At 40.5% G+C, this 483,567-nt stretch overlaps 3 protein-coding genes and 1 long non-coding RNA gene across 31 annotated transcripts in view; 3 read left to right on the forward strand and 1 right to left on the reverse strand.

Annotated features, from left to right (window-relative positions):
- Window positions 1–82,316, forward strand: part of ARID5B (AT-rich interaction domain 5B) — a 182,163-nt gene extending 99,847 nt beyond the window's left edge. The window contains exons 1-7 of one of the 3 annotated variants that reach the window (XM_008270095.4): window positions 33,796–34,850; window positions 36,231–36,343; window positions 42,533–42,737; window positions 44,647–44,699; window positions 54,167–54,264; window positions 72,698–72,896; window positions 76,228–82,316. In XM_008270095.4, the coding sequence (XP_008268317.1) occupies window positions 34,847–34,850; window positions 36,231–36,343; window positions 42,533–42,737; window positions 44,647–44,699; window positions 54,167–54,264; window positions 72,698–72,896; window positions 76,228–78,396 (2,841 nt within the window). In that variant the 5' untranslated portion in view covers window positions 33,796–34,846 and the 3' untranslated portion in view covers window positions 78,397–82,316. Of the gene's footprint in view, window positions 1–33,795; window positions 34,851–36,230; window positions 36,344–42,532; window positions 42,738–44,646; window positions 44,700–54,166; window positions 54,265–72,697; window positions 72,897–76,227 lie in introns of those variants that run through there. The other 2 variants (XM_070057697.1, XM_002718470.5) reach the window with 2 other exon arrangements.
- Window positions 82,317–95,190: 12,874 nt separating this feature from the next.
- Window positions 95,191–235,374, reverse strand: RTKN2 (rhotekin 2). Of its 10 annotated transcripts, XR_011382404.1 has the most exons (16): window positions 234,551–234,683; window positions 225,432–225,628; window positions 213,175–213,233; window positions 209,246–209,299; window positions 207,702–207,819; window positions 205,124–205,321; window positions 201,055–201,149; window positions 191,835–191,941; window positions 190,783–190,914; window positions 176,876–177,041; window positions 171,727–171,834; window positions 169,870–170,393; window positions 166,516–166,593; window positions 122,226–122,270; window positions 98,514–98,553; window positions 95,191–97,736 (listed from the first exon to the last, which is right to left on the reverse strand). XR_011382404.1 is itself a non-coding variant. In XM_051823280.2 (15 exons), the coding sequence occupies exons 1-15, from the start codon at window positions 234,608–234,610 to the stop codon at window positions 97,718–97,720; spliced, it is 1,530 nt and encodes a 509-aa protein (XP_051679240.2). In that variant the 5' UTR covers window positions 234,611–234,683; the 3' UTR covers window positions 95,191–97,717. The 10 variants fall into 10 exon arrangements, 4 of the variants coding, with proteins under 4 accessions (XP_051679240.2, XP_017204246.3, XP_069913799.1 ...); XR_011382407.1 differs by lacking the exons at window positions 122,226–122,270; window positions 234,551–234,683 and adding an exon at window positions 235,172–235,374 and having other exon boundaries at window positions 225,432–225,547; XR_011382408.1 differs by lacking the exons at window positions 122,226–122,270; window positions 166,516–166,593 and adding an exon at window positions 104,018–104,130 and having other exon boundaries at window positions 170,262–170,393.
- Window positions 184,767–204,065, forward strand: LOC103351358 (uncharacterized). The gene is made up of 2 exons (XR_519143.3): window positions 184,767–184,913; window positions 203,670–204,065. It is a non-coding gene; the product is annotated as an uncharacterized lncRNA (long non-coding RNA).
- ZNF365 (zinc finger protein 365) lies at window positions 234,553–392,206 on the forward strand. 17 transcript variants are annotated; one of them, XR_011382409.1, is made up of 7 exons: window positions 315,372–316,135; window positions 317,585–318,340; window positions 333,356–333,536; window positions 339,985–340,022; window positions 340,692–340,957; window positions 383,169–383,720; window positions 388,030–392,206. XR_011382409.1 is itself a non-coding variant. In XM_051823285.2 (6 exons), exons 3-6 carry the CDS (start codon window positions 317,598–317,600, stop codon window positions 340,951–340,953), a joined length of 1,224 nt encoding a protein of 407 aa, XP_051679245.1. In that variant the 5' UTR covers window positions 234,553–234,690; window positions 237,143–237,255; window positions 317,585–317,597; the 3' UTR covers window positions 340,954–343,522. The 17 variants fall into 17 exon arrangements, 13 of the variants coding, with proteins under 13 accessions (XP_051679245.1, XP_051679247.1, XP_069913803.1 ...); XR_007910897.2 differs by lacking the exons at window positions 383,169–383,720; window positions 388,030–392,206 and adding exons at window positions 352,903–353,020; window positions 379,501–379,630; XM_051823285.2 differs by lacking the exons at window positions 315,372–316,135; window positions 383,169–383,720; window positions 388,030–392,206 and adding exons at window positions 234,553–234,690; window positions 237,143–237,255 and having other exon boundaries at window positions 340,692–343,522.
- Window positions 392,207–483,567: the final 91,361 nt, after the last annotated feature.

Below are 483,567 nucleotides of genomic sequence, written 5' to 3' on the forward strand. Positions count from 1 at the left end.
TTCATAAAATGGTCAATATCTTTTGGTGAATATTATTTCTTTGTGATGATGCTTTAAAGATCCTGTTGTCTACACCGCCCAGAAGGTTGCTCCTTAGCTTTAAGGAAGTGAGGAACATCCTCCAGTTAGGAAAATGGCAGCTGGTAACCAGAGGTCGCCATAGAGACCTTCCCAGCCACTAACTCACAAACGCACAGGTATCACAAACGCACAGTGTGAAAACCAAGCAACACTGACTGGTCCATTACCAAAATAAGGCATTGTCCGATTCCAATTAAATGTGGTTCTGTGGGTCAGGACTCTGATAGAATTGACAGTTGAGGCTGGACTCATCAGAAAGTGTTGGGAAAGAAAAGTTTCAGCCAGTGTAATGTTCACTAAGCAGATTACCTGGTGGGTGCACTGCACCCCTGGACTACTTTGTGCTTTGTGAACTTGCAGGTAAAGGCGAGGCCTTCTGGCCTTCCAGGAGAGTTCTATGGAAGATCCCGGATGAGGCAAGCTCACAACATAACAGATTTAGCAGGTCATGGTTTCTTCCTCTCAGCCCCAAACAGGAATATTATCCATATGAAACAGGATATCAAGTCTTTGAACTTGAATATCTCATACAGTACCAGGAACAATGCTTTATCAGGGAGCTGACTCCTGCCCCACTGCCGGAACTCAGAAAGAGAGAAATCCTTAGTGCTAGTTGGTCTTTTCAGGTTTTGTGTTTACCATAGCTCTGACAGCAGGCACCGTACTACAGAGAATGCATTTCATCCGGTAGTTCTTGAAACAAAGGAAATTGAAATGTGTCACGACTAGAGCAAACCTAGGCACTGTTGTGGGCCCCTGTGAAGTTGTCTCACTAACCCTCTGTGTCACCTGCATGGGCTGAGCAGGTGGCTTCAGTGACTCAGAGAGCCTGGTAACTCTCCTCCTACCCTCAGCCCTGCCATGCATACTGCACAGGAGAACTGTCCTGCCCGTGGGAGAGGGCTCTTCACGCTTTTCCAAGTGCCTCTGCTTAGCCTGGCTCTGTGTGGCTCCAGGTACCTGGAAGGACAGGTGTTGTGGGTGCCATTGGGCAAATAAGCCGGATTAGGTGAGTCTATGGCTAGATGTGAGTACAGCAGTGTTCAGACCCCACTGGGACTTGGGACCAGCTTCTCTGCCTGTGCCCTTAATGCCATCCCCCCTAAGCATGGCCCAGTGCTGGAGGGCCTGCACCACAGCTGTGAGATCACACACAGCACACCCTAATTAACCAGACTCTCCTATTAACCACATGTTCCTCCTTCCTTGTCTCCTTAGTACAGTATTTCAAGGAGGAAAAACAGAAATAAATAACAAAACCCAGTTTACATGTTTTTTGCAATATTTTTCTCATTATGAAAGTATTTCCATTATGAAAGTAAATGTGTAGTAGTAATAATTGCTACTTTTCTGTGAACATGACCTCTATGTCGGGCCCTTTGTATTTAATGTGTGCTAAGTCCTTTCTATACATTACTTTCTAACTCCTCACAGTGTCTCCATAAGAACGCTCTTACTAACCATCACTTCACAGGCTGGGAAAGGTTTATCTAAGCCTGAAATCATTGTGATAGCGAGTCATCAAGCTGGGTTGCAGTTCAGGTCTGTCTGGCGTCAAAGCTGGAGTGCTTGTCCACCCTGATACTGCCTCCCAAGTTCCATCAACAGTTTCGTCAGTACCGTCTATTTCCTTCCAGTCTTTTTCCAGAACATTTTTTAATTTACTTGACAATATTTTACATACACAATTTTTATATCTTAAATGTTTAGATATGATAAGATAAGCATTCCCTCATATTATTATTATATTATAAATGTTATGGACACCAGTTTAAGGATTGCTTAATATTGTAGAAAGCGAATTTATCAGAGTTTACAGAATTCCTTTCTATTAGAAGGTTGGATTATTGGGACTGGCGCCGTGGCTCACTTGGCTAATCCTCCGCTTGCGGCGCCGGCATCACATGTGCGTGCCAGGTTCTAGTCCCGGTTGCTCCTCTTCTAGTCCAGCTCTCAGCTGTGGCCCGGGAAGGCAGTGGAGGATGGCCCAAGTGCTTGGGCGCCTGCATGTGCATGGGAGACCAGGAGGAAGCACCTGGCTCCTGGCTTCGGATCGGCGCAGTGCGCCAGCTGTAGCAGCCATTTGGGGAGTGAACCAACGGAAGGAAGACCTTTCTCTTTGTCTCTCTCTCTCACTGTCTAACTGCCTATCCCCCCCCCCCACACACACACAAAAAGAGGGTTGGATTGTTTCCTCCATGGTCTTATTTTGTTGCTATTATATATAAGGTGTGTAATTAACACTGTGATGAACATCTTTATCCATAAAGGCACCAGAATTTTGGTGATTTTGTTAGGACAGATTCCAGGAATCTCTTAGTGTAAAATTTCTGTTCCTTTTAAGCAATAACAGAGATACCAATAATCAGAGCCTGCTGTGGACTTAGGTGTGTACTGAATCTTCCATGGCTGTGGTCAAGGACAGTGAGAACTAGCATCCAGAATAAAGATCCGGAGTGTCTAAACAGCTCCAAAGCACTGCAGGAGAAAACTTTCTTCAGTGAATTCTAGTCGTAAGCAAGAAACTGAGTTCAGGTAAAGATTTACAAACCTGCATCAGACTCCTGAAGAATTTAGTAAAAATTTAATTCTTGGTATCTGCTTTGGACTTCTTGAATATGAATATACATCTTATTATCTATGTTTTTTGAGTTGACAAATAAAAATTGTATATGCTTGTTGTATACAGCATATTGCTTTGAAATGTGTATAAATGGTGCAATGGCTTAATCATACTAATCAACATAGGCGTTATCTGAAAAACTAATAATTTATTTGTGGTGGGAACTCTTAATATCTATGATAATATCTAGCGATTTTCAAGAATTTAATACATTGTCAGTGATAGTCACTGTGTTGTACAGGTATCTTGAATTTATTCCTATCTAACTGAAATGTTATATCCTTTGACCAACATAATAATGCTAGCTTTGAATAATGTTATTAGCAAAAATTAACATAGAACAAATGTAGAACATTCTGTACATATTTTTCAGATGTGTAGAGTATGTGAAATCTTAGTTTAAGAACCTCTGGACCGGGTCATCTTTAAGATCCCTTTTTGTTCTTACACACTTGCTTTGTATCAGTAAAACAAGAGTCATCACTAATGATTCTCCGTAAACTTTACATTCTTTAACTAGGACAGCTCATTTCCTTAGCATTGTGTTTAATTAAAATATAATACTAATGACAGTAGCTCATACTTTTTATTGAGAGTTTTACCATGCGTCAGGTGCCTAATTGATAAGTACTTAATAAATCATGATTATTTCTTACAATTTATCACTTAATAAAAGGCTCAGTGAAGTCACCTTTACCAAACACTTATTGAGCACCTACTATATACACTATCTTTTTGGGTTCTCAAAACAATAGTGTGATATAGGCTTGTGCTGATTTGCACACCTGATTTGCACACCTGATTTCCTCACCTGTTTTGCAGATGAGAAAACTGAAACTCAGTGGGGTTTAGGGAAGTCCCACGACACAGCTAGCTAAGTGGTGTAGTTAGGATTCCAGCCCTACCCTGCGAACTGCAAAGTCGTGCTATGATGTGCTGTTCTTTTTTAGTAGCCTGGTAACTATTCTAATTCATTTAATGACTACAAGATTCTGACTTGTGCTCAAAACTTCTGGGATTTTTGTCAAATGTGTAAAGTAAATGTTTTTTCAGGAGAAGCTGGGTGCATTTTTTGAATCCACCTTGTATAGTCTTTGAATTTCCACCCCTGAACTGTGTGAGTTAAAACATGGTCATTCACCTCAGCCTGCCCGCACATCTGGTGAGCACCTGCTGCAGGAGTGCGGTTACTCCAGGAACACTCATGATGGCAAAGCTTCTGCCTTTAGCAAGCTCAGCATCAGGGCTGAGGGCCCAGCACTGTGCATCGCTGGGTCCGCGCTTAGAGGTCAGTGTACCCTTTGCAGTCTCGTTTCCATGGGTCAGAATGCAACCCTCAAGTCAGGTCCAGCCCGTTGCCTGCTGTAGAGTTTTACAAGAACACTGCCACTCTCCTGCATTTTCAACTTGTCTGTGGTGACTTCTGTGCTACGATGGAAGGCCTGAGAATGGTCCACAGTGAGCTGAACATATTTACTGTGACTCTTTGGAGAAAAATTTTGTGATCCCTGATAAAGGTCGAGTAGATACTAAGGTTCATCAAATCTAAAACATCATGTATAAGACATATTATTTTTATAGGTATTGCTGATATAATAACAATCATTGCCAATTATAATTGTTAAATAGCATCAGTTGGGAGACCACCAATTCTGGAGACATTGAACTGTAAACAAATTGTACATCCTACAGTCAAAATTCATTAGTTTTCAGAGTGATGTTTTAGAGGTTTTTTTTAAAAGCTCCTGTAAATATGGATTGTCTTAAAGACAAATTTACCCTGCCTGTAAGTCTGCTGGTCTGTTGACTCCTCACGAAACCTATAATAAACAGACCATGTGATAGAACCCAGTGAATTAGAAAAGCACTGGTTCTTTGGTATCTGTCTTCCCAAATACTGTTGCTAATAATGAGTAGAAGAAATATTTTGGCCTTGTCTTCTGATACTATTTTCAACTCGTGTTAGTATAAATATTTAGGGTGTTTCAGTACAGTGGGTTGTGTAGCAGCAAAATTGCTAGTTCTTTTATCATGGGGCTGGAATATTTGAACAAGGTGCCTGTTCTTAAGTTGTGTTATAAGACTACGTACAAAACGCTTCGTCGCAATTGCGAATGGGAAGCTTCTCAGATGCTGCTTATGGTCAGATTCTTACCAGTCTGAAAAATATGCTAATGATATACAAGGCTCTGAGCAGCGAGGGAACTCAATATTAGAATTTCAAACTTCCTCAAAACAAAAACAGGACACCACAGAGAGGGAAGTGGTGATTAATGCATACACCGTATGAGCATCATATGTGTATACAAATTGTCCATTATGCATACACACGGCTGTGGACTCACATAAACTGTCCAGAAAGCATCCAGATTTGCAAAACTAAGCCATGGTGTGATGCTCTGTTTTGTTCTCCTTCTTCCTTCCAAAATAGAAATTTAAGAATTCTGAGTCAGGCCACATATTATTTGGCTAATTCAGCTGCAGAGTAAGTTATTAATGACCCCCAGATGTTGTTTATAGTGATTGGGTATTTTCAGTTGTGAAATAATATTTGTGTGTGTGTGCAAGGGGTATTTCTTAATATGCAGTACAGCATCTGAATAAAAATTTGATAGCAGAATAGTTTGCATGTCCAATGTAATTGCTTCTAAGTGAGCTCTTCATTCTTCACATTTTTAGCTCTAATTGCTTTTTTTCCCATATGTCTAAAAATAAATATTTGCAAGTTTTGCGTTCTGCTACTCATTGTAATGCATAAAATATTTGTACACTGAGCAAAATTCACTGATAATGTTTGTGATGGGCTATTTAAAGAAAGCTAAGGTTTGCGTGGCAAGAGGAGATAAAATACATTTTTATTAGTATAAATGCCAGAGAAAGCCATTTATCTTATTTTGAAAGAATATTTTTAAAGGAGTGGCCAGATATTTGACCTCTGGGATGATTTAAATAGATTCAGTTGGAAGAAAAGATCCAGTGTCAAAAATAGTCTGTTTTGCTGTATAATGGATATTTGAAGTGATCTTTGGAAGGTGGCAATTAATTTTTGATTATCAGGGACAGAGCCCCCTCTATGTAGATCATCCAAGTCCCTGACTTCCTGGGCAGGCCGCCTCTCCCCTCATTTGAGTTTATTCCAGCTCATTAGCACCTCCACCCGAAGGTTGGCAGAGAAAAGGGGAGGAAGAAAAAATGAAATCACTTCTGCTGCTCTTAATGGCCCTTGGAAAGAATGGATCATGAATGAAATAGAAACCAGTAGGAAAAATAAGCTCTTGGGTTTTCTATGTTTTCTTTTATCCTCGCTCTGCTTTGTGGGCACAAATAATCGATAGTTGTCTTAAAGACTTAAATGAACTCCACATCAGAAGGTGTTGCAGTGATAACCCCAATATCATTATTCTCTTTCTGCTCCCAAAGATGGGGCAAATGCTAGAGAGGCAAATATTGCCCGGTCTCCATGTTGGCATGAGATGTGTTGCCAAACTGTTTTTTTCTTTTTTTTTCAAGCCTGCCTCCAATGAGCTCTTACACACAGAAGGTAACAATTTGAGTAGTGTGCTCTGATAGAAACATCTGCTTGGCCACCCTATCTTGTGATCATGTCTTATGATCCTGACCTAGTGATATTGTCCATTAATGAAAGTTGGCAGGTTTGATCTTCCTCATCTTATTGGCTCCTTGATGTGTTGCTGTATTTATAGTTCATCCAGAACAATCTGTGGCAAAGGTTTGTTTGTATCAGGACAGCTGCTTGATTTATACTGCATCCTCGGGTTCTGTTAGACTTGACAATAAAGTAATTCTTCAATGTTGGTGTTACTTAGCCCACTTTTTGATATGTATTCTTTAAGGCATCCCAGCTATGCAGTCTCAAATCTTAGTCCCTCTTATGGACCACCGTGCAGCCTAGAGCTTTGGAGCTTTGCCTTGGAAGCTCCTTGGAAGCTCCTTCCATCAATCAGAATACCAAATTTACATTGTTAGGTTCCCCGGAGGTGTTGGAGCCCTGGATTCAGCAATTATTGTGAATAAGAATCTTGCAGCCAGGGTGAGTGCCAACATTCCAAGTGCTAGCACAATGGAAAAGAGAAGTGGTTTATGTTAGAATATGGTCACATTCTTCTGATTAAACCCACTCAAAAAAGACAACATTGTAATATTTTCCAATGACTGTTTATCATGAATTACGTCAGCCTTCGTTTAAATTGCTATTATTTCTCCTTAATGCCTCTCGGTGCCTGCATAATTTACAGCACTGGCAGCTTCGGGACTATGAAATAACCTTTCACAGCCACCATACAATTGTGAAGAACATGGCGTTTTTGTTGTTAATTATTATAGAACTCCTTTAACTTTTACAAAGTGACATAAAATATTGTTGAGGTATTTATGGCTCAAGCTACTTTTACATGAATCTATTTTGCTTCTGGCTAGTTCTTAACTACAGCGATCGTTTGTGGTTATTAGGCCGCCGGAGATCTGATGTCAGAACTGGTTGAAGAGTATTATAATGTATCACATGTCATACACTACATGTCAGCACTTGAGGCTGTCTTTCAATAAAAACAACTGTAATTTTAGTTTGTGCTCTTTTTGGGATCGGTGATTTGTAAGCTAACCTGAGTTCATTTGAAGGTGTTCCCACCACTGGGGAGCCTGTCTCAACCTTCTATCCTCTCCTTTTAGACTCTTTCCTGGGGATTTAAAACTTTTCCAAAACAAACTTTGGCAATGGTTTCAGTCAGAGAGAAGATTCGCTTCTAGGGAGCAACAGAATTAGCAGGGACTGGTTAATTGCCCATGGCTGAGTTGTTTTTGATTCCCCCATTTTGTGTGTGTGTGTGTGTGTGTGTGTTTATGGATTTCCCAAGCAGTGGGTCTAAAACTTAGACTGGGAGAACGATCCCAGCCCAGAGAAGACCCTGCCTCCCATGTTCCAAGAAGCGCCCAAACTTTCTGGAGAAAAGTCTTAGGTAAAGGGAGGCAGAAACAAAAAGGATGGCAACACATTGAGTTTCCGCAAAGCTACACTTCCAAGCAAACTTTGCATTAATATGTCACTCCCCTGGGTTCCAAATACTATGCATATTTTCCAGTCCTTGCTTATTTAAAGCAAGAAAGGAAGGGCGTGCCAGAAAGTTCTACAAAGAATGAAAACACATTAATGACTCATGTGAACAATCACTGATTTTCTTAACATATAATTTCTTAATTACTGTCAAGCAAAATAATTTGCATGATCCTATTTTCCTCACCCCTCCCCTATCTGGGTTTAGAAGCCATACAGTAGTGATCAGAGGAGGCTGTCTGATCAGTAATCAGGAAATTTAACTCTTTGATTCCTAGTGGAGTTGATGGGATTCTGACAGGACCTTCTTGAGAATAATCACCTCCAACACAGTGGGCAAAATGAGCCTCTCCAGTAACACAAACAGCGTTGAGAAGAGCTCAGGGGCATTTTCTTTAGCTCGAATTCAAGGAGGAAATTGTGACTTTTATGAAACTTGCATAAATTTACATGTATCCTGTCAGAGTTTTAAAATTAGACAACATGCCTGAAAGCCCTGGAAATGAGTCTGCCATCTAGATTTAGAGTGCTTTTAGCTTTTTTAATTAAAGACATTTCACAAGCCAACACCAGAGAAGAGAATTAAGCATTACATAAGAACGCAGCAAAGTTTGAGATTTAATGAGTGAATATTATGAATTTATACAGGAGATAAAAGGTGTGAAAGGAGCAGTTATTGGGAGTTTTCTGCTTTTTTTTTTAAGTGTAAAAAATGGGAGAAGTGAAAAGGCCAAGTTGCCATTTGCCGTAGCCTCGTTCTGGAAATGGTTCAAAGCTCACAGAACTGACTGTGGGACTGTGATGCTTGCTAATGAGCACTTGTGGCAGTGAACTGGGATCATGGGTTTGTCACATGAATATATATATATGTATACAGATATGTGTGTGTGTGTGTATGTGTGTGTCAGAAGATAGCGTTGTTGCTACAGTGTGGTTGTGAGAAACACAAAACAATCATCCTAAAGACCATATTTATGGAGTGCTCTATGTTGAATCCTACACTCATTTTGAATTCTTTAATAACTCTTGATAGTGAAATGTAACAATTGAAAATTGTTTTTAGCTGAACATGTTATATCATTTAAAAAACTCAGACTAAATACTGTCAGCTTGTGTTTGCTTTCCTAGCATGTTATTCATTTATTGAGAAATTCAGAATGTAAAACATCTGGGAATAACTTGGTGTATGCTAAGGCATCTTTAAAATGTGTATATTTCAGAATTTCTTTGGTGTATTTATTTAGAAATATGGGAAAATTCTGTAAACATGTTCTGGGATATATGTAGCATTTGAATATGAAAGAGAAAGTTGGCATAATTGAAAACCCAAATTACATTTTCTATAAATATTACTCTGTCAAAGGAATAGGTTTCTGAAATTAGAGAATCCAGCTTATGGTTAACGATATTTGCCCTGGACTGAATGTGTGAATCAGAAATGTCCATTTGGCTCCTTCTGGGGTGTGAAATGATGTTTATGTCTAAATAAAGGAGTCAATTTATTTCAGCATTGCAAGGCATGAGTTGAAGCTATACAAACGCAGTGGCACAGATAGAATAGAGTGCAACCAGAAGGGCTGCATCAGGGCAGTGTTAATAGCTCCTTGGTTCTGTTCAACAATTAGTCCATGTATTTTATAGCTGAGACTATAGACACTGGCACCATCAGCACAGTCAGAATAATTGGGAGATGACTACAGAGAGAAAGCAGAGAAAAGAAGTTATTAATAATTTGTAAATTTGTTCCTTTTGGGAAAAGCAGAAATGAGACCCAATATCATATTCTTCTAAATTTTACATTTTGTAACCATTTTAGTAGCTTTAAGCCCCAGACCTAACCCCAACCCCCATGCTCCACCCTCCCATATCTTATAATCTTTTTGTGAAATACAATTCATTCTTTGTAGTATGAGCAGAGTTTACACAACTAAATTTGCTGATAGAGTCCAGTACACTGGACTAGATGAGCTCAAAGTTCCTCTAAACACTGCTTTCTTGAAATTCTAAAACCAAGGCTAAGGTGAGGTTCTTTTTAGAGAGGACATAGGTTTCCAGTTAAGGGTCAGTCTTGCTTTATTTTACCATCTGAGGGCCAAATGTTTTTTTAAAAGCCCCTTTACTTGTGCCTCACAGCTCCCAAAATCCCTCATTTGTGACTTGGGCTGTGGACTAAATATAATAAACGAGAGTGATTCTTAAAGGAATTATTGAAATAAATGTTCTTTCTTTGGGTGCGTATTCCTTGGGTCTTGTAAAGAACTGATTGACTGATAAGAACTGGGAGTATACTTTCTGTCAAGGAAATGGCTTCAAAATGTAAATTACACAGAAACTATAAAAACAAATTAACCAAAATAACACTTGGTGTCAACTATCCAGAGACCTGTAACTGGTGTGCAAGAGTAACTGGTATAGCTGGTGCTCAATTTGTTAATTGACTAGGCAGTGAAACCCATGGAGATAGTGTCACTAATTTTCATCTGTTTTCTTAAGAGTCCTGATGAGGCCTCTAGATCAAGCAAATACTGTAAATTAGTCAGAGAGACATGCAGCTGTGTCTGTCTCGTTCCCTTGCCGGGACTTCTCACACACTGGGGCAAGTCTCCTACCCCTTCACTAGCAGAACCACTTGCTGTAGGTGCTCAGTCATTCAGAAGAGACTGTGTCACAACCCTTGCAATGGACAACTCTTATCTGTTTATTAAAGTAACATATCTCTTTGGACGTGCTTTGTTAATAGATAGTTAAATGTTTGAAAGTAACCATGTAAGTAAAATACTTACTAGAATATTCATCAGCTAAACTTTCTACAAGCTTTCTCCTTAAATTCAAATCAAGGAGCTGTTCCCCATATTGCCTCCTTCAGCCAATATTCATAACAAATAACTGACCAGCCCTGACAGAAGTGTGTTCTCCATAGAATTCCATATATGTATCCATATAACATGGAGTCCTTTTCAGTCTTCTTATACCAGCTTGACCAAATACCACATTTATACACGTGGGCAAGTCATTGCCACATTCTGAGTCATATTCTTAGACCAGAAGAAAAACGTACTGCATAGCTTAAAGGTTAATCATTTTAAGGTTGATTTGGAAAGCAAGCACAAGAAGATAGGGATTAAGAACAGACTGTCAAGTCAGAAAAAAACAAACCCTGGATCAGATCATGAAAGAAAAAAGAAGAGAGAAGAATAAATACCTGTAACCCTGAGTAGAACAAATAGTAACATGGAATATTGATCAAGTGAAGGGAAGCCTTGCTTACACAATTAATAATAGTGGTAGATTTTTTAAAAAAGTTTTGTTTACTGATTTTTTTTTTTATTTCAAAGGGAGAGAGAGGTAGAGAGAAACAGAGGCAGAGACCTTGCATCTGTTGGTTCACTCAACAAATGTCTGCAGTACTAGGGCTGGGCCAGGCTAAAGCTCAGAGCCCAGAACTCCATTTTGGTTTCCCATGTATGTTTCCAAGTACCTGAGCCATCAACTACTTGCTCCCGGGGTGTGCATTAGCAGGAAGCGGACTTGGATGCAGAGTGAGGACTTGAACCCAGTAACTTCAATAAAGGATGTGGGTATCCCAAGCAACATCTTAACTACTGTGCCACAATACCTGCCTCAATCATGGTACTTCTAGACAAAGTGAAGAGGGTGATGTCTGATATCCCTGTCAAATCAAAAATTTCAAATAAATTTTGGCTGTTCTGACCTGCACTATGCCCTAAACACATTGGAGAATGCAGATACCACATTAGACCCTGATTAAACTTTGTTGAATTTGCCGGCGCCACGGCTCACTAGGCTAATCCTCCACCTTGCGGCGCTGGCACACCGGGTTCTAGTCCCGGTGGGGGCACCGGATTCTGTCCCGGTTGCCCCTTTTTCAGGCCAGCTCTCTGCTGTGGCCAGGGAGTGCAGTGGAGGATGGCCCAAGTACTTGGGCCCTGCACCCTATGGGAGACCAGGATAAGTACCTGGCTGCTGCCATCGGATCAGCGCGGTGCGCCGGCTGCAGCGTGCCGGCCGCGGCGACCATTGGAGGGTGAACCAATGGCAAAAGGAAGACCTTTCTCTCTGTCTCTCTCACTGTCCACTCTGCCTGTCAAAAAAAAAAAAAAAACAAAAAAACAAAAAAAAAAACTTTGTTGAATTTGACAGACATAAGTACCTTGCCCTTATGAATTCTAGGATATAGGGATGTGAATAGTAAGTAAATTATATATTTATATTTAGAGAGAAAAGGATACAACAAGAAACTTATAATTTGTAAAATATGTACATATGAAAGACAAAAAAAGAAAGAATTCCCGTCTGTTGATTCATTCCCCAAATGCCCACAAAAAACAGAGCTAAACCAGGATAAAGCCAGGAATTCAACACTCTCCTGTGGGTGGCAGCAACCCAATTACTTGAGTCATCATCCCTGCCTCTCAGGATCGGCATTAGCAGGATGCTGGAATATTGGAAGCCAGAGCCGGGAATTGAACTCAGCTACTCCAATATGGGACACAAATGTCTTAATAGCTGGACTGAACACCTCCTGAGACTTAATTTTGGTGAAAGCAACCCTGCTGTCTTGGTGGCAGCCATTGTCTACTGCAGTGCTCAACGACTGAGGCTTAATGGTGACACTGCCACTCCTTTTTCTTTGAGGATTATTTCAGAAAGGAGGTTGGAAGGGAACCTTTCTGTTGAGTTTATAATAGCAATTACAAGCTGATAAGGGCAAACCATTCATCAAATGCTCATACCTCCGGACTTTTATCTCTTTGGGTCAAATGTTTCCTGATTGATATTGACTACCATATCTTAAGCAGCTTTGAACAGATAAGAAGCTAGGAGAGAAATTCCTTTGAAGGAGATTTGACAAAATTATGTTTTCTGATTTTTTTTTTTCATTCATGAGGGAGATTAACTTCTCATTGTTCTTATTAAATACAAAAGCTACCAAACCATTGAATTGAAGAAAATCTAGAAAAGTTTTCTTGGATAGATTTTGACTCAGTTCCCAACAGATGCAAATTATCATCTGTACTTCTATTTTTCTCTTGTTCTGAAATTGTTTGGAAAGAACGTTCAAAATATTGGGGATGACTCTGTACCAAGATACATAGGAACAGGCTGTCATCTAAAGGAAAGATAGCCCCTTGATTGCTCTATCCCTACTGGATTATGCTGTAGGTTAACTGTAATTCATTTTCATGGAACATTATTTGTAAAAGCAGTGTTTTAAAGGTGAGGAGGGTACATTTTTGACCACAGATCTGATATTTGGCTTTTAATTGAAATGACCATAAACATTGTAATTAATCAACTATGTGCTCAATTATAAAGTATATAATTACATTCTGAACAGTAGAAAGCTTTCTAAAGTGTGTATAAATCAATTAAACAGGGCAATACAGTAACTGATCACATAAAATTATATTTAATGAGATGTGTCATCTATCACAGTGTTTTCCACATAGTTCTTATCTTACATCTTTGTGATTCATTCGTGCCTTATTTTTACTGCAACAAATCTCACAGTAAAAAAAACCTCTTTATCTTGGCCATAGCATTCAGTGATGTCATGTTGGGCAGATTCACATGGATATCAGTAAAGAGGGTTTGGACAGAGAGAGAGATTTGGGTCATCTCTGGGCATTTGGAAGGGTGATCTGGCCACGTATGTCCACCTTTACTCGTTATACATTTCCCTATAACAAGATTGGGCATTTGTCCTTAAGCTGTGGTCTTGCTGCTGTATCCACAGTTGGCATCTCTTGCCTTGAAATTTCCTGGAGAACTTACGTTTGCTTGTGTGCTTCCTGTAATAGCTGCTTGATATTACAACAGAGGTGTGATTAGAAAAACATGCTACATACAAATCACTCTTGATCAAGTCACTGCATGTTGAGAAGGATGGGTATAACTTGTAAGTATATTGCGGCTCCTCTATTTATATAAAACCTTCAAGTTTTATGTGCATAATCAAGCAGGCCATTCCATGCAGGCTGACCTGGGGCCAGTGGATTTGAAAGCAAAGGAAAAGCATATTTGCATTTTTATCTCTGGAAAATTGGAAGGATTTCTCAACTATTTTGATAAATATATTCCAAAATGGCTTTCAATGAGTGGAAGGTCAGGAGGTATTTGTATTTGGTGCAGTCGCACCAAAGACCCTGGACTTGCAAATTTTGACATGTGCCCCAGAATGGATAATAAGGAAATAGCTGAGTCACTGCTACGGATAGGTTTTCTAATGAGATGATGATACCACTCACTCACCTCCTTTAGGTGGGTACAGATTCCAAGTGGTCTCTCCATAAATGAAATTAACTCATGCTGAATACTCATACCCAGAGTTGTCACAAGAAACAGAACCAAGGGAAATAACCAACTGGGGCAGAACTGCCCAATGCAGTGACTCGAAGACCCTCTTCTCTATTTCAGTGTATGCTCGTTAGCTTCTTTGGATCCCTCCTTTTCCTGTTACCTATTGGCAGATACATGTGGGTGGACAATCAGTTCACTAAAGTATACATCCAAGTGATGTCTTTTGATTACCAGCTGTGTGCTTATGCACAGCCCCATGGAAGGATATAGGACTACTACAGTAAAGAACGCCTTGCTGTACTAACTTTTCAGCCATCCACATTCTAGTGGGGAGACCCTTGAATTCAACAATTATAACAATAAGTGAATCCTTCATGTTGAATTCAGTAGATACAGAGGGTATATTTTTTAGAAATTTTTTTGATTGTTCCCTTATATATTTTACTGGAACTCAGGTAATTGGGCAACTGGCAAGTTTTACAAATGACTAATAATGTTAATCCCACTTTTCCCTTCTGTGTTGTGGGATTGTCAGTTGAGTCAGGGCTTAAATATGAAGCTTGATGAGATTTGCTCTAAATATGTTGACTAATACCAATTAAACCTCTAAACATCACACGCAGATTGATTATGTCTTTTGCACTCTTTTTAAAGACCCAAAGATGCACCTAGTTAATAACCTGTTCCATGTCCTTAATAAAGAGCAAGCTAATTAAAAATTGTTTGCTGGCTGAAATGAAGAAATCAAGAGTTGTATATTAAAATAGGCAACAGCAGCCTACAGGAGGAGCTGAACATAGACTATGGGGAAATGAAAGGAGTGACAGTGTTTTATCACCAAGTATGACATTTACCAATGAAAAGCTGTGTCATGGTGACAATGTGCTGGGGTAAGAAGGCTCTTGGCAGGTCTGGCAGCCAGGGTTGGTTTCACCATGAGTCCCTAACACCGAAGGAAAGAGCAGAGAAGGGAACAGAGGCTATTGCCTCCTCTCCTCCTCCCTTTATCTCTCCTCATCTTGCCTTTCCCATCAAGCCCTGTCTTGCCACAAGTACTGTGCCAGCCCCCTGGAATCTGTGTGTCTCCTCAAGGCCTGCAAACATGGAGAGACTTCACCACCCAGATGCATTTGTCTCATGGCACCTTGCAGGAAGATAATCCTCACTCACTTGCGCTCTGTGCAGCCCATCAGCATGGAACTTGTGTTAGCTCTTGAACTCCCTTGAATTTTGTTCTTGAAACTAAACTTTATATGTGTCCTTACTGAAGAAGAAATGCTGTCATAATCGTATGAGCACTCAACTGGGCTGCCTTTTTGCTGTAGCTCTCAGCTTACACCTCACTTCCTCGGGGAGCTCTTCTCTGAGCCCTTGTCAGTGATGTCAGCTCCCCCGTAATGTTCATACCATTTTATTACACTTACCCTCACACCTTACTGTCTTTCTCTCTTTCCCATGCCAGAAACTGAGTTTTGTTAGAAGAAGGGAGTTTTGGGAAACACCATGTTCCCCACGTCTAGCCTGCACATCCTGGGCCACCAGTGAATACTAAAGGCAGTGTCCTCTCCGACTCCTGACCCACTCTTTCTGCATTCCTGCAAAACAAGGAGCCTATCTTGTATTTATTTGGTGACCCAAGAGATACAGGTCACAAGGTGAATTGGTACCCAAGAAATATATGTTGAAAATAATTCTTAATTCTGCCACTGTGTGTGTACGTGTGCATGTGTGTGTGTGTGTATACGTATGTATGTATACCTTAGCTAACAATGTGGAGAGTTTTCTTTAGCGATGTGGTGGCTAGGGAGAAGAATGAATGAGCTTGGGCTTATTTCTTAGTTTGCAGGAGTTATAGAAGTACCGTGAGCTACTGAATGAGCATCCCTGTGTTAAGTGTGTACTGGTTGCCACTGCAGTCAGCTGTGTAGCCTCGCTCCTGCTTGGTCATCTTGTCCCAGGAAGTAAGTTCTCTTCCCCAGAAGGTTATGGGGCAGATGCTCTACTGGGCCGGCAGCATAGCATCAAGCAGATGAACTCTGAGGACGCATGCGCAGGTGTCCGTCTCCCTCGCCGTCACTACATGGGTGCACCCCTCCATGTCACCCTTCCTCACATTTAAACTGGTGATAAGGATATTGCCAATCTGAAGGGAATATTGTATAAGGATTAAGTGAGCATTCCTCGCCTAGGGCCTAAAACACTTGCAAGAGGTTTACAATTTATACCACAGCTAACTTACACCAAGGTAGACCTTCTAGCCTCTGTCCTCTCTCCAGAACTACTTGAGGAGACAGCGAGTACACAGAGGACTAGGATTTATCTGTCCAGAATATTTCAGATCCACGATGTCCTCGCTTCCATTTTTGTTCTCCTCCTCCCTCCTGCCACCCTAACTCTTCTGCATATCACATAGATGGCTATCAGTCCTGGGTACACCGTGCCTTCTTCTTATCTCTCTGGCTCTCCAAAAGCCAGCTTGAAAGTTGAGAGTTATACTTATCCATTTAATATATTTATGTCTCTGATGACCTCTGTTTTTTTTTTTTCCATGGCAGGCCAACTTTTCCAGTTTCATAGAGAGACCTACCTTTGATTGGAATTAACCAAAATGAGAATATATAGACTAAAAATAATATGGAGATAAATGTAGGCTCTTAGAGGTAGTAGTAGTAATAGTAGTAGTAGTAGTAATGGCTAGTGCTTTTATATGAGAATACTCTAAAAGATTCATGGAAAACAGAATTAAAAGATAAGTTTGGTGCAAAACACTTAAATCTATGCATAATTTTTCATAGTATGTATTTTCCATCAACTTTGAAGACTTCTTGTACTATTTTTTATCTGAGACTGGAATCATTTCTGTCAGTTTACAAGCAAGAAGACTGGTTGCCTATATGAACTATAGAGTGAGAGCGTATGGGATTGGCCTGTTCTGTCTTTAAGATTCCATCCTGATGGAAATTGATGTTTTCTACATAATTGTCAATGAAAGTGGGAGATCACCTTGTGACAAATTCTATCCTTGTTTAGATATTTGACTCAGCTTATAGAAGTTTTTGTCTTTGTAGTTTTATCATGACATTGGAATGTCAGAAAAAAGTGTGGGGAAAGCACAGTGTAAAATGAAGTATACATTTACTGGTAAGAAGCAAAGTGCATTTGGCATCAGCGGAAAGCTTAGTCTTTGATGTGGAAAATAGAAAAGTTCTTTTTGTTTCCATTTGGGTCAAAAAAAGCAATGATGGCTCCATGATAAGTTTAGTGGGTTCTGAATCTAGATGTGATCATTGAGGAGCCACAAGTTGTCCTGCCCTGAGGATATGCAAGTATGAAATACACATGTCAGGAAAAATGTGGGCAGTGAGGAACTATACCACAGGAAAAAAAAGGAGAAAACATTCAATATGAGTCCCAGTTACACTGTGAGTGAAGCTTTGTTATAAGATGAGGCTGCTTACGTATTTGAGGAGGGGGCTGAAGAGGAAAGCAGAAGATACAGCAAGTGTAGACAAAGAATTTTCTGTGAATCATCTCACTCCCAAACTACAGCAACCAACATCCCATAATGGCCCTGCTCTGTACAGCTGCCTAAGGAGCAAGTATTTCATTTTAGATACAGCAATATCCTCAGTTATAAACATTTTCCCTCCATTGTTGAAAATGTTCACACGATTAATGCCTCTTGCATGTATTTAACAGTAGTCGCCTAGCAACCACCAAGAAGCATTTTTGGAGCGCAAAGGGTCTAAATATGAATGAAGAGCAAATACAGTTTGAGTTATAACTGAGATGACTGAGTTTCTGATACTAGTTTCATAGCATAGTTTCCCAGGAATCAAACAGGGGTCATTGTATCTTTAAGAGTAAAGAGATGTGGTTGGCATTCTTTTAAGTACACCAAACATTTCTATTCATCTAGCTTATATGCAAAGAGGGAAAATGTAAGTTGTTTGAGGGACCTTCAAGTGCAGTTTGGTCCACTTCTCAGTCTTCAAAAAGGACTGCTTCCTACCCATTCCCAGGTAGATATGCAGCTAACGGGGTTTTTGGAAGAACTCCTAAGAAGAAAGTCTGTAATGTTTCCTCTGTTGACCCACTTTGGGATCCTGCAACCTTTGGACTGAGACCATTAGGAAAACAGCATGAGTTAATCAAGAAATTAACTTCCCCTCTACAGGCAACTGAAATTTATCATTGTTTGGCTCTCCCAGTCATACTATATTTGAAATGGAAAGAACCTAAAAGGCATGCTAGATCTGAGATCATAAACTCATTTGTCCAGCAAGGACCCTAGGGGAAGAAGGGCAGGTGGAGCCCATAAGAAATAAGGAAGTAAAAGATGCCTGTGCTTTGTTTAAGAGGACAACAGATTTTTAACTCCAGTCTTTTTTGTTGTGTTACAGAAATAGGAACCCAGTGTTGCCAAATCTCTTTTTAGGAAAAGCTAGACATCCCTATTTTAATGTGAAAATCTCATGAGTTTCAGTTGGTGACAATAATTTTTTTAAAATATGTCAAGTAAACAAACTATGTCACTAGATAGCTTTTGTCCTTAGGCTCCCAGTTCGTGACCACCTTTCTTATCTCATTAACCCCTAAGTTTACAGATGAAGGAAGTGAGACCTGATGTGTAAGGAAACTGAAAATGGGAGCTCCTTAAAATCAGGAACTATGTTGCCTTCTCTATTTTATTCCCAGCTGAACTAGCACATGGTTGTTATTTAATAAATATTTATTGAATCAGTGAATAGCACATATTAAGAGAAAACCTGAGACTTGGTTTGGCCAGTTGAGATCAGGCCCTAAATAATTCTAAATTACTTGTTATTTTTTTTCTTTTTCCCTAAGTGACCTGCTCTAATTTCTGTATGAGTAGAATTTGATCTCTCTACCACAAAGGGACTTGTTTAAAGGATTTTTAAATAATGAGAATGTTCTATTGACTCCAGAGGGAAAGAGTTGAACTCTGAGTCTCAACCTTTCTGAAAGATAGATTTGTCTGTTCTGCAATTCCTATGACCAACAGGTTGTCTTTCTTCTTAGCCTACCTACCAAATTCAAGGCCGCTCAGTTTGCTGTTTACTGAGCTTCTCTGATGTGTACAAGCTCTTGTATGGTGATTTCTGGATAAAGACGATTCAGATGAACCTGGGCACTTAAGCACTGAGCAGGATTGCTCCAAATACTTTTTAGAAATGGTTGATGATTAATTTAGAAAATAAGAATAGTTGGCATAATCTCTCTGTCCCTTTATTATTTTGTTACTCAAAACAAAATGAGTCAGAGCTGACATTGTAGGGTAGTGGGCAGAGCTGCCACCTGTGACACTGGTATCCCATATGGGCACTGGTTCAAGTCCTGACAGCTCCACTTCTGATTCAGCTCCCTGCTATTTTTCCTGGGAAAGCAGTGGAAGATGGCCCAAATGCTTGTTCCCCTGCACCTATGTGGGAGACCTGGATGAAGCTCCTGGTTTTGGCCTTGCCCATCCTGGGACATTGCAGCCATTTGGGGCAGTGAACCAGAGATTGGAAGATCTCTGTGTCTCTCTCACTCTGTCTCATCCTGTCTCTGTGTAACTCTGATTTTCAAATAAATAATCTTTTTTATAAAAGAAAAAAAAACAAACTGAGTTATCAAGAGAATGATGTTCTCCCCTTCTAATCACCCAATTATTTCCACTATCTGGGAAGGCCTGTCCTGCCAGTGTAGACCGCATTTCATCCTCCAAGGAGTTGTTCCAGATGATCCAGTGTAGCTTTGTACTCTGACTCTTTATTCCTGGGTTCTTCCAGGTGTTTCCCTCTTTGCTGAGGGCTTGGGTGTTTCCAGGATGTCAGACTCTCTCCCACTACTGCAGTACTGGTTTCTTGAAATGCTCAATGTGATGTGTTATTCTCGTGTGTAATAATGGTAATAGCAGCACCCACCACTTGGTGTGTTCAGTGTGCCAGCTGTTGTGTTGGGCATGTTATATCACGTTGCCTCATTGCTAGACTCTGTCATTATGTCTCTCAAGAGGGAGATTTAATTCCCCTTTGACAAATGTGTATATTCAGCCCCAGCGAGAGAATGACTCGCCCACGGTCATAGAGTTGCTTGACTTATACAGTCAATACAGAGCCAAGTGCTCTCAAAGCCTGTGCCCTCTCTGCTTCCTTGTGAAACTACGGTCATCCAGCAGAAATTTGGTCAAGTTCACCAGTATTGTGGAGATGAAAAGAAAGAGGGCTTACATTTTTTCAGGAGCAAAATCTAGGGGATATTTTAAATGGAGTGGCTGGTTCGGCATGGGTTATGTTTAATTTCAGGACAGTGTCCTTTGCTGGAGAAGATAATCAGAGGTAGCATCATCTGCAACCTCTTTGCTTGCGTGATTTCATAAAACTGGGGTAGCAGTTTATTATTATAAAATTAGTATAGCATAGAACAAACCTGGGCTGCGAGCCAGATGAAATAGACAATGAATAGTTATATAAGGTTCTGGAAGCACATGTAGTAGAACACAAGCTCACTGTATTTTCTTCTCAATTGTCTGCTGTTTGTTAATGTTTCCTTTTCAACATGATTGCATCTCAGTTTAATAGCACTTGCCATCTCAGGCTTTATGGTGCCAGGCCTGACATAGTTACATCCCCTCTGTGCTAAAAATATTGCATGTATATATTCAACCGCAGCCCGACATGCTTAGCTAATGGGTTACTCAGGAGCTCTGTGCTTATATAATTAAGTGATGTATGTAATTTTGTGTTAACACATTTGCAATGTGTGTTTCCCTGGTGATGGCAATGCTTTATTCTGTGTAAAGTGTGACATTTTAATTCCCACTGAACAATTTCCTACCTTGATTCGCCTTGTTTTTGTGGCAGGGGATTATTTTGCAATCAAGATAAAAGCATTATTTATGAAATTTCTGGACTATCCCATTACTGGGAACTTTTAACTGCAGATCAGTCTCCTATTTTATTGATCTTTGTTAAAAATCTTTATTAGAATTTAAATTTAATCTCTGCCTTATAGATTTACCCAGACTTTCATCTGTAGGCACATTTTTTAACGCAGTTTTGCAGAGATGGGGTTCCTTAAAAAAAGTAATTCTCACCAGGCTGTCTGCCATCTTACCCAGGGAATTTTTTTTTCTCTTAAGTGTTGCTGACTTCGTCCCTGTTTGGGGGCTCTTTAACTGAGGTAGAGTCCCTGTGGTCTTAAGATTCTTGGACACAGGTCACATCTGTGTGTCTACAGACAAGGACAGTTTCTGTTAAGTATTTAAGTGGTTGTCATTAGCCAGGTCCCAGAGTTGTGCAGTAAGAATTAAAGTGTGTATGTACACATCTTCCCTTACTTAATGGCAATCACAACCAAGGGAATGTGCTACAGACATGAGGGTCAATCACTAAGGGTAGCCCAGACACCTTGGCTTCTTTACAGGGGTCTGTTTTCTCCAGTGGGATCAAGAGTGAGTGCATTTTAAGAAACATCTGGGTACTGAAAAAAAAAGGGAAGGAAAGAAAAGAAAGAAAGAAAAAGAAAAACACTTGGGATTCAGCATTGGGTTTAGTGGGTTAAGCTGCCTCTGGCAATATGGACATCACATATTGGAGCATCGGTTCATGCCCTGGCTGCTCTGCTTCTGATCTAGCTTCCTGCAAATGCACATGGGAAGGCAGTGGCAGATGATTCAAGTACTTGGGCCTCTGCCACCCATGTGGGAGAACTGATTGAGTTCTTGGCACTTGGCTTCAATCTGGTCCAGTCCCGGCTGTCACAGCCATTGAGTGAGTGAACCAACAGATGGAAGAACTCTCTCTGTCACCTTCTGCCTTGTAAATAAATAAATAAAACTTAAAAAAAAGCCCCCCCCCCAAAAAAAAAAAAAACAACAAAAACCATTTGCTAAACTCTGAATAACCACTCACTGATTTCAAAATGAGATTCAGTAAGCCTTCACTGAGCCTCGGCTGGGAGGATGCCACAGCAACCCAGATAGACACTTTGGAGCCTCGCAAGGGAGACAGACACACAGACAGACAATTATAATGCAGGGTGGCAGGTGCTAGAATGGAGACAAATTGATACGGACGACATGAGAGAGAACAAAGGAACTTTGAGGGCTGTCACACTCCTTGCAGGTCTAGAACAAGTTAGGAGCAGGAGCAGAGGGAGAAACACTTGAAAGAGAAGAGTGTTGTTGTCAGGCAATACCTGAGGACAAAGACATGTGGTTGGGAATCCACGTGATGTGCTTGGAACCTTCAAGGCAGGTGTTCACGCTGAAAGGTTGACGTGAGCGCCCCAGCCTGGGGTCAGCAGTGGCCTGTCCTTCTTGCTCACACAGGTCATGAATTTCATAAATTCCACAGCCTTTTCTCACCCTAAAGAGGGCTTCTTCCCGCCTGGCCCAACAAAAGCACGCGGGTAGCTGGAATTGATGCCAAGTTCCAGAATGCTCTCCTGAGGGTCGCACAAGCCTTTTCCTCTTAGTCCCTCCCAGCTGGGGCTGGGCAAACAGCTGGGAGTGTGGTGCACAGAAGTCCTGCCAGAAGGACCCACAGCCCGTGCGCTCCACTTGAGCCTTCTTGGTTGTGTGTTTTGGCGTTTGAACACAGTGGGGATGTCCTTGTCAGCTCCCATTTGAATGTATTCATTACAGTTCCTTAGAATGTAAGTTTCGGTAGTGTGGTCTTGGGATGCCAGAGCTCACCCTGCAGAGACCCAGGTGGAGGTATCCAGGCCTATTGAAAAGCCTTGTGCTGCCAAGGCACCGCCCTGATCCCAGGCAGCTACAAAAACCAGAATCTGTCCCAGCTCCATCCACCACTCACTGTGCAACTCTGGGCTGATAAACTCTGGGGCCACCCTTTCTGATGGGTATTGTGAGGGTTCAAACTCTATGGGGCCCAACATTCTCCTCAGGTCACAGAACTCCATCACTTCACAGAGTCCTACTTGCCCCACTTCTGTGGGGCCCACTTCAGTTCCTAACAGTGGTCTTTGATTCCAAATCCATTTGAAAATGGAAGATTGCGATCGCTTCTGTCAGTTCATGTCTTGTCAGGATTCCCTGGCTGTATTTGAAGGCCATCGGCTCTAGCTCTTGAATCTAGATCCTGATTTTTTTTTTTTTTTTTTTTTTTAAGGAATGAAAGAAATCATTAAGGCTCTGAATATCCCTAGAATATACAGGAGCATGGCTCAAGGAACCCGCATTACTAGTAATGTCGCAAGAGGCAAGATGCTGTCACCTGGCAGCCCCGCCCCCACCCCCACTTCCCTGAGCCCTGAGGCTGTGGTTAATAATGTCAAAAGAATGTTTTAAAATTGCTCTTCTGTTGATTCCAAGGAGTCAGAGCCCTCACGTGGTTAGTCCTGGGCTAGGAGTCAAATTCTAAATTTAATTCCAGCCTCTATGAACATCTTAGTGGGGCACTTCCTCAGCTTCTAGCAACGTTCCAGTGTTCCCATCTGCAAAATAGGCGTAAGATGCCTCACTCCACAGAAATACTTGCAAACAGCTTTGTCCCACATGGGGACTGGCATTATATTGGGGCAGAATATCGTTTTTCATCCCACAATGGGGAAGAAACAAAAGCCCTTTGAGTACGCACCTTGTGTAAACACCCTGTGCTTAAAAGCAGATGAATTTCAGAGGTCAGCAAATACCGCCCCCCTTCTTTATTATTTTCTTAAAGCTAAACAAGGCTAACTAGAGAATTCATTTTGGAATAAAAAGACATGAAAGAGAGGGTATTTCAGCTTGCACAATAGTACAAAGAAGAACAAGAATCATCATGTTTTGCTAAAGAACTCACAGCTGTTTAATTTTATAGTAAAATTACTTTAAGAACTTTGCTAATTCAAAGACAAAACCAAACAACTGTTGTTGCAAAATTGCACTTCCACGTGCAAGTGGGAGAAGCCAACTGAAGATTAATCTGCTCCTAAAATCATATTAAAAATACAGAGCATTTTTGAGAAAGCTGGTTGGAGGAGTGACTGTTATCTAAAGAAAAGACACATAAAAGAGGGAAATGGTACATTTGCTGGTAATAAGATGAAAAATAGTTTATGTTCTCATGTACTTCGCCCGGAGTTCTCCTCCAACCTTTTCTGAAGTGGCGCAGTCTGTTTTAATACCAGCTTTGTTTGCTTTGTGGGGATGGGCCTGTTGGGCAGGAAATTGTCAAAAAAAAAAAGGGGGGGGGGCGGACAGCACAAATTTTAAATGATGTTTTTACAAAATAAAATACCAAACTAATTGGGGTGACTGATTATTAAAATTCAATTTAAAAATTTCATAAAATTTTATTTTTAAGAATATGAGAAAATAAGTTCCTTACCTACACTTGGTAAATTCCAAGTTTCCATATGTCGCCTATTGTCAGAAACAAATAAGCCATTCCTTACTTTTTTTTAAAAAAAATGTGGTTTTTCTTCCATATTAGGGAATTATTCAGGCTTCTTTCCTTGGTTCCTATAATTCCAAACCAGTTGGAGCATGAGTCTATTTTTGGTTGTGAAGGAACTTTTAAAATGTGGGCATGATTTTTAAGGCTCTAAATCTCAAAAAAAAAATCAATTTGCCACATATATAACAGTTATGGCTGTAAATATAGTGAAGTCATTGTGTTCCAGAAAGATAAAGTTCTAATTTCCATTTTCCAAGCCCCTCCCATTCTCACTCCCACAACGTCCGCTGTCACCACATAGGAGGGTTCCTAAATGTAAATTCCAAAACATGTAAAACAACACGAGGCTGTGATCTGGGGCTTCTATCGAAGATGAGTGTTTTTACCTGTATTTGATTAAATTCTCTTGTTGAGTGTCTGGGTTTTTATGATCGCCCCAACGCATCACACAGATCTCACCACGAGAGGGCGACGGAGAGTTTGCTTTCAGCTAACAAAGCTAGAAATGGTTTTAATATCAGCTAAGTGTTTTAACTTGCTAAGGATTTATTTCTCCGCCTTCCGATTGCCACACATGCAGCCTCTAAGTTTCCACTAGCAGCGAATAATAATCCAAATAAAGTTCTTCTGAGGGAAAATATAGACAGACTGGTGCAGACAAGAGCTTTTGCCCAAATAAGGATCCCTTTTGTGGCAACCCCATGTGTTAGATAACCATCAACTGACAGTTGGCCATGAGTTAATAATGTTGGATGCTGAAATATGCATACCATGTGCTATAAAAGACTGTAGAGGACACAGACAAATACTTCTATAGTTAGCTATCAGAAACATACCAGAGGTGTTCAGACTGCTTCACTGGCTATAGGTGGAACATGCCAAGTAATTTCATGAAAAGCTAGGATCGTTTTAAATGTTATATGTTAGAATGTATAATTCTCATTGCACATTTAGTGGATGTTACAGAGATTTGGGTCTTAATCTGTCTGCATGACAGTGCCTTACATGCTATAGCAACTCTTGCCTTCCAAGAAAATATTTCTAAGCTTATTTCTACTGCCAGGCCTGCTGTTCTTTTATTTTTACAATGGGAACCTCTATAGTTGGAGTAAGGGGGGGGGGGGGCGTCCATTAAGGAATCTGGTAGGTGTATGCCTTTACTCAGCCAATTGTGTTTGGAGGACGATTAGCACCTACTTGTGTTTCTGTGTTGCTGCCACAGGAATCAAAGGTGAGGGGTAGAGGGAATCAGCTTTGATCTCAGCCACCATGACCAGTGTGTGGGAGAATGGAACATCGGGCCAGCTGGGCATTCAGCGGCCACCTCCTTAGAATGATGCTCCGTGGTCTTCTGGGTGCTAAGAATGCTTGGGGAATGGATGTGTCCCCTCGTCTGCCCCCAGATTTCAAAGCTTTTTGTTCTATTTGCCTCTCTGGGATTTTGGAAGGCCTCTGTGCAGTGCACATCTCACTGCCTGCTGCCTTTGGGCTTGACTACATCTGACCTCTCCACTTACTTTCAGATGAAATCTCCGCAAAGGAAAACACAGTCAGATGACGAACTTATTCAACACTTTGTGGTTAAGAAGGCTCTGCTTCCAACTCGCCCAAATCACTCAAGTCCCATTTGCTCTGTAGTCAGTTTGCACTGAGTGATGAAATTGACTACAAAGTAAATTAAAAATGTTATCTCAAAGAGAAAAGAAAAGAAGAAAGGGAGGGAGGGAGGAAGAAGGTGGGATGAAAGGAAGTGTAATTATATTCTTAGAATATTTTTGAATGGCATTAAATCTGTTTTCTTTATATTAATAAAAATATAAATTTTAAAAAAGAAAATGCCTCACATTATACTCCCCCCATTTGATGGCAAAGAGAAGCCATGAAACCGAGTCTCTCTGTCCCTCCCTCCCTTCTGCCCTCTCATTCTCCCTCTCTCTTTCCCCCAGACTCAAGTTGTCAACCCTTAACATTTGCTTTGACATCTTACTTAAGGAAGTTAATGGAGTAGCAACATCATCAGGGCCATTTAGTAGCCTTGAATCAATGATTACCAGATTTGAATTTTACAGAGCGGAGACTTCAGCTTTGGCAAAATTTTCAAATAATAACATCTCTGCGTGGCTGTCCTCCATGACAATGAAGAAAATCCTACATCATGGTGAAACTTTGAGTCGTGAGTTTTGCTAATTATTCTGGCCTCGGATGTCAATCCTGTTCTATCTGCTCTTTAACACATATTTCCAAGGACATATCTATAATCATAACATTGAGCTGTTGACTAAACCAGTATCACCCAAGAGAAAGATAATGTGAGCCACATGTAATTTAAAATATTCCAGTAACCACATTTTAGAAGGTAAAAAGAAACATGTGGAGTTCATTTTAATAATATATTTTCTTTAATCCAATATATCCAAAGTATTATCATTTCAATATGTAATCAATATAAAATATTATTAATGAGGTATTTCACTGTTTCTTGTACTAAGTTTTGGAAATCCAGTGTGTATTTTACACTCACATTACATCTCAATTTGGACTTGACATAATTCAAATGCCCAGTGGATACACGTGGCTGATGGTGACTGTATTAGACAGAGCAGCTCTACATAGTGATAGAAATGTTTCCTCTTACGCTGGGAAAAAAAAAATGTGAAAATGGCCTAGCCTCTTCTGCGCTCATTCTAAGACTTGTGTTGAGATTTCTGGTGGCGTCTGCCTGTTGTTTCTCTACAGTGCAGCAAGTCCACCTTCCATTCGCTGAGCCCACAAGCTTGTCCTGCCAGGTTCCAATCCCCTGTGCTTAGTTCCTATAGCAGAAACATTGTTGCTGCCTCTGTACACACATCCCAAGCCAGTCTCTCTTCTCATTCTGGAGTGTCACTGCACTCAGCCCAAATGCACACACTCCCATGCGGCGTGTGGGATCCTGGGTACCATGGAAGAGTTTCAAAGCCATGCTCCAGTTCCTCCACAAACAAAAGAAGCTCAGGAGCCCCTAGGAGGCTTTACCAGAGATGCCTCATAAAAAAGGGGGTGAAGGATCCAGCTGAACCCGGAAAGATGGCTCAGTATCTCCAGCAGTTGGGAATGGCCACTTTTTTTTTTTTTACTTCTAAGTGAGAGACTCTATCCTACTTCTTAAATTATTCTTTCTGAAAGGTAGAAAAGCATAAAGAGAATGAAAAATCTCCATTCAGTACAAATTCCTTTTTGAGTCTTTGTAAAAGAAGTCAGGAGCCTGTTATTGATGACCTTTTACTTTTTGTTACGCGTATGTATTTTCAGAACTGAAATGTCTCTCATAACATCTTCATCCAAGTCTGCAATAAGTTAAATGTCTCCATGTTAATGCAGACACACACATAGACACACACACACACACACACACACCTTTCTTAATTCATTTCCAAGTGGGGAAATGTTTTCTTTATAGATGTAGCAAATCAATTATCCTCAATGTTCAGAATGGACTCTCTCGTTTCCAAACCTGGAGAAATAGCTGAACAAGACTGTTTTGCTTATTTATGAATGTAGAAACTGCTCTGATATTTACTGTTCCTTGCAAGCCTATTCAACAGCAAAATGTAGCTTTCACTTCTGTACTATCATGTTCAATAGTAACACCGTGGAACACATCAATCATAGACCAGAAGGAGCAGATCTGCCGATTGTAATAAAAAAAATGAAATAAAAAATGAAAGAGAGGAAAAGAGACAGAAAATTCTTTAGGTTTAAGGAGTCCTGTGTTTCTAACTTTCAGAAATGGTAAAAATCAAAATGTCCTCGAAAAGCATTTCCAGTATAGATCCTTAAACAGACTTTTTAAAAGGTCATTATTTTATTATTCTGTTCTAAGGAAGATCAAATCTATGTTGATTGAATCGCTTTCAAAAAATGGAGCTATTTCAAAATCCTAACAAAAAGTACACCCTGATTCTAGCAGTAGTAGTCTTACCTCCACAATCTACTCCATTGAGAGAGGAACTGGGGGCAGGGTCTGGGGGCCTGGAAATAGAAACGTGGGTATCTCAGAGAGGTGACTAGCAGGGAAAAGGGTTTTCCAGGCGAGTGGGAAAGTGGAAGTTGGAGCCCCTGTGGCATTTTAGATGCTTCTTCTTTGCTTTGGCTGTGTGTCTTCACTGGGAAGACCCCCAGCTGGAGAGTGCGGTGGCAGTGGGGGAGTCAGACCCTTCGTGTGCCGTGCTGACACCTCGATAGCACTGCCACTCTACCTCAGGGACCGAGCTTTCAAAGGAGTCTGCATAAACGCCTGAGTCAGCAAAACCTCAGCCAGCACCCCAAACACACCTTGGTGTATAGGCGCCATCACCCACGGATGAAGCAACGCTTCCAAAACAGCTCCGTACCGCTCTCTCCACCCCCTTACAAGTCCTGGAGGGGCCTCCATCAAGAATGGTTTCCACTGAGGGATCCTGGGGGGAGCCCAAGACCAGGCCAGAAGAGAGTTGGAAAGGTCTGGCGTGGGTTTCACTCTCCTTTCCTGCTTCCAGAATGCTCCCTATGAGAGCCAATCCTCCGGACATCCCGCCTCTTTCCTTACTCCGCAGCTGGCTTTAGCTCCCAGCTTCCCCTCTTAGCCCTCAAGTGGCAGTGACCAAGAGCCCAGGGTCCCCTTCTTTACCACTGTCCTTGTGGGCAACCCTACTCCATAGGCTTCTATAACATTTCTGAAATGTCTTGGAATGCACTACATGAATTTAGACTACTACATAGATAATGTTAGGTCATTTAAGTTTCTCTCCTCAAGATAGAGCAGGGAACAAAGATAGAAATCTGCCTACCACTGCTGGTAAAACCCGACTACAAAAGAGGCTTGCTTGTGTTTAAATGGCTGGAGCACATGGCGTCACATGCTTTCACACCAATTAGCAGTATGGACGAGGTAGCAAGTCCTGTTCCTTTAGATGGCAGGGGAAGGGTACAAGTCAGATAATTTGTGTTTTTAAGTGTTTCTGAGAAATGAAGACCTCCAGGGCAGAGGGAGAAGGTGGATCAGGAAATAACTGCAAATTGCATACCTATGAAATTACTAAAACTTTGATCGGGGCATTAACAGTTGCGCCAGCACTCGCAGGTATGAAGCAGGAGTGAGTAAGACCGGGCATGTTCTAGAAAGGATTACAAGAGTGTTTGCTTACATGGTTTGGTGAGCACTCAGTGAAGTCCATGGCTCAGGTGTGACACATGCAGGTATACATTCCACTCTCATTAGAGACTCTTGGGCATCTCAGTGCCTTTGACAAGGAGCCAAAGGGACTGGACCTCAAAGCCGACTTCATTTGGTGTTTCACCCTAACAACACAACTGCTCACCCTTCCAGCTGCTAGAATGGGGAGCTGGATTCTGTGAGAGCATAGTGGCTTGGAAATGCTCCATTGTAGTCGGTGTTTCAACAACACTGGAAAATGGCTTGGGCCAATGTGAACTTGGAAACTCAAAGTGTGGTTCTTTATATGGCTGTGATGCCAAGGGCAATGTCCATCCTCATTCCTCTGGGTTGTTGTTCAGGGCTGCGTGGGATTGGTGGCATTGGAAAGGGAGGGAGGGCACTGGAGTCTGTCTCCAGAGGGTGGACTCAAGTTGCTGGGCTCACCTTTTTCATGCCTTTCTTTGACTGTCAGAACAATTCCAAAATAATAACAATCTTGCAGCATTGTCTTAGCACATCTATTGCTTAAAATGCACCATCGAAGTTAGAATGGCCCTCCAGGTCAAGTTGTGCTTGTTAATGGCACTGTATTTTCATCTCTCAGACAATAGAGTTGCTTCAATAGTATTTCTGTTGAGTGTGGAAGATTATTTGTAGGAAGACAGAATCAAAATAAATTTCAACATTTTGAAATCTATATGTAATTAGTGTTTTATGAATTCACACTAAGATCTAACCGATTAAATAGAGGTTGAGTTCCCGTGGGTAGGATATGAACTATAACTGTGGATTTGAAATGAAGCTTTTAGGGAATCATTTATGAATTTGTAAGTTAAAATGCTAGCTTTAAGTTAAAGCCAAAATGACGGCGGAGAGCTTCTAGTTTTCTCCCCCCTCACATAGCTGAAAACTGAAATTCTGTAAGAGATTATCTGTGAGATGCCTTTCTTTTATTATGCCCATAAATTTTAGGAGTGGCTTTGATCAAGCCTTCTGCCATTCTTGGTTTCTAAATCTTTTATTCATACGTTAATAACTTTAAAAACATTCATCCTATTTTTGTTGCAGTGAAAGAGGAAGTGTCTAAATAGTCAAAAGGGAAACATTGAAAATAGAACACAGTAAATGATAACTAAATTGGGGTAGGGCTTTTTTTTTTTTTCCAGAAAGAGCAGTGCTCCATGCTGAAACTTGCCAGAGTATTTTAAGATTATTGTCTGAAAAGAAAATGTACCAGAGACTTGAGATCCTCAGAGGAAAGGCATTACAGAAATGCAAACTATTATCAGAAACGCATACTATACATAGAACAATGTTTGTGAGTACCTAATACTTCAGTCAGTGAAGTTTTGTTTTCTGGCTCATGTTTAAAGCACACACACACACACACACACACACATATTCATGCACAACTTGCAAATCAAATGAGTTAACGCTCTGCCGACTTCCTCTGTACGGTGACCCTGAGGGTCAAACTCTTAGGAAAATTATGCCTGTTTTTCCATTCCCCTGATTCCAGTCCCCACCAACAAGCAAGCCCTATCTCAGAGTGGAAGCACACAAAGACTCTCTCAAGAGACTATGAAGCTGCATTAGCAACAAAATCCTCTCTGTAAAATGGGAAGAAAGAGTTGTTAACTGATGAGTCAATCCCGCTTTTATAGCAGTTTATCTTCGTGGTATTTCCAAGAGCATAAATGCTATTAAAAAAAAAAAGGCAGTCATGACAGGAAGAACACAGTAGAAAAAAAAAAAAAAACAGGAACATTTAAGCCAAAAGCAATTTACTTTGCCAGTAACTGGTTACATTTCCTTTGTTTTATTATTATTATTGCAAAAGTTGGGGTTGAGATGAAAAGTTTCCCACACCTGCACTGCCGGGACACATAACTTGTCTGAGCCCACAGTGAAATAAATACATAAATGCTTGTCTATAGCCACGCGCTTCCAGACACTTTAAGGAAAAAACAAACAACTTACTCTGCTCTGTTGTTCAGAAAATGGACTGTGATTTGTTACTATTTGGAAGAGTTTTAAAAGATGGGTTAGCTGTCAAAGTAGCCTGGAGCCCTGGAGGTAGCTTGATTCTCCAGGGATTAACACCTATAGAAATAGCAGTGACTTCACAAAGGTGAATGCTTGTTAATTTCTTGGCACTGAGTTAGAGAAGCAGATGGGCAGTCAGAGAGGAAAGATTAAAAAAAAAAAAAAACCACAGTGATCTTTCACTGATTAGGACACGGAGCCAGCAGCCCACTGTGGGGGGTAATGTGTGTGGTGCACTAAGTTTAGTGACTTCAGTGGCTTTTAGTGGCAGTCCTGTCATCTCAACCAAGGCAGGACTAACAGGGACCCTGCTTGCTATCAAGTGTATAGGACTCTGGTTGCTTCCTGAGAGTGTTTTCACTTGGGGAAAGCTTGTCCAGTGCAAGCGATTGTGAACACTTCATTATGAGGTGGAGAGAGAGAAATATGTATATGTGTGTGTTAGAGAGAAGTCACTTAAACTAGGGCCCTGGATGAAGTCTCTTTGCCTGGGTTGGAATCCCGCTGCTCCCAAGTAACCTGTTGTATGACCCAAGACAAGTAATGTAATCTCTAGCTCACACTCTTGATCTGTAAAATGGGGATAATCATTGTGCCTTCTTCATTGGCTTGGTGTGACAAAGCACTCCGGACAGGGACTGGCCAAAGAAAACGCTCGCCATTCGCTCCTGTTGTTACGCCTGCATAATACTGAAAACATTCGTGCTAAAGGCATGCGCTGAATTCTCTGATGAGCCAGGCTCAGACTGGGCAGGGGATTATGTGCACATGTAAGAGTAACTGTGTGTTTACTGCTTACACTATGTTTTGTCAAAGTAGAACTGATAAGGTCACCAGTTGGGGTGCTGTTGGCTTCCCAAGTGGAGGTCAGTCTCACCTAAGGCACTAGAGTCAGGATTCTGGATCTTTCCAGGGGAAGACAGGTATAGATCGTTCAGGGCACCTGGAAGAGGGTGGGGCTCTTTCTTCCTTTCTCTCTTTCTTTATTTCTTAAGATTTATTTATTTATTTGAAAGGCAGAGTTACAGAGAGTCAGAAGCAGAGAGAGAGAGAGAGATCTTCCATCTTCTGGTTCACTCCCCAGATGGCAGCAACAGCCAGGATCCAGGAGCATCTTCCAGGTCTCCCTCACAGGTGCAGGGGTCCAAGGATGTGGGCCATCTTCTACTGCTTTTCCAGGCCATAGCAGAGAGCAGGATCGGAAGTGGAGCAGCTGGGACTCGAACCGGTGCCCATATGGGGTGCTGGTGCTACGGATGGTGGCTCTACCTGCTGTGCCACAGCACTGGCCACTGGGGCTGTTTCTTATGCCAAAGTATTAAAGTCCAGAGCTCCACCAGACCTCTGAGCACTACCACATCCTAATATATTTGTTTTCAATCACCAGCCTTAGCAAATGATTTGTTTTCATGACCCTAGGCCCAAAAAAGATGTAGTCTGGGGACCAGAATTCTGCTCTTTCCCAAGGCCAGTCACTCAAGTCTTTAAGCTTCACCTGAGGTCTTCTGAAATCCCAAAGGTCTCTAATTGTATTTTGGAGGCTGCTACTGCATCCTGCACTCCATTCTCCCTGGGACTTTGCACGTCGGTGCTCTTTGGGGCATCTGTGCATTGCAGGCGGAAGGAGATGAGGGTCCTACCAAGAAGCCAGACTCCATGGCTTAACCATAACCAAGAACCAAAGGCCTTAGGTCTCCCCTCCCAATTTCCCACACAGTGCCCTGTGAAGTGTGAGTAGGAAAGGTGGTGGCAAGTGTATAGGTGCCCCGGGTGACGAGGATCCCACGTGGTCAGGCTGGCAGGCCTTTTCCAGTGAGGACTGGAAAGAGGACTGTGTGGGTATCTTTATTTCCATTAGTCACTTGTTCATCCAACAGATCCTTGTTATGCAATGCTCCCTGCTGGGTGTTGTGCTGGGGCAGATGAAAGATGAATCTGGCACGGTCCTGCCCTTAAGAACTCTCCAGTCTAGTATAATAATAAACCCAACACACACACACACACACACACACACACACACAAGTTAAAGTCCAGGGAACTTAGTGCCAGGTTCCAGAGGAAAGGATAGAAAACAAGTTCAGAAGGGAGAGTGGAGGAGGGATATGACAGGATAGCATTTACCTAAACATACCTGCCCTCTCCAGATACTCACTTTTTCTCCCTTGATCGAATCCCATTTAGTGTTGACATTTGTATGACTAGAATATTAGGTGCTGGCTGGTCTGTTCTAAGTTTGTAATTCTCAGAATCAGCCCTGGAAGGACATGTGCTTCTCTGGGTTTTGAAAACAGCTCAAAAGAATGGAGAAAATAGACCCAGTTTGGGGAGGACTTTTCTTGTCAGTTCCTGGAATCTTCGCTGTCAGTATTTAAAACAGCATGCTGGATACAAGTCCTCCGTCTCAAAAAGGCCTTTGGGATTTGAAAGCTTTTCTGGAAATAAATGCCTGTTAGGTTTAAGTGCTTTTCACCAAAATACTAGCGAGAGGAGATCATAGTAGCTGGAACAGAGACAGTATTGTTTGGTTTCTGTTCATCAGTGCCTCGGACCTGCTACCTCAACTTGGGTTTGCTTCTGTAAGCTTTGGCTTGGGCTGTTATTTTGATAAGGGACATGAAAGGACATCCTTCCCTCGCAGTCATTAAAGTCTTAGCGCTTGGGTCAGTTGTGGAAACACTTCTGTGCTACCCAGAGTCTTCTAAACAAAATGGTCCACGCCCTGGCTCCAGGCCGTGGACCGTGTCAGATCCCCAGAACGTGGCATGGCGCTGTGACAGGCGAGCAGGAGGTCAGCATGGGCCGAGCAGGCGGATGAAATCACCAGCCCCAAGCAGGGAGGTGGGGAGCGCACAGCCCTCCCTGCCAGTCTGGCAGCTCGGCGGAGTCCTCAGAGCTCATCCCACACACTCGGTGCTAGTCACTGCTGTGTGTTTACATGAGTAATGGAGCTGCCGGGGGAGGGCAGTTGTAAGCAGAGCGCTGAGCCTCGCAGCTCGCACTCAGAGGGAAGCTGACATCCACACCACGTCCAGACTTCCAGGGATGTGGCCGGGGCGCAGTCACATGCTGTAGCTTTCGGGAGCGCAGACAGCGAGCAATCAGGCAGATGTTTGTCGACTGGAATGGGTAATCGCTACTTTCTCTTCGCTTGAGTTTGTTTGTGGACTTGTTTACCTTTGAGCGATCTTGGCTGGCTCTCTGGGCTGGACTTTCAGACCGGCGTTCTGGGGACTGGGAGGAGTGCGGGTTTGGGCTGAGGAGTCGCTTTGGAAACTTTTTCTGCCTCTCTGATTGTCGGCTGTGCTCTGCTGTGTTTTACCGAGAACAAAACTGTGTGTGCGCGGTAGAAAATCAAATTAGTAGGATTAATTGTGTTTGTAGAATGAGGACAGTGTAAAATGTCCTGGAACCACTGTTTAACTGCCTGACATAAGTAAGGTTCACAACAATTAAGAGCGCTCGTGGTTGTGGAGAGTTGACAGTGTCATAATCATCCCTTAGAGGAATGAAATGTGCGGGAACCTGGGAAGGTCTGGAAGAAATTGTTCGGGGTCTAATTCATTAGCTCGGAATTGTTCAGGGGCTGGTGGGTTACTTGGTCGGTTTTAATTTTGCTTGACGTGGGTGACTGATGAAGTGAAATGTGAAAGCTGATGCCGGACACTCCCGGCACTCAATAAACAGCAGCCTCCCCCACCCCCTGCCTTTCTGGGAGATGTGAAAAGATACTGAACTCAACAGCAAGCAGGAAATAGAACTTTGATTTGTCTTCTTGTCTATGGCTTTTAAAAAGTATAGCCCCAGTAGAGTCAGCCTAACCCCAGAGTCATCTCTGAAAGTTGTTTTAAAAAAACCCTCAGACAGGCAGCCAGCATGCTGATTGAAATGCATCTGCCAGGTTTGTTGAGATTTGAAACATGCCAGTCGCAATATTATTAGTAAATACATGTAATAATATTTTCCAGCTTGCTACTGTGAATGTCTCTCTCTACAGCTCTCTCTTGACTTCATCGGTATGATAATTTGGGAAACTGCTCATGTTGCCGCACACTTTCAAAGAGAGATGTTTTCAAATGCTGTGTTATTTGGCTACCCTTATGGGCTGGCAGGCACATCACTTAGGTTTCTGAAAACAAGATACAAAGCAAAAGACAAAGAATGATCTCAAAGCCAGGTTCAAGGTTGTCTGTTAGCCCTGAATGCTTCTTTTCTCAGAGTAGGGAAGGGGATTTTCTGTATCATCAGCCTTCAGAGTTAGGGTTTCCTTTTATTGATATTAATTATATATGTTAAAGTGCCATAGATGGCTTTGGGACACATGTACAGAAGTGTATAGTCTACCAGGATGTAACCCTTTAGAGAGGGAAGCATACAGTGAGAGTTGGCTGCCACAGATACATGTTTCTCTGAAGAATTTGAGAGGGACCACTGCACTGAGATTTCATCTTTCATAAGGGAGCCCGTGTAATGAGAGTGTGTGTCAAATTATTCTCCATTTGTTTTCAGCGCCAAATCTTAAAGGCAGACCACGCAAAAAGAAACCATGCCCGCAACGAAGAGATTCATTCAGTGGCGTAAAGGATTCCAACAATAATTCCGATGGCAAAGCTGTTGCCAAGGTAGGATCATTTGCTCCATCACATTCATTTTGCTGCGTCTCTTCATTTTTCCTTGTTTCTCTTTATCTCTCTGCTCTGTGTCTTGGTGGCAGTTTCCAGGGCAGAATCTGACTTTGGCACTGTACGCTGTGTCTGGAGGCTGGGGGATGGAGGGAGGGACGCATTTTGATTAGTCAACAGAAAGACTTCCCGCTTCCCACTTTGGCCTGCTGGGTAAAGGACAGATGATTAAGCACCCACGTCACTGAGGCTGAGATTTCATAGTAGGTGACACAATGACATAGTTTACTCTGCTCGTATCAAAAATAGACCAGCTGAACCATCCTCTTTCTGAATGTGTTCATTTAAATATGTTTCAGAGATTAACAGAGGATGAAATTAGAAATGGCTAGAATTAATCTTTTCAGTTAGTACTTTCCAAGGTCACCTCTAATTTACATCAAAGTAAAAGTAAAGATACATAGCAAAATATTTACATATATATTTATATAAATATTTACATGTACCTATTTATATCTTTATATATTTTTAAAAGAGCTCTATTAATGTGGAAAGAAAATCCAGGGCTCATTTTGCCTAAGCCTTTTTTGAATCTTGAAAGTAGAAGTCCAAAGTGTTTCACATCAGGGAGGGCAAAGTGTCATGTCATAGCTTAGACTTACTTTTTGGATTTTGGTGGGCTTGGGTCAGATTTCCCTGGTGCTGTTTAATTCAGTGTTTATGTTTAGGTGTTATTTCTGTGTCAAAGATTACAGAATCCCTTTAGAACATAAATTCTAGGCCAGATTTCAACTGATACCACGATTCCAGTACAAGAACTAAACTTCTGAAAATGTTCGAGTTTTGACTATTGGTAAATTTGGGAGATTCTGATGTTGAAAAAAATCTGAGTTCCATTCTGTGTTTACAACCCTGTTTGTCTTCCATGTCATTCCCCCTTCCTCACCCACCCCCCCAACAGTGTAATGAAGTAAATTCTAAACATTCAGATTCTTTTTACTCTTCAAGTATGATTGTTTCACAAGAATTCTTAGGATTTTTTTGGTTAGGATTTCTTTATGCTTTCAAGATTCTGAAATGTGCACCTTCCATTTTCTGGCTAAAAACAAAAAAACTATTTCCCTAATGTTATATCCATTCTGCTTGTTCAGTCTTCTCTGGGGCAGGCCACACAAATGGCATAATGACATCTTCTTGTAAGGAACATCGGAGGCTAGAACTGCCTTCCTTGTGTTCCATGGTCTAGAAGGGTGCCGCCAGGGACAGACCATTCCTTATCGCTGTAGTCTGCAAGTTCCTGAAAGACAATGCAGAATGCAAGGAGAAGGTTCCAGGACCATAATATTCAGCAGAGCTTGCACTGCCTGTGCCTTGAGTAGTGCTGGTCCTTACCCTCGGGGGTGACATCACGTGTTTACTCCTGCATAGTCTGCACCTAAGCCGAGCAGGAAGAAGATCCTTCCCTGGTCATTTGGAGTCACTTCCAGGGTTTCTCTGGGAATTTTACAAAACTTATGCAATTGATCTGAAAGTACAGTATCTCCAATGTTTCTCTCCATGGAAGGCAGCTCAGGACTCACTCCCAGGCCTGCAAATCAGAGGACAGGAGCGGGCTCTACAGGCAGGCTGCATATGATCTTCAGTGACTTATCCTCCTTAAGATGGATACAAGTCAAGCCTGGGTTTTCTGAGTGACCCATTCAGCCACCTCCCACCAGTGCTACCACGCAGAACCTGTATGAGGAGACGGATCTTGCTTGCACTGCAGATGTTCAGTGGTAAAGCGATCAGTGTCACACTGCACTCAGCTCTTGGGGACTGGTCTAATGGCTTGGCTCTTTGTGGAGTCTTGGATTACAATTCTGCCTTGGCCACTTCTAGCAGGTCTGATGAGAACACTTCAGCTAAAACACTGGCAAGTTCGAAGTATGGTGAACTTGTCTGTTGGCACCAACAGACAGACATTAAAATTGATACAGAATGAACAAACAGCATCTGGGACCAGGACAGCCATTAGAAACACACGTGTGTCTTCAAGTGGCCTCTTCCCATGAAATGCTGCAACGAAGGCTATAAGACTGTGGCCCTCTGATCATTTGCTGAACTGGAAGCAGAATTTTAGGTGACAGTGAGCTGTTTGAGTTTATGACCAAGATCTGGGTGACTGTTTCCCACGTACCTGAAACAGACCATCTGAGTGGATAAGTACCAGTTTTGTGCAACTCCACACAGCAAAGTTCCTAGAATGCAATCCACTGGGTTTGTTGTGTTCATTATCAGTAATTTTCCTGTCGCCCTCAAAAGGTTGTAGTTTCTCAATGAGAACAGGGCTCTGCAAAACCTGTTCTCCAGGGGAGAGAATTCCATGGCTTCCCAAAGACAGCAGATACGACATGGAAGGAAACCGTGCGTTCTCTGAAGCCGCCATGAATGTGTCCCACCCAAATGCTGCCACTTCCCTGCGCTCACCTTAAAGCAGCAGCTCTCAGCAGATCTGAGGCCCAGGCCTGTTCCTAGGATGATCTGTGACAAAGAAATGATCTTGGCCTATGTCTCTAGTGAAAAATCTATATGGCTGGAAGGAAAATGATTTCTCATATCCTGTAAGCATTTTCCAAAGGCCAGACGTGTGTAACAGGTGGTTTATATTCAAAAAAGAATGTAAGAAAGGGAACTAGGGTGTGCAATATGTTCTTTCGCTTAAATCACAAACATACCTTTGATATCTCACAAATGTGATACTTCCATTATTTCCAATATTTTTTCATTTCGTTGGGTCCTCAGAACCGCTCCCAGGGGTCATACTTACTTCACTGAAGAAGAAGCTAGGGTCACCTAGCAAGTTAGTGACCAAGCCGAGATTAAAATTCTAGCCTTTTTTTTTTTTTTTTTTTTTTTTTGCTGCTTCAGCACATCATGCTATCCCAGTGGAAGGCTGGATTAGTTATAACTCAATCCCGTGGAAGGATGCGGTTAATATCAAATAGGTAGTGATTCATTGGAAACGTTAAATGTTGATTCTTTAATTAGCACTTCCTCAATCACTCTGGAAACCCCAAGGCTCTTAGTGAGCTCAACAGGTGTATGGTGTTCAGGTAGGGAAAAAAATAGATCTGGTAATTAACTGTCACCATCAAAAGCTTGAGCTTTCTCAAGGTCACCATGATAACTAGCTCCTGTTTCCATTAACACCTGCACTATAATAATTCAATAGATTAAAGTGCTGAGAATGTTTTGGGTAAACGTGAAAAAATGTAGGCAGGAACTTGACTTGGTCCTACTCGGAACAGAATAATACTTTAAAGAGCCCATTTATGTTACGTGGAAAAAAAAATGTCTCAAGCTAGTAGGAGAAAGGAAGGCATTGTGCACTTGTTCACTTCCAGCCCAGCCCCTGGCTCCCTCAGGAGCAGCGTGGGGCGAGCCCACTGCTCAGGATGGAGTTCAGTAGGTGGCAGCCTGGCGTCATCTGGAGCCTGTGCCATGATCTGAACTACTTCCCACCTGGCTTGTGCACCCCCTGTGCACTTTCCTGCTGTCTCTGGCTGTTTCCACACAGGTGAGGCAGAGAGTTAAGTAGGCGTCTGGACACTGACACTGAGGAGCGCACCACATACTCCCTTAACAGGTGCTTTGGACCTCGTAATCCTTGAGATAAGTGGCCTGCTATCGCTGCAAGACTCGGCCTGCTTTCTACACAGCCCTTCGCTCTACTCCTGTTTCTAACGAGACTGAGGTTTGGAGGGAAGTGGAGCTGAGTTCCAAACCCAGATGTCGGCCCCTCACTTGCTGAGCTTCTGTGTTCTCCGCGGGAAAATGGGGCTCAGTGTCTGCCTGTTAGGATTCTGATGACCTGACCACAGAGCAGGGAAAGCCCACAGCACTGTGTCCACTCCGGGTGCTCTGTGTCACTGCTTTCCTTCCATTTTGTTCACTGTACAGCAGAAGGGACAGAGTTCTTTTACACTTTGGAAACCACCTGGTTTTATCTTTTACTTCTCATTTGATACGTCACATTTCTAAATGGTATGTTTTGTCATGCTTAGTAATATGATGTGCTTTTTAACTTGAAGTTTGTTTTGACTCCCAACTTGATCTTTTTAAGAGTGTCAGTAGAATGTTTAAAACCACAAGCCCTAGACTGGGGCCACTTGAGCTCAAAATCCCAGACTCACCGCTTACTAACTTGTACATGTGCTGCTCACCCTGTTTCTCACTTGCCTTATCTCTAATGCAGGAATAATACCGACCATATTAGGATTGTGGACACAAAATGAGATAATACTTAATAGAGCTTAGGACAGAACCTGCTAGTGTCAGCGTTGTGGCATAGTGGGTTAAGTTGCCACCTGTGATGCCACCATCCCACACGGGCACTGGATCGAGTCCTGGCTGCTCCACTTCTCATCCAGCCAGGCAGCAAAAGATGGCCCAAGTACTTGAGGGAGCTCCTGGCTTTGGCATGACTCAGCCTGGCCATTGCAGCCATTTGGGGGAGTGAACCAGCAGATGGAAGATTTCTCTCTGTCTCTCTTAGTCTTTCTGTAACTCTGCTTTTCAAATCAATCCTTTTAAAAAAAAGAATAGAACCTAGCTATTCAGAAAAGGCTGGGAAGCAATGCAGATTACAACTGGAGTGATTTTATGATTTCAAGAAGCCATTAAATCATACATTTCATCAGAACTTTAGCCCCAACAACCTAAAATTTGAAAGCGAAAAATGATGACAACATAAAATTTCACAGGATGTTCTCCTTAATAGAATGTTACAAAGTACTAAAGTCTGAGAATATCGTAAGTGAAAATGTTATGTGGATAATATATTTAACCCCAATTCCACAGCCCCTTAAACATTAAAATCTCTTCTAGACCCTCCGTTGAGTGAGTTGTGCATGAAATTTTATTTCTCCAAGACCAGTCTAAAGATATCAAACGAACATGTTCACTTGAGAGAATAAGCAATAAAGAAAACCCTTGCAGAGGGCACCCTTTCCTTTAATAAATAAGCATAGTCTTTTATGTTCTTAGTACTTATGAAGGAAGATCTGCAGGGAAAGAAAAGTTCAAAAATCTGAAATGGAGCGCACTGTAGAGTATGTGGGACATTTTTATTCATAACATTTCCCCGGCACTTGCCCTCTTCCCAGCCGATGTTAGATACGGAGATGTAAAGAATATTGGAATGTACACATTCCCCATGGGCGCACTTGAACTCAAAGTCTGACCCTTTGTACTTCCCCTTTTTACAATTAAAATAGCTCAGCAACTTAGCGTTCTATTTAACAACCATCAAAGGACTCTTGTAGAACATGGCAGTGAGGAGGGAACATTAGGTGAGCCACTCCGTAGGCCGAGCCCCACATCCGCCCAGAGTGTGGAAGGAAGACCATTCGCCGCCATTTATTTTTTTAATTATGGAACCTTTCACTTACTCTTGTTGGGTTTTAGCTGACCTCTACCCTTCATTTTGTGGCAAGTTAACGTGTCTTATACTCTCAGAGCTGCCTGAAAAGCAAGGAGTTCTCATTACAGAGTGGGATCCATTGTTTCCTACTGAGAAACACTTCCAGGTGACAGACAGCAGAGAGCTTGCTGGTGTTCCTGCTGCCGGCATGTTTTTCCAGTTTGCTGGTGAGAGTAGCAAGCAGATAAATTTCCTACGAAGCAATAAATGCACCTTTCATTTTGATACAAAGTGTACGATATGGGACAATTTATTAAAAAGTCAGGGTTTATTCAAGAACCTTGATGGATGGTGCCCCTTAGGAAAATAAAATATATAAAGAGGCAAAGGAATGGTTCTACCAGATGCAAATAATATTTCTTGTTTCATATCGGTTATACTTAGAAAGAATCTAAAAGAAGCTGGGATAGATTAGCAAACTGTGGCCCACTGGCTCTGTGTTTCTGTCAATAAAGTTTTAATGGAATCGTTCATTTACATATTGCCTATGATCTCAGAGACTGTATGATTCAAAAACCTGTGGTGGTTGCTGTGTGGCCCTTTAAGAAGTCTAGCATCCCCTGATCTAAGACAATCAGGTTCAGTGGTGCCTTGAAACTCCTTTCAGGGCCAGTGCCACCCATCGGTTCAGCCTTCCCCTTCTGTGAGCAGCAACCCCGGCTACATCTTTGCACACATTTCAGAGCCCTGCCCTATTTGAAAAGGTGTACTTTTTTCTTTTCCAGGTGAAATGTGAGGCCAGGTCAGCCTTGACCAAGCCGAAGAATAACCACAATAACTGTAAAAAAGTCTCCAATGAAGAAAAACCAAAGCTTGCTATTGGTGAGGAGTGCAGGGCAGATGAACAGGCCTTCTTGGTGGCACTTTATAAATACATGAAAGAAAGGAAAACGCCCATAGAGCGAATCCCTTATTTAGGTTTTAAACAGAGTAAGTATACTTGTTTTTGTTTCTGAAATATCAAAATCGCTGAGATTCTTTGAATTGAAAAAAAAATTTTTTTTTTGGACTCAGGATTATGTTGAAATCCTAATCTAGGGATGGTGTTCTCTGTTTATACTAAATCTACAAATCATCCAAGCCAAGAATTTTTTCCCTGCCTTTTTCCGCTACATTGTTCCCTTCTGGGACAGTTGCAATGAGATATTTATAGGCTTGAATCCACTGATTATGACTGGAAATAGACATGTTGAAAGTTTCTCATTTTCTGTTTTGTCAGTCTCGAGTGTCTGCACCGCCTTTCTTGTGAGATAATAATATGACGTAGCTTTATCAGGCACAGATGTTGCCTGGGAAAAGACAGCTTTTCAAAGGAGGACATTTAAAGGTGGACAAAACAACCACCAAGAGAAAACACATTTCCTAAGCCCCAAATTTGTTAAAAGATAACAAAAATCTGACTTCAGAGAAACAAGAAACGCACAGATTTGAACAGAGGGCCCGGTTTTCAATTACTTTCACATGTGCCTTTAAGTATCATCCCATGTAAAGAGAACAGGAACTCATAGCTGATGAGAATTCCGTAATAATAGAAGAAAAAAGAAAAGCCCAGATCTTGCCCTGAGTACGCAAGTGAATATATATTTTGCCTCTGTCTGGATTTAGTGGTGCACGAAGCGATGAGCCTCTGGCTTGAAATAGTATTTTCTCCAAACGTATCTCCCTAGATTAAAACCATGTGTCATTTTGATGAAGAATGTCAAACCTGTATGTTTTACATAACAATTTACATACCTAATAGCAATTGGCACTGATTGCAAGAGAACACTCGCAGCCATTATAAACTTATATAACTAGGAATGATTACAATGTTTGTCGGAAAACTGGTTGCTTGAAATAGAAGTAAAATTAATGTACTATGAACAGCTTTGTTGCATTATGCATTGGTTCAGATTAAATCAAGGCCGACGCAGGGCTCTTGATAGCTTTGAAATAGTGCAAGGTTCAATGAGGCTTTACGAACATGTTGTGTCACAGAGCCTTTTTTGTTGTTGTTGTTCTAATTTTCATTTTATTCATTTCCCTTACTAAGGAATTACTTGAAGTTCAATTTTCCCCTCTTGTAAAAGAATCAGATCCATAGTAGTCTCGTTCCAGGGTATTTGGTATAAATGAACGAGTTGCTAGCAATTGAGCATAGTTGTTTAACAACCTAAACACAGGCAAACCCTGCTTGGAAAAAAATGTATTTGCGACATCACACAAACAAGTTAGAGGACCAGGAGGGTTCATGACTCAATTCCTGTGTGAATGAATGTCTTCCTTCCCTCTCATCTGTTGTATCACAGCTGCCTTGCAAGTGAAATATTTTCCTGCTCATTGCAAGGCATCACGTGGTAGTGAAATACAATGTAAGCCTTTATTAGAGTGTTGTCATCAGCCATTCGATTAAGAAGGTAATCATATATTAAGTTGGCTGTTATTTATTGATCCTAGAGAGTTTTTATCTGAGGGAAGCATTATGTAGTACTGTTTAATGAATGGCTTCTTTCTAAGGGCTGAACACAGTCAACCCCAATTCTGAAATACTTTTTCCCAAGGATGCTCTAATTTAGCTTTTCTTGCTCTGTTGACAGTAACAGGACTAAAACCGTGTTGTCCTTTGTCCTGAAAGTAGAACTATCTCCATAATTTTGTGACGATTAAGAAATATTTTAAGTGTTAAAAATAGATTCTGTTGTTGAATGCCCTTTGGCAAATTGTTTCCTAAGAACTTAGCTCTCTGTGATACGTTAGTGTTTTTTTTTTCTCTTTCTCGTTGAAAAAAATGTTTTAATTGACAATTCTTGGAAATATGTTAATGCAATGCTTATCTAAATACTTATTGTCCCTCTAACAGTTAACCTTTGGACTATGTTTCAAGCTGCTCAAAAACTGGGAGGATATGAAACAGTAAGTGTTTAAGCAACTTAAATGAAGTAATTTTGCAATCTTACTTCCCCCCCTCCTTTGACCAAAATGTAGAAAATGCAAAAGCAAACCGTCATTGGCTGCCTTTTTTGAATGGCTCTACACTTTTGGGGGTTTATTGGGCCACTTTTGGAAACAGTCCCAATTAGTTCCAGGTTTGGCAAAATTGTAAACTTGTCGTAAAAACTACAAGTGGAAAACATATGTAACTCTCCCCTGTCAGGGAAATTAGTTGGGTCTGTAATTTTTTCCCATGTTGAGAAAGGGCTATTATTGTACAACAAGCCAAGATTGCATAAAAGAAATTTCTCTTGGCAACATACCTGACATCTGTTCATGTCTAATATGGGAAATGTATTAAAGGCTTTCAAAAGTAATCAGTATTGGCCATTAAGGAATAGAATGCAGCAGAATCTCCTCTCATTCTAGGGCAAAAGCAGCTTTATTAGACAAGGGTCAGTGCTGAATAAACAGGAAGTTATCAAACTTATTCAGAACAAGCTCTGACACTCTTTATCAGCTAATTCTAACTGACAGGAGTGGGTTATTTTTAGCCCACAGGAAAATTTGATGGCCACGGATTTTTACAGCGTGTATTTTGAACCAATAAAATGTTAGAGCAACAAACTCAGATTAAGATCTTGAAATAAGAAGAAAGAGCTGCATTAATCCAGCACACAGAGATGGCATCTGTAATAAAATCAATTGACATAGGAAGATGTCGTCACTGGAAATATTTTCTCTTCCACACAATGATCAGATTAAGTTGTGCAGTTTCTTCTGCAATTGAATAAGAAATTATTTTTTTCTTTGCTTAAGCAGTAATCTGGGATATCTCTGTACCATAGTAAAATGACAGTAAGAGACACAAAGTCAAGAAAATGAAATTCATTTCAGCCCAAGCATAATAATCATTGTTTCTTGCCAGATAAAGCATATTGTTCCACAAACCATTATAATGGTTTGATGTCAGGGGCTTGGTATGGGAAATGTTGGCAAGTGTTATGTGATTTGGAAAATCTGGCATTTACTGTAGAGATATCTTCTATGAATGCTGTCTAAAAATTCTTTTTGAGTATATGAGCATGTAAAATATTTATTTAATATATGGACTGTATATATATTTATGTTTATAAAGAAATATAATAGTCATGTAAACTACTCATAAAATGTACATTTCATAGACATGAATTTACTTGAATTTTTTTTATCAAGTGCTCTATGTAAAATAAATATTGTAATCTTTCATTTGGTCAAGTCTGCTGATAGGACCAGGCAGGATATGGACTCCTTGCCATTCTAGCTCATAGTTTTGTAAAATCTCAACCTAAATGTAGCTTTCATCCAAGTGAAAAAAAAACTTATTCTCATAAATTTAGGGGTCAACCTCACAGCCTAGACTTTTAAATCTAATTTTTAGTATTAGGAATAATAATACATATTCTTATGAACTGTGACTGTTGATAGTTACATGATATTGCACAATATTAAGAAATGTCTTTTTAAACTTGGGAACTTTTTGTTATTCACTGATAGGGAGAGTGCCAGAAAATTTCACAGCATCAGTTTTTCCTGCTTTTGTAACTTTTGTAACTTCACAAAGATTCCCCCTCCCCCCCAAGCAACAGCAAATTGGTATAGAGTTCAGAAGAAACTGCTGTTAAATTTCAGGGTATAAGTGGTACTCCTTGAACACATACTATTTATTCTTTTGTTAAGTGAAAGAGTGACCACACAATCAGCAAATCAGCTGACCACATGCTTACTGAATATCTTATATATACAAGCCACTGTGTCAGACACCGTAGGAGATGCAAAATATCTAGGCCAGTGGGCCAGTGCTTGAGACACTCATCGTCAGGAGAGGCAGTAGTTATCATCAGGGACAAAGTAGAGACAGATGAGTGCCCTGTAGAGGTAAATTTACACCTCATGTAGAGGTGAAAGAAGGAAGACTTGGTGGCTACAGTACTGTTTGAGCAGAATTTGAGGAAGAGATGAAACTTAGACATGAAAGATCACGGTCTTTGAGAAAGAGGGAATGAGTCAAATGGGAGAGAGATACAGCGGCAGAATCAAATCAGACATAGAGAGTTTAGTGATTAAAACTAAAGTGGGGAGCTGGGCCAGGTGACCTTGAAGCGGGAGTGGAGGGCAGGATGGAAAGGATGGTGCCAAGTGAGGAGGCCCCAGAGCCATTTAGTAGACAGTGGGGGCTGCAGGAGGGGACCGCTCATCTCCAGAGATAAGAGTCGCTCTTCTCTTCCTGGTGCTGTTGGGGACATCTTCACAAAAGGGAAATGTACACCTTGCTTTGGGGTAGATAAGGGAAGAACAGCGGCTCTTCCTGTATCTGTTGATTCAGCTCAAATTGATCCTTATACGAAAGCGGCACATTTTGCGGGTGGGACACTCTGATTCCCTTCACTGGGGGGGAGGGGGAATATGAAAGACCAGATTGGCATCTGCCCCGTGAGAAGAATTTCTCCTTCCCAGTCTTCTCACATCTTGCTAGATGCTGCATGCTGCCTCTTGGCCCTGTACGAAGTTATTTAAGCTCTTGAACCCCCTACAAATAGAATACATTTTGTTCTTGGCATATTTTGACTAATAAAAGTGTGAGGTGTTTGATGAGGATTCAGGTTTGAAGTGACACCAGGAGATGTACAGTAATATCCAGTGTCCACGGACTTAATGTTGTCATCACAGAGCCACTGAAGGCCTCGTATCTCTGAGATGATCTGATACCAAAAACCAGTGTGGACCTGTATCGTTTAGCACTCAAGAGAGACCGTAGAGTCTTCCAGAGCAGTGGCTCCCAGAGACTCCTTGGGAACTGGGGCTCAAATGTCCAACTGGGAACTTCAAAGTATGAGTAGCAGACCAGATCCCAAGCCCAGGATTCACTCCAGGGTGAGAGCTGTGCCTGAGAATCAGAGAATCCTTTCGGTTAAACTACCTAGGTGCTGCAAGTTCAAAGCCAGCTATACAATGATTATTAATCTCGGCCTACTGTCCCCCATAACCCTTCCCTTCACAATGTGATCCTCTGGGCATTTGGCACAGTGGTTTAAGTTGATACTTGGGACTCCCACATCCCATATTGTCTGGTTTGAGACCCAGGTACAGTATTTCCAATCCAGCTTCCTAATGGGCAGCCTGGTAGACAGCAGGTGAAGTGCTTTGGTCCCTACCACCCACATGGGAGACCTGGATGGAATTGCTGACTCCTGACTTTGGCCTGGCCCAGCTCTGGCTATTGTTGGTATTTGGTGAATGAACCAGCAGATGGAATCTCTCTCTCTCCCTCTATCTCTCTCTTCTCTGCCTTTAAAAAAAAAAAAAGTGGCCCCCATGTAAGTCAAATATCAAAGATTAGAAATTGGCCTCTATGATTTTACCATATAAATAGGCTAGAAATGAATGTTCCCTTGACTCAAGAGTAGCACAATGTCTCAGACAAGTATTTTTCCATTTGCTAAGGTGGTGATCTAAGTCAGGACTCAGTAAGCTATTTCCATTTTGAATGAGGAAGAGTAGCCCCCAGATTTTTTTTTTTCTGAGTTGTACTTAGTGAAAAAGAGATCCTTGCTCTGCTCCGTCTCACACCTGCATTTTACAGAGAAGAAAAACAGGCTCAGGGAGATGCAATGCGCCGCACAGAGTCAGCACGGCAGGCTTCAGACTCTGACCTGCCGGGACTTCTGTGCACTTTTGTCTAAGCCTTCGTTGGTATCAGTGAGAGGAAGGCGATTCATAAATCATCCCTCTGGCGCCTTCCACTCTCAGCTATTTCTTACATACACAAAATGCTTTCTACACGTTTCAGGTGATGTTTTGGGAAAAGGATGTAATAACCTGCCTTCATTTGTAGCATCTGTCAGTCTGTTCTTTGCACCTAACATGAGCCTTATCAGATGTACTAATTACCAGCTGACATTTTATCTGATTCTTGAGAATAATGTGTGAATTTAGGAGATGGATCAAGAAGTCTAGATAATGTAAATATTAAGCAATAGCAAAAAAAAAAAAACAAAAAAAACCCTGTAATATAAAATTCATAGCTGTGTCACTGCTGCTGTTAACTTGCAGTTGGATAAAGACATCTCTCTGGAATCCCTTCTGGTTATAAAAAGAGGCCATCTTAATTGGCTTGTTTTTGTTTGTGGTTATAAACTATTCCAAACCTTCTGGTTTGAATTGCAGATTATGGATTATTTCATTTCAGTCCTTCACAACCCTCAAATTGAATTAAAAAAAAAAAAAAAGAGGAGCAGAAGTTTTATTTTAAGCCTTTATAACATTTGACTAATAGCAATATGCAAGGCTCTCAGCCTGTTCTGCCTCTGCTGGGAGTGTATAGTCTCTGCCTCCTTAGGTTTAGAGATCGTAAATGTTTTGAGTGGAACGGATTTCCTGAAAACACAGTGCTCTGGCATTCTGATTGGCTGGCAGTGCGGATCCTTGCTTTCTAGTTATCTACCCAAGTTTTCCTTCCAAACGCATTAGAACATGGATCACCTACTGTAGAAGAGGCAGAGCCGGATAAAGCTTTGCTGCTGAGCTGTCGGGACCCTCACTTCAGCATCTGGGGAAGCAGTTAATGCTGGAAGAGTAGCTTGGGGTCTGACCAGGATATAGAACCGTGAGAGTAAAAGGCTTGCTAAAAGTGATTTCCATTTGGCTAACCATTTGACAGCAAGCCAGAGGCAGTATTTGGAGAGCAGGTAGGGCAGAGAAACGGCTCTTGAGCAACTCTTACCCCAGAGTCAGGGCATGCTGTGAGAGGGGTGCTTCTAAGAACGCCTGTCAGCGGCCCCTCTTCTCCGCCCTGCCCCGCCCCGCCCTGCCCTTCCCCCAAGACAGGACGAAGAAATCGCTTGTCTTCTCTCTGGAAGGATTAGATTTTGACATCAAATTCTGGTTTTGACATCATTTCGAAGACATCCTCTGAATCTAACCCTAGTTCTCTGGACAGACAGCCTCTGGCTTAATTCAAAATTCTTGAGGCCAAAGATGATGTCATGCAATTTTGAAAGGCTCCAGTTCCTGGAGTACTACCAGGAAAAAAAGTCATCTTCCTTGAATTCAGTCCGCCCTCAAGGTCCCGAGAAGGAGGCTCTTCCTCAGAGCAGCCCAGCAATGCTGTGCTCGGGCAAACTCCTCTTGACTTCTGTTTCCTACCTGTTCCTAAGCCATTGGATGAGCTTCAGCCCAAAAGATTTCTGATTAATATTTCCTTATGTGACCACAAAAAAGTTAATGGGTTTTTTTTTTCACCCTGCAACCAAAAAGAGCTATCAAGACTCCAAGACCATTGAATTAAGAGTGTTTTTCCATTTTTTTTTTTTTAAGCCACAGGGTATTTTTATCATTGTGGAAGAGATAGATTCCTTTCCCACTCGTTCGACCTATTTTCTTGGCTGAGGTTGGTGGTATGGAGAGTTGGTTTCAGGCCACCTTTAATAAACCACTTGGGTTCTAAAGAGCAGTTCAGACACCTGTTTTTATAAGCAGTGAGGCCTTTGTGAAAATAATGGATGTGGAAGGCTTCCCGTATGGTTCGTTGGGTGTTACCTGTGTTGAGAAGAAGTAACCCAGGCATCTTTACAGTAAGGTTAAGTTTCACTCTCCCAGGATTGGCTTCTTTTACTTGGGTGTGGACTTCTCAGTTGTACATCCTCCTCTGTGGTAACTTGTGTGGGGTTGTCCCTCCTACTAACCTGTGGACCCTTGAAAGCAGTAGCATCTCTTCCTGGGCGTGATATCTTCCTGCCTTTACCCTCTGGAGTCCACCGTCAGCATTTAAATTAAAAGTATATCTGAGCCGACACCGCGGCTCACTAGGCTAATCCTCCGCCTTGCGGCGCCGGCACACCAGGTTCTAGTCCCCGTCGGGGCGCCAGATTCTGTCCCGGTTGCCCCTCTTCCAGGCCAGCTCTCTGCTGTGGCCAGGGAGTGCAGTGGAGGATGGCCCAAGTGCTTGGGCCCTGCACCCCATGGGAGACCAGGAGAAGTACCTGGCTCCTGCCATTGGATCAGCGCGGTGTGCCGGCTGCAGCGCGCCGGCCGCGGCGGCCATTGGAGGGTGAACCAACGGCAAAGGAAGACCTTTCTCTCTGTCTCTCTCTCTCACTGTCCACTCTGCCTGTCAAAAAAAAAAAAAAAAAGTATATCTGAAGACAAAACGAGAGATATGCTCAGGAGAACTGAGTCGCTAAACGCATTTAGCAGTTGGGAAGCCCATATTTTATAACTTAAAAAGTTTTAAAGTGGCCTGGTTCATCCACCCTCCAGTGGAGGGCATGGAAACAGAGGGATCACTTCCTTGAAGGCCCAGCCCCGTCTTCAGTGTCGATGAATCCTCCCTGTACAAATCGTATATAAGCACCAAAACGCTAACACAGATTCATCAGCTGTACGTGGCGTATTCGCAACCAGTGGTGCTTGATGCTGGTTTCCTGCTGTCACAGACTTAGTGTAAGGTAGATTTTTCCTTTTTGATAATGTATTATTTATTTTTAAAGCAATCTTTTCATTTCTGTGGTAGTAAGTGTTTAATAGGGCATGCTCTCATCTAGATGGTAGGTTGTAGGAAGGAGACAGGGTAAGTTTTCCCTTTTAAATACTCCAGCCGTGTTCTCCTTGTTCATCACATTTTCACAGTTCATATTATTTAGTTTATATATGTGTTTATTTATAGAATCCCCCTAGGTGTTGAGTCTGGTTTTTCCCTACAGCATTCCAGACCCTAGCATAGCACCCAGCACATGGGAGAAGCTCAGTAATTTTTTTGACGAGTGAATGGTTGAGTATAAACAGATGGATTCTGATAGAAGTAGAATTTTTCGGTGCCTCAGTGGTTCTGACTACCAACACAGGTAGTCAGGGTGAAGGAGCCATAGTTTGCTCCAGACTCTGAGCATTGTTAACCACATCCACCCCTTAGGATGCTTGCCCCAGGGGAAACAGCCCACAGCTAAAAGTTGAGGACTCCTAAGAGAAGCTGTGACTCCCACCCTCATCTGCCTCTCTTGAGGGAAGAGAGCCCTGGAGCTCTGTGTTAGCGTCTTGCTGCAAGCATGGCATCATGTCGTCATCATGTCATCATCATGTTGTTCTGAGAGGCTGCTTTACTGTAGTGGAAAGGAGTCTATTCTTGGGACCAGAAAACAACATATGGGTCCTGGTTTTCAATCTGCTGCTGTGTGTCATTAGCAGGTCATGTAACCTCTCTGAGTCTCACTTCATCTATGAAGCCATCTATCATGGGCTATGGGAGGATTAAATCGCAGCATGGAAGTGCAAATCCTGTATGAAATGTAGAATGCAGTGCTCATAAGAGACACAAAGATGACAAGATTGATGATTTCTTCAGATGTGATTGGCGGGGCTGCGGTCTTCTGGCCCCTCTCTGACCCCAGGGCCCTTGCACCTCATTTGAGTGAGGGGAATGTGGTAGTGTTTCAGGGTCCTCAGTATTCCAAGTACTTTGAGGAATAAGGTAGATACTGGGGAAGGGAGCCTGTTTCTCCTTGCTTGATATACCAGCCTCAAATAGATCAGTCCAAGGTTGTATCATTTATAGGTTGGAGGGAGACTGCAAATAAGTCTGAAATAATTATGAAAATATGTATTTTGAGTGCTTTGAAAGTCATTTGAAATCATTTATTAAAATCTAAATCAAGCTATAAAGAAGGAAGTTTTATTTTCAGTTACCCCTGCTAGCAGGTCTGTCTGATGTGAACTATTACAACCAATTGGTTCAAAAATGCTTCATTGGAAATTGAACAATGCAAAGCTAACATTGTCTCCAGGCCCTCTTGAGAAGCCTGTATGGAGATGAGGGGGGCTCTTTTTATTTGAAATGGAAAAGGTGCCATTTACCCTATAATATTTCACCACCCATCTCCTCCTCCTAAGACTGCAATTACAGAGCCCTCATTGCAAACTGAGAATTTTTCCCCCTGTTGCTGTCCTCAGCCTCTTGGTGAACTCAGCTGGCAGCTCTGTGTTTCTCGAAAGAAGCCGTCTACCATGACTGCCTTAAATGCCACCAGCACCTTTGCCACACTCCCTCCCTACCCATTCCAATAATGGGGCTTTCATGTAATCCTCTCTAGAAAGTCCACAAGGACCCCAGAATTTGTCCCGTCTTCCTAGTTTCAAGCGAACTCTACAATCACTCAGATGTAGCAAATGACATGGTTTCCCCAAATTAATCATTTGCCAGATCTTGCATCTGTTATTTTCTAAAATCTTAATTTAGGTACAAAATAAAATTAAAGGAAAAAAAGACCACAGTGTGCAGTTCAGTATATTACAAGCTGTTTGTTTGTATTCAGTCCATTCAATAATATACATCACAAGCATTTTAGCGTTAGAATATGTTAATTTTCATAGGATTTGACCAATCTCCCATTTTCCTGACCTGAGAAAATGAAAATAAACAGCTTGCAACATATATAGTTTCAGAGTTAGGTTTTGTTATGGTAATTAGAATAGCTGGCATAAAAATATAGCCTGAAATGATTGCAAATTCCACAACCAATTTAATTATTTTAATGAATCTGTATAGTTATTTTGATTTAAAACTTAAAAAAAGTTTTGAAAGTAGGCAATGCATCACATGGTTCACAAATCAGAAGACACAAAAGCATCTTTGGTAAAGTCTCTTACCTGTGTACTTGGCCACCATTTCTGCATTTTTATTAATTTAAACTAAAGAACTAAAATAGAATTTAGCTAAAATCAGATTTTATTTTGCTGCTTTATCACATGACATAAAGGCTAGGAGTTCGGGGCTCTAGGGGCAGATAGGTACATGAATATTTGGGGGGGGTGCAAGGGTGGCAAAATAGAGAGCCCAAAATAAAATTCCATTTTTCTTATTTTAAAAAAAATAGCACTGCGGCCGGCGCCGCGGCTCACTAGGCTAATCCTCCGCCTAGCGGCGCCGGCACACCGGGTTCTAGTCCCGGTCGGGGCGCCGGATTCTGTCCCGGTTGCCCCTCTTCCAGGCCAGCCCTCTGCTGTGGCCAGGGAGTGCAGTGGAGGATGGCCCAGGTGCTTGGGCCCTGCACCCCATGGGAGACCAGGAAAAGCACCTGGCTCCTGGCTCCTGCCATCGGATCAGCGCGGTGCGCCGGCCGCAGCGCGCCGGCCGCGGCGGCCATTGGAGGGTGAACCAACGGCAAAGGAAGACCTTTCTCTCTGTCTCTCTCTCTCACTGTCCACTCTGCCTGTCAAAAAAAAAAAAAAAAAAAAAATAGCACTGCAAGTGAGAGCTTGCTATAAAACCGTAAGTCTCCCTATATACTCATTTGGACTTCTCTGTCCCTGGGTTTCCAGAACAGACTGTTCTCTTCTGACTGTTGCATATGTATTGAAGCCTGGCACCATGAATCTCTTATGATGCACGATTGAATATCCCATTGCCATTTTTTCAGATAACAGCCCGCCGTCAATGGAAACATATTTATGATGAATTAGGCGGTAATCCTGGGAGCACCAGCGCCGCCACTTGTACCCGCAGACATTATGAAAGGTAAGAAACCTTTTCTTGGAAAGTCTTCACTTAATTAAAAGTGCATTAATTGGAAGGTGCTTCTAGTCAGGGGTAAGACAGGAACTCTTAAGGGCCTTTCAGGAAACAGAAAATATCTCTCTGGCATTTTACTTTGCATTATGCCTTGTGATTTTTAGGCTTTCTCTGGTTACAGGGGCTAAATTTAGATGTTCTTCTAGTTTGGTTTTATCCCGTGACCACCTGCCTGACAATGCTTTTTTCCCCTCCAGAAGCACAGATTACTCAGTATGTTCCCTGAAGGTTCATTTACTGTGAGAATCTTCAGCTTTGGAAAACAAAGACGTGCAATGTGACTATGAGATTGCCATGTAACTGTATTGACACTGAGAAGTAATTCTTTACGATAAGAGAACTGGCCCCAGATAAAGTCCATTATATTTTCCATCTTGGGGTTGTTCTTCTACAGCTGTGCTTTTGACCCAGGAACTCTTCTTGCCACGTTTTGTGTGCCTTTGTTTTCTTAGAATTTCAGCCTGCTTCAGAAGGTGGTGACAATGCGAACAAGAGGCAGGTGCAAGCTTAGCCTGCTGTGAAGGTTACAGACACAGGGGTCTTTCCCTTTGCGCTAAGTCCATTACCCACGACGTTGAAGACCAGTCAGCTGTTTTCTGTGTTATCCTTGCTGTACTCTTTGACTCCTCACTTAATTAGCTCGCGTTGTACCAACTTCCTTATAACGGGTACTTCCCTGTTGAAATGTTCACTGGATTGGCTTCTGTTTTTGCATTCAGAGATTGGGAAACCAAGAGAAGGGTGTGTGTTTTAACAATGGCCATTTGTGGAATGAAGTCAAGAACAGCTACTTAGCTGAACAAACAACTAGCTAGCACATTAATCAAATAAATTACAAAGCAGTAACCAGTTTGCTTGCTGGTTTGAAAAGTAAAACACGGCCTGCGCCACGGCTCAATAGGCTAATCCCCCGCCTGCGGTGCCGGTACACCGGGTTCTAGTCCCGGTCGGGGCGCCGGATTCTGTCCCGGTTGCCCCTCTTCCAGGCCAGCTCTCTGCTGTGGCCAGGGAATGCACTGGAGAATGGCCCAAGTGCTTGGGCCCTGCACCCCATGGGAGACCAGGAGAAGTACCTGGCTCCTGCCATTGGATCAGCGCGGTGCGCCGGCCACAGCGGCCATTGGAGGGTGAACCAACAGCAAAGGAAGACCTTTCTCTCTGTCTCTCTCTCTCACTGTCCACTCTGCCTGTCAGAAAAAAAAAAAAAAAGTAAAACACAACTACTAGATTAGCTGATTTTTCCTGCTATAGTCTTGGAGTTACCATTCCAATTTTAACCTAGACATTTCACACCTGCTTCGGGATCATATATGTGTGTCCCCAGTTAACACCATTGAACACATCAATTCCTAGTCAAGTTTTAAGTTCTCTTGTACTTTCATCTGTACGGTATTGAACTCAAAGCCTCTTTTAGTATGGCAAGTCAACAAAACTTAGAATGCTTTTGTAGAAATACTCAGAGTAAACTGAGATGGGTTTAGTATCCTATAAAAGTGCCACAAAGTATTCCCAAGAGATTACCTTAGTTGGCAGAATTATAACCCAGAGGATTTTTAAACATTGATAATATACATTCTAATTGTTACTCTTTACAGCATTTAGCAAAATAGGGCATCAGTTTTTTTGAATTCAAGATTTATTTCTCTTGGTGTTTAATTCAAAAGCCCACACATGCTCGCTGTACATAAAAAGCACACCATTGATGTCCTCTTACAAATAGCATTGATATCTCAGGTGAGGCTCTGTAAATAACATTTGAGGATACCACGGTCTCCTTGTGTTTGAGTCATGAGCCAAAGCTGTAATCAGAACGTTTTCATCAAAACACCGAGTCCACTTCCAATTAGCTTCTATTCTGAGAGTGCACAGCCCTTTCCTCCTGGTGCAAATGTCTCCAACACCTGAGCCATCAAGACCCAACTGAAACTACGATTTGGGAAAGGGGTATATTTCAGCTGTTAGCTGACTCACCTAGTTGAAGAGTGAACACATTCCGCAAATGAATTACAAGGTATCACATGGTCAGAAAGTAAACAGATGATGTTCAGAATGGAAGGGATGAGTATAATGGGTGTGTGTGTGTGTGTGTGTACAGTTTACTCAAGGAGTTGTGTGAATAAAAATACCCTCAGTATTAAATGGAATGCAAAGATATGTTTGTTTGAAGACTGTGTACATTCTGTCGTGATTTACCTCTTCCTGGAGGAGCATATTACCAGTAGCCTTCAATCAGCCAAACTGGACAATTCTATTACATATAAAACAAACTGTAGCAACTGTAAAATATTATTAGGTTTTTTTCCATCTCTTTTTTCCTTACTCTTGATATTTCATAAAGGTATGGTCTCCTGCCAGGTTAACCATTTGGAAGAGCCATGTCACTTTTCTAAATCTAGAATTTGTTGGGCAGTGTATCGGGCAGGGTGCAGTAAGGAAAATGGAAACCACACTAGGTATTCAGCCAAGAGAAGTTACTGTAGGGAATTGCTTAAACAGGTGTTGGTGAAAGCCCTAAATTAACGCAGAGGTAAGAGCTGTAGGTTTCCTAGAACCGAGAGAGCGGAGAGAATGGATTAGGATATTACCACCTAGAGAGTGTGCCACGCAGAGCTGGGGTTCAAATCCCTGGAAAGGGCGTCACCCAGCCAGCGTTAGTACTAAGGGGAGCTCAGGAGAGGAGCACTATGGATCTAGGCTTAGGCTGCCGCTTGACCTCAGAGCAAATACATTGAAACTGCTAGGGATAGTTGAGAGAAACTGGAAGTTGAAAGCTGGAACCAGTTACCACTGCTACGTTAGTGTTGGGATGACACTGATATGAAGAGCAAGATAAGTAGAAAGAAGTTATTTCTCCCCTCCCCCTTCCTCCTAGGACAACCCCCCTCCCCCGCGCGCGTGTGCATTTGCACAACCCCAAAAGGAAGACAACTGACAAAGGAATGTAATTTACAGAGTTCTAGTCCTAGCATTACTAAGCCAAGTGCCAAGGGTGGATTTGGAGTTGAGAGACAATAGTGCAACTTCCAAGTAGGAATTCAGCATGGGGAGCCCTGTCATGTGTGTGGCTTCAGCAACAATGGCGGTGCAGAGCCTAGAGCTGAGGTTGGAGCAGAGCTGTTGAGGATGGCTTCCTGATCCCTAACCTGTCCTTGCATTTCCTTGTGCCGTCTAGAACCCTGTCCCATTGTTGTGATTAGATGCAAGATTCGAGTACCATTAATTTTCTTATTAGACTGAATTTAGCAATGCCACTTTCTCTTATTTGGCCTAGGCGTGAGGCAAAAAGGTCAGAATTAGAGCCCTAGAAGTCTCCTTTAATTCATTTTACCAGAGAAAAGCAGAGAATACTTAGAGATGTCCAGGGACTTGAAAGAGTTCTGCTCTGGTCAAACTTGAGGCCAAAGCTCTTGCCTAAAACGGAGTGATCATGGTGGATTTCATTCATCGTTGCTAGTCACAGACCAGTTAAACAAGGAAGACTAGACTGGTGAAGGACTGCTCACAACATTTGGGAAGACTCGAGACTCTGTAGCAATGTCTAGTCTGGAAATACCTGGGAAATATTTAAAAGCTTCCAAATAAGATCAGAATGATTGCAGTCCTACTCGACTGCTGGCTCATCCAGCGTCTCCTTTTCACTCTAATATAGAGACTTGCTCCTTTTCCACTTCCCCTCCTTCAGCTTTGCTTTCCTAGAAGATGAAAAAGAAATGAGTGATCTACTATGCATTATCCACTGATGTATTTTTCATGCAGTGTGGTTCATGTTTCCAGTAAATGTTTTCATTTTACAACAAGAAAAAAGTAGCCAGTTCCTCAGTAAATGTTACTTATATATTAGTTGGGCTCTTTTGGTTTATTAATGAGTGTAATAATGAAAGTGCGGGTTGTTGAAAAGAATCAATGGGTGTTTTTATTTAAGGCATAGCAGAAATGGTACAATGCCTGTGAATGCATCATTGTCGCTGAAGGCCTGACTCGTCCAAACTTGCCTGTGATTGGTTTAAATCAAATAGGTCCAAGCACTTCATAAAAATGTCTTTGTCAGCCTGGTTTTGCTTCCAAACCTATTCATCTCTGTCAGTTTTTAATATTAGTACCAGGCTCCTGGCCATAGTCCATTAGTACTGTACTTAATTGCTCATGTTACAGATGATTACCAATAGAAAAAGCATTAATGTTTTCCCATCGCAAGGCAGTTGCTACATGGATGTCTCAAACTCCGCAAAGCATTATGAAATGTGTCTATTCTGGACATTATTTGCTCAAAATTTATAGATAAAATTATCGTATATTATAATGCAAAGAAAAATGCCTACATGCTCCTGGGCAGGACCCTTCTAAGTGAACCATTTTCTTTCTTTATCCAACTTTTTACTGAAGATGCCTCGAATCATTTTCTTTTATCAGTAAAGGAACAAAAGGGAAAAGGGCTACTTTTATGGAATTCTCTTAGCTTGATTTTCTGTAATAGAAATTCACTCTAAAGGCTTTGTTTTCACATGCAGATTTCTTTTCATTTTTCTGAAAAAAATCTCTCTAAAGCACATGCAGGGGGAAAAAAATCTTTACACAAAATACCAGATTACTGGTTTTAATTTTCCTGAATAAATTACATGGTCTGTTCCTGTGGAGCACATGACGTTGTTATTAGAGATTTTAAAAGGAGCATTAAGGCAAAAGTACTTTATGATGTGCTTTTCTGAGTATTTAGGAAATCAAAATCATAAGCAAATGTGTTTGTTTGTGAGGGAAATGAGCAATTACGCTTCATCTTCTTGCATACATAATTTCCAAGTTCAGAGGCTAAACTTCTGCTCTTCCTGTAAGCATTACTTGGACAAGATTGTCCTGCTGCGTGGCTGAGGGGGGTTCCTTTGCAGCAACTTAGGGTGAGCCATCCCAAGCCAGGTGCTCTTGGGCAGAAACCGAGTGGGCATCAGCTGGAGGGACTGCCTCCTTTTTCTGAAAGTGCAGGGCAGGGGGTGGAGCCTTCGTGATTTGAATAAGATAAGTTTGTTCCTTAAAATGAGGACTAAAAATCTATCAGGTTCTAAGAAAGTCAGCTAATCATCCCTTGGAAAAAAGCCAAGAGAAGGGAAGGTGAGTTATGGTTTTGTTCATGTCCAGGACATGATTCCATGTATTCTTGCTCTTGAAGCTAATAAATATACAATTCAGAAAGTTACAAGCAGGATCTCAGCCCACTACACCCATGCTACTCAAATGAGGTTTTCTGACCTGTCCTTGAACTTCTTGCTGCTTACCTATATCGAGTTAAGCATAGGAATTGCAATAAGCGTTAGCTCACTGACATTGATGTGTGTCAGAGTAATTTTGTACATTGAATCTAATAAATAATCGGGGCTTGTATCATGGATGCCTCTTTTTAAATTTCACTTTTCTAGTAATTCAGTCTTACAGTAGCATTATCTGGCATCAGATGGGGAAATTTAGAAAACTAGTCCTTCATCCAGATCACTGGAGAAGTATTGCCCTTCTCCATGATCACAAACTCAGACGTTTGTGGGAGAAGGTGGCATAGGTGAGCAGAGAGGGTAGGTAGGAGAGTGGGAAATTGGCCAGAGATGCCCGGTGGGATAAGCTGACACTGTTGCTGCAGGTAGATGCTCTGTATGCTTCCTGACTTCTCATATTTTCAAGATAATGTTTATCTGAAATCACCTAGTTTAGAAACATTTCAGAAACGTGTTTTACATAAGCATCACCAACCATGTCTATGGGCAAAATGCAGCCCGCAGGCTGCCAAGTTCCAGGAGGACTAAGTTGTGCTTGGCACTACGCTATCCAGTCTCTGCTCCAGTGCCCTGCAGTGGGAGGTTAGGGGAAACATCCTTGTGGAGGGTGTTCTTCCTCTAAACACGCCACATGCTGGGCAAAATGCTTTCCGTGGCTTCCTGTCGACCCTGCCTTGCCTCCTGGGGCCGACTCATGGTGTCGCTCCCATTTCTCTGTGATGGGCTTCGAGATGGTTGAGGAAGCTCCTCTTTCCCACCAAATCTTCCCATTCCATTCACTGAAGCCTTAGAGCACAGTGGATGGGCCTTCACATGCTTGACTTCCTCTCATGTAGATGCCTCCAATTTGTGTCACTCACAGCACCCAAAGCGACTCCCAATGTGGCAAATAATAGCTCTTGGGATGTGGGCAGTTGTCAATCTACCAACACAGCCTATAATTACACTTAAAATTAGTAAGAAGACCTCGCCTAGTGACTTATTTCTTTTTCTTGTGTGGGATAGACTTGCTGTATGATGGGCTACCTGTTTCCTTTGCTGCTGCCCTCAAAGGATATTCAGTGTTTTTTAATTTCTACCATGTGCAGAGAACTCTCTGGGGTAACAAGAGCATATGAACCAAAGCGTTTAGAACGGGGCTGGCAGGCAATGAGGAGGTGACCGGGCTACCACATTCATGGCAGAGATTGCTATGGGAACATGATGCTGCTGCTTCCGAGCCCAGGTTCAGCCTCAGAGTTCTTCTCAGTGTGGCACCAGCCACTACCACCCCATTAGACCTGGAAGGTACTATGACCTTTGTTTCTCTAACATCATCACAAGATCTGACTCCGTATACTCATGAAAGAGCGATTAACTGTTTTACAAAGCCGTGAAAATGAGCCATGCAGTAGATACAAATACATTTAACAGAGATCCATAAAAGAAGAGTGAATTTCCAACTGAATGAAACAAGTGGTCTTCCTAGGGGATCTAGAATTTAAACTGGATCTTAAAGAGGTGGGGTTAGAACTTGGGGTAGATAATCACGCGTTGACTAAAGTCATTCAGTTGTAGCACTCAACAACAGCAAAGAAACTGTTTTTGAGGGCAAGGCCCATGTGACTACTACCCTCCTTGAGACTCCCCCTGTGTGCCCAGTGTAGTGACATGAACACATTTGGGATTCAGGAAACAGGGGCTGAAGGAACTAAACTAAATCCAAATGGAAAGACCAGCTCCCTCTAGGAAATGTATAGAGATAATTATGATGTGGTAGAAGAGGCTAGCAGGAGAGTTCTCAAGCAGCATTTCCAAATTAGATATACAAAAGGCACGTGACGTGGTTTATCCTTCCAGTGTCTGGCCCTAAGGTTCAGTGGGTAGACTCTGTCCATCCTCACCCCTGGTAGGGCTAACCCATCTGTGGACATGCATCTCCTTTCCAATACTGTCCTGATAATGGGAGTCTTAGCCGCTGGCCACCCACTGTTCCTACCTCTGCAGCACTGCCACCCAGGCAATCTCACCTCTCCTTTCCCCAAATCCACAGAAGGCCTGCTGGGTCTTATCAAGAACCAGCAGCCCGCCCAGGAAATCAAACGGGACTTGCTCAGAGTCAGGCTGACTGGGTGTGTGCAGCTGCTCTCCCCCTCTATGGCTCCTTTGCTTCTCGCCCCCAAGGTCATTCTTACAACGGACTTGGATGGGTCAATGCCAGCACCCTACCCCCAGAGGAGCTTCTTTTTATCATCTATAAAATAGGTCTCCCCAAAGGACAGTCAGGTAATTTCATACACGAGAACCTCACACTTCCTATCACTCAACATGCCTCAAATGCTCTGATAACTTTCCAATGCCTGGATATTTCAAGAAACTTCTAAAAAGGAAAACAAAATCCTAGCCAGGCCCTGGAGTAGAAAAACTGGTTTCTGTTTTAAAAAAAATAAACAGCAGCCTTTGAAAAATCTCTATTTAAAAATTCTTAAATTTGCCTCTAAATGCAAGTTGTAATTAATACAAGTTGGAGTTTACACTGTTGAGTGTAAAAACACCCTCGGGCACAAACTAATCAAGTGTGTATGTCATGCTCCAAACTACAGCAAGTTCTTTGTTTGACCAAAAAAAAAAAAAGCTTGCCAAACAGCAGTTTTTCTTTGTCAAGCTTCTTTATTGTCTCATTTTTGTTTTCACCCTACCTCTCCACCTCCTTTGAACTTAACTATAGCATTTAAGAATCTTTGCAAGTCCCATGTTTTATTGATAGTTTTCATCAAGCATGAATTTAAATTTGTGAATAGATTAAGTGTCTTAGCCCCTTTTCTTTTTGATAAATAACAAGAGGTTTCTACTTATGATTTTCTGTCCTCGGGGCTTTATCATTAAGATTAAATAACTGTACTCTCAAGCATACCACTGCACAAACATCTTTTCAATTATGTGAGTAACAGATGCCTTCACAAAGGAACTATTGAAAATTCAGAAAGCATGTTTCCAAAAAAGAAAGAGGAAAAAAAAGTATCAGATGACAGAAGAATATAATTGTTTACCATTAAAACATATCTTTAACTCATCCACTGAAAACCTCTTGGAACATTCTGTTTTTGTACAAGTTCTTACAGCGTTTGACCAAAATAATAAATGTGGTGGGGAATTGAACATATCAGAAGCTCTGCAACCATTGGTATCTACCATGCAAGGGACTTACTTAAATGCAAGAGTTGTTTGCCTCTTTTTCCATATGGACACTGCCTGCTTTATTTGCAGGGTGCACATCATGTTGCAAACACTCCAGTTATGCTTGTTTATTATTCCTGAAATAATGTTCCTCTGCCCTTGAAGTGGATCCATGCAACTCGACTCTGAGTTAGTTGTCACTGTGTCATTGAGAAGACTCATTGCTGCCATCCTTGCTGGCTGGCATCCCGCAGGGCTGGGTGCTGTTTCTGGTCCATGTTCTCGGCAAGGGGCATGTACAAGTGTCTTCATCTCTGGGGCACATAAATCTGCTTCCTTAAATCCATCCCAACTTTCTTCAATGTGGTCCTTGTTTGAAAGGCATGGGAATGCCACCATCTAGACAGTCTTAGAAGTGGCAAGGAGGCATGTCAAGTCCCAGTGGAGCTCCATTGCAGAAACCAGGGGGAGCTCAGATTTGGTCATCTTAAGTCCTACCAGCCGGATTTATGGGGGAGAGGATTTTTGAGTTTCTCTTACCATCTAACATGAGGATACTTCAAGGTGTTCTTGTAAAATGGAATTTAAAGATAAATTTACTTGTGGGCAAAAGTTTTTTGAGATCCATGCATAGTTTTTTGGAATATGTACTTTCCTCAACTTTTTAAATACCTTGCATATTCTCAGATTTCAAATTTTTTCACAACAAAATAAACTTACATTTCCATTTTCCATGAATGTTTTTAAGTACACTCCTATTAAGTTGGGCCTGATCCAACAAAGGTCAGCACCTTTTAAAGAGCTGTGGAATGGTTATTGTGCATTTTATAAGAGAAGTGGTATGCCTGGAGCCATAGGACTGCTTGTGATGGAGTCAGTTGATCCTTTGTAGAGTGAACCCATTCGAGGGATCATCAAGAAGTTCATGGAGAATGTGTATTATGAAAAAACTATACATGAATATCCAAAGTTTTTTGCACCCAAATAAATTTAATCTCTCTCTCCTTTTTGTTATTGTTTTTTTTTTTTTTTTTTTTTTTTTGAGAGGCAGAAAGACAGAGACAGAGAGGTTCCCAAGTGCCCACAACAGACAATGGCTAGTGGGACCTGGGCTGGAACCCGAACACGGGAGCCAGGAACTCAGTACCTACCTCCCATGTGGGTAGCAGGGATGCAATTCCATGAGCCATCACTGCTACCTCCCAGTCTGCATTGGCAGGAAGCTGGAATCAGGAACTGGAGCCGGGATCAAACGCGGAAACTCCAGTGTGAAAAGCAGATGTCTTCGCCCTTAGGCTAAATGCCCACACCCTAAGCTTATCTTTTGATTCCATTTTCCACAAACTTTTTTGAAGGACCTGCATATGTATTCCGTGGATCTGTCACCTCTGACAAGAGAACACTCACCCAAATTTCTTAAGGAGTTCCCTGGGAGCTTGGGATGCACTTAACCCATAGAAGGATGGTCATTTCAGTATCTACCTCTGTTGGTACTTCTTAGGCTGTGTAGGAAGGTGACAGCCAGCTTGCTGACAAGAAGGGAGCTCAGACCAGCAGAGATGGGTGGATCCATGTTTGATCTCAAATTGTAGTATGCCACTGGCTAGTCACCAAATCCTTAGCTCTGAACCTCAGTTTCATCACTTGTTTAATGAGGGTTAAATAATATACTGTGGGATATTTCTCATTGTTGCAGTGAAGGCATGTAAAGTGCTTAGTATCAATCAGATATTAACACAGCAGAACTATTAATAACAGAATATGTAAGAACAACCCAAAGTTTCTCCACCCTTCCACTTTGCCTCTAACCCAGACCCCTGAAGTCCATGTAATTCTAATTCAGGGGACCTGACATCCTTGAGCGACCTCTGCCACACTGGCACGCCTTGCTGGGTCCGAGCACCATGCACCTTTCCTTTTCCTCTCTTAGAGTTGCAGCCACTCAGGACTGTGGAGGGAGGTGTCAGAATTACCAGCGGGCCTCATAAACCACCCTCTCACTATTTCAAGGGCAAATGGAGGATAATAATGCCTTCCATATGTTTTCTTACCAACTTCTGCTGCCCTATGAGTAGGACATGGTGCCCCTGCTGAGCAGATCATTTTTCTAGGGAAGAAAGCTTTTCTGAAGACAAGTGGCCATGATTTGTTTTTGCTAATAATATATCCCATCCCTTTTAGGTGTCTTACTATAGAATACAGATGATGCTACTTCCTTTTTAAACAGCATAGTACAGTTCACCCTTGATAGCTCTTGAATGGGAACACAGTCTTCTGCTGTGTTCCTAGCTCAGGTGGATGCTTCCATTGGGCTCACTCTTCATGGCCTACACATCAGCATGGCTCCTCACTCCATGGATTGGTGTGCAAAACTTTCAGTTCACCCTGTTGTTTTTATTTATTTTAGGGGGGGGAGGTGACACTAAAGGCCTCTTTCTCAGCTCTCCTGGTTACTGATGTTAAGCTCCGCACACTGTTTTTTTCCACTCCACTGAAATTCACACCATGAAATGGAGATCTTTATCTGCGGCTCACATCCTTCTCAGATGGATTGTGGCTTTTCCAAGAGCAGAAACAAAGCAGCCACCATTGCTATTGTGCTCAAGGAGTGCTGTGCCCACTGAGGAAACATTCTCATTTCTCTGGCCCTTTGCGCAGCACAGTAATGTATTTGGCTTTCGATGTGCTTCCCTGCCACCTGACCACCCCTCTGCTATTCTCATAGTCATGGCCAGCACCTTGAGAGGGGCATCGTATGTGAGATTAGAAACTTTCGTGCTTGTTGGAAACTTAACATGTGTGTGTACTTCATCCTCAGAAAGGAAAAATATACCTCCTATTGGCTCCATATTTGGTGAAAAATTGCTTCCCACACTTCTCAGTAAAGTTATATTTTCAATTTCTGGCTGCGAAGGGAAATGTCTAGCCAAGGCTTAGAATTTATCAACCCTGGAATCAACTTGGAGGTGTAATGACTCCATTTGGGATCAGGTCAGGTTGGAAGCCCCAGTGGAACCAATATGTCATTTCCTTTCTACTGCCATGAAAAACAAACAAACAAACAAACAAAAAACCTAGTAGTAAAAAAAGAGTAGTAGCATTTTAACCTCACATGGATACCAACTGTATTTCTCTCTGCCCCTAAAATATTCCACAAATATTGGATACCAGCAAGGATACCACAAGAATACCAGCAAATCTTTGGGTCTGGATTTTTTTTTTCTGGTTTTATACCATGAAAGGGCCTATGAAGTAATTGGAATGAGTTTGCGATTCAAATACAACCCTAAAGATTTCCTACTTCTTTCCCTTACTCTCTGGATTGAATCAGTTCCAGACATTATTATAATATCATTTTTCAGAGCTCTATAAATAGATGGATTCTCATTTCTCCTCTTAAGTACTGTTTGCTAAATGTTTTGGCCCAAAAGTTCAGTCATTCCATGCAAGCATTAATCAATACAACAGACATTAGTGGTTACTCGTTCAGATGAGATTTGACATTATTTTTCCTCTGCTTGTGGGGAGGGGAGGAGAATGTTGCCTAATAAAGATGAAGGGTCTTTTCTTTCTTTGTATGAAATGCAAATCATGAGGACATGTGTGATATACATTTCTTTAATGTGAGGCTGCTGCCTTTTGTTGAGAAAGAGAGGCAAGGCCCTGGAGGATTTTAGACTTTGTAAATATAAAATTATCTGCCTTGGTGTTTAAAAAAATAATAAAAGGGAGAAAGAGTTGGCAGGTTGCCAGATTACTTACATTACAGTAATAGATTTGCTGACCCCTGACTTCTGCTGTAGAGAAATGTATTGAATTTTTCATAATATCGGATGAGGCAGATCTAAAAACCTGGTATAGCGAGCACCATTATTTAACTTGAGATTTAGCAAAGCTGAAATCTTTTCAAACCAGCAATTTCTTGTATGATGATAATTTACTGGCTCAGACACTAATAAATCAAGGTTATAATGCCATTGATTTGTTAATTTTAACTTGGGTTGATTTTTAAGTCGTCTTTATTTTTAAGAGAGGGGAAAAAAAAGGAGAATGAGGGGGGAAAAATCCTGCTTTTCACAGTGACTGAATTTAATAAGAATCTCCGTGATAGCAAAAGGCTCCCCTACTGTTTCTGCTTTGGGGTGGAAAATGTTATTCTTGTATTATTCCTAGGGAAAAATAAAATCTCATGCTGCTACAAATCTTATGCCTATGGAAGGATGTTATTTTTTAATACATGATGGCTTACCTATTTCTGATCCATTAATGGCATCATAAATAAGCATTTTGCTAATCTGAAATGTGAAATCTGGATAATAATAAAGACCCATTTATCTGCCCAGCTTTCAATCCCCAGACTAGATGTAGATCAGGAGGGGGAAAAAAAATCTCCCTGGAGTTTCTAATGAATACGCTGCTTCTCTTCCCCATGACTTCCACCCACCTAAAACCCAGCCTGCATCCTTAGAGTTGCAGCCCATTGAAAATATTTCTCCAGGGTAATGAATTCTTGGGGGCTGGGATACGTTTTTGCTTTTATCTGTTACAGTTTAGAAACTGATTAAATCTTTGCTGTACTACAAATATTTGAGGGATAATCATCCGCAAGACACAGGCATGTTGCATTATACAGAATTCTTTATAAAATACAAACCTACGCAGCTTCCTGCATTGGGCAATGTTGACCTTATATTGGCTAACCTGTTTTTAATGGGACCTCATGGACGCTGAATGTTTACATGTTCAGAAACCCATAATAGCTTTCGTCTTCATGTACTGTAAAAACTTCTAATAATCAAATGATAAGATCATATCCTGTGGGGTAATTGTGTTGTACCATGACAGGATAACTGAAAAAACATTCAGTGAAAATCCTACCAAACGGAAATCACTCTATGAAGCAGCGATTGTTTGTGTGCTGTGCGGGGCTGGGCTTGCTCTTCAGAGCTTAGCTGGTCGTATTTCTGCTTGCTTCCTTTTAACTGCTGCCTCTCTCGTTTTATTTTAGGAGTCTTTTTTCCCTGAGCCACTATAATTATCTTTCAGTGATTTAGAAGGAAAAAAAAAAAAAAAACACGACCTTATACACACACACACACACACACACACACTCACACCCATGCTCCCTCTGGAAGCCTTGAACAAGCAGTGCTTGTGTTTGGATTCAGTTTTACCTTAGTCATGCCTCTTTCCAGATACAAGAAACATTTAATTCCAGATTTCCTGCTTCTGGCTTTAGGCCTTTGACTAGCAAAGTGAAATGTATTTTTTACTGTTGTCGGCCAGCCAGCTGCTGAGTTGAGTGAAGGGGAGGGAGAAAAAAAATGAAAGAAAAAAAAGAACTGAAACGAAAATGTTGGCCTGTGTTGTGAACTTGCAAAATTGTAAAAGGAAATTAAAGTCTCCTTAGCACCTAACTAGAGAGTTGGGTTAGCCTTCGACTATCAGAACCTAGGCAGGGCAAGGTTCTCTTAAGCTCACTGGGGCTCTCTGCAATTCTCTGCTTTCCTTCCTGCCCTTCCCCACAGTCCAAGAGAATGCTGTCATTCTTGCCAGGAAAGAAGGTCCTTAATGGTGTCACCATCTCAGTCAGAGAACTGAGTCGGGGGAAGGGTGGCATCAAGCAACCATAACCATTGGAATATTATACCCAGACTTCAATGCTCTTTGGGTTCCCATGGCAACAAAACAAAAGTAAAACAAATCTATCTGTCCCAACAATAAAATATGTTTTCATTAAAGCCAATATAAAACATTTTTCCAGTTTAAAATAGTCAATGCATTTTGCTCCCAGACAAAATTCCCCAACCTACTGATATAGAAGGGGGATCAAGTCCCTGGCCATACCACACAGATGAAAGGAACTTGGGGGACTGTTGGGGACTTTACAGATGAGACAGAATAAATTCAAGTACGAACAAGATTGCTTTTTTCTCTCCTTCTGCTTAGTTATGCTTTTTATTATATAAACATTAACTGTAATATTACAGTGGGAAACAGGTATTTGGCAGCTGTATATTATTTTAGTAAGTCTACATAGAGAGAGCAGTTTCCAGTTTTAGCAGCTGTAACATGTTTAAACTCAGTTTGTAATGGGATCTGAAGATAACTATTCCCCATGGGCTGTGTTGATCTTCGTGGCTGGCTCACTGCCAGATGTAGGGCTCAAAAATATTATTCACGCCTCCTTGCACATACCTTGTCCGAGCATGCTCAGTAAATAAATTTTGTCTAATATGCTGTAAGTTCGGATTTGATTTTCCCATAATTTACTTGGTATTTTATTAAAGAATGAAATATTACAATCACAAATGTCCCCCCACGTCCATACTCCGAAATCTGAACAATTATGTGTGTCTTAGTAGTTGAGGTACAAATTGCATAGTTAGAAACCAATTTTAGAATAACTAACAAATATCTGAACCAGAGAAATTTTTGCCTGGGAGTCTTCATTTAAAAATAATTAGGATTCTCAATATTTGAACAGATTTTTGTTGTGTATAAGCCAAGTACATTTTCTTCATTGAGTCAACTTGTCTTATTTAAAACAAATTATGTTTGCTGTATTAAAGTTCATATTTTTAAGGCTGAGTCTTGTATTAATCCCACAGTGAGTCATTAATCATACCAAATGCATTATAAAAACTTTAATCACTGAAGTTGAAACTGAGATTGTAATGCAATCCATGCCTTTTAATTACATCAGCTATTTTTCCCTTTTAGATCAGGAGCTACATCGCAAAGGGAAAACAGATTAAAACTAGAGCTGTTTGATGTTTCTCTTTTTAGAGCAATTTTATGTACTTTGTTGGGGGAAAAAAGTTATATAATTAAAATTTGCTTGAATTTTTCAGTCCTGTGATTTTTGTGGTTTGAGTGGTCTGTCTGCCTCTTCTTGTCGGACCCTCCTTTCCTTGGCTCCCCAGAGCTGACTTCCTCCAACTGAAGTCCCCCCTAGAGCTGCAGGACAGGGCAGCCAGCCATCTCTCAGCCAAGCTGTGCTTGCCTTCCACTGACTTTTTCACACTGAGTGCCTGGTCTATGTTTTGTCTATGTTGTGTCTATGTTTTGACATGCATACAAATAAAGACTTTGGAGATGAGCAGAACTAGGTTCAAATTCTATCTCTCATGAGTGGTGTAACTCTCAGTTGCTTCATCTATATAAAGGGGATAATAATAGTAATAATCTGTAGAAAGGGAATAATAATAATAATAGAGATGCTGTGGAGATTATATGAAATGACCTAAGTAATATATACCTTGTGTGTTCTAATACCAACTAGAGTATAAGCATCATGAGATCAGCAGCTTTGAATGTTTTGTTCACTGCTGTATCTCAGGGCCCAGAACACTGGCTGGCCCATAATAGATGCTGAGTCAATAGCTGCTGATGGAATGGGGAATGCACGGCAGCTGTGGCTGTTGTGATATCACTGACAATTAGCCAAGTGTGTGGGCATAATGATGTCATCAACTTTGGCCATTTCCATTGATATCCATGGTATAGAGAACCACCAAACCAAAGAGACGAATATCTTGCAGAAAAGTATTTATGCTACCTAAATATTTAGGCTACCAGGTACTGAGTTTGGCCAAGGATGTAGATCACTAAACTGTGGAGTAAGTGTCTAGAAATACATTGGAGTCACTGGAAATGAAGCCATTCAATAGTTGCTCTTGTAATAGTCCCCACTTATCCATAGTTTCTCTTTCTGTGGTTTCAGTTACCTGTGGTCAACTGCAGTCCAAAAATATTAATATTTGCTAATCTTTCAAGAGAGACAGACCACAGTCACATAATTTGTATTGCAGAAAATTGCTATATTATCCTATTTTATTATTGTTGTTTTTCTCTTACTGTGCCTAATTTATAAGTTAAACTTTAGCATTTGAATATATATATATATATATATGCAGCTCACTGCACAAAAGCTAAGACATGGAAATCAACCTAAATGCCAGTCAACTGAAGACTGGATTAACAAATCATGGATATGTACTCTACTGAATACTACACAGCAATAAAAAAAAAAAGAAATTTTGTCATTTGCAACAAAATGGATAAATCTGGAAAACATCATACTTAGTGAAATAAGCCAGTCCCAAAGGAACAAACACCATATGTTTTCCATGATCTGTGATAACTAATAGAGTACCTAAAAGGAAATCATAGAAGTGAAATTGACACTTTGAGAAGCAATGACTTGAACAGCCCTTGTCTTGACTGTCAAGGAACAGTTTTTTTTTTTCCTCTTCTTCTTACTATTTGTTGAACTCTTTACTTAACATAGAGTTAAGTATGTGTATAAAGTCAATTAAAAATAGATCTCAGTAAAAATAAGAGTGGGAATAAGAGATGGAAGAGGAAATTTGTAACTGTAAAACTGTATAGTTCTGCATGCATTTCTACAGACTTACTTCTTAGGGTACAATTTAAAAGTTTGCTGAGGGACCCAAAATCCTAATAAGCTGGGTGGTAAAAATGCCATCTTAGGTGTTAAAGTGACCATATTAAGTGTTAAAGTTATCATATAGATCGGATTAAGTGTCAAAAGGATCATAGAAATAAGATCAAATGCCTGGTAATAATGATAGATAGAATTAAAAAAGAGAGCCGGCACCGCAGCTCAATAGGCTAATCCTCTGCCTTGCGGTGCCAGCACACCGGGTTCTAGTCCCGGTCCGGGCGCCGGATTCTGTCCCGGTTGCCCCTCTTCCAGGCCAGCTCTCTGCTGTGGCCCAGGAGTGCAGTGGAGGATGGCCCAAGTGCTTGGGCCCTGCACCCCATGGGAGACCAGGAGAAGCACCTGGCTCCTGGCTTTGGATCAGCGTGGTGCAGCGGCTGCAGCATGCCGGCTGTGGCGGCCATTAGAGAGTGAACCAACGGTAAAGGAAGACCTTTCTCTCTGTCTCTCTCTCTCTCACTATCCACTCTGCTTGTCAAAAATAAAAAAAAAAATTAAAAAAGAGAGAATATGGAAGCAGTCCACACAGTAGACTCACAGAACAACAATCTCTTTAAATAGCACTCTGATCTCAGAACCAGCCCTTAAGGCATTCTGGTTTGGCTGAAAAGCCCATGAGAGCATTTCAGGCATGGAAAGCCAAGCCATTGTGGCAAAAAATATCCTATATGAAGGATCTCTGTGAGAAAGACTCCAGTGGAAATAAGTGGCCATCAAAGAAGGATGTACTTTTCTCTTAAGTGAAGAGAGAACTTCCACTTTGCTCACTGCCTTGTCTAAATACTGACAGAGATTGTGGATTCAAAAGGCTTCCATAGCCTTGGCAGCTCATGCTAAGAGCCTCGGGTGATCACTGATGTCATACATAAGAGTGTTAATTGTTAAATTAACAACAGGAGTCACTGTGCACGTACTTCCTATGCAGGACTTCTGTCCTCAATGTGTTCTACTATGAGAATTAACTGTAAAATTTGTTCTTAAACAGTTTTGTGTGTATGTATGTAGTGCAAATTGTTGGAATCTTTACTTAGTATAGAGTTTGTCTCCTGTGTACAAAGTTATTTGAAAATGAATCTTAATGGAGAATGAGACTGAGAATGGGAGAGGGAGACAGAGGTGGAGTAGGAATGGGAGTGGGAGGGTGGGTATGGTGGGAAGAATCACTATATTCCTAAACTTATACTTATGAAATTTATACTCATAAATGAAAGGTCTCTTTGGGAAAAACAAAAACAGAATATATATGTATTATATATAGTGTATGTGTGTGTGTTCCTATATATATAGGAATATATATATATATATATATATATATAAACACACACACACAGGAATACATACATATACACACTATATAAAGGCACACTACATACAGGGTTTGTTGGAAGATATCCCCCTCAGGTAAGAGGGCACTATATATTGGGCATAGTAAACCTCTGTAGCATGATGCTGCTGGAATTACTCAATTGATTGATCATCTTTTCTTCCATCTTTTTAGATTAATCCTACCATATGAAAGGTTTATTAAGGGAGAGGAAGATAAACCCCTGCCTCCAATTAAACCTCGGAAACAGGAGAACAGTTCGCAGGAAAATGACAATAAGACAAAGGTGTCAGGAACCAAACGCATCAAACATGAAATGCCTAAGAGCAAGAAAGAGAAAGAGAATGCCCCGAAGCCCCAGGATGCATCAGAGGTGAGTTGCTGCCCTTTGCAGAAATGTCCCCGTGAGGCACGTGCCGCCTCGAGGTCTTCTGCGAGCTGAAGCCACAGTTATGTCCCTGCCCGATTCTTCCCTGGACCAAGACAGTCAAAAAATCTCAGCTTCACAATCCCCCAGCTCCCAAAAACCTTTGCATTTGCTCTGGAGCTAACTGCAATACTGGCATAGAATGGGATGGGCCAAGAAGACACTCTAGGAAGACTTGCGCATCCTGTAGAAAACTCACAGCAAATGCTCAAACTTGGAGATGGAGCTCAAGGCCTTCCAGAAGGAGGCTTCTGGCCATTTCCCAGCCAGTCTATCTGAGGGGTGGTTCTGACTTTAAAACACGCCTGGGGCAGGGTCAAGGGATTGGGGAGGGCTGTTGAAATCCACGATGTGTCTTTGCAGGACTCTCCCAAAAACTTGAGAGAAGTGTTTCCCTCCCATAATTGACCTCTGTGCAAAAGCCTTGGGTTGAGACCAATTTAGAAATATCTAAGTACATATTCTTTATAGGGGAATTTGGAAATGGTTCCTCTGAAACCATTATTATCTCTCATATTAACAGGTAGTTTCTGAACCTTTTAAAACAAGCTCAAGCTACCCACAGCCCCCAGCAGCTCTTTGCTAGAGACCATTCCCGTCTGTGCATGGCCAGTCATGGCGGCTGATCTGGGCTCTGTTTCAACATGAATCATAAAAAATACCCTGCTGCCCATAAAAAATCTTAGCAGCCACATTTGGAGACAGTGTGTTCTAGGATTCAACCCCAGAGGGAATTTTGGTGCTGATATTAAACACCCTCTAAAAATCAGGTTTATAATGAACACATAAGAGACTCCCTAATTAAACACTGACTTAAAACACACACACACACACACACACACACACACACATATACACATCTCCTAACTAGTCATTAACTTGCCCAACTGACTCTATAGAAGAAATTAATATGCTTAGAGGAGGAATTTGTTTTTTATTTTTATTTTTAAGTTTTATAATTATTTTAAGCTCTAGTAATTAAAGTGGAGGGGGGAGAAGATGACACAGATTTCTAAACATCTGCAAGCTTGCAACATAAATGGCCAAAAGCAAGGAAATTCCAAGTTAAGGCTCACATTCCATTCGTCCTTTAGTCCTTTATCCTGTTGGCCTGGTGATTTATTATCGGGTTTCGGATCAGGGAGTTCTATGAGATACCATATGGACAGCATTGCCCAAGCACCAGCGGACAAGCTGCGGACCAAGGGGCCAACTGACCTCTGAATTGCTCCACTTTAGAGATGAAGTTTGAAACCACTGGTTTGCGAGTTGGAGGAGGAATCATCAGCCTGTGTACTGAGATCGTTAGCTTGGAATATGACCATTCCCAAGAGTAAGCCCCAGGGAAGCTGTTAGACCCCAACTGCGTCCTTCCGAGAGCTGTGTCTTAGGTTGCAAAGACTATAGTGGTCAGTTTCTCTAAACTGTATGGGATCTCTCATACTCCCAAGGTTGAACTTACAATCATAGTCACTTCCCATTCTCCATGTAGACCATCCATGTTATAGACCAGGTATATTTCTTCCCATTGACTGTATTTGGAGTTTATTGTTGTCATCGTTATTTTCATTGTTTTTAATTTTTTCATGTTTTCAATATGAAGCAAAGAACTTAGGGATAAGAGGGGTGGTAAATTCCTTATGGTCAAATTCACTATCTGCAGGTAATTGGATTACAAACTGCATGGTAGGAAGGTACCATTGAACATCCTAAAGCGGGCCATAAAATGTATCTTTGAAAAAGCACCACTAACCGTTTTCTGCCTAGCACTCAAAAGTCCCCTAAACTTATTCTGTGACCAGAAGCATATGAGTCTGATATAACCAGAATACTGGGTATGCAAGCTTCAGTGATTCTTATTCCCCATACCCTGACTTCAAACTACGGCCCCATCCAAAGTGAACGATTAAATGCAATTTGCCCTTTTCCCTTGTCAACTAATTTTTCTGTTTTTATGTAATGTATAAGCTCAAGAGACCAATGATGATTACTAATGTAGAACAAGTAATGACATTTGTACTGGAAAAGGTAGCTATTAGTATTTTTTTAAAGAAATAAAAATGATAAGCAAAGGCTCTTAGATACAGCATATCCCTGAAAGGCAGGAATAGCTTTAAGTGGATTTAAGGAGAAATGTTTATGAAATGGGTGTGATTCCTTAACATTTTTGTTTCATGTATCACTCAACCAGTATTCTCAGTCTTGCCCAAAGATACTGTTGTGGTTGATATTTCTTTTCTTAGCAGAGAAGAGCAAAGTTTAAGCGATGAGTTTTGAAGGCAGGGGGCAGGGAACCAGTTCAGTACAAGTGTTTGTTACTGTCCTCCTACAACATGTCAGGACAGAATGACAGCAATTTTGAAAGGGCTTCTCAGCCAGCTGGGTCGCAGGTGGAAAGTTAAAGTGACCTGTTAAGGTCAGAGTTTACATGACTTCATAATGCAATAAATGGGTTGAATTGTGCCCCAAATTCTGCCAACAGGGACACAAAGGGTGTCCATCTCATTGACCATCATTTACTTCGATGAACAGAAATGTTCTATTATGGTGGCACGCACCACCTGAATTTTGACAACTGCATTTTTGGCTGAGATAGAAATGTCATCTGCTGGGGCTCAGAAGGCCGAGAGTCTGCTCTGTCCCTCAGGTGGACAGGCGTTGCATACTTGTCCATATTTTGGCATTCTCAGCATGTCACGTGCCACTGAGTGGAAATGGTTACCACTGAAGCATCATCGCTCATTTCCAAGGCATCCTATCGAGCATCTTAGGGAGGGATGTGTCCTCTTAGAGAAAGGCAAGGTGTTACAGTCAGTGTGTTGTTTGTGGTCGGCATGGGGTTGGTTGGATTTTTGAAAGAGAGATGCTTAAAAAAAAATCTTTCTCAGGAGTGTCATAAAACACAACGTGTAATTTAAAACCCATTTGGATAATTGACTGATTTGACAAGAAGACAACCTTAGAATTTAACTATATATTAGAATCAAGGAGCGATATGATTGTGCACCGTCAGAACATAACACTTAGCTATTTTGATCGGTGTCTCATAAGGGACTGAAGTGAATATGCATACTTCCCCTAATGTTTCTGTAATTTAGATTTCTTTGTTTAGAGGCGTGATTGGGGAGTAATAAAGCTCCACAAAAACTCCATGAGCTGATTGACAAGCCTGTTTTCAAGGAAAAAAAAAAACTGCCGTGTGTAATATTTTATTTCATAGCAAAACATGTCAGTGTGTTTGGTTTTCATCTGACTGTCTTTTGAAATATTTGATCAGGTTTCTGCGGAACAAGAGAAAGAGCATGAGACTTTAAACCAGAAAAACGTCACAGACCCTCTCCCAGCCACAGACGTGAAGAAAAAAGTGGACGGGTACCAGGAGGTTGTGGCGAGGCCTCTGGGATCCAGAGCAGACCCAGAAAAGGACAGTGAGACAGACCAAGGCTCTCACAGCGAGAAGGAGGCCGAGGAGTCAGGAGAGAAGGCGCCTGCGCCTCTGCTTCCAGATGCTCCCCTGGCCCCTGAAAGGGACCCGGCCGCGAAGCTCGGAGCTGGCAAACAGCCCCTCACTCCTCCCAGCGCCCTGGTAGACTCAAAGCAAGAATCTAAACCCTGCTGTTTCACAGAGAGCCCTGAAAGCGACCTCCCCGAAGCCCCCTTTCCCAGCTTCCCCCCGACACAGCCCCCGGCGGCAAGCCAGAGTGAGGCGGACGAGGACAAACTCCCAGCCATGGCCGATTACATCGCCAACTGCACCGTGAAGGTGGACCAGCTGGGCAGCGACGACATCCACAACGCACTCAAGCAGACCCCGAAGGTCCTCGTGGTCCAGTCGTTCGACATGTTCAAGGACAAAGACCTGACGGGGCCGCTGAATGAGAACCATGGACTGAATTACACGCCCTTGCTGTACTCCAGGGGCAACCCGGGCATCATGTCCCCCCTGGCCAAGAAGAAGCTTCTGTCCCAAGTGAGTGGGGCCGGCCTCTCCAGCAGCTACCCCTACGGCTCCCCACCCCCCTTGATCAGCAAAAAGAAACTCATAGCCCGGGACGACCTGTGTTCCGGTTTGTCCCAGACCCACCACAGCCAAAGCACTGAGCACATGGCGGTGAGTCGGCCGTCGGTGATTCAGCACGTGCAGAGTTTCAAGGGCAAGCCCTCGGAGGAGAGGAAGAGCATCAATGACATTTTCAAGCACGACAAACTGGGTCGTGCCGACGCCCACCGCTGCAGCTTTTCCAAGCATCATCACCTTAACTCCCTGGCTGACTCCTACATCCTGAAGCAAGAAATGCAGGAGGGCAAGGATAAACTCTTAGAGAAAAGGGCACTCCCCCACTCGCACATGCCCAGCTTCCTGGCAGACTTCTACTCCTCCCCTCACCTCCACAGCCTCTACAGACACACCGAGCACCACCTCCACAACGAGCAGCCGTCCAAGTACCCCTCCCGGGACATGTACAGGGAATCGGAAAACAATTCGTTTCCTTCCCACAAACACCAAGAGAAGCTCCATGTCAATTATCTCGCCTCCCTGCACCTGCAAGACAAGAAGGTGGCCGCGGCGGACGCCCCCACGGATGATCAGCCAACGGATCTGAGCCTTCCCAAGAATCCGCACAAACCCACCGGCAAGGTGCTGGGTCTGGCCCACTCGGCCCCGGGGCCCCAGGAGAGCAAAGGCATGCCCCAGTTCCACGTCATAAGCAGCCAGAGTCGAGACTGTCACCCGAAAGCCTGCCGGGTCTCGCCTATGACCATGTCGGCCCCCAAGAAGTACCCCGAGTCGCTTTCGCGGTCCGGGAAGCCTCACCACGTGAGACTGGAGAATTTCCGAAAGATGGAAGGCATGGTCCACCCTATCCTGCACCGGAAGATGAGCCCTCAGAACATAGGCGCGGCGCGGCCCATCAAGCGCAGCCTGGAGGATTTGGACCTGGTGATTGCCGGGAAAAAAGCCCGGGCCGTGTCTCCGCTGGACCCGTCCAAGGAGGTCTCTGGGAAGGAGAAGGCCTCTGAGCAGGAGAGCGAAGGCAGCAAGGCAGCGTACGGTGGGCATTCGGGGGGCGGATCGGAGGGCCACAAGCTGCCCCTCTCCTCCCCGATCTTCCCAGGTTTGTATTCTGGGAGCCTGTGTAACTCGGGCCTCAACTCCAGGCTCCCAGCTGGGTATTCTCATTCTCTGCAGTACTTGAAAAACCAGACTGTGCTTTCTCCACTCATGCAGCCCCTGGCTTTCCACTCGCTTGTGATGCAAAGAGGCATTTTTACATCGCCCACAAATTCTCAGCAGCTCTACAGACACCTGGCTGCGGCCACGCCGGTAGGAAGTTCGTACGGGGACCTTTTGCACAACAGCATTTACCCTTTAGCTGCTATCAATCCTCAAGCTGCCTTCCCGTCTTCCCAGCTGTCGTCCGTACACCCCAGCACAAAACTGTAGGCCTGGCTCTGCCCTGCGTCCCAGGACGGCCTGGCTGCCGGAGCTGCACCCCTTTGCCCTGGGGCGGGCGGCTCATAGAGTTAGAAGTCAGTATTTCTTCTAATCTGGGGGTACGATGAGTCCCAGCCACAGAGGCCGAGATGGGAGGTGAAGATGCCTGAGTCTTCTGGGACAGCTCTGGCCTCGGCTGGTCAGTGTCGACCCCCCTCCCCCCTTGCTACTCGGATGCCCTGGCACCTCCGGATCATTCACTTTGCCTGTGGGTCTTCTGAAGGGGTTTATGTATATCCAGGAAGAACTGAGAGGGCCCGGTCTGAGTTTGGATGGTCAGGAAACAATCTGGGCTAAACCAAGGGGGCCGGCTTTTCAGAGGAAGGGGCAAGGAAGCTGGCAGAGCCATGCCAAGGGATGCCCCCCACTCTTTTCACAAAACTCTCCAAGGTTCAATCAATGCAATGTATAGTGAAACTTCAAGAGATCTTTCATTTTGACACTATTCAACAATCCAGAGAAGTAAACACTGTTAAATTGACTGTATATATTTGCTTCTTAAAACTACCCGGATCACTGTTTGCTCACCTAATTTATATACAGGTCGTTCCATTTTCTCCCGGTTCCTCCTTGTCCTTTTTTTTTTATTTTAATTAAACAGTACAGCTTTTGTTTGCAGGTCTTTTTGTTTTGTTTTGTTTTGTTTGTTTTAAAGGCTGACTGACTGTCCTCGGTGTTGATGTGTGTTTGTAATTTTGCCACATCTTATCATTTTGAGCAGCTTTGGGTGGTAAAGTTATTGTTTACAAATTGAAGCAACTGATTCTAGTGGAACAAATGAAAGAGAAGCAGCCGAGCACACAGTTGTGCAAAGAACGTTCCTTTGCCGACCCGCAACTTACGGATTTTGTTCCTCATAAATGGCATAGTTGAAAGAGCTTAGACACTGCTTACCCGGCCAAATGCTTTGCTTTGAAGTATTGGGTTATGTGAAAATATTGAGCATTGTACTTACCTTATCTAGGCTGTGAAACTGCCCTACATACCAGAGGAATCATAAAAACAAAACTTCGCTGGCAGCAGGCTGCTGAATAACAAGAGTCTAGAGGACATATTTGTGGGCTGCACAGATATCTTAGGAATTTCAGAAATTAGAACAGGAGCCAAACTGATTGACATTGGTGTTGGCCCTGATCCCTTTAAATGGCCTGGGAAAGGGGGCTGGGAAGAGGGTACAGCTCGGCTGTCCAGCAGAGAAGGAGCAGCTGAGGGCCTGGCAGCCTTGGAGCTTTGCTGGGTGGCCACAGTGTCTCCATCAACTTGATTTCTTGTCATTCCCAAGAAGAATCTCCCAGGCCACTTCTTTGGGGATAACTGGCATACTAGGCTATCCGTTTCAAAAGGAAGTCATCCTCTTTGGGATTATGAGCCTGAGCGGTGAGTGTGTCCATGCACACAGGGTGGTTTGGCTCATGTTTTTAATCACCTGAAAATATTGTCCGCATTATGATTTCTTTTGTTGTTGGAAATCAATGGTCAGGCTGTTGAAGCAGCTGGAAGGTGTGGAGAATGTCTACAGTCGTTCTTCCACTCTATACCATTTGCTGCCAAGGTGTAATATCAAAGTGGATGCATTTTCTAGGTGTCTCAAAAATCGACCAACACAGAGAGTGGATTTTGTTCCCAAGTCCCATCCCTGCTGAAGGTTGCTTTAATGAACTCCCCGGCCCACCGTTCCCATCCCCCAACACTACTAGTAGGCTTTAGGACCATAGTTAACCAAGTCTTTTACCTCTGAGATATTTAATTCTACAAAAACTGATGACAATTTTCAACTTCTAAATAGGTAACTCACTGCAAAGTACTCTAAACTGGTAACAATGAAACTGCGGCTCTTACACAAAGCCATGCATGTCGTGCATTTGTATTGAAATGTCTCCATGATATGAAGCCAAATATTCCATGTAACATATTTAATATCCAAAGTTGGAAACAAAAGAATGTAGAGATCCAGTGTTAAGAGTTCCATTTGCTTCAATTAATTATTTACCTTCCTGTGGAATAATATATATATATATATATTTAATAGAACCATAGATAGACTAGTAGAATTTAGATTATAAATGTGTGAGTGCAGATTATCCTGCTATTGCACAAGATAGAGGGGGTGGAAAAAAAAAATCTCAATTCCAGCAGGCAAAATGCTGGCCAGGACACACAGAAGAAAGTTGCACTAGACTGAATGGTCATAGAACCAGAGGACATGGACAGGAAACAAAACTCCTGTGCTTCTGCAGCAGACATGGGCTAGATGGTACTACATGGTTTCTATGAGTTTGTTTCTCAAAAAAAAAAAAAAAAAAAAAATGGGGGGTGTCTGTTCCCCAGTGGAGCTCACCTATTCATTTGGAAGATGGGGCATTTGTTTTCCTCACTGCCATGATTTTAGTCTGTTTCATCATGTTGGAATTTGATCACACCATTTTCAAACAATGTTAACATAGTGCAGCTTTTGTTTTTCTCATCTCTTCTGAGAGAAGACTCACTGTTTCTGTCTGAGGGAGCTCATACCCTCAGCAAAACATCAGGACAAATAAAGAGAAACGGGTATACGTCCCGGACAGAAGCAGTGTGTTATTTGTTTTAAAACTCTGAACAGAGATCTTGGAAATCTTTCAAAAAGACCATTGAATTCTTCATTGGCTGAGAACTACGTTTTAAAAAGTCTTAAATAGGGCTTTGTTTGCATTGTTTGAGTTCAAGGGGCCTTATTATTGAATGGAATTGCACAAGCCTTTCTTTGTGCAATCAAACCATTGTTATTGGTTGTTCTGTAAAGGAAACTGTAGAATCTAATTGGCAATGGGGTCATAAATCTATTTACTGAGTGTGGCTTCCAAGAAATGTTGCAATTCCAAATGCACTAAGACCATGATTTATTGGAGATTTGGAGATTCCAAAAAATAGTTTTTGAAAAAACTTTTCATGCAACTTCTGATTTAACTTTTGGCAACTCAACATTAAAAAAAAAATAGAGCCCAACCGAGTTTCAGAATTAAGAATTCTGCTAATAAGTGATTTGAACTTGTAATATTTGCCACAGGACTGACTTATTTATCGACTAGCTAGATGCTATTAAGTTCACTTGTTTATCAGGGCATATACAAAGGGTTTGTTAAAACTCAGTGTTGACTTTACGAATTTCTGACCTGGTGCATGAATTCCCAAGTACTGTATTTCACTGTGTTGGTGTGTCTGATGGAAATTTCGAGGTGGTCCCACAAAAATATTTTATGTAGTGTGCCTTCAAAGAGAACCATTTATTTCTCTTCACTTGTTGTCCCACAGAGTCACATTTGGTGGTGGTCAGCCAAGTCCCATCTGGTCTGGTTTTACTCTTGTCCCAATTTCAAAGAGAAATGGGAGTGATTTTGCCCTGGTGAGACCCACACCATTGCAATGATTACCTTGAGCACTTAAACTCCAGTGTTGGCTGTTGATGTATTTGATATTCTGCTTGTCTCCCCATGGTTGAAATATGTCTGAAGAACAGCAGCATAATCTCTTGGCTGTTTATAATTTTTTAAAGGTTCCTGTGTTGTAAATATTGTATACTTTTGGTGATTCCAGCTCTGTAACCTCTATGCTCTGTAAGGTGATTTTTTTGTATATAGCAACATGGCCCAGTGATATTATATAGTTTCCCAATGGAGAGGTTATTGAGTAACCTTTGCATTAGTTTAAACACTACCAGAAGAATGCTGAGCCAACTATAAACACTCAATTTTGTATGTTTTCCAAATTGTACTTATTACTGCTTTTGATACTGTATTACGTGCCAATAGTTTCCCAATCACATAGCAGGCAAGAGATATTTTGTACTTTTTGATCCACTGTAATATTTAATAAAAAATGTTACTATCTGTTTCTTTTTGGGTGTGAGTAGTCTGTCACTTCTTCCTGAGGAGCCCTGTGCCCTCTTCAATGGTCTTGCCATCCCATGCTCACTAAATTGGATTATAGGGGTGATGAGTTTCATTGAGAACCTACTGCATGCTCAACTTGCATACATTATCTCTTATCTTCATAACTTTAGGTATGGCTATGCCCATTTCAGTGATGAGAAAACAAAAGTCTAGGAGAGGTAGATCCACCTGCCCAAGACCATCTGGCTAACAAATGACAGAGCCATGATTTGAATCCAGAGCTCATAAGTCTGAACATTTCCTTTATTTACCTGATTTTCTGCTAGCAAGTCACGAAAGTTGATATTTATTTGGCAGCAAACATTTACTTGTGCCTTAACTGCCAAGCCTAGTGCCCGGAGCTCTAAATACAGTGGTAAGTAAAAGATATTGTCACTAGAGCTTATAAATCTCAGAGGAAAGAGAGTTAATCAGACAGTCACCCCCATACATACAAAACCTCAACATGACCCACTTCTGGGGGAGAGTAGATATTGAGTGAAGTGACACATGAAGAGGAAATGGCGACTAAAATGATCCATGAAAGAGGGGTAAGAATTCACTAAGCCACAGAGAATTGGAAGAAGAGTAATTCAAGCACAGACTACTACATGTGCAAAGGGTCTGGGGCAGGAACAAGTTTGATATTACAGGACCGGGGAAGGGTAGGGAGCCAGTGTGGCATAATTACAGTGTTGAAGGAATGAGGTTAGGTGAGGTTAGAGAGTGTAGCAGGCACCAGCCAGGTAGGTTTCCTACAGACTACCCTAAGCACTTTTATCTTTATCCTAACCAAGATGATTTAGCCAGGGAGGAGGCACTTCAAATTTCTCTCTTTCAAGATTATTCCCTGGCTGCTGTGTGTCGGTAGGCTGAGAACAATCTAACATCAAAGCGGTGGTCTTTTCAGTTAGGGTGGTGGAATGGGAGAGTGGACACATTTCAGAGGAACTTAGAAGGAAGACTGAACCAGACTTGATGATGGAATAAATGGGACGATAAGCTGGGAAGCGAGACAACTTGGGAAAGGTTGAAAATCTACAAAAATACTTTGCATATTCTGAGGTCTGTGTCTTTTAATCATAGACCTGGCGGTGATGGACCAAGATTTCTGATCTTTGCTTCCCTTGATCTTCTGCCTCCAGGTTTCCCCCTGGCTTTGCTCAGCTTCTGGTTCTTTGAAACAATGCATTCACCAAATAGTGCCCTGTTTACTCCCTTTTAATGAGTCCCAGAGATGAGGGACAGGAGATTGGGGCAAAAAAAGTCTCCATACTTTAGAATGGAAAAATACCCATATATTTTGATAAGACATGAGGTCCTTTTTCTCATCTTGATTGACTTCCTGGAGGACACTGCCCACCCCTCTCAGGTCAAAAGGAGCTGCAACCATGTTAGGAGTCTCACCCTCTTGTTGCTGACTGGCACCACATTGTAATCCAGCATTCAGAAGCACAAGTGAGGGCCAGGGAACCCTTGCCCCGCCATTCCCTGGCTCTCACTCTGATTCATGTGTATTTTACCATTTCATGTGAATCACTAGGAATACATCAAAAGCAAATCCTCCCATCTGTGACACATGCAGCATTTGTCGATCTGATACTTGATTCCTGCACAACAGGAAACATCATGATAAGTTATCTATTTTTACCAGGGCTGGCTGGGAAATACTGCTGGGAAGGGCATGCTTTAGCTAAAGATGTCACTCATAGAGCAAAAGCAATGAAAATGCCCAATGATGGATTCTAGGAAAGTGGCCAAAGTGGACAAATGTTTCAGGACTGATAGTGGCCAGGAAATAGGTGATTATTTATGCCAATGGGTACGTTAAGTGGCAGAAGGTAACGGTGGGGTAAGAGGTAACCTCTAGCCAAGAATAATGTGAAAGAAACGTAGCCTTCAAGACTGGCCTAGCGAATCTAGTTAATCACACTCATTCGGGCTTCACTAATTCAGGATTCCTGAATTTTGGAAACTCCAGGATAATTCCAGGATAAACAACTTTCCAAAGTATTTGTCTTACCTGCTTAAAAGAACAAGCCATTTCTCATCAAGCCAGCCATAACCATAAACATTCAGACAGCCTAATAAGAACAAAGGGATCTGTTCCCTGAGGTTCCAATATAAGAACCACTACTACTTGAATTAGTGTTGAAACTCCCTCCAAAACAGAGCTGTCCGATGGGGACTTCCACAGATGGTGGAAATGTTCTACAGTTCAAAGTTGTCCAGTATTGTAATGAACAGCCCAGGGGGCTACTGAGTCCTTGGACTGTGCCTTGGAGCTGACTCTTTAATTCTATTTAATATCTATTTACTTAAATAGCCATCTATACTATACAGCCATTACTATATTGGACAACACAGCTCTAGAAAGTCCAAATGACCAATGTGTGCATAGGGACTGACAGAGTTACAGGTAGGTCAATATCTACACGTAAACTTTAAAGCATACAGCAGTTTTCCTCTTCTTGGAAAAACTTTCTTGATCTTTTAGGAGTAACAATGGATTTAAGATTTTTCCACTCGGATTTACACCTCATATGCATGGAAATACGTACTAAAGGAACAAATAAATCATTGAGCAACCTTTAAGAAAAGTCTACAATTATGACATTTTGTAATCCGGCCCTGCCTTTTATGTTAAATCTGATTGTGTGAGGCTGGAATGCAACTTCCAGAAACTCTGTGAAATGTTACATGTGGCCATGTCCAAGCCACCCTACTTCATTCCATGGTAATTCCACCTGTTTCTATGAAGACCGTGAGAATGTTCAACACAAGGGAGACAACCAGGTGAGGAGACGAGCAGCATGGGCAATCCACAACAAACATGTTTTCAGTGTCTTACTCCTAGTTCTCAAACCTGTCTGTAACTATTTCTCTTGTGCAAATTTATGTAGATAATAACAATAACTAATAACACCAACTGGCAACTCCATCCATGCCAGATACCATTTAAATTGGTTTTTTGTTTTCATCCATTTGATTCTAATGACATCCTACATTATAGATACTGTTGTTGTTCCTGCTTTGCAGTTGGGGAAAACGAGGCACAAGGGAGGCTTTGTGACCAGTCCAAATGAGCAGTGCCTGCCCTAGAGTATCAAAGGACTTTTCCTTCAGCTCCTCCTGCTGTGTGCAGCTTCCCTCCTTCGTCCCCTCCTCAGTCCTGAAATTTAAGAGATCAGCCAAAAATGTTGAACTGCAACATCTTCAGATTGTTTGTAAATTAATGAGGCAAAAAAAGAAAAGATGCCAATAAAAAGTCATTAGGAAAGAAAAATTGTTATAGTTGTCTTTTTTGTTGTTGTTGTTACTCAACAATAGAATTAAGTTTAAAGATTGGAAACTGGAAGAAAGAAGCTGTTTTCTAGACAAAATGTAAATTTAAAAATTTTCCCACAAAGAAAGGTAAAGCTCACAAAATAATTAAAGTTTTTAAGTGTCCGATTAGTACTTAAAAACAATGCAGCCTTGGGGCTGGTGCTGTGGCTTAGCAGGTAAAGCTGCCGCCTGTAGTGCTGACATCCCATATGGGTACTGGTTCAAGACCTGGCTGCTCCACTTCCGATCCAGCTCTCTGCTACGGTCTGGGAAAGCAGTAGAGGATGGCTCAGGTCCTTGGGCCCCTGCACCAACGTGGGAGACCCGGAAGAAGGTCCTGGTTTCTGGCTTCGGATCAGCTCAGCTCCAGCCTTTGCGGCCATTTGGGGAGTGAACCAGCACATGGAAGATCGATATCTCTCCCTCTCTCTCTTTCTCTGCCACTGGCTCTTTGTAACTCAGCCTTTCAAATAAATAAATAAATCATTAAAAAAAAGTCTGCAGTAGTCAAAAATTTCCCCACCAAAAATCTCCCCAGCCAGATGGTCTTAGGAGCTGTTTCGGAGAATTGAAAAAGAGGAAAGAAAGGTTCCCCAGTTCTTTTTATGGTTTTACTTTTACCTCATTACTGAAAATTCAAAACAGTAAAAAAAAGAAAAAATATAGACTAATCTAACTTTTTTACTATTATTATTATTTATTTGAAAGTCAGAGTTACACAGAGAGAGAAAGAGAGGCAGAGAGCGAGAGGTCTTCCATCCACTGGGTCACTCCCCAGATGGCCACAACGGCCAGAGCTGCGCCGATCCGAAGCCAGGAGCCAAGAGCTTCTTCTGGGTCTCCCGCGTGGGTGCAGGGCCATCCTCCACTGCCCTCCCGGGCCACAGCAGAGAGCTGGAATGGAAGAGGAGCAACCGGGACAGAACCGGCACCCATATGGGATGCTGGCGCTTCAGGCCAGGGCTTTACGCTATTGCTCCACAGCACCGGCCTCAACCAATCTAACTTTTAAACCAGGTGTATAAATAGTAAGTAAAGTACTAGTAAATTATAAAAGTATATGTATTTAACACAGTATTTAACACAGATATTTATACATACATGTTCATACATATACTAAAATAACATATATATTTGAAATATACAAAAATAATATTGTATACTGACCAAGAAGAGTTTATTCTAGAAATATAAATATGGTGAATATTAAAAATTCTACTAATGAAATCACATGTGAAAGCTATCTGGAAAAAAAAAATTGGATCCATACCTGAAACAAAACACAAATGAATCCCAAATGGATTACAGATTTAAATATATAAAATCAAACCATGAAAAAATGTTGAAGAAAACACCGGAGAAGTTGTTTATAACCTTGAAACTGGAAAAGCAATTCTAACCACAAATCAAAACTTAGAAATTATAAAAAGTTGATAATTTATTTACACGAAAGTAACATTTCTATAGGCCGAAAATATAAATTTACTTTGGGAATAAATATTTGCAATTACTATCACAAAGAGCTCATCTCTCTAAAATATAAAGAGCTCCTAGAAATCAGAAAAAATGGGCAAAGATAGTAAGATATAAATAAATATATATAAAAAAAAGACATAAATAAATATAAAGATATAAATAAATAAAATATGCACACCTTTTAAAAAATTTGAAAGGTAGAAAGAGGCCAGCGCCGCGGCTCACTAGGCTAATCCTCCGCCTAGCAGCGCCGGCACACCGGGTTCTAGTCCCGGTCGGGGCGCCGGATTCTGTCCCGGTTGCCCCTCTTCCAGGCCAGCTCCCTGCTGTGGCCAGGGAGTGCAGTGGAGGATGGCCCAAGTGCTTGGGCCCTGCACCCCATGGGCGACCAGGAGAAGCACCTGGCTCCTGCCTTCGGATCAGTGCGGTGCGCCGGCCGCAGCGGCCATTGGAGGGTAAAACAACGGCAAAAGGAAGACCTTTCTCTCTGTCTCTCTCTCTCACTGTCCACTCTGCCTGTCAAAAAAAAAAAAAAAGAAAGAAAGAAAGGTAGAAAGAGAGACAGTGAGAGAGACAGAGACTGAGAGCTTCCATCCTCTAGTTCATTCCCCAAATGGTCACAACAGCTAGAGCTGGGCCAGGCCAAAGCCAAGAGCCCAGAACTCAATCTAAGTCTTTACAATGGGTAGCAGGGACTCACGTGCCTGCGCCTTCATCTGCTGCCCCTTGGGGTGCACAGGAAGCAGGAAGCTGGAGTCAGAAGTGGAGCCAGGGCTCAACCCCAGGCACTGTGATATGGGATACAGCCGTCTTAATCACCGCACAAAACACTCTTCCCATAATGTACGTATTTTAAGTGTACAGTTCAATGGATTTTGATGAATGTTACACAACCATGGAACCATGACCAAGAACAAAACACTGTACACTTCCATTATAGCACAAGGTTTCCTCGTTACATTTTTTCAGTCAATTGGCCCATTGTGACGCAAAAGTCAATAACTATTCTGATTTCTGTCATCAGAGGTTTGCTTTGCTTATTTTTAGCATTCTTTTAAAAATTGAGAGCATGATGTTTCTTTGCAGTGTAATGTCACAGAAGTAGGAAATAAAAGATGGGGAGTTTGGAAAGGAAGAAACAAAATTGACATTTTCCACAAGTAATGTGATTATTCATTGGAAAATTTAAGATAATCTACAGGTAAATTATTAAAATGAACATGAGAGCTCAGCACATTTGTGGAATATAAGATTAAAATACCAAAGTCTGTAACATTTTTATCTAGCAGCAGCAATAGAAATGATACTTTAAAAAAGTTTCCATTCATGAAAGTAATAAAACCAAAATGTACCTATGAATAAATCTAATAAAATAATTTTGGAAAGCGATTTGGCAAAACCCAGTAAGGCTGCAGATGTGCCTACTGCCTGCTATAGACTCAGCAGGAATGTTTCCAGGTATATTCTGAGAACACTCACACTTGTGTTGGGAGTAAGAGGATGCTTGCTGCTGGCTTTATTCTCATCACACGCAGCAATGCAGACACAAAACAACGCGCATGTTCATCGATGCAGAATGGTTGTCTAGGTCAATGGAATACTAGGCAGGAACTGAAACATCAACAGGTTAATGCTAAGTATGAAAACATGTTATAAAAAGGTTCAGTACAATACTTAATTATTAAAAACATTCACTAAGGTACATAAAGGCAGCACACCAAACAGTTATTTCCAGAAGAGAGGAAGGAGAATCTGACTGGGGAGGAGGTGGCCTTTCACTGTAATATTTTATTTCTTTTACAATCTGGAGCAAAATGGCAAACTGTTAATATTTATTGAATTTAGATGGAAAGAATATAATGGCAGATTATGAAATATTTTCATATATTTGAAATTGTTCTTACTTTATAAAGCAGACTAATTGATTTGTTGTGCTGCACATGGATTAAGGACAAGCCTCAGTTAACTCATCTGTGACGTGGGTGTTAATAACCCCTGCCTGGTCTCCTCTCGGTGGTGTTGTCACATAAAAACATTCAATCAGCAGCAAAGTTGCGCGCAGCTAACGTTATTGTTGCTGATGTTTGGGATTGCTGCCCTGCACAACTGCAGGAGGCACCATTCACACAGAAAGTGTCAAGTCCCTACTGTATGTCAGCGGCTTGCAAAGAACTTCAAGAGCATTAGCCCATGTCATTCTCACAAAATCCTCTAGTGATAGGTACTGCACTGTTATTATCCTCACTTCACAGCAAGTAAAAGCAGACTAAGTGCACCGCCAACCCCGCCCCCACCTGGGGAAGTGGGTGGGAAAGACCAAGTTTGACCCCAGTGAATCTTATTCCAAAATCTCTGCTCACGATCACTATGAGACAGCTCACCGCACGGGCTCCTGGGTGTTCACACCAAGATGCGTCCACCTGTGTTAACAGGACTTGGACTACTCTCCATCCTTCAGACTCACCTGCCGTCTACCTGCAGGGCTGGTGGGACTTATTCCTAGCTGCCTAATGCAGACAAGGACGAGGACTTGATTCCTGGAGTTTCTCTCTTTTTTTTTTAATGTTCAGTAGGGTTTTATTTATTGTCAACAATTATTTACTAAAATCAAATCGACGTTAAATTTTTTTTTCTTTTTTGACAGGCAGAGTGGACAGTGAGAGAGAGAGAGACAGAGAGAAAGGTCTTCCTTTGCCGTTGGTTCACCCTCCAATGGCCGCCACGGCTGGTGGGCCGCGCTGATCCGAAGGCAGGAGCCAGGTACTTATCCTAGTCTCCCATGGGGTGCAGGGCCCAAGCACTTGGGCCATCCTCCACTGCACTCCCGGGCCACAGCAGAGAGCTGGCCTGGAAGAGGGGCAACCGGACGGAATCCGGTGCCCCGACCGAGACTAGAACCCGGTATGCCGGCGCCGCAAGGCAAAGGATTAGCCTATTGAGCCACGGCGCCGGCCTTTTTTTTTTTTTTTTGACAGGCAAAGTGGACAGTGAGAGACAGAGACAAGAGAAAGGTCTTCCTTTGCCGTTGGTTCACCCCCCAATGGCCTCTGCGGCTGGCGCACCACGCTGATCCGATGACAGGAGCCAGATGCTTCTCCTGGTCTCCCATGGGGTGCAGGGCCCAAGCACTTGGGCCATCCTCCACTGCACTCCCGGGCCACAGCAGGGAGCTGGCCTGGAAGAGGGGCAACCGGGACAGAATCTGGCGCCTCGACCAGGACTAGAACCCGGTATGCCGGCGCCGCAAGGTGGAGGATTAGCCTAGTGAGCCGTGGTGCTGGCCAATGTTAAATTTGTAAGTGAAGTGCAGTATAAAAGATCTTAAAACATTTAATTCTATTTATAGATAGTGTTACAGGTGAAATGGCAGCAGAGAAAAGATTACCTCTGTGCTTTGTCTCACATAGAAGAATTTCCAAGCAAACAAGGCGGAGAGAAAGCAAGAAGTATTTAACAGCAAGATTTATTTAAGTCAGAGATCTCCTGGCCAGGAGGAAGCTCCAAGAGAGGTAAAACCCAAAGGGGCTGGTGGTACTGGGTTTTTAAGCACAATCTTGGGGAAGAAACTGTCAATCAGTACAAAGCAGGGACAAACCATCAAAAGATCTGATTTGTAACCTTTTTACCCTGTCTGGCTTGCCATCAGAAGTTTGGGGTACCTAATTTGTTTTACAGTAGACTGGGAGCTCAGAAGAGTGGAGTCACCAATCCCTTGCTATGCTCATGATAAGGTTGGAGGCTCCCAAGGAGTGGGGCAGGAGCTTGGCCTTTCTAAAGATAACTTTTGGAAGAAAAAAAACATTTTGCACCCTAAGTTTCCACTGGGACCAACCTGTCTGCCTATTAATCTAACGCCTCTCATTCCCTTCCCCAGAAGAAAAGACCCTAACTTGTATTAGCAGATATGGGACGACAGCCACTCTGGCTTCTTCAAGCCGAGTAGGGGTGGAGTAGGGAACAGAAATCAAGGCAGAGTTCCAGAAGGAGGTGGCCCCTTGAGGGGGACACGTGCCAGCTTGCAGAAACTGCTTCCATCTGAGGTTCCACATGCATGGCCATCTAGAATTCCACTGTTTCAAGTCTTCAGGTCCTGTAATAGTGACTCTGTCCTTTGTTTTAGACTCTGTTTTATCTGCTTGTTAGATTCATTTTCTCCTGGAGTTTCATTGCAAGGGCACATAAGCCCCAGAGAGTGGGTTACTTTGCATCTTAGCCCTACCCTTCCCACCTCTTAGTAGCAGGCCAGCCCTTGACTTCAAAGCAGGTGGGGCTGGGAAGGCACTATTAGAGCCAGGCCTGGGTTGAGGAGGCATACCATTGTTTGCTTTTGCGGGCTAACTTTGCAGTTTTCAAGAACATGACTAGAAGGACTTCCAAGCTAGGCTTTTCATCCAGGTAGGAAAAGGGCCCTGCTCTGCATGGGGCAACAAATAGGCCTGTTCAGAGGGGAGGACCAGGAGGAGGGGGTTTGCAGCCTTCCTCCCAAGAAACTGAGGCTGCAAAGGAATGGGTCTTGCTTGCATGAGCAAGGAGAATTCACTTACAGTTCTTACTCTAAATTGTATGTGCACATGAGTTGCATGTATATGTATGCCTGAGTGTGTGCTTTATATCATTCATAGAAAATGGAATTAAAAGGTAAGTGTATTGGTGTTGGAGCTGTGGTGCAGTGGATTAAGCAATAGACTGTGATGAAAGCATCCTATGCACGCTGGTTCAAGTCCCAGCTGTTCCACTTCCTATCCAGCTCTCTGCTAATATACCTGGGAAATCAGAAGATGGCCAAGAAGTACTTGGGCCCCTGCCACTCACATGGGAGACCCAGATGCAGTTCCTGGATCCTAGCTTTGGCCTGGCCCAGCCCCAATCATCATGGCTATTTGGGAAGTGAACCAACGAATGAAAGATCTTCCTTTCCCTCTCTTTGTAACTCTGCCTTTCAAATAAGCAAAAGAAAAAAAAAATAAAAGAAATCCATGCATAGTCTTTCCATAATGCATTTTCATAATATATATTTTCCATGAACTTTTTGAAGATTTTGTGTATGTATGATTTCAAAATGTTTATGAACCAAAATAAACTTAGCTTTTAAATTCCATTTTCTCTGAACTTTTTGAAGTGTTCTTATATACACCCTGAACTGCTGAATGTTACCACTTGGAGCAACCCTCTGAAGTTATGTTATTAAGCCTTCTTGATAGATAGGAAAAAGCTGAAGCTTAAAGAGGCTGACTGCCTTGTCAAGCATTATCTGGAGCATTTAGGGCCAAGCTGGAATTCAGTCATCTCAGTCCATAATCTCTTCTATTTCACAGAGTCCCCCAAAGGAAGGATAACTTGCTATATAGAAGAAGAATGTCCTACTGGCTCCTTTAGACCTTGAGCAGTGAGTGGGACCCTTCCCCTGATCCCCCACTTGGAACACAGTGCCAAATTCCTGAGGGCGCTACATCCATGTGTGCACACTAAAAAATATTCTGGGAGTAAGCAAAGCTTGATTTAATGCAGGATATTCTACAGAGGGCAAACTACGTGGGAATTTGGGAATCTTCTTAAATCAGTTACTAGCTCAGGTCTAGAGAATCAGTGCTTGGAAATGAAAACTGGGCTTTTGGAATGCTGAGTCTATGACCTGTAATAGTAATAACTGTGGATCCTTTGCTGTAGTACAAATAAGGCACCAAGTGCTTCATACGCATTATTTTATGTTTCCATTAGAACCCCTTAAAGGGGCTGGCATTGTGGTGCAGTGGGTTAAGCCACTGCCTGCCAATGCTGGCATCCCATGTGAGTGAAGGTGGAAGTTCCAGGTGCTCCATTTCTGATCCAGCTCCCTGCTAATGTGCCTGAGAGAGCCGCAGAAGATGGTCTGGGTGTTTGGGTTCCTGCCACCCACACAGCAGACACAGATGGAGTTCCAGGCTCCTGGCTTTGGCCTGGCCCGGCCTGGCCCAGGCTGTTGCCATTTGGGATTTGGGGAGTGAACCAGTAGATGGAAAATCTCTCTTTCCCTCTCTTTCTCTCTCTGTCGCTCTCCCACTCCTCCCACCCCGTGTGTGTGTGTGTGTGTATGTGTGTCTCCCCCTGGGGGTGTGTGTGTGTGTGTGTCCCCCTCTCTCTGTAACTCTGCCTTCCAAATTAATTAATTTTTTAAAAATTCCTTATAGATGAGGAAACTTAGCCTTGGAAAGTCTAAACAACTTGCCCAACTAGTGTCAGCCCCGCGATTTTGAACACAAGACACAGCATCACACATCCAGCCTCTGCCCTGGACTGAATTACACCGGCCCTGCCAGCCCTCTGCTGTGGGTGGGGTGAGGCCTGCACACGGTCCTCTGGGGCTCTCTCCATCCCTCCCCCTGATTTTTTTCCAATGTCTCTGAGTCTATCATCCAAACTTTGGGAAGTCCATTTTAACTGATGAAATCCTCCGGCCATATTGCCACACCGCTGTGTGTGGTCTGTCTTGTGCTGGGTCGTTTCCTGTGCTGGCTGTAGCCCCACCCCCTAGAGATTCCTGTCAGTACCTTGGCACATGGGGTGACCTAGAGGAACCCACAGAAAAGTGAGAATGATTAAATGTGTGCACGTATTTCAAAGTAGAGTATGTTGAACCCCATGCAATCACTTGGGGAAAAAAATTCTCATCTATAATCATCTTCATCAGTTTGGGACAATGTAAAAAAAAATACCCTAGAGTGGTGTCTTACAAAGCAATTGTTTATTCCTCACAGTTCTTAAGACTGGGAAGCCCAGGATTGAGATGTTGGCAGAGTCAGTGTCAGGTGGAGTCAGCTTCCTACTGGGCAGACAGTCATGCTATGGTTATGTTCTCACTCCATCTCTCTCTCCTAGAAGGGCACTAATCCCACTCCTGAGAGCTCACCCTCAGGCCCTAATTATCTCCCAAAGATCCCACCTCCTAATACCATCACACTGCACACTGTATTTCAACATAGGAATTGTGAGGGAACACCAACAGTTGATCCGTAGCAATAACAAAATTTCTTTGAGAGACTAAATCAATGTGAATCTTTTAAGTTACAGATGGAGAGTTTAATTCACTAGCAGTTCACAAAAGCATGCAAAAACCATGACCATCCTCTGTCATGTTAATTTACTGGGTCATTAAAAAGCAACATTATTTTTGTATTAAAAAATAATACAGGCATATTACATAATAGTAGGCTAAATTCATCTGAGTTTTAGTTTAAAATGAAAAATAATCAAATAATAATTAAAAATAATCAAATTTGCAGCAAGCTGCTGTAGGCTGCCATTCCACAAACACTCCTTGGGCGCCCGCACTGTGCCGGGCAGAATGAGAGTTCCAGTGTCAGCCATGAGAAAGGCAGCGTCTCTGCTGCTCCTGGGTCTTGAAGTCCAGAGGGGAAAGCCCACAACAAAGCAGTTCTTCCACCTGTAGGCAGTGTTCCAATAGAGACCACCACAGAGCCACGGGAGCATAGGGCAAGGGGGATGGTAACTTCAACTTGGACTTGGGGAAGGCTTTTTGAAGGAAGTGACTTCTAAGTCGAGATCTGGGAAGTGATGAATAGGGAGATTTGAAGTTTGAAATTTCACAAACAAGAGTGAGCACGGGTGTTCTGGGAACTGAGAGAGCACGAGGGGCTGTGGTAGGGTGGAAAGCAGGACTTTTGGGGGAAATACCTAAGTAGGAAAGTATGAGAAGCACTGACTTTCTGGGCTGACTGACAGCTGGAGTACAACCACACGTACTCATAAAACAGAACGAGTCAAATAGTAGTTGAATACATGATCAGGCAAATAGTACTCCTTACAGGAGCATTTGTATTCTCCAAGATAATGCTAGGCCCAGAAAACCTAAGACAACCAGTTGGAAAGCAATAAAAAACAAAAAGAATTCAAGGAAGAGATGAGTTGCAAGCAAATGTGAGTGCATAAAGCCAATAACATTTCCTGAACCATAACTTGCTAGGAATTGTGGTAAACGAAAATATTTCATTTAGAATAGCAACCAGAAAAGAATTCTAGGGATAAACGTTGTAACTAATTTTCAGAATCTTTATTAAAGCACTTTAATAGTCTGTGAACAGACCTGAAAATGATTTATATTGAACGAGAAACTGAGGTCTTTAATGGGAAGATATAATTTTCTCCTAAATTAATTTACAAATCAAATGAAATCTCAGTTGAAGTGAAATTATATTAAAGTTCACTTGATTCATCTGAAAAATTGTTGAATATGAAAAATATGAAGAACTAGCCCACTTTGATACTAAAATTATTTCAAAGCTACAATAATTAAAATAGTTTGGTATTAGAGAAAAAGAGGTCATGAGTAATAATGATGCTATGTATGATATAAACAAGTCATAAAACAAATTCACATGAGTTTAACATATGGAATGATGATACTTTAAAACAGTGTGGAAAAGGTGGTTAATCAATGAAAGGTGTTGGATCAACTAGACGTTTAGAGAAAGAAAAAAAAAAAGCTGAAACTCTACTTCACTTATTACATTAGCATCAATTACAGATAGATCAAATACTTAAATGTAAAAAAAAAAACCTGTAAAATTTCTAGAAGAATAAATGGCTGAGTTTATGCTTCTGGAATCAATAAGCCCCTTTTAAGAAGCTCTCAAAACCCTGAATCTTTAAAGGAAATAATTGATATATTTAACTATATAAAAATTGTGATGGAGGTGAGGTAAAATATGCTATAAGCCAAGAGAAATGACAAATTGGTAGAATATTTACAACTGATGTGACTTTTTCATTTTTCAAAAAGTTCATGCAAATAAAATTGAGAACTGATGAGTAATCCAACAAGGGGAAAGTGGACAAAGTATTTCAGTATAATTACCAAAAAGTAAAAATAAGGAGTAGTCAGTATATATGAAAATATGCTCAATATTACTCAAAAATAAAGAAATGCAAATTAAAAAGCAACAACAGCCTTATTTTGTAGCTCCAGTTGTGAGAAACTACAGTGATGAGGCTGTATTCTGAGAAGGCTACAGAGAGGACAGCACTGTTACACTGAACCGAGACAGTGTGTGGCAGACTGGTTCATTTCTAGAAGGAAACTGCAAAATGTATCAAATTTTAAATGTACATATTATTTTACATAGCAATTGCTCTGCTAGGAATTTATCTATATAAATATACCTATAGATATTGGCCGAGAGATATGTACATGTGTGTACATAGTGATATTATTTGTAAAAGAAAAAATTAAGCAACCTACCAATAAGGCATTAGTTACATAAAGAATAGTGCTCCCATAGGTTGGGTTATTATGCAGCTATGAAAAAGAACGAGGTAATTTTGTGTGTACAGAGATAGGGAAAAGAGGTATAGAAGACTATGTGTCCAGCATCATTCCTTTTGTGTCAGTTTTATAGGAATGGATGAGATGAGATGAGATGATAGATGGACAGATGATGGATATATACACATACACGTACACATATCCATAATAGGGGGATGATAAATGACAGACAGATAGATAATAGATAAATGGATACACATGCAAGTGGATATAGATATAAACAAGCCTACGGAAAGCGATCAAAGAAATATCTGTGCCAACCTTGGGCAGAGGCAGAGAGCTAATGGATGAAGCCTCTCATGTTTCACTTTATACTTTGTTCTATAATTAGAACATTTAAAATATATAGATAAGATACTTTCATTTATTAAAATAGGAATATGAATTACTTGGATAGTGGGATGATAGACTTTTTTCCTTCCTTAAATGTTTAGTTAAAAAAAGTAGAAGTGGGGAGGAGAAGGAATAAGGAAAAAGATCCCAGGAAGCTTTTGACCAAAAGCAATAAAGCTCAAGTGGTGGCGTCTCTGACACTGCTGGGGTCACAGGAGGAGCTATTTGTAGAGGAAGGGAATTTGCAGCACCTTGCAGACTCCCCACTGGCTTCCCATAATAATGGTTCTCCCATACACAGCCATCCATGAGCTTGGCTTCAGCATCAACAGAGTTAAAATAAATGAAAGGAAATCAGGCTTTAAAAAGAATGTCGTTATGATTTATGCAAGCATTTCCTCTCTATAGATAAAATTGAGCAAGATGACAAAACCAGATACAGGTTCACCTCATGTCTTTTCTTCCCTTCCGCTGAGTGGGGCAGAAGATGGCTCACACCCATTTGACCTTTTTATTGGCAGGCGTGCATGCTCCAGTGGCCTCACCATGCAGTTGCCTTCAGCTGGAATCCAGGATGCCAGGAACATGTTCTATCATACTGATTGGCTCTTCTCTGCCTCATCATCCATTTCTGAGACTCTCCCTCTCCCAGTTCCTTCCTGGGAAGGTGGCTCTGTCCAATAAATCTGTCCCAGTCGTTCTCTGGGACCAGGTCTGTGCTTAGAACTATGCTGGGTACAAGAGATTTTAAAATACAACCTCTACACTTAGAGAAATGTTTAATGCTTCTGAGAAGCCTCAGAAAACAATTAAGCAGTCAAAGGAAAGTAGACAACTAAAGAATTTCAGCCAAGAGTTTGTGACGGAGCAGATGTTGGGGGAGTGACTCAAACTCCAACTAATTTCTTCTTTATCCATGCAGCAGGCTCCTAGAGAAGATTTGTAAAAAGGATGGAGTCAGTTGGCTTGTTCCTTTTGCTGTTTCCCCCTTCTACTTTTGTTTTCTTTTGGGGATGTTGCTGGGAGGCTGGGAGGCAGTAGGAGGAGTAGCCATTCTACAACCAGTGGCAATAGGCACAAGCGTGAAGCCAGCATGCTAAGGAAGGCAGAGTGGAATACAGAACATCTGTCATCTTTAGGCTGCTGTACCAGCCCTGATAATCCACGTATGGATTTGTCATTAAGTGAGAAAAATAAGCCTCCCATTTGTTTAAGCTGCTACTAATTTGATGTTCTGTTATTTGCAGCCAAATCCATTATTAACTGATTCACCTGGACTTAAGAGGAAGTAGCTCTTGATACAGTGGAAAGAGCATTGGCCCTGGAATTGAAGGATTTGGCTTCATGTTCCAGTGCTGCGGCTTGTATACCAGAGTAAATTATTACTTAACTTTCCCGAGTTTCTATCTCCATAAGTAAAAAATGGGGCCAAGACAGCTACTCAAACAGATGTTTGAGGTCTCCATAAAAAGAGGAAGTGAAAGTAACTGTATATAATCGTCCCAGCTCAATAAATATCTGATAAATCTTTTGTTGAGAATGTAAAAGGACATTGAGGAAGTGAAGCTTAACTGGAATGCCAATCCCAGCAAAAAGAGGCATGGGCAAATCATGTTGCCTCTTGAAACAGAACTGAAATCTAATCTCCCATGGAAACCTCAGGGCAAATGGAATTGTGGCCAGGCGAATCTTGAAAGAAGACATACCTTAGTGCAGGACTGTGGCTCCTCCAGAGAATTCTCAATGCTGAAAAGGAAACACCCTCATTAGCATTTCCTTCCTCTTCTTCCTGCCTTTTCTGCTTTTCTTTCCCTCCTTCTCATTCTCCTTCCCACCCCCCACCCCTTTCAAAGATCAAAACTACTTCAAACCATATAAGGCGGATATAACTTGTTCCAACTCTCCAGGGGAGATGATGGAGCTTGGTTTCTCAAATTTCTAACCCACTGACCCACAAAGAAAATTCCTTTGTTCTTCCATTGTCTTCCAAAGGATGAAGCATCATGGGTGCAGAATAGAGTGGGGAGCTCTCAGTCCTGCCCTACGTGTGTTCTTACATAGTCTCCTAATCTTTCTGAGATGTCGTTTCCTTGTCTGCAAAACAGGAGTGTGTGGAAGGGCAAAGGAGAAAGGACAAGAGTGAGTTACATAAGCTCTTGAGTTCATTCTCTCCTGCTGACTAGTTTCTTACAGTAACTGGAGCAGAGGAGGAAACATTCAACAGCTCATTCATGCCGTAAGTGTCTAGGGAACATCTACCCTGTACCAGGCATTAGTTGACCAGTTGGAATTTTTACCATGAATGAAATAGGTGACATCCTATATTTTGATGAGAAGACAATAAATGAGCAAAGAAAGAAATTGAATAATTTTTGAAAATGAAGGGAGCTGTGCAGAAGAAAATACAAGTAAGTAATGGAATGCAGCATGACTGAGGGTGAAGGAACTACACAAAAATAGAAGGGCTGGGGAAAGCCCAACAAGATGGAAACTTTGAGCTCATTCAAAACTAGGAGCCAATCTGTCTTCTCTCCCTGTAGGAGTCACGCCTGATTCTTTGCCTGGATGCTCAGATTTACCCTCACTGCAAACACATTTTTTTGAGCTTCCTTGTTCTTAGTCAAGAACCTGAGTCCATTATGGCATACTAATGTGGGTAATCTTAGCCCACTAGAACCATCCACATAGGTACAGGCAAGCCTTGCAGTGGCCAAAGGAGAGTATGAAGAGTCCAGCAGCTGCTTAAGGAAGGCAGCCAGAAAATAAGGCACTTCTAGTTTATTTACTTTTTAAAAAAACCATTCACTCTGGGAGGAATGGTATTCTTTGTAACAAATGCAATATATTTCTGGGATAGCAATTATAGTGAATGCTTAATAGTGACTGCTATGTACTCAAACATTGTACAAAGTGCTCACATTTAATTTCATGACAACTCCATGAGGTAAACACTGTCATTACCTCCATTTTACTGAGGAAGCAACAGAGCCACAACCAGGTGAGTGGTTTGCCTAGCTTGTGAGTGGTAGGGCTGGGATTTGGAGCCAGACACTTTGATACCATTCCCTTCTTTTTTAATTTTTTAATTGCTTATTTATTTGAAAGGCAGAGTTATAGATATAGAAAGAGAGTGAGAGAAAGAGAGAGAGATCTTCCATCCTCTGGTACACTCCACAAACGACTGCAATGGCCAGGGAGCTTCATCCAAGTCTCCCAGTGGGATGCAGGGGCCCAAGAACTTGGGCCATCTTCTGCTGATTTCCAAGGCACGTTAGCAGGAAGCTGGATGAGAAGTGGAGTGGCCAGGACTCGAACCAGTGCCAACATGGGATATGAGCATTGCAGGCAGTGGTTTAACCAGCTATACCACAATGCCAGCCCCTACATTAACTTCTTTTAACCATTAAGTTGTTCCCCTTTCATGCATATAATTTGGTTTTTTAAAAATTATAATTGTGGTTTTATTGGAGTTTAAATTCAAAAAAATTTTAGAAATCTTCTGTCAAAAAGGTTCAAGACCATAACAATGGCTATGAAGTCAGACAGAACTGCATTTAAATCCTTGCTAAAGAAAAACATTATTCATATCATGTCTTAAAGCCAGGAAGGTGCTACAGTGAAATTTTGAGGAAAAGGGGAGAGATTGGGTTCAACTCTAAATACAAGGACAAAGGGAGATTGACAGACAAGGGACATGATGGGGGAGAGTGGATGGAAAAATCCCAAAAGCAAACACCTTAGAGTTCACATCTGAAAGTAAAGCATCTAAGAGAAAACAAGGGCAAGGGAAATTCTGGCTAAACTGACCTTGACTGAATATCAAGGGTGAGGACGTTTGCTAAGATGACCCAGCAACATTCTTTTCCTTTATATAGTCACTTTTTCTTTTTTAAAATTTATCTGTCTTAAAGGCAGAATTACAGGAAGAGAAGAAGATGCAGAGGCAGAGAGAAAGATGTTCCATTTGCTGGTTCACTCCCCAAATGACTGCAATGGCCAGGGCTGGGCCACACCAAAGCCAGGAGCCAGGACTTCATCTGGGTGTCCCATGTGGGTACAGGGGCCTAAGCACTTGGGTCATCTTCCACTGCTTTCCTGGATGTGTTAGCAGGGAGCTGGAGCAGCCAGTGCTCAACCCGCTGCCCATTTGGGATGCTGGCGCCACAACCAGTTGCTTAACTTGGTACATCACAGCGTCACCTCACCCACCCACCCCAGCCCCCCACACCCACACACCATTCTTGCTACAACTGTACTAAATGGGCCAAAGACAGAGTCCCAAGAGGAAGACCTAGTCTTGAAGAGGACTCAGAGGAGCTCAACTAGTTTGGTTAAAGAGAGTCTCTACCATTCACAACTGTTACTTCTTGACCAGGTAAACTTGGGTAACTCATCTAACTTCTCAGAGCATCACATTTCTCAGCTACAAAATAGAAGTAATGATATGTCTTACACATTGTTCAATAAATACTTAGCCTGGTCTATTAAGAGTCCTTTCTATCATCATTAGTACTAAAGGTCTTGCTGGGAAATCAAGTCATTCCAGATGAAACCAGTCTCTTTGAACTCTTTCAAATTGTTTATTTACTTATTTACTTACTTACTTATTTGCTTGAATGGCAGAGAGACAGAAAGAGAGAAACAGAAACAGGGGGAGATCATCCATCTGCTGGTTCATTCCCTCAAATGCTTGCAACAGCTGAGGCTGGGCCAGGCTGAAGCCAGGAGCCTGGAACTCAACCCAGGTCTCTCATAGAGCTGGCAGGGATGCAGGTATTTCAGCTGTCATCTGCTACCTCCCAGAATGCGCATTAACAGGAAGCTGGAATTGAAAGTGGTCGGGATTCAAGTCTAGGCATCCCAAGCAGCATCTTAACCAGAATGCCGCATGTGTACTCCTTTAGAACTCTTAGTTGCCACCAGTACAAGTGCATCTTGTTCAAGTATTTTCGTACAAGTATATCTTGGCATGGCACTATTGCAGTGCAGTACTGAAATACCTACCAAAATATAAAACAGAGCATATCTTTGGTCTGAGTAATTTCGTTTCTGGATGCGCATACTAAGGAAATAACTGCAAAAGTAAAAAGATGTATATCTGAGGATGTCCAGTGGATCATTGTTTCATATCATAAAATTTAGAAAATAACCTAAATGTCCAGCAGTAGGAGACTGTTCAAATATGCAGTCATGCATCAGCTAAGAGCAGCAGTATATGCTGAGATACACATTGTCGGGTGATTTCATCATGGGACAAGCATGGAGTACGCTTACACACACGTGGATGGTACAGCACAATACACACCTCAGCTATAAGGCATATACTGTCATATATGCAATCCGTTATTGATCAAAACATTATTACGGGGTGCATGAATATAATAGAATGGCATGCTGTCATTACATGTATTTAGTGATAAGTAAGTACAGTCATCCCACAGTTTCTAAAACGGATTGGTTCCAGGATGCCCTGTGGGGCAGAAAGTAAATACTGTATTTGAAAAGGGGGGGGGGGAGTATTGATGGGAAACCCTTAGTGTCACTGCCAGTCTATCTCAAACTTAGAGCTTCCCATCACAGAGAACAAAGGCCCTCCCACCTGCCCTCTTCACTTTCTGATTCAGACTTTGCTACTAAAAAAATCCTTTTGAACAGCAGTGGGACAGCATCTCTCCTCTGCTTAAAAATCTTCCTCTGAATACAAGATAATATTGAATATCCTCTTGCTGCTGTTTGGGCATTTTATAACAAGCCCATAAGTGGCTCAGGTTTATTTCCTCCTCACTTTCCCTAGGCTTTTCCTTCTCCCAGAAAAATTTCCCACTCTTTTATACAACATCTTTCTCTGATTTGTCTAGTCTTCAAGGTCCCAAATGTGTCCCATCACCTGCATGCACGTGGCCTTCCAAGATAGCCCTTGGAAGACCAAATGCATAGGGCTGGTGCTGTGATGTAGTGGGCTAAGCCTCCACCTGCCAGTGCCAGATCCCATAAGGGTGCCAGTTCTAGTCCCAGCTGCTCCACTTCCAATCCAGCTCTATGCTATGGCCTGGGAAAGCAGTAGAAGATGGCCCAAGTGCTTGGGCCCCTGTAGCCACATGGGAGGGACCTAGAAGAAGCTCCTAGCCCTTGGCTTTGGATTGGCCCAGCTCTGGCTATTGTGGCCATTTGGGGAGTGAACCAGTAGATGGAAGATCTTTCTGTCTCTCCCTCTCTCTGTAACTTTACCTCTCAAGTAAATAAATAAAATCTTTTTTTTAAAAAAGACCCAAAGCATTTACTTTTACTCAATAATCTGGACTACACTGTTTGCCTGCCACTTTTTTTAAAAAAATTTATTTATTAGAGAGACAGAGTTAGAGAGAGAGGTAGAGACAGAGAGAAAGGTCTTCCATAATGTAATCCAACTGGCAGCTCTCCTTGCAGGCAGGGACCATGTCTGATGCATCTTTGCCAAATGCCAGTCCTTTAGTACTTAGTATGGAAGCTGCCCCATAGACCCTTGGTTCATGGTCAAACCGAGACTCCCTGCTCCAGCAGACAGGCAGGTCAATGTTTACCACCCATGACCAAACACCACGAGCCCTGCAAGCGGAAAATCTCCCAAAGGCACCATTTGCAGCAGGCATTAGGAAGAACTTGGGTGACACATGGAATTATTTCAATATCACTTTTTGTATCTGTGTGTTTCTTCTTTGTAAATTTATTAATTTATGGGACCGGTGCTATGGTGTAGTGGGTAAAGCTGCCACCTGCAGTGCCAGCATCCCATATGGGCTCCAGTTTGAGTCCCGACTGCTCCACTTCCAATCCAGCTCTCTGCTGTGGCCTGGAAAAGCAGTAAAAGGTGGCCCAAGTCCTTGGGCTCCTGCATCCACCCAGAAGAAGCTTCTGGCTCCTGGCTTCTGATCAGCACAGCTCCGGCCATTGCAGCCATCTGGGGAATGAACCAGCAGGTGGAAGACCTCTCTCTCTCTCTCTCTCTCTCTCTCTCTCTCTCTCGCCTTCTCCTTCTCTGTGTAACTCCAATTTTCAACATATATACTTCTTTTTAAAATTTTATTTATTTGAAAGGCAGAGAGTAGGGGAAGGAAAGAGAGCTTTCATCTGCTGGTTCACTCTTCAGATGCTTGCAATACCTGCAGCAGAGTCAAACTAAAGCCAGGAGCTCAGTCCAGCTCTCTCACACGGGTGGCAGGAACCAACTTACTTGAGCCATCGCCTGCTGCTTCCCAGGATGCACGCTACCAGGGAGCTGGAATCAGAAGTGGAGTCCCCTTTTATATCTGTTCTTGAAAGTTGTCAGAATTGTCTGCTTAAACACTACCGGGGAAAGAGTTTTAAGCATACTTTAAAGAAATGTGATATACTCCATCTAGTGTTTTACCTAAAGAATGATAACACAATACTTCAAAAATTAAGGGAAAGGAAAATACTCTACAAAAGTATCTTATTGTAGGATCTCTGTCCTTAATGTGCTGTACATTGAGACTTAATGCTATAATGAGTACTCAAACAGTATATTTCGCTTTGTGTTTCTATGGGGGTGCAAACTGTTGAAATCTTTACTTAATGTATACTAAACTGATCTTCTGTAAAAAAAAAAAAGAAGAAATTATCAATTCCCAACTTGACTCTCACTGGGATTAAACATGACAATAAGTCTGATCTGATTTCATCATCATTTAAAAAATCATCTATTATTTTTCACTTTATGTTTGTGTGGGAGCAAACTGTTGAAATCTTAAAGTATGCTAAACTCATCTTCTGTATATAAAGAGAATCGAAAATGAATCCTCATGTGAATGGAAGGGGAGAGGGAGTGGGAAAGTGGAGGGATGCGGGTGGGAGAGACGATATGGGGGGGAAGCCATTGTAATCCATAAGCCGTACTTTGGAAATTTACATTCATTAAATAAAAGTTAAAAAAAAAAAAGAAAAAAATAATTCCAGAATTGGGATCATGAAAAAAAAAAAGTATCTTATTGAATTGGATTTACCACAGCCTTTTGGGAAGAGCTGGTATAGCCTTTTTAAAAAATATTTGTTTGTTTGTTTGTTTGTTTGAAAGGCAGTGTTACAGCTAGAGAGAGAGACACAGAGGAAGAGATCTTTCATCCCATCTACTGATTCACTTCCAAGTTGGCCACAACAGGCTGAAGCCAGGAGCTGGGACCTCCATCCAGGTCTCCCACCTGCATGGCAGAGACCCAACCACTCGGATCACCCTCCACTGCTTTCTCAGGCTCTTTAGCAGGGCACTCCATCAGAAAACTGAACTCCAGCAGGCGGAAACTGAACCGACACTATATGGGTTGCCAGCATGGCAGGCAGCAGCTTACTCCACTGTGCCACAATGCCAGCCCCAGCACAGTCTTTTACATCCCCCACGACTAGTATTAACAACAACCACCAAAAAAATAACAAATGTTGATGCAAAATAAGAATCCTCCTGCACTGCTGCTGGAGATGTAAAAAGATGCAGCCACTATGAAAAACAGGATGCAGATGTTGGTTCCTCAAAAAATTAAACACAGAATTACCATATCATCTAGCAAGGGCACTTCTGTGTATATACCCAAAAGAAGTGAAAGCAGGAACTTGAACAGATGTTCAGAGTAGCATTATTCATAGCAACCAAAGCTGGAAGACACTCAAGTATCCATCAATGGGGGAATGGGTAAACAAAATGTGGCATACGAGTGATGGAATATTATTCAATCTTGAAAAAGAAGGAACTGCTGACACACGCCACGATATAGATGGATGTTGAGGATGTTAGGCTAAGAGAAGTGAGCCAGTTATAAAGCACAAACACTGATTCCTCTTATATGGGTTGTCCAGAATAGTAAAATTTATAAAAGTAGAAAGTAGAATGGTGATTGTCAGGGGCTGAGGGGAAGGGAAACAGGAACTATTGTTTAATAGAAATGTTTCAATTTTTCAATTTGGGAAGGAGAACGTTTCTAGAGATGGATGGCATTGACAGCAGATGAAAATTTTCTGGAGACAGAGGGTGATGATGGTTTCCTTAATGCCGCTGGACTATACACTTAAAACTGATTAAATGGCCGGCACCGCGGCTCACTAGGCTAATCCTCCGCCTTGCGGCGCCAGCACACCGGGTTCTAGTCCCGGTCGCGGCGCCTGATTCTGTCCCAGTTGCCCCTCTTCCAGCCCAGCTCTCTCCTGTGGCCAGGGAGTGCGGTGGAGGATGGCCCGAGTGCTTGGGCCCTGCACCCCATGGGAGACCAGGATAAGTACCTGGCTCCTGCCTTCGGATCAGCGTGGTGCGCCGGCTGCAGCGCAGCCGTGAACCAACGGCAAAAGGAAGACCTTTCTCTCTGTCTCTCTCTCTCTCTCGCTGTCCATTCTGCCTGTCAAAAAAATATATAAATAAATAAATTGACAAATTGTGTGTTGTAGAGATTTTGCCACAGAAAACTAAAGAGAATATGATTATAAAATTAAACTGCAGAGAAGAATTTTGTTTTTCCACTGAGTCTTCCTAGAAATGAAATAGGAAATAAGAAGAATTTTCTTCCAGAGCCGAGAAGACCTGTAACCTCTCTCCTTGCTATGGGAAACTGGTCCAAATCTTTGCTTAGGCAGCTGGGTCTAGTAAGGGCACATCACTATTGCCTTGGAACTTGAGGATTAAATGAGTCCTTTAAATTTTGTGCCCCTCCCTGTTCTTAATGGGACAACAGGCATACACATTTATTGATTCAATAAGCTTTCTTAAAATTTTTTTTATTTTGATTTTTTTTTCTTTATAGAGAAAATCCAACATAATCCCAAAACAAATACAAACTAATAAGAGATTTAAGCAAGATTACAGGATATGAGATTAATATATACAATCAAGAAGATTGCTATGTAGCAGCAAGAAACAAAGAGGAAACAACTTTAAAGGGCAAAATACAGACTAGGAAATGAATATCTATAATAGAAATAAGACAAGGGAGGATTCATTTACATATCATCAAATATTCTTTTTTTAAAAAAAAACTATAGTAGTATGTAATTCCTAGCAGTTTGTATGATAAAGACTTAAAACAAATGTTGACAAAACACTGTATTTGCAGCAAAACTGATACACACAGACATCTCTCTTTCTTTCTTTCTAAATTTTAGTTCCCACATATAAGGGAGAACATGTGATATTTGTCTTTCTGTGTCTGGCTTATTTCACTCAACATGATGGATGTCCTTCACTTCTAACCATTCTGCCACAAATTACAGGATTTCATTCTTTTTTGTAGCTGAATAATACTCCATTGTGCGTGCGTGTGTGTGTGTGATATTTTCTTTACCTATTCATCCATTGATGAACACCTTGGTTGATTCCATATTTGAGCTACTGTGATCACTGCTGCTATAAACATGATGGTATGAGCATTTCTCTGGTACAAGACATTCATGTCTTTGGGGTATGTACCCAGTAGTGGGATTGCTGGATCATATAGCAAGTCTATTTCTAATTTTTTAATTAGTCTCCCTCCTCTTTTCCACAGTGGCTGCACTACTTTATATTCTCATCAACTGCATGTAAGAGTTTGCCTTTCTCCACATCTGTGCCAGCATTTGTTACTCTCTTCCAGATAATAGCCATTCTGACAGCAGTGAGGTGATATCCAATTGTGGTTTTGATTTGTATTTCCCTGATGGCTAGCGATATTGAGCATTTTTTCATATATTTATTGGCCATTTATATTTGTCTTTTGAGAGCTGTTTACTCATGTCCTCTGCTCATTTCTTAACTGCATGGGCTGTCTCTTTGTTGTAGAATTTCTCGAGTTGCTGATATATTAATCCTCTGCCAGGTAAGTAGCTCACCCAATTCTATTGGACGCTTCTTCACTCTAGTGTTCCCTTTGCTGTGCAGAAGCTTCTGAGTTTGAAACGATGCTACTTGTTGCTTTGCTTTGGGAGTCTTATCCAGGAAGTCATCACCTGCACCAATGTCTTGGAGTGTTTCCTTTACATTTTCTTCCAGCAATTTCATAGTCTAGGGTTTTAAATTTAGATCTTTGATCCACTTGGAGTTGATTTTTATAGTTGGTGAGAGGTAAGGTTCTAATTTCATTCCTCTACATGTATATATCCAATTTAACCAGCACCATTTATTGAAGAGATTATCCTTTCTCCAATGTATATTCTGGGTACTTTTGTCAAATATGAGTTGGCGATATGTACCTGGATTGCCTTCTGGGCTTCCTGTTCTGCTCCATTGATCCATCTGTTGGATATTCCTTACTACCATTCCCAAAGCAGATGTCACTAACTAATCACACATTCTTCCCATTGAGATAAGAAGCCAATTCAGAATTTTTCTTGACACATCTCTGTAATGTGAATGGATGTCAGCATGAATCAAAATGTAGCTTTCCATTACAAGGTGTGGAGGAGAGCTCTCACGGATTTCAGGCAGCTGGCATCATATTCAAGTTCAGAGCCAGGTTGGTATCAGGATATGGGGCCTACAGGAGGAGTAGTGAGCACTGACTAGTGCGCTCAGTAAGTAGGTGGTGACGGGGCCTCACAAGGATTCAAAGCCAGGCTTATCCATGAGCCAGCTCCTTAAATAAGTATTAGGTACCAGGCGAGTGCCAGAGAATAAATGAACATCTAAGTCAAAATCAACATTAGCCTGGTTTTCCTCCTGCAGTTTGTTTTTTTAAAGATTTATTTATTTATTTGAAAGGCAGAGTTACAGAGAGGCAGTGGCAGAGAGAGAAAGTCTTCCATCCATTGGTTCACTCCCCAGATGGTTGCACAGATCTGAAGCCAGGAGCCAGGAGCTTCTTCCAGGTTTCCCACACGGGTGCAGGGGCCCAAGGACTTGGGCCATCTTCTATTGCTTTACCAGGCCATAGCAGAGAGCTGGATTGGAAGCAGAGCAGCTGGGACTTAAACCAGCAGCCATATGAATGTCACACTGCAAGCAACAGCTTTACCCACTAAGCCACAGCTCCAGCCTCTCCTCCTGCAGTCTGTATAAGATTATGCAATGTGGGACTTGAGGAAGAAAAACAAAATCCCCAAATGCCCACCATGTATTAGCGTGAGCTTTCTTTGCTAAGATTATTCTTGGGTTAGAAGCACTCAGAAGGCAGAAGGCTTTTCAAGGACCTTCCACTTTTGAGCTTCTGAGTTCTTTCTTCCACCCTGAAGGCTGTATCACCTTTCTCTTTCCCTGCATCCCTGTTAACTCTGTCCCTTCTAGAAGGAAGCCCTCCTTTTCCCAGGCTCACCTCTGCATCCGGTTCTAGTCATAGTTTCTCTGGCTCTAGTAATTACTGCCTATGCCTCCTGGGGCAAACAGACCTATGCAGACCTTGGCTCCTGGTATACTTATAGGACCTACTTCTGATCCTTGAATCTGGCTTGAAACAGGAAAATCAACCTAAAAAAAGGTAATTCAAGATCTGTCTTCTCCTTTCCTGTTAAGCACTTTAGGTACGTGATCCTATCCATTATCCTAATAATTCTGTGAGATAGATACTATTACCCTCATTTTGCTAAGAAGTTCTCTATCTAACCCAACTTCATTCAGCAAGCACATGGCAGAATGCTGTTGGCCTCTGAACCCTGCACCCAAATCAGACTACTTGTTAGCACATTGATAGGATTGTTGCCTGGATTCCCTATGTTCTTGGGTCTGAGTGGTTCCTGTGATACTTCCAAAGTTTCTCATTGAAAGGTATAAAAGTATAGTAATGGAGTTTCTGGCAGTGGAGCAGATTTTGGGCCCACACAACCCTTACCCAATTAGAAGACCTATTCCTAGAAGAACCACAGACTCAGATTTCTCAATTAGGACATACGAGAGAGTCCTGCAGGAGAAATTAAGGAACTCCAGATGTGGGAGAAATGTGGGAGACTCAGAATAGCTAAAACAATTTTGCAAAAGAAGAACAAATTCAGAAGTCACTCTTCTTGATTTCAAAATTTGCTGTAAAGCTACAATATCAAGACAGTGTGGTAAGACATAAGGATAGGACTGTAGATCAATGGAATAGATTTGAGAATCCAGAAGTAAATTTATACATTTACGGTCAATTGATTTTTAACAGAACTATTCAATGGAAGAATAACAGTCTTTTCTGCAAATGACACCAGGACAACTGAATAGCCACATGGGAAAGACTGAAGTTTGATTCCCCTACTTCACACCATATGCAAAAAGTAACAAAGAACCAAAGACCCAAATGTAAAACAAAAACTTACAGCTTTTGGAAGAAAATACAAGAGACCATCAAGAAAGTAAAAGAACAACTTAAAGAATGGGAGAAATATTAGCAAATCAAAATATCTTGTGTCTAATATCTACAATATGTAAGGAATTCTTAAAAATCAATAATAAACAAAAGCTCAATTTTAAAACGGGAAAATATTATTTAAATAACTTTTTTTTCATTTTGCATAAAAGGCAAAGAGAGAGAGAGAGAGAGAGATAGGCAAGGAGAGAGAGAAAGCAAGAAAGAGATCTCACATTTGCTGGTTCACTTCCCAAGTGCTTGCAACAATGGGCTGGGCCAGGCTGAAGCCAGCCAGGACTCTTATGTGAATGGAAGTGACACAAAGACTTGAACTATCAGCTCCTACCTTCCAGGGTGCCGGTGGCAGGCAGCCAGAATCAGAGGGAAAGCCAGGACTTGAATCTAGGCATTCTGATACAGGATGTTGGTGTCCTAAGCGGCATCTTAACCACTGCAACAAATATCAGGCCTGTGCAAAGGATTTAATAGACATTTCCTCAAAAAATATATACAAATAGTAAGCATTGAAAAGTGCTTGGCATCATTAGTCATTAGGTAAATGTAAATCAAAACCACAAGTAAATGCCACTTTATACCCAGTCGGCTGGCTACCACTTAAAAAACAAAAATAAATGGAAAATAAGTGTTGATAAGAATGTGGAAAAATTGGAACTCTTATTTACATTGCTAGTGGAAATATCTAATGATGAAACTACTTTGGAAAGCAGTCTGTCGGTTCTTCAAAAGGTTGATCACGGAATGACCGTTGACTCAGCAATTCTACTGCTAGGCATATACCCAAGAGAAATAAAAACAGGCTTTGAAAAAAAACTTTCACATGAATGTTCATCGTATTACTGACCCCAGGTTCTTTGACTCCCTTCAGTCACTGATAAGGGGCCAACATGCAACCCAGACAAGGTTTACTGCAGAGTCATTCTGAACAGAAGGGACACAGAGCAGGGTAGAAAGAGGGACCTCTGATTTGGCTCCCCAGCGGGAGCAACACAGGGATTTTTACTGGGTTGGGGAGGCAGAGACACGCCATCTCTGCCTGCGGCTCATCCTCCTTGGCACATAGCACCCCAGTTTGCACCAAGCTCTGAGTTATGCCCCAGTCCAGTTGCTTTTTCTGCACCCAAGTTGCTCAAAATGGTGGTGTTACAAATTATTACCTCCACAGGAAGGCCTTATATTGGCAGAACAGGCTATTTTGGGCTTACGAGCAGGTTGGGGGACGTCTCTAAACAGGTACTAGGGTTTCGTTGGCAGTGAGGGTTAGGATCTTCCTTTTCCTGATTGGTGCAGACCGGGAGACAGAGGCAGGTCAGGTTGAGAAGGACCTGGCTTAGTAAGTTCTGTTCCTGTCCTTTCTCAATACCAGCATTAGTCACAGCAGCCAAAAGGTAGAAACAGCCCGAGTGTGCCACAGCTGATGAGTGTGTAACTGTAACATAGCATATCTATACAGTGGAATATTATTCAGCCATAAAGAGCAAAGAAGTACTGACGCATGCTACAGCATTTAAGAATCCTAAAAACATCATACTAAGAGAAAGAAGTCTGACACAAAAGGTCACATATTGGGTGACTTTATTTGTATGAAATGTGTAGAATAAGCAAATCCACACAAAAACTAGGGTAATGGTTGTCAGTGCCTGGGTGTAGGGAGAAATGGAGAATGACAATATATATGGGCTTTCTTTCAGTGTGATGAAAATGTTCTCAAATGATATAGTAGTGCTGGCTATAAAACTCTGAATATATGAAAGACCACTGCATTATACACTTCTCAAATGGTGAGTTTTATAGAAGGTAGATTATATCTCAATTTTGAAAAGTTGAAAAATATTGCCTGCTCAATATTAAAGAAAAAAAAAGCAAAAATTTTCTAGTGTTTTTGTTTGTTTTCCAATTTATGCCACTGGGGACAGGGAAAGAGATTTTTGTTCTCATTTCCACCAACTGTTGAGAAGATCAATTTTAAGATCACAACCAATGACTAAACCAGCAAGGGGTGAAGAGGGCTAGGAAATTCAAGAAACAGTGTTTCCAAGGAACTCAATTGTCTTAGAGTTCCCCCAGAAACAGAACCCAAGACAAGCATTTAAGTGCAAATAGAGTCTATTTGGGAGGTGAAGGAAATACCAGCAGGGGAGCAGGAAAGTGAGTCAGGAAAGGGAAGACTGCCAATGAAGTGTGCATTACCAAGTAAGTCACCACTAGGGAAACCGGCCCTTGATCCATTGGGGAGCTCTGGGAACCAGTGTTTAAATGCATCTCAGATTTACCCTCAGCCCTAGGGGCTAGAGAGTGGGATATTTATACTACAGCTCTTGATTCATTAGCTGAGGGTTAGCTCCTCCAGCAGCAAGAAAAGCCCTTAAGCAAAGAAAGGCATGTGCTGGTAGTTGGACTTTGTGCAGACTTGCATTGGAATGGAACATCCCATAGAGATATGGGTAGGGCTAAATAGTTTCTATCTATTATTTAGAGCTCTCTACAGGTGGTTATAGATTATGGATTTTGAAATTAAAAGACCTGCATTAGAGTGCCACCACTTAGGGCAAGCCACTCAGCTTGCTATGACTCATTTCATTATATGCAAAATGTGGGAAGGGCCCTTCCTGGCACTCCATACACTATGCCTGTCTCACCCTGAGACCAGCCCCTTCCCCCAAGTCCATCACTGCAATCAGAGGTGCCGCTGGCATATCTGACAAGCTACCCTGAAAGTCTCAGACACTGGTCTAGCAGCATGGTGATGAAGGGCTCCAGACATCAGAGAGAGAGACTGGGCTGGACGTGCATGCAGGAGATGTAATCGGCCTCCAAGTCAATGAAGAGTGCCTGCATTGCCAGCTGCCTGTATGCACATGACTGTGGAGAGAGCCATCCTTATTGAGACAGTTGTGGCCATGGCTGCTGAGATGCAGTGGTTCAGCTGCAACATCTTCTCTACCTAAGAATATGCAGCACCTGCCATTACCAAGGCTGGCATTCCAGGGTGCAAGTGGGTACCTGTGCTGCATCAAGAAGACACTGTGCTTTAAGGCCAGAACCCTCACCATGATTCTGGATGACAGCAGTGACTTCAACAAGCTCCTCCCTACCACGCACCCCCAGCTCCTGTTGGGCATCTGCGGCGTCTTTGAGATGATCACAACTATAGATGATATTGACACCTGCCATCAATATCAACATCAAGTTTGATCATCTTTGTGGCTGCTGCAAGAAGTCCTCATACGTGGCACTGAATGGGCTACACACGTGATGACTGTGGGCAAGGGGACAGTGGTAGCTAGTTATGGCAATGTGAGCAAGGAATTTCAGGGCCCACATCATCACCACTGAGATTGACTTCATCAATGCACAGGAAACTGTGGAGTGCCATGAGGTGACCACTCCAGACAAGGCTTGTAAGGAACATAACATCTTGCCTCTCCTCCCCAAGAGCAAGCGGCACCAACTTTACAATTGGTTTGTTGGTGGTGGTCCCCATTGACTCTCGGGCTGATCCCTCAGTCTTTGGCCTCTCTGCATTGCTCATATGGCTCCAAATGTGGCAAAGGGAAACAGAGGCCTCTCCTCAAGCCCTCATCATTATGGAGATGCAAGGGAGATGGCCACAGGGACCCACGAGCTCAGGAGTCTTAGAACTACTCAAGCATTCCTTCCTTAGGCTGGGAGTAGGCAGTGGTTGTCACAAAGCTCCTGCACTCTATCATCTGGGCCTGCATCTAGCCTGGCATTTAGAGCTTCCCAGACTCCTTAGCCCATGACAAGTAAGGAGGAGCTATACTGAAGGACAAGAAGGAACTATCAGAATTTGAATATTCCTGAGAACCTGGCGTAGGGATCGCCTTCTCTTAAACCTCAGAACAATGATATTTGTACTTTTTTTTAAAAAAAGATTTATTTATTTATTTGAAAGTCAGAATTACACAGAGAAAGGAGAGACAGAGAGAGAGAGAGAGAGAAAGAGAGAGGTCTTCCATCCGATGGTTTGCTCCCCAGATGGCTGCAATGGCCAGAGCTGCGCTGATCTGAAGCCAGGAGCCAGGAGCTTCATCTGGGTCTCCCACACAGGTGCAGGGGCCCAAGGACTTGGGCCATCTTCTACTGCTTTCCCAGGCTATAGCAGAGAGCTGGATTGGAAGAGGAGCATCTGGGACTGGAACCGGCGCCCATATGGGATGCTGGCGCTTCATGCAGGGCGTTAACCCGCTGTGCCACAGCGCCAGCCCCACAATGATATTTGTACTTTTAAATACTTTTTTTTTTTAATTTGGCAGACTGAGAGACAGAATGCCCATCTGCTGGTTAACTCCCCAAATACCTACAGCTGGGCTAGGGTGAAACTGGGAGCCAGACATTCAGTCCAGGTCACCTATGGTGGGGGTGGGTATGGGGGGTAGGAACCCAATCAGCTGAGCCATCATGATGCTGTCTCTCAAGGTCTGCAATAGCTGGAAGCTGGAGTCAGGAGTCAGAGCTGGGATCTGAACCCAAACAATCTAATACGGGATGTGGGTATCTTAACCACTTGGCTTAGGGACTCTCTATGAGGTTGGTACTTTCAGTTCCTGTTTAACAGGCATCAGAATAACTCCTGTAAGGGACAACCAAGAAAGGACAAGAGAAGTGATGGCCACAGTTGAGAGGGGCCGGAGACAAAGGAAAGCAGACACAGACATGCCACCACTTTGTAACATGATAGTTCATATCATAATCCTGGGTCAAAAAGAAATTATACTACTTACAATGTTTATGTAATAACTAGAGTGTTAAAAGAAAGAAGGAGAGTAGCTAAATAAAAATTTTGGTTCCTGAAAGAACACAAAACTTGGATGGAGGGAGTGAAAACATATAAATCATTGAAAGGATGAAATAAAATGACATTTATAAATATTTCCTGCTATATGCATATAGCTTATTGTAGTTATTAGGTCTTTTGTTTTTTTTTTTTTTTAAAGAAAATAAGACAGTGACTAAAGATATAACTTACAGAGTTGGAGTAGAATCAGAGTAATCTTCCTCATTCACTTAACTTTTTAACAGTAAGCATCAACATTCACAATGACAACCCAGAAGCCCAATTGGGTTCATCCACCCATGAAGTCTACATACAGACGACTGTGGCACAGACTGCAAAATGTTGATCCAAGCATAATTCATCTTCTTGCTGCACTAACAGGAAGATTACTTCTCCAGGCCTTCTTTGCACCGAGGGGAGGCCATCTGGCTGAGTTCTGGCCAATGGGGTGGAATGTGTTCCGTTCCCTGGTTGGTCAATAAAAACTTCCAAGTCTCTTTCTGTGCTCCTTTCTCCCCAGGGATTGACAGAAATGAAGAAAACTGCCAGGAGACTTTGGAAGCCATATGTTGAAGATAACAGAGCCTCAAATGACTTTTTTAAAAAGATTTATTTGAAAGTCAGAGTTACAGAGAGACACAGAGAGGCAAAGGAGAGAGAGAGAGAGAGAGAGACAGAGTTTTCCATCCACTGGTTCACGCCCCAATTGGCTGCAATGGCTGGAGCTGCACCAATCCAAAGCCAGGAGCCTGGAGCTTCTTCTGGGTCTCCCACATGGGTGCAGGGGCCCAAGCACTTGGACCGTCTTCTACTGCTTTCTCAGGCCACAGCAGAGAGATGGATCAGAAGTAGAGCAGCCAGGGCTCTAGCTGGCACCATGAGGGATGCTAGCACTGCAGGCAGCAGCTTTACCTGCTATGCCACAGTGCCAGCCCCTCAAATGACTTAATGGTGGTAGATGACCACCAATCTGACTACCACATGCAGTATTGTTATATAAGTAAGAATGTAAGACATGCCTATGGGGTTCAAGTCACTTTACATTTTGGGGTTTATTTGCTGTAGCAGCTATCATTACCCTATCAAACTCATATTCATTAGAAAGACTTCCTCAAAAGGGAGTATTGGTTTAACTATGAACTTATAAGGTTCACTAAGTGGAGCTTTTTCAAATCTGGTGTTACTGTGGTTGTGTTTTGGAGGGAGCTATTACTATATGGTATATAATCCATGTGTTGTGAAGAAAACTCCAGCCTTTCTAAAGCAGTCTTCCAACTAGAAAATTCATCACACCCTTGGCTAGTGCTAAGAAGAAGGAGCAGGGAATTATGTCCCCATCATAGCAGGTACTTCCTGCCCAGCAATCTGCAACCTTAAGTGATTCCTAGAGGACTGCAGGGGGCAAGTTACAGCTTATTTTTTTATTATTTTTTAAAAAGATTTATTTACTTACTTGAAAGAGTTTTACAGGGGGTGGGAGGAAGGAGCCATAGAAAGAGAGAGAGAGGGAAAGTGAGAGAGAGATCCCCTAGGACAAAATTTTGGTGTAATTTTGCAGCTCAATCATTTTCCTTCCTTTGTGTTTTCTTCTTGCTTCTTTGTGGTCCAGATGCCAAACTGGGATGTCAAAATGAAGAAACCAAACGGATTGGATGGAAGCCACTTGTTCTGCCATTTTTATAGATGTTCACGTTGCACATCAAATCCAAGGCTGATTGTTCCACACTTAGCCTATGAGGTTGACAACAATTTTTTTCTTAGTTCTGTGATCATCAGTTATTTCACATTCACCAATATAACCATACTTGATCACCAGAGTTTGAAAACAGCTGATGACTTTGGAGTTCAGCCTAATGACAACCTGATGTTTGCCTCTCTTTTTGGCATTGTTGATACTCTTAGGAGCATCAGTCAGGACATTTATGCACACTATGGTCGTGGCACAGAAAGACGGTGAGAAGAGCTCTTTTTTGGCTTTTAACACAATATACGAACTCTTGTTTCTGTCATTGAAAATTTTCTGAAGATATTTTAAAGGGAATATCGTATTCTATACCATAGATGTGTCATGGTTTATTTAATGCATTACTCATTGTTTGATGTTTGACTTTATAACTGACATAAAAGCTCTCTAGCTTCAGATATAAATGCATTCAGGTCCAGCTTTCTTCTTTTTTGTTGTAACTGAGACATAACTTACATAGAGTACAGTGCACTAATCTTAAATGTACAGACTGATGAATTTTTACATAGATCTGCAAACTTAAAACACAACCCCAATCTTTTTTTTTAAAGATTTATTTTATTTTGAAAAAGTTGATTTATTTATTTGAAAGAGTTACAGAGAGAGGAGAGGCAGAGAGAGAGAGGTCTTCCATCTGCTGGTTCACTGCCCAGTTGGCCCCAATGGCCTGAGTTGTGCCGATCCGAAGCCAGGAGCCAGGAGCTTCATCTGGGTCTCCCACGCAGGTGCAGGGGCCCAAGGACTTGGGCCATCTACTGCTTTCCCAGGCCATAGCAGAGAGAGCTGGATCGGAAGAGGAGCAGCAGGGACTAGAACCGGTGCTCATATGGGATGCCGCTGCTGCAGGCCAGGGCTTTAACCCGCTGCGCCACAGCGGCGACCCACAACCCCCTTTCCTAGTCATCTCCCCGAACTCACTATTTTGACTCTAATTGTCATTATCTTTGTCCGTTCTTAAACTTCACAAATGAAATCAAAGTGAATGCACTATTTTGTGTCTTTTGTTCAGGGTAATTCTTTGATATTCATCTACATCGTTACAGGTTTCCATGGTTTGTTCTTTTTTATTACTGAATAATGCTCTATCTCGACTATATAAATAGATCACATTTTATCTATTCTCCTCCTGATGGATATTTGGTGGTTCCTGGTTTGGGGTTATGAAGAACAGAAATGCTACAAACATTCATGTATATAAAAATTTGTGGACATATTCACTCAGTTCTTTAGGGTACATATTTATAAGTTGAAATTCTAGGTCATAGGGTAGGTATATATTTCTCTTTAGTGGTTACTACTAAACTGTTTTATAAGGTGTTTATATTAAATTTCCACCAATATATAAAAGTTCTGGTTGTTCCACATCCTTAGCAATACTTGGTACTTCCATTCAAAAAATTATTTATTTATTTATTGATTGATTGATTGATTTGAAAGTAAGAGTTACAGAGAGACAGGGGTCCCATATCAGAGTACCTAGGTTCAAGTCCCAGCTCTGCTTCCAATTCCAGCTTCCTATTAAATGCAGACCCTGGGAGGAAGTAGGTAATGGTTCAAGTTCCTGGGTCCCTCTCACCCATGTGGGAAACCCAGAATGAGTTCAAGCTTCTGGCTTTGGCCTGGCCCAGTCTCAGCCATTGGAGGCATTTGAAGAGTGAATCAGCAGGTGAAAGATATCCGTGTCCTGTCTCTCTGACTTTCCAAATAAACAAAAATGAATTAATTTAAAAATGAAAAAATATGAGCAAAGAAATGTCTGGGTATATCAGTATTGCTGCAAATATAGTTTTTGTCAAACTTAGTTTTATACCTTTGTCACCCCAGTGGTTAAAAATGTTACACTCCTATAGTTTTAATGATCTGTGATTACTTCAAAGTTTATTAGGCATGGTGAAATGGTCATTTTTGCATTTGGCTGTTGTTTATAGTCCTTGCCTATATTTCCATGAACTAGGATATTTTTGCTTTTTGAATGTTGAACATTTTATGGAGAATTAATGCCTTAACTCTAATGTAAATTAAAAATATGTTACCTCAAAAACTAAGAAAGAAGGAAAGAATTAGGGGAAGGAAGGAAGGAAGGGGAAAGAGGGAGGGGGTTAGGGAAAATCATTATATTGTTAGAATTGTATCTATGAACCATAGGAATTTGTTAAAAAATAAGTAAGTAAAAATTTGAAAAAATTTGAAAGTCTGATAAAAATACATACTTTGAAAAAACTTGTACTTTCCTTTTACAGTATTTCTTACAATTATAATAAACTTTGATCTCAAAAATTGGAAAAAAATTTAATAAAAATTTTTAAAAAATCAACGCTTGCATTAGAGTTTACAGTGCACATAAGACAAATCAACTTTCAAACAACACAATCACTTCACAGGTAGTTCAAGTACCTTGCATTACCAATTCCTGCCTCTTATCCCTTTAAATTGTGATGTTGTTCCTTTCACTTATGCATAAGCAATAATCACTCGTTATATTGTTATTCTGAACAAAATGTTACCTGCTAGTTCAATTAAGAAAAAGATTTTATTTTCCCTTCATTTATTATTTCTCTAATCTTCTTCCCTTCTTTATGCAGGTCTGAGTGCTTTAAAACAATATAATTTCCTTCTCTCTGAAGAACTTTGAACATTTCTTGCAAGTCAGGTCTACTAGTGACAAATTCCTTCAATTTTTGTTTGTTGGAGGAAGTCTTTGTTTCAGGTCCTGTGCCATGGCACAGTAGGTTAAGCCTCCGCCTGCAGCACTGGCATCAGATATGGGTGCCGGTTCCAGTCCCAGCTGCTCCACTTCTGATCCAGCTCCGTGCTAATGTGTCTGGGAAAGCAGCAGAACATAGCCCAAGTCCCTGGGTCCCTGCACTCATGTGGGAAACCCCGAAGAAGCTCCTGCTCCTGATTGGCGCAGCTCCGGCCATTGCAGTCAATTGGGGAGTGAACTAGTAGATGGAAGACCTCTCTCTCTCTTTCTCTCTCTCTTTTTCTGCCTCTCCTTCTCTCTCTGTGTAACTCTTTCAAATAAAATAAATAAATCTTGGCTCGTGACGCGGCTCACTAGGCTAATCCTCTGCCGGCAGCGCCGGTACCCCAGGTTCTAGTCCTGGTTGGGGCGCCAGATTCTGTCCTGGTTGCTCCTCTTCCAGGCCAGCTCTCTGCTGTGGCCCGGGAGTGCAGTGGAGGATGGCCCAAGTGCTTGGGCCCTGCACCCCATGGGAGACCAGGAGGAAGCACCTGGCTTCTGGCTTCGGATCAGCGCAGCACACCGGCCGTGGCGGCCATTTGGGGGGTGAACCAACGGAAGGAAGACATTTCTCTCTGTCTCTCTCTCTCTGTCTAACTCTTTCTGTCAAAAAAAATTAAGGGCAGGCACTGCGGCTCACTAGGCTAATCCTCCGCCCTGCGGCGCCGGCACACCGGGTTCTAGTCCCGGTAGGGGCGCCGGATTCTGTCTCGGTTGCCCCTCTTCCAGGCCAGCTCTCTGCTGTGGCCAGGGAGTGCAGTGGAGGATGGCCCAAGTGCTTGGGCCCTGCACCCCATGGGAGACCAGGAGAAGCACCTGGCTCCTGCCATCAGATCAGCACGGTGCGTTGGCTGCGGCGGCCATTGGAGGTGAACCAACGGCAAAAGGAAGACCTTTCTCTCTGTCTCTCTCTCTCACTGTCCACTCTGCCTGTCAAAAAAAAAAATTAAGTAAATAAATAAATCTTTATATATATATATATATATATATATATATATATATATATAACATGTAGAATTTCTGGTTGTGGTTCTTTATAACACTCTTTTCTTGTTGGCTTGTTCCTGAAAAGAAGTCTAAGATAATTTGTACCATTATTTCTCTGTGAATAAACTGTTTTCTTCTTCTCTGGCATCATTCAAGATTTTCTTCTTGTCTTTGACTTTCTGCAGTTTGCATGTGACATGTATGTATGTATGTATGTATCCTATATGTATGTATGTATGTATTCTGCTTGGTGTTCTCTGAACTTTTGAGATCTGGGGTTTGGTTCTGTTGTTAATTTTGAAAAATTCTTGCCAATATTATTTAAAATATTTCTTTTGTTCTTTTCTCTCTTTTGTCTTTCTTCACAGTCTTATTATACATACATTATACCTTTTATAACCATTCCCTGCTACTTGGATTCTGTTCTGTCATTTTAATTCTTTTCTTTCTCCTTGAAGTTCACATTTTGTGGTTTCTACTGGCATATCTTCAAACTCGCTCATTCCCTCCTTGGCCCCGATTACTAGTGAGCCTATCAAAGGCATGCTTCCTTTCTGTTACACAATTGCTGTATTCCCAGACCTTTCTCTGGATTCTTTGAGCTGCAATCTCTCTGCATACATTACTCATTTGTTCTTGGAGGATGTCTATTTTTGCCATTAGAGCCCTCAGTATACTAATTGTTATTTTAATTCAAAAATATTTGCTATATTTGAATTTGGTCCAAATGCTTTGTCTCTCCAGACTGTGTGTTGTTTCATTTTTATTAATTTTATCTCTTAGTGTGCTTTGTAATTTTCTGTTTACAGCCTTACATGATGCATCAGGTAAAAGCAACTGAGTAGGACTTTAGGGAGACTTTGTTGTTTATCTGGCTAGTTCTGAAGTGTTTACTATCTGCTACAGATGTGATGTCAGAGGCTGACAATTCCTCCAGTGTCCTCATTTTTACCTCTCTTCTCGTTTGGGATTTTACTAGAGATCTTTTCAATAGGTTCTTAGGTTTGCAATTCTTTTAGCTGAAATCCTGTTACTTTATAGGAGCCAAATGGATATTGTGGTACGGTGCTGGAAGAGGGGCGTTTTCTGTAATGCTAGGTCTCGGTCTTTCAGTGAGCCTTAGTTGGGTTTTTCCTTTCTCCCACATTGGTTAGTCTTTGGTAAAATGCCAGTAGGTAAGGCACTTGCAAATTAGTTTCTCTTGAAGACAGGCACTGTTAAGGCAAACAGAGAGCTCTGGATGACTTTCAAAAGGTTACTTTACCCTGTTCTCTGCTGAAAGCATATGTAGATTTTTCTCCAGTCTTCATAGTGAAAAATCTGGTAGGGATCCTGGGTATGAAACTAGAGAGTGTGTGGAGACCTCCTTAAGATTGGGTGCCTCCAGAGTTTTTAAACTCCCACACTTGACCACACTGAGGCTCAGTTATTTGTCAATTGTGATTTTAAAAACTGCTACAGGGGCAGGCACTGGGGAAGGGGACAGGTGGTTAAGCTGTCTCCTGGCATGCCAGCATCCCATCCTGGAGTGACTGAGATCCCTTCCAGCCCACTTCTTATTAATGTGCGTGCTATGAGGTATTAGTGGCTCAAGTACTTGATTCCCTGCCCCCTATGTGGGGGTCTTGAATGGAATTCCTAGCTCTTGGCTTTGACTTGGCCCAAACTTGGCTTGTTGCAGGCATTTGGGGAATGAACCAGCAGATGGATGCTTGCTCTCTCTCTTACTGTCTGTTGCTCTGCCTTTCAAATAAAAATAAATAAACCTATAAATTTAAAACATAAACTATTCCTGCAAACATTGGTTATAGCCAAGAACTTCTGCTCTATGTAACCTGTAGTTCTTTGTATCCACCTGTTTACCTCTCCAAGATTCAGGACAGCAGTTTTTCTTGTAACTCCAGTTCTCTGATGGATAAAAAAAAAAAAAAAAAAATGGTTGGTTTTCAGTTGATTCAGCTTTTTCTGGTCATGAGGACAGCAGTGTTGGGTTCCAAGTTCTTCACACATTAGACCACACACCAGTAGTTCACCTGGCCTGTTTTGTTTTTGATATGGAAATTAGTATGTTTAGTCACCAATGTCATATAAGAACAGATGGTATATCTTTATCTTAGAATCTCCCAAATGTATTGTTCTAGAGCCCCAGAACTTAGTCCAGTCATTGGAGCTTTCAAATATTTTACTGGGAGGAACTGTAGACCATGACCAGTCCACTAGGAGATCTCCCCGACCTTTTTTTCCATTTTATTTTCCTTTTTTTAAAGATTTATTTTATTTATTTGAAAGACAGAGTTACAGAGAGAGGAGAGGCAGAGAGAGAGAGGTCTTCCATCCGCTGGTTCACTCCCTAGTTGGCTGCAATGGCCGGAGCTGCGCCGATCTGAAGCCAGGAGCCAGGAGCTTCTTCCAGGTCTCCCACATGGGTGCTGGGGCCCAAGGACTTGGGCCATCCTCCACTACTTTCCCAGGCCTTAGCAGAGAGCTGGATCAGAAGAGGAGCAGCTGGGATTAGAACTGGTGCCCATATGGGATGGTGCTTCAGGCCAGGGCTTTAACCCACTGTACCACAGCACCGGCCCCTTCCATTTTGTTTCTATTATTGCAATGACTAGATTAAACTGTGGCACCACTGAAAAGATAACCCTCAGCCCCGTGCATCCTTGCCTACTACTGCCATCATGACTGCAGTAGACTTTGGAGGGAGGATGATTCTATCATTTCAGTGTCATGCTCCACTCTGGGGCTTCTATGCTTGTAACTGATCCTTCAGGCAGTCAGCCAACATTGCTAAAGTGAATCCACCAGGTCAGGTAGATAAATTAACAGGGTCAGCTGCACACCCAAGTTCCTCCATCTTCATGGTGAATTCCCTCACACTGGAGCTCTTTCCAACAGGTTGGCCATACTCACGACCACCTACGTTAATCAGATCTTCTTCAGAGAGGAAAGGTACTAAGAACAGATCTACTGGAATTGTCTACTTGCTGTTCAGAGGCTAATTCCATGTTATAAAGGGGGTGTAGAGAGAGGCAGCATTGCTAAGGTACCTGAGACTCTTCAGAGTAATATCCTGAGGCTGGAGCCACTTTGCTTGCATTAAAAAAAAAAAAAAAAGATTTGGGGCTGGCACTGTTGCTCAGCAGGTTAAAGCCCCAGCCTGCAGTGCTGGCATCCAATATAGGTGCCTGTTTGAGTTCCAGCTGCTCCATTTCTGATCCAGCTCCCTGCTAATGCACCTGGGAAAGCAGCGGAGGATGGCCCAAGTCCTTGGTCCCCTGCCCTTATGTGGGAGGTCCTGGCTCCTGGCTTTGGACCAGCTCAGCTTCTGACCGCTGCTGCTGTTTGGGGAGTGAACCAGTGGGTTGAAGGCCTCTCTCTCTCTCTCTCTCTCTCTCTCTCTCTCTCTCTTTCTGTAACTCTGTCTTTCAAATAAATAAAATAAATTTTTAAAAACAAATTTATTAGAAAGATTTGCAGAGAGAGGACACACACACACAGAGCGAGAGAGTGAGAGCGAGAGAGCGAGAGCAAGAGAGAGAGAGATCTTCCATCCACTGATTTATACCTCAGATGGCTGCATTGGCCAGCACTGGGCTGGTCCAAAGTCAGGAGCCAGGAGCTTCTTCCAGGCCTCCCACATGGATTCAGGGCCCAAGCACTTGGGCCATCTTCCACTGCTTTCCCAGGCCATTAGCAGGGAGCTGGATTGGAAATGGAGCAGCCTGGACTCGAACTGGTGCCAATACAGGATGCTGGTATAGCAAGCAGCTGCTTTACTTGCTGTGCCATGATGTGGGCCTATGGTTACATTTTTATAGAGCTAAATGTAACTGAGAATTTACAACCAGTATCCCCCACCCTACGTGTCTCTTTACCAAGGTAGAAAACCCAGATCTCTTGTCTCTGGTTGGACAACTGTGAGATGTAATTAACACTCCCAGATTCCTCTGTGGGATCACATACTTGCTTAGTTTCTGTCTTTGGATTGCTTTCTCCACACTCTCACACATCTCTGCTGGGAGCACTTCCTTAACCAACCACTTCTTCATGATCTTCATTTCAGTATCTGATCCCAAGGAACTCAACACTCCATCCAAAGGATTTGAGGCAATGAATTCTATCTACTTTTCTTTTTTCTCTTTTGTAATTTGAGAGACAAAGAGAGACAGAGACAGACAGATAGAGTGACACAGGGTTCCTATCCATTGGTTCACTCCCCAGATGCCCATGATGGGGACTGGACTGGACTGGAGCCAGGAACCAGGAACTCAATCCAAGTCTCCTACATGGATGGTAAAACCCAATTACTTAAGCCATTAGTAATGGCAGGAAGCTGGACTTGGGAGCCAGAACCAGAACTCAAACTTAGGCACTCTGAGGTGAGATGTGAGCATCTTTGGCTCACTCTTGTTCTTACATTTTCATAGACAACTAACTCTAGCCCAAAATGATTTGTTCCTCCAAATGGAATTGCTAGCACCATTTAAATGGCAACTGCTCATACAAATAAAGTTTTATTCCTGCCCAAGAAAGTGTATGCTATTGGTTGTTTCCAATATTTCTAGTTCATATTTTTCTTGTGACTATCCCATAGAGGCCTGAAAATGGCCAAGGCCTACAGTAGCCAGATCACCTACCTGATCAATCACTTTAGTTAAGGAAAGTTGCTTGAATATTTACTCTGAAATCAAAGACTTTCCAACCCTTATCCCTCAACGTCTATTTTTCCCTCAGTGTCTTCTTTCAGCACCCACATTTCTTCCCTCTTGTCCAGGGCCTGTTCATGGGAAATGATTAAACCAGGGAGTGACTGAAATGTGGTTTCTTTCTTCTCTCTGTGAGAGATCTGGAGGGAAGGTTACACGGTGGAAGGGGATGACCCTCCCTCTGGCCCTGTCTCTGTAACTCCCCTTGTGCTGGTGAGAGCTCAGGAAACAGGTTACCCCACTTTCATCTTAGAAACAGTGGGGAGGTCAGCAAGTCACGGCCGTCAAAGCATCAAGTTAAGGCAGAGACAATCCTGGTTCGAGCCCTGGCTTTGTACTTACTGGCTCCGTGGGCTTAACAAAAATCATTGAACCTATTTGTGGCTCTCTTTCCCTAACAGGAAGAGAATAATACTGACCTCCAGGAGCTGTTCTAGAGCTTAGACATGAAATCAAATATGCTCAATAGCTGGCACTGAGTAAACACCTGAAAAATATGAATCCTTCCTCTTCCTCCCTACTGAAAGGTACAGTAAATGATGTTGGATTTATTAGAGTCATCGTTTTTCTTCCCTACGTAAGAAGACTGCTCCCTTCCCCCAGCTAACTCCCCATATTCACATTCCAGAACTTGAAGTTAGAAGGTACCTATTGTATCACCTTGTTCAACCCACCCATTTTGCAACAGTGAAAGTGAAGCTTAGAGGGTTCAGGGGCCTTGTCCAAAGCCTACTCTTTCTCTTCTTTTGCTCCTTGACCTACACTTTGTTAATTATCGCCTTTCTGAAGCCCATGTTTACACATCCTGGCTAATGTTTAGCTACCTGCACCTCCAGCATTATTTCATGAGGTGTTGCCTCATGGGGTTATTTCAGGTCTTTGGCAATGCTATGAATTCCTCGCGGCTCCCCTAAGGAGCCACACTGGTGCTTGACCACTGGCCAAGGAATCCTAGATCCTTCCTGAAAGAAGGCTGTTCTCTCTTGACACGTGAGTCCTCTGGCAAAAATGCATTCTAGTGAGGCTGGAAGACAGCATCTGAGATACCCCAGTGCTCTGGGGAAGAAGCCACCCCTCTGTCTCCACCGCAGGCTCTGGGAGAGATCCAGAGCCTCAGAGTTGGATCTCCAAGGCCAGAGGCTTTCAGCTGCCTAGAGAACTCCCTTACCAGCCAGCCTGCCCATTCTATTCTGTAACTCCATCCCTGGGGGAGGGCCCACCAATGCCCCTCAGGGTCAGAACTGATGAACACTGGCCAATGAGAGCACAGGCGTGGGTGCGAATGCAGTAAAGTCGCACCAGGGAGAACTGGGGAGACCCCAGAACCCTGCACGGCACAGCACCCCCTGCAATGCCACCCTCAGGCCCCAGCTTGGAGGACAAGCCTGGGAGGAGATCGCAGCCTGAGCGTTGGCAGGGAGGTGGGCACACACTCAGGCGCTGACTGAGGGTGGGCAGCAGAGCACAGGTGTGAGAAAGCTCTCCAGTGATTCTCAGGCTCTGTCCCCCCCTCTAGGTTGTCAGGCTTAGCCAACAGAGCACAAGACACCCAGTTAAATCAGAATTTCATATAAACAACAAATACGTTTTAAAGTAAATATGTCCCAGGTAATATTGGGGGTATACTTACACTAAAAAACAAAGTTTATCTGAAATTCAAATTTAACAGGGTAGCATACATTTTATCTGGCAACTCTCCCACTCTCCCCACCCTCAAACAGGAAAGTGACATTTTAAAATACCATTCTAAAAAAAACATACAAAATAGAGAGGAGTATGAAAAATAAAAATAAAATCAGCCATAATTTTACTGCCCAGGGTTGTTAACCAGCGTTAACATTTTGGTCCATTCCTTGTCTGGATGTTTGTGTATGTGAGTGTGTGAGAGATTTACTGTCAGTCTTATATTTCTCTACAAAATGTAGATTATGTCAAACACACAGCTTTTAATTATGCTTTTCCCTCTTTTTCTGTAATTATATATATAAAATATATAATAAAGCTTATAAGAATATATTACAATGTTATATATGTGTATTATTGTATATTTTATTTCATATATCATTACATTTATTATAGATTCACATATATTACACATACTGTATTTTATACAAAATGCAGGTTAAAAAATTTTTATGAGAGAGAGAGAGAGCCCATCACTGTTTCATTCCCTCAAATGCCCACAATGGCCAGAGCTTAGCTGGGGCCAGAGCCAAGAGCCAGGGACTCAATCCAGGAGCTGGGAACTCAATCTAATCCTCATTAGGGTAGTTGGCCTCTTCTGAGAACACTCCAACTGGTCTAAATACTCTTCAAGCCCGCCTGAAAAGCCCTCACATCCTTATATTTGCTGGTTCTAAACTATTATTTCACAAAGTTTTCATGGTTCCAATCAATCTCCACATTGAATGACTCTCAAAAACATATCAACATAGCACCCTTCACCTGCCCCTTCTAAGATGCTCCTGTGATTCTGTCAAAGTAGTAGCATCCCAACTTGCTGCACTAAGCAATCAACTTGGCTTTGTGCAATCAGCAGGCCACCTCAGGAGTCTGTGAGGGACTCGGCCAACAAGAGTGGTATGAAGCAAAAGCAAGACCACTCTGTCCATGCTGATGGAGGTGGGTGGCAATGTTAGTACCTTCATTTGGTTGGAAGCCTCTCAAAAGGGGTACTTTTTAAGCTGAGATGTGAATGAAGAAATGCATCTGGCCTTGGAGCCAAACTCCAAAGCCCTGGGAATAATAAAAGGTTCACTGTACAGCAGAGGTCAGAGAGGTGGTGCGGCTGAGTGGATGTCAGGCGGTATAGTTCGCGATAGGCCAATGTAAAGAATTTGGGTGTTGTTCTTAGTGTGATTTTTTTAACCCTGGAAGATTTAAGCCAGGAGGTGACATCCCTTCATCTATCCACCCAGTCAATGGAGATCTTGCCTAGTGTTTATGGGTATGGACTGCCCTGGAGGTGTAGCATTCTTGAGGAAAGACTGATGCATACAACCAGCATGCAGAAGATCAACGCCCATTCACTGCTGCAGGTGTAGAAAGGAAAGGGTGACCCAAAGCCACACAACCAGAACAACTGACCCTTCCTTGCCGTGATTCTGGCTCTCACATCTCCAGGTTCAATGGAAACATAGTTTGCCTGATTGTGGTTTCCAGGCTCTGAGATCCGCAGAGCACTACTGCAAACCCAGGCCATGGACTTATATGGCAAACTCCATCTGCCTTTAAGAGCCTTGGTACCAAGCACAGTAGTGCCTGGCATAGAGTAGGTGATCGATAAATGTTGGAATGTATGATCTACTTCTTAGGTATTTATGTTGCACCCAGTTCCAAAAAGTTTTGAAGCTGCATACTGAGATACATATATTATTAAAACATAAAATATAAATTATTAAATCAGGTTAAGAGAACAGGAGGTAGGGAAATAAATAGGATAAAATTAGGGTAAAGGTAAAATCAGTGGTTAAAAATCATTAAAGAGAGGCTGCCACCATGGCACAGAGGGCTAAAGCCTCAGCCTGCTGTGCCAGCATCCTATATGGTCGCCAGTTCAAGTCCTGGCTGCTCTACTTCTGATCCAACTCCCTGCTAATGGCCTGGGAAAGCAGCGGAGGATGTCCCAAGTCCTTGGGCCCCTGCACCCAGGTGGGAGACCCAGAAGAAGCTCCTGGCTTCAGATTGGCTTAGCTCCAGCTGCTGCAGGCATTTGGGGAGTGAACCACTGGATGGAAGATCTCTCTCTCTCTGTCTCTAACTCTTTCTGTAACTCTGTCTTTCAAATAAATAAAATAATAGAGGTGAACGGCAGTCTTTTAAAGTTTTCCAGCACCCAGTGAAAGGAGTAAAGGTTAGTTTCTAGATTAACAGACAAAAATTATAAACAAACAGAAGACAGCAACTCAGGAACAGTCTAGCTCTTTCTAGTAATGAATCAAATACTTTTTTATGTTCCTCACAAAAGGATTTTCTGTGAGATAATAAGTAATAACAATCTTTAAACAAATACAGTTGTGAGTTCCAAATGGCTATTTTTGGAAAATCCTCTGGGAGCGTTATCCAGACACAACTGAGCATAACTCCTTCATGGTGACTGGAGAGGAGAGGGGAGAGCACCCATTTCTGACCCACGGCTAGCTGGTGAGTGCAGCCCCAACAGTGGAGGGAGGGGCAGGCGTCTGGTGCAGTGGTGAAGACACCCCTGGGGACACCCACTTCCCACACAAGAGTGACTGGGTACGGGTTCTGGCTCTGCTTCCAATTCCAGCTTCCTGCTACTGCACACCCTGGGAGGCAGCAGGAGATGGCTCAAGTACTTTGATCCCTAGCACCCACAGGAGAGGCAAAGACTGAATTCCTGGTTCCCAGCTTCAGCCTGGCCTAACCCTGGCTGTTGGGGAATGAATCAGTGGATGGAATATTTTTGTCTGTCTGCATGCCTCAGTCTCTCTCTGTCTTTCAGGAAAAAGAAAAATGGTGATTATTCCAGAAAAAAAAATAGTAGAGGAGCCCAGATGAATGTTGGGCAACAGCAGCAGATCAGTTTACTGGGACTCAAGGTGTTTGGACATGGTGGAGGCAGGTGCTTGCATGCATCTCATGAGTCTTTGAAAAGGAGCAACTGGTATGTGGGCCGTCACCATCTCCCTACCTCTCATGTGGAGCAAATTTAGGCTCTTCTAGAATAAAATGTGAGGGATGGGCCTCCATAGAGGCAGGATTTGTGCAGGAGGAAGCTTCATGAAGTGCTACACCAAACACTTCACATTTTAACTGTGAAGAAAGCACCTCCTGGCAGGAGCCCTTACAATAAGTGCAGTTAGGGGTGGGGTCATCCAGGGCCTGTCTCTGGCTCCATCAGGGTGCCCCATTTCCTGATTCTTATAAGAGGACCATAAAAACCTGGTCCTGACTTTCGGTTGACATCCGAGATGACAGGCAACATGAGATGCTGTTGATAGATCACCTAGCCCAGTGCCTGGCATGAACAACAGGAACCCAGTACTTACTCATTTCTCTCACCTCTTAGCTTCCTCTTTTCCATTTTTCTACTCAAGGGATACTCATCAATTAAGCCACCCCTCTCTTCCTGCCTGCCATTTCCACCTTGCCCAGAGCTGCTTTCCCTTGAGTCCCGGGTAGAAGTGCTCTACATGTGTACTCTTCACAAAATGCCTCAGAAAGGAACCAGCATTGTGGAAGGGTGTTGTGCCTCTGATCTGCAAGGTTGATGTGAAATTTCCCTCTTAGCCTTCTAACTCAGGCTGGTCCCTGACTTCATGACCCGACTTGTCGCCAGGTCTCTCTTTTCTAGAGAGCACTGTCAACACTACAGCATTTGTGAGCAGTCACATCCGTTGGACCAAGAGAAATGTTCAGTAGGTTGGAGCCAGGAGCAGCTACAAGAATAGAGGCAGAGCATAGAAGTCTCTGTGCACATCACAGGCTGTATGTTCCGCTGAAGGAGATGAGGCAAGAAGGCATTCATAAATTCTCAGAAATAACGTCAAGGAAATAAAGTCCTTGGATGACAACTGGATGGTGTCATCCAAAGACTTACAATGCTATGGCATACAATGGTATGGCTGTAGTGCTCAATTTGTGTTGTCTTCAAATTTGACTGGAAAGTCAACAACCATGCCCTGGTTGGGGTACTTTTTTATATAATTGTGTTCCTTCCATTAGGTGTATAATTTTAAGATTATTATCAGGTTTCTAAATGCATTCTGTCTTGATATTATGTACATATTTGGTTTGGGTGCTATTACTGGGAGAAGAGGGGGAGGGGAGGAAGAAGGAAACCACAGTGCCTACCAATGTGATCATAAACCCAGTATATTCTCTAAGCAAATGAATTCCCAGGCCCACCTGTTGAACAAACAGACCGCTTGGTACTTCAAAAGACTACTGAAGAAATATATATGAAGATTTTCTTTTCAAGGCAGAGTGAAAACATGAGTATCTATTCAAGGCCAACAGGAAGGAAGACATAAATGCAAACAAATCAGTGTCCCAAGTTTTGGACAAAAGACAAAGGTACTTTCGAAGGATTTCAGTATCAAGGGCCGGCCACAATGATTTTATCTTCTAGTAACCAGGACACTCTATCAGCCGTCGGCACTCTTACCTGGCATTTGTCTATTTGTAGACTCTATCCCTACGTCTCCTGTTAGCCAGTGAGTTCCCCAGCTATGATTACCTCAGTATATGAGTTCCTTTCTCTGCACTTACTCCCAAATGGTTGACATTGATTTGCAACATTAATGAAGTAAGTACCCAACCATCCTTGTTCATGAGCTATTACCTCGGTATTGATTGTAGCCTTAATTGACAATTACTTGAATGGGCTGGGCTACACTGAGCTTTTATTAATTTTCCATTGTGATACTCATTACTAAACTTCATTGCAATTGTGTAATGATGTAAACTCCCCACTGTGGCTAACTGAAGTGGAAAATTCCACTGGCCGTTTCCCAAACGTATTTATGCTGGAAAATAGAAATTTGGTATTGTTAAATCTGATATCAGGATGCTAGGCCTTGATTCTGTGGGAAGAGAATTGTGACTTTGGCTGTAAAAATAAATAGAGTTTACTAAATTATTTTTCCTTCACTGTTATTTCAGAAGACATGTATCCAGAGACTTGTTTCTCTGTGTCCTTGCCTGGAGAAAGAGTGGAACCCCAGGCTACTGTTAAATTATATTCATTCTTTCATCTCCTTTAAAAAATTTAATTAGGGGTGGGAAAAGGACAGGGAGAAGAGATTATATGGTCTCAGGAATTTTCATTTCCTTCTGCTGAGTCTCATAAATAGATTTTTTTTGGCATTGTCTCCAACAAACAAAAATCCTCTAATTGTAAACCTTTCTCAAATAATAAGCAAAACACATGAGATGCATCAAGACCCTGTTGGATATGAAAATCAGAGGTTTGCCACTTAAGACCTGTTAAGGAAAGGGGAGCACTTGCCCTCATCTCAGAGATACACTGGGACATCACTTCCCTCTCACATCAGAGACAACTCCAGACTCACCTCTTAGAGAGCCTCACACTGGCCTCCCTTTGTCATCCTAATATTCCTGTGCCCTTGAGGGTCTCTATGTCGGGATGGCAACTGTGTGTGGTAGGATGAATTACAGCCACAGTTGGAAACAAAAAAATGTAATTATAGGGGCCATACCTTTGGTCTATGACTTATATGGGCTGAGTTTGGGACATACCATGAGAAGGTGATTTGGAAAAGTGATTTCTTAGTTCTGAATGAGCAATGGCTGTAATGTGACATAAAACTGCTTAGAGTTGGGACTCTCTTTTTAATGGGCTATTAAATGGGGACATTCCTGTGGCTTTCTCAGAGGCATGGCAGAAAGGAAGGAGTTCAAAGTCTTATGCTTAAAGCACCTGCTTAATTCTTGGTCTTGCTGCTCTAAAAATGTAACCAGTGGGGCCAGTGTCATGGTCAAGTTGGGTAGGCTGCCACTCGTGATGCTGACATCCCATACTGGAGCACTGGTTCGATTTCCAGCTGCTCTGCTTCTGATCCAGCTCCCTGCTAACATGCCTGGGAAGGCAGCAGGTGATGGCCCAAGTACTTGGGTCCCTGCCATACACGTGAGATGTGGATGGGGTTCCTGGCTCCTGGCTTTGGCTACTTGTCACCCTGGGCTATCCAAAGACTTTTCAGGGAGTGTCAATTTCCACTCAACTTCCATATGTGCTCATTTCTAATGCTCATCTGCTTGGCAACCTGCTTGACCGCTAAGCCTCCCATTTGTTCTGTTTCTTTTCAGTTTCCCTTTGTACTTACTGTTTTTCCATTTTACAAAATGTGGTAGTTATGGAGATGTGATGTGTAGCATCATTCAACAGAGAACCTTCTGTGTGTAGTGGGTTGAACTGGTGATCCCCAAAAGGTAAGTTGACCTGGAGCCTTAGAATATGAATTTATATATCATAGGGCTCCTTGCAGAGTGATTAAAGATCTTGAGGTTAAAGCATCCTGGATTATAGTGTAACCTTATGTAAGACGGAAAAGAAGAAAACAGATACATCAACACAGAGGGTGAACGCCATGTGGAGACCCTGGCAGAGACTGGAGTGATGCATCTACATGCCAAAGAGCACCCAGAAGAGCCAGGGACTGCCAGGAGCCACCCAAGCTGAGAAAAAGGCATGAAACAGATTCTCCCTCAGAACCTTCAGAAGGAACCCATGTGGCAAAAATCTTGACTTTGGGTCTCTTGTCTCCACAACTGTGAGAGAACAAATTTCTGTTACTTTACATTAAAGGTTTGTATAGTTGGCCACGGCATCTCCAGGACCCTCAGACACTGCCCATTCTATGCAGAGAATGGCCAATAGCCAGCTCCCAGACATCAGTGGTGGGGGCTGCCTAAGCTTCAGTGGCCGCCCTGCCTGAGGTCACGCTCTTCCCAAGACAGTCCTAGGTTCGATGATGGAGCCTGTGAAGCTATGAAGGTCGGTCCCCAAGATGACTCTAATGGTGGCAGTACTGGCTTCAGAGCTATCTGCTGGGTTGGCCGACGCTTCACTAATTCCTTCTCTAACCAGATCTGCTTCCTCCCCATTCCTTTCACAGATACTGATCTCTGAAAAACATCTTGTTCCCATATTCTGTTTCTTGAAAACTTGCACAGGCAAAAGAAATGCATCCCTTCAACTCATCTCAAAACTTCCCATGAAGTTTGGCCTCAAGGTATTGTGACTACTTGGCTGACAATGCAGCCAATCAAAATAGTGATTTTGGGGTAGGCATTGCAGTGCTGGAGGGTAAGCCGCTGCTTGTGACACCCACATTCCATATCAAAGTGCCTGGTTCAAGTCCTGGCTACTCCACTTCTGATCCACCTTCCTGCTAATGCATTCTGGAAGGCAGTAGATGATGGTTCAAGTACTTGGGCCCCTGCCACCCACGTGGGAGATTTGAATGGAGTTGCTGGCTTCTGCTTGTGGCCTGGCCCCACCCTGGCTATTGTGGGCATTTGGAGAGTGAACCAGTGGATAGAAGATCTTTCTCTGTATCTGTCACTCTGCCTTTCAAATAAATAAATAAATCTTTAAACAAATGTTAAATCAATGTTGATGTAAAAAAGAGTTTCCAGGACTTAACACATATTTTTATAAGCCAGATTTCTCAGCCTTGATATTTATAAACACCAAGAATAAGAACAGAGCTGTTTCTGAATGCTATCTCATTCTAGCATTAAGTAATATCCATCCATGCATACTTGAGATAATTGGAAAATTAAAACCCTATCCATTTTATACAGGTGTGTATTTTAATAAACCTTTAATTTTATGTTTAATAATTACTCATAGAAATATTAAAAGCATATTTAGGTCATTTTGATCAATTTTTCCAGAAGATAAACTTTGTGTGAACACCTATGGCTTCATGGTCACAGGAAATAAAATTTCAATTTGTATTTTTATTTATGCAAACAAGAATTCTAATGGGATAATTAATAAAACACTTGAAAATAAACATATTATATAAGAATAAAACTTTGTGGGGTAAGAGGAATTAAAATGAGTTCAAGGAGAAAAAGGAAGGGACCACACTGGTGCAGTGAGTACTTCTGATCCAGCTCCCTGCTAATGTGCCTAGGAAGGCGGCAGGTGATGGCCCAAGTGTGCACACACGTGTGTGTTTCTGGCTGATGACAGTATTCAATTTCTACGGGGTTTAAATTTTATTAGAGTGATGTAATCCTTTATTTTAAAATGTCATCACTTACTGGAAAATTCTAATTATCATTAAAAAATAACTAGCAAGTTTATGACTAACAATTTTAAATGCTAACATAAAAATATAAGGGACACATGGTATTTCAAAAAATTCTTTAGAAGGCTCCTAAGTGACAGATTCCATGCCTGCTGATTTGTGCTGCAGGCCGAGCATCTCCACACCAAAGCCCACGTTACCCCTACATGCAGCTCTGGGAGCATTCTGTTCCACAGGTCTCCGAGATCCACGGCTGAAACACAGAGATGGGACAGTCGTTTCTCACTTCCTCAGCAGCTCTATAAAGCCAAGGACTACGGCGGAGGGCTCTGAAGAACAGAGACTGATTTACAAACTCTCCCAAAGGAAGGAAAGGGAGCCGCTGCTTCTGCACCCTCGCTCCATGGCCCACCCGGCTTTTTTTCTTTTCCTTCTTCAAGCAGGAAAGGAGGAGAAGGAACATCTGAGGAGGATGCACTAGCTTTGCACCATGCCCAGTCCTTCCCAAATAGTAATTATTACTATAATCATGGCTGTCATTTATTGAGTGCTTATTATTTTCAAGGTTAAAGAAATAAATTTTCTTGGGACTAGCTTTGTGGTTCAGTGGCTTAAGCCACCTCTTGTGAAGCCCACATCCCATATCCGAGTGCTGGTTTGAGTCCTGGTTGTTCAGCTTCTGATTTAGTTTCTTGCTAATGTGCCTGGGAAGGCAGTGGATGACAGCCCAGGTCCTTGGACCCCTGCCACCCATGTGTAGACCTGGATGGAGTTCCCGGCTCCTGGCTTTAGCCTAGGCCAGCCCTGCACGTGGGGGCCATTTGCAGAGGGAACCAACTGTTAGAAGATCTCTGTGTCTCTCTTTCCCTTTCAAATAAATACATATTGTTTAAAAATAAAATTTCTTAACAGCTGGCATCAGAATTCCTCATGGGAAGGGAACTGTCTTCCGAGAATCCCTTAACAAGCCCTTTTAGGGACCAATTCTAAGAATCATTGAGTGAGAAAAGTAAGAACATTTGGGGGAAAATGATGACAATAATACTAAGTACTTTTATAAATGCTTACAATCTGGTGGACACTGCTTTAAGCACTTTGAATAAACTCACTAAATCTTCACGATCACCCTATTATTACCCATATTTTAGAGGCGGGAACACTGAGAGACAGCTGAAGGACAGAATGATTAAGCGATGTCTCAGTGCTGGTAAATGTCACCTGGCTGCAAAGTCCCAGCTCCTGTTTACTACACTGCATCTGTGCTCCTAACTACTGTGCTCTGCCCTACACACCTTTATATATATATATATATATATATATTTGTAGTTATTAAACCAATGTTGGGCCTTTTCATCACAGAGTAAAGAAACAGAATGGAAACCAAAAGCAGACTCACACACAGAAAATTAACATATGATAATTAGGCATTTCAAATCAGTAGCAGAAATGAAAATAAGCTTCTACTTCACACCTAAACTAAATTAAATTCCAGATGGATCAAATACATGTAAATGTAAATGTATCAAAAATTTTAAGTACTAGGAGAAAATATTGGAATAGCTTTTATAGTTTTGGCATTTCCTTCTATGCAGATGAAGCCTGGAATTTATATTTAAAAAAAGATTTGTACCTTTAGCTACATAAATATTAAAAACATCTTTATGGAAAAAATACTTTTAATCCAAGTTGTATGACAAATAATACTCAGAAAAAATATTGCAAGCATATGATAAACAAGGAGACAGAACCTGTAATACAATAAAAAAATCTATAAACAAAACATAAATACCAATTAGAATACTGAGATATAAATATGCGATCCACAGAAAAATAAAAACAAATGAACAATTAAGGTATAGATGCACAATCCCACCAAAAGCCAAAGTTGTCAATTCAAAAATATATCATACTATAAAAATTATTTTTCTCCATATTACTTGAAAGGTATAGATGGAGAGAGAGAGAAAGAGGGAGAGATGGACAGACATTACATCCTCTGGTTCACTCCCAAATACCTGTGGCCATCTAGGGAGTGAACCAGCAGATCGAAGATTCTTTCCATCTCCATCTGGTCTCTCTCTCTCTCTCTGTAATTCTTACTTTCAAATAAATAAATAAATCTTAAAAAATGTTGGCATATTGGTGATAGTATAAATATGAAGCCTTTTTGGAGAGAACATTGGCAGTAACTTTTTCAACGGGAAATGCATACTCCCTTTGTCCTAGAAAGAATAATGGGAATCATCATGTCTCCAATAGACAAGAACCTAGAGTGAGTCCACACTACTCTCAGCCTGGTATTCAAGGTTCTACAGGATGTGAACTCACCTTGTAGGGCCACCACAATCTGTCACCCAAAGCCGTCAGGTTCCAGGCAGCAGTACCCCCCCACCCCGTACCTTTGTTGCTGCAGGTTCATCTTCTCAATGGACCCCTCCTTGCTTCCACTTCTTCCTATGTTCTTCAAGGCCTAGCCCAACCTCCATATCCTCTGTGACACTGGTTTCTTAGCACAGCCCCTGATACCATGTTAAAGGCTCAGTAAATGCAAGCTTTTGCAATTTCAGTATTACTGACAATTACACATCTATTTTCTCAGCTGGCTCCCTAATTCTTTGTTTTTAAGATTTATTTATTTATTTGAAAGTCAGAGTTACACAGAGAGAAGGAGAGGCAGAGAGAGAGAGAGAGAGAGAGAGAGGTCTTCCATCTGCTGGTTCACTCTCCAATTGGCCACAATGGCCAGAGCTGTGCCAATCTGAAGCCAGGAGCCAGGAGTTTCCTCTGGGTCTCCCATGTGGGTGCAGGGGCCCAAGTACTTGGGCCATCTTCTACTGCTTTCCCAGGCCATAGCACAGAGCTGGATTAGAAGTGGAGCAGCCGGGACTCGAACCAGCGCCCATATGGGATGCTGGCACTGCAGGCCAGGGTTTTACCTGCTACCACACAGTGCCGGCCCTTCCCTAATTCCTTCAAGCATGTTTTATTTACTTTGGGCTTCCTGTATAAAGGCAATACAGTTCATGGAGTTTTAATGTAAGACAAACCTGGAATGGACCTCAACCTGCCATTGCCACCTGTGGTCCTAGTTATCTCACCTGTAGACACAGGCCCATCCATAATACATGCTACATCCATTGTTAGGAGAATCAGTCGTTTATTCTGATGATTCTGTCTCATATTTGTCAAGGCCTATCAATGCCAAAATGGACCCAAAGCCATGGAAGGTGTTCAGCAAACTCTCCTGGCAAGTTGATAAGCTAGAGGTGCAAACTGTCATGTGTTCTATCACATACACACTAACGACATTGTGTGCACATATGTGGTGCTTTCATTTATTCAACGAAGCACTCTGTTTGCTTTTAAGTAGGCTGGTAACTATTCTCGGTTTAGAACTAGCCAAAGAATCAATCTTGACCCAGTTGCTAGGAAACCCTGTCTTTGGAGCAGAAGTTGAGAATCAATTTCCTCGTGCTTTAAAGAACATGTATTTACGTAAATTACTTCCTCAGAAATATTGATTCATTCCAAAAGCATTTAAATAATATGGAAAACAAGAGGATTTTTATGTGGAGGCTGCATCTTGACAGTGAAGTAGACAAGCACTTAGGAAAAATGTATTTACACAGATAATCTACATCTTGTTCGCGAGACAAAATAGACTTTAATGTAGTAATGGGACTATTTGTGTAATGAACTCTCATGGGCTGTTGCATAAATAATGATTCCTGAATTCTGTGAATGTTTTTATGTGAAAACTGTCTTTCTGAACTTTCATCTGAATTTGGTTCTGTGATTACATCAAAGCTGAATTTGTATTAGCAAATGAAACATTGTGAAGACATGAAGACATTTTCTAATGGAAATATAACTGGAAGCACATTTTCTCAAAAGATGCATTTTGAAGATGCTTCGGGGTCTAAATGGCCTCAATATCTTGCAGAGGATTCTCCTGGTCAGCAGCTGGCTTCACCAGGCACTCTCGGACATCAGCAAGCCTGCTCCAAGGAGGGATACCAGCCAGCCTGTGAAATGTTTCTGCAAGAACTTTTGGCTGCCTTAACCGCCTAAAGCAAATGTTTGTTTGCTGCAGTACACGAATCAAATGCTTTTGTGTGAAAACACTTGCTAGAGAAACAAATGTTTGTTTTGGTAATCGACATTTGGACTGTTGGAACATTACCACTTAAGATATTGGTTTGAGAAATATACATTTAATTTGGAAAGCACCAGTTAGGATCAAGCAAGTGACACAAATCTATGCTGTAAGGCTATGAGGTTGAAATTGGACCCAAATTTTTCATTTCTCCTTGTCAGATCTGACTAGGAAAATGGTGCCTTGTTTTACATGTTGCTGTATAATGTTACTGCACAACGGTATAAAGGAAAACAGTGATTTACTTCCTTCTAGAAGTGTATGACTTATAAATTATCAAAGATAGCAGCAAGAGTGTATTTATCTAGTATTAATATTTAAATGCCATTTTCCTATTGAGTGTACCACATGCTCCATATTAATCTTTTAGATTAGACTTAGTACAAATTGATGTTTCCTAAATGGAAGATTTCTCCTTACTTTTACTTTTGATTACCCATGCTAACTGGCAGGAGGAAAGGTGCAGATACCACCCCAAAACAGCAGGCGATACAGAAATAAGCTTTGGCTTCTGAGAGCATTACATTTTTTAGTAGCAGAAAGAAACTAATTACATTTTAAAGGACAGAGAGATTTAGAAGAGAATTTGAGTGGCAAGAGGGTCATTTATTTATTAGATATATTATATTTGGGTATAGATAATCCATAAAGAGAAAGTCAAACAGTACTATCACCAAGGTCAAGGTTAAGGTCAGAGCAAAAGAGGAAAACTAAAGATTTTTTTTCCTGTTTGTTTTAAACTATATTTTTAGCTTGATGAAAGCCAGGAGAATATGTAAATGCATTTGATTTTTTTAAATCATTATGTCAGAGTTTTTCTCTTTTGTCAAAATAAACTGCAGGATCCAGGTTCATTTGAAAATTTATAAGCTGAAACCTACAATCAAATCACTATGTACTTAATAATAAAATTATTGTCCAAATTCTTTGCTGCTGGCCTTTGCCCTAGTTGATCTTTAGCTTTAAAAAAAAATACATTTTGAAATAGAAAAGGAGGCCAGTATCGGTTTGGAATTGTCAACTGGAAGGATTATTCATTAGAATGTTGAGAAACATGACTACGTATCCTGAATCCACCCATTACTAACTGTTTCCATTTGTAAATTTCATGAGAAAGATAAGTGATATAATGCATGTATATTTGAAGTACTCTGAGCTCCCTAGAACTTAATAATTCAAAGTATTACAGTAAATTCCCATTTATTCTGAATCCAAACTACCAGAAAGCTGAATAATGAGAATTTTTTGTGCAATTTATAAAATGATAATGTCCCCAGGGGCATTACAAGATTCTAAATTCTTTTGAACAGTCACAAAAAGATTAAATTTTGTTCAGCATAATTTTGTGGTAAGAATGTTTGATAGAGTTCTAATTCTTTGAAGATAGTAATTAATCCATGTGTAGCCTATGGTAATTCTTCTTTTTTAACTTCAATATAGAAATAGTATCTTTGCATTTCCCGGAAGCTTCAGCGTTGTATTTCTAGCCTAATCAGGCCTTAAAATGTATAGCATATCATAAACCTTATAGAGTTTGGTCACGGATCACGTGTGGCCTACTTTAGTAGCTATAAATGATTCAGTGGGGTTGCAAGTAAAGGGAATCCACTCAAGCTGGTTGAAAGGGAAAGGTAACATTTGATACAATGACACCCGGCTGTTTCATAGAACCCAAGCCCATCTTGGAACCAGGGACTGGAAATTTATGCTTTTCTCCCCACGAGCTTCAAAATTGGGCCCTTTATGGTGATTGACATCATCATTAGGGACTAAGTACTGGAGTGACACCAATACTCTTTTGGCATCAAATGAGGATGCAATACACCTTAAAATATATTCTTATAACCTGGCCACCTCTCTATCCATCCATGTACTCCTCCAGGGACGAGGGGAAGGATCAGAGCCCGGGAAAATCAATCATTCTCATGGATGGTGGGGCAGTTATCAGAGAACAGGGCTCAGTGTGAGCAGTTCTCAAACTGCTGAATTCTTTACAGACTCACAAAATATTGAGGGGGCGGGCCTTTGGTGCAGTGACTAAGATGCTGCTAGGCATGCCAGCCTTCCATAGCAGAGAGTCTGGGTTTGAGTCCTGGCTGCCTCCACTCTGATTCCAACTTCCGGATAATGTGCACCCTACAGGCAGCAGGTGCCGGCCAACTACTTGGTCCCTGCCACCCACCTGGGAAACTTGGATTGGTTTCCAGGTTCCTGACTTTGGACTGGTCCAGAGCTGTCTGCCACAGGCACTTAGCAAGTGAACCAGTAGATGTGAGCTCTTTCTCTCTGACTCACTCTAATAAATAAAAGTAAATACATCAGGATTTTACAAAAAATTACTGAAGACCCTAAATAACATTTGTTTATGTGGTTTATAACTATCAACATTTACCATAATAGAAATTAAAACTGAGATTTAAAAACTAATTTGTAATTCATTAGAAAATAATAAAGCCGGCCAGCGCTGCAGCTCACTTGGCTAATCCTCCGCCTGTGGCACTGGCACAGCGGGTTCTAGTCCCGGTCGGGGTGCCGGATTCTGTCCTGGTTGCCCCTCTTCCAGTCCATCTCTCTGCTGTGGCCCAGGAAGGCAGTGGAGAATGGCCCAAGTGCTTGGGCCCTGCACCCGCATGGGAAACCAGGAGGAAGCACCTGGCTCCTGGCTTTGGATTAGAGTAGTGCGCCGGTCGCAGTGCACCAGCCATAGCAGCCATTTGGGGGGTGAACCAACGGAAAAAGGATGACCTTTCCGTCTCTCTCTCTCTCACTGTCTAACTCTGCCTGTCAAAAAAAAAAAAAAAAAAAAAAAAAGAAAGAAAATAATAAATCCATTATACTTACATATTAACATTGTAACATTTTTATTAAAAATAACTACATTGGGGCTGGCACTGCGGCATAGCTGGTAAAGCTGCTGCCTGCAGTGCCAGAATCCCATATGGGCACCAGTTCGAGTCCCGGGTGCTACACTTCTGATCTAGCTCTCTGCTATGGCCTGGGAAAGCAGAAGAAGATGGCCCAAGACCTTGGGTCCCTGTACCCACATGGGAGACCTCGAAGAAGCTCCTGACTCCTGGCTTCCAGATGTTGCAGCCATTTGGGGATTGAACCAGTGGATGGAAGATCTCTCTCTCTCTCACTCTGCCTCTGCCTCTGCCTCTCTGTACCTCTGCCTTTCAAATAAACAAATATATCTGTAAAAACAAAAAACCCTACATTTTCCAAAATAAAATTAGTGAGACAGTAGCACTGTTATACATTTTTGCAAATCACTCAAATTTCTTTCTTGAGAAGAAACAGCTTATCTCATCTGGTTTTCCATTTAATCTTTTTTGAAAAAATAATTTAGCTACAATATATGTGGGAAAGTAGCCTCACATAGATACATGTTTGAGAAATGAAAGAATACTTTAGTAGACTTTTCATATAATCATGGATATTGTTTTTTGATACTATACCAAAATCAGACAAGTGTTAGTTGCAATATAAAATTTGAAATTATGTCAATGAACATTTTGTACTCTTTTACAATAGTATTCATTTGTTTATCTTGAACTTTTACTCACCCATGATTTTGTAACCATTGGGATATGCATGATATGTAACCATTTGAGAAACATTGGTTGACTGATATATAAAGATTTTTCCAGATGTTGATACATTTCATTACTCAATGTAAAAAAAAAAACACATTTTCTAATATTACCACCAATTTATCAGAAGAATTTTTAAGTGTTGGGAAGCTGTCATATTCGTGGTGTCAGATACAAGTTTTCCAAAGTTCTAATTTTCACTTGAAAAGCTTAAAATTTAGCATTGGCAACAAATACTGTCAATTGTAGTGACAGGCCGATTTCATTCATTTTTGAGAAAATGTCTGCCAAATATCCAAGTCTAAATAACCATAATTTGTCTGTCAGTTGTTCTTTCAAGTACAAATGACATTACATTTAAAAAAAGATGCTGGCTGCACTCACAACTCAAGCAACTGCACATGTGCTTATCTTCAAGATAATCCTGCTTAGGGCCCGCGCTGTGGTACAGTAAGTTAATTAGCTGCCTGCAACACCAGCATCCCATATGGGCACCAGTTCTAGTCCCAGCTGCTCCTCTTCCCATTCAGCTCTCTGCTGTGGCCTGGGAAAGCAGTAAAAGATGGCCCAAGTCCTTAGGCCCCTGCACCTGCATAGGAGACATAGAAAAAGCTCCTGGCTCCTGGCTTTGGATTGGTTCAGCTCTGGCCGTTGCGGCCATTTGGGAAGTGAACCAGCAGATGGAAGACCTTTATCTCTGTCTTTCCCTCTCACTGTCTGTAATTCTACCTCTCAAATAAATAAAGTCTTAAAAAAATGATAATCCTACTTTATTTCACATGCATCTTTCTTCATCATGTAGAATATTAGAAATACATGTAATTAAGGTCACCATTTAATAAAATTAGTAAATGTTAGCTGCTCCATTGAGAACATTAAGAGAAAGTGGCCTTTGTTTTTCTGCTTGAGAATGCTCTACAGTAAAGATTCCAGTGATCAGCAGTATAGCCTCATATTTCTGCTGAGCCCCTGGTAGTTTCATCCATCATAGTCTTTTTTGCTGTTTTAAAATTTGTTTTGTGAGGTACAGAGATGGTGAGAAAGAGAGGGAGAGAGGAGAACAGGGAGAGAGATGGAGAGAGAACACACGTTCTTGTCTGCTAGTTTGCTTCCCCAATGCCTGGCCCTAGCTGGGAGCCTAATACTCAGTCCAGGTCTCCTGTGTGTGGCAAGAACTCAACTACTTCTACAATCAGAGAGTAGAATAGTGGTCATAAGAGGTTCTGGAAGGAGAGCAGGGCTGGAGGAGGCTGGATAATGAGTACTGAACACATGGGAGGAGTGACTTCTAATGGCTACAGCACAATAGAGTGACTACAGTTCACAACAATTTATTGTCTATTTTATAAAGAACCAGAAGAGAGGAGTTTGAAGATTCCCAATCTAAAGAAGTGATAAACGTTTAAGGAGATAGAAATAATCTGATTTGGTCACTAGACACTGTATACATGTACCAAATTATCATATTGTACTCCATAAGTGTATATATGTATTTTATGTCCATAAATAAATAAATACCAATTGTAACTTTGTACTAGCCAGTTCTGGTGAGGATTTGACAAATCAGGCTGGTGAAGTTCATAAAGGACCTCAAAGATGATGGAGTTCGACATTACCCAGTGAAGTATATTTAGAACCACGAACGCTGTGGTTTCTGTTTGATGGATTACTTTTCAGGAGCAGAGACTTCCATGTAAGGAGCCATGTGGTATGGCAATTTTCCAAATCACATAAAATTAAAAATGCAAGGAAATCCTTAAGGCTTAAGCTACCACAAATAGTTTTGTGAGTTAAAACGATAAAAATAAAAACAATACCAAAACTAAATTTTTGAGCGATGCAGCTACCACACAAAATATTGATTCAAGATGACCACCACTATGGATTTACCAAGACACAGAGATCCAGCACTACAGAAATTGTGGTTCAATCCAGACTCACCCAATTACTAGCAGTGCTATCTTGAGGAAATATTTCCCCACATCTTCATCCTCAGCTTTCACGTGTGTAAAACAATAGTCCATACCTCACACTATTGTTATATTACGTGACTTAATATATTCAAAGTGTTGAAAAATACCTGGTATTGGAGCCAGCGTTGTGGCATAGTGGGTAAAGCCTCTGCTTGCAATGCCAGCATCCCATATGGGCGCATGTTTGAATCCTGGTTGCTCCACTTCCGAATCAGCTCCCTGCTCAGGGCCTGGGAAAAGCAGCAGCAGATTGCCCAGGACTCGGGCCCCTGCATCCATGTGGGAGACCCAGATGAAGCTTTTGGCTCCTCACTTCTGCCTGGCCCAGCCCTGGTGGTTGCAGTCATTGGGGGAGTGAACCAGCAGGTGGAAGATCTCTATCTCTCCTTCTTTTTCTTAACTCTGACTTCAAATAAATAAATGAATCTTCAAAAAAAGGGAAGTATCTGGTATATAATAGATGTTTACAGAATGTTATTTCTATAAAGGCTTATAGTAGTTCGGCGCCGTGGCTCAATAGGCTAACCCTCCACCTAGCGGCGCCAGCACACCGGGTTCTAGTCCCGGTCAGGGAGCCGGATTCTGTCCCGGTTGCCCCTCTTCCAGGCCAGCTCTCTGCTGTGGCCAGGGAGTGCAGTGGAGAACGGCCCAAGTGCTTGGGCCCTGCACCTGCATGGGAGACCAGGAGAAGCACCTGGCTCCTGCCTTCAGATCAGCGCAGTGCGCCGGCCGCAGCGTGCCAGCCGTGGTGGCCATTGGAGGGTGAACCAACGGGCAAAAGGAAGACCTTTCTCTCTCACTATCCGCTCTGCCTGTCCAAAAAAAAAAAAAAAAAAAAAAGGCTTATAGTAGAGAAAACCATTGTTTATCTAACAAATGACCTTTACTAAAAACCCTAAACAAACCATTAAAATAACAAAGAGTTACAGTTTAAAAAAGCCTTCCTAGGGGTTGGCATTGTGGTACAGTGGGTTAAGCAGCTGCCTGTGGCATGCTGTATGAGCACCAGCTCAAATCCTGGCTGTTCCAATTCCAATCCAGCTTCCTGTTAATGCAACCGGGAAAGCAGTGGAAGATTGTCCAGGTACTTGGGCCCTTGTCACCCATGTGGGAGATCAGGACGAAGTCCCTGGCTTTGGCTTGGCCCAGCCTTGGCAGCTGCAGCTCTTTGGGGATAGAACCAGCAGATGGAAACCCTCTCTCTGTCTTTCCATTTCTCTTTGTAACTCTGCCTTTGAAATAGTTTTTTTTTTTTTTTTTCAAAAAAAAAAAGTCTACAAAGATATACATGGGATAGTTTTAAAAACTCAGTTAACCTAGAAGAAGCAGAGGGGTGGTTTTTGGTACAATTGTTAGGATGACTATGGGGCTGTTTGAATCCTGTATCAGAGTACATACATTTGAGCCCTGGCTCTCCTTCTGATCCTAGCTTCTTCTAATGTGCATCCTGAGAAGAGCAGGTGATACCTCCAGTGGCTGAGTTCCTGCAACCCACATACGGGATCTGGATTTAGTCCCCAGCTCCCAGCTTCAGGTTGGCCCAGCACTGGATGCTGTAGGCACTTACAAAGTAAACCAACGATGGAAGATCTCTCTCTATGTCTCTTTGTCTCTCTTCTTTTCAAACAAATTTTAAAAATGCAAATAGAAGGCAGAAATTAAAAAAAAATGGGGGGACAATTAACTGGTTAGACAAATAGAAAACAAACAGCAAGATGATAGATTTAAAACTAATAATAACCACATTAAATATAAATGACCTAGACAGCCCATAAATAAAAGCAGAGACCATCAGACTGGTTTAGAAAGCAAGACTTTGGTATCTAGTGCCTTTAAGAAACTTGTCTTAAATATAAAAAACAGGGGCTGGCACTGTGGCATAGTGAATAAATCCACCACCTGCAGTACTGGCATCCTATATGTGCACTGGTTCTTGGAGTCCTGGTTGTTCCACTTCCGATCTATCTCCCTGCTATGGCCTGGGAAAACAGTGGAGGAAGCACCCATGAGGATGGGTGCAGCTTGGCTCAGCCCTGGCTGTTGCAGCCACTTGGAGAGTGAACCAGCAGTTGGAAGACCTCTCTCCCTCTCTGTAACTCTGCCTTTCAAATAAATAAATAAATCTTAAAAAAAAAAATGGGGGTTAAATTAGTATAAGGATGAAAAGGGATAAGCCATGTTAATATTAATCAAAGAAAATCTGTGAAGACTATGCTAACATCAGATGAAGTAAGCTTCAGAGCAAAGAATGGTGTCAGGCAGAAGGAAGGTCATTTCACAACAACAGAGAGATCAGAGCAGGGGCAGGCTTATGGCCTACTGGTAGAGACATCAGTCCCCATGCCTGTGTCCTACATTCGAGTACTTGGGTTTGAGTCCTGACTCTGGCTCCTGACTGCAGCTTCCTTCTACTGCAAATCCTGGGAGGCCACAGGACTGGATGGCTCAAGTAGTCTCAGGTGAGAGCCCAGCATTGAGTTCCCACCTCTACCCTCCCTTTCCAAAATTGTAAGCATTTGGGGAATGAGCTCAATATCTATCTCCCAAGAAAATAAATTTTTTATGACAATGACATGAGCTAGAAGAATGAGGGAACTATATTCTTTTTTTTTTTTTAATTTTTTTTTTTGACAGAGATAGTGAGAGAGAGAGACAGAGAGAAAGGTCTTCCTTCCGTTGATTCACCACCAAAATGGCTGCTACAGCCAGTGCGCTGCGCCAATTCAAAGCCAGGAGCCAGGTGCTTCCTCCTGGTCTCCCATGCAGGTGCAGGGCCCAAGCACTTGGGCCATCCTTCGCTGCCCTCCTGGGCCACAGCAGAGAGCTGGACTGGAAGAGGAGCAACTGGGACTAGAACTCGGCACCCATATGGGATGCCGGCGCTGCAGGCGGAGGATTAGCCAAGTGAGCCAACGGCACCGGCCCCAAATTTTTAAAATTTTTAAAAGAGATCAGTTCCTCAAGAGGACATTTTAAAAAAATCATTAACATTTAAGAACGCAATAACAGATTTTCAAAATACAGTAAGTAAAAACTGATAGAATTCGAGAAGTAAATAAGTCCACAAGGTTGTCAGGAATTTCAAAGCCCTTCTATCTTAAATGATTAAACGGGTAGATAAAAGAAAGTAGGTTAGGTGGATATTTGGCTTAGCAGTTAAGATGCCAGTTGGGATGCCCACATCCCATATATGAGTGCCTGAGTTCGAGTCCTGGCTCGTCTGACTCCAGCTTCCTGCCAATGTGCATTCTGGGATGCAGCTGATGATGGTGCAGGGACTTGGATCTCTGCCACCCATGTGGGAGGCCAGCTTGAGTCTCTAGCTCTTCTGCCTGGCTCAGCCCCAGACTTTGCAGGCATCTGGGGAGTGAGTCAGGGGAGTGGAGCGCGCGCTCTCTCTCTCTTTCTCGTCTCTTTCTCCCTGCAAAACCAGCAGGTATATAGAACTGAACAACAAAATCTACCAAATGGACCAAATAACAGCAGAATAAACATTGAAATGCATGTAGAATATTTAACACAGGAGACTATACTCTGAGCTGTGAAACAGATCTGAATATACCTAAAAGAATCCAAACATTAAGGGCCAGCACTGTGGCACAGTAGGTTAATCCTCCACCTGTGGTGCCGGCATCCCATGTTGGTGCCGGTTCTCATCCCGGCTGCTCCTCTTCCAGTCCAGCTCTCTGCTATGGCCTGGGAAAGCAGTGGAGGATGGCTCAATGCTTGGCCCCTGCACCCACGTGGGAGACCTGGGGGAGGCTCTTGGCTCCTGGCTTCAGATTGGCGCAGCTCTAGCCACCGTGGCCATTTGGGGAATGAACTAGTAGAGGGAAGACCTTTCTCTCTGTCTCCTCTCCCTCTCACTGTCTGCAGCTCTCTCTCTCAAATAAATAAGTAAAATCTTAAAAAAAAAAAAAAAAAAGAAGAATCCAAACATCAAAAATACGTTCTCTTATACTGTGGTACTACATTAGACAGCAATACTAGAAAAATCAATAGGAAATCTACAAATGTCGAGAAATTAAATAACATGCTTCAAATTAACTCACAAAGATGGGATACAAAGGGAGATTAGAAAGTATTTTTAGCTGAACGAAAATCAGAACATGGCATATCAAAAAGTTGCAAGACGCTGTTAAAGCTGTACTTAGATGGGACTTGCACTAAATGTCTTTTGTAGATAAGCAGAGCAGTCTCAAATCAGTGACATCAGCTTCCACTTTAGGAAACTAGAAAATGAAGAACAACTGAAACCCAAAACAGCTGAAGAAGGAAAATATAGCGATCAAGTAGAAATCAGTGCACTTGAAAACAAAGGAACAACTAAAAATTTAAAAATTTAGATCAATAAAACTCTAACCAGGCTGAGCAGAAAAAAATAGAAGAAAAACAGATCAGTATGAAGAATGAGAGATCTCACCTCCACATAGATACTAAAGAGATGATAAAGGATTATTACAATGTTATGCCAATTATGCTGAATATCTAGAGGAAATGCATAAATTTCTTCAAAGATACAAACTGCTAAAGTTCCCTCAAGAAGAAATAAATAACCTGAACAGTCCTATATTTATTAAAAGGATTAAAATTTTCAAAGAAAAGAAAATTCAGGCCCAGATGGCTTTACTGGTGATTGTGCCAAACATTCAGGGAAGAAATAATACCAATTTTATACAGGCTTTTCCAGAAAATTAAAGATGAGTTATTTGCCAACTCAAAGACCAACATTAGCTTGATACTGAAAAATGACAAAGACAAACCTGGTAAGAAACTATAGATCAATTTCCTTTATAAATGTAGGTGAAAAGATACTGAAAAAAATTTAAGCAAATCAATTCTCCCAACATAATAATAGAGTAATGACCAAGTGGGAATCTACATTTGGCTTAACATTTTAAAAATCATATTAGCAAGCCAAAAAAGAAAAAAATACATATGATTACCCCAGTGGATATAGGAAAAGGCTTTGTTAAAAATCTAATACCTCCCCAATAAAAACCCTCAGAAAATCAGGCATGCATAAGAATTTCCTCAATCCAAGAAGAAGCATCTATGAAAGACCAACAGATAATTTCCCACTTAGTATAAGAACTGGATGTTTCCCGTAAGGTCATAAATGTAATGCAAGGATATTTGCTGTCACCACTTCTGTCCAAAGTTGTAGTGGAGGTTATCTCCTGACCAATAAGCTAAGAAAAAGATAAGAAATTCAGATTATAAAGGGAAAAAAAAGCTGTGTTTATTGGGAGACTGTAATCATTTATGTTACAATGGATTTTAAAAAGTTAATGAAAATAATAAGTTTAGCAAGGTTTCAAGACAGAAGGTCAATATATATGTATATATATAAAGTCTATTGTATTTGTGTATACTAGCAATGATATAAATTAAAAAACTGAAATAAAAATATAACTTATAATAGCTTTACAAAAATAAACTAGTTTGGGATAAATCTGACCAAAATCGTGCAAGATCTATACACATTTCAGAGAGAAGTGAAGGAAGTTTTAAATAAACGGGAAAATGGATATTTTTCTGGGAAGAAAAGTTAAGATGCCAATTTCCTCCAAATTCAGCCACAGATTAATTATGAACCCAATCAAAATGCCAGCAGGAATCCTGTAGAAGTTAATAAGCTGATTCTAAAATTCACATGGAAGTGTAAAGGGACTCAAATAGCCAAAACAATTGTGAAAAAGAAAAAAGCGAAGAATAAAGTAGGGTTAACAAATCTGATTTCAAGACTTAGGAAACTGGAATAATCAAAACAGTGTGGCACTGGTATAAAGATAGAATAATAGGAGTGGGCTTTGTGGTGCAGTGGGGTACGCCACCCCTTAGGATGCCCATATCCCATATCAGAGTGCCTGGTTGGTGTTCCACCTTCTCTGCTTCTGATACAGCTTCCTGTTAATACACCTGAATCCTTGCCACACATGTGGGAGACCTGAGTGTAGTTCCTGGCTCCTGGATTTAGCCTGCCTTTCAAATAAACAAATAAATCTTTTAAAAAACTAACAGCACTGGGCCCGGCACCATGGCTCACTTGGTTAATCCTCTGCCTGTGGCGCTGGCATCCCATGTGGGTGCTGGGTTCTGGTCCCAGTTGCTCCTCTTCCAGTCCAGCTCTCTGCTGTGGCCTGGGAAGGCAATGGAGGATGGTCCAAGTGCTTGGGCCCCTGCACCCACATGGGAGACTGGGAGGAAGCACCTGGCTCTTGGCTTTGGATCGGCGCAGTGCCGGCTGTAGCGGCCATTTGGGGAGTGAACCAACAGAAGGAAGACCTTTCTCTCTCTCTCTGTCTATAACTCTAGCTGTCAAATTAAAAAACAAACAAACAAACAAAAAAAAAAAACTAACACACTGTCTAGAGAATGAACAGCCAAATCAGAGACTATGAGGAAGTAACTGCAAACCATACATCTGATAGAACAATTGAATCCAGAATATATAAAAACCTCCAAAACATAAGAGGAAAAATGTCCTATTATTGAAAGTGGGCAAAATATTTGAATAGATGTACCACCAAAGAAGATTTACTAATGGCAAAGAATGTACAAGATGTCCTTCATTTTTAATCATTAAGAAAACAGAAACGGAAAACACAGTAAGATGCTAATATCTACTCATTAGAAGCAAAAACAATTTTAAAAACTGGGGCCAGCATATGGCCTAGTGGTTAAGTTGCCAATTAAGACACCCGTATCAGAGTACCTGGGTTTGATCCCCAGCTGTGTGGCTCCTGAATGCAGCTCTTGGGAGGCGGCTATTATGACTCAAGTGCTTGGGATCTTATCACTCATGTGGAAGACCTGGATTGAGTTCCCTGCTCTTGGCTTTGGTTCAGTTGACGTATAGTTGTGGGCACTGGGGGACTGAACCAGCAGGTAAAAGCCCTGTCTGTCTTTCTCTTGCCTGCCTCTCAAAAACAAAACTACCACACAGTCACCACTACATGAAATCAAATAATCAAATAAATGTGTGGTGGATGGGAGGAGCTAGGTTTCTCATGTTTTGGTGAGAATTCACAGATAATCAAGGGGAGATGGTTAGAATGATCCACATGGTAATGGTTTAGAGCTGGAGATACCAATTTCAACTTGTGTTTAGATTAAAATAATTACAGATAGAAATATTTACAGATATTGATATATATATATATATGTGTTAGCATACATATATTTCCTTGATCTGTTGGCAAAGTGTTAGAAGCAATAAAACCCCAATAGCAACAATTACACTGAAATATAAGATCTTGGTTTTTAACGTCATTCTCCAATAAATGAAACCAGGCCTCTTGGAAGAGATGGTTTATTTTAGGATCTGGGCAGGAAACATCTAAGATGGGTCTGGAGCATCTTGAAGTACCAGGAAATAAGGGAATGCTCAAACCAAAACACTATAATAGGGTCTGCAGCAGAAATGCAGCAGCCAACTGAAAGAGCGCATGTGGCTGATAGTGTTGGTCATGTTTCTCCTCAAAGTTGCTCTTTTCTCCCTCCCTCCCCTGCAGTGTGTTTTGAAAGGAAATCACTGTGCATAGCACCCACTTAAGAAGTGAGCAGTTGTGCTGCACCTCCTTGGAGATACTGACATTATCTACTTGGGATTATCCTCCCCCACTAGTTATTTAATCATTTATGTGTATCACTCTGGATACATGGATAGTTATTTTACACTCTGTGTAAAATATTTTACACTCTGTGTTACTCAGTTGATTTCAGTTATCGTGGTAATGTCTGCTGCAACAAGATGTTCCAGAATCAGCTTGTGCTGTCCCTATCCCGGGACCAGAATCCGCCTTCTCTGCAAGGACCTTTGGTTCCTTTTAGTGGAAAATCATATTTAGAACCAAGATCTAGGGGACAAGGACGTCCATTGCTCCTGATGGGTCATTATTTCTGAGCCTTCCCAGTGAACAAAGCTTGGATGTAAATGTAAATACAATAAAAATGAGTTCATAGTGATAATCCCAATCCCAATCCAATACTACAGATATATTCAGATTTCCTTTCCATACTCCTAACTACTTTCCCTAACAGCCAGAATCCTGGCTTCCATTGTCATCAATATATTTACCCAGTGGTTCAAACTGAGAAAGCACAGATCACTTCTGAATTGCAGCACGATACAATAATGCAGGACTTGGATCTGAGAGATCCTTCTCTATGACACAGGAAGTACAGGAAGGAAGCTAAGAGAATGGCTGTGGATTCACAGTTTGACTCTATCATTTCCAGAGTGTTTAACTGTGGGCAAGTTGTGCCACCTTTTCAAGCCCCGGAGCCCACATCTGTGAAATCGGAATAATAGTGACACCTAACTCACTGGGCTGTTCTGATGCCAGAATGGGCTATCACATGGTGGCTATCTAAGTATTCAGCAAAATGGAAGTTAATTTTTATGGCAGACACCTTTGGAGAAAACTCTAAGATACTACGTGAAATGAGAAAAGTAAAGGACAAAGTAGGAAGACTCTTAAGACCTCACTGGTGCCCACACATTTTCTAATCCCTACAAAAGGAGCTGTTAACGATGGGGTAGACAGGAGATTCTCTTTTCATCGCACAGCTTTCTGTGCTGCTTAAAACTTTTACCATGTGAATGTGCTACTTTTATATTAAAAAGACAAACTTCATTCAAAAGATATTATTTGGCCTATTAAAAGGTTGATTGAATATTTAAAATAAAATTTTTGACAAAGTCTGTGAAACTGGCTTTTCTGAGTTGCATTGAAAAGAATCCTGTGTGTCATGGCCAGTGTGGGAAGCTGACACTGCAGTCAGCTTGTCCACAGCTACCAATTCCTCCTCCTACTGCCATCATTAGGCTCCATATCCTGTTCTTTCATTGCACTGGGAAGAAACATGGATCCCCAGTGCTGTTCTCTTCATCATGTTCTCCCTCTCTTTCAGTCATACATGAAATAGATAGGAGGAAGGAGGAAGAGAAAAGAGCCAACGATGACTTCATGGTTTTTGACCCGAGCCACTGGAAGGGTGGAGTTGGTATTTACTAGGTTAAGAAAACTGTGAGAAAATCAGGATTGGGAAAGAACAGTAAAAGTCACGTTCCTCTTGAAATGACTATTAGACTTCCAAGTACAGCTATTTAATCAGAGCTGGAACATATAACTGAGTGCACATGTAAATATATACATGCACCCACTTTTAAATGCACAGAAAATTGTCAACATTGGTAACTTCTGGGTAACCGTAATCTTTGAAAAGCGGCATTGGGATGTGAGGGGAGGGAGTAATATGTTTTTGACTTAAAATCCTTCTGTATTATTTATGATATGTGTTTATGACTTTTGTGACTACAAAGTACTTAAAAATTTGTGTGCTTGGTGAAATGAATCAAGTGCACAAATAAAAGTCTGTATTAAGAAAGCCCATGTTGGACCAGGGGTTCACAACGTCCTTTGAAGTTCAGACACTGACTTCTACGACTAGAGGTTAACTGCTAATTCTTACCCTTATTTCCTCCATGGGCTTCTGTGAAACCTGGAGTGTGTGAACAGCCTAATTCACTTGCTTCATCTTGAAAATAGCACCAAGAGTTCTCAGCGCTTACCTACCTCACAGGAAGTTTGAGGTTGAATGAGATATGGTGTTCAAATGCTCTGTGTTACCACAAAGACAGGTGCTCATGTAGGCAGAATATTATGAGTCTGGGAATATCAAAAGACGTAGTAAAAAGAAGCTGTTTCTGTCTTTTGATCACGTAGGCATTTTGATACTCTTGAACTATTACTCTTCATTTAGTCTGCTGTGGAATGAGTGTTTTTCCCCAAATAGTATTAATTTTAGCATTTCTGTTCATGCCTTCTGTCAAACAAGATTTCCTCAGCCTTTGATTTTTATCAAGATTTACGTGACTTTCGTCTTCAAAGTACTTAATTCAAAGTTCATTCTATCAGTGGGTGGATTAGTTGAAGTTGAGTAACTGAAATATCAATGTTGAATTGCTGTAATAGTTTGTTACATTTCTCTTTACAGGAGATTCTTAACCAGAGTCATGCACTAATGAACAATGAAGTGACTGTCCAAATGGCAGACAACCTTAAAAGAAAGTTACTGGTAAGCACTGAATAGAAAATGAACAATGGCTGCTCTGTAAAGTGCTCTTCAATATCCAAGTCATTATTATGATATCAGTGCTGTACTGCGTAATAAGAATTCCCTCATGAAGCTTATATTCTCCAGAGAAAGACCACAGTGAATTTTAAATTTTACATATCTGTCCTCATGGAGTATCTGAAAAGCGAAGAAAAATTTGAAGGGTGCTGGAAGTATCAGTTTCTGAAGATTATGTCATTGATTATAATTATAGTATTCTGAAAAAAAAATCTCCTGAAGTCCCACAGAGACAACCAGAAGGTCACAACCAATCAGAACTGCAAAGGGCTGCCAATGGAAAACGCAAGCTTCAGGAAAACAGGCTGTCTCAATGTGTAAGGAACTCTCTCTAACAGGAAATTGGGCTGAAATTTCTAAAAACAATCTTTTTTTAAACAAATGTCAATTAAAGGCTGACGATTCATGGATATTATAGGTTAGGGGAGTGGCTTTCACCCACAGAAGCAGTTCAGAGTAAATTACCTCTGAGGTTTCTAGTCTAAGGAGCTTATAATAAGAACTGCAATTATAAAATTATATTTTCTCTAGAGAAAGATTTCTCAACAACCAAGTACACCCAAGATGCTAATATGCTATTTATATTTTATAATTATTTAACAATGATCTCAAATAAGAGATGAGTAAAGAAAATAAACAGTTCTTGTTAATTACTGAACAGAAAATAAAAATATAGCTTTTAGCAGATGTTCTCCTGAAGCTTAATTAGAAATCCTACCATGTTCTGTAAAACATCTGTCTGAGTTAAAGGTAAACCACTAATGGATAAGTGGTCACTCAAGGTCTTCTACCACCACCCTCATCCCCAATTCCCAATCCTTAGTGCACTTGCCTATCTGTTCTAACTAAATGGCTACCTATATTCTGACTTCAATATCAGCTTCAGATGATTCTCCTCTCATCTTAGGATAGCTAGCCGCTTCTTATGTCTATATTTGTCTCAAGACAAGACCGCTGAAAAGCAAAACAAAACGAAACCCAATGGATCAACCAACCAACCAACGTACCGACCATCCAAAGCCCTCACAAATTTTGATTGGCAGCCCCTCCAAGTTGACTGATAATTTGGTACAGAGTTAGTCCTAAACTAACAAACATTTGATTGATAAGTTCTTCCAGCTCTGATTCAAAGAATGGTTCTGGCAAAGACAGTGACTCACTTGCAAATTGTGGTGAGACATCAAAAGTGGACGTTCTTTGTTTGGTTCCTTTAGGAAGAGATCAAATTCTAACACAAGAATTGAAACCAGTAAACATGATCACTAACTCCTCACCTTGCAGTCACCCAAAGTTGACTGTATCCTAAACAGTCTTTGTGAGGCTTCTTGCACCAATCTCTGGGTTGTTCCTACTATTACCATTTTGCAAGGTCTGGTAGGCTGAAGGCCAGTCAGTGAAGTAGTGCAGTGTGTTTTCACCATTACAGTGGAGGACCAAGGGAGGGAGCTAGGCCCTCCTACCTTTGCCTTTCTCCACTCCCCTGCCTTGGGGCTCTCACTCTTGCTTACTGAGACACTTTTATGTCATCTTGCTTTGTTTTTCACTAGGCATATTTTCTATCATTCATCTGAAGTTTCTAGGTAATGCATTCAGATAGAGAGAAGTTCAAACAAAAGTTTCTATCTGTAGTTAGATGTTGCTAAAGAAGGACCAGTTGAGCGAGCAATTTACTAGAAATGGTATTGATGAGAGAAACTTCTCTTGATTTGAAGGAGATAAATGAGGAAGTTTTGCAACCATGGTAGAAGACAGAGCAGAGTGAACATCCTTGTATTCTTCTAGTCTTAACTGCAGGGAATTGGAGCAATAAGGATGTAGCTGTCAGTCCCTGGAGGGAAGAAGGTGTTCAGTTTAAGGAGACATGTTCTGTGACTTGTGGTCCCAGAAATCAGCAGAGGGCTGTTCAGTGGGGAACTAAGCCTTTGAGAGACCCTGGGCATTGAAGAGCTTGGTGTCCTCCTCCTTCTACCATATTGAAGTATAGCTCAAAAATGATGTAATACCAACCCATAAAATACAGATCTTACACATGTTCCTTCTTACTGAAAAAATCTGGTCTCTTTGTAGTATGCATATGTGTGTGCATGTTTTGTTGAATGGTGAATTGCTTAGTTTTGCCCATTGAATAATACAGTACTGGGTAGTCCAAATTTAAGGTTCTAGAAGGCAAATTAACTGCAACAAGGCAAAAGTGGAGTTAGTCTAAAGCCATCGCTTCTAAATGGAATGACTAGCAGTACTTCACTAAGACTAAGCAATACATTAGCCCAGTGGCTTTCAAACTGTTCTGGTCAATGCTTAGGTTCTACAGAGAAGGTTCTGGGAGGACTGGGGAGGGGGCACAGTGGGGAGGCCAAGTGCTGCTCACCCTGTTCCTGTCCCACAGCAGCTTGGCTCTGATCCATTTTGTGTTTTAAAGGCCTACTTAAGACTTTCTGGAAATGTGGTTCTGCTACTGAAACACAACAAAAGAACAACACTGTACAATGGTCATTTTACTGGTGGTTAGTGGTCAGAAAAACATGTTTTTTGTTTTTGTTTTTGCTTTTTTCTGGCACTGGAACTAAACCCCATGAATCAATCTGACTGATTTACAGTCTGTGTGAGGATAGAGAAAAGACTTCATCCTCCAGAGGCCCGGTCGTACATATGCTGGGACTTGCAAGGTATGGGCTGACCACATTTGCTCCTGAATCTTTTACTAATAGTACAAGTTATCTGTTCCTTCCCAAGGACGTTCATGGCAGAATATTAAACAACAGACTATAGTCCCTAGTATTAATAAGACCTGTGGCATGTTTAGTTCAACACTTTCTGGGTTCTTTACTCTTAAGTCTTTTCTTTTAGTAGTTCATTTGGGTTGAAATCAGTGTAAAGTGGAATTATATCTCCAAAGCTTCATTCAATTTAGTTTCGTGGGCTGTTTTGCTGTGTGACATAGCAAAAGTGTTGAAGTATACCAGGCACACTAATTTTCCAGAGAACTTGAGTGCCTGATTTGAGCATGATGGCAGTTTTGCTTTTAAAATTAACTATTTAAGAGGCACTTTTTAGAGGTGGGTGTTGTGGTGGAGCAGTTAAGCTGAGATTATGACATCCCACATGAAAGTGTGTGGGATCCAGTCCTGGCTTCCCTCCTCAGTCCAGTTTCTGCTAATGCGTACCCTAGAGGGCAGCAGGCGATGGCTCAAGTACTTGGATCCTTGTCACCCATAAGGGCAACCAGAATAGGGTTCAGGGATTAATTTTGGCCTGTCCCAGCCCTAATTGTTGCTAGAATTTAGAAAGTGAACCAATGATGGAAGATCTTTCTGTCTATCTCTCTGCTTTTGAAAGAGAGAGAGGGAGAGAGCGCGCGCGAGAGGAGAGGAAGGCAGGAAGGAAGGGAAGGAGAGAAGGGGGAGGGGAAGAGAAGGAAGGAAGGAGAGAGAAAGAAAAGGAAGGAGGGAGGAAGGAATGAAGGGAAAGAAAAACAAAAGAAAAAAGAAAAGGAAGAACTCTCTCGCTCTCACACACACAGAGATGCAGAATTTCTTGCCAAGGGAAAACAGGAATCAGACTCCATTCAAAGCCCTTGGACATGCGTGAATAAAGTTCGCTCCAGGCCCATGAAATTTCCTCCCTTCAATCTGTTCACCCCTCTTCACAGCCCTCAGGCCTCTCCTTCTCTCTTGCTTACTGAAAAGAGATTTGATAAACTCAGTCACGATAACAGGTCACAGGTGGATGTAATTTAATGTGTCACCCATCCCGGCCCCCTTGCAAAAAGTCTGGCAGGTAAGAAAAATCAAGTTAATACATTAGTGAGCTGGATATACATGAAAAAGGTTTAATTTTTTTTTTTTAATTTACTTCATTTGGAGGCAGAGATACAAAGAGTGAAGGAAAGACAGAGACAGACAGGTAGACACAGAGAGCTCCTATGTGCTAGTACACTCCCCAGATGCCCACAAAAGCTGGGACTGGCCAGGCCAAAGCTGGGAAGCAGCAATTAAATTCAGATCTGCTATGTGAGTGGCAAGAACCCAAGCACTTGAGCCATCATCTGCTGCCTGATAGGCAGCGCGTTAACAGGAAGCTGGAGTCAGGAGCCAGAGCCAGGCACTGAACTCAAATACTCTAACAAGCAACATGGGCATCTTAACTGCTAGAGTAAGTATTCTGCCCCAGTTTTCTGTTTAAAATAAAATTTTTATAAAGTCATGGGGGGCTTGATCCTCTCAGCATCTTTATATTGACAAAGCATCTCTAAAACAATGCAGTGATAAAACAATAAACACTATTATCCTATCGTTGGTTACTAAGAGTCAAGAATGTAGGAGCAATACCACTTTTTATCATATGTGGACATATATTATATACTAATTTTACTATATTTGTGTATAGTAAAAAAAGTGTATACATATTATTTAACAGATGTTTATAAATGTTTTCACTGAATTATAACCCTTATTTTCTCATTTTATGATCTTTGCCATGAATATGAGCTTATGTGATATAATATATCCACTCCAATTTTTAAAATAGTATGTAGGGACAGGCGTTGGCATGCAGGTTAAGCCACCACCTTCAATGCCAGCATAACATTGATGCCAGTTCATGTACTGGTTGCTCCACTCCTGATCCAATTCCCTGCCAATGTGCCTGGAAAATGGCTCAAGTGCTTGGGCCCCTGCACCTCCATGGGAAACCTGGATGAAGTTCCAGGCTCCTAGCTTTGGCCTGGTCCAGTCCCAGCTGTTGTGACTATTTGGGGAGTGAATCAGCAGATGGAAGATGTCTCTTTCAAGTAAATAAATGTCCAAAAAAAGCCTATATGTGTGTCTGTGTATATACATATATGTATATATATATATATTTACATATGAAGTATGGCAAAATGTCAAATTAGTGCATCTGTGTGCTCATTGATCTTGTCTTTATACTTTTCTATATTATTTGAAATATTTTAAAATAAAAAGGCAATAAATATATGAGCAAGATTTAGCAGCAGCTGAGCTGTGTGGTCTGGCTTGGAATTTCTCAGGTCACGGTCATGCCAGGACTCGAGGATGGGCTGCAGAGGTGGCTGACTAGCAAGTTTGGCTGGCTGCTGGTGGGAGGTCTTACTTCCCCTCCCAATGATCCCACTGTATCATGTTTGTTATGTGTGGCATTAAATCCAGACTATATTCAAATGGAGGGGAATATGGCTCTACCTTTGAAGGGCAGAGTGTCAGAATTTGTGGACAGGTTTTAAAAAATATTAAATATTTAAATAAAAGAGGGAAAGACACAGAGAGAGAGAGAGATCTTCCATTCACTGGTTCAATCTCCAGATGGCTGCAGTGGCCAGGGCTGGGCCATACCAAAGCTGGGAGCCAGGAGTTTCTGGATCTCTCACATGGGTGCAGGGACCCAAGATATTGGGTCATCTTCCATTCCTTTCCCATGTCATTAGAAGGGAGTGGGATCAGAAGTGGAGCAGCCAGGACTTGAACTGGCCCCCCTTGGTATGCCAGTGTCACAGTGGCTTTACCAGTTATGCCACAGTGCTGGGCCATTGTGAGATTCTAAACCACCATAATGCTCCTGTTCCTTTGCTCAGAATGCCTTTTCCCTTTCAGCATAGCCCAATCCTACAGGCTTTTCAAGACCCAGTTTACCTGGGTACTAAGAAGCATGTATATTCATGCTATATTTTCTACATTTTTTTACATATATTGGCTTTTATCTTATGTGATAAGTATTCATGGATTCCAAGTCAGGGTGTATCAGCTTTGGCACTCATGTTTTGGGCTGGGTAATTCTTTGCTGTGAGGCTGTCCTGGGCATTCTAAGATGATAGCATTCCTGTCTTTTCCCACTAGATGGATGCAACACCTTCCAGCCCTCACTGAGACAACTGCAAGTGTCAACAGGATGGGCACTATGGTACAGCAGGTTAAGCTGCTACTTGGGACATCCATATCCCCATTGGAATGCCAGGTAAAATCTCAGCTACTCGGCTTCCAATCCAGCTTCCTGCTAATGTGCCTAGGAAGACAAAAATGATGGCCCAGGTACTTTGGTCCCTCTACCCTACTACTCATGTGAAGACCTGGTAGGAGTTCTGGGCCAGTACCTTTGGCCTGGTGCACCCCTAACTGTTGCAGGCTTTTGAGGGAGTCAACCATGGGATGGAAGATCCTTATACATAATACTGCCTTTAAAATCAAACCAATCTTTGTTTTTTAAAAAGTCTTCAGATGCTGTCAAATGTTCTGTAGTGGAAAAAACCACCTCTACTTCGGATCCAGTTCTAGGTGAAAAACTGTGATTTTTTATCCCTAAGTTACCATTCTCAAGACTACACTAATGAGTCAGAACAGACTTTATTCTTCCAATATTTATGTTGCTGTAGACCTCAAGTTTTCCTGTATAGCCCTTCCTGGACATCCATCAGTCTCTGAGTGATTCCAATAGCCTTTCAGTAAATTAGCCCCTTTTCGAATTCCAGTACTTTCTACCTAAAAAATCTAATTAATGAAGGCCAACTCATTCTTCAAGCCCTGGCTCTAACAGCACTACTTCCAGTTCTCCCAGGCATCCTCAGATAGAATTTGTTCTCCCCCCTTCATATTTCCATTAATGCCTCCTACCGCTTGGTAGCAGAGGCAATTTTACATACCCCAAAGCTCCCTAGACCCACAGCCAGACATTACGCTCAGAGCAGAAATACGCTGTCCTAATTATGAATGGATTTTCATTTGGGGCTTCACTTCTTAAAATTATTATGTCTTTGTTTATTTAAAAGGCAGAATAAGAGAGCGAGAATCTTTCATCAAATGCCTGCAACAGCTGGGGCTGGGTGAGGCTGAAGTTAGAAGCCTGGAACTCCATTCATGTTTCGCATGTGGATGGCAGGGACTCAAATACTAGACTCACTATTTGCTGCCTCCCAGGATGCACATCTGCAGGAAACTGGATTGGAGATAGGGCAGCGGGACTTCAGGTGTCCCAAGCAGTGGCTATGCCACAGGTCCAACTCCTTTGGGACTTTAATGCAAAGGGCTATACCAAGTGACCACATTATTAGGGACAAAGAGATTAGAAGCTACTCTGGCCAAATTTGCTGTTGATGCTTCTTTGCTATTTCACATTCCTTACAGGCTGTTACACATCAAGGATGAGAGCACTCATTCTGGATGATGGAATGGGTTTAGATCTAGTCTTTGCCACTTACTGTGAGGACCTGTACAAATTACTTAATTGTTCTGTGGCTCAAATTGCTTATCTGTACAATGGGGATTGTTGTACTAATACCTCATACTATGCTAAAACATAAAGTAGATGAACTTAGAGCTGCTTTAGCGAAATTAGGAGACTCAAGGCTCACCTACTTGGGATTCCCCATTCGTTGCCTCCTCCAAGGGCACCAGTCTGGAAGCCAAGAGCTCTCTGTATCACTCTGAGGCAAGCACCAATAGCCATCCCAGCTGTTCTACTGATAAGAAAGTTGTAATTTGCCCAAGGCAACATAAATGGATCATGGTATCCAGGGGCTTGATTCCAGCTTCCTCAACTCATAAACTGAGTGCTCTTTCCATTAGCTCTGGCTCTGATGTCAACTATTCCCACTTAGTTTAACCTTATTTCCGTGAACTGGCATTCAAAGCTCTGAATGTGATCCAACATATCCTCCCTTACTCTTATCCCCATGTTTGCAGCCCTGCCAACTTGTTTTACCTACAATTTTGATTCTCACCTTTCCAATATGCTCATCCCAGTCCTGCCCAGGCAAATGCCCTATCCAAGCCACTCCTTTCCACAACTTCCATGATTATTCACCTCCCTTTGACATCTGTACAGTTAAACTCCTCTAGGAACCCCCTGGATAAATTGTCGTCTTAGTTATCCTTCTCAGACTTGAAAAATCCTATTATAACTAGTCCCTACATTATTGCAAGATACTCATTTCCAAAGGTACAAGGCCTTTTGCATTTGTGGAAACATTGTTTTGTAAAAGTTCTCACATCCCTCACTGATTTCTCATAGTACTTAAATTAGATGCTTGCATTGAATGGACTCCTTTAAATTACCCACATTGTTTCATATATTCTTTCATCTTTACAACTTGAGTTTCCTAATGGTAGAGATCACTCTAAATGTCCGCATCCAGAGAGTCCGCATCCAGAGAGACTTATGCAGGTCAAGCAGTAATTCATTTCAACATTTTCTAATATGGTTGGCCCTACCCACTTGAATATGAGCTTCTCATGAATAGGTATTCTTCTTTTACAGACAGTGCTAAAAATAAACCTTTGCAGGCCAGAACTCATTTTTCAGTATCATTTTTGATACACAAAAGAAGGAATATTATGATTAAAAAAAGAACAAGTATTCTTTTAACTTGTAAGCCCCAGCATTGTCAAATATAGGGTTCAAACAGAACGGACAAGAAATATTTAGACATAGCTGTAGTTATTTCCTAGTTTTGTATGCATTGTAAGCCCAATATGTTCACACTAAGCAAAAAATGAAAATGGAAGAGAAGTTGTAAGTGATCTTAAGTCATCATATTTAGGTGGAACAATAGTTGTGCCCCCTCCCCTTTTTATCCATGTTACACACAATATGCCACATTGCAGAAATAAGGCAAGAACTTAAGTACCAGGCCCTGGAATACAGGTGTTATATGCCTTATATTATTTAATAATCACAAGTATCCCATGAGGTAAGTATTATTTTTATCTTAACAGTTACCAAAAAAAAAAAAAAGAAAAATGAGGTGATGATAAAATAAAAATCCAACATATCAGCCCCAAATCATACAGCTAGGTCATGGCAGAGGTATAATTTAATCCAGATCTAATTCTAGAAACCATACTCTATCATGGTACAGGATGACACCAGGCATGTCTTCTACTCCTCTACATCAGTTAAATGGGGCTAACAGGAAGGTATGGTAATGATTAAATAATTCATGTGAAATAGTTAACATGGTATATTACACATAATAAATACCCAATAATCTGTACTCACTCTCATTGCAGTATTCTATGGCAGGGTTAAAAGGTCAGTAGGGCATGCTTCCTGACCTTGAAAAATCTGGCACAAGATTTCCTGCCCTTTGAAAACGACGGGATAGCACACCTGTGATTATAGTGAATGAAAAAGTTTTTTTTTTTCCCCAGATGCAACTAAAGCTAGTAATCAGTGGACCTCAAATTAATCAAAAGGGAGATTATACTGGTGGGCATCCTTCATCAAATCTCATGAGCCCTTTAAAAGCAAAACAATTGGTAGCAGAGAGAAAAATCAGATTTGCAGCACAAAGATTTTATGTATTGTTGCTGGTTCTGCAGACTGAAGGGGACACACGGAAGTCCTTGGAGAAGTCTCTAGAAGCTGAGGATAGCCCTTAGCCAGTAGTTAGCCCTACAAGCACCAGGCACCAAATTCAGGCAATAACCAGAGAAAGCTGGGAAAGTGGCGTTTTTCAAGCTTCCAGGGCAAAGCCTGGCCAACACCTTGATTTTGGCTTGGTGAGATCCTCAGCAGAGAACGCAACTCAGCCTACTTGGATTTCTGATTTATCAAAATGTGAGCTAACAGATGGGTGCTGTTTTAAGTTGCTAAGTTTATGAAGTTGCTAAGTGAAGAAGGGACAAACTCACAAAACTGATATACAAGGTTAATGTAAAAATACAAACAAGGGTTTGGGATATTAATAGAGGCATACATAAAGTACAAAGGAAGGATGCACTATCCCTAAAAGTGGAGGAGGGCTGAAGTCTTAGTGAATTTAGAGGTGGTACCACTAGGAAGCTGACAGTGTTGGCTGCCTGTGATTGAAGGGAGCTTGCATGAAGTGAGAGAAGAAAGGCAGTCTATGCATAGAGATCTCAGACAGCATAAGGAAAGGATGAGCAAGCATCCATTTTCAGCAAAACAACTAATTTTGATGTCTTGATGCATGCTTATAACATAGCATGATTATGCACAGTTAGGATCTTTTCAATCTACTCTCCTTCACATTAAAAGATTTCCATATCTCTCAAAAGCAAATAGTTGCAATTTAAAACACAATTTGCAGTAAATTTGGAATGATCCTGCCTTATTATCAAACATGTCAGGATTAGTATTTTTCCTATACTGAGATAAAGAAAAAATGTTTATTAATAGGCCTGTAATAGTTTTTGTTCTCATTAATTAAACCTTAAGGGGGCCGGCACTGTGGTGCAGCAGGTTAAGGTGCCATCTGCAGTGCCAGCACCCCATTTGGGTGCCAGTTGGAGTCCGGGCTGCTTCACTTCTGATCCAGTTCACTGCTAATACACCTGGGAGGGCAGCAGAGGCTAGCCCCAGTGCTTAAGCCCCTGCACCCACGTGGGAGACCCCGATGAAGTTCCTGGTTCTGGCCTGGCCCAGCTCTAGTCACTACAGCCAATTGGGGAGTTAATCAGTGGACAGAAGACCTCTCCCCTCTCTAACTCTCTCTCTCACTGTAACTCTGACTTTCAAATAAAATAATCTCTTTTTTTTTAAAGAAAATTAAACCTTAAGAATTTTTTTTAATCTAAGAACATAGATTAGTAGGCCTCTCTCCTTAGAGAGGGGAAGTTTTTTTCCTTAAAAGAAATGTTAAAGATTTCTGACCATACTACAGATTTAGAAATAAAGCATTGAAATAAGAGCTGTAATTGAAGCAGATTTGCTCATTTCTCTCCCCCTCCCCTGAGGTGCTCCATGGGAATAAATTAAGTACTGAGGGAGGTGAATTAAAATCAGGAGTTTCCTTGTGGCTAACAGTGACTGAATATCCTAGCTACCTAATTTATCATCAGAGTGACTTAAACTCCAGGGAAATTCTGGATCACTCAACTAAAAATAAGGTTACATCAATGGATTTTTCAAAGAGCATCTATACTTCAAGAAGGATTAAATGCAAACATTTTAGTAAATGCTAATTATATCAAGGCTATCAGAATATTGGTCTTACTGGTACTGGCTGCTGGGTACGTCTTTCTCTGAATAAACTTTCTCTGATTAAACTGAATCAACCACCTTGTCTACTCCTGTCAATCTACTGCAGGGAGAGGACCTAAGAGAAATGTTCTATCATGTCTTCATAAATCAGATCTTTTAATATATAGGAGTTTTGATCACATGACTTGGGTTTTCTTAGCAAATACCTTGAATACTTCAAGTATTTCTATGACAGATTAATAACTTTTAATCCAGACACTTTACCCACATTCAACCCAAAAAATAAAAATAACAAATAATTCCAATTTTTTAAGCATATCCAAGAGAGTAACATACCCCCACTAAATTTTTCAAGGATAACATCTTTCCCAGGGTTAACTAAGAATATGCATGATCCAGAATAAATAGTTTCCATATGGCCATCACTAGCAATGAACCAGTGACAGGCAAGCAGGTAAACATATAAAAACAGTGATGCCTGTGAAATACAGGTGTGGAAAGTCACCTCAATCTACACTATAGCTTAAGACTCAAGGGCCAGTGAAGATAACCACTAGATTATAAATGGTCATCAGTTAATGTTTAATTACTGTTCAATAATTTACTCTTTTAAGACAATGAGTTTTGATCAATTCTGACAAGAGGGAAAGGTATTTTTCCAGTAAAAGCCTTTCTCTCCTTGTCCATGGCATAGCACATTCTGTCTTTAGCGTGGTTTTCTTCATTCTGAGTAACACAGGTGATTACATTCAAATGGCATTTAACATGAATTGCACCAAACTGTCCTTTAATTTCATTTTGGACTGAATTAATTAACTTCTCAGTAGGTGGGTAAGGTACTGAACATAAGCCTAAAGAAATACTTGACTGCTTAACCTACCTTATATGAGTTGTCTCTAAATCAAGGCGGCTTCCATTTTTAATAAATAGTAATAGGTAAAATAAATTTAGTAGGATCCTAAAGGGTAAAGATAAGGCATTTATAATAACTGGATTTAGTTTCCCACATACATTCACATCCATTTAAAAGAAGTCAGGGGGCACTGTAGACAGTTAAGGTGGATTTAACAAAACTCAGCTAGAGCTGGCGTGCCTGATATTTTTGAAAGACTGTTCACCTTAGGAGGTATGCATTTGTAATAAAAAAAAATGCCTCTTTGTCTTTATAAGATAAAATACAAAACTTACCATTTTGTAGCCATTAAAAACAATGCTATGGTAATGCTGTTGTAAGTAATTTATATCCCAGAGCTTAGCATGTAACTCCAATTGTCTTTAGGTATTATCTTCAGATCATCAGAATTATAAAACACCTGTTTTTTTCTGCCATGTATCTCCAATTATTATTACTAAGGTCTGACAGCTAATTCTTTGTTTCAAGGTTTAGAGTCTTAATATACAAGGAAATGAATTAAAAAGACAAAGAAACGTGAAAAGCCAGCTCATAAAGAGCTGGAACATCCTTCATATCACATGGCATATTTTTCTGTCGTAAACTTCCGGTTTAGGAAATGAGACAAACATTGTTTTGATGAGTTCTTTGACACAGTGTTTAGCTCAGTATTTTTAGATTATTTTTTAAATACTGAAGGAAGGAAGGAAGGTAGGGGACTCAGGGAAGGAAGGTAGGAAGGGACTGAGAAAGAAAAACACAAGTCTGCCATAACTTTCTTTTTTGGCAAGGGGGTAGGGTCACAGAAAGTGCATCTGAGGATTCTGGTGGTCTTTAAGGGCTCCATGACACATAGTAGGACAGGCCTCCAGAAGCGGGATTAATAGTGTCAGAGGGGCAGGGTGTGGCCTAGCAGGCAAAGCCATCATACTATAGGGGCTCTGGTTCAAGTTCCAGCTGCTCCACTTCCGATCCAGCTCTCTGTTAAGGCCTGGGAAAGCAGGAGAAGATGGCCCAAGTCCTTGGGCCCCTGCACCTGCGTGGGAGACTGGAAGAAGCTCCTGGCTCCTGGCTTTGGATTGGTGCAGCTCCAGCAGTTGCGGCCATCTGGGAAGTGAACCAGCAGATGGAAGACCCCTCTCTCTCTCTCTGCCTCTGCCTCTTTTTAACTCTGCCTTTCAAATAAATAAATAAATAAATAAATAAATAAATCTTTAAAAAAAAATAGTGTCGGAAGCCTGGGGTGGTCCTTGGTTAAGGCATCACCTAAGGACTGCAGCAACAATGTTTCACACCTGTTCAAAGTCCCCCTCTGAGGGCACAACCGCTAGTTAGCTTCTCTGTGAATAAACTGTCTTTTCTGTACAACTAAAATCCTTCCTGCTATAATTTGCATGAGAGGAAAGGACAAGAATATCATCTGGACGTTTTGATACTGGTTTGTAATAAAGGAAGGCATCAATGAGAGGAGGGAAGAAAACAACACAGATGCCAGTTTCAGGAACAATTTCGCCTGCAGCATCATCTGGCTCAATGAATTAGTGGCAAAGATATCACAAATGCTGTCAAAAACAGCAGTGAGGTTTTAACAAGCAAGCAAAATATTCACACAAATATCCTTTACTTTTAGTGTATCATATACTGAAATGGTAAGCACTTCTATTTAGAAAAAAATAATCTTTTTTTTTTCTTTTTTGGTTTTCATACATGTGATTGTTTCTAAATTCCATCAGGAAAGCATATAGCATTTTCTGTTTACCAACACTATATCTGTCCTGGTGCTGCCAGTCACAAGAGACCTTTTGTATCATTACTCCCTTACGTTCCAATTCTTCCTAGGAGTGCTGGGCACACACAAAAGCAACCTGGCAGTTACATCACTCTCTATAAATGAAAAAAAGACTCTGCTATCTAAAAATAAAAAAAGACTCCATTTAAATGAATGTTTTTTTTTTTTTCCTTGGGTAGGTCAAGTGTTCACTTTATTTTGTAATAATGTAGTTCTCATCCAAGTAAGAATTCTCACTAGCTTTAAAAAGATCTCTGGAGATTATACACAGGGCAGTAATTTAATTCTTATATTTTTATTTCTGTGCAATGACATTTAGGGTACAGTGTGAGTTGAGATTTTTTGATGGTATTACTGACACCTTACGGAAACTGTTTCATTTGGAAATTCTGATTTTCTGTCCTTGTTTACAGTACGCATTATTATAAAAATTGTTTTTTTTGTTCCTTTAAGATATTCACTCTTTTTCTATTTATTTCTCACTTGATTTCATAATTCTGTTTAGGTCACTATGATTAGTTGCTATGGAAATCACCTCCTATGGAAATGATTCCAATGTCATTATTGTAAGAAAATGACTTTTAATTAATAATATCAATAGCAGACATCAACTCTTACTAGAAAAAGGAAATCCGATTACAATATTTAAAAAGGACTAATTCTGAAAATTATTACCATGGCCAACTTTTCTGATATTTTTGAATCTGCCATCTGTTTTTAAAATAAGAATTAAATGAATTTTAAGGTGTTAATCAGCTACTCACTTCCCCAGATTCCAAAATCACAATGGAAATTAGCAGCACACATCGAAAAAAGTAGATGCAAGACCATTTCAGACCATTTGTCTAAACTAATGGATGTTATTCTTCACTTAATGAGAGTTAATGTCAATAGGACTTCAGGGCTCATCAAGGAAACAACTTTGAATAGCACATTATGTGTTCCCTTTAAAAATGAAGAATTTAATATTCCAAAATTTATCCCAAGAATTTAAAAGGTCAGGCCTATAAACTAGTGAGTTAAACAATAGGCGAGAGCCAGTGAACCATTAGATGAGAATTCCAGAATGCTAAGAAGAAAATTTTCTTGGGTGGATTCTATAATTTGTGGTTTGAATAAAACCTTTGAAACATTCCATTAGTATTAAAATTCTCACAATGAGAATATGGCTCATATTTAACACATTTTAAATTACTAGACAGTCTCTGCCCCAAAGAAATTTGAATGCTTTCTTCTGCCTAGTGCTTATTCACTGCCTGGTACTAATTTAGGAATAAATTAACCCTTCTAACAATTAGGATATTGTCTACAAACTGCCTCTTACACTCTGCAGGGAAAATCACTCATATTCTGAAAATCAGAAGTAAAAGAGAAAGCCGCTTCTTCAATATAAAATGGTTTTCTATACCTAATAGCTTATTAATTATTTATGTAAATCACTATTATACTTACTTCTATAATTACATAATAATACTACATTTATAATGCCTCTGAATTAAACCTCACAATTACAGATTTTGTTAAATGTATCACACATTAAGGGTTTTCTATACTTGCAACCATGATCTGGGGTCCAAAATGTCTTTGATGGATTTCTGCCTTGGGGCTGGCACTGGCTTGGCTTCAAAGCTGGTTTTAGTGTCTATGTGGTTACCATCAGTTAAACTCTCTCTCCTGGCAGGAAGCAGTTTTTGAGGAGCAGCTGTTGGCTTCTGTAAGTGGTGCATTAGGGTTGACAGTCTGGTCTCCAAAGGTGAGGTTCGGGGCGTACTTGTTTTTCCCCAGTCATCCTTAACAGGTTGTTCTGAGTTGCTCTGTGTTTTTAAGCTGAATGGAGGTTTATCAGAAGGAGGAAGAGGAGCCCGTCTCTTTTTCCCTTTCCCATCAGGTAGGTGTTCACTTTCAGGAGACAGTATCTTTTTCTGAATGACCATTTTATGCTTACCATCAAAGAGTACAGCCCAAGGAGGTGGGGAGGCTTCTTCTTGCTGACCAATAAGGAACTGTCCATCTGTCTCTTCAATTTTTTTTTGTATTATATCAGTTAAACTTTCAATTTTCATAGGTGAATCAATGCCTGTAGTAGTTTTTAGGAGAAAAATACATGGGGAAAAATTCAAAAGCAATATGCATATATCTAAGTAAGTTATTATATTCCAAACTAATATGCTATTTATAATGGTTATCAAAAATTTAAGACTTTTCAAAAAGTAAGCAATATCTACTTGTCAAAACAGTCATATCAAAAAACAAGATCATGCACTGCACTACACACTCATTACACACATATATATGTACTGGTATGTGTATCTGTATACATGTACACACATGTAATACACAGTTTGTTAAACATACATAAAATACACAGTATATGTATAAAATACAAAGCATATTATCTGTATATAATACATATACAGACATTCATAAGTAAAATCAAGCTATATGAGCACTTTTTAAAAGTTCCACAAGTTAAGTATTTATTAGAGAACTTTCTTGGATTAAAAACCCTATTCTGACTTTCAGGTAAGAGTGGACTCCCTTTTAACTAGTGATACATAAACTGGGATGGCTGGACTTGGATCAGAATTCTTTTCTGTAGGCCAGCAAAGTCTGTGTTAAAAGATAAAAAACAAAACACCAAAACTAAAGACCCAGGGAAATAAAGTACAATTCTCACATCACTCTGGTGATAAGGCTGCTGTGTGAAATTTTCCTCGAGAAAAATAAGAGAACAGAGATAAATGTCTATTAAATGAATCACTGGTATTTTCAAATGTGTAAACCCAAATGTGTCATTTTCTATCTAACATTTTAAAGTATATGTAAGAGGAGGTACATTAGTGGCAAACTGACTTGTGCTTGTTCACAACACTCTTTGCTGAGGCAATCCCACAAGGATAAATAAACACCCTTCAGAGTGTGAGAAAATGGAATATTAATGAGCCTAGAAATTTTAAATTTTGCAAACTATGAAAACTTAACCAATTTTTTTTGGGCTCACGATGAAAGCTTCCATTCATTAATATTCATCCAGCAACATTACTTACAAGTAAATTTAATAAAGTCCAGAAAAAATTACTAAACACAATTACATTTTAGAATCTAAAAGTCTGTATTTTCAAGTTTCATCAGCTACACAGCTAATATTTATCTTCAGTATACCTTTCACTCATTTTAAGCCTTAAAATTTTTGTGAGCTTGAGCAAACTATGAAATATGTGTATTCATTAATTTTGTATTAATTCATCTATTAAACATGAATTCCTTAGTCTATAATCATAGTCTGTTTTCATTCATTTTGATTGTGCCCTGAAAATTTCAGCATTTTAATGCCAATAGAATAAGCTGCTTGAGTATGGACAATGTTGTTTTTGTTACCCTGCAGCTAAGCAAACACAAACCCCACTTACTCATATCATGGTAGACTGAGGTCGCCTCTTTTGTCAAGAACAAAGGTGGTTTCCGTGGTGACATAATCTCAATTTTCATAAGTTCTTCACAACAGTGCTTCCACTGGCCTAAGTAAGACAGAAAAAGGGCTGTCTAGCTTAAGACATAAATGTAAAGACATATATTTGATTTTCAACAGATTATCAACACTTTTTTTTCTTTAAAAATTACAGTGAATTAAAGCATTGCCTAAAAGGAAGTTTGCACAAAAACCAAAATTTTAAAGTCTAATTCTGGACATAAAATTCACCTATTTAAAACATAAGGTTCTATGCACAGCTATTAAGGTAAGATTTCTAAGCTATTAAATACTACCCTGTTTCATTAAATGGTCACTGAGTACTTCAAAATTTCTATTCAGGACAAAAGTTTATACAGGTTCTCTTTTAAACATTACATTAAAATATTCAGTATTCAAGACAGTTGAAAAGTAAAAATCAACTAAAATATAACTACCTAGAAGGCAGCAGAAAAACCATGTAAGGAATGGTGTTTCTCAAAAACAGTTTTAACTCTGAAAATTTTATTTAAGAAATGAGAATTGTTTATTTAACCGCTATTATACCTTTCAAAATCATCTAACTCCAGGGCAGGAACTGTGTTAAGCCTCTGCCTGTGACACCAGCATCCCATGTGGGCACCAGTTCAAGACCCTGCTGCTCCGCTACCAATCTAGTTCCCTGCTAACATGCTTGGGAAAGCAGTGGAAGATGGCCCAAGTGCTTGGGTTCTTACATCCACATGGGGAGACCTGAAAGAAGCTCCAGACTCCTGGCGTGGGCCTGGCCCAGGACCAGCCATTGTAGCCACTTGAGGAGTGAACCAGCAGATGGATGACCTCTCTGTTGCTGTCTCTGTCTCTCCCTCTCTCTGTAATTATGTCTCTCAAATAAATAAAAAATAAATCTTAAAAAAAAAACGTCATCTAACTCTGGAAAAACACCATATTTTAATCTACGTAAAAGGCATATAAGATCTCTTAATATAAAGATATATCACCCCAAATTTGGAGTCTAATTTGTCTCAGGAAAGATATTTCATAAATAAAGCCATTACTCATTTGGAGTAAGACAAAAAATACTCTTCATTAAGTTGTTTCAACTGCTAAAATCTAAAAGTATGAACACTATTAATTTTTCTTTTACTTATGTTTTACTACTTTAATATTAAAATAAGATTTTCAGATTTATTTATCTGGAGTAGTTTTTAAAAAATTTAATCCTTCCAAATATATTGTTCACCTGCATGCATGCTGGGTGGGTTAGACATGATGAGTCTATACATTAATATTACAAACGTAAGTTGTTGAGGGTCACCATTCTTACATCCCATCTTACATCAGCAGAAAAGTAAATATAATATACCTCTGTGCCCTTTTACGCTGCTTTATGACACACATTTCTCTTCCTTTCCCTATATTCTCAATATCCATATTCAATATCCAACTTGGTTATTTTCCATGGCTTACACATTAACTTTATTTCATGTTTAGTCAAGTTATCCATTCATTATTGCTGTTTCAGATTGAATGTAATCTTTTGGTAAAATGGTAATACACATATAAATTTTTAATGTATCACCTTAAATAGTTAAGGAACATAAAAAAGCCTTTTAGTATGTTTTATTACAATGCTATACAGAATATGGTAAACATTTTAAAATAATCCAAATAGCAACTCATAAAGGGAATAAATTCCTGAGTATAAGCCTTCAAAGGCTGCGCTTCAGAATTTCAATCTAGCAGGATTTGAGATTGGGCAACTTATCCCTACCCCCACTTCCTTCTTACGATAAATATATAACAGTGAGTATTTTCTTCCTGGGGGCTGAAAAAGCAGTCCTTATCTAATGGAAAAATAATGAAACACTTAAAAATGGCAAACATTTCCCTGTCACTTTCTCAGATGAATTACTATACACTACAGTATTTTCTCTATATTGATAGATGAAAACATTTCATTGTTAAACTACTAGCAGAATACTAATCATATTGAGAATTGGAGTATAATGTCACATTATTTCATGTGTTACTGAAGTCTGAGGCACAAATGTAGTATGTTCACTGGTCAAGACTTTACAATTGAGACATTTATTTTGCCAGTGAATTTGTTATACATGACAGCCAATAAGTTAACATGAAAACAAAGACCCAATATGAACTATTAAATGAGTATGTTTTATTCCCACAACAATCTATACACGGAAGATGTTTCTCATAATACTATTTATTATTACAATGTTCCTAATGTGATCTACTATGCTAAGCTGCTAATGTAACTCAATTTTTATTAAATATCAGAAAAAATTGGATTGTTGTCAGTCTATTTTTAACATTTTATACTTTTGACCCACCAGTTCTAGCTCCAGTCCTATTGACGATCCACAAGTGTAGTTTCAATATTGAAAAGAGCATTAGATAACAAAGAAGCAGCCAGACTTGGGAACCAAGTTGTTATCCCTTTCCTATTTTACAATAAAAGTGTCATGAGACTATCATTCTTCAATTCATTACTGTAGCTCTATAAAATTATTTCCCATAATCTAGAAAATAGATATGACACCATCCACTAACAATAGTTGACATCCTGACTACAAGATTGTGGCATTATTATCTCATTTATCTCTTCTTGTTTTAATGCACATAGAGTTTATAAAATACCAGAACTATTTCTAAAAATAATGAAGTCTTTTGGGGCCTACCATAGTGGCATAATGGATTAAGCTGCTGCCTGTGGAAATACCATCCTGGATGAGTAAGTCTGAATCCTGGCTGCTCCACTTCCAACCCAGTTCCCTGCTAACATGCCTGGGAAAGTAGTAGAAGATGGCCCAAGCACCTGTACCTCTGCACCCACTTGGAAGACCCAGATGGAGTTCCAGGCTCCTGGCTTCAGCCTGGCCCACTCCCAAGCATTGAGGCCCTTTGGTGAGTGAACCAGCAGATCGAAGATCTCTCTGATGCTCTGTCTCTCCCTCCCTCCCTCTCTATCTGTGACTCTGCTTTTCAAATAAATAAATAAATCTTAAAATAAATACAGTTTTTTATAAGAAAGACTCTCTAGGGTCTGGCACTATGGCATAGCAGGTAAAGCCACCACCTGTAGTGCTGGCATCCCATAGAGCGCCAGTTCGAATCCTGGCTGCTCCACTTCTGATCCAGCTCTCTGGTAAGGCCTGGGAAAGCAGGAGAAGATGGCCCAAGTCCTTGGGCCCCTGCATCCACGTGGGAGACCCAGAAGTTGTTTCTGGCTCCTGGCTTCAGATAGGCGCAGCTCCAGCTGTTGCGGCCAATTGGGGAGTGAACCAGCAGATGAAGACCTTTCTCTCTCTCTGCCTTTCCTTCTCTGTGTAATTCTGACTTTCAAATAAATAAATAAATCTTAAAAAAAAAACAAAACTCTCTAAGAGCATTAGGAGTGCAGTTAAAATTTAAACTACAATCAACCAAAGAAGGGAAGTTACTGTCTTTTAAGGTACACAGCTAAGATCTTCTGAAAGTTTATTTTTTTTTAAGGATTTGTTCATTCATTTACTTGAAAGGCACAGTGGCAGAGAGAGGCAGAGACAGCCAGAAAGCCCAACAGACACAGGAACCTCCATCCATTGGTTCATTCCCCAGTGCTTGCAATAGCCAGGTACTCCACTTGGGTCTCCAACATGGGTGGGTGGAACGTCACTGTTGCCTCCCAGGCACGTTAGTAGGAAGCTGGACTGGATGCAGAGTAGCTGGACCTTCCACCAGGCACTCCAGTATGGGATGTGTGCAGAGCGGTGGCTTAACTCTACCACAATACCTACCTCCGTTCAAATTTCGAATTAAAGAAATAACACAAGCTGATAAGCATGGGGCAGATATTTAAATATGTACTGAGTGCCTGGAGATGGCATTTAAAGAAAGTAAGTCTTAAAAAATCTGAGTAATTCATAGAAGGAATCTTCTAGTTTAATGCCACAAACCAGAACTTCTTCAGGTCTCAGTTTTCTCATCATTAGAGCAGAAGGAAGTAATTTCCACCTCAAGAGATGTTATGAGGAATAAATGAAGCCATCTGGCACATGAGGAGTAATCAGTAAATTTGTTCCCTTTTTGCCTCCTTCCTGACTTTCACCTCCTTCCTGACTTGGACACCGTGGATCCAAGCAGGCCTATAAAAATTAACCTAAGAACTGCAGATAGTAACTCTTCATGGTGTTCCAGAAAACAGCTTTCTTAAAATGTTCTTTAAGATTATTTCTAGGAGATGCAGAGAAAACTTTCCATTGTCTGGAAATGGCTCTACTCTGTAATTCTACGGAGTGGCACTCTATAGACATGAAGTGTCAGTTAAATGTAATAGTAGGCTTACTTTGATCTTGTGATCAAATGGCTATTTGTATAGCCATCATCAAACTTCCTCATCATTCACAAAATATTTCAGACAGTAAATATGCTGTAAATTTACTGTCAGTAAAGACAAAGAACTGTTACAATTTATGTATTTTCTGGCTGATAAAATTCTTCTTTGAGAATTAAATATTAGAATCCTCTATTTTATACACTGGAACCCTATTACTATCACACTGTTTTTATAATCCATGTCATTGGACTGTATTATTGAAACAGAAGAATCATATGCAAGGTTTAAAAAACAAAACAAAACACCTCTCTGGATGATTTCAAGATGATATTATAACAAATCTGGAGTTAACAAAAGGCTATGTAAAAATGAGGCTCCATCTGAACATTGCAATATTTCAAGATCATCATTATCCTGGAAAAGTTTTTTGTTCCTCAAATGCCTTCTTATCCCGTAGATCAAACACATTGTCTGAAGCAGCCAAAAATCTATTATTGTGAAAGACTATGGTGTGATTGTTTTACGTACCAAAGAAACTTAAAAGTATGAGGAAAGGAAGCCAGGAATTCAAAGGTGTACAACATGATAGTCAGGCATTAGAAAGAGAATGAGAGAACAAAGCATCAGTGCATTGATGATATACTACCATTCTTTCAAGAGTACAAAAATTATTGCTACAAGCTGTAAGATTAAAAATTTAATATTTAGATTGCAGTGTGCATCCTTTCAGGATACATGAATATACAACTAGAAAATCCAGATATTTGCTTACTAAGATCAAAGAAATGCTGCCAGAAGGCTTCCATCCACTTCTGAAGATCTTCTCTACTGTCAACTGTAAAAATCTGAGTGATAGCTTGTCCAGCAACAGGGTTGATGACAGAGAAACTATGGATTCTTTTCTTGGTATCTTTATCCATTGCTCGAATTCTGGTTTCCTAAAAATTAACACAAATTTGGTAATTTTCAAGAGGCTATTTCTGTAATGATCTAACAAAATTTTTTTTGCTTGGCTGCCATATTTATACCAGATGTGTTGTAACACTATTGCTGATCATCTAAAATTTAAAATATCCAAATTCGAGGATTTTCATCATTCAAACCCAAGTATAGGTTTATATAAAAAAATGCTGTATATTAAAAAAATTATGCTTCAAAGCATGCTACATTTAGTACTTATACTAAATTACATGAGATTAAAACATAACCTCTGTTTTGATCTATCTCAGTTTAAGTGAGAGTTTGCTGTCTTTTATACACGTCTTAAAATTTTCAATAAAACAAATACAGCATGTCATAACTGTAATGTAGATTATATGTTAACTGTATTTCCAACAGTAATGTAACAGCAGAATCAGTAAAGTGTTTCTTACTCCAATATTCATGCATATTATATAGTGTTATCAGCTAAAACAGTAAAACCATAATTCAGTGTTTACTGCAGCAAAACAGTTAGCTTTTCCTCATTAACATTTATTTCACATGTAACATTCATTTACAAAGCTCATAGCTAAAGATCCATAAAGTAATATAACCCTCATAATGTTAAAATTATTTCATTTTAAATGCTGAATACAATCCTCTACAGCAGCCAAAGCAATGGTTCCACTGATGCTGACAATCTCAAACTTGTTTCTGAGTGGTTGTAGGTGTGATATGTGATGACACCCATTGTGCCTACATGTAGAATGGAAGAAAAAAGTCTGTTCCCAAGTCACACACAGGTTCTGCCATGACAAATGGCAAGCTAGCAACTACATGTATTTTAGACCAAGAAATTTGTGCGAATAAAGCATGGAATAGAATTTTTTTTATTATACAAAGATAGAGATTTGGCTTTTATATTATTCTAAGGCACTACTGCCCAACAGAAATACCATTCAAGCCATATATGTAATGTAAACTTTTCAGAAACCACATTTTAAAATGTGAAAACTGGTAAAATTAATTTTAATATGTTTTATATAAATCAACATAACCAAAATATTATCACTTTCACATATAATTGATTTTAAAAATTGGGATTTTTAAATTCTTTTTCAGATTAAGTCTTCAAATTCTCATTTATATTTTCCATTTAAAGCATATCTCAATTTAGACGAGCCACATTTTAAGTGCTTAGCAGCTACTGCAGACTAATGGCCACTCTGCTATAGATATTCTGGCTGGCAGACAGCTGGTTAACTGGAGGAAGAGGATTCTTTACTGCATACAGAGCAAAGAGAGCATATACAGTCACACATCAAAACCTACATATACTATATAGAGAAATATAAAGAGTTAGGAAGTAAAGCTACATATTCCCTGAAAAACAGGTAAATACAGATAGGTGCACACCAAACAAGGGTACTTAAAAACTTGGTGGAAACATGGAATTAAAAAACAAGTTTATTTTGGTGCAAAAAATTTAAGTCCACATATACACGAGGTTTTCAAAAAGTTCATGGAAAACCAGTTCTCATGTAATAGAATTCTTATTCAAAAACCATGTATGTTTAAAAAACAGAAACTTAACTCTAAAGAATAGAGCATCACTAAATAGAAATATTGGTGGCCATCTCTTGGACAGTCTATACTGTCACTGCAGAAATCTAGGAATGTTAAGTGTCTTTAGAAGATCCTAATGGGACTACGGCCAGCATCTTACATCTATCATAAGTGGGTCTTTTTATACTCCTCTGCCATGGTAATATGTTTTGAAGTAATTATTCATACAATATAAAAATACGCTGCCCTAGATGGCCTCCTTAGAATTGAAAGATGCATCTAATCACCCTCTTTAAATTATGAAGCTTATTGTCACCAGCAGAGAGTGACTTAACTCTCAGAAGAATTTTTGACCTTTTACTCTAGAAGACGAACTGAAGGCTGAATCACAGTGGGGGAGAACACTCTACTGTTGTTCATATTAAAAGAATTTTTAAATGAACTATTGTTATTTAAAATTATGCATCCTACCACCTAATTCCATCTTAATGCAAATTGTTGACTATATTTGTATTTAGGATTAAAATGGATTCAACTTTTAAACTGGAAAGTGTGACTTTTATAGATGAGTGTGTATACATATATATATATATATACACACCAAAGCATCATCTCAAGTGAAACTGCTATGTAGAAAATCTGATAAAACAGATCATTCACATTCTCCTAAGAGAATATAATGCAATAATATGTAAATATTATACAATCTATTAACTATGATAACCATATATACCATTACATTTTTAAAACAGGAGAGGTTCTTAAAAGGTGCAAAGAACATGTGGAATTTGAATCTATATATATATATAGTTTATCATACAAAATAATTTAATGAAAAAATTTTTAACTAAAAAAAAGTCAAAGAAAAAGTGATTAGAACAACTAAAGTTTCTGAGAATGTAAAAAAGTTCATGCAAGTTGTTTTTCAGAATGGACAAATATCATTTATAATGCTCAGGTCTTCACAACTTACAGGAAATAAATGATTAGAAATAAATAAATAATTAGAAAACACTAAGTTGAATTTCAGGATTGTCATCATTATAGATAAGGGAAGGATCTTCTTTTTTTTTTTTTTTTATGTTTTGACAGGCAGAGTGGACAGTGAGAGAGAGACAGGTCTTCCTTTTGCCGTTGGTTCACCCTCCAATGGCCGCCGCTGCAGCCGGCGCACCGCGCTGATCCGATGGCAGGAGCCAGGAGCCAGGTGCTTTTTCCTGATCTCCCATGGGGTGCAGGGCCCAAGCACCTGGGCCATCCTCCACTGCACTCCCTGGCCATAGCAGAGAGCTGGCCTGGAAGAGGGGCAACCGGGACAGAATCCGGCGCCCCGACCGGGACTAGAACCCGGTGTGCCGGCGCCGCAAGGTGGAGGATTAGCCTAGTGAGCCACGGCGCCGGCCCGGAAGGATCTTCTTTTAACAGAGTATAAAAACAAGGAACTCAGGCCTTACCCCCCACCCCAACTAATTCCTATTACCTAATGTATTAGCTAGCACCCAGTAAGTAGCTGAAAAATGTTTAACGAATGAATGAATGACACAGAAAATGATAAACAGGCCTTGCATTGAGAAGACTCCGATTCTAGAAATAATATATCTGATACAACCCTTTAAATTATAGATGAGGAAGCACATGTTTTGAGAAGTATTCTATCTAAGGCCAAAGTTTCCCATTTTCTTTTTGCTAATCCCAAAACTGATAGTTGATTTGAGAGTTTTTAGTTGACTTTATTAATTTGTAGATATATTTGAGTTTACTGTGAAACTGTAATCGCTCACTGGCTTTGCTTCTGTCAATCAGTAGGTACTAAAGTGTAACCTTCCACTGCACCAGACACTGGGGTTATAAAGAAAAGGCCAAGTGAAGTCAGTGAAAACAATCTGAAAAGTCACTTTGGCAATAAAACACACTAAACTCTAAAGTCAAAGAAATGTTTTAGGTTTTTCATTATTTTGAATTAAAACTGTACTTTAACCTCTTCATTTCTGTCCAAATGGAAAATTACTAGATCAGAACTAGATTTGGAAATAGTTTTTTATTTTCCCTTTGACTACACGATCTCACAAAAGTCTACCATAGGAACCAGATTATGGTCTTCAAATACTCTTTCTTACAAAAAAGAATCAGAGCTCTTGGGAGAAATGGCTGACTCCCAGCCTAGGTCAAGAAAGTTGTAAAATTAGATTCAGGAGCATCTCGTCCTATCAGAAATGAAATATTACTAGCGTTGTGTTAGGACTCAAGAGGCAATAGAAATTTTCTTATGTAACAAATGGAATATTTATAGGTAAAATGAAAATGTTCTCTATGACTTGCTTCAAAACAACTCTCAGATAGAGGCAATATGTGAGGATAAAAATAGGTTCATACTATTGGTTGCATAAACTGCCTTGAAATTTTCCCCCAAAACTATATATATATATAAAACAAACAAACAAAAAATCCAAAGTCTATTACTGCCTCTTTTTAAAATCTGTAATGCAATGAATGGAAAGCTAAGACACTGTGACCAAAAAAAAAAAAAAAAATGACCTAAATGAAAGATCTCTGTGAGTGAGGTTCCAGCAGAAAGAACAGGCCATTAGAGAAAGAGGTACCTTTCTCTGAAGGGAGGAGAGAACTTCCACTTTGATTATGGCCTTGTCTAAATAAGATCAGAGTTGGCGAACTCAAGAGGCTTCCAATACCTTGGCAGCTCAAGAGCCTCAGGTGATTACTGACGTCATAAATAAGAGTGTCAATTGTTAAATCAACAACAGGAGTCACTGTGCACTTACTCCCCATGTAGGAGCTCTGTCCTTAATGTGTTGTACTATGTGAATTCACGGTATAACTAGTACTCAAACAGCACTTTATACTTTGTGTTTCTGTGTGGGTGCAAACAGATGAAATCTTTACTTAATATATACTAAATTGATCTATGTATATAAAGACAATTGTAAATGAATCTTAATGTGAATGGGATGGGAAAGGGAGCAGGAGATGGGAGGGTTGCGGGTGGGAGGGAGGTTATGGAGGGAAAAAGCTGCTATAATCCAAAAGTTATACATTGGAAATTTATATTTATTAAATAAAAGTTAAAAACCTGTAATGCATATCATATTTTACATATTCCTCACAAACATGTTGTAAAAATAAATGAATTATGGGGCAGGCATTTAGCCTACTGGTTAAAACACTGCAACCTCCATCATAGCACTTGGGTTTAAATCCACCTCTGGCCCCCGACTCCTGCTTCCTGGTAACATGGAACCTGGGGTGCAGCAGACAGGGCTCAAATAATTGCATCCTTGCCACACCAGGTGACAGATGTGGACTCAGTTGCAAGCTACTTGTTTTAGTCCAGTTCAGTTCTAGAAATTGTGTGCTTCTCCCTGTCAAATAAATAAACTTTAAAAAAGAGTTTTGGGCCTGGCACTGTGGCACAGTGGGTAAAGCCACCGCCTGCAGTGAGAGCATCCCACGTGGGCCCCAGTTTGAGTCCCAGCTGCTTGCCTTCCAATCTGCTTTCTGCTATGGCCTGGGAAAGCAGTAGAAAATGGCCCAAGTCCTTAGGACCCTGCACCCATGTGGGAGACCTGGAAGAAGCTCCTGGTTCCTGGCTCCAGATCAGCTCAGCTCGGTTCCAGCTGTTACAGCCAACTGGGGAAGTAAACCAGTGTATGGAAGACCTCTCTCTCTGTCTCTGCCTCTGCTTTTCTCTCTGTGTAACTCTGACTTTCAAATACATAAATGAATCTTTAAAAAAATAAAGAAAAAGAAGTAGACATAAGCGTTAAAAAAGAAATTTCCAGACAATTTAACAAAGGCCTATCACATCAATTAGTATATTGACTTGTTTGGCACAGATTAGATTATTAAAATAAGTAATAGATAGTATCTAAATCAAGAAAAGACTATTGATCTAAAAAATTCCAATTTCTTTTCTATCTCCCTCTCCCTACACTGTCAATGCATAAAGCTTTGACTAATAAAATGCCTTCTACTATATACAGGAGATTCATCTAAGCACCCTTACTGAGAATGTCCTGCTCAACAACAATCATAGTGAAGGTTTCTGAAGTTGAAGCAATCACTTTGAAGTAAATCACCCTTTCAAATTTGGATTGGAAAGGGGAGGGCAATAGCTTTTAGGCTTTTCTTCCCTTAATGTGACTATTTCCACAGATGGCTCCCTATGAAAATTAATGAACTGACTTAGCCTTACAGGAAATGCCATTTAGAAGGACATGAATTATAGTTAGGGAACAGATCCTGTGATCAAAATAACACAACTATTATTTATAGACCTTAGCAAGTACGAAATTTATGTTTTCATATAATTTTTAAAGTGACATTAAACAAAATTATTATTTTCTAAGACAAGAGGCAATCAAAAGATGAGGAACTCTGATTTCTATTTAATGTTTAACATTATTAAGCTTAAAAAGATCTTAGAGACCTAGCACTGGATATAAAAACAAAAGCATTATCCTTAAATGTTTTACTTGGTCCTTCCTTGCTGTATCAGAAAATTCCAAACTAGTGTTCATTAAAAACTCTTCGTCTATTTAAAGAACATAATAATAGCATTGTGTCCCTTAGAAATTTCCAAAGCAAAACAATTAAAACAACCAGCTTATATTTAAAAGCCATTTGAAACACTGAAGAGATGTTAACTTTTTAAAAAATTTTATTTACTCATGATAATTTTATTTAAAAGGCAGATAGAGATCTTCCATCTGCTAATTCACTACTCCCCAAAGGCTGACAACATCCAAGATTAGGCCAGGTCATACCTAAGCTAGGAGCCTGGAACTCAATCTGGGTCTCCTATGTAGGTGGCAGAGACCCAAATACTTAAGCCATCACCGCTGCCTCCTAGGGTATGCAACAGCAGGAAACTAAAATTGAAAGCAGAGCCAAGACTCAAACCCATACATTCTGATATGCGATGCAGGTATCCCATGTGGCGTCTTAAACACTATGCCAAGTGCCCAGCTCTTAAGAGATTTTAAAAAGTCTGTGATCATTTACAGTCCTCATCTACTGTTGAGGACCAGTGTTTTTGTCTTCACACTATCTGTTCAACTTTCGACTTAGTGTAGGGTTAATATTATAAGGTAAACTGAAAATAGATCTTTGTAAAAAGTCAGGAGTGGGAATAGAAGAGAAAGGAAAAGGAGGGGATGAGACTGGGGTGGGAAGTATCACTATCTTCCTAAATCTGTATATATGAAATATGTGAAATTTATATACCTTAAAAAATTTTTTTAAAAAGTCTGAATTTACCCTGATACGAATGAAAGTTTGGGTGGAGAAGGGAGGGAGAGGGATAATATCAACTTCAATATACATTATCAATACCAAAACAGTACAGATTCTTAACACCAGTTCCTTACTGTGAAAATTGGTAATTAAGAAATTCACAGGATGTACTATGGTGTATATGTTTGTCATCACCCATGAAATATCCCAGCACAATTTATTTAAAATAAATTTTGCCGGGCCGGCGCTGTGGCTCAATAGACTAATCCTCTGCCTGCAGTGCCAGCACCCAGGGTTCTAGACCCAGTTGGGGCGCCAGATTCTGTCCCAGTTGCTCCTCTTCCAGTCCAGCTCTCTGCTGTGGTCTGGGAGGGCAGTGGAGGATGGCCCAGGTGCTTGGGTCCCTACACCCGCATGGGAGACTGGGAGGAAGCACCTGGCTCCTGGCTTCGGATGGGCGCAGTGTCAGCCGTGGCGGCCATTGAGGGAGTGAACCAAGGGAAGGAAGACCTTTCTCTCTGGGTCTCTCTCTCACTATCTATAACTCTACCTGTCAAAAAATAAAAAAAAGTTGTATATTAAAAAAAAATAAATTTTGCCAACCCTCCAGATATCTTTTATAGTTCAGAATAACTATAGAAGATACATAATCCTAGAAGTTTTAGACTGAAAACACCACAAGATACACAGCAGACTCAAAGAATGGCAGATGTCCTAAACAGCACGGAAAGTCAAGACACTCTGACAAAGTAAAAACAAAACAAAACAAAACAAAACCCCTAAATGAAAAATCTGTGAGAGCCCAGCAAAAAGAACGAGCCATCAAAGAAGGAGGTACCTTTCTCTGAAGGGAGGAGAGAACTTCCACTTTGATTATGGCCTTGTCTAAACAAGGTCAGAGTTTGTGAACTCAAGAGGCTTCCATAGCCTTGACAGCTCATGACAAGAGCCTCAGGTGATTACTGACATCATAAATAAGAGTGTCAATTGTTAAATCAGCAACAGGAGTCACTGTACACTTACTCCCCATGTAGGAGCTCTGTCCTTGATGCATTGTACTCTGAGGATTAACGGTAAAAATACTCTTCAAACAGCACTTTATACTTTGTGTTTCTGTGTGGGTGCAAACTGTTGAAATCTTTACTCAGTATATACTAAGTTAATCTTCTGTATATAAAGATAATTAAAAATGAATGTTAATGAAGAAGGGGATGGGAGAGGGAGTAGGAGATGGGATGGTTTGCAAGTGGGAGGGTGGTTATGGGGGGAAAAACTGCTATAATCCAAAAGTTGTACTTTTGAAATTTATATTTATTAAATAAAAGTTTAAAAAAAAGAAATGTATAACAAAGAAAAAAAACATAGAAAGAAAATTTGAGAAGAATGGGGAAATTTGAAAATTGATTGGATATTAGATACATTAAGGGAATTACTGCAAATTTTCTTAATTGTGATAATGATATCATAATTATGTATATACATTGTGTGTGTTTGTATGTATATATGTATATATACACACTTTCCTATTTTTAAGAGTTAATATGTTGAAGTATTTAAGAGTGAAGTGTCATAATTTGGAGTCCTATATTCAAATGACTAAGTGAAAAATCTACATAAGATGACAATGCAAATATGACAAAATGTTAACTCCTGAATCTAGATGGTGAATATGAGCATTTTTTTCTTACACACCTGAAATTACACATTTTATAACTTGAGATAAAAAAAACAAAAACAATTACTGTAATTGGAGAAATAATTGTAGAATAGTAATGCTTTAAGAAGTAACCAATAGAGACAAGCATTGTGGAAGAGCAGGTTAAACCGTCACCTGCAATGCCAGCAACCCATATGAATGCAGGCTCGCGTCCTGGCTGCTGCACTTCTGATGCAGCTCCTTGCTAATGGCCTAGAAAGCAGCAGGAAGATGGCCTCTGTGCTGGGGCTGCTCCCACTCATGTAGGAGACCCTACTGGAGTTCCAGGCTCCTTCATATGGCTTCCACCTGTCCCAGCCCTGGCTGCTGTGGCCATTTGGGGAGTGACCAAGTGAATGGAAGATCAATCTCTCTCTCACTCCAACTCTGACCTTCAAATAAATAAATAAATCTTTTTTTTTTTTTTAAATAAGTAACATATTTCTCACCTGGGGTAGCATTTGGCATATTTGAATAAAAAGATTAATGACATTTACTAATAAGTAGGATGTTTTCAGGTGAATAGATATGTTCAAAAGAAACATTAGGTAGAAATAGGAAAGAGAAAAATGGAAAGGTTTTTTTTTTTTTTTTAATTCAGTGAAGATTTTTTTTTTAAGATTTTATTTATTTGAAAGACAGAGTCACAGAGAGAGGTAGAGAGAGAGAGGGGTCTTCCATCTGCTGGTTCACTCCCTGGATGACAATGGCTGGAGCTGTGTTGATCCAAAGCCAGGAGCCAGGAGCTTCCTCCAGGTCTCCCACTTGGGTGCAGGAGCCCAAGGACTTGGGCCATCCTCCACTGCTATCTCAGGCCATAGCAGAGAGCTGGATGGGAAGAGGAGCAGCTGGGACTAGGACCGTCGCCCATATGGGATGCCGGCACTTCAGGCCAGGGCTTTAACCTGCTGTGCCACAGCGCTGGCCCCAGAAAGTTTTTTAGTTTCATCTTTGAAATTAACAATTAAACTGTAGTGATTCACTTCCTAATTTAACTTTAAAATTCTCTTTTGTACTTTAAGCAAAAGGCATGTGCAATGGAAGAGATACTTAAGTCACAGGGGCAAATACAGCCGACAGTGTTCCCAAGTCTAAGTGTATACAAATGGCTAGACCTGTGCATGCGTACAGGTCAACTGTGGAATAACTGCTGGGCTTCCTACATATGCTGATTCAGTCATCTAAACCATGGCACGGACTGCCTACAGAATCCATCAGTTGCCTGCCATCAGCCTTTATCACCACAAGGAAAATAAATCAATTAAAATAGGTCAACTTAGATCATGGAGACGCTGTCACCACTTTCCTAGAATAAGGTCTTTGTAATTGGACAGGAAATACAGATGCACTGGCTATAATGACAGAAGAGATTGATTATGAACGTCCTCTGGATCCAGTGCTGTGGCTCAGTGGGTTAAACTGTAGCTTGTGATGCCAGTACCTCATTCTGGAGGGCTGGCTTGCTTTACTTCGGATCCAGCTCCCAGCTAATGCTCCTGGAAAGGCAGTGGAGCATGTCCCAAGTACTTGGACCCCTGCCCCCCACACAGGAGACCTGGAGGGAATTCTTGGCTCCTACCTAAGGCCTGCATCAGACTGTTATGGCTGTTTTGGGGGTGAACCAGTAGATGGACGATCTCTGTTTCCTCCTGTCTCTCCCCCTCTGTGATGCTCTGCCTTTCAAGTCAATAAATAAATCTTAAAAAGAAATAATAAACGTCCTCTTAAGTTTAAATGGCCGAGTCAACATCTACTGTCAACTACAGGTCTATTGTAACTTCAAGCTCAGAAATTCATTCAGAGTTATTTTTTACTTTCAAAACGAATTCAGAGCAGATATGGAAATGGGAAAAAGCCCTCCAACCTAGCCCGGCAGGATGTCGATAAGAACACAGAAAAGCAGATCAGGAATTTTTACCCATGTCCCCACCCCACCCCCCATTAGAAAAAGAAAGCCATACGATTTTCCTTGCTTGCTTGGCGAGTTCTATCTGATCTCTGAGCCTATTTCTTCACTATAAGACAGAAATAGTATACTACACAACAGGGCTGTGACATCTGCTTTGCCTACCTTGAAGGTAAGAGAAAAGTAAGATGAACACCTCAAAGACTGTCTTCAAGTAAAACAAATGATTTTTCAGCCCTTAAGGCATTCAGATCTGGCTGAAGAGCCCATGAGAGTATTTTAGGCATGGAAAGCCAAGACACTCTGGGGAAAAACAAACAAACAAACAAAAAAACAACACCTAAATGAAAGAAATGAAAGATCTCCGCGAGTGAGATCCCAGTGGAAAGAACGGGCCATCAAAGAAGGAGGTACCTTTCTCTGAAGGGAGGAGAGAACTTCCACTTTGACTACGACCTTGTCTAAATAAGATCGAAGTCGGCAAACTCAAAAGGCTTCCATAGCCTTGGCAACTCATGACAAGAGCCTAGGGAGATTACTGACGCCATAAACAAGAGTGTCAATTTGTTAAGTCAACAACAGGAGTCACTATGCACTTACTCCCCATGTAGGATCTCTGTCCTTAATGTGTTGTCCAATGTGAATTAATGCTATAATTAGTACTCAAACAGTATTTTACACTTTATGTTCTATGTGGGTGCAAACAGATGAAATCTTTACTTAATATATACTAAATCGATCTTCTGTATATAAAGAGAATTGAAAATGAATCTTGATGTGAATGGAATAGGAGAGGGAGCGGGAGATGGGAGAGGTGAGAGTGGGAGGGAAGTTACGGGCGGCGGGGGGGAAAGCCATTGTAATCCATAAACTGTACTTTGGAAATTTATATTTACTAAATAAAAGTTAAAAAAAATAAAACATGATTTTTAAAATATCCCATGTTTAGATTACATTTTAATTGTTTATGACTGTCCATATTCTACAGTGTGACATTTCAGGGAAAAAATTGCTAGAATTCCATTTTTATCACCCAGCTATATACACATTAGACAAAATCTCATGTTTAGAGCACTTGTCAAAAACATTTCATCTCAATCTAATGAAAATTAGATTGCAGATTTGGGGACAATTTAAGGAGGGAATTTGCCTGAATCTTCAATAACGTCAATGAAATGAAAGACCAAAAAATAAAGGCAGGAGGTAAAGGGTAGGGCATGCTTCAGATGAAAGCAAACAAAAATCGCAGTGACCATGTACAATTTTGGTCCTTGATGGAGTCTTGGATCAAACAAGAAATAAAAATTAGAACATTCCAGGAACAGCTGGGGCAGTTTGCTCTTAATATTAGTATTACACCAACAACAAATCTGAGTGTAAGAATAATATGGTTATGAAGAAAAATGTCCTTGGTTTTAGGAGAAACACTCCGAAATATTCAGAGAAGAAATATTATGCTGTTTGAAACTGATTTTCAAATGGTTCAGAAAAACATTGTTAACTAGAAAGAAAGCAAATGTAGTAAAATGTTAATAATAGCTAAGGAAGGCTAGGTGAAGGGTATACAAGAATTTATTATTCTATTTCAGCTTTTCTGTACATTTAAAATTTTCAAAGAGACCAAAGTGTGGAAAAGTGGGAGGAAAGACAACATTGTAAAAACAAAATAAAACAGAACAGCATACTTAAAGTAACAAAGTTAAATTAGTTTTTTAGGACTTGAAAAATATTATAAGGGTAATGAAAAAGCATGTTAATTTTTCAACAGATAATTTCATAAACCTAATTTTCTAAGACAAAATACATTCTCTATGCAACAATATTGAGGTATTGTTGTACACTATTTAAGAGCAATGGTAATCTTTCTAATAAACAAAATAACTAAATTATGGACCTAAATTATATAATAAGAGGTCTCTCTCAGAAGTTTCTTTTAGATAAAAAGTAGTATAATTTATAAAAACAGGACAGACCAAAACATTATTGGAAAAGAGATTGGAAATAAACACAACTCCTTATAGATGAACAGTCTGGTAACCACACAGAACTATTTCTAGAACAAAATTATTATATAAAAACACATGTAAATTCACATTTTCTTTCTCTCTCTTTCTCTCTCTCTCTCTTTGGTTTATCACTGTTGTTTTATTTACTTATTTTAAAAAATTTTTATTAACATGTAGATCTTATTCACCTTTATGGGGCACCAAGCAGTATATGAACAGATACAATGTAAAATAATCAAATCAGGCTATCAAAACCTCCACCCCCCACGCTTCCTCCATGTTGGAGGTCTACCAGCTCCTCTCCTCTAGAAATTCTGTATGGGGCATAATACATTATTGTGACCTATAGTGGCCCCACTGTGCCATCAAACTCTAGAACCTATTACTTTCTATCTACATCTTGGCACCCTTCATCCAACCTCCTTCTATACTCTTTCCAGCACCTGAAATTTTTCTTTTAAAAAAAAAAAATTCAAAGACAAGTAGAACATGTATATTTAGCAAATGTGACAGACCATATTTTGTATCATACACTTCAATTCAACCACTCCAAAGTAAACAACTAGAAACAATTAAGTACAGTCTATAAGCAGAAAACATGGTATTTTCTCTAGAATTGCCACTAAAAGTATTCTATAAAAATCTTCTAATAAACACTTGATTAGGCTAACAGATGAAGATAATTTAAGACAGTTGGATAAAAGAAACCAAGTCTGCCTTATTTCCTATAGAAGTTTAAATGAAAGATTCAAACTAAATTTTAGCAATCTCTTTTGTATCAAACCAACATATATAATATAGATACATTTGGCAGACTCTGTAGGTGATGTAGTACTTCTTTTTTCATGCAGTAAAGCACTCAGATACTCTAACTATTGTCAGGCTTTCCTGTCCTGACAGAAGATTGGACAAGTGCCCACCAATACCATAAGAAACCATAAAATATAGACAGGAATGTCTGTTTATAAGTTCATTTGAATAGTAACTAGAAAGAGCATCACTGTAACATGAGCTAACAACTGATGTTTATAAAATCTTTTAAATCAATTTATTCATGAGAAATTTAAATATCCTGTTAATGTAGAGTTACATTCCTGCTTAAAAACCTATTTACTGGTATAGATTTCCATTGTTATGTTTTGTTAGGAAATACACAGTCTTTCCATTAATGGATAAGCTCTGAAAGAAAAATGACAGATCAAATTATCTTTATGGACTAACCTGTTTTTAGCAATCTTTCCCATTTCTTTATGAGAAGGCAACAACATGAATTGCATAAGCAAGAATAAACTTAAACAATGATGAATTTACTTTCAAAATAGCAACTCATTTACCTTGTTAACAGGCACTACCAAAGTTGGTTCCACTTTAGCATCAATTTCTTCTGGACTGTAAAAGCAGTACAGCTTCCCCCCTCTCAAAACACAATACAACCTTCTCCAGCTAATCAGACCTTCTACCATTTGCTGAAAAAAGAAAGAAACTATCAAGTTCAAATCATTATCACCTTAACTCTAAATTCAACAAGATATTGAAGTTATCAAAGTTAAATTAGATTTTTAAAACTTGTAAAATGCAACAGAATTACCCATTAATTTGTTGCACAATAAGTCTAAGTGCCCAAAATCCAAGAGGAAGTTAATACCATAAGTTTGGAATTCTAAAAAGCATTAAGCAAAACGAAGGTAATGATTACCACATAACTCTTACACACATAAAATCATAAATCAATGCAGTTTTTAAAAAGCTAGTCTATTAAAAATTAGTGCTTAGAATTCCACAGCAATTCATCAAATGACTCAGAAAAACTATAAAAATAACTCTCAGTGTTCAAAATACAATTTTCCCTTACTGTTCTCAGAACATTAGAAAATGTTGACTAACGTAAGAATGCAAATTTTCTTTCCTCCTAATGGAATCTTTTAGAAAAAGCTATTGATTCATTGAAGCCACAATTAATTATTTACTGAATATAAATAACTCTGGTTATAAATAAGTCAGGAGTAGGTGGCTCAGAGGCAGCTTTGCAAGCCCAGAGGCCTAACCTGTGCCAAAGAAGCCTGCCAGAACGGCCTGTACGTGAAAGGTGTCGCGCCGTTCTCACCAGTTCCACGAGGAGCTCCTGCCACTGCTCACTTTCCAGCTACGTCTATTAACCATGTGGAGGGGCTCGGAGAGGTGGCTCCAGGGCACGGGCACAGCATTAGAACCCTCTCCTTGCCACCCCTGCCCAGTTTATGTCTGATAATGGTCAGAAAAATCACATTTAAAAAAAAAAAAGACCTAACTAAAACACCTCTCAATATGAGAAGGTAAAACAGCTGCTACTACGCTAAGATGGAAAGCGGAGCTACAGCTGCTGTAGGGTATGGACGGGTCCTCTAACCTGCTGATTAAGAAATCCTGCAAAGGCATCCTCAGCCATACAAGCTGGCTGGGCGACCAATCGGCAGCACATGTTGCCATAGAGGGGAAGCCAGAATGAGGACTCCTCTATGGAAAGGAGAGAAGAAAATTCAGTTACAAATGTAAATTACGTTAAGGTCATCACACATTGTGGTTTATTTTTCTTGTTACAATTTTTTTATTTATACATGAACATACTTCAAAATTTTTATAGAAAGGTTTATCCTGCTAGAACACCAATACAATATTTAATGACAAAATCAAATGAGAAAGCAGTGAAGACAGCATGATATTAAGCTGATAGCTAACAGCATGCTATCACTTGGAATAAACAGGGACCTTTTAGTATCTTGATCTTATTTGATCTTAAAAGTAATTACCCAATGGAGATAGTTCATAAGATACAAGTAGCCTTGTTTAACATTAAAAAACATTCTAAGAAAATGATTTCTCTGTCAAATTTTACTTCTTGCCCCCTCACTATAATAATTAGCACAGTAATCCTCCAAATAATACATCGTTTCAGAGAATTTTATAAAGCAAAACTGCTTGCCCTTCCTGAAGTCACCCTTAAGCCCTAGGGGTAACCCCCAAGATGGGCATCTGTACAGGGCTGGAGGGTGAGCTGTGGTGTGCTAGGGCAAGTGCTGGGACCAGGCAGGCTGAGGGGAGGGGGGAAGGCAGCCTGCATCAGGCATCAGAGCTGGAGTGGGCCTAGAGGACATCTCACTGGGGCACAGCCTAGCATGGGGAACCTGTTCTGACAAGCACACTGAGGAGGGTGTGTGGGTAGGGCAGCCTGAGAGTGGGGTATTATATCCCCAGGGAGATCTGTACTCAGGGACAGGTGGGTGGTGAGGAAGCTATCCAGGCATGGGCAACACGGCAGGGTGTTAAGTCTAAGTGCAAAAAGGGCACGTAGGCTTCCTTGGAGGAATGACTGATTCCATGAGCTGGAATATTCTGGGAGGCCACCGAGCAAGTGCTCAAAGAGTGATGTCATAAAGACACAGAAGTCATCTCAAATGGGTTCCCACTGGCCCAATTGGGGATCATTAGAACCTCAAAATAAACAATGTTATTTATAGATTATGATGCCTCAAATTAAAGAGAAAGCACGAGTCCAAACTGATGTAAATAAATCAATGAATAAACTGAAAATCTTATAAGAAATAGTGTACTTACATTGTTTCAAAGCACTTCCTGCTCACCAGACATATGTATTGATTACAAAAAGGGAAATTACAAAAAGGGAGTAACTTTACAGCAGAGAACCATGGCCAACACCACCTTAATCAAGTGATCAAAGTCAATCTCAAAAGGAATGGGATAATTAAGTTATATGCCACATGACAGGATGTAGTGAGAACGCAGCGTCACTTCTGCAATATTTCTGCCAAAAACAAGTATTCTGAATCTTACTCAGAGAAAAACATCCAGGAAACCTGAATTAAGGGACTTTTAGACAAAGAAACCAAATACAATCTTCAAAAACATGCGAGGGTGGCCGGCGCCGCGGCTCACTAGGCTAATCTTCCGCCTAGCGGCGCCGGCACACCGGGTTCTAGTCCCGGTCGGGGCGCCGGATTCTGTCCCGGTTGCCCCTCTTCCAGGCCAGCCCTCTGCTGTGGCCAGGGAATGCAGTGGAGGATGGCCCAGGTGCTTGGGCCCTGCACCCCATGGGAGACCAGGAAAAGCACCTGGCTCCTGGCTCCTGCCATCGGATCAGCGCGGTGCGCCGGCCGCAGCGCGCCTACCGCGGCGGCCATTGGAGGGTGAACGAACGGCAAAGGAAGACCTTTCTCTCTGTCTCTCTCTCACTGTCCACTCTGCCTGTCAAAAAAAAAATAAAAAATAAAAAAAAAATAAACAAACAAACAAAAAAAAAAAACAAACATGCGAGGGTCATGGTAGTCCAAGAAAGGCTGAGAAACTGATCTAGACAGAAGGAAACTAAGGAACATAATTAAATGTAAAGTGTGGTTCTGCACCAGGTCCTTCTGCCATAGAACGTTCCTGGGACAGTGGGCAACACCCGAATGGAGTCTGAGGCCCAGATGGCAGCAATGCATTAATATTCATTGTCTAACTTGGATAGTGTGGTGATGCAGCCAATTGCAGAATACGCATATTAACATGCTTGGAGGTAAAGAAGCATCATGTAAGCAACTTGCTCTCATATATTTTTGGGGGCAGGGGCAGTTCTTGACATTCAAATTGCAACTCTTCTACAAATACGGATGGTTTTAAAAAGTTCTTTCAAAAATCATCAAGATACCCCTTTAATGTAGTATATATAACCTCCACATAAGTCAGTATTAACGCCATACTTGCATGGAAAGAAAGCAAATGCACCAGGATGTACATACAATTCTAGTATATGACCCTTAGTTCATAATGGCTCTCCCAAAAATGACACTTAAGGTTTTCACTTCACTCTTTCTTGATAGTGCCTATAAAATGGCTAGCCATTGACTGTAATTATTATTTACCCAACAGCCTTAGTAACTGTCAAAAAAATACTGTTTTTGGTTAAAAATAAAAAGTTGTTTTAGTATAAACATGCAATGTAGCCAAGGTTTGGTACCCTTGTTAAAGGAGACAGAACAACCCCAATGAAGAGTACAAACAAAAGCAAGTTTCGTTTCTTTTTCTTTAAATAATTTAGCTACCAAATTCTACTACAGAATACTACACAATAAATTTTCTGGGACTATTCCAATCTTTTAAATTAATACCTTTTTGGAGCCCACTACACTACTGTGGTGTAGTCAGTTAGGGTTCTGACTGCTCTATTTCTGATCCAGCTCCCGGCTAATGTGCCTGGGAAAGCAGAGGAGGATAGTCTAAACCCAAGCAGTTGGAGGCCTGCCACCCAGGTCGGATACCCGGATGGAGTTCCAGGTTCCTGGCTTCAGCCTGGCCCTCTGGAGAATGAACCAGCAGATGGAAGATCTCTCTCTGTTTCTCACTCTCTGTAACTTTGCCTTTGAAATAAATAAAACATAGCTACTGAAATAAATAAAACAAATCTTTTGAAATAAATCAATTAATACCTTGTTAAATTTGCTTTTAGAAATAAAAGGCTTGAGCTAAGATAAAGGCATAAACTCAATGCACACAATGATTTCAATGATTCCAAATGCAGACACAAATAAACAAAGGAAAGTTACCTTTCCTAAAATAGGCAAGAAATGAAATAAAAATTCTATAAAAGCATGCAATTGACTAGTACATAATTCACAAATCTCACTTTGTGAATTATGAATGTAAAGTTGCAAATCAAATTTCTTTATATAGGTCATTCCAGATTTATGAATGGCTGTTTTAAATATCTCTATGTTAGTTGCTTTTAAGTTAGAAAGCACTTCCTAAAGAAATAGAATCATATAGTGATTAGATTCTCAGATGAGTTCACAATCAATAGTGTATCTGGAACCTAAATACCACATCTAATTGTGCTTCTCTGGTAAAATAGCTCAGATTGCATGGCACGCAAAGGAAAAGAATATTCATTCCTAACTATAGTCCTTGCAAAGGGATCCTGGATATAGAACTCCCTCCACAGACCTTCTGCCAGACATGCTGCCATCACCCATCACTTCTATCCCATGTTTCTTTACAGCCCAGGACCATGGTGCAGTACAATAGCCATGGTTTCTCTGTACTCCAAATAAGGAATACTGCATCTAGGATGGCTACTTACCCTGACAGTCAATTTCTCGTGTTTAAAAAAATAACAGCTCTCTTAGGCAGAGGGTTGTTACAAAAATCAAGTAAGAAAATGTATACAGGACATCTCTCTTTTTGTCTGCCAATAGAGCTTCTCATAACTTCTTAACCCAGGGCAGTCTTACTCCCCAAACCACAGTATTTCCATTTCTCACCGCTGCCTCTCAGTTCTTGTACAATACATTAATCAAAAATACTTAATTCTTTTCTAACCAAGGGAGGTATTAGGACAAGATAAAATGAAACAGGAAATGAAAGAGCAGTTGATTTTTCATTACTTAAAGATTTTATATACCTCATCCATAGTTTGAAATGAGGAAACAAAAAGGAGTTTAAAAATGACAACAACAGAAACAAAACACAGGCTAGAGGAAGAATTCAGATAACATCTCAGTTCCGTTTGAGTCAATCTTCAGGTCGTTTCGTTATCTTATAAGAAGTATAAGAATTTCTTGATGGCAAATATAAACCTTAAGATACCATTTAGGCTGTTTCCTTCAACTAGCAAAAACAATAAAATTGAGTTATAATTTTGAAAAATCTGGTATCTCCTCTTAATTTTATAGTACACACTGGTATAACTTTACTAAGGAAAACTATATTAACATATATCTGTCAATGACTAGATTAGAGGGTAACTTTTTTCTATATAAAACTGCTTTTTCTTCTTTTTCAAAATATAATTTACTTAAAAATTTGAATGTATAAACACTTCTAGGAATATAATATTACATAAAATGAGGCATATAGTTTGCTATATTTTAAATTTGTTCTAGGAATCTACATGTTCCAATGTCAATGGCTTTGGGGTTTTACTGTTCCAAGCACAGGTCTTTTCATGGTTTTGATACATATGGATTGGGTCTCTCTGAGGGGGACGAGGAGGAAGGAGAGAGAGCACGCAATATTCTCAGACAATATTGTGCCGAAGGAGAAATCAGTAATATCTTACAGAACACTGAAGATGAGTGAAGGATCCTTGCTAACACTGATGTTTCTTTTGGGAATCTTATTCCTTTCTACTATTTTCCAGCTGATTGGTCAAAAAAGAGTGTGGTCTTCCATCAACCCCACTATCTTCACACATCGTAGTTTTTGGCTTTGGGTATTTTAACAGTAAGCATGCTTGACAGTAAAGCAAGCACAAAGACTGCGGTCTGATCTGCATGGTCTGATGTCTGGCTGGCCCACCTGCCAGCTACTGGATCCAGCACGCTACTTACCAGCCATAAAATGTAAATAGTAATGAAATGAGGAACTTGTGACTGTCACAGAGCTAGCCAATGGTTAAGGCTAGAATATAAACCCAAGACTGATGATTCCAGAGTCGCCACTGTTAATCCCTTTCTTATAATACATCTCACAGAGTTCAAGAGTAAAAACTACTTCAAAAAAAAAAAAAACTACTTCAAAAGTGTTTAGGATAGTTTCTGACACATTGCAGGCACTCAACACATAGTAGTGGTCATCACTAACTTCAGAGAACTCACACAAATGGGTGAGCAAAAAACTTTACCAGATTTCCTGGTAATACTGATCATGCAAATACCATTGCAGATTTCAGGTTTTGGGTGATGGCAGGCCAGACTGTTCACATTAATCCTCTAGCTGAAAATTATGAAACATGCTGAATAAAATACAAAAGAAATTTTTACAAAGCAATAAAGAGGTAACATGGTTATAAGAAATTACCAGGACAAACTAAAGATAAATGAGAACCAGCAAGCTAAGGAAGCATGAAAGCTGTGTTTGCCTTGAGTTTCTATATTATGATTTATGTTATATGATATAATTTATTTGAATTTATATTCAATAAATATATTTGATAATATACTGATATATATATATATATATACACTGATAATCACACAAGAAGAGAGAAGCAGAAGAGAAATCAAAGCTGAGGGCCTGCTCAACGTTAGCAGTTTAATTGGGGCGTCTCCTCCTACTAATGTGATATCCCAAAGGGGCCAGCCCAGGTGTAGGAATGAACATGAACTAGAGATGGTGCATGTCTGAATTATTACAGACTACAATACAACTATGTTTACTCTTGTTAAAAGATAATAGATGATATTAACAATGTATGCCAGGTATAGAAAGTGCTATATCAAGGCGAAAAAATCAAATAGAATCACAAAACCTGAAGAACACAGTAAATGAAATAAAGAACTTAGTATCCAGGTTTAAAAGCAAATCAGGGCCGGTGCCGCGGCTCACTAGGCTAATCCTCCGCCTTGTGGTGCCGGCACATCGGGTTCTAGTCCCGGTCAGGGCGCTGGATTCTGTCCCCGTTGCCCCTCTTCCAGGCCAGCTCTCTGCTGTGGCCAGGGAGTGCAGTGGAGGATGGCCCAAGTGCTTGGGCCCTACACCCCATGGGAGACCAGGGTAAGTACCTGGCTCCTGCCATTGGATCAGCGCGGTGCGCCGGCCGCAGCGCGCCGGCCGCGGCGGCTATGGGACGGTGAACCAACGGCAAAGGAAGACCTTTCTCTCTGTCTCTCTCTCTCACTGTCCACTCTGCCTGTCAAAAAATAAAATAATAATAATAATAAAAAAAAAGCAAATCAGACAGAACTGCAGAGAGAATAAGGGAAATGGAAAACAGGTGATAAAAAATATCCAGAAAAGCACCACAGACAGACCAAATGACGAAAAATAAATCAAGAAGTGCAATAAACAGAGAATACAAAGGCAAAAAACTGAATACAGATTTAATAGACATGCTAGAAAAAAAACAAGAAAATGGGGAGAGCTTTCTGAAAAGGTGAGTGAGATCTGGTCCAACCCAATGAAATACACCAACAACAATTTAAAAAAGCTCAAAGAACCTCAGGCATTACAAATTAAAATAAAATCAATGCCTATTATGTTATAGCAAAACAAACAGAAATTATATTACAGACAAACAAATTAAAAAGATGATTTTCACAGATGACACACTGACAAAGGATTCTCAACAACAGGTAGTAGAAGCCAAAAGATAGTAGCATTTCATATTCCAAAAGGAAATAATTAAAACCACCAAACTTCTGTATCCTAGAAAAAATATTTCAAAAATAAAGCAAAGTAAATTTATCTTCAGACAACGAAAAAGAACCAAAAAATCTGATACCAGCAAAACATACTAAAAGAAATTCTAAGGGTTATAATTCTAGCAAAAGAAAAATAATTCTAGATACAAAATATAATGCACATAAACATGTAGATAAATCTAAAGAAATAGTTATCTTTCGAAATTTGAAAAAAAACAAGACATATAAAACAACAGCACATAGGTCAGGGAAATGGCGTGTAACTGTCCTGGAAGTCTTTGACAAAAAGGTCAAACTACCTTTTAATTTTAGACTTTGGTAAGTACAATTAATGAAGTTTTTACAGCTAATTTCTAAGAGATGAGAAAAAGAATGTGTAAGTTTAATTAGGGCAGGGGAAAAGTAAAATGAAAAAAATAACCAACAACAATTTAATAGATAGAAAGAAAACACAGGTCATCACTGTAAATTTAAACCAAAATATATAGCTATTTGACACTATATACCAAAGGATTACAAGGTGAAGCCAAAAACAAAACAAAACAAAACAAAAAAACCACCAACTAAAATCCAATATAACGTTGTCTGAAAAGGCATACCTATAACACAAAAAAGTGACAATTTGAGGTAAAAGAGTAGAAGAGAACACACAACTTAAAAATTGTGTGCATCAAATAACAAAGGTCCAATTATATACAACAAAAATAGACCTAACTATGAGACTACAAAAACCCACAATCATAGCAGGAAATTTTATTAAACCTCTTGTACTGATATGGAATATGTAGACTAGAATCAATATGTCTAATGAATAATTAGGATATATAGAATACCCTAGTCAATAATGAAATTGATCATCCTATTGCAAGAATGATAGTAAGAAAACTAAGGTACCAAAAGTCAATACCAGGAATGGAAAGGTGAGGGCAATGCTACAGAAAATCAATAGATAGAAGCTACTGTGAAGAACTTGATGCTTACACATTTCAATTTTTAGATCAAATGGATATGTTTATGAAAACATAACTAAAACTGATTCAAGAACAGAAAAGCTAAAGAATCCTGTAACTGGGGCTGGCACCGTGGCATAGGAGGATAAACTTTCGCTTGCAGTGCTGGCATCCTAAATGGGAACTGGTTCAAGTCCCAGTTGCTCCACTTCTGATCCAGCTCCCTGCTAACACACCTAGGAAAAGTAGCAGATTTTGCCCAAGTGCTTGGGCTCCTGCACCCATGTGGGAGACCTGGAAGAAGCTCTTGGCTCCTGGTTTCAGCCTGGTACAGCTCTGGCCAGTGCAGCCATTTGGGGAGTGAACCAGTGAATGGAAGATCGATCGATCTATCTTTCTTTCTCTCTCTCTCTCAAGTAAATAAATCTTAAAAACAAACAAACAAACAAAAAACCTGTAACTGTTAAAACAATAGTTGAATTTGAATTAGTATAAAAGGTCAATACATATAGTGAATTAAGTGAAATATTATAAACAGTGGCATGCAAACAAACTGAATGATGAAAAGCCCATTCCTAAGAAGACATACTATGATTCCATCTACACAAAGTTCACACCAGGTAAAACAAAATTATATTATTTAGGGAAGCACACACCAGCTGGTAAAGTTATAAAGAAAAGCAATGAAGCCAATACCATAAAACTGAGACACATTTACACCTAGGGTAATTGAGAGAAAGCAGGATTGGTAATATTCTATATCTTGACAAGAAGGTGGTTATGCATCTCATAATTATTTGTTAAACTGAATATTAATAGTCCATGAACTTTTGTCTATCATTAATATAATTTTATTGTGTAACAGAAAATATCAATGTAATACATTTACCATATAATTTATTTTGCCTCAGAAAATGAGTAAAAACAAATACAAATCATAGTTCCAAACTGTTTTACCAACAGTGCTTTTAATTTTTTGTCACAAATGAAATAATCTTGGAAGAGCAGAGACTACTCACACTAACTTTTACAAATCTTCTTCAACACCTTTTTCACTTTGTCACACGTTTCTTTGGATTAACTGTCACTACCACTATCATGCAGGTAGAAAAGGGTTAAGATTAATTTAGCTCTACCAACACAAGAACTGGCTTCTTTGATTTCAAATTTAAAAATAAGACAGGTCTTTGATTTCGAGTCAGGAGAGTGGTGAAGTCATCAATTTCAAGTCAAAGATAAGGAGTCAGCACACTGAAAACCTTCCTATTCTCAGTTAGCTAACCTCACAGTTAGCACAGAGAAAGGCAAATGAACTTTTTCTCCTTTGGGGAAAGGGGACAGACATTTGAAAGAACCTATAAAATCATTTATTTCTATATTATTTAAGTCAACATCCACCTCAGGGGAATATAATACAATTAGAAATTTTATTTTATTATATACAGACAACATATGTAATAAGTAAAAGAGTTAACATACTTACCATTTCCATTAATAGACAGATTATGGGTCTTGAAGCTGTCCTCTGCACTTTCCAAGGTTAGAGTAGTATAAGCCAGCAAATGATACTTTGCACCACTTAGTAATAAGAAAGAAGACAAGTTATAAGTATTTTCAAGTTTTCTATTACATAAAATACTTACAGGTTCAACAACAACAAATAAACAGATTTAAAAATAGGCAAAGGGTATGGGCAACTTTTAGATCTGTATAAAAGTGTGTTGTGATGATGCAGCAAAAGTTGCTCGTGCCCCCCTCCACCAGGGTGTCTAGGTTCCATTCCAGCTCCAGACTCCAGCTTCTAGCAGTAGTGTTGGCTCAGTAATCAAGATCCTGTCACCCATGTGGGAGACCTAGATTGTGTTCTGGTTTCTGGCTCCAGCCTCTGCCTGTCCAGCCCTGACAGTTGTGGGCATTTGGGGAGTGAACTATAGATGGGAACTCTAACTTTGGTCTGGCCAAAATGCAGAGAAAGTGGAAACTTCATGTATTGCTGGTGGGAATGGAAAATGGTGCAGCTACTGAAAAGCAGTATGGTGGCTCCTCAAAAAACACAGATGCTACCACTCACATATTTACAGTCAATACAAGTTATTAATCAACTGGTATGTTTACCTCTATAATGTTTGTTAATAAACTCTTCATATTGACTTAATCCACACAAATGTTTCTCTGAAGGGCCTCCATTCATTCATTCAGTCAGTAAGTATCCACTGAACAGCTAAAATGCCAGGTCCCAGGCAAAGTCAGGGACACTCAATAGTAAACAAAGTATAGATTCAGATGCAGGCAAGAGGGAAAAAAAAAAAGAATAAGCAGAGGAATAACACAAGCATTGGTGTTTATGTTACAATGCAACTTTTTCTATGAAAGAAGCAAAGGGAATAAGAAAAATGAGGACCTGTATTAGACAGATGAACTGGGGAAGGTGTCTCTGAGGAGGTAAAAGTTGTGCAGTCATACAAGCATCCAGTCAAGCCATGAACACGGGCACACATTCCAGTCAGAGAGGCGATATGGGCAAAAGAAAGGATGGAAGAAAACCACTATGGCCAGGGCCCAGTGAGCAAGCAGAAAAACAGTGCAACACAGGGCTGGAAATACAGGCACCACTCCTAACTGTAACAATAGTGCTCTTAAAAACATAAACAATCTATTTACTCTACACAAGTGTTAGGAGAAAAAACATGCTTTATAACTTCAATCTAATTTAAAATATAGGTTGGTGTTTTTTTTTAAATACTTCTTTCTGTGAAATATATATTATCACCCTCAATTTTGCCAGTTTTCCAAGCAGATGATGCATATTTATACACTGAACAATAATATACTAAACAGCTTTCAAGAAACATAAAATCGACTTAGAGGCACAGCAAAAATCCAACAAGAGGAATTTCAGTAGGCTAAATGCCACAAATAAAATGAATAAATGAATCATATCAGGGAGCACACTAAAAATTACCAAAAATGTTCACTGTCTTCTTTCAGATCCAACAATACTTTATGATGATATTTCAAGTTACTTCATTTTTAAACCATGACTAATTACAATGCCAATGCTTCCAAAACCAACAATGACCTCACTGTTAAAACATTCTTGTCAGGGTAACATTTTCTTTCTAAAACATTACTCTCATTCCTTTTAGCCAACCTTAATATTGAGTTCCCCAAAGTTTAATCAGCTTCATTCTTCTATCAAATAGGCTAATTGTTTTAACACTGTAGGGTTGGTGGTGGTAAAAATTTATGAAAATAGATGACTAGTTAAATGATGGTAGTCTGAAAAAATACACTCTTGTCAGGAAGGTTACAAGTCATATTACTAGTGAGCATGTATATTGCTTTATATGTGCAAATTTTGGTTGAAGACTAAAGGCTTACTAAAAACATCGTCACATTCTACTAGATCACTATTAAAGATGAAATTGATATCTTTACGCATGCTGATTACTAGTACCATTCTCAAACTCCTATCATGGCAAAGTAGTGAGTTATGGAAGTATCAGGACTATGTTTCAACCTGGAAATAGAATTGTTTATTTAAACATCAAAAATAAATAGTTCCACTAACATATTGTTAAATTAAAGTAGCTTCCAGTAAATCTTTTCCAAAATCTAAATGTACAAAATGTACAATGGTTTTTAAGATGGTCTCAGATCTAAGGGGGAAAAAAACTAAGGGTTCCTTTCTGCCTTTTAAATACATTTACTCATATAATGGGAAGACATACCTTTATGTCTGCTTTTCAGACTGTGGATTGAGATCTATTCATGGGTCATGAAATCAATTAATTGATTTCCAAAGAGTAGACTTAAAAATGGAAAGTAAGAAATATCTGATAGCTCTACTGTAAATAGTAAGGGTTCAGTGTTATTTGATGAAGCCTATCTGCTTGTATAGCTGTGTGCACTCAGTCATAATGTAAAACATAGTTCTTAGCATGAGTCTCAATCAAAATAGATTGAAAGCCACTATGCTAGAGTGCCAACATGTATTTCACATGTAATACATTGGACATGAAAAGTTATTTAATTACATTTTGATGACTGACATTTCCAGAATTTATATCTGAAATATTTCCCCTTTTATAATTACAGTAATGACATGCTGAAAAGCCAACACTACTGACACGTACAGAAATTCCAGGAATGCAGCCTGATCAATGTTCTTCTGAAGAAACATAAACATAAAACTTTTTGTGAAGAAACAAACAATGTTTAGAAAACGCATCTGGGAGAAACCAGGGCTCCTGGGAGAAATGGTGATTCTAAATCTGGGCAGAAAAAATTATAAGACAAACAGATAACAACTTAGTGTGTCAAAAAGCAAAGAAGCTATAAAGATTAGATCATGCCAGAACAAGGCACAAGTTAGATTAAAGCTTTCCACTGACCAAAGATGAGACAATTTGGGCATCAAAGGAAGTAACTGAAAGATCAAAACATGAATGTATCAAAATTTAAGAGTTCAAATAAAACAACAATGATCACCTCCATAGTTGCTAGGCTTGAAGTTATTTTCTTCTAAAATTTGGTAAATATAAGAAATGAGTATTTTTCCCCTCCCCTTCTTTCACCCATTTTATTGTGGTTGTATCCAGAGGATTTATGAGGGGAAGTTCTTCTTTTTAAGAATTCTAGTTTAGAAGAAAAATGCAAGACAAATTTAGAAAGTCTCTAAGTTATAATTCCTAATGAAATAATGAATGATCAACAGTGGCTACTAAAACAGACAAAAGAATGACAGGAAAATTTATAATGGATGAATCGGGATAGCTACCCCTGAGCCCACTGATCAATCTTAACATTACTAAAAGTGGGGCAAGGTCTCCAAGTAGCTGATACTAAGAAATAAATTCAATAATACAGGGCATTATTGTCCTAAGAAAGAACCTGAATCAAATCAGTTCTCTAGGTCTAAGCACCAGGTTATAGGAAATACTAGGGCCAGGAAAGGATGTTAAAAACACCACAAAGATGCAATCAGATAGATTAGGAATATGGGAAACTGTACAAGATCTTGTTTCTTCAATAAATATTGGTAATATAGACCTTGCTTAGAGTCTGAGTTCAACTACCAAATCACAAGAGGACTCTTTCAGAATTGAAGCAATTTGAATACAGTAGATGATACTAAGCGTTTACTTTTTTTTTTGGTTAGGTGTGATACTGACAATATGGTTTCATTAAAGAGATAAAATACTTTTAAAAAATCTATGAGAATGAATCATAACATACATATAGAAATACAATTAGTAGAGCGACATGCAGCGAGTACTTTGACATTAACATAGCCCATTTTCAAGAAAAGCATTTCAATTTTCCGGTAGATACTGGAATTTCAAATCACTAAAAACACTGTCACCAGACTTCCTATCTTCAAAGGAAGATATCAAGGATACCTCGGCTGGGTTAATGTCAGATGACCAAGTGTTGTTTCTGCTTCAGGATGTTTTCCCATTTACAATATAAACATATACTCCACATGCAATAATTTAAAATATCACAAATGTATAATTATGTCACCATAAACATGGTATTAGAAAACTTACAAAACAGCTGAGCTGAAGAGCAAGCACTTTTCATGATCATCCTCTTGAAGCACAGAGTGTATTTTCTTTCCTGTAGCTTTACTTAGGGATGTCTTAAGTTTCTTTGCTAGCTTCTTAGGTGTGCTGGCTATGGAGGAGTCTTCTGTACAGCAGCTATACACCTCCATCTTTATCTGAAAGTCTGGCCCTGCTTCACTGCTGAAAATGAGAGAATTCCTAACATTAGAATTGTAACTCCATAGGAGTTAAAATTAAAACAACCTTTGATGATTTCATATCATTTAAAAATGAGCCTTTTAAATAGGTTTATGTTAATACATATTAATGTGACAGAATCTCCCCATGTCATTTAGTATGTAAATGGCCTGAGAGAGTCACTACAACTTTCAAAGTATCAGCATCTAAAGAGCTAGGGCAATCTTACATCAAAACTCAATTTAACCAATATGTACAGGCATATTAAAGAAAAAGAACACAATGCATAAGTAGCATTTTGCTATCAATGCTATTTTTCCTCATCAGCCCTTTAACACTGCTGGTTTTAAGATATTTACATTACAGGTGTCATGATTATTCCTCCAAAACAGAACCTGTGCACCTTCACCTATTTCTTGTCATAAAGATTCACCAATGCACCCCCTTCCCCGTGGTCGTACCTAATAGCTATGAACAACAGTTTGGTTACTTAAGGGGAAGAAACACAACATAAAAAACATAAAAACAATATTAAAGGATATACTTCAAAGCACAAAATCCTTGAAGAAGGTTGCTGTCTTGGTGATCTTTGAACTATTCTCAACCCATCATTGTGCCTAGAATGTAGAAGGCACTAGATAGACATTTATTAAACCAATACACAAAGTTCTGCAGTTGTAGCTATACCCCTTTTCAGATATAGTAAAATACCTTAAGCATAAAAGATTCTGGTGGTATTTCTAACAATAAGATACACTTAAGAGTGCAAATGTTGCCTGCAGACAGAAGATCCTTCAGCCTCAGAGGTTTTTAAAATGCAGCATAGAGTAGTTAAGGCTTAAATGGCCAATCTATAGTTTGGATAAATCCAAGGAATAACTTTCAGAAATTTTTATAGTTTATTATTTGGCAATCTTTAAACATACAGTATTCCTGGTAATGACTAACAAATGTCAATATTTAGAGGAAAACCAGAGATTCATAAATATTGAACACTTATTAAAAACAATCACCATAACAAAAAGCACATTTTTAAACATTTGGAACATTTGTCAGCAGTTATTTTTAGAACAAATTTAAAATATTTACAGAATAAAAGAAAATTATAAATCATGTGTTGTCTTCCCAAGTAACTTGTATTGTTCCTTCCCTGAAAATAAAAGTCTGATTTCTTTCTTTGTGATAAAAACAAACAGTAACAATCCAATGTGAAGCAAAGAGCCCATTAAAGGTATCATTTAGGCAGGAAAAAAAATTTAATAGCAGTAGTTGATAACGAAAACAAATGTATTCAGATAACTAAGAAAAAAATCTTAACCTCTATAATATAAGCATTTGAGGTGATCCTGGGGGCCCTAAATGAATTCTTTTGGTTCAATACAGCCTGCAAGAAGGCCCACATTATTGCTAATAACTCTGAACAATGTACTTTATTTTTCTGTGCTCTACAATTACTATGGGAAACTAGACTAGGAGCCACAATATAATTTGCCACAGTTGTTTATTTTTTTTCCTTGAATGATATGTGAGTAGCAAAACTACTCCTTAGAAATTTCAATTTATAGCTTAATGGCTGAAAATGGCAAAAAACATGGACATTGATATTATCCTTATATAGTTCAGTAGCTGCTAATATCTGCATATGAAGATAGTGTCTTCAAAAGTCTGAAAAAATACAAATCCCACACTAATTTAAACCAACAGAACCTTTGAAAGAGGCCAGGAAAAACTTATGTTAGTTAAAAATGATTTCTATGGCTACCTGTGGAGTTCTCTCTGGTTCTGTATTATGACCACTATAAATTGAGCTTGTAAAAGAGCAGGCGCAATAAAAGCAGCCCTGAGAATCACCCATTTTTTTATTGTTTTGGAGTACATGAAAGAAGTGCACCGTAAGAAAAAGCACACCCTGAAATCTTACCAATTTGCTTTTCCTATGGCACCACTCAGGACTATCTTATAAATAAAGTTGTTACACCATTTTAGTACTTCTGTAACTGAGTCTCCTAGACCAGATAGGACAATCTGTTTTACATTCAAATTCACTCTATATCACATAATGTTAAATAAAACTCTATTGCATTCAAAGCTCAGTTAATAATGAAACTATAAATATTTATGAAAATTGTAAAAACTTAGTGTATCCCATGAGTTAAATATTTATTGCTAATATCATTTAATATTTCCATTTTATTTTATATCAGAAAATTACAAATGTAGAAATGAGCTTCTTTTGAACAAAGTAATTTTCAAAACCATTTTAAACATTTAAAGATCTTAATGTTTCAAAAAGAATCAAAAGACCCAATAATTAGACTTTATTAAAAGTAAAGGCAGAATTTGAGATTATTTTCAATCCATGAAGCATAAAAAAAATACTTACAATATGGTTACATTTTCAAAACATATATCTGTAACTGTTTTATCCACAATCACCATGTCAGTATCAAAAACTTTAGCTCCCATTTTGAACAAACAAAAAATGGCATATCGTTGTGAACCTAGAGAAGAAAGCAACACTGTGTGAACAAGAAAGCCTGTGATAAATCATGCCTGCACTATGTTAAAATCTACATGAAAATGAAAAATACTAGCTTAAGGAATTGTTGATAGATTTTTATTTTCACATAATGTATATTGTAACCCTTAACATTTCAGAGTACCCATTCTGTACACTGTATATTATAAACCTTAATGCTTTATAGTGACTGTTCTGCAAGTATATAGTAATGCTGTAGCCAATGAGAACACAACAATTAAACTAGGCAATGTCAAAAATAAATTTAAATATACAGGCCTCTCACCAGCCTAAAGAAACCAGCAGACTCATAAATTTTATTCCTAGAAACCTCCTGAAGCTTTAATTAATAGTGTACACACACACCATACCACACACACACACACACACACACACACACACATTCCTCTGTCATTTTAGTTTCCAAGTCTATTTAAGAAAAAGATGTTTTGTGTTAGAAGAGGTTAAGTGTACGCACATTAACAACAGCAAAACATTTTCCACCAAACTAAAAGCAAGGGAGGAAACCACAATAAAACAATAGAAAGTAGACATGGGAACACAAAAAAACATAGCTGCTGGGCCTTTTAATTTGGTGATGTTTTAAAAAGTATTAGGTGATTAAAGGGCTAAACCCTCATTATTGAGAAAATGTAGCTCTTCAGAAAAACTTATTCTCTATAGTAATCAGGAAGATTTACTTAATTCCCATATGCATTCCTTTGAAAAGTAAATTATATTTCCTAATTGAATAACAAACACTAACCTGATTTTAAATTCTTCATATAAAACTCATTATGCTCAATATGATTCAGTTTTTAAAGTATGAGGAACAAAGCTATCACAATAGACAAGAAAGATACAGGATTATCGTATCTTTTCTGCTTTTTCTCTAACAACAAGAAATCATTTGAGGTTAATTTCCATGACCTAAGCAATACATGGATTTCTGAAGAATATATAAGGCCACAAAATGCTGAAGAAAAAAAAAATTCAGATCAAGGTAAAAATCTTTCCTTATTAGAGCCTGTTAAAAAATCTGAAGTAACAATATAAGTCAGCAAAGACCTCCCAGATACTGGTCAAATGAAAAAATCTTGCCTTTATCTTCATTCCTTAAATATTTTCTTTTGTTCCATACTTCCCTCCCTCCTTCTCCCCATCCTGAACCCATTACTATCTTTGCACAGGTTGCTATCAATAATTATACATAACTAGATAGGTAATATCTTCATTCATCCAAGAGATAGCAACACATTTATACTAAAAATCAGAAACAATAGTTCAGCAAGATTCTGCCAATTCTGTCAAATGACATTAGTTTATTTAAGTGTGGAAGCAGTCTCTTTTCTCAGACACAAATTTACTATAAAGAAAAAAGTTCAATTACAAACTAAAATTATACATACGTTCTTTATTGCTGAAGTGATCGGAGTCTTTCCACATTAATGGTATTCGAACATCTATAAAGGAGGAGAAATAAGAAGTAACAACTTTGGTAATTTCTAATTTTCATGGTGACAGGAACCTCTGAATTCCATATTATATTATGACTATCAAAGCCAAAGTAAAATTTTATTCAACAATGCATCTTCTAGTTGCTGGTTTATTGTTTGCACTTTCAAAATTATTTTAGGAGCATTTATTTATTTATTTGAAAGGTGGAGTGATAGAGAAAGAGGGAGACAGCCATTCCCCAAATGACCAACATGGGCCAGGCTGAAAGGAGGAGCCAGGAACTCCATCCACGTTTCCCAAATGGGTAAACAGGGCCCAAGCACCAGGACCATTTTCTGTTGCTTTCCCAGGCACATTAGCAGGAAGCTGGATCAGAGGTGGAACAGCCGGGACTTGAACCGGCAACTGAGACGATGCCAGCATCATAGGTGGCAGCTGAACCTACTGGTCCACAAAGCTGGCCTTGGTTTACACTTTTAAAAGTTATTTAGGCAAAATGTTCAGGTACGTGAAGTAAAAATACATTCTTATAAAAACTGTTCTAGCTCTAGGTACAAATCTCTTCCTCATTGGTTTATGATGTCATCTTTGTTACATATACCATTCTGGCAATATATTTTACAGATTTAGTCCAATAATTTATCAATTAGTGTCTACCCTAACACCAACATCTTACTATTATAACTAGTATATCTTTATATTTTACTATTTGTTAGAAATATTTCCTTTTGAGAGCATCTCATTCCAACCCAGTACTTTCTTTATGGAGATTTTAAAGCATTATATCAAAATCCCTCTCTCCCACCCCTGGATATTTAGTATTCTATCGCCCAAATTTACCTTGGGTACCAGTAACGTACGTCTTTATATAGACTAGCAAAATATATCTAATATATTTGCCACTACATTCTTACTAAGTTACTCTTAGATATTTAACAGAGCTTTGTTTAATAAAGGAGACCTCTTTTGTTTTCTTTTGTAAAGGGTCTCTTTTTTGCCATCATCTTTTCTAGCTAGTCACTGATGGTTTTGAAAGAAAGAAATGTCTACCTTTTGTAGATTTATCTTGAATCCAGCCACTTTTACTGAATTCTTTATTCAAGCAGTGTTTTAGTAAATACCCTTAGGTTTTACACGTCTGCAACCCATTATCTTCAAATAGTACTCAATTTGTCTATTTCAAGAGGTTCATCTTTTATTCTTAATTCCTGTATTAGCTAGGATTTCTAAAGTGTTAAATTATATTGACATAATAGACATTGTTATTTTGTTCTTAATTTAGTGGAAACGCCTTTATCATTGTATAATTATGACTTGGTTGATGTCCAGTCAAAGAGCCCTCTTCTTCTTGCTTGACCACAGTTGCTGACTCACTTCAGTTCCCAGCTGTTCTTGTACACAGCTGTTCTTGCTCAGTGAGGGTGGCATTTAACTATCTACGCTGTCATGGAAGGAACACAGACCCTGACTTTCTTCGCTATACACATGGCCTAAGAGTCTTCCCCTTTCCTGTGTGAGCTCCCCCAGAGCTGATGGTAGTTATTACCGGTTTCCCAAGTGGACGTGTACTATGCAGACAGCAAAACATGGTAACCCATTAACTGCATTTCTTAATTCTGCCTCACATGATAAAAGTTCTTTCTAGATTTTTGCAAATGGTTGACTCAGTTTGTGTATACTGCCCTCATCTTTATCCTTTTTCTAATGTCTTCATTGATATTTTCATGGCAAACAGAGAGCCACAATAAGATGGCTAAGTTGACCTATCAGGTCCTGAAAGTTTGTTTATCATTTTCAAAAATAAAAAACTTAGGCATTGAGTGAACTTCTTTGTTTTAATCATGGAATTAGTACTCAGTAAAAAAGCTGAGACAATTATCACAATGTAATTATTTAGTGTTCAGCAGAAACAATCAGGAAAAATTTGCTATTCTTATAAACATCTGGAGAGTAAGTTGTAAAACTGGAAGTGAAAATCCAGCCTCTGCAGACTATCAATGCAATCTCAGAAACATTATGCAACTTTGTTGCAAATATTCATTTTGGCCAAAACAAATTCATATTTTCATCCCAGTGTCAAAATAAAATAGTTATCAAAGTGAATTTGTATTTTATTTTCTTTGTTTTTGCAAATATACTGACAAGATATAATTAAGTCTAGGCAAAGATGAAAAGAAATTACATATGTATCCCATCTTCTGAGAATTCCATTTTCTTAATTTAATTTAAAATTATCTTTTGTAAAGAAAAAAACACATGCAGAAATACGCTCTATTTTTATGTGTATTTGTGGTCAGAAAATTTTTTTTCTTTTACTTTAATGCTTTTACTTAAGCCTCCTTTTAAATGTACAGTTAATTCTAATATGGTAAATTGCTACAGTACATAAACTATTATGAAATGACAATAGATGTTGACTCTAACATGACATTTGAGTCTTCAACAGCAATTTAAGAGACCTTGCTTGTTTACTGAGTAGCACCATTTTAAAAGCAAGAAACGGAGAATTATGTTTAATTATTTTTAGAAAATCCTCTTTAAAAATCTGTACTATTTACTTACATTAAAAGGTATAGAACATAGTAAACAATTACAATGCAAAAATATTCTATCAGCAAAAGGACAAGAAGGATTTTATGTCTGTCATAACTGGAAAGAAAAAAACATGAATATAAATAACAGAATTGTACATAGTTCAATTATTTTTCTGAAGAATTTTTGGCTTAGCTGAGATCAATTTTGCTGATTTAAGTCAAATTATGTCCTATGTAAAATGTAGGCCTATCCTTCTTGTAGGATAATCTTCGGTTACCCATAAAAACATTACTGAAAACAGTTCACTGGTGACAGCGCCTGAAATGTAGCAGCAGACTCCCTAATTCAAGGCTTTTGGCCAACGAAATAAACCAGTCCTTACTGAAGGACTGATGGAGGTATATACTGTTGTTTCCAAAATGCACTGATGAGATAATATTTGCAGAAGTGCATTATCTAAATGGTGAACATATGAGTCAGCCATGTATTCACAGCAATCTGTGGCATCTCCAAGCCATTGTCTTAGCTTCCCTACTTTGGAGAAACTGAGACTACACAGCATAAGTGCCATCTAGTGGTAAAAGGTCTCCTAACTGTACTAGGAATTCAGAGAAAGGAAACATTACTTCAAGCTGCAGTTAACAGAGAATGTTTCATAGATAAGCAAACAGATCTTAAAGAAAATATAGTTATTTTATGAGTTAAGTGCGTGTTGGAAGCATGAAGTAAGTTGATAGGGCAAGGAGAGAAATGTCTGCCTAGAGCAGATGGCTTTTGGGGTAATGGAAGGGATGGCTGGAAAACAAGGAATTGGAATGGAAGACAAAAGGGGCTGGGCCCAGAGGGAGGGAGGAGTTTGGTCTTCACCCTGCCAGCAACAAAGAACAGAGATCCAAACAATAAATATCCAGTAAGCAATTACAATGTGCCAAGTGCTGTGCTAGCTTCTGAGTGTAAAGTGATGAACAAAATAAACACGGTCCCAATCCCCATGGAACTTCTGGCCTAGCCAAACATTAAAAACATTACTAAGGCTTCTGAGCAGAAAAGGAATGGATAACAAAAGGAATTGAGTTACAGCCCAGATGGATCATGGACAGCCAAGTCACTTAACCTCTGAGTCTGTAGAAAAAGACTGTACAGGCTTCAGGAGGAGAAAACTATATAATACAGGTGAAACATTTCAGAAACCGTAAAGTCCTACACAGAAATAGAGCATAATGAGGCAAACAGTGTTTGAGAAAAAACGTTCTGATAGAGATGTAAAGAATAAAATGAAGAGAATGGAACAAAACCAATCAACTCTAGCTAAATCATAAAAATTTTTCAGCAATATAAAACATACCTGATATGGCAATCTTTCCTTTACATGCTGTTCGTTCTTTATTTTCAAAATTCACATCACTGTCAAAAGAAAAAAACCTTATATAAAAGAGGCCTTTCTAAAAACAGTAATTTTAAGTCTTTCACTAAGGCCCGAATACTAAAAACAGACACATACCTATGAATCATAATGATATCCAGTTATTGTAAACTATTTGACACAAACTTTAAGATGTTTAATCAACAGCTAGCTAGTTTTAAGAGAAATGTATAAAGCCATTCTCTGACTTTTCATATAAATTTCATATTCCCTGATGATTATATTCTAGTTACTCTACAATGAAAACTTTGTGTGATAACTTGCATTCATAAACAGGATGTGTAATATTTGGCCAGATCTCTGGAAGTGTAATACCTTGGATCGATACTTCATAAACAACATTTTTGCTTAGTACATTCAGTGGCCTGAGAAAGTTAATCTACTTTCCAATCACTTAACTATGCAGGGGTACTGTACCTTTATCCAACCTGTCAAATAACCAAAACTAACTTTCTACTCTATATTTACATGAGATTAATATCATTAATATTTCATTGCCCTAAGATTCCAAAGAACTAAGTATACGATAAGCAAACAATAAAGTAAGGTGGAAAAGGACAGAAATGGTACAGGAAGGAAATAAAATACGGAAAATATCTTAATGACAATATGCAGAAAGTTTCAAGGGACTGGCATTGTGGTGTTAGTGGGTAATACCACTGCCTTTGGTGTCAACGTACCTTATGAGTGCCGGGTTCGAGATCTAGCTGCTCCACTTCCAATTCAGCTCCCTATTGGTGTGTGTCTAGGAACGCAGTGGAAGATGGCCCATGGGAAACCTGGAGGAGGCTGTTGGCTCCTGACATCAGATTAGCCCAACTCTAGACATTAGGGCCGATTGGGGAGTGACCTAATGGATAGAGAATTTCTCTTTCTCTCTCTCTACCTTTCAAATGAATAAATAAATCTTTTTAAAAAAGGTTTCAAGAGAAACTCTGGGAATATAAAATACTTCCAAGTCTGACTTTAAAAAAAAAAGATTTATTTATTTATTTGAAAGGCAGAGTTAGAGAGAAGCAGAGGCAGACAAAGGGAAAGAGAGGTCTTCCAACCACTGGTTCACTCTCCAAATGGCCTCAAAAGCTGTTGAGGGATGATCCGAAGCCAGGATCCAGGAGCTTCTTCCAGGTCTCCCATGTGCGTGCAGGGGCACAAGGACTTGGGCCATCTTCCACTGCTTTCCCAGGCCATAGCAGAGAGCTGGGTCGAAAGAGGGGCAGCTGGAACTTGAACAGCCACTTATATGGGATGCCGGCACGGCAGCTGGTGGCTTTATCCTCTACTTCATAGCACCAGCCACCAAATTCGACTTTCTAACCTACTACCACTATGTAAGAAAAAAAAAAAAAAAGCCTTTCAAATTGTTAACTCTTATTAGATCAAGACAATCTTATCCTTAGTATCCCCCCAATCTCCTATCTCCTAATCATCTATGTTTACAGATCAGCATTCCATTTCCAAGGCAGTATTTCTAGGAATATTCTCAGTATATTTTTTTGTCCCTATTCAATTTGGCTGGCTAATTAACTGCCAGATAATTTAATTAGGCACTTCAAACGTGCAGTAAGATGGAAACTTTCCATTTGAATACTTTATGAGTCTAAGAGGGCTTTTGGAGAAAGACTGGGTAAGAGTTTAAACTAACTAATTTTCAGAAAAAATGATACCAACTTCATGCTTAAACAGACTTGTTAAAAAGACTATCTAGATATTCATTATTGTACACCAAATATGAAAACAAAATATATCTTGTTTATTTAAACTCCCTTACTGGATTATAATTTAAGTATTATAATTTACTGATGTACTTCAGTTGTTTAGTTTCTATGGAGACATTTACATGGTATTTATAGAACCACACATTAGTATGACTTCAATAATGTAGCAGATTTAAAGCTGCATCCCATCTAGACAAGGATGGTATGATCTCACTCACATGTGGAATCTTACAAAGGTGATCTCATAGAAGCTGAGAGTATGATGGGGGTTACCAGACACTGAGGAGAGAAGGGGGAAGGAGGAAAGGTACCAGTACTAGGATAGGAGCAAGAAGTAAAATGTTCTAGTGTTCTACTTCATTAAGGTGACCACAGATAATGGCTAATGTATTGTATATTATTCTTACAAAAAAGCTAGAAGAAAGGAATATGAATGTTTTTACCATATGAAATCATAAATGAGACAGATACTTTAGCCTGATTTGGACATCACACAATGTATACATGTGTCAAAGCATTGTAACAGCAACCCCATAAATGTGTATAATTTTTATGTTAGTTAAAAAATGAGAGAACCTTATCTAATTATATTCACATCTAGTATATAACTAGGACATTCACTCAGTGAAAAACAGAAATACTCCTTGATTATTTCAAAATGTTTCATTGAATCACAAATGTTTAAAAGTGAAATTCAACATTAATATTTACTTGTCACGTTGGAAAACATTACTTGCTTATTTGCTCATCCTAGAGTGAAAAGTCTGACTATCAGACATTTGGTGAAACAATATACTGAAAAGACCAGTAGAAATCAAACCCAAGTATCAATTTAAAAAAAAAAAGCAAAAGAAATACTATATAAATACATTTAGTTGGTATTTGAAAATATTTTTAAAAACACCTTCTATGTAAGCAATGTGTAAAATAAATTCCTAAAACACTTATTTTACTGAAAAAAATATAAAGAGTTCTAATATGATGAGTAACTTAAGTATTACAGAATAGATTATGGATTGTGTAAAGTTCACATACATTAGATATTATTAAATTGGATTAAATTTGAGGCTTTGGCAGGCAAGTGAAATTCTGAAATATGGGAAACACAAAAAGTAAACTTGCTGAATATTTATCTGCCCAACCCCAAGGTTTCCCCCCTCCAAAACGCTCAACCACCTGGCAGAGAACAGCTTTCTCTCCTGCAACTGTAAATCACTTGCATGGACATTTCCAGGACCGGTTGCAAGTTGATGATACATAAATTTTATCTACAATATAAATACAATTAACCATATCATCTTATAGAATTGTCTGCCTTTAAAAAAAAGAGAAGAACTAAAGTAGTTTAGCCTCAATTTTCTAAAGAAAATTAGTAATGTCTTTCTAAAGCTAGAATTAGTTTCAATTCAAATAATCCCCAAAACTGTTATTTAGGGTGCTAAAATGTGATGTTTTTCTCATTTAATCCAAATTGTGAATAAAATTGTTAAACATTATCTGTTTAATAATGTGCTACTGTAGCTAATAGTTTGTTAGAGTTAAATAAATCCTTGTTTGGAAATCTGCAATGTGAATGCCAATTTTGAATGCTACAATTAGAGGGCCAGTCCCAAGAAGAGCAAATAACCACAGAGTTACCAGAACAAAGCACAACTAAACAAGAGAGCACCTGACTCACAGGAACCCTGTGTACAGCATTATTTTGGTGAGGTTTTATAAGTATTAATTTAACAAACACAGAAAAGACAAATTCTTCATTTTATTACTTATATTTGTGCATGTAGGTAAATAAAATGACCAACAGAGGGTGCCAATTTTCCATTCTGTTGCCCAAAACTGTATTAACATTGACTTGTGTAAATACAGATCATCTTATTTTATATTGTTCCATATGGAAATCTAAAATAGCATTTCTTTGCCAAGATTAACAAGTTATAATGAGAAATAGAACAATCATGGAAATACTTTACATTTTATTATTGAAATACTACTTTTAAATGGGATCCTATTATTTAAAAGATTATAAAACCTTTCACCTCTTATACAAATAAGTGAAAACTAAAACTCAGAAATGCTTAGCATAAAATTTTAAGCCATCCTAAAACTATGTGGTGTAAAATAGCTTCATAAATACATTAAACTGGGAAGATGAGCTTTCTACTCCAAATGTGACATGAGCTCTTTTCAACAGACATCACACTACAGAGTTTCAGAAATAAAATTAGTAATCTCTTTAAATACATGGTTTATTATAGAACTACTGAGTACATAATTTTCACTTCCAGCCTACAGTTTTTTCTTTTACATTATAGAACATAAACAATAAAGTAGGAAACTAGAGCATAAGAAACACTTATGTAATCACATAAAATTCATGAAGTTACTTTGGTACTATTAAAATTCACAATTATGTTGAATGATATATAATTCAGTCTTATAAATAACTGATTAGTATTATATTTACAAAGCCAAATAAAGCATTTCAGAAGTTAGGTCAAGAGATGAATGGGTAAGGGTGTGGAGCAAGTCTTGGGTAGAGGACAAATAGATGACATCACTATCAAAACATAAGCTCAGAGAGAATAGGGTTTTAATGGCATATCTATTTGGTTCACTGCTGTACTGATGGTGCCTAGTACATAACTCAGTGCCTTCAAAGGCTTTTAAGGAGGCTGAATAAAATAAGGATAAGGTCATTTTTATGGAGCGTGTGATAGATCTGGACTTTTCAGTTTCAGGTTTGGATTTTATATGTTAGTAACTAGATGTTACTGAGTTGCTACTGACTTTAGCTTCAACTTTCTTATCTGCAAAATGGGGAGGACATCTACTTATCTCACAAACCTACTGAATGAATAAATAAATGTATTCTCTACCATTCTTTAAACTGTTACACAAGTACAAGGATTACTTTAGGAGGGCTGGCGCTGTGGCGTAGCGGGTAAAGCCACTGCCTGTGGTGCTGGCATCCCATACGTGCTCCAGCTTGAGTCCCGGCTGCTCCACTTCTGATCCAGCTCTCTGCTGTGGCCTGGGAAAGCAGTAGAAGATGGCCCAAGTCCTTGGGCCCCTGCACCTGCATGAGAGACCCTGAAGAAGCTCTTGGCTTCTGGCTTCAGATCGGCTCAGCTCCGGCCATTGTGGCCACTTGGGGAGTGAACCAGCAGATGGAAGACCTGTCTCTCTCTCTCTGCCTCTCCTCTCTCTGTGTAACTCTAACTTTCAAATGAATAATAAATATAAAGAAAAAAAGAAAAAAATTACTTTAGGAATGTTTATACTTTTGGTCTCAGTATTTAGCATGCGGCTTGTGTAGAGGAAGCACCAAACCATTTGCTGAAGTGATCAGAGGATGACTTCCCAGTTCTGGTAAAATGGAAATCATCTAAACCAGATTCTCTCAACACTTTCTACAAAAGCTTTCAGTTTAACAAGGAAAGCACATAAAATCTCCTGTAAGCCCACACCAACAGCATAACCAAAAAAGGAGGGACTACTACAAACATCAATGTACACATTAAAGGAAAAACCAACATCTAAAACTACCACAACCAGCTCCTGGGGTTCCTCTGAAATAGTCAGGTGAGCACTGTACAATACAGGTAAAACCAACTTAGAATCTCCGCTGCAGCAGGAAAGGACAGGCCTAAGAACTGGTGGATACCACAGCACCAGTTCTTGAGGAATTGAAAAAAAGGGCTCCAAAAGTTATCTGGTCTAAAACTTGTTGGTCTTGTGGAAAGAAGAGGAAGACAACAGTGTAAGGAGAGTGGGGCGGAGGAAGAACAGGAGGTTTGGCATGAGAAAACAGAAAGAAGTGATTAAAGTCAAAACCCTTAAGAAACAAAATAGTATCATTTAATAAGGAAACAGCTCTCATGATTTTAATAACAGAAAACATGCTTGAAACCAGTAAGCCCTTCAAAACAATTGCACACCCCTAACCTCAGTCACTTGGTCTAGGAAAATCCTACATATTTCATTAGAGACAAACAAAGAAACTGATACCCATAGAAAGTGTCTATAAATAAAACAATCAAAACCCACTGGGGCTGGCTCCATGGCACAGATTAATCCGCCTGTGGCGCCAGCAACCCATATGGGTGCCGTTCTAGTCCCGGCTGCTCCTCTTCCAATCCAGCTCTCTGCTGTGTCCTGGGAAAGCAACAGAAGATGGCCCAAGTGATTGGACCCCTGCACCTGCATGGGAGACCTGGAAGAAGCTCTTGGCTCCTGGCTTTGGATCAGCACATCTCTGGCCGTTGTGGCCATCTGGGAAGTGAACCAACAGAAAGAAGACCATTCTCTCTGTCTCTCCTTCTCACTGTCTGTAACTCTACCTCTCTAGTAAATAAATAAAATCTTAAAAAAAAAAAAAAGTCTACCAACCCCACCTCCAAAAAATATGAAGTAACCAAGGGCTGGCATTGTGGTGCTTTAGGTTAAGCCAATGCTTTTAACACCGGCATCACATATTAGAGCATCAGTTGAGTCCTGACCATTCTGCTTCCAGTCCATCTCCCTTCTAATGCACCTAGGAAAGCAGTAGAAGGTGGACCAAGTACTTGGGCCCCTGCCACCCACGTGGGAGACCTAGATGGAGTTCCAGACTCCTGGCTTCAGCCTGGCCCTGCTCCAGCTGTTGCACCATTTGGGGAGTGAACCAGTGGATGGAAGATCACTCTCATTCTTTCTGTCACTCTGCCTTTCAAATAAATAAGTAAATAAATCTTTAAAAAAATACACAAAGTAACACAATCTGTAACACAATACTTCAAAGGAATTAAGTGCAGTTAAACAAGTTTTGCAAATCTGAAAGAAACCAGGAATCTGAAATCTAAAGCCTCAGACTAGGAAAGAATACACAATAGGCAGATATTTAAAGAGAGGAAAGAAAAACAACATTCTGAAATGAACATTAAAATATAAGATGCCCAAAGATAAACAAACAAAAGTATACTAAGGGATACACATAGTGGATAGGAATATAAAGAACCAAAAACCAAAACTGAAAGTGTTAAAGGATCAGAAAGATTTATGACATAGGCCAAGAAGATCCAACTTAGGTGTAATTGAAGTTATAAGAAAACCCAAATAATGAGATAGAATTAATAAAAGTATTAATTCCAGAATCCAGGAAAACTTTATGACCATAAAAGAAACAAATCTGGACACCAAAAGAGTCCCTAAATGAGCCAAATGGTCGATCATATACATATCCCAGTAACATGATCAGACTTTAAGATGAAGAAGAAAACTACTTTCAGTCTCCAGGCAGAAAAACCAAATCATTCAAAAAATAAAACTGAACATTAGATTTTTTTGAATTACATGTTAACCACAGGCAAGGTTTTCAAGAAACTAAAGGAAAAGTGTTGGCCAAGGATTTTCTAGCTAGCCAGTTATCCTTTAAGAAACAACACTAAAGAAAACCACTTTAAACATGAAAAGATGTGAAGAAAACTCATGTACACAATCTACTAGCTGATGAGCTTATCTAAAATAGATGATTTTGGAAAGTACAATGTGCCACATTTTCAGATTGGTTCTTGTTTTCTAGAATGAATATAAGAAACACAATTTCAAAGAAGACTTAAGATAAAAATGGGCCAAGATATATCAAACAAATGCAAACAATAAGAAAGCAGAACATGTGATCCTATCAAGCAAGGTAGAATTCAGGTCCAAAGCTTTACACACCATAGCAATAACAACTAAAGGGTACTTTATAATGCTAAAGGCTGCAGCTGACAATGGATATATAAGAAGGTCCTAATGTACCAAATGTTACACCATGTCCTCATAAAACAAAAGGTATAGGAGATCTAAGGATAAAGAGAACAGAGCCTTAGTAACAAAAAATCTTAATTTCTTTCAACACAATTCAAATGATCAAAAAATAAGTAGGCTATAGAAGAACTTTAAGCCATAAAAATGTCTATTGAACACATGCACCAAACTTTATATCCCAATAAAAAGAAATTTAACTTCAAAGCCAATGGAACAGTCCCGAAAATGAACCATATTGAGTCATAAAGAATACCTCAAGATATTCCATATATCAGAAATAATTTGATCAAGATACAACTAACTGAATTCCTCTTTTTGTGAGGGCACAGTAGCTCATACTTAAGAAATTCTCCCACAGAAAACATGAAATCTAAAAAAAAAATTATTTTAAAAACAACTAGCTGGGGGCCAGTATTGTGGTACAGTGGGTTAAGCCATTGCCTGTGCTGCTTTCATCCTGTGTGAGCACAGGTTCAAAACCTGGCTGCTCTACTTCCAATCCAGCTCCCTGCTCACATGCCTGACAAAGCAGAATAAGATGGCCCAACATTCAGGCCCCTGCCTCTCACATGGGAGACCTTGATGGAGTTCCAGGATCTTGACTTGGAGTCATTTGGGAAGTAAACTAGTAAATGGAAGATCTCTCTGACTCTCTCTCTGTAACTCTGCCTTTCACATAAATAGGATCCACACAACTATCTGGAGGAAATGACAATGAAAAGTAGGCAGAAACTGGAAGAACCTACAATGGAAAAAGGAAGTGGCACTCTGATATATGCATACAATGGAATGCTACTTATCAATAAAGAGGGAAAAGCATTTTATCACATGATCAATCTCAGGAGTACCATGCTGAAAGATAGAAGCCTTTAGTGTACGATTCTGTTTATAGTAAGTTCTACAACAGGCAAAATTAATCTGTGGCAGAACACAGGCTGCCTCCCGGGACAGAGATGGAAGCAAATGATATGGGGGACTAGGCAGAGTCCGGTAGGCACACATGAGCTGGAATTTCTGCAAGTCCTACATTCTGACTCTATCCCCTTACCTGTCAATTTCCTACACCAACTTTCCCATGATATACCTGTGTCTCAACTGGGATCAAGAAACAGGATATACCATGATGGATGGCCATATGGAGGTTAAACTCCTAGAAAGCCTCACACACACTAAACTATACCTATACTCCATCCCATCTATGGATTCAAGGAGGGCACCACCCCCATCTCATAGAAGAGACTGATAACGTGGGAAGGGTCCTTCTTTAACTCTTGACCATGCTTGGGGATCCTTCTCAGGCCTCCCAACTTCCTTCATAGGCAGCTCTCTAGCCCACTGTTGGAAAGTATCTCCGTTTGGGGTGGCCCACATTCACACGTGAATATAAGTTCTCTCTCTTGAATAAATCCTGCCTTCACTTGTGCTCTGTATCTATGCCTCTGCTTTGAATTCTCATCTCTGTGAGGGCAAGAACCTGTAACAAAGATTAAGAAGCATATGTCCCTAACACAAGGACTGCTCTAAACTGGGAATGGAGAAGGTGCATGAGGAAGCATGATAGAGCTTAAAAATATGATTAATTCAAAGAGAAAAAAAGGTAAACAGAAATAAAAAAGCTCTGTATATGAAATAACATAACCATACTGAAAAAAATTCATTTCATACAGAGAAAAAGTTCATTTCTAGAAAATATGAATACAGTTCTCTGCTCTGTATCTACACATATACACACACACAAAGAATTACAAAGAACTTATATTGAATTATATAATAAAAATAGGATGAACTGATAGAGGGAAAGATGTAAGATTAGGAAAATATTAATTGCAGCATGTACTTGGTAGGCATGTGGGTCTTTATTGTGTAATTTTTTTAAACTTTTCTCTGACAACATTTTCATAATAATTTCTATCTGTTGGTAAAGAAATGCAAAGAAATCTTGAGTTTATCTAAAGAGATTTTCATAGGCACTAAATATACTGATACTATAGGTATGAAATTATCTCACATAATAGTATTATAAAAACAAGGAAATACATTGCTGTTATTGGGAGTTAAGATTTTCGGTCTCATGCAACATATGATAATTTAAGAAAACAAAAATCTGTAAGTATTAATAGAAACCAATGATTTTTCTAAAAGTATCTTTCATATCTAGTACACTGAAAAAAGCCTAGACACAGTGACAGCCCAGTAACAATGAGCATACTTAGTTACCCACATCTTACTTTCAAAATACAATTCACCTCCACAGGACTCACAGCAATGGCTGACTCAAGGACTGGGGCAGGAAAAATACAAGGCAAGCCTGGATCTTCTTAATTTCAGAAAGCAAGGATGCTCTTTCTTTTCCTTTTTTTTTTTTTTTTTTGTTAAGATTTATTTATTTATTTGAAAGTCAGAGTTACAGAAAGAGAGGAAGAGATAGAGACAGAGAAAGAAAGAGAGATTATTCCATCTCTGGTTCACTCCCCAGATGCCTGCAATGGCCAGGGCTGGGCCAAGTCCAGGCCTGGAACCAGGAGCTTCATCTGCGTCTCCTATATGGGTGGCAGGGGCCCAAACACACGGACCATCTTCTGCTGCTTTCCCAGGCACAATAGCAGGGAGCTGGATCAGAAATGGAGCAGCTGGGACATTAACTAGCACCCATCTGGGATGCCAGCACTGCAGCTTTACCCGCTATGCCACAATGCCAAACCAGCAAGGATGTTCTTAAAGTCTAGTAGAGGCATATGGAAAGAACAAGGAAGCCCTTGTAAAGAACTCCCACTGAACAAATTTGGGAAATTCTGACTATCACAATGCTTAATGACTAAAAATGATAATTATTAAATAAAAGTCTATGAATACATACAAAGAAAACAGAAGAATGCACACATTACCAGTTAAGAGGCCCAGGTATTTTACCCTAGCTTTGATATATAAATCTAAAGGGATTGATCTTATTTAACATTTCTATAAGTCAGTAACTTCAAAACTAGTAAACTGTCAAATTAAGAAAATGGCTCACTTCACAATTCACTAAAAAATACTTAAAGAACATTAGCTCTTAAACCAGCACTTCTCAAATCCTTCCCTGAAAAAGCATCCTTAACAAAGTACCCTAATAATCCTAATAAAGGATGAGGGGAAAGAACACAACATAGTCCCAAGAGCAAGCGAACATAACCTAAAACTATCCCACAATTCTAGGCATTCATGCTTTCTCCCAGGAATGCACGCTGCAAGAAGGCGCACCGCATCTCTGCCATGGACGTGCCCGCTTCCTGATGCTCAGTCCTGCTCTCTCAGGGATGCGTCCCTGTTTGAGAGCACTGACTTAAGCCAATGTATGTCTACATGAAACAATTTCATTTCATAATGCCTGGAGCACCTAATAATGAAAATTACTTGACATTTGTTGAGTATAAAGTACGGAAAAGGCATTTTATTAGATTTATATATAAAAATACATAAAGTCACAATTTTTTTTTACATGAAATACTTTTATTTTAGACATGCAAGAAAAAGCTATTTCAGAATCTTAAAGTCACAATTTTAAAAATGTAAACATTATCATGCCCACTGTAACAAGGAATCGAGGTCAAAGAGAAAAATGACTATCTCATGGGGCTACAGCTAATACATTCAACTATTTTGTATTCAGATCTCTATTATACCATAACCTCATCAATATTTTATTTCTATAAAATAATCTTTTCAGATCTGTTTTTTTTTTAACCTTTTATCCCAAGAATTTCAAGTAGGTACACTGTTACCAGTCCAGTGGCCACTAATGTCTCAACAGAAATTTTTCACTTGTGCCAGACCTGTAGACTTATCAACAATGGCCTTCTGTTCACATGAAGTGGTATTTGCAGGTTTTTAAATTCTTTTCTATCCATAAGGGGTTTTTTTTCCCCAATCCATACGGCTTTGTATCTTTATAATTTTGCTGCTCTTTCACATAGTATCTAAGTTCTATTACTTTCCTTTTCATTAGCACATCTCTAAGCAATTAATCTTATTTGAATTAGTGTTTTTCAATCTACATTTTATAGACTCGGCTATCAGTCTTGGTCCTTTCTTAACATTTTCCCTCATTCCCTGCTTAACTACTTCTTTCTGTTTTACATTCACATACTGAACACAACAAAGAGCCCAGTGAAGTCTGCTGCCTAACGGTAGGTTCACTCTGAGCTCTGCCATCACAGTGTGTATGATGTCAGCTGCTACTTCAGGGTGTTTGTTTTCTTTAAAGTTTGGTGATTTGACATTTGTACTTCAAGAATAAATTATACTGGGGCTGGTGCTGGGGTGTAGCAGGTAAAGCTGCCTCCTGCAGTGCTGGCACCCTATGTGGAATCCCGGCTGCTCCTCTTCCAATCCAGCTCTCTGCTATGGCCTGGGAAAGCAATGGAAGATGGTCCAAGTGCTTGGGCCCCTGTACCCATGTGGGAGACCGGAAGAAGCTCTTGGCTTCGTATCGATCAAGATCCAGCCATTGTGGCCACTTGGGGAGTAAACCAGCAGTGGAAGACATCTCTCTCTCTGCCTCTCTGTAACTCTTTCAAATAAATAAATAAATAAATCCCTTAAAATATATATTAAAAAAGAATAAATTATACTATGTTTTTAATTCAAATTTTTAAAGTACATTAGAAGCTAGAAGCAAACTATGCTACTAACCATCTTCCAGTTCCATTTGCAGTCTGCTCTTCTAACTTCTGTAGCTCTGATGTATAAGCCAATATCCGAGCATTGCACACCATGAGATTCTTAACTGCATGTAAAATCTGGTCCTTCTGAGTGCTCAGAGAAAGGAGTTTCAATATTCCTTCTCGCATTCGAATTTCTAAGTCTATTTTTTCTTGAATGCTGCAGTCCTGAAAGAGAGAGAAAAGTATTTTAAACAGCTAGTGAAAAATACAAGGTTACATTTCTTTTTACCCCGGACAGGTGGAAAACATACTAAACATACCAGACCATATTGGGCAAGAAGCAAAGTTTTTAATATGTGATAGTATTATTAAAAATATGGCTATTTTGGACCAGCGTTATGGCACAGCAAGTTAAGCTGCCACTTGCAATACCGGCACTCATGTGGGTGCTGGTTCTAGTACCAGTTGCTCTACTTCCAATCGAGATTCCTGCTAATGCACCTGAGAAGGCAATGGAAGATGTTCCAAGTACAAGGGCCCTTGCTACCCATATGAGACTGGGATGGAGTTCCAGGTTCCTGGTTTCCACCTGGCCCAGCCCCAGCTGTTGAGGCCATTTAGGGAGTGAACGAGCAGATGAAGATGTCTCTTTCTGCCTGTCCCTCTCTCTGTAACTCTGCCTTTCAAATCAATAAATCTTCTATGTAATATATACACATTGCTATTTTAAAACGCTCTTTCAACAATCTTAATTTCTTGCTTAACTAGGAATCTTTTTTTTTTAAGATTTATTTATTTATTTGAAAGACAGAGTTATAGAGAGGCAGAGGCACGTAGAGAAGTCTTCCATCAGCTGGTTCACTCCCTAAATGACTGGAATAAGCTGGAGCTGGGCCAATCCAAAGCCAGAAGCCAGGAGCTTATTCTGGGTCTCCCAAGAGAATGCGGGGACCCAAGCACTTGGGCTATCTTCTAGTGTTTTCCCAGGCCATAAAAGAGAGCTGGATCAGAAGTGGAACAGCCAGGTCTCGAACTGGCACCTATATGGGATGCCAGTACTACAGGAGGAAGTTTTACCCACTATGCCATAGCACTGGCCCCAAGAAGTCTTTACAATTTACTAAAGAGAATATAAACAAAGGTGAGAAACATTCCATGTTCTTACCATAACTTTACCATGTTTAGTAGTGTTCCCTCCCCAATTTTTGTCCTAGAATCTCAAAATGTAACCCTTTGGTGATACATACAGTGTTACAGATGGAATTAGTTAACATGAAATCATATTGGAATACAGTGGGCCCCAAATCCAGTGTCTGGCGTCACTAGAAGGTCACATGAAGACAGACAGACAGACACACACACACAATGCCATGTAAAGTAGGAGAATGGAGTGGTGATGACTCTAAACCAACACCTAGGATTGATGGCAACAACTAGAAGTGGAAAAGGCATGGACACTTCTTCCCTGTGACCATCAGAGGGAACATCTGGACTTCAGACTTCTGGTCTCCAAAACCATGAGAGAATAAACTTCAGTTTTTTTCAAGCCACCCAGTATCAGTCATTCATTACCACAGTCCTGAGAAACATACAATAGGGGCAGATGTTTGATCTAAGAGTTAAGACACTCACAACCCATATCAGAGTATGTAGGTTCGATACCCAGCTCTGTAATACCTTGATTTCAGAATTCATTTCCAGAAGTATGAGAGAATAAATCTGTTGTTTTTTTTTTTTTAATTTGACAGGCAGAATTATAGACAGTGAAAGAGAGACAGAAAGGTCTTCCTTCCATTGGTTCACCCACCAAATGGCTGCTACGGCTGGCGCTGCGCCAATCCGAAGCCAGGAGCCAGGTGCTTTCTCCTGGTCTCCCACGCAGGTACAGGGGCCTAAGCACTTGGGCCGTCCTCCACTGCCTTCTTGGGCCACAACAGAGAGCTGGACTGGAAGAGGAGCAACTAAGACTAGAACCCTGCGCTCACATGGGATGCCGGCACCACAGGCGGAGAATTAACCAAGTGAGCCACGGCACCAGCCCCAACCTGTTCTTTTTAATAAATGATTATTATTTTCATCTACTTGATAGGATGAGCAAGAAAGTGGGGATGAGGGGAGCTTTCATCTGCTGGTTCAGTCCCAAAATGTCTACAACAGCCAGGCCCAGGCCAGGTCAAACCCCAGAGCTAGGAACTCCATCTAGGTCTCCCACATGGATAGTAACTGGGCCATCTTCCACTGCCCGCCCAGGCACATTAGCAGGAAGTTGGATTGGAAGCCCAGAAGCCAGGATTGGAACTGGTACCCGATATGGGATGCAGGTATCACAAGCAGCAGCTTACCCTGATGTGCCAAAAGGCCTGCCCTAACTTTTGTTCTTTTAAGCTACCAGTCTGTCATTTATTATTATATGTTTCTGATGGTGTTTGACCTGGTAGCTAAAACACCCGCATCCCATAACAAGTGTATGTAGGTTCAATCCCGGCTCTGTTCCTGACTCCAGCTTCCTGTTAATGCACAACCTGGGAGGTGGCAGTGATAGCACAAGCAACTGAGTTCCTGCCACCCACGTGGGAGACCTGGATTGAGTCTCCAGCTTCTACCACCATGGGCATTTGGGGACTGAATCAGTGAACGAGAATTCCCTCTTTCTGCCTGCCTCTCTCTCTCTCTCTGAATCCTTGCCTGCTTCTTAAATTTAGAAACAAAAACAAAACCAAGAAAATTTTTAAAAAGATCCATACAATAACTAGTATGACGACTCCACCACATATATTAATATATAAACTATTATGTAATGGCAAGATGTGGCTGATGAATTAACCAAGGAAAACTTCTCTGAAAGAGCAGAGGCTGAAGGAAGGAACCAAGGCTCAGCAGCAGGGAGGTAACACTGTCATGATAAGCATTGTAAATGAAATCTCAAAAGCTAGAGTAAAAATGTCAGAAGCTTAGCTACATGCAACAAGGATTCAGAATACAGTTCTGAGAACATTTATTTAACTTTTAATAGTCACTATGAAACTACTAAATAATTTTAGTTCTGAAAGCTTTATTATCCCTTACAATCATCTTGATCTTTTTTTTCTTTAAAGATTTATTTGTTTGAAATGCAGAATTACAGAGAGAAAGGAGAAACAGAGCAAGAGGTCTTCCTTCCACTGGTTTACTTCCCAAATGCTGCAACAGCCAGGGCTGTGCCAGTCTGGCACCAGGAGCATCTTCAAGGTCTCCCACCACATGCTTGGGCCATTTTCAGCTGCCTTCCCAGGTGCATTAGCAGGGAGCTGGATTAGAAGCGGGGCAGACAGCACTTCAACTGGTGCCCACATGGGATGCTGGAGACTCAGGCAGTGGTTTACCCCTCAATGCCACAACACTGGCCCAGTAGCCTGATTCTACATACATGCTGCACATGGCATCAAGATTCTACAAACTGAATGTCTAGTTCTGATTTAATTCAGAGACTTTATGAAAATTGTAAAACATAAGATACTCTTTACAACAAACATGCACTAATGCTTCTGGTAGGTTTATTTCTAAAAGAAAGTAAAGTGACCGTTTTGGCTTCTGCAGGAAAAAAAAACTTACCTTCTAATTGTATCAAAGCATAAATAAAAAAACTGTCAAGGGGGCCAGTGTTGCAACACCGTGAGTAAAGCCAAGATGCTTACATCCCATATCAGATCAGTTTGAGTATTAACTACTCTGCTTCAGATCCAACTTCTGGCTAATGGGTCTGGAAAGGCAGTAGCTTAGCTACATGGAACAAGGGTGGCCCAAGTGCTTGGGTGCTTGCCTTCCTTTTGAGAGACCAGATGGTGTTCTAGCCTCCTGGCTTTGGCCTGGCCCAGCCCCAACTGTTGAAAGTGCATGGAGAGTGAACCACTGGTTGGAAGATCTCTTTGTTTCTCGCTCTCCCTCTGTCACTCTGCCTTTCAACAAATAAAATTTTAAAAAATGTACAGGGGCTCTAATAAAAAAATTTCCAGATATTAAAAAGATAACCTTTGCAAAAATAAGATGAATGTTAGGAGAGTTAATACTCTACAAAGATTACCCAAAAAGAAACTGTCATAGATGATCCAAAATAATCCAATGCACCATTCAAATGCAGGAAACAGATCTAATTATCTTCTGTAATTACAACATGTAATCACCACATAAAAACCTTCTTATGTAGTGCTGTAACTCAAAACTGGTACACTACATAAATACAGACATTTACTGGTTTTCCTTCTTTACACATGACTGAATTTCAACAACTCCATTTCATCTTTCTATGACTTGTCGATCACAAATTATTCTTTAATGTAATTAGCAATTAATTATAAAAATTATTCATATGACCCATATGTCTATAGAAATAAACTCTGGCAGAGGGTTTAGTACTAGAGAGTGCACATTGGGAAGAACTTGATACTGAGATGAGTAGCCTTACCCCACAACTCAAGTAGAAACACAAACCATCTGGCGACACTAAATTCAAATTTGTTTTCTAAATGCTGCAACGAGGCAGCATTTATTTATTAATTTATTTTGACAGGCAGAGTGGACAGTGAGAGAGAGAGAGAGAGAAAGGTCTTCCTTTGCCGTTGGTTCACCCTCCAATGGCCACCACGGCCAGCGTACCACGCTGATCCGATGGCAGGAGCCAGGTACTTATCCTGGTCTCCCATGGGGTGCAGGGCCCAAGCACTTGGGCCATCCTCCACTGCACTCCCTGGCCACAGCAGAGAGCTGGCCTGGAAGAGGGGCAACCAGGACAGGATCCGGTGCCCCAACCGGGACTAGAACCCGGTGTGCCAGCGCCACAAGGCGGAGGATTAGCCTAGTGAGCCACGGCGCCAGCCAAGGCAGCATTTAAACTAACACAGGGGTCCTCAAAGCCAGCTGCCATTAGAATCATCTGAGGCTGAGAGGATGGGCCCTTTGGAAGTAAAGGTACCTAAACCTATCACCTAGCCTAAATCAGGATTAGCCAGATCAGGATCACTGGAGGTGGGGCCTACGCTTTATTTTATTTTTTAAAATTCTTCTGGCGATTTAATATCCTAGGTAAAGAACCACTGCTGGATAGTTTGAAATCCTCCAACATCTTAAAAGTTGCAACAACCTTAAGAAACCAGCAGGTGGCCACAGCCACACTGAGGACATCCGTTCAGGCTTCTGGGCTTTCTACCCTGTAAATTGAAGACTGTCTTCTCCCTATTGCTCATTGATGGAGATTTCACAAAAAATTAAAGGCTTGAGTAGTAGTAGAGAAAGAAACTAAAGTCAGAGTTTTTGGAAAACTTATGTGTAAGATGAAGTTACTATTCATTAGGGAAATAAGGTATATCTAGCAGATTGTACCTTTGGCATTTTATCGTTTAGAGCAGGGACCAGCACCTGTTTCTGTAAATAAAGTCACATTGGGAGTACTGCCGCATCTGTTTGTATTGTCTCTGGCTATTTTCAAGCTACCATGGCAGACTTGAATAATTTCAACTGCAGTTTGTGACCTGCAAGGCTGAAAATTATTTACTAACTAGCTCTTTACAGAGCAGTCTACCGACCCCTGGCCCTGCCCAATTAATTCAGCTATGAATACCTCCCTTGCAGAGGAGGACCTCATGGTAAAATGTGTTAAATGGATCTGGGAGAGCCGACACAAGCAGGATGAATTGGTGTTAGGTATGGTTTTGAATGTGCTGAGAGTTTTGTTTTTTTAAAGGCTCTTGTTTTGGCAACTTCTTTTAGTAAGCAACCGCACTTTACATGCAGAAGACTTCTCTACTCAAGCAACACTATCTCTAGTCAAGGAAGGGTTTAAAGGAGTCAAATGATTGAAGGATACTAAGTGCTGCTGAGGAAGGAACTTGTGTTTGGAGCTGCCCACAATGAGGCTAATAATCATGTAATGAAGGAACCCACTGAGCATTCAGTGGTAATGTTTACTGACTTCCAAGAAGAGTTGGAAGCTAAAATCATTACTGTTGTCACAGCCATTGAGGTATGGCCAACAAGAGTCAAGGAGGATTAGGACTAATGACAATACACGTGTCCTTGTATCCATCCCTCTTGGGTGTGCTTGTTCCAGGAAGAGCAGAGAATGGGGTGGAGCCATTCTTTTGTTAGTTCTTCCGCAATTTTTTGAATCAGGACTTGCTTATATTTAAATGAAACAGAAGACTATGTCAACATCCCACTCTTGTAAGTACTTAAAGTCAAGCTGATAAATATAAATGGATAGGGCAAGGTTAAGAATGAAATAAGAAGATTCCTTAAAAGCATCTGCCTAGATTATGTAAAAACCAAACACCTATCAGATTTTAAGAGCTAAAACAAAGGAAGTGCAAAAGATAGGGCAATGATGGTTAATTTTATGTTGTGAACTTGACTGGATTAAGGAAGACCTTGAAACCTAGAAAAGCTTTATTTTGGGGTGTGTTTCGAAATGAGATTAGCATGAGTCTCAATGGACTAGATGGGAAGACAGATTAAGGAATACCTAAAAAGCACTATTTAGGGAGTGTCTGTGAGGGCGTTTCCAAATGAGCTTGGCATTTGTCTGAGTGGACTAGATGGGTAGACTGGGCCTTGACCCTGGGTGGGCATCATTAATGGGCTAGGTAAGTGGAGAGAGTGAAGGAAGGTGCTTTTGGGCTCTCTGGAAGAAAGCTGGGAAATGCTCATCCCAGCCCCCTGGCTGGCACTCAGGCTTTTCTGCCTCAACTGGGACTCCAATCCCAGGTTCCTCTTGTATCGAGCTCATTGGATTAGACTGAGCCACAGGCATCCTAGGCTCTCAGCATCCTCGCTCCAGAGCCTACAGATGACCTGTCCTGGGACTTCCCAGCTGCTACAACAGGGTGAGCCAACTCTCGCCCTAGGAAATTCTCCTTCATATACTTGTATGCATAGCCTATCAATTCTGTTTGTCTAGGGAATCCTGACCAACACCCAGCCTTACTGTTGGTACTAAGAACTACTAAAATACCTTCAAGTTGGGCTGCTGATAAGATAACACTATCACCTACCAGTCAAGCCGCCTTAGCTAAGAGATCAACGTGAAGATGAAGAAAAAAAAGACTGCAGAAAAGCAGAGGCAGTACTCCTGTAATCTCATTTTTCTAAAGGAAACTTTGCATATTTGAAGAATTGCTTACTTTTAAAAACAAGTCAGGAAATTGGTAATAGTGGCCATCCTGGGGAATTGGAATTGGAGAAACAACTTTTAAATTCTTATATTTCTGTATACATTGATTTTTCGGCAATGAGGTAATACTAGCTCTCAATTTTTAGTAAGATTTCAAAAGCCCAAACATTTACATGAAAATGCAGGTGACTGCCTCTACTGCTCAGGAGAACAGTAAAGACAAGTAAATGACAAGAAAACTTGTCATTTCTCAAGCATGTCCTGAGTGCTGGACGCTGCGCTCCAACCCCACATTTTCCGGGCTGGACACGATGTCCGTTTCACAACTGTGAAAACCGAGATTTGCTTATTAAGAATGCACAACAAGCACAGGTGAATCTGACCCAACACTGACTCCAAAACCAGTATTACGTGCTGTGAGGAGTCACAGATGACCCCAAGGTTTCAGTGAGATGTTTAACTAATGGATGGCCACCTCCAAATCTTTGATCTTATCTCTGTTAGATAGCAGCTTCATTCATGCCCAAGAAAATAAAACAAAAAAATTCGGTGTTAATCAACTACCAAATTCTCTTACTGACCTTCACAATTCCTGTTAGGTTGAAACCATTTACTATTTTTGCAACTTTCTCCAAGATCCAAACAAAAGCAGTAACTCCACATTTAAGCTGTTTTTTTTCTTTCCTAAGAAATCAGTAAGCAATGTACCTTCCCATATCTAAATAACCCAGTCCTTATGCACATTCAATCTTTTTAAAACATTTATTTGCATTCCATGCAGTTAAAACTTCTTTCACAACTTTATGCTCTTTACTTTACCATTCTTGAACATTCTTACAGCACAGAGCTCAGTAAATGAACTTGGAAGGCTACCCCAAAACCTATGACACATGCAAGAACCCAACAGGCTATCAATTTACTCGAAGTCAAGATTTTTGTTAACGATCAAGCCAGCCACAGCATATGATAAGATAGGACAGAAAACTACTTTACATCCAAACCTTTGAATTTTTAAAAAAATTTTTTAAAATGCTGGCATAAATTACCTAAGTAAAGGTAGCAGAGTTCATTTGCATCATCGTTCTTAATGCTTCATTTTTCACATTATTATTGAGGTTTGCCTAAAAATTTTGGATCTGCTGCGGAAATTTCATACTCCTAAACAAAAGCATTAGGTTGCACCAAAAGAAAGTGCAAATATTCTACCCATTTTGACACCTCAAATTGGCAGGCTACATGTGATTTCAACTTCAAAACTACAGGTGATTCAGAAGCAGGCAATAGAAAATGCAGAGTGAAACAGAAGCAAAGATCCAGCTCAAAGATACCAGTTTTCTTTGAGGACCCTGAAGTCACGGTTAAGAATGGGAAGTATAATGCAACACTTTGATAACTGACGTTGCTAAGAAATGATGTTGGTCTATATTAAGTAAAAAGGTTTCTAACATAATTTTACAAGCCAAACATCAAACACCTACCTTATCCAATGTGAGATAATTCATTCTCCAACCTTCAACTTTCTTTTAAGGCTCGGCAGTTGCAGCTTGCTTCTCCACCCCAGTACCCACCCCCTTTTGCTCTGTGTAGACATCACTCCAATAACTGGCGCTCTCCATTAAATTTCGTAACAAGCCAAGTGTCCTGCAGTGGCCCCCCTGGCTTTCTTGGAAATCCCAGGGCACCCACGCCCCTGCATCACCTGTGTGCAGACACAGGAGCATCCAAACCCCGAGGAGGGCGGCGCACAGGTGCGCCAGGAAACGCTGGGAGACGCTCAGCATCGCTTTCCCGTGCTGGGCCTCGGCTTGCTCCCTAAGAAATCTGGGGGTTCAGATGCCCAAGCCCTCTGGAGGCTCAGGGTGCCGCCTCCTAGTCCCTCCCTTTGTTCCTGGCCACGGCTGAAATCGGGTCGAGGAGTACCGTGCTCCCGGACGACGAAACAAAGCCACGGCGTGAACTGCTGCCAGGCCCCAGCTCTGCCCGCAGCCGGGCCTCTCCTCACTCACCTGCTGGGTGCCAAGCCCCGTCAGGCCGAGCTCGGGCTCCTTCGGCGTCTGCTCCTCCATCTCCGGCGCAAACAGCCGGGGCCGCCACCACTCCTCCAAACGGGAGATTTGAAAAACCCGCCCCTGGCTGCAGCCACCGAGTAAGCCAACCGCCCGGCCGTACCAAGTGCGGGCAGCAGGGGGAAGGGGCGCGGGGGACGCCGAGGGGGCGCGCGCACGCGCAGTGGGTGCACCCCGCGCCCGCGGCGCCAGGCGCCGGAAGTTTGTGGAGACCCGAGTTCTGAGTGCGGGCTGCTGCGGGAGGCCTTAAGGCACAGGTGGGGAGGTGGGCGGGCCTGGGTCGAGGGTGGGCAGGGCCACGGGGAAAGCTTAGGTGATTGAGCGCCGCCGACCCAGCAGCGCGGGTTAGGCGCGTGGTTTTCGTGTCACGGCTTTGCCCTGGGAGCCTTCTACCCGCAGCCCTCGGAGGTCCCCCGAAGTGATTGGTGCGGATGGACTTGGGGCTGTGGTCCTTGGACCCACCCCCGTGCCGAAAAGTCCGGGACTCACGGTATCCTCCGGAGCTCGTAGTCTGGCTCCCAGAGAACTAGGTGGCATCCCTCTCAAACACAGGCCTCTCACCTCCCGCACCCCCAAGCCTTGTCACCCAGGGCCCTGCACTCATTGTGGTCTTGTTAATCAGGCTCCTGAGACACCATGCTGGGCGTTTCACCAAGGGCTTGTCTGATGCCTCCTGCATGTCTTCATAATCCCAGATTCGTCCCGCCCAAGAACGCTGTTCTTTGGCTTTCCCCCGCCAGCATCCAGGGTTGTGGGGAAGCGGTTCCCAGGCCACCATGATTGCTGCTCCAAAAGATGAGCGCAAAGACCCCCTTTGAATGGGCTTTGTTGTGTATCATAATGGGGAAGCATAGAACTTTAAAAGTCAAAATGGAATGGCAAAGATTTTCGGCCCTTGTGAAGTCCTAAAAATTCATTGCCTCTAGCTTATCTTGATTGTCCTTTAAAAAACCAAGCTGGTGTGGGCTTCGGACGTTTTTTCCTCTCTAGGGAAGAGTCTACCAATCCAACCTACCTTCACTTCATCGGAAGGCCTTGGGCACTTTTCTGGCCGTAGAGTAACCATGTGTTTTATTTGCAGCCCGTCCTTTTTCTTGGGGGTGGGGGTGGGGGGGTGGAATCTGTTGTCCTGATGTCTGATTCCATCTTGCAGTTTCCCGAAGTGTATTTTACAGTATGTGGTCATCTTGCCCACAAGGCCCACTCTTAGGCAGTTGAGGATGTGTATTCTAAAACTATAATGGCTGCTACTGTGATTTGAACAAGATGTGACTGATGAACTCGTGGGTGTTAAACCTCAAAGTTATTGGTAGTAAGAAGGTGGAAACAATCCACGTGTGGTGCTTAGAGGTAGGTCCTAGTGGAAGACCCATAGGTCCTTAGCCATGGGCTGTCAGAGGCAGCTTTCACAGGAGGGCTCAGCCCTTCCCTCTGCTTCCTGGCTTGCCCTGTTAGCCTTGCTCTGCGGGGCTCTGCCACCACTATCCTCTGTTGCCACAGGACCAAACCAGTGGGGCCTGCCCAGTCTTGGACTGTGAACCTCCAAGGCTACCAGCCAAAATAAACCTCCTTTCCTAAGTAGCTTCTCTGAGATATTTTGTTATAGCGTTGAAAAGCTAATACAGGTGCCCTTCCTCTCAAATGGGTAATTTACATCTTTGAGCTCCTTTTAAGTAGGTATGCTGTAAGCCCGAGCAGTTAGGAATGGCTCTCCCCTTATATTAGGAAAGTGGAGTCATTCCTAAAGACCCATGCCTTTGCACACAACTGTGAAATATGTGGAATTCAGATTTACCAACAGAGAGCTCACTTCTTTCTCTCCAAACACAGATCTGGATTCCACAGTCATTAGGTGCCCCTTCACTCAGCACACCCCCCTTTTGCTTCCCACTTTGTGGGGGTAATTATCCCCTACTCAATGTGAGTCTAGTATAGTACCTGACTCATAAAGGAAACACAGAGACCTCATAATCAGACAGATGGTATTTATCATATAACACAGCTCTAAGGCTCAGATCAAAAAACATGTCAAAGGCAGCAATTCAGGAAAACAAGCAAGCCAATCTGAAAAGGGGTCCCAAGGAATACTTGAGTGAATACTAGGTGCAGAATTGCTGGTGCATTTATTTATAATACTTGAAGAATACAACCTAGAAAGGCCGTATTTAGTAATTATCTGTAGAACACACACAGTTGTGATTAAAGGCCTTTCTCTCTGGAAAAGATATGATGTGACCCTATCTATTGTTCATCAAGGGTGTACCAGGAAGTGCTTAAGTGCTTAACTATTATTTGCGGATTAAAATAACTCAGAGTAGGACTTCTGTTTCCTTATTTACCCCCAGGTCCTTTCTTGTTTTCTGCTAATTTCATCAAGCATGATTTTCTCTAGTGTATGTAATGTATGCACAAATAGAATCATCTATGGGAACAACCAAAAGGTTGAAGAGTTCACTTGTAATACTTTGATTAGCTTGAGAATCTCAGTCTCCTCTCTGTCTCACTGTCTGCCTCTCCTTCTCTATTTTGCAGCTCCCAGAGAGTTGAAGGAGAACATTTGGGCATCTCTTTATCCACCATCTTTGGACTTTCACAGAAAGTAGATATCCACCCAGCAGCCAAAGGTACAGGAACTTCAGCTAGAGGTGAGTGATGGAATTACTGTTCTACCAATATTCCTTCCCATTATAAAGTCACTATTTAACGCTAATGATAATACTTATATAGATATTAGCTGTATCTAATATAACAGATAGTATTAAATAATAAAATAGTATTTGACATAGAACAGCCAATTTAGGCAATACTAATAAGTGGTAAAGTATATTTTTCTTCTCTTTATTCTGTGTTACTCTTCTTAATTCTTCTCAGAGGTTAAAGGAAAAGAAAATACTTAGCTTGAAATCATGTCTGTCTTATATAATACTCATTATTTTTTAAAATGTGGTTTGCTGCAGAATATGTAATTCTTCTGACTTCCAGTATCCTAGCCTCTCAAGAAAAAGTTATAAAAATTCTCTAGTGCCTCTTTTACAATCTACTCATCTTGTAGATAATGGATTAAAATGAGTTTCATAGATTAGAACTATATTTTAAATTATATACGACAGAGAAGGGTAAAGGTACTAAGCAGAGGTGTAGTACTTTCTTAAATGAACAGGTTACAATGAGCTGAAGCATCCTGTAATCAGAAGGACATGGAAAGAGAAGTCCGAGGACTTACTAGCCCTATGATCTTGGGCAAGCCATTCAATTTCCTGTCTATAAAACAAAATAATATCCACTCTGTTTTAAAAAATTCATTGGGTAAATCAGATGAGATAAGATTTATGAGAGTGCTTTGTAAAGTGGTTATCCCCAAAATATGAGCCAGGGAAGAAAACGTTAGTACCAAAAGACAGCTGTGCTAGAGCTATAGAACTCAACTGAATCAGAAAAGCATAACAAACCAGACATAATAGGTATCACCAACAGCATATCTTGACAATATATAAAGAGCTCCTACAAGTCAATAAAAATCCAATCCAAAAGATATGGTAGACATATTATAGGATAATAAACTCAAGTGAAAAATAAAATATTGAAGATTTCTCAACCTTATTATTCTGTGAGTTGTACATTAAAACCACAATGAGATAATATTTTATAGTCACCAGATTGATAAATATTAAAAGTCTTGTAATACTAAGGATTGGTAAGGATATTAGTCCAAGGGTTATTATATACTTGTAGAGGAATATAAATGTGTCCATTCACTCTGGAGAAGACATTTAGAAATATTTTGTAAGGTGAATATGTGTATACCTAGTGTTCTACTTGTGATATATACTCTTTGAGAAATTCCTGCAGATTTGTACCAGCAATGTTGCATATAATAGCAAAAATATTTAAATGTTCGTTTCAGGAGCATGAAAAAATAAACTGTGGCACCGTACCCAGTGGAAGATCCTATATCTTTAAAAATGAATAAATCATATTTATATGTAATGATATGGCTAAACTTTTGAGATAAATGAGTGAAGAAAGCTAGTTGCAGAGTATAAATACAATATGTAATTTCTAAAAATCTTAATAGCAAGGGAATCTAAACAATACCTTTTTAGGGAAGGATAGGTGATAAAAGTTTTATATTTAATAAAAACAGAATGAGAGGAAGGCAGGAATGTGAGACAGAGACAGAGCCTGCAGACAAAAAGCTAGTTACTGGTCGTATTTTAATTGTTGAGTGATGAGTTCACAGATACTCATTTTAATGTTTACCTGATAGCTTTACATGTATATCACAAGTATTATCTTGTATTCATCAAACATTTCACAACAATAAATAATTTTAATTATATAAAATATCTTTTTAAAAGTTAAAAGTGATCATGTATGATATTTTTAGAAAAATATTTACTTGGAAAAATCATAATACATTCTTCAGCTTACAAAATTTAACTTGACATTTGATTATTCCTAGTACATTTTTACTATGTGACATCTGGGAAGCAAACAGCTGCAATGCAGTGGGGGCTGGGCTCAGAAAGAGGGCTGAAGAATTGGCTCTGTGGGTTTATCTATGAACACTGAGGAACCACTGTTTAGGAAAGAGGAGGACAAGGGTCTAGGACATTTGCAAATGATGAGAAGTCTTGTTAGTAGGTGGAGACAAAATTAGGTGCAATTTAAGTTATAATTGCTAATGTGATCTTCATATTACACACAGGCTTGAGCAGATTCAAGGAACATTGTAATCAGAATGCTCCTTCCTGACCAAGCAAATCAGTTTGAGAATTATTTGTATGCCTTGAAGCAGTGCTTCTTTAACTGGGGCATATAACTTTCCAAGGCATGGACATAATGTATACTCACATGTGTTGATTTTGAAATTTATTTGCACTAAACTGAACTTATCTTTTTTAAAAATTCCGTTTCCCACAAACTTTTTTAAAAAAGATTTATTTATTTATTTAAAAGTCAGTGTCCCAGAGAGGCAGAGAGAGATGGGTCTTCCATCCTTTGGTTCACGCCCCAAATGTCCACAATGGCTGGAGCTGGGCGTTGCCACAGCGCTGGCCCCCTACAGACTTTATTAAAAAATATATTTATTTAGGGGCTGGCGCTGTGGTGCACTAGGTTAATCCTCCGCCTGCAGTGCCAGCATCCCATATGGGCATCAGTTCTAGTCCTGGCTGCTCTTCCGATCCAGTTCTCTGCTATGATCTGGGAAGGCAGTAGAGGATGGCCTAAGTCCTTGGGCCCCTGCACCCATGTGGAAGACCCAGAAGAAGCTCCAGACTCCTGGCTTTGGATTGGCCCAGCTCCTACCTTTGTGGTCATTTGGGGAATGAACCAGCAGATAGAAGACCTTTCTCTGTGTCTCTCCCTCTCACTGTCTGTTAATTCTACCTCTCAAATAAGTAAATAAAATATTTTAAAAATTATTTATTTGAAAGAGTTACAGAGGGGGCAGGGAGGGGAAAGACAGACAAAGAGGTCTTCCATCTACTGGTTCACTCCCCATATGGCTGCAGCCGCCAGGGCTGGGCCAGACCAAAGCTAGGAGCATAGAGCTTCTTTTGGGTCTCCCGTGTGGGTAGAGAGGCCCAAGCACTTGGGCCATCTTCCGCTGCTTTCCCAGATCATAGCAGAGAACTGGATCAGAAGTGAAACAACCAGAACGTGAACCCATGCCCATAAGGGATGACAGCATCGCAGGTGGTGGCCTTACCCTCTATGCCACAATGCTCTCCCTGTCCACAACTTTTTGAAGCCCCCTTGACCTGGACAGGTTTAAGCAACCTACTGTCAGGATTTCAGCTTGTTTTCCCTGTCCTGGAATTGATCTGCCTAACAACCTGCCCACTATTTAGGCCTCACATTGGTTTGCACTTTCACAGTCACCGCTTCTCTTTGATAAAAGAAAAACAACACTTGCACTCATCCCTACTGCATGACTCTAGGTTTAGAAACCATCTGGAGGCCAAAAGGACAATTAAAATTACTTGTGTTGGTGTTGTTATAAGCAATGAACCAGAGGCTTAATGCTTATATTTATAAAAATGAAAACCAGATGTGGAATGAATGTCAAACTCGATTTCATTCTAACCGTAAGTAATATTCACTCATGGATACATGAAGTAATTGGAAGAAAAAGCACTCATCAATCCCATGAAATGTGAAAATATATAAAATTTCAATTTACATGCATATGTTTGTTGCAGAGAAATATAAGGTGAGTAATAAAGACCTCTCGTGCATGAAAATATTATATATTAGCATAAAATTCTGTGATAGAAGTGGAATAAAAACACAAATTGATGTAGGAAAAAGAACAGTGTGAAATTTCTAGCTTAGAAGTAAACTTGATAACTTATTTTTTCAATGGATGATAGTATCAAATCTTTAAAATTTAGATTCCATTGAGTTAGCTTAACAAATATTTTTTTTAAATTTTAAAGGTTATTTATTTGACAGAGAGAAGAGGTAAGAGGTAAAGAGATGTATTCCCTTTGCTGATTAAATGGCCACAGTAGACAGACTTGGGCTAGGTCAAAGCCAGGAGTGAAGAAAGACATCTGGGTCTTCCATGTGGGTGGCAAAGACCCAAATAGTTGGGCCGTCATCTGCTGCCTTTCCAGGCATATCAGCAGGAAGCTGGATCAAAAGTGAAGTAGCCAGGACCTGAATTGGCACTCAAATGTGGGATATAAGTGTCCCAAGAGAGAACTTAACCCACTGAACAACATTGCCTGCCCTAGTATTTTAAAATGAAATTACTTTCAGTGCACCAGCAATTACATCCTTTATAACCATCTAAATGCATAATAAAACATGATAGATATCATCTTAAAAATATGAAAGGTATAGGCCGGCGCCGTGGCTCACTAGGCTAATCCTCCGCCTTGCGGCGCCAGCACACTGGGTTCTAGTCCCTCTTGGGGCACAGGATTCTGTCCCGGTTGCCCCTCTTCCAGGCCAGCTCTCTGCTGTGGCCAGGGAGTGCAGTGGAGGATGGCCCAAGTGCTTGGGCCCTGCACCCCATGGGAGACCAGGAGAAGTACCTGGCTCCTGCCTTCAGATCACCGAGGTGCGCCAGCCGCAGCACGCCAGCCATGGTGGCCATTGGAGGGTGAACCAACGGCAAAGGAAGACCTTTCTCTCTGTCTCTCTCTCTCACTGTCCACTCTGCCTATCAAAAAAAAAAAATATATGAAAGGTATAAAAAATTTTAGATTTATTTTATTTATTTGAAAGACAGAGTTACAGAAAGAGGAAGAGCCAGAGAGAGAGAGAGAGAGAGAGGTCTTCCATCCGCTGGTTCACTCCCCAAATATCCCCAACAGCCAGAGGTGAGCTGATCTGAAGCCAGGAGCCAAGAGTTCTTCCGGGTCTCCCACGTGGGTACAGGGGCCCAAGGACTTGGGCCATATTCTGCTGCTTTCCCAGGCCATAGCAGAGAGCTGGATTGGAAGTGGAGCAGCCGGGACTCAAACCAGTGCCCATATGGGATGCTGGTGCTGCAGGCCAGGGCTTTAACCCGCTGCGCTGCTGTGTCACAGTGCAGGCCCCGTCTCATAGTTCTTTTTACTTCACTTACTGCATTGGCTCCGTGAATACAATGTGAAATGGATGTGGAATTCTTGTTTTCTTCCTGATTTTATTTTATTTTTTAAAGATTTATTTTATTTATTTGAAAGGCAGAATTACTGTCTGAGAGAGGGAGAGACAGAGACTTCTTTCATCTTCTAGTTCACTCTCCACATAGCCACAACAGCTGAGCTAGGCCAGCCAGCGCCAGGAGGCGAGAGTTTCATCCGGGTTTCCCACATAGGTGCAGGGGCCCAAGCACTGGGGCAGACCTAAACTGCGTTCCCATGCACATTAGCAGAGAGCTAGATAGGAAGTGGAGCAGCCAGCACCCATATGGGATGCAGGCAGTGGCTTTACTTGCTTCACTACAACACTGGCCCCCTCATCCTGATTTTTATAGAATTATTTAACCATCTCTTCATCTTATTAAGTACACATTGCTTATCTTGTAGCTTGGATTTGTGCCCTTCATTCTTAACTTCTTGGACATTGCCCCTCCTCTATTCTCTCTCTTCTCTTACTGTGGGGCTCCAATTAAACATAGGTTACATCTTCTATTGTCTTTTTCTCCTAACCTCTCCTTTATATTCTTCACTTTCAAGCCTCTTTGTGCTTAATTCTGGATATTTTCTCCATCTTCCCATTTCCTTATCTTTTCTTTATTTGTATCTTATTTCCTCTAAGTTCTACCCGCTGAATGTTTTTAATTTCCACAGTTACATTACCCACGGATTCTTTTTTATTTCTATAGTTAAGTTTTTCAGTTAATCAGGTCTGTTTTAATTTTTGGAATCTCCTGAGCATTTATTGCAGTGATTTGGAGTACCTGGCTTCATGTTCTGGCTGCTTCTGACCCAGCTTTCTGCTAATGCACACCCTGGGAGGCAGCAAATAAAGCCTCAAATGCTTGGGCCCCTGCCCCCCACATGGGAGACTCAGTGGACTTCCAGGCTTTTGGCCATTACCTGGACCAGTACCTTGGGGATGGATGATCTCTCTTTGTCTCTCTGTCTTTCAAATAAAATGAAAATAAATATATTTAAAATGAAAAAAATGAAATCTCCCTTGTCATTTTGAATAATCTCTTATGGCCAGCTTACTTCTATGATTCTCTTTTATTTTATAATTATTCTGTATTCTGCATCTAATCTAATATGTGTAGTTCTGGAGAATATTAATTGAATGTTTCTTCCTTTGACATTTACTCACAGCGATTTGTTTCCTGTGGTTTGTGGTCATTGCCTGGATCTTCATATTTCGCTAACCTACATTTTCTTACAGAGAGGATTTGCATGTTTCTACTGGGAGCCTTATGGCTCTCTAGGTGCCTGAGGCCAGTTATAAGTCCAGGTGCAAATCTTTTCCTCACCACTGACAGAGCAAAGCCATTCATGTATGTACACATCATTGTGTACATGTGTAGATCTTAGCTATAATTTTGACTCAGATTGTTTTTGTTCAGTTTATTATTTACTAATAAGAGAATCCTTTTTTTGTGAAGTCTGCCATACAGCTAACATAGATGTCTACAAGAAATGACATTTTAAAACCAAAAGATGTAAGAAATACATTATCATTGTATGACCCCTGATATGTAGCAGCTAGTATATACCAATGCCTGCTATATATCTACCATTCTTTCTTAAATGGAAGTAGTTCTTGAGATTATCCCAAACATGCATTTCCAGTGTATATTGCATGTTTGGGTAGCATATATTGCATATAGGACTTGCATTTTTAGTTCATAGGTTTTTGGTTCAAGAGGAGCCACTACCAGACACAAGGCACATATCTCCTTGATATCAGAACTACAATGTTTCACTAAGATCTGTGCTTTGAGCTCTGTGTGTCCACTGCAGGGAACTTTTCGGTTTTTACTTTCAGTGAGAAGTTGAGTGCCTGTGGTCTACAGGAAGGGAATGAACTGAGTATCTTGTGCCTAGATAGGCTGTCATAATCAATGACATTTACGAAATATTTCCAGTTTGGTTCACCTCCTCACTTGAATTTGATTTGCCCATTTGAAGTTAGCCTGTGTTATGAGACTTGCTTCAGCTGATGAAGCACCAGTAGAAGAGTACAGCAGTTTGAAGCGCTGTGTGTGATTTACTATAATTTTCTTTCCCCTGTCCCAGTGGCAGGCAACTTTTCCAGATTTTGCATGGTACCATATCCTGGGTTTCAGAGCCAAGGAACTAAAGAAAGCCCCAGCCATGTTGTGATTGATAAAGAAACCCAACTTTGTTATTTTGAGCCTATCCATCTGGGATTGTTTGCTGCTACTGTATTACCTAGCCCTCCTGATTGATGCAAGCACCAAACTGGGACACAGAAGATTTCAATGAACAATCTTAGTTTCACCAACTAATATCCATTAGGCAGTCTCTTGATATCTGTATACCTGAGCTTCCTATTCTGTAATGTAGAACTAGTAATTCTTCCCTCATCTATTTTGGGCTTGTTTTGAGTACCCAGGGTAAGGGAAAGTGTTTGAAAAATGTAAAACATGTGGAAATATGCACCAGTAGTACCATTCACAACATCAAATGGGTTTATTCTCATGTAAGTAATTCCAATCTTGAGACCAAGATTTAAATCATAACAATGGAATGAAAGCCTTGATAATTTAGTGTGAAGTAGAGATACTACCATCTAAAACATCTCAATGACCACGCACACCCTCTTTTATAATCATAAACTTCTTTAAGGAGTCTTTGATGCTTTTGCAATTCCACCACAGGTTAAGAGCTGTTACCAACAAAAATAAAACCCAATGTAATTTCGGAAGAAAAAAATAACTTTATTTTGGTGTTAGAAAATAATGGGCCGGCACCGCGGCTCACTAGGCTAATCCTCCGCCTTGCGGCGCTGGCACACTGGGTTCTAGTCCCGGTCGGGGCGCCGGATTCTGTCCCGGTTGCCCCTCTTCCAGGCCAGCTCTCTGCTGTGGCCAGGGAGTGCAGTGGAGGATGGCCCAAGTGCTTGGGCCCTGCACCCCATGGGAGACCAGGAGAAGCACCGGGCTCCTGCCATCGGATCAGCGAGGTGCGCCGGCCGCAGCGCGCTGGCCACGGCGGCCATTGGAGGGTGAACCAACGGCAAAAGGAAGACCTTTCTCTCTGTCTCTCTCTCTCGCTGTCCACTCTGCCTGTCAAAAAAGAAAAAAAAAAAAGAAAAAAATAATATATTTTATTTCTTATGATATCAAATTGAACATTCAGTTGGCTTGCTTACCCCAAATTAGAGTGAAATTTATTAAGCTACTTTGTTTTCAAATTCTATCTGCCTTTCCCTCACCCCTAAATTCTGAGACTCTGGGACTCATTCTTGTCTTCCAGTTAGATCATTAACAAATCCAGGAGTTTTATAATTTACCCTTGTTAGGGTAGGACAGCATACTATACCACCGGCCAGAGGATGAGCTTTTCTGGTAGTTTTCTGGTTGGTTAATGAAGAGTATAAACTGACCACTTAAGCTGTCAGTAAGAAAGAACTCTGGACCTTACAGGATTGTTGCTTTTGGCTGGTCATTTGCTGTGTTATGAATGTCCAGGCAGGTACGGACAGAGCCTGTGGTAATTCTATAAAGTGCTATGTTGACTTGTGCTATCACAGTAATGATGATGATGTGTAATGAGTAATTATACATGAAACTCCGAGTTCCTGCTCTTGTTAGACACCTGGAATGGATCACTTGTCTTCTCTGTCCTTCCTGACTTTGCATTGGGAAGTCTAAAAGATTCAAGTTTCATGTTGAGCTCTGTAAGCTTTGCTGGTTGGTGATGCGCAAATCAGTAGGTGCTAAGTAGTTTTTTGTTTTTTGTTTTTTGTTTTTTGTTTTTTTTTTTTTTTTTTGACAGGTAGAGTGGACAGTGAGAGAGAGAGAGACAGAGAGAAAGGTCTTCCTTTGCCGTAGGTTCAGTTGGTTCACCCTCCAATGGCCACCGCGGTCGGCACGCTGCGCTGATCTGATGGCTGGAGCCAGGTCCTTCTCCTGGTCTCCCATGGGGTGCAGGGCCCAAGTACTTGGGCCATCCTCCACTGCACTCTGGGCCACAGCAGAGAGCTGGCCTGGAAGAGGGACAGAATCCGGCGCCCCAACCGGGACTAGAATCCTGTGTGCTGGCGCCGCAAGGCGGAGGATTAGCCTAGTGAGCCGCGGCGCCAGCCACTAAGTAGTTTTTAATACTAACTGAAAACTACTTTTACCTGATTTTTTCTCTTATCTTTGCCTTGACTACAATTTCATTTCTCCAAATCATTTCTCTGCTACAGAAAAGTAATCATTCATTTCTAAAACAAGTGCCAAATTCTTTAGATGAAATAAGTGAAAATAGCATATAATGTCAATAGAGAACTTTTTGTCACTTCTAACTCAAGTAATGGAGCTCTGACTTTTTGAAAGGACATTAATTCATTTTAAAGAATGTAATCATCTGAAATACAATTTTATTTTTTGTGTTCTAACAATATCTTCGGTTTTTGGCATTTCATTTTTTTGTGGAAATTGGTATCACAATATAATTCTTTTTCTCCCTTAGTGTAGTTTTAATAAAAGGTCAGATTTTACCTGCAGGTTTAATGTATGTTTCTTAATGTATAACTCTAAATGGTTGGAAGAATTCTGTATACTAATAATACACTTGATTCATGGTAGAAGAGTGTTGAACCAAAACATGCTTTTAAATTGTTGCTGGGCCTCGAAACAATACTGTGTAAATATTAAACAGGAAGACCAGGTAATAACTCTGCTAAAAGAATTTCTCTTCCCAATGTTCAGTATTTTGTTTTTCTATATAGTTGTTTTAAAGATTTATTTATTTATTTATAAGGCAAAGTTACAGAGAGAAAGGGAGAGATAGAGAGAGAGATCCATCTTCCATCTGCTGAATTACTACCCAAATGGCCACAATGCCCAGGACTGGGCCAGGTAAAAGCCGGGAGCCAGGAACTTCATCCAGGATAACCATGTGGGTGCAGGGGCCCAGATACTCAGGCTGTACGCTACTGCTTTCCCAAGCCCATTAGCAGATAACTGGATCAGAAGCGGAGCAGCCAGGGCTCAAACCTGCACCTGTATAGGATGCCAACATCACAGGCAGCAGCTTCACGTGCTATACCACAATGCTGGCCCTCTGTATGGTTTTTATTTAACTGAATTCTACTTGGCACTTCTTTGCTTAATAATTTCTTGTGTTTAAGCTAACTATAGAAACTATGAAAATGATGTGTATTTTATTATATAAGGTGAAATTAGTTTCCCCTTTTTGGATATTATTTACTAAAATTAAATTTGCTTCCATTACTGATGTTTCAAATTCATAAAATAATGACAAAATGGTTAAGGATATCAGGATTACCATAAATTGCTTTTAACATAATGCAGTTTTAACAAAAATTAAGTTTATAAGTTGAAAATGTCTGTAGAAAAGAATAAAAAATTCTTAAGAGCACTTAGTGTATCTCACTGACTTTTTCCCTATTTCATAATTCATCTCTAGGGGAAACACAAGCAGAAACTAAACTTGCTTTTCACATTTTATTATTCAAGAATATTTCCCTTAACAATTATTAGAAAAAATTAGAAATTTGGGTTGTCCTAGTAAATTAATTTTAATATAATGCCTGTTTAGATCTGTTAAACAAATACAAGATTTTTCCATTGTGCATATAAACATGGCTTAGTAATTATCACTAAGTATGCCAAGATGATGTTATGCCATGCTTTCCTGAGATACAAATAAAATCTCCTATGTAACTGTTTTAGCCAAAAAGATATAGATTGATGCCATTTCTTTATGGCTTAATTGGGTTAGAATTTTTAGAACTTGGGTACAGTGTATCATAGGACTTTCAAAGCCAAGTGAATTCAAGCATAGAATTTTAGAAATCAAAATGAACCTTAGAGAGTTATTTATCTAGTTCTCATCCACAGTTTTCTGGAACAGGGCAGATACAGTATAATCATTCTAAAAATGTTATAGAAATAATAAAAGAATTTACCACTTCTTGAGTACTTTCAATGTGCTACTGGGGCATATTGGCAGTCTCTTCATGAACTTTAGTAACATGATAAATCAGTAGCTTTCATTTTTTTTGTATTCAAGTAAACATTTGTATATATGACATCTTGAGGTACAACCCTTGTATCTGGTAAGATAGTATCTCCCAAAAATGTGTTCTGATGTGGCCTTTTCAATGACAACACTTCCTAAAAGACATTAAGTGGTTGTTAATAGTGGCTATCATAATATTTTTCCATCACTTGAAGATGACTACTTATAGTACTGGCAGAGGCTTCACCCAAGTACATTATTTCCCCAAGGGCCATCTTGGTATGTTCATCTCTCAGCTACAGTGACAATGTATGGAAGGCTCTTGCTGCAACTTGCCTTCCCAGCTCCCTAAATATTGTAAATGCTGTTGGAAGTGTGGACAGTTGTGGGAAGAAACAGTGACCAAGAAAAGATGCCCAGTGCTGAAGATCCTGCTGTGCCACTTGTTTTCCTGCCACCCATCCCCAGTTTCATAGTTCACATGAGCTTCATTAATAACCCGGTGGTTTAGTGGTTACAGCTGCAGTGTCTTTTAAATGAAATGCTTTCTTAGTGATACCATGACTGCAATATGGTACTGTTGCACCTGCCACAGAACAGATAGATTCACACAGAAAGCTACTTTTTTTCTTCCTCAAAGCAGCAGCAATTTTTCTCTTCAAAAATAAAGCAAAAATGTTGCCATTAAGATAGAGTTGTTGAACAGCAGTCACATCTATTTTTCAAAAGCCAAGAATCAGCCTCAATATTGCTGAATCCATTTTCGGCTTTGACTGGAGAAAGGTTACTGTTGAAAGTATAACCACACATAGGATTTTATCTGCTGAATTTTGAGTCTCTAATTTTTCAGGTGAAAAGTACAGTGAAAACCTTGCCATCCCCAGTCTCTATCTCAATACTCCCACACCTTTTGTAAAATTACATATTTTCATTTGTTTTTAACTTTTATTTTTGTATTTTTTAAAGATTTATTTATTTAAAAGGCAGAGTTACAGAGAGAGGGAGAGAAAGAGAGATATTCCATCCATTGGTTCACTCCCCAAATGACCGCAATGGCCATGGCTGGGCCAGGCCGAGGCCAGGAGCCAGGAACTTCATCCAGGTCTCCCACATGAATACAGAAGCACAAGTACTTGGGCCATCCTCCGCTGCTTTTCCAAGCACATTGGCAGGGAGCTGAATCAGAAGTGAAGCATCTGGGACACGAACCGGCACCCATATAGGATGCTGACTTCACAGGAGACAGCTTAAGCTGTACCACAACTCTAGTCCCTAAATTTTATTTTTGTACTTTAATTGTACATAACAATGGGGGAGTGTGTGATAACAGATATATTCAATGTGTGACATCTAAATGTATATGTTGAATTAAATGATTTTCAGCATCATAATTATTTATGTCTATGATTGCTTTGCAAGCATTCCTATTAACAAGATTAATGTGGAAAGGTTAAACAACATCAAAGAAAATGTCTGATGCCATTGTAATCAATTTAAAAAATGAGAGTACAAATATGAATCTGTTATTATGAACATATTTATGCCTGTATGAATAAAGTCATTCATTCTAGAATGCTAACGAGATGTCTTTCATGTATCATTAAAATAACTTATGTCAAATACTTGGCTAAATTATTGAACTACTTTCAGTATTAATAATCTCATACAAATATCTAGCAAGAATAACCAGTCAAAATTAATTAATGATCAATTAGGATAGATTATATTCCTCTTGGTTCTCATTTGTTTTCAAAATAATCAACTTGCTTTTTTTTCTAAAATGTCTCAATATGAAATGAGTCCTAATCATTTCACACTCCTATATTTTAACAAACTAAAGCAGTTTAAAGAAATTAGTTCTCTTGTAAGTTATTAATCCTGTGGATGTTATCAATAATATTTCTGTATCAAATTTGATGTGCTCACTTTCTCTTTAATCATTGTATACTAATATGATAGTACTACTGTAATTTTATTAGTTCTACTTCTAATACATTTTGCAAAAAATTGATTTATTCTAAAATTAATCATATTTGACTTTCTTGTACTAAATCCCTCTCATTACACTGTTGGCTAGAGGAAACTCATTTTCAAAATGTTTATATAAAAGTTTAAGAAAAGGTCAATTATATTTCTTGTTATTTTGTTCCCTAATTTGGATTTTTGTGACCCAATATTTAGTACATAAATCTATTAATTTAAGCTAGAATCCAAGAGATTGAGTCAAAACTCCTTGATTTTTCCTTAGCAGAGACTACATTAGCAAGAATTGTATCTTCTAGCAAACTAAAGTAAAGAATATAGATTTGAAATGTCAAGTAAGAATTAGACCTTTGAATCTTAGGCATGTCGATAAGATGCCGAGTTGTTGACAAAGGGTTAAGCTTCTTCCATGTTACTACATTTAAGAAAGATCATTCTATTTTTGTATTTGTAGAATTTATCATTTCATTTAGCAATTGCTAAGTTACAGATGAATGTTAAAATGGGAAAAAAGTAAAAATAACTGTGGAACATAGATAAGCAGAATCATTATCCTAAAGCATGATTCAGTTTTGAAAATTCTACCAACCAATTATTCTTAATGTAAAGTTTATCATTTAACTTAATTGAGGTCAATTCCTATTTCACCAGCATTACTGAAAAGTTGTGAATATTGTGTTTTTTTTCCTAATGTTTTGATTTCAAAACATATGCACTTACTCTTAAATTATTTCTGTGGACCTTAGTACAAATAAACTTAAAGCATGCCATCTTCCTTAATGTTTTCTTCATGTTTTAAATATTCTCACCCTTTAAAAATGAAATGAGAGTCTGCTTAGATAATAACTTAGTCTTTACAGTAGCCCTATTAACACTGCATATAGTAACAATGGCAAAGCCATTTAATATTAACTTAATGATTTTGTTTTGGTGTCATGATGTTTCTGGCTTTACATGTTCTATCTCATTTAATCCTCACAATGCTGAGACAGACAATAGAAACAATGAATCTACAAAGACTAAGAAGTTAAAATACATTCTCAATTCACACAGCTACAAGTGACCAATCTGGCTGGGACTTAACCTACATCTGTTCACTTCCAGAATTTATGGTACTACTCTTCCAAATAGAATAAAATAGATTTCCTTTGCCAAATACCCTGCTACATCACTGGCAAGTTCTACATTCCACAAAACGTTAAAGTACAAATAAAATTCTCAAAGTTCGTTGCCACTTTATAACAAGGGTAGGCTTTCTTCCAGTTTCCAATGACATGTTCTTCACTTCCATCTGAGACATCAGCAGGATGCCTTTACTGCGGTACTGCCCTATGTCTATCTACGTTCTGTTCATGACCACTTAGAACACCGGTGAGGCTTTCTCCACACGTTTCTCCTATGTCTGGGCCTTCGTTAGCATTACCCTTTAAGATCTGTTCATAGCAATACAGGCATTTTCCAGAATGCACCTGAGAACAATTCTAGCCTCTGCCCATTTACTCATTTCCAAAACTACTTCTACATTTTTAGGTATTTGTTTCAGCAACACCCCACTTCTTGACACCCCACTTCTTGGTACTAGTGTCTGTCTGAGTCTGTTCAGGTTTCTATAACATAATATCTTAGAATGGGTAACCTATAAACAACAGAAGTTTATTGCTCACAATTCTGGAGGTTGGGAAGTCCAAGATCAAGGTGACCAATATACTATCTGATCAGAGCCTGTTTCTCTGAGATGGCACCTTTTGTGTCCTGCATGGCAGAACGGGCAAGGCAGCTCCCTTTAAATTCTTGTATAAGTTCACTGACTCCATTCAGAAAAGTGGAGCCCTCGTGATTTAATCATTTCCCAGAGGACTCCACCACTTAATTCTATGACATTGACTGTTAGGTTCCAACATATGAATTTTGGGGGGATACTAACTTTCAAATGATACTGATTGCTTTGATCAAAGGTAACAGTAAAAAATATTTGGACATTATTCTTGCAAGTTGCAGTCATAAAACACTAAAACATTCATGTTGGAGAAATGTAATTATTGAGAAAATTCAAATTTACACAAGCTAGTAATGAAAAACATGCTGCTTTTTAACTACTTACTTTGCAATCTCAGTATATTCTTCATTCATTTAAATATTGATGGCAGAAGTAACTTCACTCCATAGTCTTAGGAAACTTGAGTTCAATTACACACATTGTTGGGACCAGCACTGTGGCACAGCAGATAAGGCTGCCACCTGCAATGCCAGCACCCTTTATGGGCACCAGTTTAAGTCCAGGCTGCTCCATGTCTGATCCAACTCGTTGTTATTGGCCTCGGAAAAGTAATGGAAAATGGCCCAAGTGTTAAGGGCCTTGCCACTCTCACCCGAGAGCTGCCTGGCCTCAGCCTGGCTCAGCCCCGGCTCTTGCAACCATCTGGGAGGTAAACCAGCAGATGGAAGATCTCTCTCTGTCTCTCCCTCTCTTTCTGTAATTTTGACTTTCAAGTAAATAAATTAATCTTTTTCAAAAAGTGCATACATTGTTAATGGTAGATAGGTCTCTCAATTGGATTTTTCAAATCACGGTGTTAAATAATATTTGGAAAATATTTAACAGATTAAAATAGAATCAAATTGGGCCAGCGCTGCGCCTCAATAGGCTAATCCTCCACCTGCGGCGCCGGCACACTAGAACCGGGTTCTAGTCCCGGTCGGGGCGCCAGATTCTGTCCCAGTTGCCCCTCTTCCAGGCCAGCTCTCTGCTGTGGCCCAGGAGTACAGTGGAGCATGGCCCAGGTGCTTGGGCCCTGCACCCCATGGGAGACCAGGAGAAGCACCTGGCTCCTGCCTTTGGATCAGCACGGTGCGCCGGCCACAGCGTGCCGGCCGCAGCGGCCATTGCGGGGTGAACCAACGGAAAAAAGGAAGACCTTTCTCTCTGTCTCTCTCTCTCACTGTCCACTCTGCCTGTCAAAAAAAAAAAAAAAAATAGAATCAAATTGTTTTGGAAGCATTTCTGTGGAATTGAAGTGTTGGTGGTAGCACTACTTGAAAACTATTGCACTGGGCATCATGCCAGATTTTGCTCTACTTCATACCAGATAGTGATTTAGGAATACTTTCATAAGTTGATCAATAGAGCCAGCCAATTTAGATTACAGCAAATTCATTGTGTTCTTCTCTGGACAATTAGTAATTAATTTTTTTCTAAAAAGTTAAGTTGTTAAATAGATGGAACTGAAGGTCATTATGTTAAGTGAAATAAACCAGGAACAGAAAAATGAGTACTGCATGGTCTCACTCATATGTGGAATCTAAAAAAGTTGATCTTATAGAAATTGAAAAAAGAATGGTGGTTACCAAAGGTTGGGGAGAGCAAGGGAGAAAAAGGAAAGAGGAAAGATTGATTAATGGGTTGTAAGTTTATAGTTAGATAGGAGGACAAATTTCCAGTGTTCCAATGCACATAGGGTGAGTATGGATAATGATATTTTACTGTATATTTTTTCTAAAAATGAAAAAAAAACTAGAGGAAGGAATTTTGAACATTTTTACCATAAAGAAATGATAAATGTAAATGCTTGAGGAGACAGATATGTTTACCCAGTTTGAACATTACATAATGTATACAGGTATAGAAACATCACTTGATACCCCATAGATTTTTGTATAGTTAAATATGCAATTAAATGAAATGAAAAATTAAGTTGTTGATATAGGGACAATGTATGAGCCTAAAATTATCAAGAAAGTTACAGCTAAAGATTTAAAAATTCTTCAAACATAATGGAAAATAGAATAATTCAATGAATTCTTATATACTGATCATCTGGCTTCAGCACTATCAATGCATAACCAAACATATTCATTTAAGTTGTCAACTTCCTTTCATCCCCAATCCTGGATCAGTTTGCAGCAAATACCAAACAGTGTCATGCTTCTTCTGAAAGTTTTTCACTATGTATCCCAAAAGATAAAAAAAGATTTTAAAGAACATAACCACAGGCCGGCGCCGTGGCTCACTAGGCTAATCCTCTGCCTTGCGGCACCGGCACACCGGGTTCTAGTCCCGGTCGGGGCACCGGATTCTGTCCCGGTTGCCCCTCTTCTAGGCCAGCTCTCTGCTGTGGCCAGGGAGTGCAGTGGAGGATGGCCCAAGTGCTTGGGCCCTGCACCCCATGGGAGACCAGGAGAAGCACCTGGCTCCTGCCATCGGATCAGCGCGGTGCGCCAACGGCAAAGGAAGACCTTTCTCTCTGTCTCTCTCTCTCACTGTCCACTCTGCCTGTCAAAAAAAAAAAAAAAAAAAAAAAAGAACATAACCACAGTACCACAATTTCAGTTCTTTGCTGTCATCAAATATCCAATGTTTTCATAGTCTTCTTACTGTTGTGTAAATTTTATGCTTTGTTTGTATGTACCAAGGTCAGAATTGGTTTTGGTAGTGCGATTGGTTAAAATGCCTCTTTTTTTTTTTTTTGACAGGCAGAGTGGACAGTGAGAGAGAGAGACAGAGAGAAAGGTCTTCCTTTGCCGTTGGTTCACCCTCCAATGGCCGCCGCGGCCGGCGCACCGCGCTGATCCGATGGCAGGAGCCAGGAGCCAGCTGCTTTTCCTGGTCTCCCATGGGGTGCAGGGCCCAAGCACGTGGGCCATCCTCCACTGCACTCCCTGGCCACAGCAGAGGGCTGGCCTGGAAGAGGGGCAACTGGGACAGAATCCGGCGCCCCAACCGGGACTAGAACCCGGTGTGCCGGCGCCGCTAAGCGGAGGATTAGCCTAGTGAGCCGCGGCGCCGGCCTAAAATGCCTCTTAAATATCTTTTAGCTGGTTTTTTTTCCTCTTTCTTGCAATTTACTTACAGAAATAAACAGAGCATTTTATCAATAGAAGTTCCCATAGTCTTGATTTTGTTGATTGTAGCTCTAGTTCCTGTGTTGGCTGAATTTTTTTTGCATTGGTGGTTGAACCTAGAGTAGGTATTCTCACGTGAGGGCATTTTGCTCCCAAGGGAAATTTGTCAATGCTTGGAAATATTTTTGGTAGTCACAGTGGAGGGAGATGCTACCAACTTCTAGTGAAGAAGCCCTGGAGGCCCCTAACATCACACAGTGCACAGGAGAGGCCCCGTGATGCACAGGACAGGCCCCACAATGAAGAATTATTAGGCTCAAACTATCAACAGTGCCAAAGCTCAAAAACCCTAGAGGCATGGCCAGATTGAGTTTTGATTTTTTCCCCCAACTTTTCCTATTTTGTCCAAATATCTTTATCCTCTTCACATTTTAGGCAAACATTGCATGAAATTAATTTTAATTCTTCCAAATATATGATTTGAGATATAGTATAGGTTAAAAGCATTTCCATAACTTTAGAGAAAGCTCAAAACTGCAATTAGGATTAGCATTCACTTTAGTTCCCTTATCAGGTTATGTTTTTATTCTCTAAACTATAATTACATTCAGTAAGTTTGATATTTGCAATGTAATTCTGATCAGGGTGCTAGGCTCATTTTAGTGACATTCATTGTAGACTAATCCAGCTGCCTTGTTGATATCTATTTTTTGAGTCTGTTATGAAAGTTGAGAAAATTTAGTGTTTATAAATTATCTGTAAAATTTTGAGTAAACTCATGCCAAAGGCAATGATAAGTGTGCTTCTCATATGTACAGCTATAATTAAATTTGAAAATAAAAAAACCATCTGTCCTGGTTTTTGAAAAAGTAAAGCAGCATTATGTAGAAAAAAATGGAAAGAATAATTTGCAAATGGTTCAAGACTTTAAAAGTCACTAAAAATACATTTAAAAAATATATAATTTTTACTAGGAGTTGCCTAGTTTTCTTTCGTTGCCTTTCTTTTTTCTGCCTTTGGTTAAAGAGAAGAAAATTTCTGAGTCCCCATTCTGCCAGTCAACCAAATGCAGTTTTTATGCCTTTGTTCTTCCTCTATAAAGTACCTTTAAAAAACTTACAGTGAGCAATGGAATGACTTGCATTTAGAGAATGTGTAATAGATAAAAGAACATATTAATATTCAACTCTAAAATTATTTTTATCTCAAAGACTGAAAAACAGATAGAGGGGCACCATGGCGCAGTAGGTTAAGCTGCTGCTTATGACAACTGCATCTCATATCAGAGTGCCCATTTGAGTCCCAACTACTCCACTTCCTTGTGGCTGTCTTAACTATGTTATTATTATGTCTTATTACCTTAGTATTATGTCTTATTCTATTATTATGTCTTATTCTAACATGTTGTAACTGCTAGGACAAATGTCTGCAACATATTTACAGATTCAGAATATTATTATTCTGCTACAACTTTTGGTACAAATGTCTCCAATTGATGTGACAAAGGCCTTTAAACAGTCTTTAGTTTTGATCAATCATGAAATTGACAATTTACTCAGTTTTCTGATTATTGCCAGAAAAACAAAAAACTTAAGCCACTGTTTAAAGTCATCATGTTTGGAAAATGTTCCCTAAAAATAACAACCCATTTTCTAGCAATAGCATTTTACCATTTTCCTCTCAATAAGTTCACCAGGAAGCTCTGTTGTTAAAGATCGAAGTGGTGCTTTCTGAGTTGTTTCGTTTGCTGAGATATATTTTGATAATACTCAAATCATTGTAAAGCTAAAATTATCTGCTTCAGGCTTGGACATTTCAGACTGTGAAGACTCATTGGTTGACCCACATGCTGCAATATTTTTTCTGTAATTAATGTAAAAATCTTAATTACTCAGTCTTCATTGCACCCCAGTAAACAGTCTAATGCAGTTTAGAAAGTGAAAAGGAGGGAGTAAGGAAACAAAAATTGCCCAGAGAAGTTGAAGTTGATAAGAGAACACTTCCCCTGGGATGGATCTTATGGTGAGAAACTAACTTAACATTTATCGGATTATTGTTCATCCTGAACATGGCACCTATTTATTATTATTTTTTTAAAAAAAATGTTGCACAACATTTTTACTTAATATATTTTGTTTAGTAAATCATGAGTTGGTCTTCATCGTGACTTTTGACTTTGGCCAGGAAATCAAGGTACTTTTGCAAAATAATCACCTCTCTAAACTTATATTATTTTAAAATTTGTCCAAATGTCCAGGTTAACTTGAAAAAAAAAATCCTAATAGACAATCTCTTGATTCATCTTGAAAAGCATCTTCTTTTATACAAAATAAGAAAATTCTGACATTCTTCTTGCCCTGCTGTTTTAATTCCCGTGAAACAACATCAACAGCTATGGAAAACTCTGAAGTCGATTAAAGTCAACATTTAAACATGAAAGAGTAGCTAATATTTGTTGGGTAAACAATGAAAGATTTAAGTTTTGAGGCTTAGCATTTTTTGTGGTCTGTATTTCTCATTAGATTCAACAAATTACACTCAAGAAAGGAGGCATTTATTATGTTTCTGTTATTCTTTCAGAAATTAGAATGGAAGGAACAGAATGAGCTTTAAAAATATTTGAAACTGCATAGATCTATTCTGCTACTGTGGGCCTGTTTATTTCAAAATTTGACAGCAAATTTATAAGAAAACAACAATGTCATGCATATTAACTGTGTGAGACATTAATTTGAAAATATTCATTATGAGAAGTAATGAGAGGAACAGAACGCTCTATTTATTTAAGTGATTGAAAAACTCATTTAGAGGAGTAATGGGCTTTCTCTGGGAATCTGACGTAGGAAACCATGAGAGGGCACACACAGCTTATTTAATATGTGTCTTTGTGTTTGCTTTTGTTGGAAAGTTTCAGCATGTTGTAGATGAGCCAATGCAATTCTTCGGGAAGGCAGACTGTTCTTAGGTTGCACTGTTTTATTCAGTTTGCTGCAGTTGGTGAGGTGGAACCCCAAGAACTAGATGAAGAAAAAATGCTGAAAGTTAATACATGTTGGGATAAAAGAACCCACCACTCTGAACAAAAGGGATCATCTCCTTGTCTGAATTTTGCACTAGTAAGGGCAGTTTGGTTAACAGTTGTCACCCTGACTGCATTGGTCCAATCAGATCTTCATAGATCGCCTCACTGCTTCTGTTTGCTGTTGATGGGCTTGGGCTGCATTTGGGAGGGAAGACCTTTAGGAGGACCTCTCATCACACAGGCTTCCCTCTGCTGGCCCTGCAACCAGCTCTGCCACCACCGACCTCTGAGACCCCAAGGCACTTCTGGAGCTTTGGTCATGACCGTTGCTGCAGTCATCTTGAACAGCAGCACAGCACCAAGGTTCTCTCTGGGGTGGGTCAAAACCTCCCTCGTGCTTCTGTGTTTTTGAGAAAAAGGCAGCAGCAATTCAAAAAATATTACCTTTCTTGAAGACTCAGCACACTATCTTCTTGCTCTGAGAATCAAAAAAGCAAGATATAGAAGGGAGTAACATCATGAGCAGGCTTCCATAGCCTGTGATTATAAAATGAAGGCCACTGTAACATTTTTAAATTATTAATTCACTTTTCCAAATAGTGACAACTTGCACATGATTCAAAATTCAAAAGACACCAAGAATTATGCAGAGAAAATGTTCCTCCCACTCATTCCCCAGTTAGCTCCCTTCCAGAGAAAATCAACTTGTTCTTTCACAGGTATTTTACCTTCTTTTTTTTTTTTTTTTTTTTTTTTTTTTTTTTTTTTTTTGACAGGCAGAGTGGACAGTGAGAGAGAGACAGAGAGAAAGGTCTTCCTTTTGCCGTTGGTTCACCCTCCAATGGCCACCGCAGCAGGCGCGCTGCGGCCGGCACACCGCGCTGATCCGATGGCAGGAGCCAGGTGCTTCTCCTGGTCTCCCCTGGGGCGCAGGGCCCAAGTTCTTGGGCCATCCTCCACTGCACTCCCTGGCCACAGCAGAGAGCTGGCCTCTTTCACAGGTATTTTACGTGAATAATCTTGTGTCTTTGTCCTTTTGTCTTCCTTTCCTTACTCATCCTTCTCCTCCTCTTGCTCCTTTTCCTCATCTTCCTCTCCTTATAGTGACTCCACAATATTCTATTTTGTAGTAGCACTATAATTTAATAGTCTCCTGTTGATGTATATGTAGATGGATACTATTTTTGACAAAAGTGTAAAAGAAATTTACGAGTAAAAAAGTATACTTTTCAACAGAGAGAGCTGGAGCAATTGGGCATTCATAAGTGAAAACAAAAACATGGACAAAAAAAGTTTTGATGTAAACTTCATACTTATTTAAAAATGAATTCAAAGTGGATTACTTACTACATTTTACTTAAATGTAAAACATATGTTATGAAACTTTTAGAAGAAAACATAAGAAAAATATTCATGACCTGGGATTAGGCAAAAATTTATAGATACAACACCAAAAGCCTGATCCATAAAGAAAAATTTCATAAATTATTTTCATCAAAGTTAAACTTTTGGTCTGAGTGGGATACCTAAAAGAGTGAAAAAAGAAATGACAGAATGGAATGACATTTTCAATTCATGTATCTTACAAAAAGAGACTTGTGTCCAGTGTATATCAAGAAGGTTTGGGGCCAACCTTGTAGTACAGCAGGTTAAGTCACTTGCTTATGACATTGGTGTCCCATATGGAATGCAGGTTCCAGTCACTGGTGCTCTGCTTCTGATCCAGCTTCCTGCCAATTTACCTTGGAGGGTAGTGGGTGATGACCTAAGCACCTTGGTCCATGCCACCCATGGGAAACCAGGTTAAAGTTCCACACCTGGCTTTAGCCTGGCCTAGCAGATGGAAGATATGTTTCTGTCTCTCCTGCTCTGTCACTCTGCCTTTTAAATAATATGGGAAAATATTTACCATGTAATGTTAAGTGATAAAACTGTGATCTAAACTGTAAATTTATGTTACTGGGAATATATAGGAAAAATATACAAAATATGATTTCTGGTCTATCAGGTTCCTGACAGAGTATAGTTAGCATTCTCAGACCAGGTACTTTGAGGAGCATTTTATAAAGGGACGATTTACAGAGGTGTGAGAGGGATTTGAAGAGAGTGATTGACAGAATCCAGAGAAGGCGGCTGTATAGAGAGGGCTATCTGACAGGAACCTTTAACAGAGAGATGCAGCAGGGAGTAAACAAGGAGAATAAATACACCAGCATCCTCCTTCACCCCTCCAGTCTCTTGCTGGTGCTCCCTATTGCCCACACCTAACAAAGTCACAACAAGGGACCTGGTTAATGCAGCCCAGACAGATCAAGCTGCCAGGATACAGGGCAGGATCAGAAGGGGAGAAGAGCAGATTTGTAGAGGAATTGGGTAATAGGGTTATTATGAGTGATGATGATTTTTTTTCTTTATAGGTTTATTCCTCCAAATTTCAGGGAAGAACATTCATTCCTCTTTTTTTTTTCAAAAGTACTTCATAATAGTTTCCTTTTTAAAAAAGTTTTATGTTAATTATTTGAAAGGCAGAGATAGAGGGGGAGAGACAGAGGGAGATCTTCAGTCTACTAATTCACTCCCCAAATGGCCACAATGGCCAGAACTGGGCAAGGATGAAGCCATAGGCCAAGAACTTCATCCAGGTCTCCCATGTGTTTGGCAGGGGTCCAAATATTGTCCATCTTCCACTGCTTTCTCAGAACATTAGCAGGGAGTTGGATCGGATGTAGAGCAACTGGGACACGAGTCAGCTCCCATAAGAGATTGCAGTGTAGCAGACTGTGGCTTTACCTGCTACACTACATCACCAGCCCCAACATGCATTACTTTTAAAATGAAAAAACATTGTTATTAAATTCTACACATATTTTCTTAATGTCTAAACATAGCATATGTTGTGGCCAGCGGGGGCTGGCATGGTGGTACAGAAGGATAAGCCACAACCTGTAATGCTGGCATCCCATGTGGGCTCCAGTTCGTGTCCCAGCTATTAACACTTCTGATCTAGCTCCAGCTTGGGTCTCTGAACAGATGTGGGAGACTCAGAAGAAACTCCTGGCTCCTGACTTTGGCCAGGCCTAGCCCTGGACATTTCGACCATTTGGGGAATGAACCAGCAGACGGAAAATCAATTGATTGATTGATTGATTCATTCATTCATTCATTCTCTCTCTCTTTCTCCCTGTAACTCTGCCTTTCAAAAGAAGTTGGGAGGGGGTAGTTAGGGAGGTATGCACACACATTGCTTCATTTTAAACCCATCATTATAGCACTGGAAACAACTGTGTGCTCATCAACAATGAAATTGAAAATAAAATGAAAGGATATTCCTAGAGTGAATCCTATATAGCAACAAAGTCCAGACTCATTACCCTGTGCTAAATCCTGCCCTTGCTCGCCTCTCCAGTGTCATTTCTGTCTTCCATTTTGCTGTAGCCACCTGACCTTTCTGTTCTTCAAATACATGCTGTATTCTGTCTTAGCGACTTCAATCTAGGTGTGCCATCTTGAAAAAAAAATGAAGAATTCCCTTACCTTTCTGTGAGTGGCTACTTCTTGTCATTTAGTTCTCTTTTTAAATGACCTCCCTTCAGAGATTGCTTCCTTGACTATCCAATATAAGGTGGCTAGGAAATCAACCTGTTTTAATATTATGCTAGGTACATAGCATTCATCAATGTCTGGTGTTTTTATCCTTATACATGTATTGTGTGATGGTTATTTATTGTTGATTTTAACTAGAATGCAAGCTTCCTAAAAGCAGGTACCTTGTTGGTCTTGTACAGCATCATCTTCATCTACAGAAAGGTGCTCAACTCCTACAGATTTAATAATTGTATGTCCACTCCACATGTCCGTACATACATATGTGTACCCAGCAAACAGAGCAGGGGACTGCATTTCCTTGTTTATTATCTTGAGATCTAATGAGTACAAAACCACTTTAGGCTTGTTTTGAAATTTGATGTTGAAATGGTGGTAAGAGGTTATTTAATCTTACATAAAACTTCAAAGTTAACATCCCACTACCAAGAGAAAATGGTTTGTTTTTGCAGAGCATACCACTTCTTTTGAACACTAATTACCGAATTATACCTGAGAAGTTGATTTTTCATGCTGTAGTGAGACTGGTTTCCCATTTAATATAAAGGAACAGATGTCCCAGGCATGCTGGCAACAGGAGAAGCTGTCCTCCTTTCTCTTGTCTCTCACCCACAACCCACAGATTGTTTTCCACATTGTGGGTACGTCTACTTTCCAAATTGTGCAACACAGAAGCAAGCAGAAGTCTACCAACATCCTGCCATTCAATTTAACATTTAACATCTTGCAAAAAACTAAAACCAAAACAAAACACAATTTCAGATTAATAAAAGAGGTGAACTCGTCACACAAGTTTGCAATAACCCAGGAGGAGGAAGGGGGGTGAGCTATAAAGTTTAGAAGCCAAAAACAACTTGTGAGGATTGAAAGACAAATTTAGAATTTACATTTTCAATGGCAATTGCTGACTAAAGATTAAAATCTTGATTCTAATCAGTAAATAGAGTGAGACTGTGTTTTTCAGTTATTCTTCTCAACCTTGAAATTATTATATTTAGCTACTCAAGTATTTCCTTATGTGTATCTTATAGTACATTTTGTTTTAAAGGCCTGATATATTCATTCGGGTTTATTAATGGCTTGCTTCTTAGGAACTTATGTTTAAGATATATAGGAGGGTGTTTTCCTTGTTTGGGTCCTGTTTTCCGCAGTAAGAGGACTGTGGTGTGGATAAAGAGCTGCTCATGGTGTGGCCCTGGGAAGCAGAGGCTCTCAGTAAACACAGAGAAGGCTGACAACTAAGAAGTGATTGTACACTTGGGACGACCATACAACTCAGAGGGAAAGAGCAGAAGAGTGTTCAGCTCTGTTGATAGGGTAAGACCAAGATGAAAAGACAGGCAATGATGTTGGTGGCAAGGGAAGTTTCTAGATAACCATAATTTTAGGTTTTGTTCTTTATAAATTGGGTAGAGCCAAGAGAAGGTTTCTAATATTTCATTTTCCCACATAAGAACAACATTGCAGATACCCGTTGCCTATTCAGTAGCCAGTTCTTTCCCTTCTTCCCTGATAATGGCCATGCTTGATCAGCTACAGAGGCGAGATCCTTGATCTCCAAAAGGATAGACCTCCACTTTATGCCTAAGGATGAATAAGGAGAGTTTAGACCAGTGCTGTAATTCATTCATTCATTCAATAATTTTTCATTGAGTATCTGCTATATATCGTGCATAGTTCTCAGCTTTGGGGATAGCAATAGTGAATAAAACAGACAACGTTCCTGTTCTCAAGAAGTTCTTTATCCTAGTGGGAAGAGACAAATAATAACTAAATATTTGAGAAGGCTTGAGAAAGTTTGTGTAAAATGGAATTAATAGATAAAAATAAAAATATATTCTTTATTTCTCAATATAAGCTCCCTCAAGTTCAATACACATCTATAAGTGATGATTCCAGTCATTTAGTCCAAATGTAAGGAACTGAGGGCCCTGGGAAATAAACCATGCCAATGGAGTTTTTTTACATTAGTTGAAGAAGAATGGACGCCTTGTAGAGATGTTTTGAAGGTTAGAAGAAGCCAAATCAGGACTATAAGGTGGATACCTAACAATTTATCAACAAAATACTCATAAAATTACCATTGGTTAATGACAGAAATAAGCAGGCAGCATTGTCATGGTGGAGAAAGCTCTGGGGATGTTTTCCTAAATGTTTTTCTGTTAAAGCTTTGGATAACTTTCTCAAAACACTTTCAGAATAAAGTAGGTGTTATTGTTACTTGGCCTTCTGGAAACTCAACAGCAAAATGCCTTGAGCATCCCCCGAAAAATATTACCATGACCTTTGCTCTCGACTGCTCTTCTTTTGCTTTGATTGGACCGCTTCTACCTCCTGGTGGTCATTGCTTTGATTGTGCACTGTCTTCAGGATTGTACTGGAAAAGCCATGTTTCATCTTCTGTTAAAATTCTCTGAGGATTTGCATCAAAACTTTCATTGAAGGCTCTTCTGTTGTCTGCAGCTGATTGGGGCCAACAGTTTTGGTACCCATCAAGCAGAAAGTTTGCTCCACTTTAATTTTTCATTCAGAATTGTTTAAGCTGAACCAGTTGTGATGTCTATGGTGTTAGCTATTGTTTATCCTATTCATTGTCAATCCTTTACAATTAGGCACAAGATTCAATTTTTCCCTGTAAATTAATGTGGATGACCTGCCACTGTGGACTTTATTTTAACATCATCTCATCCCTTCTTAAAACAAGTTATCTATTTGTGAACTGCCAAGTTCTTCGGGATGTTGTTCCCCATAAATGTTTTGTAAAGCATCAATGATTTCACCATTGTTTTACTCAAGCTTCACCATCAGTTTGATGTTTGTTCTTGCTTTCATTCTTTTTAAAGATTTATTTATTTGAAAGGCAGAGTTACAGAGAGGCAGAAGCAGAGAGAGAGAGAGAAAGAGAGAGAGAAAGAGAAAGTCTTCCATCCACTAGTTCACTCCCTAGATGGCTGCAATGGCCAGAACTGAGCAGACCTGAAGCCAGGAGCTTCTTCTGGGACTCCCACGCTGGTGCAGGGGCCCAAGGATTTGGGTCATCTTCCACTTCCTTTCCAGGCCATAGCAGAGAGCTAGATGAGAAGAGGAGCAGCTGCGACATGAACCAGTGCCCATATGGGATGCCGGCCTTGCAGGCGGAGGCTTAGCCAACTATGCCACAGTGCTGGCCCCCATATCTTGCAAATTTTTTGAATACCTATTATATAATTTTTAGCTCAGATGCTATATTATTTGATTTTATTCCCACAATATCTCCTGAGCTATGCAGAACAGAAATTCCTATCCTCATTTCATAGAGATATTTATTAAACCTGATATAAGATAAGCTATTGGGTCTCTACCTTCACTTTCTTCCTCAACATCACAAGCTTTTACAAGCTTGTAGGTGTTTTGGAAAATGTTTTGTTCAAGTGAGTGGACAAATTGAAATGACAGGAAGGTAATTACAAGATAAACCAAAACAAAATTTTATTTTGGTAATGATTTAGGATTTTTTGATCTTCAGACAACGGAAGCTTTTGTTTGGTTTGCGGAGGGTGGTGAAGTTTTTTTTCTAAAGTCACTGAGGAAAAAGCTTGGAGATGGTTTCTAATAATAGCCTCTTAGGTTTCCTCTCATATTTTGTAGCTATATTCTGAAAACTGATAAAAATTACATACTCGTGCTTCACTTTAAAAGCAATTACCTCAAAACACTCATACACACAGACATGTAAATGAATACTTACTTTCTGAAAGGATATGCAAGAACAGAAAAGAACTTCCAAATGGAAATAGGGCCAGGTTTGAGGAAGAGTTATCTATTATTTATTATTTGATTGAGTTTTGTATCAAGTATATGTTTTACTTTCAAAACTTTAAAAAGAAGTAACCAATTGAAGGAAGCATTTACCAAGTAATAAGGATTCCAAACTTTATTTTTTCTATGAAGAAAGTGAATTGTGGAAGAAAATGTCAAGTTATAACAGAAACAACATCCAAATGGGATAAAAAGCTAATATTTGAGACTAAATGTCAGTTACATGGATCTGAGACTGTGGTCAGCACACTAGGGTAGGCTCCTATGTATCACTACCAGCCATGCTGGCTATGCTATTTACTCAGTGACATCTCTCCCCCAAGGTAAGCCACCTGGAATTATTACAGCTTAGAGAGTGAAGACAGAATGGAAACAATTTGTAATGTTCATCAAATACTCAGCAGATGTTAACTGAATGCCCACTATGCAGGAGGTACTGGGTTGGTCTCTGCATAATACATGTTGGTAGTGAAACAACTACTTCTTGCCTTTTATAGCCGGATATTAGTCTGGGCATTGAATGTCCTTCAAAAGCTCCCGTGTTAAAGGAGCTTTAACCAGGGTGGTGCTGTTAGTAGGTGGACCTAACGGGAGGTCCTCAGATCATTAGCAGCATGCCTTTGGAAAGTAGTTCTCTCAAGAAAAGGTTCTTACAAAAGACTGAGTAGGGCCCAGCCTCTCTGCTTCCTGGCTTGCTGTGTGTTCCTTCTTCCGCACACGCTCTGCTCCTGCTTATTCACTGTCCTCAGAAGTCAAACCAACAGGGCCACCTGATCTTAGACTTGAACTTGCAAAACTGTGAGCTAAATAAATCTTTTTACAAAGTGAGTTACCTTAGATATTTCATTATAGTGATGAAAATCTGACTAATGAATGGCTTCTGTGGACTTCCAGTCTAATGGGAAAGACAGACAATAAATCAATGCACACATGTGTATGGAATCACAAATAGTAATGAGTATTAGAGCAAAGGAAAAAGCTACAGATCAAATGAATGAATGAACACACACTTACAGTACACATTCATTTTGTCAGAATAATAACAAAAGGCTTTCAAGCTTTCATTTTCTCCTTCTGTAAGGAGAGGTAGAATCCCGGAGTAGAAAGAAGACAGAATAATATTAGAATAGTCAAAATCTAGTTCCACCTTATCATAACAGTATTATGTCTGCATAAGTGGTAAATTTTCTTTTTTATTTATTTATTTATTTTTTTAATTTTTTGACAGGCAGAGTGGACAGTGAGAGAGAGAGACAGAGAGAAAGGTCTTCCTTTGCCGTTGGTTCACCCTCCAATGGCCGCCGCGGCCAGCGCACCGCGCTGATCCGATGGCAGGAGCCAGGAGCCAGGTGCTTTTCCTGGTCTCCCATGGAGTGCAGGGCCCAAGCACTTGGGCCATCCTCCACTGCACTCCCTGGCCACAGCAGAGAGCTGGCCTGGAAGAGGGGCAACCGGGACAGAATCCGGCGCCCCGACCGGGACTAGAACCTGGTGTGCCGGCGCCGCAAGGCGGAGGATTAGCCTAGTGAGCCGCGGCGCTGGCCCGATAAGTGGTAAATTTTCTAAGCTTCAATATTTTAAATGACTTCTTCATTCATAAGGTTGATATAAAAATGAAAAAATAGGCCAGCGCCGCGGCTCACTTGGCTAATCCTCCACCTGCGGCGCCAGCACCCTGAGTTCTAGTCCCGATTGGGGCGCCAGATTCTCTCCCGGTTGCTCCTTTGCCAGTCCAGCTCTCTGCTGTGGCCTGGGAAAGCAGTGGAGGATGGCCCAAGTGCTTGGGCCCTGCACCTGCACAGGAGACCAGGAGGAGGCACCTGGCTCCTGGCTTCGGATCGGCGCAGCGAACTGGCTGTAGCGGCCATTTGGGGGGTGAACCAACAGAAGGAAGACCTTTCTCTCTGTCTCTCTCTCTCACTGTCTAACTCTGCCTGTAAAAAACTAAAAATAAAAAAACTAATCTTAAGTGAAAGCTATAAAGTACTACTTATTATTTATTCTCTCAAAGAACAAGTACTGTCTTTGGGTTGGGCGCCTGTGCCAGGAGCTTGATATATAAGACTTCAAGATATAAACCTCAGGCTATATCCACAAAGAATCCATATCTCACTAGAGGAGACAGACAAATATATGTAACACTGTGTTTATGTTACCTTTTTTTTTTTTTTTGCTTTTTCAAGATACACTTTAGACAAATAGAAGTAAAAAACTCACATAAAAGATTGATTTTCAAGCTTTTATAACATTTTATTCTTGCATTAGTAGAGATGCAGCCAAATATTTGGCATCCTTTATATCTGGTTTTTCAAATAATGAGAATAAATGTTTGTATTAGTGATGCTTTTTTGTCACTTGAATCAGCAAAGATTAAATAGTCATTAATATACATCCTATGAGATAACATTTGTTTGTAATTTAAAGAAAACCAGTAATTCATATATAATAAAAGTTATCACTCTAGAATTCCAGTTCACCATCATATATTATTCCATAATGACAATGCCAGACAAATGAGCTTTCCCTGTTAAAAAAGAAAAACACTTTTATTTTAAATTATGGATCATGAAATGGAAAGTTTGTGGATGAACTGAAGATGATTTTGTCAAAATTGGAGTGTTTTAAAGAAAGGAATGGTTTGAAAATATTATTTCTAAAGCTAGAATTTCTGAAGAGTTGAAGCAGAGCCTTATCTATTTAAATTAAAATGAAAATAGAAAGTTTAAAATATCCCTTTTGCACCCTTAAAAATAAAGGCTCCACTATGCTAGCTCAGTCATTAAGAGTTATTTGGTTCACAAGTTCTACAATTGACTTGCCTGAAGGGATTGAATTTTTATGACTGAATTGATGAGCTATTCTGATTTGTTATCTCCATACCCATTCATGATTAGAAATCACCCATATCCACTTGCCCTCCCCAGTGGCCTATTTCTTTTTCAAAATTGATCTCTGGTGCCTAGTTGTGTTAAGTTTGATCTTTATACAGAATGCCATATAAAATGCTACCTGAAAAGTGTGATACTTGAAAAAATTTTCTGAAATAACTAAGGCGATATTCTCAAACAAAATTGAAGAAACACAAAGAAGTGAGTAATTGTCTTTAAAATTCATTTTAGCAGGCCGGCACCGCGGCTCACTAGGCTAATCCTCTGCCTAGCGGCGCCGGCACACCAGGTTCTAGTCCCGGTTGGGGCGCCGGATTCTGTCCCGGTTGCCCCTCTTCCAGGCCAGCTCTCTGCTGTGGCCAGGGAGTGCAGTGGAGGATGGCCCAGGTGCTTGGGCCCTGCACCCCATGGGAGACCAGGAGAAGTACCTGGCTCCTGCCATCGGATCAGCTTGGTACGCTGGCCGCGGCGGCCATTGGAGGGTGAACCAACGGCAAAGGAAGACCTTTCTCTCTGTCTCTCTCTCTCACTGTCCACTCTGCCTGTCAAAAAATTTAAAAAAAAAATTAAAAAAATTAAAAAAATTCATTTTAGCAATTTTATAGCAAATTAAAAACTGTATTGCTGGGTACTCTTGTAAGAATGGCTCTGGTCTGCTTAACTGGGACTAAACTACTGATGTTTCAGGATTACTATAGTTGTCTGCTCCATTCATTTTCCCTTATTACTATTTGACTTCTGTCCTCAGCAAGAGACTAAGCTGCATGACTTTGGACATTATTTGGACATTGCTAGTTCTTGTTAGGAATAGGATGGGGAAAGAAGCTGAAGCCACTTACAGAAAGGAAACTGTGAGTGGCTAAACAATGAGTTGTTGGCAGATAATTATTGCCTGCTGACTTATAATCCTGATGAGAGCAGCAGCCATGCCCACCATGTTCAGTACCGTAGCTTCAGGACTGGCTGTAGAGACTGGCTCCCAAGATGTGTTCAGTGTCAGTTGGACAAACTAACTTATCTCAGTCCTGGGTGTTGGTGATGTGCATGATGCAGGCTTGTATAAACATGGCAAAATCACTGGAATAGGAATCATGGCACCAGATTGGCCAACAAATAGATACAACACTGAGCAAGATACTTTGTTTATTAAAACATGGCTTTTTAATTTTATAATGAGGAGCATAGATTAGTTCAGTACTTTGAAATTTTTGTTTGGTAGTTTTTGTTTCAGATATGAAAGTTGTTTTTCAGTGAAAAATTTGGAATGTGGAATAATGAATATGCTTTTAAAATTTTTTTCTTTTTAGTTCAGATATTTCAAGGAATACAGGAAAAGTATAAAGAAGAGTTCAATGAGCACACATAAATTCAATAATTCTTGTTATACATATATTACACACAATTATACATATATACACACAAATATTATTTTTGGAAAGCAGGAGTAGTTATATTAATTGCATATAACATGGAATTAATGACAAACATAAAATGAGGAAAGTTAGGTATATTATTATGCAAGGGATATAATTTAGTGAAGACAACATTTATAAGTATCTACATACCAAATAATAAGGCATATAAATTAATGTGTGCATGTTAACTTCCGCACATGAGAGAAAACATGGCATTTGTATTTCTACATCTGGCTTATTTCTCTTAGCATGATGATCTCCCAATTCCATCCATTTTGTTTAAAATGTCAGAAATCCATTCTTTCTAGGCCGGCGCTGCGGCTCACTAGGCTAATCCTCTGCCTAGCGGCGCCGGCACACCAGGTTCTAGTCCCGGTCGGGGCGCCGGATTCTGTCCCGGTTGCCCCTCTTCCAGGCCAGCTCTCTGCTGTGGCCCAGGAGTGCAGTGGAGGATGGCCCAAGTGCTTGGGCCCTGCACCCCATGGGAGACCAGGAGAAGCACCTGGCTCCTGGCTCCTGCCATCGGATCAGCGCGGTGCGCCGGCCGCAGCGCGCTGGCCGCGGCGGCCATTGGAGGGTGAACCAACGGCAAAGGAAGACCTTTCTCTCTGTCTCTCTCTCTCACTGTCCACTCTGCCTGTCAAAAAAATAAATAAATAAATAAATAAATAAAAAGAAATCCATTCTTTCTATGGCTGAGTAATATTCTATATGTCTGTAAGCCATATTTTCTTTATCTGATCATCCATTGACAGACATCTAAGTTGATTTCATATCTTCACTCTTGTAGATAGTGCTGCAATAAACATGACAGTGCAGTGTCTCTTCCATATGCTGACTTTATTTCCTTTGAATATATTCCCAGAAGTGGGACAACTGTGTCACATGGAAGATTTTTGAAGTTCAACATTCTTTATAAAACTCCTAAAAGACAAACAAATTTTATTTGGAGCAGGACCACTCCCCCAAAGCCACCCTTTGCTTGGGCTATCCTTCCCACACTGCTTCCTTTCACAAAGTCAGTCTCAAGTCACTTTTGTTGGAACTTCAGAAGACACAATTTGAAAGTCAGCAGACTTAATTATCTTAAAGATCCTAGATTGAAAATTTTATGAGCAACATGAAAAGATGATGTATGAGGGAAGCACACACAATTCTCAATGTTAGCTTTAGCCAAGAATGTTCCAACAAACAAGGCAGAATCTGTGTGACCTTTTATGATCTCTTTAGTCTAAGCTTGGCAAGGTTGGGGGGTGGGGCAAGAGGCGTTGAAGGCATCTCTTAGTGCGAAGAGTGTCAGAGAATTTTCAGTCATGTTTTAGGATTGTCACAGTTAGTCTGTTCTTCAGTATCTGTCTTATTACTGACCAAGCCAAGGAAAATCCATAGGAGTGATACATTTCTGTCTATTGTCACAGATGGAGGATATCACAAGGGAAATTTAATGGTGTGATTAAATGTAAATTCCAATCCGAACCAAGTGACTATAGGGTCCCTTGAGTTCTGTGCGTCAGGCAAGCCTTATAACCATGCTGCAGAATGTTTTTGGCAGAATTCTTTGCCATCAAGATCACTCAATGTAAAGAAGGCTTTTCTAGCAAGGACATGCCAAACCACACAAGCACTGTCTGGATAATGGAAACAAAGCACACACATTTGGAGGGCTGCATTTGGAATTGTGACTCCAACAGATCCTGGCATACAGATTTTGTTATGCAACTAGAACTATTTGGGTATTTTTTTTCTTGCCTCCCAGTTATACCAGAAATAAATAAGTTAAAACTCTGAAATGTTTGTTGTCTGGGGAAATGTATTGAATGCACTTTTGGACACAGCTGACTCTTTTTTTAAAAAATGTACTATTATATGAAAAGAGAAATTGAAAGTGTTTAGGAGGCTAAATTACATAGTGGTCTTGATAGTGATAAATGGACTTGGCCTGGTTTATTCTCCACAAATGAAAGGTAAAAGGGAGTCTTATTCCACCACCAAAAATGATTTTCTTTTTTGCTGCTGCTAATTCCACAGATTGCCTGGAGAATTCCTCTCCTAGTGTGCAATGTATAACTCAGAATTTTTAAAGGCACACAAGGGAAAACAACATCAGGAATAAGATTAGTTCGGTGGGTAACTGCCACAGAACTTTTCTCATAACCTAAATATGATAGATTTTTCTAGTGTCTTGCACAAAACCACCTTATACCAAGAGAGACTTCAGTCAATGAGATCATAACCACCAACATGTCTTTTTCTCATCAGTAGGCAGTCTGTAAAACTACCAGGTGAACTTTTGTTTAAATTAAGGGAATTGGGTCAACAGCAGGTTTTGGTATCCCTCGGAGAGGTAATAATTAATAACAGTTGGCAAGTGCCCTAGAGCTCAGTACCATTATCCAGTGACTTGTCATTGGTAAAGCAAAGGGAGGTAGTGTTCTGAGAGCTTGTGGCACAAGGAAGCCGGGAGTGCAGACTGGGGAAGGTGCCACAGAAGGGACCCTTGAGCCGCAAGGGACATCAACTGGGTATCACGAGCAAGAGTCACAGACAAGAAAACAGGAGTGGGGGAAAAAGATGGGAGAGGTCCACCCAGCACACTTTGGTATAAGGGTGGGCATCACTGTTAACTTTCCAAGTTAGGAAAATAAGAGGACTTAGTTCCAACATTTTGGTTACTTAACTTAACCTGTCTGTTTTTTAGCCTTTCTTGATATAAGGTGGACAGAACTGTAAAAATTAAAGGAGGGGCCAATGTTGTAGCATAGTGAGTTAAGCTGATGCCTGCAACACCAGAATCCCACATGGGCACTGGATTAAGTCCTGACTGCTCCACTTCTGATCCAGTTTTCTGCTAATGTAAAGATTTAATGAAATGGTACACCTAGTAGTGTGTGTCACAAAAGAACCCTGTAAGTGGTTCATCCTAGAAGCAGATACATAATCCAGTGGATTAATCTGAACTATATTTTGAAGAAGGATTCTTAATTTTTATGTATTTGATGGTCTGAGAGAGAGAAATCTCCCATCTACTGGTTCATTTTCCAATGCCTACAACATCCGTGCCTGGGTCAGACTTAAGTCAGGAGCTAGGGTCTCAACCCATGTCTCCCACATGGGGAACAAGGAACCAACCAGTTGAGCCATCACGTGCAGCCTCCCAGGGTGCATGTCAACAGGAAGCTGGAATAGGAAGTGGAGCCAGGACTCAAACCCAGACATTCCAATATGGGATGCTTACATCCCAAGCAGTGTCTTAACTGCTTGGCCAAATCCTGCCAGAAGACACTCTTCTTCAAGGCATGAGAACAGTTCGATGAAACCCATGCTTAGTATAATGAGGCACTATGGCTATTTGAGGCCTGAAGAAGTAAGAAAAGAGGGTAGTAACCAGCACCGGGAGACAGATTAACATGGGGAGGAGTGTCTGACAGAAATTGCGACTTTGAGTGGAGGGGTGAAGCCAGTTTTGGTAATCCTACAGAGAGCTGGGCCCCAGCATCAGTCTCCTGTTTCCTCTGGCTCCCAGCTTGGACTCCTCACTGAATCCCAAAGCCAAAGAATCAGGGAGCCCAGTGATGATATCTGTATGGGTCAACATCCGCAGGGCATAAAGCAGGTGTGTGGAGAATGTCATTGGGAGGACAGGTAGAAAAGAGATTCAGAACATAACAATAATAATAACAACTTATATTTTCAATATTCCAGCATCTGGCACTAGTCAATACCTAGCCTGGTGCCTAGAACCTGGATGTTCAATAATAGTCTGTGGAATGAAGGAACAAATTCCCATCCATGATTCTGTTAAGCAGTAAGTCAGGCTGAGAGTGAAGAGACCCAGCTACAGTGGCTTAAAAACACAAGGGTTATTTTCTAAATTAAAGAAGTCTGGGGACTAGTGTTGTGCTGCACCAAGTTAAGCCCCTGCCTATGATACTGACATCCCACAGTGGGAGCTGGTTCAAGTCCCTGCAGCCCTACTTCCAATCCAGCTGTTAATGTGCCTAGGAGAGATGGGGAAGCAGCAGAATGCTTTCCCAAGAAGACAGCTAGCCATGGGTGAAGTCCCTTGATAGAAAGCTGGAAGTGAGAAGCTTTGTGGTTAGGAGTATGAGGGACCTGCCTGTCTTCCTATCTTGGGGTACAGTGGGAGGAGGCTCTCTCATTGGATGCCAGCCAGGACAGACAAGCACCGGGGACCAGAGTCCCACCCTGACGTCTTAAAATAATCAGAACTGGGGCCAGCATTGTGGCGTAGCGGGTAACGCTGCTGCCTGCAATGCCGGCATCCCATACGGGTGCTTGTTCACATCCTGGCTGTCCACTTCCAGTCCAGCTCCCTGCTAATGGCCTGGGAATAGCAGCAGAAGATGGCCCAAGTGTTGGCCCTTGCCACCCACATAGGAGACCTGAAAGAAGGCCCTGGCTCCTGGCTTTGGCTTGGCCCAACTCTGGCTTTTGTGGTCATCTGATGGAAGATCCTCCTCACCCCGCCCCAGCTGTGTGTGTGTGTGTGTGTGTGTGTGTCTTTCTCTCTCTGTAACTCTGATTTTCAAATAAATGAATAAATCACTTTTTTAAAAAAACCATAATCAGAATACCCCAGGTTAGGCACAACCATTGGTGGGGGAAAGGTACCCCTTAATCTAAGGTATCATGCAATTGGGACATACAGTAAAAACTGTCAGAAAAAAAATTTTTAAAATTTAAAAACTTGCACTTGTGACTTGAGATCCTTACCTACTGCACATATTTTTCATGAGTGTAAATATTTGAGCTCCCACATCTCCTCAGAGCTCATCAAACACCTAAGCAAAACATTTTACTTAAGAATAAACACTCATCTGTTCTGCTCAGTGTTTTTCCATTTCATTAATAGTTGTATTGCTGTGTCTGGCTCCTGAGATTCTTTAATAAACCTCTCAGACATGAATGTGTTCACACCATGTTCACAATTTTAGGGGAGTGGTTTCTCAGACTGGACATATCCTGTCTTAAAAAAAAAAAAAAAAAAAAAAAAAAAAAACATGAAAAAACCTTAGCCTATAGACAGAGAAGAGTGAGTGAGGCCCTAGTGGCTCCACTTGCGGACTGCCACTTTCCTTCTTCCGTGTCCCACGCCCTAGAAGCCCTGGAGACAACCCTTGTAATGCTGATGAGCACGCACAAGCTTGCAGAGTTCAGACTGCTCCAGTCCTGCTGATCTCATGAACAAGAAATGAAAGGGTTGGGGCTGGCGCTGTGGCAAAGCAGGTAAAGTCACCACCTTCAGTGCCGGTATCCCATTTGGGTGCCAGTTCTAGTCCCAGCTGCTCCACTTCCAATCCAGCTCTCTGCTATGGCCTGGGAAAGCAGTAGAAGATGGCCCAAGTCCTTGGGCCCTTGCACCCACATGGGAAGACCTGGAGGAAGCTCCTGGCTTTGGATCGGCACAGATCTGGTCATGTGGCCAACTGGGGAGTGAACCAATGGATGGAAGACCTCTCTCTCTCTCTCTCTCTGCCTCTCCTTCTTTCTCTGTGTAATTCTGATTTTCAAATAAAAAATTAAATCTTAAAATAAAAATAGAAATGAAAGAGCAACAGGTCGTTTAGCTGACTGGCCCTTGGTTGCCACGTCTGTAAAAGGAGCAAAGTAAGCAGTGCAGTCATGTGTCCTGAAGTGGCTTTAAGAGTATCTAAGCGGCCGGCGCCGCGGTTCAATAGGCTAATCCTCCGCCTAGCGGCGCCGGCACACCAGGTTCTAGTCCCGGTTGGGGCGCCGGATTCTGTCCCGGTTGCCCCTCTTCCAGGCCAGCTCTCTGCTGTGGCCAGGGAAGTGCAATGGAGGATAGCCCACGTGCTTGGGCCCTGCACCCCATGGGAGACCAGGAGAAGCACCTGGCTCCTGCCTTCGGATCAGCGCGGTGCGCCAGCTGCAGGTGCGCCGGCCACGGCAGCCATTGGAGAGTGAACCACCGGCAAAGACCTTTCTCTCTGTCTCTCTCTCTTACTGTCCACTCTGCCTGTCCAAAAAAAAAAAAAGTATCTGCGCTTGGCCTTCCTGTTCCTTCATTGAGATTTGTCTCACGTGAGGCCATGAATCTGCATTTTAAAGCAAAGCCATGCACCATGATTCAACTGCACATTCAGGATGAGAGCTTTCTAGGAAGATGATCTTTGAGGACTGTTATTAACAATCGAATTCCTTAAATAGGAATTTGGGAGAAGAGACATTTTATCACATTTAATCAAACCTTTTAAGTGGCTGGAATAATTTGCCGGTTTACCTTAATGTGATGATCTAATTGGAAAACTCTGGAGGCTAGGGGAGTACTTGGAAGACTCATAGAAAGTAGAAATAACACATTTTCGATTTCAATGGTATTAAATTAAACAGTGAAGCAGAACAAATTCTATTCTCCTAAGAAAGCAAAGGAGTCCTTCAAATAGTTATCTGTCCTCTACTCTGCAATATCATGGCTTGTTGCCAGGTGGAGATAGAAGAACGATGGTTTTATTCATGTAAATGTCAATATTGCCTTCAGGAGGTAGAAATGTTAAAAACAGTGTTTGAAAATTTTGGAGCCTAGCTACCATATAATTAAATTAAATCTCAGCTACAACCTTGCCTTCTTTGAGAAGAGTATTATTCTATTTTTGTTAAATATTTAAAAATTAACCTATAAGGAAATGAAAATCATGATTTTCATCTCACCTCATATTTGTTTAATACTCTCAAATGATTAATTTTCTAATTAAGGAAATGGAATTGATTTTGGAAAGTTATCATGTAGTATTCATGGTTGAAGTGTTCAATATTTCATGATGACATTTATCCCAGTTTAATAAAAATTTTGTGCAGTTTTCTAAAACAGCATTCCCAAAATGTTCCCTATTGCTGTTGCAAGAGGTTAATAGAGGTGACTCAGACAAAACATTTCTGTATTTGGATTTGAACTTCAAATACTACTCTAATTAAAGGTCTTAGAAGTTCTCATATAATGGATACTTTTTTACCTCAAGACAACATATAGAATAAAAGGCAGAAACAGTTTTAAAGGTTGTTATACCCAACCCGATCTCTATTTACTGAGAGACCACAATGAGGGGTGACCTCTCTGTGATTCTTGGGTATGTGTATGGAGATTTTGAGAGATTAAAATAATTCTGAGTAGCTCTCTGGGACTCAATCTAATCAAAGTCTAAGTAATAAGGCTCCACTCAGGATTCTGCAGGGGATGCACATGGAAAAGATAAAATTTGGGAGTGAGTTGTTAGAGATTTTTACTTCTTCATCAGCAGAAAGTCTAACATGTAGTCCCACTTTCCAATAGTGTCATCACTTGCCATACATTTTATTTAAATGTAAATGTAAATTAAATAATTAAACTTAAGTAGGATTTAAAATCCTGCTCTGTAGTCATATTCCAAGTGCTCAGTTGCCATAAATGAACATTTCCATCATCACAGAAATTCCCATCAGGAACATAAGTCCATAATACTGATCCCAGCTATTGACTCCTACCAAAAGATGAGTATCCTCTCCCATTGGTCTGTGGTCTCTCTGCTCCATCTACATGGAGCTCCCCTTCATGATAAGTGTTTTTGTTTTACATTTCACATGATTTTGTCTTCAGGTATTATTTTAGACCCTACCTTAGTGTTTAGATATTGTTGTAGCCCTGACCTTAGTCATCTATTTAATTTTTCATGATTTTGTGGGTTTCCTGGGCTCATTTTGTGGTTCTTCATCCTCACATGGTAATGATTAGGGTTCCTTATGTGACAATAATTTCATGGGAGCTTGACTTGAGCTGGAATGGGCACCCTAGCTGTGAGTTGGCTGAGTCTCAGACTCTCTCTTTCTGTCCCTCTCTTTTACATAATAGATCAACTTTGATTCTACTCCATAAACAAGTAAAAGTAGAGGCTGCCAAATCTATTAAGGGCTGGGATTAGAACTGGCACAAAAAATGACTTCATCATATTGTATAGGTCACAGCAAGTCACAGGGTCAACTGAAGTCAGTGGGAAGGAAAATAACCTTCACTTCTTGATCAGAGGAGCAGCTTGTTTATATAGAGAGGGGCTGAATTTTTGGCAGTCATCTTTGAAGTTTGCTACACTGTTTTCTTAAAAGATAAGTTTATTTTCATGTACAAAATGTTTGAAATATGTAATATGAGGGGATGTTCAAATGTTCATGCAAAATGCATATTATGAAAATCATGCCTGGATTTCAAAGGTTTTTAGCACTAAAATAAACATGTCTTAATTCCATTTTCCATGAACTTGTTGAAGTACCCCTATACTTTTTCTAATCTTTTTTGCCATCACCTATTATAGCTGTACAATTAATATATTAAGCAACAGTTAATATTTTACCTTACAGTTTTATCCATAATAATGTATACTCATAAATAATAACGTGCATGCCATCTAGGATCCAGAGTTGAAGTCATTATATGTGGGCAGCCACCCATGGCACATTCCCCGCAAAAATGGCTATCACATGCTCTTTTCATCTTAAATTTTTTAATACTGGATAATCAAGGGAAATCTGCAGCTGATCGTCACTGGTATCCTGAAACCAAAAGACAACAAGTCTATGTGAAGTGGAAAGTTCCTCTAACTGCTCAATGGTATGGACCTGACCCTGTTTTAATATGGGGACGTGGACATGTTTCTTTATTCTCGCAAAAAGACAATTAAGTACGATGGTTACCTGAGCGACTGGTGCAGCAAACAGACAATGTCACGAAGCAGCCCCTTGATCTTCATTATGATAACATTGCTGATCGGAATCCCCCTGAAGATGAATGAAGCTTGCCGGCTCACATCAAGCCAAACCTACGTTACCACCTCTGTTGGTTCGCCGGAACAATCAACCCTTGTTCCGTATAGGGAGGGTTATAGTTGAAAATCAATGGCTTAATGTGACTGATCCATCCAAAAGGGAGAATACTGATTTTAGCATATCAAAACTGGTCACATTGACAGACTCGGGTATACCTTTGTCAATTCTGGAAAAGAGGCCTCGTTGATGTATTGGTCAAAACTGTTCAAGTAACTCTTATGGTCAATTCCTCCTTCTCTGTCGAAAGTAGCAATTTCTGGCTACATTTAGCTGCCATTAACTACTTACTACTGAAAGATCATGTAAGCTGTGACTTGATTCCTGGAGGTTGCTGCTTTACTATCTCAAATAATGTTCCTTACATAAAACATCTGTTACAGCAGCTAAAAGGTGAACTTCAGCATATGTTTCTAACTAATCCCTTTTCTTTTGGTGGATCTCAATGGACCCACTGGCTTTTGATGTTGCTGGGTCCTTTATTGCTGCTCCTGCCTTTTTGTCCGTGCCTCCCCTGTATATTCCAAGGCCTCTCTGTGTCTTTTGGTGCCGTTTGGTCTGTGATTTTAAAGTTACATTCACAGCTTCACCTCTGAGCCAAAAAGCATGGCATTGAATTCCAGTGATGGGTAAGACTCGGTCTCCTTGTACCAACCTAAGACAGGAGCCTCAGAGAATGTCTGGGGTGTCCAATGATGGGTAAGGACAAGAAGAGACGCGGGCAACCTAAGACAGGAACAATGCCTCAAAAAATAAAAAAGGGGGAAATGTGGGCAGCCACAGGCAGTCGCCCCCTTTGTTTACACTTAAACATATGGATGGAGACTTCCTGGCACAGACAATTAGACTAAGGAGATTCCGGGAAGAGGCAGGAAGAACCTTATCTCACTGCTAAACCTCTCACAAGAGATTATATAGATAATCAGTCACACCTGAAACCTGCATTTATCACCCAAGTGTTTTATTGTACCGTTGCAATCAATAATTAAGAACCTTATTAGGAACTCTGTAACCTTAAAAGCCTTTTTGATATGTAAATCTTTTGTGCTTCTGGTCATGTTTAAATACTGGTCATGTTTAAATACTACTGGATTTGTTGAATAAATGAGCCTTGATCAGGACTTGTCTTGGCTCCATTCTTTGCATCCTTGTCCCTTCATTCCCACTCTCTGTTTCAGGAAACCCAGTTCATTGTGCTGCAGGCCGGCACAATTATAAGTTGTGATAAGAAGGTAGGGGTGGAGGAGTGAAAAATGAAAACTTTCCTTCACATTCCTCTCTTCCAACCCCTTCTTAATATACATAAGTTTAGTATTAATCTGAGAAGTTCTATAGAAAAGATATATTTTTGAAATGAATTTGGGTTTGTCTCTCTTATTTACCCACCATGAGATAATTTTTCCACTTTGCTTTGAGGTGTTTAAAAGGAATTCCTAGGCAGGTAGGTCATAAATACAAGAAGTAAGTGATGCTAAAACTCATTCATCATTTAAGGATACAGTTGAAAATCAAGATATCATAAATGATACATTATGTTTTCTACAGTTAGAACTTAAGTATGATCCAGGTTGAAAATGTGTGTGTGTTGGGGTTGTGAGCTAAATACAAGTGAGTGAAAAACATAAATTTTTTTTTTTTTTTTTTTTTGACAGGCAGAGTGGACAGTGAGAGAGAGAGACAGAGAGAAAGGTCTTCCTTTGCCGTTGGTTCACCCTCCAATGGCCGCCGCTGCAGCCGGCGCACCGCGCTGATCCTGGCAGGAGCCAGGAGCCAGGTGCTTTTCCTGGTCTCCCATGGGGTGCAGGGCCCAAGCACCTGGGCCATCCTCCACTGCACTCCCTGGCCATAGCAGAGAGCTGGCCTGGAAGAGGGGCAACCGGGACAGAATCCGGCGCCCCAACCGGGACTAGAACCCGGTGTGCCGGCGCCGCAAGGTGGAGGATTAGCCTATTGAGCCACGGCGCCGGCTCGAAAAACATAAATTTAAACAATCTTTTAGAGGACATTTGCCAATAAGAGGATACTTCAAAAAGTCAGTGGAAAATGAAATTTAAAGAAGTTTATTTTTGTGCAAAAATATCTGAAATCCATCCATAGTATGCATTTTTCATTAACTTTTTGAAGTATTCTTGTATCAAAATCAAAAACACCCATCATTTAAGTCAGCATTTCCAATTTTGGGAATTCACTCTTATTCCAACAAATCCTTAATGATATCCCCTTTTTAAAAAACACATTAAATATATGTAGTGAATTCTTTTGTCTGTTAGGGAAGAGGAAAAATACCAAATTGTGATATAACTATTGTCCTTAAGTTGTATCAGGATCCCCTTCTCTCTTCTTAAAACAAATCCACATTATTGCCACAGACTGAACATATAATGATTGCGGAGTTTATGAAGAATCTCTGTTCAGAAAACTTTTCCCACATCTGTTTAATTGGCAAATTTGCAAGAGAGTCTTTCCCTTGGAACCATTCTTAAAGGGAAACACACAATGATTCCTACCTTAATCAAAAAAGACTTACTCTCCCTCTGAAGATGTCATTCACTTATGATCATCTTGGTAAATATGGTGAGTCCAGAGAGCGCAGATATTTGATAGAATTCTGCTCCCCAACGATGACCTGAAGCCAATGTGGTTGTATCTGAATATTGGATAATGTTGCTCTTAGAACCAAAAATAGATTGTACAGTAACTGTTTTTAACTGGCTTCTTGCTCTCTTGAATCCCTGAAATTTGTCTCATTATAACTAAAAATTAGGACTTACTTTAAGGATTAATCCTTGATTTTGCAAGCCACTTGATTCAGTGTCACACACAGGACTGATCTTTGTAGTGTGATCTGCAATCAAGAAATGGGAAATAATTCTAGTAGGGATTAATGAGATGAATTGTGTACATACATATGAAGAAATACAAATCCATGTAGCTATTAAAAAGAAAAGGTAGAGCTATATATATTTACACAGAAAATATGCAAGATACGTTTTGGAAAAGGTAGGTGGCAAACAATATGCGAAATATATATTCATTTTGATGAAAAGAAAATGTGTTTGAATATAGACAGAAAATTACTGAAAAGACCTATGGAAGAAATTTAACAGCAGTCATCTCTGGCAAGGGTAAGAGATGGGGTCAGGAAAGTTTTAAACAGATTTTAATGTTTGATCTTTTTTTTAAAAAACACAAATACACATTATGTTTATAATTTTTAAAATTAAGTAATAAAGAAATAAAACATTTGACAAAGAAAATGGAAAAAAAGATCCAAATGTAGTGTTTTCTAAAACAATTCCATATGAATGTACTTAAGTGATCATTTTAATCTGACACACATGTCAGTCAATGACTTTATAATGCACAGGAAAGACTATAGAATTTGGAGCCACACAAATCTAGAATTAAATCTCAGCTACACAACACTTACACCAGAGCTTTGGACAGGTCACTTGAGCTTTCTGAAATGCAGTTTTCACATCTGTCAAATGGAAATGATCATACTTTCCTTACAGGCTCATTGTGAGGATCATTTTATTGGCAAAAAATGTGGCTTAATGTCTGCCTCATGGTGGATACTTTCTTCTTCTTCTTCTTCTTTTTTTTTTTGACAGGCAGAGTGGACAGTGAGAGATAGAGACAGAAAGGTCTTCCTTTTTCTGTTGGTTCACCCCTCAATGGCCGCTGCGGCCGGCGCGCTGCGGCCGGCACACTGCGGCCGGCATACCGCGCTGATCCGAAGGCAGGAGCCTGGTCTCCCATTCGGGTGCAGGGCCCAAGGACTTGGGCCATCCTCCACTGCACTCCCGGGCCACAGCAGAGAGCTGGACTGGAAAAGGAGCAACCGGGACAGAATCCGGCCCCCCGACCGGGACTAGAACCCGGGGTGCCGGCACTGCAGGGAGAGGATTAGCCTATTGAGACGTGGCAAGGGCCATCATGGTGGATGCTTAATAAAGGATCACTGCTATTTTGTGTTATGTGCAAGCTGTGTGCATTTGGGAAAGTCTCAACATCTCTCATCTTCACTTTCTACATTTGAAAACAGGAAAAATGAGTGCCCATTATATTGGCTACAAAGAGCTGAGCTCAGGAAATTGGCAAATAGTATTTTTAATATTCCTGCATGTATTTCCTAAAAGCCATATGTAGGAGTAATTTCAAACTCATGGAATACAGGGAAAATGTGAATTTCCATGAACTTGCTTCCATGATCTGCTTACAAAAGTCAATTCTAGGTGATTGCCATCCTGGTAGTGTTTTTTTTTTTTTTTTTACATTTTGTTGCTTACAATTTTATTGGTTGATTCCTGTGTTGAAGACTGCTGGCTCAAATGCCTGGGAGGTAATTGACAATTTACAGCCTAGCAAATTTATTTGGATCCAGACATCTCCCCTTGGTCTGATTATGATTTAAAGAAAAGAAAAATTTCGAATAAATTTTTTTCTGATGAATTTTCTGGTTTCATCCTAAAAATATTCCCACCCATCCACAACTGAGTATACTGTAATAGATTATTTTGTCTCATAATATTTGTTGGCTCAAGCATAGAACTAGAAATCATCTGTTAATAGTAAATTTTTTTAAATGGAGTCTTTATATGAATAAAGCGTCTGACAAAAACCAGACCAACTTCCCATATGAAGCCAATGAGCTTGATTTATTTATCAAATATATCTTTGTGATAGGGAAAAGTATTTTGTATGGAAATCTTAAAGGAAATATATTTCCTAATCTTCTTAGTTTATGAGCATAAAATATCGAAATTCAACCAATAAGTTGTTTAGTCACTACCTTTGGTAGATAGCGTTGTTCCACCCAACACAGTAAATGATTCCTTAATGCCATCCAATGCACAGACTACATTCAAATGTCTCTGCTGTCTTTTTTTTTTTTTTAAGATTGACTTATTTATTTGAAAGAGTTACACAGAAAGAGAAGGAGAGGTCTTCCATCCACTAGTTCACTCTATAGTTAGCCGCAATGGCAGGAGCTGTGCCAATCCAAAGCCAGGAGTCAGGAGCTTCTTCTGGGTTTCCCATGTGGGTGCAGGGCCCCAAGGACTTGGGCCATCTTCCACTGCTTTCCCAGGCCATAGCAGAGAGCTGGATTGGAAGTGGAGCAGCCCGGCCTCGAACTGGTGCCCGTATGGAATGCCGACACCGCAGGCAGCAGCCTTACCTGCTACACCACAGTGCCAACCCCTTCTGCTGTCTCAAAATGCAATTTTGAATCAGAGTCTAAATAAAATCTACTGTTGTATTTGGCTATATGTCTCAAATATGTATAACAAAACTACAGACCTAAAAAGAATAGCCATGTACACAATGATAATGGGAGAATTGAAATGCCTTTTTCACAGAGTGATAAAGCAATAAGGAAAAAATTATAAAATCATAGAAGGTATAAATATAGGATTAACAGATTTGACTTAAAAGACATACGCAGAACACTTTAGCTAACAGTGACAGAATTCTCTCTTTTTTTCAAGTTTGTGTGAAGCATACTTTAAAGGATCATTTGCAGGACTGTGAAGCAAATCTGTACAAATTTGACAGGATTAAAAGCATCCATAATATGCTCCTTGGTCATAGTGGAATTAACATAGAAATCCGTAATAAAATAGAAAATACCCCAAATGTTTGGAGATTGAGCAAATATACTCACATAATTTATGAGGTAAAGAAGGAGTGAAAATAGGGGGGAAAGCATCTGGAATATAATAACATGGGGATACACTTTGAAAAAGTCAGGGTTATTTCTTAAAGTGGACACATGCACACTAATCACAACGGAAACCACAAAAAGCAGAACTCTATCAAAAGTAGAAGTCAATAGAGTGGTTTCTTTTAAGGGAACAATGGATGTAGTGAAAGTGGTGACTTGGAATATAAGAAAAGCTTCTGGGGTGGCAGTCTGGTAATGTTCTATTTCTTGATTTGGTTAGTACTTACATGAGTTACTCTGTGTTGTTTTTCATGTTCGTGAAGTATTTTTAATTTCCCCTTGTGATTTCTTCTTTAACATGTTGTTAAGGAGCATGTTTCTTAATTTCAACATATAAGTTGGAGAAATATATTTGTGTAATTAAGCAACAAACTTAAAAAACAGTTGAAGACAAATAACCTTGGACTGGTCCAAGTGCAGTAGTATTTTCAACTAATAACTAACTTTAATTAGTGGATAAAATGACTAGACAAAGTAAGTGAAGAAATAAAGAATTTGAGGGGCCGGCGTTGTCGGGCTGGCATCCCATGTTGGCACTGCTTCTCCATTCCCATGTGGTTCCTTGCTAATGGCCTGGGAAAAGTAGTGGAAGATAGTCCAAGTGTTTGGGCCCCTGCCACGAATGTGGGATGAATGAAGCTCCTGGCTCCCGGCTTCAGCCTGCCCTAGTGTTGGCCTTTGTGTCTATGTAGGGAAGAAACCAGCGGATGAAAGACCTCTCTCTGTCTCTCCCTCTCTCTGTAACTCTGCCTTTCAAATAAAAAATAAATTTTAAAAAATAATTTGAATATCAGTAGAAAACAACTAGACCTAAGATATATACAGGATAGTTATCTCAATAACAGCAAAATACATTCTTCTCAACTGAACAATCTTCTCAACAATGTAACAATCTTCAGGACAAACCATATGCTGTGCTACAAGTCTCAATAAATTTAAAAAGATTGAAATTTTATAAATTGTCTTCTCCAGCCACAATGGACTAAAGCTAGAAATCATCAACAAAATAATATCACCAACTTTCCTTCTTTGTTTTATGCTATACTTTTAAAGATGTTTTTGAGATTGGAAAGAACATCATATATTAAAACAGCCACAACAACAAACTCAGTTTTTGTGTCTAGTACTCAATAAAAAAGAAGATCTACAACATATGGGGTAGAACAATGCCTGGAGTAATAAATGACCTCATAGAACATGTCTTTCTTTGCAAAGAAGCACAAATTAGGAATAAGAGGAAAAATCAGAAATGTATCAGATAAACTACTAACTGGATAATTATACCCTGGATAGCATCTGAACACCTATTCCAAGTAGAAAATACATTTGTCTCACTTATAAGTTTTCAACTTAAAGAATTCTGCTTGCTTTGCTTATTTTATCATGCAATTTAACACAGGTTAGTCACTTTCTGTGTGCCAAACCTACTAGGTGCATAAATTGGATCTCCAGCAACCAGGAAGTATGTGAATAATCTCTGTGATGCTCTTATTCACCATCCTTGGGTGATTTGAATACTAATTAGCATTGTAAAATAGGAGGAGAAACATGTGGGGAGCAGCTCGGACTAGACTGTTACTGGAATTAAGACTTATTCTATGCACCTGCTCTCCCACAATATGGCGCTGGGAGAGAAGAAAACAGCTTCTACACAGCTGCCTCCAGTTCAACCAATAAACTGTAGGACTTGCTCCTGATTGGAGGAGAGCAGCGTACTCGGCGTGTGGGCAGCCGAGTTAGGATTGGCGGAGGAGGACTATAAAGGAGGAGAGAGACGGCATGCACCAGGAACATCTAAGGGGAACATCTGAAGGAACACCTGTGCAGCCCCTGAGAGAGCCGGCCGGCGGTGTGCCGCTCCCCCGCGGAAGTGGGGAATGTGGCCAGGGGGAACTGCCCTTCCACGGAGGTGGAAGGGACAGTAGCCAACCCGGGAAGAACCAGCAGCAAACCCGGGGAGGGCCGAGCAGACGAAAGAACAGCGCAGGGTCCTGTGTTGCTCCTCCACGAAGAGGGGGAGTGACAAAACAAGAGTGAAGTGGTGGTTGATTTTCATTACCTGATAGTAATGAACCTCTCACAATAATGTTGTGAAGTATGATAGTCTACTGTCCTTTCATCTTGCCAAGTTAATGAAAATGAATCTTTTACTCTATAGAGAAATATTTTGAACAGATAAGAATAATAAAATAGGATCAACAAAAGGGATTTAAAAATAACTATTCCCTTACTTTGAGTGTCTTTCGTAATCTTCAGGCCCACATATACAAGGACTTATTCTACAGGTTCAGAAATCCACAACTAAAACATGATCAAATGTTATATGTCATCTTTTCCCAAACTCAACCATGGAGCTTTCTGTCTTTCCCCCATTAAACTATTCTGTATTTCCTGGCTCCATATTCAATACAAACATCTACTTTTCGAAGTCAGAAATCTGAGGATCATCTTATCCCTCCAACTCCTGCCATATGCATAATAGATACAACTCTATGTCCTATTGATTCTACAACCTAATTCACACTTACATCTCACATATTCCCTCTTTCCACTGCCACCACTTCAGTTTAGGACCTCATTACAACTTCTAATATCCTATAATAGCCTCAGTTTTCTCCTGACCCAATTTTTTTTTTTTTTTTTTGACAGGCAGAGTGGACAGTGAGAGAGAGAGAGACAGAGAGAAAGGTCTTCCTTTGCCGCTGGTTCATCCTCTAATGGCCGCCGCGGCTGGTGCGCAGCGGCCGGAGTACCGTGCTTATCCGATGGCAGGAGCCAGGTACTTCTCCTGGTCTCCCATGGGGTGCAGGGCCCAAGCACTTGGCCCAAGCAGAGAGCTGGCCTGGAAGAGGGGCAACCGGGACAGGATCCGGCACCCCGACCGGGACTAGAATCCGGTGTGCCGGTGCCGCTAGGCGGAGGATTTAGCCTATTGAGCCACAGCGCTGGCCCTCCTGACCCAACTTTTGCTCTTCTCCAATTTATTTGCCATGTGTTGGTCCCAAATGATTCTTATAAAATGCAGATCTCATTATCTTTCTTTCCAGTTTAAAATGTATCATTGTGTCCTATGGTATTTTGGATTAAATTCAAGACTTTCAGTTTTGTCCCTACAGTTCTTTATGATCCAACCTTTGCCCCCTTTCTGTACATACCTGACACAATAGCCATGCTGAATTACTTGTATCTAACTACATACCGCACTGTTTCATTCCTTTGGGCCTTTGCAAGTTCTGCTGTTTCTTGTCTGCAGAGTGTTCCTCCTTTATTTCTTTTTTTTTTAAAGAATTATTTTATTTATTTGAATGTCAGAGTTACACAGAGAAGGAGAGGCAAAGAGAGAGAGAGGTCTTCCATTCCGCTGGTTCACTCCCCAAATGACCTTAACAGCTAGAGCTGTGCTGATCCGAAGCCAGGAGCCAGGAGATTCTTCCAGGTCTCCCATGCGGGTGCAGGGTCCCAAGGACTTGGGCCATCTTCTGCTGCTTTCCCAGGCCATAACTGAGAGCTGGATCGGAAGAGGAGCAGCCGGGACTCAAACTGGCACCCATATGGGATGTTGGTGCTGCAGGCTGGGGCTTTAACTGGTTATGCCACAGTGCTGCCCCCCCTCCCCTTATTTCTACTCTCACATTTCCATAACACTTCTCCAAACTAGCCACATTGTACTCAATCATTAATGCTCAGCTAAAATGGCACTTTCTTCAGGAATATGTTCTTGATCTCTAACTTCTACCAATTAGTTAAATGCCTTCTTCTTACTACACTGTAATATATTGGTGGGGAACTTCTATAAAGTGCCAAATACTTTTATAGGATTTGAGAGTGTAATGAACTAATGATGGCTCTTAAAAAGATGTGCCCATAGTCTTAATGCCAAGAACCTGTGCTTGTTACCTCATTGTAAAAAGGGGCCTTAAAGATATAATTAAAATTAGTGCCCTGAGATGAGGTATCATCCTGAATTACCTGGGAGTTGCCTAAATTCAGTGACAAGTGTCCTTATAAAAGACACACAGAAGAGAGACAGAAGACGAGAAAGTAGTGTGACCATAGAGGCAGAGATTTAAGCAATGCAGATATTAAGTAATGGCCACAGTCTGCAGAAAGTATATGAGATAAAACAATGAATTCTTCCCTAAATACCTAGAAGAAATGTGGCCCCGAAGATACCTTGATTTTTTAACTCTGGCCTCCAAAACTGGTAATCAATTTCTGTTGTTTTAGACTCCCAGTTTGTGGTATTTTGTTACAGTAGACAGAGGAAACTATTCAGGGAGCCATACAATCTCAGTTGCAATTACTCAGGTCTGCCACAGTGGTATAAGAGCAGCCCTGGTCAATATGTCAACACACAGGCTTGACTATGTGGCCATAAAAACTTAATTTATAAAAAAACAGGTGGCACTAATCCATGTTACAATGTAGTGGCTGTCATATCTATTCCTTGCTCTTTACTCTCCTTTTCCTAAGGATTTGCTTTTGTCTGTGTAGCACCAGATGGTGCCCCACTACATAGTATTCCAACCACGGGAAAGAATGAGACGGGGAGGAGGGAGCAAATCCCTTCCCTTTGAAGATGTTGCCAGCAGATTGTACACATAATTTATCTTCACATTCCAGTAGAAATAAAATAGCCACACCCAGCTGCAAAAGATGCTAGGGAATCAGAGTTTATTCTTGGCAGCAGTGTATCCAGCTAACAGCATTTTTAAAATTAATTAATTAATTATTTAATTTGAAAGATAGAATGAGAGACAGAGACAGGGTGATCATCTATCTGCTGGTTCACTCTCCAAATGCCCACAACAGCTGGGGATAGGCCATGCTAAAGCCAGGATTCAGAACTCCATCTGGATCCCCCATGTGAGTGGCAGAATCCCAAGTACTTAGCCAACATCAGCTTCCTCCCAGACATTAGCATGAAGCTGGATTGGGCATGGAGTAGCTTGGCCTCAGACTAGCACTCCAGTATGGGATGCAGGTATACCAAGCAGCAGCACTATAACACAGGCCTCAGTTGACATTTTTATCGAGAACAAGGCAGCAGTAGATATTGGGGGACAATAGTAAGATGTAGTGAAACTAATAAGTAATATTTATATTGAAAGCAGTACAAAAATCTGGTATCAAAAGTTCCACAAATTTCTCTCTGTCTCTCTCTCTCACTGTCCACTCTGCCTGTCCAAAAAAAAAAAAAAAAAGTTCCACAAATAAGGTCATGTCAAGCCAATGTTCTTGTTGCCACAACTTGGCCAAATAATTTGCAAAAATTGTGTTTTTAAAAGCATCAGGGAACTGAGGAAGTAATGGAGACTATCTTAGTATACTCAGGCTGCCATAACAAAATACCATAGACCAGGAGGCTTAAGCTACAGAAATTTAATTTCTCACACAGAGGCTGAGAAGTCCGACATCAAGATACAGTAGATAGACTTCCTGGTGAGGGCCTCCTTCCTGGCTTGCAGATTGCCACCAACATCCTGTGACCTCACAGGGCAGAGAAAAGAGTAAGTCTCTGTTGTCTTTCTTTTAAGGGCACTAATCCTATCATAGCAGCTCCATCCTCATGACCTGGTCTAAACCTCATTATTTTCAAGGCCCCACCTCCAAATACAACCACACTGAGAGGTCAGGCTTCAATATGTGAATCTTGAGGAAATACAAATATTTAGCCAATAAAAGAGACAAAAACAATGAGATGAAGAATGAAGAACTTGCCCCAATATGCTGTCAATCACCTACTATGCTTTGCTTGGAAGCATCTGCCATTCTTGGGTATATAATGAAGGTCTGGCTTAGCCAAAGCTGGGAGAGCCTCTGCTGGAGAAACAGAGTAACTGGTAAGCATTCAATGGTTGTGTGGTTAAAGGATCAAATTAGAGACTTGAGGAACCTCAGAAGCACAATGTGGGCTTCTATAAAACAGGGTGATATTTCCTGCACTTTCACATACTTAGGGAACAGATCAGTCAGGAAAGTGGTCCTGTCTCAAGCACATGACTCGGCTCTGTGTCAGTACATCTGTCAGGTTTGAAGTTGTGTTGCAGTGGGCTTCTGGGGTGCATGGAGAGATTGGAAACCTGGGCTGTGTTCCACCCCCCACAGATGTTTTCCTCTTAAAATAATTTTATTAAGGTACAATTTACATATAATAAACCCCAACAATTTTAAGTGTACAGTTCAAGCAATGAGTTTTGACATATGTAAACACACAGGCAACTGCCACTAGAACTAAGACATAAAACATTTCCATCACCTGCCGCAATTCGCTTGTGTCTCTGCAATCACTGCCTTTGCTACCTACTCCTAAACCCAGGAAATGACTGATCTGTTTTCTGTCACTAGAAATTAGCTTTGCTGTTTCTAGTATTTCATATAAATGAAATTTCATAAAGCATGTACTCTTTCCTGTCTGGTGTCTTTCACTCAGCATAATGTTTTTGAGATTCATATGTTTTACATGTATAAGTTATTTGTTCCTTTTATTGCTGGATAATATTTCATTTTGTGAAATTGCCAGCCTGTTTATGCGTTTTTGTATTGATGAACATTTGGAGTGCTTCCAATTTTTGACCATAATGAATAGAGCTGTTTGGAACATTTACATAGAAGTGTTTTATGGACATAAGTTTTCATTTGGGTGAATACCAAGAAGTAAAATTGCTGCATTATATGCTGAGTATATTTTAACATTATAAAAAATTATTTTCCAAAGTGGTTGTATTCATTGTACATCCAGCAGTAAGTGTAAGAATTCCAATTGTTCCACATATTCACCAACACCTGGGAGAGGGAGGAGGAGGAGAGGTGGGAGTGTGGATGGGAAGAATCACTATATTCCTAAAGTTGTACTTATGAAATTTGTATTCCTTGAATAAAAGGTTTCTTTGGATAAAAAAAAATTACAGCCTGAAAAACAAAAAAGATAAAGCAGTCTGGATAAATGAAAAACATCCTCAGAAATCCATGGGGCACCATCAAGCACATCAAGCAACACACACATGGTGGGAGTCTTAGGAATGGGGAGTGGAATAAAGAATATTTGAAGAAATAAGAGAAAAAACTTATTTTAAATTAATGGAAAACATTGATCAACACATGAAAGAAACTCAATGAATTCCAAGTAGGATAAATTTACAGAATTCCCTACCTGGACACATCATAATCAATCTTTCAGAAGATGAAGAAAGTATCTTAAAAGCAGCAAGAGAAACATGACTCATCATGTAAATAAACCTTGAAAGGATACCCTGGAGATTGGGGGGGGAGGGTTATCCATGAAGGATATATTTGGAAAGGGAGGTCTATCATGGAGACTGGCATTTAGACCTCTTTGAAGAAGGTTGCAGCCCACTGACTGGCAAATAAGTTAACTGAGCTATCTGGACCAGGGTTGATCACAATCTTTGGGCAGCATCAAACAGCTATCTGGATTCAGATGAGAAGAGATTTATGTGGCTAGGCATGCAGAGGGATTTAGGGTGCCACTTCCAGTCTTGAGTCCTAAGTGCATTGTATAGGTTGAAGGACCTCACTGAGGTGGTCATCAGACCCATGCCAGAGCTGCTAGGTCACTGAGGAACCATATGCTCTCTCCATAAGGCCAGAGCTCCACTCGGATGTTTCCACACATGTGTTCAGCAGACAGGTTGTACAGCTGCAGTAAGAAGAAACAAATAGGGGCGGGCGCTGTGGTACAGCGGGTTAAAGCCCTGTCCTGAAGCGCAGGCATTGCATATGGGTGCTGGTTCTACTCCTGGCTGGTCCTCTTCTGATCCAGCTCTCTGCTATGGCCTGGGGTAGCAGTAGAAGATGGCCTAATTCCGTGAGCCCCTGCACCCACGTGGAAGACCCAGAAGAAGCTCCTGGCTCCTGGCTTCATATCGGCACAGCTCTGGCTGTTGCCATCTGGAGAGTGAACCAGTGGATGGAAGACCTCTCTCTCTCTCTGTCTCTGCCTTTTCCTGTAACTCTTTAAAATAAAATAAAATAAAATCTTTGGGAAAAAAAAAGAAGAAACAAATAGCTGTAAACTAGACCAGGAAGAGAAGTTTCCCACCCCTACTTTTTTTTTAAGCCTGAAATCTCCTGCACTCGCTACTGATAAAACTTAATACTGTGCTCATTTGCATAGAAAAAATGTTATAGCGTTCTTCCTGTTATTATAGAGCACATACTGAAGATAAATTTTTTTTGAGAGGCAATACATTGTCATGCAATTATATTATATTGGGTTTATTGACTTCATCTGATTAGATTCAGAGGTCACTCTGGAAGCAGATCTTTGATTGTGAATTTATAGCTTTTATCAAATTTGGCAAAATTCTGGCCATTACATTTTCAAAAAAACTTTTTTTGCTTTCCCTTTCTGATTTTCCAGTCGTATAGAAGTTTGCCTAGTTGTTATTGTCCCACAGTTCTCTCAGATTCTGTTTATTCTTTTCACCTACTTACCCTCTGTTCATACTCAAATGTTTTCTATTGGCATGTTTTCAAGTTCATTGATCTCTCTCACTACAGTGTCTAATAAGCAAATGAGTTTATTCCGTGAGTTTTAATTTCACATAGTATATATTTCAGGTATAAAAGTTAGATTTTGCTCATTCTTATAACTTTTGTTTTCTCTCCTCACTTTGTTCATATTTTAGGTTCTTGCACATATATTTTCAAGGTCTTTTAAAGATATTAGCCTGCTAATTTCACCATCTCCTTGTTTCTAATTATGTTTTTGCTGTCAGAATATTCTCTCGGTTATGTACATTTTTCTGTTTCTTTCTATGTCTAGTAATTGTTCAATGAATGCTGGATTTTATGATGCTAATTTTTCAAGTGTCTGGATTTTCTTCTCTCTTTTTAAAGTGTATTGCATTTTGGGCAGTTGGTTGAATTATTTGTACATCAGTTTGGTCATTTTGATATGTATTTAAAAATCTGTTCCTTTGGGCTAGAGTAGGTTTTATTTTGGGGTTAGTGAGGCCTATCATGAAGACATGATCATTCTGAAGTCTCTAGTGACTTCTCTGGGAGCTCAATTGGGTTTTTCTACTCTGGACAATTGGAATGAAATATCTTCAAGCCTTATTTGAGCTCTGGGGATTATTCAGTTTCTAACAATCAGGTTTGCCTATTTTTGTGAAGTTCCATTGTATACATATTTAGCTTAATATTCACCTTAAGTCTTATTGAAAACTCTGCAGATTTTTTTGGACTTCTTTTTGTGTTTTGTTATCTCATCTCTGAAACTCTGTTCTGCAAATTCTATCATCCTTAATCTTCCCAAACTTCAATTTCTTGTCTCCTCAACTCAGTGAAATGGCACATTCTATTTGGGTTTCTCTCCCTTGGTATACTGTCTGAAAAGTGCTTCAGGCAGAAATCTGGAAAAATTTAGGGATTACTTAATTTTCTCTCAGGGGTCACAACCCTGAACAGCCTGTTTGCAATATCTGGAAACAATGATTTCATATATTTTGCCCAGTTTCTTTGTCATGACCAGAAGCAGAAGTTCCCTTCCCACGGTCTTTAATGGCAAAAGAGACTAATACTTGTCAAGGAGATTCACAACCAAGAATCAGGGTCAAATTAGAGGGACTGATCTTACTCAAACTATGACTTTGCTGCAATTGAACTCTGCCTCTCAGAGGAAAGACTTTTTTTTGGAGACTATCTTCTGTCTTTTGTAGTTTTTTTTTACATACATGTCTGACAAATAGCAAAATACTACTAAATATTAAATAAGTAAAAAAGTGTCTAATAATCAGGTCAAAGATTTATAGATGCAAATACACAAATGATCCATAGATTGCAACTAACAGGCAAGGACTTTAAAATATAGCCTGCAGGAAGCATGTTAAAAGAAACAAAATAAATGATGGAAAATACAGATAAAAATAGAGGAGCCCAAAAAAGAATTGAAACTTACAAAAAAAAATCCAGTGTCTACACTAGAATACAAAAGACTTTATTAGAAATAAATCAGTGGATAAATTTAATAGCAGAACAAACAGAATTTGAGGATGGTGACTAAATACAGATCAAGGGAGATTATCCAAACTGAAACAAAAAGAGAAGAAAGAATGGAGAATATAAAATAGCATGTGTGTAATTGTGGTGTATTTGAGATAGTGTATTTGTTATCATTGCTTCATAATAATAAATCATTCCAAAATTTAATGGCTTAAGTTAACAATAATCATTTATCATCTGTCATAGTTTCTGTGGAAACCACAGGAATTTAGAAGTGACTTCATTGGGCAGTTATGCTTCATGTTACTGAGGCTTTAGTCATGCAACAGTTTGACTTTAGCTGATGCTCATCTAAACTGGAGTCCAAATGGAAGTGAGGCTTCTTGGATGCAGCTCCTCGAGTATAGCATCTGAAGTACTTTCCCTAGATCTAACTGCCTGTGAACTAAAGGGGAATATTTTAGATTTCCCAAATACTCAATTTACAATGATGAGGCAGACACATAACCACTGTCTACCCTCCTGTTAAGAAAGAGAAAAATGAGACAGAGAAATTTCTGGTACATGGAAATTGTGAAATCTACTTTAGCACATATTGTCAGTTCATTTCATAAGGCTCCATCCTATTTCCAGCTGGAAATAATTCTCCATGGCTCTTGGAGGCTCCGCTCTCTAGGATCTTGCTTCCATTTCTAAATTGTCTTTCCTTTTTCCACAAATGGTAGCTCACACTTTCAGCTGAGTAGTGTATCACAGCATTCTTTCTGACTCCAGAAATTTGAAGATCCAAAAACCCCTTGTCATTTTCTACTGTCTTGGTCACTTTCATCTCATGTACTGTTGTCCTAAGTAAAATTCTTTTTTTTTTTTTAAATATACAGATCTCTGATGGGATTCTTTCCATTAGACAACAGCCATACCCACAAATATCTTCAGTAGAAGCCCATCTGAACCTTAGGTCTTCTGGAACGGTTGAAATCTGGCATCTCCAAGATACACAGAAGAATCATCAATTAACAGAGTCTTTCTACACATTGCTCAAATTCTTGTAGGACCTTTTCTCTCAGTGAAAAGTTCAGTGGCTTTGTCTTAGATTTTTATGAACTCTTAACAAAGGATTTTAGTTATACCATCTGCTCCATCTTTAAATCATGTTTTTTCCTGAGTATGCCCTAGATTGATATATGCCTGGAAGCTTTTTCTTAATTTTAGCATTGTTGGCCATCTGTGAAATGTTGAGATGAGAAATGATTTTAATTTCAAACCTAGCACATCTTGGATTTTTAATCCTTCACAGTTCTTCCTTTAGCTTAGCTCAATGATCTTGTATTTTACTGTGAGCAGCAAGTAGCAGCCAGGCAATAATTTAACACTCTGTCTTAAATTCTTGGAAAGCTTTCTTTCAGCTTATTGGGCATATTTAAAATTTTCCACACTCTCCCGGACAACAGTATTGATAAGCTTCTCATCACCTTATGGTGTATCCTCTTTTTTCTACCTTTCAATGACATTTTACCCACTGTTATTGCTCACCTCATATCCTGACTGAGTGCCATCCAACTTCTATTAACTGTTTCAGATTGCATTTAGGTTTCATTAAAAACCTCCTGAAATTCCTGTCAGTTTTTTTTTTTTTTGCCAGTTTGTCCCAAAACTAATACTGTATTTTTAGTTTTTTCTTACGATGTCACCTCAGTTTGAATTATTTACCAGAGTGCAAAAAAATCCCATAAAATCACTGGAAGCCCACTGGGTTAAAGCAACAAAGATAATTTTTTCGTTCCTACTGTGGCTCAGGGATTCATTTGCAGCTTGGTTGGTGCATTGTGACCCAGGACCTCTCAGGACTTTGTGGTCAGCTCTGGCTAGGATTGTAGTCTGCTGTTGGCTAGGGTAGTTGACTGGGATTGGAGTTCTATTTTCAAAGGCTCCCTTACAAACCTTGGAAGTTGATCCTGGCTGGTTTTTTTCCTCCCTATGTTGGCTTCTGCATCAGATTTGAGTGTCCTCAATACCTGATGACTCACCTCTCCCATGGTGGGAAACCCAGAGACAAGGAAAAGCTGCAACACTTGTGTGACCTCGTTTCATAAGTTATATACTACCACCTCCCTAATAGTCCATTACTACACAGGTCCACTCTGATTTAGTGTGGAAGGTGCTACACAAAATCCCAAATGCTAAGGAGTGAACATCACTGAAGACAGTTTTGGGATGGGAAGCACAGAAATTTGTATGCAAGAGTTTTCTTTGAACTTGCCAGCAGGAATAATATCAGGGAGGGAAAAAAGAAAGCAGCATGAGTAGAGGGAGAAATTGAAGTGTTATATGGTGTCAATAGTGGGCTCAGCCAAACCATCAGTAGCTGCAAAAACCTTTCAGGTGTGTTTTGAATTGAGGATGGATTTTATACACTTATCAAATAGCCATTGTCTCTCTCCTCCCCACATCTGTTTATATTGTCTTTTTTTTTTTTTTTTTTTTTTTTTTTTTGACAGGCAGAGTGGACAGTGAGAGAGAGAGACAGAGAGAAAGGTCTTCCTTTGCCGTTGGTTCACCCTCCAATGGCCGCCGCAGCCGGCGCGCTATGGCCGGCACACCGCGCTGATCCGATGGCAGGAGCCAGGAGCCAGGTGCTTTTCCTGGTCTCCCATGGGGTGCAGGGCCCAAGCCCCTGGGCTATCCTCCACTGCACTCCCTGGCCACAGCAGAGGGCTGGCCTGGAAGAGGGGCAACCGGGGAAGAATCCGGCACCCCGACCAGGACTAGAACCCGGTGTGCCGGCGCCGCAAGGCGGAGGATTAGCCTAATGAGCCGCGGCGCCGGCCTTATTATGTATTGTCTTTTAACAAACTCTTTGCAAACTAGAAATAAAGGGCAACTTTGATTAAAAAAAAAAAAGAAACGTTACCAAAAAAATCAACAGTAAACATCATACCCAACTGTTGAAAACTTTCCTTAAGACTGTATGTGAGACAAGGATGCTGGCTATTATTACTTAGATTCAACATTTCATTGAAGGTCCTACCATAAAAATATTTTTTTAAGATTTTTCTATTTATTTGAGAGGTAGAGTTACAGACAGTGAGGGGGTGAGATAGAGAGAGAGGTCTTCCACCTGCTGGTTCATTCCCCAAATGACCGTAACAGCCAGAGCTGAGCCTATCCAAAGCCAGGACCCAAGAGCTTCTTCAGGAAGGCAGTGGAAGATGGTCCAGGTCCTTGGGCCCTGCACCCGCATGGGAGACCAGGAGGAAGCACCTGGCTCCTGACTTCGGATCAGTGCAGCGCACCAGCCAAAGCAGCCATTTGGGGGTGAACCAACGGAAAAAAAAGACCTTTTTCTCTGTCTCTCTCTGTTTAACTCTGCCTGTCAAAAAAAAAAAAAAAAAAAAAAAGATATCTAAACATCCAAAACACATGTGAAGAGGTGTTTCAACTTCATTAGTCATTAGGGACATGTAAATTAAACCCCAGTGAGATACTACCATTCACCTACCAAAATACTTAATTAAGGTAAGAAGATTCCAAGAGTTAGAAAGATTGTGCAGCATTTGGAATTCTTATACATTATTGGTAGGTTTGTAAATTAGTATAACTTTTTTCTATTCTATTAGTCAATATATAATGACAAGTATATACAGTCTATGACCCAGCCATTTTATGCCTCAGTGTATACATTATAGAAATCTGTACATCTGCTCACCAAAAAAACATATATTAGTGTGGAAATAAGTGAAGATCAAGATAAATAAGAACAAGAAAAGTCTGTTTAATCAGAGCTCAATCTAGCCAGGGAGTCAGGCACCATTGCTTGCATTCGGCATTGACTCATTGGCAGGTAGAGCAGTGAGAAAATTTTATAATGGAAAAAGGCAAGATTTAAGGTATTTCTTGATTGGAGTTTGCTGGTATTTGAGAAGAATATTGGTGAAGTAAGAGTGAGGCATCCCCCATGATGAGTTAAAGGAGCATATTTGGCTTTCTCTGGTTAGTCCTAAGTTAGAATTAAGACCAAAATTAGGGGAAATGGTGGTTATGATAAAGTCCTGGCCATTTGGAGGCCAGTTACTGTAGAGGTAATAGTTTGGCTTCCTATATTGATTGCCATAAGTAATTGTAGGTCAGAATTCTGATTTCTATATATGATATGACTGTTATCTATGTATTTAGTGTCTCGTTAACATGTTCATCTAAGTTTTTCATGATAACCTGAAACTGAAATTGCTTGATGCTCATCATTAGTAGAATGTATATTACAATGGGGTATATTTATATAAGGAAATGCTTTACTATAAGAATGAACAAACAGGGACCAGTGTTGTGGCATAGTGGGTAAACCTGCTGCCTGTGACACCAGCATCCCATTTGGGTGCTGGTTCATATCATGGCTGCTCTGCTTTTGATCCAGTTCCCTGCCAATGGCTCAGGAAAAAAGCAGAAGATGTCCCAAGTGTTTGGGCCCCTGTACCCACGTGGGAGACCAGGAAGAAGCTCCTGGCTCCTGGCTTTGGCTTAGCCCAGTGTTGGTTGTTGTGGCCATCTGGAAAGAGAACCAGGAGATGGAAAATCTCTGTCTCTCGCTCTCCCTCTCTCTCTAACTCTGATTTTCAAAATAAATAAATAAATAAATATTTTAAGAAAAAAAAGGATGAGCAAAGAACAACTCAACACAAAAATATGAACAAGTAAAATATAATAATGAGCAAAAATCAGACATAGAAGAATATATTCAGTAAGATTCTGTTTGTACGAGGCACACAGAGGCAAGCCTAATCTGTGCTGTTAGAAGTCAAGATGCAGGCCCTCTTACTGGAGATGGAATGTTGGGAATTTGGAGGAGTATCTCGGGAAGTAGGTAATTTTCTGTTTCTTCATCTGGATTCTGATTATGTGGGCGTGTCTGGTTGTGAAAATTCATTGGAATTTATACTTGTGATAAGAACATTTTTATATATCAGTTCCCAATGAAAAGTTTAAGATAATTTAGCAACTCATTTTTAGAGAGGAATTAAGCTAGAAGGTCAGAAGTTAGAGGTTAAGAACACTACTTATTTCTACCTTATAAGAAGCTGTCTGTTTTCTTACCTTATAATCCTGGCCATGAACTGCCAAATAAAATACATCTCTTAGCATAACCTAGGAAGCCAGTCCTTTACTGATGGGTATGGGAAAGTAGCTTTTTTCTTACCCACACAGAAGAAATATTTCTTTAGGCAATAAAGGATAATTAATCATTCAAATGTAGGCATTTAGATATTATGCTAAAAAATGATTCACATGATGTTGTTGAGTTATGAATTTAACCAGGTTTTAGCTTATAAGATTGTTTCTTTCATACATAAGAGAAAAGTCTGCATGTATTTTATTTTTAAGCTCAGTTCTCTCTGCTTTTTCTTCTTTGCTCCTAAAACAAATGTAATTTTCAGCTAAAATAGCAGAATAAAATTGCCTATGTATTTTAGGTTCTAGAAAGCAGGCTCTATTTTGACAGAACATCAGTTCCACAATCCATTCTTCACATAATTACATAATTCAGTCTCATTATTTAACAGTCCTCACATTCTAACCATATCTTTTTTTTTTCCTGTATATGTATTGCATAGGAACATGCTTTCTAGCTCTCTTACAGTCATTTACTTAGGGAATATGTCTCAAAGATTTCTCTATATATTATAAATCACCAAGAAAGGAAAGGGCTGGAAGATCTGTGAATAATGGGCACTGAGAACTTTCTATCATAGAAGTTATTTATTGCATGTTCAGCAATTAGTTTTTAGGCACTGGATTTTAAATGGAAAAATGATTAAGCATTAAGTTCTTAATTTAGGCATACTGGATTCAAATCCTAGTTTTTTAATTTACTATATCTATAAAAATGATTATTTATTTTTATAACTCAGTTTACTCATTTATGAAATAGGCATTCCAATTATACCTTTCTCTAAGCCCTGTTAGGAAAATTAAATGTCATATTGTGTGAAAATCACAGCCCATCCTTGGCACAGGGTAAAGACTCAATGCAGGTCAGCTGATATTGTAAGAAGAGATGACATCTAATGATTTTTGCCAAATTGCTCATTGACAAACGTCTTCACCACCATGGCTGCCTGCTATGTTTCTCCTTTGTCTAACTCAATCCACACCATCAAGGGAATCAACAATGCATTAACTAAACTAGCAGCTGAGATGTGGCATTAGTAAGTCCTCAGACCCCTCTAGTTTTAGTCTTTTACAAAGGAGGACACTGAAGCCCAGAGGTGTAGACCAGCTAGAACTGAAAGCCACGTGGTGGATTAAGGGTGAAATGGCAGGTGTGGGACCTTGGATTTGCACTTTTTTAGCCCAGGCATTGGGCTGAAGATTGCAAAGTGCAAAATTAGTACATCTTCTTCTTAAGTCCACATTCCACCAAGGGAAACAAGTAACATTGCTTTGCCTTGATGGAGGGAGCAGGGAACCCACTTCAAATTATCTATTTTTAGCCTCTATAGATAGCCTACTCCCTGCAGATTCACTCTGGCTAACAGACTGCTCTGCAGTTGTAATGCACACTCTATGGTGTTGCTTGGTGGTTGCCATGTCAACGAAATTTAATGGAAATGGTTTTCTAGTAGATTATTCTGGTAGAGGCTTTAAATGAAATTACCATTCCTACTCTGAGGCTTAAATGAGGCAAATAATTTGTACTGGCACATAGTAGGCATCCCATAATACTTGTTGAGAAACAGAATGAATACATGTATGCAATTAGTTGCATCCAGGACTGGAAGACAGAAGCAGAGAACTGATTGGCTACTTAAGATCAATGTGGAACAAGTTAACTCACATCCTCCTTGGGAAGCGGTGCGATTTTGCATTTCTGTGCTATCTGACAGTGTGTAAAATATGATCCATCTCATTGTGAATGACTGTTTCTGATATTTGGCTACTTATTGCTCCTGCAGCCCAGGAGCATGCAGGACGTTTGCTGTAGACATGGAGAGAGTATGAGGCATTTGACTCTAGGTTCCCCCTTGTGGTCCGTTTATATGGGGGTTCCCCTTCACTTCTTTTGTTTTTGTTCTTATTAATTAATTTATTTTTAAGCAATACAAATTTCATAAATACAACTTTAGGAATACAGTTATACTTCCCACCGTACCCGTCCTCCCACCCACACTCCCACCCTTCCTCCTCCTCCCTGCCCCTTTCCCAATCTCTTTCACCATTAAGATTTATTGTCAATGACCTTTGTACACAGAAGACCAACTCTATACTAAGTAAATATTTCAACAGTTTGCACACACACACACACACAAACTGTTTGAGAACTAGTTTTACAGTTAACTCTTGTAATACAACTCATTGTGGACAGAGGTCCTACATGGGAAGTAAATCCACACAGTGACTCCTGTTGTTGATTTTTTTTAACTTTTATTTAATGAAAATAAATTTCCAAAGTACAGCTTATGGATTACAGTGGCTTTCCCCCCATAACTTCCCTCCCACCCGCAACCCTCCCCTTTCCCAATCCCTCTCCCCTTCCATTCACATCAAGATTCATTTTCGATTCTCTTTATATACAGAAGATCAGTTTGGCATACATTAAGTAAAGATTTCAACAGTTTGCTCCCACACAGAAACATAAAGTGAAAAATACTGTTTGAGTACTAGTTATAGCTTTAAATCTCAATGTACAGCACACTAAGGACAGAGATCCTACATGAGGAGTAAGTGCACAGTGACTCCTGTTGTTGACTTAACAAATTGACACTCTTGTTTATGGCATCAGTAATCACCCTAGGCTCTTGTCATGAGTCGCCAAGGCTATGGAAGCCCCCTGAGTTCACCGACTCTGATCACATTTAGACAAGACCATGGTCAAAGTGGAAGTTCTCTCCTCCATTCAGAGAAAGGTACCTCCTTCTTTGATGACCCATTTTTTCCACTGGGATCTCACTCGTGGAGATCTTTCATTTAGTTTGTTTTTTTTTTTTTTTTTTGCCAGAGTGTCTTGGCTTTCCATCCCTGAAATACTCTCACGGGCTGTTGTTGATTTAACAATTAAACCCCCTTTTTTTTCCTTTTAACTTATTTTTAGCAACTATAAATTTCCAAAGTACAGTTTATGGGTTACAATGGCTTCCTCCCCCTCATAATCCCATCTCGCCTGCAACCCTCCCAACTCCTGCTCCCTCTCCCCTTCCATTCACATCAAGATTCATTTTCAATTCTCTTTATATACAGAAGATCAGTTTAGTATATATTAAGTAAAGATTTCAACAGTTTGCACCCACACAGAACATAAAGTGTAAAATACTGTTTGAGTACTAGTTATAGTATTAATTCACATTGAACAACACATTAAGGACAGAGATCCTACATGGGGAGTAAGTGCACAGTGACTCCTGTTGTTGACTTAACAAATTGACACTCTTGTTTATGGCATCAGTAATCTCCCTAGGCTCTTGTCATGAGTTACCAAGGCTATGGAAGCCTTTTGAGTTTGCCAACTCTGATCTTATTTAGACAAGGTCATAGTCAAAGTGGAGGTTCACTTCTCCCTTCAGAGAAAGGTACCTCCTTCTTTGATGGCCCGTTCTTTCTACTGGGATCTCACTCGCAGAGACCTTTCATTTAGGTGGGGGTGTTTTGTTTTGTTTTGTTTTGTTTTGTTTTGTTTTGTTTTTTTGCCAGAGTATCTTCAGAGTGTCGTGGCTTTCCATGCCTAAAATACTCTCATGGGCTTTTCAGCCAGATCCGAATGCCTTAAGGGATGATTCTGAGGCCTGAGTGCTGTTTAGGACATCTGCCATGAGTCTGCTGTGTGTCCCACTTCCCATGTTGGATCGTTCTCTCCCTTTTTGATTCTATCAGTTAGTGTTAGCAGACACTAGTCTTGTTTGTGTGATCCTTTTGACTCTTAGACCTATCAGTATGATCAATTGTGAACTGAAATTGATCACTTTGACTAGTGAGATGGCATTGGTACATGCCATCTTGATGGGATTGAATTAGAATCCCCTGGCACATTTCTAACTCTACCATTTGGGGCAAGTCAGCTTGAGCATGTCCCAAATTGTTTTTTTTTTAACTTTTATTTAATGAATATAAATTTCCAAAGTACGATTTATGGATTACAATGGCTTCCCCCACATACCGTCCCTCCCACCTACTACCCTCCCCTTTCCCACTCCCTCTCCCCTTCCATTCACATCAAGATTCATTTTCGATTATCTTAATATACAGAAGATCAGCTTAGTATACATTAAGTAAGGATTTCAACAGTTTGCTCCCACACAGAAACATAAAGTGAAAAATAATAGATGATTTTTTTTAAATGATGATGAAATCAGATCAGACCTATTGTCATGTTTAATCCCAGTGAGAGTCAAGTTGGGAGTTGATAATTTCTTTTTTTCTTTTTTTCTTTCTTTTTTTTTTTTTTTTTACAGAGGATCAGTTTAGTATGCATTAAGTAAAGATTTCAACAGTTTGCACCCCCATAAAAACACAAAGTGAAATATATTGTTTGAGTACTCGTTATAGCATTAAATCTCAATACACAGCACATTAAGGACAGAGATCCTACATGAGGAGTAAGTGCACAGTGACTCCTGTTGTTGACTTTACCAATTGACACTCCTGTCTATGGCATCAGTAGTCTCCCTATGCTCCGGTCATGAGTTTCCAAGGCTATGGAAGCCCCTTGAGTTCTCCGATTCTTATCTTGTTTAGACAAGGTCATAGTCAAAGTGGAGGTTCTCTCCTCCCTTCAGAGAAAGGTACCTCCTTCTTTGAAGACCTGTTCTTTCCACTGGGATCTCACTCGCAGAGATCTTTTGCCAGAGTGTCTTGGCTTTCCAGAGCATGTCCCAAATTGTACATCTCCTCCCTCTCTTATTTCCACTCTTATATTTAACAGAGATCACTTTTCAGTTAAATTTCAACACCTAAGAATAATTGTGTGTTAATTACAGAATTCAACCAATAGTATTAAGTAGAACAAAAACATACTAAAAAGGATAAAGTATTAAGTTGTACATCAACAGTCAGGACAAGGGCCGATCAAGTCACTCTTTCTCATAGTGTCCATTTCATTTCAACAGGTTTCCTTTTTGGTGCTCAGTTAGTTGTCACTGATCAGGGAGAACATATGATACTTGTCCCTCTGGGGCTGGCTTATTTCACTCATCATAATGTGCTCCAGATTCCTCCATTTTGTTGCAAATGACCAGATTTCATTGTTTTTGACTGCTGTATAGTATTCTATAGAGTACATGTCCCATAATTTCTTAATCCAGTCTACTGTTGATGGGTATTTGTGTTGATTCCAGGTCTTAGCTATTGTGAATTCAGTTGCAATAAACATTAAGGTACAGACAGCTTTTTGTTTGCCAATTTAATTTCCTTTGGGTAAATTCCAATGAGCGGGATGGCTGGGTTGTATGATAGGATTACATTCAGGTTTCTGAGGAATCTCCAGACTGACTTCCATAGTGGCTTAACTAGTTTGCATTCCCACCAACAGTGGGTTAGTGTCCCTTTTTCCCCACATCCTCGCCAGCATCTGTTGGTAGATTTCTGAATGTGAGCCATTCCGGCCGTGGTAAGGTGAAACCTCATTGTGGTTTTGATTTGCATTTCCCTGATGGCTAGTGATCCTAAACATTTTTTCATGTGTCTGTTGGCCATTTGGATTTCCTCTTTTGAAAAATGTCTGTTTAGGTCCTTGGCCCATCTCTTGAGTGGGTTGTTTGTTTTGTTGTTGTGGAGTTTCTTGATCTCTTTGTAGATTCTGGTTATTAACCCTTTATCTGTTGCATAGTTTGCAAATATTTTTTCCCATTTTTTCTATTGCCTCTTTACTTTCCTGACTGTTTCTTTTGAAGTACAGAAACTTCTCAATTTGATGCAATCCCAAATGTTAATTTTGGCTTTGATTGCCTGTGCTTCCGGAGTCTTTTCTAAGAAGTCTTTGCCAGTACCTATATCTTACAGGGCTTCTCCAATGTTCTCTAATAATTTGATGGTGTCGGGTCATAGATTTAGGTCTTAAGTCCATGTTGAGTGGATTTTTGTGTAAGGTGAAGGTAGGGGTCTTGCTTCATGCTTCTGCACATGGAAATCCAGTTTTCCCAGCACCATTTATTGAATAGACTGTCCTTACTCCAGGGATTTGTTTTGGATCCTTGATCAAATATAAGATGGCTGTAGATGTTTGAATTGATTTCTGGTATTTCTATTCTGTTCCATTGGTCTATCCATCTGTTTCTGTACCAGTACCATGCTGTTTTGATTACAAATGCCTTGTAGTATGTCCTGAAATCTGGTATTGTGATGCTCTGGCCTTGTTTCTGTTGTACAAGATTGCTTTAGCTATTTGAGGTCTCCTGTGTTTCCATTTGAAATTCAGCATCATTTTTTCTCAGTCTGAGAAGAATGTCTTTGGTGTTTTTGATTGAATCTGTTAATTGCTTTTGGAAGAATGTAAATTTCAATGATATTGATTCTTCCAATCCATGAAACGGAGGATTTTTCCATTTTTTTGGTATCTTCTATTTCTCTTTAGTGTTTTGTAGTTCTCATTGTAGAGATCTTTGACATCCTTGGTTAAATTTATTCCAAGGTATTTGATTTTTTGTATTTACTGTGAATGGGATTGATCTTAGAAACTCAATCTCAGCCTTGGCATTGTTTGTGCATACAAAGGCTGTTGATTTTTGTGTATTGATTTTATATCCTGCTACTTTACCAAGATCATCTTTGAGTTCCATTATTCTCTTGGAGGAGTCTTTTGGATCCCCTATGTATAGAATCATGTCATCTGCAAATAAGGATAGTTTGACTTCCTCCTTCCCAATTTGTATCCCTTTGATTTCTTTTTCTTGCCTAATGGCTCTGGCTAAAACTTCCAGGACTATATTGAATAACAATGGTGAGAGTGAGCATCCTTATATGATGTCAGATTTCAGGGGGAATGATTCCAACTTTTCCCCATTCAATAGGATGCTGCCCATTTGTTTGTCATACGTGGCCTTGATTGTGTAGAGGAATGTTCCTTCTATACCCAATATGCTTAGAGTTTTCATCATGAAAGAGTGTTATATTTTATTAAATGCTTTCTCTGCATATATTGTGATAATCATATGGTTTTGATTCTGTAGTTTGTTAATGTGATGTGTCATATTGATTGATTTGTGAATGTTGAACCATCCCTGCATACCAGGGATAAATCCCACTTGATCTGGGTGGATAATCTTTCTGATGTGTTGCTGGATTTGATTGGCTAGAATTTTGTTGAGAATTTTTGCATCTATGTTCATCAGGGAAATTGGTCTGTAATTATTTTTGTCTGTTGCATCTTTTTTCAGGTTTAGAAATTAAGGGGATGCTGGCTTCATAGAAAGAATTTGCTAGGATTCCCTACCTTTCAATTGTTCTGAATAACTTGAGAAGAATTGGAGTTAGTTCTTCTTTAAGCATTTGGTAGAATTCAGCAGTGAAACCATCCGATCCTGGGCTTTTCTATTTTGGAGAGTCTTTTTTACTGACTTAATTTCTATCTTGGTTATTGGTCTGTTTTTTTTTCCTATGTCTTTAAGGCTCTATTTAGGTAGACTGTATGTGCCCAAGAATCTATTCATTTTTGCTAGGTTTCCCAGTTTGTTGGCATACTGCTCTTTGTAGTAATTTCTGATGGTTCTTTTTATTTCTGCGGTGCCTGTTGTTACATTTCCTTTTTCATCTATATTTTTATTGATTTGGGTCCTCTCCTTTTTTTGGTTAGTTGGGCCAGTGTTTTGTCATTTTATTTTTTCAAAAAATCGGCTCTTTGTTCTGTTTATTTTTGTATTTTTTGTTTCAATTTTGTTGATTTCTACTCTAATTTTAATTATTTTCTCCTACTAGTTTTGGGTTTGGTTTGTTGTTTGCTGTTATTTTTCTAGATCCTTGAGATGCAGTGATACTTCATTTATTTGGTGGCTTTCCAATTTATTGATGTAGGCACCAATTGGTATAAACTTTCCTCTTAACACTGCTTTTGCTGTATCCCATAAGTTTTGGTATGTTGTATTGTCACGTTCATTTGTTTCCAGAAATTTTTTGATTTCACTTTGGATTTCTTCAATGACTTGTCGTTCATTCAGGAGCATGTTGTTCAATCTCCATGTGTTTGCAAGTGTTCTAGGGATTCCTGAGTTGCTGATTTCCAGCTTCATTCCATTGTGGTCAGAGAAGATGCATGGTATGATTTCGATTTTTTTGAATTTGCTGAGACTTGCTTTATGGCCTAGCATGTTGTCAATCCTAGAGAAGGTTCTATGCACTGGTGGGAAGAATGTGTATTTTGCAGCAGTGGGATGAAAAGTTCTGTAGATATCTGTTAGGTCCATTTAGTGTATAGTGTTGAGTAACTCTGCTGTTTCCTTGCTGATTTTCCATCTAGTTCATCTGTCTATTGCTGAAAGTGGAGTATTGAAGTCCCCCATTACTATTGTATTGGAGTCTATGTCTCCCTTTAAATCCCTTAACATTTAATTTTTTTCCAAGAGAGTTAATGTCTTTTTTTTAAAGATTTATTTATTTGGAAGTCAGAGTTACACAGAGAGAGAAGTAGAGGCAGAGAGAGAGAGGTCTTCCATCTGCTGGTACATACCTCAGTTGGCAGCAATGGCTGGAGCTGGGCCGATCCAAAGCCAGGATCCGGGAGCTTCTTCCGGGTCCTCCATATGGGTACATGGGCCCAAGGATGTGGACCATCCTCTACTGTTTTCCCAAGCCATAGCAGAGAGCTGGATCAGAAGTGGAGCAGCCGGGACTTGAACCAACGCCCATATGGGATGCTGGCACTGCAAGCTGCGGCTTTACCCGCTACACCACAGTGCCAGCCCCCAACATTTCTTTTAAATAGCCAAGTGCCCTGTAATTAGGTGCACATACATTTATAATAGTTATATCTTCCTGTTGGATTGATGCCTTACTCATTAGATAGTACCCTTGTTTCTTTTAATAGTTTTTGTGTTAAAGTCTATTAGGATTTCTACACCAACTCTTTTTTGGTTTCTGTTGGCATGCAATATCTTTTTACATCTTTTCATTTTCAGTCTGCATGCATCTTTGTTGTTGAGATGTGTTTCTTTTCTTTTCTTTTTTTTTTTTTTTTTTGTAGGTAGGCAGCAAATAGATGGGTTTTGGTTTTTAATCCCATCAGCCAGTCTGTGTCTTTTAACTGGAGAGTTGAGGCTATTTACATTCAAGGTGACTAGTGATAAGTAGGACTTGGCCTTACCATTTTTCCAAAAATATTCCTATTTTTTACTTTGAATTTCCTTTGAACTTTTCCTCGGAGATTTTCTTCCTTTACCTTCTTTCATAGTGATGACCATGTTTATGTGTTTCTGTGTGCAGCACATCCTTAAACGTCTTTTGCAGGGCTTTCAAGTTCTGTTTGTTATGGAAGGCTTTTATTTCACCTTCATTCATAAATGAGAGCTTTTCAGGCTATAGTATTCTGTGTTGACAGTTTTTTTTTTTTCTCTTAAGACTTGGAATATATCTCACTATTCTCTCCTAGTCTGTACTGTTTCTGATGAGAAGTCTGCTGTGAGTCTAATTGGAGTTCCTCTGAAGGTAATCTGGCATTTCTCTCATGCACATTTTAGAATCTTTTCTTTATGCTTCACTGTGGTGAGTTTGATTATAGTGTGTCGTGCTGAAGATCATTTCCGGTCATGTCTATTATGAGTTCTATGTGCTTCCTGTACTTGTATGTCCCTTTCTTTCTACAAATTAAAGAAGTTTTCTGTTCTTATTTCACTAAAAAGGCCTTCTAATCCTTTCTCGTTCCATACCTTCAGGAACTCTTAGAACCCGTATATTGGAACATTTGATAGTATCCTGTAGATTCCCAACAGTGTTTTTTAGTTTTCTAATTTCCTTTTCTTGTTTTTGTTTTGACTATTTTTTCCTGTGCTTTGTCTTCTAAGTTGGATATTCTTTTTTTCTGCTTCATTGATTCTGTTGTTAAGGCTTTCCATTGCATTTTTTATTTGTTCTGTTGAATTCTTCATTTCACACTGATTTCTCTTTAAGATCTCAATTTTGCTAGAGAAATTTTCTTTCATGTCATTTACAGATTTCAGTAGTTTGTGCGTTTGCTTCTGATTGCTTCTATGTAATCTTATGATTAATTTTTTGAATTCTTTTTTTGGCATTTCTTCAGACTGGTGATCTTCACAATCTAGTATTGATGTGATGTGTTCTTTTGGGGGTGTCATGTTGTCTTCCTTATTCTTGTTTCTTGAATTGGTTTGTTTGTTATTCGGCATTTGTGGAGATAATAATTGGTTTCTTCGTTTTTCACTGTGGGGCCTTTTATCTTTGTACTATTCCTCTGTAGATAAATGGAGTGTCTGCTTTCAGTTAATATCTAAAGGCATGTGGTGGGTTTGGCCAGGAAACTTCAGTTCTCCAAGGTGAAGAGGTGTCTTCCAAGTTTGGCATGATAAATCTCTTCTTTTTTTTTTATCAGAGGGGAGGTTTATTCTCAGCTGAGCCCCCCTCCTCAAAGGAGACCAGTGCCCGAGTGCTGGCCCCCATGGGTATAATATTTGTCCACTCTGTCCCAAGGACCACACAAAGGATCTGTGTAGTCCTCAGTGTAAGCTCAGATTCCCCAGCAATGTCCCTCACCAGATAATCAGGCAGCCCTGAGCATGTGGTGTCTCTCACAGTGACTGCCCAAAGTCCCAGACACCGTGCATTCTTCCACACAGCCTCAGGTTTTCACAGTCCCAGCACACAAGCCTCCCACAGTCACGAGCTCCCAGCCCACTGTTAGTTCTCCCCACCAGTCAGGAGTCTCCACTCAGCTGGTTGCTGGGCGCAGACATGAGCTGGTGCAGCTGTCCACCCCCCTTTTTTTCCTCCTCTAGTTTGGCAGGTACACTGTTCGCCACAGGGCTCCAAGCCTGGTTCCCTGTAGGCTCTTCCTACAGCTTTATTCCCAGTGCCTTGGGCTGCTGTGGTCTAGTCTCACCTCATTCTCCAGCGCTGGTGCAGAGGCTCTTGGCTGCTGGGGTCTTGAGTTGTGGGCAACCCCGCCCTCCACATAGGCCCAATGTGTCCCTCTAATTTGCATAGAGTTTCCTCTGCCATTTTCTCCCTAACTCTTCCCTGAGACTGAAGTCTGTTCACTTTTTTAAAACTGTATTCTCCTAGACTAGAGCAGTAAGCTCCCTCCCTACTCCACTGTATTGGGTGCTTTTCTTCTTCACTTCTTAAAGGTTGTTTTTTGGCAAATGTAGTTAACATATTTAATAAATAGATTTTTAAAAATTGAAACAACCTCTGTGTTTCAAGAACTCTGTATTTGAAGGGCAGTCCTTCTGAGCATGGTGAATGATTGTTATTCTGTAAACACAAGAAAGGGGGCTCATAATTTTCTATTCAGTTTTAGGTCTTTCAGAGTGGATTCTCTGGTTGCCCCAGCCTGCAACGCTCTTTCCCTTCTCAATGAAATCTATTTTCTGTATCAATCATTTGGCTTCCCCTCCCTCCTTCTTTCCTCTCTCCTTCTTTCCTCTCTCCTGTCCTATTTTCTTTTCTGCCTTTCCTGTTTTCCTCCCCTCCTCCTTCTTTCCTTCCACAGTGACAGTGGAAAGAGCCTAGATTTTGCAGGCCCAATTAGCTTCAGATCCTTACCATTTCTGACACATATGTATGCTGTGACCTTCAGCAACATTCATTACATCTCAAGCAGCATCTTCCCTGCTGCACAAGGGGCTATTAATTACTGCCTTGATGGTTAACATAGAAGTGGAGTGTTTCTCAAACCCTAGGGGTCTTGAGTGTCACCTAGGGTGATAGATGAAAATGCAGGTTTTCCAGGCCACACCCATAGGTTCCAATCTATTAGTTCAGGTTCCAGGCAACTCAACTGCACTTTGACAAGCTCTCTTGTTAAAGTGGGTTTCACTTTATTTTTATTTATTTATTTGAAAGTCAGAGTTACACACAGAGAGAAGGAGAGGCAGAGAGAGAGAGAGAGAGAAAGAGAGAGAGAGAAAGAGAGAGAGAGAGGTCTCTTGTCCACTGGTTCACTATCCAGATGGCTGCAATGGTCGGAGCTGTGCTAATCCAAAGCCAGGAGCCAGGATCTTCTTCCAGGTCTCCCATGTAGGTGCAGGGCCAAAGGACTTGGGCCATCCTCAACTGCTATCCCAGGCCATAGCAGAGAGCTGGATTGGAAGAGGAGCAGCCGGGACTAGAACTGGTGCCCATATGGGATGCCAGTACTGCAGGGGGTGGCTTTCCCCACTATGCCACAGTGCCGGCCCCAGGGGTCTCACTTTAACAAACACTGGATATGGGCCAGCGCCGTGGCTAACTTGGCTAATCCTCTGCCTGCAGTGCTGGCATCCTGGGTTCTAGTCCCGGTTGGGGCTCCGGGTAGTAGTCCCGGTTGCTCCTCTTCAAGTCTAGCTCTCTGCTGTGGCCTGGGAGGGCAGTGGAGGATGGTCCAGGTGCTTGAGTCCCTGCATGCGCATGGGAGACCGGGAGGAAGCACCTGGCTGGCTCCTGGCTTCGGATTGGTGCAGTGCCGGCTGTGGCTGCCATTAGGGGAATAAACCAATGGAAGAAAGACCTTTCTCTCTGTCTCTCTCTCACTGTCTATAACTCTCTCTCTGTCTCTCTCTCACTGTCTAACTCTGCTTGTCAAAAACTAAAAAATTTAAAAAAACAAACACTGGATATGTGCAAATGTGTATGTGCAAATACAAGTAGAGTCAGACACATTGTATGTACTCTGAAGGTGGGAGCCATGATTATTAATTACTCTACAAATATTTATTGAACATCTACTGTGTACCATGCAAGATACCAAGCTCTGCAGGTACCTAACCACTTAATTTCTGTTTTGTATTTTAAAATTGTCTTTCTGAGAAAGATGGTTTTTCCAAAATGTATTCATTTGGGGTGGGGGGTGGGGTGGGAGCTCGAGAGAGCATTCTCATCCCTTGGCTCATTCCACAAATGTCCACAAAGGCTGGCTGGCTGGGCTGGGTCAAAGCAAGGAACTGAAAACTCAATCCTAGTCTTCCACATGTGTGGCAAGGACCAGTGCCTCCAAGGATACACATGAGCACGAAGCTAAAGACAGGAGCTAGAGCCAGGTAACAAACCCACACACTCCAGTGTGAGGTGTTGGCATCTTAACAGGTGTCTTAATTGCTAAGCTAAATACCTGCCCCTGATTTTCTTTTACTGTGTATCTAATTTATCCTGTATATATGACTTGTTCTCATATTCCTAGTAAGATCCTTGGAGGCAGGATAAAACAGCATAATGTGGCACAGAAGAATATAAGTTTTTAAAATACCTACTAATCCTGATTCTGTTATTTATTAGCTATACAACTTTAGGCAAGTCTCTTTCATTTTTTTTAAATGTATTTATATATTTGAAAGGCAGAGTTGCAGACAGAGACAGATTTTCCATCCTCTCCTTCACTCCCCAAAAGGCTGCAACAGCCAAGACTGGGCCAGGCCAAAATCAGGAGCTTCATCCGGGTCTCCCAAGTGGTTACAAGGGCCCAAGTACTTGGGTCATCTTCTGCTTTTCCAGAAGCGTTAGCAGGGAACTCGATTGGAAGTGAAGCAGCCAGGATTTGAACTGTTGTTTCTATGGAAAGCTGGTGTCAAAGGGGGCAGCTTGCCTGCCATGCCACAATGCTGGCCCCGGTAAGTCACTCTCACAACCTTATTTTCCTCATCAGAAACAGGAGTGCTACTTAGTAGTTAAAAACCTGTAGTTTGCTTAAGGCATGCGGATCCGGCTGAAAAGCCCATGAGAGTATTTCAGGCATGGAAAGCCAAGACACTCTGGCAAAAAAAAAAAAAAAAAAAAAAAAAAAAAAAACCACCTGAATGAAAGATCTCTGTGAGTGAGATCCCAGTGGAAAGAACAGGTCTTCAAAGAAGGAGGTACCTTTCTCTGAAGGGAGGAGAGAACCTCCACTTTGACTATGACCTTGTCTAAACAAGACAAGAGTCGGAGAACTCAAGGGGCTTCCATAGCCTTGGAAACTCATGACTGGAGCATAGGGAGATTACTGATGCCATAAACAGGAGTGTCAATTTGTAAAGTCAACAACAGGAGTCACTGTGCACTTACTCCTCATGTAGGATCTCTGTCCTTAATGTGCTGTACATTGAGGCTTAATGCTATAACGAGTACTCAAACAATATATTTCACTTTGTGTTTCTATGGGGGTGCAAACTGTTGAAATCTTTACTTAATGTATACTAAACTGATCTTCTGTTAAAAAAAAAAAAAGAAGAAATTATCAATTCCCAACTTGACTCTCACTGGAATTAAACATGACAATATGTCTGATCTGATTTCATCATCATTTAAAAAATCATCTATTATTTTTCACTTTATGTTTCTGTGTGGGAGCGAACTGTTGAAATCTTTACTTAATGTATGCTAAACTGATCTTCTGTATATAAAGAGAATTGAAAATGAATCTTGATGTGAATGGAAGGGGAGAGGGAGTGGGAAAGGGGAGGGTTGCGGGTGGGAGGGACGTTATGGGGGGGAAGCCATTGTAATCCATAAGCCGTACTTTGGAAATTTATATTCATTAAATAAAAGTTAAAAAAAAAAGATTAAATGAGATTATAAAGTGCTCAGCACTGAGAAACACAGTGACCATGGAGAGAACACATTTCTCTGGTTTGCTGTGAGATAATCTGTTAACTACTGTGTAAACCAGAAGTTCTCAAACTTGAGCATTCATCACAGTCATCACGGAGGGCTTATGAAAGCACGGATTGCAGAAGTTAGGGCTCCAGAGGTTCCGATTCAGTATGTCTGATGCCAAATGCTGTGCGTTTCTAACAAGTTGCCAGAGTGATATGCATGCTGCTGGTGGTGCACAGGTGACACTGGGAGACCCAGTGGTCCGAAGGTCCCAAATGCTGGTCAGAGTTGAATTTCCCACTATGCTCAGTTCGACCCTGGACACAACAATCCATCCAGAATCACTTGATCATATTTATGGCCTTTTTAGGGAGAGAAAAGACCCTTGACATTCTCCATCTTTTCATGTAATGGGAAAGGATCTGGACTGCCCAAAAAACAAGCAGCTGCCTCAGAAATGGGAAGAGCCTGAACCCAGGAGCGTTTCCTCTGTAGAACACCCAAGGGTTGCTGTGGACACCTACTCTGCGTTCTCCCCAGAGCATGGCCAAGATGACCTGGCTCTTCATTGTGTGTCCCTTTCAGACTTTAAAGATTTTTACTAAATGAATTGATGGCTGGGCTAAATGTGTCTTTGAGAGCAAGTCAAAGGTACCTTCGATAAAATCATTATTTTAAAAGAGGGCCCAGCACCACTGCCCATCTTGATTTATGTGAGGGGAATACCCTTTCCAGTTTTTCACAGGCAGGGAGGCCCTCTCTTACCGAAGGAATAATGATAAAAAATGAAACACAGCCTTGCTGGCTGATGTGATCAGGACGCACTTCACCCTCACCTCATGCCATCCCCACCATCATCCCAACTACCTCCATTTTGTAGATGAGACATCCTAGGCACAGAAAAGTGCATTTGCTTGACCCAGGGTTTAAATCAAGTCTGATTCCAGTGCTTGGGCTTTTAAATACACTGATGTGAAAAATTCATTTGTCCAAAAAATTAAAATCCCAAGCAAGATAATTACTGGGCTATTTAACGTTATTTAAAAAACGGTATTCAAGCAGATGACAAGAAAACCCAACAGTAACTTTTAACCCTGGTCTCCTGTCTCAGGAGGTAGACTAGGGGTATCCCAAAGTATATTAAAACATACAAACAAAAATCCGACTCGCTGAGGCATCAGGGTCATTCTGAAGTGAATCTCTTCTTCAGGGTGACAAACTGCTTCTCCGATGAAAGAGAGAGGCCCCCTCAGAAGTGGGGGTGCAGGCGGGGTTCTTGTTTTAACGGTTAACGTTAAGAGCCTCCTTCCTTTACTAGACTTGGTCCTGCCTGCTAACTTGGCTGCAGGACAGTGGGCTCCCACGCCTGGAGCAGCCTCCCCAGGTTAGTTATCTGGGACAGTACTCGCCCCCTTGCCTGGGAAGAGGAGGTCGCGCCATAAAAGCCTGGACCTTCCAGCCGTGCTCCATCCATCTCGAACCCCAATAACTGGGTGCAAAACAAGCTTGGCCAGAGCTTGCAGAGAACGCAGCGCCTGCGAGGCTGGCACAGTCTCCCCAGCTCTCCCTCGGGAGTGGCCCCAGCGTCTTCCCCGGTGATGTCAGCGGAATCCTGAGCAGGATCCCGCTCCCCGGCCGCGGGGTCGAATGGGGCTGTCGCCCGCCCGGGTGTCGCCGCGGCGCCGCAGCAGCGCCAGAGCCCAGACGCGCGGTGCCCGGAGCGGCCTCGAGCGCCGCCTCCGCCGGCTGCCCACGCCGCGCTCCGCCCTGGACGCTGCCGGTCCCGGCGCGGGGGTGCGGCAGGGGGTGGAAGCGGGCCGCGCTCAGCCTGATTTACGGCTCTGCTGAAAACCGCTTCGCTCCCGCAGCATCAGCACCGGCGGCGGCTATAGCAACAAGTCGGGTAAGCGGTGGACGCCGGGCGTCTTCGCCCACCGCCGGGCCCCCGCGGGCGCGGCGCTCGGGGCGGCCGGGCTAGGGAGGGTTCCCGTTTCCGCGGCCTGGAGAGGAGTTAGGAGAGCCGGCTTCTCGGCCCCACCTGCGGGAACCTGGGCTCGCTGCGGAGCGGAGGCGGAAGAGCGGAGACCCCGGAGGCAGAGCGACCGCCAGCCGGCCCCGCTCTGTGGGAGTAAGTGAGGGCTTTTCCGATAACCCCAGGGACTGGGGTTTCCCCTGGGCCCATAAAAGCCTGCGTGCGCCGGAGTGGGGACCCATTCCGGCATCTAGGGATAGCTCCCTTTCCCGCTACCCCCTAGAATTCAGAATTCGCTTTCGACCACCTCTGGCCAATGACTTGGGACCGGCTGTGGGCCAGAATTTGCCTCTCATCCCCAGAAAACCAACCCTTAAACATCCCAGTGTAGCACAGGAAGAGGTTCCCGTCCCTAGAGTCCAGAGGCTTAACCTGGAAGCTATGCCCGCCTACCTGTCAGGGGATCGTGGGCGCCTCTGCTGTTGAAGAGGTTGGGAACCCAATAAGGACACTTTTCACCCTAAAACCCCAGCTGGGCACCTTTGTGTGGGGTCCCAATGCTTGTTAAATTTGCGCAGAAGCCATTCCTGAAGGGAATAAATGTGCAGTACTTGCAGAATTGGGTTGCTAGGGTGAAAATTTAAAAAAGAAATCCTGCAAGAAAGCAAGAACTTCCTGTTACTGAGAGTTATGCCGATACCTGCGTGGTTCAAACACTGGCCTGCTCTAGAGTGTGTCGTGTTAAAGCGGGATCAGAGATGACATCCATCGATGCACAACATGCTGGCATCATAGCATCTTGGCCTGGCCCCTACTCATGCCAAATGGTAACTTGGCATCTTGAGTCCCCAAATTTCAATAAAGCTGAAGTGTAGGGGTCATCACTATGATAAGACAGATTTATGTCGTCACAGCAGTCGTTAAAGGGGGAAAAATTAAAAGCAAAATCTCAGGTTGAAAATTTTTCAGCTGATTGTGCGCTTACTGCTGTGCCTAGCTGGGGTAATACCTTTCCTGTCCTTAAAGGAAAGATTGCGGAGCTTGCTCTCCTAGGACCTTTACTTTGACAGTTTGTGTGAGTTTCCCTCATTTTTGGAACTTTTGCTTCATCTGGATTGCATCAGTGAAGTAGGGATGCTTTCTCATTTCGTGTACCAAATTCAAGAGGGAGGTAACTTGAATTCCACCTCTCCATCTGTCCCTCACCATTTGACCTTGGTTTCATTACTTTACTTCTTTGCTCCAATTTTCTCATCTGCAAAGAGGAACTGTTCCCCGCCCGTTTTGATCCTAGGCATGGCGAGAAAACTTGTTCTGTAAAGGCCAACTAGTAGACATTTTCAGCTTTGTAACTCGTAGTTGTCTGTCTAATTGCTCCTCTTAGTTACTGTAGTGCAAAAGAAGCAGCGGATGGTTCAGAAGTGAATGCATGGGCTGCATCTGGCCTGTGGGGTTTATAGTTTTCAACATTAAAATCAGCATGCACTATTGTAAGGCAAAGTCACTTGAAAGCCAAAAGCCTCTGTCCTCGTGGAGGTGAGCAGCAGTCATCTCAGTAGCATTTTCCCCCAACAGACGTGTAAACTACTTCTCCCCCTCTCCTAGGACTTTTAGAGTAATGCAACAGAAGGCTTTTGAGGAAAACAGATATCCCTGGCAGGAGTCCTTCGAGAATGTTGCTGTGTGCCTGCCATTCCGCTGCCCGAGGTGTGGAGACCACACCAGATTTAGAAGCTTGTCGTCCCTGAGGGCCCATCTGGAATTCAGTCACAGCTATGAAGAAAGAACTCTCCTGACAAAATGCAGCCTCTTCCCGTCGCTCAAAGACACAGACCTGGTCACTTCCACAGAACTCCTGCAACAGGGGAAATTGCAGAGCGGTGGCCAAGCGGCAAAGCAGAGACCCAGCTATGTTAACTTGTACAGCGTTTCGCATGAACACTCCAAGGACCGGAAGCCATTTGAGGTGGTGGCGGAGAGGCCTGTGTCCTACGTGCAGACCTACACTGCCATGGACCTGCGCACTGACTTGGTGGATGGGCCACGGTCAAGTCCAGGACTCCCCACTTCGGACACCAAAGCTGCTTTCGAGGCACACGTCAGAGAAAAGTTCAATCGGATGGTTGAGGCTGTGGACAGGACCATCGAGAAGAGAATTGATAAACTCACCAAAGAGTTGGCCCAGAAAACGGCTGAACTGCTGGAAGTTCGGGCAGCTTTCGTGCAGCTGACTCAGAAGAAGCAGGAAGTTCAGAGACGAGAGCGAGCCCTGAACAGACAGGTGGATGTGGCTGTGGAAATGATCGCTACGCTGAGGCAACGCCTGACAGAATCGGAGGAGGAGCTTCTAAGGAAAGAGGAGTAAGTGGTGCTGAAACACAAGGTGCTAACCCCATTGCTTTAGGCAGTCCCAACTGCCACCCCACCCACCCACACCCCCACCGGCACAAAGCCACAAGCAAAAGTTAAGCAAGATTTGGTTTTCATTATTTACAGGGGACGTGGCTGCATTTCCCATGGGACAAAGAGGCATAGGGCTTTGATGTTATTTAATCTCTTGTGTATGATCTATAACCCAACAACATTAGACTTAAAATGTGTAACTCCTTGTCACCTTGGGTGCTGTACACCACAGGTCATGTTTTTGAGCTAGAGGAATAACACAGTCTACCCATGGTGGAATCCATTCCCAGTGTGCAAGGTGAGTTGAACAGGAAGTCAGCAAGGGCATGCTAGGAGAGCCATTTTTTCTTGACTGTCTCCATGTCATAAAGTCAAGGACATGAGATGCTGTCTTCTTCAAATGTACAAACAAGCACCATCTATAGGTAGTTTTGACTTATTTGCCATTTTGGATTGTCCACTCATGTTAATTGAGTGTTGATCACTGAGAACCCATTTAATTATAATGTGTATGTGGAAGAAGCAGATGTTAGGAAATTCACAGGAAAGACCTTCAGATGCGATTGTTCTGTGATTTAGGTTTGATAATGTTTTTATGTGAAATAATGGATGATGCAAGAAAAAGAAGTCCTGTCCACTTGCAAAAAGTTGATACTAGTTCTTAACTGAGGGTGCTACTCGAAGATAGTACTTGCAAAGTCATAATACTTGGAAAAGCATTTCTTTATCAGCAAATGTGAATTTAACACAATACATAATAATTTGGTGTATTGTACAAATGCAGATGGTCAGATTCCATTCTAAACGGTGGCTCAGAATTCATGGAATCAAATGACCTAAAAATTGTTAGAATAAAAACTGGTGGACTAGAACATCCTGGATGGCAGGTTTCCACATCATTTGTGTTCTATTATAAGGATTGGTTTAATTTCATCCTTTCTTTGCCCTCAGGTACTCTCCTGTGTCATGTTATCTCTTAACATGTGATAATTAAAACTTCCTGAGAAATCACTTGCTGTCACAAATGCCTTCATTCTACCTAGAGAGAAGCCAGCTCTGCTCAGATGAGGCCTAAAATTATATAGTTAGGATGGGTTTAAATCAGCCACTGATTCACTTTGCTCACAGGGATGTGATCTCTAATGAAAGAAGTTTCTTTTTTGGCTTCTGATATTCCCCGGTGGAAAGTTAGTGTCTTGAGCTCAGTGGCCACCAGGGTGACCAATATTGCACCACTGGAAAAATGGAGGATGGGCTGTGTTATGTGCAGAGAAAAGCCTAGAATTAAAGGTGTTACATTTCTGTTTGATTCCAGAGCAGTTTAAAAGGCAACTGAGTTAATGTTTTACATTTATTTTTATTTTATCTTATTAAGTAATTTAAAAAGAAATAGCGAATGTGGAATTGGGTGTTGGAAGACAAGAAGATGGAGGAGAGGATCCTATGGTTAGATGTAGGTTATTGTCAAGGTCTAAATTTTGTTTGTAGTGGGCTCAAGGGTGCTTTATTATTTAAAATAACTGATTAACTAAATAAAAGTGGTCATGCATGGATCAATAATGGTAATATGTTACAGTTAACCCAAGACTGTCACGTGAGCACCAGATGAGAAACAAATACATACTTACTTAAAAAAATATTTAATAGGATGGAACTGTGTGTGCTAAAATACCCCCTCCTCTCCAAGCATGGTCCACATCATCCTCTGGAGCCAGCCACTATCAAGTTCAGTAAATGTCTTTTTTTTTTTTTTTTTTTTTCCCGACAGGCAGAGTGGACAGTGAGAGAGAGACAGAGAGAAAGGTCTTCCTTTTGCTGTTGGTTCACCCTCCAATGGCCGCCGCGGCCGGCGCACTGCGGCCGGCGCACCGCGCTGATCTGAAGCCAGGAGCCAGGTGCTTCTCCTGGTCTCCCATGGGGTGCAGGGCCCAAGCACTTGGGCCATCCTCCACTGCACTCACTGGCCACAGCAAGCAGAGAGCTGGCCTGGAAGAGGGGCAACCAGGACAGAATCTGGCGCCCCGACCGGGACTAGAACCCAGTGTGCTGGCGCCGCAGGTGGAGGATTAGCCTGTTGAGCCATGGTGCCGGCCGTAAATGTCTTTCTAGACCTTTCCTATTATATACAATCATGTTATTCATATATGCAGAGCTACTGTGTTTTTCCAAATGGAATCATGACCCACACCACTCTGCCACTTGGCACAGAGTTGTTCTTATTTTAACATCATATGCCTTAAGCATATTTTTTAACACTGAATACAGAATTTTGCCATTCTTTTTGGTTATTGCATGGTATTCCATGGTGTGGATGCATAATGATTGATTTAACCAGTTTGCTGTCAATGAATACATAGTTCTATTCTATTTTCCTAGTATTAACAATAGTGCCTCAGTTAATATATTCTCATACATCTTTATCACATTTTTGTGAATATACCTGAGAGCAAATTGTGAGTTCATTTTTAGTATGTCACTTTTGGACTAACAGAAACAAACAATACTTTTTTTAAACTACAACTTTGAATAAAAATATAGTGAAATTGCCTTACATTTTTAAATATAAAGTGTTTTTTTAAGCCTTCATTTGGATCTGTTCTCTCAGATTCTACATTCAAATCCCAAATAATCACTCTCTGTATGCATAAAATGGTACTGAAAGAGTCTTGTTTCCAGGAGGGACACTGGGGCTCTTGGTCTAAGAGAGCAACTGTGGACAGGGCCATCAGTGTCCACAGGGTCTAGCCTGTTCTCCCGCCCCCATCTGAATGGGGATGCAGCTGCCCATCTGCCACATCATTGATGACTGATTTCACTGAGTCTGCCTGGCTGAGCTGGTCCCTTCCCTCCTTGCCACTCCCTCACAGCACTGTGCCTTCCAACAAAGAGGTGGCCTTAAGAAAGCCCTATTTGGCCAAGGTACATACTGGGAGCTGTGGTCCCCTGCCAGAGTTCCCCTGCCCCATGAGCTTCTGAGGTACATTTGTGGGAGAAAGTGGGTAATTCCTATCCCATTTGAAATTGACTTAAATGCTAAAGTTGCTTTGAAACATAGATGGCAGATTTAGTTGAAAAAAAAAAATAACATTCTAGAAAACTCTCTTGCTGTTTTTTTGTTTTGTTTTGTTTTGCTTATGGATTTTCCTCTCAACTTTAAAAATCCTTTCAAACTGAAATAAAAGACTCCAGGGCTACTTCTGCCCTGAGGCCATCTATAGACCCAATCAACTAGGCTTATAGAAAAATATATGTACATATGCACATTGTAACTGAGGACATTGTTTGAATTGGGAAAGTTTTCTGCTTTGTACTGGGAAGTCCCATTAGACCCCTACAGAGAGGTATCTGTGTGTTTCTGAAGTGCAAATCCAAGAAAGAAGCTGTTCACTGTCCTCACAAAGAGAGTACAACTTTACAAGTCCTGTTGAAATAGGTGTTTACTTATTGAGGAGTAGTCAGAGCTGGCCGTAATCAGGTAAATCAATCTGGCAGCCTTGCAGTAAGGTAATACCTTGGCGAGAAAGATGGACGTAGATAGTGGATGAGCTGCTGGCCCAGTTGGTCTTCTGGGGTTTGGAGAATTTGAGTGCAATAACAGTAATCACAAATTACTTCTGTATTCCTCTGTCAAAAAGGTTGGGAAGTCCTGAGTGAGCACCTGCGATGTGCCTAGCATGGTGCTAGGTGTTTGTGAGGAACATACAGTTTTTGATATTTTCTTCTAAGGCATATGTAGACTCTACATGGCAAGAATATGTATACCCATGAACTTGCCCTTTTAGTCTTTACAAGTGCTTAAATACAAGCCACAGTTTCAGGTTGATGAGACAGGGCAGATCTTCCCTTGTGGAGAAATCCCACTGAAGGGATAAGGAGGAAGGGTGGGATTTGTGTTGGAGGACTGAGGGGGTAACATTGGAGGAACAGCTGTAGGGAGAGCTGTTAGAGATGGCCCCTGAGTGGACTGTGTGCCTTTTAATTTTAGACCTGGAAGGCACCATCTGTCCCTTTCAGGGTAACATGTTTTACAGTCACACAAAAAAATAGGACCCAGAGCAGTAGATTTAGTTGCAAAGTGAAGCTGGAACCCAATTTCCCTTTTCTGCTGAGTGCTTTTTCCATTTGTTCTCTGTGTCCCCGCCAGACTTCTGAAAATGTGATATTTGCCCAAAGCATAAAGACTTATGTAATACCAAATGTGGCCCATTTTGGAATGGGCTTCTTTGCTATTTTGAGAGGGCTGCCAAGGTGACATCATTTATTTTTCCGATGTGAATAAATAAATGCCAACTGGCATCACAGGTGTTGGAAAGCTGGAAAATGGTGGTGTCATAGGCATGGTGATGATACTAAGCTTCCAAAACACTTCAGCCCAGGGTGTCTAACTTCCAGGAGAGGCTTTTAATTGAATGTCCATGCTCAGTTATGCTGGGGCTTGTGTCATTGCTGGCCATGGATCACAGTGAGAGGCTACTGTGTGATTCCATCTCTAATTTCCATCTTGCTCCTTAAGGAGCTACAATAGATATAAGGTTCCTCTCTGCCTTCATCATGTGTCCTGTCCCTAGGTTGGGGCCATGCAGAAGACAAATCTTTATGGAGTACATGCTCAGTACCACGTGCTATTCTAAGTCCTTAGCACACAGTAATAAACTCAGTGAACCCAGCTCCTATTTTTATGCAACCTATAGACCAAAAGGGAAAACAGACATTAAATAGATCATTAGTGGGTATGATAAAAGATACACAGAGGGCAGCCTGAGGGGATAACTCCCATTTAGGGTGCTATCCAAAGGTGCTACAGAGTGCTCACCTTTCAAAGGCAAGTTTTTTTTTCTTTTTTATGTTTTATTTATTGTGATTTTTTTAACTTTTATTTAATGAATATAAATTTCCAAAGTACGATTTATGGATTACAATGGCTTCCCCCCCATACCGTCCCTCCCACCCACAACCCTCCCCTTTCCCACTCCCTCTCCCCTTCCATTCACATCAAGATTCATTTTCAATTATCTTAATATACAGAAGATCAGCTTAGTATACATTAAGTAAGGATTTCAACAGTTTGCTCCCACACAGAAACATAAAGTGAAAAATAATAGATGATTTTTTTTAAATGATGATGAAATCAGATCAGACCTATTGTCATGTTTAATCCCAGTGAGAGTCAAGTTGGGAGTTGATAATTTCTTTCTTTCTTTTTTTTTTTTTACAGAGGATCAGTTTAGTATGCATTAAGTAAAGATTTCAACAGTTTGCACCCCCATAGAAACACAAAGTGAAATATATTGTTTGAGTACTCGTTATAGCATTAAATCTCAATGCACAGCACATTAAGGACAGAGATCCTACATGAGGAGTAAGTGCACAGTGACTCCTGTTGTTGACTTTACCAATTGACACTCCTGTCTATGGCATCAGTAATCTCCCTATGCTCCAGTCATGAGTTTCCAAGGCTATGGAAGCCCTCTGAGTTCTCCGATCTTATCTTGTTTAGACAAGGTCATAGTCAAAGTGGAGGTTCTCTCCTCCCTTCAGAGAAAGGTACCTCCTTCTCAAAGGCAAGTTTGACATAGTAACTTGCTTTGCACAACTCAACCTTCTTGCCGTTGAATTAAGCATGTCCCATGTTCTGATCAGCTAAAGCATTGAGTTGACAACTTGGTGTCCACAGTGAGTAGTCTGAGGAACAATATGTTAGCTGCAGAGTTCAGTGGGATGGAGAAGAGTTTGTTTGCCCCACATTATTGATTTGCCTATATAAATGGGATCTTTTCTTTTCAGGCTGTTTTCCATGTGGACTTAAAAATTCAAATAAGATCAACTGGATATCCAACATGTCCTCTTAGAGATGGTGAAGGATAAAATTCAGAAACCTAAGAAACCTTTCTGTGTCCTTAGTTCTCAGTTTCCCTGTACCATTCCTCTTTTTTCCACCCACCGTCTGCCTCTCTAGGCCTAAGGGGCTTACAATAAAGTATGGATCTACTTAAAACCAATAAGAATACTTTGATTTTCTCACTGGAGTTATTTTAAAAAATTCTTATTGAGAAGTATATTGGTTTATTCAAAGAAGTCAAAAAAGAAAGATGAAGTGAACAGCCAACAAAAGTAGAGATGGACGGTGGCTCAGATGTGTGGCTGGTGCAGGTTTGGACCTGTGGGGAGCAAGGGAGCTAACCCTCGGCTCCGAGTTTGCAGCCTGGCTTCTGGTACTTAGAAGTGGTCAACCCCTGCTTTGGGATTTCCTCATGGCTGACATTACCATCTGTCTGACATGCTCTGTGATCAATAGCTAGACTATTTTTAGCTAGAGATATTTTTATCATGTCATATACCTCTGAAAAGGTTCATGAATCAGTAATGCAAGATGAAAGTTAAATAACTTGGTAGAGGTTTGCCTTTGGGAGGAGAAGCCCATGCTAAAGTGAGGTTTAAGAATAGAAGGGCAGCATCAATTTTAGATCCCACCTCCACTCCTGGAGGAGGCACTTGTAGGTTATTTGTTGGTTTTATGCTACAGTACTTGTCTGGAAAAAGGAGACCTAAGTATCTTTTTGTTGGGTATGTCTCAACCAGGCATAGCTGCACAGTGCATGCCTTCAGCAGAAATTGGTTGATCTCCTATTAGGGAGCCCCTGTGCTGCAGTGCCATAATGAAGGAGCAGCCAAGGTCCATGCGCTCACTGATTTTATGATTTTATGATCCGGGGGGCAAATGGCACACTGGTCCTCTGTGATGCACCTTCTGGTGGGATTTAGGTTCTGCAGGAGATCAGAGTAGGCATCTCACCTGCACCTGGTTGATTCCCTGCAGGAGAGCTCGAGGGGACAGAGTTCATTAAGAATGAGGGCTTGGGAAGGCAACAGCATGTCCAAAAGGATGAGTGCCTGGCCCAGTGCAAGGATGAGGGGAGTCAAGTAGATTTAAGACATAGTTTGTGGATAGTAGATTATAAATGTGATAGGAACAGTGTGGTGTGCCTCGTTCACAGTGCGTATGTAGAATTGGAGTGAACAAGATAGTGTATTAATCCACATTTCCATTCATCTGTACCCATGCTTCTGGGATGTCTTGTTCACATGATAGCATCATGGCTTTGACCTTTCTGAATTAACTTGTCTATAACCCACTTCAGGAGAAGTAATTGAGGGGATTCAATATGTAAAACATGAAATAATATTATGTGTTTCAGACCTTACAGTCATACTACCCAAGGAATGAGTGCATGACTGAATCAGTATTTTTTGCTAACTAAAGCTTTGTCCATACATAAAAGGCTTTTTCAGTTTGTGCCTGCTTACTTTCTTTTTTTTATTTTTCCCCCAGAAACCCTTTATTTAAGGTATACACACTTCATGCCTTTCATAAATACAACTTTAGGAACATAGCAATTTTTCCCACCCTACCCACCCTTCCACCTGCATTCTCGCTCTTCCTCTTCCCTCTCTTATTACTATTCTTATTTATTTTTTAAAAAAGATTTATTTATTTTACTTGAAAGTCAGAATTACACACAGAGAGAAGGAGAGGCAGAGAGAGAGAGAGAGAGAGAGAGAGAGAGGTTTTCCATCTGCTGATTCACTTCCCAATTGTCCACAATGGCCGTAGCTGAGCTGATCCGAAGCCAGGAGCTTCTTCCGGGTCTCCTATGCAGTTGCAGGGGCCCAAACATGGGCCATCTTCCACTGCTTTCCCAGGCCATGGCAGAGAGCTGGATCAGAAGTAGAGCAGCCAGGTCTCTAACGGGTGCCCATAAGGGATGCTGGCACTGCAGGTGGTGGCTTTACCCACTGCGCCACAGCACCGCCCCCCCCATTCTTATTTTTTTTTTTTAAGATCTATTTTCAATTAACTTTATGCACTTATCGCTAACTGTATACTAAGTGACTTCAACAAATAGTATGAAAAAAATGTTCCTCAACAGTCAAGACAGGCCGGTGCCGCAGCTCACTAGGCTAATCCTCCGCCTAGCAGTGCCAGCACACCAAGTTCTAGTCCCGGTAGGGGCGCCGGATTCTGTCCCAGTTGCCCCTCTTCCAGGCCAGCTCTCTGCTGTGGCCAGGGAGTGCAGTGGAGGATGGCCCAAGTCCTTGGGCCCTGCACCCCATGGGAGACCAGGAGAAGTACCTGGCTCCTGCCATCGGATCAGCGCGGTGTGCCAGCCGCAGCGCACCAGCCGTGGCGGCCATTGGAGGGTGAACCAACGGCAAAGGAAGACCTTTCTCTCTGTCTGTCTCTCTCACTGTCCACTCTGCCTGTCAAAAAAAATAAAATAAAATAAAAGTCACGACAAGGGCTGTTCAAAGTCATTGCATCTCAAAGTGTCAATTTCACCTCTATAAATTAACTTTTAGGTGTTGTATTAGTTATCACAAATCAGGGAGAATATATGGTATTTGTCCTTTTGGGACTGCCTTATTACTATCTTTTACTACCTTCCTTCCTTTTTTCCTCCTTCCTTGCTCCCTCCCTCCCTTGCTCCCTTCCTTCCTTATCTGTGAGGCAGAGAGAGAGTACTGCTATCTGCTTGTTCACTCTCCAGATGTACATAGTTGCTGGAGCTGAGCCAGGCTGAAACCAAGAGCTGGGAACTCAATCCAGGTATACCACTTGGTAATAGGACCCCCACTAGTTGAACCATCAGTGCTGCCACTGAGGCAGTACCTTATAGGAAGATAGAATCAAGTGCTGCAGCTGCAACTCAAACCCATGCACTCCAATATGGGATGCAGGCATCTTAACCAGCATCTTTTTTTTTTTTTTTTTTTTTTTAAGATTTATTTATTTATTTGAAAGGCAGAATTACAGAGAGACAGAGGCAGAGAGAGGTCGGTCTTCCATGCACTGATTCATTCCCCAGATGGCCTCAGTAGCCAGAGCTGCACCGATCCACACATGGGTGCAGGGGCCCAAGAACTTGGGTCATCTTCCACTGCTTTTGCAGGCCATAGAAGAAAGCTGGGTCCGAAGTGGAACAGCTGAGACTAGAACCGGCGCACATAAGGGATGCCGCACTGCACGCGACAGCTTTACCCACTATGCCACAGCACCGGCCCCTTAACCAGCATCTTAACTGCTAGACCAATGCCTGCCCACTGTACTGGTTTCTGAATGCCTGTGAGTCTCAATACTTAGATTTCTAGTTCTGACACTCAATCTATATAATAACGAACTTCAAGGTCGGTTTCTTAATATCTTTTTTCCTCTTGAGGGTCCAATATTTCTTTACTAAGCATATTTTCCACTAAAACTTAAAACCTTAGATTTAATAGGAGTTAGCCCTTTTTTTTTTTTTTTTTTTTTTTTTGACAGGCAGAGTGGACAGTGAGAGAGAGAGACAGAGAGAAAGGTCTTCCTTTTGCCGTTGGTTCACCCTCCAATGGCCGCCGCGGCCGGCGCGCTGCGGCCGGCGCACCGCGCTGATCCGATGGCAGGAGCCAGGAGCCAGGTGCTTCTCCTGGTCTCCCATGGAGTGCAGGGCCCAAGCACTTGGGCCATCCTCCACTGCACTCCCTGGCCACAGCAGAGAGCTGGCCTGGAAGAGGGGAACCCTTTTTTCTTTAAATAAATGATAGTCACATACTGGGTTGGAAGTGGCTCAGAAACATTTGAAGTTTTAATTTCCCCAAAGCTGGTCTCTATCCATACCCTGACTGAATTTCCCTCAGGTTTGTCTTTATCTTCTCATCTGGTCTTCTTGAGAACCTAAAATAAAACCCTACAAGTCTATGACTATTCTGTCTGATGACATCAAAGTATTTGTTTTCTTAAGTAACATTCAGCTCAGCTTTGTAATGTATTTATTTCAGTATTTGCTTCTTTTAATGTCTGCCTCTCCCACTACACGAATCCACTGCATGTTAACATAACTAACATGTGTTTATTAAGAACTGTTTCCCAAAAAATTACCTGATGAAAGAATGATGTTGTTTTAAAGGTTTTGCAAATATTTTTAATGTCTGACTTCATAGAAGGCACCTTGAAGAGTTCTACTTCAGTATGTTACAGATTTGTTGATTTGGTTAAAGAAAATCCAATCTCACACAGATACCTAGTAAGGAAATAGAGAAAATGGAGGGATATTTTAATAACGTTTCAGATAATAATGAATATTTTGCTTTGTGCTATGCCAAAACATAACAGTTGGTAGTTTCATAGAGATTAATTGCAATGTGGGATCTAAAAACCATATTGTTGAATATTTTGTTCTCTCATTCATTGAAGTCCATTAGTCTGACTCGCACTTTGAATGGATATTTTACTGTCTGGAGTATAATAATTAAAAGGGTAACAAATGTAGTATGATTAAACCTCTTTGTTTTCCGTTCATAAGGTTCCCAAGATTCCTTGGGGAGATAAGAGGTGTTTCTGGGTCTTGTTCTTCCAGACTGAGTAGATTTGAAAGGAAGATCTGAAAAGTGCAAACGTGTTGTTATCCTAGCTTTGATACAATTTTCTTCTAATCAAGATACCCTACACAATCTCAATATGATGAATTTCTCCAGCCCCTGCCTTGTATGTTTTAACTTTTTTTTAAAAACAAAATCCCCCTAAACCGTCAGATTTATTTTAACTGTCTTTTTTCTCTCCTAGTTGATGTTATGCATTAACACACTGAAATTAGGTTAGCATGAGTGCCAAGTTGATTAAAAAAATACAAAGGATATAACTGGATGAGGAAGGTTAGCAAAACCTACTACAACATGGTATAACATTCCATGATTGGCAAGGAGTACTAATATTAATTTTTAAAGCTTTTATATGAAATCAGTAGCAAAACATTATATAATTTAAAATTACAGTCACAGTGATAAGCATTGTTGCATTCATATTTATTCTGTTGCTTTTGGAATGTGACTGCTGGGAGACTAAACTATTAAATGCTGCTATTTTCTGATATTCTAAACTATACATCCTGAAAGGCCAAGAAAAGTGAATATGCATAGAGAAAAAAGACTGGGAAAAAAATATGCCAGGATGTTGAAAATCATTACCTTTGAGGGTTGGAGTAATGATTAATTTTTGGTGTTTCCCTTGACCTTTGTAAATATTATAAAAAATATATTGTGCATCTTCAAGCATTATGTTGAGTAATGAATGGGCTTAGAGCAGAGAACAAAAAACCAGTTCAGCTCCTGCTCAGTTGGATCCTGCAATAGGTCATTTTTCTATTTCCCACAATAAATGTGAAATATTTCTGTAATAAAATGAATATAGTAAATATTATAAATAAAAATGAATTGAAAACAAAATGCCCAGATTTTTTATTTTTGTTTTCATTTTTTGTTGTTTTCTCTGTAAATACAATTTGGAGACTGTTTCCTGATTCACCCAGGAAATCTGTGTGATGATTTGACTCCAAATGAATGGAAGCCTTAATGCTACACTTGAAGCAGGAAGCTATAGCTGTGTTTACTGTGATAATATTGTATCTGGAGGATCTGTGCCATACTTGGGACATGACAAGGCTGAGTATAGCACCTGAGGAGACCCTCAACTCTGGCTATTATTGAAGATCTGTGACTCACCTAGCAAGTCAATGTGAATGACAGCAGGCTTGAAAAATGGCTGTGTCCATAGCCTGAATAACTAGGGCCTTAGAAAGTGCAAGTCTTCTATTGAGGGCTCATTCGGAAACATCTGGAAATAAACTTGAAACTTGATGATGAAAAAAGCTCTTCTCTAAAAGTACTCTCATTTCTCTAATATGGATAGTTGTTGGCTACTGAAGGATAATGGAACTATTATGGGATTAAGGTTTATGTTTCATCCTGGACAGGAAACTGGAAAAAAAAAAAGGAGGGAGGAGGGGCTGGTATCGGGAGCATTTTTTCAGTGAATCATTCTCAGAGCCAGTCTGCTCTCTATTATTACAAATATGTAATCCTTAAGATTTTTCAGAGATGTGTAACTATAGGAAGTGTCAGAAAAGTTTCAATATGGCCAAGTGTGAAGTAAATATTTGTAACAGAAAAATCATGACTAATTCTATAAGTGGCACTGACTTTATTCTGAGTAGTAATACAGAAGAAAGGAACTATCCAGTTATCCTGCAAAGATCTTATATAAGACTATAACTTTCAGAGTCAGACTTCCCTGAAGTTCTACTCCCAAACAAGTATGGAGCTCAGTGGAAAATAAAGATTCAGTGGAAGTTGGGAAGGTACAGGGAAGACAAATTTAATTTACCAACTAGATTGACTGAATGAGGTTAGATATACAAAAATTAAGATTCATTATTCTAAATGGAAAGAGACCATAGAGAAAGTGATCAAAGTCTTTATAAAGTCTTGACTTTGCATAAGTTGAGTGTGACCAGAACAATGACGGAGAATTCTTTGATTGTTGAGGGAGATTTTAAAAACACTTAAAGGAAATGCTATATACGTCAGAGAATAAAACTGGGATTCATTAGCCTCAGTGGGGATGACATATCATTCAAAGGGGATCCCTGAAAGGACATGCTCGAGTTCTTATTAAGTGACAGCAATAAAGTGAAGAGGACCATGATGATGTGATCTTTTGATAGAGCTGACTACCTGGTGCTTGGTCTGGGGAAGAGGGGAATTGGCAGTGGAGGGTAAAAGGACAAGGAGAAGAGCTGTGTGTGGCTGGGGGGTGCTGCTGCAGGGGCGTGCATTCCTAAAGAGATGCTCAGGAGCATGGCTGCCAAAATGTGAACAGCAGCAATCTCAGGATCACGGAGTTCCAGGTGATAGTTCCTTGTGTATATTGTTGATTTGTTTGCATTTTTTATCAAGACTGTGTATTTTACAAATCAGAAACATTATTTTCATACTTCCATTAAAAATAGAAGGGAAGAGATGATAAATCAGAGATTTTCTGGAACTGAGAATCTACAAAGAATTATAGATTACAGTTAAAGGAGTCTGCTTTTTTTTTTTTTAGAAAACTTTTATTTAATATAAATTTCAAAAATACAATTTTTGGATTATAGCGGTTTTCTCCCCACATAACCAGCTCCCACCTGCAAACCATTCCATCTCCTACTCCCTCTCCCATACCATTCTTCATAAAGATTCATTTTTAATTATCTTTATATACAGAAGATCAACTTAGTATATACTAAGTAAAGATTTCAGCAGTTTTCACCCACACAGACACACAAAGTATAAAGTACTGTTTGAAGACTAGTTTTACCATTCTCATAGTACAACACATTAAGGACAGAGATCCTACATGGGGAGTAAGTGCACAGTGACTCCTGTTGCTGATTTAACAATTGACACTCTTATTTATGACGTCAGTAATCACCTGAGGCTCTTGTCATGAGCTGCCAAGGCTATGGAAACCTCTTGAGTTCACAAACTCCAACCTTATTTAGACAAGGCCATAATCAAAGTGGAAGTTCTCTCCTCCTTTCAGAGAAAGGTACCTCCTTTGATGGCCCATTCTTTCTGCTGGGATCTCACTCACAGAGATCTTTCATTTCTGTCATTTTTTTTTTTTTTTTTGCCACAATGTCTTGGCTTTCCATGTCTAAAATATTCTCATGGGCTCTTCAGCCAGATCTTAATGCCTTAAGGGCTGATTCTGAGGCCAGAGTGCTGTTCAGGACATCTGCCATTCTATGAATCTGCTGTGTATCCCGCTTCCCATGTTGGATCATTCTCTCCTTCTTAATTCTATCAATTATTATTAGCAGACCCTGGTCTTATTTATGTGATCCCTTTGACACTTAATCCTATCTTTATGATCAATTATGAACTTAAACTGATCACTTTAAACTAGTAAGAGGCATTGGTACCTGCCAGCTTAATGGGATTTGGAGTCCATGGCAAGTTTCTAGCTTTACCCTTAGGGGTAAGTCCAAGTGAGCATGTGCTGAACTGTACATCTCCTCCCTCTCTTATTCCCACTCTTATTTTTAACAGGGATCACTTTTCAGTTAAATTTAAACACCTAAGAATAATTGTGTGTTAAAAAGATTAACCAATGGCATTAAGTAGATCAAAAAATACTAAAAAGAATAAAATAGTAAGCTGTTCCTTGACAGTCAGGACAAAGGCTGATCAAGTCATTGTTTCTCATAGTGTCAATTTCACTTGGTTTCCTTTTAGGTGCTCAGTTAGTTGTCACAGATAAGGGAGAACATATGATATTTGTCCCTTTGGGACTGGCTTATTTCACTCAGCATGATGCTTTCCAGATACCTCCATTTTGTTGCAAATGAGGCGTCTGCTTTGAAGTATTTTGCTCAGTTTTGTAGGGTAGGGCAACCTGCCCATTGCTTCTCCTCTGTCAGTGCTAGAGTAGCTTTCCCAGTGTACTCTGGACTGACTTCAAAGTGGTTGTTTGGTTCTTGGCTCCAAAATTCACTATGGGACAGTGTACATCATTCTATGCCTTACCTTGGTATTAGCCTGGTCTCTTGTTTCCATATGCTCCCTCTCAGGGTTTTTTATCCTTAGCAGCTAGACTTAAAATTCTGTCAGAATTTATCTCAAGAGCACCCAGTGGTTTCCCATTTATATGTAATAGAATTTGGAATACTCACAGTGACCCCGAAGGTCCTCCCTTGGCTCCCCTCTCCATGCAGACGTCATTGCTATGTCTCCGACCCAGCTGTGTGTCCCAGATTTGTCTGGTTTGCTCTCCTTGGGTATCTGCATGGCTTTTTTTTTTTTTTTTCAGGGCTTCCTTCAGGTCTCTGTTCAAATGTTACCCCATCCAAAAGATTGGGCTTGATTTTGCTTTCTAAAATATGACCCCTTTCCTTTCTTGGTCACTCTGTCTCCTGGCACCCATTTTCAATTTTCTTATCACTTATCACCTGAAGTACATATTTATAGTGACTATATCCCTCTGCTAAAATATAATCCCCAAATATAATCACTAAGCTAAAATTTTATTTCTTTTGTGGTTGCCTTGGTTGCATTGCTTAGGACGGTGACACATAGTAGGTACCCAATAAATACGTGTTGTGTTCTGACATTTTTGTCTTGCAGAGAGGTTGTCACATTCAACCATTTTCTGGAAGCAGCAGCTGAGAAGGAGGTACAAGGGAAAGCTCGGCTCCAGGACTTCATTGAGAATCTGTTGCAGCGGGTAGAACTGGCCGAGAAGCAATTAGAGTACTATCAAAGCCAGCAGACCTCCGGCTTTGGCCGTGACATCAGCGAGCATGTGGTAAGTCCCAGTGGTCCAGCCACCAGTGTGAGGTCCTCGTGTTCTGTGAGAGTGGGTTGAGGACTGAGGGAGAGGAAGCCAGGTGCCTGCCAGCAACTTTCCAGACATCATTTGAAAGCCCTACCTGGGTGTGCCTCTATTGGGAAAGTGATAGAGGTGAATCCAAGGCATGTGGAAGTAAGCTAAATCCTGGCTGCACCGTTTCCAGTTCTTCACTCTCCCACGCCATGCCCTGTGGAGCTGGTAGCATTATTTTTGTATTTGTAAGATATCAGAGTTTGAAGTATCCAAAGAAATCACTCATTGCAGCCTTGATGTTCCAGTGGGTTAGAAGTTTATTCTGTTTTGGAGCTCTGTCAGAGAATCTTAGGAAAGCTCTGGCCCCTCTCAGTAGAGCAAGATGCAGCCACATACCATTTTTTCTTTTCGCTAACAGGGAGGCAAATGCTGTTCAGTCATCTCTATATGTTGGACATTCTGTAGGTAGTTTGTCAAAACAATAGGAAAGTTTACAGGTCATAGCATTGTAATAGGTTTCTGTGTACAATTTTACATATCATTTCAGGGACTTGAGAAATCCTCAGAGCCGATCCCAGATGAGAACCCTGGATGTGGAAATACAGACTTTCATAAGTGGCTTGATTAACTCCGTGGTCTCTTTGGAGGGTGGGAGGAAGTACAAATAACCACACTTAGGTGAAGGAGGTAGCTATCCATTTTACCCTCTGTGGTGATACAAACAGCAAAGCTAAAGAAAAGAGGTTTGATACTCCAAAATGATATGTTTATAACAGCCTCGTTATTTATTGCACTTTTTCAATTTTTTAAAAGATTTATTAATTTATTTGAAAGGCAGAATGACAGAGAACAAGAGGGAGAGACAGAAAGAGAGTGATCTTCTGCCCACTGCTTCACTTCCCAAATGGCCACAACAGCTGGTGCTGGGCCAGGCTGAAGCGGAGCAGCCGGGACCTGAACCAGTGCTCAGATGGGATGCCAGCATCGCAGGCAGCGGCTTAACCCGCTGAACCACAGTGCCAGCCCCATCTTTCTCAATTTTTAAACTTGAGAATTTTTAAATGCTTCTTTTGTATGCCCCTAAATGGACTATATTTTAAGAGGAAAATTGGGAAACATTTATGCCAACCAAAGATTAGCAAGATTGCTGCTAGTTGACTACAAAATTTAGTTTGTACTTTTTGGAAACTAAGATGGAAGAGAAACAGGATTATGTAATATAACTATCTCAAGAAGGAATAAAATGAAAGGCAACTGGATAAAAGAAGGAAGGGGTGTAAGAAGCAGGTGATGGGTGGGGGTGGGGAGAGAAATGAAGAAATTGTACATAGTGCTTACTGTGAGTAATATACACTCAGCCTTAGAGCAATACAGTGATACACATCCCAGAACTTTTCAGAACAAACAGGAAGGAAGTGATTTGTGACATCTGTGGGGTTTCAACACCTATTCAAGGCAGCCTCATCTCTAAGACATGTTTATTACCTTCCCATTGGTGTCTGTGGTCTGCTGGTAATGCCCCTGAGGGGAACCATCACCTCCCAACTTGATCCTTCCTAGTCTCTTTCTTGGGAGCTCATGAGGGTGTCCAGTCTTGACAGCTATTGCTGAGGGGACCCTAACTAAGTCCTTTCCTGCTTCCCTCTTGCCCTCTCACAGGAGGGGATTGTGGCATGAGGTCAAGGAGCCCAAGTGGGAGGTGAAAGGCTTGGCTTCCAGGTCATCTTACGTTCTTCTTACTGGGCCTGTAATTCTTCTGTGTACTGAAGGGTCAGACTTGATGCTCACTAAGCTGCTTTGGTCTCTTAGATTATCTGATCATCACCTGATTTTGATGGTTAGGATTTCAAAATTAAAATGTCATGTTAACATTTCCAGTATTTAGGCTTATAAGTCACCCAAAGCTAAGAAGTGTGTGAAATCTTCCCATCCTAAGCCAAGAGAAATCTTAGAGGAAGCAATGGAAAGCAAGGAGGGAAAAAGCAGTTCCATTAGTTCTCTTTTTTTGTACTTGTTTTTTCTCTTCCTGTATCGGTTCATTTCTCCGGCTTAAAAAAGGAACACCTTTCAAGAGACTTAGCCAGTTTTATTTCTCATCACACTATCAGATAATCCAAAGTTGACTTGTATCTTGGCTCTTTTATACTTATATATTTATACAAAATTATATATGTGCATATATTTATATACATGTATACACATGTACATGTATGAGGATACTTCCAAAAGTTCACAGAATATGGAATTAAAAGATGTTCATTTTAGTGCAAAAATTGTTGAAATTCATGCATGGTTTTTTCATAATCAGCATTTTCCATGAAATTTTAAAGATTGCTCATAAGCATGGATTTTAAAAATTTTTTGTACCAAAGTAAACTCATCTTTTCTTTCTATTTCCCACAAACTTTTTGAAGTACTGTTGTATATGCAATAAATGCACATGCATACAAATATGATGGGAGATTAATAAATACTTGTGTTTATACTTTCTGTATCACAAGCATGACATCATCTGCTTTCAACAGACCTGTGCTACCTAAGGAAGAATTGACTAATTCAGATGAAATAAAGTGCTGTTAAGGATAAGATTGTAGCAAGGAATTTAGAAGCGAGTGCTGTGTGTGAGTGGGGTGTGATCGGGCGTTGGTGGCTGTTGGAGGACACGTCACCCGGGAGGACTGCGAAGGAGGGGCGCTTTCCAGAAGCACTGGGCACACACAGTTTCCCCTTGTGTCCACATACAGTCCCTTACACTCGTTTGTGGATCATAATGTGCTGAGTTGTGAGACAGTTTGCAGATGCCATAGGCCCTTTCTCCTTTTACTTAGTCTGTTTCATTGTAATGACATACCTGTGCCTTTAATATGAGGAGCCATGTCTTTAATACAGTCAAAATGCTAAGTCTGGCCTCCCCAGTACCTGTGAGTACACACACTCAGAATGCTAATGCTCTTTAATGGGGAAAGCTTTGAATCTTCTCTTTAGTAACCTGTTTGGCCAGGTTTACTGAAGGCATAGGACACCCTGAAACCCAGGCTTCTGGAACCTCAGTCCAGCAGGACAGTTCCTTGCCTTGTGCACCCCAGCTTGAGCAGAAGGTTCTGCCCAAGTCCTCAGCCCTCTCCATGCTTGCGCACCTGATGTGCCTTCTCAGGCGCTGGCAGGATGCCATCTCCAGTCTTGTTCTTAACATCTCTGCTGAGGCTGTACTGCAAAACGTGAGCCTCTTTCTCTCTGACATCCGCCTCAGCAGCCCCTCTGTTCTTCCCTCTTTCCTGTAGTCTCCTCCAGAGAGTGCGGAAATTCCCAGATTGATTCGTAATTTCTTTCTAAGGTGACTCCTATTGTTCAGAGTCTTCTGTGCCATGAGAAATTTGCCTCCCCCTCCCATGCGTGCCTTTTCTGAAGCACTGCTTTGGCATCTGTGTCTTTCCCTGAATCCCCTTGAGCATTTGTGTTCTTTTTCACCTAGCTGATTTCTAAAAATACAATATGCTTACTCAGGTGTTTTATCTTTCTACTCTGAAAAATGCTGTTGAATTAGACACAAAGTGACCTCATATCCCATCTGCCAAAATCACTTGGGGAACTGCTCGAATGGAAGGTCATGAAACAGCTTGGATAATGTTATTTAAAGTGTTGCATTTATTTCCTGCAGGTTGCTAAATTAGAACCAGCAGTAATACATTTAACACATGTTTATTGGGATCACAGCATCTACTGGGTGCTGAGGAAACTGTTGTGAGCAAGACGGATGAGGAGGACGCGACAGACCGTCAGTGAATAAGAGTCATCCGCACCATAAAGACAGAGCGCGAGGGGACGTGTTTGAGATGACCAGGGTGGGGAACCACTTTAGATACAGTTGATCAGGAAAAAGTGTCACTGAGGAGGCGAGGTTAGCACTGTGACCTGAACAAGGAGGAAGCAGCTCTGCGGAAAACTGAGAGAGAAATGTTCCAGGCCAGAAATAAGCAATGCAGGTGCCTGAGGAGGGAACAAGTCTGGCATGGCTACATGGTAGAAGATGGAGAGAGCTAGGGGGGATCCAGCCATGGGGCCTTTCTGGTCACATAAGGAGATTGGATAAACTCCCCAGCACACAGAGAAGCCAACAGAAGGTTCGTAACAGGTCGTGACCTATGTTTCAGCAAAAATCACTTGGACTGCCTTGTGGGGAATGGCTTCAGGCACCAAGAGTGAGAGGAAAAGGAGGTAAGGGCTGTAGCAGCCAGTGTAGAGTGGAAGGAGAGAAGTGATGGTACAGGGTGTGTTCTGTGGGTAGGCATGACAAGATTGGTTGGCCTTGCTGAAGGATTAGGTTTAGTGGGTGGGAGAAAGAGAGCAGTCAGGAAGGAACCGAGATTTTGGCCTTAGCAGTGGGTTGTACTCTGCTGCCATTTACTCAGAGGAGAGGTGGGAGAGGGTCTCGGTGTCCAGTTCCCCCAAGCACGCAGTAACTTGAAGCGCACCGTGTTTATATCTTAGACGTACTTAATTTGACTTTCAAGGTTATTTCTGTTTTTCCCTATCTGAGCCTTGATCAATGACTCTATTCATTCCTGTCTTAACATCCTTTCTTCCCTAAAGAAAGAGAAGACAGAGTAGTTAGACAAAAGACAAAGGAGATATGTAGATGGACTAAGTAGGAAGAGCTTTTCCATCGACCTGAGTCCACAGCAGCCTGTGTTCATAGGAAGGAGAGCATGGGAAAAGCTGTGATGGCTATGACCTCAGGCCCCGCCTTCACCCCAGCCTCTTAAGTTATAGGGTCTCTGGAGACATTCTAATATGTTTGTGTGTGTGTGTGTGTGTGTGTGTGTTTATATGTGTGTCTGCTTCTCTCTCTCTCTTAATTTTGCATAAAAATTTGAATGGTATTCCATGTACACGTGCAAAAATCATTCAGTTGTAGCATACATATGAGGAGGTCTGCAAGAAATTCAGGGAAAATGTGCGTTATAAAAAAGCTATGCATGAATTTCAAACTTTTTTGCATCTTTGTAAGCTCATCTTCATCTTTCATAAACTTTTTGAAGTACCCTCATACATACAATAAGATGACTAAATTTTGTTATACCTCTGTAATAATAATAAGGGTGATGGGAAAAAGCTTTAAAGGGAGAAAAGCCCTGCACATTTTTTATGGCTACACATAACTGAAGTCCATTCAGGGAGCCCAGGTTAGAAACACTTACTGGTGATTGTGTTGGCGGTAGTAGGGGCAGGCCAGATCGGGGAAGGGGAAATGCTGATGCCTTTGAGGTCCCCAGAAACTGTCGGCCTGGCATTTGCCTGAACCATCTGTATCACCTTCTTTGAATGTTGCTTTAGTTCAGGAACCATCACGTCAAGATGGTGCCTTCTGTGTATAATTCACTAATCTCATGCCAAACCGAGCTGGCATGAACAGGGTCGGAAGTATTGCTGACTTTTGATTGTGTCACAAGACAGAAGGCAAGATTCCCCCTTTTGCCTCATCGAGGACATGACCCTCAAAAGTCTTTTTAAGGACACTTCCTTCTGGCTTGCTCCTGATTAAAGCTTAAGCTCCATACAGTAGAACTAGGGTAGTGATCCTGTTATGCTGAGCTTGGTTTGGGGGATTATTTTAGTATATAGCAAGAGCACACGTGTCAGCCACAGTAGCCCAAACACCAAGGTGGCCCCTTTCTCTGCATTTTCTTTGTCATTCTCATGTTAGTTTGTCTGCTGACATGACATCCCTTCATCTAGTCAAAGCTGCATGAGACAAGTTAGGAACTGAAGGCTGGGAATATACTGGATTTGCCTAGAAGCTGGATGGTGACATCTGGGTCACAAGATGATAATCAAAGATTTGTTCTGCAAATGAAGGCATTCTGAGCCCATCCACAGAAGTGCGTGCAGATAGGTTATTGCATGAGTTACTAGGAGTGGGACATAATCTCAGTGATAGGTGGCCTCAGGGGCAATTCTGTGGTTAGTCTTCATGTGCTCTCGTTTCAGAAATGATGTATTTTCAGCAATAAACACTTTATGCCAATTTTCTCTTGGATAATACGTTGTACCAGTCACAGCTGAAGTAAATTAGCTGCAAATACAATCCAGTCAATCTAGAATTAATGGCACATCATTGCAGTTTTTATCAACATGTTTCTTTAAGCATTGCTCTTTGGGGAGGGAGGAGTCTTTGACTTTTTGGAGCTTTTGAGATCTGCTGATACAGACTCCTTGGGAATCTCAGAACAAGTGCCTGCTAAGGCTCCCAGCGTAAGCAGAGGCCGAGACATACTTGTTCATTGGTGTGATGCATGGTACCACCGGGAATGCCACTGTTAGCAGTTACTTTCTCTGTGTCAATGCAGTTGCTTAAAAATGCAAGAAAAATTTTGAAACCAAATCCAACATTCAAGCAAAGTAATTTTTTTTCTTATTTGTTTTCCTTCAGCTTACAGATATCTCCTCAAATAGGAAACCCAAATGCCTGTATGTATGTCTTTTTGAACTTAGGCCATTTAATAATGTGTGTTGCATGTTTCTCTGTTGAATTTTATACCCCTATATCTATAATATAAGCGAGTTTGAGAAGTTTAGGTAAAAATTTACCTCTATTTGTACCTAATTTTGTGAAATGTTGATGTGATGTTCAAGTGTATATGAAGCTGTGATAGTCCTAGAGCAGTATTGTCACAGTATTTTATAGTGTAGCTCACCCTTACTGAGGTGTGGGACAGTCATAATCGCGATAGGACTATTAATGGAGCATGCATGATACATTATCTTTGTAATTCATACTGCTAATCACATCCTTTATAACATCTTTACAGATTTGGCTGATTCCCCTAGTAGTCACTTAAAGCATCAAAAGTTATCTCTGATACCATATCAGCTTTCATTGAAATTTTCTGTGCCTCAGTCTTATCATGGATAAATAGGTCTTATAATATCTCCCTGGGAATTTAGTCTCATGCAATCATTTTCTGGAGGTCACAGAAATTTTTAGAAGAAAAATACCAATGTGTACATATCATTCATCATTCACCACTGTACCACACAGGAATGATTGTTGCTATGAGTAATTGCTATTCTCTTAAGTTTTAAAAGAAATTTTTCTTTCTGCTTATGTCCTCCCCAACCCCACCCCACCCTCTGTAGCAGCCGGGGGCACCCACATTCTGTATGTAATCATCCAGATCTCAAGACGCATTTCCATCCAAAGGGAAGGAACCACCTGAAGAAGGCCAAGGACGACAGAGCCAGCATGCAGCCTGCCAGGTCCATGCACGAACCTGCCGAGTCCTCAAGGGAACTCTGCAGACTGCCCAAGAAAGGAGAGTTCCTTGGGTTTAGCCGGAAAGGCAACATCAGGCCCAAGATGGCCAAAAAAAAGCCAACAGCAATCGTGAACATCATCTAAAAGGGTGAGAGGCTTTGGATTGCTGTCGCTGGGCTTTGGGGAATATAGTTCCAGGGGCCAGCAGAAATACTTTCGGACACATCTCATAACAGGACACATTGGAAAAGCAGAGGGTGACACATGCACAAGCACCACAGTTGACCAGAGTGTAACATCTGGGAATCCCGGTGAACCAGAATTTTATTATAACCCCCTTAGAGAAACAAGAGGCAAATCACAGAAGGATTTTTTTAATTAAAGCAATCTTATCCCAAAGCTTTAGTGAAACAAAGTTCCAGCTTCTAAAATAATTGGTACAGACTCTAATACTTTTGGCCCCAGGGCTCCTTTTGCAGTGGTCATTAATCCTCAGACCCAAGGCCATTGAGGACGCCAGGCGCAGGGAGAAAAGTCTTTTGTGCCCATGGCTGTCTAAATTGGGAGGCAAATTGGAATGTAAAGTTCCTTTTAAAGCTATGAGATAAAAATATTTGTGTGTGTGTGTGTGTGTTTTTAACCTTCTCAGTGAATTTACGGGCCTCCAACATAAAGATTGCTGCTCTCCCAAGATTCTGGTTCATTGAGATTTCAGTCTTAGGGTGGCTTTAAGGGACTTGTTCATTCCGACTTCAATTCTCATTCAATGGACTGTTTTAGTTTGTTTGCTTGCTGCAGGATTTTGTGTCCTGGATGTATGTTTATTCAGATTCTGATACACTCTGCTGTCATCTTTGGCTGAGCATTCTGCTTCTGCAGACCATGCTGCCAGCCTGTATCTTAATGGCTGTTTGTGCGGCTGTGGTTGGGAAGATAAAGTCCTTTGATCAGCACCCACCATTGGTGCCCTGTCTGAGTGGTTGTGATGGCAGCAGATTGCAGTTGTAAGCACTGCAGGTGTCACTCAGGGTGTGTCAGCAGTTTGCTGTGTTAGCAGTGGCCATGACCTTCTCTTTGCTAGCTTAAAGTTCCCACCCAGCAGCTCACTTCACCTCCTGCCACATCTATACCCATCCACAACTGAAATATACAGGGTGTCTGCTTACCTTTTGGTCACGTGCCTGGGGTGTTCAGTGAAGTCATTTCTGAAGTAAACAGTGCATGTAGGATCCAGAACCTGACCACGTCCTCCCAACGTCCCTCTGTAAAATAGCTCTTGTTCCCACAAGAACCATCTCTCCAGACTCTCCTGCTTTACCACTTTCTTCAAGAATGAATTCCCATACTGGAAGCAAGAATACATTTCTCCATAAACATATACATATGTACATATATATAAATAAAACATAAAACGTATGTCAAATAGATTAATAATTTATTTTTAAAATAATCCTGGAAAAAGTGTGTATTAATGGTGAGTGGCTTTTAAACTATATATGTTCATGTAAACTGAATTCTCTTATTTTAAAATTAATACTGTAACCTAATTAACATTAGTGGATTTATGATTGTTAATTCAATAAGCATCCAATTAGCAGTGCATTTAAAATAGATAATAAGCAGTTACTTAAAATGCCAGTAAACTGAAAATGTAACTTATATAAACATTTTGAACCTATCGTAGTGAAACATGTTGGTATTTGAGTATTCACTTTGACTTTTGGCTTATGTGGGTGGACCATCGTGTGCTGTACAGGCAGCCATCAAGTGGGAAAAAGCTGTGAATATTGCTGTGAATATCACTGTTTAGGATAACATTGTAAAAATTGTAATGTTACATTTATTTGGAGAATTAACCTCCTCTGAAGTTATTTATTATTGATGCTTATACCATGATTGCACTTTAGCTTTTTCCATACTAAAAAAATACAAATCTGTTGTATTGCATGCTCTTTCTCCTGTAACACATATGCAGTGACAACAGCTTGTTTTTAAAGATGGGATAGCCCGATTTTTTTTCTGTTTCATTTAAAGTAGCTTACATTTTTGATTTTCATGTAACATACATAGGGAGCATGTCAGCCCTCTTTGACAGTGGTACCCACTGATATTCAGAAAGCACCAGAATGTCATATCTACTGTAAACACAAGACAAATGGTTTTGAGACTCATTTATTAAATGTTTCTTTAAGGTTATGACTAAATAATGACTTTATACAAGAAAGTGTCTTAAATATGTTGTGCTTCCTTTGAGGCATGAATTAGTGTTGAAATATGGGAGCTGACTCACTCGGAAGATGGAGGCTACTCCATCCCTCATGGCCTAAGCTGGGTGCTATGTCATATTTTTGTCTTATTTTTAAATATTTTCTTTGTCCCCAGGGGCAGTTGACTTTAGACTTGAGGCAGTTGGTGTTTTGAAGGAGCCACCAAAATTTCTAGACAAACATGTTCAAGGTTAAACCAGAGAATAGACCTAATTTTGTTATGTGTTTTGTAAGGAAGAAATCTTCATTTGAATTGCTCTTTCTCCTTTTTCTCTACACTAGGTTACAGACTGTTAATCTGCAAAGTTCAGTTTGCTTAGACACTGTTTTCCAGTATTCTGCAGGGTCAGTCGGTAGTACAGAAGTTGGAATATTTATTCCAGAATTTAAAAAAGAAGTTTTTAGATTATGAAATATTATGATAATAAAGCTATATTTCTGACTAATGTGTTGGTATGTTTTGTCTAATTGAAGTGTTTTGGGGGAGCCAGTTGTGTTGGCTTATAAACAAAATGGTCCTTCATGAGTGATTGCTCATTTTATATATTATCATGATTTTTGTATACCTGTAAACTTTCTTAAACCTTAGCTTGGTCACTTTTGTTCTTCCTGATGCCTCTATCTAAAAGTTCTTTTCACATGTTCACACTGAGACATCCTCATTAAAAGCCCATTTGGCACTTTTTTCTCCATCTTCCTCCACAACTATGAGTAATTTTCCTACACTATTTTTAAACTTGTCAACTCTCAGCAAAAGCCATGAACAGATTTCACAGTATATACCAACCTATATATGTTATACATGCCAGTTACTGCAGGGCTCTCTCTGAGTGATCTGGGTAGATAACACAAGTATATCACTGGTAGAATGACTCAGTCATTGACCTAACAACCAGGGAATTAGGTAAACTGGGGGGCCCCACTTGTTCCATAGCTGTTAGAATTATTGAGGAGGTGACTCTAGTCAATTCTTAGTTATTTGCATAAGCTTAGTTGGTTCACCAAGCTGTCGTATTTTTGAGAAATTGAAATGATGTGTTTCATTATCTCTGGCCAGTGGAAAGCAGAAATCCCAGTACCTTTATTCTGCTTGTTTTGATTCCTTCAAAAATGGGTTGCAGGAATGGCAGGCACGTATGAACCCAAACACAAGTCCTGGATCAAAGATATCAAGTACTTAATAAGGAAGCATTTTAGAGATTAATTCCTTTTTGTGGAATTAAGGAAGTGAAATTCTTTCTTTCTTTCTTTCTTTCTTTCTTTCTTTCTTTCTTTCTTTCTTTCTTTCTTTCTTTTTTGTCTGTGTTCTGTTGTATGTAGAGTGGACACATCTGAAATTTGCATTTAAGAAAGGGATGTTCAGTCTGTAGCTCTATAATGGATTTGCTTTGGATTTGCAGCCAAGTATTCCAGAAAAAAAGAGTTTTTCCAGTAGGGGATGCTCAGTGTGTATGCAGACTGTGCTCTTCCCTTCCTGCTGTGGGGGTGCTAATCAGTTTTGCAGGTACAGAAGCAGGTGCCTAGGGTGGGAAATGAGGAGTTTGATATCTGTGCCTTGTAAGAAGAGGAAACATTACCGCTGCCCTTGAATATCTGGAAGTGTTACTAAAGACTCTCACTCTGTGTGCCTGCAAAAGACATGTCCACAACCATCAGTGAGAAAGGTTCTAAAAAAGCCAGGATCAAATAATCGAATGAAAAGTTTCTAACTGCTGTGTGGAAAAGGTTACCTTGTTAAAAAGTGAGCTCCTGGGACTGAGTTACTGTTTCCTTTATAGTAGGTGAGAGTCTACATTGGGTAGGAACTTGGACAGGGGACTAGTGGCTTTGGGGTTCTATTGTTATTTGTACTGACACCACATTAATGGGAATGTAGACAAACTGATTTTAGAGATTTTATTTTACTGACATGGATTTTGTCAAATTTCCCATCGCATTTCTCCTGCTTCAGTCCCTTCGAGGCAGGTCAGAATGAGGAGGGCTAATTGTCTTCTTTAAGTGTGTGGAGAAGCGGCAGTTGAAAAATGAGAGGTGTGCATCTGGCGTTGTTACCTCAGTCAGCACGATGTGCTTCTGGGAGTGGAGGCATCTCATTGAATATGGTCTCAGTGTTTAAAAAGAGGAGCATTTTTGTTACAACATGGCTCCTGAAGGCAGGCCAACCACCTCATCTGGTGTTCGGTTGAATCAACAGCGATTCCTTCCAACACTGGAGGAGAAATTGGCAATGCTCGGCTCTGAGATGGTATATAACACATCAGGCTCCAACACTGTGCTTTCCTCAGGCATTTTCCAGATAGTTTTGGTTACACTTCAACTTTGTCTTTCTTATAAAAAACTTAGGAAGGTAACGTCGTACCAGGTGACAGTAAATATGATGGTTTCAAAGAATCCCCATAACAGAGCCAGGGTGAGAACCATACATTGATTGTCCTTCGGCATGTCTGCCAATGATCTCCTTAGAGCATTGTGCCTTCTCACTGGCGGAAGTCCCAGAAAATGCTCTTAAATATAAGCATTTGTTGATTGCACAGGGAACTGAATGTCTTACAATTCAGTTTAATAGTTATCAACTACTGCATCTGTTTTAGGCAAGCCCTTGTAATCTTGACCTCGACACCCTTTAGAACACAGCCAACCCAACTTGCCAAGAGTTCCAGGGTCTCAGATGGAAGTCTGTTAGACTTGAATGCACACACTTTTGTACACTGCACATTGGTAGTTTGCTGACTGATAAGAGCTGATGATTGCCTTCACCTTGGTCAGATAGATTCTAGAGAAACTGAAAGCCATTTTCAAAACTCCACCTGTCATCTTTTTCATTCCTAATTCTCTGTTCAAAGAGGAAACTCCACTTTCTCATTCTGTGGAATGTATTTGCTTTGTTTTATCCATACGTGTGCCTGTAGATTGACCCCTTAGCTCACTTTTCTCATGTAATCCTATACACGGCAGGTTGGTGGAAGGAACCTAGATTCTTTTTTTTTTAACTTTTATTTAATAAATATAAATTTCCAAAGTACAACTTTTGGATTATAGCAGTTTTTCCCCCCATAACCACCCTCCCACCCGCAACCATCCCATCTCCCACTCCCTCTCCCATCCCATTCTTCATCAAGATTCATTTTCAATTATCTTTATATACAAAAGATCAACTTAGTATATACTGAGTAAAGATTTCAACAGTTTGCACCCACACAGAAACACAAAGTATAAAGTACTCTTTGAGTACAGAGATCCTACATGGGGAGTAAGTACACAGTGACTCCTGTTGTTGATTTAGCAATTGACACTCTTATTTATGACGTCAGTAATCACCTGAGGCTCTTGTCATGAGCTGTCAAGGCTATGGAAGCCTCTTGAGTTTGCCAATTCTGATCTTATTTAGAGAAGACTGTAGTCAAAGTGGAAGTTCTCTCCTCCCTTCAGAGAAAGGTACCTCCTTCTTTGATGGCCCAGTCTTTCTGCTAGGATCTCACAGAGATCTTTCATTTAGGGTTTTTTTTTTTTTTTTTTTTTTTTTTCCCAGAGCGTCTTGCTGGGATGCTCAAAGAGGTGTTTGGAGAACAAGGAAGATTGGGGGTGGCAGAAGAGAGAAGAGCAGTGTTAGGCAGTCTGAGCCTGCTGTGAAGGTAGAAAGCACAGGACAAGTGTAGCCTGGAAAGTAACATTGTATTCCCTTGTATGGTCTGTGTCCACTCATCTGGAGGGTAAGCTCCTCAACCCTGCTCCTATTCTGCAGTGTAAATCCTTCTGTGAAAGTGCGGTCCCTCCCTGGGGGTCTCCAGCACCTTGCACCAGGCCTGCTGCTGTGCAGGCCTTCAGGAGGAACAGAGAAAAAAAATCCTGAAGGTCAGGATCATCTAGAGCCTGGAAGGGTGCTCAGGTTGCCAGAAAGGGAAGAGAATGACTACAGGAGCATGGAACAAGGCAGATCACCGGAGCATCCTCTTTCTCAGGGCCCATCCACTTAGGGCTGGAGCACAGGCACTGGCTGGCCACCTCTCTTATCAGGAGGTATTGAGAGAATCTCCTTCCAGTATGCTTCCATGGGAGGATAGAAAGATATGGCACATTCATTAGGCAATGCTGATCAGCCACAGTTAATATTTTCTGATGAATACAGGCTTGGCCTCAGAATCCTTCTTGACACATTCATGACCAGCTTTGGCAAGCAAAGTAAAACCCCTCCCTGCAGCAAGTATGTTAGGTTATATGACAAAGGGCAATTGAAGCTGCAGATGGAGTTAAGGTTTCTAATGAGCCAACTTTAAAATAACCTGATTCTGCATTACCCAGGTGGTCACAAGTGTTCTTAGGTGTGGAAGACACAAGTAGGAGTGTCATTGTCAGAGTGATGTGAGATGACAAAAGACTCCATTGCTGCCTTTAAAGATGGAGGAAGGGGCCCTGTGCCAAGGAATGTGGACAGCCCCTGCAAGCTGGAAAAGGCAAGGAAGTGATTCTTCCCAGAGTCTACAGAAAGGATCGCAGTGTTACCACAGTGATTTTAGCCAAGTAAAAACTATATTTATCTTTGGAGTTAAAGAATTGTAACATTAAATATGAGGGATCTTCAGAAAGTTCATGAAGGGTCTTCAGAAAGTTCAGATATTTGGTTTGGCAGTTAAGATGTCAGCGAAGGTGTCTGCGTTCCATAACTGATGGCCTGGGCTTCAGTCCTGACTTTGGCTCCTGACTCCAGCTTCTTGCTGATGGAGACCCTGGGAAGCAGTGGTAATGGCTCAGTGGCTGGGTTCCTGTCATCCACATGGGAGACCTGGATTGCATTTCTGGCTCACTCGCTCTCTCTCTCTCTCCTTCTGCCTCTCAAATTTAAAAAAAAAAAGTCTACAGAAGATGTGTTATCAAAAAACTACATATAGATTTCAAAAATTTTCTGCACCAAAATAAGCTTGACTTCTAATTCTATTTTCCCTGAACTTACCATCTGAGAGGCAGAAGGTGGGGATGGAGAAAGTCTCCGAACTTTTTGAAGTATGCTCAGCCAGTCTGTGTCGATTTGTTATCAGCAGCCACAGAAGAAATATGGCAGGTATTAGATACGGCACACAAAGTACCAGCTATTTGCCATTCCTCAGCTGTAGATGCAGTTGAAAGAGCACTGGCGTCAGCACCCTGCTTTATACCTTACTTCTGCCGTGACTGTGGGCTCATTTTCCAATCTGGACAATGGACAGAATGATGTCATCTTGGCTATGTAAGAAGTACTTGGGAACAATCACCAAGTCTTACATCATCCCTACCAATTTTCTACCCAAGAATTTGAAAGTAGAAAAATAAATTTCTTCCCTGTGTACTAAAGTAAAAAGTAAAATGTAACAAAGCAAAGTAGGAAATTATAAAGTTACCTTAAATTCTTTCGGGGCCAGCGCTGTGGCTCACTTGCTTATTCCTCCGCCTGCAGCACCGGCATCCCATATGCTCACCAGGTTCTAGTCCTGGTTGCTCCTCTTCCAGGCCAGCTCTCTGCTGTGGCCCGGGAAGGCAGTGGAGGATGGCCCAAGTGCTTGGGCCCTGCACCCGCATGGGAGACCAGGAGGAAGCACCCAGCTCCTGGCTTTGGATTGGCGCATCTCTGGCCATAGCGGCCATTTGGGGGGTGAACCAATGGAAGGAAGACCTTTCTCTCTGTCTCTCTCTCTCACTGTCTAACTCTATCTGTCAAATAAATTTAAAAAAATACTTTGAAGAGCAAAGAACTGATTATAACATGTTTGAAGGTGTTAACCTGTTTAATAGAAGCAGGTTTTAGCATATATATTAAAGAAAAAGACATCAGGTTCTACCACTTAGTAATATTATTATTTTGCACAACTTATTTTACTCCACCATTTATGGTCTTATTTTATCTCTTTATAATCAAGATTGTAACTTGGAATCAGTGGGATGATCCATATAAAGTTTTCAGCATAACACCTGGCATAGAGTCTGTTTGTCTTTTTAAGAGAGATTTGGTTAAACACAGAGGCTTAGTAAAGGGTGTATCAGAAAAAAACCAAATGAACAGCATCTGTTGGGAAATATAAGGACCAGTAAATAAAATTCCCTGTCCAAGTTACGGACCATCCAGTTGTGATAAATGAGCCTAATGCCTGGAGACCAAAGTTGCAGGGTCATAACCCACCCAAACGAGGGCGGACTGGGTCCGAGGAAAGGTAAGTGTGCCGCTCGCCCATTCCCCAGCTTCCCTTGATCCCGGAGACAATCAGATGCCACGGCGGGGAGTAAGGTCAAGCAGGAATTCATTTATTATTGTGCAGTAAGCCTCTTTTAAAGCAGAAAACCGCAGAGCTATAGGGGAGGGGAAGAGAAGCCAGCCATCATTTTAAAGGTTACCCTATCATGCGCTCGGTTTCCATAAGGTCCATGCGCTAATGTCATCTCTCCTGATGCCTGTGCCCAATCCAGTTTTCTTGTAAACAACTTGGACTCCGCCCGGCTAACATCTTCTTGGCGCCATCTTTGCCACCCTCATGCCCCGCATAAAATATCAGGGGATTATAGAATACTTTTAGGGTCAAAGCTTTATGCATTGATTTTAGATCTTAATCCAATTACTATGCTTTGGTTCTTTGTGTCCTATGTCTTCATTCCCCAGCAGAGTCCAAGTTTTGCCCCTAGTCATCTATTTTGAGGAGTCTCTATCCCAGCTACAGTTGACATCTATCCTCTTCAGCTGCTCAGAATTTGAACCCCCTTTCTCTGTCTACAGGGAGATTTCCCACTCAATAAGGTAGAGCCAACTCTGACTGTAGAAGCTCAAATGCCCCGTATTCATTTTCCTAGCCTTTCCTGAAGCTTTGTGACATAGACTCTGCTCCCCAGACCTGTCTACGCTAGTCTGTGATCAGGAGAAATTGACTCAGGGGCAAGTGGTGTACAAAATCTAGTCTCGTGATGGAAAAGAGTAAAAGAAGCGGCTCATCCAGTTTCCTGAGACATCAGCAATGCTGTGCTGCCAGCAGAATTCAACATCCAGTATGGTTCAGGCCTGCATCTGTTTGTGCAACTGGCAGTGAGCCTAGTGTTTTCACTGGACCCGTTCACTGGTATAATTGCTCCTGGCTGGGTACCACCTCTACACCTGGTCTCCATCCTTCACAGAGATTATGGGAACTAACAAAGCATCTTAATGAAGTCCTTGCCAATAAATCATAGAATCTTTCAGGTGCTTGCCAGTAGAAACTCTGATGAATACTGCACATCCACTCCAAGTAGTTTGGCAAGTGAGTCTGGAGTGAATTCCAGGTGGGCTGTCATGAAGAGGATTTTGATTCTGTGGCACAAAAGGATTTTTGTGTGTTCTTACTGCATTCCTCCTTGTGCTTCCGGGTCCAGATTAGGATACCCTACAGTTTGCCTTATCATTTAGGAAAGAGCTGTTCCTCAGAGTGAATGCTCAGAATGACCCAATAACTTAAACAAATCTTGATTTAAGATCTCACCAGGTGAATCTTTTCAGAATCACTAGAAGTAACTACATATCCACCCTCCATCCAACCAACTAACGAAATATTCACCAATGTTAATTTGGGGACCAGGACTATAGTTTCTCAAAGAAGCCATGACTTTTCATTCCATGTCCCACAACACTACATATTTTCATGACAGTGCTGGTAACAATCTGAAATTATCTTATTTATTGTACGCCTGTGGTCCCTATTTCACAGGACTGCCTTGTTGGTCTTGTTCATGGAATACTGCCTAAATCTTGACTGATGAAGATTCGTACAGTGAACCAGGAATCAGGCTTGGCATTGTGGTGCAATGGGTTAAGCCATCCTTTGTGGCACAGGCATCCTTAATTGGAGGGCCAGTTCAAGATCTGGCTGCCCTGCTTCCCATCCAATTTTCTGCTAAGGTACCTGGGAAAGCAACAGAGGATGGCCCAAATGCTTGGGTTCCTATCTCCAACATGGGAGATGGAGTTTCACATTCCTGGTGTCAGCCTGGCCCAGCCTGGCCTTTGTGGCCATTTGGGGGAATGAACCAGTGGATGGAAGACCTCTTTGTGGATCTCCCACTCCCTGTCACTCTGCTTTTCAGAAAAATAAAATAAGCTTTTAAAAAAAGAATCAGGAGTTGGTTTTAGATAGAAAATTCTTCTCTTGGGTTCTGATTGGAGCAGAGTTAAGGGATGGCCACTGCTGACCAGAAGGTTACTGTGAAAAGACATGAAGAAATCCCCAAACTGTATAGAATATATGGAGGAATCTTTGGGGCGTCCCATTTGGTCTGAATACTTTTCCTTAGATCAAGCCAGTTCATGGCTGATGTTAGTCCTCCAAGGGAGAGCTTGGGATTTTGTGAGTTGGTACTCTAAGGGGAGAGCAAGTTGGGAAGAGGAAAACTAGGCTATCCAGGAACGCTGCCTCTTCAGCTGGTAATAGAAACTCTTTTAAGATTCCTCTGTAGCAGTGGTTCTCAAACCCTGGTGGGTATCACAATCACGTGCCCATTTGGTAAAAATACTAAGGTATCTTGTGTTCTCTTAGTTCATCAGCTAATTCTGATACACGCTAAAATTAGTAAACTACTACTCATAATAGAATCCTAGCTCCTCAGAGTGTTACCAGTTAAATAAATGGGTCATCAGATTAGGTCTGTTTCCCTACTACAGACGATTCAGCGTCATGGAAATGCCAGTGTGCACTGTGAATCTTCCAGAGCAGAAAGGGTGGACAAGTGCTTCCCCCACTTACTGACCATGCAGGCGTCTCTTCTGGTGGGCATGTAGTAACATCTTCCACAGCCACAGTAGTTAAGTGTCCTGCGTAGACTTTAGCAAGCACTTCAGAAGTGCACTCACTGAGCACCACTCCATTTTCTTACAAAAGTCTTCAATTCTCTCTCTCTCTCTCTCTCTCTCTCTCTCTCTCTCCCTCTCTCTCTCTCTCTGAAACAGAACTGGAAAAGTATTATACACACCCAGATTTCATGGATAATTCTAAGAATTTTTTCTATTACAGACAGTGCTTCTTCTAAGTGCTTCTTTGTGTAAAAGGAAAACCTGACTCTTTACAATATAACTCATGTGGTCTAGTTTTACCAAAAAAGAAAAAAACCTGACTGTCTACAATATACACTCACATGCTATAGTTTTACCCCTGCCCCCCAAAAAAGCCATGTAGGAAACATCTATAGTGACAGCCGTTCTCATTTTAGTCTTGTCTTAGTAAGTCACCAGAGTCAAAGCATTAGGTTAAACCACAAGAAATTGCCATTTTTGTCAAATATTCGTAATTTCGTATAGACTCTATAAACTGTTAACACTCATAGTTAACAACCAGAGGACAAAATTTTAGGTGCTTTAAGGTTTGCCAAGAGCCCTGCTTCTCCAAAGTAGTCTCTGCACCAGCAGCACCCAGCAGCCCTGGGAAACCTGTTAGCCATGCACTGTCCCAGGTCTCACCTCTTATCTATGGAATTGTGATCTGCATTTTAAGTGGACCCCTGTGTGACTCATTTACACCCATCTAGAGATGCAGCTCTTAACCAGGGCTCCAGAAACCCTGGGAGGAGCAGTTGTGGACCCCCTCCTCACCACCTCTTACCTGAGCATTTGTGTTACTCTTGTGAAGGGGGAGAAGCGGATATTCCCCACTGGCTCACTTTGTCAAAGGCTGGGATAGTAGTCCTCACAGATTCACTCAGGGTATGCAGCAAGAGGAAAACTCTTCCTGAGTTTTTGTCATCCAATACATTATACAAATTAATTTAATGCATATAATAGAGAAGAAATTGCTTTGTAATTCCAGTTAATTAATGAATCCATTGCTTAGGCTTTTATCATTGTTTTTAGGCTGCTTAGCACAAGTGAACTAAAAACGAAGCTCAAGCTTGTCTTCTCTAGCTCTTCCTAGTGTTCGCCTCCACTGCTGAAATAGCCTGCCGAGTGCACCACCCAGAGGATCATTCAGGTAATCCATTCCCTTTTTTTCTGTTCACATGGGCCTTTCTCCAGCCTCCAGCATTTTGCTATAGGCCCCAGTTCTTTGCCTTGCCTTGCCCTTGGTTTTAAGTAGTTTTATCATAATGTATCTGATTGTGACTTACCTTGTATTTGTGCTGCTTTGTGGTTGTTTATTGAATCTGAGGCAGTATCTTCAAATATTTCTTCTGCCTCATTCTGTCCTATCTTGCTGGGCACATATTATATGTGTTTTTCCACTCTGTTGCACATGTCTCTTGCACTCTTTTTTTAAATTGTTTTTCTATCCTCATTCCTCAGTGCTTTGATTTGTAAATTTTCTGTTAATCATTCTTCCAGCTGATTAGTCTTATCTTCCTTTGTATCTGATCTCTATTAAATTCATTTCAGATACTATATTTTTAATTCTAAAATCCCATTTGATTATTTTTAAAGATTACAGTCCCCTCAGAAGTTCTTCATTTAACAATCTTTCTCTATTTTCTTGAACATTTTATCAGAGTTATTGTAAAGTCTTCATCTGCTAGCTTCAATACCTATATCACCTATGGTTCTATTTCTATTACCTTTTTTCTCTCTTGGTTTTCAATAATAGGGTCCTGACTCAGCACATCTGAAATTTTTTAATTGAATTCTGGTCATTGTACATAAAAATTCCATAGCCTCCAAATAGCCTTTTCTTTATCCACAGTGTGTTCACCCTTTTCTCTGCTAAGCTGATGAAATTTGGGCTTACTGATCTCTCGGGTTGTTTGCAAGATGGCAGAATAGGAAGGGAGCACATTGACAGTCCGGGAAAAGACAGTTTAATAAAAGTGGAGATACTGCAGGTTCAAAGAAGAGTTAGGGAAGAAACAGCAGAGGAAACTCTTCCGGAACTGCTGGTTCACGGTGGACCTACATGGAGGGCATGACTGCCCACGGCTTGGGACCCCAGCCATGGAATCTATGCACCAGCGCTGGAAAGGGAGGAGCCAGAGATCAGAAATTGACTCCCTTCAATTCCGTTCAGCTGTGCAGAATTACTTCCCTTCTGAATCAAAAAAGAGAGAGAGAGACAGAGAGAGAGATTTACCACGCCTAACCTGGGTGTGTCACCTTTGGCACACCCTTAACCCTGAAGAACCAAACAGAGCTCTCTGGCCACACCCATAAGAAGCCTCTAAGGATCCATCAAAAGCAGACAGTCTACTTAATAGAGTCATAGTATAACGAGAAAAAACACCACATCAAGGGAAGAAGAAACCAAAGAGTATCTCCACAATGCCAAGCAACAAACGCAGAAAATGAGGAAACAAGACCAAGGAAGACATTATGACGCCCCCAAATGAACAAGAAACCCCAATCCAAGATTATGAAGATAATGAGATAGAAGAAATGCAAGATATGGATTTCAAAAAAATTATGATAAGAACATTTAGAAGTTTTCAAAAACAAATTCTTGATCTACAGAAATACTTACTGGACAAAATAGAAAATCTCTCTCACGAAAATGAAATCTTAAGGAGGAATCAAAATGAAATGCAGAAACTACTAGAACAGGAAAGTGTGATAGTGAAGAGAAATCAAAATGAAATGAAGAATTCAATAGATCAAATGAAAAACACATTAGAGAGCCTTAAAAACAGAGTCAGTGAAGCAGAAGAGAGAATATCGTACTTAGAAGACAGAGCACAGGAAAGTATACAGTCAAACCAAAGAAAAGAAGAGGAAATTAGAAATCTAAAATATATTGTTGGGAATCTACAGGATACTATTAAAAAACCCAACATTCGAGTTCTAGGAGTTCCTGAAGGCATGGAGAGGGAGAAAGGATTAGAAGGCCTTTTTAGTGAGATACTAGCAGAGAACTTCCCGAGTTTGGAGAAGGACAGAGACATCCTAGTACAGGAAGCTCACAGAACCCCTAGTAAACATGACCAAAAGAGATCCTCACCACGACACGTTGTAATCAAACTCACCACAGTGAAACATAAAGAAAAGATTCTAAAATGTGCAAGAGAGAAACATCAGATTACTCTCAGAGGATCTCCAATTAGACTCACAGCGGACTTCTCATCAGAAACCCTACAGCCTAGGAGGGAATGGCAAGACATAGCCCAGGTACTAAGAGAGAAAAACTGCCAGCCCAGAATATTATATCCTGCAAAGCTCTCATTTGTGAATGAAGGTGAAATAAAGACCTTTCATAGCAAACAGAAGTTGAAAGAATTTGTCGCCACTCGTCCAGCCCTGCGAAAGATGCTTAAAGATGTGTTACACACAGAAACACGGAAACACGGTCATCAATATGAAAGAAGGTAAAGGAAGGAAACCTCACAGCAAAAGATCACAGGAAGTTCAAAGCATATATTAGAAAATATCTTTTGCAAATGGCAGGGCAAACTTACTACTTATCAATAGTTACATTGAACATTAATGGCCAGTTAAAAGACACAGATTGGCTGATTGGATTAAGGAACAAAACCCATCTATTTGCTGCTTACAAGAAACACATCTTTCCAACAAAGATACATGCAGACTGAAAGTGAAAGGCTGGAAAAAGATATACCATGCCAACAGAAATGAAAAAAAGAGTGGGCATAACCATCTTAATATCAGACAAAATAAACTTTAACACAAAAACTGTTAAGAGAGACAAAGAGGGCACTATATAATGATTAAGGGATCAATTTAACAGGAAGATATAATGATTATCAATGTATATGCACCTAATTACAGGACACCAATTTATTTAAAAGATTTGTTAAGGGACTTAAAGGGAGGCTTAGACCCCAATACAGTAGTACTGGGGGACTTCAATACTCCACTCTCAGAAATAGACATATCAAGAGGACAGAAGATCAACAAAGACACAGTAGATTTAAACGACACTATAGCCTAAATGGATCTAACAGATATCTACAGAATTTTTCATCCTACACATAAAGCATTTACATTCTTCTCAGCAGTACATGGAACCTACTCTAGGAATGACCACATACTAGGCCATAAAGAAGTCTCAGCAAATTCAAAATAATTAGAATCATACTATGCAGCTTCTCAGACCACAGTGGAACGAAGCTGGAAATTAGCAACTCAGGAATCCCTAGAGCATACGCAAACACATGGAGATTGAACAACATGCTCCTGAATGAACACTGGGTTATAGAAGAAATCAAAAACTTTCTGGAAGTAGATGAGGATAACAGCACAACATATCAAAACTTATGGGAGGGGCGCCAGATTCTGTTCCGGTTGCCCCTCTTCCAGGCCAGCTCTCTGCTGTGGCCTGGGAGTGCAGTGGAGGATGGCCTAAGTACTTGGGCCCTGCACCCCATGGGAGACCAGGATAAGTACCTGGCTCCTGCCATCGGATCAGCGTGGTGTGCTGGCCACAGCGCGCTGGCCGTGGCGGCCATTGGAGGGTGAACCAACGGCAAAGGAAGACCTTTCTCTCTGTCTCTCTCTCTCACTGTCCACTCTGCCTGTCAAAAAAAAAAAAAAAAAAAACGAAAAAAAAAAAAAAACTTATGGGATACAGCAAAGCAGTGTTAAGAGGAAAGTTTATAGCAATAGGTACCTACATCAAGAGATTGGAAAGGCACCAAATAAATGAGCTTTCAATGCGTCTCAAGAATCTAGAAAAACTGCAGCAAACCAGACCCAAATCTAGTAGGGGAAGAGAAATAATTAAAATTAGAGAAGAAATTAACAGGATTGAATCCAAAAAAAATTACAAAAAATCAGCCAAACGAGGAGCTGTTTTTTTGAAAAAATAAACAAAATTGACACCCCATTGGCCCAACTAACTAAAAAAAGAAAAGACCCAAATCAATAAAATCAGAGATGAAAAAGGAAATGTCACAACAGACACCACAGAAATAAAAAGAATCATCAGAAATTACTACAAGGACTTGTATGCCAGAAAACAGGGAAACCTATCAGAAATGGATAGATTCCTGGACACATGCAACCTACCTAAATTGAACCATGAAGACATAGAAACCTAAACAGACCCGTAACTGAGAAAGAAATTGAAACAGCAATAAAGGCCCTCCCAACAAAGAAAAGCCCAGGACCAGGTAGATTCACTGCTGAATTCTACCAGACATTTAAAGAAGAACTAACTCCAATTCTTCTCAAACTATTCAGAACAATCGAAAAGGAGGGAATTCTCCCAAATTCTTTCTATGAAGCCAGCATCACCTTAATCCTGAAGCAGGAAAAAGATGCAGCATTGAAAGAAAATTACAGACCAATATCCCTGATGAACACAGACACAAAAATCCTCAATAAAATTCTGGCCAATAGAATGCAACAACACATCAGAAAGATCATCCACCCAGACCAGGTGGAATTTATCCCTGGTATGCAGGGATGGTTCAATGTTTGCAAATCAATCAGTGTGATACACCACATTAACAAACTGCAGAAGAAAAACCATATGATTATCTCAATAGATGCCGAGAAAGCATTCGATAAAATACAACACCTTTCATGATGATAACTCTAAGCAAACTGGGTATAGAAGGAACATTCCTCAGTACAATCAAGGCAATTTATGAAAAACCCACGGCCAACATCCTATTGAATGGGGAAAGGTTGGAAGCATTTCCACTGAGATCTGGTACCAGGCAGGGATGCCCACTCTCACCACTGCTATTCAATATAGTTCTGGAAGTTTTAGCCAGAGCTATTAGGCAAGAAAAAGAAATTAAAGGGATACAAATTGGGAAGGAAGAAGTCAAACTATCCCTCTTTGCAGATGATATGATTCTCTAGGGGATCCAAAGAACTCTACTAAGAGACTATTGGAACTCATAGGAGAGTTTGGCAAAGTGGCAAGATATAAAATCAATGCACAAAAATCACCACCCTTTGTATACACAGGCATTGCCACAGCTGAGAAAGAACTTCTAAGATCAATCCCATTCACAATAGCCACAAAAACAATCAAATACCTTGGAATAAACTTAACCAAGGACGTTAAAGATCTATACGATGAGAATTACAAAATCTTAAAGAAAGAAATAGAAGAGGATACCAAAAAAAAATGGAAAAAATCTTCCATGCTCATGGATTGGAAGAATCAATATCATCAAACTTTACATTCTCTTAAAAGCAATTTACAGATTCAATGCGATACCAATCAAAATACTGAAGACATTCTTCTCAGACAGAGAAAAAATGATGCTAAAATTCATATGGAGACAGAGGAGACCTCGAATAGCTAAAGCAATCTTGTACAACAGAAACAAAGCCAGAGGTATCACAATACCAGATTTCAGGACATACTACAGGGTAGTTGTAATCAAAACAGCATGGTACTGGTACAGAAACAGATGGATAGACCAATGGCACAGAATAGAAACACCAGAAATCAGTCCAAACACCTGCAGCCAACTTATGTTTGATCAAGGATCCAAAACCAATCCCTGGAGTAAGGACAATCTATTCAATAAATGGTGCTGGGAAAACTGGATTTCCACGTGCAGAAGCATGAAGCAAGACCCCTACTTTTCACCTTACACAAAAATCCACTCATATGGACTAAAGACCTAAATCTACGACCTGACACCATCCAATTATTAGAGAACATTGGAGAAGCCCTGCAAGATATGGGTACCGGCAAAGACTTCTTGGAAAAGACCCCAGAAGCACAGGCAGTCAAAGCCAAAATTAACATTTGGGATTGCATCAAATTGAGAAGTTTCTGTACTGCAAAAGAAACAGGAAAGTAAGGAGGCAACCGACAGAATGGGAAAAAATATTTGCAAACTATGCAACAGATAAAGGGTTAATAACCAGAATCTACAAAGAGATCAAGAAACTCCAAAACAACAAATCAAACAACCCACTTAAGAGATGGACCAAGGACCTAAACAGACAGTTTTCAAAAGAAGAAATCCAAATGGCCAACAGACACATGAAAAAATGTTCAGGATCACTAGCCATCAGGGAAATGGAAATCAAAACCACAATGAGGTTTCACCTTACCCCGGTTAGAATGGCTCACATACAGAAATCTACCAACAACAGATGCTGGTGAGGATGTGGGGCAAAAAGGACACTTAACCCACTGTCGGTGGGAATGCAAACTGGTTAAGCCACTATGGAAGTCAGTCTGGAGATTCTTCAGAAACCTGAATGTAATCCTACCATACAACCCAGCCATCCCACTCCTTGGAATTTACCCAAAGGAAATTAAATTGGCAAACAAAAATGCTGTCTTAACCTCAATGTTTATTGCAGCTCAATTCACAATAGCTAAGACCTGGAATCAACACAAATACCCATCAACAGTAGACTGGATAAAGAAATTATGGGACATGTACTCTATAGAATACTATACAGCAGTCAAAAACAATGAAATCCGGTCATTTGCAACAAAATGGAGGAATCTGGAACACCTCATGCTGAGTGAAATAAGCCAGTTCCAGAGGGATAAATATCATATGTTCTCCCTGATCGGTGACAACTAACCGAGCACCAAAAAGGAAACCTGTTGAAATGAAATGGACACTATGAGAAAGAGTGACTTGATCGGCCCTTGTCCTGACTGTTGATGTACAACTTAATACTTTATCCCTTTTAGTATTTTTTGTTCTACTTAATACTATTGGTTGAACTCTGTAATTAACACACAATTATTCTTAGGTGTTTAAATTTAACTGAAAAGTCATCTCTGTTAAATATAATAGTGGAAATAAGAGAGGGAAGAGATGTACAATTTGGGACATGCTCAATCAGACTTGCCCCAAATGGTGGAGTTAGAAATGTGCCAGGTGATTCCAATTCAATCCCATCAAGGTGGCATGTACCAATGCCATCTCACTAGTCAAGGTGATCTACTTCAGTTCACAATTGATCATGCTGATAGGTCTAAGAGTCAAAGGGATCACACAAACAAGACTAGTGTCTGCTAACACTAACTGATAGAATCAAAAAGGGAGAGAACGATCCAACATGGGAAGTGGGATACACAGCAGACTCATAAAATGGCAGATGTCCTAAACAGCACTCTGGCCTCAGAATCAGCTCAAAAGGCATTCGGATCTGGCTAAAAAGCCCATGAGAGTATTTCAGGCATGGAAAGCCAAGACACACTGGCCAAAAAAAAAAAAAAAAAAAAACCTAAATGAAAGGTCTCTGAGAATGAGATCCCAGTAGAAAGAACGGGCCATCAAAGAAGGAGGTACCTTTCTCTGAAGGGAGGAGAGAACTTCCACTTTGACTATGACCTTGTCTAAATGAGATCAGAGTTGGCGAACTCAAAAGGTTTCCATAGCCTTGGCAGCTCATGACAAGAGCCTAGGGAGATTACTGATGCCATAAACAAGAGTGTCAATTTGTTAAGTCGACAACAGGAGTCACTGTGCACTTACTCCCCATGAAGGATCTCTGTCCTTGATGTGTTGTTCAATGTGAATTAATGCTATAACTAGTACTCAGTATTTTACACTTTATGTTCTGTGTGGGTGCAAGCTGTTGAAATCTTTACTGAATGTATGCCAAACTGATCTTCTGTATATAAAGAGAATCGAAAATGAATCTTGATGTGAATGGAATGGGAGAGGGAGCAGGAGACGGGAGGGTTGTGGGTGGGAGGGAAGTTATGGTGGGGAAAAGCCATTATAATCCATAAGCTGTACTTTGGAAATTTATATTTGCTAAATAAAAGTTAAAAAAAAAAACAAAAAAAGAAATTGGGGCTTACTATTGTAAATCAGGCTTGGAGTGAACTGAGTTGACAGTGATATTTAGCTCTGGGAAGGCTCTGTTTGCCTCTGATTTGTTCCTGTTACTATGCTGTTGCCCCTCATGGTTTTCAACTCATTGCCTGGTATGCTCCTTGGGCAGCCTTCCTTTGGGAGGGCATATTTTATCTTCTCAGCATTATGAAACACAAGCCAGTTACTCTCTGATTTTCAGAGTTTGGGGTTAACTTTCAAGATCTAAATTTTACTTTTGTTTCTTTAGTACCATAAGTATGTGAAAAACATGTTTCTTGGCCGGTGCCGCTGCTCACTTGGCCAATCCTCCGCTTGCGGCGCCAGCACACCGGATTCTGTCCCGGTTGCCCCTCTTCCAGGCCAGCTCTCTGCTGTGGTCAGGGAGTGCAATGGAGGATGGCCCAAGTACTTGGGCCCTGCACCCCATGGGAGACCAGGAGAAGCACCTGGCTCCTGGCTTCAGATCGGCGCAGTGCCGGCCGCGGTGGCCATTGGAGGGTGAACCAACGGCAAAGGAAGACCTTTCTGTCTCTCTCTCACTGTCCACTCTGCCTGTAAAAAAAAAAAAAAAAGAGAGAGAGAGAGAGAGAAGAAAAGAAAAGAAAAAGAAAAACGTGCTTCTTTCTGTTTCTGACATTTTCTGCTTAATTTCTCAATCTCCTGCGAACACACCATCAAAAACTGGCATATGTCTGAGGCATTGTGTGTGGGGGGGCCCTTCAATTCTTCAATCTCACCTTTACATCTCCACAACATTAGTGTCTTCACTGGTTTTTCTTTCTGACAGAAGTCTAGGAAAATGTTTAATTGCCAATGTCTTAGAATGTGCAAATACTGGAAAAAGTCATTATATATTGTCAACTCATCTCTCTGAGGAAGTTCTCTCCTTTTGAAAAACTTGGGCATTTTTGTGCTCTGATTTAGCAGCTAACTGATGTTTTTATTTTAGCTAAGTTACATTTTATCTTATGTGTGTGGCTGTTCTTGAAGGGAACATTGGTTGGTCACACAAATTACTCCATTCTACTAGGAACTGCTTGTTCTTATCTCACTTTCTGGATCAGCTCTTTGATCTTCATTTGATCAACACTTTGATCACATATTTACTTGTTTTTTTTGGGGGGGGTTTCACTTCTGTATTCTATTTTTTGGATCATGCTTAGCTATGAGCTGTGCAAATCTCTCCTCCAGCCCATCAGATAAAATATTACCAGAAAAAATAACTACAAAACTGACTCAGTACAAGCTCAACACAAGAAGAGTCAAATGCAAGAAATGACTTTTGACTTTCGATGGAAGAGTGATTATCTGTACTCAAGTTAATGTTCTCCCAACAAAAGAAAGAGAATTACTTTCTCTAGGTATTCATCTCTGAAGAAGATTTTTTCATTTGAAATATTTCTAAATTCTCCTAATACTGAATCTAAGAATAAAATGCGTGATGTCCTGAATGGAGAGCCTATTACTTCTAATTTCTTGATGACAGAAAATAGGAAAAATATTTGATGGATTAAAGATGTTTGAAAGGTCATGGATCCTGAGATCCGAGGTGGCACTCAAAAATAATGTCTTTCTATTTATGTTGAACTTCCATAAGGGTGGGAAGAGTTGAGCAGCCATGTAATCCTAGAATATAAAGCTCTTGCTATAATTTAATGTGTTTTTTTTAAACCAACTGCAAGAGTCCTTGAAGGCAAATCACTCTGCAACTCAGTAACCGAGAGAATTTCAAATTGTTTGAGTTCTAAACAGACCTATTTTGTTGACATAAGAGTGATTGGAAATAATACTAAATTACGTATTCCTATTCAAGAGAATAAACCTGAATAAGTGTACTTAACTTTGTTTACCAAATGACCACTTACATTGTTCCTAAAAATTCCCAACATTGGTCTTCAACTGCTTGAGTCTACTTGAGCTCAACATGCTATTCTCTCTCCTTATTTTTGCGTCATTATAATGTTCACTCATGCATCAGCCTAATACTGATTATTACTGTGCATCCTGTCTGAAGTGTTTAGAGTAGACTATTTTAATACTTTGTGCCCTAGTAGGCATTTTTAAAAGCATCACTAATGATTCCAGTGCCTGAAACATTCAATAGTCTTTTAAAAATAGAACCTATTATAAATGCGGACAAAATGTCCATTCTCTCTCTCTCTCTCTTTTTTTTTTTTTTTTTTTTTTGCTAATGCAATGCTTGATTCATTTGAAGCTCTTTCCTGAAGATTTTTACCTCTAAACAGCTGGCTTATAAAATAATAAAAAATGAAAATCATGTCATCCTAATAAAAACATTTGTAGACTTGCCAACATTCCTCAGATTGATTTATCTAACCTGAGCTTGGTTGTGCTTCTACATCCATAATTCAGTGTTTCATTTTTGCCTTGGAGATAGATAGGTCTCAGAGATCTTTAGTTTCCTTCCTTTTTTATACTTGAGGAAACTGAGGTATGTTTGATGGGGTAACAGTCCAAGAATCACCTAAACAGTAGCATTGAAAGAACTATAGTCCAAATCCCTTGATTTTTCTCATTTAGAGTAAATAACAACTTTACTTTTGTTTTTTCTTTAAATTTTTATTTATTTTATTTATGTGAAAGGCAGAGAGAGAGAGAGGAGACACAGAGTGAGAGAGAGATACCTCACATCCATTGGCTCACTCCCCAAATACTTGCAAAAGTCAGGGCGGGGCCAGATGAAAGCCAGGAGCCAGTAACTCAGTCTTGGTATCCCATGTGGGTAGCAGGGATCCAAGTACTTGAGGCATCACTTGCTGGCTCCTAGGGTGTGCATTTAGGAAGCTGGAATTGGTAGTAGAGTCAGGATTCAAACAAATACACCAACATGAATTCAGGTGTCCCAATTGGTGTCTTAACTGCTGTCACAAATGCCCATCACCCCCCTCTCTGAATGTTTCCTTTTCATTTTCTGTGTTTTCTTTGGATTAACAGAAAGTCAAAATGTTAATGTAGTCAAGTTTATCAATTTGGTTTTCCTTTAAGCTTTAGTGCTTTTTGTTTCCTTCTCTGCTCAAGGTCATGAAGATATCTTCATGTATTAATTCTTGTTTTGCCATTGAATATAATAATTGCTTTAGATTTTTGGTATGAACTTTTCCCAGGTTACTATTGTCTCTATTTGCAGTTCAATAACTTTTTGTGTGTGTGTTTTTGCTGTGTACATCACAAATGGATATAAATTTTAAGGGATGTTTTCTTTTTTTAACCTAATGAGATTTTTTGTTTTGTTTTTCTTTTTAGATACCTTTTTTTTTTTTTTTTTTGACAGGCAGAGTGGACAGTGAGAGAGAGAGAGACAGAGAAAGGTCTTCCTTTGCCGTTGGTTCACCCTCCAATAGCCGCCGCGGCTGGTGCACCGCACTGATCCGAAGGTAGAAGCCAGGTACTTATCCTGGTCTCCCATGGGTGCAGGGCCCAAGCACTTTGGCCATCCTCCACTGCACTCCCTGGCCACAGCAGAGAGCTGGCCTGGAAGAGGGGCAACCAGGACAGAATCTGGCGCCCCAACCGGGACTAGAACCCGGGGTGCCGGTGCTGCAAGGCAGAGGATTAGCCTAGTGAGCCACGGCGCCGGCCAACATTATCTTAATTGGACATCAGAGTTGGACAAGGATTTAATATTTCTGGAACAGCTTATATAAATTTGAAATTGTCTCATAATAAATATTTGTTAGAATATGCCTGTAAAACTTCCTGGGATTTTACTGTCTTTCTGAAACTATTTTAAATTAATGATTCAATTTTTTATTGTTCTAGGGTTATTTAGGCCCTTTATTTCTCAACTTTGGTCAGTTCTGGCAATGCTACATTTCATTAATCTATCCAGTGAATTAATCTTCTTTGTAGAGAGACACTCCTATGCTTTCTTATTAGTTTTTAATGTTTAGCAGATATGGTTTTTTGTTTTTTTGTTTTGTTTTTTTTTTTTTTTTTTTTTTTTTTTTTTGACAAGCATAGTTAGACAGTGAGAGAGAGAGAGAGACAGAGAGAAAGGTCTTCCTTCTGTTGGTTCACCCCCCAAATGGCCACTACGGCTGGCGCTGCGCCGATCCAAAGCCAGGAGCCAGGTGCTTCCTCCTGGTCTCCCATGCGGGTGCAGGGCCCAAGCACGTGGGCCATCTTCCACTGCCTTCCCGGGCCATAGCAGAGAGCTGGACTGGAAAAGAAGCAACTGGGACAGAATCTGGCGCCCCAACTGGGACTAGAACCTGGGGTGCCGGCGCAGCAGGCGGAGGATTAGCCGAGTGAGTCGCAGTGCCAGGCAAGATATGTTCTTGTTTCTTCCTTTTCACTTCCAGTATTATTTATTTTTTCTTTTTGTTTCTTGTGTAATTATTGCTGGAAGCTTTATTTTAGTAATTGTTTCAAAGAATCAACTCTTTGTTATTTCTGCTATTTTTAAAATTATTATTATAGTTCATCTTGAACTTTATTTGAATTCATTCTGATATTGTTTTTTTCAAATTGAAAGATCAGCTCCTCATTTTGGTCTTTCTAATGTAAGCATTAAAAGTTATAACTTCTTCCTTTTAATATATTTTAGTTATACCTGACAAATTTTAATTTGAAATGCTGTTATACATTTATTTTTAATTATTTTATAATTATGTTTCTTATTTGACCTATGAATATGCCATCATGTATTTTTAAATTTCCAGTTCTATTTATTTTGTAATTGTTTGTAAATGTATTATACAGTTCTTAGAATATGTGGGTTTTGGCACCAACCTTTTTGAATCTGTTGAAGTGAGCTTTATGGCTGACTTACATGATCCATTTTTATTATGCTTACAAACATAATTTCATAATGTTGGCTGTAACTACCATATCTATATGTATTGTATACACATATGAAATCAATCTCATTTGGTTTTTCATATCACCTATACCTCTTTTGTCTCCATGATCTATCAACTATTTCAACTATTGAGAAAACTGTGTTAAAATGTCTTACTATATAGTGTATTAATCACTTTCTTCTGCTAATCCTGTAAATGTCTGCTTTATGTATATTTCAGGTTATACTACAAAGTATAAAACATTTGGCATTTTTATTTCTTTCTGAAGAAATCTTTAATATATTGACCTTTAATAGCTCTATCAGTTTTTTTGCCTTATAGTTAATTTTCTCTGATGTTTAAATAGCCACAGCATCTAGTATTGGTTGATATTGATTGGTTTTCTTTCTATCCTATAACTTTCTGTATTCTTCATCCTTAGTTTTCTTTTTGTGTGTATGTAAGTTTTTAAATGATTTGTTTATTTACTAATTTGAAAGGCAGAGTGACAGGGGCGGGTAGGGGGAGAGCCAGAGATAGGTATCTTCCATTTACTGATTCATTCTCCAAAATAACAACAGCCAGGTCTGAGCCTGGCTGAGCCAGGAGCTAGGAACTCCATCATAGTCTCTCACATGCATGGTAGGGACTGAAATACTTGGGTCATCTTCTGCCTTCCCAAGTGCGTGTTAGCAGGAAATCGAATACCTGGAGCTCAGATGGGCTCTGCTATGGGATGCTGGAGTCACAAGCAGCAGCTTAACCTGCTGCACCACAAAGCCAGCCCTGTCGTCCTTGTTTTGGGTCTGCGTTTTGTAAATCACTTGTAACTGTACTTTTTTGATCCTATAGCTTTGCTTTGTTATTTGTGATTTTTAGACTATTTATAATAATTATAAATACATTTGGATTCGATGCTAGTATCTTATTGTGCAATTTCCATTTGTCTTGCTTTAAACATCTTCTCCTTTTGCCTTTTATTTTGGGCTGAGTTTTCATTTCTTATTCTTATCCTTTGATACCTGTTTGAAGTTTATCTGAGGATACCTCAACGAATTCATGGGAAATGTGTTATATGAAGAAACACCACTGCATGAATTTCAATATTCTTTGCACCGAAATAAACTTATCTTTTAATTCGATTTTCTGAGACTTTTTGAAATATCTTTCTATACTCTATTTCCATTCAGTAGTAAATTTAGTTTTTATTTGCCTTAATCATCTTTATTCTCTCTCACTTGTGAAAGATGATTTTTATTGCATGTAGAATACTAAGTGACACTTATTCTCTTTCCACACATGGAACATGGTATTTCATTCTCTTCTGGTTTCTGTTGCTGTGGAGGAGAAATGAGTTGTAAGTTTAATTTGTCTTCTTATATAGGTGACCTTTCTATTCTCTCTGGATTTTTTTTAAACCTTTTATTGGTTTGGATATAGTGTACTAAACTTTTACTACAATGGGCCTAGTTATGGATTTCCTTATATTTCATAATCTGTTGGGAATTCAATTGGTTTCTTGAATTAGAGAACTCGTTTTTTTCAGCCATTGTGGGAGAAACTCAACCAATATTATTTTTAGGATTGGCTTTCTTTGCTAACTTACCTGCTCATGGAAACTTGAGTAAATATTGTTGGACCTTCTCCTTTTATCTTCCTTGTATCTAACTTCTTCAGAAGTTCCATATCTGTGTCTCTTTGGGTTGCATTTCAGGTAAGTTCTGTGGCATCTTGTTCTCATTCTATAGTGATTCTTTTAGGTGTATTTAATTACTATTTAATCCATCTATTGACTTCTTACATTTCTGTTATTATGCTTTAAAATCTCTCTAAATTTTTTTTTAAAGATTTATTTTATTTATTTGAAAGAGTTACAGAGAGAGGTAGAGACAGAGAGAGAGGTCTTCCATCCAGTGGTTTACTCCCCAATTGGCCGCAACGGCCAGAGCTGCGCCGATCCGAAGCCAGGAGTCAGGAGCTTCTTCCGGGTCTCCCACGGGGATGCAGGGGCTCAAGGCCACAGCAGAGAGCTGGATCAGAAGTGGAGCAGCCGGGACTAGAATCGATGCCGATATGGGATGCCGGCGCTTCAGGCCAGGGCTTTAACCTGCTGTGCCACAGCACTAGCCCCTAAATTTTGTATTTTTAAAAATCCTTGTCATTTAAAAAAATGCTTATTTCCTATTAATGCCAAGTTTCAAGTTTTTATCGTTATACCTTCTTTTGAATGTTCTATTGAGCTCAGCAACATTCTACCCTAATTCACTGTTATTCTATATAGCAGAGACTAGAAGACTTCAAACTACCTTTTGCAGAATCCCCTACCAATACATCCCCAGATTATGTCTGCTAACAAAGCTACTCATAGGCAAATTGGAAGGCAGAGGGAAGCACAGGCTGTTACTTACTTTTTACATCAGGCAGATGTATTAATTTAGTCGTATTTGAGATTTTATAGCTATCTCCAGATTCTCTGTGACAGTTATTTCAGTGCTATAGGTAACTGGGACAACTGACATCTCTTTTAGCATAAATGATTATTTTTCAGCACCAAACTAACCCTGATCTTTCAGTGACAGCACAACAACACTTTTTGTGTTTTTTTTTTTTTCTTTCATTTTTTCAATTTCATGTCTACCATGGACTGATAGAGGACTCTGAAGACTAAGGGAGCTTCCAATATCTTTGTAACTGCACAAACTGAACTTGTGTCCTAGATAACCATGTCACAGAAAGTAAGATACTAGAGAATTGCACATGGAATTTGTGCTGTCTTAACTGAGAAAGGATGCACACTTCTCCATATGGTCCCTTATAACTGCAAGGGGCCTAAGAAACAAAGGAAAGTAAATAGGATACTTGGCAAGCTTTTCTGTCTCTGGTAGCCCTGAGTTCTTTCTGTGGACTTCAGAAGTAATACTTTGATTCTCTGCAAGTAGGCAGTGAACTTGAAAACAAAGGCTTGTCTCTCCTAACGTTGTCTCTTCCAGCCCTTCCAGTGATGTTGTAAGCACCTTATCACTTCTAGAATGGTTTCTGTTTTTCTTACTGAACTCTGACAGATAAAGCATTTTGTTCCAGAAAAGTTCTGGGAAACAAGGTAGGATTCTGGCTTTTAACCTCGGCTTAAAGGTATTGATAACTGATAATGGTAGCTCAGTACTTATATTGGCAAAATACATCTTTGCCTATTTTCATTCACTTTTGCTTGGAATGAAATATGTACTAAGAGGCAGTCTTTGGGAAACCAAGCAGCTGTTGAAATTGATTGTTGTGGTAGGAATAATAAAAAGGGGGGCTATGGAATTTCCTAACCGGATTTACGAGCTCAGGGTTTGAAATGTTTGGGGTTAGGCATGATTAAAAAATCATGATTAGAACTATTCTAAAAGAATTCATTATCTCTTATAATTGTAGAGTTATATCTTAAAACTGTAGTCAAAGTTCGATTATGTAGGGTGCTGCATAATCTTTCTGTGAAAATTAAAGCACTGATAGTTACCCTGCAAATTGGAATAGAGATATTTGAGTGAGTGGGGATAAATCCAGTTCCCTCAAACCCCACGGATTCCCTCCTGCTTAAGACTCCATTATGGGGCCGGTGCCGTGGCTCACTAGGTTAATCCTCCGCCTGCGGCACCGGCATCCCATGTGGGTTCTGGGTTCTAGCCCTGGTTGCTCCTCTTCCAGTCCAGCTCTCTGCTATGGCCCGGGAGTGCAGTAAAGGATGGCCCAAGTGCTTGGGCACCTGCACCCACATGGGATACCAGGAAGAAGTACCTTACTCCTGGCTTCAGATTGGTGCAGTGCCAGCCATAGCGGCCATTTGGGAGGTGAACCAACAGAAGGAAGACCTTTCTCTCTGCCTGCCTCTCTCTCACTGTCTAATTCAATCTGTCAAAAAAAAAAAAAAAAAAAGACTCCATTATACTCCATTATGACTTTACATGGCAATTGCTTCGGAAATGGACACTGATTTTTCTTAAGATCCACTCCCATTCCACATTGTCTTCAGAATCATAACCAGAGAGAGAGAGAAAGAGAGATCCTCAACATGCAATAGGGGAACAACTAAAATGTCTAACACGTGGGAGATAACTTCTGTACCAAAGGAATTGCATGATGTGGTTGAATTTTATTGACCGAAACTTGGAGTGTGTGTGGGAATGGGTTATAAGTAGCTGTACTAGTTAGGATTAGGCCAACATTTTCTCACGAGGTATTCTACAGATTTTCCTCATTTGTGTTAGAGCAGCCACTGGTGACTACTATTTATTTAACTGACTGAAACTAGAGTCACTCTAAGGGCTCAGGAGGATGGGAAGGCCGTAGTAGATACATCATATCTGCCCTGATCGCTTCTCTTTCGCTGTGTCCTCTTAGAAGGGTCCACTGGACACATCCATAGCCAAAGCGTTGAGAGAAACATTGCTAAATGCAGGATGTGGATTCTTGGAAGCTCTGCAGTAGTCCTCTGCAGTTCAGGAACGATGCGCAAACTGCTGTCTGAAAGGGGCGCTCTAAGTTTAAGATGCGGGGATCCCGAAGTGGCAACAAGTCAGTGAAAACACGTAATTCCCAGAGACAAAGTAGATACGCTTACTGTAATGGGAAACAGGTACGGAGAGGTAATCACAGTGATCTCACCCACAGGCATCGTTGGTATCGGTGATTATATCCCTAGGTGAAATACATAGGTTGCCATTTAGTCTGATAATGGACACGTAAGGTATCAGCAGTCATCTTGTCATCTCAGTTTCCAACTTGGTCCAGTTCACAGGACTTTTGAATGAAGGAGGGTCTAGCCAGCGTGACGAAGGATACTATAAGACTGACACAGCTACGTGAGTATTTTACTTTGTCTTTCCCAAAGGAATCTGTGGTCGCTTGCAAGGGTGAATCCACAGTGAGTAAAGTGAAACACCCCAAATTTCCAGGAATTCTCACTGGCCTTGATCTGTGCAAAACCTTGAAGTTCCCCAAATACTCCCAAATAATCTATTAGTTAGAGGCTTTGAAATTTAAGGGATGAGTGGAATTTTAACCTGAATTCATATCCTGTCAGCCCAGGAGGTCTGCAAAATAACATATGCTAAGCCCTGGAAGTATAGTTGAAATAGATTTAATTTTACTGACAACCTCCCCACATTGGTGTCCTCACTATTGCACCAAAGGCTGTTACAACAGGAATAGCTAAATGGAAGTTCTTGGAATAGTAAACAATAATTAATACTACACCCTTGAGGTGATTGTAAAGATCAACATCTAAATCTTGACAGCTAAAGGGCTTTCATTTCAACACTAACTCTTCTGCTTGGTCTATGCAGACTATAAATGAGTCTGAGATAATGAAAAAATAACAGCTACAGATGTTACAGATGTGGACGTCTTGCTGGAACAATAGTTGCTACTTGGTTATTGATTTGGATAAAGGTTTTACTCCTGTATTTGGAAAAACAAAAACCATCAGAAGCAGTTTGCCTTTATCTGTCAGCAGTAGCAGTATACGCTTATCATCTTAATTCAGAGCTATGTTGTCATTCCGGTTTGTGGCAATAATTTAGTCACAGAGACCAAGATTGTCTCACCATTCTTAGGGTAACTTGTTAGTCCATCCTATAGATAACTCATGATGATTGGACTATGTGAGTAACAAGGAACTAGTATTTTAAATGCCTTGGCAAATGTTTGCATACCAGGGATGGGAGAAACACCCCATGAAAATTAAATGCATGTCAACTTGGTCATCTTGGTGAAATTTTTAGGGTTCAGAGCCCTGGGAACTGTCATGTCTGATTAAAAAAAAATAAACAGCACACTTAGTTGCTACACTCTTATGACTAAGAAAGCACAACATTTTGTGGATTCCTTTGGAAGTTAAGGGCAACATAATGCTGCATGTGCGTGTGCTGCTTTGACCCACTTATCAGATAAAAACTTGTTATTTTGCCAATTTTGAATGGGCTTGGCATCAAAGAGGTTCCGTACCTGGTCTAGACTGCTGTGCAGACCCAGCAGACCCCAATGGTGCTTAACATGTCTGTGGCAGCCAGATGGGCTATGTGGAGCTTCGAGGAAACCCCAACAAGGAGAATCACAGTGCAGAGACCTAGAATTTGAGAAAAGCCAGGATGTCTTTTGAAAAGAATCATTTTTGGGGCCGGCGCTGTGGCACAGCGGATTAACGCCATGGCCTGAAGTGCCGGCATCCCATATGAGCGCCGGTTTGAGGACTGGCTGCTCCACTTCCAATCCAGCTCTCTGCTATGGCCTGGGAAAGCAGTACAAGATGGCCCAAGTCCTTGGGCCCCTGCACCCATGTGGGAGACCTGGAAGAAGCTCCCGGCTCCTGGCTTCGGATTGGCACAGCTCTAGCCATTGCGGCCAATTGGAGAGTGAACCATTGGATGGAAGACCCTCCCTCTCACTGCCTCTCCTCTCTCTGTTTAACTCTGATTTTCAAATAAATAAATAAATCTTAAAAAAAAAAAAAGAATCATTTCTCCATTAATGAAATAGTTCTTAGCTTTCTACTGGGACCCAATAGAGATGGAATGCCTGAGAGTCTTTAATGCCATGCAATCTAAGTAGCCCAGCAGGAGTTAGGAGTTAGATCATCCCTCAAACCAGAAATTAAGTGTTCATACAGCACTTCATCATAATCAAGGGGAAAAAAAGGAAGCTGTGTCTGAGATTGAAGTCGATCAGATCTTGAAGACTATGAACGAAGTTGTGTGAGTACCTCGGACGGACTCTTATGGCATATATTCCTGCTGTGTCCCACCCCCCTCAACACCACTGCTCCCTTAAGGAGTATCCCTGTGACCTGTCATTAGTGGAAGGAAGTATCTGGGCTTGATTTATGGGTGATTTCACACAATATATTGGCATCAGCTGAGAAGAGACTTATTATCTTGTTAATGAATTTATTTGAAAACTAACATATGTTTAACAGCTGCTTCATAAATATTTGTTTATCTCAGCAATTTCCAAACTGTGCTCTGTTGCATACTACTAAGTATTCAAAAAGATAGTCAAAAATAATTCCTGGATTTGGACCATTTAAAATAGAAAAACAAACTGGGGGTTGGTGTTGTGGTTTAGTGGGTAAAATGGCCACCTACGAGGCCAGCATCCCATATGGGCACTGGTTCGTGTGCCAGCTGCTGCACTTCTGGTCCAGCTCCCTGCTAATGGCCTGGGAGGGCAGCAGAAGATGGTCCAGGTGTTTGGGCCCCTGCTTCTTAGTGAGACACCCAGATGAAGCTCCTGGCTCTCCCAGTTGGAGCCATCTGAGGGGTGAATCAGCAAGTGGAAGACTCTCTTTCTCTCTCTCTTGCTCTCAAACTTTGGCTTTCAAATAAATCTTTTAAAAAAATAAAGACTGCAGAAGTCCTAAATGAATTAATATATATCAAGATATATTTTGAATTTCAACATTTCCCAAACTTATTTAGGATCTCTTCTTTATCAAGTAGTTCATAAGATTAGCAATGTTTGGAATTTGCTTTAAAATTTCGGTGATTCAGGCTGTGCCAGAAAATTACTTTCAGTATCCAGGAATGAAATTGTTAAATTTTTATACTGACTCGGACTGGGATGTAAGATGTGCTCATCTTGGTTATTCTAAATGATTAAAATTCTTAGTTCAAAAAGAAATTTTAATGGAAAATCCCTTGCTTTGAGGGTAATGTAGGTGACGCTGCCCAAAAGGAGTGTGTAAATCAAATTTAATGATGATTTTTCCATTTTATAACAGGGATTAGGGTTACAAGGAGATCACTGCTCTGTGAATCCAATTAGTATATAATGAAATGCATGCTTTGAGCTTACAAACCAATTGATTTAGAGAGAGAAATAATTATAATAATAAGTATGATATTTGGCATTATGACTACACATTAAGTTATTCAGACTATTAAAATCGTTCCTACTTTCAAAAATTGAATGTACCTAGTTTTGCACAATGCATTGAAGTTCATGGAGTCTGAAGTATATTATATTTTCCTTTGAGATATTGCTGAGAGGGAAAAATTGTAAACAAGAGAAGGGCATGAGGTTAGACTAAAGAAAAAAATTAGATCTTATTACAAATGACTTTGTGTTATTAGTGAGATTTTATAAAAAGACCATAGCAAATATTATTATCTCTAGAAAGAATAGAAAATGATTTATCAGACCAATTTTCTCAGTATTCTATTAATTTAAAGAAGCCTACTCATGAGTGTGCCTGTCCAATAAAGACTTAGTTTACTTTCGTTCCCATTACCTACCCTTGCTACCAAATGGGACATTTAATGTTCTGTTTGTAAGGATATGAGATGAAGAGGTGATGAAGTACAAGTTTTATCACTATTAAGTTAAAACTCCAGGGGCTGGCATTGTTGCCAGTGAGGCCAGCATGCTATATGGTTGCCAGTTCATGTCTCAGCTGCTCCACTTTGTATCTAGGTACCTGCAAATGGCTCAAAGATGACCCGAGTGCTTGGGACCCTGACAGCCTTTTGAGAGACCTAGATGATATCCTGGCTTTTGGCTTTGGCTTGGCTCAGCCCTGCCACTGCAGCTACTTGGGGAGTGAACCAGCAGATGGAAGACCTCTGTCTCTGTAACTTTGACTTTCAAATAAGTAATAAATAAATCTTTAAAAAGTTTCTAAAAAGCTGAAACCTCAGAGAAAACAGGAAATGCTAGTTTGGTGACAACTATAAACAGTTATTCATCACCCATCAGCAAAATGCACACTGACAAGGAAGGAGAAACAGGCACTGGCAATGTTTCTGCATCTATGCAAATACTCAGTTAACCTGGATAGGCTGTTGGGTGGAATTTCTTTGGTTATTTTTCTTTCTGCTGAAACACCAAGAAGAAGGTACCTGACAGACAAGATGTAATATGACTAACAAGGTGTGGCCTTAGGTGCAATCCTGAATGAGTGGCTGTCACACCCAGCTTCGAAGGAGGTGATAATAACTATTAAGGATCTAAGTCTATGATTTTACTGTTGTTTTTATTTGTCATGCAGGATGTAATTATAGTGTTTTCCTCTTAAATGCTCTTAATGTGTTTGGCCAAAGGGAAAAACCAAAGCAACTGGCAAAAGTCAAGTGCTTCCCCATCTATCTCTATCACATTTCCTCTCTTGCAGTTCCTGCAGCCCTGCCTGGGAAGACCAATTTCTTACATATAGGTCAGATCTATTTATTTTGGCTAACAGCTCATGACTTAAAACACAATGGCTCCTCACCCTCAACCTGCTCTTTCTTAATACTGATGATATTATTATCAATTAATAATACTAATAGTAAAAGAAGTACTTGTCCTGGGTATCCTTTCAGAATTTTCTTTGCAGAAAATACAAATGTGTGCATATAAACATTTAGAAACAAGCAAACTCTCTTGGAGTCATCTTATATACATACCTACTGATCTTGTCTGATTTTTATCACACATCCTGAATATCTCTACTTATGTCAATAAGTGGAGATCTTTCCTGTTTAGTGAACAACAGCGTGTCTACCTATATCTCTATTGTTACTTTTTAAATTAATCTCTTACTGATGGTTACACCCTATTTTTGAAAGATTCAATTTATGCTGGAATGTAGATTCTGGTATATTTATGGGAGTGTATGTTTATGATGCATCTCTAGTACAAATGGCATGTGCAGTAAAAATAATCTGTCCATGATAAAGACAAAGTGAAGGAAAGGATTAATCTTGGATATAAGAATGGAATAAGAACATGTTATATCTTAAGAAAGATTTGATAACAGAACCATCTCATAAGTTTTCCATCCTGACATTTTACTAGGGAGGCTTAAATAATATTTGTTCTTTTTTGTCTGTTCATTCGTTGTTTAAGTACCCAGCAAAGAGACGCCAATAGTGATAGCAAGATCTAAAAATGACTCTTAAAAAAACTTTGGTATAGAGGAAAGAATGGGAGACCTGAGGTCATATGTGGTTGGTCACAAATACTGTGATCTTGGCAAATCACTTCTCACATAGAAAAATGAAGTGTTAGAAGATCTTCCAGCTGCCTTTTTGTCTGGCTTTCTATGACTTTATCTTCACTTAGTGTGTGTGATAGTATTGCCCATGAGTGGATGCGGGTTAAGTCTGCATGCCGTGGTTCTTTGAACACAGACTCTGTGAGCAGAGCACAGATTTTGCTCAGATTAGCACTACTGGGAGCTGAGGGGGCAAATAAGATATTTCAGGACATTTTTCATGTTTCCCATACTTCTTCTGCCATTTGGCCTCATCTGTTATTTGCTCCAGCAGGCATTTGAACCAATACTTCATTGACCCAACTCTTAGAATCTTCCATAGCATGGACTAATCTTAAGGCTGACAACAGTGTAAGTGCTGCTTCTATGGCTTGAGTGATGTTGGTTTTTTCTGTCTTGGAGTCTGCTTTTCAGGAAGGAGTTCATTGAAGTGGCCACCTTGGCATTTCCCAACTTAGCAAAGAGAAATTGACAGTTGACATTTTCTGAAGTTCTATGTTCCTCACTTCAACAATGAATATTTTAAAATTCCTTAAAAGACCACTGCTTTTTAAGATCATTGCCAGCAAATTAGTACCTCCATGTTTTCAGTATTGCTGTTGGTTAAAATAAAAATAATCAATGATAACAACTATTACTACTGCTACTATTATTATAATGACAGGTGAAAAATTGTGCAAGCACCAATTAAGATATGCTTCAAGGCCTAAGAGACTTTCAAATAGTTCCATAAGATTGAAGAGAATAGAGATGAAAAACAACTTCTTTACCTCAAATTTAAAAAGGTTCCATCCCTAGAATATTCTAAGACCTAAAATTTATACTGAGTTCTCTCTCAGCAAACCCAAATCAGGCATTTTCTTCCTACTCACTTTTCATTCATCATGAGGCTTAGCAAACCTGAGGATCTGTCCACAGTAAAGTCACTCCATACTTTGGGTTTCCCCTGAAAACCCAGATTAGTAGTAAAATAAACCAAACTGAAGCCCAAGTTCACCCTGGAGTATGAGCTGTTCCTGGGGGACCTATTGCCCGGTATCTCTGGGTTCTACTTGGATTTCTTTGAAGAGGGATAAAAACAGGGTGAAAGAAAAGACTGGGATAACTCACATAGAACTGAGTTCCTAAGAAGTTTAATGAGCCTTTGGAGGCCCCTGGAAATTGGGTTCCTGCGATGGATTCCCTCAGAGAGTAGACATATGACTAACCAGCTTTGGCCATCAAAGTAGTATGAGTCATCTAAAGTCATCTGAATCACCTGCTTTCAGCTCTGTTTTGTAAGAACTGGGGCTGCCTGGATATTTCTGTCTCTGATTGCAAGTATTAAGCATGTCAATATATGGAGAATATGATGTCCCTCTTAGGTGAAGTCAAACAAATTGCTCATGCACAGATGGACTGCATTAGGGAAGACAGATTAGTAATTGTTTTTAGTTCCCAATGATGAAAAACACTGCTCTGAACACCTACCTTGCTAGATTCTTTACTCGCCAGATAAACCAAATGATACTTGGTGAGATTCCAGATTAGGGTTTAAGAGGCTGAAGGCCAACTCCACAGAACTGTAAGGCATGGCCAAAGAGCACATGCACAATATGAGTATTGTTGAGAAAAGATGTGTCCCAATGAGGGAGTATTGAAAGAGGTCAAATTGTATTTTCATTGTAAATACCAAGAAAGTTAAAGCAATTTTTGGGTGCTCAGTTCCCTTGCTGTGTATGTTTACCTAGTTTTTTTGTTTGTTTGTTTGTTTTTGCTTGTTTGTTTCTTCAACAGGATGGGGATTTAGTGAATGCAGGTTGTCATAAGGAAAAAAATCCAGGTCAAGGAATTGGTCCTTAGTGAGCTGTATGACCCAGATGTATACCCAGGCTTTTCTAAGCCTCAGTTTTTTAACTTGATAAATGAAAGGGTTGAGTTAGACTGGTGTTACTTGAACATAAGAATTACTTGTGCCATTTGTTAAAAAACATACATTGAGTCTCACTCAAGCCTATTGAATCCAAACCATTAGGGTGAGGCCTGAGAAATGATATTTTACCAGCACCTTGGGTTATTGTTACATTCAGATGAGTTTGGGAAACATTGGATTAGATAATCAGTAAGATATCTTTCAGCTATGATTGCTCAATGATCCTGCAGCACACCAAACCTTATTTATTTATTTTTTAAAGTCCTTCTCCAAATTGGGGAAGAATCAAATGGGAAACAAAGTTAGATTATGGATGGAGAACATTGGTGGTGCTGGTCTTAAACTAAATCATAATGCTTATGAAGATTGCCTTGGGTATTCCTGTGCAATCTTAGATACTCACAGACTACATGTGGTCACTTCAGTATGTAAGTACCTTCTTTCAGGAAGGGACTGATTGATTAATTCATTCATTCTGGAGTTTCAATAGCCCAAGAGCCTCCTTGCATTTCCTCTCTGGCATATTAACAGCACCTGGAGCTGGGAGGGACTGAGCATCAAGAATATCGAGGAACAGGGCAAGCTCTGAAACCAGGTAATGACCTCACTTGCTCAGAAAACTGCACTGAGCTTGTCCCTCATGAAGGAGGGCCAGCATCAGTTCAAGGACAGTGAAATAGAACATTCATCCTTAAGCAAAGGAGTATAATAGAAATCAAGACAAAACTAGTGTCGCTGTTGCATAGCAGAAACTCAGCAGCCTCCTCTTGAGCCATTTTAATCTCTTCCCACAAACTCATCTGCTCACAGGGGACATTGAAGCAACTTGTTCAGAAGAGTGAGAACTCATAAATCAAACCCTCATTCTTTCATGTGTTCAGTATTATTGGGATAGCTCATTTGTTTATGGATTCAACATTACTTCTTGAGTCCTCCCATAAATGAAGCCCTGTTCTAGACTCCCTGAGTGCAGTGAATAAGGCACTTTGTTGAATACATGGAGTTTGTATTCCAAAAAGGGGGGAACAGTAAATAAGTAAACAAATAAATGAGATCATTGTGGAGGGGGGCAAAGTGCCTGATGGAAACAAATCAGAGAATTGATCTTACGAAGTGATGGGGTATTAGGGCTTATTCTTTTTAAATTTTATTTAAGTTATATAAGTTTCATGTATTTCATATATACAGATTTAGGAACATAGTGAGACTTCCCCCTCACCCTCCCTCCTGCCCATGTGCCAATCCTTCCTCCTCTTCCCTCTCACATTCCCACTCTTGATTTTTAGAAAGGCCTATTTCAGCTTACTTAATGATTGTATAGTTAACCCTACACTAAGTAAAAGAGTTCAACAAACAGTATGAAGAGACAAAAACAAACAAAACCACTGTTCCTCTACAGAAGAGACAAGGGCTATAAACAATCATCAAATTTCCAAATGTCTTTTTCACTCCAATATATTACATTTCAGGTACTCTTACTTACCTCAGAACAGGGAAAGCATATGACACCTGTCTTTTTGGGACTGGCTTATTTCACTAAGTATAATGATTTTCAGTTATGTCCATCTTGTTGCAAAAGCAGGATTTCATTTGTTTTACAGCTGTGTAGTACTCCATAGTATATATATAACTTTTTTATCCAGTCACCAGTTGATGAACATCTTGGTTGATTCCATATTTTAGCTATTGTGAATAGAGCTGCAATGAACATGGAGGTACAGATAACTCTTTGATATGCTGATTTCTTTTGGTTTGGGTACATTCCCAGGAGTGAGATGGCTCAATCGTATGGCAGTTCTATATTCAGATTTCTGAGGTATCTCCATACTGTCTTCCACAGTGCCTGCACCAGTTTGCATTCCTACCAACAGTAGACCAGGGTACCTTTTTCCCCACATCCTCACCAGCATTTGTTGTTTGTTAATTTCTGTATGTGAGCCATTCTGACGGGTGAGGTGAAACCTTGTCATGGTTGTGACTTGCATTTCTCTGATGGCTGGTGATCCTGAGCATTTTCTCCTTCTACAGGCCTTACTAAGGAGACTTGGGAAGGATTATTGGACCGTGGCTGTCCACACTTGCAGATGAATGCATTTCTGAATCTGGTGGGTGAAATAACTGAGACCCACAGAGGAAAGAGGACTTACAGGAATTGGTGAGACCAGAGTCCAGGTCTCTGACTGCTTGGAGGTAACTTTTCTCTGATAAACTTAACCTTCTGGACAGCATGCTCAATGAAAAGGTTCTTTTTTGCCTCACAGATGCCTTAGAGATGTTTATCTGTCTTTTAGTGTTCTTCATGAGGTAGGGATTGAGTGATGAAAGAGCCATAGAGATCTAAATCATAATGTGCAAGTGTCTTAGTCCTAAATGCTGAGAAATGCTGTAGCCCATTTTTCAGAGACTAACAGACAGAATGTAGCCAATAATAGTGAGATACTGGGAGATTTGGAATGGTTTGATGACCAGAAATGAAAAACCAGTCCCAATTCTCACCATTCTACTAACTGGTATGAAAGTAATTTTACTATGAATCCTTACAGCCTCAATCCATCCAAATGCCTGATAATATCTAAATCCTCCCACAGCAAGAAAAAAATTTTAATAGATTTTATTTATTTATTTGAAAGTAGAGTTACAGAGAGAAAGGTCTTCCATCCACTGGTTCACTTCCCAGATGGTCGCAGCAGCCACAGCTGGGCCAATCCAAAGCCAGGAGCCAATCCCATGCAGGAGCAGGGGCCCAAGCATTTGGGTTATCTTCTACCGCTTTCCCAGGCCATCAGCAAATGCTGGATTGTAAGAGGAGCAGCTAGCACACGAACCGATGCCCATATGGGATGCCGGTGTGACAGACACAGGCCTAGCCTACTAGTCCACAGTGCCAGCCTCTGAAAAAAAATTTTAATGTGTTGCCTTAGTCTGTTTTTTTGAGTTCCCCGTAAGCAAAGTGGATGAATGGCCAGCTGAAATATGGTGATTCTGATAGTTCTACAGTGTTTTGTCTTTTTTTTTTTTTCTTGATGCTTCCTACATAGGAAGATAAGGAATTCACATCCGAGGCTCATCAAACTTTTTACTTCAGGTATTTTCCTTTCTAGACTGTAATACTTTTACACTGTTACTTCCCTCCCTTAACCAGCATTACTGATATACTGGTCTGAACATCTTTGTGAGGTCCACTCATGGGCGATTAAAGGAGCCACAGCCATCTTGTGTATTACAGAAGATACTACAATTAGGATATAACTGGCAGTCCCATCAGGATGCAGCCAATTTTTCAGACCATGAGACTGTCTTCCAGAGGGGAAAGTTCTGACAAGTACACAAATTAAATATAATAAAATCTTGGCTAATTGGTACTAAAGTAACTGAAATCCTTAATTAATTAAACTAACTTGCTGGTTTTGGTGGTTGAATAAAGGTAGAAAAATGCACCTGGCAAATAATGAGTAATAATTGGCGTTTAGTTATATAAAAAAGTATAGAACATGTTCACATTATCTTTAATAGCACACTTAAAAAATCAGAGTTAAAAAGGATAATTTCAATTCCCTATAAGACCTTAGTCATTAACTAGGGTTACTAATTCTTTAACACAGAAGATTTTCACCAAGATGTTTTTATTCGGCCAGAGATAAATATTTCCTGAAGCTTTTTGAATCTTGCCTGTACCCTTGGTGACCAATGTCATTGCATTTACTAAAGTTCCTGCTGCTTGTTGCGTGAAACCAATTAACTGAAAAAGTCAATGCTAAAAGGATATCTATTAGAATCTAGTAAGACCTAGTGCCACAGTTGGTAACCTTGTGCCAGGAATTTAATATTTCTGAGCAGACATATCTCTAAATGGAGATAATAGTGTCTATTTCATAGGTTGGTTAGGAGGGTTAAATGCCCGGATCAATGCATGGTGCATAATTAGTGCTCCAAATCAATGTAGTTGATACAACATATACCAAGTATTTCCAATAAGTTTTATAAGCAGATAGACTTCTCAATATACTTTCACTTATATGCCACTATAAACTCTCTCCAGCTAGCAGTCAAATACCCAATTTAAATGCACATCTTAGAAAATGTATGCCTTCATCTCAACGATTTCAGAATTAGAGATCATTCAGGATGGTTTATTTAAAGACGCCTTTCTCAATCTATACTCTTAGAAATGAATATGTGAGTGTGTGTGGCTGTGGGTGCTTTAGGGGGCAGGATTGGGTGGAGGCAGGGAAATGTGGTTGAATTCATTTAAGCAACTGGCTGTTTTTGCAACTAATGTTTTTGTAACTAACTGACAGTTTGGCTGAATTTAACTGACTTAAAAAAATAACATGTAGTTTACCAAAATCTATGTTAAAAAGTTGACCTACATCAAGCTTTAGGATAACTTCATCATAATTTTCTTGCTTTCTGGAAATTATTTTTGTGTCATAAAGTGAGTGTCATATTTTAAATAAGAAATCAATTTTCTTTTACAGTTTTACAGTTTTTGGGGACAAATGTTTTAATGCTTTCTTAGAAAAAAAGAGTATTAAGCAAGTTATTTTCATCTCTAAGTATGTTTCCAATAAGGTAGGAACCATCCAGATGGTCAAACTTTATTTAATCAAAAGAGAGAGAAAGAGAGAGAGAGAGAGAGAAAGAAAGAGAGAAATCTTTCATCTACGGGTTCAGTCTCCTAAATGCTGCAATATCCGGAGCTAATAATAATAATAATAATAATAATCGCCAGACTGAAGCTGGGAGTCAGAAAGTTCATCCAGGTCTCCCATGTGGCTGGCAGGGACCCAAGTACTTGGGCCTCACTGGTTCTTCTTAGGAGCATTCGCAGGAAGCTGGATCAAAACTGAAGAAGTAGGCTCTCGAACCAGGCACTCTGGTATACGGCATTCCAAGTGGCAGCTTAACCTGCTATGTATGCCACAATGCCTGCCCTTAAGATGTAACTCTTAAATATTTTTCCTTATAAATTTACCTGTGTGTATGTGCATGAATGCGTGTGTAGTGTGTGTACTTCAAATGCATGAGATTGGTAGCAAAAGCGTTTTTCTGTGGAAGCCTCTGGCATCTTGATCTGCTTTTGAAACTGACCAGAAATGTGGAGACCTGACACATACATTGTTTACCACTAGGGGGTGACAGTTGATAATGAATCAGCTTCCCTGACTGTGAGACAAACCAGAGGCTTAATTCCGTAAACGTTGGAGTCTTGTTTCTTTTCTCGATTGCCTGATTCTTGGTTTGATGCATTTTATTTTCTGAATATATTCACACCTGACATCATTTCTCCAGCGACATGCAGCATGGACCTGATGAAAGGACAGTTGGTGATGGATAGTTGCAGATTTTAAGTAATTGTGTCCAAAAGCCAAGTTAATAGGTGGTTAACCAAGTAGTTAACATTTTTCACTAATGCATTCATTTCATAAGTATTGGAAGTCCAAGATGCTGTGACAGGCAGTGAGAATACTATGAGGAACAAGAGCACCATATCTGTCTGTGTGGAACTTTTATCTTAGGGGTAAAGATGACAAAAAGCAGGTAAAAACACATAAATAAAGGAATGAATGTTAAAAAGATAGATAAGGAACAGAAACAGGTAAGGCATAGAATAACAGGAATTAGGGAAGAGAGAATACAGTAGATCAAGCAATGTCCTTACCTGAGATTTTTATTGTTCTCTGTTTACATAGCAGATTTCAGAGACACACAGTGCCCGACTTTGATTCCTTTCTACTTGCATGGACTCTGGCAGAATTCTCACAACTCAGCGTGTTGATGCTCCTGGGGCTTGGACTATCACAGATGGGTGGTCTCCAGTGCCAGCATCCGTCCTCAGCACCTCAGCAGGCACCAGGAAAGCGTCCTCAAGGGGGCCTGAAACGGAGCACGCTCACCTTGCCATGCAAATGTGAACTTGGATGAACTTTCGTGAACACGTGATTTTAGAGGGCAGGGAGATTTCTCTTTCGTCTTTATACCCACCAGTGCCTTGAGTGGGTAAGCAGGGGGAGAGAAGAGGGAAGAAAACTGGAAGCAGAAAAATGCATTTAGCTACTTGACATGCATGAGATAGTAACTATAAATTCCTCAAAGTAGAAATATTGCCTCATTCATCTTTGTATTTTCTGGATTTGTCTTTCTAAAAGCACAGTCTGATCGTTCAGAATCAACAAGAGCTATGCTAAAATCAGATTCCTAGGCCTCATCGCATTCCTATGCCCTGGAATCCATGATTCTACCAACTGGTAAGTAACTGCCTCAGTGCCTGGCTACACATGTTAGATGTTCAACAAATAGTGAAATAGATAAATAATCCAAGTTCTAAAGCCGTTCATTTAAAAGCTAATCTATCTATTTAATAAGGCAAACTATTTAAAAAAGAGAAAAAGCCCTCTTTTAAGGGGAACATATTTTCTTTGATAACAAGGAAGACAATTTAAGTGACTCCCTTGGTCTCAAATCTAAATGAACTGAAACCAAGAATAAGGTTCCTTTTGAAATGCTTGGGCGCATACTTAGACATTGAGGCAAAACATTCTAGGTCCCCAACCACTGAACTATGTCCAGCCTCTTCTCTTTTCCTCATGCACACCTCCCCAGAGCGTGGGCATAATTAGATCCAGCCACGAGTGCACTGAAGAATGGGCTGACCTTCCAGAAGGGAATAGAACACATCTGCAATGAGCAAGATGGTGAGCTCTGATTCCTCTTGCAAGTGAGGTCTGGCTGTGACTCAGCTCTTCTGATCCCACAGGACAAAAAAACTTCATCGCTCTTAAAGCTGTGGGTATGGACTTGGGCCTTCCTTCTCGCTGAAATAGGATTGTGTTGTATACGATTGGCCCTGGCATAATTAGATCAACTATGCAAGAAGCAGCTCAACTATGTAAGAAGCAGATCAACTATATAAGCAGCATGGGGCCAGTGCTGTGGCGTAGTGGGTAAAGCTACCACCTGTAGCGCCGGCATCCCATATGGACGCTGGTTCGAGTCCCAGCTGCTCCACTTCCAATCCAGCTCTCTGCTGTGGCCTGGGAAAGCAGTGGAAGATGGCCCAAGTCCTTGGGCCCCTGCACCTGTGTGGGAGATACAGAAGAAGTTCCTGGCTCCTGGCTTCGGATCAGTGCAGCTCTGACCGTTGTGGCCAGCTGGGGAGTGAACCAGCAGATGAAGACCTCTCTCTCTCTCTCTCTCTCTCTCTGCCTCTGCCTCTCTGTAACTCTGAATTTCAAATAAATAAACAAATCTTTAAAAAAATGGAAAGAAAGGAAGGAAGGAAGGAAGGAACGAAGGAACGAAGGAAGGAAGGAAGGGAAAGCAATGACAGCTGCATTCTTCATGTCCAGGAAGACAGAGAGCTCTTGCTTGAATAATTAATGTTATGGGGTCCATTTCAATGGTGTATGATATCAAGGAAATGATCTATTTGATTAGAGGGAGGGGGGAAATCTTTTTTAGCCAAATAATTGGCACAATAACTGGACAATCCAACCCTACCCTAGCTCTCCAAGCTTCTCTCTCTCTCCCCAACAGAGGCAAGGTGGTTTCTTTCCTTGAGCCCAACACGTCACATTCCTTACAGCCTGTGTGTGTTTACTCAAAATCTGCTGCTCCAGCTAGAGTTCCTTATTCTCTTCACCCTTAAAAAAAGAGACTAATACTCATCCTAATTATTGAGTAGTTATGTGTGATTCTTTTTTTTTTATTATTATTTTTAGACAGGCAGAGTTAGACAGTGAGAGAGACAGAGAGAAAGAAAGGTCTTCCTTCCGTTAGTTCACCCCCCAAATGGCTGCTACGGCCAGCATGCTGTGCCGATCCAAAGCCAGGAGCCAGGTGCTTCCTCCTGGTCTCCCATGCAGGTGCAGGGCCCAAGCACCTGGGCCATCCTCCACTGCCTTCCCGGGCCACAGCAGAGAGCTGGACTGGAAGAGGAGCAACCGGGACAGAACCGGTGCCCCAACCGGGACTAGAACCCAGAGTTCCAGCGCCACAGACGGAGGATTAGCCTAGTGAGCCGCAGCACCGGCCAAGGGTATGTGATTCTTGAAGTCCAGGTCATTGGAGCTTTTTTGCTTCCAAGTCTCACATTGCCCGTGAAGCCCTTCCTGACATTTTACATTGATTATTATCTAAATGGAAATCACACACATTGACACTTTACCTAGCAAAATCTTAGTGTTAGAGAAAGGACATCAGAAGCCTTATTTTATAGGTAAGAAGGCTGAGGTTCTGCATGTGTGAGGTATGCACACATGGCAGAGCTCTGCATATCCTTGGGCCTATGCCTGGAGATCCTGTGTCAGTGAGTGAGATGCAGTGATTTGAGAATGTGTGTTTTAAAGTAGTTCCACAGTTAAATCTGATGAGCCTGTGTTGGGAAGCACACATATTTGTATTGCTTTGCATTTCATCTGTTGTCATTTCTCTCAAATCTTACTCTACTGGGACCTCATTCTTTACTTTGGTATCCCTTAGTGTCCAACCAAGAACCAGGTGCATTTTATGTGTCTAGTAAATGCTTGTGACTTGAACTGAAAAAACGTTTTAGATACTTACATTTGACTGGGTGGTGCCAGGGAAGTGGATTAAGGCACTTTAGTCCAAGGCCACATGAAGGCAAATACTCTAGGTGGGAGGCAAAATAGATAATTCTAAGATTTGACCAGTCTCATTTGTTTTACTTCATAATGTCTTAGGACCCAAGTCAGCCAAAGATTTCAGAGAGCAGAGTTCTGATTTCTGATTTTCCTTTTTTTCTTCTCAACCTGGGGAGACATGTTTAGTGTATGTGATCCCCAGATGCTTGGGGCATGTCTTACACTGCTCTGAGCACATGGAACCAAGCCCCAGTGACACTCCTGCCTTGGAGTGGCAGGGCCTTATATGGAAGCAGACTGTACTTTGTGCTTTACTGAGGGATCTTTAAATAGCAGGGTACAGCATCTCAAAGCTTTCCAAAGAGCTACTTAAAGTTATTTTTCTCCATGACAACAGCCTGCCAATAAGGATAGAATTTAAAGAGCTAGGACCCCAAGTATAAAGAAAAAAGGAAAATTTCCCTGCTAAATTGAATGCTCAGAGATGAGCCAGAGCCAGAGTGTAAATTCCATACATTGACTCACAACTATAGAACAGATGAGATGAGCAATCAAGCTGCATTCTTTAATTAACTGTATACAAAATCAAGAGGATATTGAAGGTGTTCATTTGGTGGATGGGGTGGAGGGAGACACTTACATATGCTGTGATCGCTGGGGCTAGAAACAATGGATCCATTTTCTTGCTTGTTACCTTTAGAACTTTGCAGGGATTGATTTTGTTTGGGTGCCTAAAAATCAGCTTCTAAGTAATCGTGTTGGCCTTCTTGTTGCCTGCACCTTGCAGAACCCCTTTTGTCTTGGACTCCCAGCCACAGGCTGCAAGAGGACTCAACCCCTGAGTCCTTTTCCACCAAGTGAAGCTATGCAGTTGCTTTCTCAGGTGACCCTCCCGTTGACTTCTTGTTTCTACTGTCTTTACTTTAGCTTGATCCACTACACCAGAGGGATTTAAAAAGACACTCCTTATTGACCTCAGGGATAAGGATGGATTTGCCATGATACCTTTCTTACCCTCCACCCGGACCAAGTGTCAGTAACAGAACAGATCTGATGTTCTATCTGACACAGGGCTGCTCTCCACTATGTTCCCAACAAGCGCTGAACCAGACTTTAAATTCTGGGAAGTGAATACCAAAGTCAATGACAAGTAGCTCTCTAGGTTGACCACAGCAAGTTTCACCATTGACAAGTGCCAGTTAATGCCATTCGTTTGGTGAATATTATTGAGTGCCCTTTATATGTCAAGCACAGAGTTAGGCACTGAGGCAGTGAGTGAATCATACAGTTATCAACTTTTTCTTTCTAGGATGAAAGTGGTTTTCCTATGAAGGCTGGTTCTGGGTCTGCTCTTTGAAACCCTGTAATTAGTTTCTGCATTCCTTCAGAAATGCGAAAACAACAGTCAGGTCCCCTAAACGCCCATTCATTCTGATGGCCCCTCCTTTGGATGCGCTTCAATTAGTCAGTGAGCCTCCCAAAGGAGACAGCTCAGAATTTCACCCCCTTCCTGGGCTCCTCTGTCTCGTGTTTGGATTCTCAGGTCACTGCTGCCTGAAATCTGTGGAGTTACATCGCTCCACCTGTTTCCAGAGTCTAGAGGTACGTGCTTGAGTATGGATAGTTCTCTTGGGGAGAAGGAGTTCAATACATTGACTTCAACCTGGGGAGCTGTTTTTCTTCTCTTGCTCTTTAACCAGAAAATAAATGCCACTGTAGCTTTGAAAACTGAAATGCTAGCTTTTAAACAACTTGCAAATAATAGAGTTTAAGATTTTAAGGGGAAAATGGGCTCCATAAATTTTTTTGTGATCAGAACCCCTACATTGTCCATTTAGTGTTTAAATTGAGAATAAATACTAACAAGAAAGTAATCACCTTTAACTGCACTTCACTGAGAACTAAGTCTCTGTGACCCATCAGTAATGTTAACTTAAAAAAAATTTTTTTTCAGCCAGTCTTCTCCACTGTGACAACTTAAAGAGGCAATGATTACAGCCTTTAAACATGAGCCCCCATGGAGCACAGCTTGACTTCGAGAGAAGAAGTACATTCATCTGTTACACTAAAGCAAACTCAGTGCCACTCGTGACATGGGGTTTCGATTGCAAGGACCAAGCATTCGGCAATCCCTCTGTTCCTAACCTGACTTCTTTTAGGGTTAAGAAGCATCAGGAAGAGTCAACCATTTCCTCTCACTTCAGAGTTTGGAAGGATTGACTGTTCTGGTTGATTATTCTCTGCCTCCATTTCCCTTCTTGTCCTGCTTCCCAGGTGCAATCTCTGTCTTTCTCCTTGCCCTAAGAGGCTGATCCCCACAAAAGCATCTCTTGGCTTTGCCACTGACTTCCATTTGAGTTTGGCCAATGAGATGCCCTAAAAGGAGACTGGAGTGTGGGGAGCTTGAGAGGCTGGTGTGCATCTACTAAGCCTTTTGCCTCTGTGTGGCATCCATAGAAGTAGCTGTGCCCAATTGCTTCAAGTTATGGCTCACGGCAAGCAGTGCCCCCATCTATGGATGTAGGTCTTGTAGACCCCTCCTCGCTCTGTTTCCTCCCTGGGGCCCTTGGTAATGACTTTCTATTGTTGCTTATCTCTAAATGCCTCAACCACTCCCACTTTTCCTTAAGCTGCCCTCATCTCTATACTGTCATTGCCACCTCTCCATTTAAATCATCTGGAATGAATTCTTTCCTGCCAGGGCCATGACAGATAGATCTCCAGATGTTTAGATTTCTTCCTGTATGTCATGAAATGCCATGCCGTCCACACCAGGGCTGCTTCATTATCTTAATCAGGCAGATGCAGTCCCTCCATTCCCAGTCCCAGAGGTAAGACAGACCTCGTCTGGCAACCCATCAGAATCACCTGCAGAACTATGACAGAGTTCTGGGACATCACCTACTAAATGAGACTCCCCTGGGGCATGACCCTACAATTTCTATATATATATTTTTTTTGTCAGGCAGAGTGGACAGTGAGAGAGAGACAGAGAGAAAGGTCTTCCTTTTGCCATTGGTTCACCCTCCAATGGCCACTGCGGCCGGCGCGCTGCAGCAGGCGCACCGCGCTGATCCAATGGCAGGAGCCAGGTACTTATCCTGGTCTCCCATGGGGTGCAGGGCCCAAGCACTTGGACCATCCTCCACTGCACTCCCTGGCCACAGCAGAGAGCTGGCCTGGAAGAGGGGCAACCGGGACAGAATCCGGCGCCCCGACCGGGACTAGAACCCGGGGTGCCAGCGCTGCAAGGCGGAGGATTAGCTTAGTGAGCCCCGTCGCCGGCACAATTCCTATTTTTAAAACAACCCAAGGAAGAATGAAAAAGTGGCAATAATTTTCCAACTTATGTGCTAAGAACATAGGACTTGTTATACTATTTTCTTTACTTTTGTAGATCTTTGGAAATTTTAAATACAAAATGGAATCAGCTATGTAAGGTTATTAATTGCAAACCACAGATACAAACTACATGTCTAATGTTTATTTGGTTAATCTCATTGTGTTTTGTGTCCATTGGACTTAATTAGACCATTGTAGGGGCTCCACCTATGTAAACAACTGGAATGGGGCAAAAATATACAGCATCTTTCATTCACTGAAGTGTCAGACACCAGCCACCCAGGAACACTAGTCCTTCTTCACTGGATACCTTTCTAGATTGGGGTTGAGTTGACTTGGCAACATCTGTGGGTTCTTTTCAAACAGTTGGTGCTCACATAGACACAATTTACGATCATTAGCCAAATACTGTCCGTAGAGGATTGGAAAACTGAAGTTACTACACTCTGGTTTGATTCTCTCTTCTATTCCTTATTTGTGGGAAATGTCTGTTTTATTTTTACTATACCAGAAAAGGATCCAGAGTTTCAAGTAGCAAATTCCAGCTTCCCTGCTCCTGTGTGATGCTGGGCAGACACTTTTTCAGTGTCTCCAATTTCAAAGCGCAGTGGCTGAAAACACTGGTTTGGGACCCCAGTTCTGTTACTTTCTAACCATGAGACTTGGGGGAAAATGCTCAACTTCTTAATTTTTCATCTGTGAAATAGAAATATTAGCCGCAACCACATCATTGAATTGTTGGAAGATTAAATGAGCATATAAAGGTAATAGCAATGTGGCTGGTGTATAATAAGTTCTAGGTAAGTGCTAGCTGAGGCTATTTTCATTATTGCTACTTAAATTTATATTTTTGACTTTTGAGGGCCAGGCAGAAGGAATGAGCAGGAGTTTCAGATATAGGGCTCCCAGGACTTTTAAAAAATTGTAATAAAATTTGACAACTATTGCTGTAGATCTTGCAGAAATTATTGTCTAGAAAATCCATATACAAAAATCTGGAGGAAAAAGATTGACCCAGAAAAGCCTTTATGGCTGTTTCTTCCACTGCCAGTCATTTGGTACAGTTGTGAACTTTGGCCCTGGAATTGCTCGTTCTCTGCTGTGGCCTGGAACTGACACACGCAGCCGGAGTTGCTGGTTTTGATGTGTGGGAGGTGGTAGTGCAGGAATGGATAGGGGAGCTTGAGGATGCTCCTAAATCAAATAGAAAAAGACAGAAGGCCAAGATGGCCTTGGCTTACATATGTTGATTCTCAGCCAATTTGAGGACACACTGCTTCATTTAGCAAACCTGACCTCATGTTCCCGTCAATTAAAAGCTATGCAAATATGTTTTGAATTTTCTAAGCAAGAATGTATTACCTCCTAATGCTGACTATTAAAATTCCTGATAAAATCCAATCTCCAAGAAGTTGGAGGAGGAGGAAGAGTAGAGAGAGAGAAATGTGGAATTTTTAATAATTTAGCACAAAATTATATACAGTTGCTCCCAGTATCTGTGGAGGATTTTGGTTCCAAGACTCCCACAGATGCCAAAACGTGTGGATACTCAGTGGTTTAGTGTTTGCACACAACCTACATACATCCTGCAGTAGTCTTTAAATCATCTCTACTCATAATACCTACTACTATGTGAAAACACTCCAGTGTTTAGGAAATAATGACAAGGAAACAGTCTGTACGTTTCAGTTTAGGTGCATTTTACTTTCTGAATATTTTCGATCTATGGTTGGTTGAATCCATGGATGAACAACCAGCAGATATGGAGAGTCAACTGTGCTGTAATATGTAATTGTGCACTCAGGAACAGTTACTTAGATTCCCTCCTTGGCGGGGAGGCAAAAGCTTCGTCCATCAACCACCCTAACATCAACCAGGCAATACCTGCAGACCCTAATGCAAGATTCCTTAGTTAAATGTTCTATTTTTTTAAATGTAGGATCTGGGCTTTTCAGGAGCCAGATGCTAAATGACATAAACTCTTAAGCCAGTATCTAGGCCATCCTTAGACAAGTATGCCTTTACTCTGAAATACCGGTCACTCAAACTCGGGCCTATTGTTCTAATTTTTTCAGCTCCCCATGGTGTGAATTTGAAAATCATCAACTCTGAAAAAATCTGATTCTACTGCTGGTTGTGGTTTGTGAAGGGCAAGGTGGGTAGTGTCATAGTGCAGAGACTTGATTATAAACTATCTTCCTCCCCGTTGTTTTGAAGACTCAGGGGAGTCAAATTGGAGAATTGGAGCGGCCGCCTGCCTCAAGGCACCAGGCTCCGCTAGCTGTGTCTGTGCTTTACCCCTTTCTCTGGGGGAACCACTCTGCTTGCAAGATGTCAGCTTTCCATTCCCTGTTCCAGCTGTGCCCTGAACAATTCCAGTAGACTCTTTCCTCAGGATTAGTTTTGCCTGCAACACTTCATTATCAAAAATTTCAAACATAAAACAAAGCTGAAAGAATTGTTCACTAAACACCCACCACCTAGGCTCTTAGTAGCCATTAACACTATTACATTTCCTTTATCACATACCTATCCATCTCTTCAGCTGTTAATTCAAATTATTTTAATAACATTTTGAAGTAAATTTCATAGCTAGGAGACAGGGTTTTGAGTATTCCTAATACAAACAACTGATAAATGTCTGAAGTGATGGATATGCCAATTATCCTGATCTGATCATTATACATTGATTTCCATGTGTAAATTGAAATGTCATGTTGTACCCATAAATATGTATGGTTACTATGTGTCAATTAAAAGACAAATACATACCTAAAAAAAAAAACAAAGAAGATTGCTGATATTAGTATGCTTACCGGTAAACACTTTAGCTTGAATTAGTTATATAAGTTTCACTATTTGTTTACAGTGGCCTTTCTTTTTGATTAAAAAAATACACAGCGAAATGCATGTCCTGAAGTGTGCATCTGCAGAGTTTCAGAAATTGTACCCACTGAGGATTTGTCACTAAGACTCCAGTCTTCAGATTCTGAAAGCCAGCCTGGGGATGAGAAAGCTGACATTAATGTGGAGGCAGAGCTAAGAGATAAAAATAATTTTGAAAGTGTTGTAGTCACTCTGTTCCTTTCTGCAGTTTGTAAATTCCCGTATTTGCCTAAACTATTTCGAGTTTTGTTTTACTTGCAGCCAGAGTCCTGACCAATACATAATCTCTCTGTTGCAGGTATGGAGTAGGAATCCAATGAGGAGTGGGTGAGACTGACTAGGGTTTCATTCATTTTACTAGACAGGGGCTCTAATGAAATGAAAACACTGGCTTTATCTGGGTCCTGCGTGTGGATCCATCATGTGGGCAGAATAAGAATTTTACACAGATACCAGCAACTTTATTCAAAGAAAAATCTAACTTAAAAATGAAAGCAAATATATCATATGATAGCCTTGATATTAAATATGTAACTATTGAGTATACTGACTGATATTAGAAGCAAGATCCTAGTGTATTTGCTAATTATCATTTTCAACTTTAAACATTACCCCTTTTTGTGGTTTTAGCTAAGTAATTGCAAAAACAGAGACAATGTGTGTTTTCACGGTTAGAGGTAGAATGGGTTGCAAAAATGCCAAACCGGGTCCAATTTAGGAAAAATGTTCAGCCCATATGTGAGAGAAAGGAAAAGAGAAGAAGGCTTTTAATTATTTAAGGGGGAGTAAAGGCAGCTTTTGATACCCAGGAGAAATCTCTACTTTTTGGGATTTGGTTTCTTGCATATGATGTTATTTATCAGTTTTGTTGCTTTTGGTCGGAATTGATTTCTTTTTGTCTTAAACCAAAATACACGCGCCTCCTTGGTAATTTGTGTAAAAGTCAGAGCTGTGGTTGTTGTTGGGGGAAGAAAAGGCTTGTGAATGGAACGGGCCCTTCTACTGTGGGTGTTCCAGTTCTGTTTTTGACCCAGTGGTGGTTACAAGGGTGCTTATATTATGCTTTGCATTTATGTTGCTGAGTTGCTATTTTTGTGTTTTACATTCTACGGTTGAAGTCAGAAAATCTGCAACAAACGTGAAGATGCTGAGATTAATAAAGCTATGGGGTAGGAATATTATTGTTAGTGTTTATTTCATTACACTCTGTATTCTCTATTATTGGATTATTTCATAAGACAGTATTTTAATTTGAAAACATTGCTTAATCTTCTGCTCTCCTTAAAAACAGAGAATGTTTATATAGGCTTCCATTTCTGAAACTCCCTCAAATTGATAGTAAATACAATTAGCTCCAAGTCAAAACCAGCTCCTATTCTTTGGCACTGTTCCCTCAAATTAATTCTTTCTTTTTTAAAAAGATTTATTTATTTATTTGAAGGGCAGATAGATTCCCAGAGAGGCAGAGGCAGAGAGAGAGCAAGGTCTTCCATCTACTGGTTCCTCTGTAGATGGCTGCAATGGCTGGAGCTGTACCGATCTGAAACCAGGAGCCAGGAGCCTCCTCTGGGTCTCCCACGCCAGAGCAGGGGCCCAAGGACTTGGGCCATCTTCTACTGCTTTCCCAGGCCATAGCAGAGAGCTGGATCGGAAGTGGAGCAGCCGGGACTCAAACTGGCACCCATATGAGATGCCGCTCTTCAGGCAGCGGCATTACCCGCTACGCCACGGTGCAGGCACCCAACTTAGTGCTTTACCCACGATATCTAGCTCCTCAACTCTTTTGCATGCATCTTAGCCGGATTCATTTTCTGACCTTTACTATACATTTTTATGACTCCATATTAAATTTTGTCTTACTAGATCTACTCACTGGCAAAATGAATAGGGATAATTGAGTAACATATATTAAAGCTTTCTGTGCAGATAACCCAAAGCCAAGAGTGCAGCAGTGTTTACCCTGCTGTACCTAACTATTGTCCCAATTCATCATCTTTTTTTCTTAAAAAATTATTTATTTATTTGAAAGTCAGAGTTACACACAGAGAGAAGGAGAGGCAGAGAGAGAGAGAGAGAGAGAGAAAAGAGAGAGAGAGGGAGAGAGAGTGAGAGGGAGAGAGAGTCTTCCGTCCGCTGGTTCATTCCCCAGTTGGCCGCAATGGCTGGAGCTGCGCCGATCCGAAGCCAGGAGCCAGGAGCTTCTTCCGGGTCTCCCACACAGGTGCAGGGGCCCAAGGACTTGGGCCATCTTCCACTGCTTTCCCAAGCCACAGCAGAGAGCTGGATTGGAAGTGGAGCAGCTGGGACTCAAACCAGCGCCCATATGGGATGCCGGCACTGCAGGTGGCAGCTTTACCCACTACGCCACAGTACCAGCCCCACCAATTCCTTATCTTGTTGCATCCTGAGGTTCTTGGAATTATGTATAAGCCAGGAATAGATGATGGCATTATTAAAAATTAATATTTCTAAACACTTGCTACATGCTAGGCATTGCACAAAACTCTGTAAACATCTAATTTAATCATTCCACAATACTGTGAGATAAGTAATTTATTATTACTTAATGATTTTTTATTTTTTAAAGATTTGCTTAGTTATTTATTTGAAAGTCAGAGTTACATAGATAGAATGAGAGATAGAAAGAGGCCTTTCATCTGCTGGTTCATTCCTCAGATGGCCAGACTGGCCCAGGCCAACACCAGGAGCTTCATCTGGGTCTCTCATGTAGGTGGCAGGGGCCCAAACACTTGGACCATCTTGTGGTGGAATGAGAAGGCGGTGCCAAGATGGCTGCTGGCAAGCGTCAGTTACTCAGGAATGGCTTCAGAACCTACCTGGCAACGGAGCCTGTCTGGCAACAGGCTGTGATTGGTTATGGCATAAACTGCCCCTTGACCGGATTGGCTGCCTTGGTTATATAAACTGCTGTGCCAACTGAAATAAACGAGTCTGTGGGCTGCTCGCCTTTGGCCCACTTTCACCTGACTCCCAATGTCTGTGTGGTGACTTCATGCCTCTTGCCCCTACCACGCTCCTCCTCTCAGAACGAATCCACAGCAAAACCATCTTCCACTGCTTTTCCCAGGTCATTAGCAGGGAGATAGATGAAGAGCGGAGCAGCCAGGACATGAACCAGTGCCCATATGGGATGTGGGCATTACAGACGGCAGCTTTCTCTGCTACACCACAACTCTGGCCCCTGTTATTGCCCTTAATTTAAAGTTGTAGAATACTCAAGTTTGCAAGGGTGAGATTTCCAAGTCACATAGTTAGCATGTGACAACAGAGCCAGATTCACAAGCACTGGACCTGGACCATCAAACAGGGCAGCATGTTCATCGTACACCTGCTATAATGCTCTCACATTACCATCTTGACCTTCTTAATAATATTTGAACATGGGGCCCTGCATTTTCATTTTATACTGGGTCAAATTATACTTATGCAGTGGGGTCAGGCCTCAGACTCAGAGGTAAGGTTTTTACTACTATTCTCCTGCTTCATGTCTCTCTAAATGATGCTAGAAGAAACACAGACAACATGTGTGTATGCACACACACAAAATAACTAAAATAAACAAAACATGCCAAACAAACAAATGAACAAAAACAGCCCAGTGTAACAGTTGACCAGCTGACATAACATATGCATATAAGTGAAGACAGCAAGAAACCAGTCTGGGAAGAATAATTTTAAAAATGTGTGACTTTTGCTTAAACTAACACTTCCTGGATATTTTTGGTAAATGAAATTAATATCGGAGACTTTTCCCTTAGGAAAAACAGATACACTTCTGACATAAAGTTTGTTTTTCTACACTCATTATACATAGTCAAGGCAAGAGTGTCTTTTCTGAAACAGATTGTTATTTGGGGGTAACAAGAGAGGTGAACTCAGGGCACGATCTGTATTGGTTTGTTATTTTTTCCAGCTGGAGCCAGCTTCTTACTGCCCAAGTTTTAGACCTGTAAACCCGTCACCCCTACCCTAAATGATTCCACGGTGCAGGAAGCACCTAGAAAACAATGACTGTAGATGGCTCACCTGTGTGCACTCCCATGCATGTGAGATCTAAAGGGGGGATTTGGCCACTTCTTTCTCCATGACCCCTTTATTTGCCCCTTTTCCTGCTTTGGATCTTGATGTTCCTCTTTCCTCTGATTCTTTTGGTGGCTGTTTTCCATCTTCCCCTTGTCTCCCCTGTGGTCTGTGCCTGTGCTTGTTTCCTCACTCACGTTGCTCAACTTGAACTGCTAGTTAATAGCTTGTCTAATTTGGCCTCGAGGGTCCTCATCGCTTGGCAGGGAGATCAAGCTTGGCTCTGGCTCTTCCCTGGTGCGGCTTGTTCAGTGGAGGGCGAGGAGGGTAGGGCTGGTGGCAACAAAAACATGGACACGCTTGCAGAGGCCCCAGCTTTCACTCTGTGACCCACTGAAGCTTTTACCGCCTGCAGCTGGAGAGCTCTGAGGCTTGTACGCAGAAGTGTGAAATCTTTTAGCTTTGTTATTACATCTTAATCAGAAGTCACAGGAGAAAGAGCTCTTCTTGCTGTGTAGGGGCTTGGCTAAAGTGCGCTGGGACATTCCTGTCCTGGCCCCACCCAGCTCAACAATACCCATCATTGTTTCCCAAGGGCTTCACCTGTGCTTGGCAAGAATTTGCACAGGCAGCTCCACAGCAGTACCCAGCTGAGGGTTCAGCCTTCCCAGAGCTGGAACACAGTTCCCAACGGCCGACATTCCATCCTGAAGGATTGTCATAGGCGTTGTAATGAGCAAATGCTTCCTTATTCTGGCTTAAACTTGGATATCAAATAAGACAAATAATGCCTACTCCTAGCCCCAAGGTTTGTTTATGTAACCCTCACCACATATCTGTCAGGTAGGTTGATAGGAACCTATTGTTTCAATTTTGCTAATGCAGAAACTGAATTTCAAGAAAGTTGTGACTTGCTGAAGATCTACCTAGAAGTTGAGCCTAGATCTTCCTATGCTGAGATTGTTTAAGAAATGTGAGTGTTGCTTTCAGGGTGAAAGTGGAAATAGTATTACCATTAGTGATTCTAGCACATGGCTCTCAATTGTCAGGCTCAGCAGCAGTGGCTAGGTACAGTTAGAGCAGACTGGAGGAGCCTTCTCTGTGTCAGAAATTAGGGAAATGGATGGGAAGCAAAAATGCTGATCCCTCTGGGAAAATTAACCACCCCCAGAATAATGACCTCACAGTTTCTAGTTAACTGAGAAGCAGATCTTTTTCTCTAGGCCCTTAGACTGACCGAAGTTGGAAAAATCTTTGAGGGAATTCTTTGATCCTCGCAGTGGGAGAGAATTCTTTGATCCTCAGAGTGGGATACATTGCAGTATGTTGGGGTTCTTGAAGCTGAATATTAAATTACTGCACATCTTCCTCAAGTAACTTCTATTTGAGAAAAATTGAAAAAACACACAAACAACTGTGCTTATTTATTAAAAATACTAGTTTGAGCCTGAATGTAAAATTTTTATTTATTTTAGAGGCAGAGAGAGAGAGAAAGCCTCATCTAGTGGATCACTTCCCAGATCTCTCATCCACTGGTTTCCTGTGAAACAGGACTGGGTTTTTGCTGGGAGCCAGGTCTATATCCAATGCTCCCACGTGGGTGGCAGGAAATCAACTACTTGAACCATCACCACTGTCTTCCAATACCTGCATTAGCAGGAAGCTGGAATCAGGACCTAGAGCTGGGGATTGAAACTAGACACTCCAATACATGACACAGGCATCTTAACTGGAATCCTAACACTCAGTTAAATGTTTGTCCTGGCAATGAATTTTAAAGAGGAAAAGTGAATACTTGAAATAGGTCTCAATGTGTTTATAGAGCTCAAGTACCTAACCTTAAGAACATATTTTCATTCTCTTCTAATTTTGGACTACTTCTATGGACACTCTGAGAAGCACGGGTCATTTTAATAGACAAGTTGAAGCTAAGAGATGTTGAATGTTTCTCCTTCAGCCACAATAGAACTAGGCCCAGAGGTCCCTGAATTTTTGTCTGCTGTCTTCTTCACAATCCTGTAAGTCCATTCTTGGTTGTGGAAGTGTTTCTAAGATGAGAGTCTATTTTCCGCCTACCTTAGGAAGAGTAGGATGTAGAAATAACAGCATCTTCAAGGATGCAGATTGTTACAATGAGCACAATGAGCATCACTTTTCATTGGTCAAATAACGTGGGACATGGATTGTGGAGTAGCAGGAATTGAGTGTGACGTCTCAGTCATAACTTTGTTTCTCAGGGTGTCCATCTACAGTAAAGAATAAATTCTAGGTTTTTAAAGATGGTTGAAAAATGTTTACCTATTTATTTTAAAGGCAGATCAATCTATCTATCTTATCTAATTGTCTGTCAGTCATCAAGAGGTCCTACCCACAGATTCATTCCTCAAATGCCTGCAATAGCTAGGACTGGGCCAGGTCAAAACCAGGAGCCAGGAATTCCATTTGAATCTCCGTGTGGCAGGCAGAGACCCAAGTACTTGAGCCATCACCTGCTGCTTTCCAAGATGCACATTAGCAGGAAGCTGGAATCAGGAATGGAACTCAGTCACTCTGATACGGGACGCAGGAGTCCCAAGCGATGTCTTAACTGTTATACCAAATACTTACCCCATAAATTCTGTTATAAGATAAAAATGTTCAATATCATTAAACATTAAACAGTACACATTAACATTGCAGTAAGCTATGGCATTTTTCTTGATCTATTGGTAATTATTATTTGAAAATTATTATTATGAAAATACTCAGTATTTTTAAGAATAAGAAAAAGCAAAAAAGGAATGTATCTAACCTGTCTGGTAGAACAATGACTAATACATGACAAAAATCTTTGAGTTTGTACATTTAACCTTTTGATAAAGTGATTCTATTTCTAGAATTTTTCCCAAGGAAATAAATATGGAAGCATATAATTAAACAGACATTCATTTTAAGGTTGTTGAGGACAGCAAAAACTTGAAAATAGTGGGATTTTGTTAAATAAATTGATGTTTATAGTAGAATTCCATTGTGTCCTGACTCCTCCATTAACAGGATTTTTGAATGTAAAAGATACTCACATGAAACAGTTAAGATCAAGGACTCCAGAATCTGATTTCTGAGGTTCACAGTCTGTGCTATTTAGTACATGTGATACATTGGTAAAGTTTCTTAAATTCTTAATGCTTTTGTTATTCTATTATGCCTTCCTCCTTAGCAACTTACTAGGTTCTCATCAAATGTTAGCTTTGTTAGATAAGCAGCTTTTCCAGAGGGAAAGTTATTTATTAGTTATTATTAAATAGAAATGAGATTGGGACCAGCGCTGTGGTGTAGAAGGTAAAGCTGCTGTCTGCAGTGCTGGCATCCCATATGGACACCGGTGCAAGACCTGGCTGCTCCACTTTCGATCCAGCTCTCTGCTATGGCCTGGGAAAGCAGTAGAAGATGGCCCAAGTCCTTGGACCCTGCACTCACATGGGAAGACATGGAGGAAGCTCCTGGTTCCTGGCTTCTGACTGGCACAGCTCCATTGAAGCCAATGGGGAGTGAACCAGCAGATGGAAGACCTCTCTCTCTCTCTCTCTCTCTCTCTCTCTCTGCCTCTCCTTCTCTCTCTGTGTAACTCTGACTTTCAAATAAATAAATAAATCTTTAAAAAAATAGAAATGAGAGCTCAAAATGGTCTTACAGTACAACAATATGTTTTATTTTTAAAGATCATTTTAGACAGACAAAACCAGACTAGTGGTTCCCAAACTGTGTGCTAAGGCAGACTAGGGTATTGTGGTAAGTTTGTGAATTCACAGTAACCTCCCTCTCCTGGATATTCTAAAATTTCTGGGGGAACACAATGATATCTTTGGACACAGGGAATTACTACTATTGTTTGGATCAAACTACAAAATAAATATAACTTTAGTTGGTCTAAAGTACCTGGAAAAAAAAAAACACTAAAGGTGTGACAAAACAAGAAAGTCTGAGAATCTAATCTATGATTATATATCAAGATGTTAAAATTACTGGGCAGTGGAATTATATGTGCTTTATAATTTTCTGCTTTTGACTTATCTGAATTTTCTAATCTTTATTCAATGAACATTTATCATTTCAGTAGGACAAAATTTACTTTCAAATGATTTCTTCCTAAATTCATCTGTGCAACAATCATTTACCAAACACTATTTGCAGTCAGTCTCTGAGCTATACCCAGGAAGACCATGATGCCACACTCCCATGGAGTACATAATGGAGGATGAGTCAGGAATGTAAACAAATAATTGCCATTCAGCAGCACAGGCTCTGAGACAGACACTGGTTGGAGTGGAAACTCTGAGCTCTGCTTTGCGAAACTAGGGCAGTGTTAAGCAGGTCTTGCAGAATAAGTGGGTACTTCCAATTGGAAATGATAGAAAGATGTTTCTCCTTCCAGTCTATGCATAAACACTTGAATACATATTGGAGGAGGATTAGAAGATTGGAATGGAAGTCAGTGTTAAAATGGGAAGCTTTTGATGGGTCATACCATGCACTTAACTTGTAAAGGATGCAAAAACATTGGTGATTTTTAAGCAAGAGAATGTTACAAACATTGTGTACTGTGGAAGGATTACTAGCTGCAATGTGGAGACAGCACTGGAGGCTGGGGGAGGGGCCACCCAGGAGGATTTTGTAATAGCCCAGTTAAGAGGTCACGAAGCCCCAGTTGGCTAAGAGCACAGATTATATAATGGGCCCCTATGGACCAAATCAGCAAAAATAAATGATCCAGATGTGGCACCTCATTCATCTCAAAACATGTTGGTGTCTTTAAAAATAATAACTTTTTTTTCCAGTGATAAAGACAATACAGAACCAGTGCACAGATTTGGAAAATATAGAAATGTATAAAGAAGAAAGTGAAAGCATTTGTAATCCCATGAACTGGAACTGAGATATGTGTGTTATGAATACATATATGTAACACATAAAATATTAAACATTACATATGATCTATAAATGCAGATACATAAATTGCATATACATATCTATAGTTATTTTACATTATGTATAGTAAAATAAAGTCTAATTTACAGAATGCTAGAAAATAAAAAATATTGAGTGCTTACCATATGCTAGACACTGTTAGAGGCACAAAACATCTATGACTTATATATATTAGCTACTTTTGTCTCACAACTCTGTGAGATGGATCTGTGTGTGTTTTGCCACTTTACACATAAGTGAGTTGAAGCACAGAAGGATCAATGGCTTGCCCAAGGTTCCTTAACTTGTAAAGTGTCAGAGCCAAGATTTGAACCTAAGTAGTTTGTCTATAGGGCCTTTTACCTTTAAACTCCTACTGTGCAACTTTGAATGATTTTTCCAGTTGTCTGATTTGTTGAATTTAACACATTGACTCCTGGGAACATTGTCTGCCATGGTGGAAATATTCTGTATCTGGTTTGTCCACTATGGTAGCCACTAGTCACATATATCTAGCTAGTAGGCACTACAAATGCTACCACTTTGAACAAGAGATTGATTTGTAAATTTTTATTAACTTAATGAATTCTAATTTAAATTTGAATGACCAAACTTTGGCTAGCAGCTGCTCATCACTGGTTAGTAAAGGTTTACATAGGATAAAAAAGTGAACTCTTATCCCTTTGTCATACTCCATGTCTCAACAGATAACTAAAGACCATTACTTCTTTTTTTTAAAAAAAATTATTTTATTTGAAAGGCCTAGTGACAGAGAGGGGTGGGGGGAGAGAGAAAGAGATCTTCCATTCACTGGTTCACTCCCCAAATGTTCACAATGCCTGGGACTAGGCCAGGCCAAAGCCTGGAACTCCATCTGGATCTCCCACGTGGATTGCAGGGGCCCACATCTTTGGACTGTCTCCTGCAGCTCTCCCAGGCACATTAGCAGGGAGCTGGACTGACGAGGAGCAGCTGGGGCTGAAACCAGCACCTGGAAATGGAGGCCAGCGTCACAGTCTGTGGCTTAACGCGCTGCCACCACAACACCGGGCCTGACGCCGTTATTCAATTTTAGTTGTTTCTTATGGTTCTCCCTTTTACATCCATTAAGACATGGTCACCTTTATATTTCTTGATTTACTTTCTTAAAACATTGGATGCCTATGCCATTCAAGATGAGCAATTAGTTTTTATGCTTTTTCCCTATATGCCTCTTTGCTACTAATTTTGTTAATTTAGTTTTTCTATTAGTTATCTATGTACTTGATATCAGTTAAGATTCTGATTGCCAGTGGGAAAGAAAAAAGCCAAATCAATCTGATTTGAACAAACAAAGGGAAATTTTTGACTCAAAAGAGCAGAGCAGAACTGGCGTTAGACAAGGCTGAATTTGGAGCTAATGTGAGCAAGACTTTTTTTTTTTTTTTTTTTTTTGTTGACAGGCAGAGTGGACAGTGAGAGAGAGAGACAGAGAGGAAGTTCTTCCTTTGCTGTTGGTTCACCCTCCAATGGCCGCCGCGGCCGGCGCGCTGCGGCCGGTGCACCGCGCTGATCCGATGGCAGGAGCCAGGAGCCAGGTGCTTTTCCTGGTCTCCCATGGGGTGCAGGGCCCAAGCACCTGGGCCATCCTCCACTGCACTCCCTGGCCACAGCAGAGAGCTGGCCTGGAAGAGGGGCAACCGGGACAGAATCCGGCGCCCCAACCGGGACTAGAACCCGGTGTGCCGGCGCCGCTAGGCGGAGGATTAGCCTAGTGAGCCGCGTGAGCAAGACTTGATTTCAGTTCAGCTGTCCTCAGTCTGCAACCTTCAGCCTCAAGTGTTATGTGAATAAAGATCACAGCTGCCAGTTTTTCTAGCTTTGCACCCTGTTAGATTCCAGATTAGCAGGAAAAAAGCATGCGTCTCTCATGTTATTTAATGATGGCCGTAATAAAGTTCAGTTAAAACACAGACACACACACACATATGCACAGAATCTTGGTGGTATACAACAATAAACAATTGGGGCCGGCGCCATGGCTCACTTGGTTAATCCTCCGCCTGCGGTGCTGGCATCCCATATGGGTGCCGGATTCTGTCCCGGTTGCTCCTGTTCCAGTCCAGCTCTCTGCTGTGGCCTGGGAGTGCAGTGGAGGATGGCCCAAGTGCTTGGGCCCTGCACCCCATGGGAGACCAGGAGGAGGCTCCTGGCTTCGGATCGGCGCAGCGCGCTGGCCGTAACAGCCATTTGGGGGGTGAACCAACGGAAGGAAGACCTTTCTCTCTCTCTCTCTCTCTCACTGTCTAATTCTGTTAAAAAAACAAACAAACAAAAAAAAAAAACAATAAACACTTAACTCACACTCACGTGTCTGTGGGCTTACTGAGGTGAGCTGAGCTAGGTTGAGCTTAGCTGTGTGGCTTTTGATCTTGTCTGCAGTTGCTCACACCCCTGAGGGGTAGCTGGGGGTCAGCTAATGTAGGCTAGGCTTGTCTGAAAAGCTCTGCTGATCTTGCCTGGGCTTACTTGCACTTCTGGTCTAGTGTAGCTCAGCTGTGCCCCATGTGCCTCTCATCCTCCTGCTGGGATCAGCGACCTACTCCAAACATATTCTCATGGTGATGAGAAGTGCAGGAGTGTACGACTGGCTTCACAAACATACTACCTATGCTGTGTCATTCTGCTAACACTCTATCAGTCAAAGAAACATTCATGACTAAACCCCAAAATAGACTCCTCCCGAGGAAGTGAGAAAGAGGGAGGGAATATTTCTGAACAATAATTTACTCTACCACTAAGCATGTGGGCTTAGTTTGCTCATTTCAAAACCAGTGATTATGGCCAGGGGCATTGCATATTTTGGTCTAGGCCTGGGCCCCATACTCCATTCTAAGTGTAGAGACTGCATCCAGATTTCCTCAAAAGCTTAGTGACTGAGTGGAAGAGGAATGGTTACCTTAAATCAAGATCAAAGTTCTGTTAGCCACATAAAGAGGAAATGGATATGAGATGGCAAACCACAATGATCATGATGACTTTCAACAATACACTTAGGCTTTTGCTTCTTGAGCCTTTGTTTCTAGATAGGATCCTAGATACCACACTCATAACTCCCATTTCCCACTTCTATCAACGTGAGCATTGCAAATCATTGTATATTTATAAATGAAGGATGAAGAATTAGGAACAGTGGGTGTGGGGTGTGTAACTCTGTCACTGGGCAGGTATACTTCCACATTAGTTGTATCCCTCTGATGTGAGGACTGGCTGTGCACATGAGTGGGACTTGTTAAAATCCCTTCTTAGGATACAAGCATAGGAAGTAATTCAGATAACATTTCCCCTTAAAAAGTCAGAAAACAGAGGGTTTCTTTGTAGATGTCAAATCCTATACAAGAAAAATTATTTCTCTTCAGGGGGAAGTCTTGGGTTCTTGATGTTTTGGGGAAGGGGTGAAGGTTTCTGAATCCTCTCTCGCTGGTCCACCTGAGTGCATGGGAAAAGGTGAAGAAGGATGAGAGAGGCTAAATGATACAAACATTCGCTGGACAACCTTCAGTTTTTGGCTCCTATTTCAAGTCTTGAGCTCAGAATTTGTTAGTGCCCAATGTGGAAATTCCCCAAATGTTCTTGGAAAGAAAATTTCCACCCTTCCTACAGACTTCTGATTATATCTGGGATGCTGCTTCCTCAGCTCTGCTTCATCCATCAGTACTATTCAGTTCTTTTCCATCTTCCAGAAAATTATCAAAATCTCTGCTGATGGTTTTTTTTTTTTTGGTCTTCAGCATGGTTATGAATTTATTTCATTTACTGGCTCTTTGGCAGAATTTTGAAAGGGAATATAGATAAATTCATGTGCTCAGGCCACCATCATGAACTCATGTACACATATATAAATATTGCTTGCATATGTGTGCATGTGTACATGAAAACACATGCATTCTTTTTGGAATAGCATCAGCTCTTGCTAATTACATTTTTACTAAAAGCTTAATTGGATGCCCTTCTAGAAGAGTTTTGAAAGTTGTTTCTCAAAAACATTGTAAGAATCTTTTCTTCTTTTTTCTTTTTAATAACATGAGCTGGGTTTTTTGGTTGAGTTGTTTGTTTTTGCTACCTGCATGAACAAATAATTTCAGCTTCAGGGTTGATGATCTATCACCCAGACATCAGTTTAAGTTACACTTAAAAAACAGTAGAAGATATACATGAAAATTAATTGATTCTAACCTTTGAGGTTAAAGTTTTTGTTTTGTTTGTTATTTGTTTTTAATCTGGAACAATTCTAAACCATATACTCTTATCAAATGAGCGTATTCATTTCAAATCCTGAGGCTGGTTGGTAAGGAATAAAAAGGGTTTGGAATAAGAGTGGGTTAATGACCCATGAAGGAAATGACTATCTGATGCTGGATCTTAATCCTAACTAATAAATATTTATCTGTTACTCTTAGTACTATGTATACACTTACTCTATGCCAATAGTGTTCAAAATGTATAATTCCACCAAGAATGACTAAAATACACCTAGGTGGAGGTAAGGTTTCTGTCTAGTGGGATTCAGACTGAAAAGATGCATGGCATTGAGATAGACACTCTCCTGGAGAAAATGATGACTCACGCAGGATGACTTAAATGGCATCTGGTTTCCATCTTCTTTGTTTCTTCTCTTGGACGCCATTCAGAGGCACTTCCTTCCAGCTGGAGCTTTTAATGGCATAATGTGAAGGCAAGATCCACAGAAGTGGGTTTAGAGGAGGGACTTGAGGGAGAAAATGGAGATCAGCACAGGGAGATGATGGAAAATTATACCCAGATGGGTGAATGCACATCCAGACTGAAACGCACCACCTAAAATATGTAGAGAAGTGCAGAGAGGTATATGATTTTTAATATGTGGTAACAAATACTCAAACAATAAAAAGAAGACAGAGTGAAAGAGTCCTGATTGTAATAAGCATGTTAACACATCTTCTGTGTGTAGGCTGACAAATGTGTCATTCTTTGAATGAGTGTAGCATAGCAGTACTAGTAGAGCTTTGGCTTTAAAAAAAAAAAAACAGATTTTATTTATTTATTTACTTGAAAGGGAGAGTTACAGGGAAAGAGATATCTTCCATCTGCTGGCTCACTCCCCAAATGCCCGCAATATCCAGGGCTAGACTAAGCCAAATCCTTGAGCCAGGAACTCCGTCCAAGTCTTCCACATGGGTGGCAGCAACCCAAGTTTGTGGGCCATCATTTATTGCCTCCCAGGTGCTTTAGCAGGAAACTGAACTGGAATTGTGGAGTAGTCAGGACTCAAACGAGGCATTTCCAGTGTGGGATGTTGGAATCCTAAGCAGCAGTTTAGCCCTCTGTATCACAGTATCTTCCCCCACTACTTGTGGTTTTCTATGATTTATTCATTCTGCACATTGGCTCCATCTCTCATGGTGATACCCTTCTTTCCATTTCAGAGCTGGAAAGGCACTGGAGAACTTCACCTGGTGTCCCCAAATGATATAGGTACACACCTGGGTGGGTGGATTGGGCCTTGTTAAAATAACTGGTAGTCCATTATACAAAGGTCATAGAGAGAGAACAGAAGGAGTGGAATTAGCAGTTGGTTTCTGTACATAAACACTCATCCCCACTTTCCCTTCCACGTAATTCATCAGCAGCTAAGAGGAAGCCCATTTAGATTTTAAAAACGAGAGTCCATCATATTCTGTATCTTTCATTTCACATATGATATTTCTTTCAACTGAATATCATATTTGAGTGATCTGTCCCTGAGGTTATTCTCTTCTTTACAGAAATTCTTGAGAGGCTACATCTCCAGAGAGAGGTGATGATGGCACTGAAGGTCGAACCAATGGTTCTTCTGGGTACTGTACAGCTGATCTGAGCTGAGAACAGAAAAAAAAAAAAAATCAGCCACTTGTTCATGTCACTGTAAAGATAGACTTTAATGAATAGTAGATGCATATCTATAAATTGGTAATATGAGGAAGACTGCTTTATACCTGAGGAGAGATCCAAACAAGCCCAACAGGGGTAATAGAGATTAATTGTGATGGTGGGTTTGGGGAACAGGAGTGCAGAGCAGAGCAGACTGAAAGTTAAGGACAGTATGGATATGTGGGGAGAATCCTTTGCCTCCTGATTTGGATAAATCCAGAGGCAATGCTGGCTTTACACATAGGCCAGGCATCTGTGAACTTAGTTGCTATAGGGGCAGGCAGCCACCATAAATTTGGGAATCCAGGCAGGTGGAAAGCAATCATGGGGACAGTGGAGCCCTGCAATCAACAGAAGGGCATGCCCCATGGAAAGACCTTCAATTTCATATTAAAATTTCAAAGTCAAGCTAATTAAGTTACTGTAGCCCTTCTCTGTCCTCTCAAGGCCTCCGTATGCCTCTAAGTTCAGACCCAACCATCTCCTTCAGCCCATAGAGAGACCCAAGCTTCCCCTCAAGGACACAAAGAATCTTCCAGAAATGCAGTACTGTAGGCCTCAATGACAAATGCTTCCACTGTGGGAGATGGGGTTCTCCAAATGGCAATTTTTTCAGCTTCCAAAGAGCATTCTGTCACATGTGGGCCTTGGATCCAGTTATCAAAGAGCTCAGAGAGTTGGCGGAGTCCTGAGATTTTCCAGGGCTACTCCCAGAAGGCAGCAGGGAGAGGAGCCCCCTTCAGCAAGTGCAGCTATTGCACAGTTGGATTCCTGAGTTAGGTCTTGCATGTGGAGAAGAGGACCCTGAGTGATGTTGCGACACTGAAGAGGCAACTCCATCCTGCAGTTGAGGGCACAACGTGGGTGTGTGACTGCCTCTGCTTTCCTCATGACCCTCCGCTCGCAGCCTTTGCTCTTGTGGTATACAACTTATCCTCCCCTGCTCCCCACAACCACATTCCAGTAGATACAAGGCCTTGATGTAACTGCTGAATATAGATAACTCATTAAAGTAAAGTCACATCAGTCCTGATTAAATTAACAGTTGCTGTAGAACTTTCCAGAGTTGAAGAACAACAATCCCCACTTAAATGTGCTCCACAAGTACCAAATAGGATTAAGGTGGAAACAATAAATCCATACATAGTGAAATTCAAGAACACAAAAGAGAAGGGGAGGGGATCTTACAAAAAGTTAAATTAGAATTTAATCCCTGCAAAAATATCTAATTCTCTCTTAATCCTTTTGACAATAAGCAAACCCATCAGCATATTTTAAAGTTATAGAGGCTTTGTATTAATAATAATGTGAATTCTATAGGCAAACTGTAATCCTTTGGACTTCTCTACATACCCTCCTTTTCATTACTAGAGATTTTATATATTTACAAAAGTACATTTTAATTTTTCCTTGGGTTCAACTCAGTGATTCTCAAACTCCAGGATGCATACGAGTATTTCTTACAGGACTGGATTTCCAACATCAACTAAACATACAGGGAGAATTTGGAATACATGAGATTCTCACCTGATATCCAGTTAGATGTTACACCCACCACTTCCTCTGCTACACACACACACACACACACACACACACTCTCACACACTCACATACAGAGCCAGGTGACTCCAGTGAATTCAATTATTTTTGTTCTCCATATGTTTTACACTTGCTCTTCATTTCGCTCAGTCAGGCTTACTGTTCTTTGCTTAAGGCAAGGAAGGAGAAACCTTTTTTAGAGGGGATGTTGGGAAAATGGAGTTGCTTTGCTAGGCTGGAAGGGAAGAATGCCAGGGACACTGGGGCTCCCAGGACCACCTCACGTCTGTACCACTCAGATGGAAGGGCTGTGGGTGTCTTGAGGCAGGTGAGACCTCAAGGATGGGTCTCTTCACCTTGCCTGATTCTGCACCCTCTATGTGGCCTGGAAGTACCAGAGGTGGGACCTAGACTGGGACAACTGCTGTCTCAGTACTAGTCAGTATACACAGATGACAAATACTGCAGTCAACTTCCCAGTGCCTCTACACTGTATAAGACTTTGGACCCCGTAGGACTCAGACTTTTGCAGAATGCTGAGAGATGGGGTATAGGAGGAACCAAGTGGGGCTGGGTTGAATTTCCTGCCACCCTGGTGGGCTAGTTACTTCTGATCTGAATTCAGTGTGATATATGGCAATGTAAACAGTGTTTCTTGAACGCATGGGTGTGTAGACAGATTTATGCTTATCTGAAATCTTTGTTGAGTGCCCTGCAGATGGGAAAGATTCACTGACAGCTGCAAAGGATCTATGTCCGCTGCTTAGGGTAGGCTGGGTTCCATGGGGATGAGTGAGGAGTGAGGAAAGGTGAGCTCGTGGCAGCAGCAGGAGGCCATAAAGGATGAGCTCCCTCAGCTTCTTAGTCTCTCTGAGGCTTTGCTGTGGCTCAGTTAGTGCCCCGTCCATCCTTGCCAATATGGTTAGAGGAATAGAAACCCCCAGATATGCATATTGAAAAACAAACTAACAAACAAGTTTGCTTCTGCAAATCATTTTATTAGGCTCAAGATGAATTCCTGCCTGTGAGCTCTCAAATGCCAGAACCTGTGGGCTGGCTACCGCCCACTTCCCATCCAAGTCATGCTGCTTAGGGTTTGACTTGAATGCCTAATTACTGGTCACCTCACCTGTTTGTCAAAGCCAAAAGATTATACTTAATGCACAACTTAAGCTGTCCCAGGGACCTCACTTGTTTGGGCTGGCAATCATGTTTTCTGTTCCCCTCCCCAATTACCTTAAGGTTTAGTAATTGCTCGCTGGGCTCAAAAGGGCTTCCCACTAGGCCATTGAAGTGTTGAAAAGCCCCCTGATACGGGGAAATGTTTATCCGCATTCAGAGAAAGAACTGGGACAAATATATGCGGCTTTGGTACATGACAGGATGCAGATTTCTTGTGAACAATTTCTTAACTTTCAGCTTAATAATAACTATAATCAAGCTGGTATGTTGGGAGTTGGTTAGAAGTGTTCTTAGGCAGTAATGAGAAACTTTAAAGATGGTAAATAAGTCATAATGGTGATCTTTTCCACAATGAAAGCATAATGCCCAGTGTTCCTTTAAGCTTTGCAAAATGCAGGAATACTTTCTCCATCTGTCTTTCTAGGAACAAACACGATGAAAGAGCTTTCTTCAGCTCTTCACTAGCCCTCGCTGCTTTGCAATCCCCAGCAGAACTTGCTTGGCCTTTTCGAGGTTCTATCTATGACCTACTGCCAACAGGTGTCCTTCCAACAGATGGGAAACTTGCACTGTGTTCATTTTCCGGTCACCTAGAGACCCTGACACCAACAGGATATAGATAAAGTCATCAAACAGGGGCCAGGCAGATTTTATCACGAAAAAATACGCCCCTCAGTGCCGATGGGCCTAATACTGAGTCTCACCACCAGTTGCTAGCAATGAGGTCTTGAATAAGTCAGTCACTTTAGAGACAAATATTATGTGTAAGCCTCATCTGGAGGGTAAGGATTATGATGCTTTTTAGGCTTACCGCCTTTTCTGCTTAGGACCTCTGCATGTAATTTTCCTCTGCCCGCCTAGCCAATTCTTATTCATGCTCAATAGCTCATTCTAACTATGATTCTCCCATAAAAACCTTCCTTGAGGTGATCCCCCACCCCCGTAAACACCCTACTGCGGGGTGTTCTGCTCAAAGACCCTGTCCCATTTCATCACAGCTCATAAGAGGATCATAATGAAATAAGTTTCTGTATAATCTGTCTCCACTGACGGAGTATAGGCTCCATGGAGAAAGGCGTGACTATCTTGCTTACTGTGGTATCCCAGGCTCTTTGTACCCGGCTCTAGGCATAGCAGATGTTCAATAAGCAGTTGCTAAATGAAAGGATGATTGGTGGAGGGGTTGGGAGGCAAAGACTCTATTGGAATCTGCACATAGGAGCAGTAAAATCAAACCATCTTAGTTTTCTCCCTCCTCCTCCTTTTCACCAGTGTTTGGCAGATTATTCATTTTCCTGCTGCCTTCTGCAAACTCCAAATTGTTCATGTTCTGGCAAAGAATTATAATTATAGAGCTGTGGCTATGGGAGGAGTATCACTTCCTGGCCCCTCATGTTACTGACACAATAGTTAAAGTCAACTATCAGCTGTCCAAGTAGTACCAGCTCCTTGGTGGCACAGTTGGCGGCAAGGTCTCTACCTTCTGTTTCTTGGTATATAGCTGCAGCCTCCTCAACACACGCTGTAGTTTCTATATTTCACTTTCTTAATCTCCAACCATTTTCAAAACCCTTTCCCAACCAGGGGAATCTCACAGGTTACCTGAGTGGCTAACCTTACAGAGGACTGGTCTGGCTGACATTTTTTAACAAGGAAAAAAATTGCCCCACCAAATTGAGCATATATTAACTATCTGCAAGGAAAATAAAAAAAAAAAGCAATTTGCTCTACACTTGAGGGGAGTGCAGAGGAAAAGGGAGTCAGAAACCATTGGCAATAAGGTCTCTGTATGAAAAAGTTTAAAGATTTGGGCATTTTTTGAAATCCAACCAAAAATTCAGCATTTTCTTCTTTGGTTATGTGACTCATCAGAATCATACTGTAAATGTGGTCAAAACTGTAGGTTTTTTTCTTGGTGCTGATACCCTTAATCTTTGTCAATTACAGATTATTTGGAAGAAGTGGAATCTGACTGTAAAGATTAAATTATTTTATCCAGTTAGACAGGTGAGTGGCAGAAAAGAACAAAAACTTCTGGGAATGATTTAGTATACCAAAAAAATACAATAAATAAAATAAAATAAATCATTTTGTTAGACCCCTCAGAGATGACAAGGTTTTATTTTTTGCTGATATACATTCCTTTTAACCCAGTGAAGGGAAACTTTGCTCATTTATTCAAGAGAGTACATGTATTTGATATGCATACTAAAAGTATAGATTGTGGGATAATGGAAAATAGAAGTTGGACTTACTTTCCACTGGGCCTGGCATGATCTTAATGGAAGAAGAAATTTTGAAGAGCAGAACTAGTTGAGAAAATGAAGTCATCCTGTTAAGAAGAAATTTACTCATTTTCATGCTATGAATCATGCCTTAAGCTTTGTGCTTGCTTGTGATGTTTAAACATGGGAAGTTCCTGAAATATCCAATGTCTGTCCTGTCTGTTCCCTCCATTCTTAGAGACACTCAGGTTCCATCTTCGGGCTCTGTTCATGTGTTCATGGCTCAGTGACAATACATTCTGTGGAACCGATGTGGAGGCCTGACATAGCATTATAAACCTAGGTCGGAACTGTTTGCAAGGAGGCTGAGTCTGCTAAATGGTCGATGCTCCCTGGCTTCACTGACGAGCTTGACTAGCCCTGGACCAAAAACTGCCCTCTTTTACATGAAGAAATTTGGCTAAAATACCTTTTTGAGTTACTTTAAAATGATCCATAACATTCACTAAAAGTAACTTTTGTCATATGAATACAAAAGCAGTAATTATAAGAATTAGAAAAATACAGAAATACACAAAGAAAAAAATTCACTATCAGCACACATATCCTATTAATATTTGTGTGAATATATTTCCAATTTTCCTAGGCCTCTATAAATATATGTATGTGAAAATTTAAATATGTATATATTATAACTATCTGTTAAAATTATGGAGTATATCATTTTATAAACGTGTATTTTAAACTTTAAAATACACTGTAATATTAATTATCATGATTATTATTACCATGTACCTGGTGCCAGACTAAGTTCTTTATAGGAAATATCTAATTTAATTTTCACAATAACTCTAGGATATATTAGTGCCACTCTTGCATTACATATGTGGAAACTGACCCATAATGAGTTTTTTAAAAGATTGATTTATTTATTTGAAAGGCAGAGTTACAGCAGAGAGAGGGGGAGACAGAGAGAGAGAGATCTTCCATCTGCTGGTTCCCTCCCCAAATGGCTGCAGTGGCTGGAGCTGGGCTTATCTGAAGCCAGGAGCATGGAGCTGCTTCTGGGTCTCCCACCTGAGTGCAGGGGCACGAGCACATGGGCCATCCTCCACTGCTTTCCCAGGAGCATTAGCAGGGATCTGGATTGGAAGTGGAGCTAGGACATGAACTGGTACCACAGGTGACAGCTTCACCCACTACACCATAGCGCCAGTCCCCCATAATGTGTTTGAATAAATGAAGTCAGAGAGTTAGTGACTGGTATAATCAGAACTTGAAATGATGCCTTATTTTAGAACCTGTGATCTGCAGTATTATCCTATACCACTCTTCTTCTCAACACGTTAAATATGTATTCTATTTTGTGGATATTTATGATATCATAATACTGCTGAACTTATTACTGTTATTAGGGTATAATGTTTTCTTATATTTACTGGTATCCATGATTAGAATAGCAAAAGCCTATTCTTCACATATTGTTCACATATTCTTCACAATACTTAATAATTTAAAAATTTTGAATTACCTATATTCATACTAATTTGTGATCAAATGCAAAATCCTGGCTTCCTGTACTGTATATCCACCATTCTCTATATTGTTGGTTAGGACATATGAAGTTCCTCATGATTATTCTCTACTTTTCTGCATTTTTTAGCATTCTAGCCTACAAGTCACACTCTTAACATCATCTAGAAAGAAAACATTACTTTATCTTGAATTTTTATTGTAAACATAACTTGAACATGATTTTTAAATTACCTCGTCTCTGCATGAAGCAGCACTCTCTTCAGCAGGATACATTACTTGGTTATAAAGTAAAATTCTAGAAATTGGTACATGTTGAATCAGCCACCAGGGACTCCTTATGTTTTCACAAATGCAATATCAGTAGCATATGAATGGAAATTGCCCACGAGTGTTCAAGCTTCAACAATATGCCTTTTCTGATTTTGTAGTTGCTGGGGAGATGTGAGCCAGAGCTGGGGTGCACAACATTACAAATGCCTGTTACTGAACTACCAAGGCTCCCTGATCCAGTATGTGCTTGTCATGTCTCACTTGAGCATTTACTGTTTTCCAAGTTGTGGCACACAAGACAGAATCCACGTAGTCTTATCCCATTGCATTAAAATATCAAGAGGTTGCTTATCACAAGGACTAGAGAAAATTTATTGTTCTAAGGGAAAAAAGCCTCAAAATGGCCTCCAGTCAATACTGTGTCAATGGAGTAAATCTCCAGAAAGCATTCCAACCTCTTTATGCTAAGATTGCATTGTGTCAGGGCTGGCGCTGTGGCCGCACCGCCTGCAGTGCTGGCATCCCATATGGGCGCCGGTTCGAGTCCCAGCTGCTCCACTTTTGATCGAGCTCCCTGCTATGGCCTGGGAAAGCAGTAGAAGATGGCGCAAGTCCTTGGGTCCCTGCACCCGCATGGGAGACCTGGAGGAGGCTCCTGGCTCCTGGCTTTGGATCGGCACAGCTCCAGCCATTGCGGCTGTCTGGAGAATAAACCAGCAGATGGAAGACTTGTCTCTCTCCCTCTCTCTCTCTCAGCCTCTGCCTCTCTGTAGCTCTGCCTTTCAAATAAATAAATAAATCTTTAAAAAAAAAAAAAAAAGACTCCATTGTGTCCACTAAAAGCCCTATGTTGATATCCTATTTCCTTGGAGATGGAGTCTTCATATATATATTATATATATAATAGGGTGAGAGATTGATTGATTATCCTTCCACTGTTTTATTCTCCAAATGCCCACATAGGCCATGCCAAAGCCAGGGGCTGGGACCTCAAATCAGGTCTCTCACCTCCAAATCCCCCCCTCTTGGAGACGGCATCTTTACAGAGGCAAATGACTTAAAATGAAGCCATTCGAGTAGGCCTTGATCCAATATGACAGGCGTCTGTACTAAAGGGAAACTGGATGCAGAGACAGACATGCATTGAGGGAAGATGACGTGAGGAGGCAGGGCAACACCTGTGCCTGTTTCTCTACAAATCAAGAGCACTGACAGAGGAGAGACCTGGCAAAGACCTTCCCCCAGTGCTTTCAGAAGGAGCAGCGCCCTCTCGGACTTCCAGCCTCCAGAACGGAACCAAGACATTTTTATTGTTTAAGCCATTCGGTTTGTAGTACTTTCTAGGGGCAGCCTTAGTAAACTGATACATTTTCCTTGTCTTTTTTTACTTCTTTGCATTCTCAAAGCACTCTGCTTTATACTTCAGGAAGAGATTCACCTCGTTTTAGAATTTTCTAATTGCTTTTCAATCAATAACACGTGGCTCTATGGGGACCATTCCAAAGAACCGAGTAGCCCCAAAACAGACTTAGGATGGAAATGGAGTCTCCTCGGCTAATTTCCTGTAGCTCCCTCCAGCCCTCCGAGTGCTCTTCTGAGTCGTGACCACCTTGACCAAGTAGTGACACCGCAATCTGTACTCTTGTTCATTGTTTCCCATCCGTGCACTAACCAGGCCCAACCCTGCTTAGCTCCTGAGATCAAGCGAGACTGGATGTGATCAGAGTGGTATGGCCAAAGGTTGTATTCATTGTTTCATGATCATCCCCAGTTTATTTCCGTTTCTTCTCATTGACCAAAAGCCCCCTGTCGGGGAGGGACTGGGGCTTCCTACTGTGTAGATAAGCTCTCCTTAAACATGAGTGGAATGAACTGTTCACCTAGGTAAGTTCAGGCAGGCTGATGCATAAAATTCAAGCTGGGCTTAAGGCTCTGATTCCTGCTGAAATACAAACCCTCCTATTATTAGTTATTTATGCCTGTGGGCCAAATAGAATCTAGGAGAGGATTTTGCTGGGGCAGATCTAGAACAAAGTAAGGAGAAGGAGTGGAAAGGATGTTACTGAAGAGGAAATGAAATTTTGTTGAGCTGACCTCACCTCTGCTGCTCTGAATGGTGACTTTCAATAGAGTAACCTCGCTCCTATTCATTAATCTGAGAGAGTCTGACATCCTGGTTATGAGCTTAGATTTGGGGTCTACATTGCCTATGTTTATGATTCTAGTTCCACCACTTGTTAGTTTTGTGACTTTGAAAAGTACTTTAAACATTTCATAACCAATTTGTCACTTGGGAAATTAAGAAAATTGTATCTTCTTATATTTGTTACAAGAATTAAACAAGCTAAAACTCTTAGAACCATACTTGGCACAGGAGAGTGCTGGATTAGTTTTTTTATTAGTCACCTATAAATTCCACTGTGGGCTGTTAACATATTACGATGCTGTTTTTTGTTTGAGTAGCAGAAAATCAATCCAAAGGGATCTGTAACAATAAAGATGCTTATTACTTATTGCACCAAGGATTCCTGAGGGAGGTTTCAGTTGGTAATCCAGTGGCTTTTTGAAAAATATTTATTTATTTGAAAGAGAGAGAGAGAGAAAGAGAGAGAGAGAGATCTTTCATCCACTGGTTCACTCTCCAAATGGCTGCAATGGCCAGAGGTGGGCAAGTCCAAAGCCAGGAACCAGGAGTTTCTTCCAGGTTTCCCACATGGGTGCAGAGGCTCCTCTGCCTTCCCAGGCTCATTAGCAGGGAGTTGGATCTAAAGTGGAGCAGCCGGGACTCAAATAGGCACTCATACAGGATGCCGGCACCACAGTTTACCTGATACACCACAGTGTGGGCCCCTTTAATGGCTTCTTGATAACACAAAGAATGGAAGTTTCTTCTTTTTTAGAGCACAAGTATTTGAGGAATAGCCATCCTAGCATGTTGGGTTTTGATCTCAGTCTTATCACCTCCAGGTCAACAAATGTTTGTCACTGTGCCAGGAGACACACATACACGTGAGAACACTGAGAGCGACGCAGAAAAGGGAACATTGCCTTCCACTACCACCACATGTCCCTTTTAGAGGGCAAAGAGCTTGCCGGAAGTTGCCAGAAATTTCCTCATGTCTAATTGGTCAAGTTATACCATATGTACATGCTTGACCAATCATAGGAATGTGGAATAAGAAGTCCATGAAATATAATGTCATTCAGACCAGGGCACAAAAAAATCAGTATTCTATTAGCTTGGGAAAAGGGCAGCAACTGGTGACTCCACCATAGCCAGTATTTCAATTTCTAAATAGAATTGCTAAAATTTCAGTTTGTTTGCTTACTTATTACCATAAATTATTTTTTGTTTTGCTTAATATGCTTTATTTATTTATTTATTTATTTGAAACGCAGAGTTACAGAAAGAGAGAGAGAGAATCTTCCATTTGCTGATTCATTCCCCAAATGGCCAGAATGGCCAGGGCTGGGCCAGGCCAAAAGAACACCACCCAGGTCTCCCACATGAATTTTAGGGGCCCAGAGACTTGGCCATCTTCAGCTGCCTTCCCAGACACATTAACAGGGAACTGGATCAGAAGTGGAGCATCTGGGACTCACACAGGCACTCAATATGGGATGCTGGTGTTGCAAGTGGCAGCTTAACCTGCTGTGCCACAATACCAGCCCTTAATGTGTATCTTTAACCTCAGTTAAATTGTCATAGCAAGTAATACCATTTGCTGTCTCCCATTTGTATGTCTGAGGTGTGGGGGATGAAAGACATTGTGCTTTTGTGAGAACCTGCCTCTCCTCCTCCAAGTCCCTCCAGTGGACCTGCCTTCATACCTTATTTGTCTGGCTGCTCACTCATCCTCTTCAACATCAGCCTTATTTGACTCAAATATGCAAGAGGTTGATGATTTCCAGATCTCATTGTTCACCTCATATCCCTTTTCTGAGTTTCAGATAGGCATTCTCATTGTCTTAATTACAGGCTTTATTTGCTTAACCTGCAGGAGTTTCAAACAAGTTCAAAGCAACTGATTTCCTCCCAAGTTGAAATATTCATCAAGGAAGAAAGGGACTTTGCCTGCCTTGTTGGAATTCACAGAACAGTGACTCTAGTTCATGGTCTTTACTCTGACTATGTTTCTTACACATTTATCTGGGTCCTGTGCTCTCAATTTTTTTTTTTTTTTTTTTTTTTTACAGGCAGAGTAGACAGTGAGAGACAGAGAGAAAGGTCTTCCTTTGCCGTTGGTTCACCCTCCAATGGCCACCACTGCCGGCGCACTGCACTGATCTGTAGGCAGGAGCCAGCTGCTTCTCCTGGTCTCCCATGGGGTGCAGGGCCCAAGGGCTTGGGCCATCTTCCACTGCACTCCCTGGCCACAGCAGAGAGCTAGCCTGGAAGAGGGGCAACCGGGACAGAATCTGGCGCCCCGACCAGGACTAGAACCCGGTGTGCCGGCGCCGCAAGGCGGAGGATTAGCCTATTGAGCCGCGGCGCCAGCCTGTGCTCTCAACTTTTATATCAACTGCATTTCCAGCTCACTCGTTCTCTGCTTCCTAATCCTCAAGTAAGTAGTTCCCATTTGGACAATGCCTCTGAGGCTGCATCCTGATGAGAATGCACGTTAGCACATTTGGTCTCTACAAGCTGCTCTCTGCCCTCATGAAGTCCTCATGGCCACTCTGGCAAGGCACGGTCTTGCTCAAGGCCATGGCCAGCTCCTTTCCTCTGCTGCAAAGAGCTAGAAGCTGATCATATTCTCTTAACTCCCCTTCACAATGCGCAAGTAGCAATCAGATGGGACTATGTGATAGACGGCTTGCTATTGGGATGAACCAAAACTATTAAGACATTTTAGGATGCTATATCCTTGGAGCTTTTCACTCATCAGATAGACTGCCCTATTATGAACTAGAATTAATGAAAACCACCCTACCTCATGCTACCTAGAAAGGCAAACTACAAAACTTTGAAATACTAGAAGGCTCTCTCAGGACAGAATGGAAGGAACTTGCACTCTCCTCTCAAGCCCACCAAGCTGTCATCAGATTCTTGGCCTGGAGCCTCATCTAGGAAATGCCCACAGTTCTTCAACCTAAGTGGGAGTTGTATTTCCTCCCAGTGAGTTCTCTAACCCCAAGGAAACCACAGCAGGATGAGACTTTGTCTCTAGAAAGAGCTGGCCTTCCTGTGACAGGACCAATTAAGCCACCAGCTGTGATCAATTATCTAAAAGGCCAGTCAGGTGTAGGCAGCTGGGTAGTGTGGGTGCTGAACTGGGATCTTCCAGAAAGCTAACAGATTCTTGGCTGCCTGAAACTTCAGTTAAATTTATATGTATGGAGTTCCTCTTAAAGTTCAGATGATCTTCTCAATCCTGCATCTGAGGGGTGTCAGGAGGTAGCCATCCATGATCAGAGTTCACCCTCTGAGAAGTTGTCTAAGAAACATTGAAGAACCTGGGGTTTACTGGCCAAGGCCTGTTTTCTGTGAAGTGTAGGTAGGGAAGGGATTCTTTGCCTTAGGGACTGATGTCTCTTCATTAAGGTGTCTCTTCATTTTCTCTTAGGAAAGGACCTCAAATTTCTCTACTTTGAGGTATTACTGACTGATGGCATACTTAGTTACTTGTTATGAAAATAGCTTTAGGGGGGCCAGTGCTGTGGTGTAACGGGTAAAGCCGCTGCCTACACTGCCGGCATCCCATATGGGCTCCAGTTCAAATCCCAGCTGCTCCACTTCCGATCCAGCTCTCCTATGGCCTGGGAAAGCAGCAGAAGTTGACCCAAGTCTTTGAGCCCCTGCACCTGCGTGGGAGACCTGGAAGAAGATCCTGGCTCCTGGCTTCGGACTGGCGCAGCTCCAACCATTGCAGCCAATTAGAGAGTGAAACAGCAGATGGAAGACCTCTCTCTCTCTCTCTCTCTCTCTCTCTCTCTGCCTTTCCTTCTCTCTCTGTGTAACTCTGACTTTCAAGTAAATAAATAAGTTATCTTCATTTAAAAAAAAGAAAATAGCTCTAGGGAGCTATATCTTTGGACTTCGTGATGGTTTTCAAACTGTGTCCCACAGAACTACCTAAGTTCCAAAGAGTTTCCAGAAGCCTGCCCTGGGAGGCAAGATATGCCACGGTTGATTTTCTATGTCATCTTTCCTCCCTGATATTAAAAAAAATGGTGCTTTTAAACTTCTAAGTTAAACAAGTAAACACTTAATTTGGGATACTGGTCAACAACTGGATAGGTATTTGGAGGGATAAGTAATTTTTTATGGCTCAGGAATTCCCCCATATTCTTGTTGCTCCCTATAGGAGACCCTTACTAAGATCATTATTAAGGGTAATAGTGGTGGGCATTTGGCCTAATTGTTAAGGTACTGGTTGGGGCACCCTCATCCTATATTGAATGGCCTGGATTTGAGTCCTGGAACTGTTCTTGACTGTAGTTTCCTATTAATGCATACCCTTGGAGGCAGCAGATGATGACTAAAATAGTTGGGTATCTATCATGTGGAATGCCTGGATTGAGCTCCTGGCTGCTGACTTTGGTCAGGCAAAGTCCTGGCTATTATAGACATGTGGAGAATAAACCAGAGGATGGGAGCCCTTTGTCTCTTTCTTTCTTTCTTTCTCTCTCTGCTTTTCTGCCTTTCAAATAAAATAAATATATTTTAAAAAGAAAAATTCAATCTAGAGAAAAAGATTGTTCTACCATCTGTTATAAAGGAAGACGAATTAAGTTGTCACACTATCAAGTCAAAAGATGAACTTCTCTGGTTTCTCCTCCATGGACTGGAGAAAAACTGGAATTCATATGTCAAATGGTTAAGGAAGTAAAAACCCGATGTCCCACTGTGCTAAGAGCTTGATTTGAATAGCTCCTGTAACTGAAGCAGCCCTTTCTAGGTCATAAGTCCTGTCTCCCAGACTGTCTGAATTTCAGAAAGCAGAGAGACACAAGGTACTGCTTCACGCTATTAGGGCATCTGTACCTTGGAACCCACTCATGCTTCCTATCCTGCTTTGCAGATATTAGTAGGCAGTGCCCACCATATATTATTGAAAGATGAAAATAGTATTCTTGAATATCCACATTCTCTTTACTGATTAATTACTTTTGCCACCAGGAATCATTCTTCCCCATATAACAAGGTAAAAACAATCCAGCATCTTGCTACTGAGTCCATTCTTTGCCCTAGTTACTAAGATGAATATATTAAGGGATAAAACATAGAGTAAGACTTAATACCTGCATTCAAGGGGCTCATAATCTGATGGAAGTGAAAGAACCAAATGTAATTCTAAGAAAACTGCAAGGAAGTATATGAAGTGGTGAGAGCTAAATAATGAAGGAAAATTTGGGGTAAGTATTTGAGATGAGATAGTAGGGAGAAGTTGGACTGTGTTCAGAAGAAAGAACTAAGCTGCATCCAAGAAGAGATTCACATCTTAGACTCATCCTGCTGAGATTTCAGATCCAGAATAAAACAAAGGTCCCACAATTTTCTCAAGGGAAAAAGAAAAGCAATTAGAAAGATCAGGAAAAATGAAACGTTAGATTAAGAGCATCATAGTTCAAATGTTAAATGAAACATGTGAAGCAAGATGTTGTGTTACTGAATGCTTCGAGCTTTCTCCTCTATCTGCCTTATAAGTCCAGTAACAACGTCACCGACATTTTGGTAAATGATAATTATATAATCATAATACTGTCAGTCATTTATGCCCAGGAGTGACAGATATCACTTTCACCCACATTTCAAGAGAAGTCAACTTGGCTACCCCTGAGCTCAACATGGAGTGTGTGTATAATCTTCCCACAGGTGGCACTATAGGGATGGGAACAATAATAGTTGGTAAAGTCATAACAATTCATATAATCCACTTTTCTTTTAGTCAAATATTTAGTATCCTGCTTTTCCTATTACTAAATACTTTTACCTCTTCCCCAAGAAAAAGAATCAGCAGTTCCAAACAGTAACTTTGTCGTTACCTTTATTTTTATGCTGAAGACCAAGATCTCCAAGTGTTATGAGACAGTCTCTTTATGGGCTATAAATGCAGCTCTTCTTAATTCAAAATTACAGAAGCAAAAGTAAAAGCTATTTGCCATCAGACACCAATATGCAGTTGTGGAACAGGGACAGTGACCATTTGGAAAGGTGAAGAACATGAGGCACCCAGCTGGCCCAGTCTAGCAATTCTAAATCCCACCCCCACCCCCCCCACCCCCCCCCACCCCCCACCCCGCCGGCAGACATCGAAAGAGGGAAGTGTGGTCTTTGTGTGGTCTTTGTTTCCCACCCCCAGGGAATAAATTCCTAGACATTTTCCCTCTTAGACCCTGCTCCTAACGTTTCAGAGTATTTCTTCTGCACTATTGTCTTTGGCTACATTTCAAGAAAGAATTGTAAAGCATGATCTCCTTGGAGTCTAAAGAACTTTCTTCCCCTGTTTCAGCTCAAATAGGAAAAGCAGGGGAGAGGCAAAGATTGTTTTAAGTCTTGAACAACCTTTTTTTCTCTGGTTCTACTGTAGAGCAATATTTAAAAAAAAAAAAAAACTTGATTTCTTATCTATGCAATTATTGACAAAGAATTCCTGTCCTGCTTTGAAAGATGCCTTCTGAGACATGTTTAATCATTGGTATGTTGCATCTATCAGACTTTCCTAGGAGACTCCACTCATGGTCTTTTCTTTTTGAGCCATTTTGTCCAATTAAAAGAATTGACTAGGGGCCAGCGCTGTGGCATAGTGGATAAAGCCACCACCTGCAGTGCTGGCATCCCATATGGGCGCTGGTTTGAGACCGGGCTGCTCCACTTCCAATCCAGCTCTCTACTGTGACCTGAGAAAGCAGTGGAAGATGGCCCAAATCCTTGGGCTCCTGCACCTGCACGGGAGACCTGGGGGAAGCGCATTTCTCCTGGCTTCGGAAAGGCACAGCTCCGGCCTTTGTGGACATTTGAAGAGTGAACTGGTGGATGGGAGACCTCTCTCTGCCTCTCCTTCTTTCTGTGTAACTCTGACTTTCAAATAAATAAATAAATAAATAAACCTTTTTAAAAAAAGACGCAATGACTCTGAGCAGCCCTTTAAAAAAAAAGAATTACTAGATGCTATCTTAATAGGTTGGGAAGTTTCAACAAATGGCATGCAGCAACTTAATGAGTGGGTCCTTGACATGAGGTTGAGTTTTAGCAGATTTGATTCTATATATATATATATATATATATATATATATATTTCTCCCACAAAGAGGAAAACCAGAATACATAATAATCAGTCACATAATCTCTCACAATGACCTTTAATTTTGGAGTGAACATATTGAAAAGGCACAGAAGACAATTACAGATATACTCTAGCACTGAAGCACCAAAACTTTAATCACATGAAAAGAAAATAGCTGACAAAAGGAGAGGGACTAGAATGGTGTGTGCAATCTAGGTTTTTAACCACACATCCTACCTCACACCTCTGGCTCAGCACACTTTGTTCTGTAATCACAGTGATTATATAATTTATCATCTGAAACAGGACACTCTGGAGGTTCAATGTTGATGCTCCTAATCACTTCAGGAAAACAAAAATAGAGACTTCCCTGTACAAACCAGCAAGTTTAATTCCCTCCTTAATTACATGCTTAGCTCAAGCCAGCTCAAGGTCCCAAATGCAGAGTCTCTGGAATGGTATGAGCTCTCAGTTGTAGAAACACAAGCTCTACCTGTAAGCTACAATTTGTCAGCTCTTAAGTGAAGAGTTGCCTGTACAATCATTTGCCAAGACCTATGGTTGAAGCTACTTTTTTTTTTTTTTAACGGTTGTTGGCACTTCAATATCTCTGCCAACTATTCTAACCTTTCTTTTAATGAGTAGGAATCTGCAGTTGTGAATAATGAATTTCAAATGTTGTGGTTCTGGATGAAGACTTGAATCAAGCAAATCATAAATTCATTGTGTCAGAGAAGTTATCATTTGCTCAGCGACTACTCATTAAGCATGCTCCACGTGCCAGGCACCTTACAAGACACGTGGGCTCCATGGTGACCTTACTCATAAGGAGTGAGTTCAGGGCCCTGATACATGAACTCCAGATACTTTTCACACATTTGTGATCTTTCTTTCCTAGAAAGTCTGTAAATTTCTTGGCACAGCACATGCTTTGTATTTCTCATTGTACTCATCAGAGCAAGTGGAAGAGGATTCAGGATATTTGTTCCTATAGGTAAGATCGTATTTTATTTCACTTAAGACATAGCAGATACTTAATTTTCATTAAATGAATATTAATATTTATTGTGCAATTTATTTCTCAAGGTTTCATTCCCTCGGTGAAATAACATCCAGTTCTCCACCCAAAAAGGAAGAACCAACTATTAGAGGAAGTCCACTTTAGTTTGTTTCAGAAGTCTTTTATTTATTTATTTAGTTTGCCAAAAAAGGTGGGGTTGAATGGAGTTCCTTTCATGAAGCAACATTATCTTGCTCTTCTCAAAATCAGTGACCTTAGAAAATAGGTCAAGGATTAAATGTTTTTTTCTGTAAGGCATATTTAGCACAGCCTTATGAGAAAGAAGGCCTAGTCTGAAAGTTTCTTTTATGCTTTAGAGATGTTGGCTAGGAATCCATCATGACTGACTTGTGCAGTATTTATGCAACTGTCAACTTGAAGAACATATCTACTCTGAAATTACTTCACTTAACAGAGGGGCCTGAATTTGGCTGTCCTACCATGATTTAAATGGGCTGCACCTCATTAGTGTTGCTAGCACTTATTTAATAAAGTCAAGTCAGAATAGCATTTAATTTAGTTTTAATAGGATAGTTAATGTATGTTAACGAAATATAAATTGATTATTAAAATGGAGAGTGCTGAGGTGTAACAAATATGTGAGATATAAATCTTGTTGCTTTTCCATTAATTCAGAATTATATAAGCAATAAATGTCTAATTAGATTCTTAGTAGTGATGAGTTGTAAGCATTTATTAAGATTCAATAAGATCAATGTTATAGACTTCTGTTAAGAACCACAGCTTAATTAACTCCTTCTTTTCTATTTTTGCAAGTCTTTGCTATATTTACTTTCATGGGATGCTAATCTGGAGAGGTGGTGGCAGAGAGAAGGGGATGATACAAATCCAGTGTGTCTGATAATCCCAGATGGACAATAACAAGAACACAATATTGACCATTCTCTGATGGGCTTGGGTTTTAGACTTTTGGTAAGGTACTCCTTGATTATTAAGGTCTTTTCGTGTAGAAAAGTTTGAGGAATCAGCATGAAATGGTAGTTCAGTCAGACCATTTGAGTATATAAGGTGAAAAGTGGCCATGTGCCTGTCAATTCCACCTTACATGGGGGAAGAACAAGTCATTTTTGTAGTGTGATTTTTAGGAGTTCTTGCTGTTCCAACAATATTTATCTTACTTCTCTCTCACACTGCCTGAAAATATTCAATTATTCCTTTGAACCCAAGGTTTTAATGCCTTTTGACTTCTTGGTTTTACAGAATGGCAATACATTCAGAAAGTATGTAACTTTATAAGGAAAATGGTTAATTGATATAAAAAGCATAGTATGTTCAATGACATCACATGATATTCTCATTGTGTTGGCCTTTCTTAAAAATACATAGCTTGGGGTGGGCATTTGGCACAGCAGATTGGACACCAGTTGGGATGCCAGTATTCCATGCTGGAGTGCCTGGATTTGAGTCACCACTCTGCTTCCAATCCAGCTTCTTGCTGATGTGCATCTTGGGAAGCAGAAGGTCTTGGCTTAAGTACTTGGGTCCCTGCCACCCAAGTTGGGGACCCAGATGGAGTCCCAGGCTCCCCATGCAGCCTGGCCCAGCCCTAGCAGTTGTAGACATTTAGGGAGTTAACCAGTGAATGTATGCTTACTCTCTTTCTCTGTGTCTTTCGACCTCTGTAACTGTCTTTGAAAAACAAACAAACAAATAAACAAACGTTAAAATACATAGCTCAATGCACTGTGCAGAGCTGAAAGGAGAGCATTTCGTGAATGCAGCATTTCCAACCATTCTCATACATGCATATGTGACGTATTGCCATATTTGTGTCTCTGATTTTTACTGCATAAAGCCACAGGTCGTTAGCATAACCAGATGAAATAATCAAAAATGTTTATTCTATAAGATAGTTTGTCTGTGTCACCAGGTCTTATAATCATTCTGCAGTTAAAACAAGTGTCAGACACTCTTCTAACACATTTGAAAAATAACCAAGCCATTTACTTAATATAACTTCATGGAGAAACTTTGCCTTTGGAATCACATGCATCTGAACCAAATGAGCTTCTGTAATTTACTTAATGTATCTGAGCATAATGATACTGATCCTGTGGTGTTACTGGGGTTAGATGTTAACTAAGATAATAGAAAGTGCCCACCAAAATGTCTCCTCCGTTGTATGAATAAAACAGATCTTAGTACTCCTTGTCCTTCCTTGTTCTCTCCTACCTCTCTCCCTGCATCACATCTTATTTCACTGCCCCCGGTGCACTAACATTATCTTCTCTCCTTTCTTTTGGAAGAGGAAGATAGAATGCTGATTCTTAGTAGGGTGTGGGGCTTCGTCTGTAGAAGCCTGTGGCAGGAAGCAGAGGAAGAGAACAGAACCACAAAAAGGGAAGGTGGCAGAATACCGAGAGAATAATTCTTTGCTAATCACATTTTTGCTCTGGGCCAAACCTGGCTTAGTTTAGTATCCAAAAGAATTGCAGCTGGAGAGGTTGCAGGTTACACATTGCCTTTTTGACAAGGGTTAGGTATCTCAGGGCAGCAAAGCCCCCTCTACAACAGTGCATTTCCAGGCTAGGCACCAATGAGGAGACACCAAACTCTGTATGGGTGTAATCACTGGTTTCTGGGTTTATGCATTGATTCAGTCATTCATTTGCAAACATGCCCTGGAAGCTTCCAATGCCCCAGGACCTGTGCTAATTTCAGTGGAAGGAGTGTGAAAAGGAAAGGCTCAAATTCAACATAGAGACCTGCCTAAACATTTCCTTATGCTAGGAATCTTGTTTCTATTCCAGTAGACAGCCCAATGAAAGGCATTATTCAAGGGTGGTTCCAAGATGGCAGACTAGGGATCTAGTCCAGGAGAAGGTAGTTTAATAAAAGTGGAGATAGTGTAGTCTCAGGGAAGAGTCAGGGAAAAAAAGGCAGAGGAAATTCTTCTGTAATTAGAGGGACACGGTGGACCTATGTGGAGGGCGTGGGCACCCACAGCTCAGGACTCAGCTGCCAAGAGCCTCCACACCAGTGCTGGAAAGTGAGGTGAGGCAAAACCGCAGTAGCCTGAGATACTGGCGGAAACGTGGCAGGAAGAGCCTAGAGGGAACGAGGCTTGAAGCCCCATTGGGGAAAGTGCACCAGCCCAACTAGAGGAGAGAAAAAATAAAAGGGACAGTACGGACACGATCCTCTCTCTCCAATCACCTTACAAAGGCATACGAGCCAATAGAGCAGGTGCCATTTTGGACATACATAACAGCTGCGCCAGCTCGGGGCTGCACCTGGCAATCAGCTGAGTAGAAAAACCTGACTCCGGTGGGGAGTGGTAACAAGAGACTAAGGCCTAGTGAATGTATGGAGCTTCTGAACCAGGACTGTGGAAAAAAAAAAAAAACTGAGGTTGTGTGGGAGAACTCACAGTGTGGCTGAAACTTTGAGTAGTCTCGGTGGGAGATGCCACAAGCTCAGGTGGCCCTGGCTACCTGGTGAGAGACATTGCAGGGGAATCTGAGCTTACACTGAGGACTGCACAGATCCTTTGTGTGGTCCTTGGACAGAGCAGATGAATATTATACCCACTGGTATATTGGTATATTATATCCGCTCATTGAGGAGAAGAGCTCAGCTGAGCGGAATTACTTCCCTTCTGATTTAAAAAAAAAAGAGAGAGAAGATTTAACATGCAAAATCTGGGTGTGTCACCTTAGGCACACCCTTAACCCTGAAGAACTGAACAGAGCTCTCTGGCCACACTCACCACAAGCCTCTAGAGAGTCACTGAAAGCAGAGAGTCCACTTATCTACAGAGTCATAGTACAACAAAAAAGCCACCATAGTGGGGGAAAAATAAAAAAGAAGAAGAAACCAATGAGTATCTCTACAAATGCTGAACAACAAATGCAACAATCCAGGAAACAAGAATAAGGAAGACAACATGACACTCCTAAAAGAACATGACACTTCAATACAAGATTATGAAGATGATGAGATAGAAGAAATGCAAGAAATGGAACTCAAAAAATTGATAAGAATACTTAGAAGTCCATAATTGATCATAAAGATAGGATTAAGTGTCAAAGGGATCACATAAATAAGACCAGTGTCTGCTAATAATAACTGATAGAATTAAAAAGGAGAGATCGACCCAACATGGGAAGCAGGATACATAGCAGACTCATAGAAAGGCAAATGCCCTGAATAGCACTCTGACATCAGAATCAGCCCTTAAGGCATGCAGATCTGGCTAAAAAGTCCATGAGAGTTTCTCAGGCATGGAAAGCCAAGACATTGTGGCAAAAAAAAAAAAAAAAAAAAAAAAACAACCTAAATGAAAGATTTCTGTGAGTGAGATCTCAGTAGAAAGAATGGGCCATCAAAGAAGGAGGTACCTTTCTCTGAAGGGAGGCGAGAACTTCCACTTTGATTATGGCTTGTCTAAATAAGGTCAGAGTTTGTGAACTCAAAAGGCTTCTATAGTCTTGGCAGCTCATGACAGGATCCTCGGGTGATTGCCGACGTCATAAATAAGAGTGTCAATTGTTAAATCAACAACAGGAGTCACTGTGCACTTATTCCCCAAGTAGGGTCTCTGTCCTTAATGTGTTGTACTATGTGAACTAATGGTAAAACTACCACTCAAACAGTACTTTATATTTTGAGTGTCTGTGCGGGTGCAATCTGTTGAAATCTTTACATAGTATATACTAAGTTCATCTTCTGTATATAAAGATAATTAAAAATGAATCTTTATGAAGAATAGGACGGGAGAGGAAGTAGGAGATGGGATAGTTTGTGGGTGGCAGGGTGGTTATGGGGGAAAACTGCTATAATTCAAAAGTTTTACTTTTGAAATTTATATTATTAAATAAAAGTTATCTAAAAAAAAGGCATCATTAAGATTCCTATCCACAGAGTTAAATCTAGTGAAGAAATTGGACTTCTTTCCTAGAAAATTTGGCATCAGAACTCATGTACACTTATTTGACTCTCTTCTCTACCCCCACCTCTTCATTTGTGCATTTCTCTCCTTGTTGTGGGACTTGGGTGTAGGAATCTGACCCTGGGAAAAGACCTGAGGACCCAAGGTTTTTTCTTTTTGGTTGTCTGGTGATTTTCTCTACTACTTATAATGTCCACCAAAAGTTGAATAAGAGAAGGATTAATTAGGCAAATTTTATTTTATCCCTTCTTCCAACAAGCAACTATTTGCCAAGTCCCCTACTATGCACTCATTTCTGTCCTAAACTGTATGAGGGCTGTCTAGAGACACAAACAATATTCCATCTTTATGGAGCTTTCTCAGTCTTAACTGGGGAAACAAAACTCATATGCATGAAAACATAAAAATCAGTTGTGTGCTAGACACTGTGGTTCTAGCAACCATGAGATCAGAAATAGGAAGAATCCCAGTGTGCTAGACTATCTACCTAATTCATTGAAAGCAGGAGAAGAAGGAGGACATAACTAAGTTCTGGGAACATAAGCTTCTTTTTAAAAAAGATAAATCATTCAAATAAGTTTCTAAGGCAAGTATTATATTTAATCTATGTAAAAGTTGAGACACAAAAGGCACCTAGTCATACAAGCATACCTCATTAAGTTTGTGGAAAATGGAGTTGAAAGGTAAATTCATTTTGGTGCAAAAAATATTCTGAAATCCATGCAGAATTTTTTCATAATACATATTTTCATGAAACTTTTGAAGATCGCTTGTATTTCCTAACCTCACTATGCGAGCATAGCAATTAGATATTGAAGCCAGAATTTGATTCTAAGTTGATTTTGAAGCTGTTTCCCATGGAGAATTCTGGAGCACCAATGGAGTTTGAGCCAGGTCTTGCCAGAAGGTAGAGTTTGTGTCCGTATATAGAATAGGGCAGACATTTTAAGAAGCTTTGGGCGTTTGGAAGCCAGTGAAGAAGCTGATGAGACCAAAGTGGACTGTGGAGAGTGGGAAATAATATTTTATTTTTAATTAGCTGTATCCTTGGGCATTTGCAAGAAAATCATTGATATTCGATCAATAATGTTTAATCTCAACAATAAATTTGGAGTTAGTTGAAGATTAATATAGATTTAAAGTACTTATATGCTTATCTTCTTTATGCGTTGTACTTATGCATGGGATGCATAAATACATCTTTATCACTACTCAATGTGTAGCGTACTATGTAGAGTACCCTTCATGAAAAGTACCTCAGTTATATACTAACACCTGCAGTTTCAGATGGTCTGTGACTTATGTGACTCATGAACAAGCAGATGTTTTCTGGGAACTGTGGACCTTTGAAAGCAAGGGGAGAGTTAAACAATCCACCAAGAAGATATATACACCATGGGCCTGTATGTATCTAATGACCTAGCTTCAAGATATATGAAACAAAACTTGAGAGAGCTACAAAGTACAACTAATCCAGGCTCACAGTGTCAAACTTTCATGTATTTCATATAGAAACTAGTAGTAGATCAAGCAGACAAAAGAAAACCAGTGAAAAGTATAGCTTTAAACAATATAACTTAAGAGCTTGAGCTAATGATAGATGAGAACTTTGTTGTCAGTAGACCAAGGCTGCGTTCTTTTTAAGTACTAATCAAACATTTATAAAGATTGATTACACACTATATATGTCATGAGAAGAACATCAACAAATTCCAAAGATCTCTTCATAGCAGCATTATGTAACCACAATGAAATCAGTAGCTTAGAAAAGAATAATAAGAAGATGGTTAAAAGCACCAGCATTTATCAAATCTTTGGAGTAGATGGTACATTCTTCTAAAAAACTCAAGTGTTAATTAAGGAAAAAACAAATTGGAAATTTAAAGCAACTTAATCCTGAGTACAGCAATGCTGCATTTCAAAGTAGGAGCTAAAAGCAGTACTCAGTAAAAAATCTGTAGTCTGAAAATTCAATTTTATGTCAAGAATAAGTGAACTGGGTCACTGATGAAACTTCAAAAATTGTATTATTTGTAAGGAAATCAGAAAATGATCATGGTTAGGGTTTACAGCTAAAATTGCAGGGATAGTTGAACAGATTATTGGAATGGAGTAGAGAGACTAGACATGAAACCAGGACTAAATGGGTACAAATAAACATGCTACAGAGGAGGCAATGATAAATCAAAGGGATTGCATAAACTAGAATTGTTGCAAAGAAAAACTTTAAAAAATTTAGAAAAAAGTAAAATTAGGTGACTGCCTCACATCATACATATATATAATCTGCCAATGGATTAAAAAATCACAAGATGAAAATAATAAAACACAAACTATTGGAGAACGTACTATGATCTCATGGTATGGAATAATTTCTCAAAGAATAAAGCAAAAGCTTAAGCTGGAGCAGAAAAAATTACTAAATTTCACCATCCAAATTTTTAAAATGTCACACAAATATAGTTAAAATAGAAGTGATGAAGAAAAAGCAAAGATATGTATTTTTAACAAATAAGCCAGACAAATAGTTAACATGCAGAATACAAATAGAATATCAATAAGAAAAACACAAAAAAACCAACCACTAATAATTATTGAAGGATGTATGAAAGCAATTCTTAGAAGATGAAATCTGAATAAAGAAAATAAAGAGAAAGTAGCACACGTACACAAACAAGTGAATACAACTAAAACTGCAGACAGAAATCTGGGTGATTGATGGATGTGTCAATGTCAACACTGTGGATGAGATTAGCTTTTCAATATGTTACCTTGGGCAAAACTGGAAAAAATATCCAAGCAGCTCTCTTAATTCTTAAAATTGCATGGGAGAGGGAGCGGGAGATGGGAGGGGTGCGAGTGGGAGGGAAGTTATGGGGGGGGGGAGCCATTGTAACCCATAAACTGTACTTTGGAAATTTATACTTACTAAATAAAAGTTAAAAAAAGAATAATTAAATTAAAAGAATTGAATGTGAATCTACAATCATCTCAATAAACATTTAAATTAAAAAAATAAGAAAAGAGGCTCACTCTTACTAGTAATTGGGGAAAATTGAATTTTTAGACAATGAGATACTGTTTTATATTCAGAAAAATTTTAAAAACCTAGGGACTGTGACTATAAGCAGTGTTGGCAGGAATCTGAATATTTTGAGAAAAGGAAATTCTAGTATTCTGCTTGTGGGAGTGTAAATTAGAGGGAAATTTTGCAATAGCTCTTAAAATAGAAAATGTGCATACTTAAAAAATTTGCTCCTAAGTTTATACCTTGGATATATTATTTTGCATGCACCCAAGGGAATACATACAAGTTTGTTATTGCAATTGGTAATAATAAAAAATTGAAAACAGCTAAAATACCCTTTAGTGGAAGAACAAATTGTAGTATACAGTGGAATACTAGACAACAACGAACATGAATTACCCAGATCTTTTATGTATCAACAGATACAGAACTTGAAGATTCAATGTTGACTGAAAAAAATCGAACTGTAAGTGCTATACACACTGAAACCATTCACTGTAAATTGAAAACACACACACAAAAAAGTCATATAAAAATCATGTTTAAAAATAATGTTCAAGTAAGACTCTCACAATCTTACTACAGAGTAGACTAGGACTCCAAGTCAGAAGGCAAAAGTGCTCCCACATTTTAAAGGAGATGCTAAGCCGGGCCTAGAAGGGTGTCGTCTGAGGCTCAGAATGCCGGATTTTACAGCGGGATGGAGGTGCCAAGAGACATGATGCAGATCCCAGAAAGGTTTGCTCTGGAATAAGTGTTCATGGGAGTCTTTCCTGCTGCCATGGTTTTGGACCTGGGAAGGGCACTTTCCTGTCAATCAAATGAGAAGGTCTTCCTTGGGGACATTCAGTTGATTGTGTCCCCTGGTTGTTTGTTGAACACAGTGAGCTGGTGGGAGGTGGAGCCTGCGCCCTCTGAGGTTAAGAGGATAAGGTTAGGGCTTAGCCTTATGAAGGCCTAGTTTTAGGAATGGCCCAGACCAAATTCAAGCCATGAGGCTTCCTATGGACAAAGGACGCTATGCAGAGCCTACCATTCATTCATTCACTTACTTAAGCAAATTCACTTACTTAAGCAAATACTTATTAAATGCCTAGTCTGTGCCAAATGCTGTTTTAAGTATTTAATCTGTGAACAAACAGGCAAACATTCTTGTACTCATGGAGTTTACATTCAAGCTGGGAAAGATAGATAAGCAATAATAAGCATAATACATAATGGAATGATATAGTATAATATGATTGTTAAGTGCTATGGGGAACAGAAAGGAGGTGCGATTCATTGGAAGTTCTAGGGTGAGATGGGAGGATAAGGTAAAACGTTGAGTAAGAACACTGAGCAGGCCTTCTGGAGAAGGCAAGATTTGGGTAGACCTGGGGGAGGCAGCCAGTGAGAGTGTTCTGGGAGCATGCACAGAATATGCAAGGCACAGTAAGGCACCAGCATGACTGGCACAGGGATCATGGGGTCAGAAACAGGGGATGTGGACTGGGGTCAGGGACATCATTGGCTGGTAAGGTAAGGAGATTCTGTGGGATTTTCTGGGTCCTTGTGAGATCTTTCACTTTTATTCTGAGTAGACACAGAAGCCCTGTAGGTCACTGAGCCAAAGAGCTGATGAAATTTGTTGAGTTATTAATGGTCCCTTCTTGCTGTAGTGATGGGAATAAACTGTCAAATGGCCAGGGAAAAGGGGACTGTTGCAGTAATCCAGGGCACAGATGATGGAGGCTCAGGCAGGAGAAGTGCCGATGATGAGAAGCAGGCAGGTTCGGGGATTCGTTTTGGAAATGAAACCAGTAGCATTTCCTGAGAGATTGGAACACTGCGAGGAGAAGAAGAGAATCAAGGACATGTCCAAGGTCTGGGGACCAGGAACCTGAAATAATAGAGTACATCAGTGAGACAAGAAAGATTGCAGGAGACCTGACGGGATGAAGAGCCCAGTTTGGGCTGTGTTCATTTTGAGCCAGTTGGGGATGTTAAAGAGAGTATGACCCAGAAGCCAAGGGAGGTGGCAGACACTCTGGAGGGAGAGCAGTCAGTTATGTTTCATGCTGCTGACAGGCCCAAGGAAGATAAGGCTGAACACTGAGCATTGATGAGCACATCAACTGCTGGCAGTTTAAAAATCTTAACAAAAATTCCTTAGCACTGTAAAATATTTCTGTGACAATACAATTCCAAAGCTAGCATAAAAGTATTATTATTTGCAGGTGATAGGATTTTGGACCTGAAAACCTCATCAGAATCAACTGGAAAAATTATTTAAACAATCTGAGAATGCAGTTAAGTCATTAGACACAAAGCTGACACACAGAAATCAATAGTCTTTATAGATCTGAAACCTCACTGGAATATACAATGGCAGATAACATCTCATTTACAACAACAATGAAAAAGATAAAGAAATTTACATGCAAAAAAGTGCAAAACTTCCATGGAAAACTTTGAAATGTTGTTGAACAACATAAAAGAATACCTTAACATAGCATAACAAGATTGATTCAATATTATATAGATGATAATTCTCTATTAATTTATTTTGGACATAGAATGCAATACCTTCAAAAATGCTGTTTTTAAACACATTTAAAGTAGAACAATTGTTCTTACTATTCAGTGGAATTTTACTTTAAAATAAATAAATACATTTATAATAAAACCCAAAGATACAACTCCATGAGAAAAAAATCCTACACGAAGAAAAAAAGATAAGCCACAAATTGAGAAAATCTCTTCAATTGATGAAACTAAAAAAAGTGATTTTGGTAATATACAAAGAGCTCCTATAAATAAATTAGCAAATCAACAGATCAATAGAAAAATGGACAAATAAAATAAATGAGCAGGTTAAAGTAAATTAAAATTTTTGAAAACAAATGACATGATACTCAGTCTCATTCCAAGTTCTACAGAAATGTTTTAAAGCTATAATATCACTTGATACAATTTTTTCTCTTCTGATGGGGGCAAAGATCTAAAAGTGTGATAGCATGTTGTTGGCTAGTGTTCACACATTGCTAATGGAAGTGTAGTCTGTAGATACACCTACCGCAGATAGTGCATATTCATTGCAATGTTGTTTTGAATAGTGAGAGATTAAAAGTTTTTACGCATCTATAGAAAAAGGACTAAATAAGATAGATTATAGCATGCAAGGGAGCATTATGTAACTGTCTAAAATAAAGAGGCCATCCTGTACACTGCTGTGGCAAGCTCTTCAAGGGAAAAACAAGCAAAACAAAAGCAATGCACAGTACACGGTACTGTTTGTTAAGACAAACATTAACACTGTGCATGGCTGGAATAAAGTATGGTGGTTACCACTTGTAACAGTAAGGAGTAGCTTGGGCAACTGGAGGAGTGAGGGAGGCTTACTTTCACCATACCCACGTTTTGAGTTTTAATGCCATGTTCTTGTTTCAAATATATAAATGATTTGGAAAGACACAAAGGATGTGTGAAAAAAATAACAAAACCTGATTAGAAAGAGCAAAAATAGTAAGGCTTTAGAGGTATCGTCAATATTCTAAAATGAAACAAGTCAACACTTGAGTAAGTAGGAATGTATTTGGAGCCTGCTGCAAATTCTCTCGAAGTCCACCAGATGGCACAAGAAAGTGCCGTGTGAATACATTTGGAGAGGTTGGTCCAGGTAACAAACAGGGCTCAGTGAGAAATCAGGACTCCTGAGAACAAAGATTCTCTCCAGATTAGTCCTGGTGGGTGCATTTAAATTCCAGTCTAGCCATGGGCCCCAAGGGCATGATTTCGTCACCTGCCAGTCAAGCGAGGCTGGGGAATCACCAGGTAGTGTTGATGATCTTAAACATGCAATTATCTGTTTATCACAGCCTCTGCATGAATGACTTATTGAACACTCACTTTTTCAGTAAATAATTCTCTCTTCTTTTTTTCCCGCTTAATCCACACTTAATGCTTTATGAAAAGAGGTATTTGTTCTTGGTAAGCCACGTTTCTTTAATTAAAGAAGGAGGTTGGGAGAGATCCACTGGAAAAGGAGAAAATCCTGGTTTCACAATATGCACTATTTATGAGGGTGCTTTGCTGTTGAAACCTATTAGAGGCCAGCCTGGCCCCGTTGCCTCTTGCCCTCCCAGGAGACAATTACTGCCCTGCATAACAATTTGAAGCAAAGATCGGATGTGGTTAAAGGAATAGTTGTGGCCGTCTTTCCAACAACCGTTTCTGCTTAGATTTTTTAATTGTTTCCACCACTTCCTTTATGGGGCTTGTGGCCTTCTGGGTTCTGCAGGATCCTGAGCTTACATAAAAGCCTCTCATCCTCTCTGGAATTCACATGTGCAAGTAGATACTTCCTGCACCCAGGAGAAGTGGCACCTTAGAGAAGTGCTTCCAGTAAAATCCATGCCATGCACAGGCACATGGGAGTCTATGCCGTGCTGCAGCTGCCAAGAAGACCTGACTTGTCCAAGCTGCCCTTCACCACCTCATTCAGCATGGCTTTATGGTTAAAAAAGAAAAAAAATGACGGCTGTGATGGGAGTTACATTCAATGGCAACTTTGGCTGGCAAACACAGCCTGCGCAGCTTGACAGCTGGGGACTGTGCTGGGCCACTGGAATCACTATGGTTTTCTCTGAACTGAGCTGCATGCAAAGGAAACTCTTTCAGCCCTAAGAACAGAGCTGTCTGCTGTTTAGGCAGTTGGACATTCTAGTGAAAACATTATGCAAAATCTTGACAGAGGAATTACATTAGTCTTCCTTACCAATGAGTGACAAACTCAAACCAAATATGTAATGTTTGTGTCTTAGGCATTTCTGAGCATAGCCAATTCCCATACCTCATGGCCTCTTTTCAAATGGACTTGCAAAGGTGGTTGTTAGTGTGTCTGGAATTGCACACACGGCTCCAAACAACTTCTATCCGATCACCACTGCCACCATCTGTGGCAGGCTTTCAACTGGATATTTTTCCCTTCAGAGTTCCCTCACCTTTAGTGCCACAAGACATTTGCTATACATACACTTAAGCAGTGGTTGACCTATAGAACTCGAAGAACTTCCACAAATAACATGCACTACACTACCCCACTGAGCTCTGTGTAAGGTAGATACTGCTTGTCTTTGAGAGAGTTAGAAATAGGCTCAGGAGATTTTCTGATTTGTCCAGACATACAGTCTGTAAGTCAAACCCTATTGCTGACTGCACTTCAGCAACATCATATAAGAAGTCTCAACAGTCCAGGAAATATTGGAAGCTCATTATTCTGAGAGGAAGAAATGACACGTGACATCTGTCATGTAGCATTTAGTCATGACTCACTGACGGCTCTGTGCTGGCTTTTCCAAAACGGGTTGGAATGTGTAGCCCCTAGGATTACAGGAAAAAAATAAAAAGCGAGGCTCCCTTGTGCAGATATGCTAGGAAAGCATGGCAAATTATCCTCTCCGTCCATCCCACAACGTGCACTTAGCCCTGAGAAGTCCTCCACAGAGGAAGTCTGTTTTACCTCACTTGACCCCATATTTACCAAGCTTATTAAAACACTGGCTTTACCTGACATCTGTTAAAATCCTGCACATGAGTGTGCCATGCAGGCAGTACGCTGTTGGAGGCAGTAAGAGAATGGAGGGTCTGGTGCCGTGGCTCACTTGGTTAATCCTCTGTCTGCAGCGCCGGCATCCCACATGGGCGCCGGTTCTAGTCCCAGTTGCTCTTCTTCCAGTCCAGCTCTCTGCTGTGGCCCCGGAAGGCAGTGGAGGATGGCCCCAGACCTTGGGCCCTGCACCCACATGGGAGACCAGGAGGAAGCACCTGGCTCCTGGCTTCGGATCGGTGCAGTGCTGGCCGTAGCGGCCATTTTGGGGGTGAACCAACGGAAGGAAGACCTTTCTCTGTCTCTCTCTCTCACTGTCTAACTCTAGCTGTCAAGTAAAAAAAATTTTAAAAAAAGAGAATGGAAACAGAGGGGATGTGAACTAGTGAGGCTGACACGAGAGGAAAGGGGCCGCATGGTTGAAGGATCTCTGGGCAGGCATCTGAGAGCTTGGTGCCATTCACAGCCACACACACAGGCACTTGCCTGACTCTGGGCCTTAATTTCTCCTCTCTAAATCAAGGAGGTTTGCCTGGGAGATTTCCAAAATTCTTTCTCCCCAGGTGGTCATTTTGCCCCCCAGAGATCCTGAAACTCTCTCTTTGATCATTTTTATTTGCTAATTTTGTCCTCTGCTATAACTTGAAACTTCCCTTTCCCAGATTCCTCCACACTTTGTTTGGTCCCACTTGCTTTAGAGTCCTCCTGCCAACTTTCTCTCTTCCCCCTTCTCTGTCTCCCTCTCCCTCTCTCTGCCTCTCTCTCCCCTTTATTTCTCCCCTTTCTTTTCCTCCCTTTGCCTCTCTCTTCTCCCCCTCACCCCTTATTTTTTCTGTACCACTTGAGACTAAGTTGAAGACACCATCTCCCTTTATCCTTAAATACTCTGGCTGAATCTTCTCAGAATTAGGACATTCTTTTATATAGCCATGGTGTAGTTATCAAAATCAGATACTTAACATGGATTCATTACTATTACCTAATTCACTGTGCACAAATTTCATCCGCTCTCCCAACAATGTCCTTCTTGCTCATTTCCCCCATAGACTCTGCTAACTTTTTATCCCAGGCAAGGTTAAGTTTATGTAGAAATCATTTATCCACCGAAGACAAAAGAAATGGAGCATTCCACTTGCCCCTACTTCTTGGTTTAGTCCTGGATGAAGGGAACGAAGGAGCAGAGAAGAGTGAAAATTGCCTGAAATAAGTTATCAGCTTTGGCCTTGATCTGTCTTACTGACCTAACAACAAATGCTGCTGTGTTGATTGTCTTGCTGAAAGTTCTTGAGATTGGCAATGACAATAAACTGGTTCTTGGCAAAAATCAGCATTTTTGGGGGAAAGTCATTCATTCATTCCTTTATTCATTCTCATCATGCAAATATATCTCCCGACTAGATTGTAAGTGCCTTCTGGCCAGCGCCGCGGCCCACTAGGCTAATCCTCCGCCTTGTGGCGCCCGCACACTGGATTCTAGTCCCGGTCGGGGTGCCGGATTCTGTCCCAGTTGCCCCTCTTCCAGGCCAGCTCTCTGCTGTGGCCAGGGAGTGCAGTGGAGGATGGCCCAAGTGCTTGGGCCCTGCACCCCATGGGAGACCAGGAGAAGCACCTGGCTCCTGCCATCGGATCAGCGTGGTGCGCCGGCCATAGCACGCCAGCCGCGGCGGCCATTGGTGGGTGAACCAATGGCAAAGGAAGACCTTTCTCTCTGTCTCTCTCTCTCTCACTGTCCACTCTGCCTGTCAAAAAATAAATAAATAAAAAATAAAAAGTAAGTGCCTTCTACCTGGCATTCAAGGAATGCTGAGAGACCAGCTGGGCTACAGAAGCTTCATAAAAGAAAACAGAAGGAGGTATGTTGGGGAAAGTAGATCTGGTCCAAACCTCAAATAATTAAACATCTCGGGATTTTTTTTCCCTAGAGAGGAGGATTACATCATAATCTTCTAGTAGTGTAGGTCAGTTGAAAGAGCACAGATTTTGAAGTGCACAGATCAAAGTTAAGCTTAGCTGTGTATTAGCTGAGAGTCCTTTAACCTCTCTGGACCTCATTTATAAAATATAGATGCTAATATAAGGATACTTCAAAAAGCTTATGGAAAATGGAATTAAGAAATAAGTTGATTTTAATGTGACAAATTCTGAAATCCATGCCTATGCGGGGTCTTCAAAAAGTTCATGGAAAATGCATATTATGAAAAAGTTATGCATTGACTTCAGTTTTTTGCATTAAAAAAGTTAGGCTTTCACTCCATTTCCACAAACTTTTTGAAATACCCTCATAAAATAGACTGAGAGAAGAAACGCAGTGAGCTAATGTGTTGGTCCTCCCTCTTTCTACCTCTGTGTATCTCATATCCTCAAATACTCTTCTAGATTGGATGTTAAAGTCTCACACCAACTCATGAGAGTTTGATGTTTACCTAAGGCCTATAACTTCGGGTGGAGTCAGAGAAACAGGAATATCATGATACTATGAAACATCTCTCGAAAGGCATTCTTGATATTTTAGCCTGAAGTGTTATTGACTGTTACCCTTCTTATGTGTATTTGGTTCTTCACTCTTTGCTCCTGGTTTCTCCAATCTTATTGGAAATGTTGCACACAGCCATCTAGATTTCACAATAAAGGGTCCAAGAGCAGGTGCTGGGGAAGCAGAGCCAAGTGTCTCTTCCTCTCCCTGAGGAGAAAACCTGGGGCGGCTGCTTGGAGGATGATGATTGGAATGAACATACGCTTGTGCAGCTTGGAAACTTTCCTTCCTCCATCTTTTGGAGAAACTTCTACTCTCCCCAGACACCCATTTGGGAGGGAGATTTTGGCTAAGTCAGGTGTCTGTGGGAGACCCTTCTCATCTGGAGCCAGTGCTGAGACTGGAGGCCAGAGGAGAGCACCAATCCAGGGCCACGACAAGCACGTGTCTTTGGCTCTGGAAAACGAATTCCAAAAGGCATGTGAAGCCACCACTTACGTCTTTCTTCTCAAAGGCAAACAGCAGACATGTTGCCAGCACTAGGCAACAGATGCCAAATACAGCCAAGTCAATCATCTATAAGCAAAGATCAGTTGAGAGAAGCCAGCTGCCCTTAAGCCATTCTTTTTGGATATGGGTGGGTGGTTAAATAAGAATGGGAGGCAGGGTGGAAGAGAGGTGAAATGAAAATGATGAATGGAAACCATTTTCTTTGAAGGGGCTCTCAAGGGAAGTAGCGGTTCTGTGCCATCACTGCCACCCCTTAGCTGCTTCCTTGCCCAACCAGTTTAGACTTGCTCACCACAATGACTGGCATGTCCATTTCAGGTAGGGCTGCTCCTACAGTTGTGTTTTTACGGGCTTGTGTGGTATATCCGATGAATTGAGTTAATTCATTCTTTACCCTAACTGGCAAGATTTAATGGCCCACACTGAAAGCATGAATGACCATTTGTTCCTTGAATGACTCCAATATAATGCCTCCTGATGTCAGTGTATTTTCCCCAGGGTAAAACTTGCTATATGAATTATTCACTGCTTTGTGGAATGAATGGGGGCCATGTCTGCCTGCAGAATGTTAGCTGTGGTTCTCTGACATGATGGGGCATAGCTGATGCAGACAAAGGACAATGAGTAATTTAGAGTGGGGTTGCAGGGTCCAGCTATTGCAGTTAAGATCTTTCTAGAAAGCATAGCACCTTTTTGTCTGTGCCACATATCAAAATAGCCTCAGTGAGTCAAGAAGCTCCTCGCTTTGAAAAAGGTCTAAGTGCTGTTTGGCTGTGGACACTTTGGTCTTCGGTTAAACCTTGTTTAGTGGAGGGTGGAGAGAACTAGTCAACAGGCATACATTCAAGAAGAATTTAAAAACAAAGAAACTCATAATTTTCATTATAGTGGCTTCATCAATGTGAAATGAAATATCTGAGGTAAGAGAGAAATAATGTGTGACTGGCAATGAGGAATCTCAACTTTTGATTTAGAACCAAGCAGATCCAGACCCCTCTGTTTTAGAAAATTGGGGGTAAGTTGTCATCTCCCTGGCTAGTGTGCCCAGCTTCACCACTGAAATGCCTCAGGTTTAATAAGAACAATTTATAATCTGGAGAGACAGTTAATGCAACTCAGTGGGAGCTGATGAATGCACCACCAAATTTACTTACAGAAATAAATGGGTTATTAATCTTGACTTGGAATTTCCCCACTGGGTTCTCTTTATAATCATTTATAATATTATGAATGACAGGAAGAAATGATTGGCAAGTGTTTATGGTTGGCAAAACGTTTCTAAATGTATTTTAATTTTACGAAGGAGACAAATAGGCCTTGAGATTGAAATATGGTATAAACTGGCTTTCATCCTTTCTATATTTACAGTTCAATGGTAGGCAACTCTTTAAGTTAGCTGGGCATTCAAAAGCCACCCAAAGGAGTTGGAGGGTGTGGCACAGTGGGTTAAGCTGTTGCTGGAGATGCCTGCATTTCATACGGGAGTGCCTAATTCCAGTCACTGTTGCTCAGTGTTTCCCATCCAGTTTCCTGCTAATATGCCTGGGAGGCAGTGGATGCTGACTCGAGTATTTGGGTTCTTGCTACTCAAAGGAGGCTCTTTTAAAAGATCTAGATGGAGTTCCTGACTCTTGGCCTAGACCTGGCCTGGCTCTGGCTCTTGCAGGCATTTGGGGACTGAACTAGTAGATGGAAGATCTCTCTCTCTCTCTCTGTCACTCTGCCTTTCAAATAAATAAAAAGTAAATCTTAATTTAAAAAAAAAAACCCACTCTGAGACACAGCTGAGACCTCAGCCTAGCTTTGATTCTTTCTGCAGCTGAGACAGGTAACTCAAACAGGGTCTTCCTATCATCTATTTCCTAATAATAGGTCCAGAGTCCATCCTTAATCAAACAGCTATAGCCAAGAGACACAATATAAACATAGCTGAAGATGGAGAGTTAATTCTTAGAGAAAGGAGATTAACGATTGGGATCCACACCATGGTGGGCTGAATAATGGTCCCCTAAAGACATCCATGTCCTATTTCCTGGAACATGTTAATGTTACCTTTTATGGCTAAAGAAACTTTCAAATGTGATTAAATTAGGATCTTGGCATAGGGAGTTTATCTTGCATTAATCACAAAGATGCTTTTAAAAGGGAGACAAGAAGTTCAAAGGAGGAAATAAGAGAGGCGATGCCAACCTTAAGAGGTTGGAGGGATGACAGGAAGGGGTCATAAGCCAAGCACTGTAGGTGGCCTCTGAAGCCAAAAGAGGTAAGAAAATGGATTCTTCCCTAGAGCCTCCAGAATGAACCTGCCTTCAGCTCAGTAAAACTGATCGCAGCCCCAAAGGGGCTGTAAGAGAATAAATTAGTGTCACTTTTAGCCATTAAGTTTGTAGTTATATGTTAACGGCAGCAATAGGAAACCCATACAACACTCAGTCCGTTCTCCATTCATTTTATAAATGTCTCAAAATGATTTTATTTTCCTTTTTTCTTATTCCTCACATCGGTTTCAAAGCCTGATTTCATGGTGTCACCCTACCAGGCTTGCTAGTTCACTGCAAAATGACTGTTGAGATCTAAACTGTCAAGTCACTTCCTCTGAATTAGAAGACTTGTGGAAATACTGCACTCAACACAGAAATCTATGTTTCCAAGGGGAAGAGAAGCCTCGCACCTTTTACATATTCAAGTAACTGTTGATGCAAGACTAAATAGATGAGTGGAGGAACACAGAAATAAAGCCAATGAAAATTGACAAGTAATTCAATTGTTTCTGTTCAAGATTAAAAGATTTGGGGTGAAAATTCTTTGTAAGAAACAATAAATGGGAAATTCAACCCCTGGGTTCTAAATTAGCCTTTGTTTCATTTGAGGAACACTACTAGGAACACTAAAAAAACCTGACTTAGTTCTCCAAAATAACTCTTTGAGCTTTTGTTTGGAAATGTCTGCAGATACAAGTTTTCTTTCTTATTTCCCTGCATGCTGGTGTCCACTAAATCACACGTCACTACAAAATCTCATGTTATAGGGAGAACCCTGTTAGGTTCATTACAGTTTGATTCAGCTGGTCTTGTTAGGATAGCTGGAGATGCGTGGTTGGAGTTTTGATTCTCAGTTACTTTTCCCTTGTATCCGTGTGACAAGGAGAGTTAGACAAGTATTAAGAACTTTAAAGTCTCCTGAGCTTTTCTTGACTGTTTTTGGAAAACCTGCTCTACAAGAACTGGCTGCCCAGGGTGAGAGCTGTCATTAGAATGAAGAAAGAGGCAGACACATCCACAGTGTGATTTGTTAGAAAGTTGTGGATGAAAGGGTAGTCTTGGGGCTTGGTTAATCCTCTGCCTGCTGCGTCGGCATCCCATATGGCTGCGGAGTTCTAGTCCCGGTTGCCCCTCTTCCAGGCCAGTTCTCTGCTGTGGCCCGGGAGGGCAGTGGAGGATGGCCCAAGTGCTTGGGCCCTGCACCCACATGGGACACCAGGAGGTAGCACTTGGCTCCTGGCTTCGGATCGGCGCAGCACTGGCCGTAGCGGCCATTTGGGGGGTGAACCAATGGTTCTGTCTTTCTCTCTGTCTCTCTCTATCTAACTCTGTCTGTCAAATAAATTAAAAAAAAAAAAAAGGTAGTCTTGAGCATCCACAAGATTTTGGGATCTCCAAGTCACAAAGCAGGAAAAAAAAAGGTTTCATAGACAAAGATGATCTTTGGCTAACCAGAATGCACCTGGACTTACCCAAGACACATTAATGTTCATGAAAGACTTCCAGGCATCAGAGAAGAGATAGTCCAGGGGGCCAGGTTATTGTTTTTGTTTTTGTTTTTTGACAGGCAGAGTGGACAGTGAGAGAGAGAGACAGAGAGAAAGGTCTTCCTTTGCGTTGGTTCACCCTCCAATGGCTGCGCAGCTGGCGCGCCGGGCTGGCGCACCGCGCTGATCCGATGGCAGGAGCCAGGTACTTCTGCTGGTCTCCCATGGAGTGCAGGGCCCAAGCACTTGGGCCATCCTCCACTGCACTCCCTGGCCACAGCAGAGAGCTGGCCTGGAAGAGGGGCAACTGGGACAGAATCCGGCGCCCTGACCGGGACTAGAACCTGGTGTGCCGGCGCCACAAGGCAGAGGATTAGCCTAGTGAGCCGCGGCGCCAGCCCGGGGCCAGGTTATATTAATGACTTTGTTCAGTTCATTGGGATTGCTATGTCACCTAAAGAGCAAAAAAGTCAGTGTCAGCCAAGAGAGCTAAGGTTATATGAAGCTCAGTCCCTACACTGACAGATTCAATGTCTTTTCTGATCTTCCTTTGCCTTTAATAATATCTTAGTGCTTGACACAGTTGATCATTCTGTCCACCTGGAAACTCTCCTCTCCAACTGCTGTTACTCTGTACTTCTGTGATTTCCCTCCCACCTGTTGTGTTGCTCTGCACAGCCCCAGTGTTCACTTTGTTTGTAGGCCTAAGATCAATCTTAGTTCTTACTTCTTGCTCTTTCTTCTCTGTGGTCACTTCTATTTTGATGACAATTCAAGATTTTCCCTTCTGATCTCTAGGATAGCATGTAAAACCAACCATTGTGTAGTACTACTTGAGTAGTTCATAACCTCTAATATAGCCACAACTTTGGGCAGGTCCAGAGTTTCTTCTGTCCCATGTTCCCCACTCATGCTGATCCCTATGTCTGAGATTTTTTTCTTCTATTTTTGCTCAACAAATTCTTACAGATTCTATTTTAAATGTTATTTACTCATAGAAGTATCCCTGATCATCCACTAGAGCAAATCTTGATAGTAGGTTCCCTGGGTACTTGGTGGAAAAAATAATTAAAAACTCCTGTTTGAGAAAACAAAAAAAAAAAAAAAAATAAAAGTTAATCTCCTCTGTCAAGAGGAAATTAGTTTTGAAGAAAGAGAAATTATGAAGTATATCACCGGAATCCAAAAGATGTTTTCATTTCCAGAAACTATGCTGTAAAATACTGGCAGAGATGCTGGATTTACAACTTAGAAAACTAAACCAAGAGCCTTGGTGTGGTGACTCAATGGCTAAGCAATGGCCTTAGGTGTGATAAAATGTAATATGCCTTGCTCACTATCATCCATAGTTGTACACAGCTTTGAAATCAATATTGTCCTTACCATCTGATATTTAAATCTCAATGTTTAGGTAACTGTAGAAAAATCCTAAGTCATGGCTAGTGTAGAAGACAATGACTGTGAATTGTCCCTATTGTTAATCACTCTAGATACAACTGAACTTAAAAATGAATTCCCTGCCTTTTAAAAATATTTTCCTTCAGATAGCCCAACTGTTTATTTAGCTGCCCAATGTGATTTTTAAAAACACAGATCTATTTTTATATAATTCACATATTACACAATTCACTGATTTAAAGTGTACAATGTAATGGCTGTGAGTTTATTCAAAGTCTTGCATCTAGCACTACCATTAACTTTATATGTTCATCATCTGGCAAGAAACCCCACATCTCTTCACTCTATCTTTTTTTTTAATTTTATTTTTTGACAGGCAGAGTTAGACAGAGAAAGAGACAGAGAGAAAGGTCTTCCTTCCGTTGGTTCACCCGCCATGTGGCCGCTACGGCCGGCATGCTGCACTGATCCGAAGCCTGGAGCCAGGTGCTCTCCTGGTCTCCCATGCAGGTGCAGGGCCTAAGCACTTGGGCCATTCTCCACTGCCTTCCCGGGCCACAGGAGAGAGCTGGCCTGGAAGAGGAGCAATCGGGACAGAACCGGTGCCCTAACCAGGACTAGAACCCGAGGTGCCGGCGCCACAGGTGGAAGATTAGCCTTCACTCTAACACCAGTTCTCACCAATTCCCAATCCTAGGCAACTAGCAATTGGCTTATCTGATGGAGTTTGTCTATTCTGTATATTTCATATACATGGAATCATATAATATGTGGTGCTTTGTAACTGACTTCTTTCACATATGCAATGTTTTCAGGGTTCATTTGCATTATAGCATAAATCAGTACTTTATTCATTTTTATGGTAGAATATTCTTCCATTGTATGGATGTAACATTTTATTTATTTACTAGGTAATGGACATCTGTGTTTCTCCAATTTTTGGCTGGTATGAATAATATTACTATGACTACAGGATGGTTTCTAGGCCCCAAAGTTGCCTTTCAAAGTTATGTAAAAACAAAAGCGGGCTTAGATATTTCTAATTCTGAATGCGACATAAAATGTTCGTTAGTCTTTGGCAACTGTACAGAATTTATTACACCTATTAGTTTTTAGTTGGTTACTTGTAGTCACTTACACAGTGTTTTTCCTTCCCCACTCTGTGACCTCTATGAGGAAAAATATCTTATAGTTTGCTTGTCGCAGTCTCCTTGGCACCTTGCTCAGTGATTGGCATCTTAACTCTTTCTTGGTTAATTTTGTCTAACCCCAACCTCAGATTGGTCTCTCAAATTCCCCATTTTTGTAAGTTCTATTTCTGTCATCTCGGTAACTTGTGATCCAAATCAGAGTCATATTCGACTCTTCCCTTTTTCACTTCTTCCTTAATATATGCTTGCTCAGTAGTTTTTTTTTTTTTTGGTGTTTTTTTTTTTTTTTAAACTTTGTTCAAAGCAATTCTCATGTTGGTTGCCTGTCTTGATTGGTTTATACTTTGTATGTGTGTTGCGGTAATAATGCACTATATTCCATAAAATGTCCAAGAATGTGATGGTAACAAAAATGTTAAATTAAAATAATTTCTGAAAAACTTTTCTCAACATACATAAGTCCATTCTTTTCTCCCACACTACCTGATGTAGACCCTCACAAGTGGCCTCCCTGCCTTTCTTCTCCTCTGCTTCTAAGCTATTTTGTGAAGAGTTTTCAAAGTAATCTTCACAAAAACCTATTACATCAGCTCATTTCCCTCTTTATGAACTCCTAGTGGTCTCCTTTTGGCCACAGACTAGAAGTGCTATTGGATTGCTCCTGGATTATTGGCTCAACCGCTTAACATTGTCTAGAGAAGCAAATACTAGCAATTTGAAATATGTTTATGGTCAGCTCTCATCTCATTGACCAATATGAAGATACATTTGATTTGCCAATGTCAAATTAGTGAAAAAAAAACACATTTAACTTGTTTTCTTCTTCTTTCCCAAAGTGATTTATTCATAATAACATTTTATAAGAAATTCCCTTACCCTGCTTTCTTGTCATATCAAGAATCATAAACAGATCATTAATAAACCTCATACATACTCAGTCTTTTTTTTAAGATTTATTTATTTATTTGAAATAAAGAGAGAGAAAGAGAGAGAGAGAGAGTGAGAGAGGGAGAGGTCTTCCATCTGCTGGTTCACTCCCTAATTGGTTGAAATGGCCGGAGCTGCGCCAATCCGAAGCCAGGAGCCAGGAGCTTCTTCTGGGTCTCCCACATGGGTGCAGGGGCTAAGGACTTGGGCCATCTTCTACTGCTTTCCCAGGCCATAGCAGAGAGCTGGATAGGAACTGGAGCAGCCAGGTCTTGAACCAGCGCCCATATGGGATGCCGGCGCTTTAGGCCAGGGTGTTAACCCGCTGCGCCACAGTGCCAGCCCCTTTAATAGAGAATTACTCTTTTCAATTATCTGAGCCAATAAATGTTTGCTGTTGTAGGTGAATAATTAGATCATTTATTTGTGTTTGGAGATGACACCTATAATCTAAGAGGCATGTTAGGATGACCATGGATAACTTACCTGACTTCCTGGATGTTTTGATCTGGTTGATCATCCCAACTTTTGTTTTGTGGTATTCACTACTTGGGAGTCAGTGCTGAATTGTTTGAGACTATGTATATATGTATGTATGTATTTTATTAAAGAGAGAGACAGAGACAGGGAGAAATCTTCCATCTACTGGTTCATTCCCCAAATGCCATCAATAGCCACCTGGGCCAAGTTGAAGCCAAGAGCCAAGAACTCAATCAGGGCTTCCATGTGGGTGGCAAGGACCCAGCGATGTGAACTATAACCATTACCTCCCAGGGTATGCATCAGCAGGAAGCTAGAATCAGGAGCAGACCTGGGACTTGAACCCCAGCACTCTGCACGCTGATACAGGATCAGGTGTCCCAAGTAGTGATTAACTGCTAGGCCAAATGCTTGACCCGATTGTTTGGGATTGTTGCACAGATTTGGAGAATGGTTTTGAGGGTTAGGTAAGATCCAGTAACTGTCATCTAAAATGGCTCTGGGAGAGAACAGCAAGGTTCAAAGAGGATTTTATCAAGGTTTTTCTTCCCCCACGTAGTATACAATTAAAACACTCTCCCTTGTCTGCTCACAAATCTTTACTAAAACTTTTGCTGAGCTAGACCTTAAGATTTTTCCAAGATGATAACAAAGGCTGCCCTTAGGAGGACAGCTTTGCATATATGTTAAGTAGATACATATTAAATTACCATGCTCACCTTGTTCTCCCAGGAAGATGGTGGTCTCCCTTACCCATAGGTGATATGTAGAGGAAGTATTCAGTGATAATTTGCTAAAAGAGGAAGGTACTATCATGCTAATTCTTTAAAGGATAAAGAAACTTTCTTAAGTATCTGCTGAGTATCCTTAATCTCATCTAATCCTTACAACCTTGTGGCGTAAATGCCATTAGTGTTATCCTTGTAGTTGCTTTCAAAGTTGCAAAAACTAAGATTCAGTGAATGTAAATACCTTGCCCAAGAACATATCACCAGGAGATGGCAGATTTAGGATTCAGGATTCTCACTTGGATTTGTTTGCTCCCAAAGGCTTCTACTATACCACGAAGTTACACTAGAGCTAGTGAGGGAGTGAAAGAGATTGAGTCCTCTAAGGAAAATTACCTGTAAACAGAATCTAATGTAATATTGTAAAAAGAAAAGTTCTTTTATGTTCTTATTTTCCTTACATTTTTTTATTGTATATTAATTGTGTGTTGATGATTGCCAAGTCTTTAGCCAGATTTTGTTACACATAAAATTTTTCAACTTTCAAAGAGCCTTCTTGGATTCCCTGCGATATGTTACAAAGGAAATCAAAGCTGTTAAACAGACCTGTTAATCTGAAAAGCCAGCCCCAAACTCTGTCACAGGTAGGACAGTAGCCTAACTTTTCTTTGCTACCATGGCAATAGACTCCTTCTTCCACTAATGATTATTTCATTTCCATCAATAGAGAATTGAAGATGGAACTCTTCCCATTTCTTTTTAAAAATTAGTCCATTTATTTTCATTTATTTAAAGGGCACAGTGACAGAGAGGAGAGACAGAGTTAGGGAGAGAGAGAGAGAGAGAGAGAGAGAATCTTCGATCTGCTAGCTCACTCCTCAAATGACTACAACAGCAAGGGAGGGGCCAGGTCAAAGCTAGGAGCCAAGAACTCCATCCAGGTTTCCCACATGGGTGCCGGGGTCCAAGTACTTGGAAAATCTTCTACTGTCTTCCAAGGCTCATTAGCAGGAACCTGGATCAGAAGCAGAGAGTAGACTTGATCCCACGCACTGCAGTAAGGGATGCAGCATTTCAAGTGGCAGCCTAACCCTTGTGCCTCAATGTCCCTCCTCCCTTTTTCATTGTGTCAATCAGCCATCTTCAGATTTACTGCACTATTGCGTACTGTTCACTAAATCTACTTCAAAACTTACAGCTTGCAATAATTACGTAGATTTCCTATGTTATGTCACTGGATGCCAATTTATTGATTGTCTTTCAACTGTGCCCTCTTCAACATGAGAACCTGGGTTTTTATTTCAATTCTTGATGACAAAAATAACTTCCTCCTCCAAGATATATTATTGGCCAGAAGGATATAACCATGTGAAATTGGGTACTCCTGGTCACAAGAAATGTCACTGTTCACTCATGGCCATTCGAGAAGGCAATTACAGTCAAGGCTATTTTAAAACCAGTCTGCTAAAATTATTCATTAATGGTATCCAGTTCCATTAAAAAAGCTGTTTTCAGAAGCCAATTACCACTAAAGCCGTGGAGGTTTTTTTTTGTTTGGTTGTTTTTTTTGTTTTTTTTGTTTTTTTTTTGGTTGGTTTGGAAATTGTTCCTAGGAATCTTGAGGAAAGAATCTATGTCTTCTTCAGTAATCAGTATGTTATAGACTGAGCTCAGATTTAGTTTTCTTTTGAATGTACAACGTATCAGAATGTGTTTGAACAGCTGTTAAATAGATTGGCTGGAGGGGGCAGGGTTGGGGGGAAGAAGGTTATCTCCCAAGATAAATTGGTGAAGTAAGCAAATCAAATCATTGTGCAGATTTAATTCATCTATGTGAGGACCATTGTTTCACTGATTTCGGTTGGCCCATTCTTGTTTGGTTACTATTAAACAGTTCTGGCCCTAGAAATGAACACAGAACCATTTAGAGTTTTGTGATACACTCCCTTTTGGTTTGTCCAGGAAAGGAAGTTCTCAATTTCATTTCATTCAAGATGTGCTTAACAGGCACTGATTATTGGTGAGCCTCGCTTGCATAATATTTGAGCAGCCATACTGTTTTAGGAATATCAAGTCAAAAGGTTTTTTGATAGTTAAAACTGAGAAGCCGTCTTTTTCTGCCACACCAGTCTGGGGAGTCAGTCCGTTCAGGAGCTCTGGTGGGGTCTGTTAGACCTCCGCATTCTAGATGTCAGCATGAGCCTCTGTAACCCGGCCCTCCCAAGCTCTCAAGGTTGGAGCAGCCTCTCCAGGACACACGTCTCCATACTCACTTTTTGGCTCCCTGTTCCTCTTTCTCTGGGTCACCGAAGGCCACTCAAGCCTCCCTTTCTATGGGATTTCCTTCTCTGTCTAAGCAACACTCTGAACCATTCAGATGGGAAATGTGGCCTCCTTTCCCTGATTTCTTCTCAAAACTCACATAGTCAAGGCATTTATTCATTCAGCTATCAGGTAAATAGTACTTTTTCCAGATACTGAGGCTAAAAGTAGCACATTCTAACAAATAATTCCAGGACATGCAAAGATTTTTGAGTCTTTTATTATTTTTGTCCTCAAATGAAAATTTGTTTTTCTTCTTATACTTTCAGAACACTTTTTGAGGGGCAGTGGTTCGAGTCCTGGTTACTTCACTCCTACTCCAGCTCCCTTCTAACATGCCTTGGAAAGCAGTAGAGAATGGCCCAACTGCTTGGGCCTCTGCAAGCACGTGGGAGACCCAGAAGAAGCTCCTGGCTCCCGGCTACGGCCTGGCCCAGCTCTGGCTGTTGCGGCCGTTTGGAGAGTTAATCAGCAGATGGAAGACTTCTCTCTCTCTCTCTCTCTCTGTCTCTCCTCTCTCTGTAACTCATGCTTTTCAAATAAATAAAAAATAATTTTTTTTAAAAAAAGCAGTCCTGTGGCTCTGGCACTCTGGGTTCTAGTCCCACAGCTCTCTGCTGTGGCCCGGGAGGGCAGTGGAGGATGGCCCAGGACCTTGGGCCTTGCACCCACATGGGAGACCAGAAGGAAGCGCCTGGCTCCTGGCTTCGGATTGGCGCAGCACACCGGCCGTAGTGGCCACTTTGGGGGTGAACCCAACAGAAGGAAGATCTTTCTCTCTGTCTCTCTCTCACTAACTCTGCCTGTCAAAAAAAAAAAAAAAAAAAAAAGCAGTTTTTAATAAGGAACTTAACAATTCTATAATGGTTTCCTTAGTTGGACTACAAGTTTTATGCAAAGGTCAACTGCATGATATCTTGTAAAGTCACTCAAATTTTCCTCTGGTGGCAAATGAAATAAAAATGGAATAATTGCATGACAAAATTAAAAAGTTCTGAATATAAATTTGACTTACAGATAAAGACTAATGAAGTACGATTCTAATAAATAATATTCAGTGAAAAAATACAACTAGTGAAATTGTGGGAAGCATTTTATCCACTTTGCAAAGAATTTTCTTTTAGACCTTTCTGATTTTTTGTACATTCCAAAAAGAGACATTTTGATCTAGTTGAGAGCAACGGTGAAAGCCAAGTCAATTTCACATCAGTTATAAAAATAATATTTTTAGGATGGACTGAGTGATTTAAGGAATATACAATTTTATTTGCTTTTTTTGCTCACTAAAACAAATCCATTACAATTTGTATAAATTATATGATAACTAAAGATGTATCAGAAAAGTGAGATTACTAGGGAAAGGAGAGAGCTCTGTTGGGTTCACAGCTGCTTCTTCTGGAGCCAGTTAGCTGAAATGCTACATACATAAAGGCCTAGTGTATTTTGGCAGCACTGACTCTCAGATCTGCATCTTTTGCTATTTTACTTTAAAATTAAAATATTCAAAAATTTCCTTTATCTGCCCTTTCAGTTGTTTAATTCCATTCCCTACAATATGCCCTAGACATGGTGAACTTGACTGCCTGCAGAACATATTAATGAATCTCTTATGTCAATGGGAGTTTATTAACAACATTTGTGACATTTTCAAATCAATCCTCCTATGTTCTCCAATTATGGCCTCATTGTGGTTAGGCACTATCCCAGGGGGAATAAAAAGAGTAGGAAGGAATCAACATACTTGCAACGGACTTCAGAAAAGCAAATTAAAGAAGGGAAGTGTATCTAAATTACGTTTTCTATTGTTGTTTTTTACATTAAATGCAGAATGCAAATGCATGTTCCTTAAAGTGTTTTGGCTGTCATTCAAAAATGTGACTTATTCCTCCAGAAGGCAAAAGTTCTTTCTTACAACAGCTATGCTCATAGTTAATTTAGATTTTTTTCACTATAGGGACATTTATAAACTTAAAAGTAAATAGTATTTACACAGAAAATGTACTCTAATTAACAGCATTACAACATTACAGTGATGAAAATACAAGATGATTTTGGACAGTTATTCAATACTCTACTCAGTTTTCATACTATACAGGCTGAAATATTTATAATGATTACAGGGACGTGCACACACGCACACAGTACATGTGCTATTGAGACATGTCCTGGGACTTGTTTCCAGGTGACCTTGAACCAAACAGTAACTTTTTAAGCTCTTCCTTTCCATTAATTGAGAAGGTTGAGCTACATGCTTCAAAGTGTTTCAATTTGAAATCTATTATTGAAGCCATCAAACACAGTCTGATAATTATTAGTTGAATTATTTTAAAAAATACATTTTCCCTTCTCAGCTCCTCTTTCCCTTACTGAGCCATTCCTAAGATATTGAGAAAATTACTTTCACACTTTGAGAAGCAACAAATTGAATAGCCCTTGTCTTGACTATCGAGGAACAGCTTTTTTTTTTTTTTTAAAGATTTATTTATTTATTTGCAAGTCAGAGTTATACAAAGAGAGGAGAGGCGGGGGGGGGGGGGGGAGATCTTCCATCCGATGGTTCACTCCCCAATTGGCTGCAACGGCCAGAGCTGCGCCGATCCAAAGCCAGGAGCCAGGTGCTTCTTCTGGGTCTCCCATGCGGGTACAGGGGCCCAAAGATTTGGGCCATCTTCTACTGCTTTCCCAGGCCACAGCAGAGAGTTGGATCAGAAGAGGAGCAGCCAGGATTAGAACCAGTGCCCATATGGGATGCTAGCAATTCAGGCCAGGGCATTAACCCGCTGTGCCACAGCGCAGGCCCGAGGAACAGTTTTTTTGTTTGTTTGTTTGTTTGTTTATTTTAATGGAGAATGGGAGAGGGAGGAGGAGGAGATGGGGTGGGAGGACGGGTATGATGGGAAGAATCACTGTATTCCTAAAGTTGTACTTAGGAAATTTGTACTCATTAAATAAATGGTATCTTTGGGAGGAAAAAATATTTTCACAGATAAAGACACACTAAAATATTGTGATTGTTTCACAGGAAATGTCACCAAATTTTCATTGTTTTGTAAAATTTACTTCTGCTTCTACTAAGGATACCCATAAATGAAACACTGAGAGCAGTTCTTGCAACAAGGTTAAGATATAGGTTGCCAAAAAGAATAGGTGCAAGGCAAATCATCATGAGAAACCAGTGTTAGTTTAAATCTGTGCTGTGCAATAGGGTCGCTACTAGTCACACTGGTTTTGAGCATTTGAACTGTGGCTAGTCTGGATGTAGACATCTGACCTAGCAGTTAAAATGTCAGTTAAGATGCCTGAATCCGAAGGCTGGTACTGTGGCACAACGTGTTAAACTGCCCGTTGTGATGCCAGCATTCCATACTGGAGTGCCTGTTTGAGTTCTGGCTACTCTGTTTCACATCCAGCTTCCTATTATTGTGCCTGGGAAGACAGCAGAAGATGGCAAGTACTTGGGTCTCTGTCATGGATGTAGCAGGCCTGATAGAGTTCCTGGCTCCTGGCTCCTTGCTATTGTGGTCATTTGGAGAGTAAACTGGGAGTTGAAAGACTCTCTCTTCTCTCTCTCTCTCTCTCTCTCTCTCTCTCTCTCCCTCCTGACTCCAGCTCTTGATTCTAGAATTCCTGCTAATGCAGACCCTGAGAAGTAGCAGGTAATGGCTTAAGCAATTGGGTTCCTCCTGCCCTCATGGGAGATCTGGATTGAGTTCCCACATCCTGGCCCGGGCCATGGCTTAATCCCAATTGTTGCAGGCATTTGGGGAATGAACCATGGATAGAAGTTCTCTGGGTCTGTATCTTTAACTCTGTCTCTCAAATAAAAATTAATTTCATCTGTTTTTTTTTTCAACTTTTTAGAAAGGTGACTACTAGAAAGGCTCAAATTCCATGTGTGGCCTTCATATTGTTTTTGGACAGCTCTGGCATGGGGTCATGTATTCACTGGAACATGAAAGATCTACTTTATAATATACACAAAAACATGGCCATGTCACGTTCCAACAGCTGCATGGTGCTAAAGGGTGCTTGGATAGAAATACTGATATACTGTAGCCATGACAAATCATAAAATCAGTATGACTTGCCTAATTTTGTTCTCAGCTTTTAAAACCCTCAATGTGCACCATCCCATAAATATATAGAGAAGGCCAAGAACAGGCACGATCTCTTTTAGCTCTAGGCTAATCTTGAATCTCTGAATATTCTTTATCATATATTCAGTGATACCTGGTCTGTAATTTTTACTTAATATACATATTTAACCTCTAGGGTAAATAAAAGAAATGAGCAAGAAAAAAAAATAACCATTTTCCTAACCATTGGATCTTCACCTTAGATCTTCAATTGTGTTTGCAATACCATTCCAGGAGGGTCTTTGGCTCTGCCTAACTCTTCTCTCCTTCCCACCCAGAACTGTTTTCCTACAAAGAAGATTGACTTTGGGTTTCCTGTTTCCATCCATGTGCCTTTTTTGACTTTTTTCATGGGTTAGCTACTGAGCACACCTCCCCATGCATTTGGAGATGTGGTATGAACAAATAAAAGTGCTTTAAAGAGATAAAATTTGGCCACGAGAAATGAGGCCCTAACCATGTTGAAAATGCTCATTAACTATTTGAGAGCCAGTGCATCTCTAATGGGGTTCTCACTGGGCTCCAGGTCTTGCTCACGCTCCTCCTCTCCCCTCTCATTTGTTCCATGCTGGAAAATTTCAAGCCTGCACATCTGTTTTGAAGTGCTATGCTCCTTTCTGGAAAACAGCAATTTTTTTTTTAATTCCTAAGTTTGCTTATTTCCTCCTTATCATCCCCAGATGTTTTGCCCCTCTCCCCTCTTTTCCCCCTCATTTTAATAATTGTGCAAACCACTCAAGAGCTGCTGGCAAATTTCAACCCCCTTCGGATCATCATGCACAGCTCCCACCTAGAATTCTGCCTCTGCTCTTTGCACGACTTCCAGTGCAGTTGGAGGATTTGGGAGGCTGGGGGAAGAAGGTGGGCAGCAATTTTAAAGATCTCCTTGGAACCATAATATCTGTGCACAGGCAAAGTTATGGGCAGAGAAAATGTCCTTCACAAGCCAAGAGGAAAGGTCTTTTTGATGCTGTTTTGTCTACTATTAAAAAATAAAGCAAGAAGCATACATATTTAGTTTTTTAAATAATAAAATTTTGCCATTTATATTTCTAGAGAAGAAAGGTAAGAGCATATGAGTAATTCGTTAATATTAGAGGACAAAAACCCACAAAAATCCACAACAATATGTGTGTAATAATAATAAATCAAATCTAGCACTTTATAATTTGCCCAATGTTTCTGCCTATAGTACAAAATGGTAGAAACAGCTAGGAGAGGCTGGCACTGTGGCGTAATGGGTAAAGCTGCCACCTTCAGTACCAGTATCCCATATGGAGCAGACCCAGCTGCTCCACTTCCAATCCAGCTCTCAGCTATGGCCTGGGGAAGCAGTAGAAGATGGCCCAAGTCCTTGGGCCCCTATACCCACATGGGAGACCCGGAGGAAGCTCCTGGTTCCGGACTTTGGATCGGCACAGCTCTGGCCATTGCAGCCATCTGGGGAGTAACCAGTGGATGGAAGACCTCTCTCTCTCTACCTCTCCTTTGTTCTCTGTGTAACTCTGACTTTCAAATAAATAAATAAATCTTAAAAAAAAAAAAAAAAGCAAGAAAGAAACAGCTAGGAGTCTGGAGACTTTAGGGTGGAATAGGTGAGGCCTGGAGTTTACATGTCCCTGAGTTACTGTTAAAAGTTAGCTGTGGTGAGGGCAGATGTTTATCCTAGATAAACATTAAGATATCCATTTTCCACATCTGGGTGTCTGGGTTCCATGTCCAGCTCTGGCTCCTGACTTCAGCTTCCTGATAATGCAGATCCTGGGAGGCCGTGGCGATGGCTCAAGTGATTGGATTCCTGCCAATCCCACATGGAAGACCTGGATTGTTTCTAGTTCCTGGCTTTGGGCCAGTCCAATCCCAGCCATTATGGATATTTGGACAGTGAACCAGTAGATAAGAGTGCTATATCTGTCTCTCTCCCTGAAATTTAAAAAAAAAAAAAAAGAAAGAAAACTGTGGCACTTTGGGTAAATTGTCTCCCTTCTATAGACCTCTGGCTCCAATTTTTCATCATTGTGGTTCATAGAAATCCCGTATTCTTAGTGGAAAATTACATTTTTACCTGTTTCAGCAGAGAATAAATTGATTCGGAGAGGTTCAGTTCTTTTACCCTGTTGGTCGATGACAGACTGGGTAGAGTTCGTGTCCTGTGCTGGAGTGAGCAGAGCTTTGACCATCACAGTCAGTCACAGGGGCCATGGGTCTCCAAGGACAACCTCCAGGCAGAGTCTACCATTTGCCCTTCAGACTCATGCTGTGTATCACAGGAAGCTGCAGTCAAACTTGTTGAATTTGCATGACCTTTCCGTGTGCTCCAGGTCATAACACATGGAACAAATACCTGTGAATGAGCAGGCAAAGCCAGGCATCTCAAAAGTGAGAACTAAGGTGGATAAACTGTCTTGCCTTCCTTTTGGAGAGAAAGACAGATAAACAGCATCGGAGGCTGGGTGCAATTCTGCTCGCCAAGAAGTGATTCTGAAAGACAGACTCAGAAAGCCTCCATTATTTTCTAGCATGAGTTTTCCAAATATTGATTTGGGAAAAAAGAAAGAAAGCAGAATGCCCTCCCTGTGAAAATCTGGTCAAAGATGAGGTGTTGATTGGATTCTTGCTGAGAAAACAGGAGTTGTTGTATGACTGATGATATGAATAGAATTTCCATTGATTTATTCATTCATTCAACAATTGTTTGTTGAATGCCCAGTACAGATAAGGCATTTGTATAGGAAATATTCAGAGGTAGCATCTATAGAAAGAGGGACAGCCGGCGCCGCGGCTCAATAGGCTAATCCTCTGCCTTTCAGTGCCGGCACACCAGGTTCTAGTCCCGGTCGGGGCGCCAGATTCTTTCCCAGTTGCCCCTCTTCCAGGCCAGCTCTTTGCTGTGGCCTGGGAGTGCAGTGGAGGATGGCCCAAGTGCTTGGGCCCTGCACCCCATGGGAGACCAGGAGAAGCACCTGGCTCCAGGCTTCGGATCAGTGTGGTGCGCCAGCCGCAGCGCGCCAGTCGTGGAGGCCATTGGAGGGTGAACCAACGGCAAAAGGAAGACCTTTCTCTCTCTCTCTCTCTCTCTCTCTCTCACTATCCACTCTGCCTGTCCAAAAAAAAAAAAAAAAAAAAAAAAAGACTCTTTAAAATAAAAAATAAAAAAAAAGAAAGAGGGAAACAGACTATAGTTGATAAGAGAAAGAAAGTGAGTTAAACATATATATAAGAGGTCTTCAAAAAGGGCATGGAAATACATATTACCAAACAATTATGAATGCATTTCAAAATGTTTTGTACCAAAATAAACTTCTCTTTAATTTCCATTTTCTACAAACACAAACCCTCATGTAAAGAAGGAAAGAAGTAAAGTTACAGGGGCAAACCTGTGGTTTACACTCTAAACTACAAGAGTGAGGGTACTCAGGAACTTAGTTGGACAGTGACCAAAACGGAGAAGTCTCAGTGAAGGCACTGCACATACCTAGGCCTTGTTTCCCTGACAAGCATCTCATCTTGTGGCAAGAGCAATATGAAAAGGGAAACCACGTGCAAATTAGGCAGGCAATAATGAGAGGCAGGCTGCACGTGGTCTGCTTCCCTCCACAGTGGAAGAAGGCCTTGAGGGGGTTTCTGAGGCATTTGTGCCACAAAGGATAACACCAAGAAGGGAATACTGAACATCTAGAGCCTGCCCACTTGAGAGAGAGAGAGAGAGAGACGTGCATGTCAGCCTCCTTAGTGTCACTGTCACTCCAGTGCCCTTCAGAGTAAGGCTGACAGTCCGGACATTTCCAGAGCTCCTTTCTTCTCCTCTCCTGCCCAGCTCCTCTTCCTCTTGGGCACTCTCCTGCTGCCTCCCACAGTTAATGGACTCCCTGTGTGCCAGGACTAGTGACTCACATTGACCTCACGATGATTTCCTCCCTGATCTACATTGAGAAAGGGGTGGTAAGAGGCTCCCAACAGCACACCCACAACAACGCCATTGCTCTTTGCTGCATTGGGGGGGGGGGGGACTGAGGACCACATGGTCTCCATAGCTGTGAAGCACAGCCTTTGAACATCAGACCCAAATGCATGGAAGCATCTCTGTGCTCCACTCCAACCTCTTACTTTCCATCCGGGGCATTTCTAACAGTTGTTTAAAAGTTGGAATAGGTGACCAACGAAGAACATGTAGCCATCCATTTATGGAGATCATTACTGTCTGTTTGGGATGAGTCTCTCTTGCTTAAAGAACTTGTTCCCATTGTATTCTGTGGGTTTTGGTGGTGCTAAAGGGGGCAGCTACTAATGGTTTCCATTTTTTTTTTTTCTGACTTGCTACTAAGCTAACTCTGGTGCTTGAACAAAGGTTCTGACCTATTGTACATGATTTTAATCAAAGAGAAATTAGTCTCAGCTGTGCCATTCCAAAGGGAGGAGCTCCTCAATTTTTTTATCTGCTGAGGTCCTAGGGGACCTTCAAGAGACAGTCAAAGAGACTGTGAACTTTACAGAATAGGGTAAATTATGGTGGTTCTTTTGAAATCATTGACATGGAAGGAATGAATACATCAGCAATACGTGAAAATGTGCCCTGGATAGTCATTACATAGCTGACATAAAATATGAACTGTTTTTTCTTTCTCCATCTGATTCATGTTTACACTTCATATTCCCTGTTAACTTTTTTTTACATTCATGAAACTATGAGTCACCCTTTTAACTGATAGTTCTGGTAGGCAGAATTAAAATTTATTGATCCAAGATTTGTTCATTCTGGGTCCTCAGTTGACAGTAAGTCAGGGGGCTACACCAAGGTTTTCTTTGCAATATGTTGAATCTGCAGACAGAGCTGCTCAGTAGGAGGTTGGAAATGCAGATCTAGATGTCAGAAGGGGCTGGCACTAGAAATAGAGAAGCAAAGAGAGGTAATAATTTAAGTCGTGTGTGTAGGCGGGATCATCAAGGGAAGCAAGGATAGCAATGAGGAGGAAATAGTTGAGGACAGGCTCTTGGGAAACACCCACTCATGGGCAAGGGTGCACCGGAAGTGCAAGGATAGCATGGTAGGTGGGAGAGGAATGGGAAGAAAGGAAGGAGCAGAAGCAAGAGGTGACTGTGTCACGGCCCTCAGGGAGCAGGAAATGTCAAGGAAGGTATGGTACTGAGAGTTAAACACAGCAGAGATGTTTGGCAAAAGAGATGCAAAAACGTCACCAGATGGTGTTGGTTAGGAGGCTTTAGGTAGCTTCTGAGAAAGTGGTCAAGTGGAGCCTTGAAATAGAAAGCAGACTGCAAGATGCTCAGGTGTCTATGAAGAATAAATCAGATTGATCTTCTAAGAGAAGTTTAGTGTAGAAGGAAGAGAAGGGAGAAGATGAGTGTTGACTTGACATATATGACTTTGTTTCTGAAGAATGATTACTCTTTTTTTTTTTTTTTTTTTTTTTTTTTTTGACAGGCAGAGTGGACAGTGAGAGAGAGAGACAGAGTGAAAGGTCTTCCTTTGCCGTTGGTTCACTCTCCAATGGCTGCCGCAGCTGGAGCGCTGCGGCCGGCGCACCGCACTCATCCGATGGCAGGAGCCAGGTGCTTCTCCTGGTCTCCCATGGGGTGCAGGGCCCAAGCACTTGGGCCATCCTCCACTGCACTCCCTGGCCACAGCAGAGAGCTGGCGTGGAAGAGGGGCAACCGGGACAGAATCCGGCGCCCCGACCGGGACTAGAACCCGGTGTGCCGGCGCTGCTAGGTGGAGGATTAGCCTAGTGAGCCGCAGCGCCGGCCGAATGATTACTCTTAAATCTCTTTCTCCAGTGCTTAATATTCGCTCTCTGTCTTGTTAAGTATCAGTTACTACATTAACTATTGAAACATTATTTACCAGGACAATGATTATCTAGGTTAGCTGGAAAGAGCATTGTATGTTGTGAACTTCCAGGATCATTTTAATAATCATTAACTTTTAGGGTCAATGTTGCAAATGCTTCATTCTCAGGTCTTAAGTATCTTTTCTCCACCATGAGTAAACCCTATTCTAGTCAAGTTTAGCCTGTTCATTTCATTTCATCTCATTTCACATCATTTCATTGTGAATGTTCCTGTAGAGGTCATTTATGATATTTTTAGGTTTGTGTAGTGTTATAAGCATAATGGGTATTTTCTGATAATTTTGATAATCACTATTGATTTATTTAATTATTACTAGAGCCTGTATACCGAGTGAGGAACCACACTGGACAAAAAGGTGATGAAGTAGTTTCTCCTTCACTTCAATCCAAAGGAGGGGAAAGTCTGATGAAAGATATTGGGTCTATTGGCGCCAGACCATTTTGTGACTATTCACTTCTTGATGCAAGGTGATTAGTTAGAATTTGAGGTGTTTCCAATGGATATGATTGCATAGTGTTCAAAACCAAAAGCAATTCCAATTTGTATCTATCTAAAAGATATGCTTCAGCAGACATTGTCAAGTAGTCATACTAAATAGGGAGAAGCCAGTATTTCACGATTAACAATGCCTAATAGGAAGATTAACTAAAGACTATTTGAAGCAGTTAGGTACATTACTGGAAAAGTATGATTAGAGTCAATGACTGTGTTCAAGTGCCTATTGAATTCTAATGGGAAAATGAAAGAATTTTTGATTATCAAAAGAAGAGTGGTCAGACCAATCAGAACATGATGTTACAGGTGGTTCAAGTTGTGAGCCAAGTTCTTTTAAATTGGTTTGAGATAACTGAGAGTCTATGAAAATAGATGTTCACATTATAAGGTTCAATTTCTCCTTGTTGCTGCCCGAGAGTTTTGTTGCTTTGAGGCCTCAAGCTGAAATTGGTCATGGGTGAACCTGTGAACAGAGTGAAGTTTGTCTTTGATTCTCTGCCACTCACTCATTCTATACACTTTTGCCTGTTGTTATGCTATCCCCTCCAGTCCCAAATTACAACTTCCTCCCTCTGGCCTTTGGCAGCCTCACGTCCTATCTAAAACAACATATATAATAGTACCTTTCACTCCTGGAGGTCAGAAATCCAATATGGGTCACACTGTGTTAAAATTTAGATGTTGGCAGAGCCTGTGATCTTTCTGCATATTCCAAGGGAGTACATGTTACTTTGGCTTTCCAGGTTTTAGAGGCTGTCTGCATTCCTTGGATAATAGCTCTAACCTTGTCCATCTTCAAAGCCAGCAATGGAGCATCTTCAACTCTCTCTGACTGTTTCTGGAGTTATAACTCCTTCTCTGGCTCTGACTCTCTGATTTTAAGAACACTTGTGACTTTATTAGACCCAGCTGGATAGTTCAGGATGCTCTTCCCATCTCAAGACCATTAGCCAATTAGGTCTGTGAAGTTCCTCTGATGTGTAAAGTCACATATCCACAGGTTCCTGGAATTAGGATATGTATATCCTTGGGGACTCATTATTTTGTTGCCCATCCTAGTTATCACTCCTGTAAATTATTATATTGCCAAAACGTTGCTTTTTGTGTGATTTTTGTTTTATTTTTGTGTTTGTTTTGAGAGAGACAGGTACATATACAGAGAGTTCCCATCTACTAGTTTACTGCCCAGTGCTCACAACAGCAGGGGTTGGGTCAGGTTAGAGCAATGATCCAGGAATAAAATTCAGACCAATTACTTGATCCTATCACCACTGCCTCCCAGGGCCTACATTAGCAGAAAGCTGGAATCAGGATCCAGGAATGCAACCTAGGCTCTCCAGTGGGAAGATGTGGTTATCATAACCACTAGACTAAATGCTTACTCCCTCCAAACTGTTTTTTGGTCTCTCAAAATACTGTTTTGAAAATATAATGAGATAGTGCATATACCTGTACCCTTCTCACTATATCTTACATTTATCCCCCTTTTGATCACAGTTACTGTCCTCTTGCCTTTTGGAGTCTGGTACATTGCCTGGTACTTTTGTAATCACATGAAACATTGTTATTTAAGAAACTTGAGGGTGGAAGGACACAGTAAAATCAATTCTTAGGCTTAATAGTTGCCACCAACTTAAGACACTTCAACAACAGCGCCATTTCAATAAACAAAATGAAGAGAAAAAAAGCCTAACCTAAGGGGGAAAATTACAAAAAGTTACCCCAAATATCATCTTTCACAAGTTTAATTTCTTTGTTTTCCCCTTATACTACAACTTGAGCATAAGTACCCACTAAATTGAAAGCTGTTCATTCTTAAACCATGAAGGACTATGAAAAATCATGATTGAACACCTCCAACAACCATTATTCCCCATATGCCTATAACTACCCATTCTATCTGCAGAATTTCAATCATTACAGGGTTTCTAATTGTATCAAGCTTTACAATGTCTTTCCTTTAGTTCTACGTGTGCCTGCTTTCTTGGTTATAATATATTTAATGTTCATCCCATTAAGCACTCTTTTAGCTATTTGAAGACAACTGTCCCGCGTCTAACTCTTGTCAACCCCACACCCTAAACTTTCTCTTCTCTAGAATAAATAAAACTAGTTCCTCATACTAAAGTTTAACAAAGATCAAGGTTGGCTTGGAAGCAGCAGAAAAAAAGAACTGAAACAGAGGTTCTTTTCTGCTTGACCACATCCTGTTGTTCTTCTTGAACATCAGAGTCTGGTACAGATGGACAGACTGTATGAGTATGAGATGGAGGAAAGCCAAAGGGCTCTCCATTTCATCATCCCTACTATTCTAGGTTGAGCTACCATGACTTATTTCCAAGACCACTGAAATAGCCTTCTAATGAATTACTAGTGGCTCTTTCTAACTTCTGTCATTATATTGGAGGTAAGAGTACTAATACAAAAGTTAAATAAATAAATAATTTACTCAAGGTTAGGACATAAATGAAAGAATTGACCACAAGACTATTTTCATCCACAGCCTGTAAGGAAACTAAGAACAGCCAATGAAATCAACAACTGGGTCATGAATTCACTCCAGATGAGATGGAAACAACAGCACATCTCAAAAAAACTTCAAAGGTTTTTGATTCTGAGAAAGATGGAATAAGCACATTCCCTCCCCGCTAACCCCGGTCTCTTCTACTGAACGCAGTCATAAATTCTGGATTGGAAACGGTAGATTGGGAACTAAGATCTGAACTGGGAGTTCAACCAGTAGTGAATTTACCAGTTTTTTCCTCTAGTATCACCTAATGTATACCCAAAAGCAGCTTCAAATCTGTAAATCCAAATTGGCTGCTTTCAGAAAGAGATCCAAGGAAACTATATTTCTAGTTCTAGGGGCAGGAAAGGGGAGACTTTGTGGGTCAGAGAGAGTGGAAAACACCCTGCTCATCTCTCTTAATCCAACATGCAGGGATTATGAGAGTGACAATGGCACAGTGATAGTAGTAGCCTAAAATTTTTAGAAGGGAAACCTTTTCCCATGACAAAATGAATTGTGGCTCTAAGACAATGGGATGAATTCCCATTGCCTTTCTATTCTTTCCATCCTTCCACTACTTGGTCCCCGGTATAGACATTTATCTATGCAAAGAAGTGCTTTGCAGAGTAGAAAAAACAAACTTCAACCTTTTGACTGGAGGTCTGTGAAAGGAGACTTCAAGAAGCTGAAACACACCAGTGAAACTGCATAAAGAGAAGACATAAAAGAACAGTTCCATAACATCGTGTCAGTGCTGGGGATTACTTTGGATGCATACTGTGTAGATCTTAGCATGCCTAAACAGAGGGCCAGGTTACAGGGTAGACCACTGTAGTTCCCAGATTGGCTATGGGGTGGCACATATATGGAAATGATCTTGGAAATACTGCTAAATTTGAAGCTTAACTGATAGTGAAAACATATCCCTTAAATGTAAGAACCTAACCTAACCTGAACCTAACCTGGACAATTGCTTGCTAAAAATCAAAGAGAAAATCATTTCATTCAGGACTTAAATAAGATTCAGCATCTTTTAACACAATATTCAAAATAGTCAAGATTAAATTCCATCAAAGTTAATTATTATACAAAAGTCAAACCACAACAAACAAACACAAAAAAAAGCAAACCAAATAAAAATTGTAAATTTTAACTCTTAAGGAAAACACAATCAATAAATATCAACCTCAATATGACACAGATGTTGGAATTATCATCAGAGAAGAGTACGTGATCTTGAAGCAAATGGAAAGAGAATGCTTCACAAAGAAATTTAACATGTAAAGGAAAATAAAACTGGAGATTTTAAAACTGAAAAATACAATGTTCATTACTAAAAATTTTACTCAATGGGCTTAATAACACAACAGGACGATGGAGGAAAGGCAGTAAACTTAATAATACATCAATGGAAATTACATAATGTTAACAACATAAAGGAAAAAGAAAAATATGTTTTAAATGAACAGAATGTCAGAGACCTATGAGAAATATAGAGTTCTAACATCAAAGCAATTTAATTGAGTACAGAAAGAAAGAAGAAACAGCACAGGGCAGAAAAATTATTTGAAAATATTCGATGACTCAAAAAGTTCCAAATTTGGCAAAAAATCATAATTTTTAAATGAAAGAATTTGAGCAAACCCCAAATAAAATAGGATCTAGAAATTCATGTCTAAATGTGTAATAATGACTGCAGAAAACTAAAGTCAAGGAATAATCCTGAAAACAGCCAAAGGAAAACAATACATTCTGAAGATTCAAATGACTGCAAATTTTTCATCAGAAATCACAAAGGCCAGAAGAAAATGACAGAATATCTTCAAGTGCTAAAAGAAGAGTCAACTTAGCATTACTATATGGTTAATATATACTATATCCAGTGAATATGCTACCATCAAGAATGGAAGTGAAATAACATTTCTCCATGTAAAACAACTAAGAGGATTTGTCACAGACTGACCTGCTCCAAAAGAAATGCTAAAGGAAATTATTCAGTGGAGGAGCAATGATACTGAAGGGTAACTTGGAATATCAGGAATGAAGGAAGAACAAAATAAATGGCAGACATCTAATAATTATAAGACTATTAGTTTAATTTATTTAAAATATGTGTGATGGTTGAAAGCAAAATTATAACACTGCTTGAGAAGTATTCAATATATATGTAATACCAATGGCAACTATATCATTAAGGAGGGAAGGTAAAAGTATCTCATGGTAAGTTTTCCATAATCCTCTTAAATTAGTAAAATACTAATTCTAATTTTGCCATGAATAGTTAAATATGTATATTTTAATCTCTGAAGCTAACACAAAAAGTTTTATAAGGAGGTAGTGTTAAAAATTTAATCCATAAATTAAATTGGAATTACAAAAATATTCAAATATTCCAAGGCAATCAGCAGAGGGAAAAAGAAGCAACAAAAGACAGGACAATGAAACAAAACACAAATATAAAGATGAGAAAACAATAATAAAATGGTAGACTTAATCCAAATATATTGATAATTGCACTAAATAGAAATTATCTGAATCTATCCATTGAAAGACAGATTACTGTAAAAGAAAAATACAACTCATTTCTATATGTACTATAAGAAAAACTTTCTATATAATAGAGGTAGGTCAAAAGTAAAATATATATCATGGAAACCAATAAAAATATAGATAGGGAACTATGTTAATGTCAAAGTAAATTGTAGAATAAGGAAAATGATCAGTGATAAAAAGGTTTATTACATACTAAAAGGATCATACATACTAAGAGGATTCCCCAAGAAGACATAGTGATTTTTTAAAAAAGATTTTATTTATTTATTTGACAGGTAGAGTTATACACAGTGAGAGAGAAACAGGGAGAAAGGTCTTCCTTCCGTTGGTTCACTCCCCAAATGGTTGCAACGGCCAGCATGCTGTGCCGATCTAAAGCCAGGAGCCAGGTGCTTCTCCTGGTCTCCCATGCGGGTACAGGGCCCAAGCACTTGGGCCATCCTCCACTGCACTCCCGGGCCACAGCAGAGAGCTGCCCTGGAAGAGGAGCAACCAGGACTAGAACCTGTGCCCCTATGGGATGTCGGCACCACAGGAGGAGGATTAACCCAGTGTGCCAAGGTGCTGGACCCGACATAGTGATTTTAAACGTGCATATACTCAACAACAACAAAAAAACCTTCAAAATACATGAAGTAAAAATTTGTGGAGCTGGGAAGAGAAATGGGAGCATCACAACTATAATTGAATACTTTTAACATTCCTCCACTAGCAAAAAATAGAACAAGTGGATAGAAAAGTAAACTGACTTAAAATCACTATAGAAAACTTTATATACCAACAGGAGCAAATTAATATTTATAGAACATTACGGCGGCTCACTAGGCTAATCCTCCGCCTTGCGGCGCCGGCACACCGGGTTCTAGTCCCGGTCGGGGCGCTGGATTCTGTCCCGGTTGCCCCTCTTCCACGCCAGCTCTCTGCTGTGGCCAGGGAGTGCAGTGGAGGATGGCCCGAGTGCTTGGGCCCTGCACCCCATGGGAGACCAGGAGAAGCACCTGGCTCCTGCCATCGGATGAGTGCGGTGCACCGGCCGCAGCACACCAGCAGCGGCGGCCATTGGAGGGTGAACCAATGGCAAAGGAAGACCTATCTCTCTGTCTCTCTCTCTCACTGTCCACTCTGCCTGTCAAAAAATAAAAAATAAATAAATAAAAATATAGAACATTACATACAACAAAAGAAGCGCACACATTCTTTCAAATACACATAAAATGTTCACCAATTTGAATCATAAATCAAACCTTAAAAAGTTAAAACACTTTAAAACCATACAAATTATATTATTTTGCCATATTGAAATTAGTTAAGAAATAAATAATAGAAAAATAACTGAAAAGTCTCCAAACAATTAGAAATTAAATAACATATCCCTAAATAACCAATGAGTCAAAAAGCATGTTTTAAGAGAAATTAGAAAATATTTTGACCGAAATTAAAATGTGCCAAATCAAAAATTTGCAGATGCTACTAAAGCATTGATGAGAGGGAAATTTATAGCAGCAGATATTTCTATTAGAAACAACCCAAGATACAAAGTTCCACCTCAAGAAACTAGGAAAAAGAGAAGAAAATAAACCCAAAGCATGAAAAAGGGAGGAAATTTTAAAAAGTTAGAAAAATTGAAAGCAGAAAAGCACTAGCAAACATCTATAGAAACAACAGCTGATACTTGAAAAAGATCAATAAAAGTAATGGACTTCTGGCCAGACTAACAAAAAAGGAGAAAAGACACACAATTACTGATATCAAAAATGAAAAAGGAGATACCACTATTTAGTGTGCTAGATTACTAGAACATTAAAAAATATAAGAAAAATACCAAAATACCATGAAAAAACCTTTATACATCAATTTTACAATGTACATGAAATTGTAAAGTTCTTTAAAGCCATAAACAGCTGAAACAAGCCACAAAAAACAGTTAACCTGAATAGTCCTAGGCCTGTTAAAGAATTATTTAGTTTTTTTTTTTCTTTTGTAAATGCTATGACTAAACAGTATCACAAACACTTGAAAAAGAAGTAGGGACAGGCATTTGATGTAGTGGTACAGTGCTGTTTAAGACACCTGTGTATGATATCTGAGTACTTGGGTTCAGCACTCACCTCTGCCTCCTGATTCCAGCTTCCTGCTAATGCAGACCCTGGCAGGTATTAGTGAAAGCTCAAGGTTCCTGCCACCCACATGCGAGACCTGGATTAGTTCCCAGCTCCTGACTTTGGCCCCATCCTGATGCAGCTATTATGGGCATTTGAGGAGGGAACCAATGAATGAAATCCTGAAGTTAACATTACACCATACAGTGAAAGAATCCTTTCCCTCCAAAAAACAAAGCAAGGATTATGTTCCCACCAATCCTATCATCACTATTCTTAAGATTCTAACTAGAGCAAAAAAAAAAAAAAAAAAAAAAAAAAAAAAAAAAAGAAAGAAAAAGAAAGGCACATGCACAAATTAGAAAAGAAGAAATCAAACTCTCTAGTTACAGATGACATTACATAGAACATTATCTGTATACAGTTAATTGTATAGAAAATTCCCTGAAATCTATGTAAATGCTTTTAGAACTGAGTTTAACAAGTGGTAGCTTTGGGATCCACAAGGAGGGAAGGCCTATACTTCTGGGAATGGAGAGTCCCTGCCCGCACTTCCGGGGATGAAAAGTCCTTGTCAACCAATAAGGATCAGACCCGCCTCAACCTTTAACCCCCACGCCCTGTATCTATAAAAGGAGCCCTCCCAGCCTCTGACACTGGACTTCCCCAGCCCCTACTCTGTTGGGACCAGGGAACCTCGCCCGGGAGCGGAATCCCAAGAAAAGCTTGTGAATTAATTGATTCATCCGCCTTGGAAGATTTGTTACGCGCCGGACACCTTGCACAAGATTTCAAGATACAAAATTAATGCAAAAAATTCAGTCATATTTGTGTACGTCAATAATGAACAAATCAAAACAGAAATAAGAAAAGAATAGTAATTATTACAGTTAATTAAATATTTATATATAAACCTGAGAGTCATATGTAGGCTTGAATGTACAGAATGCTGATAAGAGAAATGAAAGGACCTAATAAAGGGGGAAAAGGTGTTCTCTTGAACCTGTTGGATCCTTCTCAATGAATTGAAAGACTACAATAAAGTTTAACTGTCAATTCTTTCTAAATTGATCTATAAATTTAATGGAAATTCTAGGAAGTTTTTTTTGAAAACAATTATTTTATTTGACAGATAGAGTTAGTGTGAGAGAGAGAAAGGTCCTCCCTCCGTTGGTTCGCCCCCCCAAAATGATCGCTACGGCCAGCGCTGCGCGGATCTGAAGCCAGGAGCCAGGAGCTTCCTCCAGGTCTCCCACACTGGTGCAGGGCCCAAGCACTTGGGCCATCTTCTACTGCCTTCCCAGGCCATAACAGAGAGCTGGATCAGAAGAGGAGCTGCCGGGATTAGAACCGGTGCTCAGATGGGATGCTGGCGCTTCAAACCAGGGCTTTTACCCACTGCGCCACAGCACTGGCCCCGGGAAGATATTTTTTGTAAATACATGAGGTTCAATTCTAAAATTTAAATGGAATGAAACAAAATAAGACAGTTTTGGCAAAGGATAAAGCTGGAAGCACACAGTATCATTTTGTAAGACTTACTTACAAATGAAGATGTATGGCACTGATGAAGGGATGGCCACATAGCTCATGAATTGTCACATGCAAATATAGTCAACTGACATCTGACAGGAGCTGAAATACAACTCAAGAGAGGAAAAACAATCTTTTCAACACATAATGATAGAACGAATGGAGACCTGTAACTTGACTTAAACTTTACGGTACATACTGAAATTACAAATGGGTGATAAGTTTAAGTGTAAAATGCAAAAGAAAATCTTTTAAAAATAAACGTAGGAGAAAAATCATCATTTGGTGTCAGGTAAAGCATTCTTCAAATACCAAAACCATGGTTCATTTAAAAAAAAGGATTAAATAGGCATAATCAAAATTAAAAATATTCCTCTGCAAAAGATGTTTTAAAAAATATTTATTTATTTGAAAGTCAGAGTTACAGAGAGATGGAGAGACACAGAACTAGAGATCCTCCATTGGCTGTTTCACTCCCCAGATGGCCACAATGGCCAGTGCTGCGCCAAGCCAAAGCCAGGAGCCAAGAGCCTCATCCAGGTCACCCACGTGGGTGATAGGGGTCCAAAAACTTGAGCCATCTTCTGCTGCCCCCAGGGAGCTGGATCAGAGTAGCAAGGACATGAGCCAGCAGCCGTATTGGATATCAGCACCACACCATAATGCCAGTCCCAAAAGACACTTTTAAGGGAATCAGAAACCAAGCTATAAATCCTGGGAGATATCTGCAAGTCATTTATATAACAAAGGATGTTTATCCACAATATATAAAGAACACTCAAAACTTAGCAATAAGAAAATAAACTGCTCAATTAAAAAAATGGGCAAAGGACTTAAGCTACACTTCACCAAATATGATACACAGATGGCGAATAAACAGAGGGGAAGATGCTCAACAGTTAGCTATTATGGGAGTATAAGTGAAAGCCATGACGATAACGCCACACATCTACTACTGGAATGGCTAAAATTTAAAAAAATAAAAGCACTGACAATACCAAATGCTGAGAAGGATGTAGAGCAGTGAGACATGTCATATGTATATTATGATGGTAATGAAAAATGGTGGCCAGCGCCCTGGCTCACTAGGCTAATCCTTCGCCTGCGGCACTGGCACACCGAGTTCTAGTCCCGGTCGGAGCGCTGGATTCTGTCCCGGTTGCCCCTCTTCCAGGCCAGCTCTCTGCTGTGGCCAGGGAGTGCAGTGGAGGATGGCCCAAGTCCTTGGGCCCTGCACCCCATGGGAGACCAGGATAAGCACCTGGCTCCTGGCTTTGGATCAGCACAGCGCGCTGGCCATAGCAGCCATTGGGGGGGGGGTGTGTGTGAACCAACGGAAGGAAGACCTTTCTCTCTGTCTCTCTCACTGTCTAACTCTGCCTGTCAAAAAGGAAGGAAGGAAGGAAGGAAGGAAGGAAGGAAGGAAGGAAGGAAGGAAGGAAGGAAGGAAGGAAGGAAGGAAGAAAAATGGTACAGCCACTGTAGAAAAGTTTGCAGTTTCTTATAAAATGAAACATACATTCGTCCTATGACTCAGAAACCCCACACCTAGGAATTTATCCAAGACAAATGAAAACTTATGTTCATACAAAAATCATTACATGAATGGTTATAGCAGCTCTATTCATCATTGCCCCAAGCTGGAAGCAACTCAAATGTACTTCGGTTAGTAAATGGATAAACAAACTGTGGTGTCTGCGTACAATAGAATTTTACTAAGCAAGAAGGCACAAGTGATGAATATCAAAAACATTTTGCTAATTGAAAGAAACTAATGTCAAAAGGCTGCATACTGTATGATTCCATTTATATGACATTCTAGAAAACACAAAACTGTAATGATAAAGAAAAGGTCAGTGGTTACCAGGAGTTAGAAGGAGGTGACTAGTAGAGGCACATCACAGGGAATTTTGGAGGTGATAGATCTATTCTCTATCCTACTGTGGTAAGGGTTTCATGAATATACGTGTGTGTTAAAATCTGTAGAACTGAGGCCGGCGCTGCGGCTCACTAGGCTAATCCTCCACCTAGCGGCGCTGGCACACCAGGTTCTAGTCCCGGTCAGGGCGCCGGATTCTGTCCCGGTTGCCCCTCTTCCAGGCCAGCTCTCTGCTGTGGCCAGGGAGTGCAGTGGAGAATAGCCCAAGTGCTAGGGCCCTGCACCCCATGGGAGACCAGGAGAAGCACCTAGCTCCTGCCTTCGGATGAGTGCGGTGTGCCGGCCGCAGCACGCCAGCCGCGGCGGCCATTGGAGGGTGAACCAAAGGCAAAAGGAAGACCTTTCTCTCTGTCTCTCTCACACTGTCCACTCTGCCTGTCAAAAACAAACAAACAAACAAACAAATCTGTAGAACTGCAAGTTGAAATGTCAATTTTGTGGATATTGGTTTTAAAAATAGAAATAATAGAATAGGTTCAGCATTGGGACACAAGAGGTTAAGGCTCTACCTGCAAAGCCAGCATCCCAGTGGCCGCTGGTTCAAAACCTGGCTGCTCTACTTCTGATGCAGCTCCCTGCTAATGCACCTGGGAAAGCAGCAGAGGATGGCCTAAGTGCTTGCGCCCCTGAATCCATGTGGGAGACCCAGAAGAAGCTCCTTGCTCCTGGTTTCACGAAGTATCAAAAACAAGAAATAGTAGTCAAAATTTGGAACAAGAAGGGAAAAAGGAGAGGATCAAAGAAAAAAAATATAGTTAAAACTTTTTCCGATAAAGCAGCTCTCGTTGGCTTGCTGCATTTGTGCACTTGGGAAGCAGACACAACAATTATAAGCATCCTGCCTACTGTTACACATGTAGCTCACCTCGATTACTTTAACGAGTTGCTTAATATAAGGGACAGCAGCTCTTAAACACAGGTAAAGCATTTTCCAAGTATTGATGTCAGCAGGACCTTGTGGTGGTCTCTCGATGGCTCAGTTGCTGCTACAGCCACGGCTGTCCCCTGCACAATGGAGACTACTGCCTTTTGCACCGTTGGCAGGTGTAGGGGGAGTTTGGTGGTTTGGTAGTTATCTTTGCCTCTAGCTTTTTTCTAATTAATCATCAATCATTTCCCATTGGAGGAGTAGGATAGTTCAGGGAGTTCTAGATTTGAAATCTTTGCTTCATCTCTTTTCTCACTCATACTTATGAAAATCAGTGTCAAAACTCTCCTCGCTTCACTGTTCTCTTAGGCAACAGTGCTGCCCTCCTGCACAAGCATCATGCCAGCCAGGTGAGAATCTGAAAGCCCTTTCCCATGCTTTAACTCATTTCCCCTCCAGCTCTGGCATGCTGTTAGTGATGTCAAGATTATACAACCCGGAGGAATATTTTAAATCTAATTTATTGGCCTTTTAATAAAGAGCAGGCTCTGGAGGGAAAGGGACCCAAGAAAGACAAGTTTTGATGGTATCATTAAAGCAGATATAGAAAGAGGGATTAGAAGCAAAGAATCATGGACAGCTTAAGGGGGCAAGGCAGAGTTGGGGAACATACAGAAAGGAAGAAAGCACAAATGAGAACAGAAGTTTCTGGGAGGTGGGAGTTTGGAGTACTACTGGTTAAGCTGCCCCTTTAGACACCTGCATCCCATATCAAAGTCACAGCTCTTGGCTTCTAATCTAATCAGCTTCCTGCAGATGTGCATCCTGGAAGGCAGTAGGTGATGCTTCAAGCACTTGGGTCTCTGCTACCCATGTGGGTGGGACACCCAGACTGAGCTCTAGGTTCAAGGCTTCAGCTGGCCTACACTTGGTTGTTGTAGAAATTTGGGGAATGAACCAGTGGGTGAAAAATTCTTTTTCTCTCTCTCCCTCTCTCTCTGCCTTACAAATAAAATGAACATTTAAAAAACTAGAAATAGCAGAGGTGGGCTGGTGCCATGGCTCACTAGGCTAATCCTCTGCCTGTGGCGCCGGTACTCTGGGTTCTAGTCCCAGTTGGGGCATCAGTTCTGTCCTGGTTGCTCCTCTTCCAGTCCAGCTCTCTGCTGTGGCCTGGGAAGGCAGTGGAGGATGGCCCCAGACCTTGGGCCCTGCACCCACATGGGAGACCAGGGGGAAGCACCTGGCTCCTGGCTTCGGATTGGTGCAGTGCCGGCCATAGCAACCATTTGGGGGTGAACCAATGGAAGGAAGACCTTTCTCTCTGTCTCTCTCACTGTCTAACTCTTTCTGTCAAAAAAAAAAAAAAATAGCAGAGCTGGTTAAACACAATTTTGTCCACGCCATTAGAAGAATCTTACATAGATATCATTTCACATAGGTTAGGGTAGCTTTTATCAAAAAGATAACAAGTGCTAGCAAGGAAGTGGAGCAAAGGGAACCCTGTACATGGTTGGTGGGAAGGCAGATGATTGCTCCAGCCACTTTAGGGAAAATTCAGAGGTTTTTAAAGAAATTAAAAATAGAACTAATATACGTTCCAGAATATTCCCTCTTCTGGGTGTAGGTACAAAGGAAATTAAATCACTGCCTAGGGAGGATATCTGCACTCCCACGTTTACCAAAGCATTATTCACAACTGTCAAGATATGGAAATAACCAGGTTCTGTTGGTGAATAAGGAAATTGTGGCAAATATATGTATCTATATCTATATGTATGTATACACACAGTGGAATATTATTCTGCCTTAAAAAAGATCTCGCCATTTACAACAACATGGATGAACAGAGAAGACATAAATCATGTTAAGTGAAATAAGCTTGACACAGGAATAAAATACCTCATGATCTCACATATACGTGAGATCTTAAAAAAAGATTACATAAGATAGTCCCTCATCTTTATCTCTGGGGATTCCTTCCAAGACCCCAGTGAATACCTGAAACCTCAATGTGTGGGTGTGAGGGGGTGCACACACTTATGATACAGTTTGATTTATAAATTAGACATAGTGTAAAATTAGTAACTAATTTAATAACTAATTAATAGCTAAATAGAACAATTAGAGCAATATACTTTAATAAATCTTAATGTGAGTATGGTTCACTATCCCTCTCAAATATCTTGTTGGACTTTCACCTCTTCACTTACATGAAGCATTTTGTGGCTTCTCTTTGGTGCATCCAAATAGAAAGCATCACCACTCTTGTACTTGGGGACCATGGTAACTAAAATAAGGGGTACTTGAGTACAGCACTGTTATTCAAGTCCAACAGTAGCTCTGACAAGTAAGATAGATACTAAGTGACTAATGGGCAGGCAGCTTATATATGGAAATGAGAGACAAAGAGATGACTCAGATCCTGAGCAAGATGGAGCAGGACAGTGTGAGATTTTACTATACTCCTCAAAATGGTATGTGATTTTCATACTTACAGATTGCTTATTTCTGGAATTTTTCATAGAACATTTTTAGAGCACAATTGACAACAGGTAAGTGAAAGTCAGAAAGTGAAGTCGTGAATAATAAAGGACTAATATGCACAGAAACAGAGAGTGGAACAGAAGTACTGGTGATGTGGTGTAACTAGGTATCCAGTTCAGATCTGAGTCACTTGAAGTTCCTGCAAGCCACAACTTAACGTTTTCCTTTTACCTGTCAATCAAAACACTTCTTTTCCCAGGATGCACCTGGTTCACCTGGAACCTAGAAGTGGGGGGATGCCATGAAAGTGTGAAAATTAAGCTCCACATGGAACTTATGGAGATGTCACAAAACGTCCAGGTGGCTTCATGCATCTAAACGCATGGCCCTCTACCTCGTATGAGAGGCCAAAAATGGAGGAGAGCTCTCTCTTTTGTCAAGAACCATGGCTGGAGGTGCTACTTAGGTGTTCTCTCTCTCCCTCTCTCTTTCCTCCAGCTCTTTTCCCTTTGGGTAATCCTCTGGCCCACTCTCTGAGTGAAGCAACCCACACTCACATGTGAATGTGTGTTCACTTTCTTGCCTTTATCACTTTGTGCACCTTATACATAAAGTGTTTATCTTAGTGTGAGACAAGGATCTGGACTAAAGATTAGAACATGTTCGTGCCCACAATGCTTGTGGCAGAGAAACTGAAAGAAGTAAGTGGAAGGGGACAAAATGGTAGTTATGTAGGGTAAGAAGGTCTAGAGATTTAATGTACAGCATGAGGAATTCAGCTAATAATATTGCATTGTGGGTACTAGGAATTTGCACAAAGTAGACTTTACGTGCTCTTATGATACACATACACACACACAAAAGGTCACTGTGTGGGATGGTACATGTGGCACTTGGCTTGATCCTGGTAATCACTTTACTACATATGCTTATATCAAAACATCATGTGGGGGCCCATGTTGTGGTGTAGTGGGTAAAGCTGCCAACTGTGATACTGGCATCCCATTTGGATGTTGGTTAATGTCCCGGCTGCTTAACTTCTGATCCAGCTCCCTGCTAATGGCCTGAGAAAAACAGTGGAAGATGGCCCACAAGTTTGGGCCCCTGGCACCCACATGGGAGATCTGGATGAAGCTCCTGGCTCCTGACTGGCCTGGTGCAACCCAGGCCATTGAAGCCATCTGGGGAGTGAACCAGCATATGGAAGATCTCTCTCTCTCTGTTTCTCTCTATAACTCTAACTTTCAAGTAAATAAATAGATCTTTAAAACAAGAAAAAAAAATGTTGTAAACATACAATAAAAGAGTTAATGAAGACGTTTATCTGGTCCTTCTGAGGTTCAGTAATAAGGAAATGATTTGGTAGCTGTCTATTCTCTGTGTTCTAACTTCTTATCACACTTTGAGTAACGTTTGTTGAAGAGCAGGAAATACTAAAGATGTTGGGTTTCAGTGATAAAGTGGGATGCGTCATCACTTTGAAGCTGGTTGACTTAATTTTGCCTTTATTCACCACAAGTAAGACTTGGAAAACTGTTAAGGCTTGGTTTCCTTTCCCTGGCTGCGTTCCCATGTCCATAATGATGCTTCCGGAAAGACTCAGGTCCTGTCCCGGATATAACCAAGACTAGAATAGTATCTAGCATTTGTGTAAAACTCTTTTTTTCTATGAGAACCTTTACTAAAATAACTTCTAAAACCCCAGAAAGTCCAGTTGGTTTGCTCATTGCACGTCGAGGCTGTTTAGCCTTGACTGAGATCTGAACATGCTCTGTCTACCTGGCCATGCTCGAGGGATGGGATCAGTAGAGTATGTTTATACTTGTGAAACAGACAGACGATATCTTCATTTCCTGCAAAAATTAAAAAAAAAACCTCTTGTATAAACTGTGTGAGCTTTGCTGAGTTTCAATAAAGACTTTGAAGTCTGAGCTGACTCAGATTTCTCTCTGCACTGTCTAGAGTAAGAGAAAACTTCCCACAAACGTGGAGTGCCCAGGAAGCAGTACAGCCACCGGGTTCCTTAGGAGAAGGAGGGGCATCGTTCCTTCTCCACCTCACAGAAAGCGCTGAATGAATGCAGATAATTAACTGTGTTAGAAAAACTGACGGTTGTACCTTTTGTTCTATTAATGGTGTGGGTAACAGTGTGGGCCTCTGGGGTCAAAGAGACTAGGTTTAAAGCCCACGAGTCTGGACAAGTTATTAACTTCCTCTGTCTCAGGGTTCTCATGCATAAAATTGAGGTAGTGATAGTGTGGGAAGTACTTCAGCCAACCCCTGGAACTTAGTAGGGCTAACTAAATGGCGGATACTGCATTATTGTTATTGTTCTTGATGTTTGTTATCTTTATCAGCATCATTATTATTCCTTAAATGGTTATCTTTTTCATGTGCTCCACAGAGTTAGAGCTACTCCTCCAGTGAGGGTGGGTGGAGGCCCAGAATAGCACTCTAAGCAGCCTCAGGCCAAGGCAGCAATTAGGTTTCAGCTCAATGTTCCAATTCTGATGAGTTGATAGTAACTTCCTGGACGGTCCCATAGGCAAGAATCCTAAAGCTGTTGATGAAATTAACAGAGTCATGATCGATTATCAAAGTTGGCCATGAGTGTGGGAAGGAGAAGGGTACACTGTGCCCCTTTGCCAGCCTTGGCCTAGGGGTGGTGGACCATGGCTGGGACTCTTTCTGCCCCTCTGCAACAGCACAGCAAAGCACAAACATTCTCCATCTGAGTATACTACAATTCTAACGCCCCTGATGTTTAACATCGGTAGCAGGATGTATTCCAGTGCAAGACCAAAACACTGCAAAGTTGTTGAGTGGTTTTTTGTTTTTTTGTTTTAGTTTTGTTCAGGGCTTCATAACTTCCTTCTGGGCAAACTATTTGGCTGGTAGACATTATAATTCGAGTAACATGGTGGTCTGCTCTTCCCCAATAAAGATGATAATAGCTTATATTTTCAGAGCGCTTAATTTGTAAAATGTTCCTGCATCCATTAAGGTACTTTATATTCAACTGTTTGGCATGTAACAAGCACAAAAGGAAGTGAAGGCAAACGGGTGTGGGTATTTCAAGTTCATTGATGATTCTAGCACGTATGTTTTGTTTCCAAAGTGCTGGCATTTCACTTCCAGAGTAATGGTATCTGCCTCTTGCTGTGAGCCTTCCTCTGGTTTTGTGACTTCTTAATTTATTTTCCTTTCATTTGTGATCCGTCCCCATGTACTACATGTTTGCCTGTTGTTAAATATTGCCCTCATATTGAGCAGCATTTCCAAGCATTTCCTCAATGAGTCACTTACAAATCTCAGGGCCAATTCTGTTCCCCATACAAAATGCCAAGTCTGAGATTAGTTCCAGTTTTGTGTTAATGATTTCAGATTCTTAGATCTTAGAAACTTCTAAGTGCTGCACAGATACTAAAATGGTCAAATGATGGCCGGTGTAGAAGGCAGGCTTTCCATCCTTTCCTGCGTGTACCAAAGGGCTGTTTTCCGGTCCTCCTAGATAGCTTCTACTTCAGAAGTGTAATCTACTCTCTCCCACTCATCCAGTCTCAAGAGATTTGGAACTATTTTGCAATGAAAGATGTGTAAGGTTGACCCTTTCTGCCCACGCTGCTCTCTGCTCAGATGGATTGAGTCAGTATTTCCTCTTTCCCTAAATCAGCAATGGACCAGCTGGTTTTGTCTGATAGACTCAGACCCAATTAAATGACCTTTCTAACCAGGAAAAAGATAGAGTTAAGCAATTATTTAATTAATGAATCACAGAAGGCTAGTGAAGCAGATAAATTCAGACCCTACAACTTCTTCCTACCATAGCAATATTTTGAGAAGTTTCCATAGTAGAGTGGTTTGTTTCTATTTGAAACTGTAAATTACATAACAGGGAAAATAAGTTTTACTCTCTACTGATTGTATGCCAACCTAGATGGATCAAAATTCCTTTGATAAGAAAATAAAATATATTATTTACTGTTTATCTAGCTTCAAAGCCCAATAACAATCAAAAAAATCTATTTAAGTCAAATGACCTAAATTGTCTCTTATATAATTATTTTTAAAAAAGATTTATTTATTTAATTAATAAGGCAGAATGAGAGAGAGGGAGAGAGAGAGAGAGAGGGAGAGAGAGACAGAGACAGAGACAGAGAAATTTTTCCATCCACTAGTATACTACCCAAATGACCACAACACTCAGGGTTGGGACAGGCTGAGAGCCAGAAATTCCATGCATGGGTGACAGGAGCCCAAGCACTTGGACTAAATTCTCCTGCTTTCCCAGGTGTATTAGTAAGGAGCTGGATCAGAAGTGGAGCAGCAGGGACTCCAACTGGTGCCCATATGGGATGCTGGCCTTGTATATGGTGGCTTAACCTGTGATACTGCAACAACAGCCCCTCTACAATTTTTTTTACTGAGTTGAGGTTGGGTATTATATCCTCAGTTTACATTAAATTGTATTAGAAGAAACAACTATATGAAATCTAACTTTGCATTTAATGTGTGGATGTGACTTGAATATATTTTCCATACTTTGTGTTCCTCTATGGTACTTTACTCGAGACGTTTATGAAAGAACTAAGTTTCATGAGCAGCAGGGCTTTCCTTGAAGAACTGGTACCTTTTCTCTGCAAAGACAATGGCTAATATTAACTGATCAACTATCTTTTTTATGCTATTGTTTTGCCTATTAGGGAGCTCAAAGAAAGATGGGTGGTTCAATTCTGGTATGAAACTCTGAATATACTCATTTACTCATTCAGGCAGAGCAGAAATGGCTTAATACAGACACGAGGTATCTCATGCCCAGGAAGACTGAAGGGAGGTGACTGCTGGCACTGATGCAGCTGCTCACGTATGTCGTCAAGGTCTTTTTCTTTCTGCTCTACCATTCTGGGCTGTTATCATTTCAGTCTAATGCCTGGTGCCTTTCATGTCACATGATTGCAGCCACAGGGACAGGACATATGTCAAGAAGAAAGGGAAGGCGTGGGTTTGTGAGTCTCTTCTCCCTGTCAATTTCAAATGGAAGTAAAAGCTTTTCCAGAATGAATCTACTTATATCTCATTGCATTTCTGGATCACATGACTACCCAACAAAAATAGTTGTTAACAAAAAGAAGTAGCAGGTAAATGACCATTATAAGTATAATAGATTTTATTTGGGTCTGTCTTTAAAAAATACACTTCTAAGCAACCTTAAATCTAAGGCATTGGGAAAAGTTTGAGATATGGCCCCTGTTTTCTTTCTATATGGTTAATCTCTAGTGGGGAGGCAATTCATATAGGGAAAATTAAATTATAATGAACCAAGAATAATAAGCCAGTGACACATGAGACACATAGTCAATTCATGACAAAGTACTGAGTGACTGATCTAGAGAGCATATGTTGAAAGATCCCACTGCAATTTGGGGTGAACAGTGGTTTGGAGTTTCAAAGCACAGGAAGAACTGGGTGCAGCTCCAAAAAAAAATGACAGAGAGAACTGAATCTATTCTTTTATCAACAAGCTCAGAAGTACATGTGTGCTGATATAATATTTATTGTATGAAAACACACTTCACATCTCCTTCAACTTAGAATCAATTTTGTAATTCAGAGATTTGTTGAGGATCTGTAGCTCATCAGTGAGCTGAAACTTGAGTCTACATAAAATAGCATGAAAAGAACAAGTGGGTAGTAGATGTCATAAAATGAATAAATGTATCTACAAGATACAGGAATTGGAAGACATTAGTGGAGGGAAGAGAGCAGAGGGTTTAAGTCTGAAGACCTGCAGTCCAGTTCCTGTGGACGTTGGCTAGCTGTATGATTTTCGGCAAACTGTTTTAACTTCTTCTTGTTGTTTTTAAATATTTATTTACTTGAAATGGAGAGAGAGAGAGAGAGAGAGAGAGAGAGAGAGATTCTTCCTTTACCCAGTTATTCCCTAAATGACTGCAACAGCCTAGTCTGGCCCTGAAACCAGGGGCCAGGAATTCCATCCAGGTCTCCCACATGGGTGACAGGGGCTGAAGTACTTGGGCCATCTTCTAGAAGCTGCCCTCCCAGGCACATTAGTTGGATTGGAAGTGGAGCAGCCAGGACTTGAACCAGCGCTCCAATATAGGATGTTGGTGTCTTAAGCGGCAGCTTAACCTTAACAATTCCAGTCCATGTTTAACTTTTAAGTCTCAGGTTTTCTTATCTGTGAAAATGAAGATGATTATTTACTATACATTGACTGGTAGACAGTATATAAGCTAATAGTCTAGAAAATGCTGTGTAAATTATAGTAATAAAGTACCAAATATTACCTAAAAGTGATACTCATTCCAGTATTAGGCTCCTTTTATGGGTTTGATTACTATCATTTTATCAAAATGCCTGTCTGATAACTACTTTCAAGGCTTCCCTTTGACTTCACACTTAGTATTGAAGATGAATGCTGACACATCCAATTAAGACAAATTTAGTCAATATCCAGGGGCTTGTGAAGTAGCAGGCAATTTTCAGGGGCGATGGCCTGGGTGTTTGAACTGGCAGAGCATTAATTAGGATGTCCACATCCCATATTAAAATATGTGGGCTTGAGTACTGCATCTGCTCTGGATAGAACTTCCTGTTAATGCAGACCCTGGGAGGCAACAGGTGATGGCTCAAGTAGCTGGGTCCTTCTTGCCCATATGGGAGAATTAGCTGAGTACGTGACTCCCAGCTTATTGCGGATATTTAGGGAGTGAGCCAGTGGACTGGAGCTCTCTGTCTGTCTCTCTTTTTCTGACTCTCTGTCTCTCAAATACATCAATAAATAAACATTTTAAAAGAAAAGATCAGGTATTCTGGTTTTCCCAGGGGTTAGCTGACTCCTTTCTAAGGCCTATGAGCTTATAGAAAATTCTCTGATGTTAAAATTGGTGGGGTTCATTCCAGGTATACACTTAACACTAACTCAAGTAGAGTTCATACCCATAATAAAAATGAATTTATAATGGAAGAAGATAGTACCTTTCCATTTTGAGAAAGCTTGATACCACATCTGTAAAAATGGAATGAACCTCTGGAGAAAGGGCAGCATGATGATGTCCAACAGTGGTTTGATCTCTAATTGCTAGGTTTGTTCATGAAAAACTTCAACAACAACGTGGAATGAGCATAGTGATGGCCATCCTGCAGCTGTCCCAATACCAACCTCTGGAAATAACTAACAGAAATGAGAAAATAGCCCATTCATATATTTTAAAGAAACCACCATATAGAGTACCAAGCAGCAGATAGGACGTGGGAATTTTATTCTAATCCTAGTGCTGTAAATATGCAATAAGAGGAAGAAAAATACACAAGTGAGTTTAAAATGGAACTAAGCAGATCCTATTCATTCTATTTTAGGAAAACCCAATGAAGTAGGTATTGGGTTCTTAAAAACTGTTTCAATAAATGTTACATGAAAATTCATGGGTGCCCATTTTATAGGACCCATCCCACTGGACCACCGGCACTGGACGAAGAAGAAATGTTAATTCTGTAGACAATGAAAGGCTAAATTTGAGCATATGTCTAGCATGCT

The sequence above is a fragment of the Oryctolagus cuniculus genome, chromosome 15 (genome assembly GCF_964237555.1).
Source record: "Oryctolagus cuniculus chromosome 15, mOryCun1.1, whole genome shotgun sequence".
Taxonomy (NCBI): Eukaryota; Metazoa; Chordata; class Mammalia; order Lagomorpha; family Leporidae; genus Oryctolagus; species Oryctolagus cuniculus.

Coding starts and splice junctions, on each gene's coding strand:
- ZNF365 (XM_051823285.2), top strand. CDS start 317,598: ATGCAACAGAAGGCTTTTGAGGAAAACAGATATCCCTGGCAGGAGTCC. Junction 318,341..333,355: donor GAGCTTCTAAGGAAAGAGGA/GTAAGTGGTGCT, acceptor TTTGTCTTGCAG/AGAGGTTGTCACATTCAACC. Junction 333,537..339,984: donor GTGACATCAGCGAGCATGTG/GTAAGTCCCAGT, acceptor GTTTTCCTTCAG/CTTACAGATATCTCCTCAAA.
- RTKN2 (XM_070057698.1), bottom strand. CDS start 234,610: ATGGAGGAGCAGACGCCGAAGGAGCCCGAGCTCGGCCTGACGGGGCTT. Junction 207,820..209,245: donor TCACTTCAGCAATAAAGAAC/GTATGTATAATT, acceptor TTTCTTCTCTAG/GTTCACAACGATATGCCATT. Junction 166,594..169,869: donor ACCCCAGATCATGGTTGCAA/GTATAGAAAACC, acceptor TTTACCCTTTAG/GATCCTACTAAATTTATTTT.